This window comes from Pongo abelii, chromosome 7 (assembly GCF_028885655.2).
Source record: "Pongo abelii isolate AG06213 chromosome 7, NHGRI_mPonAbe1-v2.0_pri, whole genome shotgun sequence".
In the NCBI taxonomy this organism is placed as follows: domain Eukaryota; kingdom Metazoa; phylum Chordata; class Mammalia; order Primates; family Hominidae; genus Pongo; species Pongo abelii.
The window spans coordinates 134,493,802-135,070,517 of NC_071992.2; the positions used below are offsets into that span (position 1 = coordinate 134,493,802).

At 39.0% G+C, this 576,716-nt stretch overlaps 2 protein-coding genes and 2 long non-coding RNA genes across 4 annotated transcripts; 2 read left to right on the top strand and 2 right to left on the bottom strand.

The window, feature by feature from the left end:
- Positions 1-114,631: 114,631 nt before the first annotated feature.
- SAMD12 (sterile alpha motif domain containing 12) lies at positions 114,632-373,597 on the bottom strand (the record flags this gene model as incomplete). Its single annotated transcript, NM_001133757.1, is given in 4 exon segments — positions 114,632-115,663; positions 187,818-187,947; positions 332,304-332,482; positions 373,450-373,597. Coding segments are annotated over 4 exon segments (606 nt in total). The 3' UTR covers positions 114,632-115,379.
- On the top strand, positions 372,627-475,051 carry LOC103891380 (uncharacterized). The gene is made up of 5 exons (XR_008509254.1): positions 372,627-372,857; positions 373,180-373,301; positions 423,157-423,242; positions 473,502-473,611; positions 474,920-475,051. It is a non-coding gene; the product is annotated as an uncharacterized LOC103891380 (long non-coding RNA).
- A 35,542-nt stretch (positions 475,052-510,593) lies between these two features.
- Positions 510,594-511,011, bottom strand: LOC100433033 (small ribosomal subunit protein eS26-like). The gene has a single exon (XM_009244053.4). The coding sequence runs from the start codon at positions 511,009-511,011 to the stop codon at positions 510,664-510,666; it is 348 nt and encodes a 115-aa protein (XP_009242328.1). The 3' UTR covers positions 510,594-510,663.
- A 1,283-nt stretch (positions 511,012-512,294) lies between these two features.
- On the top strand, positions 512,295-531,895 carry LOC129047518 (uncharacterized). Its single transcript, XR_008509255.2, has 4 exons — positions 512,295-512,453; positions 513,154-513,267; positions 529,879-529,927; positions 531,333-531,895. It is a non-coding gene; the product is annotated as an uncharacterized LOC129047518 (long non-coding RNA).
- Positions 531,896-576,716: the final 44,821 nt, after the last annotated feature.

Below are 576,716 nucleotides of genomic sequence, written 5' to 3' on the forward strand. Positions count from 1 at the left end.
TCTCAAACTTTCCAATAATCTTTATTTTAGCTCAGATATCATTATCTTGCTAATGTACTAACCATGGATCTATTTCCTTCCGGCTCTCCAAATTTTTGCACTGTCCTCTTTCCTATTATTTTCCATGTCCTGGTGAATTTATGCCTTTCACATTTTTCTTTGCTTTTGTTCTCTCTCTCTCTCTCTCTCTCTCTCTGTGTGTGTGTGTGTGTGTGTGTGTGTGTGTTTAAGCAAGAAACAAATGTCGAAGTGTGCATTCGACCTGCTTTCGCTGTTTTTGAGAATGTTTTAGAAATCAATATCATAGAAACCTAGGCAAATACTTTAAGCAGGCATTTTATCAACAGCTATTTATAAGACAATAACCAACATGTTTATTTGTAACTTATATGTGAAGAAAATGAGGCCCATTCTGCTTCAAGTGAGTCATCTGCCAGATTGATGTAGATATTGAACACCTTATGCCCAGGCCCCCTTTTCACTTAACCTTTCTAATTTTAGGCTTCCATAGAGCATTGCCTTCTTGATAGCTATGGCTGCTTTAAGGTTCCAAATACCTGAGACTTGCCTCAGTCAATCAATACCTTCTGTCATGCTCTATTACAGCTGATCAATATGGACAAGGATGCAATGAGGTGGAAGCAAGATGTTTTATTCAATCAGGTTTTTGGTCTCTTTTATTGACCCCAATACTCTGGTAGTGTTTACAAAACTTCTACATTCTTCTCATCTAATTTGTTTTATTCCAGTTAGTAAGAATTGTTTTCATAAAACACCTGCACACCCCTTCCTTCCTAGTTGCAGATGGAATCCATCTTTGTGTACAGATCTGGATCCAAGACTCATCTCCACCCAATGTGTGCAACCCTGGCTAGGTAAATCATCACTACTATAGTCATATCTCATCTGTGCAGTGGGAGTTGTTAGGCTTGCAAACTGGGGTCAGCAGACATATTTAGTGTCTGCCACAATAAATTTTATTTTTTGAATGTGATTGCTTTTAATGGTGATGGAAGAGGAGAAAATAAGTTAGAGTTTTCTGCAGTAATTGTTACTTCCTATTATAGAACCATGGCCGAGCTGCTTCACAATTCCTATGAACTGTCTGCTCCCTAAATGTATTTGAGGTTTCTTGCACAATAACTGGAGGTTCTTTCATATCCCTGTTAATACTAACTTCTTCTGAGTTTATGGACATTGCAAATAACATTAGCCAAAATACCCCAGAATCTTGGGGGTGGAAGAGTAGACTAGCTATATAATCACCTAGAATCAGAAGGAAAATGTTATAAAATAAAACGACCTTTTTTTCCTTCTATATGTTTGTGTATTTTTCTTTGATCAATGCCCAAGAAGTAGCCGACTCCTCTTCCTATATATTTCCATTTCCCGAATAGACATTAGTACCAGCAATATCATAACCATTCCGTTTCTTTTCTCCTATCTCACTCTATATGTTTGTTATATTTAGATTGTAAATTCCCCACAGGGTATGATGGTCTTGAGTTCTCAGCCTTCTCTTCTAAATGTTTATTTGGATTTTACTTTTGCTGTACACATAGCACATTGAAAGAAAACATTCCTCATTTTTATTTAGGCTTTTTAGGGGGAGTTGGGGAGTCACAGAACATAATGTGTGCTGACTTTTAGTACTTTTCAGTGCTTGGATATTACAGGGGAAATTAATGACACAGTCATAAGACAATCTTCCCTAGTGATCTCATCTGCACATCTATGACCATATTCTAGAACATGCATTTGATCTTATAATCCAAAAGACAACAACACATATATCCGATATCACAGTGAGAAAGAATGCATAGCAAATGAACAAATAACAAGCATAAAGAAGAGATAAGATAAAATATTTATAACATGAGAAGTCCAAGGGGTTACTGCATCACTTGAATATAATTATTGGGTAAGTGAGGGTCACAGGAGCTCCAAGTTTAAACCAAATGGAGCATGGGGAAGTTATTACATCTCTTCTTACAGAATTCATTGTTGGAATTCTGCAAACTGCTTGAATGCATAGAAAGAATGTGAGGCTAAGAGGGAGTGTATTAGTCCATTCTCATGCTGCTAATTGACACTGGGTAATTTATAAAGGAAAGAGGTTTAACTGACTTGAAAGTTCAGCATGGCTGAGAGGCCTCAGGAAACTTATAATCATGGTGGAAAGGGAAGCAAACATGTCCTTCTTCACATGGTAGCAGGAGAGAGAAGTGCTGAACAAAAGCCCCTTATAAAACCATCAGCTCTCAAGATAACTCACTCACTATCATGAGGACAGCATAAGGGTAACTGTCCCCATGATTAAATTACCTCCCACAAGTTCCCTCCCATGACATGCAGGGATTATGGGAACTACAATTCAAGATGAGATTTGGATGGAGACACACCCAAACCATATCATTCCACCCTTGGCCCCTCCCAAATCTCATGTCCTCACATTTGAAAATACAAACATATCCTTTCAACAGTCCCCCAAAGTCTTAACTCATTTCAGCATTAACTAAAAAGTCCAAGTCCAAAATCTCATCTGAGACAAGGCAAGTCCCTTCCACCTATGAGCCTGTAAACTCAAAAGCAAGTTACTTACTTCTAGATACAATGGGGGTAAAGGCATTGAGTAAATACAACCTCCAAATGAGAGAAATTGGCCAAAACAAAGGGGCTACATGCCTCATGCAAGTCTGAAATCCAACAGGGCAGTCATTAAACCTTAAAGTTCCAAAGTGATCTCCTTTGACTCCTTGTCTCATATACAGCTCCCACTCATGCAAGACACTGATGCTCCCACAGCCTTGGGCAGCTCTGCCCCTGTGGCTTTGTAGAGTACAGCCCCCCACTTCCTGGCTGCTTTCATGGGCTGGCATTGAGTGCCTGTGGCTTTTCCAGACTCACAGTACTAGCTGTCAGTGGATCTACAATTCTGAGGTCTGTAGGACAGTGCCCCTCTATTCATAGCACCACTAAGCAGTGCCCCAGTGGGGACTCTGTGTGGGGGCTCCGATCCCATATTTCCCTTCCACACTGCCCTAGCAGAGATTCTGTATGAGGTCTCTGCCCCTGGAGCAAACTTCTGCCAGGACATCCAGGCATTTCCATACATCCTCTGAAATCTAGGCAGAGGTTCCAAAACCTCAATTCTTGATCTCTGTGTACCCACAGGCTCAACACCGCATAGAAGCTGCCAAGACTTGGGGCTTACACCCTCTGAAGCAACAGCCTGAGCTGTACCTTGACCCCTTTTAGCCATAGCTGGAGTAGCTGGAAAACAAGGTATCAAGTCTTGAGACAGCACACAGCAGTGGGGGCCTTGAGCCTAGCCTACCAAATCATGTGTCCCTCCTATGTCTCTGGGCCTGGGGCCTGTGATAGGAGGGGCTGGCTGCAGTGAAGGTCTCTGACTTACCCTGGAGACATATTACCCATTGTCTGGGTGATTAACATTTGGTGCCTTGTTACTTATGCAAATTTCTGCAGCTGGCTTGAATTTATCCCCAGAAAATGGGGTTTTCTTTTCTGTTGCATCATCGTGCTGCAAAATTTCCACACTTTTATGCTCTGCTTCCTCTTGAATGCTTTGTTGCTTAGAAATTTCTTCTGCCAGATACCCTAAATCATCTCTCTCAAGTTCAAAGTTCCACAGATCTCTAGGCCAGATGTAAAATGCTGCTAGTCCCTTTACATAGCAAGAGTCACCTTTACTCCTGTTCCCAACAAGTTCCTCATCTCCATCTGAGACCATCTCAGCCTGGAATTCATTGTCCATATCACTATTAGCATTTTGGTTAAAGCCATTCATCAAGTCTCTAGGAAGTTCCAAACTTTCCCACATCTGCCTGTCTCCTGAGCTCTCCAAGTGTCTAGGAAGTTCCAAATGTTCGCACATTTTCCTGTCTTCTTCTGAGTCCTTCAAAGTGATCCAACCTCTGCCTGTTACCCAGTTCCAATGTCACTTCCACATTTTCAAGTATCCTTATAGCGGCACCCCCTCTACCATACTAATTTACTGTATTAGTCTGTTCTCATGCTGCTAATAAAGACATACCTGAGACTGGGTAATTTATAAAGAAAAGAGGTGTAATTGACCCACAGTTCAGCATGCTGGGGAGACCTCAGGAAACTTACAATCATAGAAGAATGGGAAGCAAACATGTCCTTCTTCACATGGTGGTAGCAAGAAGTGCTGCACAGTCCCTTATAAAACCATCAACTCTTGTGAGAACTCAGTCACTATTACGAGAACAGCATGAGGGTAACCACGCCCATGATTAAATTACCTCCCACCACATCCTTTCTATGGCACTTGGAGATTATGGGAGCAAAAATTCAAGATGAGATTTGGATGGGGACACAGCCAAACCGTATCAGGGAGTGAAACAAAAATAATTTTTGAAGATCTCTCATATGTCACTTGTGTAATAGCAGCTTTTATATAAGTTTCCCCACTTTATTTAAGAGAAAGATCCACAATAACAGACTGGACAAAGTAGCTGGTTAAACAGCTTAAGAGATGGGGGAGGGTACAGCTCAGAGTTCGGGAGACTCTCCCAGAGTGGCCGCATGATGAACTCTGAGACATTGGATAAGGATTGTTGTGAAACAGACTGTCAATACATGGCCTTAAAGGAAGGCAGGGCGGAGGGGTTGATTCAATCCAGCGAACATTCTGAACCCCAGCAACAGTGAGCTGTATTAGTGAGTACAGGCACACAGATGGGAAACTAGAGAACCCGCCTCAAGGAATGTGTCCTGTGGAAATAGCATCATGGAAACAAGTACAGTCTTCAGGTAGGAACAGTTGTCTCCAGGAGATCAAGATAAAAGTAAAACAAGCAAGGCCTGGATCCACGACACTAAGAGTGGCTGTGATCTATCCAGTGTCTACTTTGTGCCCATCACTGTGCTGCACTCAACGTAAGGTATTGCATTTCTTAATCAATATTAGTTAACGTTTATTTGGTGCTCACTAAATTACAGGCTGATATCATTTTGTTTAATTTTTACTCCCGTAGTATGGGGCAGGTATTACATTTTCTGCTTTATAGACGAGGAAGTGGCTCAGGGAAGAAATTTGTAGATGACCAAGTTGAGCATATAGTTAAGAGTGCTGCATGACACGAACCTGTGATTCCATTATAAGTAAAAGTGTGGACACAGAAGAATGTGAAGAAAAATAAAAAGGAGAATTTGGTCAAATTCTTATTTGAACAAACAAGCACAAAAGGAAAATACTTAAGTCATTACTCTGTGAGGTTTCCTGCATATGGCTTTGGCAATTTTCAAGAAATGATGCTTTTGACAGAGAAATAGGACAACATATCAAGGAAGAATGTGTATTCCATCCACATTCATAATGATGTTTTGTTTTATACATTATGAAATGACAGACAATACAAAGAGTGTAGAATCTAGCTAAGAACAATAAATGCCTGTGTGTCTATTATTAGCTTAACATAGAGAAAACTGTATACGAGCCTTTCCCTGATTCCATCCCTCCCATGCTCTCCTCAGATGTAACCAAGATTTTGAATTTTGTGTTAATGATTTACTTTTCTTTACAATTTACATACATATATCTTTCCAAACATACATTAAAATGTTCCTATTTGTAAACTTTGTATATAAACTGCATATAAATGGAATGTTACAGCATGTGTATTCTGTGATTAGCTTTTTTGCTCCACAGTATTCATCCATGTGGACACACACATAGATATGGTCCATTTGCTTTCCTCCTGTATAGGAGGCCATTTTATAAAGACATCACAATTGATTTATCTATTCTAAGTCAAAGGATAATTGGGTAATTTTCAGTTTACAGCTATGAAAATCAAAGTTGTTATGAATATTCTTGTGCATGTCTCCTGGTGTACAAGTTATGCTCTATCCCATGTTTCTATAGGCTAGAACTTCCAAAATTACATTGATATTATGCTATGTTGTGATAGCAAGCATCCTTGTTTTGTTCATAATTTTGAAGGGGCTTTTAAAAATATTTTACCATTGAGAGTGATGTTTGCTCTATGTTTATTGTAGACATACTTTATCAGGTTAAGGAAGTTCCAATCTATTCACAGTTTTTAAAAAACTTATCATGAATGGTTGTAGAACTTTATAGAATAATTTTTTTATATTTATTGAGATTACACAGTTTTTCTCCTTTAGTAAGTTGATATGATGAACAATTTTCTAATTTTGTTTTCAGGGATAACCCCAAATTTAGCTCTGTCATTTAAAAAACCAATTTTTAGGATGGTTTGTTAACATTCTGTTTACTTGTTAATGTTCTAAGTATTTGAATAATATGTAATCTTATTTTCTTACACTACTTGTGTTTAGTTTTGAATTCAAGGTTAATACTGCCCTTGTAAGATAAGTTTGGGGAACTTCTCTCTTTTTCTATTATCTAAAATAATTTACGTGCTTTGGAATGGAATACTTGATAAAACTCACTCACATGCAAAAATCTGCTTTTTAAAAAAAGTAATTACAACTTTTATTTTAGATTCAGGAGGCACATGTGCAGGTTTGTTACATAGGTGTATTATGTGATACTGAGGTTTGAGATACAAATGATCTCATTACCCAGATAGTGAGCACAGCATCCAACAGTTAATTTTTCAGTCTTTGACCCCATCCCTTTCTCTCCTCTTTAGTAATCCCCAATGTCCATTGTAGCCATTTCTATGTTCATGAGTACCCAGCGTTTAGCTCCCACTTGGAAGTGAGAGCATGTGATATTTGGTTCTGTTCCTGCAATAATTTGCTTAGGATAATGACCTCTAGCTACATCCATGTTGCTGCAAAGGACATGATTTCATTCTTTTTAATGGATGCATAGTATTCCATGGTATATATGTAACACATTTTCTTTATCCAATCCACCGTTGATGGGCACCTAGGTTAATGCCATGTCTTCACTATTGTAAATAGTGCTGTGATAAACATGTGAGTGCATGTGTATACAAAATAGATTCTTCAACATTTCTTGAAACCTTCTTTATGCTCCAGAACATGATTAATTGTTATAAAGTTTCTACGTCCCCCTCAGAGAAATAACTACACTCCAGTTGTTGGAATAGTGTTCCATATAAGGCCAACCTTCTTCATTGCATTGTTCTGGATTTCTATATGCTACTAAAAACAAAAATTTCCTACTATATTTTAGAGTTGTGCATTTCTGTATATGTTGTAATTTAGTTAATTTGTCTTAAATATTTGGAGCTATGTGATTCAGTACACATAAATTCAACATTATAGTTTCCTGAAGAATGTTAACTTTGAAGAAAACACAGTACACTTCTTTTTCTCTAGTATACTACTTGTTGCCTTTAATTCTGTCTTTTGATATTATTATATTAAGGAAGGTTCTTCATTTTCTGGAATACAAAATTTCTACCCTTTACTTTTAACCATTTTGTGTGTCCCATAAACAACATTTGGCCGGATTTTGTCTGATTGTGCATATGTGGGTTAATCTGGTTTGACAACTTTTGTCTTTTAATGGGAGAGGATAATAACAGTTGGATTGATTTTATTGACTGAAATATCTGGATTTGTTTTTACAACTTTTTTGTTTTGTAGTATTTGTTTCATTTTTCTATATTTCTTCTTGACTTCTTTTGAGACAGAGTCTCGCTTTGTCAACCATGCTGGAGTGCAGTGGTGTGATCTTGGCTCACTGTATGTAACCTCTGCCTCCCAGGTTCAAGTGAGTTTCCTGCCTCAACTTCCCAATTAACTGGGATTACAGGTATGTGACAGCATGCCTGGCTAAGTTTTGTATTTTTAGTAGAGACAGGGTTTCACCATGTTGACCAGGCTGGTCTCGAACTCCTGACCTCAGGTGATCCACCCACCTCGGCCTCCCAAAGTGCTGAGATTATAGGTGTGTGCTACTCACACCCGGTTTCTTTCATGACTTTTTGAGCATTGTTTTTGAAGTCTCTCTTTCTCCAGTTTTTTTCCCACAAGCTTAGGAGTTAGACTACACGTACCCTCCACACCTGGAATCATGACAAACAAGCATTTTGTGTTTTGTTTTGTTTCCCTAATTCACCTATTATATGTCACCCTTTGGACTCCTAGCTTTCTGGCTTTTTGTGAAGGACAGCTGATTCAATCTGCTATTCCACTCACCACCCAGGCCTTACTTAACTCTGGTCCATCTCTCTCCCACATGGTGCATAGTTCGAGTTCAAAAATCTTGGTCAAAAAATGCTAGTTCCAGTGTTTGTCATCTCTGTGAAGTAAAGATTTATGGATGCTTCTTGATTTGACTGTTCTATCTTTCTATCTATCTATCATCTATCTCTTATCATCATAGTCATCTTATCTATGGTCTAGCATATTTAAGTGCATACTGGAAGGGTTTTCTGTAAACGTCTTGTTATTCATCTTGCCAGAAACAGAAGACTATACTTTGGTTTTGATGCAATCATTTCCTTATGTAGTTTTAACAGGTTTATGCAGCCCTGGGACAAAGAGGAAAAAGTAATATATTTGATTTGTATGTCTCCTGAGAAAAAAAAAAAAGCAGAATTCTACCTCAAATGATATTATTTAGGAATCAGGGAAACAAAAGGAATTAATCCTAAAAAATGATTTCTGTCCATTATGTATATAATTTTCATATACTGACTTTATTTAATCCTTATAATAACTCCATGAAATAGTTATTACTACTACCATTTAATGGATGAGGTACCTGAGACTACATGTTGAGGTTATTACGTTGCCCATCTAATTCCATAGTCCCTGCCCTCTCTCCTAAATCAGGCTATCTTTCACCAGATAGAGAGCTCTGAGTAATTCTTCTCAGAGCTGGGAAAAACAATCCTGGTTACTCTTTCATGGTAATTTCCACAGCAAACAATGTAGTTATTTACCCAGCACTGGTTAGAATTCTGCTAATTGGTAGCACACATTCTGTTAGCAAACATGGTATTTATTGACTCCAGAAAGGGTCCAGATTGTGGGAAAACATAAACAGTGATAACACAAATGCTTTCAAAGCAAGCCTTTGTTTGGGTTCTAGTGGCAAGCAATTTTCATTAATTGTCATTTTTACTTTTGACCAACTATCTCAGATTTAACACTCTTTAAACCTGTGAGAGTAATTAAGTCTTCATAAAAAACTCCTGATGTTGGTTCACATAGTAAATCTCATGAAGTTTGCCTATTTATTCAAGAGCCCATGTAGCCCTGCAGGCTAAGCCTAAACTGTTATTGAAGGCGACTACCTTGCCAGTTCTCATGAACAACCCAAGAGTGCCATGGATAAGCTAACCTTATTTTATCACGGTGCTTTATCACTGACAAAGGGTTAAGAAAAAGACTCTCTTTTCTTCTCTTTCCACGCGTCCTCCTTTCTCTAGCTGAATGTGAATGTTTGAAGTGGATTCAAGAAAGCTTCAGCATCTGGGAAGCCTAGAGAACAAACCATAACCATGGACACGGGCCAGTTTTCATTGGTCATTGACTATCTGCTGCTTTTAAGTGCACATTGGTCAGTTTCACTGGTCACTGACTATTTGCTGCTGTTAAGTGCTCACCAGTGGAAGATAACCATTTCTGCTCAAAACCAGGTTGGAGCAACATACCTAGAGCCAGCCCACTCTCAAGCCGTATGAGAAGGGGTTAGAGTTTGCATGACTAAAATTAAAGGGTCAGTGAACAAACATGCAAAACTAAGTTGGGCAAGTTTTCTATTTTGAGGCATCATACATGATCAAAGAGATGAATATGGCAGTACCAAGCGAAAGAAAGTAAAGGTGCATTGTTTCCATTATATGTAGCCATGTGTATTTGCAAAGTGGCTCATATAAGATGTCATACTTGAGGTTATAAAAGGCTCTAAATCCTTCTTTGTGTACGGTTTGCCCCAAAATACAATTTAGAGAAAAAAGTATTAACATGCTCTCCCAATGGGCTTCCCTAGCTCTGCTATTAAAAATGAAATGGGTGTGTTTACATAATCTGGGCATTCAGGAAAAAATTACACAACTCAGTGTAATTTCCCCAAAGGAGTTGAAATTGAACAGAAACCAACTGCACATCTGGGTCTGGGGCTGCTTCAGCCTCCGATGCAAAAATGAAGATGAATTCCAAGTGGTCAAAAAGCTCAATTGCTCACCCCTGACAATTTTTCCCTTTGCTAGAATAGAAAGCATAACGATTATTTTTCTGAAATATAAATTACAATCAGCTGGTGTTTAGTTCTGCTACTTTAAAAACTTTCTACTGGTCAGGAAAATAGTCTTATATTATTAATTGAATACACATGAAAAAAAAATACCCTAACACCTTCCCATGCTTTTTACTGGAATGGAAATCTAGATCAAACTTGGGTGTGCCTGGGTGTCTTTTAATATGAGGTAACGATCAGATATCACCATCTTCTCATTAATGTTTGTGATTAACATTAAGAAGACATGGTTACGTGAGAAGTGATGCAAATGCTGTATCTTTTAAAACTTTATTTGAACCACTCATTTCTGGCCCACATTTGAATTATGCTTTGAACTGTAGCCAGGAATACAGCTGTCACATACAGAACTGAAATCGTGAATATGCCCACCACTTCCTTGTTTTGACATTGTGGTGTGCATTGTCAGTGCTTTATATGCATAAGAGGAAATGAGTGAGAAGTCTATTTTCATGTTATAATCTGGACATACATATTTGATGCATTATTGCTGATTTCTATGCAGCACAATCTTGTTTCCCATGCATCTGAGATTTCAATGTTTCTTTTCAGGGAAAATTATGGGAGATGAACAGCCTGGCCCTGTGGGATTCACTTTACTGAAGAGGTAGTTGGTGAAGTAGGTTACTTGAGTTCAGACAACACACAAAAACACAAGGACGCACATGCCCTATGTTGGCAAGTTTCTTGGTCTGCAAATGATTCCCTTCTAAAGAACACTACTGAGATTCAGAGTTGACTATTGCATGTTCTGTCCACTTACAAATGGGACCGGCAGTTGTGCCCTTTTGGTGGTGGTGATGCATAGGGAATTGGGAGACAGTGTCCAATAAATGCTTTTAAGCTTTGTTCTACTGCAATTGCTCAGATCAAAGAACACCAGTAGCCATAACACTTTCTTCAGCTGAACAAGGAATTCCAAAAGCAAACCCCTGTGTAAATGATAGCATAATGTCCTTGTTCTTAGTCAAAATATTCTTTTTAGTCCAGTTGCTATTGTGTCACAGTAAATACAAAATATTCCCTTAGTGCCATTTTGTTGCCAAGCAATTTGGAGAGGAGCACAGTCACTCAAAGTGCACTGAACTTATCTGCAATCAGCTGCCTTGACCACTCTGTGCTACATGGGCAGGGATAAGCTTGAGTGTGAGATAGAATCAAGGACAAAGTTATCATCACTGATGCCTCCAGGGAGACTCTGTATTAACAGAAATATGGCGAAGGTGGCCTGAATGTTGCTGATAGTATTTAGTGAGCCATTCAATACTATCATACATGATACATGATAGTCCAGAGCCATGACTCTGGACTATCAAACTTAGGAGAAATAAAACAATGGTACATTACCTTCCAAAAGCAAGCTCCAAGCAGCAGCAAAAGGGAAGGAGAAAAGCATTCTTCAGAAGTGAGAAACTGGTTTGAGCCTGGCTTCCAGGGAACACACAGAGATGGTAATGATTTTCTCATTAGGCAACTGAGACTTTTCTCCACTGTATTACTATATATACACTGGGCCTCCAGCACTTTGGTGGGGGAGGTTCTCTAGAAGTAAGAGTTCTTAATATTTGCAGGCTGTGTCAGCCACCTACATGGCGGCAGGTATCTCCACGCTTTCAGTTTAAGTGGCCAGAGTGTATTCTGCATCCTCAAGCAGAAATGGCAAGGCTGCCCTTTTTTGTCCCATATTAATGATGACATCCTAATCATAGTCTTCATAGAATCTTAAGTTTACATGGACTCTTTATATTGTTAAAACTCATTCATATATTATCTGAATTCAATTTCAGAAACAGCTAGTTGTACTAGCAAGGAAAATATCATCATTTCTCTTTTAGAAATATGGAAACCGAGACACATTTTCCCAAAGTCAAAAAATTGTGTTATTCTGGAATTGAAAGTATCCTTAGATAACTCATTTTGGCCTTTAATTTCACAGATTAAGAAATAGAAAATGAGAACAATCACATGATGAGTAGTAAGAAGGAAAGAACTGAGATGCCATGAAGTCTAGAACCCAGCGCTCTTTGAAATTGTAGCAGTGCATGTGTCTAGCGGGGAGGAGATCCCTTTACTTCGATGGCTTTTCCGTGTGCAGTGGCTCTGAGGGCCTGGAATGCAGATGCTGTGAGACAGTGACTGTTTCCTTCTGGCTCACTCCTGACTTGTCATCTAACACAGTACTGACTCCAGAACAGGTACACAATCAATATTTGCTGAATGAATGGATGACTTTTAATAGATATAGACATTTTTAGGAATAGGTCTGCTGACATTTGTCATAAAGTGACAATCCCTAGACCAGAAAGGAGTGAGAATGTGTCATCTATATGCCAGTCTTCCCTTTAAATTGCTTGATAAATCCAGAAGTTGCTCAAAACCTGCTTTGGTATGGGTGTGGGGAATAGTTCTAAATCAGGCTCTGAGACAAGCTGGTAGAGTGCTGAGTAGCCTCAGTCATGGTCAAGTTAAATGCAGGTCCTCTACCAAGTATGATTCCAGGAATGGTTAAAAGCTTTCTCCAATTTCTAAACTAACATGTCCTTTACCCTCTCCAAAATTTGCTCATTTATTTTCTTTATATTAAGATCTCTGTTTCTTACCAGTGGGTCATTTCAAACTCTATCTCTGCTTCCCCCAGCTAGGGATAGAAAGCCACTATTACAGACAGGGGACGCATCCTTCAGGTGCTTTCTGCTGAAATGAGCTCAAAAACCACTGAAGACAGACGTTAATGATGTCTGTTTTAAGGCAAATTATTTGGAGACGAGGGTAAGCAAGTGGAGCTGAATGACACTGGATGGTAATAACTTAATTTGCCTCAGTGACAGTTCATCAGGTCCTTTCACTTCCATTTTCTCATCTGACCATCGTGACCTCATGGTGTAAGTAAAAATGATTATTTCCCTTTTTTCTTTTCTTCAGAGGGGAAATCTGGGTTTGGAGCAGCTATATCATATACCTAAGGTCAAACATCTAAGAAGAACTTTGAACTTGGGTCATCTAAGTGCAAGTCCCTTGTTTTTGCCATTTTGCCAAGGACATGGGGCTCAAGGTAGGTAAAGGCTTTCTCCTTCTCAAAGCTCTTGTATAGGCTGGTGTTGGTTGAAAGCTAAGCTCCAGCACCTGCGTATTCCTTCTGCAGTCCAAAGGAAGGGTAACTTCTGTGTAAACCCTACCTTCTGGTCTCCTGTAATTTATTTCTCTTGCTTTTCAAACACACAATATCTTGCTTTAAGCTTCAAGAAATTGTTGAAGTTGAAATTGCAATTAACCTCCGCAGTGAGTGCTGTAACTATAGGGGGGCTGGGGTGGTGGTGGTGGTTATTCTTTATGAAATGAGAATGAACCTCAAATGTGATTGGAATTTGCTAAAACTGGACAGGGATCAGGATACAGATGCTTAAGTTGATACCATCCAGTTGTTCAGACTGGAAATACAGGGAAGACGTATAGGTTTTAAAGCAATTATGACATTTTATCACAAAGACAGTTTTTATTAGCTGTGGTTCCCTGCAATCTTTTCATTTTAATTTTATATCAGCCATAATATTTATATATATATGTATATATATGTGTGTGTGTGTGTAGCTGTATGTATACATATGTATTTATTTGTATTTTATTTTATTCCTTTAAATATATCATTTAAACCCAAATTAGACATTGGTGGAATGAACTTTACAATTGCTTTCATGGATTAAATACAGAAATAAGAAAAATTCCAATGGGCCTAGACATATCACAAATAAAATCTAGTTCTAAGTATAGTGGCGTGTGGAATTTCACATGATCTCAATATCTGACCAGGACTCACCGGGGAAAATACATAGTACTTCTCTGGTACTTTACTTTTTTTTTTTTTTTTTAAATTATACTTTAAGTTTTAGGGTACATGTGTACAACGTGCAGGTTTGTTACATACGTATACAAGGAAATATTGTTTCTTGACAAAACCAAAATACTGCTTTCCAGACTCATTTAGATCTTATTCCTCTTGTATTAATGGCACCTTTTGGTCATATTCATCAATTAATGAATATGATCTGAACCTCTCCTATGAGGTCAGAACAATTAGGCATGCATGAGATATAAAACCCAAGGCAAGAGATTCTTATTTTCTAGGCACTTCTGAGCTAGTTTTAGAAGGGAGTACGTAGCCTTAATATTCCATTCCTTGCTGCCATGCCCAAGAGAGACACGACTAATCCATCACAGCATTCTTCCCACAAACTCTGTAAGTGGCCTTGTAATCCTCCTCTAATTGGCCATTCCCAATCTGAATTGGCACATAAGATGAAGCCATACCTGAACTAATTTGCAAGATAAAGCTAAACACAAGAGTGAGAACAAGCAAGTGCTGAACTCCAGGGAAGGGAGATCCATCCTGGGATCTGGTGATGAGCCTTCTGTAAAGAGGAAGGGCTTCTACTGTGTCTTGTACCATGGCTAGAACTTAGGCAGATGGAGGGAAACAGAATGAGTAAAGACTTTAAAGAGCAAATGTATGCATAGAGGAGATTGAGCAGATGAATACGGGATTAAACAGGGGAACTTGGGCTTGAAGAGTAAGGTTCTATTCTCATTACTTAGGAGTTTCATTCAGAAACTTCACCTATTACAGCATGTTCCCATTCAAAAATACTAAGCATGGAGAAATAATGGTTTCTGGCTTATAGAAGTCCTCTGGCACCCTAGAGTAAACTGTATCACATTCTAGAAGGTGTGTGGACTCATTTTCAAAGAACAAAGATGACTCTGTCATAGCTTTCACGTCAATAAAATGGGTAAAATAAAGGTAACTTCCAAAGACTGCCAAATCTTCCTTCCGCCAAGCTCATTAAATAATGCCCTTCCATGAATATTCTTTTGGATTCATTATGATAACCCTGATGGCCACTTTTTGCCCCCCTTAATGATAAAATGAAGAAAGCTCCAGGTTTCTTGCATTTTTTAAAGGCAGATGAAACAATCAGCCAATCCCTTTGTCTTTTACAGTTTGGGTGTGCACCTGGCTTGCAGCAGAACTGGCTGGGATGGCTTCATAACTTCCCTTCCAACAATATAACAATATGCTTCTGTAAATTTTCACACTGAATTGGACAAGAATCAGAATATCCTGTTTTGAACATCTGCACAGATTGACAAGTGAGTGATTCTGCCTGCCTGATATATCCCTGTCCCCTTTAATCTTCATACACAAAGAATCTGATATAGTCCCTCTTACTCTTTCCATCTAGACAAAAATGGAACATCAAGACTGACTGGAAATGGTGGTGTGAAATTCATTAAATGCTCTTGCAATTGCCAGAGGTGACATATATACATACAGCATCATTGTTTTCTGGAAAATGGGCTACAGGAGAATCTTAAAGAAGCAGTGAATTGGCCAGGCACGGTGGCTCACGCCTGTAATCCCAGCACTTTGAGAGGCCAAGGCGGGCGGATCACGAGGTCAGGAAATCGAGACCATCCTGGCTAACACGGTGAAACCCCGTCTCTACTAAAAATACAAAAAATTAGCCGGGCGTGGTGGCGGGACCCTGCAGTCCCAGCTACTCGGGAGGCTGAGGCAGGAGAATGGCGTGAACCCAGGAGGCGGAGCTTGCAGTGAGCGGACATGGCGCCACTGCACTCCAGCCTGGGTGACAGAGTGAGACTTTGTCTCAAAAAAAAAAAAGAAGCAGTGAATCAAAATCCATCTGTTGTTGGAAACTATATGGTCCCAGGGAGACAAATGACCCGGCCAAAGTTCCCTCTCATTTTTATACTCTGTTATATCCAGGCAGGCTCCTCCTGAGTCCCCATTCAACTTTTTTTTCTTTTTTTCTGCTCTTGGCCACATTTTCTTTCTTCTTTCTTTCTTTTTAATAGCCAGAAGAAAAAGCCTAGGTTATGCCTTACATGGGTGGAATTCTGGGTTGGATTTCCTAACTCTGAATGGTTTGCAAATCCATTTTATTACCCACACTGCACAATGGGTACCCATGAGTCTGAAATCAACTTTCCGTGACAGATCCAATAGTCCCTATGTTATAGTGATCATATAAACTTTGGAGACTATATAGAGATTTTTAAAATAAGAAATAGGTAAACAGAAAAAGCTAAATAATGCACATAGCAGCTTAAAGCTTTGTTATATTTAATAAAATATGAATGTTGTCATTAAAAAATAAGGAACTGATGCCATTTTCTCAGGTCACTGTGGCATCAACAGTCTTCCCTAAAATGACCTCTTTCCCGCCCCACTGCCATCCCTTCAATGAAGGCCCACTATTGTGCAACAGCATGCTTGAAAAACTGTCTTGCTTCAGATAATGTGGCATAGCAGAAATGGACATGGGCTTTGGAAATAACAGGGCTCAGTTTCGATACCAGATCTGTCCTTTTCTAACTGTGTGACTTGGTTTTCTTTTCTGTAAGTTGGGGATAATAATTCAGCAATCTCATGGAGCTACTGAACAGACTGAATAGGATACTATATGTCCTGGACTTAGTCCAGTATCTGGTGCATGATGGGTGTACAGTAATTAGTAGCTATTAGTATTATAAAAGTCTGACCCTGTGAGAACCTTTGATACTTAGAGAGAGACCAAAGAGTTTGGTGGCTATCTAAGTGACTTGCTGAGCCTGGTCAGGGAGAAGGGGTGAACATATATTTAAGAAAATGTGGCACATATACACCATGGAATACTATGCAGCCATAAAAAATGATGAGTTCATGTCCTTTGTAGGGACATGGATGAAGCTGGAAACCATCATTCTTAGCAAACTATTGCAAGGACAAAAAACCAAACACCTCATGTTCTCACTCATAGGTGGGAATTGAACAATGAGAACACTTGGACACAGGAAGGGGGACATCACACACCGGGGCCTGTTGTGGGGTGAGGGGAGGGGGGAGGGATAGCGTTAGGAGATATACCTAACATAAATGATGAGTTAATGTGTGCAGCACACCAACATGGCATATGTATACATATGTAACAAACCTGCACGTTGTACACATGTACCCTAGAACTTAAAGTATAATAAAAAAAAAAAAAAAAAAGAAAGCTGTGTTGGGCCCTTCTCTCTGAGATGCAGTTAGGGATGGCAATGCTTGTTTCTTTGTTGGGTCTTGTTCATCTCTGAGCGTGGTTTGTTTCCTGTTTCTCAGCAATCTCTCTTCCTTCTTTCTTCTGAAACCCTTCCAACCTCTTTTTCTTTCCAGCATCTTAATAAAGCTAATAAAGGCTAACACTACCACTCCCTTAGTCGATTGAGATGAGAACATTTTCTTCCGTTACCCCTGTGGCGATGTGTCATAAACTGCAGGGTTCTCCATGCTCCCTTTAGCTGGGAAGCCAGTGTGGTAGGACCATGAAGCTTTGAATAGGAAGGAGATTGATCAGGGGAGGAAGAAAACAAGCATGAGAGGTAGCTGGATTTGTGTCTCTTGATCAACACCTATGTGCTAGTAGGACAAGGTAGATTCCATTGAGAATGGTAAAAGAGGTTTGGAGAAGTCAGGTTAAGGAAACACAGTTTAAATGCCCACCACAGCATCTACATTTAGAATCAAAATTTGGTTTCTGTAATGGGAATTTCATCTGAAATCACAAATCTGTACCCATCATGTTGACTACATCTAGGAAAGTAGCCTGCTCTCATGTGCCTGAAGGTGCACTGAAGCACCTCACTCATTCCTGCCTTGTTCTAAGCCCGTACTATTCCTATGACCCTACACATTTTTTCTCAGCTGTAAAATTAAGTTGTTTTAAGATAATATATATATTTTGTGCCTAGAATGTAAGAAACAACAAACTTAGTACCTAGGACCAAGACACTGAGTAAGGAAGAATATTCTTTCTTTTTTTTTTTTGAGATGGAGTCTTGCTCTTTTGCCCAGGCCGGACTGCAGTGGCGCTATCTCGGCTCACTGTAAGCTTCGCCCCCCGGGTTCACGCCATTCTCCTGCCTCAGCCTCCCGAGTAGCTGGGACTACAGGCACCTGCCACCGCGCCCGGCTAATTTTTTGTATTTTTAGTAGAGACGGGGTTTCACCGTGTTAGCCAGGATGGTCTCAATCTCCTGACCACGTGATCCGCCCGCCTCGGCCTCCCAAACTGCTGGGATTACAGGCGTGAGCCACCGCGCCCGGCCAGGAAGAATATTCTTTAAACTGACAGCAAAATGAAAAATAAGAAGTCCGAGCAAAGAGCTAGAGCGAGTAAAGGAAAATCTTTTATTGATAAAAATAGTTGGGATAGTGCTGGGACTTAGAGAGAAATTCTGAACATGGTATTCATCATCTCTGCCTCCTGACAGAAGCACGTGGTGCCCAGTTTTTACTCACCTGTATAACTCATGATATCAATTTGTAATAAAGAGGAAAGAAAGAAAGGACTAGGGGGAAAGGGACATTTAGGAGGCTCATCTCGAGGGTTTTCCTTGTTATTTCATGGTTTGGTTTTCTGTGATTGTTGTTTACCTCATTTGTTTTCCTTGTTGCCCCAGGGAGATATTGGCAAAGTGTGGACCATCATGAATTTATGAGTGCATAGGCTCTTGAGAGCTTGCTGGTTCATGGAAAAGCCCCTAATAAATATGTGGCCTAAACAGTCATACTTTCTACCCATGCTTAACCTGATGGCTGCCCCTAAGGATAGGAAAATGACATGGAAAGCTTCTGCTTTTCTGGATTGTTTAATTTAAATCCCGTGTTCTGATACAAACTTGCCATTGGAAAAAAGAACCTTGGTACGAGGTGTCATGGACTGACTGTCCTGAAGACCAAGCGTGGGCCTATGAGCAGTAAATTTTTATATCATAAAAATTACAATGGTGGTGAAAAGAAGTGACGATAATACTAGCTATTAACTATGATGATGGACTCCATGCTAAAGATTTTGTACATATTATCTTTACTTCTCAAAACAATACTGCAATATACTTATTTATTATCCCCATTTTACAGGTGTCAAGACTGAGGATCAGAGAAATTAAATAACATGCCAAAGGTCACAGTGTCTAGTGGAGCTGGGGTCAAATTCAGGTTCACATGGCAATAAAGCTTTCTTTATGCCATCACCCTGCATAGCTGTCTGTTATGATCTTTGAAAAGTCAGATTTTCTCAAAATCACAAAAATTCTAATTTTGATTGCCTTACACACTCTTCCTCATCATTGTATTTTTCTATTGGAATTAAAGTTTGCAACCTTTGGAGACTAGAAATCTAAGGCAGTAATTTCAGATGTTTTGAAGACCCTCATAAACTACAACTAGTCCACAATAACTAGCAGAAACAAACACTTCTAAAAAAAGCATCTAGTCATTTAAAATGATTTTTAATTTCATGACTAGTATATAATTATACAAGAACAGAGCTATTTAGTTAGAAAAAATAACTTTGAAGATGAGAGTCCATTTAGTATTTATTTGCTCCGAGGTTCTAATTACTTCAAAAACTACTGAAACTTCATATATGATTACTAACAGCATTCAATAGCAGCTTTGATGGAAGTTGAACCAATCTTTTAAAAATTTTTTAGCCTCATTAACATGAGAGAAATAAAAAATAATAAATACCAGGGGCACATATATATGATGTCATTATTACTTTCCTACTTTGTTGCCAGTTCAGGTCTCCCATGCTAGAAAAATGAAAAATAAAACCCAATATGTCTTCCTGGTCATTTTTGAATTGAGGCCAACAAAATAAGACCAGTGAAGAACAATAAACACAGTATTGTTTTTCTGTAATATATTAGCAAATCCTGGTAGCTTCAATTTAGTTTCATTACATTTCCAATATATGCATGCTTCAATTCATCTTCTTTTCTTCCCATAGTTAAGATTTATGCACTTTATTAATCACCTCAAGACTGTCATCTCAGCAGTTTCATTGTTTCATTTAGTGGAGTAAACCAGTCAAACCCCATCAGACTTCTGGGGATGTCACACAGCAAACTTTGGATTCCTGGCAACTTGAATCACCCTGGCCAATATGAGATTTTTCAGAGCAATCCATCTTACGGCCAACTAATATATCACATCTGCCTCTGCTCTTTTCCTAATTAATAGGTTCAAAGAGAGACACTTGCTAGATCATACAAATGTCCCCCTGAAGCAGCCTCAGCATATAGGTTCCTTGGCAGCAGCAGATCAAAATGACAGGCAGTTAAGTGTTCTATTTTCCAAATGCAATTTGAATGATATCAAGGGTCTAGGTGGCATTCAGCAAACCCACATTCTCCAAAGGGCTTTTAAAAACAAAGGTAACACATTCTTCACATTCACTGCATACTCAGGTGGTTTAAAAATATAATGTTGCCATGTGTGATGGACCAATCATTCGTGCTGGCTTCTAGCTTACAGCAGTGCTAACCAGAATCAGGGCTGCTGACACTCTACTTAAGTTGTTGTCACCTGTTCTAATTCTTGGTATTTTTTGTTATCACTTTTTTGATGCCAACTGCATTCTCCCTAAAGTTCTGAAAGGACATAGTTCTAAAGTTAGTGCGCTCTTAATTAATTTAAAAATATGCTTTATTAAGTCCCCAACTGTGCATTTGAGTTACCTGCCAGCTTCTTTTGAGATACAGAGAGTAAAGACTTGGGTTCCAAATGTAACTAGATCAGAAAGATCTAACTACATTTCCAAATCAGAAAGAAGCAAATTTACAAAATTATTCATTCAAGAGAGATATCTTCTGAGCCTTTTTAGGTCTTGTCTGTTTCTATGATCAAACAGAAGGGTTTGGGTGTGCACTTTTCACACTAAAAGACTCAAATAAGGAAGATTCAATGACTTGTAAGCTTGCAAAGGATCAGCTAAGTAAAAATTATAACCCTTATATAACAGCACTGCACATAAGACCAAAAATAAAAAATTCCCAGTTTGATATTAAGAAAATGTAATGAAAAATCCAGAGAGGAAAATGGGTTACCACAGTGCTATTTCTATGGTCTTTCAAATGCAGTCACATTTCCAAAATCTTGGAATTAATGGCATTAAAAACTCCCCAGCCTCACAAGTTTATTAAGTAGCAGTGTAGTTAAACAAAAAGGGTGCTAGACTAGACAACGAGAGATCTATACTCTAGCCTTGACTGTGTCCTAAACTGTAGTGTGTTAGTCTTCAACCATGGAACCCACCATACAGTAAGTGGGCTGGAATAAACAATGGCTACCCACTGCTTGCCCTCAAAGGTAGCAGTGGGTCTCCTCACACTATTTTTGCTTCTTAGAAAAAGCCAAGAAATCATATTAACCCATAATATGATTCACAAATTAGTCAAAACATCACATTTATTTGCCTTTTGCTTAAATTACATTAACTGAAAGAGTTAACACTAGTTATTTCATGCTAATCCATTGCTCCCATTCGGGGATCATTTTTCTACTTAGTGATAAATCAAGTTAATTACTACTTAAGTTCAAATTGTAAAGAGAATTTTTCAAAAAGTGAAACTCATAGGGAAACTAAGTTCTGAGTGGGAACTTGGAGGTGACCAGTTAGGAAAGGGTTTTACAAAAATCCCTTCCAGTTTAGGATTTCTATGACTGCAAATATATAAATATGAAAAATAATTAGTCTTTTTCTAGTGTCTTTTGAATTTCAGTGTAGAACTGTTTTATTTACTAAACCTACGCCTTTACAACTCTTACAGAGAGAACATATACTTGCAGAGAGAGCATTCTAACCAAACTCACCATTTCCTTGGCTGGCTTGCTCCTCACTTCACTGGCCTAATTATTTTCATAAGGAGCTTAACTGAAATGTTGGCTTACAAATTTATATTTCAATGTAATTGTGCATAGTTCTTAGTACAATGAAAACGTTAAAAGTCTTTTCCTATTTTGACAGTGTTTCACTGTGTTTACTTTTAGGGACACTAACAAATAAACTTCATGTTATCTTTATACATATAACTTTTCTTTTTTCTTTAGATTAACAAAACACATGAAAAACCCTCAACTTCTTTCATTTGGCTGTTGAGATAAAGGGAAAGAGAGAGTCCCCGTCCAGGCCTGCAGGAGAGGGAGAGCTGGTGGATGTAAATGAAAAAGCAGAGGCATTCCTCAGGTCAGTCCTATGGCCCAGGCTGCCTGGGTGCTCTCATTCTATTCTTTCCCATCATTTAGTAAACAATGTTCTCAAAGGGGGAAAAAACAGGAAGTGGAAAAAAGAATGACATGGAAAGTCAGTAATCATTGTCCTTGGGGAATGGAACACAGAATTCCCCTTATGGTCTAATTATTCTTTCGTATCTTTACTGAGCCCAAATCAGGCGAGTTTCCAGGGTCTGGCTGATGTTTCAAGGGCCTAGTTTCTGCCTGTCCTCAGCTCTGAAGGGAAATATTTACTAACTTCCTGAAGGTTCCCTATTATCATCTATTATTATTTAGTTCGCAGAAAAATCTCTGTCATTTTTCTAACACAGAAGAAAAAAGCTAGAGGAACATGAAAGACCCGTGGAAACTGTCATGTGTTTTCTCGGTTGAAACCACAAGCTGCTTCCTGTTGCCCTAATATCTCCTCCCAAAGTTACTTCCATAGAGTGACTTTGGAAGGAGGTATCAGGGCAACAAGAAGAAACTGACTCATTGCTGACACCCTGTTAGACACTCAGCTATGGATCCTAAGCATGCTCCTGTTTCACCTGGTGAAAGCAAATAGTATGTTTCTTTTCTTATCTGTGCTTCTGCTTGTGAGTATATAAAAGAGGAAAAGTGCTATAAGGTGATGCCTTAGAAACTGAATTCTATTGCCCATTATAAATGGCTGCATACTAGAATCAGGGGATCTTGGTAAGCCTACTAAAATGCATTCTGTGATACAGTGGACTTTGGGAACTTGCGGGAAAGGGCAGGAGGGGGTAGGGGGCGAGGGATAAAAGACTGCAAATACGGTGCTGTGTAAACTGCTTGGGTGATGGGTGCACCAAAATCTCACAAATCACCACTAAAGAACTTACTCATATAACCAAACACCACCTGTACCCCAAGAACCTATGAAAAAATAAACAATATAATAATAATAATAAAGTAATGTCCAAAACTGCAAACACACACACACACACACACACACACACACACACATTCCAGAGACCTTGGATCAAAGGCAGTGTTCACAGATTCATAGAAAAAACAACAATATAATAATAGCTATCTCTATTTAGTACTACTTCTTGGCTAGTCTAGACTTTATTTAGTCTTTGTTCCATTAAAAAAAATCATCAATAACAAACCTTGCAAATTGGGCATTTTTTTTTCTTATGCTGTGTTTGAAGCTCAGAAACATTAAGCAACATCTCTAAGACTACATAAGTGCTAATGGCAGAAACCAGCTGAATGTTTTCCAGATACATTAAAGATTACCCAGACCTATTCCCCTAATTTTATACAAGAGATGCTGAAATTTAGAGCAGGGAGATTTAGACAAGATAAAATAGTGAGTGTAAAGTGTTAAGTTGTGGATTTTTAATACAACCAACTCTGATGATTCATGACGACTGAAGGGAAAGTTACTTTGATGGTTACCTTCTTGAAGGCCAGAAAAATGTCTTTTTTTGCTCACATTAGTGGTGACACAGGCTAGGCATTTAACCAATATTTGCGAATGAAAAGACAATATATAACATTGAAAACAGAAAAATACAGAAGTCAATTTATATTTGGTTTAAAAGTACATGGTTTTCCTCAGCAATTTATGTTCTTAGGAAATTATATCTTCTTTAGGATTACCACAGCCAGTTTGCCTTTATTTATTTATTTTTAAAAAATTTTAACACTATGGTGAAAATTGGAGCCAGATGTATGTTGCTAGAAGCCAGCTGAAGATGCAAAATGCCTATACCCCCAATGTACAGGCAGGTCATAGTTCTCAAAGTGATATCCCCTACTCTTGGGGCTTGAAGCTCACTTCTTCAAGGAATCCCAACTCCTTTCATAACCAGTCTGTTGGCAAAACCTGATTCCCATTGATGGATAAGATGTGGCAGGAAAAGACGAAGGGGTTGGAATGCCAGTGGGAAAAATGTGGTACCCCTTACCAGTCATCAGACAGAAGCCAGCTCTAGTGAACCATTCTCACACTGGATCTCTAAGGCACTCAAGGCATATCTCAAAGCTAACAATACACTGAAATTGAAGTAACGTTTAGCAAAACTGACTTAGCTTAGCAGAACTGGCCCCAAGTTTGGGGTATCCTTGCTCCCCAGTGTGACGGCAGCCTGCTTTCATGTCAGACACATCTACCTGTCAGGTTAGGTGGGGAAAACACTTACTTAGCAATGAGGCATGAACTGACATTTAGGGACAAGAGCAGAGAGTCTGCCATGCAGCACTGGAGAGAAAAGCCCTTCCTTCCACACTGACAGCCAGGAATGCCATTTTCTTGCTCGATGAGTGCAAATCTTTTCACTTCTACCCAAAAGCACTGGAGCCTGACTGTACATCCTGACTTTCCTCTGAGCTGAGCAGGCTGAAAAGGCTGGCATGGGTTTAACAAACATGATCAATTTAAGCATGCGGCATCATCAGCAAATGGAACATAAAGTTAATTGTTTCACCAGAGGAAGAAGAGCTTCAGCAGCTTTCTTCACCAGTCGGGTTGGGCGTGCTTCGTGTGCCCTGAAGCTCCTCAATCACCAATAGTTATATGTCAGGGGGTCCATTTCGAAAAGGTATTTTTCAGTGTGACATTAATAATTTAAGAATAGGCCAGCACACAAAACTGTATTTGTAAGAGGGACTGAGTGGTGAGATAAACAGGAACTTAACTTCTTAGTAAAAGCGGCAGGATGAAAACATAAAAAGTAAAATATTTTTAAAAATTCTTGTAATATGCAGAATATAAATATTATCTCACATCTATTGTCAATAATCAGAAAATAAAAAAGAATCATGTAGGGTTATGCAACGAAAAGTGATAATTTGTATATCCTTTCTCCTGTTATGTGCTCTCTGAGCGTCTGCTTGGATCTGGGTACATTAATCTGATTAACGGGAATTTTTACAAGTGATTAGGCTCATCTAGTTACGGAAGACTGGGATGTATTTTACTCTGTTGTGTGTACTGTCAACAGAATTGTCAATAAAGTTTAGAAAGCAGGAACTGTATTATATAATTATATGAGAAGGAAATGGGGAAGATCCCGCTTTAGTTTACAGTGCTGGCAGTTAGAAGAAAACAAACTTCTTTTTTTTTTACGTGAAAATTGGGAAAACAGGACATACAAGTCATCTAGATACAAAGGGAATGGAACTCATCAATTTTTGGCATACAATTCACTTAGAATTCTCCAACACAACATGAACTAAAAAGAACTGATTTCTTCTAATCAGCTGAATTACAAGGTCAGAACTCTAAATTATTGCTTTGTTGTTTGAGCTGCAAATTATTAGTGAAAGGCTATTTTTATGCATTTATTTAATCTCTGTATATACTTTTCTCATTGCTATCAAAAAATGCTGTGATGCAACTATTTATTGCAATCCAATATGTATAGATTACATTTTTTATCATTCTAAAGCTTAGAGATGCTTTGAACCTCTGAACTAACCAATATTCAGCCAATATGAAGATAAAATCATGTCCAAACTGCACATTCAAATCTGAAACATCAGTGGATAATAACGATGTGTAATTCTACATATGAAAGTATCAGATGCTGGAAACTCAATTTAGTTTTGTAAATCCACAGCAATTTTTATTAAATAAAAGCCTGGGTGAGAAAAATAAGTTATATCCTAGCACACAGAACACTGCTTAATAAGTGCAATGATAACACCAGCTGTCACTGATTGAGGTTTTTTTTTTTTTTTTTTTTTTTGGACAGGGTCTTGCTCTGTCACCCAGCCTGGAGTGCAGTGGTGCAATCATGGCTTACTGCAGTCTCAACCTCCTGGGCTCAAGCAATCCTCCCACCTCAGCCTTCCCAGTAGCTGGGACTACAGGTGTATTACCAAATCATGTTAATTTTTTCTTTTGCAGAGATGAAGTTTCACAATATAGACCAGGCTGATTTTGAACTCCTGGCCTCAAGTGTGCATCTCATCTTGGCCTCCCAAAGCGCTGGGATTACAGGCATGACCCACCGCGTCTGGTCGATTGAGCATTTTCTAAGCAGTTCACACTGGGATGGGAAGTAAGGCAATTCATTAAAATATAGGACCCAGATCTTGCTTTTATGAAGTCAAAATATAGGTAATAGAAAAAACAGTAAAATGACCGTAACCGAGCATTTCCTGTGGGTATGCATTTAGCAAGGAACTACACAGGTAGGTTTGACATTCACAATAAACCCACCAAAAAAGCGTAACCATGCCCACATCACTGGTAAGAAGACTGAAGGCCAGTGGGACCATCACAAAACAAAAAGCTATCTCTCCAGCTATCTCATTGCTCTCCAAATCCTCTCTGTGATGCCCTACACTTGTTTGTTCTTGATTTCTTCAATGCACAATGCTTTCGGTTTTTGCTTGAACTTGTGTTTAAAATGTTCCCTCTGCCTCTAGATGCAGCTCAAATATCCCCTCCTCAGAAAAGGAAGCCTTTCTTGATCATTCATGCCAGGTTGGCCTCTTCTCTTATATGCTTAGCACTTAACAAAATCTGTAATTCCCTATTTATTTCCAGGAATATTTGATTAATGTCTTTTTCTCCCACTAGATTGTAAATTCCCAGAAGGCACAGCCTGCATGTGTTACACTCTTCATGTATCTCCAGCACTTGGTGAAGTGCAAGGCACATAGTAGGTACCCAGTCAACATTGGTGGAAAGAATGACATAGCAGCTATTTGCTGACACAGCCGAGATTGGAATAGAAACATGCCTTTCTACCATGCCAATTTATCTTTATTGTGTATTCATCACCTATTATCAAAATGCATTTGCCATCTTGTGTTATCCTACAAAATAAGGCAAACTAAGCTCTAGTCTTGATGCCTAATTATTAAATGTTGGTTCATTCACTCACTCATTCATTCATTTGTTCATCATGTATTCAACAAACATCTGTTGACCACCTACTCTGTGCTAGGCACTGTTCTAAGTGCCTGGGATACAACAGTGTACAAAACAGATACAAGTCCTTAGAATGAATGACATTCTGGTCTAAAACATGCTAGTTGACAATCTTGATCCGATTTCTAAGTATCTGATGTATATGGCTGCATATTTAAGGTTGCATGGCATATTGATGTGCAGACTGATAGACCACTATTAATTAATATAGATATATTAAATATGAGGCCTGTCTATGAAATGATGAGGTGAGTGTAGAGATAAGCCCTCCATGATGGATGTATTCAAATGCCTGGTGCTTTTCAGGAGTCAGGCATTTATTTCATTCATGTTCACCACGGCTCACCACGTAACTAGAACACCTTTTTGACAGTTGATTTCATGACTGGTTTATGTGCCACAGAAGAAAACTGAGGTTATCACTATGCAGTTGCTCTGCATTTTTGTCCCCAACTTGATGATATAACTGATCCTAAGACTATCCAAAAGAAAGTCACTAAAGCCCTGATGGTCACTCAAAAAGAAGAGTTACCCAAATGTTTAAGGGAAGGTCACGTCACTAGAATAGAGACACCACCTTCCAAAGGGACTAATTTCACAGGAGCAGCATACATTGGATAAACATACTTTGGTATGTTCATTTAATTGTATTCTCAATTAGAAAAGATTAAAAAAATTTTTTTTGTAGAGGCTGTCACAGGAACAGCAGTGTTACACACTCCTGAGGGAAGAGATTTGTAAATTATTATAAATTTTCAGAAGGGCAGTTTGTTCACATTGGTATAGAATATGGATTCTCTAAAATGTTCATATACTTTTTTTTTACATGTGTAATTGTGCCTTGGGAAAACAATCTCATAATTTTGACAAATAATTTTTGAAAAAAAATAATTTTTTAAATAATGTTTATTTTTATAATACAGAAACAGAACAAGTCAAATGCAGTGCTAATAATAGAAAACAGCATTATTTATTGTAGAAGCAGAAAAAATGAATGTGGGAAAGCCCAAATGCAGTGGAAAGCAGTGAGATGAAGCTGGAGAGAAGGTTCTTTCAGCTCCCTGCTTTGCGATGCTCCCATTGGCCCTCAGCCTTCTTACCCGACAGGTGGGGTGTGGTCACACCTACCTGGTAGGTTTATTGTGAATGTCAAACATACATGTGTAGTTCCTTGCTGAATGCATGGCTCATAGGAAATGGGCAAATCGTTCATTTGTTATTAGACATCTTTAAACCTTTTAACCTTTAAGAAATACAAGTACTCGAATTAATTTTTGTATAAGGTGTAAGGAAGGGATCCAGTTTCAGCTTTCTACATATGGCTAGCCAGTTTTCCCAGCACCATTTATTAAATAGGGAATCCTTTCCCCATTGCTTGTTTTTCTCAGGTTTGTCAAAGATCAGATAGTTGTAGATATGCGGCGTTATTTCTGAGGGCTCTGTTCTGTTCCATTGATCTATATCTCTGTTTTGGTACCAGTACCATGCTGTTTTGGTGACTGTAGCCTTGTAGTATAGTTTGAAGTCAGGAAGCGTGATGCCTCCAGCTTTGTTCTTTTGGCTTAGGATTGACTTGGCAATGCGGGCTCTTTTTTGGTTCCATAGGAACTTTAAAGTAGTTTTTTCAGGTTCTGTGAAGAAAGTCATTGGTAGCTTGATGGGGATGGCATTGAATCTATAGATTACCTTGGGCAGTATGGCCATTTTCATGATATTGATTATTCCTACCCATGAGCATGGAATGTTCTTCCATTTCTTTGTATCCTCTTTTATTTCATCGAGCAGTGGTTTGTAGTTCTCCTTGAAGAGGTCTTTCACATCCCTTGTAAGTTGGATTTCTAGGTATTTTATTCTCTTTGAAGCAATTGTGAATGGGAGTTCACTCATGATTTGGCTCTCTGTTTGTCTGTTATTGGTGTATAAGAATGCTTGTGATTTTTGTACATTGATTTTGTATCCTGAGACTTTGCTGAAGTTGCTTATCAGCTTAAGGAGATTTTGGGCTGAGACAATGGGGTTTTCTAGATATATAATCATGTCATCTGCAAACAGGGACAATTTGACTTCCTCTTTTCCTAATTGAATACCCTTTATTTCCTTCTCCTGCCTAATTGCCCTGGCCAGAACTTCCAACACTATGTTGAATAGGAGTGGAGAGAGAGGGCATCCCTGTCTTGTGCCAGTTTTCAAAGGGAATGATTCCAGTTTTTGCCCATTCAGTATGATATTGGCTGTGGGTTTGTCATAGATAGCTCTTATTATTTTGAGATATGTCCCATCAATACCTAATTTATTGAGAGTTTTTAGCATGAAGGGTTGTTGAATTTTGTCAAAGGCCTTTTCTGCATCTATTGAGATAATCATGTGGTTTTTGTCTTTGGTTCTGTTTATATGCTGGATTACATTTATTGATTTGTGTATATTGAACCAGCCTTGCATCCCAGGGATGAAGCCCACTTGATCATGGTGGATAAGCTTTTAAATGTGCTGCTGGATTCAGTTTGCCAGTATTTTATTGAGGATTTTTGCATCAATATTCATCAAGGATATTGGTCTAAAATTCTCTTTTTTGGTTGTGTCTCTGCCTGGCTTTGGTATCAGGATGATGCTGGCCTCATAAAATGAGTTAGGGAGGATTCCCTCTTTTTCTATTGATTGGAATAGTTTCAGAAGGAATGGTACCAGTTCCTCCTTGTACCTGTAGAATTCGGCTGTAAATCCATCTGGTCCTGGACTCTTTTTGGTTGGTAAGCTATTGATTATTGCCACAATTTCAGAGCCTGTTATTGGTCTATTCAGAGATTCAACTTCTTCCTGGTTTAGTCTTGGGAGAGTGTATGTGTCGAGGAATTTATCCATTTCTTCTAGATTTTCTAGTGTATTTGCGTAGAGGTTTTTGTAGTATTCTCTGATGGTAGTTTGTATTTCTGTGGGATCGGTGGTTATATCCCCTTCATCATTTTTTATTGCGTCTATTTGATTCTTCTCTTTTTTTCTTTATTAGTCTTGCTAGCGGTCTATCAATTTTGTTGATCCTTTCAAAAAACCAGCTCCTGGATTTATTAAGTTTTTGAAGGGTTTTTTGTGTCTCTATTTCCTTCAGTTCTGCTCTGATTTTAGTTATTTCTTGCCTTCTGCTAGCTTTTGAAGGTGTTTGCTCTTACTTTTCTAGTTCTTTTAATTGTGATGTTAGGGTGTCAATTTTGGATCTTTCCTGCTTTCTCTTGTGGGCATTCAGTGCTATAAATTTCCCTCTACACACTGCTTTGAATGCGTCCCAGAGATTCTGGTATGTTGTATCTTTGTTCTCGTTGGTTTCAAAGAACATCTTTATTTCTGCCTTCATTTCGTTATGTACCCAGTAGTCATTCAGGAGCAGGTTGTTCAGTTTCCATGTAGTTGAGCGGTTTTGAGTGAGTTTCTTAATCCTGAGTTCTAGTTTGATTGCACTGTGGTCTGAGAGACAGTTTGTTATAATTTCTGTTCTTTTACATTTGCTGAGGAGAGCTTTACTTCCAAGTATGTGGTCAATTTTGGAATAGGTGTGGTGTGGTGCTGAAAAAAATGTATATTCTGTTGATTTGGGGTGGAGAGTTCTGTAGATGTCTGTTAGGTCTGCTTGCTGCAGAGCTGAGTTCAATTCCTGGGTATCCTTGTTGACTTTCTGTCTCGTTGATCTGTCTAATGTTGACAGTGGGGTGTTAAAGTCTCCCATTATTATTGTGTGGGAGTCTAAGACTTAAACGTTAGACCTAAAACCCTAAAAACCCTAGAAGAAAACCTAGGCATTACCATTCAGGACATAGGCATGGGCAAGGACTTCATGTCTAAAACACCAAAAGCAATGGCAACAAAAGCCAAAATTGACAAATGGGATCTAATTAAACTCAAGAGCTTCTGCACAGCAAAAGAAACTACCATCAGAGTGAACAGGCAACCTACAAAATGGGAGAAAATTTTTCCAACCTACTAATCTGACAAAGGGCTAATATCCAGAATCTACAATGAACTCAAACAAATTTACAAGAAAAAAACAAACAACCCCATCAAAAAGTGGGCAAAGGATATGAACAGACACTTCTCAAAAGAAGACATTTATGCAGCCAAAAGACACATGAAAAAATGCTCATCACCACTGGCCATCAGAGAAATGCAAATCAAAACTACGATGAGATACCATCTCACACCAGTTAGAATGGCGATCATTAAAAAGTCAGGAAACAACAGGTGCTGGAGAGGATGTGGAGAAATAGGAACACTTTTACACTGTTGGTGGGACTGTAAACTAGTTCAACCATTGTGGAAGTCAGTGTGGCGATTCCTCAGAGATCTAGAACTAGAAATACCATTTGACCCAGCCATCCCATTACTGGGTATATACCCAAAGGACTATAAATCATGCTGCTATAAAGACACATGCACACGTATGTTTATTGTGGCACTATTCACAATAGCAAAGACTTGGAACTAACGCAAATGTCCAACAATGATAGACTGGATTAAGAAAATGTGGCACATATACACCATGGAATACTATGCAGCCATAAAAAATGATGAGTTCATGTCCTTTGTAGGGACATGGATGAAATTGGAAATCATCATTCTCAGTAAACTACTGCAAGGACAAAAAAACAAACACCGCATGTTCTCACTCATAGATGGGAATTGAACAATGAGAACACATGGACACAGGAAGGGGAACATCACACTCTGGGGACTGTTGTGGGGTGGCGGGAGGGGGGAGGGATAGCATTAGGAGATATAAGTAATGCTAAATGACGAGTTAATGGGTGCAGCACACCAGCATGGCACATGTATACATATGTAACTAACCTGCACATTGTGCACATGTACCCGAAAACTTAAAGTATAATAATAATAATAAAAAAAAGAAATACAAGTACATAAAATTGATTCCATAAATGAATGCTCAAAAATGCACTTCTTATAAACAACTTTATGCATTGTGTTTATTTCAAAATAGGTAAGATGTGTTTACCTTTGCAGATTATATAAATTGTAGGTTGAATTTCCAGTAGAATAAGTGCATACATGCTCAGAGGCATATACAATGTTATGAACATGCACTACCTATCAGTAATCTGTAATATTTAAGAATTTTTTTAAAAAAGATCTGAAAGAGACTGGCTAGATAATCCCAGTTGATTCTGATCCCCGATTTCTGCCTATCTTAGTGAACTGCTACCCAGACATAACCATTTCTAATTATTTTAGCTACTTCTTGCAGCATTTACACTATTTTAATACACTTTGTTGTTTATACAATTTTGAATTGTTTACACACTTTTACCAAGGGATTCACCTGCTAAGAATCTACCTAAAAATATGAGGTATGTGCACAAAGATTTAGGCATAGAGATGTTCATCCCATTATTTATAGTAACAAAAATTGCAAGCAACACTTGCTTGAATTGTTTCAATAAATGAAGCATAAATGTACAATAGAGTAAGCAGGTAAATATTAATATATTTAAAAGACATAGCAATAAATAACTATAAATTGATATGTAATAGAATATTGAGATGATATTTGAACAGTAGTTGGTATTTTGAAGCATTTTGTTGGTGTATTCTTTTTAACATTGAAATTATCTTTTACATGTTTGCTTATAAACAGAATAATAAGCACTGTTTTGTCTATTTTTATATAATCTTTGGGCTTTGGTTTCATATAAGGTAGTGTGGAGCAGTAAAGGGGTTAAAGGAGGTCTATGTTCTTATATTTGGGAAAAATCATTGCCTTTTGTCCACTTGTGTGTGGGGGAGACATCAAAAGGGGTGATGATAATGCATTTGCATAACAGAAGGAAGTTTGACTAGCGACTCCTTTAATCATAGGATACGATACATGGGAAAGTCTAGAGGGAACTGATAAATAAATAAGGTACCAGAGCCTGGGAGCTCAGAGTCCCCAGGTAGGTTAGTGGTCAGATTTAGCGAGGTTGGTGGAGGCAGGGAAGACGAGCATGCACATTTAGGCAGGGTTCAGAGAAAGCAGGCAGGTAAGAGATTCAGCAAAAGTAGTACTCGCTATAGGGTTAAGGAACAGGGATTATCTGGCAGGCTGTCTGCTCTCAACAATATATGACTGTGATGAAAGATGTGGGTCTCTACACGTCTAATGGCTTTACTTTGAAGATGCCTAAGGGAGAATTCTGTCCCAATCAAGATAGGGTCAGAAATTCTGGGATGATCTTATCGGCAGAACAAGGTAAGCGGGGAATAGAAGGAAGCAAGGCAGAGCTGTCCAGTAATGAATGGGTTTTGAATGAGAGGAAAAGTGCCTTGGTCTTATCCAACATGGAGCAAAGATGTGAGTAGAACCAGTTTGAGAAAATAATATAGGAATCTAAGGAGTAGGCAGTTGGAAAAGTTCAGATAAAAGATGACCCAAAAATATACTAAGATGGATTTAGAAGATCTTAGCAAGAATTGGCAAAAACCTCTTCAAGGCCTACAGACATAGGGCTGTAGGCTGAGTCTACCTAAACCAACTTAGTTTTTTTGTCGTTGTTGTTGTAGGGTAGTGAATGGTAGATTGATTCATTCTCGTCTCAAATTTACATCATAAAAGTTTCCTCAAAGCTGGGCATGGTTCATCTCATGACGACATGAAAATCATGTGTATTGGGATAAGTCTGTCAATGCTGCCCCTAAACCTCAGTTCCTTGTTATACAAAGGCTTATTCCTTTTTTTCTTCTTTACTTTTTTTTAATTGACATATAATAACTGTACATATTTATGGGGTACACAGTGATGATGCAATACATATAATATATAGTGATCAGATTTGGGTAATTAGCATATCCATCATCTCAATCATTCATAATTTGTTTGTGTTTGGAACATTCAATATCCTTCTTGTAGCTATTTGAAACTAAATATTATTGTTAACTACAGTCATCCCACAGTGCTACAGAACACTAGAACTTATTCATCCTACTAGCCGTAATTTTGTATCCTTTGACAAATCTCTCCCTATTCCTCCCTTCTTCTACCATTCCTAGCTTCTCCTATTCTCTGTTCTACTTTTTGTTTCTGTGAAATCCACTTAAGACATCTTTAGACACCTTCCATCTTGACAAGTTGCCATCTTCAATACATGGCCTTCAGAGGTGCCCAGGAAAGGGGCAATAGAGAGTGAAGGACCATGTAGGGAATTTTATGGTCAGGTTGAGAAGTGGTGAAGGTTGGGAAATGCAGTCTTTCTGAGTGCTCAAAATGAGAAATAGGATGGCAGTAGTTTTCAGTGTGTCGTCCCACATCAATAGCATTGGAATCTACTGGATCTTGTTAGAAATAAAATTCATAGGCTCCAATGAAGACCTACCAGATCAGTGGCTCAGCAATCAGTGTTCCAACAAGCCTTCAGGCGATTCCAATGTACATTAGAGTTAGAGAACTACCAGCATAAGTGATTATCTAGCCAGTCTCTTTCACATCTTTTTTGTTAATTCTTAAATGTTACAGATTACTGATAGGTAGTGCATGTTCATAAAATTGTATATTCTTGAGTATGTATGCATTTAGTTTACTGGGAATTAAACCTTCAATTTCTACAATGTGCAAATGTAAACACATCTTACCTATTTTAACATGATGTATAAAGATGGTTATAAAAAGTGCATGCATTTTTGAGCATTCATTTATGGAGTCAAATAATTTTATGCACCTGTAAGCATTTCTTAAAGGTTAAAAGGTTTAAAGATGACTGGTAATAGCTGAACCATTTGCAGAAACTCAAAACAAGCCAAAGTAGAAATGCTGATGACAAATTAGAAGCAGGATTATACAGACTAAGATGGGAATAAAACCCTGGGACAAAAACTACATAAAAACCTTAAGGAGAAAGAAAAACTTTTTGAAAATGCAAAGAGCAAAAGGTGGTGGGGTTACTAGATGTGAATAATTAGCAAGCTGTAGTCAACATGGGGACCTATAACATGCAACATGTGTTATTATACAACCGTGAACACCATTTAGAATAAAAATGTGTAGGAAAAATACAAAAAGCTGTCATGATGGAAATGGTTCTCTTGACCCACTGACTGAAACAGTTTCTTCCTTATTAAAATGCTCACTGAGGGTGGGTCGTTCAAAGCCAAAAGGTACAGATACAAAAGCAGCTCAGCTATCATAAGCCCATAAATGGATGCCAGGATGAATCACTAACCAGTACTTAATCGTGGACACCCAAAAGTTGCTTTGAAAGCTGGAGGACTAGATTCATTAAACGTTGTCTCTTAAAACAATCAAGTTGTACTTCTGTTTATGGTAAACCTATGCATAGGCAAACTGCCTTAATAGTTCATGAATTATTCTTCAGACCTGCTAAAATGACATCTGTCGTGATGGCTATATTTTATTTTTTATTAGTTTTAAATTATGAAAGTCTTACAGGCTCCTGAACAAAAGTGATCCATATGGATGAATACAGAATAAAAGTAAACATTCTCTTCTTCTGCATTTCTACACTTCTCAGATGGAATCATTGCTACTAATTCTTTATGTTATTCTTACAGAAATTCCTTACAGGTAGAGTCCATGACCAGTATTTTAGAAACATCTCATTTCAAACAGGTATCTTAATAGGCTGTCACAAAGAAGGCAAAGATAATACACTGAGAAGATGACAGTGAAAACTGAGAAAATTTAAAAAGCTCAGGCTAGGGCCAATAATAAGACCAGTATATAAATACACAGATACTAGATTCAGGTAAAACTCTTCACAACAATTTCTAGCACCAGATCTTTGAGAGTTTTTTTGCTGGAGCAGATTAAAAGAGCAGAGGACCAAAGAGAGAAAAATTAAACCTCCATCTTATTCATGGGAGCTTCAGGAGAATTTGGATGCCTTTCAGGGAACAACAGGGAAACCCCCTCACCTTCAGTTGTTCACTTTTCTTGAATTTTTAAGGTCACATCTTGTATTGTGAACAGTAGCATCTCGAATCTGCAGCCACACTCATTTAGTTCTTTGCTCATAAATTCATTTACAATGTGTTTATTGAGTATGTACTGTGTGACATTAGCTCTGATTTCAAAGAGTTTACAACAGAGCTAGAGAAAACAAGACCAGCATATTTAGAACATTTGGAGAATAACAAGAGATGATATATAATAAAGGGCTAAACTGAATATAATTAAATGTCAGGCTGCATGGTGCAATGAGCAACACTTAATTAAATCCAGGCCATAATCCACGTCCTGGTTCTAAGAAAAGGGTCTCCTACAATCTCTTACTTTCCACTGTAACTAATACCTGGAGTTCAGTCCAGTAACGTAATTTAGCAATGGCTATATTTCCATGCTCAAAAGGGAACTCTGTTGATCTTGAAATGTGTATGTGTGTTTTAAAATGTCTATTTAATTTTGGGGGGAGGAAAGGTAGCTTTGATTGCACTTGGTGATTGAGTCTTCAAACTTAATGCTTCTGGGAAAAAGATAGCATAGACTCATAAAATCCAGAGAGAAGTCCAAGAAATCAGTAAGACCAATCCTTTACCTCCAGGTGGGATAGAACCTCTGACCTATTATCTAGGCAAAAAATTATAGTGAAATTCTCATATATCTTTTCTCCCAGCATACATTAAATCAAAGTGCAACTAGGCATCTGTTATTGGAGCATTATAAAGCCATATGTGATATTCACTAATACAAAATGCCTGGAAGGAAACCCAGTTAATACATATGGCTTTAAATTTACAAGTGAAGACTCATCCATCATCAAATACCCAGAATGCTCACTGCTGTCACATTAAAAATAACTTACAAAAGATATGTTTTCATTTGTGTATCATCCCCTTCAACACAGGAAAGCAAGAGAAGGATATGTGTGCATTTCCTGGACTTGATCTGGAGCATGCAACACATTCTACAAAGGGATTAAAGGGCCTGAGGTCTCTTAGACACGTTGTGCCAATTTCATGTCAGAGACAACTTAAGTTGTGGAGTCTTCAAATGAATGGTACTTATGCATCCTGCCAAAGTCATAAGCATTACTGGAGGTTCTTGTAAACAAGAACAACAACTGTACATTAGGGACAAATAGAAGACAGTTCTGGAATGGAATCCTGTGGTGATATCCCAAATACTGTATGGTTTCATTTACCGGAAGAAAGAACATGCAGCCCATATTCTACTTCACGTATCTGATTAGAGAAGGCATTACCAAGAGCATTTGTTTTAGAATTCTATGATTGACAAAAGAGAAAAAGGAAACAAAATCCTCCTCTGTCTTCATTGTTGGCAGGGCCTTCTTAGGATCTCAAAAACAAAATTTCTTTCTCTTCTAATTTTGACCTTTTCTGTTTGGCAGACGTTGACTTTTTTTTTTCCTGACTGTGTTTCTAATGGAGCCTGAAATTAACATGGCGTTTTGTTTACCTCCTAATTTGTGTGCTGCCATCATCAATGTTGTCAGCATAGTTCTGGGAATAGGGCTTGTTTACTGCTTCTCTTGAGCCAGCAAAGGAAGAAATGCAGAAAAGACTGCTCTACTCATCCCATTCCAGTTTAAAATCCTCTTCTTTTCACAGAAATGGCCTTAGCCAAGCAGGCAATGACCTTCTGCATTGTTGGCTATAAAAGCCCAACAACCATCTTCGAGTGCTTATCCTCGATTACATTTATGGGCTGCTTTTGACACAGCTGAGTATTCCCTGACTCCCCTCTATTCTCTGTTCACATGGTACCCAGAAATCGAGCCTTCCTAGTTGTCTCCATCCTTCAAAGGACGCCTTGTGGGCCCGGGTTCTCTGCTCTTCTCCTATTCTTTGGTGAAGCTACCTATTCCAAGTCTTCAGGTGCTCCCTATAAAGAGAGGACACTCGATTCTTCCTGAGTTTTTTATTTTGCCTTTGGTTTTTCACACTAAGTTATGCTTATGCTTCATGGTCATATCAAGCTCAATTTGGGAGAGGGGGAGATAATATTTCTTCTGTGAGAAAGTGTTTTGAAACGTCACAACAATTTTTAGAAACAGAGATGGGTTTTGCTTTGGTCTTTAAGTCTTCTTAGTCTTTTGATCCCACTGTTTTGTCCATTAGTCAGCTTCTATTATTTCATTACCAATATTCATCTTCTCCAGAAGCGTTTTTCAATCAGTAAATACATTTGAAAAGCATAAGAACCTCTTTTTAAAAATGACTTAGCTGGTGGCTCACGCCTGTAATCCCAGCACTTTGGAGGCTGAGCTGGGTGGATCATGAGGTCAGGAGATCGAGACCATCCTGGTTAACAGGGTGAAACCCTGTCTCTACTAAAAATACAAAAAAATTAGTCGAGCGTGGCGGTGTGCGCCTGTAGTCCCAGACGCTCGAGAGGCTGAGGCAGGAGAATGGCATGAACCCGGGAGGGGCAGGTTGCAGTGAGCTGAGATTGCACCACTGCACTCCATCCTGGGCAACAGAATGAGACTCCGCCTCAAAAAAAAAAATACATACATAATACATACATACATACATACATAAATATAAAATACATCTTTTAAAACTTAAAAAGTACTATCCTAATCTTTTAAAAATGTACAGCTCAGGCCAGGTGCAGTGGCTCACACCTGTAATCCCAGCACTTTGGGAGGCTGAGGCGGGTGCATCACTTGAAATCAGGAGTTCGAGACTAGCCTGGCCAACATTGTAAAACCCTGTCTCTATTAAAAATACAAAAATTAGACAGGTGTGGTGGCGGGCGCCCATAATCCCTGCTGCTCGGGAGGCTGAGGCACAAAAATTGCTTGAACCCGGGAGGTGGAGGTTGCAGTGAGCCAAGATCGCACCACTGTACTACAGCCTGGGCAAAAGTGACTCCTTGTCAAAAAAAAAAAAAAAAGTACAGCTCAGTGGCATTAAGTACGTTCACAGTGTTGTGCAACCATCATTGCTATCCGTTTTCAGGACTTTTTCACCCCAAGTAGAAACTCTGAACCTGTTAAATAATTATTCTCCATTCCTCCCTACCCTCCAGCCCCAGAGAAGCTCTATTCTACCTTCTATTTCCATCAATTTGCCTAACCTAGGTACCTCATATAAGTGGAATCATATTTGTCCTTTTGTGTCTGGCTTATTTCACATAGCATGTTTTCAAGATTTATCTCTGTTATAGCATGAATCAGACTTCTATTTCTTTTTATGGCTGAATAATATTTCATTGTATGTATATACCACATATTGTTTACCCGTTTGTCTGTTGATGGACATTTGGGCTGTTTCCACCTTTTGTCTATTGTGAATAATGCTGCTGTGAACATTGGTGTACAAGTATCTGTTTGAGTCCCTGCTTTCCACAGAAGGACCCTCTTTTGCTTTACAAATGTATGAACTTCATCCAGAAATAATGTCTAGAAAGGTCCCAGTGATTACTAATCTATCCAGGTCCACAACTTGGGTTTGGGTGTTGCTCCAGTCACTCACCTGTTTGCTTTTAGATCCCTGCTTTTTCCTTCTTTGCCTTCTCTGTTTGCATGGGACGACATTGCCTAGACTTCCTTGCGCTACACCTTCCAGGTAGTTTTAGCCAATGTGAAGCATTGGAAGGAGGCTGAGGGGCAGAAGAGGGAATATCCCTCTCTATATATCACTTTGCTTCTGGTGGCGTCTTTGGCAGTGGCTGCATCTCCTCCTGGTTCCAGCTCCTACTACAACAGTCTGCTGGGTTCCATGTTCTGCCAGGCAGCCTGTTACTTCGAGGTTCTGCCTTGTCCTTTGTCCTTCCAGCTTCAGGGAAGGTAGAAACTTCCTACTGTTGCTAATTTCTGGGCTGCCTCATTTTTGAAGTTTCAATATTCAGCTCTTTTATCATTTGTGCTGTCAATTCCCTGCATTATGTTCCTTCTTTTAAAAACACTGGAGTGGCATCTGTGTTCCTGACTAGAACCTCACTGATGAATCTTCTACTGGAGAAAGAAGGTTCAAAGTTTCTTAGGCCATAGAACCTGTGGTATTGACTCCTGGTTGTCCTCAATATATAATCCATCTAATAAGAATATTTAGTTGTGATTCTGCCTCTCAGCCTCTTTTGTAGTTTAGCATGGCCATGTGAACAAGTTCTGGCAAAAGGGATGGAATCAGATGTGCTGGATGGATGACTCTAAACCTTCTTTAAAAGTCAGCTGTTCCATACCCTCTGTACCTTCTTCCCCTCTTCTTCCTGTGGCTTGGAGCATAAATGTGACCACTGGAGTTCCATCCTGGAACATGAGAACAAGGACTTCATTCTAGGGAGGGCAGGACCAAAAGCTAGAAGGAACCTGAGTCCTTGAGAACTCTGTGGAGTAAAGCCACCACCCCAGCCCTGCTCTTCCTACCTCTGCAATTTTACATGAGCAGCAAATAAAATTCTCTGTTGTCTAAGCTGCTGCTATTGTGAGTCTGTGCTTATTGCAGCTGAATCCTAACCAATTCAGGATTCAAATCACGAGCTCTGTGTCTGTCCTAGACTGCTGATGAACTTTCTTGTACCTTTCCTTACTTCATTAAAGCAAGGTCCTTGATCTTCCGATCTTATCCTAAGTTTTTGCCTTCTCCCGTTTATACTTGGAATTGATGTATGCTCATCTGTGAAGCTTTCAAAAAGCTTTATTCCTTTTAACAGCTTCTGCTTTGCCTACTAACTTTTCTCTGAAAGCAGGGTAAGATCTGGCCACTGACCAAGCTGATATCCAACCTAGAAAATGATTAAAGCCTGAATGTTAGGGAATTTTTAATTAAAAGGCTGGGAACATTGTTCCTTGGGTATTAATAAAGTCAGTAAAATGGAGAACCAACATGACCTAACATCACAAGAAAGGCCATTAGTGTCCTAGTCTGCTAGCCCCTCTTCGTGGAGCTGATGGGCTGTAACTGCACCTAATGACTGCCAAGCATACATAAATCTCACCTATACTTTACTCAAGTGGGTGTCAATTAGAAATGTGGACTTCTGGAATGGTGGCTCCCAAATGTTATTGTGTGTGAAAATCATTTGGGGAAATTTGTCTGAAATGAAGATTCATATCCTTCCACTCATGATTTAGTTGGATGGGGTGGGGACCATAAGCTGTCTGTTCAAAAGGACCCCAGGTGCTTCTAAAGCACATGGTCTATGGACCACATGATGAGAAACATTGCTTCTGGGGAGCTCATAAAGGCTGTAAAGCAGCCACAAGTGAAGAGAGCTGTCATCAGCTGGGGGTGGGATTAGAGAACATTAATTGATGTCTACCACACACCTGGGGCTCTGGTAGGCATAATTCAGACATCAACTTAGTTTATGCTTACAATAAACCTGCATAATTATTATTGTTACCCTTGTTTTACAGTGAGCAACCTGAGGCTCAGAGAAATTAAGCAATTTGCCTAAAGTTACAATGCAGCTTCAAAACTGGGGGTGTGTGTGCTAAATACATTGTTTATTCCTCAGTACAGTTTGGCTCTATACACTTGTTCATCATGCTTTGCGCTCCTAGATGCTGACCCGTACAGAATGCCTCACGGGATGCTCTGCCTCTGGCTTTTGTTTGAGTTGGGTTCTGCCAATGTGAAGTGCTGGGAGAAGACTGGAAAGAAGGAGAAAGGCGAGGTCAGGGTATTTCTTCCCCCGGCCTCCTTCACTGCAGGTGGCCACGGCTGCTACCCTTGACCAAAGGTCACAGCCCTTATGACAGCCCACTTTCCACATGACTGTCTTCTTCCAAGTTCCTGTAACTGTTCCCCTTCTGCTAGAGAGAACATCAGGTCTCATGCTGATAACTGGTAATTCCTGTTTTCCTCTCTAGCTAGGATGAGGTAGTATGCTAACCTTTTGTTTCTCTACAGCTTGTCCTTAATTTTGTAAACACAGTCATTTCTTCATTAAATTCTCCAAATCACTCACTCATTTGAGCGTTGCATTTGTTTCTTGCCGGGAACCTGATACAGGCTGTTTGGCTCTGAAGTCTTCCTCTTTCCACTCTTGTACACCCCCTCATTTCACATTCCTCACATAATAATTGTGATGATGGTGATGATGACCATGGCAATGATACCAAGACACTTACTGTATGAGCACTTATTATATGCAAGGTGTTGTGCTGAGAACTTTACATAAATAATCTTATTTAATTTCCACAACTACCCTATGTATTGGCACTGCTTCACTCCCATTTTGCAGAGGAGGAAAATGAATTTCAGAAATTAAGTAATTGACCCCAGCAGAATCAGTAAATGTTGGTGCTGAGATATGAGCAATACTCACTCCTTCTACCAGGCATCAGGGCCATCATCACACAATATTTTCCCAGCTAAATGTGTGAGTAAAATTCTTGAAAATAAAGATGTCGAAAAGTCGATATTACTTATTTTTCAGGCTTGAATCAGAAAAAAATGCCTTCCATTTCAAAAAGGAATATGTTGTACACATGATTTTTTTTTTTACTTTCTCCATCACAACTCAATTCAGACCCCTCTACTGCACAGATGGCAAGTTCTAACAGCTGCTTAACACGCCTCCAGCCTCTCCCCATTTTATTCTGCACCCTGCTTGTCACACCATCCTATAAATGTTCTTAAAATTTATTTTGATTATGGTCATGCTTCTGGAAATAATCAATATAATTCAAATGATTACTTCTAGGAAAAGCCCAAATTTTAGGTAATACAAAGACTTCAAGGATAAGATCTTTCTTGATTCCTAAATCTTTTATTATTATTATTTCAATAGGTTTTTGGGGAACAGGTGGTGTTTGTTTACATGAATAAGTTCTTTAGTGGAAATTTCTGAGATTTTGTTGCACCCATCACCTGAGCAGTGTACACTGCACCCAAAGTGTAGTCTTGTATCCCTCACCCTCTTCCCACCCTTTCTCCTGAGTCCCCAAAGTCCATTGTATTATTCTTCTGCCTTTGTATCCTCATAACTTAACTCCCACTTATGAGTGAGAACATACAATGTTTGGTTTTCCATTCCTGAGTTACTTCACTTAGAATAATGGTCTCTAATTCCATCCAGGTTGCTGCAAATGCCATTATTTCATTCTTTCTTATGGCTGAGTAGTATTCAATGGTGTATATATATATGTGATATATATATATGTGTGTGTGTGTGTGTGTGTGTATTATCACATTTTATTTATCCACTTGTTGATTGATGAGCATTTGGGCCAGTTCCATATTTTTGCAATTGTGAATTGTGCTCTTACAAACATGCATGTGCAAGTATCTTTTTCATATGACTTCTTTTCCTCTGGGTAGATACCCAGTAGTGGGATTGCTGAATCAAATGGTAGATCTGCTTTCAGTACTTAAAGGATTATTCCTAAGTTCTTTTTTCAGACTTGAATATGACTACTCCCTTATATATTCAGAAGCCTAAAAAATCCAACCTATAGGCCTTTGCTTACAGAGTTCTCTTTGCTTAGAATTCTACTCCTTCTCTTAAAAATTCCATGAAGGCACCTCCCTTACCATCTTCACTTAGCTCCTGGGTCTCTGATGACATTAGTCTCATATTTTCTGTCTTGTGTTACCACAATTTATGCTCATGCTTAAGGACATTAATTCCTCTCTCCCTACTGTGCTCCTCTCAGCATATTCCTGCATCCATGACACAAAACAGACCTGCATTCTTTAAACATACTCTCTGGTTGCACAGACCATTGAAGGTACTTAATAATTATTAAAGGAAAGAAAGCTTTACAGCTTCCCCTACTTTCCTTATGGAACAGGAAATTTACACCCAAGATGTTTGTTGTCACTTTCAAGAATGAGGACAGGAAGAGGCACTAACTCTTTTGCTGATGCTGTTTTTCCTGCTCAGAATGTTTTTCTTCTATGTGCCTCTTTAGACTCTATTCATCCTTCAACCCCAGATATTGCCTCTCTAATCACAAAAATAATCACTCCTTCCTTTGTGCTGTTTCCTTTGTTTGGTCTCCTTTTTTTTCCACTCATGCCTCAGACCTAATATTGTTGGTTTATCTGCTTGCTTTTCTACCTTCATGAGTATATGGTGTTCAGTATCTATTCCAGTCTGTCTCTAGTGTGCCTTATTGTACTGAAGAGGCTGTAAAGCCAAAAACTAAATTTGCAAGACTCCTTTGCAGCTAGATTGTAGGTTCAGCAAATTAGATTGTCTTTTTTGAGATTGGATAGAGAAAGTGAGGTGGAGGCTGCACATCCTCAGCTGTGAAGACACTGAGTTTTCTGTGGCAGAGCTCTGAGGAACAGCCAGGACTACATGGGTATCCAGAGGCAGTTGCAATGCTGGTGGTTTTCTGATCCCTGGATCACTGCTAAGGTGGGTATGCTCTTGACTTCAATGATTTCCCTAGGATTCTCCTGAATGCCTACCTTCTCTTGTTGAGGCAGAGAGAGAGTTGCTGTCCTCACAATGTCAGATGGGTGGTCTTGTTCAGAAGTCATTTCTAAAATGCCAGAAAAGAACTTGGACTTCCTCTAGCCCTTCCAACAATTTTGTAAGCATCTAATTCCCTATATTAACTACTTTCTGCTGAAAATAACTCACATGGTTTCTATTTCCTTTACCTGAGCCCTAACTAATATTCCTACCAGATAGATAGTTTGTTGAGGGCAGGATCTGTATCTTTTTATCTTTGTATCCTCTGTATCTTGAATGGCACCTATGACATAGTAGAAAGATTTTAATGCATGTTTATAGGAATAAGCATTTGGCTAGTCTCCACAATGCACTAAATGTTCTCTGTTACCTCATTAATTCTCACAACAGCTCTATGAAGTCAGGATAATTAGTCTCATTTTACAAGTACAAAGGTGAGGCTCAGAAAGATTTAGCAAACTGCTCAAAGCATCTGATACAGAACCTAGTAGCTGTTATCAGATTGCAGGGAAAATCTGCAGCCTTCGAAATCCTTGCTCTTTTTATTACAGCATTGTTTCCTTATATGACAAAAGGATTTCAGAAAAAAAAATGAAAACTTAGGTTAGGGTCATATACATTTGAGAGCAAGGGCTAGCAAACTATGGCCTGTGGCCAAATCTAGCCCACTACCTTTTTTATGAATAAAGTTTTATTAGAACACAACCAAACACATATTCATTTACATATGTCTATGGTTGCTTTTGTGCTACCACAGCAGAGTTGAGTCGTGGCAACAGAAACTCTCTGGCCCACAAAGCACGAAACACTTACTATCTAGCCCTTTATAGAAAGTTTGCTGATCCCTGTTTAGAGCATCTCTGTAACATATAGTTATGGTAGGCTTATCCAAAGTTTCAGATTAATTTTGAAGCAGGTCTAGGTGATTGAAAACAAGACATAAATTCTGAGGCTCATGTGCACTTGGAGTCTATATAGTGGCCTTGGCCTTATTATTATTATTTTTTTAATTTTATTTTAATTTTTATTTTTTTATTATTTTTATTATTATTATTATTATACTTTAGGTTTTATGGTACATGTGCCTTGGCCTTATTAAGTCTCTCAGAAAAGAATATTCTTTTTGGTTTTCTTAGTTGGCTCATTTTTCTTCTTCCATCTCTGCAGCATACCCATCCTTCTCAGAAACTCTGTTTTCCTCAGCTCTTTATTTTCTCTCCCTGGAAAAGCTACTCTTTCACTTGATTTCAATAATCACCATCCTTTTTTGACCACGAAGGCTTTTTTTTCTAATTAATTCCCTTAAACACCTACAATCATATCTCCAACAGTGTCAATTATTGCTGGTTTTATATTTTACTATGACCTCACACTCAATAGGTCCAAAAGGCAGTTAATTATGTATCTTCTCTTCAGTGTTCCGTCTTTACTACCATCCCATGATTCTTCTCATATTTGGGCTTGACATCAGTTGGCCTCCTCAATCTTATTTTGCCTTAGAAATGTGCCCGCATCTTGCTATTTCCTCTTCATTCCTGGGATCACTACACCTTTACACATTTTCACCATCTCATATCTGGATTATTTTAATCACCATGTAGAGGTCTCTCCCTTTCCCCACACACCCTGCAGTGCTCTCTTAATCTTTAGCAATTGCTACTTTTATCATGTTATATAGCTTTGCAGAGCTTTTGGCTGTTTATCTGTTCTTGCATCAAATATAAACACCCTCTGACTGCTGCTCTACACTATGCCTGTCTCTGAATGCTTCAGAAGTTCATAGACAAAATCTGTCAGCTCCAGCCTCTGTTGCCGATTTTTACTTGAAAGGCCATCCTCATCCCCTCCGTGCCTCTGATCTTCACATCCTTCCAGGACCAGATCACGTCCCATCTCATGAGTATTTACAGGGCCACTTCCTCTTCTCTTTTGTTCTGTTGTCTAAACTCTTATAGCCTTTACAACATTTATTTATATATTGTCTTAGAATATCATTCGACATGGGGTAGTCTTTTCTCCTCCTCGTTTAAATATGCTTCTACCATCCCCACCGTGGCCATCTCCAACTACAGCTTTTATTAAACCACTTGTAGAGTGAATATTCATGCAGGACAGGCTCTGTGTATTTTTAATGTGTTATATCTAATACAACAACCTTTTTGATAATGATTTTATCTAAAGTGTGCAATTGAGGAAATTGAGGTTTAGAAAGGTTAATAGTGAGTTCAAGTAAGAATCATCTAGTAAGAATCAGAGCTGGGTTCAAAGGGCTAACTTTAAAATCCCTGATCTTTCTAGACTAAACTCATGGATGACACAGAGACTGAGCAAGGGAAACTTAGTTACCTTGACTTGGTATTGAATGAAATAACTGTATTCCCATAGTTACTACTAAGGAATCTTGTCCTTTCTTAAGATGACTAAACCACATTGGTAGGGAGACAACCAGAGAAAAACTGAGAATCTGCACCCACAAAGAGGAGATTATATTACATAGGTCTCAAAATTGGAGTTTTCCCTCCATCAAGAGCCACTGGTACAAAACCATTAATGGAAGTATTTAAGAGATGCCCTCTCTGTCACATATCTGCTGTGGGATTTAAGGAAGGAATTTTCTCTTCTAAACATTCACACATCCAAACTAGAAATCCATGTGGAATATAAGCCACTTTATGCCCCTATATTGACATATTAGTTCAAAACTCTGATGGCATGCAGTTGTGAGAGCAGCAGGGAGGAAAATTAGATAATTTGATGGCAACTTGCTAATTTATAATTTGAGATAAGTTATTCTGGATTTTCTTCACTTGTATTTCTCCACTTGGCCACGTACAAAGCAACAGCTGCAGTGGTCGTTTTGGAGTTCCTCCAGGATGTGAATGTGAGACCTGCCAATCTTCCCTCCTCCTTTCCTGCAGGTACCTACCTGCAGTGACTCTATTGGCAACCCCAAAGTGCTAAAGTTTATCAAGAAGTATGTGGAAATTAACAAAGAATTCTCTCTGTCTATAGAAAGCATGCTATATTGGGACCTTTGGTATAGCAGACAGAATGTGTAACAAGAGACTAAAAAAAGCAATATGGTTCCTCCAAGCAGATAGTGGTGGCTGGGGGTAGAAGTGAACCAGAGACAGTTAGTTTATACACCTCTGAAGAGAACATCTCCTGTGATCCCATTATTGCATTTTTTCCTAAGTCTGAAATATTTACCCTGGTTTCTATGATTTAATGGAAAGAACAAATGCTGAAATGTATAAAGGTTTTCATTTCTGATAGAAATTTGGTGATTATCTAGTATTGAAATTTGGCTATTTTTTGACGTGTGTGTGTGTGTGTGTAGAGGGAGACAGGAGATGGGGGGGCATCTCATGCTGATGAATAATTCTGAATTTTTACTTGAAAGATTTTTAAAGTAAGGGTTCTTGAGGAGGTGATTTGTGTCTTTAATCTTACTCAAATGTAAAATAAAGTGTAATTCTAAACATCTTTAAATGTTCCTAATTCCAGATTTCACTATCCTCATTAACTTAAAATCAAGGAACAAATATAGGCTTGGCATTTTCTATATATTTTTTCTGTATCTGCTAAACTATTTTAATTCATAAATTCTATAGCATAAAATAAAATGGAAATACCATTTGTTAAGCAGGGTAATGTGACTCAGTGGTTGCCAGTGGAAACCTGAAGATATAAAATATACCAGCTTTCTTCTTTTTTTAACTTTTTATTTTGAAATAATTATAGATTCACAGGAAGTTGCAGATAAGTGTACAGGGAGGTCCTGTGTGTATCAAAATGAAGAAACTCACATTTGCATAATCAATCAATTTTACAAGCACTTGTGTGTGTGTTTGTGTGTATGTGTGTGTGTATTTCTATGAAATTTTATCACATATGTGGCTTTGTGTAACCAAGATACAGAGCTGTTCCATTACCTACAGGATTTCCTTGTGCTATACTTTCATAGCCACATCCATCACACACTCACCATGCCTGACCCCTGGCAACCAATAATTTTTTTTGCCATCTCTATAATTTTGTTATTTCAAGAATGTTATGTACATAGAATCATAGAGTATATAACCTTTTGAAATTGGCTTTTTCTCCACTCAGCATAATTCCCTTGAGATTTTTCCAGTTTGTTGCCATATTTCAGTAGTTTGTTCCTTTCTGCTGCAAAATGATATGCCATGGTATGGATGTACCACTGTTTATTTAACCTCATATGCACTGAAGGATACTGGATTGTTTCCAGTCTTTGGCTGTTACAAATAAAGCAGCTATGAACATTATTATACAGGTTTTTGTATGAACATAGGTTTTTATTTTTCTGGGACAAATGTCCAACAGTGTTCTTTTTAAAGAAAAGAAGCTTCTTAAAAACTTTTTATTTCTGCCTTATGCAGCAAGTAGAATAATAAAACTAATTTCATGTACATATTTACCTAGTGTCTTCCTACCCATACTTAGTTGATAACTATGTTATCTCGCCTCTTGGAAAGATTCTTTTCCTCTGTTTTCTGACCAAAAGCTTTAGAGGACTGGCTTGGTGTTTCATTCTTATGGAGACATACTCACATGGAACCACTGCCATTTGCTTTTGGTGAATGCTGTTAATTTCTCAACTGCTTTTTGTAGCTCATCTGAAATAACAATAACAAAATTCCCAAAAAGTGCAAAGTCTTATTCCTGTGTTCGTTTTAAAACTCTGAAACCTAAAGATAACCACATATCAAAATATCAGGTCAATATAGATATTCACCTTGAAATTATAGGTGATTACCCTAATTTGCATGAATAGCTTCCCCCAGATCTCCTAAATTCATGAGTTTAGATTTTCCCAGGAGAGAGTGAGAGCTCCATCACCTTATCCTTTGTAAGGCATCTGTGGGGTGAAGAAGTTTCTCTGAGCCAAGAGAGAGCCATGGATTCTGTTATGAATTAGGCACTGGGAATGGGATCATGGGAAGTGAGAGTGATGAAACACAGACTTGTTACTCATATGTGGTTCCTTGAGGGCTCGGGATAAGGGTCTTAAAATAGTTATTTTGGAATAAACCTCACAGCATTTTAGACGCCATCAGGTTAGGAAAAAAACCTTCCAGAAGCCTCCCATTAGGGACAGTGCAGGGAACCCAAAGCTGAACTACCCACCTAGGAAGGGGCTGAGGAAGGAAAAACTGCTGCAGGCTGAAGAAGCGTCCACCACTATGGGACTGTTAGAAATTTCTAGGGGGTGCTGGTTGGTGGGGGCAGCATCTGTTGAATGGAGTTATTACCAGGTTTCCCCCTGAGAGCTGCAGTCCCAACATCAGAATGAAGAGATCTAACTGCTTAGAGATTTCTGTTACCATCTTCTTTTTGATGTGAATTACTCTTGAAATGCTGGAGAAGGGACAAATTTCAAAAATAAAATGAATGATACAAACATTGTCAGCTTATTTTTCTGTCTAATGGCATAAAAAACAAGCAAAAATTCTAGAACTATCTTACATGCTGTTCGAAGGAAAGTTTCCCTGAGACTTGAAGGCAACAGATGCTACGTACTGAAAGGAGGTAGACGACTACCAGACAAAGTTTGCAAGGGAGGTGTGAAAAGCAGTTCCATTATCTTGACCCTCAGCCATATCAAGAACATATAAAAGTTGGGAGCTTGGCCGGGTGCAGTGGCTCATGCTTGTAATCTCAGCACTTTGGGAGGCCGAGGCAGGCAGATCACAAGGTCAAGAGATCAAGACCATCCTGGCCAACATGGCGAAAGCCCGTCTCTATGAAAATATATTAAAAAAAAATTAGCTAGGCGTGGTGGCGCACGCTTGTAGTCCCAGCTACTTGGGAGGCTGAGGCAGGGGTATTGCTTGAATCCAGGAGGCAGAGGTTGCAGTGAGCTGAGATCATGCCACTGCACTCCAGCCTGGCGACAGAGCAAGACTCTGTCTCAAAAAAAAAAAAAAAAAAAAATTTGGAGCTTATGTTTAAGGAAGATTTATTTAAAACACACAAACTATCAAGTATTTGGGGAGGATGTGGAACAATTAGAACTCCCTTTGACTCCTGGGAGGAGTATTAATTGGTACAACCACTTGGAGGCACTGGAAGAATCTACTAAAGCTGAACATATGTGTTATGGAATGAATTGTGTCCACTCCCCACAAAATTCTTATGTTGAAATCCTAACCCCCACAGGGTCTCACTCTGTCCACCATGCCTGGCTAATTAAAAATTTTTTTTTTTTTTTTGTAAAGACGGAGTCTCACTCTGTTGCCCAGGCTGGTTTTCAACTCCTGGCCTCAAGTGATCCTCCTGCCTTGGCCTCCCAAAGCGCTGGGATTACAGTGTTAGCCACCATGCCTGGCAGAGATACGAACTTTAAAGAGGTAATTAAATTAAAATGAGGTGATTAGGATAGGCACTAATCTAATATGACTGATGTTCTTATAAGAAGAGGAAATTTGGACACAGACATGCACAGAGGGAAGACCGTATGAAGACACAGGGAGAAGACGGCCATCTACCAGCAAAGGAGAGAGGCCTAAGGAGAGACCACCTCTACAGACACCTAGATCTCAGATTTCCAATCCCCAGAATTGTAAGAAAATCAATGTCTGTTGTTATCCAGTCTAGGGTACTCTGTTGTGGTAGCCCAAGCAAATTAGTATTAATACAATCTACCTGTCCTGTGGCCCAGCAAACCCATCCTGAGTATGTGTCACCAGAGACGCATAAATATGTTCACCCAAAGACATGTCCAGTAATAGAGTAGTCCCAAACTGGAAACTACTTAAATACGAGAATTATGGAATGCACAAATAAATTGTGAGATGCTCACGTGTTGAGCAATTTTGAGTAACAAATAAATGATCGAGAACTGCAGACAACATAAATGAATCTCATGATGAAAATGTTGAAGAAGGTAGATACAAAGAGTATATAATGTACAATTTGGTTTATATAAAGTATAAAAACAGTTGAAGCTACTCTTTACTATTAGAATTTGGCATTTACCTTTGGGGGATAGTAGCCGGAAGGGTGCAACAAGAAAGGCTTCTCGGGTGCTAGTAATGTTCTCTTTCTTGATCTGGGTGCTTGTTGCATAGGTATTCAAATTGTAAAAGTTTGGTGAACTGTACAAGTAATATAGGTGTACTTTTCTGTGTTATACTTCAATGAAGAAGTTTTAGTGGGAGATTTTTGATAAAGAAAAGTGGGCAAGAATCCTTCATCTCTTAAGTTGCTTGCATTAAATCAGTAAGAAGAAAACAAATAATCTCACCAAAAAGTAGGCAAATGACATGAACAGATGCTTCTCAAAAGAAGATGTACCAATGGCCAACAAATGTTTAAAAAAAGTTCGACATCACTAAACATCAGGAAAATGCAAATTAAAATTACAATGAGATACTACCTTGCTCCTATAAGAGTGGTCATTATTAAAAAGTCAAAAAACAATAGATGGTGGTGTGGTTGTGGTGAGAGGGGAATACTTATACACTGCTGGTGGGAATGTAATTTACTACAACCTCTCTGGAAAACAGTATGAAGATACCTTAAAGAACTAAAAGTGGATATACCATTTGATCCCGCAATCCCACTAGTGGGTATCTACCCAAAGGAAGTTATTATATGAAAAAGACACACGCACATATATGTTTATTGCAGCCCAATTCACAATTGCCAATGAGTAGATTAAAAAAAATGGGATATATATATATATATATATATATATATATATATATACACACACACACACACACACACGCATACATACATACCATGGAACACTACTTGGCCATAGAAAAGGAATGAAATAATGTCTTTTGTAGCAACTTGGATGGAGCTGGAGGCCATGATTCTAAGTGAAGTAACTCAGGAATGGAAAACCAAATAACCATATGTTCTCACTTGTAAGTGGGAGCTAAGCTATGAATACACAGAGGCATACAGAATGATATAAAGAACTTTGGAGACTCAGGATAGTGGGAGGTGGGTGAAGGATATAAAACTACATATTGGATACAGTGTAGTCTACTTGGGTGATGGGTGCATTAAAATCTCAGAATTCACCTTTATATAAGTCATCCATGTAACCAAAAACCACTTGTATTCCCAAAGCTATTGAAATAAAAAAAGATATTAAATTGCTTGTATTTGCTTGAGGGAGAGAAGAGGGCACTCCTTTCTGACCCCAACCCTGGGGAGGGGGCTTCAAGGGACCCTCAAACAAGGTGACATATGTCTTTAGGAACTTGAGGGACAAAGTGAGAAATCTAAAGAGCCTGAAGCTGTGGCTAGCCAACTGCTCTGGCAGCAGACTAAATGAGAGATTTTGATGCTGGGGACAGTTTGCCCCCAAGTTTGTCAGGGCAAGGGCTGCAGCAGTATTTCTTGTGGGTAAGAGCTAGACCATCTTGCATGAGAAAGTTAGTATGGAGAAATGAAGGGCTATCCAGGGAGGCTCCTTAAAAGTAAAAACACACCTCAGCCATAAAGCTGGAGCATTGCTGGAATACTATGAGTATAAACCATAAAGTATAGTTCATAAATATCTACCATGAGTATTCCAGAAACATAAACTTGTACAAAGGCACAGATGCATTTGCCATAGGTGAGTCACCTCCAGTAATGGGGGTGGTGGGATGGTGGCAGTGTCTAAAGAAACCATCAAAGAGCAAACAGTTGCCAGCCCTCAAGAGCAAGGGTCAGCTTATGACAGTATTCATCAAGTAAGAACTTTCCTGACCCACTTCCCTCCCTGCACCCTGTTCCAATCATGAAAAGGTCAGAAACTCCTAGTCAGCAAGGGAAGGAGTTCTGTGTGACACTGGCAGAAGAAGGTGACTTGTTTTTCAACGTGCTCCACTCTGAGAAGGAGAGGAAACCACTAACATTTGAATTTTCATTCATAACTGAGCTATCAAATTCCTAGCAGAAGTTGTGCCCCAGAAATTAAAACTACAGAGCAAATTGAAGGGGTTATAAATTGATATTGTGCTCCAACCCTTATACTTAGAATACCTGCTTCTCTCCCAGGGCTACACATCATTCTCAGGCCAGATCAGACTCCCTTCCTCCATGATGCAGACCAATAAGAGCTATGTGTTCAGCAGAAGTAGGAGTGAGAAAAAGGGAGCAACTGAGGGTAATCCTGAGTGATCAGGAAGAGGCTGATGGCAATAATCAAAAGATAGATGCAGGAGAAAAGAGCATGTTTGGTGGTTGAAATAATATATAAGATCAACTTTGGTGTCTGAGTTTGAGATGCCTCTGGGATAGAAAGGTGAAAATCTTCATTGGACAGCTTGGCATTCAGGAAGGAAGCTTAGAACTTGCTAGAGTTAGAATCATCAGCATATTGGTGCACTTGATGTCTTAGGAGTAGGTGTGGCTTACCAAGGAGAACACTGGATAATTACTTTTAAAAGACAGATTAGTGGAGAAGCCTGTAAAGAAACTGCAGAGTAGGTAAGGAAAAGAAAAGAGTGAATTTCCTGAAGCTGAAGCAAGAGATCCCCTTGAAGAAATAAAGCAATCAACTGTGGCAAAATTCTACAGATGTCATGGAAAGGAAATACTCAACAGTACTGATTTAACTTCAGAGGACTACAGTGGTATTAGAATGGCTATCTTGTGAAAAGAAGTTGGGAGTGAAAGTCCAGAAACAGCAGACTATGGAACAAGTGGGACATGACAGAGTACAGGCAATTCACATGGACGACTCTAGAAATCTAGCTTTGTGAGAAAGGAGGGCAAAAGCTTAAATATAGAAAGGGTTAAGGGAAGGGATCCTAATGTTTTCTTGTGCCATGAACTCCAGTGGCAGTCTGTGGAACCCTCTGGGTCTCTTTTCAAGAATGTTTTTATTTTCTTTTTTTGTTTGTTTCTTTCAAGAATGTTTTTAAATGCAAAAAGGAAAATAGAAAATTACAAAAATCAACTCGTTATATTGAAAAAATCATTGACCAAAATAGTTTTTAAAAAAAACCAACTTGGTTCCATTCTCCCCGTCACTTTCAGGTACACCAATCAGCTGTAGATTTGGTCTTTTCACATAGTTCCATATTTCCTGGAGGCTTTGTTCGTTTCTTTTTATTCTTTTTTCTCTAAACTTCTCTTCTTGCTTCATTTCATTCATTTCGTCTTCCATTGCTGATACCCTTTCTTCCAGTTGATCGCATCAGCTACTGAGGCTTCTGCATTCGTCACATAGCTCTCGTGCCTTGGTTTTCAGCTCCATCAGGTCCTTTAAGGACTTCTCTGCATTGGTTATTCTAGTTATCCATTCGTCTAATTTTTTTTCAAAGCTTTTAACTTCTTTGCCATTGGTTTGAATTTCCTCCTGTAGCTTGGAGTTGTTTGATCATTTGAAGCCTTCTTCTCTTAACTCGTCAAAGTCATTCTCTGTCCAGCTTTGTTCCATTGCTGGTGAGGAGCTGCGTTCCATCATTCTCAGCAAACTATCGCAAGGACAAAAAACCAAACACCGCATGTTCTCACTCATAGATGGGAATTGAACAATGAGAACACATGGACACAGGAAGGAGAACATCACACACCCGGGACTGTTGTGGGGTGGGGGGCGGGGGGAGGGATAGCATTAGGAGATATACCTAATGCTAAATGACGAGTTAATGGGTGCAGCACACCAACATGGCACATGTATACGTATGTAACAAACCTGCACGTTGTGCACATGTACCCTAAAACTTAAAGTACAATAATAATAATAACATTAAAAAAAAAAAAACAAACCAAACACCGCATGTTCTCACTCAGAGGTGAGAATTCAACAACGAGAACACTTGGACACAGGAAGGGGAACATCACATACCAGGGCCTGTTGTGGGGTGGGGGGAGTGGGGAGGGATAGCATTAGGAGATATACCTAATGTAAATGACTAGTTAATGGATGCAGCACACCAGCATGGTATATGTACACATATGTAACAAACCTGCACATTGCGCACATGTACCCTAGAACTTAAAGTATAATAAAAAAATATAAATCTATAACAGAACAATGCATGTGTGTCTTTGGCAATGCGTTAATTATTGGCAGAGATAATACCATATTTGGAAGTAGTGATGAGTGCAAACAAATGATATTTCTAGATATCTTCAGCAACCTTTATGTGATAAAAAAATCACCTGTGACCTGGTGACAAAGTCACATGTATTGCTAAGAATATTGAGTTTTGTACCCTACATTTATAATAAAAAGTTGAATTTCAGCAAGAAGTTGATGAATACATATATAATAATATATATAATGTATATGATATATATAACATATATATCATAGATAAGAAATACATATATATTCTTCATCAGCCCTCCTGAATTCTTTCCATGGTTCCTTGAGAAAGGAATGGATCCAAGGATCTCAGGTTAAGAATCCCTTGCTAAGGGAAAAGAGGTGTTTTTCTGAGAGAAAAGTAGGCCTGGCACAGTAGCTCACGCCTGTAATCTCAGCACTTTGGGAAGCTGAGGTGGGCGGATCACTTGAGGTCAGGAGTTCAAGACCAGTCTGGCCAATATGGTGAAACCCCGTCTCTACTAAAAATACAAAAATTAGCGGGACGTGGTGGCACATGCCTGTAATCCCAGCCACTTGGGAGGCTGAGGCAGGAGAATTGCTTGAACCTGGGACATGGAAGTTGCATTGAGTCGAGATCACACCACTGCACTCTAACATGGGCAACAGAGTGTGACTCTGCCTCAAAAGAAAAAATGAAAAGAGAACAGTTGTTCGTGGATAGTGGAAGGTTTTGAGTCTTCCTACGGCAGCATGACAGTATAATGCAGTGTGTAGGGGTAAACTTTGGAGCTACACTCCTTGGGTTTAAATCCTGGCCTTCCTATTTATGAGCTATGTGACATTAGGCAAGCTATTTAACCATTTAATTTCCTTATGCCTCAATTTCCTTCTCTGTAAAATGAGGATGATAATAATAAGCCTTCTCATAGGTGATTGTGAGGTTTAAATATAAATACTTTAGTTATTATCATCTTGAACACTTTCTACTCACTCAATACCCTTGGCCACACAGAATGCCTTCAGTTCCTCAATGTGCCACATTCTTATTCCCCCAGAGCTGCCATTCAAATTGTCTTTCAATCTGGAAAATTCTCCCTCCTGTTCACCTGACTGACTCCTCCACCCTTTGGGACTCAGCTTAAAAACCCCCTCAAATGCCTTCTCAGAGGTGTCTCTGAAATAGGCCTCCCACAATTACTCTCTCTCTCAGCATTCTTTGTCACAATTTGTCATCATTTTATTAGTTCTTCTGTCTGTACTGGGCTTCATAGTGATGGGGGCTGTGTCTGTCTGGGTCCCCTCTGTTGCTGCGTGCCCACCACATAATAAGCTCTTCATAAATATTCATTAAATGAACCATTGAATAGGGAGCAACTGAAGTTATAAGGGAGATCCCCGGCTACATGCCTGTGGGCAGTGTATCAGCTTTTGACGTGGGTATGGGTTTCATTAGTCTGTTCTCAGTCATGTTCTGGAGCTGGTGGAAAGCCAAACACATTGCTTACATTAAAATGTTTACAAGATGGCATTTAGCTTTTCTTCACGTACTAAAAAGACCCTTCTCTCTGTCCTAGGCTGAACCAAGTAAAGCTAGACCTGAATATAAAATCCTGGGCTGTGGTATAATAGTTCACATTCACGTAGGCAGTACACATGGTATCCATGGGTAAAGTTTCCACCAAGCCAGTATTTTACTATCCAAGTGATAGAAGAGACATTGATCTAGCATTCAGGAGCCACACTTCCAGTTCTTGTTTAACTGTCTACATTTAGCTGGGTGATTTTATGCAAGTCAACCTCTCTGAGTCTTAGGTTTTTCATCTTACATCTTCATCATTTTTTAAATTTAAAAAAAATTTAAAAATATTTTTTGTGGCAGAGACTGCTAGCTATTCACCAAAATCCGTTCTTTCCCTCATAAGACAAGACCATAATTTGAAACTTCCCTTGAGGCAGGTGGGATTCAGGTCTTGCCAACAGAATGTAAACACAAGTGATGTTTGTAACCTGTGTTTACTTGTTCAAGGCCCTTTAGTCAGGCTGGAATGGCAAGGACTGGAGCAATCTCAAAAATGGCACATTAGAGATGGTACAGCTGCTGTCAGACTGGAGTCCTAAATGTGGAACAGAGTCACCCACTGACCTGCAGCCTTTGATTAGGACTGTTACGTGAGAAAGAACTAAGCCATTAACTTTTTGGAATATATTTGTTACAGCAGCTAGTGTTTGTTTAACAAATACATATGCCCTATTTATATTATAAATTGCGAGAGATAGATCTAATGTATGGGAATGAACAGCTTTGGGAGGTGACAAGTGCTGCATGCATTTGTCATCCTATTATTAATACAGAGAAAACAAGTGTCTAGTAGAATGTCTGACATAGGGTGTTTAATATCTGTTGAATGAATGCATGGATATCTTGCTGAAAAAAGTCCTGAGATTAAAAAAAATCTGCACTGAACATGGTGGCTGATTCCTGTAATCCCAGCACTTTGGGAGGCCGAGTTGGGTGGATTGCTTGATGCCAGGAGTTTGAAATGAGCCTGGGCAACATAGTAAAACTCCACCTCTACCAAAAAAAAATTATAAAAATTAGCTGGGTGTGGTGGCTCACACCTGTAATCTCAGCTAATCAAGAGCCTGAGGTGGGAGGATCACTTGAACCTAGGAGGCAGAGGTTGCAGTGAGCTGAGATCACGCCACTCTACTCCAGCCTGGGCGACAGAGTGAGACCCTGTCTTCTTTATGCCTCACTTTCCTTCCCTGTAAAATGAGGACAATAGTAGCGAGATCCTGTCTCAAAAAAAAAAATCTGTACAACACAACATCACTGGCAATATTTGTTTGCACAGGGGAAACCTTTAATTCACTTGGACTCATATGAGTAAAATAAAAACCTCCTATACATACAGGTTTCTTTCAAAAAGATTATTGTTTTCTTTTTAATACTTTTTCCTTAAAAATTACAAAATACTAAAGGACATTTTGACAAAAGGAAAATGTACCCTTAATCCCACTACCCAAAGAAATCTCATTCATTTTTGCCCATTCCTTCTAACTTTTATCTATGTGCATGTCTATTTTTAATAGTTATAAGTCTGTTTCTTCTTCTCCTTATTTTAAAATAAATTTTAATCTGTATTCGGTAAGGAAGGCACAGGCTTAATAATTCTCCAGAAGAGATTTCAACAAAGAACCACCTAATATTTCTAACAGTTCCAATTTAATTTTGCCAAGGGGTTCCATTCTTATTAAAAAGCATACCAGGGAGGGAAGGTGATTTTCATAAGAAAGTACATGGAGTTGTTAATTCTGACTACAATTAAGGTGATCAAGATTATAAATATCACAATTTTTCTGCTTTCTATTTAAGAGCTATCTTGTGGGTCTTACAAGGATTACCTGGAGGGCAAACGAGTGCATGTGGACTGTATTCAAGGATATAAATGAATTTAATAATTAATTCAACAAATATTTATTGAGTACCCACGACATCTCAAACAGAAGGTGAACTATAATGAATAAGACACCATGCCTACCCTTGAAAAGGTTATAGTAGGGATGAAAAACAAGAAGATATTGCTGTGAACTTAAAGTAGGGGTGAGCCCAGGGAAGGCATGTGGAGGAAGTGAGACCTGACATTTGAATTGAAGTTAGACAGAAAAACGGGTAGAAGGGAGGTTGCCCAGTCACATGGGCCAAAGTAAACAGAAGCAGGAAAGAGCGTGGTGTTCATGGGACCGCAAGTGATTCTATATGCCTGATGTTAACAGAGTCCACTGGAGGAGAAGATGAGAATGGTGCAGTAAGCGGAGGTCGTGTCATAGACAGTGATAAGCTTCATCAGAGTAGTGATCATGTATGTTCAGTGCTGCCTAGAACAGTACCTGGCACATGGCTATTCAATATGTATTTGTGGAATGAATTAACCTACACCATGCTATGCAGTTGACTCACAACTGGTCATAGGGATTTGCCTCTTGTTGCAAAGGAAGAGCAAACATGACTGGGAAGGGATGGCTACTCTTCTCTCTCCAGAGCCTGCATCTATGCTGGTGCTTATTGGTATGCTGGGTATGTATGTGACCACTGCCTGCTTTTCAACACAGGGATACTGCTTTAGTCTCGTGAGCCCAAACTATTTGCTGCTAAACAGCAGGGTTGTGGCAACGGAACCCTAATTTGAGAATTGCCTCTTTACCCTAATTTCATTTTTTAAATAGCATCAGGAATGCCACAAATGTAGCTTCTTGGGACATGCTTGCAAAGGAAAAGTATTAATGCCATTTCTAACTCCTAATCCTAGAAGCAGAGTTGGGGTGAAAGGAGAACTAAGGAAGAAACGAGGGGAGAGAGTGAGAGGGAAGCTGTGAAGACTTCTCCTAATTATTTCTTTGCTCCCCCGGGTTTATTGAGGTATAATTGACAAGTAGAAATGAAATATATTTAAGGTATAAAATGTGATATTTTGACATATGTGTACCTTGTAAAATGCTTACCACAATCAAATTAACTAGCATATCTATCAACTCACACAGTTATCTTTTTTTGTGTGTGGTAAGAACACTTAAGATCTCTCAGCAAATTTCAAGTACGCCATGAAGTATTATTAACTATAGTTATGATGCTGTGCATTTGGTCTCCAGATCTTATCATGACTGAAAGCATGTGCCCTTTGACCAACGTCTCCTCATTGCTCCCAACCCCAGGCCCCTGGCAACCTAATTGTTTCTTTATCCTTGATTGTAGTCTTCTCTATTTTTGAAAGTATTTTTAGCTGAAATTGAACATCAATGATGTAAAAGTACCAGAAGTCTTACTCTCTAGGGAGATGAATGGATTAATAAACCAGGCCTAGCAATACTGAATAATTTGGAAGCAAAAACCAGATTTGACTCACAACAGCCCAGCAGGGTGGCTTACTTTGGAAACATTTTGCCAGCGCTCTGCTGAGCATACTAAAAATGCATGGTGCTGGCTGACTTCACGCCGGGAGCCCATGGATTCAGCTGCTGAAGAATGATGTGAAATTAAAGAGAGAATGAAATGTGTGATCTTACTTAATCACACCTGGTGCTTCAATTTCTTAATAATAGCGCCCTGCTCCACTGTTGAATTGGATGCATATATGTATATATTTATGAATTATCGCTAGAGGATGGATTAACTCTGTAATGCCTGCCAATCCATTGCAGGGATCTAAAATGCAAATGACAACTAAGTTTTCTCATAAGGAACTCAGGAGCAACGGTTCCAGGACCAGGATTGACATAAAATTACCATGACTTAGGGGAAAATAGTGAAATGTCACCTCCTAAAAGAAGCCAAAAACTGAGGGTCCCAAGTTAGGGGAAGGCTTGGGGAAGATTATCTATTTTTACACCCAAAGTATATCCCGGGTTATACTATATGTCTGCTCTGATGACTGAGTGACTTACATTGCTTTAGATTTCCAGGAGGACGACAAGTACCAAGAACAGGGAAAGAGAGCCATTTCAGCTTATTTAGGAATGTGTATCTGTGAGGAATTTAAAAGTTTACCAATCTGTATAAGAATTGATGCTTAGTAGAGATCACCATCCTCCCTCTAGCCCCCCAACTGAGGAGTTGTTACTTTAAGGTATCTGGGGCTTTATCCTGAGTATCAAACACAATTTAATCCTGTAGGACCCACATATGTTTTCCTGGTTAGTCAGACACTTTATGGCAATGGGGTGCAAAACTGGCCTAATAAATCATTCTCCATAAAAGGCAGCAAGGTGCTTCATCTAATTAAAAAATGCTTATTATGGTTACATGTTCCATTCTTTCGGGGCAGGGGGATGCCTTCTACATGACTCCATTTAGCAGCAGAATATAAATGCTTACATATAATTAGCTTAACATAGCCAGCTTTATATTCCATTTACAGTGAAGCAAGTCAACGATGAAAGCAACTAGAAAATAGCTATTTTGGTCCCTTCTGTAAAATAACCATGCAGTGGCCTGCTGACATGCACATGAGTGATCCCCCATAGAAGCACTACTACTTCAGAGATTTATTCAAAAAGATGGACTCAGTGAGGGAATTACATAGGGAATACAAGAATGGACTGCCCAGAATTCTAATGTGATTGATTTTTCAGGAGCGTGGGCTTGCAGCTTTTTGTTTGTGTGTGTGTGTGTTTTTTAAATGACCTCCTGAAAAAATAATTCCTACTGACAGAGATCCAAATAATTGAAAGTGCTCCTGGCTTCTTTCTTGCTTCTGAAAATCCAGAATGTGTTCTCCATCTCTGTAGCCCTTCATCACAGTGTTTTGGGATGCTCTAATCTCCTCTTCCAAGGCTTGAAGTCTCTTGAAAGCAGAAAATCTGACTCATCTGTCTTTGTCATTCACATCCAAAGCATAAGACATAGTATCCCCATGCTATAGATACCCTATAAACAGGTGTCAATTAAACCATTAGTTACTCCACATGGGATTGTTCTGGAGAATAATCAGCAGTCTCCCAGTACATGGAAGAACAATGGATAAATGTCAAGGAAGAGGGGAAAGATGACGAGAAATCAAGTGAAGTTTCATTGAAATTAATTCTCTGATACTTAAAAATAACTTCTAAATGGGTCCTTTCAAAATCATGGAATAAGGCCCTATAATAATAAAATGTTGATTTAAAATAAAGACCCATTTATTTTGCCATATGGTACATATCTGTGGCCCTTTGAAGATCTTAAGTAGTATTCAGGGTTGAAGGCCTCAACCTTTTATTGGCAGGAGGGCGGGCAAGTCTGACTGGCAAAGATGGCCTGATTGATGGGGCTTGCACCAAGGTCCTGATATCTCCCATTCAGAAGAGAAATCTTGAGCTTGAAAAGTTGTGAATGCCAGGGATTGCTTTTAAGGTTTGCCAGATCTGTTTTCGATCTTCAAAATGCAGACCGTGGGTGACATATTTTCACCCTTTTAAAGAGTCTTATTATAGATACTATATATTTATAAGCAAATATATAATAATGTAACAAACAATTCATATATTTCAGTAATTCCTGATTATATCTTGGCTCAGGAATAACATGGTCTGCTCTCTTCACCTCTTTCAGTAGACAACCAATAGACATGACCGTGCCTCCTCCCTTTAAACCCCACAGAAACTTGCCCTTACTTTTAGGCTGTAGCCAAAATCCTGATTGTAGCTTTATGAGATGTTACAAATTTTATTGCTTCCCATCTTAGGCCTTCCTTACTATGTGCTTCTGCTAATTTCTTCATACCAACTTATTTCTAGTCTCTGGGCTCTTCCTACAGGCTGTGCCCTCTATTACATTGCTATTCTCCCTGCTTCTCTGCTTTCCTGGTTTTTAAATTATGTTTCAGATTATTGGCAACTTCATTAATAAATCCTTTCCATAACCCGGTAATCTAGGTTCACCCCTTATGTACAATTATAAAGCAATTTATTCACAACTGTTATTTAATGATTATTTGTGCAATTCTTTCTTTATTGCCCATGTTCTATTCTATATTTTAAGTGTGACGATATCCTGGCCCAGCACATAGGAGGTACTCAACAAATACATGCTGAATGACTGAAAGTGTCTTCAACCTCAGTTGACCACAGACTTACAGTATAAGGCAGCGTGATGTAGTGCATAGCAGGTGGATCTCGGGCTGTGTTTGAATTTAGCTTTTGCCCTTGACATCAAGAGTGAGAAGTCATGGAACTCACTGAGCCTCACTGTTCTCACCTGTAGGTATCATGGTATGCACACAGTGCTGCTTGAAATGATGCTCTTCCTTGTTCATAGTCATATCACTGGTCATTTTGTCCCATGTGTAACACTAGCCATCTTTTTTGTTTCTAAGGGAAGGTCTCACATGAAAGCAAGCATCCCATCTTCCTCCCTTCAGTAATCCAAAGAGGAGGAGGAATAAGAAAAAGCTTCTCCTCAGTGCTAAAGTAGGTTGCTCAACAAAGGCATTTTATTTTATTTTTTTTTCTTTTATTATTATTATTATTATTATACTTTAGGTTTTATGGTACATGTGCGCAATGTGCAGGTAAGTTACATATGTATACATGTGCCATGCTGGTGCGCTGCACCCACCAACTCGTCATCTAGCATTAGGTATATCTCCCAATGCTATCCCTCCCCACTCCCCCCACCCCACAACAGTCCCCAGAGTGTGATGTTCCCCTTCCTGTGTCCATGTGTTCTCATTGTTCAATTCCCACCTATGAGTGAGAATATGCGGTGTTTGGTTTTTTGTTCTTGCGATAGTTTACTGAGAATGATGATTTCCAATTTCATCCATGTCCCTACAAAGGACGTGAACTCATCATTTTTTATGGCTGCATAGTATTCCATGGTGTATATGTGCCACATTTTCTTAATCCAGTCTATCATTGTTGGACATTTGGGTTGGTTCCAAGTCTTTGCTATTGTGAATAATGCCGCAATAAACATACGTGTGCATGTGTCTTTATAGCAGCATGATTTATACTCCTTTGGGTATATACCCAGTAATGGGATGGCTGGGTCGAATGGAATTTCTAGTTCTAGATCCCTGAGGAATCGCCACACTGACTTCCACAAGGGTTGAACTAGTTTACAGTCCCACCAACAGTGTAAAAGTGTTCCTATTTCTCCACATCCTCTCCAGCACCTGTTGTTTCCTGACTTTTTAATGATTGCCATTCTAACTGGTGTGAGATGGTATCTCATTGTGGTTTTGATTTGCATTTCTCTGATGGCCAGTGATGGTGAGCATTTTTTCATGTGTTTTTTGGCTGCATAAATGTCTTCTTTTGAGAAGTGTCTGTTCATATCCTTTGCCCACTTTTTGATGGGGTTGTTTGTTTTTTTCTTGTAAATTTGTTGGAGTTCATTGTAGATTCTGGATATTAGCCCTTTGTCAGATGAGTAGGTTGCGAAAATTTTCTCCCATTTTGTAGGTTGCCTGTTCACTCTGATGGTAGTTTCTTTTGCTGTGCAGAAGCTCTTGAGTTTAATTAGATCCCATTTGTCAATTTTGGCTTTTGTTGCCATTGCTTTTGGTGTTTTAGACATGAAGTCCTTGCCCATGCCTATGTCCTGAATGGTAATGCCTAGGTTTTCTTCTAGGGTTTTTATGGTTTTAGGTCTAACATTTAAGTCTTTAATCCATCTTGAATTGATTTTTGTATAAGGTGTAAGGAAGGGATCCAGTTTCAGCTTTCTACATATGGCTAGCCAGTTTTCCCAGCACCATTTATTAAATAGGGAATCCTTTCCCCATTTCTTGTTTAACAAAGGCATTTTATAAGCATCTAGAAACCTGCATCAGATGCCAGGTAAACAGCCTCGAATTGAGGAAAGACATGTACGTCACCTCCTAAGAGTGCAGCACTGTTGTTTGCTAAAGATTAAGTGGAAGAAATTTTGGAAAAGTAAACAAAAAAAATCACTAAATTAGGAAGTTGGGCAACATAGATGGGTGGAAGGAACATGGTACTCTGCAGAAACCCCTTCCCTATCTTGGACATAAGGTCATCTAAGGCCACAGTGGAGTGGCCTACAGAAGGAACAGTGAGTGGCCAGCCTTGGCAAATTTTTCTCTTACATGCTTTATTTTTCCTTTTAGGTTTTTTGTATTATAAATGATCATATATATGAAAGAGTTATTAAAATTATTGTGATTAAAATTATTATAAATGAAGTTATATCAAAACTTAAAAATTATTTTAAAAATTAGTATTATTATGAAAATTTGCAAGAAAACAAACACCTGTGCATTAGCTCCTGACCTTCAGAAGTAGAACATCAGTAGCATCTTCAAAGGTCTGGAATGCATCTCTCTGATCCCCGCCCTTCACTCTCCACCTGTGATAATCACTATGCTGTACTTGTGTTCATTATCCACTTGAAAAACAAAAAACACTTCTACCACCTATGTATATATCTCTAGTGTAAACAATGTACTGCATAGCTTTGCCTGTTTGTGAAATTCATCTGAATAGGTCATTGCTGCATGTTTTCCATTATTTGACTCTTTTGCTCAACTTTCTTTTTCACATTTATCCATATTGATTCATGTGGCTAATTAGGGTTTATATTCTATTGCACAGATATAGCACAATTTATGTCATCAAAATTGCAGATGAATGATGGGTTTATGTATAATTTTGGCTATTACTTGACTTTTTTTTGTGAACTTCCTCCAACATCTATCGGAGAGGTTCATATTAAGAACTTCTCCCATATTAAGAATATTAATGAGGGCTGAGATGGAGGAGTAAGGGCAGTTTGTAGGAGGAAGAAGAACTCACTTGTATGGAACAACATGGAACGTGTAGTGTAGGGAAGAAAATACACATGGCTCAACCACACAATTTTTCTCTAACCCAATTGTCACCAATGTAGCCATTCCGAAAGGAACAGAACAACCATTCTGGAACTAGACAGCATATCATCCCAACTCATGCAAGTTCTAGCTAATTTGCATGGGTAGACATTTCGTGTAAGACACAAGACGTACCTACGTTGGATTAAGTATACAGTAGATATGGAGACACAGGCCCTGATGCAAGAGTTCCTGGATATGTAGAAAAATGTGAAGGCAAAGTTCTATTGCTGGGGTTGCTCACAAACTTGGCTCTTCTCCATGTTCCTTGGGCGGCTGACTGACAAAACTTATTATGTGAATAATATCATGCAGATCACAGCTTAAGAGTACCTGGGAATGCAGAGAAGTCACCTAAGATACCACTGAAGAGTGAGTTATAAAGTAGGTCCCAACATGGAATGAAGACAGTTCCTCAACACAAGAGGAAATAAACATAACATACAAAAGATTAAAGAATCATATACTTTGGAAGAGATTGATCACAAGAGAAATACAAAAGTTTAATGTATCCTCAAAGTAATTATTCAAACCACAAACTTGCTGAAAGACAGGTAATGAGGCAACAGATTGAGATAAAAAGGTATCTTATAAAAGGAATATAAGTAAGCAAATAATTCCATTGCAGAATTTAAAACTGAATGAAAAGCAGTAAAGAGGAGAATCATCCCTTAATGAAACAGATTAAACTAGAAAAGTGGGACGGACAGTGGTTCCCAAGCGACATGATCATGAGAAATATGAAGGGGAGGGTTGAAAAATTACCTATTGGGTACAGTGTTCACTATTTGGGGGACAAGTATACTAAAAGCCCTGACTCCACCACTACACAACACATGTGTGTAAGAAATCTGCACGTGTACCTGCCAACTCTATAAAAATAGAAAAAAAAAAGAAATATGAAGGTAGGGAAAGATGCATAAAATATACATTCCTAGGGTCAAATGTAGGAAATTTTGATTCAGTGGGTCTTGGGTCAGGCTAAGAAATCTATATTTGCAAAAATATCCTCAGGTGATGCTGAAAATCAATCTGGTTTAGTAGCTCAAAGGGTCAGCACAAACTTGAGACAGTCACCAGAGTTCAGAGGGAGGAAAAAGGCAAGTGAAAGCGATTAGAGGAAAAAAGATGGACTAAGAACATGGACTTAGTATACACAGCAGATGCATAAGGGGAAGCAGATAAGGAAGCAATTAGAACCCAGGCAACAGAAACCATTTCAAAAATTTATACGGAAGAAAATTTCCCTTAAATGAAAAAATATCTCCAGTTTAAAAGGCTTTTACTATGGACTTACTGAAAATAGAAAAACACTTGGATCTACTGAATATTAACTCTAAGAAAAAGACACTTCTCAAAATCTTGGACAAAGAAATAGAGCCCTTGGAAAACAAGATACCAATGACATTTGTCTATGTGGTTTTCGGGGAGAATGGTGATTTTATGATTCCTAAATTCTTTTATCAGCCCAAGCTGTCCATAGTAAGTGAAGGCAGCAAGAAGATATTTTCAGCCAGGAAAGGGCTCTAGAGTGCTGATATCCTCCATGATAACTGAGATTAACCAAGAGTGTGGAAATGGAGGCACATGAACATTTTAAAATAACAATTTCTAAGAAGAATGTAAATATTAATCTTGAAACAAGAGGTCCATACATGTGAGAATCAATAATTCAATTAGTCTAGACTGGGACAACAATCTTAAATTAGAATAACAAAAACTGGGAGGTTGCGGTGGTATGTGTGGGAAGCTGGAGGAAGAAAGTATGGTAATCTCTTATTTGTACACATGGGTGAGTCAATGGATTGTTTGTCCTCACTATTCATAATTGGGGAAACCTGAGGTTTAGAACATAGATTTTAAACATGCATTAATATTACTTAAACATCTAATAGTAACTATCAGAGGAACTTAAGACAGGTACCACACCTTCCAAATCCCCTAGGTGGGGTGGGGGAAAGGAATCAATGAAAAACTCAGGCCATATAGCAAAACTAGCTCCCCCTTCAAAAAAAAGGGGGACAAAGGGAAAAAACTTAAAAAGTCAAATGTAAACTAAGAGAAGAAACATAGCTTTTGTAAATAATAGCTTTTGTAAATATATTTTACTCCTGAAAGGCCGAAAGTATATAACACCAAAATATTAATGGTCATTTCTACGTTTAGAGTAACTTTAGGTTTTTTATTTTTGCAAAACTATTTAATTCCCTGACAATGATGACATATTACATGTGTGACTGAAAATAAAACATAAACCTAAAATTCTCCTTCATTCCTATGAATGAACACTGATCACAAAGCCACTCATTAAAACTAGAAATGACCAGAGTCGCTGCAGTGGCTGAGATTGGCATTGGCAGTGATTATTCAACTTGTTTCACTAATTTGACTCATTTCCCAAAACAGGATGTGCAGGTGTCGTTTGTTTATTTAGTCACAACACTGATTACTCTTTACAATTGTGCTCATCCCTGCTTTTTTCAGCATAAGCATTGCAGTGATAGGAAGGAGCCCTGGGATGATGGCCTGCGTGTGCATGCAGAGGGCATGGGACCTTGGCTCACAGCTGCATGACACTAGGTGCTCTGCCACAGCGTCATCCCTTGCAGGGCTGTGAGGGTTTACTGTTGACATTCCAATACCGGAGTAACATACGCTTTTCTGCTTTTCTCTCTACTTCGGTCTTAGCCCTCATACTTGCCCCATCACAAACCACAGACTCCAGCCATACCAAACAAGTCCATTTCTTGAATCTCACCACCATCTCTGGAATGCTTTCCCTTGTTAAGTCTCAGTTCTGGAGTCCCCTGCTTCTTGACCTCCGAACCTCTCCCTTTTGAGGGAAGTTAGGGGCCCTTCTAGTGACCTCATATTTATCTCATGCTTAGTAATTTGTCTCCCCGAGGAAATGTCTGTCTCATGAGGAAAACATGGGACTCTTGCGGGCAGGGAATGTGTGGTATTTGCCTTCCAGCATTAGCACGGTGCCTGAAAACTAGAAGGTACTCACACACAGTTATCACAAGGAAGGCTTTTCTGAGTTGATTTACTCCAGCTCCCAGCCTCTCCTTCTCTCATTCACATCTTTTCCTGGTGGGAGAGACCCTAAGCTCTAAAAGCCAGTGCTTGCCAGAAGCTTGTTCCTTGAACTTCTAATTTCCAACAGTCACCTCCTCTCTGTGCACAGCTGAGATTTTTATGCAACAAAATAAGCTGACAGGGGCTCAGTGACAAGTTTGCTGTGTTATGGTGCTCCAACCTCATCTACCCTTGAAAAACCCTTCTCATCTACCTCCTACACCAAGTTCCACCACTCTCCGGGTAGAAGCCAATGCCCAGGCTTGCTCAGCTTTCTGTATCATGATCCCAAGTGCATCACTTCTGAAAAAGAAGGGATGTTCATGAATAGCTGATGTTGATGTTAAAATATTCCCTAGTTGGAAGAATTTCCTCACCCACACCTATCTTTTAGAATAAGTTATGATTCTTTTGTTTTTTTAAATTTACAAGTTAGGGCCAAGAAGGAGTGTCCCATTTTCAGGACAGATCAAGGGAGTATTCAATACAGAAGGATTTGACTTATAGTAAAGTGTCAGTCACTAGGAGCTCAAGAGATACTTTAAAGGACCAGGATTTATGTACTCCATTCTCCTCTAACCTCCTCTTTGATCACTGACCCTCTCAACCTTTATGGTATAACCTGTAATCCAACCACACTGTACTCAGTGACCAAATAGCCCAGGCACCATGCCTCTGGTGTGTGTGTGTGCGCGTTGGCGGGGGTGGGGGGTATGTCTATGTCTGTGTCTGTGTGCGTTGGCAGGGGGTATGTCTGTGTGTGTGTGTGCATGCACGTGTTGGCAGGGGCGTATGTCTGTGTCTGTGTGTGCATTGGCGGGGGGCGGGGGTATGTCTGTGTGTGTGTGTGTGTGTGCACGCGTTGGCAGGGGGTATGTCTCTGTGTGTGTGTGTGTGCACACTGGCAGGGGTATGTCTGTGTCTGTGTGTGTGTGTGGGGGGGGGGTGTCCCACCCCTTCAGTGCCCATCCTGCAAACCAATAATCTTCTTTCAAGACGCAGCCCAAACAGCACATCTTCTGCAAAGTACTCCCACGTTAGAAATATAAACAAAGTACTATGGAAGAAGCTATTAATACTTATGTCATTGTATTCTAATTTATCTGTTTACACATCTCTATTTACATATTTATTCAACAACCAGTTATTGAGCATCAGGCACCAATTGGTGAGCTCTTTGAGTACCTGACCTGTGTCTGTCATTCCTATCATTCTAGACCTCAACACCATACCTGGCATAAGCTATGTACACAATATCTCTTTGGTGCATGAAACAATGATGGAAAGATAAAACTCAGCTCTTTGATATTCAGGAATGACTATGCTCATTTTATAGTAAAGAGATGCCTGCCTTTGTATCTAAGATATGTAGGAAATTTATCACAATTTCTTCTTCCCCTTCCCCTTCCCGTTCCTTCCCCCTCTCCTCCCTTACCCTCCTCTTTATTTTTAATACATAACTCTTATTGTCAGGAAGTTCTTCTCAAATCAAATTGGAATCACATCTCCCATAATTTGAGCATCATTTCGAATCTGTCTTTCTATTTTGTTTTTGAGACAGGGTCTCATTCTGTTACCCAGGCTGGAGTGCAGTGGAGCGATCATGGCTCACTGAAGCCTCAACCTCCCAGGCTCAAGCAATCCTCCCACCTCAGCCTCCAGAATAGCTGGGGCTACTGTCATGCACCACTATACCCGGCTAATTTTTGTATTTTTTGGCAGAGATTGGGATTCACCATGTTGCCTAAGTTGGTCTCGAACTGGTCTCAAGCCATCTTCCTGCCTCTGCCTCTCAAAGTGCTAGATTACGGGCATGAGCCACCATGCCCGGCTCTCCCTTTCTTTGAAGTTGCAATCATTGCTCTTTGTAACTCTTCATATATTTGAAAATTATTCTAACATTTTCTCAGCTGCTCCCACTTCCCAAAAACGAGGTGTGAGTTCCAGTTAACTCTACTGTGCTCATGGAGACCAGTTTTCAAGTCTAGATCTCTTTTTAAAATATGTTCTCCTGTGTCATGTTGAAGGTCTTTGCATCACACTGCAGTTGTGGGTCCAGAAACGTCCTAGCCCCAGGGAAGGCACAGCCACTACTAAAGGAGGAACTTCCTGCATCTGTTAGGAGTACATATGCAAGACCTCAAACGTCCTCTACCTACTGTGCAATGCTCCCAATGTGGCTCATCCAGGACTGCTATCGTTGTCTCATCCAACAAATCCAGATTTTCCCTCCTCTTCCATTTGTGATGTAACTCACAGCTTTTCACCAGGATCATGTTTCCCACCCTCTCACCCAATACTGCAAAGTAGTTGAGGTTGGTTTTCCACGAAATTGTCTTCCCTCACTATTTAGGGGACTTGACATAAAGCTACTTTGTCCGAGGTCCCAAGTACAATGTCAAATCGTACCTAGCAAAGAATTTTCAGGAACTACTGATTCTCCCACAACCTGGTGTGACACACTAAATGCTTTCCCCTTTTATCTTGCTATTCTGAGGGTGGCAAGCCAGTTTATCATTAAAGTGTGTGCCGAATCTTTCAATTGTGCCATGCTATCTACCACCCTAGGGAATGGTTAGCCATTGAACATTCTTCCTCTGGCACTAGGAATGCAATACGAGATGTCAGGTTACGTAAAATAGGAACAAGGAAGTAACATGCACTGAGGGCCTTTTCTATGGCAGGTATTGCACTTGTATTTTGTTTTGGGACAGGGTCACCCAGGCTAGAGTGCAGTGGCATGATCGTGGCTCACCGCGGCCTCGACCTGCTTGGCTCAAGCAATCACCTCAGCCTCCCTAGTAGCTGGGACAACAGGTGCACACCACCAGCCCAGCTAACTTTTGTACTTTTTGTAAAGAGGGTTGCCCAGGCTGGTCTCTAACTCCTGGGCTCAAGCAATGCATTGCTTCTGCCTCTGAAAGTGCTGGCATTACAGGCATAAGGCATAACACCCAGCCCACGTTTTTCTTTACTCCTTAAAACCACCTCATGATGTAAGGAGATGTTACTTCCATGCTGCAAATTAGTTCATTAAGATTTGGCAAGATTTGGCATCAGTAATCTGATGATAGTCACATGATCAGAGAGTGACGGCACAGACATTTGAACCCAGCTCTGACTAACTCTAAAACAATATCAGGATTTTCCTTCTAGAAAAGGTAATTAAACATCAGGATACGTTGTCAGAGAGGGCGAAATATGATCATTTTCTCGAAAGCTTAGAAACAAGCATAATTGCTCTCTTCTACGGATAGGTCATACATGGTTTTACCTAAAATCAGGAGCACGGACAATACAACCTTTCAAAGCTTCTTTTGAGTCTATGATTTTTATCATGATAGAATTATCTTAACGAATTGAGGAAGAAAGGGCCTTATGCTTCAGGAATTCTACCCATACTGTCTCCATTTGACATTTTCAGTGCATGTGTCTTTATAGCAGCATGATTTATAATCCTTTGGGTAGACACCCAGTAATGGGATGGCTGGTTCAAATGGTATTTCTAGTTCTGCACCCTTGAGGAATCGCCACACTGTCGTCCACAGTGGTTGAACTAGTTTACAGTCCCACCAACAGTGTTCCTGTTTCTCCACATCCTCTCCAGCACCTGTTGTTTCCTGACTTTTTAATGATCGCCATTCTAATTACTGCGGCACTATTCACATTAGCAAAGACTTGGAAACAACTCAAATGTCCATCAATGATAGACTGGATTAGAAAATGTGGCACATACACACCATGGAATACTATGCAGCCATAAAAAAGGATGAGTTCATGTCCTTTGTAGGGACATGGATGAAGCTGGAAACCATCATTCTGAGCAAACTATCGCAAGGACAGAAAACCAAACACTGCATGTTCTCATTCATAGGTGGGAATTGAACAATGAGAACACTTGGCCACAGGGTGGGGAACATCACACACTGGGGCCTGTAGTGGAATGGGAGAAGGGGGGAGGGATAGCATTAGGAGATATACCTAATGTAAATGATGAGTTAATGGGTACAGTACACCACCATGGCACATGCATACATATGTAACAAACCTGCATGTTGTGCACATGTACCCTAGAACTTAAAGTGTAATTTAAAAAAGAAAAAAAAAGAAAGAGAGAAATAAAAAAAAAAGAAAGAAATTTTCAGTGCTCTATATTAAGGGACAAGATTATGCAAACCAAGCAGGTCCTAATAATTGCTGGCTTGGAACCAGTAATCCATGTCGCATGCCAGCTCTGCTTTTGCACATCACTGTCCCTGTATATGCCCTGGGTTTTAAGGTATTGATTGACTCAGACCCCTCCAAAGCAGGGAGACTTAGCATGCTGTCTTGTCATGCTTTCTTTATTTCATCTTCTAGTCATGTCCTTCAGGGTGGGCAATACAGTAGTGCTCCCTTATCCACATTTTCACTTTCTGCCATTTTAGTTACCTAGGGTCAACCTCAGCCTAAGAATATCACATGAAAAATTCCAAAAATAAACGATTCATTAGTTTTAAGTTACATACCATTCTAAAGGACATGATAAAATCTCATGCCCTCCCACACGCTGTCCCAAAGACGGACATAAACTCAGCATGTATCTACACTGCAGACACCCCCTCCTTAGTCGCCGTCTTGCTTCCCAGATGGACTGTCCTGATATTGCAGTGTTTCTATTAAAGTAACTCTTATTTTACTTAGTAATTGATCCAAAGCTCAAGAGTAGTGATGCTAGCAATCAGGATATGCCAAAGAGAAGCCGTAAATTGATTCCTTTAAGTGAAATAGTGAAAGTTCTCAACTTAATAAGAAAACAACAACAAAAATGTATGCTGAGGTTGCTAAGATCTATAATAAGAACGAGTCTTCTAACCATTAAGTTGTGAAGAAACAAAAAGAAATTCATGCATACTATACATAGGATGCCAGTTTAAGGCTTCCACCAGGGGTCTTGGAAGGTATCCCCTACAGATAATGGGAGACTACTGCACAGCTTTTACTCACTTAACAATGTAGCACCTATCTAAAGACAGAAGTCTTGGGCCATGAGATTCTAGATTTAAATGTACTGAAATCATCAGGATAGCAGATCACACAGACAACACTCAACAGCTAAGCGTAATGTATAACTACTCTACGTAGATACAAGAAAGGTTGTGAAACTTAAAAGGACAGAAACAAAGATTAGCAAGTAAGTTATGTTTTCCCAAAGATGTAAATTCTTCCCTTTTGAAAGTGGATCTCTTCAGCTAGAATTGGATGAAGCATGCAGTCAGTACATAAGATGTGCAAGTTAATAACCACTTGTTATTAATAGTTTCTGCAGCTGCTATTTAATTTTAATAATATTTGATATCAATTCTTATTCTTTTGCCTAATTACCAAGACAGTGAGTTTATGTTTACTTTTTGAATTCCAGTGTGGAAACAGACTAAAAAACAATGTATTAAAGAATAAAATGAACCCTGATAAAGATAATGTTTTCTCCTCAAAATGTTAAGATGCTGATACACTTTTAGACTATGAGGAAGACAGGAGTTTGGTTGCCATTGCAGTTGTTTTTACCTTTTCTTTTGGGATTTCTACTTGAAGGCATTCAGAATCTATTGAGCAAAGGCAGCAAATTAACTACTGGTTAAGTATTTCACCAAGTTCTGTTTTGCACACTGAAAGTCATTTCTAACTATAGCTCAGCCTCCCTGGGCTAGAACACAGCCCTGTTGCTTGGAAATTGACAGGATAGCAAAGGTATCCCTCCCTAACAATTTCCTGACAACCTCATGTTTTTGTTATTTAACATAAACAAATAGAAATTTTCCAAAACCCAAATGAATGTTAATCAACACTCTGTAAAATGTTGATCACATCAATATATTGACATTGATACTCTAGCTCACTGGGAGAATCAAGAATGAGCCGCCACTTATCTCTAAGATTAAACAAAGATCTTTGCTTCTCCTCTGTCCTATTTCACTAACAACCTCATAAAGAAAGAAAGGGGGCCAGGCACAGTGGCTCACACCTGTAGTCCCAGCATTTTGGGTGGCTGAGGTGTGAGGATTCTTTGAGCCCAGCCAGGAGTTTGAGACCAGCCTGGGAAACATAGGGAGACCCTGTCTCTACAGAAAATAAAAAATTAGCCAGGCTTGGTAGTGCATGCCTGTAGTCCCAGCTACCTGGAAGTCTGAGGCAGTAGGATCACTTGAGGCTGGGGAGGTGAGGGCTGTAGTGAGCTCTGATTGCGCCACTGCACTCCAGCCTGAGCCACAGAGTGAGACCCTGTCTTAAAAAATAAAGAGAAAAGAAAGAAAAAGAAAGAGAGAGAGAAAGAAAAATGCACAAGCTGACACTTTGCTAAACCTGCTAGAGAAGGAAAAAAGACAATTCCTCGAAATGCATGGGAAGGGTAGGTGGAAGGGGAGCAGGCTGATTACAATCAGGGCCTTCCTCACATCTCTGTTAAAAAATCAAGCAAAACTCTGGTGTCTGTCCTAAATCTTTTGGCTGCAGCCGCAGCTTTGAGGAGTGGTGCTGCTCACGTGGCCTCGCTGCGTTTCTGCGGTCTGTGCAAGCACAGCCTGATGGAATGATGTGGCAGTGATTTTGTTCTTGCTTTTCTGATGGGTCCCTGAGGGTGATTCTGAGTAATTGTGTCTCTGTTCCTGCAGCTGCGATGGGTCGGTCCTCTCTTTCTCCTCCCCATGCACTCACTTCAACACTGAGAGGCTGTCTCTTCAGAGCAGGTGGTTTGCAGCCCCTTGCCCCAGTCAGGGCTCCTCCAGGGCACATTTTCACACATTTTGTAGTTTCATCTGGGTATGGGTGTGAACAGAGGCCAAGCACAGATGAAATGGTGTTTCTGAATAAAAGAATGTGCTACGCAAGAGGCATGACCGGCATTTAATTTGCCGCCTGTGTTCAATAGACTGTGAGCTCCTCAAGGGCAGGGATCGTGTCTCATTTGTCTTTGTACCCTCGGTGACTAACACACATTCATTTGTTCATTCATTTATTCAACAAACATTTACTGAGAGCTGGAGGAACAAGATGAATAAGGCACAGGCTTCAACAAAGAAGTAGACATTTCATTTGCCCCACAGGCTGTATTGCCATGGAATAAATTTCTAGAACATTACAAGATACACAAATATACACCCAAAAGAAAAAACACAAAAGCTGAGCTGTCTTATTCATAGACTCATCCATGTCAAAGATGAATGGGAGCCGCCTTTATATAGATAAGAAAACCAATTGCCAGGGATGACAAATCCTTGACCTTATGCTCTCTTTACATTGAGCAAGGGGGCACATGGAGGTAAAGTATTTCAAGTAGACATTTTATTTGCTCTCTGTATCATTCTTGCCCTTACAACTTAATTTTGTCATGTATATACTCATACATATATGTGTATATGTATATTATTATTTTTAATATTTTAATTTCCTGCCGGGCGCAGTGGCTCATGCCTATAATCCCAGCACTCTGGGAGGCCAAGGTGGGTGGATCACTTGAGGCCAGGAGCTGGAAACCATCCTGGCCAACATGGCAAAACCCTGTCTTCACTAAAAATACAAAAATTAGCTGGGTGTAGTGGTGCATGCCTATAGTCCCAGCTGCTTGGGAGGCTGAGGCAGGAGAATCACTTGAACCCGGGAGGTGGAGGTTGCAGTGAGCCAAGATTGTGTCACTGCACTACAGCCTGGGCGACACAGTGAGACTCTGTCTCAAAAAAATTTTAATTTCCAAAAATTTACATAATTCAAGGCTCTCCAGACTGAAATTTAAATAAAGATTATGACCCAAATTCCTATAGGAGCCAGGATGTAAAACAATTGAAGTAAAGCCAGAGGAAGGAACGGAGGTCAGAACACAGCGCACTAGAAAGGCATTCTCTTGTTTCAGTTATCTATTCTAAATTTGTGGCTTAAAACAATCATTTTACTTTGTTCACACTTTTGTGGGTGAGGCATTCCTGAAGGGCTCAGCTGGGTGGCTTATTTCTGATCCTTATGACATCACCTCATGGGGATGAAAAACGAATGGCTTCTTCATTTGTGTATCTGGCACCTTAGCGCTCCTTGACCTTTCTGTCTTTCTCCACATGGTGTTTCTTCCTCTAGGGCCTCTTCATGTGGCTTGGTCTTCTCACAGCATGGTGGTCTCAGGGTAGCTGACATGGTGCCTCACTGCCCTGAACACGTGTCCCAACAGATAAAAAATGAGCCAGTGTATGCCTAGCTTAGCCTCGCCTCTCGTATTTCACTGATAAGAGCAGTCACTAAGCCTTCCCAGATCCAAGAGGAGCATACCTAGACCCCACCTCTCAACTAAAGAAATGTTAAATAATTTACAAACATCTTTAATATGCCATAGTCTAAGAGAGCACCTCTATGCACCAGATTATTGCATTGTGTGGCTGTGGCCCAGTCTGAATCTGTTCAGGCTGCACCATAGACAGACTGGGTGGTTTATAAACCACAGAAATTTATCTCTCATGGTTCTAGAGGCTGAATGTCTGGGATCAGGATGCCAGCGTGGTCAGTTTCTGGTGCCGGCTGCAGATGCCAACCTCTCCTTGTGTCTTTGCATGGTGGAAAGCAAGTGAGAGAGCTCTCTGGGACCCCTTTTAGAAGGGCACTGATCCAATCACCTCCCAAAAGCCACACCTCCAAATGCCATCACCCTGGGATTCCTGTTTCGACGTATCAATTTCGGGAGGGCACAAACAGGCAGTATATGACAGGCCCAGTGTCAAAATAGTTTAAACTTTTAAAATAGAAGATAAACGTTTATATTTTAAATTGTTGAAATCTGGTTTTAAATATTGGCAACTAATTCAAATTTTCTGAAACCCTCTGTGTGGCAGACATGCATATCCACAGAAATGGCCCATGCCCACCATTGTGTGCCCTCTGCTTAAAGCACTAAACCAAATTCTTATGAAAAAGTTTTAAGAGGCCTGGCATGGTGGCTCATGCCTGTAATCCCAGCACTTTGGGAGGCCGAGGTGGGCGGATCACCTAAGGTCAGGAGTTCGAGACCAGCCCGGCCAACATGGCAAAACCCCGTCTCTACTAAAAAAACAAAAAAATTTAGCCAGGCTTTGTGGCAGGCATCTGTAATCCCAGCTACTCAGGAGGCTGAGGCATGAGAGTCATTTGAACCCAGGAGGTGGAGGTTGCAGGTGAGTCGAGATCATGCCACTGCACTCCAGCCTGGGTGACAGAGCAAGATTCTACCTCAAAAAAAAAAAAAAAAAAAAAAAAAAAAAAAAAAAAAAAAAGTTTTAAGAGACTACTGACATATGTTTGGAAATATTTTGCCTACAACTTAAAATAACAATCTTAAAAGTGTTTCACTGTCTTTGATAAGAGGCTTGAAACCCACCAATCGTAGATAAGGGATCTTTCTACATAACTTTATCATGCCCACAAGAGAAAATCGAATATCTCCTACTTTGAAATTTCCCTTTTCCCATTTCTATCTTGGCCAAATTACAGTCCGATGAAGAATATAGTGAGTTTCATTTCTTGTTGAATTTGATTGAGAACTAGAAATATAAGATGATGATGGAAGTACTGACTTAATGCCCCAAAGGAAAGGAAAAAAGAATCCCACAAATTGAATAAGAAGTCACTGGTATAAATAGTCCCAAATCCAGATTAGTAGTTCTCAAACGCTAGTGATAGACTTCTGACTCAGAAGAACTAGGAGACGTCCCAAGAATCTTCATTTTCAGTTAATTACTCTAGAGGATTCTGATGCAGGTGGGTCATGTACTGCATTGCTGGTATTCAATTACATAAACAGGCTTTTGACAGAGAGAAAAATGGGCACAGCTACAGTCAGGATGGTGCCCCCTTTGAAGAGTTGGTGGTGGAGGTGGTAGCAATGCAGTCAAGATAAGAATGTATATGGTGGACCCCATTTCCCTGACTCAGTGTGGAAAAAGTGCTAGGAGTAGGAAATAGGGTTCTAGCTCTAATTTAGTATTGGCCAACTAAGTGGGCTCACAGAAGTCATTTCCCCTCTCAACACCTCAATTTCCTCATCTGTAAGATGAGGAGGGTTGGCCTGGGCTCCAACAATGGCAAGTGCAATTCCCCACATCCCATGCAGGAGGCAGGTCCTGCTAACCCTGTGCACCAATCTTTCCCCAATTCTCCTTTACTCAGACACTTCCAACAGAGTGGAGTTAGCAAATTGGTTAAAACCAATTTTCTAGCCTTGGTGGAGGATCTCAGTGATCTCTTTCTCTTCCTGCTTGTGTGGCTACATGGTAGTTTTGGAGAGAAAATCTGGTGGAAAAAATAATAAAAGGTAGTTTTGGAGGGGGGAAAATCGTTTTGGGGACAGACGCTAACCAGAAATGGCAACATGCAAAAATTGACAGGGGAGTAGTATCAAACAGCCTGCAAGCCAGTCCCAGCCCTATTTTGGTTAACGTGGTGATGAAGATCTTTGTGGTTTCCTCTAGAGCATCCCAGCAGCCACATCCCAAGACAATCAACAGGAGGGGCTGGGTTGGGATTAGGGTGAGCAAATTTGTGGTCTTGTACATACATGAACTTGAGAGTAAGTGCCTCTTTACGTTTTGTGCCAAGCACTTTGCTTTCCTTACCTCATCCTGGCCCTGAAGAGGTGTGTTAGAACAATAGAGTTGCAAGCTTACTGAAGTTTCCATCTCTATCATAGACCCCTTGGGCCAAGGAGTGTATTGTGTAGAAGGGGAAATGCAAACAGATCAGGCTGGACTAGGTCAGGACTTCCATGGATTTGATTTACTGAGGGGCACTCAATATCATGGACACAAGCTTAGGATCTGCATTGGGTTAGCTGTGCAACTTCGGTTAAGTTACTTAACCTCTAAGTCTCAGCTTTCTGATTTGTAAAGTGGGAATAAGAATATCTTCTTGGCAGGGATGTTGTAAAGATTGAGAATGTGCATATATATACGGCACATAGTACGTGGTAATTACACAGAAATTCCTTCCTGACTTCCAGCTTCCATTCTGCCTCTAGTGACTGCCAGGAAATGAAGCAAGCTAGGGACAGCAAACTTCAAGCCAAACATGGATGTGGAAATCCATGTCCTTGTGCAGAGGAAGCCCTGTAGGTCTTTGCATTCATTGTTGACTTTCTGACTCACTGTTGCATTCTGTTTTAACTCCCCCTATCCTGCTCAGGTTGAACTAATGTGGGAAGGTTGACAGTAAAATGCCGGGACCTTGTCCACTAGGAAACATCTCCCAGGGCTGCTCTGAGGTCAGAGTTCCAGGGAAAAATACCACCAAGGCTTGTGTCATAGGCCAACTTTGTAAGAATTATAGCTACCTTTTCCTTATGTGATTAGTATATGCTTGGCCGGGTGCTGAGCACTTTATAAACTTTATCAAAGTCAGCCCTTGCAACATTGTAAGAGGTAGATATAACTATTCCCAGTTTAAAGATGAGGAAATAGAGGCTAACATGGCTAGTAAACTGCAGAAGTGGGATATGAACTGGGTTTGTTCCTGAGCTCTTAACCATTGTTTCCTATTGATCATTCATCACTCTGGAAATGAAAACAACAGAAGAAGAGTTCCCAGCTCTCATGTAGAATAGCACTAGCATGTGATAAAAAACAGGGTAACACACCATGTCATAGCTCGACTACACGGTAAACTCCTTGAGGGCAGGGACTTGTTTTATTCTCTTTGGTATCTCCATTTTTTAGTGTAATGAAAGGCTCTCAGCAGGAGCTCAATCACTGGGTCTTGGATGTACCGTCACATGCCACATAATGACATTTTAGTAAAAAATTAATTGATATACAATGGTGGTCCCATAAGATTATGATGGAGCTGAAATATTCCTATCACCTAGTAACATCATAACCATTGTAACATTACAGTACAATTATCATATTTTTATAAATTTAGTGTAGTCTAAGTGTGCAGTGTTTATAAAGTCTACAGTAGTGTTCAATAATGTCTTAGGTCTTCACATTCACTCACCACTCACTCACTGACTCGCTGACTCACCCAGAGCAACCTCCAGTCTTGCAGGTTTCATTCACGGTAAATGCCCTATACGAGGCTACCATTTTTTACTTTTTATCCTGCATTTATACTCTATCTTTTCTAGGTTTAAACATGTTTTGATATACAAATACTAACCATTGTGTTAAAATTACCTACAGTATTCAGTACAGTGACATGCTGTACAGGTTTGTAGCCTACAGCAATAGATTATACCACATATCCTAGGGTTGTAATAGGCTATACCATCTAGGTTTCTGTAAGCACACACTGCGATGCTCACGCAATGAAATTATCTAATGATGCATATCCCAGAACATATTCCTGTCACTAAGCGATGCATGACTGTATAAGCAAATAAAGTGATACGCGCTAAGGTGTATGGTAGAGACAGAGATACTGATGAGAATGCACAGGTCTGGAAAGGTTAGTAGTGGTACAATGAGGAGGGCCAACTTCTCAGAGGACAGAGTGGAACTTGAGCTGAGATTTGGAGAGATCAAAAAGGACAAAGATGTAGAAGAAAGACATAAATGAAGGCATAATGCAGCATAAGAGTGGGGTGTAGACAGTGAGGAAGACAAACTGCTTAGAGAATTATCTGTCCAACTAGCCAATGGGGCAAGGAGCCAGTTAAACCAACTAGTCCCTGGTGGCTTGTTAGAGTAAGATTGTATTAACTGGAAACAGGTCAAGAGCAGTGAAAACAAGGTCAAAGGACAGGGTAGGTTGGTTTAGTCATACAAAGTAGGGGAGTAAAGTGGAGTCGGCTGGACTGCAGGAGACACAGTTCCCCACCCATGGTAGAGGATATGCAAATATAACTTTTGGCATCTGGAAAACACATAAGAGGAAGACAAGTCAGCCATGAAGAATGTGGAGGAGGAGGAGGAGTACCAGGAAAGGTGCTGAGAGAACGGATGCTGGGGCTAACCACTGTCTCCATTTGGCTTGTCCTGCACCGCAGCGGCCTACTTGCTCTCTGGAGACCCTTGGTGCATCTGTTTATTCTGTAAAATGAACTCAGGGAAATCATAATTATCGAGGGATGTCACAGGCTCCAGCATGAGGCCCCAAAAGCCATATAATCCCTTTAGTAGGGTTTTCTGATTAGATGTAGTAAACAAACTTTATAAAACCATATAAATATATATATGTAATTTTATTATAGTTTCATATACATGCTAATATAGATTTATACAAATAATTTTAATACGGGCTAAAGAGCTAAATCTAAAAATGGAAGAACATAAAGGATGGTTATGTCTTGAGGCTACTGTTTCCATGCTTATCCTTCCCAACTGAATATTCCAGAAAGATGGTAGAAATGTACTAGTCAGTTTTGCTCTCTCAATATATATTCAATCTATGTGTCCCAGGCAGGAAGAAAGTGTTACTCCACATGAGCCTTCAGAACCCTAACATTTTTCACCAAAAGCCCAGAATAATTATGTGGGCTAATCTCTGCCTCTAACTTGTGGGACCGAACAGCTCCTCAGGGCTGCATGCTGTAGAACCAATGACCCATGAGATGTTAAAAGGCATTGAGAGGGAAATAATTTTCTGGATGTGACAGGGGGTCTCTAAGAGCAGCCCCAGTTTCTGTGATTCACTAGGAGAACTCACAGGACTCAGCATATAGTTGTATTCATGGCTAAGATTTACTATAGCAAAAGGATACAAAGCAAAATCAACAAAGGGAAAAGGCACCTGGGAAAGAGTCCAGAGAAAACCAGGCATGAGCCAACAAGAGTCCATCCTTTAGTAGAGTCATACAGGATGTGTTGAATTCCTCCAACAAGGAGTTGTGACAACACATGTGAAATGTCTGCGAGACAAGCTCATCAGAGACTCACTGGCCAAGGTGGCTGTTGTTGTCAAAGACAGGGTCTTGCTCTGCTGCTCAGGCTGGAGTATGGTGGTGCAGTTACAGCTCACTGCAGCCCCGAATTCCCGGGCTCATGGGATTCCTCCTGCCTTAGTACCCCTTTACCCCCATGGCCCATCTTGAATAGCTGGGACTACAGGCACACGCCACCATGCCTGGTTAATTTTCTAAAACTACTTTTTAGAGACAGGGTCTCACTGAGTAGCTCAGGCTGGTCTTGAACTCCTGGGCTCAAGTGATCTTCCTGCCTTGGCCTACCAAAGTGCTGGAATTACAGGCATGAGCCACTGGGCCCAGTCTCAGTGTCCAAGGTTTTTACTGGGGGATCCTTCCTAGCATGTGCCAAAATTCTAGGCTCCCAGAAGGAAAGCAGGTGTTCAGCATAAATGACACTGTTTATTCAAACAGTTCAGGCACAGTGAACCATTCTGGTCAGGGAGTGTGGGAACCCTCCCAAAACCCAAGTTTTCTAGACACCAGCAGGGGCCAACCTTGCAATCAGAACCTTCTAAGGAAAACAATGTAAGTCCTGCTATGTTAACTGCTTTCTCCACAATGGTCTCAAATATGTGTAAAATGTGGGGAAAGGTGGGAAAAGTCTGGATACTACAGCTTTTTGAAGATAAATAATGCATATTAGCATATTAAAGGGTTTGAGAATTACTACACTATAAAAGACTGTTTTTTAAACGTATATTTTCCAAACCTATTTGACTATAATATTTTTTAAAAAGAACACTTATAACATCCTGTTGATACAAATGTTTTACAGAATACAATTTGTGAAATCCTGGACTAAATGGATAAGCTTCCGTCACTTGTCTGGCTTCAGTTTTCACCATCATCAAACACACTAGTAATAATAACTAGCTCTTACATAGCTCTTGCTGTGTGTTAACAGCTTTTTTATAGAATAACTCATCTAATAAGAGGTTGAACTAGGCTACCTCTAAGCATGGCAAAGTGGCACAGTCAGGGGTTAACAGTGCACGCACTGAATCTGACTGCTGGGGCTAGTTTCCCAGCTGTGCCAGTGATCAGCTGTATAGCAAGCTGCTTAACCTTAGTGTGTCTCAGTTTCCTTACCTGTAAAATAAAAACAGTGCTTAGTACACACTAACTGCTACAAATGTGTTTATTACTCATTTTTATTTTTTATATTTTTTGAGACAAGGTCTCGATCGGTTGCCTAGGCTGGAGTGCAACGGTGCCATCTCGGCTCACTGCAGCCCCTGCCTCCCAATCTCAAGCGATCCTCCCACCTCAGCCTCCTGAGTAGCTGGCACTACAGGCACGTGCTACCATGCCCAGCTAAATTTTTGTACAGACAGGGTTTTCCCATGTTGCCCGGGCTGGTCTCAAACTCCTGGCCTCAAGTGATCCACCTGCCTCGGCCTCCCAAAGTGCTGGGGTTACAGGCATGAGCCACTGCTTCTGACCGCTTATTACTTTTTTTTTTGAGACAGAGTCTCACTCTGTCACCCAGGCTGGAGTGCAGTGGTGCAATGTCCGCTCACTGCAAGCTCTGCCCCCCGGGGTTCATGCCATTCTCCTGCCTCAGCCTCCCGAGTAGCTGGAACTACAGGTGCCCGCCACCACGCCCGGCTAATTTTTTTGTATTTTTAGTAGAGATGGGTTTTCACCGTGTTCGCCAGGATGGTCTCGATCTCCTGACATCGTGATCTGCCCACCTCGGCCTCCCAAAGTGCTGGGATTACAGGCATGAGCCACCGCACCCGGCCCACTTATTACTTTTTTAAAAAAGTAAATGAAGTTATTTCCAGCTCAAGCTGTTTTGATCCTTTGCTCCGTGCTATGAATCACAGGAAGGCACAGACAACAATCTTGTGGCTTCAGAGACTATAGGATGCGCTGGTCAGACAAGGGTAGCCTGAGGGAACCAGAACAGTCCCAGGTGGAGTTGGCCCACCTGAGCCAAGGAAGCCCTGACACTCAAGGCCAATCAAAGCCAGAAGCCAATTCCAGGAAGTAAACACAGACTGTCACAGGCCAAGAGGCACCATTAATTTCCTGGGAGTCTAGGATCGAGGCCAAGAACAGAAGTGATCTGCTTTTGACTGTAAATAGAGCAAGACTCTAAACAGCCTTCAATTAAACCTGGCAATTTTATCCATATGCTTGGAGAAAGGTACCTCACAAGAAAATCCCCTCTGAATCAAGAGTCATACAGATCTTCATGGTAGAGAAAAGAACAGGGAAAGATGCCAAATTGAAAAATGACAAACTGCCACTAGAATAAGCCAATTTTTAATATGCCTTAACACTTTTTTTTTTACCCCTTCTCAAGCTATCTCCAGTTGAAGAATGTTCTGTATAACTGAATAATCCTTCATCGAGATATATGAAGTCAGCTGTGTCATCCTGGAAAATGAAGGACAGTGATTTATTTTGTAGTGTGTAGACACAGGTGGATGTAAAAAGTATGGAGGGGGAACCCCTCAGTGCACAAGGTGTGATAAAACTGTTGCTGAATACAGAACTTTGAAAGGGCTTGGTGAGGAAATTGGTTTGCTGTCTCCTTGAGACAATCTTAGGTTTGTCATGTCCATAACTGTTCTCACAGATATTTCCTGGTGGCAACTTTTCTCAGGTTCTTCTATTGTTTAAAGTCAGGCTCTAGAACATTCTACAGGCTTCCATGGTGCTGTGCTTATCTATCCCTAACTAACACACTGAGCTCAGTGCTTGGCACATAGTATATGCTCAATAAATGTGCATTGAATAAATGAAGAGCCTTTGTTTATAGATCCTTCTACAATGAATGTCCAACCTTTGTCTCTTTACCTAGCAACATCAGATGCATCAAAGCGTGTTTCCTCCCTGAGTCCTCAGAGACTCAGGCAGTACTTGTTTTCACAGTACAGAGCACTTTGTGGATAATAACAAAAGCCACCTGCTGGGCACTGTGCCTCACACCTGTAATCCCAGTACCTTGGGAAGCTAAGCTGGGAGGATTGCTTGAGTCTAGGAGTTTGAGGCCAGCTTGGGCAACATAGTGAGAGCTCATCTCTACAAAAAATTGAAAAACTAGCCAGCCGTGGTGGTGCATGCCTGTAGTCCAGCTTCTCAAGGGGCTGGGGTAGGAGGATTGCTTGAGCGCAGGAGGTCAAGGCTGCAAGTGAGCTGTTACTCAGCCTGAGCAACAGAGTGAGACTCTGGCTCAAAAATGAAAGCTACCATTGTGAGAGCCCTTCACCTATTACCAGCTCTCTTACTCCACACAATCACCTGTAAGATCAGTCCTTTACTTGTTTTAGTTTATAGGTCAGTGAGGCTAAGAAAAGAAAGGAACTTGACCAAGGTCCCATAGTAGGGAGTGGCAGAACTTCCTCTTCTAGCTGCTTCAATCACAGCATTTACCTCATCATGCTGTGGTTTGTCATGGTTTAACCATTCACTAGTGTATGTCAATCCTAACTTGATAGCAATGTTAACTAAATCAATACAACCAAGGGTTTTATAGTCAGGTAGACCTGAGGTCAAGCTCCAGCCCTCATCATTCTTGTGTTTTGGTGCCTTGTTTCTTCTCTATAAAATGGAAATTACAGAAGAACCTACTTCCTGGTGTGTATTTTGAGAATAATGAGTTAAAAGAATGTGAAGTGCTGACCTAAGTGCCTGCCACAGAGCTTAATTAATACTAATACTCATTTAAAGATCTGTTTGATAACCACAGTGCCTAGGATTTGCCTGAGGCTTAGCAGTGTTGGACAAATGTCTATTAAGTGAATGACTACCTATATATCTTTATTTGGGGGATATAATGCAATAAGGCCCAAACAGAAAGGCTAACCGTATTTTGGTTGCTTCAAAACAGATATTCTCATGTCCAGGATTCAAGCTTCATAAAATATGTGTGCTTTGGTGTACAGACCATAGCATAGTAGATTCTTAATAAATGTGGTACCCAAACAGCCATATTCATAATGGGAAACCTGCCTGCCTCTTATAAACTAATCCTTTTCTATTTTACTTTTCTCAGTGTCATTCCTAGCTCTGATATTTTACTTCAGTTCTTTTGATCACATCCCATCATCTCTCTGAAATATCTCTATGACAATCTCTTAAGTGAAGAATGCAAAATCTACTCTTTCTCACCATGTGGGACATGAGTCTCCAAAATCTACTTCTTCCCTGGCTACATCCTTATGAGCTATATCGTTCTTCTTCTTCTAAATATTAATGCAAAAAGATGCTTACTTTGGCAAATTTCTATCTCTGTAATTTATTAAGTACAATGAAGGCATCAACTACACATTAATTATGATTGACACCTTGTAAAATGGTCTGATCCTCTCAAAATGATCACAGGGGACACGGGATGTCTGCAGGCAGTGAGGGACATACCGCTCAACTCTGCCTACAGTTGTTGCTGATTAGATCAAAGCTGGGTCAATTAGAGTTCATGTCCAGGGAATTTGGAATTGGGATGGGAAGCAGCAGAACATACTCCTTTTATTTTACTGGAAAGTGAGGCTAGGAAAAGAAAGGAACTTGCCCAAGGTCCTGTAGTAGGGAGTGGCAGAACTTCCTCTCTAGCTGCCTCAATCATAGCATTTACCTCATTGTGCTGTGGTCTGTCATGGTTTAACCATTCACTAGTGTATGTCAACCCTAACCTGATAGCAAGGCTATCAGGTTATGTATGTGTATGTAGGATTGACATACACTAGTGAGACTAAGAAAAGAAAGGAACTTGCCCAAGTTCCTTTCTGGGAGCAGAAAGTTGAGAAATTGAGAGAGAACTTGAGAGAGTTCTGAGGGCTCTGGGCATAGCCAGTCAACTTGAAAAGAGTAGGAAGTCATCTTCTGCCATTTTGTGAATCATCCTGCAGAGTGTGTCTAAAAAATGAAGAGGCAGACTGAGAGAAAAGCAGAAACAAGAGAAAATGAGAGCAGATTGTCTGAATTCTTGTTGGTTTTCTAGTTCACAGTTCTCATTCTTCTGAAATCCTTGCTGGCTCTTTGTCTTGAAGCCCTGGTGAAGACTCCTTCTGTATGTGTATTAGGATTATCCAAGCAATGTATTCGGCCCATTGTTTTGCTGAAGCCACCTTGAGTTGATTTCTGTTCCTCGCAACCACAAGAATCCTAACTTACGAGTAGCAAAACTATGATTAGAGTTATCAACATTCCTTATATGTGTTTAACACTGTGCACATTTACAAACTGCTTAGTATTATTAATATCTGCTACAAGCAAGCACTACAGTAATGCTGTTGAAGCAGTCATCCAAGAACTAATAATTGGGTAGCAGCTGGAGGTTAAAAAGCAAGCCAGGAAGAGGAAGTGGATTTACTGAAATGAAAAGTAATATGAGAAGTCATCAAATCACTTCAGATAATTCCATTTACAAGAGTCCATCATGGTCAAATGGTTGTAGATCAGTAAGAGAGTAAGGGGAAATTCTTTCTATTAGGAAAGAAGAAAACCATGAAACAGATGGATTGCTGTTTTAAAGATTAAAATTACAAGAGTACACACAACCGGCTATGCTTAGGTGGTTCAGAAAAAAAAAAAAAAAAGCCTATCATCTCCATAGTTCCTAAGAAATATGTACCATTCTTACAGATGCCAATAAAGCATTATGCAACTGTCAATTTAGTAATGGAAGTGTCACCAAAGATTCATATTTAACAGAGACCAAGTGTAATAGACAATGGGGAAAAGTGGTTGGTGGGGATCTGAATTAACTAACTGTGTTTGAGAAAATAATTGAGGCAATAAAACGATCAATAGGAAATCAGGCCACTCTCCAGTACCTCAGGGTTTCTCAAAGGAATATTTTTAAAGAAGAGCATTTTATTGACTTGTCTCATTTTTAATGCACTAAGAAATGCAGCTAAGGTGCCTGGTCACTGTAGAAACAGGTACATGCAAAGACCTATGCTAACCGTAGAGCCAGCAAATGACTGATAAAAAGGAACTTGGCCATATACCTCTCTCTACTCAATATAGCCCTGCAGGTATATCAAAAAACAACAGAAACATTGTTCCAGATCATAAAAATAATTATGTTGCTTTAGAAAATTTGGAAAACCTGACAGAATACAAGGAAAATAAAAATCACGTTAAACCACCATCCAGATACACCACTGTTAAAATATTGCTGTATCTTTTCAGTTTTTTTGTGTGAAAATAATAAACATTTATATTTTATTGTATATACACTACTAAATACAATATTTTGATCTTTTTGTATGTGATGTTTTCATATTTTCACTTAATATCTAGTGAGCATGTTCTCTTGTTATTACATGTAATTTCAATGCTGCATCTCATACCATTATATGGTTTTCTCATAATTTAACCAACATACTAGATATTAAACTGGTTTTCCTTTTAGTATTTGCTATGAACTTAATGTTTGTGCCCCACCAAAAGAAAAATTTATATGTTGAAGCCTTAATTCCCAAAGTGATGGTATTTGGAAACAGGGCTTTAGGGAGGTAATAAGGTCACAAGGGTGGAGCCTTTAGAATGAGATTAGCACCCTTGTAAGAAGAGACAAGAGAGAAATTCCTTTCCTGCTCTCCTCCGTGTTAGGTAACTGTCTACAAATGAGGAAGAAGGGCCTCACCAAGCACCAGATCTGCAGGCAACTTGATCTTGGAATTTCCAGCCTCTGGAACCATCAGAAATAGATTTCTGTGCTTTAAGTTACCCAGAAAATGGCAGATTTGTTATAGTAGCTGAAACTAAGACATTATTATTTTTTTAAACATTAAGGGGGGAAAATAACAGTGCTGTTTATTTCCATTTCCTTTCCCCACCCCTCCCTCGCTGTCCATTCTTGTCTCTTCAGTCCAGCTCTGTGCCAATGAAGTGCTGGGCTCTGTGGACTATGCAGCCTGCCATCCCTTGCCCTCTAGCTTCTGGATGCATTTAGCCAGTGAGTGGTATCAGTGGGAGGCAGGAGGTGAGAGGTGAGGCTATCCTTTCCTCTCCCCACCCCGCTTGCCCCTGACAGTTTTGGCATTGGCTGCCCTGCTCTGAAATGTTTCCTCCCTCCCTGCAGGCATCTGACCCCTCCTCCAAGGCTTCAGCTTTTCTCAGAGCTCTTTAACACACTCCCACACTTTTGCCATGTAGGCTTCTGCCTTGCTTGTTCCTGGGTGACTTAACAACCCTTTTGAGTTCCTTTAACCTCTACTAAGTAATGGCTTCTTTGAATTCTCTTTAGATTCCCATCTGACTGATATTAAAAATTTCACCAAACAACTTGTACACTGCAAATGATGACTCTGTGGAAAACAATTATTTATAAAAGGCATAAAAAAGTTAAACACTGTGCAACCACTATTCCAAATAATGAGAGGTTTGGTGCTAGTAAAATAGAACAAACATGTAAAGTAGAGGAATGGTCTAGATTCTAGAACCTTCTTCCTATTTTCAGAAAGCCTCTCTCATCTTGTTTCCCTCAATTCCCTTTCCTCCATAATTTTCATAAACCATATACCTTTTCCTTCCTCCCAGCCTTTGCTCATGCTACTACTCTAAACAGAGTTTTCTTCCAGTTTCCTCCTTATTTCTAAGCTCAGGTTTCTTCCTTCCTGAATTCTTGGAGTCCATACCATCCCTCCTCAGAATTACTGATGCTATGCTGTTCAGTATGGCAGCTGGAAGCCATCTGTGATTATTCAAATTAAAATAAAGTATAAAGTCAGTTCCTAGTCACACTGACCACAACTCAAGTGCTCAATAGCCACATGTCATTAGTAGCTGCTGTGCTGAGCAGTGCAGAACTAGAACCTTTCCATCATTTCAGAAGTTCTACTGGTCAGAGGTATTCCAGAGCACTTAATTATATATGGCTCAAATGAGAATTAAATCACAGATATCCTTGTATTGTTCTCCAGTTAAATCACATTTGCAGAGTCCAGAAATAACAGGAGTCTGCTTTGCTTTGTTCATTTGAGTCCAGAGAGTGCTTGGCACACAACAGGTACTTAGTAAAAATACTGACTTGGACAATAACCATAAATATTTCTCAGTAGAACATTTAAAAATACCACGATGGAAAACAGTGTGGAGATTCCTTGAAGAACTAAAAGTAGATCTACCATTTGATCCAGCAATCCCACTACTGAGTATCTACCCAGAGGAAAAGAAGTCATTATATGAAAAAGACACTTGCACATGCATGGTTAGAGCAGTGTAATTTGCAATTGCAAAAATATGGAACCAGCCCAAATCCCCATCAATCAACAAGGGGATAAAGAAACTGTGGTGTATACACATATGATGGAATACTATTCAGCCATAAAAAGGAATGAATTAATGTCATTCGCAGCAAGATGGAACTGGAGACTATTATTCTAAGTGAAGTAACTCAGGAATGGAAAACCAAACATTGTATGTTCTCACTCATAAGTGGGAGCTAAGCTATGAGGATGCAAATGGGTAAGAATGACACAATAGACTTTGGGGACTTGGGAGGAAGGGTAGGAGATAAAAGACTGGGTTCAGTGTACACTACTCGGGTGATGGGTGGACTAAAATCTCACAATTAACTACTAAAAAACTTACTCATGTAACCAAATACCAGCTGTTCTCCAAAAGCTTATGGAAATAAAAATTATTAAAAAATAAGGAACTATTAATAATTAACGCAAAGGTATAGAGCAAGGGATAGACTAGACAGTTTGGAGGTAGTAGTGGTGAGGATTCTTCCATTCCCAGAAAAAACTAAAAATCCTCTCTATCCTATAAAACATCCTCTTTATGTACGCAGAAAGAAATTTTCTAAAACATTAGAAATGATTCTCCAATCAGCTATTCAGTCTGATCAAAGGAAAGTATTAAAAAGATCCAAATGCATATCTCTATATAGAAGCTTATATATACCACCCACTAAACTTGTTCACAAAAGCTGAAAACTGTCTTTAGATATTGGTACACCTTTGACTGTGATTCTGATTGACAAAAAATCTAGCCTGTGTCTGAAGCAATTTAATGGAAGTGATAAAGCTATATACCCTAAACAATCCCCCCTCTTATCTTGCTGGCTTGAGAATTTTCACAAAATTTCAGGTTTGATTTATTAGAATAGACTTATAAAATACATTCTTCATCCTTACATTAATCTCCGCCAAGAACGTGTTCTTAGAAGTAGAACCATTTACTATATACGATTTATTGAGATCTGTGCTAATAATTACTTTGCAAAAATATCCCTTTGAATCCTGATAGCAACTCTCTGAGCTAGGTATATGTACTCTCATTTTACTTAAAAGAAAACTTACTTTCAGAGAGATCTGTCATTTGCCTAAGGTTATACAGGGAGTGAGGGACAGAGCTGGGAGGTCAACTTAGATTCTTTGACTCCCAAGACCATGGTGAGCCACTCTGTGATAGTTTATTCCACTGTTGACAAAAGTAATGCTGGAAATGGGAGCCGGTGTAGGGCACCACCTGGCCCTGCAATGCTATTTCGTAGTCTTTCTCAGCACAGCTTCTTGTCCCTGTCAAGCCCTTTTCTGATATTCATGCAAACAAACCTTCATGAGAAGAGACCCGTGATATACATAAATGCCCACCTGCAGCTCAGGGAGGGAAGCATCCACAGGACACTTTGAGCCTGCACCTTCAGCTCTCTTACTTGATGATAAACAAAACCTAATGTGAGTGAAGGGCAGAAATGTCTAGTGATCAAGTGACTGCACCACTCTGATGGCATACTTGACACAGATATTCTAATGATTCCTCGGTTTCTATTTTCATACAGGTCCCTCACTGGAGCACCATACTCAGACATCTAACTGCTTTATTGGGTGTTTCAAACCGACCTCTCTCATTTCCAGGACAACTCTCTGCTTCATGCTTCTTCTTCCTCAGCAGAGGTGACTCCACATTTGTGGCCGCTCAGGCCAACCACCTGCACTCACTCTTAAAGCCCCCTTTCTCCTCCCAAATCTAGTCCAGTACCAAGTTCTATTGATCCTATCTGCAAACAGATCCACCCCCATTCGCTCTGGCTATGACCTCAGTTTTAACTGTTGCCTGTTCTCTTCTGCATTTCTGCAAAATTGGACTATCTGACCTCCTTGGTTTCATTTCTGCTCTCATCCAATCCATCTCCATACAGCTGTCAGCACAATCTTTTGAAAATGTAAATGGGATCTCATCACTCGTTTAAATTGGAAGGGAGAAATAATCAAAGGGTTCCCACTAAGCAGAAGGAATAAATTGTTGTGATCTATTGTACAGCACGGTGACTATAGTTAATAATGATGTATATTTCAAATTGCTAAAAGTGTAGATTTTATTTATATTTTTTCAGACAGGGTCTTGCTCTGTTGTCCAGGCTGGAGTGCAGTGGCACAGTCAAGGCTCACTGCAACCTCTGCCTCTTGGGCTCAAGCGATTCTTGTGCCTCAGCCTCCCAAGTAGTTGGGATTACAGGTATGCACCACCACATCCAGCTAATTTCTGTATTTTTAGTACAGACAACGTTTACCAAATTACTTTAGGTGAACTCCTGACCTCAAGTGATTCTCCTGTCTTGCCCTCCCAAAGTGCTGGGATTATAGGTGTGAGCCACTGCACCCAGCCTAAAAGTGTAGATTTTAAATGTTCTTATCACAAATAAACCATTAGTATGTGAGATGATGGATATGTTAATTAGCCTAATTAATCATTCTACAATCTATACATGGATATCACATTGTACTCCAAAAAGAAATATTATTGTCAAAAATAATGAAACTGAAAAAAATTCTTTAATGGCTTCTCATTGCACTTCTTGGATCCTATTCTAAATCCTTAATGTAGCTTTGAGGCTCCACAGGACCTGGCCTTTGCCTGTGTCCCAGCCACATCACTCTCTCTTGGGCTCTGTGATTCAACTTGTGGCCTTCATTCAGTTCCTAGGAAATGCTAAACTCAGGCCAGGCACAGTGGCCCACACCTGTAATCCCTGCACTTTGGGAGACCAAGGTGGGAGGATCCCTTAAGCCCGTGTTTGAGACCAGTGTGGGCAATGTAGTGAGACACCATCTCTACAAAAAATAAAAAAAAATTAGCCAGGTGTGGTGGTGCACACCTCTAGTCCCAGCTACTCAGGGGGCTAAGGTGGGAGGATTGCTTGAGCCCAGGAGGTCACGGCTGCAGTGAGCTGTGACTGCATTATTGCACTCCAGCCTGGGCAGTGGAGCGAGGCCCTGTCTTCTGAAAACAAAACAAAACAAAACAAAACAAAACAAAACAAAACAAAACAAAATAAAACAAAACAGAACAAAACAAAACAAACTCTCCTGCCTCAGAGCTTAGCATGTATTTTTCCAACTAGGTGCTTGCTCTTCTCCTATACTTCATCTGGCCAGACCACATTTCTCCTTCTTACTACCACTTAAAGGCAACTATTACTCCCCATTCTAACTTAGAGCTGCTCTTTGCATTTTATACTTTTCCTTTATTGACCTTAATACAACTTAGCAGTATATAAGTTGTATTAACACAGCTTGGCTCTGGACAATGGTAACCACTCTTCCAAATCCCATTAAGTCTCACACCCCTGTCACCATAGGTTTTTTCCAACCACCAGTGGCCAATTTCAGATGGCAGTGATACTCATGTTGCCTTTCATGAAGTCCAGATCATTCCTAATTTCCTACTTATCATTATCTTCTGCTTCTTTAGCCATTACCTTAAAAGCAAATTTGAGTCTCTATAAGCCTTAAATTTTAACATCCCATAATTATACACATTTTTTGGTTTCTCTACTGTAGTTTTAGCACTATCCCCTGCACACCTTTTCTGACATTATGTGTCAAAATCAATCACCAGATGACAAAATAAATGACAGGAACAGAGGCCAAAGCAGAATAAATATAACCTAGGAGCACGCTGAACTTAGAATATTAAGAAAGACTGCTAATTGGCTGAGCATGTTCAGAGTAGTACATGGATACTCCAGGGATGAAAGTATATCCAATTCATTGGATGAGAGAGAATGGTAGTATTCAGAGAATGAAAATATGTTAACACATCCCATGTTAGACCATTATAGATGTAAAACAAGTCTTTAAAGAAAACACTTAAGAAAGAAGTAGTTATAATGGATCATTGATAAAGGGTATGGCATTAAACTGTGTGTGTGTGTGTGTGTGTGTGTGTATTCTCCTTCTTTAACAACTATCTGTGTTATAGGCTGAATTATTCCCTGCCCCCCAATTAATATGTTAAAGTATTAATCCCTAGTATCTTAAAATATAACATATTTGGAGACAGGGTCTTTAAAGAGGGAATTAAATTAAAATGAGGTCATTAGGATAAGTTCTAATCCAATATGACTTGGGTCTAACACAGAGAGTGACAACCATGTGAAGACACAGGGATAAGTTGGACACAGACAAGCCAAGGAGTGAGGTCTCAGAAGAAACCAACTCTGCCAACACCGTGACCTTGGACTTCTAGCCTCCAGGACAGCAAGCAAATCAGTTCCTGTTGTTTAAGCCACCCAGTCTGCGGTAGTTTGTTATGGCAGCCCCAGCCGCCTAATATAATCTCCCACCAGGTTCCAAACCCAGTTAGGACAGGGACCATTTATATTGTGTTCCCAGTTGTAACTCTAGCACCTGGCACAAAGCAATGATGAGATATTATATTCCCAATGTATGCAGTTATAGCAACAAACGTAGCATGGTATCTAAGAGCATCGCGCTCCTGGAGAGAGCTTGTGTTTAAATCCTTGCTTCATCACTTCTTATACTGTGTGACTTGGTTCAAATAAATTAACTTCTCTGTGCCTCAGCTGCTTGATCTGCAGAAAAAAAGGGATAATAACAGCTCCCATATCATAGAGTTGTAAGGATAAAATGACAGTGCTAAAAAAGTGCTTAGAACAGTGCTAACACATAATAAGCATATAATAAATGATAGTGATTATCACTGACGTTGATATTTGCCCTGGCCTCATGTGTGGCTAAGTATCCTGGGGTGTGGACCAATTCTGATAAAAACTGGATAAGTCAAAGCTCTAAGGTTTTGCAATACTTACTGGGCTGAAGGGTCCTATATATAGCATATAATAAGTGTTCAGCAAACATTTATTCAACTGAATACTCTACAAGCTGACCTTACATGGTCTGCGATGGAGCTCTGGATCAAAGCCATTCTCCTACCCTGCTCAGGAGATTACTTTTTGGTCCACCTGGGCAGTGGTCATCTTTATCAATACACAAAGAAGTCCACTGATAAAGAGGGACTTCTTCAACTCTTTCTCAACCTTTTCCTTCTAAGACCAAGGCTTGAATAGGATGGGCTCCCTGGAGTCTAAGTAATAAGTATGTCAAATATCTTTACTGTAACAAATCTTAGTATCTACCAGAAGCTATTCTGAGGATGAGGAAACAAAAGTACTGGCAATTCCTGACCCGAATGCCAGGTTAACCCAAGGGACCAATCGACTCCCAGTACAATAGAAACTGCAAACGCATAATTTTAACTCTTATTATGATACAGAAAGGAAAACAAAATAATGGTTTATTTAAAGATTAAAACTGCCTATTTTATGAAGTCACTGTTTACATTGTTGGTAACTCAATTTTGCAGTCCTTTAAAACAAGTTTTGTCTCCAGACCACTTGAGGTAAAAGAAAAAAAAATACGAAACAAACAAAACAAAACACAAAACAAAAAGGTAGAGTTGAAAGTATGCTTTTTAGAGGAAGGAAAAAGGTAATGTGTATACAAGAGACCTCGAAGATGCCGTGGGTACCCACGGGGATTTTGCCACAAAGGGTGGATGATTAAGGAGTTCACATTTATGGTTGTGAGATGGCCAGAAAGTCTAGAGCAAACTCTACCTGTGCTAGGGAAGCAACAGTGCCAGTTTCTACCGTTCCAGTAAGAATTTCTTTAATTGCATTTGTTTTTTTCTTGAAGAATTCAAGGTAATATTACCCCTTTCAGTATGTGTTCTGGAGAAACAGAGCAGAAAGCTTAAAAGAACTAGTGTGCTGGCCTTCTGGAATGGTTTAATCTCAAAATGAAACCTGATCATGTCACATCTCTGCTTAAAGCTCTTCCATGAGTGTCTAAAATTCTTAGGGTTAAGGCCCACATGTTTAATATGACCTAAATGTTCTGGTGGTCTAGCTTTGGCATAATTCTCCAGTGTCACCTCACAACTACCCCCTGCTCTAGCAAAATATCTTAACATCATTGTTCCCTCTTTGTAAATACTCTCCCTGATTCCAATCCCTGCCTTTGTTAGTCCCCACTATACAATCTCAAGTCTGTACATTCTCCTTTGAGGACTTAATGCAATTAATAACTTAATAATTATCAGTCTGCTGTCTCTTTCTCTTACAAAATTAATTAATTCACTTATTTGCTCATTCAGTTTGCCAAGTGCCTACTATGAGCTAGATGCTGTAAGCTCCATAAAAGCATGGATTCAGGATGTACTGTTCATCACTGATTCCCACTACCTCATCAGACGCATAGTAGGTAACTCAAAAAAAGCTGTTCAATAAGTGAATGAATATGTTTATTCCATTTTAATTTTTTTAAGTACCTATTACAATGTTAGATACAAAGACCATACTCACTAAGTAATCCTTTAATATTTTTGGAGGGAAAGACTGGGTAGCACTTAAACTTTGCATCATCAATTAGCATTTTGAAAAGGCAAATAAAAACACACAGGTGGCTAAAATGTTACCTTTAACACTTTATTAAAGTACTAAGGGATGGCAGTAATGGATATTCATCACTTTCCTGCCCTAACACACACAGACGCACGTGTGTGCAACATAACCAAATATGTATATTTATATGCACCTAGATAGCATCTACACAAGAAAATCATTCACACATTTGTTAATCACAGCTTTGTTTATATAGTACTTTTACAGGGTGGAGCAATAATTTGTGAGTCTTTTAAACTGATGTAAGAGACATTTTTCAGTTTATGCTGTGAGCAAATGTGATGAGCCCAAGTCCCTACTAAGAAATTCAAGCCTGGAGAACTGGATTAATAAATATAAATGAATTCATTTGACAGAGTGACATTTTCATTTAATTAAGGCAGAAAATCAGCTCTAAAACAAATGATTGTCCCTGACAAAGAAGCAGAAATTGGTTCTTAACAAATTTCTAATAGCTCTTCCATGGGCTGTGGAAGGTCTTCAGTGATAGAGCACTTTGGTGGGGGTGGGGAGTGGGATGAAGGGAGGGACAGTGAAGAGAAGTTGAAAAGAAAAGGAGAAGAAAAGGAACAGGGAAGCACAAAAGGTAATGCATATTTAAAATTTTAAAAATAGCAAGAAAATTAGAGATCATTCATTTATGCTTTGATACATGTCAAATCCTGATAGACCAAAATTATTATAGTAAAACTCTTTCCGTAACAAAACAAATATCCAAGTGTTAGGAGAGAATTAATTTAAAAAATATATAAAACCCACAAAGGTCAATAAAATTTGCTCTATTATTTCATCTCTTCCTTGTTTCTGTGGTGTTGTCTGAATTTTAGGGACACAAATGACAAAAGAAAAATCAAATTTTCTGATACATAGACATAAGGATAAATGCACACATATGTAGTTTACAGTAACTGAATTATAACAACCAACCACATGATAGAAATGGGATAAACTGAAATGAATACCCAAATACTCATGTTTTCAGAATCTCCATACGCTGCCTTCACCAATGTTTAATAGTTTTTAGCACTAAACATTAGGTTTGTTTCTCTAACAGAACTTGGAAAGAGGGAGTCTTTAGATGTATAAATCAAAGTCACATCACTTCTTACATAGCAGATACTTAAAACCCTCATGATCACTGTTAATAAATTTCTGTCCACTCATTTATGCCAAATCAATTTCAATTAAATCAATTAAAATGACAACTAGCAAAATTTCACATTATTGATCTAACAAGATTAAGATTACTCAAGATATTGGCAGCACTAAGAAATGCTATCCTGACATCTCTGCTTCATGATGATGCCAAGTTGAAAAACAAACATTTGATTTCTTAGGGACCCAATAGCTCAGGTATGCAGGAAGCATCTCAGCAAAACCACACACCACGTGTTCCTAGCAGCCCAAAAAATGCAAAATGGAAGATGGAGGGTGATAACTATGTTTTGATAAGCAAGCTATTAAATCTTTTATTTGAATAATCTCAAGTGTTAATTTTTTTAAGTGCATCTTGAGTTTCTTGCAAAAGAAAAAATGTATTTTTGAAATAAGAAATACTTCACAGCAGGCAGATAGGGGAGTGGAAAGAGCATGGGCTTTGGAGGCAATTAGTCATCTTACCCACTGCAATGGTTAATTTTGTGTGTCAGCTTGACTGGGACATAGGGTGCCCAGATATTTGGTCAAACATTTTTCTGGGTGTATCTGTGAGGGCGTTTATGGATGAGATTAACATTAGAATTGGTAAATAGAGTTAGGCAGATTTCCCTCCCCATGTGGATGGTCTTAATCCAATCAGTTAAAGGCCTGAATAAAACAAAAAGGCTGGCCTTCCCAGGAGTTAAAGTAAGAGGGAACTCCTTTTGCCTGACTGCCCTGAGCTGAGACACTGGGTTTTTTTTCCTGTCTTTAGACCTGAACTTAAACGTTAGCTAGTCTTGAGTTTTGAGCATGCCAGCTTTTGGAATGAAACTCACACCATCTGCTCTCCTGGTCCTCAGGCCTTTACATTTGAACTGGAACTACACCATTAGCTTTCGTTGGTCTCCAGCTTGCCAACTGCAGATCTTGGGACTTCTCAGCCTCCACAATAACATCAGCAGATTCTTTATAATAAATCTCCTTCTCTCTCTATACATACATCTTATTGGCTCTCCAGGAATTCAGACTAATAGAAACATTTTTTTTAGCTGTGTGGCCTTGGGCAGGCATTGTGGCTCTTTGGGCCTCCTTTTCTTTATTTGTAGAATGGGGTCCATGACACCTACTTTGCAAAATTACTGCGTGAACTAAATGCAGAATTTATTAATAAAATGTGAAGTGTGTACACAGGTACACAATCAGTATTGGCTCCAGACTTCCACTGGTGATAAAGTGAAGATTTGGGAAACTTTATATAGAAATAAAAACTAGTATCTAATGCTAATGTTAGATATTAATAATTTAGAAAACTGCTACCTAACTTTGAGACTTTAATAGTTTCCAATATGAATCCCTGAACTGACCTTTCAGAGCTGAAGCAACTGTCTTTCTTTCTCTTCTTCCTCTCTTCTTTATTCACAGGAGGTGGTACCATGATAACTTTGCCCTTATACCTGCCAAGCACAGGAAATTGTAGAGTCTCTGTGTAAAGTAACTTGTTCATTATCGTTTGGGGGCTGCCTAAGAAAACTTACTTCATATTTCTGGGGAAATAGGAGGTGGAATTTCAGCAGTGCTGTCTCCTGAGAACTATGGAGGGTGGGCTACTTTTTTAGGTCTTGAAGACATAACCTGCAAGGTTAGGTGATAGTGTTAGATGGGCTCCATCATAGTTTGGGTTTTAAGATAGGATACCCTTAGGTACCCTAAGAGCTGAAAACTCCTTCTGAATTCACCTGGTTATGACAAGCGAACTCCTTAAGGCCAAAGGGAGTTTGACTCAGATACTATTAAAGAGCTGCATGCATGTCTGGAGTGCTGTGTGCTCTGAATCTGCATAGAGCTGGACAGCAGACCCTCACACTTTCACATGCACAGAAGTCAACTGCGGTGAAGCTGTGAAAAATACCAATGCCTGGGCCTGAGGGTCTAATTTGTCAGGTTCAAGATAAGTCTGGGAATCTCCGTTTGGAAGAAGTAGAACAAAACAATTCTGCTGCAAGAAGGTCATGAATTTGGGGGAGGAGAATGTGGTGAAGAAGAGTGAAGGACGAATCTTTACAACCCTCTCCTTTACCATTTTTCAATCTATTACCACGGGTTGTCTAGTCTCCTCTTCTCTTGGGGATGAGGATGACTTCCTCATCCTCATTTGCCACCACCCTCATCCAGGTTGTTATCATATCCTGCATAGATTACCACAACAGCCTCCTAACTAGATGTCTTGCCTCCTGTCTGCTTTTCCAGTGCATCCTCTCATCTTTTGTTATAGAAATCTGATTAGGACAGTCTCTGATTCACAACCCTTCTGTAGTTGCCACTGTCTTCAGGATAAATTCTAGATTCCTTGAGAAAAGCAAACATATAAGGCATTCACTTCACATTCCAGTCCTTTCCTTACTTTTCCAATCTCACTTCCTGCCATCTTCCCTCCCTTTGGACCAATTCCTAACCCTCTAACTATATTAGGCTTCTTCATGCTCCTGGAACACACCAAACTTCTTCAACCTTCGCCTCTGTGAGAGTTAACTTTATGTGTCAACTTGACTGAGATAAGGGATGCCCAGATAGTTGGTAGAACATTATTTCTAGGTGTACCTGCGAGGGTATTTCCAGAAGAGATTAGCATTTAAATCAGCATACTAAGTAAAGAAGAGCTGCCCTCACCCACGTAGGTGGAATTGTCCTGTCTGTTGAGAACATGAACAGAACAAAAAAGTGGAGAAGGACAACTTGTTTTTTTCTCTCCTTGAGCTGGGGCATCCATCTCCTTTTGCCCTTGACACTGTAGCTACTGGTTCTTGGGCCTACAGACTCTGGGACTTACACTGGCAGCTCCCTCTATTCCCAGGCCTTCAGAATTGACTAAATTATACCACCAGCTTTCCCAGTTCTTCCGCTTGTAGATGGCAGATCGTGGGACTTCTCAGCCTCCAAAATCATGCGAGCCAATTCCCATAATAAATCTCCTCTTATATGTCTATATATACCCTATTGGTTGTTTCTCTCTGAAGAACCCTAATACAGCCTCGGAACAGTCTGTTCCTTGCAACTGGGACATTTTCTTTCTATAGTCGCCAAGCACCACCTAATCTGGCTAACTCTTCTTCCTCTTTTAGATCTTAGCTTCCTGAAGGAGATTTTCCTGATCCCTTATAGCCAGAGAAGTCCCTCTGCTTACTTGCTCCCCAAAGCATAATTAATGACCCCATTCATATCACCCACCATGTTACTACGATTCCTTGTGGATGAGTGTCTTCTCCACTAAAATGTAATATCCATGTATATAAGAACCATATCTATCTTGCTTATTATATTTTGCCAAAAGTTAGTAAAGGCCTGACACAAAGCAGGCACTCAGTAAATACACGGTTTTATAGTAAATATACTATCACAACATGCTGTACCTCTCTAGAGCTCTTAACACTTTGGCAATTTTATATATGTTTGATGACTAAAGAGGAAATAAACACGTCTTGCTAACTGTAATAGCTGGCAAAGTTCAGAGGTCACTTTTCCTTGTAACCTTTTCTGACACATTTCTTCTAGATTGGATACCCTTCCTATATGACACTGCAAACATCCACCCTTCTGTCACACCTCAGACATTTCCGTGCTATGATATTTTACATATAGGTCTCCTTCACATGACTTCAAAGGCAAGAATTTAATATTCATCCCTGTATCCCTAACATATACCATATAAATAGTGGTTGACACTTAGTAGGTTCTCAATGTTTTTTGAATTACTAAACAAATGATTGTATAATTGCTACTGTAAAAAGATAAACAAAATGAGGGCTGGGCACGGTGGCTCATGCCTGTAATCCCAGCATTTTGGGAGGCCAAGGTGGGTGGATCACCTGAGGTCAGGAGTTCAAGACCAGCCTGACCAACATGGTGAAACCCCGTCTCTACTAAAAATACAAAATTAGCCAGGTGTGGTGGCACATGCCTGTAATCCCAGCTACTCGGGAGGCTGAGGCAGGAAAATTGCTTGAAACTGGGAGGCGAAGGTTGCAGTGAACCAAGATTGCGCCATTGCACTCCAGCCTGGGCAACAAGAGTGAAACTCTGTCTCAAAAATAAAATAAAAGAATAAAAAATGAACAAAATGAAAAGGGGGATACTAAGAACGGAAGTATTATTTCAGAGAAGGATAAGGGTAGAAGGCTTTATTCTTGTCTGGGGCTCAAGACTGGACCAATGGCTGCACAACTTTAGAGTCCATTCACAGTGTAGTCTATGCACATGGTACCTTCTAGAATTGCCATGTAGAAATTCTGAAGCAATGGGAGGCTTGAACATCTACACTGTACAGGGGTTTATGCCAGACACCGAGAATTGGTGGTCCCCCCAAAAAAGGCCACAGAGAAATTAGTTAATATGCAATATTAGGGACAGAAGTCCTAAAGCACACAGATGGCATATTTTTCTGTTTCTTCTTAGAAAAGCCAGAATATCTCAGTACATCTCTGAAAGTGGCTTTGATTTCCTCTTATCCAGTCCACATGTCAATGTTCTAAATCAACTGACTCTCTAAAAACCCCATAGGACATTTGAACAGCACACATATTAGATTGTAGGGTCTAGACTTATCCTCAAGAATAAAACCAATATCAATTGTTGAAAACCTGTAACTCATCTTTCTTCAATGTAACATTAGTAATTTAAGATCCTTCAAATCCACAGTCAAGCCACAAGGTCAAGGTGACATAACAATGCAACCTTATGACCATCTTAAATTGTCCAAACAAGAGATATCACATATATTGTTTCACCTAGTACATTTAAATGCAAAGTGGTCAACGCATTTGAGGTTGGTGAGTTCTGCAGGGGCAGACATGAAGCATTTTTGAAGTCTCTGAAGTTCCCTAAAATTACTCATCAGTATGCAAAGAATGACTTAAAACATTGAGCTGTGAAGCAGCAATGACAAGGATCATTCCTGATAGAAAAAGTCCAAATTAGACAAATAATGTGTAGACATGTCTCTCATATGCTGGCTAGAGGAACCATTAGGGGCGCCACAAAAGGCAGATATTTTTCTACCATGAACAGTGTAACAGACAAGAATCATGTGTCCACGTCAAGCCTTAAACAAAACTCCTTCTTGGATTAAATGATCTAATGGATTCCCAGAATAAAAATGAAACAGGAATAGATGCTAATCAGGATATACATCTCATAATTCTAACCGCTACTGATAAACTGACATATGATTTTAATCATTCCCTCAAAAAACATGTCTTTCAGCCTTTAAATATAAAGCTCATTCCAAGGAGAATTTCTCTGATGGCTTAAAGACTTGATAAAATTAGAAATATTCCTGGCCACAACATTTCTGCAAGAGTGCAAAGATTTTGAAATGTGTCAGGGGAAATCTTAAGGAGGTAGCAGTTTGAGAAAATGTGGACTTGGAGGAAATTGAGAAGGGACACGTGGTTGGCAGATCCTAATCAAATAAGGTTGAATGAAGAAGTAGTAATAAAAGACCCTAGTTACAGAAGAATGATCTGTTCAGATTCCTATTAGGTTACTCATCCAAAATCCTTATCTACCATTAGCTGCTGAGCTCATGGTCATAGGAGAAGGTTCACTTAACAATGACTTGAGAGTGTCACTCAGGAGAACATTTAAGGACTGAAAATATTAGATGAAACAACTCAAAGCAGGTGAGTGGCTTATGTTTAAGAGCCCTTGCCATTGTCTTTACTTGATGGGTCAATAGAAAAAGATCACAAGGGAATAAAGAGATTCTTAAAAAAGGAGATCCTAGGTAATGTTGCTCATGGTGAAAGATGATTCAAAATGGCTTTGTAGCTACGTTTATTTTCTTATGAATCCATGAAAATTGATATTGAATTCACTGCTTTGAGAAGATTTAGTGTAAAATGAAATAGAGGAAGAAAATGAGAGAAAAGGGCAACAATTAAATTTATATTAGCAAAAACATACAGAGGATCCACCTTCCGCTAGCACTATGCAAAGCAAAATTAGAACACAACTGAAGTTTGCTCATAGTCTACAAGGAAGACAAAGCACTACCATGCTTTTATACAGGCTTCCCTTTCTGCCAGCCTTTGTGCACCTGTTAACATTTTTATCCCTTAAAAACTAGCTCATCTGTTGTAGCACTGGCAAGTCTTCCTTATCCCACCTATTCCCAAGTGGGGCTGAGTTCCAGCTCTGTGCCATCATTATACTATCATGTGTCTCTATAATGGCATACATCACTCTATCCTTATTGCTAGAATGGGCACTCCCTTTTTATCTCTAGTACCTCACACAAAGCGTGGAGCACACTGCATGGAAGAACAATGGATACTATGTGATGAATACAGTATTATTAGTCTGAACAAAGTGCTAAGAAATGCAGAAGGGCCAAAAACAGACACATAGACCAATGGAACAGAATAGAGAACTCAGAAATAAGAGTGCACACCTACAACAATCTGATCTTTGACAAACCTGACAAAAACAAGCAATGGGGAAAGGATTCCCTATTTAATAAATGGTGCTGGGAAACCTGGCTAGCCATATGCAGAAAACTGAAACTGGACCTCTTCCTTACACTTTACACAAAAATTAACTCAGGATGGATTAAAAACTTGAACGTAGGCCAGGCACAGTGGCTTACTCCTGTAATCCCAGAACTTTGGGAAGCTGAGGCTGGTGGATTGCCTGAGGTCAGGAGTTCGAGACCAGCCTGACCAACATGGTGAAACCCCATCTCTACTAAAAACTCAAAAATTAGCTGGACATGGTGGTGGGCACCTGTAATCCAGCTACTTGGGAGGTTGAAGCAGGAGAATCGCTTGAACCCAGGAGGCGGAGGTTGCAGTGAGCCGAGATCACGCCATTATACTCCCGCCTGGGCAACAAGAGTAAAACTCTGTCTCAAAAAAAAATAAAATATAAAAACCCCACAAAAACAAAAACAAAAACAAAAACAAAACAAAACAACAACAAAAAACTTAAATGTAAAATCCCAAACTACAAAAACCGTAGAAGAAAATCTAGGCAATACCATTGAGGACATAGGCATGGGCAAAGATTTCATGACAAAAATGTCAAAAGCAGTTGCGGCAAAAGTAAAAACTGACAAATGGGATCTAATTAAAGAGCTTCTGTACAGCAAAATAAACTATCATCAGAGTGAACAGAAAATCTACAGAATGGGAGAAATTTTTTCCAACATATCCATCTGACCAAGGTCTAATATCCAGAGTCTACAAGGAACTTAAACAAATTTACAAGAAGAAAGCAAACAACCCCATTAAAAAGTGGGCAAAGAATATGAGCAGAAACTTCTCAAAAGAAGACATTTATGTGGCCAAAAAAACATGAAAACAAAGCTCAACATCACTGATCATTAGAGAAATGCAAATAAAAACCACAGTGAGATACCATCTCACGCCAGTCATAACAGGATTACAAAGTCAAGAAACAACAGATGTTGGTGAGGATGTGGAGAGATAGGAATGCTTTTACACTGTTGGTGGGAATGCAAATTAGTTGAACCATTGTAGAAGACAATGTGGTGATTCCTCAAAGACCTAGAACAGAAATATCCTTTGACCCAGCAATCCCATTACTGGGTATATACCTAAAGGAATATATATCATTCTGCTTTAAAGACACATGCGTGCATATAATCACTGCAGCACTACTCACAACAGCAAAGAGATGGAGTCAACCCAAACGTCAATCGATGATAGACTTCATAAAGAAAATGTGGTACACATACACCATGGAATACTATGTAGACATAAAAAGGAATGAGATAATGTCCTTTGCAGGCACATGGATGGAGCTGGAAGCCATTATCCTCAGCAAACTAATGCAGGAACAGAAAACCCAACACTTCATGTTCTAATTCATAAGTGGGAGCTGAACAATGAGAACACATGGACACAGGGAGGGGAACAACACACACTGGGGCCTGTCGGGGTGGAGGGTTGGGGGAGGGAGAGCATCAGGAAAAATAGCTAATGCATGCTGGGCTTAATACCTAAGTGATGGGTTGATAGGTGCAGCAAATCACCATGGCACACGTTTACCTATGTAACAAACCTGCACATCCTGCACATGTACTCTGGAACTTAAACAAAATTTTTTTTAAAAAAAAGAAATGCAGATGGATAGGAGAATGATTGGTTCTGCCTGAAAGATGAGGTAAGTCTTCTCAGAAGAGTTAATATCTCATCAAGGCTATGTCTTTTCATGAGTTTTATTATGCAATATTCATAACAATCCTGTGAAATAGATCTTATTCCCATTTTTATAATGAAGATATCTCAATTTCTGACAAGCAACTGCCCAAAGTTAATACATCCATGAGATGCGTAGAATGGCTATGCGATGCTAAAGAGTTTGACTTTTCTTCTGTAGGTAATTGGGAACCATTAAATGTTTTAAGGATGGAAATAATGTTGTCAGAAATATATTTAACTCTGGCAATAGAAGTGGGAAGTTAATTGAAGTAGAATTGAGGGAGCAGGACAGAGACTTCAGATCAAATGATAACTAGAAGGTTATTCAAATGGCCTGGGAAAGAGCTGAAGAGGAATGAATTAACACAGTGGTTAGGGTAGAGATAAGGCTGGGAAAGATGGGAAACTCACTTCACAAGCAGAACTCTGAGGATTTGGTCGTGGACTCCATGTGAGTGATGAGGAAAATGGAGTAATCACAGGTGACTGAGCCTTCTATGACAGGTGACAGTGTGAGTCATGGAGGTATTAACCTTGAGAACCAACACAGGAGGAAGAACAGACTGGGGAGATGGTAGAAAAGATAATGGGTTAGATTCAGATATTTTAAATTTGAGATGTCAGAGGAATATTCAGGAGCACACATCTTTTAGAGAGAGAAAAATAAGAATCTGTAGTTTCAGAGAGGTCTAAAACGTAAATCTGAGAGTCACTATGAAGTAGGGGATGGTTAAGCGGTAGAGGGTGAGATTGTCCAGGCAGCATGCAAAATGCCAACAACTAAGAGGACCTACCCCCAGGAGGAATCAACATTTGGGAAGTGTTAGAAGAGGGCAGTTTGCCAACAGCCTGAGAGAGGCCATTAGAAAGAGAACCGAGAGAGTCAATATCATGTACATGGAACATGTGAGCACCAAGGCAAGGAAAAGCTCATGCTATCCAATGATAAAGCAGAAGAACTGTGTTGAAGAGAACTGGCATGTAAACATCAGATTTGTAACACCAAAGCCTCAACTAAATAAAAGGCATGAAAGAGCCTGGAAATTCAAATAGCATAATTTGAGACATACTAGACAATTAGAACATCAGACATTCTTCACATATGCATAAAAAGGAATCTGACTGGCTCATGTTTTCTTTCTCAGGAGCAAGATTCTCTTCCTCAGAAGAGAGATAAAAGGAAGCATTTCTCAATGTCACTTGTAGAAAGACATATCCTATCGCCTGGTCAATAGATACTGAGAAAATTTGTTTTGAATAAATGAGTTAACGGTAAACATGTTTGACCTGAGACTCTCAGGAAATTGGGGCCCCTAATGATACTGGTGGCTCCAGGAAGCACTAGGTGGAACTTCTACAAAGATGCAGTATTTTTGTTTTGTTTTGTTTTTTGTTTTTTGTTTTCAGAAAATCTCCCATTGTTTTTATATGTATTAAAGCCAGTCTCTAATTCTGTTTTTCTTCTTCTTCCACCATCTTAAGAATATTGCTCTGGCAGTTTCTTATGAGGTCAAACATACATTTAAGATACCAATCAGCAATTCCACTTCTAGATATTTACTTTTTTAGTGAAATAAAAATCAGTGTTTATAATAAAAACCTATGTGTGAGTGCTTATGGCAGCTTTATTTGTGTCAAACAAAACTGCAAACAACTCAAATATCCCACAGCTGGGGAATGGATACACAAACTGTGATTATATTAGGTTGGTGCAAAAGTAATTGCAGTTTTTAACCATTAAAAATAATGGCAAAAAACTGCAATTACTTTTGCACCAATGTAATACATTTAGTGGAATACTCAGCAATGAAAGTGAATGGGATGATGACACATCACAGCTTTGATAAGTCTAAATCCATCTCCACAAGTCAAAGAAGTCAGACACTATGACTCCATTTATATAGCATTCTGGAGAAGGCAAAACTGGAGGGATGGAAAACATCATAGGTTGCCAGGGGCTGGTAGTAATAAAAGGAGCTGACAACCAAGGAGCACTGGGAGAGTATTTTCTGGAGTAATAGAAATTTTCTATCTTGATTGTTGTGGTAGTTACTCAACTGTGTGCATTTGCCAATACTTGCATAACTGTGCACTAAAAATGGTGAATTTTACTGTATGCAATACAGAATATACCTTAACAAAAACAATGAGATAAAAAGAGTACTGGCATGGGAATGAAGAGAACCGCAATCTAGTTTCAGTTATGCCGCTAACTAGCTGTGTAACTAGGAACAAACCTCTAATCCTCTTTGGGTCTTGGTGCCCAAATCTGCAAAATGAGACTGGACAACTTCTCAACAAGTCTATTGCTCCATTCTACAAAGACTTCCTTCTTTAAGCAAGATGGTGGACCAGATGGCCTACTTCAGTTCAGATGGCCTACTTGAGTTGCTGAAGTATCATTGCGGAGGTGACTGGACTAAAATAGCTAGTCCGTACATATAGTTCTAAAAAGTCTTCTTGGATTAGAAAGTAGTGTTTCTAATTTTTGTTGTTCCAAAAGACAGAGCTTTGGGAAAGTCCATCTGGTTATGCAATTCCTGAGTAAAATTTGACACATATATTTGGACAATGTGAAAAAAGTTCTTCAGGAAACACTAATGTTTAATGAGCTATAATTGGCCCTGGTAAACAAACATACTATTCTTTTTTCATCTTATAGGGAGTAATTATAAAGGCATATGAGGATGGTAGCATCTACTACTCACATCTGCCTTACTCGCCAGTTGAGACACTGTTTTCTATTGCCTGAATTTACCCAACCCTCATAGTTGCTGATATATTTTTACACTTTCTACATATTTGCAGCCAAGAAAGTCACTAAAAGGGACACCCCAAAAATAGCTCCACACTACAGCATGAGAAAATAAAACAATAAAAATAATAATCTTAATGATGATTTCAAAAGCTTGCATTTTTGTACTTCGTAAAGCAGGGGTCCACAAACAATGGGCTAGCAATTTTTTTTTTTTTTTTTTTTTTTTTACTGTGGTAAAAACCACATAGTATTAAATTTACTATCTTAACCATTTTTAAGTATACAGTTCAGTCCTATTAAGTATATCTAAGTTGTTGTGCAACAGATCTCTATGAGGTTTCATCTTGCAAAACTGAAACTTGTACATGAAACACAAATTCCTCCTCCCCCAAGCCCTTGTAGCCACTTTTCTACTTCGTTTCTATGATTTTGACTATTTTAGATACTCCATATGAGTAGAATCATGCATTATTTTTCCTTTTGTGACTCGCTTATTTTGTTTAGCACGATGTCTTTGAGGTTTATCATGCAGCATGTGGTAGGATTTCCTTCTTTTTAAAGGCTGAATAATATTGCATTTTGTATATATACCATGTTTTCTTTATACATTCTTCTGTTGATAGACATCTGGGTCACTTCTATCTCTTGCCTATTGTGAATAATGCTGCACTGAACATGGGTGTACAATTATTTCAAGATCCTGCTTTGAATTCTTTTGGATATGTACCCAGAAGTGAGATGGCTGTATCATACAGTAACTCTATTTTTAGTTTTTTGAGGAACCTCAATACTGTTTTCTATAATGGCTATACAATTTTATATTCCCACTAACAGTATACAAGGGATCCAATTTCTCTACATTCTTGCCAACACTAGTTATTTTCTGTTCTTCTGGTAGTGGCCATTCTAATGGGTGTGAGATGATGTGTGGTTTTGATTTGCATTTCTCTAATGATTAGTGATGTTGAGCATCATTTCATATACCTATTGGCCATTTGTATACCTTTTTTGGAGAACTGTCTATTTGACTCCTTTGCTTATTTTATTATTTGGCTTGTTTTTTTTCCTTGTGTTGAGTTATAGACGTTTCTTATATATTCTGGATATTAACCCCTTTTCAGATATGTGATTTATATATATGTTTTATTCTGTGTTGTCTTTTCACTCTGTTGTTTCCTTTGATGTGTATCAATAATTCTTTTTGTAAATAAAATTATATTGGAACACTGCTATGCCTAATTCATTTAAGTATTGTCTATGGTTGGGTTTTGCCTCAATTCATTTAAGTATTGTCTATGGTTGGGGGTAGTTGCAACAGATACTATATGGCTGGCAAAGACTAAAATACTTACTAACTGGTCCTTTACAGAAAAGGTTTGCCAACCTCTGTCATAGAATATGCAATGAACTCTATTATATGGTTTGTACATAAAATCTCATTTAACAACCACCTGGAGATGGAAATTATTAGCCCATTTGACATAATAAAGGCAATAAAGCGTAACGGGTAAAAGTTTGCTGTGGAGACAGACAGACCTGTGCTATGCTTTTTACTAGTTGTCTGACTATGAGTATATTACTTAACCTCTTCATCCTCTCTTATACGCATATGTAAATTATTGTGATGGTTGCACCACTCTCTTTACACACTAAACATCACTGAATTTTAAGACTTAAGTGGGTAAGTTGTATGTTATGTGAATTATATCTCTATAAAGATGTTATAAAAATAAGCATTATTATAAATGTATGAGGTTGATTAAATTGCGTGGCTTCTACTACTGATAGCCAACAATATTCTGCATTTACTATCATACTGTACCGAGTGATTTACATATCTTAGCTCCCTTAATTCTTACAACATCCCTATTTGGATGTGTTAGGTACAAGATTTAAAATTTGGGCCTGTCTGATGCCAAAATTCACCCTTTTTCCTTCTTGTTTCTTTTTAAAAATGTTATTCCTTTAAATAGTTAATATACTCATACATTTCATAAACGAAGTGACATAAAAGGCACACACCCTCTCTCCATCCACCATCTTTCCTGTCCCACAGGTGCAGCTTGTATTAGCTTCTTGTACATCATTCAGCATTTCCTTAAAACAAAGCACATATGGATATACATTTTTATTTCCCCCTCTTTGGCAAATGTAGCATACTATACGCATTGTTCAAATATAGTATACATTGTTCTGCACCTTGCTTTTTTCTCATCTCATAGCATCCCAGAGATCCTACCATATTAGTATTCTTCATTCTCGTATTTATAGCTAAGAGTACACCAACGCCTGGGTGTACCATAATTTAATTCGCTATTCCCCTCAAGATGGACAGTTGAGTTGTTTCCAAGAAACTATATTTTGAAATTGCCTCCAAAGGCAATAAGAAAACTCCTAAGAAATGCAATCATTTTTAAAATAAATTCCTTTCCTCAAAAATGGACTTATTTGAAAGTGATAACTCTTCTTAAAATGTGTTGGTTAGTAAATATTTGTTAAATATCAACGCAATGGTCTAAATGTTATGTCTCCTCAAAATTTATGTATTGAAATCTTAACCCCCAAGGTGATGGTATTGGATGGTAGGGCCCTTGCTTGGTGATCAGGTCATGGGGGTACAGCCCTCATGTATGGGATTGGTGCTCTTGTAAAAGCAACCCCACAGAGATCCCACCCCACGTGACGTTACAATGATTAGAAGGCCATCTGTGAGGAAGTGGGCCCTCATCAGACACTGAATCTGCTGGCGCCCTGATCTTGGACTTCTCAGCCTCCAGAATTGTGAGAGAGAAATTTTTGTTGTTTATAAGCTACCTAGATTATGGCATTTTGTTACCGCAGCCTGAACATGTTAGATAATCATCAACAACAAAAAATTAAATGCATTACACCAGAGTGACAGCCCCACGTGAGCCATGGAAGGATACTCCATCTCTATGGATAAGAACTGTGATCCACCCTCTTTAAGAGGGAAGCCCAAGCATTTCCAAAAACATTCCAAAGTCTTTGTTTGTACTTATTCAGCATATTGTTTCTGCTGAGTAATATTTACAGAGATGAAGAATCAAATATTCATTACTGAAACATCTACTACCCTTATGGTGAATTTCTATATGACATATATTTTAAACTAATCAGTTCACCTGAGTGGAATGAAATTCTAATATTTTTATTATAGCAAACCTAGACCCAAAATATTTTAACGCTAATCTGACTGTCTTTAGAACTTCTATTATTAGTCATAAAACATAAAAACAACTTATCAATTTTGTTTCCTTTTTTTTTTTTAAAAAAAGAAACTATTACTTCAATAAGACTATGTATTTTCTGAAGGATGCCTGACATAACATGAGTTTGAGCACTAACATGTGAAGAACCAGCTCACACCTGTAATCCCAGCACTTTGGGAGGCCGAGGCGGGCGGATCACTTGAGTCCAGGAGTTTGAGACCAACCCGGCCAACATGGCAAAACCTCATCTCTACTAAAAATACAAAAAATTAGCCTGGTGTGGTGGTGCATGCCTGTAATCCCAGCTACTTGGGAGGCTGAGACATGAGAATCACTTCAATCTCGGAGGTGGAGGTTGCAGTGAGCCAAGATTGCACCACTGCACTCCAGCCTGGGCAACAGAGTGAGACTCTGTCTTGAAAAAACCAAAACCAAAACCAAGAACCCATGTGAAGAACAAGCAATAAAAAAGGTAATATCAGCACAGACAAAATACCCAAGAGCTAGAGAACAATGTGGTCTTCCAAAGGGAACCGAAAGAAAGAATTTAGCCTTTCAAAGCTAAAGAAAGTGACAACAACAACTGAAGTGAAAGGGCTGAACTGGGCATTATCTTCCCAGAACACATATGTATATTTAGCTTAATAGACCTGAGTACTATCTTAGGAAAAATTTTATATATTATGCATCTAGGGCAATGAGAGCTGTAGAAAATGATTCTCCAAAGCAAAAACACTGCAGGCTGACACTAGCAGAGAAAAAGAGTCAAAGGCACACACAATGCGTCACACGTGAGTTTAGGTCTCATTCTATAGATCATCACCAGAGGGAACAAAAATGAGCTGCGAAAACCATAGACACTAAACAGAAGCTGGGCAGCTATGCTTGTGGTTGAAGCTTAAAAAAATGCATATTTGTATTTTCTGATTATAATTGTAATATGAATTTACAGAAGATTTGGAAAATATAGAAAAAATAAGAATTTAAATCACCCACTTATCCCACAATCCAGAGAGATCCTTTATTAAAATGGTTGGCATATTTACTTCAGTCCTTTTTTTCTGTACATATAAGAATATATGGTTTTTATAAAATTGGGCTTATATTATGTATACAATTTTACACATGACTTTTCCTCCCACCTTGTATGACTGAAGTAATTTCCCACGTTGTCATGTATTCTTTAAAGACGTAATTTTAATAACTGGGCATTATACTGAATCTTATGAATTTAAGCAGAATTACTTGATTCTTTTCACATTGCTGGACCTCTAGGTTGTTTGTAAATTTTCCGTTTTCCAAATAGCACTGTGACAGACTTTCTTATCATAATCTTCGTATTTCTATCTACTTCTTAAAAGAAGCTTAAAAGCATATCGGTATTTCACATTCAAATTTAAATCACTTAGTATACCAGTAAATTCACCATTGGAAGTCTCTGAGGACAAAATGCAAATAATGCATATGAGACAAACAATACTATTTTATGATCACTTGAAATCTATATTTATCCTTCTAGAATAGTCATCTTTCAGAAAGCACATTATTTCCTCTAGGCAAATGGACTATTACTAGGTTAATCTAAAGGCAATAACATGAAACTTGGCTGACCCAGATTTCTCCAATATCAGTATGCATGCAATTACAATATTCTGCAGAATGACAAATACTCAAGGCTCTCAAAAACACACTTTATCATCCTTTCATTTAAAATGATGTACAATGGACACTAAAGTAAAACAAATAAAGTTTATAGCCAATGAAAGTTGACAGCATCCAAATCTTATGTAGACATATAAGTTACATATAGTGTAACTTAAGGCTTTCTTCGAATTCTAGCTTTATTTTGCCACTTCCACAGTTATTGAGATCTTAAGTGCTCTCATCATATTGAAGTTATTTATAATTCCTGTTAAGAATTATATACTCTTAACAGTCTAGTTTTAGATTCACTACAGTCTATTTTAAAAATTATTCCACTTTCAAGAAGCTAAATGGGGTTCTTACAATCTCTAAAGTGTGTGTGTATAATACATTCATGTATAGTTATACATATCTAAAATGTTTTTCTCCCACTAACCGGTGAAAAGCAAAATAAAAATACAACAAAAACTCCACTTATATCACTGGTCATCGTAACTATAGAATCACTCAAATTCTAAAGCGCCCTCACAATTGGCGCAGGTGAAGATAGCTAGAGCTGGATTGTAGAGTTGTGCAGGCTGCACACTATACAACTCTAGTGAGTGCAGTCGTACCCTGATTGATGTGACTGGTATTCTCTGGGGTTGTGCAGTATACAATCCATACAGCTGTATGTGACAACCTTGAAGTTAGCTCAGGTAATTCTGTTTGCTCATCCATTACTTATTTGTGCATCCTTCTCTCTAGTGAGCTATAAAAAAAGTTTTCAAAGGGAAGTAATCTTTAAATCTGTATACTATTTTCTATGAAGGAAATTCTGCGAAGAAACAATAACAAATTCTCCCTGACTCCCGTCTGTCCTAATAGTAAGGTGCTCTTTCTTCTCATCTCCCCTTCCATCCACCCATCAGGAAGCAACAGGGTACCTTGTGTGAGTAACTGTAGATTTCTGACTTCTTCTCGCACCTTCAGCTGGAGCACCTGTTGTAAGATGTGCTGCCGGAGGTTCTCCTGGGCAATCCCCATTCGCTCGAGCTTTTTGTCAGTAAGTCTCAGCAGGGCTCGCCCTGCAGGGTTTTAAGAAATAAAAGGAAAAGCAAATGAACTACTTGCTGAAGAAAGATGTCCATATTGGTCTTGACTAACCCTGCCATCACAGAAGTTTCTACCTAAACACAGACATTTTAGAATAAAGGTCCTCCATTATTATTGCTGACACAAATGGATTATCTGGGTGAAAAAAATATACATATTTAAAAGAGAAGCCTAACTTTTAATTGAACATTGGGAAACCCCACTGACTCACACATTCAGTTAGAATGTGTGACTCATACATTCAGTTAGATAAAATAGGAAAACCTTAACCTGGATATTTGGGTCACAAATTGCAGGTTGCCATAGAAACCATGCTCTTCATTGGGGGCTGGATTCTCAGGCTGGCCCACAGGAGCCCAAGTCACTGACAACTCACTTACAACTCAGCTGAAGCACTGGATGCTCTAACAGTGGTATATACAGAAACTCTAGCAATGCATAACACAGGATATAATAACATTTCTGTGAAATATGCATTTAAAGTCCAGTTTTAATCTGCAGGCAATTGACACTCCTGCTGTACCCCTGGCATTGGGCTGGAGGTTCCATCTCTAGCTGGTGGGAGCTATGCCTTAATCCCAATTACTGGCCTAATGCAAGGGTTTTAGCAGGGCTGAGAGGGAGAAGAGTAGGGTAAAAGGGCATCAAAAGAGTTCAAAAACAAGGCACCTCGAGGTGTGAGTGCCTGCAGTGTGCAGACACCCTGGGCTATGGTCAGCTGGCATGGCCTCTCTTCAACCTTTCTTTCCCTGTATACTTCTCTTCCTACTGTGATTTCCATCAAATTCTCCTCCACTCTGTGCTTGCCCTAAAATAAGCATATTTCCATTTTGAGGGTTTACTGCAAAAAATAAAAAGAGTGATCATTGCTAAATGCCCATAGCACCACCCCCTACTCTTCTCCGAGTTTCCTACTCATCACATCTGCAGTCTTTTCTCATTTCCACAGATGAAGAAGAGACAGAGGCAATTACATGTGACGAATGATGTCTTTAGGTATATTATCATATACATTTCACAAGGAGAAAGGTGAATGGAGAAAACCAGTTAGCAGCAGCTTGTGTTGTTTATGCTTCTAGTTTCCTTCCTTTTAACCTTTGCTAAGTGCATCAGTCAGGATAAGTTAGTTTATATGCTGTTGTAAAAAACAATTCCAACATATTAGTGGCTACAACAAACTTTACTTCCAGTTTATTCTGCATGTCAACTGCAAATCTACCCATCTTGAATGCTGCTGATCAATGTAACAAGAGGGAGAAGAGAAGGTGCTAGAAGATCTTCATGCCATCAATGAAATGCTCAGCTTAGAGTCATTTATAAATCATTGGCCAGAATTAGTTGCATGAACATTTCCACTGACAAAAGGGCCACCAATTGTACTCCCAACATGTGCCCAGAAGTGAGATGTTTAATAAGCAACACTAGTGAGAATTATACTAATATAGATGTGGCCCTGGGCCAATGCCTGGAGAGGAAGTGAGTTCTTGGATGTGCACATGTTTGCAGTGGTTGGGGGTGGAGGTCTGAAGCTTCAGTGGAGCCTGCATTTGTAAGGGGAATCCTACATAACTACAGCTCAGGCTTGGAAACACCAGGCAGATTGTGGTGGTCATGAGAAAAGGAAGGAAAGGACAAAATCGGACTCGAGTAATTTCCACTGTTTTCTATGGTTGGTGGACTAATGGGCCCCTAAAGATGTCCATGTTCTCATCTCTGGAACCTGTTAATTTCTTACCTTACATGACAAAAGGGACTTTGCAAATGTGATTAAGGTAAGGAGGATCTTGAGATGGGAGAGTACTTTTCATTATCCAGGTGAGTCCAATCTAATCACAAGGGTCCTTAGAAGTGAAAGAGGGAGATGGGAGAGCCAGAGAGAGATGTGACAATGGATGCAGAGGTCAAAGTGAAGTGGCCAAGAGCCAAGGAATTCAGGCAGCCTCTAAAAACTGGAAAAGGCAAGGAAATGAATTATCTCCCACACCCTCTAGAAAGCAGCTCCACTAACATGCTGAATTTAGCCCTATAAGACCCATTTTTGGACTTCTGACCCCCATAAGTGTAAGACAATAAATTTGTGTTGTTTAAAGCCATGGAGGTTTGTGATAATCTGTTACAGCAGCAGTTGGCCTTGTGACTGGAATTTACATGTTTTTAAGAAGCCAAACAGATGGCTTTAGATTTCCTTTCCTTTCCCTATTTCTGGCTGCTGGCACACACAAAGGTAAAAAGCAGAGGAATGCTAAGGAGAGGTGAGCCTGCGTGCCTGGCTTCCAGGACAGCCCTGCAGTCCAATGCTCTGCTCACTGTCAGACCTTAGTCTGGAAGTTTCACTCAGAAAACAAAGAATAGGGCTTAAATATCATTTATATGGATAATTGGCCTCCAAATAACAGATATCTACATCTTTATACATGTCATAAACTTACAAATACTGCATAAAACACTCCCTGAAGCTCCGATGATCTTAATCCCTCCCAACATAAAAATGTAGATCACCCTCCCTCCTTTCTGTTCCCAATTATTTGGGCTGTGGTTTCACAAGCTGTGGCATTTCCTAGCAAGAGCTGCCGAGGCATTGATAAGACACACGGCTGCTTTTGTGTTAAGTTGGCTGGGCCATCGTTAGAACACAGTGTTAAGGCATCAGAGTGAGGGTTTTGTTCCAGTGCACACAGCTCAACTTTCCTGTTTGATGCCTTCCTGTAAACCTGTAGCCCCAGCCTTTCCATAAATGCATCTGATTGGTCAAAGTATGGATACATAGCCCTACTAGAATGTTATTTCTACTTTGGTGGGTTAATAGCATTGGGTTTAAATATATGAGTCAGAAAATTCTGTCAGTTATAAAAGTCTGTTCATTTTCTGACTCTGTGATACAAACAATCATGCTTATGAACAGTTCACATATTAAATTTCCAACTGTTCAAATTATTTAATCCAAATTATGAGAATATAATTATTTCTACTCTGTCGGAAGAGAAATTGAGAAGTTAAAGAATATTTAAAACATGAGAGCTCGTCGTAATTTTTCCCACTCTATATTCAGTTGTGCTTTATCTTCCTTGGTAGGAAAATAAAAAGGTTAGTTTTCAAGAAAGATTAAGGATAAAATTTATTTTAAAATTTCCTGATAAAATCACTTCTAGAAAAGATCATGATCTGTATACCAAAAATCTTATTAACAAAATCCGATTCACGGTCTTCTTTGGATGGTTTCTACAGACGGATGGTTCTGGAAAATTTTTGTAATAATTAAATTATTTCTAGGAGTAAATGTTCCATCCATCTCCTATTCTCCCACCTCCTGAATACAAAATAAACAAATGTCCAAATAAGTGTGGTACTGTTTTGATGAGGTATCAAGGAAGTGATAAGCAATCATCAAATTATTTTACAATTTATGTTAATTTTTGTCGTTTATCATAAAATTCAATTGTTAGTTCAACAAACAATTATTGAGCACTCACTAGGCCTCTGTTACTTTGACACTCCCCCTGGGTACAGTGATGAACACAGCAGACAGGGTCACTTCTGAAGTCTTCAGGCTGACAAGGAAGGTAGCTCATGGCAAATGTCTACGAGTATGTGATGAATGCTAAGAAAGGCAAATACAGAGCGCATATTCTCACTCATAGGTGGGAATTGAACAGTGAGAACACATGGACACAGGAAGGAGAACATCACACTCTGGGGACTTTTGTGGGGTGGGGGGAGGGGGGAGGGATAGCACTGGGAGATCTACCTAATGCTAGATGACGAGTTAGTGGGTGCAGCGCACCAGCATGGCACATGTATACATATGTAACTAACCTGCACATTGTGCACATGTACCCTAAAACTTAAAGTATAATAATAAAAAAAAAAGAAAGGCAAATACAGGTCAGAACAGAGTGATCTAACCTAGTCTGGGCACCAGGAAGCTGTTAATGAGTAATGAACATGTAACCTAGGACTTAAGGAGGAAGCAAGAGTTAGACAAAACCTACTGACAGAGTAAATATTTTTTTAAAGTTGCCACATGAATGAAGAGGGGGGCTGCCATCGTAGACAGACAACACAGGAGCACCGTCCCAGTGTGAACATTCCCTGCCTCTGCTCACAGGAATCTCTTGGCCACCTTGCTCTGCGGTCCTCTGTCAATACAGAGAAGGACCAAGGAGTGAAAAATCAACTCAATCTCAAACAAGAAGCACCAACTGAATTGTCTGATACCATCAAAGTTGTTATAACAGTAATTAGGTGACCTGGGCTGCTGGGCCCTTCACCAACTCACAGACTCTTGGGGTTAGAAGAAGCTTAAAGTTTTTCACATTGCTCTTACTCCCTGCCTTTTACTCTTTTCCATTATTAATTATTTATTGATCACCATTATGTGCCTGCCACTATTTGGGGTGCTGTGATATGGAGATGAGTAGTGTCTTCTGCCTGCACGGAGCTCACCATTTAGTGTGGGAGGATGGTGACATACAAGTAAACCGACAACTAGATCTAGAGACAGACGTATGATCCCAGATAGTCATAAGTGCTCTGAAGAAAAAGCAGAATGAAGGGGCAGACAGGGATGCCTATTAAAAAGATGGGGGCTATTGTAGTTGGGGTGGTTAGGATAGGAAAGGCCTCTCTGAAGGGGTGAGGCTGGAACCAGAAAGGAGAATGAAGGAATAGAAGTGTCAATGCAATTAGAGGAATGGCAGGGAGACTAGTGTCACTAGGCACAGCCGGTGAGATAAGAGAATGGTCGGAAATGAGGTCTCAGAGAAGACAGGGTCAGATCCCACAGGGCCTTGGAAGCCCTAGAGAGGACTTTGGATTTTACTCTTCCAAATATGGAAAGTTTTGAGCAAGGATAACTTGGGCATGATATCAGGTATTAAAAGAATCCCTCTGGTCACTATGTGGAGAATGGATTCGAGGCAGAGGTATATGTAGGAGCAAGGAGGAACCCGTGGACTATCACAGTCATCTAAACAGGAGGTAACGGTGTCTTTGTACTGGGGTGGCGGAGAAGAAGTAATAAGAAATAGTAAAACTCTGAATGTATTTTTAATAACTTTACAATGCCCAGAAATGGGGTCTGAGGGAAAGACAGACATCAGAGATGACTCACATTTTCAACCTGAGCCACCAATGGCTGGGGGCACCATTTCCGAGCAAGAAATTGAGTCACTGCTCAAGAGAGGATGCATTGGAAGGAGGAAATCCTGGTAGTATTACTGCTATTTTTTCTTTAGAGAGCACTTGGGATATGGAGAAGAATAAACACGACAGAATTAAACAAAGAAAAAACAATTAAAATATTCTTCTTTTCTTGAATGCTCTTATTCCTCCAAAACTCTCCTCGAACCCCAAAGCTCTGAGTTGTTTGGGGGTAAGGTAAGCATAGGCATATCCTGGCAGAACTTAGAGAAATCAGAGGGACCTCTTACAACCCAGCTCTGTATTGTTTAGCCTTATGAGGTGCCCTCAGAGCTAAAAACATTCCCCAGAACTCCTTGTAGAGGCTCGGGCCAGGAAATATTCAGTGAGGATGTTCCCGCAGCAGGAACATGGTACTCTGCTAGCAGTCTTGGAAAATTTGAATTTTGCTGCAATCTGAAGCTTGAGCACACATAGAAAAAGCATGACTGTGTGTGCTCCACTAGAATGCCAGTAACACAAGAGAAAATGTGATGGTTACTTTTATATGCCAGCTTGACTTGGTTATGAGGTGCCCAGGTACTTAGTCAAACATTATTCTGGGTGTTTGGGGATGGGATTAACATTTAAATTGGTGACGTGGATAACGCAGACTGCCTTCCATAATGTGGGTGGGCCTCATCTAAGCAGCTGAAGGCCTGAGTAGAACAAAATGCTGATCCTTTCTAGACTAAGAGAGAATTCTCCTGCCTGATGGCCTTTGCACTGGGACATTGGTTCTTAATTTTACAGCAGCCTGCCAGCCTTTGGACTCAAACTAGGATGTTAGCTCTTCCTAGTTCTACAGCAGCTTCTAGCCTTTCAACTCCAACTGGGACACTAGTTCTGCAGATTCTGGATTTGCCAGCCTCCATAATTACATACGCCAATTTTTTATAATAAATCTCTCTCTGTATGTACATGTATATGTATATGTATGTATACATATGCTCATACTGTGTATATACCCTCTTGGTTTTGTTTCTCTGGAGAACCCTAATATGCTGGGGTGGTCTCTCCTGTCAGGTGCCCTGTTACCCCCAGGATTCCCTGGTGCTGCCTGTGTGCTGGCACACAGTAGTGCTCATAAGTATTTATTGAGCACATATCCTTAGTGCCACTAAATTAACATAAAAGTAATCTTCTTTACAACAAATTGATGCTCTCAAGACTACTAAATTACTTATATCAGAAAAAGATGTAAAAGACTTGATTGGAAGCTGTTGGGTAAAACAACAAGAAGAAACTGAACATATAGAGGGAAGAGGTTCCATTTCATTGTGGTGACCGCAGAAACACATGCCAATCGAAAGCAATAGAGAACATGAGACTAAATGAGGCTTAAAGAAAGATGAGTGCCTTTTTCTATTTTTGAACACACACCAACTGAGACTAGAAACCCTGCTGAGCAGATGAGCAGCAAGAAAAGGTGAGGGATAACGGAGTCACAGAGCAGTTTATTCATTTCCTATGGTTGCCATAACAAACTATCACAAACACAGGGGCTTCAAACAATAGAAATTTACTCCTCAGAGTTCTGGAAGTCAGCAGTTCAGCATCTGTTCCATTGGGCTAACATCAACGTGTCAGAAGGGCCACACTCCTTCTGGAAGCTGTAGGACATGATACATTCTCTGACACGCCTGTTTCTGCCAGCTGCCAGTACCCCCTTGCACGTGGCCACAAATCTCTGCCTCCATTCTCCTGTCACCTTCTCTTGCGCGTGTATAATCTCACTCTGCCTTTGTCTTACAAGGGCACCTGGGATTGGATTTGTGGCCCATCTGAACAACCTGAGATAATCTTCCCTTGTGAAGATCCTCAACTTAATACATCTGCAAATACCCTTTGTCCTTGTAACATTTTCAGGTTTCAGGGATTAGGACCTGATGCTGTTGGGTGGATATTATTCAGCCTATCACAGCTGAAAGGAACATCTGAGTTTCTGACTGGCACAGGATTCATTGTGCTCCACATGGAGAAGTGAGGCACAGAGAAAGTGTCCTGCCTAAAACAGCACAGAAGATGAGGTAGAGACTTAGGTCTAGACCATGTCTCCGACTTTCAAGCCCAGCCTGGTCTCTGGTCTCTATTCCAGGTGCCTTTCATCTTTTGCTCAGAGAATTGCAACAGACAGCCTGGCACAACTTTTCAAGATAAACGATTGCATGTCATAAGGCATGACTGGAAATGACAGGGAAAGCTGGAGGTGAGCCAAAAGTGGCCTCAGACCCTGTCCTATCGGGAAATCTCAGTGCCACTGCATGTGGTTGGGGGTGCCACTTTTCCCAGAATAGGATGAATTACAGGGCCTCTTTTCTGCCAGAAATAGATCATTGGACAGTTCCCCAAATAAATGGCCCTTTGTGCACTGGGTTAGCTCCAAAACTGCTCTCAGGTAAAGGCCTGGGTCATGCACCAAGGAAATGCCTGTAGATCCACCCCAGTCTGGCTGGTCCAGAGCAACAGGCACGGGGCATACAACCAATGTCCCATAGCCCAAACTTATGTTTCTCCAATCGTGCCATTACTCCAAAATTGGAATTTTGGGAACAAAGAAACAGAGAGGCAAAATCACAAAAGCATGGGATCACAGCTAACAGGTGTAGATAAATGCCTAGGAAAGCACAATCTGAGTCTTAATTTACTTATCTCTACAATGGGGATGAAAACTACACTATCTCATAGAATGACCATGAGAGTCAAATGAAATAATACATACATAGGACTTTTGCAACTTGGAACCACAATAACACAATTTGGATACTACTGTTCCTTGATTGGCCACCACTTCTTTTTACTCTTCCTCCTGCTCCTCCTCCCCTCCTCCTCCTCATAATTGTAATAATAATACCAAATGCCTATGGTGCAGTTACTCTGTTAAACACTATCCTAGTAGCTTTACATAGATTATCTCATTGTCAACAGTTTTCTGAAGGTACTATTATTATCTATTATTAAGAGCTATAAAACAGCTGAAGGCCTTATACCTAATAACCTGCAGTTCTGGGATACAAATATAGGCAGAAGCCATGCTCTGAACCACCTCCCTAAACTGCCACCCAGAGATTCTTTACACAAACCTATGTACTCCTCAAGGCCACTTCTTGCATAGGGAACAGAACTCATGAGCAAATGAGAGGCTGAGGGTCAGGAAAACGTCTTCATCTCTGAGGGCTTAAATGCAAGCAGTGGGAACATTGTCATAGCATCACTATGCACAAGGGCGTAATGGTTCACTTGGTGGAGAATGACAAATGATGGGTCTCTGAAAGCAGCCATCAAACAGATTCATAGACTGTTTGTATGTGTACCATGGACTGAACCAGCTATACTACTGGAAACTAGTAGACAATGATAAATAAGATAGTTTCCCTGCCAGGCGGACAATCATAGGTTCTTTGCAAGACCATAATAGGGGCATTTAACCCATCTGGCAACCATGAACAAAAACAAAAAAATCAAGATGGTTAGTAGGAAGAGCATTTAAGGCACAGGGAACAGCATAGGCAAAGACGGAGACCGAAGAACCAGAAGCTCTATATGACTGTGGTGTGAAACCTGCAGCAAGGAGTTACCGCTGGGCTATACTCGCCATTTCATGCTTGGTGTTAGTCTCTTTCTTTATTTTTACCTTCCACCACAAAGCAGCAGAGGTGAGACACAAGTGATGATATTCCGAATAGTAAAACCCTCCATTTGTAGAACTAATATTATAAACACTTCATTTTTGCCTACACTACATCTCTGCTTATTTCTGATAAAAGCAGCTCTTTTTTGTCTTTTGAGAGTGCTTTTTCTCACCTGGTGGGGTTTTTAACAGTTAAAAGCAATTTCCCTGTACAACTTTTTACTTCTAAAGTACTGTATAAGTTTCTTGCTTATTAGGTTTATCTTTGGATTCACTCCCACCCCTTCCCATAATGTAATTAAGCTCCATAAAAGCAGGGATTCCTTGAGGTTCTCAAGCACCTCACTAGAGCCTTACTCAACATAGGCACTAAAAAGATACTTGTTAAATTAATCCTAGGTATGTGACCCAGACCAGAATATCTACATTTCTTTGCTGGGATCGTTATGGCCGCTAAGAAGAGAGTTCTCTTTCTTTCTTCAACTATGTCCCAAGGGACAATATAATGCTAGACTTGCTGTTAGTGGCTGTCTTTACCACCTTATGGAGGGAATTTCCTAGAGAATTTAGCCAACAGAGAGACCAGAGCTGGGAAAGAGTAAAGTGGGGTGAGAGGAGAAAGTCAGAGAAAAAAAGAGAGAGAAAGAACATTATTTGGTTTCTCAAATACGGCCTGGCATCAAGTCAGATACCCCCGCACTCTTTGTTATGTGAGTCAACATGTGGCAGCGGACGGGGATAAGCTAGTTGAGCTCATTTGTACCACTTGCACCAAGAGAATCTTGACTTAAACATCCTAGTTTATGAGGGATTCTCAGTTAAGTCACAGTACTGCCATCCCTCTCCGCATTTCACAAAAGCCTATCATGGTGTAAGTGGGTAAGAATTATATGAACCTATAGTAATTGGTTCTCAAAAAGTTAATCATCGGTAAATGTATTTTAGTTAGAATTTCTTACAAATTATTTGAAGTACACCTTAATCTGACTGCATATTTATGTACGCTTGATGCATCAGGGAAACCTCCTTATAAAATTATACCAGAGGTCATAAACTCAGATGCTCTTGTCAGGATAACATAATTGGGTGAAGAGAACTGCCCTAAGGGATGACTAAGAAAAGGTAGACTGAAGCTGGGTGCGGTGGCCTATGCCTGTAATCCCAGCATTCTGGGAGCCTACGCAGCCCAGCATTTTGGGAGCAGGCAGATCACTTGAGGTCAGGAGTTCAAGGCCAGCCTGGCCAACATGGTGAAACCCTGTCTCTACTAAAAATTCAAAAAAAGAAAAAAAAAATTAGCCAGGCATGGTGGTATGCAACTGTAGTTCCAGCTACTGGGGAGGCTGAGGCAGGAGAATCACTTGAACCTGGGAGGAGGAGGTTATAGTGAGCTGAGATCATGCCACTGCACTCCAGCCTGGGTGACAGAGCAAGACTCCATTTCAAAAAAGAAAAAAAAAATAGAAAAGATAGACGGTAGTGGACTGGACAATTTTTTTTCCCTAAAATGGGCAATTCCAATCCATTCTTGCTATGATAGAATACAAGCTAAGTATTGCTACTTCTTTTATTTTTAAGTTAGATACAAGTGAAAATCCAGAAGTTCTATGAAATCTCCCAATTTAAAATTGGCTAATTTTTTCCATCCTATGAGAGCCAAACAAATTATGTATATATGGGTCATAGTTGGTTTACAAGTTGCTACTTTCAAATTTAACTTTTTTTTTTGAGACGGAGTCTTGCTCTGTCGCCCAGGCTAGAGTGCAGCGGCACGATCTTGGCTCACTGCAAGCTCTGCCTTCTGGGTTCACGCCATTCTCCTGCCTCAGCCTCCTGAGTAGCTGGGAAAATAGGCGCCTGCCACCATGCCCGGATAATGTTTTTGTATTTTTTAGTAGAGACGGGGTTTCACCATGTTAGCCAGGATGGTCTCGATCTCCTGACGTCGTGAGCCGCCTGCCTCAGCCTCCCAAAGTGCTAGGATTACAGGTGTGAGCCACCGTGCCCGGCCCAAATTTAACTTTTAACCTTCCTTCTTCCATGTCCCTCCAACTTTCAGTGCAAAGGAATTCAGGCAGCCTTGTTTGCAGGGTTTCGGCTGACTTTAGGAATGGACTCCAAGTTCTGTGATTCCATTCTGTGTAGCCTATTCTAAATCAATAGCCAACCAAGACCAAGTCTGAGCTAGCCCTTCATTTTTCATAACCTAGAGATGCATTGCAAATCCAGCTTCTTAAGTAACCCCCAGCCCAACGTCTGATTTCCTGAAGGTGACTACGAATAACCCAATACCAGAGCTAGCAAGGACTCAAAGGTCAGCCAACCCATTGCCTCATTTCCTGGCAAGAATACACACAAAACCTTCCAAGACCAATAAGTCTCCTCTCACTTCTACCTGAGAGCGCAGCCCACTGTCAAGCCCGGTCACTCACTTGGTTACATTTAGATGATTAGCAGTTAATTGAAGGCCCCTTCTCTGGGCCAAGGAAGAGAAGGGTTAATGGAAATTTGCACTGCAGTTACTGTAATTTACCATACTGATGGAAACTGTATATTGATTTTTTTTTTACCTGTCTTGGGTAAAAATACTATTTTAGACAATCCATTATTTTGGCTGAATGTATTCAGGTTAATAGGAGAAAAGTGGAATAACATTAATTCCCACCTGAAATATGAATTCAGAAAGAAATATATTACAGTGCTTTTCAAACAGAAAATGTGACCCTGAATTGTTTTTAGCTCTTCAAGAAGGAATACACAGCTCACACACAGTAAGTTAAAGGTTAAATATTCTAGTGTTTGTTAGTACATATAATTACCAAATCCCATCCAAAAAATTAATTTTTAAAAACCCTAAAAGATTTTGTTTGGGAATTTTGTCTTAGTCCCTGGGAAGACTCAGTAATTACTTGCCTTGTACCTCAGAGCAGATTTTTCAAGCAAAGAAGTCTAGTACCAACATAACGGAGACTATAATGGAAGATTTATGAGAAAATAAACAACCTTCAAGGTCTTTTCTGTTTTTGATAGGTAGACCAAACCTCTTGGTACTTTTATTTGTCAGCATTTGTATGCACTGGTTTGGGATTCTCTGTTTATTAAGTGTCACTAGGTGGTGAGAAACCCACTGGGCATTAGACCTCTTTTTAAATTAATTGCCAAGAAGCATGTAAGTGTCTATTAACAAGCATCTTCTTGCCCCTCAATATTCTACTTTGTGGTCATAACAACTAAACACGTAAGCACAGTGTTCACATGCCAAAGAGAACAGGCACTGGGCATGCTGGTTTCTACATGTGAATCAATTTGAGCCAGTACCTATAGCCAAAGCACTGTTCAAAAAAGTTTTAAGTCTACTTTGACATTCTTTCTCTAATACTGAGGGATTTGTATTTCCTTAAACTTTTAAATGATAAATGTTATCAGTATCAGGGATTTCTTAGGTAGCAAAATTAACAAGTATTGTCACAGCTTCAGATATATTCAATAGAAGAGACAGTAACAGTACTTTTGCCTTCATGGAGCTTAAAAATTACCTGGAAATGTAAGACCAGCAGGTATTAAATAGCTACAAAAACAATAATGTGATAAAACTCTGTAGCCATGACCATGAAGACCATGAGATACACTAGGAAAGTTCTGGTTAAAAAAAAAAAAAAGAGGTCTTGGATTTGGAGTTGAAAACCCAGGGCTGGATTAGCCAGTCATTAGCTACATGGTCATTGTTGTGATAATTTACCTGTCTAGGATTGCATTTCTTCGCTGGCAAAATGGGAATAATATGACACCCTCTCTCCCCATGTTGTGCTGAGTAACTACTCACAGCGGTAAGCACAATAAAAAGTACTGTTGGCTGGGCGCAGTGGCTCACGCCTATAATCCCAGGACTTTGGGAGGCTGAGGCAGGCAGATCATGAGGTCAGGAGATCGAGACCATCCTGGCCCACGTGGTGAAGCCTGTCTCTACTAAAATACACACAAAAAAATTAGCCGGGCCTGGTGGTGTGTGCCTGTAGTCCCAGCTACTCGGGAGGCTGAGGCAGGAGAATCACTTGAACTCGGGAGGCAGAGGTTGCAGTGCGCAGTGATCACGCCACTGCACTCCAGCCTGGCGACAGAGTGAGACTCCGTCTCAAAACAAACAAACAAAAACAAAAAACAAAAACCTGTCACTGTCTTCAGGAAGCAGACCTAAAGAAAGGTAAGAGGTCACCCAAGACCCTATGGGGAGCTGTGTAGCTCACTCCAAAACTATGATGGGAGCACCCGAAAGGATGGGATCCTGATGGTGACCCTGGGAAATCTTTCTAATGATAGAGGGGTGAAAAGAAAATGGCAACTCTATTTATTACATGTCAAATTTCAGAAGTCATCAACATGATATGCAAATAGACAAACTTTTCTGCTTCACTTTATCTAGAACAGGGGATTACTGACATTTGGGGCTAGGTGATTCTTTGTGATAGCAGCTACCTTATGCACTGCAGGATGCTGTGTGGCATCCTTGGCCTCTACCTACTAGATGACAATAATACTCCCCACCCCTACTTGCGTTAATCAAAAATGTCTCAGATTTTTGGCAAAGGTTTGCTGGAGGGCGAAACTACCCCTGGCTGAGAACCATTGGTTTAGGAGTTTGCTTTCAACCAAGTGATTCACCAAATGTTAACTCAAGGGCCAGAATAATCCTCAGTATTGGGGGTTTATAGGACTCAGGTTGCTGAGGAGGCAAAACAACAAAAAACTTACTTTTGGGAAAAATCACCTACTATATGTCAGGCTCTTTTCTACCCACTGTCCCAATTTAATCCACAGCAACACCCTGGGATGTATTCTTACATCCATGCCAAAGATGAGGAAATAGAAGTTCTTGGAGACAAACTAAAAACACACACAAGTAGCAGAACAAGGATTTCTTTTTTCTTTACTTTTTGAGAGAAGGTCTTGCTCTGTCATGTGGGCTGGTGTACAGTGGTGTGATCATGGCTCACCGCGGCAATATTCCTACCTCAGCCTTCAGAGTATCTGGAACTACAGGTGCACACCACCATGGCCGGCTAGGTGTTTGTTTTATATGTATGTGTGTATATACATATATATATTTTTTTATTTTTTATTTTTTCGTAGAGATAGGGTCTCCTTATGCTTCCCGGACTGATCTCAATCTCCTGAGCTCAATCTTCTGGCCCATCCTCTGGCCTTGGCCTCCCAAAGTGCTGGGATTACAGGTGTGAGCCACCATGCCCAGCTCAGAATAGGGATTTTGACTCAGTTCTACGAGCAAAAATACCCATGCATTTTTTTTCTTTTTGAGACAGAGTTTTGCTCTTGTTGCCCAGGCTGGAGTGCAGTGGTGCAATCTCAGCTTACTGCAACCTCCGCCTCCTGGGTTCAAGCGATTCTCCTGCCTCAGCCTCCCAAGTAGTTGAGATTACAAGCACCCATTACCACGCCCAGCTAATTTTTTTGTATTTTTAGTAGAGACGGGGTTTCACCATGTTGGCCAGGCTGTTCTCGAACTCCTCACCTCAGGTGATCCACCTGTCTTGGCTTCCCAAAGTTCTGGGATTACAGGCATGAGCCACCACGCCTGGCCCCATGCATTTGATCTTAAAGGGTCACAAAGCCCATAACTGTAGCACTTCAAGTGAAGTTTAAATTCAGGGGCTTCATCAATAAAAGATAATAAAAGTTGGCTAAATTTCCCCTATTTGATAAGTGACAAAAATTTGAGGAAACCAAGGCCATAAACATGGATTGACACTGGCATTGCTTCAGTGCTGAAGAGACAATACAAACACACATCTACATCATGTTCCCTTTGTTCCTTAAAGAAAGTAACATTATGCTCATCAAGCTTGAAGTTCAAAATTTGATGTCAGCAGGTTACATACTAAAAGTTATGTTGGAATGAGATAAGGAACATGAACAGATTTCCATTATCCACATCTCCACACATGCTCAGCCTTCAAATATCTTTCCTCCCTTCTTGTCTGATTAGCTTCAAGGGTTGGTTCAGGTCTTAGATGCTCAGCAAGTTCTTCGTCACTCACCTTGGAACCTACAGGTAAAATACAATGTGGCAAGTGCTACAGTAAAGATGTTTATTTCCCTCCTCAAATTATAAGCTCTTGAAAGTAAGGATGTATCTTTTCATTTATATATTGCCAAAATCCTGGACATTGCTTAATAAACTAGTGAAATAATATTTGGGCAGTGTCAAAATAAATGTTGTTGAGAGAAAACCAAGTTAGAGAATATGGCAGAGCTTAAGAGTGACAGTCCCATATTGCATTTTCATGTATATTTGAATTGAGTGGGTTTACCACGTCTGTAGTGCCAATATCCTGACTTTGCCAAAAGACTTATAGGCCTGCAACAGTCACCTAGTAGACCCAGGCTAGTGATGGTGCGAATGACTGTGGAACTTGAGACATAGTTGGATGATGGCTTTATCCTCTCAGCTCTTTTATTCCAGAGATTATAGTGCTGGAGTTGGAAGAAGATGAGAGAAACATATGAGGAGAGAAGGAAGGGAGCTCATACCACGATGAAGAAGATAACTCCTGAAGATTGGGAAGGGCACTGGCTGGCTCTCGAAGATGGACAAATGGCTTTATGATGCTTAAGGGGATGCTCTGTGGAGTCAGATGCTTGGGTGCAAATCACCACCATGACACACTACCCAGTAAGCTGCTTACTCTGCTTTAAGTCTCCATTTTCCCATCTCATCAGTGGGTATGTTAACAGTATAGGAATATTTATGAAGATTAAATTAATTAATACAGAGGAAGGCACTTGGCACAGTTCCTGGCACATAATATAATATAAATTAGCAATGGATGATAATGGGTTCAAAAGCTGAGGGCTAGCTACAGGTGAGTCAGCAATGTGACCCTTTATACCCTCAGGTGAAATGTATGGTACATCCATGCCAATTTATATTTACAAACACTCACATGAACGCCAAAGCCTACGTACCACACTCCCTCATTCACTACTCACTCACGACTTATGCTTGAAGGCCCAGGCCACTTAGATGTCCTTCTTTCCCTTTTCATAATTCTAATATTACAGAACGTGTATCTCAGATACGTAGAGTAATTCTCAAATTGAGCTGTCTCTTAAGACTCCAAGATGCCACTAAAAATTTCATGAATTACTTAGAAAGAAAGTAAAAGCAATTGTCACTTGGGTTTTCTTTAGCAAACACCCTGAGGCCAGTGTTCAGGGACCAAAATGTCATGTACAAGGTTCTCCAACCTCAAAGAGTTCAAGCCATTGTTTTAAGTAACACTTTGTTCACTGTGGGTCCCAATAAGTACACACTATAATCAATAAGACTCTTTCTATAATTGATCAGAATCATAAAAATAGACCCAGAAAAAGTCAGAAAAAAAGAGAAAGTTGAAGAAAAAAGTGAGTTTTTTTGTATAATTTTCTCTTCTGATTTAGATTTGGTTATAAAATGCTTCAGTTCAGTGTCCATTCATTCTTCTTCCAGCAATAATGTGTTCAATAACTTATATTTTAATCATGTATTGTTTTGTGTGAATAAACAGACCTGAACTTGGAGTAAAAAGCCTGGGTTTGCAGGTTGGTGTCTCCACATGCAAGCTCTGTGAGCTTGAGTAACTTATTTAACGCCACTGAGTCAGTGTCCTCATCTGTAAAATGATAATTATCATTTTAATCACTCCGAGTTTTCTATGTGAAAGTTAAATTAGGCAGTAAATTAGAAAGTGTCTGGTATAGTACCTGACTCAATGCCTTCATTTCAAATTAAACATTACATAAAGGTGTACCTTGTGTAGGCTTCTATTGTTACACCTACTCGATTATAATATAATCATGAATATGTTCACATGCCTGTTTTTCCTTCTAAACTCTGGGCTCTCTATGAAGAAAGCATGGGTTGTATTTATCTCAGTAACTGCAGCACTCGGCAGTTGGTAGATATTAATTAAAGTTTTCCTGAGTGAATAAATGGCTCTGTGAGAAAGGGAGAATAGTATCATCCTCATTTTAAAGTTAAGAAATGGGCCCAGAAAAGTGAAGAGATTTGTCCAAAGTCATAAGACTAGTAATTGTCAGAGCAAAGACAAGAACCATGCTACTTCTACTTAGGAAGGCTGCGCCTGTTTAGTTCAGCATTCATTTAATAAACCATTAATGACTTACCATGTGCCAGTTGATAATCCAGGTGATTTTCAAAGTAGAGAAACCAGTTAGGAACCTAGAGCTTCTGTTGAGCCCATAGTTTACGGTGGTTTCTACTAGAGAGGTGGTAACAGGAAGATGCTCAGAGAGGGGAAATTTTGCATGCAGAATCTAAAGGATTTGATGAGAAATGAGGTATCTGAAGCAAGACAGAAGTTGCCAAGGGTGAGCCACATGTTTCTGGCTTGGGCAATAAAAGAAAGTGCAACTGCTAACATGGGGAAGACTGAGTGAGCAAGGATGAGGAAAAAGAACAATACTTGCGGTTTGGACATATAATAAATCCAAACTGCCCACATCTATGAGATATTCAATAGAAATGCAAAGTGGGCATGTTGCCGTACAGGCTGGAGCTCCAAGAAGTCTGGTGTGGGGTTTTAGCTTGGGAGCCACCATCATTAGATCTGACATACAAACCCATAGGCAAGAAGAAAGCAAGTGTGATCACAGGTCTTAGGACTGACATCCCTTGAGGAACTGAGGTCCTGAGTGGGTAGATCAGTGAGATGAACCAACAAGGACACTCCCAAGGGGCGACAGGAGACATGGAAAAAAATCTGGGAGAATGAGATCCCAGAGAAATATGGTTCAGGAAAAAGCAACTTGTTGTCTGTTGAGTGCTGATAAATCTGGCAAGGTGGAGTCACTAGAACACACCTTGCAATATAAGGTCCTTGAAGCACAGAAACCCCAAGTCTACAGATTGTGGAACAGTGAAGAGTCTAGCATGTCTAGGTCACTCGATAACTGAGTTTTTCTCCTAGGTTAGATATCTTTTGTTTGACCCCACATAGGTAAAGAAATTACATTGAAATTGAACCATAAACCTTTCACATCATCAGTATTATAATAAAAACATCATCCATGAACAATTCATTCTAATTATGCCGGGCTGGGTATAACTGTGAACAAGTTCTCATTCCTTAATCTTTGTGACAACCCTCTGGGTAGGTTCAACTATTATCCCCATTTTAAAAATGAGGAAAATGGGACTTGCAAATTTAATTAATTAATTAATTAATGAGACTGGGTCTCGCTCTGTCACCCAGGTTGGAGTGCAGTGGTGCAATCACAGCTCACTTCATCTTCGACTTCCTGGGCTCAAGTGATCCTCCCACCTCAGCCCCGCAGTAGCTGGGACCATCGGCACATATCACCATGCCTGGATAATTTTTGTTTTAGTAGAGACAGGGTTTCACCATGTTGCCCAGGCTAATCTCAAACTCGTGGGCTCAGGTGATCCACCTGCCTCGGGCTCCCAAAGCGCTGGAATTACAGGTGTGAGCCACCATGCCAAGCCAGGGCTTGAGAATTTAAATAATATGACTATTGCCCAGGTGTGGTGGCTCATGCCTACAATACCAGCACTTTGGGAGGCTGGGCAGATCATTTGAGGTCAGCCTTTCAAGACCACCTTAGCCAACATAGTGAAATCCCATCTCTACTAAAAATACAAAAATATTAGCCGGGCATGGTGGCATATGCCTGTAATCCCAGCTACTAGGAAGGCTGAGGCAGGAGAATCACTTGAACCCGGCCGATGCAGGTTGCAGTGAGCTGAGATCATGCCACTGCACTCCACCCTGGGCAACAGAATGAGAATCTGTCTCAAAAATAAAAAAAATATAAAAATAAATAAATAAATAAAATGGCTATGATCACATAGATAGCAAAGGACAGAAGAATTCTGGATTACTGTTTTTCCAAATCCAAAGCTTATCTTCTCCACCCCCTCTGCTGCCTGGTCTTTCTCTGCTTATATGAAGAGAACTTTTGGAAAGAAAGAGAATCTTTCCTTATCTTCTTATTTTGAGGCCTCATTAAAGTACCATCACTTCCACTTATATACAGTTCTAGAAAAACCAAACTTAACTGCTTGACAAAGTAGATCAGTGGAACTGAGGGAGAAAGGTTGTGAAGAGAGAGCTGGATTAAAAATAAAATGAGGGAACTTTGGGAAGTGATAGTCATGTTCATTACCTTGATTGTAGTAATGGTTTCACAGGTATATTCATAGGTCAAAACTCACCATACACTTTAAATATGTGCAATTTATTGTGTATCAGTTATACTTCCATAAAGCAGTTTTTTTGTGTGTGTGTTTGTTTTTGTTTTGAGACAAGGTCTAACTCTGTCATTCAGGCTGGAGTACAGTGGCACAATCACAGGTCACTGCAGACTTGACCTCCTGGTCTCAAGTGATTCTCCCACCTCAGCCTCCCAAGTAGCTGAGAATACAGGCAAAGGCCACCATACCTGCTAATTTTTAAAGTTTTTAGTAGAGATGAGGTCTCACTATGTTGTCCAGGCTGGTCTCAAACTCCTGGCCTTAAGCAATCCTCCTGCTTCCACCTCCCAAAGTGTTGGGATTACAGGTGTGAGCCATCACACCAGGCCCAAAAAATTTTTTTTCTTTTTTTTTTTTTTTTTTTAAATAAATGGCTGTGGAAGGGTGGAAAAGAATGCAAAAGTGTGAAAGACCAGACAAAAGTAGAGTTCAGATAACTTAGACTGAATCAAACCACAATTCCCAACAATAATTAGTTCTAATGATTGGTATGGACTTCATGCTGTGCCACTTAGATCCTCCTTAAGGACTAAAGAACTCCCCAGCTGCTTGCTGCTGACAGCTGACAGTCCTTCTGGGAATTTCCTGGATCTAAGAAGAGCCACCTTGCTTAAGGTCATGCCTCTCTTTCTGCGAGTAGCCCGCATCCAACGACTGGTAGATGAGGAAGGCAGGAGGTATGAAGGTACCTGCCCCAGGTACCCTAGTTCCAACTCAAGATAACTTTGAAGGGCAATCCTAGCTTCAGAGCTCCCTGTGGGGTTGGCAGAGGTCTCATGGCTGAATCACAGCCCAACTTCTTCTGCCCAATCCTGCTTCTTTCATTTCCCTCACAAGTATTGAACATGAGGACACCACCCAATAAACTTCTGAAGGGTAGATTTCCTTCTCTGAGCCTGCTTCATGGGGAACCAAAGCACTGGCAGGGTTTCACTGGGTCAAGGTGTACCCAATCGTCTGACACAAACATTCCACATTGCCTGTGACGGTTTTAAAACAGCCCAGGTGGCTTCACTGTACCCTTTAGCAGGCTTCTAGGTTACCTATCTCTATAGTTAATAGATGTGTGTGTGAGAGGAATGAAACACTTTGAATAGTGGCCTCTGCAATACATAATTAGTAAGATAAATCTGCTGTTAAAAATTCTGTGTGTATCATCTATTGATTTTATGTGTGCTTCATTTTCCATAAAACACTATGAGCACTATATAATCACAGTGCACGATGTACTTGAGCACCATGTAAATCATAAATACCTATGTATGCATACGCATGCATATATTTTCACACACACAAACATTTATGTGCAATCTGTTTTACAGAGGGCTTGTTCTATGCCAGGCACTGTGATAAGTGCTCGACACGAATTATCCCATCAGATTCTCATAGGTAGGCACAATTACTTTCTTCTCACTTTTCAGATGAGCAAACAAAAGCACAGACTACTTAAGGATCCTGACAAAGACTTCCCAGCCAGAAGACGCGATGCCTTGGGACAAATCTAGGACCACCAGATTTCAAACCTTATACTTCTGATCACTATATGACACTGAACATGATTTTAAGAAAGTTTCTTACAAAAATGTATGAATTGGACAAGAGAGTAACAAAAACAGAGTAATTCACTGATCTCTCATTTTGTAGATGTAAGTTTTGTATAATGAGTTTCCGTAAATCAGGAGACACTTGGAAACATAAATAAGTCAAAGTTACAGGCAATAAAGTCACAGAGAATTGTATTATTGTCCTCTGACCCTTGCAGAAGCTACATTTTCTCAACAACTGAAGTGAGCTTGCTTTTTACAATTGAAATGTTTTCCTTTGCATGCAGAGTAATGGAGCATAGCAGGATACATGCCTTCAGCTACAACAATCTGTAAATCAACACACACTCCACCATGTTGTGACTGTGAGAACACATACCCTCACACACCAGGAGACAGCCTTTGTCAAAAGAAAGGCCGATTCCAATGAATACTGATCAGCCACTAAAAACAGAACTGAGATTGGAAAAAAAAAATCTTATAACTGATAAATGTATTGCTATCATAACATCAACAGCTTGAATTCAATGAAAACTATATTGGTTAAATTAAGTCTTCCACATAAAGATGTCAAATGTTACAACTTCACTATTACAGTGAAGAATAGCTTCAAAATGTGCCTAAACTGAACAATTAGATGGCACCATCCTTAAAATGATGCTATAGAATTGTTAGGTTTAAAACCACAAATTTCTAATTGAATATCAAATTTTGTTTGGTTTGGGGTGTATTTTCCAGTGCCAAATCATCCCAATACACAGCATCCAGATCATTTCTGTATCTTGCTTCTAATGAAAAGAAAATGTGTTTGCAGAAAATATTCCTAGAGTTCTCCCTTATTCATAGAGTACTTTGAAAACTGAACATGGCTGAAAGTGTGAATTTATAACATTTCAGATTTTCTTTGATAGTAAAGCAATAGCCTTACTGGTTCCTTTTTGCCTCAGGTCCTACATATTTCTGCATTGGATTATGACAGATCTGGGCTTTATTTATTTTAGAGACAGGGTTTGGCTCTGTCACTCAGACTGGAGTGCAATCATAGCTCACTGTAGCCTTGAACTCCTACGCTCAAGTGATCCTCCTGCCTGTGCCTCTTAAGTAACTGGAAATACAGGTGTGTGCCACAAACTCCCTTCTTTTTTTTTTTTTTTTTTTTTTTTATGTATAAACAGGGTCTCACTATGTTTCCCTGGCTGGTCTCGAACTTTGACCTCAAGCAATCCTCTCACCTCTGCCTCCCAAAATGCTGGGATTACAGGTATGAACTACTGTGTCCAGCCAAGGGCTTCATGTAAAAGATTAAAACATTAAAAACTCATGAGGAGTTTTTAGATCTGTGAGAACTCACTTTTGAAATGAGTTAAGTCATAGGATGCATTGCTGCGATTGAACACAAACACACACACAACCTTTGAAGATACTGGAGATTGCTCAAATATCTACTAAATGTGCTTCCATATTTAACCTTGAGATTTTATTTTCAGAATGTCTTCTCATCACTTACAAATGTATCCACACGATTTTCAATCTAATTTTTAAGATGAAAGTGAGCCTTACTTGAGGGTGATTTACATTTCCTTTATTTCTTCCTTATAAATTATATGTTAAACTTAATATTCTGATTTACAGAGCTCAATTTCCTTGTCTTTCCATAAGAAAAAGGCATGTTTCCAAGGTTTTATTCTAAACAATCCACTGCATTTAATTATGAAAACCTATTGAACTTAGGGAAGTTAGAGGAGAAGAAAAAAATCACACACCACAAAAGGAAATAATTTGGTATTACAAAATCATTGAAATTAGAGATAGAAAAGGCTTATTAGGTCATATATCAAAGAAAGTGCATGCATTTGACACTCAGATTTAATATGCCAGAGATGTTGGGTCACCGGAGGTACTTCTGAGCTTTTGATAAAGTACAGAAACTAAAAAAGAACACTTAAGGAGCAGAACCCTTAATAAAAGGCAAGATCGAAGTATGAGAAAGAAATACGTAAGATGCAAAGAAAAGGCAGATAGAGAAGTAACACTGAAACATCATGGAGAAAACACTTTTTCCGAGTTTTCTGCATAGAAATGTAAACAGTGACAAAATGTCCAAGGACTGAGGCTTATAAGGGAATTGCTCCTGCTAGAAAAGCACCTTATAGGGTCAAAGGCTGAAGGCTGTTATTGTGTGGGTAACACCCCAACCTTTTATCTATGGAATGTCGTTTAACCCTTAGAGATTCCTGGCCTTGTTTTCCTGCTAGTTAAGAGCAATGAGCAGCCATAAATATTCTCCTGTGTGTGTTGGGAGAAAGCAAGGGAGGAGATATGGCAGAAGGAGCCCCGTCTGATAATGTAAAAGCATGAAAGAACAGATGCTGGCATTCACTAAGATAATCAGAGCAGAATTACCCCAAAATATTAAGCATCTTCAGATTCTACCATATGACCGCTGATAACACAAATCCTTGGTAAGCCATCATCTTATTGATCTTTTATTGGTTTTCTTCACCACACACAAAAAATCTGATGCTAAAAACTAGTTGCTACATGTTGCCCAAAATAGAGAAGCCAGCCAGAATACATAGTGAAGTTGGGTAAAAACTTGCTGACAAGCAATATCTAAAACTTACCCAAATCCCTGTCAAGAGTCTACCCACACAGCCTGCACTGTGAATTGGGTACTAAGCTTCTCTCGTGATTTATCACATATCTTCACACAAACAAGGCATCACAAATATCTGTCTGTGAAGGGAATGCTGCATCTTCATGACAGCCTTCCAGTTCAGTTTCTTCAAATTCAAGAGTATTTCCTAATTTCAACCAGGTCACTGTTGCAACTGGGCTAATGAAAACAAAGAGAAAGGAATAAAAATATGTTCTAACTTGCACAAATTGGGCTAATTCTCAGTGAAAAGGGGGAATAAAGTCTGATATACTTGTATAAATATTATGTATAGTCTGTGTGTGTGTGGTGTATTTTTTTTTAATAAGAGGCAGTATGGCAGAGTGGGTAAGAGTAGGATTAGGGAATAAGAATCCCTGGATTTAAATTCTAGCTGTTTCACTTATTAGCTTGGTAAATTGGAACATTATATTAAGCTCCTTTATCCTTAGTTTCTAAAATAAAAAAAAATTATAGTAGTATTTCTTTAACGAGGTAGTCATGAAAATGAGGATTAAATTCTATGATTCATATACACTTAGTACTTGCCACACAGGAAGGCCCTAGTAAGAGCTGCATTAAACTAAAAACAAAAACAAAACAAAACCCCAGTTTCTTAAAATAGATTATGAATATCTGGAGAACATGACCTTACAGGGTCAACTTTAAAGAATGGGATTTGTCAGGTCTATCACGATATAATACAATGAAGTGCACCAGAGAAATAAATCAGAGGGAGAGGAAGCTCTGGAGAGGTAGAGAAACAACATTGTCATCCTTGTACAAAGAAGAGCGATTAACTTGAATCTAGATGGCCATAGCATTCTTGATGACAAAGATATTTCCATATCTTTGGAATAGAGACAATATATTGCCTTTGGTTTCCAGCAATATAAGTCTCAGTGTCATGTGTTTTGCTTGATAGATTTTTGGTACCTTTATTTTTTCTTGGGACAGGGTTTCGCTTTGTCCCCAGGCTGAAGTGCAGTGGTACGATTGATTCTGGCTCACTGCAGCCTCGACCTGCAGGGCACAAGCAGTCCTTCCATTTCAACCTCCTGAGTAGCTGGGACTAGGGGCATGTGCCACAATGCCCAGCTAAGTTTTAAAACTTTTTGTAGAGATGCAGTCTCACTACATTGCCTAAGCTGGTCTAGAACTCCTGCGCTCAAATGATTATCTCACCTTAGCCTCCCAAAGTGTTAGGATTACATGCATGAGCCACCATGCCTAGCTGATTTTTGTTATTTATCTTGCTTGGTATTCTCTGAGTTTCTTGGATTTGTGCTTTGATATCTGCAATAATTTTGCAAAATTCTTGGCCTCCTGAAGAAAGTTCAAATACTTTTTTGGTCTCATTCTTTCTTTTTTCCATGTGGAATTCCAATTACTCATATGCTAGACCATTTGATGTGATAGGTGGTTGAAATGGTCTGAGACAGTCCTGATTTCAAAGCACCTCGATTGTTTGCCTGAAAATACAGTCATCATAGGTTGAACCCACTTTTTCTTAACTTCCGTTTGGAGTTTGTGTTATTAAAAAGTTTAAGTAGTGGAATACAAACATTAATGCCATAAGAGTTACCAAAGGAGTGGTATATATGCAGATTTCATGGGCCAGAATTCTGACTAAGTGACTCTAGTGTGAGGCCTGGGAAAATGTATCTTTAACAAGCACCATAAATGAGGCTGAGAAAGGGTCATCTGGGGATTTTACTTAGAGAAATATCAGCTCTACAAATCCATTACACTTTTTTTTCTACTTGTAATAACCTTTTTATGTTTTTATTATTTTTAAGAGACAGGGTCTTGCTATGTGAGGCCAGGCCTGGTCTTGAACTCCTGGGCTCAAGTAATTCTCCCACCATAACCTCCCAAAGTGTTGGGGCTACAGGCATGAGCCACCATGCCCAGCCTACTAATGGTACCCTTATAAGCTCTTCCTGAATCTGTACTTTCTTTCATTCATCTTAAAACTGTCTTATTTAATTCATGAATGGATTATTCTTACAACTGCACCAGAATGGCTAAAAGTAAAAACACTGACAATCCCAAGTGTTGGCAAAGATGTGAAGAAACTGGAACTACCCTACAATACTGGTCAAAGTATAAACTGAAATAATCTCTTTTGAAAACTTTGGAGTATCTATTAAGCTAAATATACACAAGACCCAACAATTCCATTTTGAAAATGAGTGTTCATTTTCACCAGAAGTCATGTACAAGAAAGTTCATGACAGCTTTACTGGAAATAATCCAATGTCCCTCAGCAATAGAACGGAGAAATTAAAATATAATTACACAATGGAATATGTTTCAACAATGAACAACAAAAACTACAGCCATACTCAACACCGATAAATCTGACAGATGAAATGTTAAGTGGAAAAAAACCAGGTACAAAAAAAGTTAATAAAAAAGCAAAAGTCATCTACAGTGGCAGAGGTTAGAATAGTGGTTACCTTGGAAGACGTCAACTGGAAGGATGCACATGGGAGCCGCTGGGGTTCTAGAAATAGTCTTATGTCTATATCTGAGTAAGGTTTACATAAGTGTATGCACATCTGTAAAAATTTATTGAGCTGTACCTAAGATTTGTATACTTTACTATTTATAAGTTATACCAGAAAACAAAGAAAGAAAAGGAAGGGAGGGAGAGAGAAAGGAGGGGAAAAAATGGAAAGGAAAGATAAACCATTTTGTCCTAGAATTTGAAAGTATGAATAAGTTTAAAACCCCTTTGGGTCCTTGCCACTAATGGTGTCACAGACTTTATGATGTCCCTTCTCAGCTATCATATTTCCAGGCTATAAAGAAAGCCTAGGTGGAGATAATACTTTCTGTAAATAAATGTTAACGGTAGATGGAAATCATATGTGCAAACAGATAACAAGAAAAATATTGTTTACTTTTTTTTGGTTTTCCCTCTATGGCCAGTCATAAAAAATATTTTCCACAGAAGAATACAACAAGGTTCAATGACAACAGGAGGCTGAGGAATGTTGGTTTAACCAGGTTATATAAGCTGGATTGAACCAAATCTAAGTATTTTCCTCCTACTACAAAAGAGAAGAGTCTTAAACAGGATAAATACATAGGACCTTCCCTGACATGCCTGTCTGTAATATTTCTTATCAGGAAATTAGATTCAAACAAACACTATGGATTCTGTTTTTAAAAAAATATGGTAAAATATATAACATAATTTACCATATTAACTATTTTATTTTTATTTTTTAAAATTTATTTTTGAGATGCAGTCTTGCTCTGTCACCCAGGCTGGAGTGCAGCGGCGCGATCTCAGCTCACTGCAACTTCCGCCTCCTGAGTTCAAGCGATTCTCCTGTCTCAGCCTCCTGAGTAGCTGGGATTACAGGTGCCCACCACCACACCTGGCTAATTTTTGTATTTTTAGTAGAGACGGGGTTTTGCCATGTTGGCCAGGCTGGTCTCAAACACCTCACCTCAGGTGATCCACCTGCCTCGGCCTCCCAAAGCGCTAGGATTACAGGCATGAGGTACTGTGCCCAACCTCTTAACCATTTTAAAGTGGACAACTCAGTAGTGTTAACTATATTCACATTATTGTACAACAAATATCCAAAATTTTTTCACGTTGCAAAGCTGAAACTCTATGCCCATTGGATAATAACTCCCTAGGCCCTGGCAACTACCATTGTACTTTGTTTCTTTAGGTTGGATTACACTAGGTACCTCATATAAGTGAAATCACGCAGTATGTGTCTTTTTGTGACTGGCTCATTTGACTTAGCATAATGTCCTCAAGGTTCATCCATATTGCAGCATGTAACAGAATTTCCTTCATTTAAAAGCTTAACAATATTCCATTTTGTGTGTGTGTGTGTGTGTGTGTGTCCACATTTTTTTTATTTAGTCATCTGTTGATGGACATTTGGGTTACTTTTACATCTTGGCTATTGTGAATAATGCTGCAATAAACATGGCAAAATCTCAGAAATTACCACTAAAGAACTTATCCAAGTAATAAAAAACCACGTGTTCCCTCAAAACTATTGAAATAAAAAAAAAAACGATTAAGTAACAACAACAACAACAACAACAAAACCATGGGTGTACAAATATTTCTTCAAGGTTCTGGTTTCAATTCTTTTAAATATGTATTCAAGAATGGGACTGATGGATCATATGGTAATTCTATTTTTAATTTTTTTTTTTTTTCTTTTATTATTATTATTATTATTATTATTATACTTTAGGTTTTATGGTACATGTGCGCAATGTGCAGGTAAGTTACATATGTATACATGTGCCATGCTGGTGCGCTGCACCCACCAACTCGTCATCTAGCATTAGGTATATCTCCCAATGCTATCCCTCCCCCCTCCCCCCACCCCACAACAGTCCCCAGAGTGTGATGTTCCCCTTCCTGTGTCCATGTGTTCTCATTGTTCAATTCCCACCTATGAGTGAGAATATGCGGTGTTTGGTTTTTTGTTCTTGCGATAGTTTACTGAGAATGATGATTTCCAATTTCATCCATGTCCCTACAAAGGACGTGAACTCATCATTTTTTATGGCTGCATAGTATTCCATGGTGTATATGTGCCACATTTTCTTAATCCAGTCTATCATTGTAGGACATTTGGGTTGGTTCCAAGTCTTTGCTATTGTGAATAATGCCGCAATAAACATACGTGTGCATGTGTCTTTATAGCAGCATGATTTATAGTCCTTTGGGTATATACCCAGTAATGGGATGGCTGGGTCGAATGGAATTTCTAGTTCTAGATCCCTGAGGAATCGCCACACTGACTTCCACAAGGGTTGAACTAGTTTACAGTCCCACCAACAGTGTAAAAGTGTTCCTATTTCTCCACATCCTCTCCAGCACCTGTTGTTTCCTGACTTTTTAATGATTGCCATTCTAACTGGTGTGAGATGGTATCTCATTGTGGTTTTGATTTGCATTTCTCTGATGGCCAGTGATGGTGAGCATTTTTTCATGTGTTTTTTGGCTGCATAAATGTCTTCTTTTGAGAAGTGTCTGTTCATGTCCTTCGCCCACTTTTTGATGGGGTTGTTTGTTTTTTTCTTGTAAATTTGTTGGAGTTCATTGTAGATTCTGGATATTAGCCCTTTGTCAGATGAGTAGGTTGCGAAAATTTTCTCCCATTTTGTAGGTTGCCTGTTCACTCTGATGGTGGTTTCTTTTGCTGTGCAGAAGCTCTTGAGTTTAATTAGATCCCATTTGTCAATTTTGGCTTTTGTTGCCATTGCTTTTGGTGTTTTAGACATGAAGTCCTTGCCCATGCCTATGTCCTGAATGGTATTGCCTAGGTTTTCTTCTAGGGTTTTTATGGTTTTAGGTCTAACATTTAAGTCTTTAATCCATCTTGAATTGATTTTTGTATAAGGTGTAAGGAAGGGATCCAGTTTCAGCTTTCTACATATGGCTAGCCAGTTTTCCCAGCACCATTTATTAAATAGGGAATCCTTTCCCCATTTCTTGTTTTTGTCAGGTTTGTCAAAGATCAGATACTTGTAGATATGTGGCATTATTTCTGACGGCTCTGTTCTGTTCCATTGATCTATATCTCTGTTTTGGTACCAGTACCATGCTGTTTTGGTTACTGTAGCCTTGTAGTATAGTTTGAAGTCAGGTAGTGTGATGCCTCCAGCTTTGTTCTTTTGGCTTAGGATTGACTTGGCGATGCGGGCTCTTTTTTGGTTCCATATGAACTTTAAAGTAGTTTTTTCCAATTCTGAGAAGAAAGTCATTGGTAGCTTGATGGGGATGGCATTGAATCTGTAAATTACCTTGGGAAGGATGGCCATTTTCATGATATTGATTCTTCCTACCCATGAGCATGGAATGTTCTTCCATTTGTTTGTATCCTCTTTTATTTCCTTGAGCAGTGGTTTGTAGTTCTCCTTGAAGAGGTCTTTCACATCCCTTGTAAGTTGGATTCCTAGGTATTTTATTCTCTTTGAAGCAATTGTGAATGGGAGTTCACTCATGATTTGGCTCTCTGTTTGTCTGTTATTGATGTATAAGAATGCTTGTGATTTTTGCACATTGATTTTGTATCCTGAGACTTTGCTGAAGTTGCTTATCAGCTTAAGGAGATTTTGGGCTGAGACAATGGGGTTTTCTAGATATACTATCATGTCATCTGCAAACAGGGACAATTTGATTTCCTCTTTTCCTAATTGAATACCCTTGATTTCCTTCTCCTGCCTAATTGCCCTGGCCAGAACTTCCAACACTATGTTGAATAGAAGTGGTGAGAGAGGGCATCCCTGTCTTGTGCCAGTTTTCAAAGGGAATGCTTCCAGTTTTTGCCCATTCAGTATGATATTGGCTGTGGGTTTGTCATAAATAGCTCTTATTATTTTGAGATACGTCCCATCAATTCCTAATTTATTGAGAGTTTTTAGCATGAAGGGTTGTTGAATTTTGTCAAAGGCCTTTTCTGCATCTATTGAGATAATCATGTGGTTTTTGTCTTTGGTTCTGTTTATATGCTGGATTACATTTATTGATTTGCGTATATTGAACCAGCCTTGCATCCCAGGGATGAAGCCCACTTGATCATGGTGGATAAGCTTTTTGATGTGCTGCTGGATTCTGTTTGCCAGTATTTTATTGAGGATTTTTGCATCAATGTTCATCAAGGATATTGGTCTAAAATTCTCTTTTTTTGTTGTGTCTCTGCCAGGCTTTGGTATCAGGATGATGCTGGCCTCATAAAATGAGTTAGGGAGGATTCCCTCTTTTTCTATTGATTGGAATAGTTTCAGAAGGAATGGTACCAGCTCCTCCTTGTACCTCTGGTAGAATTCGGCTGTGAATCCATCTGGACCTGGACTTTTTTTGGTTGGTAAGCTATTGATTATTGCCAGAATTTCAGCTCCTGTTATTGGTCTATTCAGAGATTCAACTTCTTCCTGGTTTAGTCTTGGGAGGGTGTATGTGTCGAGGAATTTATCCATTTCTTCTAGATTTTCTAGTTTATTTGCATAGAGGTGTTTGTAATATTCTCTGATGGTAGTTTGTATTTCTGTGGGATCGGTGGTGATATCCCCTTTATCATTTTTTATTGCATCTATTTGATTCTTCTCTCTTTTTTTCTTTATTAATCTTGCTAGCGGTCTATCAATTTTGTTGATCCTTTCAAAAAACCAGCTCCTGGATTCATTTATTTTTTGAAGGGTTTTTTGTGTCTCTATTTCCTTCAGTTCTGCTCTGATTTTAGTTATTTCTTGCCTTCTGCTAGCTTTTGAATGTGTTTGCTCTTGCTTTTCTAGTTGTTTTAATTGTGATGTTAGGGTGTCAATTTTGGATCTTTCCTGCTTTCTCTTGTGGGCATTTAGTGCTATAAATTTCCCTCTACACACTGCTTTGAATGCATCCCAGAGATTCTGGTATGTTGTGTCTTGGTTCTCGTTGGTTTCAAAGAACATCTTTATTTCTGCCTTCATTTCGTTATGTACCCAGTAGTCATTCAGGAGCAGGTTGTTCAGTTTCCACGTAGTTGAGCGGTTTTGAGTGAGATTCTTAATCCTGAGTTCTAGCTTGATTGCACTGTGATCTGAGAGACAGTTTGTTACAATTTCTGTTCTTTTACATTTATTGAGGAGAGCTTTACTTCCAAGTATATGGTCAATTTTGGAATAGGTGTGGTGTGGTGCTGAAAAAAATGTATAGTCTGTTGATTTGGGGTGGAGAGTTCTGTAGATGTCTATTAGGTCCGCTTGGTGCAGAGCTGAGTTCAATTCCTGGGTATCCTTGTTGACTTTCTGTCTCGTTGATCTGTCTAATGTTGATAGTGGGGTGTTAAAGTCTCCCATTATTAATGTGTGGGAGTCTAAGTCTCTTTGTAGGTCACTCAGGACTTGCTTTATGAATCTGGGTGCTCCTGTATTGGGTGCATATATATTTAGGATAGTTAGCTCTTCTTGTTGAATTAATCCCTTTACCATTATGTAATGGCCTTCTTTGTCTCTTTTGATCTTTGTTGGTTTAAAGTCTGTTTTATCAGAGACTAGGATTGCAACCCCTGCCTTTTTTTGTTTTCCATTTGCTTGGTAGATCTTCCTCCATCCTTTTATTTTGAGCCTATGTGTGTCTCTGCACGTGAGATGGGTTTCCTGAATACAGCACACTGATGGGTCTTGAGTCTTTATCCAGTTTGCCAGTCTGTGTCTTTTAATTGGAGCATTTAGTCCATTTACATTTAAAGTTAATATTGTTATGTGTGAATTTGATCCTGTCATTATGATGTTAGGTGGATATTTTGCTCGTTAGTTGATGCAGTCTCTTCCTAGTCTCGATGTTCTTTACATTTCGGTATGATTTTGCAGTGGCTGGTACCGGTTGTGCCTTTCCATGTTTAGCGCTTCCTTCAGGAGCTCTTTTAGGGCAGGCCTGGTGGTGACAAAATCTCTCAGCATTTGCTTGTCTGTAAAGTATTTTATTTCTCCTTCACTTATGAAGCTTAGTTTGGCAGGATATGAAATTCTGGGTTGAAAATTCTTTTCTTTAAGAATGTTGAATATTGGCCCCCACTCTCTTCTGGCTTGTAGGGTTGCTGCCGAGAGATCCGCTGTTAGTCTGATGGGCTTCCCTTTGATGGTAACCCGACCTTTCTCTCTGGCTGCCCTTAACATTTTTTCCTTCATTTCAACTTTGGTGAATCTGACAATTATGTGTCTTGGAGTTGCTCTTCTCGAGGAGTATCTTTGTGGCGTTCTCTGTATTTCCTGAATCTGAATGTTGGCCTGCCTTGCTAGATTGGGGAAGTTCTCCTGGATAATATCCTGCAGAGTGTTTTCCAACTTGTTTCCATTCTCCCCGTCACTTTCAGGTACACCAATCAGACGTAGATTTGGTCTTTTCACATAGTCCCACATTTCTTGGAGGCTTTGCTCGTTTCTTTTTATTCTTTTTTCTCTAAACTTCCCTTCTCGCTTCATTTCATTCATTTCATCTTCCAGGGCTGATACCCTTTCTTCCATTTGATCGCATCGGCTCCTGAGGCTTCTGCATTCTTCACGTAGTTCTCGAGCCTTGGTTTTCAGCTCCATCAGCTCCTTTAAGCACTTCTCTGTATTGGTTATTCTAGTTATACATTCTTCTAAATGTTTTTCAAAGTTTTCAACTTCTTTGCCTTTGGTTTGAATATCCTCCCGTAGCTCGGAGTAATTTGATCGTCTGAAGCCTTCTTCTCTCAGCTCGTCAAAGTCATTCTCTGTCCAGCTTTGTTCCGTTGCTGGTGAGGAACTGCGTTCCTTTGGAGGAGGAGAGGTACTCTGGTTTTTAGAGTTTCCAGTTTTTCTGCTCTGTTTTTTCCCCATCTTTGTGGTTTTATCTACTTTTGGTCTTTGATGATGGTGATGTACAGATGGGTTTTTGGTGTGGATGTCCTTTCTGTTAGTTTTCCTTCTAACAGACAGAACCCTCAGCTGCAGGTCTGTTGGAGTACCTGGCCGGCCGTGTGAGGTGTCAGTCTGCCCCTGCTGGGGGGTGCCTCCCAGTTAGGCTGCTCGGGGGTCAGGGGTCAGGGACCCACTTGAGGAGGCAGTCAGCCCGTTCTCAGATCTCCAGCTGCGTGCTGGGAGAACCACTGCTCTCCTCACAGCTGTCAGACAGGGACATTTAAGTCTGCAGAGGTTACTGCTGTCTTTTTGTTTGTCTGTGTCCTGCCCCCAGAGGTGGAGCCTACAGAGGCAGGCAGGCCTCCTTGAGCTGTGGTGGGCTCCACCCAGTTCAAGCTTCCAGGCTGCTTTGTTTACCTAAGCGAGCCCGGGCAATGGCGGGCGCCCCTCCCCCCGCCTCGCTGCCGACTTGCTGTTTGATCTCAGACTGCTGTGCTAGCAATCAGCGAGACTCCGTGGGCGTAGGACCCTCTGAGCCAGGTGCGGGCTATACTCTCCTGGGGCACCGTTTCCTAAGCCCGTCGGAAAAGCACAGTATTCGGGTGGGAGTGGCCCGATTTTCCAGGTGCCGTCTGTCACCCCTGGAAGGGGAACTCCCTGACCCCTTGCGCTTCCCGAGTGAGGCAATGCCTCGCCCCTGCTTCGGCTGGCGCACGGTGCGCTCACCCACTGACCTGCGCCCACTGTCTGGCACTCCCTAGTGAGATGAACACGGTACCTCAGATGGAAATGCAGAAATCACCCGTCTTCTGCGTCGCTCGCGCTGGGAGCTGTAGACCGGAGCTGTTCCTATTCGGCCATCTTGGCTCCTCCCCCTTTAATTTTTTGAGGAATCGCCTGTTGATTTCCATAGCAGCTGCACTATTTTACATTCTCAACAGTAGACAAAGTTTCCAATTTCTCCACATCCTTGTTGACATTTGTAATTTTCTGTTTTTCTACAGTGGCCATCCTAATGGCTATGAAGTGATATATCATCAAGGTTTTGATTATTATTTCTCTAATGATTAGTGATATATATTGAGTATCTTTTCATATGCAGGTAACACTATGCATTCTTAAGGAAAATAAATCACACAATGATCAAGTAAACCCAGAGGGGAAAATTTTGGTAGAAGAAGGAGGTTAGCCCTATTTTTGCATTCATTAAGGTAGGAAGAACTATGTATGGACAAATGCCTCAGCCTTTATTTATTTATTTTTAAACTAACCAACTAGGAATCTCCTCCTCTTTGACAAATGTCATTTGGAAGGACAGTCGGTGAGGTGGGTCCTGGGTAATTTTTGGTGACAGTTTACCATTGCTGCTTCCAGATTATTATCACCCCATTATCATAAAAGACATCCTTTCCCTTTGGTGTTATGCCTTCCTCCAATTGCACCTTTGCCCCTTTTTTCATTTGACAGCTTTTCAGTTAGTCACTCACATTCCCTGAGGAACATGGATCACAGACTCATTTTAATCTCAAATCCTACTCTCTATCATACAAATGAATCTACTATCTTACTATTACCCCTCTTCAATCACCCACCTCCATAGCCATCCTCTGGACTTTGTTCTCACTGTGAATGATTCGAGCTCTTAAAGTTGAAACTTTATCATAACTTCCTATGTGCCCAGCTGTTCTCTCTCCAGCTAATCTTGTCCTTTGACTGTATATACACTCAAGTTCCCTGTACCTCCTCTTTACCCAAGTGTATACACTTCCTCCCGAGTTCATTTTTTCACTCCAGTCCTACACTTAACTCCATACCAGACTCCCTTGATAAGTATTCTCAAATTCAGTGCCCCTTGTATACATGCTACAAAAGACCAGATAAATGTCAAAGATTACCATCTGCTTTCTCAATCTACACACCACTGGAGAGAAATTTCACTAGTGTGCAGACTATTGCCAGTACAAGTTAAATCATGGTCTCTATCCTCACCTAGACGTCAAACCCTCTCAGCAGTTCTTTGTGAGTGTCTTCCCAACTCTGCAACGTTATTCTAAATTCTACAGGATCATCAGCCTCCATATCTAACCACTACCTGCCATCGCTTTCAGAGAGCAGTGTTCTGCTTCGGGACAGAGGTAGACAGAACAGTCAAGTTTTCACCTTCTTAGTAAGGATTCTGGAAGAAGCAAGGTAGTCTGCTCTCGGTTCTTCCAACTTAACAAGCTGTTTTGTTTTAGCAACTCTATTCCATAAAACACCATTCTTATTAAATACTAACTGCTTTTAGTTTTAAAAGCTCCATTATTTGCTGATTTAAAAAACAATCCACTCAGTTAAGAAGAATTATTTTACTTCAAACAAAGATCAAAAGGCCATAGTGGCTCAAAGGAACATAGGAAAAGACTGCATCGGAATTTTTAAATTTAATCCCAGCGTAGTTATGTCTTCTTTACGTGGCCTTTAGCTCACTTTGCCTTAGCTCTCCCACTAAAAAGAGCAAAGAAGATATTAATCCTGCTAACTCAACTTAGCTAATTATTGAAAAAATTATTATTATTTTTATTTTTTGAGACAGAGTCCCGCTCTGTCACCCAGGCTGGAGTGCAGTGGCGCGATCTTGGCTCACTCCAACCTCCACCTCCCGGGTTCAAGCAATTCTCCAGTCTCAGCCTCCCAAGTTGCTGAGACTACAGGTGCATGCCACCAAGCCCGGCTAAGAAAAAATTAAATTATTTATGGGGCTGTTATGAAATGTAATACCCAAGAAATCAAGATGAAGTTACAAATGGGAAGGGTGTGGAGGGGAGGAAAAACTGTTAATCTTCACGGATACAGAAAGTTAATTTTTCAAATCAGCCTCCAGTGGGAATGCAATTTACAGGAAAATAAGACCTAATCTTCCACAATGTTTTGACTAGATCATTGATGAGATGAGTTGTTGAGAACAACTGTTTCTACAATTTTCTTTTTGCTACAGATGGAGCGATTTCATTGTTCATTCAGCAAATACTGAGTACCTACTGGTGTCATTCTGGTTTTTAAAGATTTATTAGCCCAATATATGTTTATTGAATGTCCCCTATGTCAACTGCTTCACTGCTTTCATTATGGTGTATATTTGTACCCTGGAGTTGGGGGTTGGGGGTGGGAGTGCCAGATGATTCATTAAGATATGACAAGGTAATAGACTATATATTAAAATTTATTTACTTTTTATCTAAAGAAATAAGATTAGTTGGAAGGTCAGGATGTATTTAAAGCATTCCCAAGAGAGGTGATAAATCCACAAGGTTGAGGTGAAGGCAGTGTTGGCCACACTCACTGGCTCCTGATCGGTACTGGGATATACTACTTACATGTACCTGGCTAAATGGCTTATAATATCTAGTTTTGACTAAATTGGCTCACATAAAGTAGACTCAAAGTTAAAATAGTTCTTGAAAACCAGTAAGATAATGAAGCTGGCACATTTCACTCCAAAGTAAAACATTTAATTAGCTGCACTAATCATGTAAAAGCAACAATAATGTTCTACTCTTTAAGAAGATGGCCTCTGCATTCAAAATTATCAAGAAAGACTAATTTATATGTTTATTTTATCCACCATTGTTAACTATGAATGTCATCTTAAAGTACACGTATATCTTTTTTGGCTTAAAATGTCAGCTAGTAATAATATGAAGCCATCACAATTTGCAAGATATTTAAGAATATTTTGTCTTTCAAGATCCATTTATTTATTTTTCTATTTAGAAATGTTTTTCCATGAACATAATAATGAGGTTATTTATTGATAAAGAGTATATCTAAGGCTATTTACACATATTAAGGGTACATGTTCAAAACTGTTTACACACTGGGATGTGTGATAAATGAAAATGCATGAAAGAGATTGTAGAAAATGAAGGTTGAAAGGGAGAGAGTTGTCATCCTATTTCTCACTGACTGCAAAGGAGTAGGGCCAGTCTAAGCTCAAGTCCAGATATTTTTCCAAGGCTATGAAAAATTTCTCATATGAAATATTACCTGCATTAATGGTCCATACAGTGGTTTTAAAACACAGACCTGAATACTTTGACATTTCTCTCATCAAGAGTTAGGGACGACATCTCCTGCTTCTTGGATCTGAGTGGGTTTATGTTTTGACTATTAGACTTTGCTGTCCACAAAAGCCAATCACCATCTTCCTGGTACTTGTGGGTGTTTGCTATGTTAGGAGGAAGATACCCACTATGGAAGAAGCTCAATTATCCTGAGACAGTCATGTGTGAGAGGCCATGTGCAGGTAGATGTTTCTGGCTAAGTCAAATCTTCTGAGCCATATAGCTAAGTGAGGCTTTAGTCTGTCAGCCAGGTGAATACCCGAGAATGGCTTCAGTTAACATTACAAGGTTCAGAAGAATCACTCAGAAGAGCCTATCTGAAGTTCCTTACTGATAAAAATCTCTGCAATATGAAAATATGGCTCTTTTTCAAGGCTACAACATTTTGGGGTTCTTTGTTATATAGCAATAAATAACTTTGACAGAATTTGTTATCAGAAGTGATGTGTTAATAAACTAAAACCTAAACAGGTGGCATTAACTTCGACACAAGGCAGTGGGTAAAAGATGAGAAAAACTTGAGGAATCTTTCAGTGAGAAAAGTGAGGAAAATGTCATTAGTAAGTAAGAAAAGTATTATTGGAGGCTAGAGGAAAGAAGACTCATATTATAAATGGTAGACATTTTAGAAACACTGTTGAGTATAGTATTGTAGAAAACATAAAATGTGCTAATGATTTGAAGAATCTAAGTACATTTCCAGAAGAATATCAAAAGTTTCTTTGAACTGTGTTTTGTACGTTACAGGAATAGATAGATGAGTTAAAAAAGGAAATTTGCGATTTTCAAGCACAATTTAGAGAAAGAAATAAAGGAGCCATTTACTCCTTGCTTAGTTCAAAAATAAAACTATTTCTTAACTCCACTGCTTCCCAGCAAACATTATCAAAGTAAGAAAGTGTTTAATTAAGGGCAAGAAGATCAAGTCCAGGATGCTGTGAGAATGATGTAGGGTCACAGTGAGTGTGGACTCAGGGTATGACTATGAAACTACTTTTGAACATGTCAGAAGATTTAAGGCAGTATGTCATTGATCATTCTAGTAAAAATAAAAGCATCACAGGGATTTAAAAGAGTGTGACTTATAAATTATGTTTTAAAAGTAGGGCTTTGAAAAATCTTAAGGGCATTGTCCCAAAGCAGTCTCACAGGGGACCCACAATGGTTCCAGGAATACATATTTTGAAGATTTTTATGCATGTTTCTTTGTCTAACAGAGTGAATTCCAATAAGATTCCTGGAAAATCCACTAAGTTTTAAAGGGAACTGTATTGAAAGAGTATACTGACAGCTTGGACTAAAAGGGTTAGATACAGTATAAAAGAGGGCTTTGAACTCCTGAAATTCTATGGGGAGGGCTAAAAACACTGTGCAACAGTTACTCAGCTATAAACATAGGCTATTTATTGTGAAAAAGGAAAAATGACTCAAATGGTAGAACAACAAGTCTACAACAAGAGTTGGTCAACTACAGCCTATGGGCCAAATTTGGGCAGTGTCCTGGTTGTACATGTCCAGTGATCTAAGGATTTTATATATTTTTAAAGGATTGTTTTAAAAAGAATAAATTTCAACAAAGACCGTATGTAGCAAACAAAGCCTAAATATTTACTATCTAGCACTTCATAGAAAAAATTTACTAGCCCTCACCTAGAGGGTAAAGCCAAGAAACATAGAGAATCATTCCCAGGAAGCAGTAATGGGCCCTGATCATAGCTGGTAGCCTAGGCCTGGCGAGATTTCAGAATTAACACAGACCTGTGTCTTTTGTGGTTAACCTACGCCTATTCCTTCATTTTATGTTGGAGGACAGATAGTTCACTGATATTCAGATCGAGAGGAACTATACCTAAGGAATGACATCTTATTGGAAATTTCATCTCAACCAGTACCTGATTTAGATAACAAGCCTGGACCTTGTGTCTGAGCTTGATACAGTAATGAGATGGGTCTTTGGGTGGGGGGGTCTTCCAAGGAGTTGAGAATAATTTATACATAAAATAGAAACAGTTTGTTGCTTGAGCAATGATTTGAAAATGTCTGAAAATTCTTTTATATTCTTTCTATAGAAAAGTGGTGTCTGTGTCCCTTCTCCTGGAAATCAGGAGGATGGAGGATTTGTGTCTGCTCTAACATATGGAATATAGCAAAGGTTACTGCATACATTCCCAGACTAGGTCAGAAAAGGCCATGCAGTTCCTGTCTAATTTTACTCTGGATGCTGTCTTGGACCTTCCAGGGCAGTCCATCTACCAGCTGAGGTACCACTGATATCATTAGGATGAGTAAATTCCTCAGCCAAATCCTTCCTGAAACCTTAACTCACAGAATGTAGGAAATATAATAAAATGGTTGTCATTTTAAGCTACTAAGTTTTGGAGCATTTTGTTTTGCAGCAATAGGTAGCTCAAACAGTTCACTATGGATGTACAGAATATGCTTGGCAGTGGGGTGGTACTGGGGCCCTAGCTATGTGACATGCTTTGGCCAATAGAATGCTAGCAAATGTGACACAAGTAGAGGCTTGAAAAGGACATGCAAGATTGGGGTTCTCTTCTCTGGCACCTCCAACCATTGCTATGAGAAGGTATACCTGGGCCAGCCTGCTGGAGGGCAAGAAGCAAAGCAGAGGACCCCAGCTGTTCCCAACATACTGGTAGAGTCTGTTGTACATAAATCAACAGCCAGCTGCCTCACAGACAAGCGACGGAGCCCAGCCAAGACCAGAAGGTCCACTCAGCAAATGTAGCCTAAATCACCAGGAGACAAACTTGTGAGCTAATTAATTATTTATTGTTTTAAGCCACTCATTTTGGAGGGTGTGTATGTGTTATGTACCATTTCAGTAGCAACAGACAGTACGATAAAGATTTTTATTGCAAGGTGCTTTCCTCATAAAAACACCGTGTTTCTAATCATAGAATTTCGTGGACTGTCTCTAATACACTTGGCATATTTAATCTGCTATTTTATCTTAGGATGCCTTTTCCTTCCAGAATGTCCTTTATCTTCTTTATGCCTTTCCTAATCCTACATAGCCTTAATGGCCTAGCTTAAATTCTGCAACCTTAGAATCAGCCTAGAGCACTCCATCCACAATGGTCTTTATCTCTGGATTCTTGTAGAATTCATTTTATCTATAATTCTCTTGACAATTAACTGTAGATTTCTTTGAGATCTATTTAACTTACTTTTGGGTTTCATTTCTCCCTACCTATATTTTGAGATCCCTGAAGACAAGTGTCTTGTGTCATACTACTTCTCACCCTTCATCCCAGGCTCTATGGCATGTAGCCCAGTTTAAAGCACGTAATAGGTGTTCAGTAAATATAGAAAGAAGGCAAAGAAGAAGCTATAGCTTTTGAAAGGATCTTAGACGGGGGAGTCAACAAAATACACATTTTATAAGATTGCTTATAGTCATTTTCTATTACTTCCAATTTGAAAGATAATAGAACCCGTTATGAAAGATAATTGAGCAATTTGCTGCCGGGTCAGGGGGTGGGAGGAAAATCTGCTGAAATCTCGAATATTTTCAGTGAATCACAGTGTTTATGGGTAAAAAAGTATTAAACAATTGCTGTCAGGCTTGACTATCTGCCAAATGACTGATCATAATGGCATAGCTGTATTTCCCAACTTGGAGATTTTGCAAGTTATTAATAAACTGTGCAATATTTACCAGGTGTTTGGTTAACGCATGCTTATATAAAGAATTAGCAAATATTTATATTCCACAGAAATCCTCCCACTGTATTTAGACATTTGAAAAAGAAGAATCATTTTCCTTTAAATAATTGTATTTCTCACGAAAGGGCATTGTATTTCCAAGAATCATAAGAAGTGTTACTCTGCATCTTTTTGTCTCATCTTTCTTTCCATGGAAATTACCTCCCAGGATAATGGGGAAGCTGAATTAGAGCAGTCACCTGCCAAAAATCACATTTTAGTGACAATGTACCACATCTAATTTTTTTAAAAAAGGAGAAATAGGAAATAATCTTTCAGCATCTGTTGAGAAAAAAGAGAGTTTTCTTTATATCCAATCTACTTTAATTTTACTTTCAAGGAAAGGTAAGCATATGTATTAATTTATCTTTCCTCTTCATTTTGAGTAGCATTTAGCCAGTCCTTATATCCAGAAATTTAAAATGAGGCTAAATATGTATTCCATCATTGTAAGACTTGTGATGAAGGAGAAGAGTTTGGTGGTGGGGTAGGGATTATCTTCTGAAGCCTAGTAAAGGATGGCAGTAATCCCTTTCATATTAGTCATTAAAAAAATTGGCATTGCTTGTATGGCAGTATGAGATAGGTTTGAATAACCCTATCCGCAAAGAATTTTCTAATTAAAAGTACAAGTCTAAAGCCCAGCTTCTGGTGTTCTCCTGACCTAGTGGTGACACTAACCAGAAGGACCCCTCCCTTTGCACAGAGTGGGACACTTAATACTGAAGCTGATTAATTTACATTCCTTTGCACAGAGTGGGACACTTAATACTGAAGCTGATTAATTTACATTCACATACAAACTGATATAATTTTTCAAAAGATTGTGATTAGTCATCTGTCACCTCCTCCTCGTGACAATTAAAATAGTAAAGCTTGCCTATCAAAAGGAGAATTATCCCAGGGATAACTGGGTAGATAAGGGATACCCACTGAAATCCCAAGTCATGCCTCCAGGGTGAATACCCTACATTTAGCCTGTGTGAAAGCTCCCCCTAGAGGAGCTCAAAACAACTGCACAACACAACTGAAAGGTTCCATCACCAGCTCCTGTCCTTCAGAAGAAAAGGCAAAGGGAACAAAGTTTTCATAAACATTTCTGCCAAAAATTACTTTATAAAAGTATTTTTTGCTTCCACCCAAGATCTTTTCTTATTCAACTGGCACCTCTAATATGAAATAAGACACAAATAATGAACCACACCACCGTGCGAGCCCTGTTGTGGTTAGGACTTACCTCCTTCAACCAACTGGAGGAAATGTCAGTGTAAAAAAAGTAAATAACCTTGTCCTAAGGGGTGTGTGTGTGTGTGTGTGTGTGTGTGTGTGTGTGTGTAGACCACTGCCATAATTAGTTGCTTTATATTCTAAAAATGACATGAATGGAAAAAGATACTTCTTGACAAAAGCATGTAATTAATTGAAAAAGATTTATTTGACTGCATGAGAATCTGGAGATTCTACTGTTTATTCAAGATGAGCATACCATGCAGCTGACTCTTACTGAGGTTTTGAAAGAATTAGGAGATTTCCTTGTAGTCTATGGTCTTAAGTAACCATTCTCCTCTAGGATAAACAGGCTTCTTTTCCAAGTATGTTTTAAGAATGAGCTATCTAATCTGCCCACATAAGTCAAATAAGCAAACCTCCGGGGCACATTCCACACGCAGAAGTGGCAGCTCACAGGTTGGGATCTGCCTGTTATGTGCTAAACTGAAGAGAGGGTTTCAACAGACTAATAGAGCCTGAGGCCTCAGATGATGACTCATATGGATCTTCCATTAAAATTGTCTGAACTAAACTGTTTTGATGTTCTCATTTATCTAGCGTGGCTTTCCCCCTTTTTATTTCTTTAAAGTGTTTGGAGACATTTCTCACAGCACAGTGAAGAACAGACATCAGTGCTCAGTGTTATAAAAGGAGAATAGGGTTTTCTATCAGATTAGGGAAGCTGGGTTCCAATAATAGTTTAATAGTTCCTACTGAAGTAGAATCAAGGAGGCATCTTGCAGTATATACCACCCATCTAAATCACAGCATAACATTAAATGCTGGATGTAGAGGAAACAGAGAAAATGTTATATGAAGTGATGAGCTTCATAATTACATTATCCTTAACCATATTAACTATTGTTATTATTGTTAACTATTACTACAATAAGTTAATTGGACCTGGGAAAGAATTTAGGCTAACAGGCATCAACTCTTTTTTTCAGGGCATATTACCCAAATTCTGGCAAAGGATAATCCGTAACAGTACACTTTTACTTAGTATATCTCTAACATGCCCTAGAGAGTCAGGTGGAATCAAGAAAATCTTTCAACTTGAGCAGAATCAAATAACAAAGACTAGTTTCATCTGAAATGACACTTTGCTAGTTGAAATAAATATTGCAGCTGTCAAAATTCCAGATTGAAGGAATTGTCCTACGTGAACATCAAACCATCCTGTGGTATACAATTTCATTCATTTGGGCTTGATTAGCCTGAGCAGTATTACTCATGATAACCAGCACAATGGAACCCAAGTATAATCCCTGAACCCCATTTAACCTTATTCAGTGCATCCAAGCTTGTTTTCCTCCAGTGTTTTCATCCAACTCTCTTATTCCACCCCTTCAATCCTTAGCATCTCTATGTATTTGAAGAGTAATTTGCCATATGTTATTTGTGATTTTACAATAATCTGATTTTGATGATTCAGTTAACTTTTTGCATTTTCATTTCTCAAAGTGTTTCCAGATATTCCAGAGGGTTTTTTTTTTCATGTGACCAAACTTGGGGAAAAAATGCAGCAGATAAAAATTTCCGAACATCACCCCCTTTTTAAATTTTTATAAAAGGAGCTAAGTGAAACTAGGTTAATGAAGAAATGTAATGAACATATGTGTTTGTGCTAAAGAATACTGTTTCCAGAATAGTTTTGTTTTTTGTTTTTTTTTGAGACAGGCTCTCTATTGCTGGAGTGCAGTGGTACAATCATAGCTCACTGTAACCTCAAATTCCTAAGCTCAAGTGATCCTTCCACCTCAGCCTCCGGAGTAGCTAGGACTACAGGTGTGCACCCCTAAGCCAAGTTAATTTTTTAAAAATTATTTTGTAGAGACAGGGTCTCATTATGTTGCTCAGGGAGGTCTTGAACTCCCAGTCTCAGGTGATCCTCCCACCTTGGCCTCCCAAAGTGCTAGGATTACAGTTGTGAGCCACTGTGCCCAGAAAGAGTTGCTTTTTGAAAGAAGGAGCCCAAATTCCTTCTTAGGCTTCTTTGTGTTTCCATTCTAGTGGATAGAGCTGGCCATCTAGTAATAGCTCAGCAAATGTTTATTGAGTAAATTAATGAACACTAATCTAAAGATAATTGAACAATTAGTAGGTAATGAATGATCTGTAAATTAGCAACTTATAATAAATTACAAATTATTTAGCTAATCAGTAAATAATTAAACTTCAATAGAGATGATAAAATATTCATAAGTAAACACATGGCCAGAATAAAAAAAGAAAATCCCCTAAAAATTAAAGATCCAAACCACAGAACACTTGCAATGGAAAGAAATGTTATTATTTTCAAACACTGTAAGATATAAATGGGTACCGAAACAAAATTAGATAAATTATTGAGCAGGGCAATTCACCATGCCATCTTGTATAATAATCTATTATTAACAACAATTTCTTTAATATTCAATTCCTAAATGCCTAATTTAGAATCTTAGCGTTAAAACATACTTGAGAGGTTGGTTTTCTATTAAAACTCCATTGTTTTGGACATAAGGTCTTAGAGCCCCATTTCAGATGCATGACCAGATCGAATATTCTTGGCTGGTGCACAGCTGACTTCCAGTTGGCTCATTCTTTCTTTTCTTATATTCTTTCTGCCCATCATCAACTTCATCCCTATTCCTTCGTGCCTACCCTCTGTGTGGTTTACTGTGGAATAGGACAATTTTTGTAAAATTGACGCAGTGCGTCCAAATAAACGAATGCATACTTGTAACATTTATCTTTTTAAACTATGAAGTTTCAAAGTATTATACTATCGATTACCTTCCGAGCCTGGCCTGGTTTCACCCTTAGTGGTTTATGCAGCAGTCTTTTCTACTGATGCCTCTTACAAGAAACAGAGTAGACCTGTTTGTAGATTCAATTTATTCCCTAGCCTTTCTTTTTAAATGTACTAAAAACATCCAACTCAAACGTGTGCAGCCAGAGGTAATAAAGAAGAAGGGATATAGACTGCAAAAGCTCCCTAAAAGAAAAGCCAGGCCGGGCGCCGTGGCTCACGCCTGTAATGCCAGCACTTTGGGAGGCCGAGGCGGGTGGATCACAAGGTCAGGAGATCGAGACCATCCTAGTCTAACTTGGTGAAACCCCGTCCCTACTAAAAATACAAAAAATTAGCCGGGCGTGGTGGCGGGCGCCTGTGGTCCTAGCTACTCAGGAGGCTGAGGCAGGAGACTGGTGTGAACCCAGGGGGCGGAGCTTGCAGTGAGCCAAGATCGCGCCACTGCACTCCAGCCTGGGCGACAGAGCGAGACTCCGTCTCAAAAAAAAAAAAAAAGAAAAAAGAGAAGCCAGCCAGTTTCTTAAATAAAAAGCAGAAGAAAGGACAAGGATAATTTTTCCAACCAGGAAATGCTTTTACCACTATAGCATCCAATACATGATCAAAGAGAAACATCAGTAAAACATATGTTTTTCCATTGTTTCTAGCCCATCTGTCCCTGACATTTTGCTAATTATCTCAAAAAAGGATTACTGTACAATTTTCCTTTCCCTTCTAATTATAGGTAACAATTTCTCTTGGTGATTAATATCTTCCACATTAATAAGGAATGACTATGCCTGAGATAATTTACATCATTCTAGATTCCTGGTTCTCCTAGGACAATCTCCTTCTTGGTGTCAAAAGTCTTCCCCTCTAGTTTGCATGTTAACAGCATAGAAGGCTCTATTCTAGTCAAATGTGAATGTGCTGAGTATTTAATTGACAAGGCAAAAATGATGGAAGTAAGGAATTTTCCTTGAACTGGAGGCGGAAAAAAAAAAAAAAGCCTTAGGTGTCAGAGGAGCTGAGTACTGCCATCTGCTGGCTATGGGGTCTGGGTCAATTTTTTTTTTGTCATTTTTTAATATCTCTGAGCTTCTAGATTCCTCATTTGAGAAGAGTTTCACACTAATATTCTATCAACAGGGGTCTGAGGTTTGAAGATGTGTGTGAAATATCACTTTATAAATTTAAAGTGTGATACAAATATCAGTGGGAAATTTCTTGTGGATAACAAAACCTGTAAGATTCTGGGGACTTCCTCAGAATGGTTAATTGAGTATGTTCAGGAAATTGTTTAGAGACACTAAGTGGCTTCCCTTTTATATTCTACAGTGGTACCACTTTTCAGCCCCAGCCATCACTTCATCCTTTGCTCTGTAGCTTTCTTTATTTGTTGGGAGAGAGGCTATTCTTTTACTTGAACTTAGTGGGAGCTCATTTTGCAAAGGTAAGTATATCTTGTCCCCATTTTTCTATGTGCTGAACTGATCATCACTGTGAATGTATTACTAAGTGGAAGTTTTAAGGTTAAGATCCTTATGGAATAACTACAGCAGTCCTATCTTCCTCCACTAGATACATGCTTCACCATCCCCTGAAAGATTTATATAGAAGGACACTGTGGCAACATGTGACCTTTCGAAACTGCTCCCTTGGAAGGAATTCTAATGTCCTCCTGTCTATGTTACCTGCTGCGTACCTACCACTGGGGAAAGATGCTGAAAATTTAATGAATTGAAGAAAAGCTGTGCAAGCTTCTCTTTTGGAAGAACCTTGGAGAAGAGAGAGGCAGACAGAAAGAAAACTTTCAAAGAAATTACACTGCCCTCAAGGGTGGCATCTACAGAGGACAGTGACAGGGCCTTGGAGACGTATGATTTCTTCTGCTGCTCATTTACCTAGGTCTGTTTTCACTCTGGTGACTGGCCACAATCATTGGAAAAGTGAAGAAATCTGATAGCTATCAAGGTACAAATTGCTAGAGAAAGAAAACTGGGACTCTTACAACTAAGGGCTAATTGATGTGGAGATGGAAGGTTTGTGGTGCTATGTTTTGCATGTGCCTCTGTGTGTGTTTGTGTGTATATATGTAGGAGGGTAGGAGGTAGAATTCACAATACAGAATTAGAATTAGATGGGAATTTTATATTTTTTATTTTTTGTGTATGTACAGTTTCTAATTTTCCTACATTTAGTATGTAAAAAGGAAAAAAAAGCACATTTTTAGAAAAGAATTCTAAATTTCTTTTATAAATATCACTAAGGAAACAGATTTCATTTGGGCAAAGGGAAGAAGAGGTTAGAATAGGGGTTGGCAAACTACAACCCTCTGAGTTAAATCTGGCCTGCCACCTGTTTTTGTAAATAAAGTATTTTTATTGGAACACAACCACTTCTTTCATTTACATACTACAAACATGGTGTTTAGCAGTTGTGACAAAGACCCTATGACCTACAAAGCCAAATGGCTCTCCTATCTTGTCCTTTACAAAAAAATGTTTGCCAAAACCCAGTTTAGAAGAATCCTCCTAATATGGTCTTACCTATTTTACCTTACTAGTGGTGTGAGCTTAGGGAAGTCATAACTTTCCCACCTCAGGTTCCTCGTGTGTAATGAGATGGATAACACATCTGAGACATTTTATGAAAATTAAATGATTTAATACATAAAAGGTGCTAAACATTGTGTTTGGCATATAGTAGATGCTCAATAAATATTATGCTCCTACTTATTTTCTACTTCCTTTAAATAAAATGCATTATTCTGCTATCATGGAAAATCTAGTGAAACTGCTTAAAAATAGCAGTTTTATTAGTCAAATTAGTGTAATAGTTTTATTAGTCAAAATTGTTCAATATTGGCAATTTTATATGGCTCAATGTAATCATACTTTTGCCATTTACTATTCTCATTGCTCTTGTTTAAGTTGTAATTGCTGAGCTTGTATCTATCAATGTCACCAAGGTAGTTTTAGGGTGAGCTAAATTGCCACAAAGGGCTGGAAACCAACATCTATTAATAGCATTGTTCTATCCAAATGTGGACACTTTGGGTGTCTGAAACAAAACACTGTATTTGTATTTCACTTTGTTACTTGTGTAACACAGGGAAATTTGCATTCAATGCACCTATGGTGTGACAGATTAGGGCCTCTTTCCTGCTGCCCTAAATAGAAGCTTTTTAGATAAAGGATATTTGCTTCCACCCTACAAAACAGCACCTGACTTAAATTTCAGCAGACTCAGTGAGCTTTCACAGCATTGCTACAATCACTCTTGGCACTGAGCAAACTTCTGACACGGTCTACCACAACATCCTGGGAAGAACTGCCGAAGGGAACGTGGGGCTCAGGATGCTACAAAATTTGGAGAGTGTCATTCAACCGCACTTGAAGGTGATATTCTGGGGCTTAGTACAGATCCAAAATAGGAGTTCTTTAAAAAAGTGAAATGGGGCTTCTCCAAGAACAAGACAGGAAGATGGACTGGAACATCAATGGAATGTAAGTGTAAGAAGTTGCAGATAGGGAAGTATAGGATGAGCTTCATGAAAAGGAGGCAAAATCAGGAAACTGAAAGACTAATCAAAGTATTCTTATCAACAGAAATGAAGAAAGGCTTTAAGTTCAGTGCTAAGACTATCAAAGGAAGAACAAACCCAATTTAATCCAATCAACACTTATTAAATGCCTACTTTATGCCAGGCACTGGGTTAACACAGCTAGAGATTGTAAGATAAATCAGACACAATTTCTACCTTAGAGAAGTTTCTGGGCTGGTGGGAGGGAGATGAACATGGAACCAAATAACTTTAATATAATAAAAAAGGGATGATGAGTAGGGAGCGTTCTAGATGGTTTCATAATGTTCTCACATAGAAACCAGAGCCCCTGTTGAGGTGACTTCCCAAAGACTTCTAGAGCCCAAGGGCTTTTGTTTATCTGGTCTTTGGTTGGTTAACAGAACAAGCGACCTAGTTACTACCCCGAACTTTATATTTTAAGCAGGCCAGGCACCACGGCTCCTGCCTGAAATCCCGAGGCTCAGGCAGAAGAATTGCTTGAGCCCAGGAGTTCAAGGCCAGCCTGGACAACACAGCTAGATCTGGTCTCTAAAAAAAAATTAAAAAAATTAGCCAGCTGTGGTGGTGCACACCTGTAGTCCCAGCTACTCAGGAGGCTGAGGTGGGAGGATCAGCTGAGCCCTAGAGTGCGAGGCTGCAGTGAGCCAGGATCGCACCACTGCACTCTAGCCTGGGTGACAGAGCAGGCCCTGTCTGAAGAAAAATAAATAAAAATTTTAAAAAAGTTTTACTGTAATTGTAACATTTCTTTATTATTATTTACTAACAATAATAGCTGTCATTTATTAATTGTGTAAAATGTAAAGCAAACACAGAAGGGAAAAAATAGTTTTGCTTGGAGAGGTCCAGAGAGGGTAGGGAGGAGGGGAGTAATTACAGTCAGCACCTGAAAATGACCAAAAGTTCATGAAGCAAATACTGAGGCAAGAATGAGAGTGAAGTGCGTGGTTTCAGGACAGGATGGATTGGTGTAATGGTTAAAATGAAGCTGACGAGAAACCTCATAAGCCAAACTTAGGAATTGTGACGTTATTCAATAGGCATTAATTCTCAATAAGCAGGAAGCAGTTTGGTTCAGTCCGGTTTTAAAAAAGACCAGAGAATACTTTCCTAGGGAGCCATGAGGCAGGATCATAGGAAGAAGAGAGACTAAATGGTTCTGTCTGTGAAAATTTAGACCAGAAAAGTGGCAGTAAGAAGAGAAAAGAGGAGATGGATACAGGATGCAGCATGTCTTCAAACTGAAATGCAAAAGTGGAGGGAGACATTCTGAAGACCCAGAAGAGAAACAGATGAAAACAATTCTGGTGCGGGAGGAGCAAGGGACGGTAGGCAAGAAGACCACAGTTAGGTCACTGGCCTTGGGAAAGGGAACATCCTTTTTTCCTCGACCAGCCTGGGCAACGTGGTGAAAACCTGTTTCTACAAAAAAAATTGGCCAAGTGTGGTGGTGTGCGCCTGTAGTCTCAGCTACTTGGGAGGCTGTGTGTGGAGGCTCTGGGGCTTGTGCCCAGGGTATTGAGGCTGCAGTGAGCCGTGATGTTACATGTCACGTCATTAAAGGGTATTGAATGATACCCAAGAAAGGAAAAATCTGATTTCCCTAGCCTGGCCCTCAAAGCATTCTGTAATGTAGCTTACAACCTATTCTTCTGATCCATTTTCACCTCCTTTATTCTTCCCTCCTGAGGGTATAGAAACCCAAATGTCTTCGGGACTCAGGTGGGTAACACACAAGGGGGTGAAGTGGCAGGGTCTGAGGCCCTGAAGTGGTGAGTCCATGGCTCACAGGACATTATATTTTCTTTTTAAATTCACTAAGAGGCAAACAACATATATACACACAGATTTTAGAAGTTTAACATTTATCTTGAGAGGCTTTACCTTCTAAAATTTTACACAGCATCAATCCAGCCTTCTCTAAGCAGACTTCCCAGTCAACCAGGCTTATAGACAAGAGTTCCTTCTCATGTCTTATTAGGGTTACAAGCATGTCCACCCCCATGCTTATTTTCTATATCACTTACCTGCACATATAAGATGCTATCTCTCAAGAGTGTACAGTCAAACATGAGCTTTGGATTCAGACAGCCCTGGGTTAAAATACTGGTTTTGCCACCTCTGGGCTTGTATGACATGTGAAAAGCTATCTAAGGTCTTGGAACCTCACTTTCCTCATTTGTCAAATGATAATAATGTTAATAATAATACCGACCTTAAAGGGTTATTGTGAAGATAAAATTAAACAATATATGAAAAGTACTTCCTGGATTGCCTGGCATATAAACCCTCAATAAATATTTTTAAAGATATATGGTTTTCCCCAACATGATGATAATTTAAGGAAGGGCAAGAACCACATCTTCTGAATTCTTTATACCTTGAGTTACTAGAGAAATATCTTGGGAGTATTCGATGCTAAGTATATGTTTAGGAAACGGGTTGATATTTACAATAATTATTATTACTAAAAAACACACTGGGCAAGGCAAAATTTTCATGGGCTGGAGAAATTATCACTAATTGCTAGGTTTTAGGGCCTTAACTAGATTAGTGAGATGCTTCTAAACAATAAAAAACAAAAATTACACACATAAGTATATGTGTATATATATGCATTTATATAATTCTTTACATACAAATGTATATCTGTAACACATATATGTTTATAATTCTTTACCACTTGCAAAGTGCTTTCTCACAAACTTTGATGTGGAGTTCCTGCAACTACGGATCAATAATAATAGCCAATACCAACTTTATAAGATACCTATTATCATAATTTTATTTTGGGGAAAGGGAAACTGAGGCTCAGTGAGGTTAAACATACTTGGCCAAGGTCACACACCGTGAATAATGAATGGAATGTACTCTATTGCAGGTCACCAAAGTCCAGGCTTTCTCTAATCTTTCATAGGTATCAAAGACATGAAGCTTGCCAAGAGTATTCTAAACATTTAAGAGTAACATTACCCTACAGTTAATATGGGAATTGAAAAATATCTCTAATAAGAATTTCAACAGGGTATATGGGGGATCAAACACAGTGTCCTAAAAGGATGCTGGCCAAGATCTCTTGAAGATAGTTGTGTTTTATTGAAACAGTGCCACAGGATTGTAAATATCATCAATCCTACACGTGTTGGTTTCAGTTTCCTCCATCAATAACACATGACATCAGGCTCCTCACCATAAATGACGCCATCTAAAGGAAAAGAGTCATTGGTCTACTTAGCTGATTGCCTCTAACAAGTCTAATTTTTGATCTCCCAAAACATGCAGGCTCTGTAAGGATGAGAACTCTGACTTGACAGGAAGAGAACATGTGGTATATTAATTTTTTTTTTTTTTGAGACGGAGTCTTGCTCTGTCGCCTAGGCTGGAGGGCAGTGGCGGGATCTCGGCTCATTGCAAGCTCTGCCCGCTGGGTTCATGCTATTCTCCTGCCTCAGCCTCCTGAGTAGCTGGGACTACAGGCGCCTGCCACCATGCCCAGCTAATTTTTTGTATGTTTAGTAGAGACAGGGTTTCACTGTGTTAGCCAGGATGGTCTCAATTTCCTGACCTTGTGATCTGACCGCCTTGGCCTCCTAAAGTGCTGGGATTACAGGCGTGAGTCACCACGCCCAACTGTGGTATATTAATTTTTAAACAGAAAATGAGAGCAAAACCAAGGGGAGAGGGCATCTCCAATTTTGCAGTCTGACTCCAGTGCTTTCCAAAAACATGCAAAACCAAAAATTAAACTGACAGAGTAATTAACAAGTCATCAATAAAAAAGAAATCTGAGTTGGGCATGATGGTGCACACCTATATCCCTGGCTACTCAGGAGGCTGAGGCAGGAGGACTGCTTGAGCCTATGAGTTCAATACCAGCATGGGCAGCATAGCAGCACAGTGAGACCCCTACCCTGTCTAAGAAAGAAAGAAATCAAATGGAAACAGGAGTTTTTTAAAACAGGGACAACAGAATGGTTCATGCTTAATTGACTTAGTTTCTCTGATAGGGTACAAAGCTCAGCATTCACAATGTAAGCAGATGTAGATGTTTGATCATATTTGATTTAGTATCATGTGTCATTATCATTGGAGACTAGAGAGTAGAATAAAGACAGGAGAAAAAAAAACTGGATCTGGTCAAAGGTGAGGCAGTAGGAGATCAAGTCCCTTGCTATAAAGTCTTCATTCTGCCCCCTGAATTTGGTTGGAAAAACACACTCATGAAAACAGTGTCTTGTCCATTTCAGAATCCCACTCTGGTTATTTCTAAATGAGATAACCTAATGGACTTTTCATAATAATGGGTCTCCTGTTCTCCCACAGCCATGTCACTGAGCTTTGAACATTTTCTGGTGCCCCTGTACAAATCAGTTTAGTCTCTGGGTTTCTGTTTATTCATGTGAAAAGGAGACAGAAGGAGGTCCCTTGCAGTCTGACATCACGATGCCATGCTTTTCTATAAAATATTTCACAGCAATGGGATACAGTCTATCTCTCTTAGCACAGTGTTTGGCTCATAGTGGTGTCATTAAATGATTATCAATTCACTAGTTATTGACTAGTAATGACAATAGGTAATATTTCTTGATGTCCTTTGATGTGCTAGGCACTGTTCTAAATATTGTCCAGGTTTTAACTCCTTAATCCTCCCAACAAGCCTGTGTGGTGGGTCCTGTTGACGGTAAGTACTCAGCTCTTCTAATTACCTTGAGTCACCCATTGAACTCTGAGCCTCACTTCTTCACCTGTAACAGCTTGCAAGATTGTTGAAAGCCACTAACTCTTTAATACTGAGGAGTTCTAGGCACAGTTCTAGGTACTGGACAGGCATCACATGTACTGGACAGAACTACAGTCCATGTGGTTCTCAGCAGAGCATCCTGCACATAGAAAGCCTCCAAGAAACGATGGGCATTATTAAGGATGTCAGGGATTTTCTAAAGCAAGGCTGCTCCCATAGTAAGAATATTCCTTCTAGTTCTGATTTATGAAACAAATAGTTCATCTGGTGACAATTTCCACTCTTTTCCTGTCAAATACTATCACTAGATAAATTTTGAATTTAGAGTACCGATAAATGTGTCCTTGGAGCAGTAGTTTCCTTACACTAGTCTACCAATTGGTGCTGTTCTGTGATGAAAATGGGAGAAATAAAAATAACGTATGTTTTTCTTCAAGCAAAAATCTATTTTGAAATCATGAGTATTTTCTGTTAAAATTCCTTTGGTTTATAAAACGGTGGTGAGAGTACTTTTTAATTAAAAAATATTAATGAGCAAAATACAAAAGGTTGCAACTGTATGTCATTTGCAAAAATGCTTTCTGCAATTTAACTTGTCTATGAAATCCAAAAGTCTTGGATGCACTGATGAAGACTCAGATGAGCAGAATCTCAAGGAGAAGAGAAGAGAGTATTGTCCCTTTGTCAGCAGTCATCTCCTAACAACACGCAACACTGTGCCTTTCTTTATAAGAATATTTTGGTATCTTCAGATTATTCTTTCAGTGAAAAAAATGCAGATACGGATTTTCAAACTCAATTTCTTTCTCTATAATTATCTATATCATGGATAAATATAAAACCATATCCATCCATCCATCCATCCATCCATCCATCCATCTTTAATCTAAATGATCCTATGGCCAGAATGGAAAAAATGCAGGATAACACATTCATCTTTTCATTTTAAGAATGGTATGTAGTTTAAAAAATGGAAAAGTACACAAGTTTTTATAAACAAACTTTACTGAGACATAACTTACATACAATAAATCCCACATATTTGAAATATCAAGTAGATGATGTTTGACAAAGATACAAAACATTTTCACCTCCTTCACTCCCCTTTACAGTCAATTTCCCTTTTACCCCCTACTCCAGGGAACCACTGATTTGACTGCTATCCCTACAGGTTAATCTTGCAAGTTCTAGAATTTCATATGATTGGAATCACATAATATGTGCCCTTTTGTGTTTAATGTGTTTCACCGAGCACAATGTGAGATTCACTCACATTGTGTGCATCAGTAGTAGGTTCTTTTTTATAGTTGAGTAGAGGTTTTGGTGTGAACGTACAATTTATTCTCCTCTTGATTGATATAAGGGTTGTTTAGAATTTTTGGTTATTCTAATCTCTTTTGAAATTATTGGACTAGAATATTTAAGAACATACGTTTCCATTTCTCCTGGGTAGATACCTCGGAGTGGAACTGCAGAATCATCTCATAAGTTTGTGATTAACTTCATAAGAAACTTGACATTTTCAAATCAGGTGACTCCATATTATACTCACATACAACATACATACAAGAGATTTATGTGTGCCACGTCTGCAGCAACACTGGGTATGGCTTGGAATGGGATTTTAAGCCATTCTACTGGGTGTAAAGTATTATTTCATTGTGGTCTTTATTTGAATTTTCTTGATGACTTAATATTTCTGAGCATACTCTCATGTGCCTTTTGGCCATTCTTATATTTTCTTTGTGATGTATCATTTCAAATATTTTGCCCATATTATTGGGTTGTCTTCTTGAGTTTTAAATGTTCTTTATTTTGTATACAAGTTCTTTTTTACATATACAATAAAAGTACTTTCTTTTTGTCTCTGGCTTGGCTTTTTCATTCCCTTGATGGATTCTTAGAAAAGCAGAAGACTTTTAATTTTGATAAAGACCAATTTAGAAGCCAAGTGTGACTGTGTGCATCTGTAATCCCAGCTACACGTGAGGCTGGGGCCATGGGATCTTTTGTGCCAAGAGCTTAAGTCCAGCATGGGCAACAGAGCAAGATGCTGTCTCAAAAACAATAACAAAGAAAGAAAAGAAAAGAAATAAAAAGACCAATTTATCAATTTTTTTTTCTTTTAAACTAAGGTGCTTCCGGGGACATGTATAATAATTCCTTGCATATTCTCAAGGTTGTGAAATTTTCTCTTATGCTTCCTTCCAGAAATTGTATAGAATTAGGTTTTATTTTATTTTATTTATTTTTTATTTTTTTTATTCATTATTATTATTATACTTTAGGTTTTATGGTACATGTGCACAATGTGCAGGTTAGTTACATATGTATACATGTGCCATGCTGGTGCGCTGCACCCACTAACTCCTCATCTAGCATTAGGTATATCTCCCAATGCCATCCCTCCCCCCTCCCCCCACCCCACAACAGTCCCCAAAGTGTGATGTTCCCCTTCCTGTGTCCATGTGTTCTCATTGTTCAATTCCCACCTATGAGTGAGAATATGTGGTGTTTGGTTTTTTGTTCTTGCGATAGTTTACTGAGAATGATGATTTCCAATTTCATCCATGTCCCTACAAAGGACATGAACTCATCATTTTTTATGGCTGCATAGTATTCCATGGTGTATATGTGCCACATTTTCTTAACCCAGTCTATCATTGTTGGACATTTGGGTTGGTTCCAAGTCTTTGCTATTGTGAATAATGCCACAATAAACATACGTGTGCATGTGTCTTTATAGCAGCATGATTTATATTCCTTTGGGTATATACCCAGTAATGGGAAGGCTGGGTCAAATGGAATTTCTAGTTCTAGATCCCTGAGGAATCGCCACACTGACTTCCACAAGGGTTGAACTAGTTTACAGTCCCACCAACAATGTAAAAGTGTTCCTATTTCTCCACATCCTCTCCAGCACCTGCTGTTTCCTGACTTTTTAATGATTGCCATTCTAACTGGTGTGAGATGGTATCTCATTGTGGTTTTGATTTGCATTTCTCTGATGGCCAGTGATGGTGAGCATTTTTTCATGTTTTTTGGCTGCATAAATGTCTTCTTTTGAGAAGTGTCTGTTCATGTCCTTCGCCCACTTTTTGATGGGGTTGTTTTTTTCTTGTAAATTTGTTTGAGTTCATTGTAGATTCTGGATATTAGCCCTTTGTCAGATGAGTAGGTTGTGAAAATTTTCTCCCATTTTGTAGGTTGCCTGTTCACTCTGCTGGTAGTTTCTTTTGCTGTGCAGAAGCTCTTTAGTTTAATTAGATCCCATTTGTCAATTTTGGCTTTTGTTGCCATTGCTTTTGGTGTTTCAGACATGAAGTCCTTGCCCATGCCTATGTCCTGAATGGTAATGCCTAGGTTTTCTTCTAGGGTTTTTATGGTTTTAGGTCTAACGTTTAAGTCTTTAATCCATCTTGAATTGATTTTTGTATAAGGTGTAAGGAAGGGATCCAGTTTCAGCTTTCTACATATGGCTAGCCAGTTTTCCCGGCACCATTTATTAAATAGGGAATCCTTTCCCCATTTCTTGTTTTTCTCAGGTTTGTCAAAGATCAGATAGTTGTAGATATGTGGCGTTATTTCTGAGGGCTCTGTTCTGTTCCATTGATCTATATCTCGGTTTTGGTACCAGTACCATGCTGTTTTGGTTACTGTAGCCTTGTAGTATAGTTTGAAGTCAGGTAGTGTGATGCCTCCAGCTTTGTTCTTTTGGCTTAGGATTTGACTTGGCAATGCAGGCTTTTTTTTGGTTCCATATGAACTTTAAAGTAGTTTTTTCCAATTCTGTGAAGAAAGTCATTGGTAGCTTGATGGGGATGGCATTGAATCCGTAAATTACCTTGGGCAGTATGGCCATTTTCACGATACTGATTCTTCCTACCCATGAGCATGGAATGTTCTTCCATTTGTTTGTATCCTCTTTTATTTCCTTGAGCAGTGGTTTGTAGTTCTCCTTGAAGAGGTCCTTCACTCCCTTGTAAGTTGGATTCCTAGGTATTTTATTCTCTTTGAAGCAATAGTGAATGGGAGTTCACTCATGATTTGGCTCTCTGTTTGTCTGTTATTGGTGTATAAGAATGCTTGTGATTTTTGTACATTGATTTTGTATCCTGAGACTTTGCTGAAGTTGCTTATCAGCTTAAGGAGATTTTGGGCTGAGACAATGGGGTTTTCTAGATATACAAAATCATGTCATCTGCAAACAGGGACAATTTGACTTCCTCTTTTCCTAATTGAATACCCCTTATTTCCTTCTCCTGCCTAATTGCCCTGGCCAGAACTTCCAACACTATGTTGAATAGAAGTGGTGAGAGAGGGCATCCCTGTCTTGTGCCAGTTTTCAAAGGGAATGCTTCCAGTTTTTGCCCATTCAGTATGATATTGGCTGTGGGTTTGTCATAGATAGCTCTTATTATTTTGAGATATGTCCCATCAATACCTAATTTATTGAGAGTTTTTAGCATGAAGGGTTGTTGAATTTTGTCAAAGGCCTTTTCTGCATCTATTGAGATAATCATGTGGTTTTTGTCTTTGGTTCTGTTTATATGCTGGATTACATTTATTGATTTGTATATATTGAACCAGCCTTGCATCCCAGGGATGAAGCTCACTTGATCATGGTGGATAAGCTTTTTGATGTGCTGCTGGATTCGGTTTGCCAGTATTTTATTGAGGATTTTTGCATCAATGTTCATCAAGGATATTGGTCTAAAATTCTCTTTTTTGGTTGTGTCTCTGCCAGGCTTTGGTATCAGGATGATGCTGGCCTCATAAAATGAGTTAGGGAGGATTCCCTCTTTTTCTATTGATTGGAATAGTTTCGGAAGGAATGGTACCAGTTCCTCCTTGTACCTCTGGTAGAATTCGGCTGTGAACCCATCTGGTCCTGGACTCTTTTTGGTTGGTAAGCTATTGATTATTGCCAGAATTTCAGCTCCTGTTATTGGTCTATTCAGAGATTCAATTTCTTCCTGGTTTAGTCTTGGGAGGGTGTATGTGTTGAGGAATTTATCCATTTCTTCTAGATTTTCTAGTTTATTTGCAGAGAGGTGTTTGTAGTATTCTCTGATGGTAGTTTGTATTTGTGTGGGATCAGTGGTGATATCCCCTTTATCATTTTTTATTGCATCTATTTGATTCTTCTTTCTTTCTTTATTAATCTTGCTACCGGTCTATCAATTTTGTTGATCCTTTCAAAAAATGAGCTCCTGGATTCATTAATTTTTTGAAGGGTTTTTTTGTCTCTATTTCCTTCAGTTCTGCTCTGATTTTAGTTATTTCTTGCCTTCTGCTAGCTTTTGAATGTGTTTGCTCTTGCTTTTCTAGTTGTTTTAATTGTGATGTTAGGGTGTCAATTTTGGATCTTTCCTGCTTTCTCTTGTGGGCATTTAGTGCTATAAATTTCCCTCTACACACTGCTTTGAATGCATCCCAGAGATTCTGGTATGTTGTGTCTTTGTTCTCGTTGGTTTCAAAGAACATCTTTATTTCTGCCTTCATTTCATTAATGTACCCAGTAGTCATTCAGGAGCAGGTTGTTCAGTTTCCATGTAGTTGAGCGGTTTTGAGTGAGATTCTTAATCCTGAGTTCTAGCTGGATTGCACTGTGATCTGAGAGATAGTTTGTTATAATTTCTGTTCTTTTACATTTATTGAGGAGAGCTTTACTTCCAAGTATGTGGTCAATTTTGGAATAGGTGTGGTGTGGTGCTGAAAAAAATGTATATTCTGTTGATTTGGGGTGGAGAGTTCTGTAGATGTCTATTAGGTCTGCTTGGTGCAGAGCTGAGTTCAATTCCTGGGTATCCTTGTTGACTTTCTGTCTCATTGATCTGTCTAATGTTGACAGTGGGGTGTTAAAGTCTCCCATTATTTATGTGTGGGAGTCTAAGTCTCTTTGTAGGTCACTCAGGACTTGCTTTATGAATCTGGGTGCTCCTGTATTGGGTGCATATATATTTAGGATAGTTAGCTCTTCTTGTTGAATTAATCCCTTTACCATTATGTAATGGCCTTCTTTGTCTCTTTTGATCTTTGTTGGTTTAAAGTCTGTTTTATCAGAGACTAGGATTGCAACCCCTGCCTTTTTTTGTTTTCCATTTGCTTGGTAGATCTTCCTCCATCCTTTTATTTTGAGCCTATGTGTGTCTCTGCACATGAGATGGGTTTCCTGAATACAGCACACTGATGGGTCTTGAGTCTTTATCGAATTTGCCAGTTTGTGTCTTTTCATTGGAGCATTTAGTCCATTTACATTTAAAGTTAATATTGTTATGTGTGAATTTGATCCTGTCATTATGATGTTAGCTGGTTATTTTGTTCGTTAGTTGATGCAGTCTCTTCCTAGTCTTGATGGTCTTTACATTTTGGCATGATTTTGCAGTGGCTGGTACCAGTTGTGCCTTTCCATGTTTAGCGCTTCCTTCAGGAGCTCTTTTAGGGCAGCCCTGGTGGTGACAAAATCTCTCAGCATTTGCTTGTGTGTAAAATATTTTATTTCTCCTTCACTTATGAAGCTTAGTTTGGCTGGATATGAAATTCTGGGTTGAAAATTCTTTTCTTTAAGAATGTTGAATATTGGCCCCCACTCTCTTCTGGCTTGTAGGGTTTCTGCCAAGAGATCCGCTGTTAGTCTGATGGGCTTCCCTGTGAGGGTAACCCGACCTTTCTCTCTGGCTACCTTTAACATTTTTTCCTTCATTTCAACTTTGGTGAATCTGACAATTATGTGTCTTGGAGTTGCTCTTCTCGAAGAGTATCTTTGTGGCGTTCTCTGTATTTCCTGAATCTGAATGTTGGCCTGCCTTGCTAGATTGGGGAAGTTCTCCTGGATAATATCCTGCAGAGTGTTTTCCAACTTGGTTCCATTCTCCCCGTCACTTTCAGGTACACCAATCAGACGTAGATTTGGTCTTTTCACATAGTCCCACATTTCTTGGAGGCTTTGCTCATTTCTTTTTAGTCTTTTTTCTCTAAACTTCCCTTCTCGCTTCATTTCATTCATTTCATCTTCCAGGGCTGATACCCTTTCTTCCATTTGATCGCATCGGCTCCTGAGGCTTCTGCATTCTTCACGTAGTTCTCGAGCCTTGGTTTTCAGCTCCATCAGCTCCTTTAAGCACTTCTCTGTATTGGTTATTCTAGTTATACATTCTTCTAAATTTTTTTCAAAGTTTTCAACTTCTTTGCCTTTGGTTTGAATATCCTCCCATAGCTCGGAGTAATTTGTTCGTCTGAAGCCTTCTTCTCTCAGCTCGTCAAAGTCATTCTCCATCCAGCTTTGTTCCATTGCTGGTGAGGAACTGCGCTCCTTTGGAGGAGGAGAGGTACTCTGCTTTTTAGAGTTTCCAGTTTTTCTGCTCTGTTTTTTCCCCATCTTTGTGGTTTTATCTACTTTTGGTCTTTGATGATGGTGATGTACAGATGGGTTTTTGGTGTGGAGGTCCTTTCTGTTAGTTTTCCTTCTAACAGACAGGACCCTCAGCTGCAGGTCTGTTGGAGTACCCGGCCGGCCGTGTGAGGTGTCGGTCTGCCCCTGCTGGGGGGTGCCTCCCAGTTAGGCTGCTCGGGGGTCAGGGGTCAGGGACCCACTTGAGGAGGCAGTCAGCCCGTTCTCAGATCTCCAGCTGCGTGCTGGGAGAACCACTGCTCTCCTCAAAGCTGTCAGACAGGGACATTTAAGTCTGCAGAGGTTGCTGCTGTCTTTTTGTTTGTCTGTGCCCTGCCCTCAGAGGTGGAGCCTACAGAGGCAGGCAGGCCTCCTTGAGCTGTGGTGGGCTCCACCCAGTTCAAGCTTCCTGGCTGCTCTGTTTACCTAAGCGAGCCTGGGCAATGGCGGGTGCCCCTCCCCCAGCCTCGCTGCCGCCTTGCTGTTTGATCTCAGACTGCTGTGCTAGCAATCAGCGAGACTCCGTGGGCATAGGACCCTCTGAGCCAGGTGCGGGCTATAATCTCCTGGTGCACCGTTTCCTAAGCCCATCGGAAAAGCACAGTATTCGGGTGGGAGTGGCCCGATTTTCCAGGTGCTGTCTGTCGCCCCTGGAAAGGGAACTCCCTGGCCCCTTGCGCTTCCCGAGTGAGGCAGTGCCTCGCCCCCGCTTCGGCTGGCGCACGGTGCACTCACCCACTGACCTGCGCCCACTGTCTGGCACTCCCTAATGAGATGAACACGGTACCTCAGATGGAAATGCAGAAATCACCCGTCTTCTGCGTTGCTCACGCTGGGAGCTGTAGACCAGAGCTGTTCCTATTCCAGAATTAGGTTTTAAATTTAGGTCCATTATTTATTTCAAATTAAATGTGTATAGTGTGATGCAGGAGTTGAAGTTCATTTATCTTACTAAATGAAGTTCATTTAGTTATTCTAATACCCTGTAGTGAAGAGACCACCCTTTCTCTCGTTGAATTGCTTTAGTACGATTTTTGAAAAACATTTGGCCATATATGTGTGAGTATATTTATGGAATTTCTATTTTGTTCTACTATTATAATCTACAAGTTAGTCTTTATTCCAGTACCATATTACCTTAGTTATTGTAATTTTATAGTAAGTCTTAAAATTAGGTGGGCAAGTCCTCAAAAGTTTGTTCTTTTCCTATGAGTTTCACTACTCTAATGTCTTTGCACTTCCATACAAATTTCAAAATCAATGTGTTCATTTTATTTTAAAAAACCTGCTGTTATATTGATTGTGATTGCAATCAATATTGATTGTGAATCTATAGATCATTAGAATAATGGACATAATTTTAACATTGAGCCTTCTAATCCACAAGTGTGGGATATCTCACCATTTATTTAGATATTTAATTTCTCTTAGCAATGTTTTACAGTTTTCTGTGTAGTCTTAGATATATTTTGTTTAGCTATCACATAGTAATCTTGTATTTTGTGCACTAAGTTATATTACTAGTTCTTGTAGGATTTTTTCTTCATACAGGTTAAGCATCCCTAATCTGAAAATCCAAGATCTGAAATGCTCCAAAATCCAAAACTTTTTGAACACCAGCATGAAGGTCAAAGGAAATGCCCACTGCAGTACTTCAGATTTTAAATGTTTGGATTTGAGAAGCTCAACTGGTATGTATTCTGCAAATATTCCAAAATCCAAAAAAATACAAAACTGAAAACACTTTTGGTTCCATGTATTTTAGACAACACTCAAACTCTAGATCTCATAGTTGTTTATATAAACCATTTGATCTATACATAAAAATAATTTCACTTCTTCCTTTCTAATCTTTTCGTCTTTAGTTCTTTTTCTTGCTTTATTTCACTGGCCAGGGTCTTCAGAACAATATTTAATAAAAGGTACGTAGCCGAGCGTGGTGGCTCATGCCTGTAATCCCAGCACTTTGGGAGGCTGAAGTGGGTGGATCACTTGAGGTCAGGAGTTAGAGACCAGCCTGGCCAACATTGTGAAATCCTGTCTCTACTAAAAATACAAAAATTAACTGGGCATGGTGGCAGATGCCTATAATCCCAGCTACTCGGGAGGCTGAGGAAGGAGAATCACTTGAACCTGGGAGGCAGAGGTTGCAGTGAGCCAAGATCGTGTCACTGCACACCAGCCTGGCTGACAGAGTGAGACTGTCACACACACACAAAAATAAAAAAAAAAAAAATAAGGTAAGAAAGCGAATGATCTTGTCTTATTCTGTAGAGAAAATTTTTTTTTTAACCATTTAGAATGATGTTACCATAAAAATGTAAGTTCACCATAAAAATGCTGTTTATCAAGATTTCTGTTATTTCTACTTTTCTGGTAAGTTTTTAAAAAATTGTGGATCAACACTGAATTTTGTCAAATGCTTTCTCTGCATCTATTGAGAAGAATGTATATTGGACATACATTCTCTAAAGTGTTCTATAGATGTTAGTTAGGTCACGTTGATTGGCAATGCTGTTCAGATCATCAAAGAGTGATATTGAAGTTTACAACTGTAATGGTAAATTTATCAATTTCTACCTGAATATTATCAGTGTTCACCTTATGTATTTTGATGCTCTGTGTTAAGAGTGCAAATGTTTAGAATTGTTATGTCTTCTTGGAGAATGTAACCCTGTATCATTCTGTAATTGCCCCTTTTTTTTTTTTGACGGGATCTCGCTCTGTTGCCAGGCTGGAGGGCAGTGGCATGATCTCGACTCACTGCAACCTCCGCCTCCCAGGTTCAAGCCATTCTCCTGCCTCAGCCTCCTGAGTAGCTGGGACTACAGGTGCATGCCATCATGCCCAGCTAAGTTTTGCATTTTTAGTAGAGATGGGTTTCACCATATTGGCCAGGAGGGTCTCAATCTCTTGACCTTGTGATCCACCCGCCTTGATCTCCTAAAGTGTTGGGATTACAGGCATGAACCACCACGCTCGCCCTAATTGCCCTCTTTATTCTTTTCACTCTTGTTCTGAAGTCTGCATTGTCTCAACTCAATATAACTACTATAAGTGTCTTGACTGTGTTAGTGTAATACATCTTTCTTCAATACTGTACTTTTAACCTGAGTACTTAAAGTGTGTTTCTTCTAGAGAGCATATAGTTAGGGTTTTTTGTCCCTAATCTGACAATCTCTGTCTTTTAACTAGTGTGTTAAGACTATTCACATTTAAGGTAATTATTGATAGACTTAAACTTTACCATCTTTATACTTTTCTATTCATTGCTCTTGTTTCTCTCTTTTTTCTTTGACCTTTTCTGATTTTAACTGAGTATTTGATGCCATTTCACTTTATCTTCTCAACACACCATTTATCTTTCCTTTATAAAAAAATTTTTAGTTTTTGCCTTACAGTTAACAATATACGTTTTTAAGTAATCTAAATCCACTTTCAAATAACACTAGTCTTCACATGTATTGCAGGTACCTTATAACAAAGCATTCTCTATTCCTCCCTTACATCCCTTGTGACATTGCTGTTATTCATTTTACTTATCTATATGGTATAAAACCTAATGTATTATTGTTATTATTGCTTTAACCAGTTAGCTTTTAGATCAATTAATAAGAAAAAAAGGAATTTATTTTGCCTTCATTTATTCCTTTTCTGACATTCTTCCTTTCTTTCTGTTGATTCAAGTTTCTGATCTATATCATTTTTCTTCTGCCTGAAGAACTTTTATCATTTCTTGCAGGGCAGTTTGCTGACACTGAATTGCTTCAGTTTTTGTTTGTTTGGGCAAGTCTTTCCTTACTTTTCTTTTATGTTTGAAGAATAATTTTACTGGATATAGAATTGGCCATTTTTTTTGTTTCAACCCTTTAAAGTTTTCACTCATTTTCTTCTTGCTTAAGAGGTTCTCATTAGAAGTGTCCTGGAATTCATTTTCTTCTTGCTTAAGAGGTTCTCATTAGAAGTGTCCTGGAATTCTTATGTTTTCTCTGGAACTAAGGTATGTGATGTTTGTTTGTTTTTAAACTCTGACTCCTTTCAAAATTTTACCTTTGTCGTGTGTGTGTGTGTGTGTGTGTGTGTGTGTGTGTGTGTGTGTGTGCATGTTTGAGAAAAGCAGTTCAAATATTTATCCTGTTTGGTGTTATCTGAACTTCTTGGATATGTGGTTTGATGTTTGTGATTAGTTTTGGAAATCTGTTGTCATTACTATTTGAACTATTCTTCTGTCATTCTAGTAATGCATATGTTACATCTTTTAATATAGTCCCACAATTCTTGGATGTTCTGCTCTGTTGTTTTCATTCATTTTACTCTTTGCATTTTGGTTTTGGTGGTTTCTATTGATTTACCTCCAAGTTCACTGATTGTTTCCATGGCTGTGTTAAGTCTACTGATGATCCCATTGAAGGCACTCTTACTCGCTATCACAATGTTTTTTATTTCTAGTATTTTCTTTTGATTGTTTATTAGTTCCACTTCTCTGTTACATTAGTCATCTGTTCTGGCATATAGTTTACATTTTGCATTAGTGCCTTTAACATATTGATCATACTTATTTTAAATTTCCTGTTTGATAAACCTAACATCTGTGTCATATCTGAATCTGGTTCTGATGATTACTTTGTCTCTTCAGTTTGTTATTTTCTTAGCTCTTGCATGCTTTGTAATTTTTTCTGTGTGTCTGAAACCTGGACATGTTGTATTCGGTAATAGGAACTTGGGAGGAGGCATTTGGGGATATCCAATAAATAGTCCACTAGAACAAAGGAAGGGACTGGAAGATAGCATTATGCTTCATTGATGCCAGGAAGCAAGAATCTAATGGGGGCAGTCATCAAGAGCTTTCTTCAGCAAGAGTTTCTAACCTGGGAACCTAAAAAGGACCGAGGGGTGTGTTTCAGTCAAACTTCAACATAAACTTTCTTATTATACTTTTCAACTACCAATTTACTGTGATAAGTCTTACCATAGAGCCTTATCGTTGGAACTAGAGATGAGATACCTAATCCAGATGAAGAGAACTAAGGAGGGCTTTCTATAGGAGGTGGTATCTAAAACTCAAGCCAGAAGGAAAACTGGAATTATTCAGGTGAATGGGTGGGTGTCAGGAAGGTAGAGAGTATGACATTTGAGAACCCTTCAAAGTAGTTCAGTGGGCCTTCAGCTTAGAGGAGGAGGGAGTATAGGCAAAACCAAACACCATCACCATCACCCCTAGCACCACCACCACCGACAACAACCACCACTACCACCACTGCCACTGCCACCATCACCACCACAATAATCCAACATCTTGAACAGAAAAATAGACTGCTTTTTAAAACTATAAAATGCTCATCCCTGGAGGTGTTGAAGCAAAGGCTGTCCAACCACACAGTAGGGATATTAGAAAGGGTACACAGAGGGACATGTACCTATATTGTAAGGGGGACACTCAGCCTCCGTTCTTCCTATTCCCTTGTGGAGGGACTTCCCTGACTAATGCTCTTGGCCTCTCTCCTGCCCTCCATTTGCTACTCATTCAGCCCAGTCCCATGTTCTGTCCTCACTTGAGACCTGTGTCCTGACATAGTCTGCTTTCTGCCAAGCCTTAAAAGAGGCAGTGCTCGGTTGTGCCAGTGACTGGGATGATCCATTTAGAGAGGAAACATTCTTAGTAAATAAATTTGTCTACACATATGAATTACATTCTCCAAAGACTTTTATCAGGAATGGAGCTGGTATTTTTTGGTCCATTGACCTACCACTTGTGTTTATTTCTCATTGAAAGGGTCTTTTTTTTTTTTTTCCTTAAATTGACCCCATAAATCCTTGGAAGACATCTAAAGTCCTTTCCAACACTCAGAATTCTTTTCCCCTGAATCATCAAGAAAACAAAGTTCAGTACCCTTGTTTTAAGAACACTGAGAAATAAATCATGTATATTAAAGTTAGTAAGTTTATCATTTAGAAAGCTAGTAAGTGTTCCATTAAAAGGGGTTAAAATGAAAAATCAATGGCTCTATTGGAAAATTAGGAGAAACAACTTATGTTCTAATCATATCAGAAACTTTACTATGTAAATATAAAATTATGCTCAAGTTTCAATAAAAGTATAGAGCAGTTCGCACAAAAAAGAAATGTGAAAAAACAAATACAAAGATATAGGAAAGTAGACCACAATATCCAGAGGGGAAGTGATAAGGATGAGAAAATGTGTAGATGACACACTGGATAGTTAAATACGTCTACATTTTGTTTGGTTATACTGCTAAGTAGTATTCTCGTAAATACATCACATAAAGTAATTATTCTACTCCTTTTGACACTTGTTAACTACAGACTCCATTGGTCTCTACAGGGAACTCTAACCATAATAAAAGACTTGGAAGAAAATCACAGAAGGATAAAGGAGTAGAACAGCTCAGAAAAATCAGCACTGAAGAGAACAATGTTAGCAAATGCATGAAGCCACATTCCAAAGGTCCTAAAAAGATAGTGATTTTCCCTTTACTCAACAGCATATGCAGAACTGCCCAATTTCAAGGTGCTACATCTCAGCAGAATATTTTTAAAAAGGAAAAGAAGTACAAGTGGGTGATAGTTGCAGCATAAAAAAACAGACAACAGGCATACATCTATTTTGTAGGTGATCATTTAGAAATATGATAAATCAATAGGAATCATTTCTAAGCGATACTTATATGACAACTATTTGTTCTTGTAGACATCTAAAGGATACCCATGGTTCATCCATGAAGTAAACCAAGGAAACCCTTTATACATTCAAGGCAGCTTTTAAAAAATATTTTATATTCTGGGGAGCTCTAAGTGCTTCACCTCTGAAAACAAGTCTTTAAAGTTGGCAGGGGAAGGAACCCTTCACAGATAGAGGATTTGAAGTCAAACGAGGTGAGGTGATGTTAGCAACCACCACAGGAAGAAACTTCAAACCTGAAGAGATACTTGACTGTGCATAAAAGAATCTGAAAGTTGCCTGTGAGCTTACACCTGGCCCCAGAAGAGCCTCCTCATCAGCATTCCAAGCCAGACCTCAGAAAACTAGGGACAGAATCTTGCAAGCACAGAAACATACACAAATTTCTTTCCTTTAAACCTAATCTCATGACTTCAGTCTATATATCCTAATGCCTCTCCAGTGTTCTAACCATCTTATTCTTTTTAAAGTGTGCTTCTGCAGGGAGTTAATGCTACTAGTACAGCAGCACCCCCCTTAGCTAAGGTTTCGCTTGGTGCAGTTTCAGTTATCTGTGGTCAACTGTGGTCTGAAATATAGATGAGTACAGTACAATAAATTTCAAGAGACAGAGAGAGATATTTACCTAATTATTATTATGGTATATTATTATTAATCGTTCTATTTTATCACTAGTTCTTGTTCATCTCTTACTGAACCTAATTAAAAAAATTAAACTTTATCATAGGTATGTATGTATACAGTATATAAATAGTGTTTGGTAATATCTATGGTTTCAGGCATCCACTGGGGGTCCTGCTACATTTCCCTTGCAGATGAGGGGGGATTACTGCAGCTTCTCTTCTGATTAAACACATCTGCCACCAAAGAGCAGGAATCTTCTGGGCACAATAAAATTATCAAAAATTTTGATATTGCAAAAGATTTTGAACACTGATAGGTTAAAACATGTCTAAAGTTTTCTTAGACTTTGAAGCACCTAAGGGAAAATTTTGTTTAGAATTTAAGGTTCTTCAAATAAACACAGAAACAAATGTTAAAATAGCAGAACTCTTTGTTAAAACAAATACAGACAATTTAAACACTACTGAGGTTAAAGCGTAATTTTCAGAAAAGGTTAAAATCATGACTGTCATACAAATACGGAAGTGAACACATCTTTAAGATTTTAATTTAACTTATTAATGAGGAAACTGGCCAGATGTTTCAACCAGCTCAAGGGAGAATCCGAACAGCAGACACAATTATAGATCAGGAAGACTGAAATCAATGTGTAAATGGGAGGTAAAACTCACCTTTTCCACAGTGGCCAGGCAAGTCAACTGAACTTCTATGGAACAGAATTTACATGTCAATGGAGAAAAATTATATTGTACTATTCTCTGTTATCTACAACTCACAGAGTTATAAAATTGCTCCCTAGAATCAAAGAATTAGACAACCCAAAATGTGCTATAGATGACCATGCATAGTTTTCCATGGAAGCACAATTTTTTTCCTACATGGACCACTGACTATCTTATTTACCACTGTATTCTGAAAACCTGGCACATGGTAGATGGTCCGTAAATACTTGCTAAATGGATGAATGAATGTCCACTATATGTCAGCCATTAAGCTAGGCCCTTCACATTCATCATCCCATTTAATCTTCCCCCAAATTCTTTAAGATAAATATTATTTTACTGACAGGAAACTAACGAGTGGCATTATGCTTTTATTACATGTCAAAGGTTGGTGTAGAGGGTAGCAGGGAGGATTTGACTCAGACCTATGATCAGAAAACCTATCTCTGTTTTCTTCTTTTCTCTCCATTCAATATATGTCTTTTTTATTTACTGTCACTGGACCATGTGCCTCTAAATCAAGGGATGTTTGTGTATAACATTGATATAACATGCTTCCGCAATGAGCATGATATAGGAGATCCTTGCTTTAAGAAAAATAAAATAACAGCACTCAGGAGAATCTAAGCATAAATAAGAGATACATGAACAATCTTTTCTGCAGCCTTAAAGATTAGCACAGGATATTTACCAGCCCAGAATGTTTTGTTTCCCTTAGATGCTCCTTTCCCTCCTTTCCCAGGATAATAAAGCTGGATGAATTCAACATGATGTGTATTGTTTTGCTATCATAGATACCATCAGGGCAACACTTGCAAAAGAGCAGCAGCTCACATGCGTTGTATGCTCACTGTGACTATGTACCACTTTCATAGCAACACTATGAGGTAGATACTATTAGCATCTCCTTTTCTGCAGGTGACAAGCTGCCATGCACCCAGCAACCTTTACAAAATCACAAGGTTGTGATGCAGCTCTGGGCTGTGACCTGGTACTTGTAACCACTCCCCTGTCCTCTCTTAAGTCATTCTACTGTCTGCACAGCCTGATGAGGTTTGCTCTGTCATCACATCTTCAGTTTTACAAACCTCTTTGCCCTGTTCATCACAACCTCCAAGAGTATTGGGATTCCCACAGCTTCTAGCATCATAGGGCTGGTAAATGCACACTGGCTGAAGTCCTGAAAGCTATTTTCTGGCCACTTGGCACTTGTGATCATTTGGGTATTTTGCATTCACTGTTAGAGAGGCAAGGGCCAGAGAACAGGAGAAGAGAGTGGTCTTCTGAGGCTTCATATAGGTGAATGTCAAAAAAGATGTAGACCAAAAGTTAACCTGAAATCATTCTCTCTGTTCCCTAAGTCCCCAAGTAATTCCCTGCTTTCTTCTTCTTGCCGGAAAATAGGCTGCCCTTAAAAGGAAATAACAGCATGTTTTTTGACACTTCCAGGTGAGTCCTGACATGAATAATAGCACAATGCTGACATGTAAAAGGAGTCAAGAAACGGTTAGCTTAGTGGTTTACCTATATTATTTCATTAATTTTCATGACATCTCTCTGAGCCAGGTACTATTATCTTTATTTTGGAGATGAGGTAGTGAGGTTAAGTAACTTGCCCAGGTTAAGCAGCTTGCCCAAGATCCCAAGAAAGTAGTGATTTCCCAATATCTGGTATGTTTCATGAAGACCAAGTCTGCCACCAAAAGCATACGACAACTGTTTGAAATACATAGCTCATTCCCACACTCCTGTCCTCGTGTCACTTAGCAGAAAACCTTGGGAAGTGGGACCATTTATTCCATAAGCATTGATGCATGAATCTTTATTTCTGAGGACTGTAAGGCTCATCCTCTTCAAACCATTATAAATGCTTATCCTTCCCTCAAGGGGACCTCATAATTCTCACCCCTAATAAAAGATAACACTGCTTTCAAATAAGATCATGAAAAAGGCTTTGCCATTACTATCGCACAGGCATTAAAAAACATTAAGCAGCCATTATCTGATGAAGGCTACCATAATCAGGCAAATGGTTACTAACTGATTGATTACGGTTAGGAGAAGAATAACTGACCTTAGATGGGCTTTTCTTAAACTCTTAAGGGAGGAACTAAGAAAATGAATGTAGACACTTGGAATCAAAGCTAAGTACCCACACTGCCTTCCGAATTTCTGAGATTTCATCCAAAGGGGCCATTGACTCTAGTTGGGAGTGACAGAGAGGAAATGCATAAAGGACCATTTTTATATTTAAGATAGAAGGATTTTACTCTCTTGTTTGTTAACTCAACTTGAGCTACAATTGGGTGTTTTCCCTATATATTTAGACCTATCAATGTGGTCAGCAGGAATCTAGGATCATCTAGCTCAGCATTTTTTTTAAACATTTAGTGCTTAAATGTTTAAAAAATTTTTTTTTAAATCAATCAAGTTTTCAAAATCAATCAAGTTTTCTGTACGGTTCAAATATACACAACAGACATGAAGGGAGTAGTTTTGGTTCAGGCACCCGCCTCTACCCAAAGCACACCCACATCCCTTTGGCAGTCAAGGGCTCCATGAAACACACATAGAAAACCATCCACTGAGACCTATTCTAAGAAGGTGAACTGACCTGCCCCAGATCTCACAGCTACAGCCTAAGAGCTGAACTGCAAAAAGAAATACTTTCTGCTTAACAAGTCCCTTTTCAAAGTAATAGGAGTGAACAGAGGAGAGAGATTAGGATTTGTCATGACAGAAAGTGTGGGTTTGGAAAGAGGTTTGTCGTCGAGAGTGCTGAGCTATTTCATGACAAGTCACTTTACCACCAGACTGAAAGCATTTTCTCAGAAAAAAAAGATCTGGACTAGAAATGACTTCTTAACACTGTTTCCCCCTTGAAGCCACACAGTTTTGGTTTACAGAGTGTATCCTCAGTCCTATCTTTCACTGCACTGTTTGTGAAGGGAAAAGAGAAGTGTTGCCCACATACAAGCAGGATCTTAGGGTGAAAGGGCAGGCAAGGTCTGGAAAAGCCCCCTTACTCTGATGGGCTACCACGGTGGACATATTTGCTCCATCTTGCCCACTCCATCCCCCAGTTGAGAGACTTGATCTGAAGGCCCTTTATGGTTCACTATCCTGGCCTATTTTCTGCTTTCAAGTACTTACTGACCTCCACGTATAATATTTGAATACCCTTGATCTAAATGGAATCATTATCTGTGCCTTGAAAGTATTCATCCCAAGGGCAGAGAGTTAGTATTATTATATTCCATTTCAGAAACTTGGAACATTGCTAGGTGCAGATACAAGAAGGTGGTCAACAGGGAAATGGATGGCCAGAGGACAGGAGTGTCAGGAAAACCGACTTTCCACCATGGACTCTTTCACATGATCGGATACATGTGTATAGCTCACCCAAAGAAGTCAATATACTTTATCTTAGACATTTTTTAAGAAGCATTTTCCTACTTAGAAACCTTTTCTACTTGGAAGATCTACATAGTGATCCTGTAGCCAAGTTCATGTGAAAGACTTCCTTCTTTCCTTTCTCTATGATTGGTATGCTCTTATTTTCTCTAGGATCCCCCAACCCTGCACCCTGATTCCCATATACTTTTACAACGGATGCTCAAAATCCACAGTTTTCTATAATAACCATGTATATTTGTTAAATAGCGTGGCTCACATGGATCTGGAATTTATCACCCCTTTGAAAGTAAACCCATGCCAGAAAATTTCAGCAGGAAGATGTTGTTTCATGGTAAGGGTATGGGAAAGGCCATGGTGACTGGGAGAAAGAAAACGAATGAAATATCTGGGATACTGCATACTTTACCAGTTATGTCATGCTGTTTGAATGACTCACTGTAGATCTGATACTGATTCGGACAATGTTTCTTCAACCACTTGCAGACATCCTGCTGGGTCCATAGAGCCACCGGTTTAGACAGCTTCACTGTAGCTGACTATAAATAAAGAAGGAAAGGAAGATCTGTCAATGCCGGCCCCATGCCTATGAAGACACTATAGTTAAAAGTCTTAGAGTGTGTTAAAGGCTACAGACTGGATTCCCTGAAGATAAATATCTAGTTCTTGTCTTCCTCCTAACCTCTGTAGACCTTGTCAATACTGCTGAAAAGCACAAAGAAAAGGTCCAGATGGAGAAGCCGTAAAAATGATCTAACCATTTCTGCTGAGAAAAAATCCCAAGGAATCCCTAGGAAGTAGTGTTTTTTAATGAATACTTTAGCAAAAAACAATGGGGTTGCTAAGCAATTAATTACATTAAAGGGGAGAAATAGCTGGCCCCAAGTGCCTTTCTTTGTATTCCAAGAAGGTATTTATCTCTTGCTGTCCCTGACATTTCTAGAGCCTAGTACAACACTGGCTCCAGGAAGTGCTAATAATATTTTTAGGAATGAATGTTACTGGATTTGGATAACTGTATACTAAGATCTGCAAGTCTGCCTGGGGGCTCTGGACTTAGGGTGGCCCTGAAATGTCCAGGAGCATTAGTTATACCAAAGTGGGGAAGCAAAAAGTCAATTCCACCAGGATGTGGAGAATGGTAATAAGATAATGGAGGCAGTTAGGCTTTATACAGAAGCCAACTAGTCAAGGTCTTTTTTTTTGTTCACTGGATCTTTCAGGGAAGTATTTATGAGGAAAACACACACACACACACACACACACACACACACATATAAAAACGCACACACACACACACATATATATAAAAACACAGGGAGTGAGAAAAGCTTAGCCATTGACAAATGATGGATTACAAATACATTTATTAGTGAATAAGCATCAATTTCATGCCCATGGGATGACCATGCTCTGATGGTCTCCCTCAGAGATCTCAGGAATTTGGTTTTGGACAGATTAATGCTTCACTATTTAGAATTTTTATCATGTTGGATCAGTGTTTGCCAAAAAAGTAAGGCTATCATATTGGCAGCTGTTTGAAGGCTCCTGGGTGGTACAAGGATGTGGCCATTATTATCCCTGCTCTTCTCCATACGCATAATTTCCTTCCACTTCTCTATCAAATCTTTCAGATTAAGCCAAAGGGAGAGCCTTCATTTGGTAGGAGTGTGATTGTAACACCTGCTGACATGTGTGTTGTTGTTGTTGTTGTTCCTTGACTAAGAAAGGGCTTGCTTCAGACTCAGAATCTTAAAAAAAGGTAGTATATCTAGCATCTAAGAACTTTTTAAAACTTTTTAGTATATTTAAAGTTACCCTTTATTTTATGGCAAATAATTATGGCAAAATAAATTTTATTTTCTGTAGCAATATCTTCTTTGCTTTTTAAACAAATTTGAGTTTAAAGACACAACTATCCCTTGGGCCAATTTTTAATAAAAAAATAAAGAAACAATGGTGCAGATGGTGAGAGAGTCATAGTGAAAACAGTGGAAGTAATATGGAAGCAATTCAAGGTTGGAAAGCACAATGCTCAGGTGTTTTTTTTTATTCGTATACTTCCAGTCATATGAGTCCTTGGGCCATTGCTTTCAAAATAATCACAATGCTGATCACTTTTTATTTTGTACTGTGATATTTTTCTTTTATTAATTGTGGTAGATGGTGTTTTCCAAAGATGACTTTATATATGTCCATATATTCATATATGTATGTTTTCATATAGACATATATACATACGTATGTATCTGCTTTTCATTCAATGGGACTGACATTTCTTCCACTAATATGTGGGGTTGATGCTCCCTCCTACTCCATTTTAGCAGGGTATGTGACCTTCCTGACCAATGTAGTACAGTGGAATTAATGCTATGTGACTTCTGAGGCTAGGTCATAAAAAAGAAACAGCTTCTGCCTGATTTGCTCTCTGGCACTGACCTTTGGAAACAACCATCATGCTATGAAGAAGCCCAGGCCACATGGAGAGACCATGTGTAGGAGTTTTGGCCAATTTGCCAGCTAGGGTCTCAGTTGTCAGTTATCACCAACCACCAGACAAATGAATGAACAAGCCTCAGATGATTCCAGCCACCAGCCTTCAAATCTTCCAGCTGAGGCCCCCAGATATCACAATAGAGAGTCAAGCCATCTTTGCAGTGCCCTGAGTGAATCCCTGACCCACCTAATCCATGAGCATCATAAACAGTTGTCTAATGCCGCTAAGTTTTGGGGTAAATTGTTTTGCAGTCCTAGTAAGTGGAATACGTGGTGATGATGGGAGGGTGAGATCTGTTATAATTTTGTGTTCCCCAGAGTGTCTTGTTTTCAGTAGATCCCATGTACATCCACAAAGATTAAGTGAATGAATTAATGAAATGAAACAGCATTCACAGACATAGCTTGCTATTTAATCAGCAGTGACTTTCACGTTCAGCCCTTGCTTCTCTACCCTGCTGTGTGTTGTGCCTACATGGCTCCTAATCAAACATGCCTGCAACCCTTCATACTGGGGTAATGGGCTGCAGCCATTTTCCCTCTAACCTCTGTGGGAACCCATATTGACTTTGCCTAATTTTGATGAGAGAGGAAGACCTTGGGCATGGAGGGTATAAATGAATAAATGTTTTTATTGTTGATGATGTTTAGGTTTTTTTCTCTTTGCTCATCATCATGTCCTTTGCTTTGCACAACTAGGAAGCTAGAACTTTAGATCTTTTAGCTAGAAATCACTTACCACCATGTTTCACAAGTCAGCACCTCTGAATCTAGTTCTCTCCTGCTCTACAAATGTTCCTTCAGATTAGCTGAATGAGTTTATAGCTGACACATCATTACCTTGAAACTCTTGCAAGTAGAGCTAATCACATCTTTTGAAAACTCCTGTAAACCAGTCACAGAAGGCTGTAAATTAGGAAGGGAAAGGCAGAAGGCTAAAGTTGCTTACACATCAATATACTAAACTTTTTCCTTCTTGGAAGGTCATTCTTTAACTTGCTCATTTCCTGGGAAAGGAAGGACACTCAGCCTCAACTGGGCTTCACGTGGAGATTTACCCAAACACACTAAACTGACTCAGAATGCATCCTCACCAGCCCACCATGTATGCTTTTGTTCTAAGTTTTCCTTTTATCATGAATTCAGAGATTCTGAGGCTAACAGGCAAGGAGCTGCTTTGCTTTATTCTTCAGCATACACTCTTACTAGGCATATATTAGTAAGAGCATATATTCAAAACTTTAGGCATAGATTTTTAAGACTGTATGAGGCTGGGCACAGAGGTTCATGCCTGTAATCTCAGCACTTTGGGAGGCGGAGGCGGGCAGATCACCTGAGGTCAGGAGTTCAAGACCAGCCTGGCCAACATGGTGAAACCCCATCTCTACTAAAAATACAAAAATTAGCTGGGCACGGTGGCATGCACCTGTAATCCCAGCTACTCAGGAGGCAGAGCATCGCTTGAACCTGGGAAGTGGAGATTGCCTTGAGCAGAGATCACGCCATTGTACACCAGCCTGGGTGACAGAGCGACACTGTCTCAAAAAATAAAAAACACTGTCTCAAAAAAAAAATTAAGATGGTATGAGCCTACAAAAATGCCTCCAAGTAAACAGACATAATAAGTAAAATGAGGGGAATAAAGATTCCTACAGTTTGTCTCTTCTTAATCAGATGGTAATAAAAGTATTGATACCATTTATCAGGTGATTCTTAGCCTTGGCATTTCAATGAAATTACTATTAGTTTGCCACACTTTAAGAGCTGTAATGACTCAAGTTACCCCAGTCTGCTGCTTCTTTTGGGATTCTCAGAGCTGACTTTGATTTGTTCTGCCTGAACTTCTCTTCTTGTAGCACCCAGGGTCAACCTCAGTTACTCCCACTTCCATCAACATTTCCTCCATCCCTAACAGCTACCAAATGTTGGCAGTGAATGCCATAACATGATTCCTTTAAAGAGCTTACACTTCACTTCCACGTGCAATTAGAACAACAAGAAGTACATGTTAAACCTTATCACTTGAATTCAACATATTGTCCCACTGAAGGTAGGAAAAGAGAGGCAGAGCCGTCATTGCCTTCGACCGCCTCTCCTCCTTTCCTCAACATCCAACACCTACACTCTCTTCACAGCCATCCCTAGACGATGACTTTCTCTGACATGCTGCTGGGTTTTTTTTTTCCCGCAGTAGGGGCCTAAGCCTAAATAATAATAGACCATAAAGCAAAGAAATAAAGCATTTCACCTTTACTAGAAACAGTAAACTCATAAGAAAAAAACATCCTGCCCAACAGCAAACATTAAAAAAAATTTGCCCCAGTTCTCTTTCTCAATGTTCATGTCTACCACATCATTCTCTGAATTTACAACCCTGGAGACAATTTTGGTTTATTTTGCTGCCCTGAAAGAGGCCCGAGGCAGTTTGTTATCTTAACCCCTATGCATAGTGACACCAAGCAGAATTCCAGACATTTCCTTTCTGAATTGGTCCTGGCCTTGCTACAGACAAACTGAAAGTGAATTTGAGATGCTTTTCCTTTCTGATGCCTTTCCGTTTTACAGGAAGAACTCACTTTATGCAAAATACACATTCCTGAGAGAATGGTTGTTTGCAAATTATTATTTTTTTTTTTGGTAAATGATTTCTATTTTAATTTACTCATATAATAAATTCAGCTATGTTTTACAGTAATTCTGATTTGTATTTAACTGGAAAGAACTCTGAAGCATTAAGTTTTAAGTTCTCCAAGGTAAACTTGAAGCTTTTCTGCTAAGTAACAGAATAATTAAATGCTTTAAAGAAGGTTGAAATTGAAAGAACATATTGCAAAATGCCTTTAAAGTTAAATTTTTATTTTGTGATTCAATTATCCCTTAGCTTATCTGTTTTACAATATAAATTCTCTTTTAATTTACTGGGCTTTGATTTATAAGAGAACACTGCAATTGTAAGATCCCAATGGTTGTACAAACTCTTAACTAGGTGAGCCCAGTTGGTTGATTATCAAAAAATAGAGAATGCTTAGACTGTTTACATTCATTGGCAGGACAAAGTGAGCTTTATGGCCAAATTTCAGAAAGCGGTTTAGTATATCATTATAAGCGAGTGTTTGCAAGCTCTAAGAATTGCCTATTTCTTTCCTTACTATCTTGCAATGTGCTTTCTTTAGTCCCCAGTCCTCTCTTTTATTAACTTCTATTGTGTCATTTTACTCAAGATTACAGAGTGAGAAAGAAGGAAAAGGAGGAAACACACACATACACAACAAACCATTAATGTCTACTTTAGCAGTTTTTAATGCTCATTCACCCAAAAAAGGTCACTAAATATCAGGAAAAATGGTTAGCTCATAGAATACTTGATATTTGAATTAATTAATTTTAAAGTACTAATAATGTCTTCTTCTGTCATCTTAATCTTTTCATGGAAAGAGGTGGTTAGAAAATTTTAAAAACCTATCTTGTCTATTGCATGCTGTTTCCCGAATGGTCTATAAAATCTACATATTAGGGATTATTCATGGGTTTGGACCTAAATATTTTATGACAGAGAAAACTCTTAAACTTCATGCCTCCTAAGGGGAAGACATCTCATTGCCAGAAAGTTTACAGGTAAAAGAAGAATGCATTTCCCCTTAGGTGAAAGAAAGATAAATATACATAGTGCATTTGTGTTTAACTGAAAAGAACTCTTAAACATTAAGTTTTAAGTTCTCCAAAATAAACTTGAACCTTTTCTGCTAAGCAGTAGAATAATTAAATGCATATAGTGTTATTTCACATTCTTCCATCTTTAACCACTGCTTTAATATCACCTGGATTATTTCTTACTTTTCAAATTTTGATGATAATTTCTTCTGATAGTATTAGAGCCCCTAAAGACCAGTAATGTGTAAGCAACTTAGATAACTTTTCTGAACATATAGTGAGGCATTATTAGTTTTTTCGTCTGTTCTGCACAGGGGATCTATTTTAGACCCTTCATTTCCTAGTCTTCTTTACTGGGAATTGTAGCTTATTCATATTTCCTTCAAAAGGCAGTGTCCTCAATGTGTTGACAACGAAAATGGAATGGATTATCGAAGCCTAAATTTTTATGATTAACAAGTAACAGGTGTCAATTCATCATTTGAAATCCTTATTAACCAATGTATTCGTTATTCTCCCATATTTGCATAATTTACATAAACAAAAGCTCTTTGAGATTCTTAAAAACTTTTAAGAGTGCGACAAAGTCCTGGGACCATAAATTTGAGAACCACTGTTTAAAGACATCACTGTTGTAGTGTCTTTTTTTTTTTTTAAAGGAGACAAGACTATAGGATTTTTTTCTCTTAATTTGCCCATATTGAATATTATTAATGGACTTTAAAATTTCTAAATGCTGTGACCACAGACTCAAAAAGTTGTCAAGGACTCTCAGTAGTTAGTGGGTTCAAGTTTAAACCTAATGCAAGAGTCCAATCCACTTTAAGACATCCAAGATGGGGGTTAGTAAACCTAAATTATGATGAATATAGCAAGGCTTGTGTGTGTAAACAACTTTACTTGGATAAAGACAAAATGTCAATCTCCTAATTTAAAATGATTATTTTTTCTTTTCTTCTCTTTTTTTGAGCTACACAAAATTTGGAAAAACACTGATCTAGATTCAGCACTTTCCCTGAAAATCCACAGCATCCGAAAACGTATCCTATGAAATAGGCCACACCATTGTTAATAAACATTAATGTTTTAAAACGTACTTTCATATGGAAGTCAAAGTCAGATCTTCATCATCTTTTTACTGATTCTTGAGTTTTGTCTTTGGATAAATGCAAGACAAATCTCACTGCCCACTGTACTAATCTCCTTTTCACATGTCATATCAGGGCTCTCCACTGAGTCTCACGGCTTGTTTTTTGGTTTCCTTTTACCATGATGTAGGCTGAGGAATCCAAAACTCTATCTCCAGCTCAGTTTTCTTCCTGAACTACAGAATCATATATACATATGCAACTGATGACTTCAGTTTCATTTTTACATATAATAAATATATCAAACTCAGCATGTCCAAAATTGAGCTCCTGTTCTTCCCCCTAAAAACGCCTCATTTGTAGCCTATATTTCATATCATAGAAACTCTATACTTCCCACTGTGGAGGCCCTGCATCCTGGATTTTTCATAGACTTTCCTCTTTCTCTTGTACTCTACATGTAATCTATTAGGGAAACCTGATAATTCTACCCTCAAATGTATCCAGATGTCAATCTCTTCATTACCAACATTGTTATAATCCTGATTGGAAACACTGTCATGCCACACCTAGATTCCTGCATCTATGTACTAATACAACAAACAGGTCATCCTGTTCTTTCCTTCCTTCCTCCCCCCAATTGAAATCTTTTTTTTTTCTTTTTTGAGACTGAGTCTCACTCTGTCACCCAGGCTGGAGTGCAATGGTGCGATTTCAGCTCACTGCAACCTCTGCCTCCTGGGTTCAAGCTATTCTCCTGCCTCAGCCTCCTGAGTAGCTGGGATTACAGGCACCTGCCACTATGCTCAGCTAACTTTTTTGCATTATTAGTAGAGACGGGGGTTTCACCATGTTGGCCAGGTTGGTCTCGAACTCCTGACCTTGTGATTTGCCTGCCTCGGCCTCCCAAAGTGCTGGGATTACAGGCGTGAGCCACCGTGTTCAGCCTTCAATTGAAATCTTTAAAATGACTTACAAAGGCTCACATGATCTGGCTACCCAGCTCTTTGATGTCATCTTTCATTTTATTTTTTTAAATAAAAATATTTTATTTTTTATTTATTTTTAATATTTATATATATATATATATATATATATTTTTTTTTTTGAGATGGAGTCTCACTATGTTGCCCAAGCTGGAGTGCAGTGGCATGATCTCGGCTCACTGCAAGCTCCGCCTCCCGGGTTCACACCATTCTCCTGCCTAAGCCTCCCGAGTAGCTGGGACTACAGGAGCCCACCACCATGCCCGGCTAATTTTTTTTTGTATTTTTAGTAGAGACGGGGTTTCACTGTGTTAGCCAAGATGGTCTTGATCTCCTGACCTCGTGATCTGCCTGCCTCAGCCTCCCAAAGTGCTGGGATTACAGACGTGAGCCACCGCGCCCAGCCTCTTTGATGTCATCTTTATTACTCTTCCCCTAATACATTCTGTTCCCACTACACCAGTCTTCTTCCTATTGCTCAAAAACGCCAACTATGCCTGTGTTTTACTTTGCTGGAATACCCTTCTCCCAGATACCTACATGGCTAATTCCCTCACTTCTTTCAAAGCCTTTGAGAATTGTCCAAATGCTCCATTTTCAAAAAGTCCTATCCCGATCTCCCTGTTTAAAAATGCAAGACTGCCTTCTGGAGCTTCCTATACTCATTACTGTGCTCCACTATTTATCTCTCCTTCATAAGTATCATCTAACACACTATACAATTCAATTATTTTTTCTACTGTTTATTATATGTCTCTTCCCACTGGCTTGCAACCTGCACGACAAGGGTCTTTCTTAATTTGCAAAGAATCTCAAAATTTAGAACAGTACCTGGCACAAAGCAGGAACTCAATAATTATCTGTTGAACAAATGAAAGAACTGTCTGTCCCACCATCATATATCACAGATCCTACATCCTTTGAGTGTCAGAAAACTGGTTCAGGTCCCAGCTGCGCTCTTGACATTCCCAGGTTGGGACTAAAACAGCCTTTCCTCCGATTAGATTTCTCTTATATTGAGCCAAAAATGCAGAGCCAGTCTAGCACTATAATTCTTAGCAAGACAGCTCACATCTCTGATCCTCAGTTTTTTTCTTTTTCAACTGACACAGAGAGTGATGTGATGAAACAAACTTGGCATTTGGAATCATGCAGACCTGGGTTGAAGGCTCTGGCATTCACTAGCACTGTGGGCCTTGGGCTGGTCACTGAACTTTTCTAAATGTATTTCTAAATTCACTGCAAATAATACCTATCTTATAGTTTGTGGAAGGATTAGAAATGGTTTAACTAAAGTACTTTAAATAGTGCCTCCCACATATTATGTTTCCCAAAAGTGTATCTTAATATCTCCTGAATAGCACTGGCATCCTCTTCTGCTGGATTCTCAAGTCTGGCTTGGGGAAGCAGTGGGGCAGCAGCATGGACACAGGCAGTCTTTTTTTTTTTTTTTTTTTGAGATGGAGTCTTGCCCTGTCATCCATGCTGGAGTGCAATGGTGTGATCTCGGCTCACTGCAACCACTGCCTCCTGTGTTCAAACGATTCTCCTGCCTCAGCCTCCCGAGTAGCTGGGATTACAGGTGCCAACCACCATGCCCAGTTATTTTATGTATTTTTAGTAGAGATGGGGTTTCTCCATGTTGGCTAGGCTGGTCTCGAACTCCCGACCTCGTGATCCACCCGCCTTGGCCTCCCAAAGTGCTGGGATTACAGGTGTGAGCCACCATGCCAGCCTACAGAGGCAGAGTCTTTGGAGTCCAGCCGACTTGAGCTGTAGGCATTGTGAGATGGTGTTAGGTATAGTCAGCTAAGATTGAAAGAAAAACAGTTGTTAAGAAAGGAAGAGGACTAAAAGGTACCAGTGAAAAACACAGGCATAGGAAGAGGACAAAAGTGAGAAAATAGGCTGGGCGTGGTGGCTCACACCTGTAATCCCAGCACTTTGGGAGGCCGAGGCAGGTGGATCACGAGTTCAGGAGATTGAGACCACAGTGAAACCTCGTCTCTACTAAAAATACAAAAAATTAGCTGGGCACAGTGGCAGGCACCTGTAGTCCCAGCTACTTGGGAGGCTGAGGCAGGAGAATGGCGTAAACCCAGGAGGCGGAGCTTGCAGTGAGCAGAGATGGCGCCACCGCACTCCAGCCTGGGCATCAGAGCGAGACTGTCTCAAAAAAAAAAAAAAAAAAAAAAAAAAAGTGAGAAAATATAGAAAAAGGGGGAAAATGGAAAAATAAAGATACCAAATTAAGAGGGGCAAAGGTATGTTTATCTTTATTCAGGCCTGGGTTTGCTGCAATGACACGGTATCACCTCATGTCTTCCAGTGATAAGTCCTGTCATTTATTTCTCTCTGAAACTCCGAATCAGCAGTCCTCTATTTCCAGGGACAGTCATGCACAAAGTGTCCCAACTCCATGCCAAAGATACAGCCCAGCTTCCCCAGGCACCTCATGGAGCTATTTATAAAAGCACACTATCCAAATGTGTAAACGCCACTGCTCACAAGCTCTGAAGCGGATGCTTGTATGCAACGCTGGTGAGATCTGCTGGCCCCCAAACACATGCTGCTGGGCATCAGGGTGTCTACAATAAAAACTCATAGAGGGAATAAGCAGATGTGCTCAGGCACTCAACAGGAAACAAGATGTCCTGGCAGCCTGGATGGCTCTGGTTATCAAGGCCTGTTCTTCCTATCAGCCCAGAATGCACAGCCTGTCAAGAGAAATATGGAGGGAGAGGATCACACTGTACTTTGCGTCTGCTCTGTCTTAGTACAGCAGGAAAACCTATCACTCATCCACATAGATGAGCACACTCTATGGGAGGTGCTGTGACACAAAGGCATATGTATGCCCTGAGCACGTACCTAGGGGCAAATCCCTCTGTGAATGTTCGATGAATGAAAGCATGACAAAAGCAAAAATGAAAACAAAAATGAACCATAAAAATTGTTATTGATCATCATCATCATCATGTCATTTCTACAACAATTACTTTGGAATAACAATGTGGTAGATTGATGACAAAAATGTCCTCAGTGCAAAAATGCCCCTGTGTAATATGACTAAAGGTCCTCTGCCATGAGATGGCACCTATTTTTCCACCTCTTGAGTCTGGGGGGTAGAAGGGAGCCATGTGGCTTGCTTAGACTAAAAGAATGTGGCAGAGGTGGTGATGGGCCAGGTTTCTGAGGTATGTTTCCAAGAGGCTTGGCACGCATTTGCACTCTTCTTTTGCTTTTCTGAAACCCTTCTGAGAACGTGTGTGATCAAGCCTGACCAAATTAGCTTCAGGGATGTGGCTTAAAAGTATACTGATGCCATTCCAGACATCATGTTCGATATCATTCTAATGATATTCTTCCCACAAAACATGGGAAGAGTTGTCTTAAGAACTTTACATAAATCATCTTGAATTTTCCTGACAACCTGCGAAGTAGGTATTACTGCTAGTAGAGAAACATGCTTAGAAAGGTAAAGTAACTCATCCAAGGTCACACCGCTAGTGAATTTCAGAAATGCATTCAGTCCAGGTCTGCAGTAATTTCAAACTTCATGCTTCATGATATCACTCTAATTTGATAGAAACAGGAGAGAACAATGAGGATTAGAGATGTGAGCTATCTTACTGAGGTTTCCAGTGCTAGTTTGCTTCCTTAATGAATTAAGATAAACCTGATCAAAGATGACTCTGACTTTGTCCTAATCTGGGTATGCCAAAGGCAGAGCTGGGTTCAGGACCAGCCACATGACTCCTACTCAAGGGCTTTTTCTACTCACCTTGTCGTGGAAGGAGGTGCATTTTCTATACTATACAATAGGGCAATGCTAATCTCTCTGTCTCTCAATTATATCACTAGTAAAGTGAGAACATACCTACTCTGCCCATTTTACAAAGTTGTTGTGAAGATCAAATCAAATAATCAGAAGTCTAAGTGTTTTATTTGGATCATTTTATAGAGAAGAGAGGGCTGATGGGCCCAAGGGATGTTACGGTCACCGTGCTGTTGGCACTGTGTTAAAAACAGAAGCTCTACAAAATATTGCTGCAATTGTATTTAGTAGGGCAGAGTAGGGATTTGGGGGCTTAGAGAGGCTATGAACTCTGGAATCCATTATGGTAGGGGGTGGTCTATACAAAGTTTCCAATACTAGCATTCTTGGGCTTTAAAAGTTAGCCACCCCCAACCCCAGGTCCATGATTTCTTGGTGTTAAAACAATTTATCTATCTGTTAATTCAGCCAAATGATGAATAAATTGATGGGGCTAGTATGGACTGAGTATCTGTGTCTCCCCAAAATTCATATGTTGAAGCCCTAAGTCCCAACTTGTATTCCAAGACAGGGCCTTTAGGGAAGTAATTAAGGTTAAATGAATTCATAAAGGGTAGTTCCCTGATACATAGGATTAGTGTTCTCATAAGAAGAGACCTCAGAGAGCTCGCTCTCTCTCCACCACACAGAGGGAGGGTGGCCCCTGTGCAAAAGAGGACATGATGAGACCCTCACCAAAATTGAACCACATTGGCACCATGATCTCAGACTGCCAGACATTTGAACTGGGAGAAAATACATTTTGTTGTTTAAGGCACCCAGTATGTGGTACTTCATTATGGCAGCCAGAGCTGATTAACACAGGAGCAAACTCCAGTTCAGATGGACTGTTCAATTCAAACAAAACAGTCTGGCAACCTAAGATTGACAGAGCTTTGAAAGTCTCACTACCAACATAGTGGGAAGGGAATAAGCTAGAGGTAAATGAATTACAATAGATTTTTTACTTTATACATATTCTTATACATTTGCATTTACTCTTCAAATACTAGGTTTTATACAATTAGAAAAAATTTTTGCTGAGAATTTGCCTCATTAACATAATTACTTTTATTTATATAAACTTTTTCCAGAATCCACGTCCATGCATGTATCTTTACAACCACATTCCCAATAAATAATAATGGGCCCTCATTTGATTAATTATTTAAGTAATTTTTACACCTTTATACTCATTCTATTATTCATTTTTTATCCTGTTTATTTCTAACCCTTTTGTTGCTATAAAAGAAAGTATGCACATGGTTTTAAAAAATAAGTTATCCCAAAATGCTCAGAGTAAAAAACATGAACTTCTTGTCCCATCTCTTCTGACTGGAAACTATCTTGTTTTCAAAATATAACCCTAACATGGTCCTAACTCAAACATCTCCCTTCTCCAACTTCAGGTGCAATTTCCAGGGGTAACCTCTTAGTGGTTTATCTTATTAGTCTCTAATTTATCAGACTCAAAGGATTATCCATTGATACCACAATAAGAATGATCAGGAATTAGCAGACACGTGCTGACTTCCTCCTCTTGTCTCTTCTTCTGAATGTCTGTGACAGTATTACTAATTTTAGTTCATCTATTATTTTTTAACCTTAAATGATGTATTTAAATCTATATGATTTTCCAAATAAGGTTTTAAAATTTTTTTCCTATAATTGTCTCTTGCCTTCAAAGTCTGACCTTCTGTCATCTACAATATTACTTTTATTATATATTGTCAAGGTTAACAGCAATATTTTCTATTCTAAGACCTCTATTTGGTCTGCTATGCTAAGTATGATTGTAAATTGAGTCACAGGTAAAAAAATCAATAAGCAGCATTTAGCTTATGATTACATATACTATTCCAATGCTGGGCTAATTAGTCTGGTTTGGATGATTATTTCTTCTATCACATTCTCAGTGGTCCAGTGTCATATCCACTAACAATCACAAATAAGTTTCCCAGCATTAAAAGTAAATAGACTTTGTTTTCTCATTTGCCAGCAGTTGCTTAAATTCATGCCACAGTTTAGTTTAATTCATATTTGGAACAAATATTCTTATGCAATGTTAGAGTCTTTGGGGGTATTTATTTATTTATCTTTGAGACAGGGTCTTGCTCTGTCACTCAGGCTGGAGTGCAGTGGTGTGATCCTGGCTCTCTGCAGCCTTAACTTCTCAGATTCAAATGGTCCTCCTATCTCAGCCCCACAAGCAACTGGGACTACAGGTGCATGCCCCCATGCAGCTAATGTTTTTATTTTTTTGTAGGGATGAGGGTCTCACTATGTTGTCCAGGCTGGTCTCAAACTCCTGGGCTCAAACCATTCTCCTGCCTTGGCCTCCCAAAGTGCTGGGAGGCATGAGCCACCATGTCTGGCCACTTTGGAGTATTTAATTTCATTTCTTTTTCTCTTGTTTTGTTGGTATCAATTTTTTCAAAGATTTTAATCATATTATCTATTTACCAAATTCCCTGTTTTTCCCAAAGATCTACCTCATAGAGTTCTCCTTACCCCAGATTACACTGGCTGCTCCCCAGACCTGCTACAAAGGGGCCATTTCATATTTTCCTCCAGTACTGCCCTGGATAGATGGATGGATGGATAAACTGTTCCCTAGATCCCAATCTTCCTTTTTCTTAGTTTACATCTTCTCTTTGCTGGAACATATTCATAAGCAACTTCCTAAGAAACGGCTTTGGGGGTAAACATTCTCAGTCCCTGCATGTCAGAAAAAGTCTTTATTCTACCTTCACATTTGATTGATAAAATGGCTAGATCTAGAGTTCTAAGCTGAAAAACAATCCCTCACAATTTTGAAGGCATTGCTCCATAGTTTTCTTCCTTCAAATGTTGCTGTGAGAAATCTAAAGTAGCTTGATTTTCATTCCTTTTTTGATATCTTATATTTTTCCCCTAGAAGGCTTTAAGGACCTTTTTATTCTTGATATTCTGAAATTTCATGAGAATGTGCTTAGATATGGGTCTTCTTTCACTCTTTCTGAGAGGTAGTCAGTAGTCCCTTTCAATTTAAAGATCAAGCCTTGGTGAATCATGCATTATTAGTTTTTAAAGTATATTCCCTACTCTGTTTACTCTGCTCACTTTTCTAGAATGTCTATTACTAAATATTGGATCTTTCAAATTGAGTATCTACATTTAAAAAGTTTTTATTTTTAGTTCGGTAAAATACACATAACACAAAATTTACCATCTTCATAATTTTTAATTGTACAGTTCAGTAGTGTTAAGTACACACTGTTGTATAACCATCACCACCGTTGATCTCCAGGACTCTTTCCATTCTGCAAAACTGAGACTCTGCACCCATTAAACAATAACTCCCTATCCCCTTGTCTCCCCATTCCCTCTGGCAATTACCATTCTACTTTCTGCTTCTGTGAGTTTGCCTACTCTATCCTCATATAAGTGGATTCATGCCATTCTGTCTTTTTGTGACTGGCTCATTTCACTTAGCCTATTGTCCTAGAGGTTTACTTATGTTGTCAAAAGTGTCACCATTTCCCTCCTTTTTGAGAATGAATAACATTGTCTGGTTTCTCCACAGGAAAGCATCTTGGAAGAGTTGTATGAGCTAACTGAATCTGTTTCAGTACCTCACGCTCTCTCCCCACACTCTAGCTGGCTTCCTTCCTCATCCTCCCACTGGACAGGCTCTTGCCATGGCCACTGAGACACGCAGGTTGCTAATTCCAGTGTTACTTCTTCTAAGACCACAACTTCCTTCCTGTGGCCTCCTAGTAGCCTCTGACAAAATGGAACACACTTTCTTCTTGAGATACTTTCTTCTCCTGGCTTTCACACCTCTCTCTGTCTCTACTGTTTACTCTGTTCTCCTTTCTAGAATGCCTATTTCTAAACATCGGACCTTCCAGATTGAATACCTACATTTAAAAAAGCTTTTATTTTTAGTTTGGTAAAATACACACAACATAAAATGGTTTTCTCTCTACCGCACTAGTTAGTCCTTCTTTCTTTGTCCCACCTTCCTCTTTGACCTAAATGGTGTGCTTTGGGCTTTGGTTTGGGAATCCCTTTTACTTCCTATCTGTACTCTCTCCTGGGGTAGTTTCAAGTCCCACTGGCTTTAAATATTGTCAATAAATCAAATGACTCTCAAGTTTATTATTCTTTCTCAATATCTCTCTTTAATTCCCTCTCCATCTTTACCAGCTGCCTACTCGATATCCCACTTGGCTATCCAACAAACACAACTTTCAAACTTAACACACTCAAAACAAAATTCATGACTTCCCTCAAATCTGCTCTCCCACCAGTTTCTACATCCTGGTAGATCCTGACCAAAATCCCAGTAATCATCCTCATACATACATACATCATACATATATACATACATACATACATACATACATATATACATACATACATGTACATACAAGACTGTGGGGTATACCCAGAAAATATCTTTAGGATGCATAGATTCACTTCTACCTTTATTCCTTCCACCTCATTCAAAGGCAACTATTTCTCACCTAGACTCTGGCAATAACCGCCTATTTTCCAAATTCCACACTTTCCACCTACAGTCTATTGTTCACAGCATGATCAGAGTAAACTTATACATATGTAAAGTTGATTGGGTCCTTCAGTGGCTTTCCCTTGCACTTACAATAAAATCCAAACTCCAAGCCTGCAAGGCCCTCTCTACTAATGCATCTTCTACTCTTCTTTGTCATGGTCTTGATGTTCCAAGAATAAGAGAGTCCTGTTCTTTCTGTTCCTGCAACATATACAGCCTACCCTTACTTTAGGGTGAGTAATGAAAGCGAGCTCTTCTCTCAGATGTTCTCGTGGCTAGCTTCAGCTCATCATTCAGATCTCAACTTAAACATCATTTCTGCATGGTCGTCTTCCTTGATCATGTAATCTTAAGTAATCCCCAAGACGTTCTTAATACATCCCATCTTCACTATATCCCTTATGGTGATCTGATATTTTCCTAAACCTATTTACTACAACATTCTCTGCACTTAGAACCTAGGCACTTAATGAATATTCTTTAGATGAATGAATTATACAGTAAGTATGGAGCTCTCTCCATTGTCCATAATGTTTCCTAATGATACATACATTCTATAAGTGAGAGTACAGAATAAAACCTTTTCTCCATGTATCTGTTCCTGTTCCAATTTGATAGTAGAGCAGGGTTTTCATGTCAAGACAAAGATGAGCAACTTGAAAAGCCCAGGAGTGGCCTTGTAGATCTGTATTAAAATATAGGAATGTGTCTGCTCTGTCTCCATTCATTCATTCATTCAAATATATTTACTGGACACTTGTTCAAAGCCCAGCATTGTATTAGGTATGGAGTTTTTTGTGAATAACACAAAAGAAGCCTTTCTGTCACTGTACACTTTTTATTCACAAGTGTGAGCTAAACAGACAAATAAATCTAATAAGGAAGGTTGTACTCAGCACTCAGGCTGACTCTGCTCAAATGGCATTCCATGGGTCTAGGTTTGCGGCTTGTTTTTTCCACTCACTAGCTGTGTTACTCACAAGCAGGTAGCTTAATTTCTCTAAGCCTCTGCTTCACCATCAAGATAAAGGGGATAAATACATTTATCTCACATGTTTGCTATGAGAATTCAATTAGAAAATAAATGTAAAACATGCTGTTCAGTCCCTGATACTACTGACAATTAATGATAATTAATAAATAGTATTCTTTGCCATTACTATTCTATTATTAGTCTTCCTTCTGGTACAGCTGCCACTTCCACTACTGCTACTAACTCTCTCTCTCTTTTTTTTTGTTTGTTTTTTAGAGACAAGGCTTACTCTCTTGCCCATGCTGGAGTGCGGTGGCATGATCATAGCTCACTGCAGCCTCAAACTCCTGGGCTCAGGGAATCGTCCCACCTTAGCCTCCTGAATAGCTAGGGCTATGGATTCATACCACAACACCCAGTTTTTTTTTTTTTTTTTAAATAGAGACAGGGTCTCACTACGTTGCCCAGGCTAGTCTTCAACTCCTGGTCTGAAGCAATCATCCCTGCTACTAACATTCTTTTATTGAAGACATATGGGGCAGGTGGAAATCAGAATTAAAATGTGTTTTTAGAAATATTATGTCGGCAGCTACTTAACAAGCCAGACTGGTTATTTCCCTGGGGCGTAATTCACTCAGACCCACAGGAAAGCAAAACTGTGTAGGATTCGATGGTTCCCATTTGATAGCTCCTTTCCAGAAAACAGTATGAAAAGATAAGAAACACTGTACAATATCCTGGTCATTTCTTTGACCTGGGCATGAAGCTGGCTCTTATTATTAGAAAGAGAAATGTCAGCATCCATGCTGATGGGGCACAAATATCCAATTAAACATGAATCCCAGCTCCCAATCAGCACACACATGCCTTGGCCAAGTAGAAGCACTTTCATTTGCTCAGCCTTTTCTTCCAATATGACTTGTCCTTTGGGTCTTTGAGGGTGACCGGCCTCCTCTAGGGAGGATCATTCAGGACCATAAATAGAAATCTGGAATCTCACAGAGCAATACTCACTTGGCTCTTGAATTCTATTTGTGGAAATGAAATCTTGAATCCCATGGAAGTGCTTAACAAACCCAGTAGCAGAAAAACTCTCCCTCTTGACAAACATCACCCATAGTGCATGTGAATGAACAATGACACTAAAAGACACACCACAAATGCAGTTTTCCTACTTAACTAAATCACATTTCTCCACAAAACACCATCTAAAATCCTCTTTCACATTTTCATCCTTTCTAGCTCCCATTTTTTCTTTTTAATAAGCTTCCCTTTTCATTTTTAAATTCCATTTCCATTTTCCCCTTCAATGTAGCCAGGTAGTTAAATTAAAAACCCTCATCTTCTGTCTTTGCATGTACATTATTTTCCATTTCTATTCTGGGGCCTAATTTTGATCCTTTAGCCATTTGACATTCTGAACAGGTGCAAAAGAAGGTTGCAGGTTCAAAGGTGTATCTTCTGCACTTCTTGACCCCTTTGATTTGAAACCACATTACCTTAATAATAAAAATATCTAGGTTTCACATTTGACATACAGACCAGAGAGAATCAAGTGCAGGACATTTTTCTGATGCTTTAAAGAAATGCTCAGAAAAAGATTCCAAACTCATTTTCCACTGATTCTCTGTTCCTCCATTACATTATTTTTCTGTACCTTTTACTCATCAGCGAAGTCATTTGGGATTTCAGAGTCATTTGGGATTATTGATTATGAAGCAGCAAAAATCTTTCACACTGCAAGCAAGGTGATGCCAACCTCTATTTCAGCTAGCTTTTCAATCATATTATTTCTACTTATCAAATGTATTTTAGGCCATAATTTGTTTTAGAGTCAAACTAGTTTTCAAGTTACTGTTATTCGTTCAAAAGTGACCATATAAAAAGTTGAAAATCTGTAGATTTAATGTGCCTGACACTTAATTTCATGCTCTGTTTGCCCCATTGTTCAAAGCAAATAGTAAAGTCTTCAGCTATATACGCGTGTGTGTGTGTGTGTGTGTGTGCGTGTGTTTATTCAGTTCATGACTTCAGTTTTTACAACATTAATATATTGCTTTTTTAAAAACAAAATCTGCTACACAGGAAAGGTGTCAAACAATTGTTTTTTTTTGGAGACCAAGTCTCACTCTGTTGCCCAGGCTGGAATGCAGTGGCATGATCTTGGCTCACTACAACCTCCGCCTCCCCGGTTCAAGTGATTCTCCTGCCTCAGCCTCCTGAGTAGCGGGGATTACAGGTGCCTGCTACCACACTTGGCTACTTCTTGTATTTTTAGTGGAAATGGGGTTTCACCACATTGGCACGGCTGGTCTCAAATTCCTGACCTCAAATGATCTGCCTGCCTCAGCCTCCCAAAGTGTTGGGATTACAGACGTGAGCCACCACACCTGGCCTTAAAGAATAATTTCTAATCTATCACATTAACTTTGCAGTTCCTATTTGCAATGCATTCTGATTTATAGGGTTAACATATTCAGTGGCACTTCTACAGTTTCTTCATGTTCTACTTTAAAAAACTACTTCCAAGTGAAGGAATGGACAGAAGGGTAGCATTAAAAGCAGGTAGTATGCCGCTGCATATTATAATTCAAATGATTTCAAAGCCACTTAAAACAAGCAAACAATTACTAATAACTATGGATGACTATTTGGGGTCAGGTACATGCAAAGACTTTTGAATTTGTTTAATAAGTGGCCCCTACTAACTCCTAAGAAATTTAAAAGAAGAAAGCTTAAAAATGATGGCATTTTATTATCAGGAAGAAGACAAATGGTTAGGTAGGTTTCTCTATAGAATAACTAGAAGATTCATTCACTTATGTAATATTTAATCAAGTCTCCACTACATGCAAGCACTTTGGGATACACTGGTGAGAAACACGGACAAGACACTTGCTCACACATGACTTATATTCTAACACAAGAGCAGACACTAAGGAGCCAACAACCCAGTGGTGACAAGTGAGTGCCATGGAAGGCAATAAAACTGGGTGATGAGAAATCCCAGGACCAATGGGAGAGGCACTGTGAGGGGCTGTCTATTTTAAAATGAGGCGGTTAGGGTCACTTCCTATCACAACTACACATTTCTATTGAAAAGCTTCTACTTCCAATGATAATATGGCCTCTGATCTGTTCTGAATTCTAATACAGTATTGTCCCTCACAAATGATCCATTCCCTCTCCTACTATTCTTTTTCTTCTATGAATTACTATAATTCACATGGTCCTATAACCACATAATTGTCATGTCCTATAATCACATATGGCATTGTACTGTTTGATGGGTAAAGTATAAAAACCCACCATTAAATGGAAGGAAGGTTCATTTATTCAATTTAATTCATTTATTTAACATTTATGAAGCACTTACTGTTTGCCATGAACCATGCAGTTCGCTGGGACACAAAGATGAAAAATCAAGGCTTGGGGCTTAGAGTCTCAGAGAGACAGGAGGAGAGAGAAACATAATTAGGTAAGAGTAGTGAGTATACAGTAGAATTGCAAGGATAGAGAAAAGTATCAGATGATTTGGGCACTGAACCTGCTGTCTGCACAAGTGAATGTGAAATGCAGACATGGAATCAGGGAGGAGATAGACAAACAGGGTATCTTTAGGACAGAGGTGCATGAGAATCTCAATGCAATAAAAACAAGAAACCACAAAATTGAGAGAGTTGGAAGATGGTGAGAAGGGAACATTACTGGAGGGAGAAGTGCAGAGGAGGAGGGGGAAAAAAGCTGGAGTAAAGCAGAGATGATGAGACCATGATTAGTGAGACAGTTTGGCTCACATATAACAAGGCTGCCCACATGCGCACACACAGGCATTCTCTCAAACTGTGCTTGGCTGGGTACTGGTGATGCAAGGATGAAACGGATCCATTTCTATGGTCCCATCTGGCAAAACTGACATGACGGCACCAACTTACCTTCTCAGCTACATCACTCATCACTTTCCCAGAACCATTTCTCTAGCCACAAAAATGCCTGCCCCTTTTCTGCCTTTGCACATAATGGTTTACCTGGCTAGGATGTCACTTTCACTTTCTTTACCTGGAGAATTCCTGCACACTTTTCAAGTCTCAAATTAAATATAACCTCTATTAGATGATTTCCCCAACTCCCTCTGCCTTGTTCTCACAGTTCTTGGTAACATTCTCCAATTAGAGTGCCTTTCCCAGTTAGGCTTAATTATCTGTATAACTATCTGCTCCAACACAGAACCCTGAGCATTTTGTGGGTACAGACAGTTCTATCCATCATTTCTACACTTCACATGGTCTGCCACATAGCAGTTGCTGATTATATAAATGTTTGCTTTATACAACCGGCTATTCTAGCAGTCCTTTAACAAAGGTTCAGATAGCCAAGACAGAAAACATTATACTATGGATGTTTCAATTAATATTTAAAAAATTATATATGGTAATTCTTTTTTTTAAATTTTATTAATTTTTATTTCTTCTTTATTTAATTATTTATTTTTTCTTTTTTACAAACCCTTGTGTCGAGGGCTGACTTTCAATAGATCGCAGCGAGGGAGCTGCTCTGCTACATACGAAACCCCGACCCAGAAGCAGGTTGTCTACGAATATATATGGTAATTCTTGAATGTATTCTCATTGTAACAATTTAAACAACAAAGATGTACAAAGAACCTTAACACTCTTTTCATACTATACTCCCTATTCCATTCTTCTCAGCAGAGGTAGCAACTATCATGACTTTGAGGTAGACATTTATGCACATTTTCTTTCCTTTGTATTTTACATATGTACATATGTAAAATAGCAATGTATAGTTTTCTATGAGTCCAGGCCATCTATAAATATGGGACAGTACTTTTCAACTTGTTTTTACTTAATAAGTTTCAGCTATATTTTATATCTTGGAACATATAGATTCACCTCCTTATTTTCAATCGATGCATAATGTTCACTAGTAAACAGAAACATGCAAAGAAAAACAATCATTGAGTTTTCACCTAAGAAATATGTGAGCACTGACAAGACTGAGAATACCCAGCGGAGAAACATGCTCTCTGGTAGGCTAGTTTTGCTTTATTGAAGGGCAAATTAGTGTTTATAAAAGTTTATAATGTGCAATTCTACTTCAAGGCCTCTATACTGTAGAAACACAGGCACATATGTTTAAAAGGCCACTATAGGCATGCATTGCTATGGTATTTTCAATAGGGAAAATTTGGAAACATCCTAAACGTCCGTAAGGACTTACTAAATGGTGGAATATCTGCATTTGATTTTATCAGTTTTGGGTACATGGTATGAAATGATTGTAATTTTACTATAGTCCCATGTCTGTTCCTTCCTAATCCTTCTTTATTTCAAATCTCTCTCATTTCTAGTATTTTCAAATACTACAATTCAGTATTATATGCACATCTGATAATATGATTCCTTTAAAGATGTTACTTATTTCCAGAGATTTTTAATAGCCTTGTCTTGCTTCTCTTCCTGCACAAAGTAAAGGATATGGTTATTCTGTTAAGCTTGTACACATCTCTCCTTCATTTTGACACCAAACTTGAATTCGACAAGACAACAGTAGTTTTTCCTTTATTATTAATAATAGGCATGTGCTGAATGTCAATTATATTTAAGGGATTGTGCAGGGGATAGTGGTAACATACACAGATACACCATTCAGTTTCACACAAGTCGGATACTCTGATTCTGGCAACCATGGATCATTAAAAAGGAAATAAGCAGAATGTTTGTGTGTTTGTTTACCTGTCTGTTCATATATCCATCCATCTGCTGGCTAGATCAATGCAGTGAAAGACGGATCAAATAGAATCCTCTACAAAATCCACAAAATCAAACTAGGAAAAAAAGCAAGGAAGCAAGCAAGCGAACCTGACACCACAGCTGAAAGTAGGAATGAGAAATGAGGACCATTCTCAAAATCCAAAGCACAGAGGCCAAGGACCACATGGGAAGACATAAAGGCAATTTTTGGTTATCCCCGTGTGCTAGGATAAAAAGGTTAAGTTCTATAAGAAATAGATAAAAAGTGAAGGAAAGTGCTGAACCCAAATAGAATCCTCAACTGGTGTGGGGAATGGACAGCTTCTTTCCAGACCAAGAAACTAGAACTTCTCGGGTGGTGGGGCTAGAACCTTGAACTCCTTGGGGTGGGGCTGACCCAGCAGTAGGGAATGGGGAGAAGTCCAGGCAGGCAGGTGCAGCATAGGTGCTAGGCGCATGGTAAGACACCATGGCTCAGGCAGGTGTTAGGAGATCAGGAGTCTAGGATCAAGACAAGGATTCATCCAGGAATCACTGAGAGCACAGCAGTGGCACATGTGACATTCAGCATCGTGTGGGAAGTTGAGCAGGTGGCAAGTGGGCAGGAGAAAACCGGGCTCCCACTGCTTGGCACAGGTTTGGGGAAAGGACCTGGACTCTGGGAAGGTGGGACAGGCACCAAGGCAGGGCTCTCCCAGCCTTGCAGGAACTGGAAGACGAATGGGAGAATCCTGATGAAGGGGAACAGAAATTACAAGTACCACGTTACAAAATGGGGCTGGGCTGCTCCAACAAAGGCTAAGCCTGAAGAAACCCAGGTGGCAAAATCTGACTCCTGATGAGGGTCCCTTAAGTTCTCTCTGATTAACGACCAACATCCCACACGCTTGGCCTGGGTGGAACCTTTAAATGTGGTCAAATGGCTTCAGCTGGGGGGGATCAGAGGCCCTTCAGCACAAAGGGGCAGGCAGGTCATCATACTCAATTGCTGGGTTTGGCAGGAGGAGGAGGGAAAAGTATGGTTTTGGCAACACTGCTGGAATTATAAGGCCTTAATTAGATTACCGGATCAACCTCTGACTCGCAATGAATGTCCTTAGGGAGGTCATTTAATCTCTCTGTGAGACTATGTCTGAGTTTCCACAACTAAAAAATGAAAATAATATTTTAGAAGCAGCTTACAGGAGAAGCTCATAAGAGCAACAGTGTTGCTAAAAGGATTAGGATTTCAGCTGATCCTTCAATTATATACTGTCCTTTACCTTCTGGCCTTGCAAAAAATAAATAAATAAATAAATAAAGGCTGGGAGAAGTCCCCTCGTATAACCATTGTAAAGAAATGCACTTGCTGTATATTTATATAGGTGATGGGGCTAACTTTGCTAAACCTAAACTGGTTGTGTTGCAAAACAGTGTAACATGACTGAGTCATTCACTTTCAAGAATCTTGTAAATGAGAAATGGCAGGGGCAGAGTGACTCTATTTCCACTCGCCCACGACAGTTGGACCAGAACCACCACAGAGAACACTTCAGAGAAAAGATGGGTCCAGGAAAAGCGTATTATAGGTTGACTGTAGTCAGAAACTTATTTCTCATAGTCAGGGAAATAATTAGGTTAACTAAACAGAGCTATTTACACTTGGGAAAATGGTACTAATTTAAACCTAACCAGTGGAATGCTGACTATTTCACTAAGGACAATATGCTTCTTCCAAAAGTCAAGAAGGTAAAGAGAAAGCCTTTTGAAAGTAGCATAAACGATACACAGAAAAAACTCTATTTGTTATTATTTGGTTTACTTTGAGCAAACATAGTTCCTGTTAAAGGCTCCTAGTGGGCCGAGCCCTTTAAAATTCAACTCTTTTTTTTTTTTAGAGAGACTAAAATATTTGGGCAAGATTTGCCAACGAAATTATCTAAAATTGGGGCTAATAATCAATTATAAATGGAGGATATTAGCCACTCAAAGATTTATCCCACCGTAAGAAATTGTTTGGAACTCCTCCCAAGTCCTATTGAAATGGTCTGGGTTATCCTCATGAGATTGCAAACATAAATTAATAGATGCTATACTCTGCTGTGTTGTCTTCACTAAATGGGTTGGTCTTTGTGGAGTTGAAGCAGAGGCAACGTGCATGGTTTTCAGTGCCTGGTCCAGAGGAGGTTCTCCATGCCTGCAGGGTGAGTGATCCCTACGGCCTTAGTTGCAACCCTGGCTGAAAATTAGGATGATCTGAAGGGTTTCTTAAAAGGAGCAAATATACCCCAATCTTAAAATATACCCCAGCCAAATTAAATCAGAATCTCTGGGTAGGGTGGGGGAAGAGGGAAGGGAGGAGCTGACGCAGGAGCAATGATTATACTTCACAGCCAAGGGTGAGAACCACTGAACTGGGAAGTACCTTCAGATGGATGAGTGGAACTCATAAAACTTGATGTCTTCCTAATACGATTACTCAACTCTTTTTTTGTTCTGGTACCATGATGAACAAGCAACATTTATTTTATTTTCTAGGTTGACATTTTTTATAGGGGCTAAAAGAAGATGATCAGCTAACCCAAGGCATCTGTCTGCTTGCCAGTTATGGTTCTCATTTTAAATCAATAAAAGGGACTTCACATTTGTCAGTTGTCTTCTTGTTATTCTCAAACAGTCCTGCAGAGTCTCTAGATCTGTTTAATTATACATGACTTCGGACATGCACACAGCAAAGGGTAAGACATAGATTTCTCATGACCCTGTCAAGGGCTGCCCTTAGGAGAAGCTATGTGACAGCTTTATCTCTTTTATCAAACTTTAAAGGCAGTTATTGTATGTTAAATGGAATAGTTTCTTTTTTTTTTTCATTATGGCAAACAATTACATACAAACAAGATGTGAGGGGCAAATACTTGACTGCCTTAGTATTCCGTGCATATGATAACCATCCATCCTGGCTTGCACAGGACCAAGGACATTCTTGGAATCTAGGACTTCCAGTTTTAAAAGTGAGACAGTCCTGGGGATACCTTACGGAGCTTCTGGGACTCAAAACTTTCAATGCAAAATCCATCTGGGATTAGTTGGTCATCCTAGGTACAGCCCTAGTTTCTAAGATGGATCTTTTTTTTTTTTTTTTTTTAAGAGAGGCTTCATTGATCATTTAGTGGTAACTTAAAGGAAACAAGCATATTAGATGAGGAATTGAAGATATTCTCCATCTCACATCTCCATCTCACACCTCATCTCAAACAAATACTCTATTACACTCATAACTAACACGTAGCATAGTGTTATCACAGATGAAATCTCAGTATAGGATTGAAAACAGTCACAGTTCAGGCATGGGCAATGTAAAAGAAAAAGGAAGTCTCCAGGCAGGTCCGAGAGCCTATAGAACAAGGAGAGGCCTTGAACCAGGCCAGTCAGCTGGATCCAGTGTATGGGATCAGGAGCCAAGACAAACTTGAAGCCATGTGGCCACAGCTAACATTTGTTGAGTACTTAGCACATGCACTAGACTAAGACACTTACAAAGACTATACGATTTAACCAGAACTCTATGAAATAAATACAATTACTATATTCATTTTATTATACTACATAATTATATGTAGATAGTATATTCATTTTACATACGGGAAAACTCAAAGCTGTTTAGGGCTTTTATTCACCCTTATTCACTTCCTCCATGTCTGGCCTATAGTAGGCATACCATAAATAACACAAGAGTATTAACTACAAAAAACACCCAAGTGGGGTAAGTATAAATACCTTAAAAGACAATTTAATTAAAATCTTTTGCTTTTTCAAGTATTCTACAAAATGGCTGACATCTATTTAAGCAGGTCTGTAACTGACCATCGTTTACAAATTACTTAAAATAAAGATAAGACGAGAGAAGGATTCATATTAATATTATTAGCCTAACACTAAAGTAAAGTGAAACTACAAATGATGTGTTCTGGCTAGCAGTAATAGGGAGAGAGAGAAAAAAAATACGTTGTGTGTTAAGAAGGAAAATTAAACTGAAAATTAGATTCCCTGCCCACAAATTTTGACAAATCTTAAAGGAAATTAATCAACCACTTTTCACTTGCTTTGCTGATCACAGAAAGCCTCTGACTCCACTTGACATAAGCAAATAAAGATGGTAACACTTGACATGTAATTCTTGGCTCACTTAATTGGATTGCTTCACAAACCATTTTCGGTAATCAATGATTACTAGTAGTAGTCACAAAAGAGGATACCAGGCAGTTGGGAACAGAAAATGACAAGACTGCATTTTCTTGAGTATCTATTCAGAGGCAGTGGTCCAACCATGAAATGATTCTGCCTCCTGCCTGAACTTCTTGTTTATACAACTACTTCTGGACCCCCTTGGACCCTCACGACCAATTATAGCTTGGGGATGCTAAAGTCAAACTGCCTGGGCTCAAATCCCAGCTTGACACCTATATAACTCAGAACAAATCTTCTTTGTGCTACCTCATAGGATTGTTGAAGAACTAAGTGATATAATCCACGTACAGTGCTTGGATTGATGCCTACCACATAGAAAATTTTACATGAATGTTTATTTTTATTATTGCTTTTGTTTTATATTTCAAAAGCTGTGCTACCTCTACTTTAAAGTTAAGCCCTCTGATCCAGGTTCTGTTAGAAAAGTCATCTTTTGTGCTCCCCTGCAGAACATGTGGCCATGATCTTTGCCATAACGGAAACTCAGCATAAAATACACAATAGCAAGATGTCTGGACAGCAGTCATTTACTTTACAAGCTTGTTAGATATCCACTCTAGGAAAGCCTTGGGCTTGGCACCTCCTAATCAATTTGGAGACTGGCACAGGTCAAACGTGCTAGTTAGTAAGGATCTGTTTGAATCCTGCTCTGTCAATTATGGTCTAAGACAAAAATGCGGAGTAGATGGTTCCCAATATGTTGATGATAGGGCCAATCAATAGGGTGGCTCTTTAGATTACACATTGAAATCGCCAAGACACTGTGTCAATTCAAGAGCCTAAAAGGCTTTGACAAGATCAAAAGACTCATGGCATTACGGACCACGAGTGCATAAAGATGGGGACAATGTGGCACCATGCCACACATCATTTTATCCATCCAATGGGAGATTGAGATCTGCTACAAGACACCACCTCTTTTTCCTTCAGTAATCTCATTCTTGCAAACCACAAATCTTACTTTGTAGCACGTAACAAGATAGTCTGTCAACAGTTCAAATGTGGAAATCAGTGAACTGTAACACACAGCAGAGTACCCTAGCACAAGAAGTACATATGCAGATACACATCCCAGGCCCACTCCTAACAATATGAACAACATGAATGGTGGAAAAACAGCTGCGGCAAGCTGGCCAAAAAGTGTATCATCATAATCTTTGGCAGATTCATCAGGCGGTAACACGAACTAGCAAGGAGAGATGGGTTTTTTGCCAACTGCCTCTGTAAACCAACCAGTCTTCTTACGTTCACAAAAAACCCACTCCTCTTGGCAGCAGCATCCTCTCTAAAAAACGCCAGTGTCTTTCAACTACCCTGCTATTATTGCCATTGGTTCAGAAATGCCTCTAGTAAATAACCCAATGCAAAGAGAGAGCCAGTGAGGCACATGGTTCTTCATAGAACTCTGTTGATATGAAGCAATGTTCTATTTTCAATATGAAAGTTTTCAGTGAGCTGGGAGTTGATCTTATAACCTGATTGTCCCTTTCACTCTTTTCTCTCCTTGACTCAAGCACCTGGCAGAAATGCTGGGCACATAGCTGTTCGAATGAGTTCAACTGAAATGTGGCTTCCTTGTGGCAACGTACTAGATTTTTCACCTCTGTTACATTATCACTGACCTTTTTATGAACACTACGCCCTGCTAGAGGAATATGCACAACTTTTGGTAGTTTATCCATGGGTGTATTAATTCTTGTCACTGTGCAGAGAAGGGAGGTACAAAAAGCAATTGCCAAGCTGAGGAGATATGGCACAGTAGCTTATTTTGCTGATGACTAATTAGATGCAAAGGCAAAGTTTTAATCCAAAAGTATTAAGTTGCAGTGAGAGGCTACTGCTTCATCATGTCATATAGGATTCTGCTGGATTTTACTCCTTTCCCAACACATTCATCTCCTTTCTCTGCCTTGGTCCGCGCTATTCTTTCTGTCTGGAAGGCAGCCCAGCACATTTCTGCCTGTCCACTAGCAGGTCAAGGTTCAGTCTTCCGCCCTTCCTCCACACAGCAGCCAGAAGTCCTCTTGTCATCTCTGACCTTTCAAAACTACCCATGCCATTCAGATGCCCCTTAGCCTTTACTGCCTTGTTGTGTACTTTTTTTGTGGACCTATCTTATCCATGGAAGAGGACGAAATGCTGCAGAGTGGCTACCATAGCTCTACGCTGCAGGATTTTCAGCAGAACTGTGAGGTAAGTGTTATTTCATCCATTTTATAAATGGAGTTCTTGGAGAGTCTATTTGCCTAGCCTGTCACATGATTGGTTCAGTTTCCTTTGCAGAGTTAGGCAAAAACAATGAAAATTTAAGCACACTTATCTTTAACCTTCCTATCTAGGGATCTAGCGCACAAGTATGCACATTTACACAGATGAGCATGTAACATATATATATATTTTGAGGCGGAGTCTCACTCTGTCACCCAGGCTAGAGTGCAGTGGCATGATCTCAGCTCACTACGATCTCTGCCTCCCGAGTTCAAGTGATTCTCCTGTCTCAGCCTCCTGAGTAGCTGGGACTACAGGAGCGTGCCACCACGCCTGGCTAATTTTTGTATTTTTAGTAGAGACAGGATTTCACCACGTTGGCCAGACTGGTCTCAATCTCCTGACCTCAGGTGATCCACCTGCCTCAGCCTCCCGAAGTGCTGGGACTACAGGCGTGAGCCACCACGCCTGGCCTGTACTATAATTTTTATGTAGTTATTTCATCATTAATTGTAATGAAATTACATTCAAAAGAAGCCACATGTCCAGTGACACAAAAGTGTCTTAATAAATTATGATATGGATACCATCATTTTATATACACACACGCATATATATATATATATATATATATATGTATATAATGGAATACTCATCTTTTAGAGTGGGACAGAAAGAGAAAACTACACATGAATATTTCTCAGTGCTGAGAAGAGTAAATACTTGTTGAATGAATGAACAGATCACTTGTTGAATGAATGAACTTGTTGAATGAACAGAATACTTGTTGAATGAATGAACAGATATAGTGTGAGAAAAGCAAATCTCTAAACACTATTATATGACTCCACTTATGCTATAAAGCTATTTATACACACATAGTGTGTTGTCACTCAATATGTTATCTTTTTCTTTAAAAAAATAGGAGGTTTATGTTCACGTATTACTTATGTAATAAAAAAATCACATGGAAAGTGATAGATAACCTGGTGTGGGTGGCTTAGGTATTAGCTTGTGAAGTAGAAGGCAGACTAAACTTAGCTGTTTTGGAAGCCCCTTATTTTTCACTTGTACTTTCATCTGTTTTTATAGTGGAAAGAGCAGACCTGCAGTTGGAAGACTCTTGCTCTGGCTCTGTCAACACTGACCCGAATGACTTTAGCTGAGTCACCCAACCTGCAGAACGGTTGTCACTTATTCTTTAGCCAGAGAATAGAAATAATGTCTATCTTCCAAGGTAAACTCTGAGAACAAGTAAGATGATGCATGTAATAGCTCCTGATCAACTATAAAGCACTATCCAAATGCAGTAGGGGATATTATTTATCATTGTGATTATTACTCCCATAAAATGCTAACACAGTGTCTCACATAGATAAGGCACATAATATAAATTAGGGAAATGAATGACCATATTAGAATTAGAATTCACATATTCTATTCACATATTCACTCTTCCGTATTCATTCAGCATTAGCTCTCTCTAAAGAGTTCTTGTAGTCTTTTAGGGGTATCTTCTTGGGAAAAATTAAAAAGAGATCTGAATCCTCTATTTCATCTGACATAAGATAGCAATGATTTTAAGACTTGGATTAATTTTATGTACAACTAAGACAGAAAAAGAATGATGCTAAATAAACTATGTCACACAATGATGCCCGATTTTGAAAATGTAAAGAATATGTGCATTTAAAAGTCTGTGAAATACAGTATTTAAATGAAAGGCTTCAGGCAAATTAGCTGATCAATTATACATTATGTCTCTCAAATGAAATTACTAATTTAATAATAAAGCATGATTTTCTCATACCAATGGTGTTTTACAGTGCCTTTTCCCCTTTGGATGTGCTGGTCACAGCATTTTTTTTCATGTTTTAAAAATTATAGAGAATAGATAATTACTAGTGAATGCTGACCTTTTCCTTATTACAAGTAATTATGCTATTAAAAGCATCATTTGGACCTTAATTTGATATACAAATTATTCAATTACCTAGTCTGCAGTTGTAAGGACTTTTAGCAGTCACCATTATTTGGTGAGGGGGAAGGATATCATGAAGCAATTTCATCATGTACTCTATTGCAAAAATTTTAGTTGTACCAAAACAGTATTAGAGCAGTGGGTAAGCCAATAACGCCATCGAAATGTTTGTTGGCACCAAATTATAACCAATGTCACCACTGAAAACATTAGCAGGAGAATAGGCCAAAGAAATTTGATAAAAATCCCTTTGCAAAGCCAAAATTAAAGCATGTTGTTAAAAAATAAAACTACAGTTAAGCAAAAATAACTCATCTTTAGGATGTTTGGGTGTAGTGTCCATGAAACTTGCTCTTGGTCTTAGGTATTTATTTACTGTTTTTGTTTTGGTGGTGGTGATGGCAATAGTAATGGCAGTAGTGGTGGTGACCGTGGTGGTGATGGTGATGACAATGGAGATCCAGGTACCCGATACAGTCCACAAAGTGGGGCGGTAGATCTACCTAAAGAAAATCTACTGCCTAAAGGCAGTGGGTTATAGAAAAAAAAACAAAAACTGAGTTTGAATCTCAGTTTCATTACTTACTAGCTGCAGTGTCATTGGAAAATTACTCCTTCAATTTCTTCATCTGTAAAAAGTACACAATAGGCCGGGTGCGGTGGCTCACGCCTGTAATCCCAGCACTTTGGGAGGCCGAGGCGGGTGGATCACGAGGTCAGGAGATCGAGACCATCCTGGCTAACACGGTGAAACCCCGTCTACACTAAAAATTCAAAAAACTAGCCGGGCGTGGTGGTGGGTACCTGTAGTCCCAGCTACTCGGGAGGCTGAGGCAGGAGAATGGTGTGAACCCGGGAGGCAGAGGTTGCAGTGAGCCGAGATCGTGCCACTGCACTCCAGCCTGGGTGACAGAGCGAGACTCCGTCTAAAAAAAAAAAAAAAAAAAAAAAAGTACACAATAATACCAAGCACCTTTCAGATTGTTGTCAGGTGTGGTAATGGGTCTCAAAAGCCTGTCACACAGCTGAGCTTCAGTAAGTATAAAAAGGCTTGGTGCAGTGGCTCATGCCTCTAAACCCTTGGCTTTGGGAGGCTGAGGCAGGAGGACTGCTTGAGTCCAAAACAAGCCTGGGCAACACAGCAAGATCTCATCTCTAAAAAGAAAAAAATTGCCTGGCATGGCAGCCTGCACCTGTATTCCCAGCTACTTGGGAGACTGAGGTGGGAGGATCCCTTTACCCCAGGAGTTTGAGGATACAGTGAGTGATGATCGCACCACTGCACTCCAGCCTGGGCAACAGAATGAGGCCCTTTCTATAATAAATGTTAAAAAAAAATTAAAAAGGAAGCAGAGCAGGAGAGATTCTATTTATTCAGCAGTTTTCCACTGGAATATCCTAATAGAAGAAAGTGGCTGGTTACAGTAAAAAAGCCTGGTATATGTTGCTGACTCAGAATAGAAGGTAATTTGAAAAATTCCACAAATGCCAATCTTACCCATAGCTATTGCCTTGCTGTAGATTTTGACAGGAAAAAAAAAAGGCTTAAAATTGTCTCAAAATGGTCTGTCCTAGGAGGAGTGCTAGGTATTTCCCAGTATTTCCCATTTGCTCACCTGATATATTTTTAGTCCCTCTCTGAGTCCCAGGAGGCTGACCTCTACACATTGCTCTCCTGCTTCCAATTGGTCAACAAATTGGAAGCACTGGCAGGAGGTGAGACAGTGGCGAGAAGGGAGAGGCCAAGGTATGTCGTTCCCTGTCTGCTTCAAAGCAGTTCTGGCAGTGGCTCCTCCCTCCAGCTTCTGTCCTCTATTAGGCGGCACCTCCTTCTGGCATCAGCTCTGAGCCAGGCTCTGTCACACTGTTCCCTCCTCTACAGCTACCTCCTGGGTCCCGCTCTGTGCCCTGGTGGTTTTCTAAACCTTCCCTATACCTCTAAGTAGTCCTTTTCTTAACATTTATTTTCAAAAATCCTAGTGAGTATGCCATTTGTTTCCCGCCTTAGTAATAGAGAATCTAAAGAAAATGTTCTGCGCACTCCTTCTGGACTTAAAAGCACGGCACAGTCCCTGATCCTGTAGTCCCACAACCACATCTTTATAGAGAAAATCCAAGTGCTTTAAGAATCACTGGTGTTTTCACCAATCTTCATTTTTTGGATTTGCTGCCACCCTGACTCTGTTATTCCCATGCTTTGGGCTTTCCAGACAAAATCCAAACTGCCCACCAAGGCATATGAGACCTTTTGTGCTCCTTTTCCTCCAGCCTAATCCCTCACCCTCCTCACTTGCACTCCACATGCTTGCTAACTGTGACTCTCTGACTCATCATGCACCTTCATGCACAGGTCTCCATACATACTGTTTCCTTGGCCTGGGAGGCATTGCTCTCACTGCTTTCTCTAGATAACCTGCTTATTCCATGAGATGCAGCTGGCATGGCACACTCTCTAGAATTCTTCCCATCATCCCACACCAAGTCTCCTACATCCTCTTACAGTACTGCACAGGTCCATCCAAATGACAAATCTGGGATGAAACCTTCACTGACTTGGTTATATCCCCACCCAGTATTACTAGCCACTTGACAGTAGAGCGATATTTTTTGTTGTTTGTTTTTTGAGATCCAGTCTCATTCTATAGCCCAGGCTGGAATTCAGTGGTGTGATCCTGGGTCACTGCAACCTCTGCCTCCTGGGTTCAAGTGATTCTCCTCTCAGTCTCCTGAATAGCTGGGATTATAGGCACGCACCACCATGCTCGGCTAATTTTTGTATTTTTAGTAGAGACAAGGTTTCTCCATGTTGGCCAGGCTGGTGTCGAACTCCTGACCTCAAGTGATCCTCCCACCTCAGCCTCCCAAAGTGCTGGGATTATAGGCATGGGCCACCGTACCTGGTCTAGAGCTATTTTTATTCAAAGCCCAACATAATTATCATTATCATCAATATTGTTGTAAGCATAATCATCCTCATCATCTAATGAACACCTAAACCAGTGCTTATTATGTGCCAAACAATAAAACAATCTTTTTTGTTTGTTTTGAGACAGTTTTGCTCTTGTTGCCTAGGCTGGAGTGCAATGGTGCGATCTCAGCTCACTGTAACCTCCACCTCCTGGGTTCAAACGATTCTCCTACCTCAGCCTCCCGAGCAGCTGGGATTACAGGCACCTGCCACCACACCCAGCTTTTTTTTTTTTTTTTTGTATTTTTAGTAGAAAGGGGGTTTCACCATGTTGGTCAGGCTGGTCTTGGACTCCTGACCTCAGCTGATCCACTTGCCTTGGTCTCCCAAAGTGCTGAGATTACAGGTGTGAACCACCACGCCCAGCTGTCAAACAATGTTTTAAGTGTTTTTCCATGTATTAATTCATTTACTATTCCCATCAACCCAATAAGACAGATAAATTGCTGTAGTTTGGATATTTAGCCCTCTAAACCTCTTGCTAAAATTTGATCCCCAGTGTTCTAGGTAGAGACTAGTGGGAGGTATTTAGGTCATGGGTGGATTCCTCATGAATGGGTTGATGCTGTCTTTGCAGTAATGAGTGAGTTCTCGCTTTATTAGTTCCTGCAAGAGCTAATTGTTGAAAAGAACCTGCTGGCTGGGCATGGTGGCTCACACCTGTAATCCCAGCAATTTGGGAGGCTGAGGTAGGCGGATCACTTGAGGTCAGGAGTTTGAGACCAGCCTGGCCAACATGGTGAAACTCCATTCTACCAAAAATACAAAAAATTAGCCGGGCATGGTGATGCATGCCTGTAGTCCCAGCTACTCAGGAGGCTGAGGCAGGAGAATCACTTGACCCTGGGAGGTGGAGGTTGCAGTGAGCTGAGATGACGCCCCTGCACTCCAGCCTGGGTGACAGAGTGAGACTCCATCTTTAAAAAGTACAAAATAAAAATAAAAAGAACCTGGTACCTCCCTCCCCTCTCTCTGCTGTCTCTCTCACGATGTGATCTCTGCACACGCTGCCTCCCCTTCACCATTCTCCATGAGTGGAAGCAGCTTGTGGCCCCTCACTAGATGCAGATGCCAGGGCCATCCTTCTTGTGCAGCCTGCAGAACTGTGAGCCAAATAAACCTCTTCCTTTACAAATTACCCAGCCTCAGGTATTCATTTATAGCAATGCAAACAGACTAAGACACTAATATCACCCCCATTTTACAGATGTTGACACTGAGGCATAGTATGCTTAAGAAGATTGACTGGATCATAAGGCTAATAAATTGCAGAGCCAGGATTGAAATCCAAGCAGTCTAGCTCCAGAGTCTGTATTCCGTGGTCTACTGCCTCAAAGGGACTTAAATAACATTTGTTGGATTATTTAATAAATGTTAGTGAGGCTTACTACACACAAAATTGGAATCAAAAAATAGGAAAGTATGGCTAGATTTGGTTATAGAAGCCGTTTGGGAAAATCCTCTTTTGGGCTTAAGATCCATTAGCGTCACCATGTAATTTTTTCCTTCTTTGCAGGAGAAGCAGATGGGATCAACAGATTAACAAATTATTCTCTGTTCCCAAGCAAGGCACTGCTAGGATCTCAATGTCCCTTCCCAGAAGACTAACTGTATCTGCAACAAGATAGGTAGAGGCAATGTCAGGTTTGTAAATTGCCTGTGAAAATCCTTCTCTTTCATAGGAATCATTTCTTTAAGTAATAGTACAAAACATCTGCTACTTGGTATCCTAAATACCATGTGTTTGCAAAGGATGTGCTTGGGTGTCATTATTAAACCTGTTCCCCAAACATCAAGAGAATTGTGACTTGTCACCAGAGTCCACACTTCCTGACCTGAATGAAAAGAGGAGTCAAAACAAGTCCCCAGACTTGATTGACCACCTACTAGGAAAGACACAATCTTAGCTGCACGTTGCAGGTGTGTCCTCTGCCATCCCCCTCAAAGTCTGGGTAAACTGAGCCAGTTCTCACATCCTGGACCATGCAAATAAGAGTCTCATCTTTAGACAGAGGACAGGAGTAATGTGGGCAGCGTCTGGGTTTTGCTAGGCACTCTCCATTTTTTCAGGGAAGGAGGGATAATACATTTACTTTGGATGCTCCTGTCCTTTGGTGCCTGAAATTTTTCTTTTACAGAGATAAATAAAGAATCCAAGTAGAGTCTAGTCCAGAAAGATGAGACATCTTTAATTCTGCCAAAGCCCCCAACAGTTCCAAAGCTCCCAGATACCAGTTTCAAAATATCGCATGGCTGACATCATCACAAGAATACAAGAGAAATGACAGAAATCACATGGAGGGGCTTACAGTGATAGAGGAGACTAAAGGTGGCTGTATTGCTACCATCTCAATTCAACAAATTTGAACAGGCGGCTCTAGGAACATGACAATAGTAGGCATGTTCTTAAAGTTACTAAAAATACATACTAAAATTATTTCATGCCCTCATTTGCATTCTGGCAGCCTGAATATCAAAGATTTCTGCCAAGTAACCTTAATGCTCAGAAAATGGCATTTGTTTCTTTAGCTCGAGTAGTTCTCTGCCAGCTCTTGAGCAATGCCCACTGTCTCTTCCCAACTGTCAGCAATGGTATAAACGCAGTCCTCTAGAGAGCCGATCATGAACTGTTTCCAATCCAGACACATCACTTCCTGTACCTGCGTACTTCAGCAGGCCTCTCTATTCACCGGGGTGAATTATAGCACCGAGATGGACCACTGGCTGATTCTGAGGCTTTCTTTTTTTTTTTTTTCAGTTGGAGTCTTGCTCTGTTGCTCAGGCTGGAGTGCAGTGGTGTGATCTCGGCTCACTGCAACCTCCACCTCCTGAGTTCAAGCAATTCTCATGCCTCAGCCTCCTGAGTAGCTGGGATTACAGGCACCCACCACCATGCATGACTAATTTTTATATTTTTAGTAGAGACAGGGTTTTGCCATGTTGGCCAGGCTGGTCTCGAACTCCTGACCTCAAGTGATCTGCCCACCTCACCCTCCCAAAGTGCTGGGATTACAGGCAAGAGCCATTGCGCTCGACCTCTGCGGCCGGTTTGATGTTCAATTCAGAATGGCTGTTTCACAAGTCCTCTAACAGCAACTCCTGCTTGTTCCCTGAGACAGCTAAACATAAGTAGCTGAAGATAAAAGATTCTTTGTTTTAACACAACCCAGATATATTTGGCTCAAATTATTTACTTTTTCCATTTTCCTATTTTGAGCTGGTGGCTCTCCCGTTTTTCTAATCATTTGAATTTATATGTATGGCTCAAATGATACCTTGGTTTGAATACCAGTTGAACGTTTGTAAGTCTCAATGGACATTGAGAACAGGATATGCACACGTAGGTTCTACAATATTGGCTGTGGGGACCGAAAATTCTGACAGGGAAGTGGCCGGGCGCGGTGGCTCACGCCTGTAATCCCAGCACTTTGGGAGCTGAGGTGGGCGGATCATGAGGTCAGGAGATCGAGACGATCCTGGCTAACACGGTGAAACCCCGTCTCTACTAAAAATACAAAAAAAAATTAGTCAGGCGTGGCAGCGGGTGCCTGTAGTCCCAGCTACTCGGAGACTGAGGCAGGAGAATGGTGTGAACCCAGGAGGTGGGGCTTGTTGCAGTGAGCCGAGATATCGCCACTGCACTCCAGCCTGGGTGACAGAGCGAGATCCCATCTCAAAAAAAAAAAAACCAAAAAAATTAATATATGTTCAATAATATTGCCTGCCTAACTCTGCACCTCCAGTTCTCAATATGCCTTCATTTATATTCTAATCACCATCCAATTACCTAAATATAAATCCTTTTATATCAAATTAATTTAATAAACCATTTATAAAAAGGCAGTGAGCTCAACAACTACCAGAAATTTAATTCCTTTGAGCCTTAGATAATTAGCAAGATGGCTTGGCCAAAATATTTTCTTCCATCAGGGTGTTCCCATTAAGGGAAGGCTGCTGTTCACTTTTCAATCAGGACTACAGGAGAGACCTGAATTATCAGGCTTAACTGCAGAGCCCCTGACCACCCAAAGACAAAGAGGAAAATATCAGGAACCAGGGAAGAGCCAACAGGGCTGTGTGGAGAGCCATCTCATTTTCTTAAGCCACAAAGTAATGAACCTGCTGCATAAACCCAAGGAAAGGGAGGGAGTGTATGTAGATTTTATTTAAAACATTTCTAAAGCACATTAGATATAGTAACTAGTTATCATGACAACTCATAATTGTTCCCCTTTTAGGGTTGTGGCAAGCGAGGCACAAATAAGTTAACTTACCAAACATTATACAGCTTGCAAATGGCAGAACTGACCAGGCAGTCTGGCCCAAGACTCTCTGCTATTAACCACCACTCTGGGCTGCCTCTCTATGTCAGTTATGGTTGAGTCTCTTCCTAATGACTAGGTGCTTGGGGCAGTTTCTGTCATCACAGTCTCCACTGCATTGATCTGCTTTTCATGATCTGCACTGTTTCTCCCCAGCAGTGAGTGGGAGCTCCAGGAACTCATTAGAGAAGAGCTGACACTCCATTATTTGACATTAAGCTACTCAAGCAATGAAAATATGTCATAGTTACTCAAGGCCAGTGTCAGAAAATTTCTATTCCATACCTGGGACACCATTTTCAAGACAAATGGATTTGGTAGGTTGTTTTCCCTCTGTCATTTGATGCACAGTTAGCAGTCAATACATTTGTAATTCTTTTGCACAAAACTCGGCATTGGCTCCCCATTTCTCTCAGAGTAAAAGTCAAGTCCTTACAGCAAACTACAATGTCTTTCCCAATCTGTGTCTCAGTTACTGTCTCTCTGATCACATCTTCTACCACTGTACCTTAGTTCACTACCCTGTAACTACACTGGCCTCTCTGCCCTTTCTGTGACTTGCCAGGCACACTGTGCCTCAGGACCTCTGCACTGGCTGTTCCCCTCACCTGGATCACTGTTATTAGTCCATTTTCACACTGCTGATAAAAGACATATCTGAGACTCAGAAGAAAAATAGGTTTGATGGACTCACAGTTCCACATGTCTGGGGAGGCCTCACAATCATGGCGGAAGGTGAAAGGCACCTCTTACATGGCAGCGGCAAGAGAGAATGAGAAGTGAAAGCAGAAACCCCTTATAAAGCTATCAGGTCTTGTGAGATTTATTCACTACCACGAGAACAGTATGGGGGAAACCACCCCCATGATTCAATTATCTCCCACCAGGTCCCTCCCACAACACTTGGGAATTATGGGAGTACAATTCAAGATGAGATTTGGGTGGGGACACAGAGCTAAACCACATCAATCACTTTCCTTCAAAATTCTCATAGCTAATTCTTTTTCAAGTATTTACTAAAATGTCAGCTATTCAGCAAAGCCTTCTCTGACCCATTACTGCATCCATGAGCACCAGCAATCCTTCCCTTATTCTTTCCCTGCCATGATACTCTCTCTCTCTTTTTTTTTTTTTTAATATAATTGCTTCTAGAAAGTAAATTCTGCAAAAGTGGGTATGTTTGTCATTTGTGATCACTGCTACATCCCTGGACACTATCACAGGCCCTCTTGGTTCACAGTTGTACATATTATCTCTTGAAAACAAGGTAAGAGGGAAGGAGGGCAGAGGGAGAAAACTATAAACAGAATACCAGAATCATATTTAGATTCAATAGGCAAGGTCTTTGCAGAATCTAAATAACACCAAAAGCCAAGCATATAAAACAAAGAAAAAATTAGGCATGCACTTTTGGAAAACTTCAGCATTAGGTAATTTAATGATTTTCTAGGCAAGGAGAAGCAAATCATTTTCTCTTTCATTCCAGCTTCAGTAGCAGGGACGTTGTACTTGATTACTGATGCCTGTGGAGAGCGGCAGCATCATGCCACGTGTCCTAAGTGAAAGATAGCAGTAGGTGACCACAGTATGGTGAGCAAATTAGGTTACAGGAAGAGAAGCAATCCTCCTGAATTGCACAAGGGGCAGCATGCATCTCCCCAACACTCCTTAGCACTCCTTGCTACTCCTTAGTATCCTGTACTACCATATCTCACACAACATGTATTAAAAATTACAGATTTATCATCAAATATTGTGGTGTAAGTTGATTATGCAATTTCTGAATTTTAGTGCAAAGTTATAAAACTCTTAACTGAAATGCAGTTGCAAATGTCAGGCACTATGTTTGGACCCAGTAATGCAAACAACAGGGTCAAGTAAATTAATCATTAAGTAATTCAACGTGTTTAATACGATGACAGAGGTATAAACTGTTGCAATAGTCTCCTAACTGGTCCCCCTTCATTGACTTGGGCCCCCTCAAAAGCACTCTCCTGGAAACAACCAGAATGATTTTAAAAATGCACATCAGACACTGCAGCCCTTCAGCTGTCTCCCTGGTTTCCCATCATGCTTTAGATCCTGCCCCTTAACGAGGCCTGCAAGGCTGCATGTGATGACCCTCACCTCTGGACTTGGCTCCAGCGGCACTGGCGTCTCCAGTTCCCTGAAGGCCCCTTCATGCCACCCCCTCCATACAATTCCCTCTATCTGCCCAGGTCTTTCTCAACCTCTTCTCCATTGATCTCGGCAAAATAATTTTTTCTCATCTTTCAAGTCTCAGTTTATTTTACTTTATCTTATTTTGAAATAGAGTTTCACTCTGTTGCCCAGGCTGGAGTGCAGTGGCACAATCTTGGCTCACTGCATCCTCTGCCTCCGGGGTTCAAGCGATTCTCCTGCCTCAGCCTCCTGAGTAGCTGGGATTACAGGTGTGTGCCACCAAGCCTGGCTAATTTTTTTGTTTGTTTTTTTTTTTGTATTTTTAGTAGAGAGATGGAGTCTCACCATGTTGGCCAGCCTGGTCTCAAATGCCTGACATCAAGTGATCTGCCTGCCTTAGCCTCCAGTGAGCCACTGCGCCCAGCCATTCTACAGCAATTTCTAATTTAGTACTAAACTATTTGTTTACAGCATATAAGATACATGAAAACACAGGCCATCTCTATTTAGGTCACCATTTGAATACTTAACACCTAGCAGTGTTCTTAGCACATAGTAGGAGCTAAAACAATATTTGCTGAATAGCAGGTTAGGTGGTTGGCTGGTAAACTGGTAGGAAGAAGGAAGAGAAGGAGGAAGGAAAGGAGAAAGGGAGGGAGGAGTTCAGGGGACAAAGGAAGACTAAGAAAGAACCAGTTAATTTTCTACAACGAATAAGAAAGTAAGATCCTAACAGGCTTTGCAGAGGAGGGCCATTTTGATCTATTTTTACCAATGATTTGAAGTCAAAGACTTAACCAGCCGTGTGCTAGATGGTCTGGAGGCACAGGAGGGATTTAAAAATGGTTGATCATAATCCCATCCTTCAATGATCTTATAAATGTGTGGGCACAACTGACTTACCTAAATGAAAAAAAAAATAGCAGAGGCACAAAAAAGAGTTCCATTCCAAAATACAGGGCTTGGACAATAAATCACTTAAGAGAGAGACAGGAAGCTTCCATAGAGGAAGTGAGACCTGCAGTTCGCCTTGGAAAACACTCACAGAAGCACTTACTCTGAGTCTGGCAAGGTTCCAAGACCTCTACCTATATTAACTCGTTTAATTTCCCCAACAGCCCCATGAGGTAGATTACAACAATTATTTCCATTTTACAAATTAGGCAAGATTACACAGCTAATTAATGGAAGAGCAGGGATTCACATCCAGGCAGTATTACTCCTCAAAGTATGATGCCCAATGACATCTGTTAAATGACCATCCATTATTCTTATTCCCAAAGTAAAGGCCATGAGCATCTTTTTAATTCAAAAGGTGCCGAATCTTATAATTTTAAATAGATGAAATGAGCACTTAATGCAGCAGGTCAGACCCTTCATATAAGATGACACTTACCTTCCCCAAACAGGCATTATCAGTCATTTCAATCTTTTCCCTAGAGTCACAGAGACTTTTTGAAGGGAAAATCATTTTAACTTGTCCCAACTCACTTCACTTCATACACTCCAACTTTTACTGAATGGTTGCCAAATGGAAAGGAAGGAAAATGGGTACAGTTGACCCTGCATATCAGTGGGTTCTACACCTGTGGGTTCAACCAACCTTGGATGGGAAATATTTTCTTCTTAAATTGTGTCGTACTAAGTATGTACAGACTTTTTCCGCCTTATCATTATTCCCTAAACAATGCAGTATAGCAACTATTTATATATCACTTACACTACAGTAATTATTGTAAGTAATCTAGAGATTAAAGTATACAGGAGATGTGCATAGGTTATATGAAAATACTATGCAATTTTATATGAGGAACTTGGGTATCCACAGATTTTGATATCTGTGGGAGGTCCTAGAATCAATCCCTCACAGGTATGGAAGGATGACTGTACGTATTTTATTGCTTGCTTTAAAGCTGTCCATGGATCAGTAATTCAGGGAACCCGAAGAGGTCGCCTCACTCTATAATGAGAACATTCGGATGCTTTTGCAATAAAATTCCTGGAGAAAAGGCCCAAAAAGGACCCACCTGGAAGCCTCCTCTGTACTGAAGTGTTTTCATTGGCTTTTTGAGTATTATTCCCAGGGAAGCCACAAGGAAGAGAAAGTAAATACATTTTATATTCAGTAAAATTGGCAATTAGAGGGCAGTGCTGCAAAGTATTTTTAAAGTATCTGATCTTTGCCATCCATCTCAATCTAAAAAAATTTCAGGTGCAAATATAATCATGCTAGCTTTATGCAGAATATGATGAGCCTCACGAATAAATTATTAGAGAGACATGGAAGAGGTATAAGGGCATTAAACAAAATTATTTAATAAAGTAATAATCATGTCAGAAAGCATATCTGCCATTTGTAACAATCAAGACAATAACTGGGAGTGTTCGAGGTTAAAACACAAACCATCAGCAGCATCCTAGTAATTCACTGCACTTGACATTTTAAGGAGACCCTATTTTGCATTAACATGTACTTTTTATGGAGAAACATACCACTTAGATTTGTACACCAAAAAAGACTGACATTATAAGAACCTTGTCTTAAATCACTTTCTACATTTATTGCCCTGCTTGTGTCATCTAATGTGGTCATTTACAATTTGCCTTAACAAATAAGAACTTCTGTCAATCATTCAACTCTTGCCGTACTGAGACCAAGGTTGCCATCTAGTGAATTTCATTATGACATTTTATTTAGTAGTCAGTAGCCAACTTTGATTTTGTCAATAAGATGAACTTTAAGTATTACAATGCATATAGAGATCACTACTATTAACAAATTTCCTAAATGCCTACTAATACTTTTATATAATCGAAAAATTCTTACATGCATGAAGAAAGTACACAATTATAATAGACAATAGTACAGAAATTCATGTTTGAGGATGTACTCAGGGTCAGATGCTCTGCCAGGATCTTTGGCATACTATTTGTGCTTTAATTTTTAGAATAACCATATTATCATTCTTATCCCCATTTCGTTGACAAGAAAACCAAGGTTCAGAGAGATTAACCTGCAGAAGATCACCCAGATAGATTCAAAGCCAGATTTATTCAATCAGCAAATATATACCAAGTACCAACTCTATGTTAAGCAATGTTCTCAGTACTAGGCGCACAACAAGAAACTAAACTGAGAGAATGTCTAGCTGTATGAAGGTCATTCTAGTGGAGATAGACAATTAAAAATCATCCTGTGATAGTTATACAGTGACACATGCTATGAGGACAACAGAGTAGGGTAAGGGGAAAGGGTGGGAGACCTTATTTGATAAGGGAACATGGGAGCAGAGACACCAATGAAGTCAATTATGTGGATGAGGTGGTCATGTGCATATCTGAAGAATGAGCTTAGGTGTGCTAGCCAGGTGGAATTCGTAACCGATCTATGATATTCTATTACAAGTAAATTACAAATGTATTATTGACACAGCTTTGTAGTTCAAAATATCACTGTCCCCATGGTTTCAGTTATGTAGGATGAGTAAGTCTTAGAGACCTACTGTACAGCACAGTGCCTAGTTAATAATACTGCACTGTATACTTAAAAATTTGTTAAGAGGGCATATTTTATGTTAAATATTCTTATCACAAAATAATAAAAATTGGAGAGGTCTGAAGGAAACTGGGAGGTATATTTATGGCACAGATTGTGGTGATGGTTTCATAGGTATATTCTGTATATTCTTATCTCCAAACTCATCAAGTTGTACACATTAAACATGTACAGCTTTTTGTATGTCAATAATAGCTCAAAAAAGTGATTAAAAAATACCACTGTCCTCTTTTCAAGTAGAACACCAAATCAGTTGAGATTCCCTCACAAAACCAACAGCTATGATTTCCTAAGGAGCCTTACCTTTCTCTCTGTTGCCAGCCCATTTCTGTCAACTCTAGGGTGCTTTGCTCTCACAGAAGCAGAAGATGGCCAGAAAAAAACAGTCTGCCTTTGTCTCTAGAAGGGTGGTTACAAATTCTAAAATGTCACACTCTTCTTTCTCTTTCTTTGATTTATTCATTTAACAAATATTTATGAAATATTTGCTCTGGGCATTGAGAATATGGAGGTCAAGGAACCCAATGATCCTTGATCATATGCAGCTTTCATGGTAATGGATCTACCCAATGATGCTTGTGGGTGGTCCTGACCACCCAGCTGGAAATCTGTTCCTGTTTGTCTACAATTGCACCATCATGATCTGCAGTCCCAAGCCCTGGCTTTTCACTTGAACTGTTCCTCTTCTATGTGCTTTTTCATAGCATAAATTTTATTATACATTGGTTATCCTATGACACAGGATCAACAATAGGGAGATCCATGACTCCCTTTCTGATAGGACTGAAAATGCCTGGGCCAAAGATATTCACTAATATTCTGTAAGTAAACCAGACAGCCTGGTTTGCAAAGACCCCCACCTTCACACTCCACACCCAGGCCTTACTACTTTTTTCTTTCACCAAGTCAGTACTCCTGGGAGAGGTAACATATTAAAACAATTCACACAAAAGCTGCAATGACACATTAAATACACTTTTCTCCTGCAAATGACAGAGGTAGAAGAGACGGGGGAAGGAGGAAGAAAGACTAAGTAGGCTGATTGGATGGTGAGAGAAGGCATAGAGGATAAAGAAACAAGAACACAATTTTACCCACCTTATTCCATAGCTTTCCTAAATTGAAAGTTCTTGATAGATATTTTCTCCTTCCTCTTAATCCTTTTTCTTTCTATAAACTTCATTCTGGACTATGACGTTTGTGCTATAGAAGTCGATTGGCAAAATGCATATATATGCATATTGTAAATTAAATAATTTTGCCTTGAGCTAGCAACATTTAAAGAATGTTATGGGCAGTTCTAGCAGCTGAAATCCATAAATAATTTTGAATTTTCTGATTTCAATAATATGGATTTCAAAGAAGAATAGGGAACTAAAAGTAGTGTTTGAGGATAAAAGGGAATAAAAAAAAACTAACCAAATCATTACAATTACTCAACATTGGTATGGCAAATCCAAACACAGCTGACTGGTTTTTATCCTCAATTTCCTCATGTGTGAAACAACACATATCACAGAGTCACTATGGGATGGAATTGAACAATGTTGTATCAATCAGGGTCCTGGCAGGAAGCAGATGGCACAATGAGGTACACGAGAATTTCATGAAGGTAGTTAACAGAATGGCCCCCAAAAATGTTCATATCCTTAACCTTCTAACCTGGGAATGTTACTTTGCATGGGAAAAGGAACTTTGCTGGCATGATTAAGATTAAGGACCTCAAGATGAAGAAATTCTCTTGTTATTGGGGAGGCCCAAACTTAAAAGAAGAGAGTAGGCCGGGGGTGGTGGCTCACGCCTGTAATCCCAGCACTTTGGGAGGCCAAGGTGGGCGGATCACAAGGTCAGGAGATAGAGACCATCCTGGCTAACACGGTGAAACTCCGTCTCTACTAAAAAATACAAAAAAATTAGCAGGGTGTAGTGGTGGGCGCCTGTAGTCCCAGCTACTCGAGAGGCTGAGGCAGGAGAATGGCGTGAACCTGGGAGGTAGAGCTTGCAGTGAGCCAAGATTGCGCCACTGCACTCCAGCCTGGGTGACAGAGCGAGAATCCATCTAAAAAAAAAAAAGAGAGAGAGAGAGTAGCAAAAGATGGGGTTAGAGAGCTGTGACATGAAGGCTTAACCTGCTATTGCTGGCTTTGAAGATAGAAGGAGGTGCCAGGAGCCAAAGAATGCAGGCATTCTCTAGAAACTAGAGAAGGCAAGAAAACAGATTCCTTCCAGAGCCTCCAGAAAGGAAAGTGGCCCTGCTGATACCTTGATTTTAGCCCAAGGAGACCCACATTGGACTTATGCACACAGAACTATAATATAACAAATCAGTGTTGGTTTAAGCAACAGAATTTGTGGTAATTTGCTATAACAACATAAAAAAATAATACAGTAGGCAGTATTGACTAAGGTACAGGAAGATTTAAGGAAAGCAACAAGGGGAGGTGAAGCACCTCTGTGCTAGCAATGGTGGGAGGCAGACAGCCCATCTAGGCCCGAAGAGCAAGGCTCTGAGAGAGGCATGGCTGGAGCAGAGGTGCCCTCCAACAGGACCCATGGCCTCAGGTAGCAGAATGCAGCCACTGTCAAACCCCAGCCCAATAGAGGTGGAGTAAGGGGAATAAATATTCCAACTTCTTTCTCCTCCTGCCCATGCTGGTGTTTTCCAGTTGGAAGTCAGAGGGCAGGGGAGTGTGGGTGACATGGTCTTACCAGGGTCCAAGTAGGTCAAAGACGGGTGCAGAGTGGCTCTAGGTGGGGCAAACAGAATCCCCAGTGCAAGTGTTTGTAAAGGACCTAGGGTGGGGCTAGGACATGGTCAGCTTTCCCTCCAAGGCAGCCCATTCCACCACCTTAGGGTGTCAGTGGCTATAGGTTTTTGTTGTTGTTTTCCAGCAATTTTATACAATTGTGTTATATGTGGCACATAATATAAGACTTGAGCACTAAGCTCCTCTGGGAAATGACTATAAGCTTTGAAAGGAGTTCCGGGGAAGGCACACTAAAGTTTAATGAATAAGCAAAGACCAGGACCAGGAGGGGCTGGAAGACAAGCCAGGCCACACTGAATGTACATCAGATACCTTCATTATTTCAGAGTTCCCCTAGTCATATAAGGTTTAAAGGAGGCCAGGCTTCTGCTACTTAGGCGAGAGTGTCCAATAACACAGTGGTTTAGCAAAAAGAAGAAATCCACATCTGGATGCCTCATGTTGCTTCTGAAAGGACTGAAAGGAAGGACTGCAGTTTTATTGAGCCTTTAACCTAATAAGTATTATGCTTTGTGCTAAGCGCTTTCACAAATATTCTTTTGTTCCAGTTTCCCAAATGACCTCTGGAGTTAGGGATTATTGGTCCCTTCTTAGAGAAAAGGAAAATGGAACTCAGGGATGAAAAGTAACTTGCTCAGAGATAATGCACAACAGAACTGGGATTTGACCTCAATCCTTTCTATTCTAGGTCTACTTTTCTCTCAATCACAATATGGTCCAGCATGGCTGGACAAATCATGGCTTCATAACTTGAAAGACAGACTGACAAAATTCACTATGATTTTCAATTCCTGCAATCTGATTAATTTCACCAGTGATATATAATTAATATAATCCATTGTTACCCCACAACAGCAACATATTCACTGTGCAGTACGACATACAGCTAGTGAATCTAAATGGAAGTATGCTTACTTCCATAAGTATGTGAAAGCAGGTCTCTGGATTCACAGACACCCAGTTAGTACAGGAGTTAAAAAAAAAATAAGACTATCAAATGTGGGTTTATAACCATTATCAATAATGATGAGCCTTACCCCAAACACATTTTGTTCTTTGGGACACAGTTAATGAGACATGTATTGTGTATACCCCACCCATTCATTAATTTTACTATTTTTTTCAAATGACAAGTTGCATCATCTGAAGGGCTCAAAGAAAAATGTTTTACAGAGTATGTCTAATGGAAATACTGGACAACACTCCAAAGAGACTCAGAACCACCATATACAATTTATTTTATTATTGCTTTTACTTTTTTGAGGTATGAAAACTGGAAGGTGCACTAATCTTTAAAGGTACAGTGCAATAATATTTTGCATATGTATACACCATGCAATCACAACCTCCATCAAGACCTTGGGAAATTCCATCATCCCAGAAGGTTTCCCCTCATGTTTCTTGGCACCCAATCCCCTCCCACCAACCCCCATTTCCAGGGTAACTGCTATTCTGGTACCTCTCTTAGTTTTTGCCTTCTGTTGAATCTTACAAAAATGGGATGATACAGCATATAGTCTTCTGTGTCTGGCTCCTTTTGTTCTGCACAACATCCATATTGTTACATGCACGGGTAATTCATTCTTACTGTGCAGAGACTACACCAAAGTTGGTTTTAGTTTTTTCCTCCCTTCTCCTAAAGGTGGACACCTGGGTTGTTTCTAGTTTGTAGGTATTTTGAGTAAAGCTGCTGTGACATTCTTGTACAAGTCTTTGTTTGGATACATTTTCATTTCTCTTCGGTAAATACCCAGGAGCAGAATGCTTAGTCATAAGTTAAGTGTTTAACTGTATAAAAACAAAACCAAAAATCTTGTCAAACAGTTTTCTGAAGAGGTTGCACCAGTTTACACTTTAGCAAAAATGTGTGAAAGTTCCAGTTGGTTCTGGTCAAACCCTGGTATTGGCATTTGTTTCCATATAGACATTCTGGGGAGGAGGTTGTGGTATCTCTTTCTGTTTTTAATTTGCTTTTCTGTGATAAGTAATTATGTGTTTACTGGCCATTTCAATACCCCCCTTTTGTGAAGTGCCTGTTCAAATCTTTTGACCATTCTTAATTGGGGGATTTGTCTTTTTTCTCACTGATTTATAGAACTTCTTTATATACTCTGGATATAAGTCTTTGCTGGATTTATGTATTGCAAATATCTTCAGCTAGCCTGTGGCTTGCCTTTTTATTCTGCCATGTCTTCTGATGATCAGAAGCTTTTAATTTTAATACATCTACTTTATCATTTTTTCTTGTGGTTAGTCATTTTTGTGCTTTGTTTCAGGAATTTTTGCCTAATCTGAGGTCATGAAGTTATTCCCTTTGTAAGCAACTTTAAAAATATTCTAGTAGAAGGAATCTTCAAATGCCAAGAATTTCAGCCTCTAGCCTCCTCTTAAGTTTCCTCTAAACAAACTAAAATAGATAAGCTTCTTCCCCTTTTAAAGATCTCTAGAGAAACCACCTTGATAAATTTCTTTCAGTAGCCCATTCCAGTGCTTTAAAATCCTTCCTATCAGGATGTTTTTATGTTGACTGGAAATTACAATACTGTTCATGTGATGGATTTATAATGCCTCCAATTTTCACATTAAAAACTAATTTAAAACATTTTTAGCTCGTAATGTCCTTCTGTTCTAAGCCCAGTTGTTATAATGGCTTCTGTTTTATTGTGTTTCTTATGTTGGCTTTTCCTTTTGTTTAATACACTGAAAGGAAGTAGCATAATTTAATTGTTCAAAACAACTACACAAATTATTCATTATTACTAGGATATTGAGATCCTGGTGAACTCTGGGGTGTGGGGGTGGTATAAAAAAACGAAAGGAAGCAACTCTGCTCTCCTGAAACATCCTGGAAAATTCAGATTAATATGAGGGAGGAATGTTCCTCTTTACATACCACTTCTCTGCACAGCCCCTGTCTATAGAAAAAGGCAGATAGGAAAGGTCTTTACTGAGTAAAATTTGTTAAGTTCTTACTATCACAGCATTCAAAAAAATAAGAAGTCTGCTATTGTTGATGTAGCAAATCATTATCATATGTTAACATTTTTCAGCTGTTTAGATATGAGAGTCACATAACTTTCCTATTTAAGATGCTAATCAATTTTTCTCAATACAAGTTAAAAGGGAGGGAACCTATTTATTGAGATGTGGTTCCCATATTGTTGGCAATTAGTTTATAATAGTGGGTCATGTCTATCATTTTCCTATACTTCAAACCAGCCACTAGTAGGAATTGGAAGTGAAAACTACCAAGTGTTATTCGTGTTGATGAAGGATTGCTTCATTTTTATCATCTTCATCCCTAAGGACAAAGAAAAGAGAAAGCAAAATATCATGGAAATGTGAATAAAGTTTCTGTGTTCAGGGATAATAACAAAGCCAGGATAGTCATTTAAAAATGCAAATCTGACCATATTAGTTAGGATTAGGTTCAGCTAAGAGTAACAGCAACAACAACAACAAATCCAAAGGTAATTTTCTCTTCTCTTCTCTTTCTCCCTCTCACATCTCAGGAATACCACGTCAATTCCTTTCCATGAAGTCCAAAGGATCTGACCTCAGGTGTGACCAGCATCTTCAAGGCCCAAGGCCACATCTAAGTTTCTGGAAGCAGGAAGAAGCAGGAAATAAAGAAGAAAATGGGCATACACCAGTTTTCTCCTAGAGAAGGCCTCCAGAAATTGCCAAATAACACTTTCATCTGCATCCTCTTGGCCAGAGTTTATCTGCATGGTTACACAGAACTGCAAGTTAGGCTGGGAAATGAAGCCTTTTCTTTGGGTTGCTATGTCCAGCTAAAAATTTTATTACAATTAAAGAAGGGGGAAAAAAAAAAAAGAACCCTGATGGAATGCTGGCAAGCAACTCTGCTACACCAGTTATATAATTCTACAAAGTAAAACCAGGCACTGTCTTCCCATTGGCCCAGAGAAAAATATAAAGCCCTTAATGGAATGAACATGACTATTCCCAGACTGGCGCCTGTCCACCTGTCCAATGCATCATCTCTGTCATTCTTCCCAGCCTTCTCTGTGCTCCAGTTATACTGGACTTCTTCAGCTCCTTGAAGAAAGTGAGTTCTTTCTTACTTTCCAAATCCTTGGAAACTTTTTCCCTCTTTGCTCTTTCATCTAAGTCATTCTCCCTCATCTTGAAAGAATCTGCTTAAATGCCACCTCTCTCAGGAGGTCTAACATCCTTTAGGTGTTTCCCCTCGCTTTATGCATCTGTGGCATCATAAGACTCATGCCACAAGTGATTTCTTATTTAATGACTTTCTTACCAATTCAACTAAAGAATTCATGGAGACAGGCACTTCATCTATTTTATTCATCATTGCATTCTTGGTTATCTAACATAGTATTTTTATTTTTAGGTAAAATTTACCTAGAGTAAAATGTGTAGATCCTAAGTGTTTTCTCCTATGTAACCAATACCCTAATCAAATATAAAACATCTCCATCCCCCTGAGGAGTTGCCTTATTTCTTCTAATCAATCCCTACCCCTCAGAGTAACTTCATTTTCTATCATTATAGAGTGGCTTTGCTTGTTTTTGTACATCATATAAATGGAATCATGCAGTAAATATGTGCATGTGTCTGGCTTCCTTCACTCAACACAATGTGTATGAGAATCAATCATGTTGTTGTATATATAACTAATCTTTTCTCTTTTAAGCTGTAGAGAAGCCCATTGTATAAATGCACCACAATTTGTTGATCTATTCTCTTATCGATAGATATGAATTGTTTACATTTTGGGAGCATTATGAAGAAAGCAGCTGTGAATATTTACGTACAAGTCTTTGTGTGGATGTTTTTATTTCTCTTGGAAGTACTTAGCGGTAGAATCGCTGAGTCACTTGGCAAGTATCTATAAAGTTCGATTTACTGTGTGTTTAAGCTTGAGGAATTGCCAAGTTTTCCAAAGTAGTCATATCACTCGCAATGTATGAAGTTCTGGTTGCTCCACATCACTGATACTGGTGTTGCCTTTTTTTTTTTTTTTTTTTTTAAGTTTTAAGTCATACTAGTGTGTATCAAGTAGTATTTCATTGTGACTCTGATTTGCATTTTCCTGGGGACTAATGATGTTGAGCACATTTTCATACGCCTATTGGCCATTTCAATACCTTCTTTTTAGAAGTGTCCGTTCGAATCTTTGCCAATTAAAAAAAATTGGGTTGTTTCTACTTTTAAAAAATTGATTTGTATGACTTCTTTATATATGCTGAATACAAGTTATTTGACAGATACATGCATTGCACATATTCTTCTTAGGCTGTACCAATAAAGTGTTTAACATAAGAACTTAATAAATATTTAAATTAAGTTAGAAGGGATAAAAGTTACTTGATATGGTAGTGATGGGGGGATTCATTCATTTGAAGAAGCCATTTCTTGGCTCATGCTATCTCCATTTGCTGCCATGCTCTCTCTGCTGTTTCACATCTATTCATAGATGACTAATACTTTTTGTATATCTCTTCAGCAATGTCACTTGTATTATTACAGTGGGCCCAGTATATCCCCCAGTTATTTAAGAAGAGAAACATATTTCTTTCTTACCTAACAGAAGTATGTAAAATGATACTGGACATAAAGAGGGAACTTGAAAAATATTCTGAATTAACCGATTCTGGCGAGCTCTTCAGAGCCTAGTATGTTCAAATTACGATATATAAACCATATATGAAAGCTAATATTCTACTGTTGTTTTAAGTACTTATAAAAATTACTTCCCTTAGTGTATTAAGAGCCAGAAAAAGTGATGTGTGTCAAGCATTATCATACCTTAAAATCTCCCATCAAAGATACTACACTAAAATGCAATTTACTGGAGAAGGTATCTCTGTCTGCTACATACCCAGTATATCAAATAATAGCCTACAACAGAGAAAAGAAAAATATGAAACAGAGGACATGAATAACCAGCTGGATGGCCTAAAACCAGTGATTTGTTAGAAGTCAATACAATTAATGTTATACTTACATGAATATTTATGCTGACACCAAAACAGTTCAGAAAACATTATTTTAAGCCAAAAATTAAGAACACTTTCTTCCCTGCTGACCATATGAAAAACTTCAGGGTCACCCTTGAATTCTCCCTCTTCTTCATCCACTTATCCAGTTAATTGCCAAGTGCCATACGTGCTAAATTTCTCCCAAGTCTATTACTCCTACTGCATACTGCCTTATTCAGACCTCATCAGCTCTCACCAGCACAAAACTCTAAACATTCTTTCCTTTTACTGGCCTGCTTTTGCTTCTGCTCATTTCTCATGATTGTTAAATAAAGCCCAGGTCCTCATAAATTAAAGGAAGCTCATCGTCTGCCTCTACCTCTCTTTATAGCTGTGATAGGCAGAATAACAGTCTCTCAAAAATATCCATGTTCTATCCCTTAAAATCTATGAATGTGTTGCCTTCCAGAGCAATAAGGACTTTGCAAACATGATCAAGGTGGAGGGGTGATTATCCTAGATTATCTGTGCATGTCCAATGTGATTGTAGCTGCACCAGATCATTTTGGTTCATCTCTTACATAACAAAATTGTGAATTGCTTTCAGTTGCCACAAACCCACAAGTTGAAGGTCACATAACCTAAACATGCCCAGATGAACCAGGTGTGCAACCTTGGGTGGAACACTCAGACCAAGGAGGAAGGACTGAAACAGGAGATGGACACCACGTGGCAGGATCCAGGATCTAATCAGATTGAACCCTGGCTTAACCCATGGCAGGAACTAGTCAGATCATGCCTCACTATCCTATGCCTATAATAAAACCAACCCTACCCTTCAGCTCAAGGAGACAGATTTGAGTATTTTCTCCTGTCTCCTTGCCAACTACTCACAATAAAGCTTTTCTCTTCTCAAAAGCTGGTGCCATGGTATTGCACTGGCCTCTATGTGTGTTGGGCAGTGAGCTCACTTATTGCTTGGTAACATGAACACAAGGGTCCTTATAAGAAGGAGACAGGAATATCAGAGCAGGAGAGATCTGAAGATGCCATGTTGCTGGCTTTGAAGATGTAGAAGGGGCCACAAGCCAAATAATAGAAGTGTCCTTCAGCAGCTGGAAGAGACAAAGCAGTCAATTTTTCTCCAGAGCCTCTAGAAGGAATGCAGCCTTCTCAACCCCTTGATTTTAGTCTATAAGACCATTTTGGACTCTGATGTCTATAACTACAGGATATAAATTTGTGTTGTTTTTATCCACTATGTGTATGGCAATTTGTTATAGCAGCAACAGGAAAATATATACAACGGCTTCACCTGTCTTCACTTTACAAACACCAGCAGTAGTTATGTGCTAAATGTGTCATGCATTTCATGAAATTACACTACATGCTGTTATATGTTTGGAATATAGAGTCCATAAGGGCATTCCCTACTGTCTTCACTGAAATATGTACTAAAAAATGTTTGCTGAATTAATCAATGAAGGACATCGTGCCTCTGTACAGAGCGCTCCCTCAGTCCCAAACACCTTTCTCTTATTCACCTGGTTAATTACTACTTATTACAGATTAATCATTAAATGTCTTGATTCTTCCTAGTTTCTCAAGGAGTTAGGCAGTCCTTCTGTTGTGCTTCCCCAACACCCTTCATCTCCTTATCTTTTAATTCTTTGTGTACATGTCTATCTATTCTACACATTTGTGAGGACAAAAACCATTTTCTTCCTCTGAGTGCTCAGCATAGTGTCCCACACAAAGCATAGTATAATTAAAATCTGATGAATGAATGTCTTCCATCTACCCCAAGTAATGTGTGGTGAAAACAGGGGTTACCCAGTTCTGCATCTGTCACCTGTGTCATCATAAGCAAGTTTCATAAACTTCCCTAAGCTCAGCTTCCCTATCTATAGGCTGGGGATACGACAGTCTGTATATTATGGAGTACTTACAAGAATCACATGAAAAAGTGCCCATAAAGTGAATGACACAAGTGTGCGACATACAGTAAGTTTTCAGGAAAGGTTAGTTGCCATCACTATTTTCACTAGTGAAAGGTGTTAAAGAATGTAGGGTGAGCTTAGGCAGTAATGTATGAAACTGGAAGAGAAGCAATTGTGTCAACTGAAGTCATCAGATTGTCATGGGACATATGCCCCTGTCAAAATAGGACTGACTTGAATCTTGGACATTAAGCAAGCCACAGCACATGAGTCTCAGAAGCCCAAATTCCAAAGCTTTGGGGAAGTATGACATCCTGGCATTCACTTTCTCTGCCAGTCTAAAAACGAGTTCCAAATATATTGACCCTGTCAAACATCTCTTTCCTTCCAAGTTTAGCTGGGTGTGATTTTTACATAATCACTTCAGCTAATAAATAAATATGATAGACCGCTAGCAAGACTAATAAAGAAGAAAAGAGAGAAGAATCAAATAGACGCAATAAAAAATGATAAAGGGGATATCACCACCGATCTCACACAAATACAAACTACCATCAGAGAATACTACAAACACCTCTACGCAAACAAACTAGAAAATCTAGAAGAAATGGATAAATTCCTGGACACATACACCCTCCCAAGACTAAACCAGGAAGAAGTTGAATCTCTGAATAGACCAATAACAGGAGCTGAAATTGTGGCAATAATCAATAGCTTACCAACCAAAAAGAGTCCAGGACCAGATGGATTCACAGCCGAATTCTACCAGAGGTACAAGGAGGAACTGGTACCATTCCTTCTGAAACTATTCCAATCAATAGAAAAAGAGGGAATCCTCTCTAACTCATTTTATGAGGCCAGCATCATCCTGATACCAAAGCCTGGCAGAGACACAACCAAAAAAGAGAATTTTAGACCAATATCCTTGATGAACATTGATGCAAATATCCTCAATAAAATACTGGCAAACCAAATCCAGCAGCACATCAAAAAGCTTATCCACCATGATCAAGTGGGCTGCATCCCTGGGATGCAAGGCTGGTTCAATATATGCAAATCAATAAATGTAATCCAGCATATAAACAGAACCAAAGACAAAAACCACATGATTATCTCAATAGATGCAGAAAAGGCCTTTGACAAAATTCAACAACCCTTCATGCTAAAAACTCTCAATAAATTAGGTATTGATGGGATGTATCTCAAAATAATAAGAGCTATCTATGACAAACCCACAGCCAATATCATACTGAATGGGCAAAAACTGGAAGCATTCCCTTTGAAAACCGGCACAAGACAGGGATGCCCTCTCTCACCACTCCTATTCAACATAGTGTTGGAAGTTCTGGCCAGGGCAATTAGGCAGGAGAAGGAAATAAAGGGTATTCAATTAGGAAAAGAGGAAGTCAAATTGTTCCTGTTTGCAGATGACATGATTGCATATCTAGAAAACCCCATTGTCTCAGCCCAAAATCTCCTTAAGCTGATAAGCAACTTCAGCAAAGTCTCAGGATACAAAATCAATGTACGAAAATCACAAGCATTCTTATACACCAATAACAGACAAACAGAGAGCCAAATCATGAGTGAACTCCCATTCACAATTGCTTCAAAGAGAATAAAATACCTAGGAATCCAACTTACAAGGGACATGAAGGACCTCTTCGAGGAGAACTACAAACCACTGCTCAATGAAATAACAGAGGATACAAACAAATGGAAGAACATTCCATGCTCATGGATAGGAAGAATCAATATCATGAAAATGGCCATACTGCCCAAGGTAATTTATAGATTCAGTGCCATCCCCATCAAGCTACCAATGACTTTCTTCACAGAATTGGAAAAAACTAGTTTAAAGTTCATATGGAACCAAAAAAGAGCCCACATCACCAAGTCAATCCTAAGCCAAAAGAACAAAGCTGGAGGCATCACGCTACCTGACTTCAAACTATACTACAAGGCTACAGTAACCAAAACAGCATGGTACTGGTACCAAAACCAAGATATAGATCAATGGAACAGAACAGAGCCCTCAGAAATAACGCCCCATATCTACAACTATCTGATGTTTGACAAACCTGAGAAAAACAAGAAATGGGGAAAGGATTCCCTATTTAATAAATGGTGCTGGGAAAACTGGCTAGCCATATGTAGAAAGCTGAAACTGGATCCCTTCCTTACACCTTATACAAAAATTAATTCAAGATGAATTAAAGACTTACATGTTAGACCTAAAACCATAAAAACACAAGAAGAAAACCTAGGCATTACCATTCAGGACATAGGCATGGGCAAGGACTTCATGTCTAAAACACCAAAAGCAATGGCAACAAAAGCCAAAATTGACAAATGGGATCTAATTAAACTAAAGAGCTTCTGCACAGCAAAAGAAACTACTATCAGAGTGAACAGGCAACCTACAAAATGGGAGAAAATTTTCGCAACCTACTCATCTGACAAAGGGCTAATATCCAGAATCTACAATGAACTCCAACAAATTTACAAGAAAAAAACAAACAACCCCATCAAAAAGTGGGCGAAGGACATGAACAGACACTTCTCAAAAGAAGACATTTATGCAGCCAAAAAACACATGAGAAAATGCTCACCATCACTGGCCATCAGAGAAATGCAAATCAAAACCACAATGAGATACCATCTCACACCACTTAGAATGGCAATCATTAAAAAGTCAGGAAACAACAGGTGCTGGAGAGGTTGTGGAGAAATAGGAACACTTTTACACTGTTGGTGGGACTGTAAACTAGTTCAACCATTGTGGAAGTCAGTGTGGCGATTCCTCAGAGATCTAGAACTAGAAATACCATTTGACCCAGCCATCCCATTACTGGGTATATACCCAAAGGAATATAAATCATGCTGCTATAAAGACACATGCACACGTATGTTTATTGTGGCATTATTCACAATAGCAAAGACTTGGAACCAACCCAAATGTCCAACAATGATAGACTGGATTAAGAAAATGTGGCACGTATACACCATGGAATACTATGCAGCCATAAAAAATGATGAGTTCATGTCCTTTGTAGGGACATGGATGAAATTGGAAATCATCATTCTCAGTAAACTATCGCAAGAACAAAAAACCAAACGCCGCATATTCCCACTCATAGGTGGGAATTGAACAATGAGAACACATGGACACAGGAAGGGGAACATCACACTCTGGGGACTGTTGTGGGGTGGGGGGAGGTGGGAGGGATAGCTTTAGGAGATTTACCTAATGCCAAATGACAAGTTAATGGGTGCAGCACACCAGCATGGCACATGTATACATATGTAACTAACCTGCACATTGTGCACATGTACCCTAAAACTTAAAGTATAATAATAATAAAATAAAAATAAATAAATAAATATGTATGTGATGACTAGTTGAAAACTGGCTAACTAATGCATTTTGATACTACAGGAAGATAATTAATCTTCACCTAATTCATGTAGGTTTTTTTTTTTTTTTTTTTTTTTTTTACCTTATCTCTTTAATTTGTCTAATTTTTGGTTAAGAGAATGGGGACCTTGATCTCGCTGCCTGGATGAACTCCATGGTTACTGACTGATACTTCCCTATGTCACAGTTTCCTCAACTGTAAAATGGGGATAATAATAGTACTTACCTCTTTGGGTTTTAGTAAGGATTAAATGAGATAATATATAGAGAGAATTTAGGAAAGTGCCTGACACATTTAGGTGCTCATTAAATGTTGGCTAATGTGTTACTAATTTAATCACTTTGAAATTATGTTTTGAAATAATACAATTTATAATATCAAGGCAATCTACTTGGGGTTTAAGAGTACAGAATTCTGTTTATAAGAATCAGAAGTATTTAAGACCCAAATCAAGAACGCAATCCCATTCACAACAGTCATTACAACAATAAAATACCTGGGAATATAGCTAACCAGGAAAGTCAAAGATCTCTATAATAAGAATGACAAAACACTGCTGAAAGAAATCAGAGATGACACAAACAAATAGAAAAATATTCCATGCTCATAGATTGGAATAATCTATATATTAAAATGGCCGTACTGCCCAAGGCAATTTACGGATTCAATGATATTCCTATCAAACCTACCAATGTCATTTTTCACAGAATTAGAAAAAATATTCTAAAATTCATATGGAACAAAATAATAACCTATAATGGCCTAAGTAGCTGAAGCAATCCTAAGCAAAAAGAACAAAGCTGAAGGCATCACACTACCTGACTTCAAACTATACTACAAGCCTACAGAAACCAAAATAGCATGGTACTGGCATAAAAACAGACACAGAGACCAATGGAACATGTTAGCGAACCCAGAAATAAAGCTGCATACTGCCAACCATCTAATCTTCGACAAAGTCAACAATAACAAGCAATGGAGAAAGGACTCCCTATTCAATAAATGGTGCTGGGGTAAATGGATAGCCATATACCAAAGATTGAAACTGGAACCCTTTCGTTCATCACATACAAAAATCAACTCAAGATAGATTAAAGGCATAAATATAAAACCTAAAACTATAAAAAACCTAGAAGAAAACCTAGAAAACACCATTCTGGACATAGGCCTTGGCAAAGATTTCATGACAAAGTCTCCAAAAGCAGTTGCAACAAAAACAAAAACAGACAAGTGGGACCTAATTAAAGATCTTCTGCACAGCAAAAGAAACAATCAACAGAGCAAAGAGAAAACCTACAGAATGGGAGAAAATACTGCAAACTATGCATCTGACAGAAGTGTAATGTCCAGAGTTTATAAGGAACTTAAACAAATTTACAAGCCAAAAAAACAAATGACCCCATTAAAAAAAATGGGCAGAGGACATGAACACACACTTCTCAAAAGAAGATATACATAGCCAACAAGCATATGAAAAAATGTTGAACACCACTAATCATTAGAGAAATGTAAATCAAAACAATGAGATGCCATCTCACACTAGTCAGAATGGCTATTACTAAAAGTCAAAAAATAACAGATGTTGTTGACATTGCAGAGAAAAGGGAACACTTACACACTGCTGGTGGGAATGTAAATTAGTTCGGCCACTGTAGAAAGCAATCTGGAGATTTCTGAAAGAACTTATAAACAGAACTACCATTGGACCCAGCAATCCCATTGTTGGGTGTGTACCCAAAAGAATATAAATCATTCTACCAAAAATACACATGCACCTATATGTGCATCACAGCACTATTCACAACAGCAAAGACAAGGAATCAACCTAGATTAGATGCCCATCAGTGGTGGACTGGATAAAGAAAATGTGGTACATACACACCGTAGAATACTATACAGCCATAAAAAATGAAATAATGTTCTTTGCAGTAACATGAATGCAGCTTCAGGTCATTATCCTAAGTGAATTAATGCAGGAATAGAAAACCAAATGCCTCATGTTCTCACTTACAAGTGGGAGCTAATCGTTGAGTACACATGGATACAAAGATTGGAATAACAGACACCAGGGCCGACTTGATAGGGGAGTGTGGGAGGAGGGGGAGGTTACCTGTAGGGTACTATGCTCACTACCTGGGTGACAAAGTCATTTGTACACCAAACCCCAGTGACACACAATTTACCAATGTAACATACCTGCACATGTACCCCTGGAATCTAAAATAACTTAAGTTGCAGGGGGGTAAAATTACAAAAAAAAAGAACACCAGCATTTGAGAACATTTACTTTTTTAAAAAAAGATGCCATTTTGAGGACGAATACACTTAATCAGGGATTTAGAAGTTTTCAGACATGTAAAATGGCTAAACTGAATGTAACAAATCTGGTAAGAAATGCTAATGAAATCTGAAATGTCAGAGGAGACATCAATTAAACTTAAAAACCAAAATGAAATTTTCAAAGGCAGAAACAGATGGAGAATATGAAAGAAAGGAAGAAAGTCAGGAAGTGGAAAGAATGAAACAACACAGGACTAATTAAACAGAAGAACAGGAAGCAGATAATTAACGAACTGAAACAAGGCAAGGCATGTGTTGTATCAGGATATGCTATGTAGACATAGACACCATTCTTAGGCCCAGTTGGCTTCTGATTCCAGCTGAGACAAATTTACCTTCACTTTTAAAGACGGTGTTTTGCAACCCATCTAATCTTTTCAATGACCGCCGAGTCACAGAAACAGTCTCTGTTTAAGGGTCCTGTTTACACAATGAGATGCTGTTCCCTTGAAGACAGGTCCATTATTACGGTATAAAAAATATAGAGAAGAATGAGATTGTGTTTGCAATGAAATATAAAATAAAAAACTTAATATACATGAATATATTTTATTTAAGATCTGCTTGTTGGCATGTTATGCCTGTAGCATTTACTACCTCGCAACACTGCTAGAAGTATGTGGATAGCTCCAGGCATATCACCAAATCAGAATGGGAAATCACTGCTCTGAATTTCTAATAATGTCACGACTGCACCCGTTTCTTCTTCCTCTAAAATCTATGATGCTAGCTGTTTAATAATAATGCAGATATACTTTACCCAAACTAAATTCCTGGAAAAGGTCAGGGTTCATGCCTAGAATTTTCATGGCTTATGGTGTCTAGCACAGAAAATATGAAAATTAATAGAAATGATTAGGAAAAATGATATTGCCAAGATATATCTTGATGGAAAGAACATACAGAGTTCACATTAAAATAAAAGTATATGTTTATTCATTCACCCAACAAATACTGACATGGCACCTATTAGGTGTGACATATATCATAGAAATGGTAGATAGACGTAGAGGACAGTCAAAACACAGAATCTTTCCTCAGACAGTATAGTGTCTTATGCTATGAAGTATTTTCCATATATGCTTTATCTCCCCACCAAGTTCACTTTACACCCCCTGCAGTCTCCAGTGAATACATGCTGGCTTATCTAGCTAGAAATTTGATAGAGGCTATTATCTGTCAGAATAGGCTAGGTTCTGCTGCAGTAATGAACAACCCCCACATCTGTATGACTTAACACAAATTTACTTCCTGCTGACACTACATGTCCAGTATAGAGGCTCAATTTATCATAGTCACTTGAGGACTTAGACTGCCAGAGGCTCGTCCTAACATGGGCTTCCATAATGAACACAAATAGAGAAAGTGGGTACTTGGTCTCAAACTGGTAATTGACTGCTCCAGCCTGAGTGTGACACACATCATATCTCATTTACCAGAACCACCCAACCAGACTGAACAGAAAGTTCAGTCTTCTACAGGCCCAGAGGGAGAGAAGGAGCAAATATTGTTACCTAGAGCTAATGATTACAACAGTGACTTACTGTAAAGAATAAGAGGAAGTGAAAAAATTGTGGCAAGGACAATTAACCTGACCTATTTCCAGCTCCAAGACTTATTAGCCACATGTCCACAACGTCATGTAACCTCCTCAAGCCAAAGTTACATGGTAATAATACCTCTCCTGCCTATCTCAGAGAGTGGATCTGCAGCTTCAGTGAAGCAGATATTGTTTAATACTGTTTTACATTTCTAGAACATATGTAGGCTTTCAGAATAGTTTCATATTTCTATGTGTTCCAGGAGAACACAGTCAGCCAGGGCTAGAGAAAAAATGTGGAAAACTGGAGGATGCTAAAAATAAAAAGTCAGGGTGGATAAAGCACAAATAATTTATAAATCTTGGCCATAGACTCCAAGATTACCAAGTTGAAGGCCAAGAGCTTCAAGGATCTCTTTCCTTGAGTAATGAAAAAAATTAAACATGCTCACTTACCCAACTTCTTAGTCCTCAAGAGAATCAACAGAGTTGTCAGGGGTAGCCAACATCTACAGAAGTCTGTCCTTAATATGGCTTCATGGTCCTCTATGCCGGGACAACAAAGTGCCCTTTTATGCCATCTTTAACCACATGCCTCTTCTCTTCCCACATCAGAGTAGACATTGATCTATACGGTCCCCCCATGCAAGAAGATGTTGATCTGTTCCCCAGGATACACGCCTCTGAGTTTTGCACTTGTTTTTTTTGTTGTTTTTTTTTGTTTTTTTTTTTTTTTTTTGAGACAGCAGAGTTTCACTCTTGTTGCCCAGGCTGGAGTGCAATGGCGCGATCTTGGCTCACTGCAACCTCTGCCTCCCGGGTTCAAGCAATTCTCCTGCCTCAGCCTCCCGAGTAGCTGGGATTACAGGCATGCGCCACTACGCCCAGCTCATTTTGTATTTTTAGTAGAGATGGGGTTTCTCCATGTTGGTCAGGCTTGTCTCAAACTCCTGACCTAAGGTAATCCACCCGCCTTGGCCTCCCAAAGTGCTGGGATTATAGGCATGAGCCACTGCGCCCGGCCTGCACTTGTTCTTGGATCTCCTCTTCCATCTTTTCTTTCCACATCAGTTGTTCTCAAATGTGATGAGAACCATGCCTAGGACAAAGAGACATGGGTTCATTTCTGTGAAGCCATTCTTGATTCTTTTAATCAAAATCAATTTTTCCTGCCAGGCGCAGTGGCTCATGCCTGTAATCCCAGCACTTTGGGAGGCTGAGGCAGGCAGATTTATCTGAGGTCAGGAGTTCAAGGACAGCCCGGTTACCATATCGAAACCCCGTCTCTACTAAAAATACAAAAATTAGCTGGGTGTGGTGGCAGGTGCCTGTAGTCCCAGCTTCTCAGGAAGCTGAGGTAGAAGAATCGCTTGAACCCAGGAGGCGGAGATTGCAGTGAGCTGAGATTGCACCACTGCACTCCAGCCTGGGCGACAGAGGGAAACTCTGTCTCAAATAAATAAATAATCAATTGTTCCTTCATCTGTGATCAGAATACAATTCTTTTACCTTATATTCATATGTATTTAGTTCTTGCTTGGATTAGAGTTGTTGACATTCTGGTCTCCTTTAGTACATTACAGAGTGTAAGAGGACAGAAGATCTGGGTACTTACCTCATTGTCCAGCAATGCCTGGCATGGTGGTCTGTGTGGAAGAGCCACCCAGTAGATGTGGAATGGAGGGAATGCCTCTCTAGTCACTTTTTTCTGTCATTTCCATTTTCTCTTGTCTTCATATGGCCCCTGACTAGGACTGGGTATTTGCAAGCCAATCTTGCAAAAAATGAGCTGTTTTATTCAGTGTGAACCTTCCCTTTACCTATTCTCTCTTCACCCAAACTTTAGAAACTGTCAGTTTTATATCCCAATGTCTTGTTTTATTCTCTCAATGTCTTGCTTTCCACAAAACTAGATGTTCATAACAATTGCCTGGGAAGTCTTCTAAAATATATACAAACTCGGATAGATTTCATTTGTTCTCACCACAGGAAATAAGTCTGTGATGTAATACATATGTTAATTACCTTGATTTAGCCATTCCACAATGTGTATATATATTTCAAAACATCATACTGTATACCATAAATATATACAAATTTTGTCAACTAAAAAATAAATTAATTAGAAATTTTAAAAAAATGTCTCATCTTCAAGAGACCTATTACATCATTATTTTGTGGATGTGGCCTGGGAATCTCTCCAGCTTGGACATCAGCCCTCTGAGTGGCATTTGGAAAGCACCTTCACCATATGTGACCACATATGATGATGGGTTAGCCCCGTAGACTACAAGTATATTAGCAGAGACTTCTATTGTTTACTGCAGAGCAGTGCTTCTCAAATTTTAATATGCACACAGATTACCTGAGATCCTGTTAAAATGCAGATTCTGGGCCGGGCGCGGTGGCTCACGCCTGTAATCCCAGCACTTTGGGAGGCCGAGGCGGGCGGATCATGAGGTCAGGAGATCAAGACCATTCTGGCTAACATGGTGAAACCCTGTCTTTTCTAAAAATACAAAAAAATTAGCTGGGCAGGGTGGCGGGCACCTGCAGTCCCAGCTACTCGGGAGGCTGAGGCAGGAGAATGGCATGAACCCGCGGGGGCGGAGCTTGCAGTGAGTGGAGATCACGCCACCACACTCCAGCCTGGGCAACAGAGTGAGACTCTGTCACCAAAAAAAAAAAAAAAAAAAAGATGCTGATTCTGATTCAGTAGGGCTAGGGTGGGGGCCAAGCTTGCATATTTCTAACAAGCTTCCAAGCTGCTGGTGTACGGACCTCACTTTCTGTAGTAAGATTACATTTTTAACTGTTTGTTAGTGCATTTATTAGGAGGCTATTTTAAAAGTATATCTTCCAGGGACTCTATTATAACAGAGAGAAGCAATCTTTTAGGTTCAATATATAAATAAAGATTTGAACTTGTAACATCTTTTTATTATTAAAACCAATCAATTCATAAGAACAGTGAGACTGTTTTGATGAATACGAAATTTGAAATCATGGGTTATGTTAGACAAATGCATATTATTAGCATTACTAGTTTATTTCTGCATGTTGTTTCCCTGATGAATGTCCTAATTCACAGAGACAAAAAAAAAAAAAATCATTTACAACTATTTGCCAGCCTGTCTTACAATCTTAGGTTAGGTGTTAATGAAATAGAAATGACAGGAAAATCTTTTTTCTAATAACTGTGTAAAAGTCAGGGCAAGTTAAAGCATTAATAGTCTCCAGTGGATTCAAACCTGGACTATATTGAAAAGCACATTTTCATTACATTTTTCAATGAATAAAAATGTAAAATTAAATTCAAAGCAAACATCTGTTGAACTCCTCAGCCACCACTATAATTTTGAAGAAAACATCTTAAAACCACACCTTGATCCTAATAAGTAGATTTTGCAGGCTTTTGCAGCACTGAATTATGGCCTATGCAGAGAATGATTTTGAAAATGGGAGGAATGGCTAAGTGTAGCAAGGTTCTCTCAAATGATAAAATGAGAATAGTACCTTTGCCCAATTCTCTACGGCAAGCCAAGTACCTAGCTAGGCTTGGCTTCCAGGAAATTTCAGGATAAGGATTTCTCCCCGCTTATGGAAGTTCATGCCAAAACAATACATTTGCCAGAAAAAGCCACTAATGTGACAAGCACTATAAATAACCATGCAGAGCAAAGAATGTCTGTGTGTGTGAGGCAGAGATATTAAAAACATCAAGGTAACCATTTTTTATGTTCGGTGGTTGATTCTGCCTCAATATTAAAGAGCTTGGTGGCTTTTAATGATGAAAAAATTATGCAAACATTAAAAAACAATTTTATATAATTATTTGGAGTTTACAAACAGCAATTTAAAATAAATCCATTAATGCCGTCTGTAGGGATTTCTTGCAAGTGAAAGGAAATGTATCATGCACTGCAGTTTGGTTTAATACTAGAAAATGAGCTCTCCTACCAGCAGTGCATTATGAAGAGAAATTAAGAAACTTAAGCGATTATTTCTGGGGCCAGGAATTGGTCTTTAATGGGGCAGGTTCTTTAATGGAAAGGCATTAGGGTCATCCATTCACTTAACAAACATTCACGAAGAGTTGAACAGTGCTCAGGGATCCCTTTTCACGGGTAAGAGCACTTCTAGGGTTCATCCCGCCAAGCCCTTCTGACCCTCTAGAAAACTTCAAATGAGGCTGAAATGCATCCTGAAAGCATAAAGAATCCACAGATAGGTGGCCACTTGCCACAGGATTACGTTGCCTTTCATCCTTTCTTTTTTTTTTTCTTTCTTTCTTTATTATTATTATACTTTAGGTTTTAGGGTACATGTGCGCAATGTGCAGGTTAGTTACATATGTATACATGTGCCATGCTGGTGCACTGCACCCACTAACTCATCATCTAGCATTAGGTATATCTCCCAATGCTATCCCTCCCCCCTCCCCCCACCCCACAACAGTCCCCAGAGTGTGATGTTCCCCTTCCTGTGTCCATGTGTTCTCATTGTTCAATTCCCACCTATGAGTGAGAATATGCAGTGTTTGGTTTTTTGTTCTTGCGATAGTTTACTGAGAATGATGATTTCCAATTTCATCCATTCTAAGGAAATTGAGAAAGTGTTTTGAGGCTAAACCTTGGTGAGAACCCAAGCATCACCTGGAGTCAGGAGAAGGAATTACAACTCTGCCGCCATCTCCCTCCTTGGGCTCTTCCTCTATCTCGCATTCTCTCTGTCAATCCTCTGTTAGAACCACCACCTCTTTCTCTGCCCAGGCGAAATCCAGTTAAAATAAACACTCAAAGCAGAACTAAAAGAAAAATTAATCCCACCACAAAACGGTTGCCAGAGGTGATTTTGTAGAGTCTGAGGGGCACAAGAACACTCATTTTACAAATCAGTCATATTGAGTAGGGGTCATACCTCAAACCTGCTTATTTAACCTCTTTTTGAGGTATCTCAAAGGCTAAATTTTGTAACAGTTTTGTAGATTAACCGCCCCCTAGTAATAGCCTGTGTCACATGACTTCCTTGCCCTATTCCTATTTCCTGCTTCGTTTAAATCGGGCATCCCCTATTCCCTTACTCTTCCCTCTTTTCCTGTCAGCATATTATGAAATTCATATTCACTATCACCTATATACTGAAACCACAGTTCAGTGGGAAGAAAAGGCCAACACCTAAAAACCACTTTTGCACTACTTTCTTCAGCCCACAGCAACACATCCAACTCCTCTCTGTGACTTCCTGTCCTAGACCAGGCATCATAAAGAAGCCCAGAGAAAACCAACACAGTAATAATGGATAGATTCTCTTTAATAAATACATAAAGTGCAAGGTCCATCTAATCCTCAAAACAAGCCAATAAGGTCCTGCCACAAGCCAAGGGGACCCAGCTGTCAATCATTCTCTCACAGATGGTGAGACAGTCTGGGGTATGTGTCTTTGACTTGCTATTTCTAAAAGGTTTGGGGTGACCTGGCAAAACTCAATGCTTAGCAGAGGATGTAGTGGGTTGAGTAGTGGCCCCCAAAAGCTATGCCCATGTCTTAATCCCTGTAGCCTGCAAGTGCGCCTTTACTTAGAAAAAGTGTCTTTGCTGATACAATGAAGTCAAAGACCTTCAGATGATGAGACCATCCTGGATTGTCCTGGTGGGCCCGAAATCCAATGACAAGTGTCTCTATGGGAGAAAGACATAGAGAGGTTTGAGACAGACTAAGGAAGAGAAAACACAAACATATAGAAGACAAAGTGAAGACAGAGCAGAGACACATGGCCACAAGCCAAGGAAGGCCAACAGTTGCTGGAACTAGAAGAGACAAGGGACAGATTCTCCCCTAGAGCCTCCAGAGTCAGTGTAGCCCTAGAAGGTCCAGCTATAAGCACAGTGGGCCTGGCTGTTAATCATTCTCTTACAGCTGGTGTGACTGTCTGGGGGATGTGGCTTTGACTTACTATTTCTAAAAGTTTTAGGATGATCTGGCCAGACATTGACTTTGGACTTCTGGCCTCCAGAACTGTGAGGTAATACATTTCTGTTGCTTTAAGCTACCCAATTTGTGATAACTTGATAAGGTAGGCACAGAAAACTTATACAAAGGCATACATGCGCTTCCTCTTTCTGTTTCTGGTTCTAACTTCTTCTGTATCTGGCACTAGTTGGAATAAGACGGCATCATGATGGAATCTCATATTGGGTTTTGGTAAGCAAGAGCCCAGGCTTAGTAAGTCTCAGGGCTGCCTTTGTTCTTCTGTTATTCAGACTTAACTCACATTGGCAATTGGTGCTGCTGGCTTCTATTCTCTCCTTTCTTATGGGCAGAGCTCTTTTTTTTTTTTTTTTCAGGGCAGTATCATGGAAACTACACATCCCACGCTCCTTTGCAACTAGTCATATGATTGAGTTCTGGTCTGAGAGACTGAAGTGAAGTTGTTAGGTTGGCTTCCATGAAAACCGTTTGGAAAGCAGGCAGATTCTTCTGAAACTCACCTTTGGCTCTTGGGTCTCACCCCTCTCTTCTGACTTGACATGCAAATATGATGAGTCGAACTGAAACCATGGGAATGTAAAAGCCACATGCTAAGGAAGGCAGAGGAGAAAGACAGAAGGAGCCTGTAACACTGAAGATACTGTACATTTGTGAGTCAGTCATGCACTCCATACTCTGGGCTTCACATCCCGTGAGACGTTTAAGCCACTGTTTAATTGGGTTTTCTGTAACTATACCCGATGTAATTATAATACGTCCACCAGCTTAGAAAAGCAGAATGCTTTTTGTGAATTCACTTAATTACTAGAACTCTCCACATCAGGATTTGTGGGGAAGCCACAACCAAAAGTGATGCATTACTATGCCTCCCATTTTCTACTTGCTAAAATATCTTCCTCAGGCCCCAGAACAGAATTTGGGTATTCCTTGGTGCCCTGGGCATAATATCATCCATTATCATCCCAATGTGATTATCATCCCTAAAATGAACCTTTTAGTAAAAGTTAGCTCTCTTGCTTATTGCTCTAGTCTCTAACAGAGCTTAGTACCCATACCTGCAGTCACACTCATTGTCTCGGTTAATTGCTAACAGAACACTGGTCCCTATACACTAGCAGTATGGATCAGGAGGCACTGACATGAAAGAGACCAGGCTCCAGCTTTGAAGGTCAGCAGCCTGTTTTTCCTAAACTCTTAACTCCTTATCTACTTTTGGTTATATCTACCTGCTAACCAATGGTTTTGCATTGTTATCTTTAGTTTTTGATATCTTATTTATGAAACCTAATAACTTAATCATTTTCCTATGCTTGAGTACTTAAGAGCTTAGAACTACTTGGCTCTGGTCCCCAGTGAGCAAAACATCTCATGAATTCTAATTTGGGTAAAACTATGAGCCATTTTGAAGGAGCCCATTCCCTTCTGACAGTCTCTGTCCTGCAAGTATTGGTGCTAATTCCCAGTTTTCCATGGGGAAAAGGGAAACTGGGATAGATTGATCTTCCTACTATGTCAACAGTGTTTATGAGAACTAGAAAAAGTTACACAACCTTTTAGTCTGAGTTTATCAAACCATAAATGGATAAAAAAAGTACCTGGTAAATGACTTGAGGCATGAAGAATCATGTGTATTTGATACCATCACCAGCGTTGGCTGACAGGCACTAGAGTCACATTCCACTGTTAGTTTTCTAGGCTGACACTATTTACAAAATAATCAGCCACAGCCAATTTAAAACATGTTAGCTTTTAACTTAGCCTCAAACATAATGGCTTCTCGTACTAGATGACTACATTGGTGTGGTGGAAACTGTGACTGGCTAGGTGATGAAGAAGTACACAGCTGATCAGGAGCCTTCAACCACTGGATCACTGGCACATACTGTCTGCCATCATGAAGCTGTCTGGCAGTAGTACTGTCACTCATGAGAGGGTATGGTGGTCATAAATAAACAGGTTATGCACCCCTCCAAATTATTAGAGTGAAAATCTATTTTCCATGGCTTATAGACCAAACTTTGGAACATAAGACATTCTGTGTCTTACATAATCAGTCTAGCTACAACCAACTTCATTTTTCCCGGTCTTGGCTTATGTCACTGCATTTCATGAATTCTACAACGCAGTCACACTGAGCACCTCATTGATACCTTGTGCCTTCCCACATTTGCAGCTCTGCTTGTACAATTTCCTCCACCTAGAAAGTCTCCCCAACTTGTTTAAATATTACTCATTTTATTCAAAGCTCACGTGAAATGACACATCCTCCTCTAAGTATTTTGGGTTAGAGTGATCTCTCCCTCCTCTGAACTTTACCATGTATTAAATTATAACCACCTGAATACACGTCCCATATTAATTACTAGATTAGAAACTCCTTGTAAGTTTAACATGACAATATCTACCACAAAGCCCATATTGAGGGTTTATTATGTACCAAGCCTGATACCATGCATGGTATGACCTCATCTCACTCCCTGTAATTCCTGTTTTGTACATGGAAAAAACCCCTGAGGCTCAGAAAGGCTAGGCAATTTGTCCAAGATCTCAGACTTAATTGGGATTCGAATTCTGAACTACAATATCAATAATAATTAAAGTTAATTGTACATTAGTTGTATAGAGACCTAGACCCCAAAACAAGTGAAAAACAACCTAAACTTATGAGAGTAGTACAACTGATCCCTGAGACAAACTGCTCCATTTATATGCAGATTTGTTTTCAACCCAACGCAGGTGAAAAACACAGTATTTGAAGGATGTGAAACCTGTGGCTAAGAAGAGCTGATGCTGACTTTTTCTATACATGGGTTCTACACAGATGACTGCAAGGCTTGAGTATGTGTGGGTTTTAGTACACACGGGGCTCCTGGAACCAATCCCTAGTACACTGAGGGAGGACAGTAGTCTTTAAGGCCAGATATTATTTGTTTCAAAGGGAAGGTGATGACTGTTTGGTTGAACAAACCCCTAGATAGTACAATCTCCTTTTTTTTTTTTTTTTTTTTTTTTTGAGACAGGGTCTCGCTCTGTCAACCATGCTGGGGTGCAGTGGTGCAATCATAGCTCACTGCAGCCTTGAACTTCTGGGCTCAAGGGATCTTCCTGCCTCAGCCTCATGAGTAGCTGGGACTACAGGTGTGAGCCACTGTGCCTGGCTCCCTTTTCTTAAAGGTGGGAATTGAACAATGAGAACACTTGGACACAGGGTGGGGAACATCATACACCAGAGCCTGTCATGGGGTGGGGGGTGGGGGGAGGGATAGCATTAGGAGATATACCTAATGTAAATGACGAGTTAATGGGTGCAGTACATCAACATGGCACATGTATACATATGTAACAAACCTGCACGTTGTGCACATGTACCCTAGAGCTTAAAGTAGAATAAAAAAAATAGAGAAAAAAAATTAATGAGTCAAAAGACTAAAGCACCCTTTTCTCACAAGTTTCTTTTTTGTTTTGTTTCCTTTTTGATCATCTAGGAAGTGACCATTTTCACAACTAATAATAAGCCTTAACTTGTTAATGTCATTTCAAATTACCCATGATTTCTCCATGTCTGAGAAGATAAAGACAGCTTCGTGTCATTTTACAGTCTCACCTCCATATCACTTGCATAATTGCTGCTTATTCGTCTTAATTTTTCTTAGTTTGAGCAGCAGAGGGGGTGCTTATTTCCATTAACATCAAATATGGGGCAGTTCTGGGCACACAGCAAGAGCTGAATCAACATGCACTGTCTTTTATTTTCAACCAAATTCCCATGAGCAGTCAAAAAGGTAGGCGGAGCATGACAGAGGTGGAGATATGAAAAGGATGAATGCGTTTTCTCAAAACTCATTTTATCCTTTAACTTTGAACATAATTCCAGGCCTAGGCAACATTAAAAATGGAACTTTAATGTTACAACATGATTGAGAGTCTGGTATCATACCGAAGTGATGGGTCAAATTTCTCACAAAATCTGCTCTATAGTAACATTTCATATTCTTAATAACACTGTAGTCTAAATATTGACAGTCAGTTGCCACTTGGGAGGCAAGAGGATGATAAAAAAATATACCAAGAATATTAGCCTTCTTCCCTTAAGGTTCAATAATTGCCTGGTAAAAGAAATGTATCACTTTCTTGGGTGATCCTGAGTTGATCATTCTGAAGAGGCAAAAAGATCACGTGTCTAGTCAAATGTGTGTCTGTGTGTGTGTTTATATCCCATTAGTGCCAAATAATTACATTAAAGCCTTAAAAGTACTTATGTGAATGGATGTGGCCAACTCTCCAAAATTTAATATTATTTAACTTTCAAGGTCTGACTCACAGCCAAAAGAGTTGCCGCATCTAAGTTGATTAAACTCACAGGCCAGACCAGGTACAGGTGGGCCAGGAAATTGGGGCGGGCTTGACTGGCTGGCAGCAGAAATGCAGCCAAATAGCTTGAGGGTTTCATAAACCACTTCCCCGAGAAACAGAAATTATATGTGTCTTCATGAAACAGGCTTTGACTGTGTGGGCAGGAATGAACACATCCACACATGTTCTGTTTCTGAAATGGTTCTACTTCTGAAGTGTACATGTATATGATTTGCTAAAATCTTGGACACTACTTCCCTAAAACTCAAAATGGAGCATCACACACATAATATCCCTTGCTTCATTCCTTTTGTATGGTGGAGTCTAGATTATGATTAGTTTATTATTTTTCAATGAAAATTTTACATCATTAAGAGCTTTAAGTTGTCTCAACATTTACACATAATTTAAGTGTTTATTTGATTTTTGTCCTTCACATGTGTCCTAAATATCCAACAATGACTATTGTCTTAGATTATAAATGCTGATGGAAGGGTGATGTCTGTGTAATAAAGCATGATTGTACTCTAAAGCATAACATTGTAATAGTTAATGTACAACAGATTTTAATAATAGTAAAGAATATTGCTATTGCTATTTAAATATTGAGGGTGAGAGTTATCTGTGCACACTTTTGATATTTAAAGATGATAATATTGAGGGTGAGAGTTATCTGTGCACACTAGAGTAGTTCACACTCACATACACACTCTTTCCTTTTTGCACCCCCCTCATTTTAACGGAAAAGCCACTTTTCCAAATGTGTGCTGGGCTAATACTTTAGAATCATCAGTAATCTTTTAAAACAGTTGTTCTCAAATTTTACTTTACAAAAAAATCTCTGAGAAGCTTGGTGATCAACCCCCCCACCACACACACACACACATACACACAAACATGCACACATGCACACACACATACACACACACACACAAACACACATACAATCTGCCTAAGTAGGCTCAGCGTAGGGTCCAGGAACCTTCACTGACAAGCATCTCAACTGATTCTGATACAGATCACACTCTGAGAAACAAGGAGGTATTTCATTTAATTGTTCGGGACCACAATAATTTTTAAAAACAGAAAGGGAACTACACATGTTTTATAGAGGTTTATTTTGTAATGTCCCATTACTGTCCATGAAGTAAATTTATAATTTCATTTACATAACTCAATCTTGAACTTTGAGAAAAGGGTTTGGCAACACAATTCCAGGAGGAGCCACTCATATCATCAATCAAGTGAAGGCAACACCCTCCCCTAGGGTTATGCAGTGTAAAGTTGGCATGGTCACAGTCAGTGAGCAAAGGGGGCATCATCTGTTGGAGAGTGGCACCTATTGGTCAGGTTTAGGTATTACAGCCTGGCTCTACTAGGAACCCAATGCCCAGTACCTCTCTACCCCACCAAAATGCTGGGGCAAAAGAGTACTATTTATTAGTTAAACAATTATTCACAAAGTCCCTATCAAGAGCTTGGCTCAACAGTTAAAAGTGCTAATGACTCACAATATTAAGTAGTGAGAATGCATTTCCTCCAAGCAAAGAAATTGTGAATGTGGTTACTTTACTACTAAGTTTAATGCTATTACAGCTTGAAGTTTATCAGGAAATTCAAGTTAAAAGGTATAACAACACTGTTGTCATTTAAAAAGTAAACTGACTGTGACAGTCTGGGATATTATATTTTTCTTCACAAAGAACCTCCTGGAATTCAAATATTACTTTGCTTATCATTGACAACTCATCTAGAATGGTAGAAGAAAATTGAACTGTTTAAAAAAGGGATGTCAGTGCAATATATTCACCAAATTAGAAAAGAATAAATAAATAAATACAACCTTAAAGCTGCAGAGATTAATTTAATTTGGTTACTTCCCTGGAAAGCACTCAGAATGATGGGAATGGGAAGGGGAAGAAAGATTGATTCTTATTTAGAGGAACTGACAGCAATTGAAATTGAAATGTTCATATGAAGGAGAAAACCATTAAAAACTGTAGGTGATTTGACAATTCCACTTTTTTCACGGTTTATGGTATTATTTTAGGCAACATATTATGCCGTGTCTAGCAGGTCAATTGACACATTTGGAATCCTCTTGTTTTTGTTTTTGGTTTTTTTTTTAAACGTACGTGAATAGATGTTTTGTGGATTGGAAAATCTGGGTAGATTTGATAATGCAAACCTCAGAACCAACTTTGCTGAACCTCTGCTGTCAATTATAATGGTGGGGCCCTAGCAACTCTACAGTTCTGGTTGAACAGGAATTTTCTTACATTCAAGCTTCTATAGCAAGCTTTAAAGTAAAGGGGGTAAAAGACCATTTAAAATATTTCTCAACACTATGCAACACAAAATCCACAGTGGAATAAAGGTTTGCATGGGGCTTCACAATGGCATATAGATCATTTAGTGGAAAATTCAACAGACACAATGTGATTGTAGTTAAATAATTTCCCATTGTGATGACATTACAGGTGCCCATTTATTTTGTAAAAGCACACAAGAGAGACATATATAAATCTGCACTGAACAAAGAGCCAGCCTTTTACAAACACTTGTTGCTACTTTCAGGATGGACAGACAAATCAAACTTGCCCTTTCCGATTGTCAATGAAATCTGCACCTCCAACCCTAAATAAGTAAATCAATCAATCAATCAGTAGTTAGACTTTTCTAAGAAAGGAAACTGGAGCACTATAAAGGACTTTTTTTTTTTTCACCTTTCAACTCTGCATCCACTCCTCCTCATTTGGAAATAGGATCTATATTGTTTTTGGAGCACCTATCTAATACTCCCAGGCATGAATATTAATTGGGCCAGTGAATACAATCAGAATGTTTCCTTAACTTTGAAGACTTTGGCGGAACTTCCAGGAAAGAGACATTTTTCTATTGAATTTGTGGCTGGGGACTGCCATATGCAGAGATTGCACCAGAAAGTAAAGCAAAGAAAGACAAAACAGACCTAGGAGATGGGATTCATGACATGGAGTGAGTCCTGAATTCAGCCATGCCTGCACTCTGTTGGCTTTTTCAGTTTTGTGAGCCAATAAATATCTATCTATTTTATGATTGCATAAAATAGACTGAGTTACTTTTATGATACTTACAGTTGAACAAATTCTGGATAATTTGAACATATATCAGCTTGCATTAAAATAAGGTCATGCCAGATACTCAATAAATGATATTTTTATGAAACCACAACAAAGAAAAATAAAATCAGACTGTTGTTAGAAATACTAAGTTTTCCATTTTAGTCCTTAAATCCTTAGCATGGCATTCCGAGTTGTCCATTACTTAGTCCCACTCATTTTTGCAATAATATTACTAAAACACTGTCCCCTTATTTCTAAGATCAATTCATACTAATCTACTAGCCACACTCAAACATACCTTGCCCTTTTGTGCCTCTTTGATATCGCTCATGTCATTCTTCTGGCTTGAAATGTGACCTCTAACCCTTTTCTCCGTTGTTCAGGCTATAGACTATCCTTCAAAGCCAAGTTTAAGTATCATTTTCTCTGTGAAGCTTTTCCCAATCTTCCAGTCAGTTTTAATGATTCCTCATCTGCAAAGCTCTTGCTTATATCAAGTAACGCAGGTGAAAGATGTTGTGTGCACTATTGAGAGCCATACAAAGGTCAGTTACTTTTAGTATTACTGAATACTTATATTGGTTTTTTTTCTTACAGTTATGTCATATATGTATCTTTTTCACTAAACTGGAAACATTTTGAGGGCAGGGATCATCTTTATTTTTCTCACAGCCAAGTAAATTGTCTTGGCAAAATAAATACTAAATAGTTGATGCATTTCAGACATGTGCTAGTCATTTGATTTTTCTCTTGCAAAACCAGAACCCATACAAATTAATTCACCAGCCCATCCCAAATGCAACTAGCCTAAGAAGAGAGATTTGAGAAATTTTAGAAATAAAATATTTTAAAAACCCAATAAAGATGAATACAGTTGAAAACATTTTAAAGGAAATGGTGTTTGAATACATTGATCAAGACATATTAAAAGTTAGAGGATGCAGGAAAAGCTGTGGGGATTGCAAAGGCCAACAGAGTACATCTTAAGCTGTAAACTTATAACTACCCTGTTAAAGAGGATGCTTCTCAAAACAGCCACCTACCCTCCCAAAGAAAAACCAACAACCAACAAACCATAAAATATATACATCTTCCTATACACATGTTAAAGACCAAATCAAACACAGAGCAGTCTTTAAAGCTGACTCTTTCTGCTTTAAAAACGAAATAATTTGGTTGTTCCAGAGAGAAAATAAGAAAATGCCCCTAAGGTAAGTATTTCAATCAAGTAGACAGTTGGGGTTGGGAGAATGTGGGGAGGGGTGGATGTAGTGGTGACAGAGCCCCTTGGCAGAGGTCACAAACTCTATTGTCTACTGGGGACTAGACAGGTAATGCAAATGAGCAGAGAGGCCAAAAGGAGGGAAAACAAAGCTCCACTATCAACAGTAAATGACACTTGCCCTCAGTTTTGGGGGAAAATGGGCAGTAGTGGGAATCACTGCTAACCAAAAAGGAATAGTGTTCTACAGGGAGCCATCACTATTCCATCCCAGCCTATTATTTCTTTGTGGGAATTCAGGTCAAAAGTTTCCAGAAAACCTGATTTTCTAACAAACAGCTAAAATGCATATTTTAAGCGAAATTTTTATTATTAAATACTGGTATATAATTTGCATAAAACTTTTGAAGCATTGGGGAGGTCAGGCAAACACACCTATTGCCAAACTTCAAATTTGTAGCCTCTGCTGTATGAAGTACATGAGATCAGCAACCCTCCCCATCACATGGCATTTAAAATGATTTTTTAAGTTTCCATACAACTCTCTAATGGGTTAACCATGAAGTTCCCTAAGATGGGCTGAGAGACCACAACAGAAATGTTAAACATTTATATAGTGCCATATGTTTACAAAATGCTTCCTCTCAATTCCTTCTTAAAGCAGTTTTGGAAGAAAGCTATTATTATTCCCATTTTCAGATCAGCTTTACATTAGGCTCTGGAGAAGGCAAAAAGGGGTCCCACAGGCCTTTCATATTCCCATTTCCATTCATTCACAGCAAATATTTATCGAGCACTATCTATAAGTCAGACATTCTCATTCCATTACTCTCTTCACTGCTACAGGATGAGGAAGGCTAACAAATTCTCAAAGATTATTCACTCTCTTTTTATCTATAAGGTATTTAAAGTGGTTCACCAATTATTTAGGTTGTATACCATCTGTGAATCATTATGCTCTTCGCACATGAAATGCTAATTTAGTCAACATAAAATAATAAAATAGAGACAATTATAGGTAATATTAGATGCCTACCTTGAACTAAATTGTAGCATGGACAAGTCGTGGTTAATAACAAAGATTAAGACCAGCTTGTGAGAGAAAAACCTTAACATTGGGAAAACAGCATTAGTAAATTAGTCTTTTTGTGCACTGAGGAAAGGACATCTGTACTTTGGGTTAATTGCTGACATGCTTTGGATTTGTGTCCCTGCCCAAATCCCATGTCAAATTGTAATTCCCAATGTTGAAGGAAGGTCCTGGTGGGAGGTGATTGGATCATGCGAACGAACTTCCCCTTTGCTATTCTCCTGATAGTGAATTCTCATGATCTGGCTGTTTAAAAGTTTTTTTTTTTTTTTTTTTTTTGAGACAGAGTCTCACTCTGTCGCCCAGACTGGAGTGCAGTGGCACGATCTCGGCTCACTGCAAGCTCCACCTCCTGGGTTCACGCCATTCTCCTGCCTCAGCCTCCTGAGTAGCTGGGACTACAGGCACCCGCCACCACGCCCAGCTAATTTTTTTTTTTTTTTGTATTTTCAGTAGAGATGGGGTTTCACTGTGTTAGCCAGGATGGTCTTGATCTCCTGACCTCGTGATCTGCCCGCCTCAGCCTCCCAATGTTTAAAAGTTTTTAGCACCTCCCCCTTCTCTTTCTTCCTCCTGGCTCCAGCCACGTAAGATGCGTCTGCTTCCACTTCATCTTCTGCCACGATTGAAGGTTTCCTGAGGCTTCCTCAGCCATGCTTCCCATACAGCCTGTGGAACTATGAGCCAATTAAACCTCTTTTCTTATAAATTACCCAGTTTCAGGTATTTATTTATAGCAATGCGAGAATGGACTAATACAGTTGCTTACATCAGATCAGAGTAGCAAGATAGTACAGGGACAACTCATAAGCCCCAGAGCCTGACATACTCAAGCTGTCCTCACTAAAGGTGACTGGAGAGGTCTGTTGAGGGACCACTGTTTATCTTAGGTCACCCCTACCCCAGACACCTTCCTCACTGACAAATTCCTTTTTCAATCCCAACCTTTCCCATCCTTCATATTCTGGTATATGAAACCTCCATCCCTTTTTACTCACTCTTGTGTGGCATCACCAACTGGCAAATCCCAAATCCTGCCCACAGGAGGTTGTGCTTAACTGGCATGGTACTTTGAATGCCTTTACTCAAGACTTGGACTCTGGTAGACTCCAGTCCCCAGCCCTCTCTGCAGCCTTCAATTCCATGATCTGCTGACCACTGAAGCTATTTAAATGAGGAATCCTTCTCTGGGCACTCTCCTAAGAAAGGACTAGCAGTTCCAAATTCCTGCTCTCCTAAAGGGTAAGCCATGGAGATACATGTGAGAACTGTGATTTCCAGTGGCCTTCCCAAATTCCCCATTCTCACTGGGGCCTGTGAATTTGCTGAGAGAGCTCTCTAGGGAGCCCTGCAGAAAAGCTCAAATTTATAGCAACTCACATCTCCAGAGCCACCTCCTGTTGGATCTTTTATTTTGCCACTGACTTCTTCAACCTTTCCTTACCTGTATCACACACTTATTAGTTATTGCCCTCTGCTTTGCGAGTATTACTTATACAGTTTATATCCTAGTATTATGTACTATCTAAAAACTGCTTTACAATAGTTGGCTAGTTGTTTCATTTGTGCTGGCGTTGGCTATTGTGATGATATCTCAATTTTGTATAACTTTTTTGGACAGAAGTTGTATAATGTTTACAATGCATTGTTTATATGAAATGGATATAGCTGCTCAATGCAGGGAAACCTAGGAGCTCTGGGAACATAGATTGCTATCCTGGGTACAGCAGGGCAGACTAGTCCTTAAAAGGGCCCAGAAGTTTCTATTTCTCCTTTCTTAGACTGCAAATGTTCTGTTGCCAATAATCTTTTCCTGTTGACTCCACTTTTCCTTAAACCTAACTTGTGACTCTTTGCTATTGTTGATATTTTTCTTTTTTCTTTTTTTTTTTTTGGAGATGGAGTCTCACTCTGTCACCCAGGCTGGATGGAGTGCAGTGGTGCGATCTCAGCTCACTGCAACTCCGCCTCCTGGGTTTAAGCAATTCTCCTGCCTCGGCCTCCCAAGTACCTGGGACTACAGGCCCACGCCACTATACCTGACTAATCTTCTGTATTTTAGTAGAGATGGGGTTTCACCGTGTTGCCCAGGCTGGTCTCGAACTCCTGAGCTTAGGCAATCCACCCGCCTCGGCCTCCCAAAGTGCTGAGATTACAGGCGTGAGCCACTGCGACCAGCTGATATTTTTCTGTTTCAGACAAATCTATTGATTTTCTAACAGGATTTGTGCAGAGGTGCTATTTCTACAAGTTCCATATTCCAAAACAGTTCTAAGAAAATGGAGAATCTTCCTTTTTTGGCTGACTCTTATTCTCCTTCTAGGGGTAAATAGCCCTCCCTACAAATAATCAGTGGGGAAGAAATCATTTTCATTTCCGAGTTCCTAGCTCAAAGGCGGTATAAGATATCCTAGTCACCAGGGAGAATAAAGTAGTTAAAAAGCAAAGGGTAAGATTCTTTGAACTGCGTCTGAATAAAGATAAACTGAAACCATTTTGGGTACAGACAGATTACATCAGTGCTCTGGGGTCAGGTTCAAAGGTCAATCACAGTTGTAGCACTTACCTGCTTAACCAGGAAAATTATTTTACTGCTCTATACCTCAATTTCCTCATTTATAAAATGGGGATAGCAAAAGTACCATCGCCCATAGGGCTGGAGACTGGTTTAAAGGTTACGATACCAATGTCTAACAATAGTTCTTGGTACGTAAGTGACTGAGAAATGTTTAAAACAACAATGGAAGGGAATTATATCACATTCATAAGGGCAACCTGTCGCAATCCAAGATAATGTATCATCCAAGTGCTGACAGAACATGGGATTATTAGAAAAACCACAACGGCCCATGCAGTCTGCTGGTGCTGCCCATCAGGAGGATGTGAACTGTCATATAAAAGATCAGAAGCAATCGCACACACATTAGGTGGCTTCCAAAGGCAATATGACCTGGGGAGGTGGAGATTATTACAAGATCGACCAGCATTTTTTGGTAATGTCTTAGCTTTTGAATGGGTGAGTTTGTAAGAGATATTTTGGTTGCAACTCAGCCACCTCTAAATCAACTCATACCTACTACTTCCAGAATGGGCTGGGGGAGGAGGGTATTGACTCACACATGTAACTGGAAATGTTGTCTTCATTCACGATTGAATCTGGGACCTTGAACAATGTCATTCAGGTTCTATTTCTCTCTTTCTCTCCAACAGGCAAATAAGACGTCCAACAGCAGGCTCAGATTCACTCTTTACTGACTTAGAAACCCCAGGAAAAAGGGGTAATTATCTTTCAATAGTTTTGACAAAAAGTCCTATAAAGATGTCTAATTTGCCCAGCTTGTGTCTTGTGTCTACCTCAAAAGTAATCACTGTGGCCAAAGGGATAGCATTCTTTGAAAAACCAGGCATAAGTCATATGCCTACCACTGTAGGTGGGGGGCACTTGACTGCAACAAAATACACAGAATGGGTTTCCTATATGTTTGAGGTCCCATGTTAGTTACTTAACAAGCGGGACGATGACAAACAGATAAGCCAAGAGAGGGCTCTTTTGATAGGTAAGACAGAAGAAGCATTATCTGCAAAGCAAGAACCTGTGATAGGAAGTAACAAAGGCGATATCCCTTCACATTAAATCTACATCCTGTTAGTTATGGGGCCAATATTTGTATTTTGATAAATTGGATAATAACCTCTTTTATCTCATCTCTTCTTCCAATATTTCGCTATACCCCAATGCCAAAAAGGTTATAAAATTACAGAGATTGTTATTCAGCTCTGTGTTTCAAGAATTTAGCACAGTGCCTGCTTAATACTTTCTATGTTATCAACAAATGTTTATTGTGTTAAACTGGGAGTAAATGGGAATTACCTAGCAACATACGAGCCCCAGTCACCCTTCTCAGCCCTGACTACATAATACACACCTCGGAATAAGCTTTTCACACCCTACCGCACCACCATCATGCTGAGCACCTCTGACCTCCTGAAGAAAGCATAGGAAGTTTGTTTCAAGCATGATTAAGTACCACCAGGTCTTTCTGAGATATCCAAACTGAGATGCATATTCCTGGAATGCACAGCTCTGTCTTCTTTATCTCAATTTCCCCAGTGTCAGGCACCAGGGAAGAGTACACAGCATGCATTCAATAAATACTTGTGAAAAGAAGATAAGTATGAGCTCTTAAAAGAGAATGTGGAAACCAAGGGCTTAAGATGGTAGCTTTGCATGATAGGGCTAGATTTAAGAGGCAGGAGTCGTGGAAATGCACTTAAGTATCAGCAGCAGGAGGGAAAAAATGTCAACAGTTATTGAGGACTGAGGAGCAGCCTGATTTATACTGACAAGCAAGCCTTGTGGGAATCAGAGAAACTCAACTGAGGGATAGAACTGGCCTGCTTTCTCCTCAATTGCACCCTCAGTGTTCAACACCCTTCTGGAGCTTTGGGAGGTCTGTGGTTCTCTACAAATGCCTAAGTTAAATTTCTGCCCTCCCACCTAGTGGGATCTCTTCCAGCTACACTCAACACACAAGGTGAGCTACCATTTACTGAGCACCTTCTATATTCCAGGCATTTTGTCAGGCACTGGACATCTTAAATTATATTGATTGTTAACAAGGAAGACCCTAAATGGTAAAAGCTTAAGAGTGAGCCTAAGTTATACCAGAATTTCAATGCAGGTCTGGCTGACATTCTTATATTTTTTCTCTCTAATAGAAAATTAAAGTCTTCTGGGGCTATTTTTCTAATGAATGTAGTACATCTATGTCCATTCTAAAGTACATAGAGCATAATGTTGCTCTTTTTGATGACTTATCGAGGTTAAATGGCTGTACCTTTGCTTGCAAGTAACATACAATATTGGATGATTGTATCTTTGAGTTGGGGGATGCTGATGCATGACTATGTGTACAGCCCTCACAATAACACAGATCTGCCTAAAGATGATCTGCTTTGTGGTATGGCCTTCAAGAACATGCTGCCATTTTTTTAAAAAGGAGAACCACAAATTGCCTAAAGCAGTATACTTTTAAAATTAGAACTTGCTTTTACTGGTCACAACTAAATAAAATGACTTAACATATAGTCTGTGTATTCTAGATAATTTGACTAATAAAGCCACAGCAACATTATGATCAAGCTATAAGAGTACCTTTAAGCTCAGAGCATTGAAAAAAAAATGTAATAATTACGTTGGTGCTTCCATAAGTTATAATTGCCTCTTCTGTGATTACTGATAATTGCAGATAATTGTCAGCAACATGAAAGAGCTTTCTGTGGTCCCACACTAGACAATGCTACAGGGAAGGCATCACAGATCTGAGAGGGGAACTGAGGAAGGGGAGGGTGAGTTCATTCCCACTATAACTTGCTTGGTTTATTCTCTAAAATACAGTACTAGAATATAATGATTTAATTATCTCATAAAACCGTACTCTGAAGTACAGTACCTCCTTCTAGTAAAGAAGAAAAAAACACACATAAAAATATCTTTCCATCTTCAAATTCCTGACTTTTCAGAAAATACAGTCAATTTAAATCATTTAGAAGCCTACCTGAACATTCTAACACTGGGAAGGTCTGAACTGGCAGGCATGGTAAGAGATCGTACTGCATGGGTGTGAGATACTTGAAAACATAGCCATTATTTCTGTCAGGGGAAAAATCACCCTCTCAGAAGTCTATTTTTCTCCGCATTATTAGGATGAGGATAAAGCGGGTAAAAAAGATAATTTTACAATATAAATGCTCAGTGGAATCTAGATGCTGATACATTTCACCCAAGGAATATACATGAATTAACTGTTTCTGAAAACATAACACAACTGAGAAGATACAGGCTCTCAATGGCAGAATATTAAGAGATAAAGGACTGGATGCCCAGGAAAAGTAATCAGAAAATCAGGTGGCTTATGTTTCTCTTCTGGGAGACTCATCAATAAGATGTCTACAGACAATCACTTACATTTTTGCTTTATCCAAATATCAAAGGTCAGAGTGGCTCAATTTACTGTTTCCTATACAAACTTTTTTTCATTGATTTAGAAAGGAGAAGAGTAAAAAGATAGATAGTAAAACTCCAGTCAGCCTAAGAGAAAGGTTAAAGCCATTCTTTTTTATATGTATTCTGGGTGGTGATCCATAAAAAATAATTAGGACAAGGGTAAACCTACTATGTAGCACAGATTTGCCATCAGTCTTGTCAATCTTATTTGCTCAAGCACTAAAGATTTGTTGGACTCTGTGTCAATTTATAATTAAAATGTATATTAATGCTTACGTATACATTTCTCTTCCTTCATGCCATCCAGTCCATGTCAGTGAGAATGCTCGTCTGTTTCTTCTTTAGTCTAAACTAGCATCCCTGTGCATGTGGATCTAAAAATTGTAGTGTTTTTCCCTCTCTCTATTCTATTTGTTGCATTGACCAATTCTTCACACATTTCTAAACATCCATCATCCAGCTGTTATCTCTACCCAGCACTCACTGTCTGTCACATTTCCCTTGATCCTCCCTTTAAGCTAAGCTCCTTTAACACCGGCTGCCATGTCTATTTCCTTCATCCCTTTGCTAGCAGAGGAGGCTGAGCACAGGGGCTCTCATTCTCAGATGCTGGCTGTGTTATACGTAGGATTTTGTATTAGAGACCTGTCAGAGCTGGCCTGAAGGAGGGTACATTTGAAATCATTTCTCTTATTGAGAGATAAGTGCTCACTGTCATTTATTCTTCCATTCTGGCTTTTACCTTTCACACTACTTCCATATTTATCCTCCAGCTGCCTGCATATTTGACAATGCCATTGCTGATAGTGTTATACTAGCAGATATGCACATGTATGGCTGAAGTGACTGATGCGTGACCTTCAGCACTTTCTATGCTTAATACACACATTCGGGCTTCTTCCAAGACTGTTTGGGCTGTGCTGACGATCTCTATCCAGGTCCTTATTTTCCTTAATGGTAATAATAATGCTAAGTGATAAAGCCAATAATTTATTAAGCTTCTTTCTTCCCAGGTAATTAAATGTCATATTCCTGCAGCCACCTCACTTTGTTGGCATTCAACCAGACTCAGAAGCTATAGAGCAAATGCAAAAGAGAAGCTTTCCACCTTCATTGTGTAGGGCGATATTTTTGCTTAGTTTTTCAAACCCATATTGGATTACTCAACAAGGAATCTTACAGTCAGTAAGTATATATATTTGTCAACAGAAAATACAGTGTGCCAAGGAAGTACTGGTTAACTAACAAGGTCTCTATCCTATATGGTAATACAACATAACACAATTTGTCCAACATAACAAAATTGTGAGCTCTTGGGGGTGAGAACTGTTATCTTCCCACAACTTTGCATCACGTATAGTGTCCAGCACAGTGGTGGCTGTTTAGTAAACAACTACTGATTCAGTGAAACATACACACACACACACACACACCCCCACACGGTAAAAAGAGAGAAATCAAATGAGAGCAAGAGATAGGATGAGCTAGAAGGATCCAAGAGCATCATCCAACTTGATTTTAGTTCAAGTTGTAGAGGCCACTCTGAATGGCTTTGTGGGCTGAGGAAAAAGGTGTTTTTGGCAGTATTTTGGGAGACCTAAGCATACTGATGCTAGGTTTACAGCCACAGAAACTCATGTATCAAACTGAATTAAGAACTGAGTGCCCACACAGAAAGACCGATGCAATGTTCAGTACTAAATAATCATACTCGGTCAGCAAACATGAGCTTTAATGGAGTTTTCAAAGAAAAACAGAAAACAATAATTTCACAAGGAAAGAGACACTGTTTCCACAAAGTTACTATGAAGTTTTAATCTATTTAGGACAATTGCAGATTAAAGAAGTTAATATCCAGTTTAATTGTAAACCTTGTCAGCATGTCTTTCCAGATTTGTTACACTGAGAAACAAATGTATCAAGTATGAAATGCATCTGAACAAACCCAACATGGCTTAATGGAACATGCAGTTTTTAATTTCTTTTTTCTTATTTACACAAATTATGAAAACAAAAAAAAAACCAAGACATCTTGTTGCTCCTTGGGGCATAAACAAATAGCCATAAGAAGGTTATTCCAAAAAGAAACTGCAAGATAGATTATTTTGGTGTAAAGACATTTATACGTATCCACACAATGAATTTTATTTAGATCTCTCTACTTAATAAAATACACAATGTTCCAGGCTGTTTTGGTCCTTGGAGGTCATTCTGATATTTGACATTTCTCTAGCTGAAAATGCAATTTTATTGGGCTTTACAAAATGTACTTTTCAGATATCTAACTCATAAAATATATTTCATATCTGAAAATAGTTGGCCCAGTTGAACCAAAGGCGTGGCACAATATGCGTGCACTGTGATGCACAAAAGTTTGAAAATTAGCTCTGGGAGTCACAAACCTTTCAGAGACTGCTGACATGGTTTATTGAAGACTGTGGGGAGGAGGGAGGTGGGGGGCACTCCCTCAACCTCCTGCAGAAATGAAAGTTGTTCTTTGCTTGTGGACAAAAGGGTACAAAGTCTACTGATAGGTCCAGACTTAAAATAGCCCATGAAATTGAAAGTAAGCACCAATGTCAGAGTGACTGAAATGGAAGCAATCATGAATCAGCTCTCATAATCTATCATAACGGTGTGTAGTGCTCCCCCTTTTCACTGCTATCATGCCTATCTCTGTAAATCACATATACAATCAGAGGTGACTCCCAGGGCTTCGGGAATAAAGCTAAACTTCTTACATGGAATACTTTCCTCTCTCACACATACCTTTTTCATTTTGTAGACATCTACACCTGACAAAACCCCAATCTTCCATAAACTGAGCTCTCTCTACTCAAAACCTACAGCTACTTAACTGAAAAAGGTCACAGAATAATCCACAACCCTGTCAACCGGTCTCCCTTGAAATTCAGAGCCAGTAAGTCAAGGGGACCTTAGTATTCCAGGCGTCTCCAATACCTGCCCCTACTCCAATCACTCAAGCTCTCTTCTGTAGCATCTACTCTCCATTCTCACTGCTGAATGGAAACTCATTATGTCTGAAAACAGAGAAGCCATCTGAAAAAGCTTCCTAACCTCCCAACATCATCTCTACCACTCACCTGTCTTGTCCCTGAACCCACTTATTCTGCCTTTTCTTTTGTCACTGTGGATGCTCCTTTAAGTCAAACTGTCCAGCAACATGTTCACTCTTTCCCCGTGTCCTCAATTTCTCCCTCTTGATGAGATCATTCCATCAGCATATAAACATCTTTTTATATCTCCCATGTTAAAAAATATACCCTTCACCCCAAATACCCCTCCAGCTCCTACCCAATTTTTCTACCCCAACCCCATTTAGAGTAAAAAACTTGGAAAGTGTTGTTCTTGCTCTTGTTCTCCAAATCCACCAGACCCACTCTCTTCTGAACCACTCCTAACAGGCTTTATCCCCTTGACCACTCCACTGAGAGAGCTCTTCATGGTCACCAATGACTCCACATTGCTGAATCCTATGGGCAATTCTCAGGTGCCGTAATTAACAAAGCAAGAGCATTTGATTCCACCATCCCTCCTTCTAAAAACACTTTCTTGTTTTAGCATCTAGGACATGACTCACCTCCCTTCCCTCCTACCACACTGGTTGCTCCTTCTCTGACTCCTTACTGTTTCTTTCTCACCTCCCTGATTTCTAAATATTGGATGCTGCAGTATTCAGTCCCTGCAGCTCTGCTCTTCCATCCCCCTAGGAGAACTCTCCCAGTTTCCAGGCTTTAAATACCATTCATATGCCAATGCCAATGCCAATGCCTGCCAAATACATACCTGCGGCCTGGACTTCTCCCTTGAACTTCAGACTTATCCACTCAGCCACTGGCTCAACACCTCCAACTAAGAATGTCTTAAAGAGAGTTCCTGATATCCATTATCACACAACAACCCTATTCCTCCTGCAGTTCTTTGACAGTTAATAACTGACCTTCCAATTGCTCAGGCCAAAACCTTGAGTCAATTGATTCTTTTGAAAAATGCTACTGTATCTTCAAAACATATCAAGTATCTGACCACCTCCTACACTGCCATACTGGGCCACCACTCTCCTGTGGATAATTCCAACAGCTTCCTAAGTGGGATCCCTGCTTCCTGCTTTTCCCCCAACAGTCTGTTCTCAACAGAGCAGCCAGAGTGATCTTTTGTAAATGTTAAATCAAATCATATCAAAACCCAAAGGTGCCTTACTCCCTCACAAGTAAAAGCAAAACTGCTCACAATAGTCTCCCTGGCTTTTGCATAAGCTACAGCCCCACCCAGTTCTCCAATCTTGTCTCCTATGCCACTCTTCTCATTTTCTTTCTGCTGAAGCCACACAGGCTCCTCACTGTTTCTACAGCACATCAAGCATGCTCTGCCTCAAGGTCTTTGGGTTTCCTCTGTTGTGATGATTTCTCTCCGGATAGCACCTTGGCTACCTCCTGTATTTCCTTCAGGTCTCTGATTAAATGTTAGTTTGTTAACCAGGCCTTCCCTGGGGACTCTATATCATTCCCCCATACCCCACCCCTTACACCTTTTTCCTCTTACCTTGCTTTATAAGACTTTTCAACGGCAATTATCACCATTTCACATTAGACATTTACATCTTTATTCATTGACTCAAACCCCTATAGAATGCAAGTGTCAACAGAGCAGACACTATTTTGCACTTGGCCATGTCCCCAGCACCCTGAGCAGTGTCTGGCCCATCATAGAAGCTCAACAAATATTAGTTGAAGGAAAGAATGGCCCAAAAGTGCATCAGGTGCTTCTAAAATTGTGTTCTCCTCATACCAAACTGGCCATTCTCAGTCACTGCATGTTTTCACGATACAGGGAACCCCATATGCTATTCCCTGGGATTGAAACACTTCCACTGTCTCCTTGTCCAATGGACAGACAAGCTTGAAATGTCTTTGACATTTCACAAATGACTCTGTAACCTGCCCTGCTCCTCCCAACCTCTTCTGTACTCCTAAAGCAGCTCATAAGAAAACATATGTCTCTATGAAGTTAGGTTCAGAAATCCATCTGCTTCTATGTTCAAAGCAACACTGTACATGCATCTGCTAACCATACCCCATAGATGGAGGACAGAGCTCGTGCACATCTGTTATGTTACCCAGCTTTGTTGACATCAGTGAAAGTTCATAAATTAGAAGTTTATAAATACCAAAGAATCTAATTGTATTTTATTGTAATTGTTTTACTTCTCTGTGTCCTTCACAAGACTGATTATAGACTCCAAGTCTTATTTGTCCTAAAGCTGGCAAAATTTGAGTGTGTGAGGATTAAATGAATTCTACCCATAGATAATAAATAACATTTACTGGAAGCTTATTAGCATCCTGCTGTTCTACATGGATTACATCATTTAAGCTGCTGAACAACAACATGAGATAGAGACTATTAACTCCCTTTACATTTATGGAACTCAAGGTTTGTACAGGTAAATAATTATGCCAGAGGTCACATAATGACAAATGGCAGAGCTCCTTAACCTCAACCATCTGGCTCATGATATTAAGAGGTCTCTAAAGAGTCACCAGGAAAACCAGGAATAGCCCTCCAACCTTGCTACAGATCAGAATCACCTGAGCTATTGTACAATCGCAGAGTCTTTGGTTTCACCTCTATAAATTCTGCTTTGGTAGCTCTGGGATGAAGCCCAGAGACCTGTATTTTTAATAGGCACCCAGGTGATTCTGATGCAGTCAATTCACTGACCAAGTTTAGCAAGCAGGAAACAGCGTATCAAATGGAGTGATTAGGAGGAATTTAATGAAAAGACTATTTAGAAAGGTGCTGGCAGGGATAAGGTGAAGTGGAACACCAGAAGAGAGCTGTTCATACCCCTAGGCTGAAAGGGACAAGGTGAGGGAGCAGTTATCAGAAAGTGCAGAGTACCTATGGCTTCGAGAATAGACAGGCTGGCAGGGGCTTAAATGTTCACTCAAGGTCAAAGGCAATCAGAAGCCAGAGGGGAAAAGAGCCTCCATACAGTCCATAGACACAGACTTCTGAGACATGGAACAGAAAAAGGAAGAGGTATGCTGATCTGCAGGGCGAAAAGGAAAACATTCCACACATCAGGCATTTGAGAGTCAGTTTCCTATGGAAATAAACACTGGTCCAGCAACTGCATTAGGCATATCAAACAAACTCACTGAAGACATCCAAATGTCTTTCAGAATGCATCCTTCACTCTCAGCTCCAAACCATATAATCACCTGCCAGCTGAATACTCATATATTCCCTCCTTTCCAATCAGTTAATCACGAATCCTCTATTTTCTCTATTTGATATTTCTGATCTTTCCCTTCTCTTCATTCTCCCTGTCACTGGCTTGAGGCCACATCGTCTCTGTCTGGATCATTGCAGGAGCCTCATAATTGGCCTCTGTGCTTCCAGTATCAACCCTCCAAACTACTCTCCTCAGAGCTGCCAAAGCTTTCTTTCAAAATGCAACCTTCATCATATTTCTCTCAGGCTTAGTACCCCACAGGAGCTCCCCACAGCATACAGGTAAAGTGTAGACACAAACTGTGAATGCAATGTGTTTCCTTATTTCCATCTCTATATCATTTCATTAATAGAGAAGAAAAACTACTGATTTTTGTATATTTACCATGGATCAAGCCTTTGTTAATTCTAGTACTTTGTTTCATCAGCCTGTCTCAGGTCTTCTAGGCATACAATTTTATCATCAGCAGTGATGATAAAATTGTATTTTTTCCTACTATTTAAACAAACTATACTTTCTTTCTTTACTACATTACAATCTCCAAAATAATGCTGAATAATAATAGTGATAGTAGCTATCTTTGCCTACTTCTTGATTTTAACTGAAATGATTTGAGTGTTTTGCCACTTAAGACAATATTAGTTTCTGGGTTTGTTTTTTGTTTTTGATAAGCAGCCTTTATTATATTTTTTAAATCCCCACTTATTCCTACTTAATCTTGAGTTAATTTGTTTAATTAGGGATATCTGCTGAAGCTTAGAAAGTGGATTTTGAGCACGATAATTTGACATTATTTGACATTATTCTTTAAGTAGTTAGAAAAATGAATTATATTGATAATTTTCCTGACACTGACTGGTATATCTTTCCATTCCTGGAATAAAGCCTACTTAGTCATTGCATCTTATTCACTGACACAATGCTAGATTAGCTGATATTTTTAATCACGTGATATTGGCCTACAGTTTTTGTTCTTTATAATCCTTTTTTTTTGTTCTTTTTTTTCCTGAGACGGAGTCTCACTCTGTCGCCCAGGCTGGAATGCAGTGGCGTGATCTCGGCTCACTGCAACCTCTGCCTCCCAGGTTCAAGTGATTCTCCTGCCTCAGCCTCCCAGGTAGCTGGGATTACAGGCACCCGCCACCATAATCAGCTAATTTTTTATTTTTATTTTTAGTACAGATGGGGTTTAACCATGTTGGCCAGGCTGGTCTCTAACTCCTGACCTCAGGTGATCTGCCTGCCTTGGCCTCCCAAAGTGCTGGGATTACAGGCGTGAGCCACCATGCCTGGCCTTTATAATACTTTTATCGTGTTTTGTGATTAACATTAGGCTGTCTTCGTTTATAGTCTGAAATAGTAACATGAGGATTAATTTCTTCCTGATATGTAGACAACTTATTGTATAACAATCTGGTCCACGTGTTTTTTAAATGGTAAACCTTTAATCATGTTCTAATATCTTCAGTGATAATTAGGTTATGCAAACTTTCTTCTTCCTGAATGAATTTTCTTGATACATGTATATTTTTTCTGGTTACTCAATTTTGAATTCATATAGAGCAGATTTCATTCTTTTTGGTGTAGGCATCTATGAGATTTGGCCAATGCCCAGAACCATGTAGCTATCAGGACAGGAGTCTGTCTTCTCATTTCCTCTGCCCAGAAAGGTGAGTCTCTCTCAGACTTTGACATTCTGCTATCTGCACTTCTGTGCAACAGGAGCAGGAAGACCAGAAGAAAGAAATAATGGAGATTACCACCCTCCACTGGCCCCAGTCACTCTGCAGACCATGGGGTCTCCTTTTCCTAATTTTCTGTTCAGAGACAATTTTCTTTCAAAGTTTTAGCTGCTTGCACTGCCTCTGTGACCTCAATACAGTGTCATGCAGGGCCACCGCCGCCGTGAGGCAGAAAGAGAAAAAAGACAAGAAGAAAAACAGACAGATTCCACCCCCTACACTTTCCAGCTTGCAAACATACCCCTTCCTGGTCCTCTGTCAAGAAACTGGGGGTTTCTCCATGAAGTTGTGGCCACAGACAACCACTGCACAGTTCAGCAACTAGGGCTGCCCATATGTCACAGCCAAGGTTGAAAGAAGAGAAAACCAGGAACTTACACTACACCAGTATTTCAAGTTTTTGCTTCCCTCTCAATCTGTTTCATTTACTTTTCAGAGGCCTCAGCTGCTTTTCAAAATTTTCTCCAAAACTTTTAGTCACAATCAGCGGAGAAATCCGCTTGGTGGACTTTTTATCCTGGTCAGTACCAGAAATGACTTATAATTTGCACCCTAAACATTTCCTTTGGGCTTTCATTGTCACAAGGTTTGAGACTGCATTCTCTGACATTTATTTCCTATTTTTAGAGACTTAGGGGATACAAGTTCAGTTTTGTTACATGGATATATTGCATAGTGGTGAAGTCTGGGCTTTTGGTATAGCCATCACCCAAATAGTGCACATTGTACTCAATGGGTAATTTCTCATCCCTCATCCCCCTTCTACCCTACTGCCCCTTGGAGTCACCAGTGTCTATTATTCCACTGTCTATGTCAATGCACACACATTATTTAGCTCCCATTTATAAGAGAGAACGTGGTATTTTGACTTTGTTTCTGAGTTATGTCACTTAGACTATGGCTTCCAGTTCCATTCATCTTGCTGCAAAAGGCATAATTTTATTCTTTTTTATGGCTGAGTAGTGTTCCATGATATGTACGTATGTATGTATGTGTGCATGTGTGTGTGTGTGTGTGTGTACAGGGTCTCACTGTGTTGTTCAGTCTGAATAGTGCTGCAATAAACATAAGGGTGCAGGTATCTTTTTGATATAACAATCTCTTTTCCTTCGGGTAGGTACCTAGCAGTAGGATTGCTGGATCAAATGATAGTTCTATTTTTAGTTCTTTGAGAAATCTCCATACTGTTTTCCATTAGAGATTGTACTAATTTACATTCCCACCAACAGCATATAAGTGTTCCCTTTTCTCTGCATCCTCACCAACATCTGTTGTTGACTTTTGAGTAACAGCCACTCTGATGGGTATAAGATGGTAACTAACTGTGGTTTTAATTTGCATTTCTCCGATGATCAGTGGTGATGAGCATTTTTTCATGTTTGTTGGCTGTTTGTCTTCTTTTGAGAAGTGTCTGTTCATGTCCTTTGCCTACTTTATTTTTTTCCTTTCCAACTTCTATGTTAGGTTCCAGAGGTATATGTACAGGTTTGTTCCATGAGTAGATTTTGTGTCACAGGGGTTTGGTGTACAGATAATTTTGTCACTGATGTAATCAGCATAATATCTGATAGGTAGTTTTTAAATCCTCGCACTCCTCCCACCTTCCACCCTCAAGTAGGCCCCAGTGTCTATTGTTTCCTTCTTTGTGTCCATGTGTACTCAATATCTAGCTCCCACTGATAAGTGAGAACATGGTATTTGGTTTTCTGTTCCTGTATTAGTTCACTTAGGATAATGCTTTGCCCACTTTTTAATAGGGTTATTCGGTTTTTTTTTTGTTTTGTTTTTTCTTGTTGAGTTGTTTGAGTTCCCTATAAGCTCTGTATATTAGTCCTTTGTCATATGCATACTTTGCAAGTATTTTCTCCCATTCTGTAGGTTGTCTCTTCACTCTGTTGATTATTTCTTTTGCTGTGCAGAAGCTTTTTCACTTAATTAAGTCCCATATGTCTACTTTTGTATTTGTTGCATTTGTTTTTGGGGTCTTAGCAACAAATTATTTTCCCAGGCCAATATCTAGATGAACTTTTGCTAGGTTTTCTTGTAGAATTTTTTATAGTTTCAGGTCTTACAGGTAAGTCATTTTCCCTAGAGACGGGGACTTACTCTGTAGCCCAGGCTGGAGTGCAGTGGTGCAATCATAGTGTACGGCATCCTTGAACTCCTGGGCTCAAGTGATCTTCTGCCTCAGGTTCCCAAGTAGCTAGGACTACAGGCACATGCCACTACACTGGCTAAGTTTTTTTTTTCTTTTTTTTGAGGCAGAGTCTCACTCTGTCACCCAGGCTGGAGTGCAGTGGCGCAATCTCGACTCACTGCAAGCTCTGCCTCCCAGGTTCATGCCATTCTCCTGCCTCAGCCTCCCGGGTAGCTGGGACTACGGGCACCTGCCACCATGCCTGGCTAATTTTTTGTATTTTTAGTAGAGATGGGGTTTCACCATGTTAGGCAGGATTTTTTTTTTTTTTTTTTTTTTTTTTTTTTTGAGACAGTCTCACTATGTTGCCTAAGCTGGTCTTAAACTCCTGGGCTCAAATGATCCTCCTACCTAATCCTCCCAAAGCACTAGGATTACGGGTGTGAACCATGCTCAACCTTCAGTTAAGCCTTGAATCCATCTACTTTTTGTATATGGTGAAAGACAGGGGTCCAATTTCATTCTTTTGCATGTGGCTATCCAATTTTTCCAGCATCATTTATTGAATAGGATGTCCTTTCCCCAGTGTATGTTTTTGTCAACTTTGTTGAAGATCATCTGGTTGTAGGTATGTGGCTTGGGCTCTGTTCCTTTTACTTAGGATTATCTTAGTTATTCGAGCTTTTTTTGGCTCCTTATGAATACTAGGATTGTTTTTTCTATTTCTGTGAAAAACGACATTGGTAATTTAATAGAGATTGCATTGAATTTGTAGATTGCTTTCAGGAGTATGGTCAGTTTAACAATATTGACTCTTCCAATCCATGAGCATGGGATATTTGTCCATTTGTTTGTATCATTTATAATTTCTTTCATCAGTGTTTTTCAGTTCTTGTAAAGACTGTTCACCTCCCTCATTAAATGTATTCATAGATATTTTATTGTATTTGTAGCTAAGAACCAGAACAAAACAAAGATGCCCACTTTCACCATTCCTATTCAACATAGTAATGGAAGTTCTAGCAAGAGCAATCAGGCAAGAGAAAAAAATAAATGGCATCCAAATTGGAAAAGAGGAAGTCAAATAATCTCTGCTTGCTAATATGACCTTATACCTAAAAAACCCTAAAGACTCCACCAAAAGACTCTTCATAGAAACCAAAGTGAAATATATTCATTTTTGTATATTATAGCACATATTTTGCCTGTATCTGTGAGATATTTACAAATATATATATATATATATATATATATATATATATGGAGATCCCACAGTTAAATTTTAATATCAATTTCCCTTTGAATTTTAATAGGTTTTGCTTTACATTTTTCACTCATTTGATATGTTTATGCTTATGACTAGTATATCTTCTTTTATAGGATGCCTATTATAATCAAGTAATGTCCCAATCTATCCTGTTCAGTGCTTTTAACCTTAAATTACCCTAAGTTTGATCTTTGCATATTCCTGTAACTTAAACCATTTTTCATCTCTTTGATTGGAAAGTGCTTCATGGTGTTGGGCTTTGTTAACCGAATTTGTATAAGATAATAAGGAAATGGCATACTCATAATAATGAAGCAACTAATGTCCTTAATTATATTCTTTGTATCATCTATTGCTTTCTGCTTACTTTACTTCATTGTTTCCTTTATTCCTTGTTGTTTCTGGCTTGATCAAGTTACGGTTCACTGCCTCCCTTATCGTACCCGAGTTAATTTCTTTTATTTTTTTTATTATTATACTTTAAGTTCTAGGGTACATGTGCACAATGTGCAGGTTTGTTACATATGTATACATGTGCCATGTTGGTGTGCTGTACCCATTAACTCGTCATTTACATTAGGTATATCTCCTAATGCTATCCCTCCCCCCTCCCCCCACCCCACAACAGGCCCCGGTGTGTGGTGTTCCCCACCCTGTGTCCAAGTGTTCGCATTGTTCAATTCCCACTTATGAGTGAGAACATGCGGTATTTGGTTCTCTGTCCTTGTGATAGTTTGCTCAGAATGATGGTTTCCAGCTTCATCCATGTCCCTACAAAGGACATGAACTCATCATTTTTTATGGCTGCATAGTATTCCATGGTGTATATGTGCCACATTTTCTTAATCCAGTCTATCATTGATGGATATTTGGGTTGGTTCCAAGTCTTTGCTATTGTGAATAGTGCCGCAATAAACATACGTGTGCATGTGTCTTTATAGCAGCATGATTTATAATCCTTTGGGTATATACCCAGGAATGGGATGGCTGGGTCAAATGGTATTTCTAGTTCTAGATCCTTGAGGAATCGCCACACTGTCTTCCACAGTGGTTGAACTAGTTTACAGTCCCACCAACAGTGTAAAAGTGTTCCTATTTCTCCACATCCTCTCCAGCACCTGTTGTTTCCTGACTTTTTAATGATTGCCATTCTAACTGGTGTGAGATGGTATCTCATTGTGGTTTTGATTTGCACTTCTCTGATGGCCAGTGATGATGAGCATTTTCTCATGTGTCTGTTGGCTTCATAAATGTCTTCTTTTGAGAAGTGTCTGTTCACATCCTTTGCCCACTTTTTGATGGGGTTGATTTTTTCTTGTAAATTTCTTTAAATTCTTTGTAGATTCTAGATATTAGCCCTTTGTCAGATGGGTAGATTGCAAAAATTTTCTCCCATTCTGTAGGTTGCCTGTTCACTCTGATGGTAGTTTCTTTTGCTGTGCAGAAGCTCTTTAGTTTAATTAGATCCCATTTGTCAATTTTGGCTTTTGTTGCCATTGCTTTTGGTGTTTTAGACATGGAGTCCTTGTCCATGCCTATGTCCTGAAGGGTATTGCCTAGGGTTTTCTTCTAGGGTCTTTATGGTTTTAGGTCTGACATTTAAGTTAAACCATCTTGAATTAATTTTTGCATAAGGTGTAAGGAAGGGATCCATTTTCAGCTTTCTACATATGGCTAGCCAGTTTTCCCAGCACCATTTATTAAATAGGGAATCCTTTCCCCATTGCTTGTTTTTGTCAGGTTTGTCAAAGATCAGATGGTTGTAGGTGTGTGGTATTATTTCTGAGGGCTCTGTTCTGTTCCATTGGTCTATATCTCTGTTTTGGTACCAGTACCATGCTGTTTTGGTTACTGCAGCCTTGTAGTATAGTTTGAAGTCAGGTAGCATGATGCCTCCAGCTTTGTTCTTTTTGCTTAGGATTGTCTTGGCAGTGTGGGCTCTATTTTGGTTCCATATGAACTTTAAAGTAGTTTTTTCCAATTCTGTGAAGAAAGTCATTGATAGCTTGATGGGGATGGCACTGAATCTGTAAATTACCTTGGGCAGTATGGCCATTTTCACGATATTGTTTCTTCCTATCCATAAGCATGGAATGTTCTTCCATTTGTTTGTGTCCTCTTTTATTTTGTTGAGCAGTGGTTTGTAATTCTCCTTGAAGGAGTCCTTCACATCCCTTGTAAGTTGGATTCTTAGGTATTTTATTCTCTTTGAAGCAATTGTGAATGGGATTTCACTCATGATTTGGCGATCTGTTTGTCTGTTATTGGTGTATAAGAATGCTTGTGATTTCTGCACATTGATTTTGTATCCTGAGACTTTGCTGAAGTTGCTTGTCAGCTTAAGGAGGTTTGGGGCTGAGACGATAGGGTTTTCTAAATATATAATCATGTCAACTGCAAACAGGGACAATTCAACTTCCTCTTTTCCTAATTGAATACCCCTTATTTCTTTCTCCTGCCTGATTGCCCTGGCCAGAACTTCCAACACTATGTTGGATAGGAATGGTGAGAGAGGGCATCCCTGTCTTGTGCCAGTTTTCAAAGGGAATGCTTCCAGTTTTTGTCCATTCAGTATGATGTTGGCTGCGGGTTTGCATAAATAGCTCTTATTATTTTGAGATACATCCCAACAATACCTAATTTATTGAGAGTTTTTAGCATGAAGGGTTGTTGAATTTTGTCAAAGGCCTTTTCTGCATCTATTGAGATAATCATGTGGTTTTTGCCTTTGGTTCTGTTTATATGATAGATTATGTTTATTGATTTGTGTATGTTGAATCAGCCTTGCATCCCAGGGATGAAGACCACTTGATCATGGTGGATAAGCTTTTTGATATGCTGCTGGATTCTGTTTGACAGTATTTTATTGAGGATTTTTGTATCAATGTTCATCAGGGATATTGGTCTAAAATTCTCTTTTTTTGTTGTGTCTCTGCCAGGCTTTGATATCAGGATGATGCTGGCCTCATAAAATGAGTTAGAGAGGATTCCCTCTTTTTCTATTGATTGGAATAGTTTCAGAAGGTATGGTACCAGCTCCTCTTTGTACCTCTGGTAGAATTCGGCTGTGAATCCATCTGGTCCTGGACTCTTTTTGGTTGGTAGGCTCTTAATTATTGCCTCAATTTCAGAGCCTGTTATTGGTCTATTCAGTGATTCAACTTCTTCCTGGTTTAGTCTTGGGAGGGTGTATTTGTCCAGGAATTTATCAGTTTCCTCTAGATTTTCTAGTTCATTTGCATAGAGGTGTTTATAGTATTCTCTGATGGCAGTTTGTATTTCTGTGGGATCGGTGGTGATACCCCCTTTATCATTTTTTATTGTGTCTATTTGATTCTTCTCTCTTTTCTTCTTTATTAGTCTTGCTAGCAGTCTATCAATTTTGTTGGTCATTTCAAAAACCAGCTACTGGATTCACTGATTTTTTGAAGGGTTTTTTGTGTCTCTATCTCCTTCAGTTCTGCTCTGATCTTAGTTATTTCTTGCCTTCTGCTAGCTTTTGAATGTGTTTGCTCTTGTTTCTCTAGTTCTTTTAATTGTGATGTTAGGGTGTCAATTTTAGATCTTTCCTGCTTTCTTCTGCAGGCATTTAGTGCTATAAATTTCCCTCTACACACTGCTTTAAATGTGTCCCAGAGATTCTGGTATGTTGTGTCTTTGTTCTCATTGGTTTCAAATAACATCTTTATTTCTGCCTTCATTTCATTAATGTACCCAGTAGTCATTCAGGAGCAGGTTGTTCAGTTTCCATGTAGTAGAGTGGTTTTGAGTGAGTTTCTTAATCCTGAGTTCTAGTTTGATTGCACTATGGTCTGAGAGATGGTTTGTTATAATTTCTGTTCTTTTACATTTGCTGAGGAGTGCTTTACTTCAACTATGTGGTCAATTTTGGAATAAGTGCAATGTGGTGCTGAGAATGTATATTCTGTTGATTTGGGGTGGAGAGTTCTGTAGGTGTCTATTAGGTCTGCTTGGTGCAGAGCTGAGTTCAGTTCCTGGATAACCTTGTTAACTTTCTGTCTCGTTGATCTGTCTAATGTTGACAGTGGCGTGTTAAAGTCTCCTATTATTATTGTGTGGGAGTCTAAGTCTCTTTGTAGGTCTCTAAGAACTTGCTTTATGAATCTGGGTGCTCCTGTATTGGGTGCATATATATTTAGGATAGTTAGCTCTTCTTGTTGAACTGATCCCTTTACCATTATGTAATGGCCTTCTTTGTCTCTTTTGATCTTTGTTGGTTTAAAGTCTGTTTTATCAGAGACTAGAATTGCAACCCCTGTTTTTTTTGTTTGTTTGTTTTCCATTTGCTTGGAGATCTTCCTCCATCCCTTTATTTTGAGCCTACGCATGTCTCTGCATGTGAGATGGGTCTCCTGAATACAGCACACTGATGGGTCTTGACTCTTTATCCAATTTGCCAGTCTGTGTCTTTTAATTGGAGCATTTAACCCATTTACATTTAAGGTTAACATTTTTATGTGTGAATTTGATCCTGTCATTATGATGTTAGCTTGTTATTTTGCTTGTTAGTTGATTCAGTTTCTTCCTAGCATCGACGGTCTTTACAATTTGGCATGTTTTTGCAGTGGCTGGTACTGGTTTTTCCTTTCCATGTTTAGTGCTTCCTTCAGGAGCTCTTGTAGGGCAGGCCTGGTGGTGACAAAATCTCTCAGCATTTGATGTCTGTAAAGGATTTTATTTCTCCTTCACTTATGAAGCTTAGTTTGGCTGGATATAAAATTCTGGGTTGTAAATTCTTTTAAGAATGTTGAATATTGGCCCCTCACTCTCTTCTGGCTGGTAGGATTTCTGCCAAGAGATCCGATGTTAGTTGGATGGGCTTCCCTTTGTGGGTATCCCGACCTTTCTCTCTGGCTGTCCTTAACATTTTTTCCTTCATTTCAACTTTGGTGAACCTGTCAATTATGTGTCTTGGAGTTGCTCTTCTCGAGGAGTATCTTTGCAGCATTCTCTGTATTTCCTGAATTTGAATGTTGGCCTGCCTTGCTGGGTTGGGAAGTTCTCCTGGATTATATCCTAAAGAGTGTTTTCCAACTTGGTTCCATTCTCCCCGTCACTTTCAGGTACACCAATCAGACGTAGATTTGGTCTTTTCACATAGTCCCATATTTCTTGGAGGCTTTGTTCATTTCTTTTTACTCTTTTTTCTCTAAATTTCTCTTCTTGCTTCATTTCATCCATTTGATCTTCAATCACTGACACCCTTTCTTCCAGTTGATCGAATCGACTATTGAAGCTTGTGTGTGCACCACGTAGTTCTCGTGCCATGGTTTTCAGTTCCATCAGGTCATTTAAGGTCTTCTCTATGCTGTTTATTCTAGTTAGCAATTCATCCAATGTTTTTTTCAAGGCTTTTAGCTTCTTTGCAATGGGTTTGAACATCCTCCTTTAGCTTGGAGAAGTTTGTTGTTACCGATCTTCTGAAGCCTTCTTCTCACAACTCGTCAAAGTCATTCTCCATCCATCTTTGTTCCATTGCTGGCGAGGAGCTGCATTCCTTTGGAGGAGAAGAGATGCTCTGATTTTTAGAATTTTCAGCTTTTTGCTCTGGTTTCTCCCCATCTTTGTGGTTTTATCTATCTTTGGTCTTTGATGATAGTGACGTACAGATGGAGTTTTGGTGTGGATGTCCTTTCTGTTTGATAGTTTTCCTTCTAACAGTCAGGACCCTCAGCTGCAGGTCTGTTGGAGTTTGCTGGAGGTCCACTCCAGACCCTGTTTGCCTGGGTATCACCAGTGGAGGCTGCAGAACCACAAATATTGCAGAACGGCAAATGTTGCTGTCTGATCATTCCTCTGGAAGCTTCGTCTCAAAGGGGCACCTGGCTGTATGAGGTGTCAGTCTGCCCCTACTGACAGGTGCCTCCCATTAGGCTACTCGGGGGTCAGGGACCCACTTGAGGAGGCAGTCTGTCCGTTCTCAGATCTCAAACTCCATGCTGGGAGAACCACTACTCTCTTCAAAGCTGTCAGACAGGGACGTTTAAGTCTGCAGAAGTTTCTGCTGCCTTTTGTTCAGCTATGCCCTGCCCCCAGAGGTGGAGTCTACAGAGGCAGGCAGACTTCCTTGAGCTGTGGTGGGCTCCACCCAGTTTGAGCTTCCCAGCTGCTTTATTTACCTACTCAAGCCTCAGCAATGGCGGGCGCCCCTCCCCCAGCCACGCTGCAGCCTTGCAGTTCCATCTCAGACTGCTGTGCTAGCAGTGAGCAAGGCTCCGTGAGCATGGGACCCTCTGAGCCAGGCGCAGGATATAATCTCCTGGTGTGCTGTTTGCTAAGACCGTTGGAAAAGTGCAGTATTAGGGTGGGAGTGACCCGATTTTCCAGGTGCCTTCTGTCACGGCTCCCCTTGGCTAGGAAAGGGAATTCCCTGACTCCTTGCGCTTCCCGGGTGAGGCAATTCCTCGCCCTGCTTCAGCTCACGGTCCATGGGCTGCACCCACTGTCCTGTACCCACTGTCCAACAAACCCCAGTGAGATGAACCCAGTACCTCAATTAGAAATGCAGAAATCACCCGTCTTCTGCGTCACTCACGCTGGGAGCTGTAGGCTGGAGCTGCTCCTATTCAGCCATCTTGGAACTTCCCCTGTACCCAAGATAATTTCTAAGTTCTACTTTTCTGTTTCCATTCCACTAGTGATTATCCTGGTAACCATGCTAATTTTCTATTAGGATATAGGATACCAAATATGTCCTCATTCCCTGCCCACAACCCCTCTATCTGTTTTCTTTTCCCTTACAGCTTTCCTCCGCTCCCGATATAAGATAAAATCTTTAAAATGCTTTCCTTGCCTTTCTCCCTACCTGTAGATTTTACAGATACAATTTACTATTTAGTTACCTCTGTAATGTATTTAAAAATACCTGGCATTATATTACAATGTTCCTTTCACTTTATTATCAATTTAGATTGAGCTATGTAGACTGATACACACACACACACACACACACACACACACACACACATAAATGGATACGGAGGCCCAGACTTATGTACCTTCTGATGCGTGTTGTATGTTTCTCAACTTGAGGTTATCATGAGGCTTGCATACGACATTACCCATTATTTTAAACTGATGACAACTTAACACTCATTGCATAAACAAACAAGCAAAGAGAAAACTAATAAAAACTATACTTCAACTTTGTTATTCCCCACCCCACTTCCATTTTTAACTTTTTGTTATTTCTACTTATATCGTATTGTACTATGCATTGAAAAGTTGTTGTAGTTATTTTTGATTGATTCATCTTTCAGTCTTTCTACTCAAGACACGAGCTTACACACCACAATTACAGTGTTATAATATTCTGTGTTTTTCTGTGTACTTACAATTAACAGTGAGTTTTGTATCCTCAGATGATTTCTTATTGCTCACTAATGTCCTTTTCTTTCAGATTAAAGATTCAAGAGCTTCCCTTAGTATTTCTTGTAGGACAGGTCTGGTGTTGATGAAATCCCTCAGCTATTGTTCGTCTGGGAAAGTCTTTATTTTGCCTTCATGTTGGAAGGATATTTTTGCTGGATATACTATTCTAGGATACAAGTTTTTCCTCCTTCAGCACTTTAAATAGGTCATGCCACTCTTTCCTGGCCTGTAAGCTTTCCACTGAAAAGTCTGCTTCCAGATACGTTGAAGCTCCTTTTTATATTATTTGTTTCTTTTCTCTTGGTGTTTTTTAGGATCCTTTCTTTATCCTTGACCTTTGAGAGTCTGATTATTAAGTCTTGAGGTAGTCTTTGGGTTAAATCTGTTTGGTGTTCTAGAACCTTCTTGTACTTGAATATTGATATCTTTCTCTAGGTTTGGGAAGTTCTCTGTTATTACCCCTTTGAATAATATTTCTATCCCCCTCTCTCTCTACCTTCTCTTTAGGGCAATAACTCTTAGATTTGCCCCTTTGAGGCATTTTCTAGATCTTGTAGATATATTTCATCCTTTTTTATTATTTTTCTTTTGTATCCTCTGACTGTGTATTTTCAAATAGTCTGTTTGCAGGCCCACGAATTTTTTCTTCTGCTCAATCAATTCTGCTGTTAAGGGACACTGATGCATTCTTCAGTAGGTCAATTGCATTTTTCAGCTCCAAAATTTCTGCTTGATTTTTTAAAAATTATTTCAATCTCTTTATTAAATTTATCTGATAGAATTCTGAATTCCTTCTCTTTGTTATCCTGTATACTGTTGAGTTTCCTCAACACAGCGATTTTGAATTCTCTGTCTGAAAGGTCACATACCTGTTTTTAGTTACCTGGAATCTCTGTTTCTCCAGGATTGGTCCCTGGTTCCTTACTTAGTTCTTTTGTTGAGGTAATGTTTTCCTGGATTACATTGATGCTTGTCAGTGTCTGGGCATTGAAGAATTAGGTCTTTATTGTAGTCTTCACAGTCTGGGCTTGTTTGTACTCATCTTTCTTGGGAAGGCTTTCCAGGTATTGGAGGGGACTTAGGTGTTGTGATCTAAGTTTTGGATCATTGCAGCCACATCTGCACTAGGGAGCACCCCAAACCAGTAATGCTGTGTTTGTTGTAGAGGTGCCACCTTGGTGGTCTTGAGTAAAATCCAGAAGAATTCCCTGGATTACCAGGAAAGACTCTTATTCTCTTCCCTTACTTTCTCCCAAACAAATGGAGTCAGTCTCTATCTGTCTGTCTGTCTGTCTCTCTTTCTCTCTCTCCCTCTCTCTGGGATTGGGGAGGGGTGGTGCAAGCACTCCCTTGGCTGCCTCAGCTGTTGTCTCCCTAGGTCACATGCCCCTCAAGTCCACTGGCTACAAGCCAAGCACAGCCCTAGGACTTGCCCAAGAACTGTAGTCCTTGTAGCTTAGGCAGCCTTTCAAGTTTATTTGGGACCCCAGAGCCCTTTAGCTTACAGTGGCAGGGCTGGCCAGAACTCAGGCTCTGACAGTTGGGATGGGCAATTCCCCTCAATTAGGGCTGGTTTAAATTCTCCCCTGGGGACACTGGTTGAGTTCTGCCTAGTATTGCTTTCCACTGTGACAGGGCAGCACTGAGTTCCAATGCAAAGTCCCACAATCACTGTGCTCTCCCTCTCCAAAGGGCACAGATTCTCTCTCCCCACCACATGGGCACCTCAGGGGAATGAGAGAGAAGTGGTGTAGGCAATTCAAGACTGTCTTTCCTGCCCTCTTCAGTGCCTGTTTCAGTCATCAACTCACTTTACTTTTGGTTCCTATGAAGGTGCTTTTTGTGTGGACAGTTGTTCAATTAGGTGTTCCTGCAGGAAGGATAATTGGTGGAAGTCTCTACTCAGCCATCCTGCTCTGCCTCCCCTGGAATTTATTTTTGTGTATAGTGTATAAGGCGTCTATTTGTATGTTCTTTTTTCCTCCCAAAATATCATTATCTCCATGTTGCAAATAACAAAACCAAAACTCAGAAAGGTAGGAAATTTGCCTGATATTTCAGAGGTAGCAAATTACCTAACTAGGATATAAACCTATTGACCCTTTCTAGCAATTCAAGCCATCTCCCAAGAGTAATGTGTGATACATTCCACATTAAAACATTATTACATTCAGCACAAACGGCCTAAAAATGTCACTCACATCTGCTGCATTGCTTTAGCAGCAAGAAGTGCCTTGGCATTGCTGATCATATATAGATATACCTGCCAAGATCTGCTTTGCATTTGCTCAGAGATGGAATCACGAAGTCCAGGAATAGAATTCCATTATTATTCAGTACCAAGTAGCTGCTATCATGAAAATTAGGAAGCCTCAAATTGACACTTTCTCTAAAGACAATTCTGTGTTCTCTTGGCTGGCATAGAACATGAGTGATAATTACCCTAGGAGAAGAGTATGGCTGACTTCTACCCAGGATCAGGAGGCTGAACTATTCTGACTCCAGCTTCAACCACCAATCCCCAGAAAATCCTGTCTTGGTGCATGGAGAGTTGGCTTTAGTATTTTTTACGACATCTATCTGATTGGGCTCACAGTGGACACTCTTGGGAGTTTCTTCCTAGTCTGAAATTAATTTCTTCGCATTTGAGAATGCTGCCCATACCCCCACCCCAGAGCCACAGGGTCCTGGGGAAGAACTGCTGGTTACCATGTTTGTGTCACAGGTGATTTTCCAAAGATGGGCCACTAGCTCTCATCAGGCAATCACATTCTCTCTTTTTCAGAATTTAGAGTTGGGCATGAGGAAGTCAAGTCAGTCTCATTATACAACTAAAACTCAATAGTATAAACTCAAGTGCCATCCATGGGTGGCCATGTGCTGCCATGTGGACTGGGAAACAGAGAAACCAGTAGCAGGGATGAAAAGGAAAAAAAGATATATGCACATAGAAGCAGAGGAAAAACCTAGAGACAGAATACTTTCTGGGTTTCTAATGACTTTCTGGTTGAGATGATGCATTTATTCAACAAATATTTACTACACACTTAATATGTGAAAGATGTTGTTTCAGATGATGAAGTACTATAGGATACCACCCCATCCTTAAAATAAGTTGTCCTTCTTTGCTTATGTTAACTGGCAGGAGTCTCTACTTCTTATAACAAGAGACCCATAACTAACATAGGCCCAGAAACACATTAATCCTCTATCTATGAGAATCTCACACTTTCGGCTGTTCCAGATGCCAGTTCTATTTCATAGGCACTCAACCTTGTATTGTCACTCATTTTAAAAGTCTCTCTCATCATCCTAAGGTGACTCCAAATTCTTCCAGGGCAGTGGTTCTCAAGTGCCATGACACAGGTCCCCAGAGTATTATGATCAGTGATGAGGTATGTCATCAGTAATTTTTTAATTATAATAAAGTGCTAAAGTTGCCTAGCACTTTATGATTGCTTTTTCCTGAGAAGATTCAAGGTCATCTGTAATATTGTCAGTCTCCCTTGCACTCCCATATGCTTTCTTAGTGGAAGAGAAATCTAATATACTAGCATGCAGTGAATTGTGCATAACCCTGGGTGTATATATATATATACAGGGGCGTGTTAGCTATGTGAAAATCACCCCTACTGTTTGTCAAGGTTGATGGAAAGTTAAGAATCTCACAGGCTGTGTCTTTTACAGAATTCTAAACATATCACAGGAATTAAATAAACTGCTGCTGTTGCCACTATTGATGTTACATAAAGGGGCCTTTCTGCTCCTTAAGCCTGCACCATTGCAATTGGCCATATAAAAAATGCCACATATGTTCTAGGCCTTAGCCCTGGAAAATTTTTATCTCAAGCTGGAATATATGCAAAGATTGGGTAGGAGCCAAATGATAAGATCAAACAAATGTAAGTACACTGCTGTGAAATGTCATTTTTTTGTCTTCATTCCTTTCTGATGGGACACACCCTTCCATCAGGCTATAGGATCCTGGTGGGGCAGTGACTGACCCAGAGGTGGACATGTGACCTGAGCAGGGTAAATCAGGATCCTTTTTCAGAAGCTGAAATGATGCTGGGAGAGAGAACAAGAGTTTCTTAAATCTCAACTGGCAGAATTGCGTAAACCTAGAGCTATAAGGACCTGTCTTTCCCAGAGGATGAAGCCAACCAAGAAAAAGTACCACATAGTGGTATGTTTCGGTACTATATTGTACCTATATTGTATACTATATTGTGTGTTATTTCATCAAATATTTATGACCCAGGAAGTAGACAGCTAGTGAGCCCACTTTTCTGATGAGGCAACTGGGGCTCTGAGTTTAAGCCACTGTCCAAAATCATACAAGAATGAAAGAGAAGAGCAGAGATTTCAATCCATGCCTTTCTGGCTCTAAGTCTTACCCTTCCTCAAGTAAGCATAAAATCTTTATATATATTTATAGCTAATCTGAAACTGCCTATCCACATACCTTGGGCAAGTCATTGGGCATCAGTTGACTTACACATCAGTGTTTTTAAGCTAAGAGTCAAGGAAACTCTTGTCTATAAAGGACCCAACAGTAAACATTTTAGACTTTGTGGGATATAAAATCTCTGCCAAAATTACTTAAATGTGCCACTGTAGCATGAAAATAATTATAGACAGTAGGTAAGTGACTGTGTGTGGCTGTATTCCAATAACACTTTATTTATAAAATAGATAGCGGGAAGAGGCAGAATTTGGCCTTTCAGGAACAGTTTGCTGTTCCAAGTTATTACCATGTAATTAGATTGTAAATTCCTCATAGACAAATTTCAAATGCTAAAAAATTTTACGTTATTTTATAATTTACCCATGACCAAGTACATATACATACTTATTTCAGTAACTGACAAACAAAATACACAAAGGTACGAATTGATCAAGGCAAGAAATGTGTTAACTCATGTTGACTTTGAGTATTTTCATCCTTTCTTTTTAAAATTTTTTGAGATGGAGTCTCGCTATGCTACCCAGGCTGGTCTTGAAATTCTGGCCTTAAGTGATTCTCCTGTAACAGTCTCCTGAGTAGCTGGGATTACGGTGCAAGCTATGGTGCCCAGCAATATTTTGATTCTTGAAAAGGACCGTGACAAACATCTTAGTAGGGATAAACCAAAGAAAGGTGAGATGAGCAGGCAATCCTAGAGGGTAGGCATATGTCCTTTGAAAAGGGCAGTCTAGTTTACTCCATGCAAGAATGAAAAAACTATTAAGCCAGTGAGAAATAGGCCACCCTGGCTGCACAGGCAATAAGTAAGTGTCAGGGACTTCCAGATAATAGCAGGATAAGAAAACCAAATAGCAAGATAAGAATACCAAAAAGATAGTCTTTCTTTGAGATCTGTGAAGATAACTAGATCCTCTTATTCTCAGTGAAAAAATAGATACATCTATTTCCATTAATTTTCCAAATAGTATTTGGTTTTGAAAATAAAATAACTATGATGAAATGTCTTAGATATAATTTAAAATATTCACAAGATCACAATATTTGCAACAAATGTGAATATTTAAAATATTGTACTAAAAATGGTATAATCTTAAATATACCTTTTAAATTCCAGTTTCTAAAGGAATGTGGTTCTAAGGGCATTTGGAGATGGGGAGAGCACTCTGATTTCAATTCCCAACATCACTGTATAGGAATGTGAGAAGTTTTCCCAGGTCTTCCAGAACTAAGAAACTAGAGAACAAGGAAAGGTAATTTTATGACAATCACTTTTATGAGATTATATATAACTAGATCCAAGTGAAAGTTAATTTCCAAACATGTGGACATTCAGGTGATAAGCTGTCTGTAAATACCATTTAACAAAATGCATTTTATTTCTATTTTGAGGAATGATTCGCCCTTGAGGGACAAAAGAGTCTTGTGCATGTAATATAAAGAACAGAACCATGGACTTCCCAAGGTTGTCTATATTTTCCTTTCTATCTGCACTACCATCTTACATGCAAGGTTGTCCCTAGCCTACAGCTAAATTCCCAAGCATCTTTGCACTACAGTAGTACAAAGAAAGCCAACATAGACATAAAACAGGGAATGGAAGAAGTGAAGGAAAGAGGGAGGCGAGAAAATAAGGAAGAAAAAAGGATGGAAGGATGAAAAAAAGGAAAAAGATGAGAAAAAATAAGAATTAAACACCCTAAAAATGAAGGAAAAGGGGGTTATCTTTGAAAGCCTAGTTCCCTCTCCAAAGAAAATTCTAAGAGGATGGGAGGAAATCAAACCTTGAAAGGTCTGTTCCATGCCCAGGGTCCTGCAGACTTGCTGACTCCCCCCTCCCGCCTCACTTTGGACATTCCCCAGAGTATGTGCACTTAGTCCTAAACCCACTTCCCACACTCACGATGCCAATTAAACCTCTTTGTGTACAACTTCCAAATCTCTTATCTCAATTACTGATCTATCTACTGGTCACTCATTCTGAGTCTCTAATTGTTGCCTAGTATCTCTCTGTAGAAGAGCTCCCTTCATCTCAAAGCCTAATGTGATCAAACAAAAATGCACCTTTTAAAGCCAGCTTTTCTTTCCCTACTTCAGTTCACAGTGGAAACCTTAGGAATCTTGACTCCACATCCTATGGCAAGCTTGTCCAATCCGCGGCCCGCATGTGGCCGAGGACAGCTTTGAATGTGGCCTAACACAAATTCATAAACTTTCTTAAAACATTATGAGATTTTTTTTCTTTTTTCTTTTTTCTTTTGAGCTCACCAGCTATCGTTAGCATTAGTGTATTTATGTGTGGCCCAAGACAACTCTTCTTCTTCCAATGCGACCCAGGGAAGCCAAAAGTTTAGATACCCCTGTCCTTCACCAATAAAGTCTTCCTTCAGAACATATATTTGCATTAATTCCTCACTCCCCATTCCTTCTGACACCATTTAAAATCTTAGGCAAGCATACATTTCTAGAATAGTCTTTATATTCATCTTTCATTCCTTTATCTCCAGGGTCTCTCCATGCCAAATAACCAGGGCTAAATGAATCTTACCCAATTATCCTTTTCACCCCACCATTCTCCTGCTAAAAAAATCTTTTGGCTCTCTCTGCATATAGAACAAAGTATAAGCTCTTGGGTCTGGTGTCCTGTCTTTCACCATCTGTTCCCAATCCACCCTACCCATCCCACCCAAAATTGAAACTCTCCATGGTTTAGGCGAGTCCATCGGCTCTTCTCCAAATGGCAATACTCATTTCAACCTTTTCCTGGTCACATATTCAACTAAATATCATCATTTATGTTCTAGGTATGTGGTGGCACAAAAATGAGTCATATTTCACTTTCACAATATTTTGGAATGGTTTAAGTGCAAAATAATAGCTATACAAAGTTCTAAGGGCTTGGTAAAGTGAAGTAGTCTTCCACAAAAACCTTCTGAAAAGGGTGTTGAAGGATTGAAGGATGCACAATAGGGCCAAATGGAAGCAGTAGCTTGGGAAGTAGGGTAAGCACATGAGAGGTGTCTCTAGGGTTTCAGAGGTAAGAGTCACACTTACCTATAATCAGAAACAGGCCAATCAAAAGGCCTTCTTATAGTCTGGGTTTTCCAAGCACAAGATGTTTAGATTTGTGAGGGCTGAAAGTCAGTCAAAGAGGGTACACAGTTGCTCCAGGGATTTCACTCCAGGTCACATTCCTTGAAAATCACACCGAAACTAAAGTATTTGATAGACATTATAGAGACCCAAGGGAAAAACAGCCAAGATTCAGAGACAGCCAAAAACCATGCAAGCAGAGGTGTCTGGCTTCCTGCCGCCTTCTCAACCTTCATTCCCTGCTAACAACTTGGAGAAAGTTCAGTCAGTAGCTCTCATCTCACCACACCAGTATTTCTTCAGCACATCCTCCAACTCTGCCTCTGTACAATTTCAGAAACATTAGGGCGAAAGGATGAGGAAACATGTTAGTTTTCTTGAGAACATTCTATGTGCCAGGCATTGTGCTAGGTGCTTCGACATAAAAAGAAGAGAAGAAGAAACTAAATAGAAAAAGGCAAAGTAGTGACTGGAAGTTAAAGCCAACAGCAGACGAATGAGAGCACTGGTTTTCAAATTATTTCATGTTATCTGCAACAGAACCCTCTAGGGCAACTGATAAAATGCCAGTGCCCAGGCCTCAGTCAAATAACTATAAGTCAGTAGACCTTAGATGAGGTCCAAAACTATATAAATGTGTGTGTGTGTGTGCATGTATACACATGCATGTACATATACACATATATTTTAAAACAAGAACCCCAGGCCAGGCACAATGGCTCACACCTGTAATCCCAACACTCTGGGAAGCCGAAGCAGGTGGATTACCTGAGGTCAGGAAGTCGAGACCAGCCTGGCTAACATGGTGAAATCTCATCTCTACTAAAAATACAAAAATTAGCCAGGCATAGTGGCAGGCACCTGTAATCCCAGCTACTTGGGAAGCTGAGGTGGGAGAATCGCTTGAGCCTGGGAGGCAGAGGTTGCAGTGAGCCGAGATCGCGCCATTACACTCCAGCCTGGGTGACAAGAGTAAGACTCCATCTCAAAAACAAAACAAAACAAAACAAAATGAAAAACAAGAATCCCAGGCAATTCTAAACACCACACAGGTATTTATGCATAGGTCATCATTAGGACTCCTGAATTAGGGTATCTACTTCTTCTTCTAAACATCATAGTCTTTGTCCAAAGTGGAGGAAAGAGAAAGAGATACCATACTTCAATGAATCTTGATGAACCCAAGACATCATTATTTTACACTTTCCTTAGGAATAGAAAAGAAAAAACACAGTGACAATGAAATCATAATATGCAAGCAACCGTAAGATGCCTCCCAATTTCGGAAATGTTAAAAGGTTATGCGTCTCTGAACAGATGAAATATAGTTAACATGTGTCAAGGTTCCACTAGAGTCTTGGTTAATCTGTGGTTACATGCCTGGCAGATGGGATGAAATTCCCTGAGTTACATAGCTAGTGAGAGACCGAGCTGATTGTTCCCAACTGCAAAGCCAGAGCCCAGGTACTGCCTTCAGTTACTCCACAGAGCTTATGTGAATGGTCGAGTTCCGAAACCGGGACCCTTAACCTCTGTCACCTACCTCTCTATGGAGTACACGTAAAACATTTAGAATAGTTCTTGGCACAAAGCAAGCTCCAAACAAATGCCATCATTCCTGTCTTTACACAGCTTGCAGTGCAGTGAGAAACCCAGGTGTGATGAGAAGAAAAGCACAGGGTACTATCAGAGAATAGAATAAGGGGAATAAACCAAGCCTTAGGTGGTCAAGTAAGGCTCCTGGACCGATTAACATTTAAGCCAAGACCTGGACAATGTTGAGTAGCACTTAGCATCAAATGAAGAGGTGGAATTGGGAGGGGTTTCTGTAAATCCCAGCCCTGATGTAAAAAGAAGAGCATTATTCTGCTCTCAACCAGAGATAACACTGAATCCAACATTTTTTTCTGGCAGCCCATCCGAGCTTTGTCCATAGGATTCTTAACAGCTTCCAAGGTTGAGAAAGGGCCCACTGGGAGGGGAGGCAAACTTGAATCTCACTGGCTGTCAGGGGAACAGATGAACAGATCTGCTTTCAGGGCAGATGGCAATGGAGCAATAAATTAGCCCTATAAAATACTTTAAACTTAAATGTTTAATCTCTGTTAATTACAATGAGACATTTCTAGAAGATTTTTTTAATAGCAGGCAAACCACAATTACAATGTTGAACTCATTGGAAAGCCCCGCTGCACCTCCCTAACCCCCCATTCCTCCATTTAGGGACTTCAACTTGTTACATTTGGGAATAGCTTTATTATTCAAGGTGATGATGTCAGCCTCCACAGATCTGCAATATGGGGTGGGACAGAAGGAATGCATTACACAGACTCATTGGGAACTGAGCCCAGCAAACACTTGGTGCCTGGAAGAGAACAGAAGGCCACATCAGTTTGCTTTACAGTAGGCTCCTAGCAAACACAAAACCAAATTCAGGCATTTAATTAAGGATACAAAGATTTCCCTCATCCAAGATCACTGAAAACCATTTTTCTTTTCTTTCTTAAAAAAGGACAAAAGCCATACGGAAAAAGAATGTTTACAGAATATTCAGACTTTTGCTTGAGACTCATTCAGGAGTAAAGAAATAGAAACTCCAAGTTAGGTGACAGATAAACGCAGAGATGGCAAATATTCCAGAACCAAACCTGTGAATACTGAAAGATTAGTGTGAGCTTGCCACTCGTGACCAGGGAAAAGGTTTTACAACAGCATGTTCCACAGGTACTTCCTTTTTTAAAAAAATGTAGCAGCGAACACCTACGAGTCTGCTGAAATTCTCTGGACATCCTCTTCCCTGTTCCCTGCACCTGAATGTCCATCACCAATTTGTTGGCCAGATCAAGAATGACTTCAGTGAGGCTTTTTTTGGTGTCCCTTCAGTAAAGCTAGTTTCTCCCCTTTGTTATCCCCAGCCTGGTCCCTAGAACATACTTCTCTTACTGTAGATAAAGTACTGGGTTGTAATTAATCATTTACACTTCCCTTGCCCCACTAGCCTAAGTGACCAAGGGCCAAATCCACATCTCATTTACCCAAAGACTCTTGCACCTTGCACAGTACTTAGCACAAGGAAGTGCTCAATACAGGTTGCGCAAAGTATTAACTGAGCAATGATCTGTCTACACTGCTGTCTGCTAAGAGAACTCCAGTCTTTATGGGTTTCTTGAAAGGTAGGGTGAGAGCATACTGAATCAGATTCACAGATTATTATAGTGTACATCCCAAACTTTGGTCATTTCTAAGTTTTTCTATACAATATAAAATATGTATTTTCCTAGTATTTTTCTTTAAAGTAATTCCCTTTGTTAGTTTTCACCTTGTCCTAAGAAATAACCAGAGAAAACCAGATTTAGTGTGTTAATTCTATTTTTTTCAAATATACAAAATGTTAAATTACTAAATCAAACATTGTTCATCCTCACACGACCTCCTACCTTCTGGCATATAGTGATAGAAGGGTACATGTAACACACTTGAGGACATCCTGGATTAATAAAATATTCCAGCTGAAAAGGTCACTTGCGATTACCAAACCCAGCTCTTCATAAACAGAGAAGGAAACCACAGCCCAGGAAGACCTTATTTCTATCTCAACTCATGAAGAAATTAGTGAGAGAATGGACAAAGAATGAAATTACACAGAGAATGGACAAGCATCCAGGACCTCAAGTTCCCATGTTAGTGCTTTTGCTCTGACAACTGAGACAAATATGAGCAAGAGACAAAAGCTGTAACACATAGCAAATATGTTCACGATATTTTAAAAGATACCCTTTTATAAAAACACTGGAAGAAAATAAAACAGGCTCCGGTGGGGTAATAGATATATGATTCCTTCTCTTTCCAAGTTTCCTAATAACTTACAATATGTTCATAATACCCTTTACACTAAAAAGAAAAACACACATACACACACACCCCCCCCCCCCCTCATGTGATGGGTAACTTAATGTGTTAACTTGGTTAACTTATGGTGTCTAGTTGTTTGGTCAAATGTGTCTAGATGTTACTCTTAAGATATTTGTTAACATCTACAACCAATTGACTTTAAAGCAGATTACCCTTTATGATATGGGTGGGCCTCGCCCAATCAGTTGAAGGCTCAAAAGCAAAGACAAGTTTCCCAAAGAAGGAATTCCGCCTTAAGACTGCAACATAGAAATCCTGCCTGAGTTTCCAGACAGCACGCCTGTCGTATGAATTTCAGACACGTCAGCCACATGAGCCAATTTTTTAAATTAGTCTTTCAATAGAAAGATTTAGATTTGGATCTCTAACTGTTCTGTTTCTCTGGAGAACCCTGAGTAATATGCCATATTTTTCCATGTTTGTGCATTTGGGAGAAAGGCATTTACACCTAAAGATGACCAGTTAGGGGTTTGGAAAGAAAATAAAGGAAAATAATAATTCAACAACCACAAAAGGGCTAATATCTATCTGTTATTGGTTAGCAGAGCAAATGTGAGAATAAAACAAAGTAAGCCACACACAGAGCACCTCCTCAAATCCATTAATTATAAATTAGTTTTTACAAAAACCTTTTCAGGGAACATACTGAAGAATTCCTTTCCTGATGTTGTTTATCTTTACACTTGATTACCGTTCTTTGTTTTCTTTAAATCGCTAATAGAACAACGAAAACACTCCTACCCAAGTTTCACAGTTTTCTTATGGTATTTTTCTCTTTTTTTGAGTGGGTGCCAGAAAAAAAGATACTGAATTCATTTCCCTAAAACAACAGTACTCCTCCTCTTCATTTCCCCTACAAATGAAGCCAGCAGGATTTCTCCTAGTGCATCACTTTGTGTTATTGATATGCAACAACAGGCTTATCTTCCTCCACACTATCCCAGGGACACTACATACAAAGCCTTTTGTTAATGAATCAAAGAAGCCAATGAATTCTATAGCCCATAGTGACAACCAAATCAATATTTAAAAAATATTCATATCATAAAATTTAAATAAGAGGTCTCTTCCACTCTGCCAATCAGCACATTATAAATCTCCATGTTTCTATTAAATAATCTGTAGTGCCAATGAATTGCAGACCAGCTCCTGGCTCTGTTGTATGTTTATCATTATACTTTCCGAATAGAGAAACAAACCATCAGAAAGTATTTATTATACTGTAGACAACTCAACCACAACCAATGAAGACCCTTTCCAATTGCAGTGTAAAATTGGGTAATGGTTACAACTGGATCCTTGAGGGGTGTGTCAATTTGCACTTAGTAAAGTGAATTTTAAGGCACAATTACCAGTCCTTGGTATTTGGTGCTTTCCAGTGACTATCCTAGTCGTTAGTGATGTTCTATTAAACTGGCTTACAAAAAAGAAGAAGAAGTCACATCCTGAGAATGGTGAACTGGAGAATGCCAGGGCAAAATACTTATGGACAGAGCACTGAACGAAAGGTCTGGAATTTATATTTGGAGTCCTCACTCTTATGCCTCACCTGTATTCTCATCTTTAAAATGTAAGGAACAGAAATCTATCAACCAGTGACCTTAATAAACAAGTGTCAAAGATTTAAATGGAAAACAGTCCCACTTAGAGTATGATTCTTTTGTATTCTCAATAATCCAATGTTCATCCTTTTAAATTCTAGAACTGAAAATGCCACCCCTATAGTCTCAGCATGGTCTTCTAGAATTGCTAATATGGCCATGATGTATTGAACAAAGGGTGGCATTCTTCATGACTCGTGACAGAACTGGTCAGGACCCTCTTGTATATATCACTTATGAATCACAATATTTTAGACATTTTGACCTACCTTTTCCAACTGGCAAATGACGTGTTATATAAGTCCTTTTGGCTATCACCAATGAGTAATTTTGGGGCTCCAAGATTCTTTGAATTGCAATTGTCAATATAATTTATATGTTATTTTCAGAATCTAATAAGTGTGATGGTGCTGATAGCCAGAGATGACAAAGCCACACAGAGTTTATCCTCAAGAAACTCACAATCTGGTGATAGAAATAGACATGGGGGCCGGGTGCGGTGGCTCATGCATGTAATCCCAGCACTTTGGGAGGCCGAGGCAGGTGAATCATGAATTCAGGAGTTCGAGACCGGCCTGGCCAGCATGGTGAAACCCCGTCTCTACTAAAGATACAAAAAATTAGCTGGGTGTGGTGGCAGCTGCCTGTAGTCCCAGCTACTTGGGAGGCTGAGGCAGGAGAATCACTTGAGCCCGGGATGCAGAGGTTGCAGTGAGCAGAGATCATGCCACCACACTCCAGCCCAGGCGACAGTGCGAGACTCCATCTCAAAAAAAAAAAAAAAAAGAAAGAAAAAAAGAAAGAGAGAGACATGGGTCCAGCTACTCATGACATAAGGGCCATAACAGAGGAACAAGCAAAGAGTGAGGGAATGATATGGCTTGGCTCTACATCCCCACCCAAATCTCATCTCAAATTGTAATCCCGGTAATCCCTACATGTCAAGGGAAGGACCGGGTGGTAGGTGATTGGATCATTGGGGGCGTTTTCCCCCATGCTGTTCTAGGGATAGTGAGTTCTCAAGAGACCTGAGGGTTTATAAGGCAGTTTTCCCTGCTCTTGCTTGCTCTCTCTCTCCTGCTGCCATGTAAGACATGCCTCTTCCCCGCCTACCATGATTGTAAGTTTCCTGAGGCCTTCACAGCCATGCAGAACTGTGAATTAATTAAACTTCTTTTCTTTATAAATTACTCAGTCTTGGGTAGTATCTTTATAGCTGTGTGAGAACAAACTAATACAGGGGACATTTAGGAAAGTTCATTTTGATTGAAGTTGGGGTAGATCAGAGAAGCTTTTATAAAGAAAAAGAGCATCTGAAATGAGTCTTTAAAGATGATCTCAACTACAGTAGGTAGGAAAGGGCAGAAGGTATATCTGAGTCCAAAGACATATTGTGACCTGAGTTCTAGTGGTACACGGACTTCTTCATGTAGCTAATATGTATATTTGCATCTTTATGGTTTCATTCAAATTCGTCAAATTTTGAGATTATACCTAATGAAATTCAAGATCTTTTAAAAACAGAAATAAAACATTTCAAACACAAGGACCCTTGTAAAGCCTGTGCTCTCCATATTACCCTGCCTCTAGAAATAAAATCCTAACATTGTTGTTTACAAATTCTACCATGTTCCTGTAACTTCTATTCATATACACTCATATTTTCTACCTTTTTAAGCTTAGTGTAAATATCATGTTTCATATATTATTCTACAACTGTCAAAATAGGTTGAGACCAACCTATTTTGAGTCAGATAACTCTAGTTCAATAATTTTAACTAATATTTAGTATTCTTGCATGAATAAAACAATTCACTTATCTGGTCTTCTACTCATGAAAATTTCATTTATTCTTTACTTTTTTTGCCATTACAAATAATTCTACAATTAACATCTCTGTAAATATCTTCTTTCCCATATAAAAAGTATCTCTATGCAAGTGGAATCTCTAGGTTATAGCATATTTATCTTTAGTTTTGTCACCTGAAACTTATTGCCTCGTATGCACAAGAAGAATGCATATTTTTTAGTTGTTAGTTCAGTGTTCTAACTTTGCCCAATAAATCAAGATTCTTTATTTTGTTATTCATATTTTCTTTACGTGGTCCACCTAGGTCTCAAATACTAAGGATGTTAAAACTTTCTTCTATGATTGTAAATTTGTCAATTTTTCCATTCAATTTATTTATACATTTTGAGGCTATTTTATTAGGTGCATGGAACTTTAGAATTGTTACATCTTACCAGTAAGATATAACATCTTGATAACATCTATTCTTATATATTGGCAAGGATGCACTGCCAGACCACATACAATCCATGGGGTCTGAGACAGTGACACTGAGCTAAGACTTTTGTTTTTCTTTTTTTGTTTGTTTGTTTTTGAGACGGAGTCTCACTCTGTCTCCCAGGCTGGAGTGCAGTGGCGCGATCCCGGCTCACGGCAAGCTCCACTTCCCAGGTTCACGCCATTCTCCTACCTCAGCCTCCCGAGTAGCTGGGACTACAGGCGCGTGCCACCACGCCCGGCTAATTTTTTGTATTTTTAGTAGAGACGGGTTTCACTGTGTTAGCCAGGATGATCTCGATCTCCTGACCTCACGATCCACCCGCCTCAGCCTCCGAAAGTGCTGGGATTACAGGCGTGAGCCACTGCGCCCGGCCGACACTGAGCTAAGACTTAATGAAGAAGTGGATCAGGCTTGAGGCTCAAGTGCTAGCAAACTCATGCTGTTCATTGTTCAACCAGACTTGTCAGGAATAGAAATTCTGACTCATAGCTGCCTGACTCAATACTTTAAATTTTAGTTGGGTCCCAACTCAGGGGGAGAAAAAATGAGAGATATTTAATGATTCTCTAATATCTCAAAAGGATTCCCTCCAGAGTGGATTTTGATTCTGATCTGTCCCAAGGCTATCACTAGCACAACACAAATTTAGGAATTTTTCAGCTTATAGATCCTGGAGTACATAGGAATACAGGTACATGAACTCAAGTTTTTCCAAGAAGACCCTTTATTTCCCCCCACCTAGAACCCAGATTAAGACAGATAAATTTCCTTTCGCTTTCCTGTACTCAAGGGCAGACTCTTTAGACCATTCTTTCCCATAGAATACAGTCCTCTGAGAGTTCCTATTTTATGCAGGGATGGCAGTTCCAACTGTCCCACCTCCAGCCACAAATGAGTATTAACACCTAATATCAGCCCTCTAGCAAGGGCTCCACAGGGCAGTCCCACATATTTACCTCTCTGATTTGCAGTTTCCTTTTTGTTTTGAGCATCTGTTGACTTTGCTTTACTTCCCTACAAGACTCATCATACACTTATTAGGATTTTTATTTTATCTAGCATTTCTTGAGCTTGTAGTGGGAGGGCTTTTAGCTTATCTCTTGTGCAATTCTGCCAGAACTAGAGGTGGAGACACATGTGACATGCACTTGGAACAGCACCTGGTCTCTGATAACTGCTACAAGTGTTTGCTGTAATTAAAAACATTCTCTCCTCTTCTCTTCTTTGTGTAGAAGTTAGGTGACATGCATAGAAAGTCTAGTGTGTTACACTTACTGAATGGTTATACAAAACTATGCATTTTAAAATTAAAGTATATTCCTGTATAGAAATCTAGTGGGGTGTTGTAAAAATTCAATTTGAAATTGATTATGTGCTCTTTGTTGAGATGGGTGATGCCAATAAACAAAACATTTTTATTTAAAAATACACATTTAAAAATAAAGTTTCAAAAGTAATGTAAAACTAAAACTATATCAGAAACAGTTAAAGAAGATTCAGAAATCTAATGCTTTTTGGGAGTCATTATGTATATTTATGATAAAAGGAGCAAATATATTGTGAGGCTCAGGGAACTTAAGCTTTAAGACTCCTCATTTGCTCAGGGCCGAGAACGGGCCTTGCCAATGGAGTCACATGATATTTCGGCAAAATTTCCAAAAATTTCAAAAGTGAGATATTTCATCCATAGTCAATTAAGATAATTGTTTCTTTAAATTCCTACTTTCCTCAGTCATGCCTTCCTATTGTCAGGCAATGTTAGAGAATCCACAGACATTTCGGGGACCCAGGTAAGGAGAAGTTGAGGTGGAATCACATTTAGTTTGAGTTAAGTGAGATGTATTTATATAGTCTTTATGGTATGATATAGTTCACTGACAGCCATGTAGAGTTATTACTAGCTGTCTGAGAGTACGAATGACTTCCAAGAATACTTCTATACTACCCTTCCACCCATTTGGATTTATTAAGAGTCAGGAGACAGTGGATGGAAATGTGTGTAGTGGAGGAAAAAAGCTCTGAAATGTAATGAAGCAGGAGCTAGGCTTTGAGAGATCCTTCTCATCTTTAGACATGAAAAACTGAAAGCTAAAAACCTAGTTCTCAGAGATAACAAAACAAAAGAGAAATGTGGAACATATTTGAAAAGAGAGCATGTACAATTATAAACATACCTTATTTTTTCTCTTTTATACTGAATAGTAAGAGGTAGAATGCATAATAATTCCTGTTTTAGGGCTCAAACCTACATCATTATTATAACCAGTGAATATGTGCATGTGAGAGGTCACATGATGTAAATCCAAATATCAATAATACCAAGAAATTTTAGTCAAACACAATAGAGGAAAGATTGCATTATCTGTTCTTAATATAGAAAAATAATACAAACATTGTTTTAGAAAGAGACAGTTAATGAGCAAACAGTCGAAATATGAAGGCCAAAAAGTTTTACAGGGTTATGTCAGTCAGATAATAAAAACTTATTTTTCGGTGTTTTGTGATGTTTGTGGTATTTGTCAGCTCTTTTAAATTTGTATTTTTGTTATTATTCTAAAATAATACTTATACTATACTAATTTTAATGTTTCAAATTTTGTAGGAAAATTTCCCAAACCATGTAAGCTTTAAACGCCACAAAACCCTCTCCCCAGGGTGCAAAACAAAAACAGAAGGAAACAGACTAAAAATGAACACATTTAATGATTTAATAATGCTATTTTGACCACAATATTACAAAAATTTAAACTTTTGATAATGTATAGCAGATAAATCTATTTGGTGAAAACAAATTTTTAAGAAAATCACATCTCTATATTTTAAATTTTATCTGCACTGATCTTCTGTACAGTTAATTTAAAATAGAAATTAAAAGCATTTATAAATATACAAAACTTTAACCTTTATCATTTTCTGTATATTTGTCCATTCTCATATTCTCATGCAATAATAAAGACATACCTGAGACTGAGTAATTTAAAAAGGAAAGAGGTTTAATTGACTCAGAATTCAGCATGGCTGAGGAGGCCTCAGGAAACTTACAATCATGGTGGAAGGGTAAGCAAACATGTCCTTCTTCACATGGCAGCCCCAAGGAAAAGTACAGGGTGAAAATGGGGGAAAGTTCCTTATAAAACCATCAGATCTTGTGAGAAATCATTCCCTATCACAAGAACAGCATGGAGATAACCATCCCCATGATTCAATTACCTCCCACCAGGTCCCTCCTATGACACATGGGAATTATAGGAACTACAATTCGAGATGAGATTTGGGTGCAGACACTGCCAAACCATATCAGTCTTAACTGCTGTCGTCAATAAAAAAGAAGCCAAATGTTAAATTACAACTCTCAACCTGACTAGAGGTAAAAGTAATTAGTGTGTTAAAGTTTATGGTTCATGGAATTATGTGATTAATAAATGTTGTTCAGAAAGCTATAAAATATAATCAATCTCTATTCAGTCCACAAATATAGAAACCAATATCCAGTAATTGAGTATAAAAGAAAAAACTTAGAAAAATAATGTTAATCAAATAATTTAGATGTACAGCATTTTTAAAAAGGACCTTCCCTGAGAATGACAAGATGGATGAGAAATGTGCTTGACTGCCGTCTAATACCATACACACTGGATTTTCCTCCTTGATTTTTGTGTCAAACGCTGATGAGTTCCTGAAGAAGAGATATAACCTTTCCTCTGTTGTGTTCCTTTTATTTTGCCCGTTAACATAATTGTAGCACATCCAAGTGGAAATGTCCACCAGGCAGCTGAAAGTGAAGGAGGAGGACTCAGGAGAGAAGTTGGGCCTGAAGATAAGGATCGGCTGTCACCCGCATCAAGACTGCCAGGGAGGGGAATAGTAAGAAACACCAGAAGAGGGCTGCTGGAAGGCTCAGAAGTCACTCTGTTTGAGAAATAAAGAAAAGCAAAAGAGGTTATTAAAAAAACAAAAAGAGGGAAAAGTCAGAGAGATAGGCAGGAAACCAGGTTACAGCAGCATCTCATAGACGAAGGAAGGGAGTGCACTTCCAAAAACAAACACACAAAACAGGAACTGATCCACAATGTAAAATTCTGCAGAAAAGTGACAAAGAACTAGCACAAAAAGGGGAATGATGGTGAAAAAACATAACTTACTGTTGACTTTACAGACTACAGTTCCAGCAGTGTAGCCACAGATCAAATCACAAGCGTGCACGATGCAGTAAATACTGGAAGTATATACAAATTATTCCCTGAAGATATTTACTTAGGATTAAAAGGAAGGATGCTTTTAAAATTAGGATGGTGGCCAAAGGAGAAAGCAAATTTCTTTTGCTCCTTTTGACGTTGCCCTTTGATGTAACTGGAGTACATTCAAGTAGACGTGGCCACTGGGAGGACCCAGGAGAGAAGTCAGTCCTGGAGAGAAGGAGCTTGCTGTCATCTTCATGGAGATTGCCAAGGAGGGGAATGATAGAAACATAAGAAAAAGGCTGCTGACAGTCTTATAAATCGCTATATTTGAGGAGTGAAGTGAAAAACAGAAACAAAAGGTTGCTTTTAACTGTGGCTATTTTAAAGATAGAGGACATTGTACATATGTTTAGGCAACAACATTTTATAGAAAGACAAAATGCAAACCAAGAAAAGAAAAGGATATAACTGAGAGAGTCAATCACATCCAGTGAACACACGAGATGATGAATTTAAGAGCAAGCAGCCTATTTCATAAATTTGGTGATGGGTTCACCAGTGTTAACTTTACTATCGGTCACACAAACATATGTTACATTGCTGTTATATATAGATCAAATATCACATATACATTTTAAAAGAGTGAGTAGAAAAATATGAATGACCCTGGGAATCACTTTGACAGCAGTCAGAGATGCCAGTCCCCTTCTCATTCCATTGTCAGCAGGAGCCATCCATACCCAGAATATAAAGTTAAAGGCCTGTTCTGCCCTAACCTTGTGATAGCTCTAAAGAGGACTCCAGGAGGAAGGTTGGGAAACTCTCAGAACACTGAAAATAACTTACCAGACACAACTTGAGATTTCTCATATTTTTCTTCCCTGAGTGAAAAAAATACTTAAGAAATAATCTACAAACAAAGCATTTCCCTCATAAATATCCTGCTTAAAGTACTGAATAAAATCCCAAGAAACAAAAGCCATAGTGGACTGAGAAGGAAAAATTCTAATTTCTACTTGCATCTCTATAATAATTCACTTCTTGCAGGCTACTGCAAGTCAACTCATTTCTTTGCTTGTCAATATTCTCAGAAGTAAAATGAGCAGGTTGGATTAGATGATTTCTAATGTCCATTTCAACTGTAACCATTCCTTTTCCCTCTATTATCTGTGTTTTGATCAATGCATACAAGCCTCTGCTTCCTGATAAATGGCTGCAAATCTTGGGGTTCTACTGGGTGCCATCCTCAACAAAATGGCAGAGTTGGCTAGAAACACCCGTGACTCACAGAAGTGCACTAATAAGCACGGCTGTAAATAACTTTATTGTGCTAAACCCCAGATGTTGCTGATAAATATTAGCCAAGTAAGCTCGAGAGGAGAAGGGGTCATTCAAGGAGAAGCACTTGTGTCTCAGCAAGTTGATGTGTAAATGGTAAGCCACATATACCAGATTTGCATAGAGGAGGTAAAAATAGGTCAGCTTCTTCAAAACAAAATAATTGCTTAAGCAGATTAATCATCCCCTCCACCCGCCCGCCACCCGCCCGCCAACTCCTCAACACACACACATACACTAATGGCGCTGGTAAAACAATATTTACCTCTAAGTCTCAAGCCCAGCAACTGAGACCAGGTACAGCTGCTGAGTACCCAGTAATACATGGTAGACGAAAGCATGAACCACATGAAACTAAATGGAAGCAGTGGCTAATTGCTGTCACTTACATACAATACAAAATGGGGTACTAGAGAAATGCATGCCCTAGAATGTCCTGACATGAGAAACAATTGCTGGGACCCAGGAGAAAAGTTCTAAAATCTTCAAATGGCAATTTAATTTTAGTTCAGTAGTTCAGACTGAAAAGAGCACTGAAAGTCTCTCTGTCTGGTAAAAAGAAAGTCATGATCAATACTGACTGGAGAGTAACAGTTAAGCATACTCATCTTTGTTGGGGTTTGCACTTGATCAGTGGTTCAGCAAGATTCCTGCCTATGAAGAGCATACAGCCTAAAAGCATGCAGCATTGCAGTGTTTCCAGATGCCACTTGGATTAATCTAGTTAGGCTACACTTACGGGGCAGTAACACACATCCCTTGAAATCTAGGGACACTATGAAAGTTTATTTCTTGCTTAAACAAAGGTTGCTATAAGTCAGCTTCTGAACAGCTATCCTCCATGCAGTGACTTGGTGATTGAAGCTCTTTTGACTTTGGGCTCTGCCATCTTAACATGTGGCCACCATACTCGCAAAAGAGAAAAAGGAAGTTGGAAATTGCACTGGGGTTTTTGCTGCCCCAGCCTGTAAATGCAGCATGCCACTTTCTCTCACAGGCCACTATCTAGAACTAGTCGTTCGGGGAGATTGAGAAGTACAGTCTCCCAAGAACCCAGGAGGGGAGGAGAAGTGGATGTTGGTGAACTCCAGTAATAGTTATCATGACAGCACTGGTGAAAAGCAAATATACCCTCATATTCCTACAGGAAATTAATAAGCCTTAAAGCCAAGACTGCACCAGCTCATCCTGGTGGCCCTATTCCTCCTCTTTTCCAACTGCCTACAAAATGCATTGGACTCCTTTTACTAGATGTATAAAACAGCCATAGGTAAACATGGCTGGGGAGCAGGATAAAAAATTAGACTGAAAGAGAAAGGCCAGATGAGCTATTTCTAGCCAAGTCCTTTCATGTTATGCCATTACCCTTCAAACTGAACAGCTAAGCCCTCAGGCCACTCACAGTCCAATGATGACAGAGCAAAGATAATAATCATCAAAGAAGTAGCACCAGCAGGGGCAGGGAAACTGAAGGGATACCGCCACCTCCTAGAGACAAGGACCAGCAGAAAACCCCTTGGTTTCTACATTCTTTATCACAGGCACACACGCATACACCTCGTGTGACAAGTGTGACCTCTAATCTGTACATCTTTAGTTGAGATCTCTTTGGAAACCTAGATTTACAAGTCACAGCCTACTTGACATCTCTTGGCTATAACTAAGAAATTACACAATTAACACGGCCAAAATGAAACTTGTGATTCCCCGCCACCACACTGAGGCATCCCTTATTCTCCCTCTCTCTCTCACCAGTTTTCCCTATTTCACTAAATAATACCAACATCTAGTTAGCTGCTCAAACCAGAAACTTCTGAGTGATCTTTCATTCCTCTCTTTGCCTCCATAGGTTACACCTAATCATGTCTTATTAACTCTATCTTGAAAATAGATGTCAAATTTGTCCACTTCTCTCCATTTTGACTGACACCATCCTGGCTCAAGACACCATCATTTCTCAACTGTGTAAGCTACAAAAAATCCCTTCCTCATCTCCCTGTTTCTGTGCTTGCTAGCTCTTAATCAGCTCTCTAAGGAGCAGCTAGAGTCTTCTCTTTATAAGTCCCTCCTCTGTGTAAAACCTTTCATTGATCTTCCATTGCACTAGGTATAAAATTCACATGAAACTACATGATCTCCCCAATATCATTCTGAGCCATCTGGAAACCTGCCACAATGATCTTCTTTCTTTTCTAAGTAGGCTATATCCTTTCCTACTTCAGGGTTATTTATAAAGGCAGATCCTGCGCCCATCTTCCCGCACAGCTGCTTTTTAACATTTCGGTTTCATCTCAGAAAACACCCTTCCTCTTTCATTCCCCTGTCCTCTACTCCATCTTTATTTTCGATCTCAGTTTCTCAAACCTCAGTTGGTTTCCTTCCAAATATATATTAGAATTTGCATTATAGTACTTGTTTGAGATACGGTTACCCAAATAGAACAGAAACCCCATGAAGGTAGAACTCACTTCTGTCTTGCTCAACATAGTTTTTACCAGAGAAGGGGCCTAATATACACTTTTGAATCTAGAACAGTTTGTGTATTTTTAAGGATATAAAAGCCACTCTCACTAAATAGAAGGGGTTGAATGATATCTTTTATACCACGTCAGGATCCTACATAACACAGGTCATAAACTAAACTGCCCATAGAAGCTTAGAAACATGAGTGAAGAGCACTAGACATAGGCAGATCCAAACCAGAGAGACTGTTCATCCAAGAGGGGCAGCTTCTTGACAACTCCAAATTTAGGCTATCATTTAGGTATATATTTAGGCTTATCATGTCCAGATCTTTTAATTTTTCAAGAGAAGTGAGAAATCTGGAGCTTTTATTTTTTATTTATATATTTTTTATTTTATTTTTTATTATTATTATACTTTAAGTTTTAGGGTACATGTGCACAATGTGCAGATTAGTTACATATGTATACACATGCCATGCTGGTGTGCTGCACCCATTAACTCGTTATTTAGCATTAGGTATATCTCCTAATGCTATCCCTCCCCCCTCCCCCCACCCCACAACAGTCCCCAGAGTGTGATGTTCCCCTTCCTGTGTCCATGTGTTCTCATTGAACAATTCCCACCTATCAGTGAGAATATGCGGTGTTTGGTTTTTTGTTCTTGTGACAGTTTACTGAGAATGATATTTCCAATTTCATCCATGTCCCTACAAAGGACATGAACCCATCCTTTTTAATGGCTGCATAGTATTCCATGGTGTATATGTGCCACATTTTCTTAATCCAGTCTATCATTGTTGGACATTTGGGTTGGTTCCAAGTCTTTGCTATTGTGAATAGTGCCACAATAAACCTACGTGTGCATGTGTCTTTATAGCAGCATGATTTATAGTCCTTTGGGTATATACCCAGGAATGGGATGGCTGGGTCAAATGGTATTTCTAGTTCTAGATCTCTGAGGAATCGCCACACTGACTTCCACAATGGTTGAACTAGTTTACAGTCCCACCAACAGTGTAAAAGTGTTCCTATTTCTCCACATCCTCTCCAGCACCTGTTGTTTCCTGACTTTTTAATGATTGCCATTCTAACTGGTGTGAGATGGTATCTCATTGTGGTTTTGATTTGCATTTCTCTGATGGCCGGTGATGGTGAGCATTTTTTCATGTGTTTTTTGGCTGCATAAATGTCTTCTTTTGAGAAGTGTCTGTTCATATCCTTTGCCCACTTTTTGATGGGGTTGTTTGTTTTTTTCTTGTAAATTTGTTTGAGTTCATTGTAGATTCTGGATATTAGCCCTTTGTCAGATGAGTAGGTTGTGAAAATTTTCTCCCATTTTGTAGGTTGCCTGTTCACTCTGATGGCAGTTTCTTTTGCTATGCAGAAGCTCTTTAGTTTAATTGTTGCCATTGCTTTTGGTGTTTTAGACATGAAGTCCTTGCCCACGCCTATGTCCTGAATGATAATGCCTAGGTTTTCTTCTAGGGTTTTTATGGTTTTAGGTCTAACATGTAAGTCTTTAATTCATCTTGAATTAATTTTTGTATAAGGTGTAAGGAAGGGATCCAGTTTCAGCTTTCTACATATGGCTAGCCAGTTTTCCCAGCACCATTTATTAAATAGGGAATCCTTTCCCCATTGCTTGTTTTTCTCAGGTTTGTCAAAGATCAGATAGTTGTAGATATGCAGCGTTATTTCTGAGGGCTCTGTTCTGTTCCATTGATCTATATCTGTTTTGGTACCAGTACCATGCTGTTTTGGTTACTGTAGCCTTGTAGTATAGTTTGAAGTCAGGTAGTGTGATGCCTCCAGTTTTGTTCTTTTGGCTTAGGATTGACTTGGTGATGCGGGCTCTTTTTTGGTTCCATATGAACTTTAAAGTAGTTTTTTCCAATTCTGTGAAGAAAGTCATTTGTAGCTTGATGGGGATGGCATAGAATCTATAAATTACCTTAGGCAGTATGGCCATTTTCATGATATTGATTCTTCCTACCCATGAGCATGGAATGTTCTTCCATTTGTTTGTATCCTCTTTTATTTCATTGAGCAGTGGTTTGTAGTTCTCCTTGAAGAGGTCCTTCATGTCCCTTGTAAGTTGGATTCCTAGGTATTTTATTCTCTTTGAAGCAATTGTGAATGGGAGTTCACTCATGATTTGGCTCTGTTTGTCTGTTATTGGTGTATAAGAATGCTTGTGATTTTTGTACACTGATTTTGTATCCTCAGACTTTGCTGAAGTTGCTTATCAGCTTAAGGAGATTTTGGGCTGAGACAATGGGGTTTTCTAGATATACAATCATGTCATCTGCAAACAGGGAGACACAGACTGGCAAACTGGATAAAGATTCAAGACCCATCAGTGTGCTGTATTCAGGAAACCCATCTCACATGCAGAGACACACATAGGCTCAAAATAAAAGGATGGAGGAAGATCTACCAAGCAAATGGAAAACAAAAAAAGGCAGGGGTTGCAATCCTAGTCTCTGATAAAACAGGCTTTAAACCAACAAAGATCAAAAGAGACAAAGAAGGCCATTACATAATGGTAAAGGGATCAATTCAACAAGAAGAGCTAACTATCCTAAATATATATGCACCCAATACAGGAGCACCCAGATTCATAAAACAAGTCCTGAGTGACCTACAAAGAGACTTAGACTCCCACACAATAATAATGGGAGACTTTAACACCCCACTGTCAACGTTAGACAGATCAACGAGACAGAAAGTTAACAAGGACACCCAGGAATTGAACTCAGCTCTGCACCAAGCGGACCTAATAGACATCTACAGAACTCTTTACCCCAAATCAACAGAATATACATTTTTTTCAGCACCACACCACACCTATTCCAAAATTGACCACATAGTTGGAAGTAAAGCTCTTCTCAGCAAATGTAAAAGAACAGAAATTATAACAAACTGTCTCTCAGACCACAGTGCAATCAAACTAGAACTCAGGATTAAGAAACTCACTCATAACCACTCAACTACATGGAAACTGAACAACCTGCTCCTGAATGACTACTGGGTACATTAATGAAATGAAGGCAGAAATAAAGATGTTCTTTGAAACCAAGGAGAACAAAGACACAACATACTAGAATTGCTGGGACACATTCAAAGCAGTGTGTAGAGGGAAATTTATAGCACCAAATGCCCACAAGAGAAAGCAGAAAAGATCCAAACTTGACACCCTAACTTCACAATTAAAACAACTAGAAAAGCAAGAGCAAACACATTCAAAAGCTAGCAGAAGGCAAGAAATAACTAAAATCAGAGCAGAACTGAAGGAAATAGAGACAAAAAAACCCTTCAAAAAATTAATGAATCTAGGAGCTGGCTTTTTGAAAGGATCAACAAAATTGATAGACCGCTAGCAAGACTAATAAAGAAAAAAAGAGAGAAGAATCAAATAGACACAATAAAAAATGATAAAGGGGATATCACCACCGATCCCACACAAATACAAACTACCATCAGAGAATACTACAAACACCTCTACGCAAATAAACTAGAAAATCTAGAAGAAATGGATAAATTCCTCGACACATACACCCTCCCAAGACTAAACCAGGAAGAAGTTGAATCTCTGAATAGACCAGTAACAGGATCTGAAATTGTGGCAATAATCAATAGCTACCAACGAAAAAGAGTCCAGGACCAGATGGATTCACAGCCGAATTCTACCAGAGGTACAAGGAGGAACTGGTACCATTCCTTCTGAAACTATTCCAATCAATAGGAAAAGAGAGAATCCTCCCTAACTCATTTTATGAGGCCAGCATCATCCTGATACCAAAGCCTGGCAGAGACACAACCAAAAAAGAGAATTTTAGACCAATATCCCTGATGAACATTGATGCAAAAATCCTCAATAAAATACTGGCAAACCGAATCCAGGAGCACATCAAAAGCTTATGCACCATGATCAAGTGGGCTGCATCCCTGGGATGCAAGGCTGGTTTAATATATGCAAATCAATAAACGTAATTCCGCATATAAACAGAACCAAACACAAAAACCACATGATTATCTCAAGAGATGCAGAAAAGGCCTTTGACAAAATTCAACAACCCTTCATGCTAAAAACTCTCAATAAATTAGGTATTGATGGGACGTATCTCAAAATAATAAGAGCTATCTATGACAAACCCACAGCCAATATCATACTGAATGGGCAAAAACTGGAAGCATTCCCTTTGAAAACTGGCACAAGACAGGGATGCCCTCTCTCACCACTCCTATTCAACATAGTGTTGGAAGTTCTGGCCAGGGCAACTAGGCAGGAGAAGGAAATAAAGGTATTCAATTAGGAAAAGAGGAAGTCAAATCTGGAACTTTTAAAAGAAAAATGTCTGGGTTTCTCCACTGTTAAAAAATAAAACTTTCAGTTTGGATGAACAAACAAAACTTGGTGGTGGATTCAATATGATTACAGGCAGCCAATTTGAACCCTGTGCTAAAAATATATACATGTTTTTTCCAAACCACCTTGCCAAAACATTTCCTGAGAATAAAGATGATAGCAAAAATAACAATAGTAAAAATCTTACATAGTGCTTACTGTATGTCAAATGCTATCCTAAGCACTTCGCTTATAAACTCCAATGATCCTAATGACATCTCTCTCATGAGGTAGATATTATTATTATTCCTACTGGACAGATGAAGACACTCACCAAAGCAGAGAGAGTAAGAAATTGGTCCTGGGTAAGTGGCAGAGCAGATATCAGACCCCAGAGCCTGTGTTCTTTTACTATGGTATTTGAAGATAAGTCAAAAATAGTGAAATCACATTTCCTCTATAAACACCTTCTGCTTGATAAAAAAAACGAAAGCTTTGATGTTTTCCTGTCATCCATGTGTTCTAGTTCTGGCCTGTTAACTAACAACCTCTAAGATGTTACTGTCACCCAGGCATGTGTAGGGTTAATCCTTCCTCATCTATTCAGTACAACATGAGAAAAGGCTGCTATCTGATTTTTCCCATCTCCCAAAATAGATAAGCTACACAATACACAAGTTAGACATGTGAATATTTACTACCTAAACTGAGGAATTTCTAAGGGACAAAGAGGTACTGAAGTTCAGCTTTAGTTGTGGTATTTGGCCAAAAATCTGCTATTAGGATTTGGCTTCAGCCTTGGTTTTTGGCAGGCCAAGTAGCCAGATGTCATTTCAACTATATTTGTGGCAACCCTGAACTTATGTGGAATTAATTATCATTTGATCATATCTAACTATTGTAACATTATCAATAACAAATAGCAGTGTCCTTTGGTTTTACTGTTGCTTTATGAAAATTCCCTTTCTAATAAATGTAGATATTGTAGGTGTGATTTAAACAGCAAAATCCTTCCAGTTTGTTTTATATCTTAATAGCCTACCAGCCAGTTGAAGACTAAATGTATCCTAATTATTATAAGAATTCATTCAAACAAATAGTTGAGTCCTTCCATGTATTAGATGTGGCTGTTAGTGTCAAAGACATGTCGCTAAACATGGGGTCCTGCTTCACAGAGTTCATACTCTAGTGGATAATGACCTAAAATAATAATAAATATAAATTATATATGGTTTTAGAAAGTGGTGAGTGTGTTAGTGGGGTAAAGAAATTACAAGACAGAGTCAGGGATCAGGGGCCTTGGAAGAGAGGACACTATTTTAATAGAACTGACCATTTCAGCCTCACTGGGGAGGTGATACTAGAGCAAAGATTTGAAGGAAATGAAGGGGTGCACCTTGTGCATCCCAAGGAAAGAAGATTCAAGGCAGAGGTAACAGCCAGTATAAAGGCTTGGAGGTGGGAAGGTACCTGGTTTGAACTAGGAGCAGCATGAGCATAGAAGAGCCTAGTAGCAGATGACAGGAGGGACTTGCCAAGGCACAGATCATGCAGGACCTGGTAGGGCACTAAGGACTTTGGCTTTAATTTGAGGAAAACAGGATGTGATTAGCGGATTTTGAGCAGAAGAGGGACATGATCTGACTCACACATTAACAAGATCATTCTGGTTGCTGAATTGAGGGTCATGTTTTATAACGAATATTGTGAAAACATTGCTTAAGAAGAAAACCCTCAAGTAAGAAAAACAAAATTAAGCCTGATTTTGAGAATTAAAATAAATCATCTTGTACAATCCAAAGCTTTAATTTATGGGACTGTTTCAATGAAACTGCATCATGACCATCAGCAAGATGGCAAGTCCAGGAGTTATTGACTTTAGTCAGTTATTATTGGAGAGGAGGAAAGCTTATTGACTTGGGGGGAATATCACCATTAACACTACTACGGTAATGGCAGAGCTTGATAAAAGCGTATTTTGCTCCTTCACTGACCTCAGTTGAAAAAGAGCATATTTTCAGTATCATAAATATGCAATAGAACAACCACAGGAGCTGACAGCTGAGAAATTATTACCACTGCTCTATGATGCCAATTTTAAAAAATTCTGCTTGGTATAATTTTAATTAAGTTGTAGTAAATAGGTATTCTTATTAATATTTCAGATTTATTCTTGTATACTAAGACATTCGTTTTAAGATGGTGATATTCAACTTCAGCCAATAGTGATTTAACACTCAGCCATTTGGCATTTGGCCAAAATGCAAATTTGGTGCAGGTTGAGCAACCTTAATCTAAAAATCCAAAATCGAAATGCTCCAAAACCCAAAACTTTGAGCAACGACATCATGTCGTAAGTAGAAAATTCCACTCTTGACCTCATATTATAGGTCAGTCAAAACACAGTCAAAAATTTGTTTCATGCACAAAATTATTTAAAATATTGTGTAAAATTGTCTTCAGGCTATATATATAGGATGTATATGAAACATAAATCAATTTCATGCTTAGACTTGGATCCCATCTCCAAGATATCTCATTTGGATGAGATATTGAACTTGGAATATGCAAATATTCCAAAATCTAAAAAAAAAATTCAAAATCCAAAACATGTCTGGTCCCAAGCATTTCGGATACAGGATACTTAATCTGTATACGTCAGACAAAATGTGTGTGCCTCCTAAAATTGATAGGTTGAAGCCCTAACCCCCAATAAGGTGTTGTTTGAAAGTAGGGCCTTTCAGAGGTAATTAGGGGTTTAGATGATGTCATTGAAGGTGGGGGGCCCCATGATGAGAATGGCATCCATACAGAGGAGAAAGAGACACCTGAGCTCACTCTCTCTGCCATATGAGAACACAGTGAAAAAGTGGTCTCTGCAAGACAGAAAGAGCATCCTCATTGGAACTGACTCAGCTGGCACCTTGATCTTGGATTTCCCAGCCTTCGAAACTGTGAGAAATAAATGTCTGTTGTTTAAGCTACCAAGTCTCCAGTAATTTGTTATAGCAGCTGAGGCTGACTAATACAGCATATATCTAAGGGTATGTGTGAAATCAACATTTGAAAACGATTTCTAATCCATACAGCCTTGGAAATAATATTTCAGGTTTTACTTGGCACCTGGTGATCCAATTTTTCAGTTTAAGTCAGGAGTTCCTAATCACTTAAAGAGAAAGAGAAGAAGCTGTTTTCCATTTCCTTCAAGTTTGGGCCAGATCAGGGAGATGGGGTAGAAATCACGGGAGCCAGCTGATGCTTACACCAGGGACCCTGAATAGAGCTGCAGAGGAGGGTGAAAGAGCCACACCATCTGAAATCTTGGCCAACGCTAGAGGGTAGCAGAAGTCATAGGGCCTTATTCAGGCAATCAGAGACTTTAACTTTTAAGTTCAGGGGTACATGTACAGGTTTGTTATATAAGTAAACTTGTGTCAGGGGGCTTATTGTGCAGATTATTTTATCACCCAGGTATTAAGCCTAGTACCCATTAGTTATCTTTCCCAATCCTCTACCCCCTCCCACCCTCCATACTCTCACAGCGTCCCGTATGTGTTGTTCCTTTCTATGTGTCCATGTGTTCTCATGATTTAGCTCCCACTTATAAGTGAGAACATGCTGTATTTGGTTTTCTGTTCCTGTGTTAATTTGCTAAGGATATTGGCCTCCAGCTCCATCCTGGTCCCTGCAAATGACATGATCTCATTCTTTGATATGGCCGCATAGTATTCCATGGGGATATATACCACATTTTCTTTATCCAGTCTACCATTGATGGGAATTTAGTTTAATTCCATATCCTTGTTATCGTGAATAGTGCTGCAATGAACATATGTGTATCTTTATAATAGAATGATTTATATTCCTCTGGGTATATTATACCCAGTTATGAGATTCCTGGGTCATATGGTTTGGCTGTGTCCCCACCCAAATCTCATCCTGAATTTCCACATGTTGTGGGAGGGACCCAGTGGGAGGTAATTGAATCATGCAGGCAAGTCTTTCCCATGCTGTTCTTGTGACAGTGAATAAGTCTCACGAGATCTGTTGGTTTCAAAAAGAGGAGTTCCCCTGCGCAAGCTCTTTGCTGCTGCCATTCATGTAAGACATGACTTGTTCCTCCTTGCCTTCCGCCATTATTGTGAGGCTTCCACTTCCAGCCACGTGGAAGTGTTAGTCCCATTAAGCCTCTTTATTTTATAAATTGCACAGTCTCGGGTATGTCTTAATCAGCAGTATACAATAACACAATAAATTGTATTGTATAAATACAATAAATTGGTACTAGGAGTGGACTAATACAATAAACTGGTACTAGGAGTGGGGCGCTACTGAAAAGATACCGAGAAATGTAGAAATGGCTTTAGAACGGGGTAACAGGCAGAGGCTGGAACAGGTTGGAGGGCTCAGAAGAAGGCAGGAAAATGTGGGCAAGTTTGGAACTCCCTAGAGACTTGTTGAACGGCTTTGACAAAAATGCTGATAGTGATCAATAAGGCCATCAAAAAATTTGCAGCTTGACAATGTGATAGAAATGAAAATCCCATTTTCCGGGAAGAAATTCAAGCTGGCTGCAGAAATTTGCATAAATAATGAGGAAGGAAATTTTAATCCCCAAGGAAAATGTCTCCAGGGCATGTCAGAGAGCTTCACAGCGGCCCCTCCCATCACAGGCCTGGAGTAGGCTGTATAAAAAGTGGTTTTGTGGGCCGGGCCCAGGGTCCCCATGCTGTGTGCAGCTTAGGGACTTGGTGCCCAGCTGCTCTAGCCATAGTTGAAAGGAGCCAACACAGAACTTGGGCCATCGCTTCAGAGGGTGAAAGCCTCAAGCCTTGGCAGCTTCCATTTGGTTTTGAGCCTGCCAGTACACAGGAGTCAAGAATTGGGGTCTGAGAACCTAGATTCCAGAAGATGTATGGAAATGCCTGGATGTTCAGGCAGAAGTTTGCTGTAGGGGCAGGGTCCTCATGGAGAACCTCTGCTAAGACAGTGAGGAAGGGAAATGTGGGGTCAGAGCCCCAGCAGAGAGTCCCTACTGGAGTACTGCCTAGCAGAACTGTGAGAAGAGGGCCACCATCCTCAAGACCCCAGAATGGTAGATCCACTGATAGTTTGCACCATGGGCCTGGAAAAGCTGCAGGCACTCAATGCCAGTCCACCAAAGCAGCCGGGAGGGAGGCTGTACGTGCAAACCCACAGGGGTGGAGCTGCCCAAGACCATGGGAACCCACCTCTTGCATCAGCGTGACCTGGATGTGAGACATGGAGTCAAAGGAGATCATTTGGAACTTTAAGATTTGACTGCCCTGCTGGATTTCAGATTTGCTTGGGGCCTGTAGCTTCTTTGTTTTGGCCAATTTCTCCCATTTGGAATGGCTATATTTACCCAATGCCTGTCCCCCTGTAGGAAGTAACTAACCTGCTTTTGATTTTACAGACTCCATAGGTGGAAGAGACTTGCCTTGTCTCTAATGAGACTTCGGACTGTGGACTTTTGAGTTAATGCTAGAATGAGTTAAGACTTTGTGGAACTGTTGGGAAGGCATGGTTGGTTTCGAAATGTGAGGACATGAGATTTGGGAGGGGCCAGGGGCAGGATGATACAGTCTGGCTGTGTCCTCACCCAAATCTCATCTTGAATTCCCATGTGTTGCAGGAGGGACACAGTGGGAGGTAACTGAATCATGGGGGCAAATCTTTCCCATGCTGTTCTCATGACAGAGAATAAGTCTCACGAGACCTGATGGTATTTAAAAAAAGGAGTTCCCCTGTACAAGCTCTCTCTTTGCCTGCTGCCAAACATGTAAGACATGCCTTGCTCCTCTTTGCCTTCCACCATGATTGGACCTACACTTCCACGTGGCTAGGGAAGTCTCACAATTAAACATCTTTCTTTTGTAAATTGTGCAGTCTCAGGTATGTCTTTATCAACAGCATGAAAAGGGACTAATACACCAGGTGATATGGTTTGGCTGTTTCCCCACCCAAAGTCTCATCTTGAATGGTAATCCCCATAATCCCCATGTGTTGTGGGAGGAACCTGGTGGGAGGTAATTGAATCATGGGGGCTGTTTCCCCCATGCTCTTCTCATGATAGTGAGTCAGTTCTCACAGGATCTGATGGTTTTATAAGCAGCTGGCATTTCCCCTTCTGGCATTCATTCTCTCTCCTGCTGCCCTGTGAAGAGGTACCTTCGCCATGATTGCAGCCAAGCAGAACTGTCAATTAAACCTCTTTTCTTTTTTTTTTTTTTTTTTTTTTTTTTGAGATGGAGTTTCACTATTGTTGCCCAGTCTGGAGTGCAATGGTGTGTTCCTGGCTCACTGCAACCTCCGCCTCCTGGGTTCAAGCGATTCTCCTGCCTCAGCTTCCTGAGTAGCTGGGACTACAGGCACCTGCCACCACGCCAGGCTAATTTTTTGTATTTTTAGTAGAGACGGGGTTTCACCATGTTGGCCATGCTGGTCTCGAACTCCTCACCTCAAGTGATCTACCCATCTCAGCCTCCCAAAGTGCTGGGATTACAGGCGTAAGCCACTGCACCCAGCCTAAACCTCTTTTCTTTATCAACTACCCAGTCTTGGGTATTTTCTTATAGCAATGTGAGAACAGACTAACACAGTGGGTCAAATGGTATTTGTTTTTTAGTCTTTGAGGAATCACCATACTGTCTTTCACAATGAATCTAAGTGAAGTTTAGAATGACTGCCACAGGCTGTAATCAGGAATTTTCTTGGTCTCAGTGACAACCTAGAGTGAACTTTTGAAGGGTGAAGGGTAATGGAATGGCTTTGGAAGTATCCCTTGTCCATTGTGTGGATAATATGCCACTTGTACCAATCCAGAAAAGCATTCCCTTGATATCATCAACCATTCAACCATTATAGAACTCAGTAAGACATCCTCTGCTCACTTGTGGAGGAGCTAAAGATAACGAAATAACTATGAGGCAAGAGACGCAAACCCAGAGGCAAGGGACTTCTGTATTATATGAACTGACTTATTCATTCATCAAAAATTTAATCTTTTTATAATGTGCTGGACACAGTAGCAGGCATTGATATTGCAGCAGTGAACAAGACAGACTAGATCATTGCTCTCAAATGGTTTAAATTCTGTGGAGAGACAGAAAACAAACAAGATGATTTCAGACCAGAAAAAGTTATATGCAGAACATCAAACCAAGTGATGTCAGAGAATGTGACTAGGGATTCATTTAGTTAGGGTGGTCAGAAAAGACCTCTTGGAGAAGCACATTTGAGCTAGGACCTAAATGACAAGGAACTAGCTGAACAATGATCAAGGGGAGAACATTATAGGCAGAAGGGATGGCAAGTACCAATCATCTCCAAAGAGAATCACTTTAGTAATTTAGTAGTTTCGGTGGATAAACTCAAATGAATTTGGTGGGCTCTGATACACTCGCCTGAACACCGCCCTCCTTTTACATTGTCAAATGGCATATCCTGTACTCTTCGTCCACTAGACAAATACTATTAACTAAGTGGCTCCAAGTACTTGTTATTTCCTATAGATCTGTCAGCACAAAAGAGTGAAAAGCACTGTTCATGTGTTAGACGAACTGTGTTTTAGGTAGACTGTGTCACTGCTAGCCTCAAGATCTTTGTGAAGTCATTCAGTCTCATCTGAGTCTCATCTCCCTAACCTGTAAAATAAATTAGATGGTCAAATGCTCTCTAGGTTTTCTTCTTTGTTGATTATACAATGAACCTATGGCTTAAATATATCATATTAATTGTCATACTTTTCAGAGCTTAACATGTTAGTAATAAAAGCTTACCTCTTCGGATATAAGTTTACTGTAGTTTCGTTTGAGCCCTGTCCAAGAACTCAATATACACGTACTGGGGTCCTGGAACTCACATAGCATGAAGTCATATTTGCTTGTCTCTTGTTCTGACCCTTATGAGAATTCTTAAGAAGTACATCCTCATTATGTTTCACATGCATTGTGTCCTTTCCTATCATGGGTGACATTATATTGGGTTGGCAGCTTCGTTTGGAGACATTTTTGTTCCTTGAGCCAACAAATACAGATAGCCAAGAATTAGATCATTCTATCCCTAAATTGCAACAGACCTTCTCAAAGGCAGCTAAGCAATGTAATTTGATCAAGGTTAAGTACAGTCAACCCTTCATCTTTTAACCTAAGTCTAAGTTCTTTTTGCTCTGTTTTAATCCCAGATTAATGGTTCCTGCTTACTGTTACAAATGTCCACAAGTTGCCCTGAAGTCAACTCTCATTTATCTGCCTGTGGCTTATCCAAAGCACCCAGCTTTCTCCTCCTCCTGCCTCTAGCACCAAGTTCCAGGCCAGCTCCTTTAACTCTGCGCCAAAGAAATACAAACTAAATCTAATATTAGCCTAATGAGAAAAGGCTATCTGCTGCCAAAGATTCACATAATGCATCCCAAAGCCAACTGCAAGCAATTATTCACTGTTTTAGACGTTGGCATTGCTTCTCCCTTATATAATACAGCAATCAAGATTTGCTGTTTTCTCCCTGAGGAGTAATGAATACATGCAGCATTTTAACCTCTTCTTTTGCCTAGTTGGCCAGATTCTCAGTGTAACAGACTATATTTTCTTTTCAAATAAATAGGTCATTTGCATATTTCATGTTAGGAGCATAAAAAACCTTGAATTTAGAGCCACTAGACATAGAGAGTTACATCTTCCTCCAGATTATTAGCCAGAAACTAAGTTTTAGTGAGTCATTTTACATCCTTGGGTTTCTCAGCTGTAAAATGGGGATACATTTTTATAAAGGAAAGGTACAGGGGAGGCATGCAAATATAAGGAACACTCAAAGCTCTGACTCCAGGAACTAGCATTGTGGCAGGAAAAAAAAAAAAGGATTATCAACCTTATGAAACCCTTATTTGACAGGCATAAAAACACAGCAAGGTGAAGTTTCCTCATAAACACCTAGAAAATCAAGTCTAGAAGTCAAGAATTCCCAATGTCATGTTTAGGCCACTTGTAAGGACACATTCTAGAATTCCAAGATAGGAAACAGATAGGATACTGATGGGCTGATCTTATTCCACAGCCAGAATTGCCATAGAAACTCAAATTCCAACCATCAGAGCATTTGGGAACATCAATTTCAAAAGAAACTCCTGAGTATTTTGACATTTTTTTTAAATGACTGAAGCCCTTGTCCACTCAAGTCCAAGGATGAGGATCAGACAGAATATCAACACAATTCCATTTTTCATCTTATTCCTATACCCAGAGAACTTCAGTGGCTTCCCACAGATTAGAGCAGCACTGTCTAACAGGACTTTCTGCCATAATGATCATGTTCTATGTCCACACTGTCCAAAACAGCAGCTCCTGGAAACATGGGATAATGAACACTTGAAATGTGGCTGGCATGACCAAAGAAATACATTTTTTTCATTTTATTCAATTTAAATAAATCTGAATATCCACATGTGCTGGTGGCTATTGTATTGAACAACGGAGGTGGAAAGTAAATCCATGCTACTCACTCCAGCATTCAAATTCCATCACACAGTTTGGCCCCAGCCTATTGTTCCAGACTCGATTTCTGCCACACAAACTCTTACTTGAAGAGACTGATGTTGAACACACCTGGGCATTTCTGCTGCCATACCTTGGCTCAAAGTGCTTAGACTTCATGGCTAAAGGCACCCTCCATTCTTAGGGCTACATATTGGAATTTATCCATACTTCGCAGCACAGGTCAAGTTCTTCCTGTGCTAGAGTACCCTCCCCCTCACAGTCTTGTTCTGACTGCTCTGTGAATAAAGGGTTAAGGAATCTCAGGGCTAGCCTGTCTGAGAAGGACTTCGATCTCCCATAGGGCTGGTTTTTTGGAAACTGCTATGTGGAACCACTCCTGGTCTTTAGGATTTGTGGCTTCATCTTGAGTCTACATGACTAGAAGGGTATAAATGAATGGTGAAAAAAAGAGGCTGTGCCTTCTCTGTATCAAAAAGACTCATCCTCACCTGGACTCTCAACTGTGGCAGCTGCATGGGTGATGGGTCAAGAGAAGCTGTGTACTTGGACAACTTCTGGACCTCCCAATGCAATGAAAATGCTTTGCCAACTGTATTTCTTGCTTGTACCCTCCTATAAAGCTATGTAAACATAGTTTTTTACTCTTCAACTGGTAACTATAGCTGTGGCGTGGCATGGCATGCATATTCTCTCTGAGTTTCCAAGTACTCACAAGAATTTAGGACTTATGTTGGTAAGTATTTTTTGTGGATCCACATTTCAATTGGATTCATTTTTTATTTCCATCTAGACTGTATGCTTCCCAATAAGACTTACAGGTGATCTGGGTACTCTACTGGTTTCTCTTTGGTCTGTAAGAGCTGGAGGCAACTTGTGGTCAGACAACCTTTTTCTTCTGGAATAAGGGTTCTGAGTCTTTTGAGGAATTGGGGCTAAGGGTCCCAAAATGTCACTTTCTAAGATACAGTATTATTCTGCCCAAAATGAATACAGATACATACACACATTTTAAAATTATGAAAGCAATAGAAATTTCAGTGTCAACAGGGTAGATTAAGCACATGCTACAATCCTCCCCGAATCTACATATACACAAAGACTCTAGCATTGCCTGTTAAAGATAAGCTCACTAAGCTCCTCTGGAACAGGTGGTGTGCTGAGGGACTGGTTTGAAAGACCAACATGGCAGGACTCAAAGTGGCAGGGCCCAAAGGCACACTAAGGAGCTGGAACCAGATTCCCAGTGAGAAGTCTGCATATGGAGGAACTTGATTTGCATAATCAGTCAGAAGCAAACAGAGAGAATGTCAAATCGAAACATTAGTGTAATACCTGGTCAGAGCTCTCACACCCCAGAGTTCACGTGAAGGCAGATACAAAAGCACCTTACCAGAAGGCTCTACAATTCAAGGCACACATGGCCAAAAAGACCCCACAATAACTCACTTCTCTGGCAAATAAACCACCAGCAAGAATTAGAAGCCATGTGAGGAAATTCAGCACCCTAAAAGCATAATACTAACCCAACAAACAGAAAAAGTCATGGTTGAGCTACTAAAGTTAATGGGACAATCTGAAAAGGCCTTTAAAATAAATACACTTAAAAGAATACATATCTTATTTAAAATTCAAGCAAAGCAGTACAGAAAGTAAAAGTTTTCTCCCTAATTTTAACTTCAGATAGAATCTGCTGCTCAAATTATGGAAAACCCTCCCAGACTCAGTGATGCCTTTATACAGAGACAGACATTTTTACATAAATGGAAACATACTGTATCTACTATGTCATAACCTGCCCTTCTCATTCCCTTTCTACTTTAAAATATTATCACATACATTTTCCCACATAAATACATACAGGTCTTCTGCATCCTCACAAAGGAAAAATTATATCCCATTGCATTAATACACAGTTTCTTTAGCCAGTTTCCTGTGAATTAACATTTGGGCTATTTTCAATGTGTTCTCCTGTAGCCATCTTTGCACATATGGATGATTATTTCCTTAGGTAACTTCCTACAGAGGGAATTATTGGCCCCCTGATTGCACACATTTAAAATTTTGATAACTATTATCAAGCTTGTCATCCAGAAAAGCTGTACCAATTCACATTACTGAATGGCTTTAGAGGTATGCATTTCTAGCCACAGGTTTTTTAAGGTAGGTTTAAAGTAGGCCAATTTACCAGAGATTCAATTATACACCCAAGAAAAGAGAAGACAGCTCACAATTCTACTAGCTCTCTAAATGCAATGGAAGGGAAAATGTAAATGTGTTTGTACCTGCACAAAACAAGTTCATGTTGTCTAAGGTACAAAAGCTTCAGGGTCAGTCATGCTGCTGGCATCCACAGTAATCACACTGTAGTAATTTTAACTCTGTTCCCCCAGCAGCCACTGTTGTTCCCTCGTCCTCCATTTAAACAACTGGACAAATTCTTTGTCTAAGCTTATTAAAGCCTCTAGTCTGTTCACCCCTAAATATGATGGCAGTGTGAAAAACCCAGAATCTCCTTTCAACCTCATTTGTTGGGGATGGGTGTTCATTGTAGATGATTTTCATAAACTCAAATGAATCTGGTTTCCAATATTAGTTTGTTCTAGAAGAAAGGCACATTATACACATCCACACTCTCATTGAAGTATGTTTTCAGCAAAGGAACTATAAAATGCTTCAGAGGCAAAGACACAAAATTTCAGGATTCACAATTCACGTATTCAAGATAATCAGAAATAAAATCATATCGGATTTGAATCAAATTTTGTATATTACCAATCTCTTTACAAATATAAAAGATACACACTAGAAATGTTTAAAGTTGAATTTAAATCAGACAAATATCAATAGTTAACTTTTCTTTTCTCTCTACTCTAATTTTTAATATTTTAGGCATCCTTTAGAAAATATCTCACTCATAGAAAGTCTGTTTATCTTCCTAAAGAGGACCCTTAAGGCGTTTTTTCCTGGCTCTTTCAAGATGCCCATGTAGCAACATGGATTGATCAGGTTTAGCTTTCTTAACAGGGTTCACTCATTTCCAATGCTGCTCACAAACCAAACTTCATTGATCATCAGCCAATAGAGATCCTATGAGTTGCCATTTCTCTTAGCTAAAATGTCTAGTGTAAAATGCCTGCAATATATTTCTTGGTAATCATTCCCCAATTCCCTACCACACACACATACTAAATGTCAACAATTTTTAATTATCCACACTAAAGAAGAGAAGCAATAACAGTAATTATTCCAAACTGTACATAAAGCAAAAAATTCACATCTGATTTTGGAAGACATTATTTGGAGGAGAAGAGAGGTGGTTATTGCACAACAGTAAGGTGACCTTTTTCCTTAAGATTTTTCTTGGGTGCTTACAACATTTGCTTTCCAAGGCATGCATACATTCATTTGCTCAACCAACATTTGAAAGGAAATTGTCTTGCAGGGAATACACAAAGAGAGAAACAAAACTATATGAAGATTAATTTCCTCAGTGTCCAAGAGGAAAACTAATATGAGTATCTTCAACAATACTGTGCCCCCAACTGAACATCTGCACTGATTTCAGACAAATACCCAGATAGTGCCAGTTCCATTGTAGGGAGCCTTTAGAAGAGGCTGTCCTTACTAAAAAATTACCTACCCCACAGAATCCAAGTTTCCGTACTTCTTCACCAATGCCTATTTTGTCAGTTCTCTGGTACCTATGTTTAGGTTAAAGACTGAAAAGAACTAAGCATCCTACAGCAAAATAAAATAATTTTCTCTTTCATTACTTAGGGTTCTATTTACTATTGTCTACCTCACAAGATTGTTACAGGGACACAATAAGTCAATAGATCAAGAGTCCTTCAAACAGTACCTGGGATATACATGCATATTTAATAAAATATCAGCTATTACTAATTAACAATACCTGTAAGCACAAGCCTCTCATACTCATGCAGTACTGGGGCTTTTATAAAATGCTTCCACAAGCATACAATCGTTTGATCTGCTCAACCTGATGAGAGAAGTCATTTTATGACTCCCTTGTGTAGATGAAGAATCTGAAACTCAGAAAGTCACATGACTTGCCCAACACCATAGAGTGGTAAGTCTGAGCCTGGCAGGTGAATCTTTTAGCTTTAAGTCCAGGGCATTCTTCTCTATAACCTCAGAGCCTCATGCTATGAGACTGGCCACAAATGTGTTTCAATTTCATTCCAAAGGGAATCCAGTTAATATTTTCATTTATAATTATTTATCAGCAAGATACAGTGTTCATTTGACCACAGATACAATGGTAATTAGTGAAAGCACTATCAGCTCTTCTCTGTGGCCGGACTACAACACATAAAGGCTGCAACTTTCAAATCTCTGTAATTAACTGGAATATTACGTACCTTAGCCGTCTCAGCTTCTGCCTGCAGTCGCTTGGGGGTTCCTTTCTGGTCAGGCACCTTCTGGAAATTTTTGTTTTTAATGGATTGAGATTCCACACCTTCACCTTCAATTTGCAGTTTAATACCCTCAGCATGGGCAGGGTGATCAATACCCCGTGGATTCAAACCACAGTGGAGAGCTAGGAAAAAGCAACAAATAGAACTCAGAAAACAAACCACACAAAGAAGGTGTCCATGACAGAAAATATTTCATCAAGCCTAAGTAGGAAAAAACGAGGCATCTGTGAGTCGAGAGGTGATGTGATTACTACGATAAATAATATGGTGAGGAGGGAGCATGGTATAGTGGGAAATCAGCAAGATTTAGGTACAAATCCAGAAGCCCTCAATTCCAAGTTGTTTGACTTTCAGCAAGTTACGAATCCCCATGTTACAGATGAGAATACCAAATTGGGCAACGTTGTTACTGCTTCCCACACATGCAATCATGCCATTATTTCAACCCTGCAGTTTAGTTTATGTCTCTGCCTCCATCTGAAAAGTGCTCACCCTCTCTTCTTCTGGACCTTCTTTCTTATTTAGGCATCCACTCAAGTCCACTCTCTTGCATTCATTCAAGCAATATTTCTTAAGCACTTACTATGTGCCATCCCTGGGTTAGATCCTGGAAACATGGATTTACATATGACAGATGTTAGCTTCAAAGAACTCACAATGTAATAAAGGAGGCAAACAAAAGGACTGGTGATTTTCAAACAGAACTCTCACTTCTACATGGCAAAGAAAAAAAAGCCAGAGTGGAGGGCTCAACGGCATCAAGCCCAGTGGCTTCCAGTTTTTCGCATCTTACTCTCTCCATGCCCTGTAACATAGATATTCCACAAATAAAACCTAAAGCTGATTTTCTGGGAATATTTATTCATCTAACAAATGCTTACTGAGCCCATGTACCCTGTATTATCAAATAAATAGCAATGAATGTTGTAAGATCCATGCATTCCACCACATGAACCACCATGTATGTCTGTGTGCAGATGGCAGGTATGTGTGTTTTGACTTCTCTGGTAGTAAATTATTTCATTTCCCTGTTACTCCAACTCTTCAAATTCAGGTAAACTCCTATCCTCATCCCCTTTCCTTTATTCACAGAGAAGTTAAGGCCAGATACTTAATACCCCCATCTTCCCCAGGTCTCCACTTCATCAATAATCTTTTACCTAACATCTTTAGGCTTTCCCCTTTCGCAGCATTCTCCCCCTCCAGCAAGCTTCTGTGACTCAAAAAGTCCAACCCTCTATTCGGCACTCCATTTAGGCCACAGTTTCCTCTTTGCCTCATCTTTGCCAGGATTCTGATGAGTACTTTAGACCTGCGGGATGAGGCAGGCTTCCCAAAAGAAGTGAGGTGTTTTCCTCCCACTATCCACTCCCTCCTTAATAGATATCATCTATTCCTATGTTCCCAATCAACATTCTGGTGACTCCCAAATATTAACTGCAGCCTAGACAGACCTTTCTTATGAATGTCAGACAAGTAAAACTGCAGCAGAAACAATTTGCCTGTTCCAGTCTTCGCAAGTTACACAGAAACTGATGAGACATCCTTAACATCACTCTATATGATTCATCACTTTCATCTATCAGCAAGTCCAATAGCTCTATACCTAACATACTGCTCAAATATTGAATGATATTTCTTTAAAAAAACAAACTGATTGCACAAAGGTCCAAATGCACGTGATCTTATTTCTACCACTTTATGTGGACATTATTTATGAATTTCTCTTCTCCTAGTCTCTAAGCTTCCTATTTAGTGGTATACTCTGGGCACTTAACATGTATAGTTCATATCTCCCTTTTGGGCCTTGTTCTGAATCTCAAATGATCTTCATGAAAAACTCTGAGACATAACTATGTTCATTTCACAGATAAGGAAAATGAGGCTCAAAGGCGTTAGGTTCACAAAAGGGCATACTATACTGGTGTGTACAGAAAAGTCACAAAAATTATGGCCCATTTAGTATACATGATTTCATATTACACATGGAAAAATCCAAACTGGATTAAATGGTACGGAAAATTATTAGCTGTCAGAACAAGAAGTCCAGTGATGGCACAAGTTCAGAATTAGCTGATTTGCATCTCGGTAGTTTCATCAAGCACTGTGATTTTTGTTTTCTCTCTCCATTCTATTATCCATAGCACCGACTTTATCCTGAACCTGGGTCCCTTTGTGGCATCTAGACTACAAGCTTTAGTTTTCATCTTGAAGCAGAAATGGCTTGGTTGACTATGGCTTTTTCTCCCAAACCTCCTTCAAATTTTATTCTCTTTTCTCATTGGCCAGGAGTGAATTACATGCCTATTACTGAACTAACATGCTGGCAGTGGAAATAGGATTACCCTTAAACCAACTGACCAGCTCAGGTCAATTCCCCAAACCACATGGCTGCTACTCAACGGGGCTGTAGCAGAATGGATGCTGGGGAACCAACCACAATGCCCACTTCAGGCAGTGCTGGAAAGAGAACTCAGTAGCCAAAGCCTCTGAGAGCTTGAAGCTAATTACTGTTAATATCAATCAGCTTCTCCATCTCCAAAGACTAGCCTACTTACAATGAATATTCAATTAAATACACCAAAGTTGTGATTATTTTTAAAAGGTGTGCTTTTGTAGGGAGATGGGGGACTGGCATGGGATGGATACAGACATTAATGAAGAAAAGAAAAACGCGTAGCTTTGATCTTTCTGTCTAGCTTTATTCTCTGCTGCTTCCTACCTTGAAATGCATGACCTAGGAATACCACTGAACTGCTGGTAGACCTCCTATTCTCTTCCCCTATCACCTCTCCACCAAATTTGACTCTTATACTTCCTTCCCCTCTGATCATGGTGGTCCCACCACCTAGAAATGCTGGTCCTACTCCAACCTAATCCTGTCTCCTGCTCTTTGGGAGGCTAACTCCTATTCTCCTCATGTCAGCTCAGACCTCTTCTTCAGAAAGTCTTTTAGGAGTCTCTGGCTACCAGAGCAAGAAACTATTCCCTATGCTCCCTCATGCACATAGTCCCCCTGGTGCTTCATTTTCCTCACAGTACTGAGAATGTCCATGTAATTGATCTGTCTGCCTTGCCCAGCACAACTGTAAGTTCCTGGAGGGCAAGTACCATCTGTTTTTCATCTCCATGACTTCCATTCCTGACTCCAGGACCTGGCACATAAGAGACATTAAGGAAACACTTGTTCAGCTGCAGAATGAACCAGCAATTCCCTTCCTTTACACAATCATGCCTTAAATCAGAAGGAAGCCTTTCTCTGCTAGTAAATACTTGGCATTCACAATGTAAGGTATCTATAAACAGGAGGCAGAATACAGTTTTTCGACTTTCCACACACGTAGCCTTATTCTTCACACAAATATTTTAATCCTCCATAGCTGTTCCTTCCTCCACTGCAAACTCCCCAGTAGTTGATTTAGGTTTTTGTACTTAGAATTATTTATTTAAAACCATTTTTGACGGACTTTGCTTTGTTTTCCCTGAAATTTCATGTCCCTAATATTTACAAATCAAACAACTCTCCAAAGGCCTCTTACAAGGCATGACCTTCATCTCTTTGCTTGTGTCAAAGGTGTCCCCATTTGATTTCTCTTTTCTGTGCTCATCACTGCCCTTTCTTGTTTTCACTAAAGTTATGTACTTAATTTAATGGGCTTGGCAGCTCACTGGTCAGCTTCGAGACTCTCTTCTCGTTTCCCTAATCTTCACCACCACTCCTGTACCTGACAGATTCCTAGTTATTGAATTGACACTGCAGGCAGCTTGTGGTCTTTATGGGAAGTGCTGCTGCTGTCACTTTTACTTAATTTGAATGTCACTAATATTGAATTCTTCAAAATGAAGAGTAAAAAACCAAAATGAATTTCACAAACATTGCTCTTTAAAAAATTTAAGAGAGAAATGTTTCACTGCAAATGCACATATTTTAGCATTGTTTGGAAATGCCCTTTTGAAGGCACTATCTTTTTTTTCATGTGTAAAAACCTACTTCCCCGGAAAATTGAAAACCAGGTGCTTTGCTGGTGGAAATGTCAAGTGATACACGCCCTGTGAAAAACTATACGGTGGTTTCTCAAAAAATTAAACACAGAATTGTCATTTGATCCAACAATTCAACTTCTAGGTACACACACACACACACACACACACACACACACACACACACACACTGAAAGCAGGAACTCAGATATTTGTATGCTCATGTACATAGCAGCATTATTCATAACAGTCCAACAGGCATAAACCAAATGCCTGTGGATGCATGAATGGATAAACACAATGTGATACATATAATGAAATATTTTGCAGCCTATAAAAGGAATGGCATTCTTATCCATGCTACAACATGCACGAACCTTGAAGACATCATGCTAAGTGAAACATGCCAGACAAAAACAACTATTGGACGATTCACTTACATGAGTAAGTCAAATCTATAGAGAAAGAAAATAGAACAATGGCTACACAGGGGCTGTAGGAGAGAAAATGGGAAGTTATTGGTGAGTTATGGGTATAGTGTTTCACTTTGGGATGATGAAAACTCTCTGGAGATGGATGGTGATGATGGTTATACAATAATGTGAATGTGCCTAATGCCACTGAACCATATAATTAAAGATTATTAAAATGATGAATTTAATGTATATTTTGTCACAACAAAAAAATAAAAACTTAAAAACCCCACTCCCTCTCATTTCAACTCCCCTAATACCTCCATAAATGGAAAGAGAGGTTCCAAAGATATTTTTATTCAAAGGTTTGAGAGTTTATTTATGAATAATATCATCGTGATTTTCAGCTAGAATGTTATTATATTTTTTAATAAAATGGTAAAAATTATAGCTCAAAAGTATGAGGTTACTTCAGAATTTTCCTGGAAAGGAAATGTTCTCCAAAACAGGTCTTGTCCTAATCAGCAGAAGAAGGGCTTGGATTGCTGATTGCTGGAAATGAGCCTGGGCTCTCCAAGGCTTAGCGGCTGAGGGATGCCATTGTCATGTGATTTAGGTGACAGTATAATAGGCTATCTGGAATGAAGTGCCAGGCCTTGTTTTCTCTCCCCACAGTGATGCTAGAAGAGTTGAGGGGTGCATTGGCATCTGCTGTCATTCCCAAGAACAAGTGCATTTTACTCTCCAGGAAGCCACCCAACTTCCAGTTCTTCCAATCTCCACCCACGCCAGACACTCTCTGTCATGAAACAAGGGATGGAGACTTATTAAATTTTAATGTTCCTCTATTCTGAGTTTTGCCTTGAATAGAGACACTGTGAAAACACTCACAGTTGCCCCTCAGAATGAGCTGGCTCCCCAACCAAGGAACCCCCACGTAGAAACTGCTAGCAGTGCCCTGAAATGTGTTGTGCTTCTCTACCTTGACAGAACTGACCTTTTACATCATATGCTCTTCCTTTCCCTTATTTGCATAGATAACTGCTTCAGGAAATATTAATTTTCTCTTTTTTCTACTGTAAAGCTTTAACTAGTCTTGCACCCAGTATATCCTCTTAAGCAATAAAGACACTTCCCCTCTTTTTCTTTTCTTTTTTTTTTTTTTTTGAGACAGTGTTTTGCTCTGTTGCCCAGGCTGGAGTGCAGTGGTGTGATCATGGCTCACTGCAGTCTCAACCTTGCAGGCTCAAGTGTTCCTTCCACCTCAGCCACCCAAGTAGCTGGGACTACAGGTGTACATCACCACACCCAGCTAATTTTTGTATTATTTGTAGAGGCAGTGTTCTGCCATGTTGCCCAGGCTGGTCTTGGACTCCTGGGGTCAAGCGACCTGCCCACCTCAACCTCCCAAATTCCTGGGAACACAAGCGTCGGCTACAATGCCCAGCCCACCTCTTTTTCTTATATGATCTGTATGTGTGTGTATGTACCATGCGTTGCAAATATTTATTGACAGGTCTGCTAAGTCTATGACTAGGAGCCCCCAGAAGAAGTGACTACTTCTTTTTGAGCTTTACAAATGTAGTGTGTAGCCACATAACTACCTTACAGTAGGTGCTCAATCATTGTTTATAGACTGAGCACAGATATGATGGAAAGATACTGATTGAATCCTACTCACTGCCATTCGGTACTGATGCGTAACATATATTTTTCAAAAAAGCAAATAATAGTTGCTTCCAATCTAATTGTGTAATTCACCAAAAATGTTAAATCACAAAACCATAAAGCTATCCTGAAACTACTGATTTATTTGACTGCCATCTGCAAAGCAGAGACTATCTTATTCATCTTTGCACTTGCAAAGCCTAAACAGTTGTACATACTCAACCCTCAATAAATGTTGCTAAATGAATCAGTGACCTTAAAAACAAATATACTCCAATCCCCACCATTAGTTATTAGAATTGAGATAGGTTATTTCAAATTTCATGTTTATGTCTTGTGTCTAGCTAAAGTTCCTGAAGGATATGGTCCTTCTTTAACACTTCCCTCATATAATATACACATAACACTCTCCAATATGTTTAATTCATCATATTAATTATTATAGGTGCTTCATTTATTGTATTCTGGATTCGAATTCAGCAGAGACTACCCTCCAGAAGTAATGTGAACATCACAAAAAGTTTGTAACTCTTTGTAGCAGACACTTCTGATGGGCTACACATTCTCAACACTCTCATTTTTGCCACCTACTGAAGTATGGCTACAAAGCCAAATAGCAAATTTCACAGCTTCCCTTGCAGCTACAAGTGAGGTTGATGACAGATTCCTCCCTAGGGCACATAAGCAGAAGTTTGATGGGAAACAAACAGTTCTGGAACTGACAAAAGAGGAAAGATCTTAACACCACTCTTCCTCTTTCTCTCTGCCTTAAATGCATATGTGATATCTAGAACTGCCACAGAACATGGTGTGACCACAGGGCTACCAACATGAAAAAAATTCAAGAGAATAATAGTCGCATTGGCTCTGACATCACTGGGCTACTCGAACTTTGTTCTTCATTGTTCCCGTCTGGACTTGACAGTCTGTGAGAAAAGTAATTCCCTGCTTATTGAGCCATGGTTAGTCACGTCTTCTACCACTTTCAGATGAACCCCTGCAAAATGACATGTTTCCATTTTAACCAATAACATAGGATTGTTTAGCTCTTCTTTTTAAAAGAGAAAACAGAAATCCTAGCAAAATGTTCTGGTCTGGGTTTCACAGCTCCTATTATGACTTAGAAAGCTGAATAAGTATAGTATGAATAATAGCTTAGCAAGGAAGACATACATTAGGAATACATGTTGTTATCAGTAAACACTGACATCAGAGGTAATCAATCCAGATGACACTGTGAAGACCTAAGAATGAAACTTTCTTGCTTAGCTGGGGTCCTAAGGTACCCAGAAAAGTGCCCAGATCATTCATGAAAACTTTTGCATCAATGAATGGGGATGGGAATGTGTTCCTGTGTATCTGGTCATTAATGTGTCGGCATAAAAATACAACAACTGTACCAGAAAGTATGTCTCAGGAACACAGGCTTGGTTTAACTAATAGAAAGAGAGCACAATATCTCCTTGGGCAAAGGAATCTGCCCAGCAGATATCTTCTAGGACAGGGGTAACAAACTATGGCCCATTGACCAAATCCATCCTGCTGCTTGTTTTCATGTGGTTTGTGACCCCAAAATAGTTTTTACATTTTAAAGTGACTGGAAAAAACATTTTATGACACACAGGAATTATATGAAATTCAAAGTTCAATGTCCATAAAGTTTTACTGGAAAATAATAAATGAGGCATGCTCATTTATCTATATAGTGTTCATGTCTGCTTTTGTGCTACAATGGCAGCAGTGAGTAACTGTGACACAGACCACGTGGCCTGCAAAGACTGAAATATTTACTGGCTGGCTCTTTGCAGAAAAAGTTTGCTGGCCCTTGTTCTAGGGTAGAGTATAACCATAACCTGAAGCGCACTGGGACCTGATAACCCCAGCCTCCTTTACTCTAGCAACATCAAGGAAGAACTTACGGGTCATTGCAGGACTAGCCTCTGACTTATTCTGTACTTCCCCACTCCCAGGTAATTTAAATGAGCTAAATTATGCTGAATTTTATCGCTTGGGTCAGGCAACAAGGAGACAGAATATGATTTCCAAATTTCTCCTTGGTCAGCTAAATGTGATATTACATATACTTGCTGAAGCTTAAAATTTCTATAGAGGTCCTTTTCCCACTATCAAAAACAGGCATAAAATATAAATGTCCAGAAGGGTAATTCAGCAGCATTAAAAGCTGAGCATGTCCACCCCCAGCAAGTCTAAATGGCCAATAATAGATGGCTCCCCTATTCCATGCAAGAAGAGACTGGAAAGAAGGAAGTTATTACATCAATGAGAAAGACAGGGGAAGAAACTAAATGGAAACTGAAAGACTGAACCCACAAAACTCATGCTATTGTCCTCACAAGTCTGCCCACAGTAGCCTGATAATGATGATGTGGCTGCCCAAGCTGGACCTACATGACTGTTCAGCAAGCCAGACGTTCAAACCACATGCAGCAGTGTAAGGACATGGTCTTCTCTGGGCCCCACGATGCTCACTCACTCTGGTTTACTTGTCTACAGAAACAATTTCATCTTTGTAAAAACAGTTCGCTATAATGGAATCTAGTTTTCCAAAGACTACTTAAGTTTAATCACCACATCAAATATTCACTTGTCCTACACTTGATATCTAGACAACCTAAAACAATGGAAATTAAAATAATGCTTAACTTAGGTATTGCAGAATCAGTAAAGTGGGGACAGACTTTAGAAGATGTCCAAGGCATATTAACTCTTCCCATTCACGAGGAGAATACAAGGGCAGACACATGCAGAGGTTCTATGATGCCTTAGACAAGGGATTCAGGTATCACTTTGAGAGACTGATAAGTGGTCTACACTGGTGACTTTAAAAATATTTTTAACTATGATACTACAGAAAGAGACTTCACATTGTGAATCCATGACCAATCATCTTTATGTGTATGAATTGAACCATGTCTTTATGAAACATTACTTTCCTGTACTACATATCATCTACTCTTTATTTTTTTAAATAAAGTAGTTCCTCTTGCATCCTTCAGGGAAGAAGAAATAGACATACTTTTCTCAATTCATCCCACTTAGTAAAGTTAAAAATGATGGACATTATATATGAGATAAACATAAGACAACTGAATGGTAAAGAGAAGGCAGACCATCTAAAGACCTTGAAGGACCTTGAATAACCTGGTGGTGAGTTCTTTCAGCTTCCTTTTGCCTCGTATATCCCAGACTTAGAATTGAAGAAGCCTGCAACTTGGGAACACCTATGGGCACAGACAATAAATAATATACAAAAAGAGCTCGCTCTCTTTAGCCAAAGGACCAGGAAAGAGACAGCCTAGCAAGGTACGAAACACGTAGACAATAACTGCTTTACTCAAACATTACAGAAAAGAAATGTGACCCAACCACCACATCAGTAAAGGCTGATTGTAAAGCCTAGACTCACACCCTCACCAGGCTGCACTTACATATCCCAATACTCCCAGGAGAATGCCATAGAAGGCCAAGTAGGGAGTCCAGGTTTTCATCTCTGTCAACTGGCAAAGAGGGTACCTCCTCATCTCCAAAATGTCGGCTGAGATGATATGGCAAGGCTGGACTTTCACCTCTACCAGTTTATAAGAGGTGAGCCTTCCTTCCTGGGATTGTGTCAGAGGAAGTCTGGTAGACAGGACTTTCACTATTACCCAGCCATAAGGAAGAAGTCCTATCTTTCAGGTATCAACTGAGACTGAGCGGGGAACCTGGATTTATAACTTTACCTGGCAGTAAGTAAGTGGTATCTCCTCTTTTCCCCGGCCAGACTCGCATTTTAAAAAGCTAGCTAAAACAAAAGGTGTAAATAAAATCTAGAGTCTCATAACACATGTAAATATCCAGGTTTCAATAGAAAATCACTCATAACCAGGAAGATACCAAACTGAAAGACAAAAGACAATCCATAGACACCAACATCCAGATGACAGAGACATCAGAACTATCTGAGAAAAATTTTAAAGCAGCTATACTAAAAATGCTTCACTAAGCAATTACACTTGACACAAATGGAAAAAAATAAGCTTTTCCAAGAACTAAAGTCTCTGCAAAGAAATAGAAGACATGAAGAATAACCAAATGGAAATGTTAGAACTGAAATATATAATAAACAAAATAAAAAGCTCAGGTGGATAGGCCCAAGAGCAGAATGGAGGAAACAAACGATAATTGGAAAGGGTAGAGGGCACTCAGAGAACAGAAATGTCCTCCACCTTGCTTTTGGTTACATGATATAAGTATCAAAACTCATCGAACTTAACACTTAAAATATGTACTTTTATTGTATATAATCTCAAAAATATAACAAAACAATTAAATACAAGCACTAGATATATTTTATTTTTCAAAAGAGTTTATAAATGACTTTTGACTTACATGTTTTCATTCCTAACTCTATCCTCGGCCAACACACATTAATTGAAATCCAAGCTCTACCATTTTCTTACAATATATTTTCAAGCATGGGCAAGTTATCTCATCTCTTTTCTGTAAAACGGCAATACTAATATTACCTGTTTTATACACTCACATTATTATTGTGTTGATAAAGAGAAATAACACATATAAAATTCTTGACACCTACCATGTGTTCAATGAACATAAATCCTCCACTTTTAGCCATTGCCCTCCTCCATCACAGTAGACAAATATTACGTGGTAACAATTTTAATAACAGTTAAATAAACAAAATAGTACCATGCACTTTTAAAGGAAAAATACAGTATAGACACAAAAAGTGCAACCTACCTGGAAAAGACAAACTAAAGTATAATTCAGTAGGAAGACAAGAAGGAAAAAAGAACAGCTTTTCAAATACACACAAAAAAAACCTGGGAGCAAATTGGGAAATGAGGTTAAAAATAAGAAATAAAAGCAAATATCTCCACCTTATAACACAGTTTCCACTGACAAGCTGACTGCATTCTCTGTGAAACCAAGCTAATGAAGAAAAAGGTGACCCTAATCATTTAGGAAGTCTTTACATATGACAATTGGGTATTTTGGGAGGGAAGAAGGAAAAAGTACAGAATTAACATATTCAAAGGACTTTTCATCCTCTAACATGAAGGTAGTGATACCTATTAAAAAAAAAAGGGGAAGACTAAGAGATGCTAAGCAACATGTTTAAGGCCACCATAAAAATGGTGAATAGAAGGCTGGGTGCAGTGGCTCATGCCTATAATCACAGCACTTTGGGAGGCCAAGGTGGGTGGATCACCTGAGGTCGGGAGTTCAAGACCAGCCTGACCAACATGGAGAAACCCCGTCTCTACTAAAAATACAAAATTAGCCAGGCGTGGTGGTGCATGCCTGTAATCCCAGCTACTTGGGAGGCTGAGGCAGGAGAATCACTTGAACCTGGGAGGCAGAGGTTGTGGTGAACTGAGATGGCAAAAAAAAAAAAAAAAAAAAAAGAAAGGCAAATAGAGAAAAAAAATGGCAAAGGGGAAATGAAATGAAATTCAGACTGCTTGATATCACATAGTTCCCATGTTACTCTGGGGAATAAGATTTTTTTTTCCTCTGCATTTTAATTATTGTTTAGTAGGTAAATCATGGGCTTTGGAGTCAAATCTGGCTGTCCCCACTGACTAGCTGTATGGCCTTGGTCAAGTTACTTCCCTTTAGGTTAGTGTTGTTTTACCTATAAAATTAGAATAATCAAAACTTCTTTATAAGATTTTAGAATAATTAAAACATATTTAAAGTGTTTAGTCAATACTTGGTACATAGAAAGTGCTCAGCAAATGGTAACCACCACTGTAATTATTACTTCCTTTACTGTTATTATTATTTTAATGATACTGATTTCTTCAAAAGTCAAATATCTAGATCATTTGTACATACATCTGCATATACCTGTACACACAGCTCCACTAACAGAAACAGGTGATTAGTATTGTTAGGGAAGGTAGAAGGTTACAAAGGTCAGACACAGGCTTCAGGGAAGAAAAAGATAAAATTCTTTTGAAGGTTCTGTTCTGGAAATTAAAAAAAAAAAAAGAATATTCCAGGCAGAAACAGAAGTATCTATCAAACCACAGAAATATGTAAAAGCCATGAGAGGTTCTGGTTTGACTTAATGAACATGAGCATTTCTCTTCTCAGGGAGGGTGGGGAAGATAATACCAGCAAGCAATTTTGTTTGCTTACTCTGCCTATTCACAGTAACATTCAGACTAAAGGAACATTCAAGTTTAACAAACTCCATCCCTTATTGCACTTGATCTTCACAAATGTCTATATATGCGTATGTATATGTGCATATAACATATATATATATTTTTTGTAATCAAAAATCACATTCTCTAAAACGAGAGATATAATGATGAAGAAAATGGACAGAGCTTAATTCATGAATTGTGAATTAACACTTTAAAAACTTGTGGTGGTCCAAAGGCTAAAAGTAGTTCAAAGTTCAATGGAGCCATTGATAAGTATACAAGTTGCTAAAGACTCCCTAAAAAAAAAAGTTCCTTTTCAAATATCTCAAATTTACCAAGGAAACTGACAAGATGCCATCAAAGGTGGTATTACTAATAACAGCTCAATACTTCTGAATGTACCTTGGTCCATCCTTTGAAATTACATTGTCCGATATAGGAGCCAGTGGTCACTATTTTAAATTCATTATGTTTTTTAATTTAAAATTTAGTTCCTCAGTTGCACTAGCCACATTTCTGTAGCCACATGTGGCTGTGTACAGCATAATGGACAGTGCAGATTGTTAAATATTTCGATTATCACATAAAGTCCTATTGAAAAGTGTAAGTTTGAAAAATTATTAGTGTCCTTTAACATTGGGAGAACCCAATGTTAAAGTCAATTTGTTTTTTTCTGTAAATGTTAGTTTTAAAAAGAACAGAGAAAAGTAGAATTTGAGGTCAGAAATTACTTCGGGAAATTATTTTTCTATAGTTGTGTAATTGTTTGTAATGATCTAAGTAACCACATCTACACTTCCAGAATTACAAAAAAATAAACATAATGCCATTATTCTAAAAATGTAGTTCTTTAATAAACAGCCTTTGTAACCTGTCTACTGTTCTGACTTTCATACACATTCTAGACAGTTGTATAAAAGCGACTTCCTATTTAGTTATTTTAGACAATTGTCAGATCTTTGAATAATCTGTCCCCCAAACTGATTGATTCTATGTCACAAATCACAGTTATTTTCTTGTTATAAGCTTTTAGAGACCCCAGATTATCTCTGAGGGAGAAAGAGATAAATAGGGATTCAGAGATAAATCAGCTCTGGTAAAGCTCACAGTTTACTAAAATAGTGGCTCCCAAATGTTTTCCTAAAGAGGAGATAAATATGTGAGGAAGCTCTCGGTGGTCCTCAGCAAAATGAAGAAAAAAAAACAGCTCTGTAAGCTTTCCATTGACCAAATGTTTTCAGTGTGAAGGTCTGTTCTTTATTCTTCTACTGTCTTGTCTGCATTTTTTGGTGTTAACCACATTTTATGAAATTAGACAAGATACATTAACTGAGTATGTATCTGTGCACATGAGTTTTAATGTTAGCAAAAGAAAAAAAAAATCTATAGAAACTCTGTGTCCTCTATTTTGAAAACTACAAAAGCTAAAGGTTTGAGTACTTCTATGCAACAGACCAAAAAATAGGCTAGCCAATAGTCACGTTGTAGATGATATGGTGGTAAGGGAAGGTGGAAATAAAAGCTGCAGAGAAAGTAATAATAAGAGGCTGCAAAATTGAAAAAGGAAACGTTTACCTCCAAGCCAAGAAAATCAGGAAAGACTACGAGAAAAAAATGATACAGGACCCATTACAATGAGTGCATGGAGCCTTGGGTATTAGAATAAGAAATCTGAAATTTTTTTCACTAAGCAGGTGGAAAGTCAATAAATGTTTAAAGCAGGGAGAAACAGCCCATGTGGTTTCAGTAATACAAATGAATAAACACAGGCTGTCAATATTCCTGTGTTGATATACAAGCATCCTTCGCGATGCAATTTGTCTCATTAAAACCTTCTCTCCTATTCCAACATATACCTGTATTTCTTAATCTCCTAAAGTATTTATCTGCACTACCCAGGGCAGTGCATTTCCACTTTTTCAAGTCACTACCATAAAGTTAGACATTCCCTAAATAATGTCATTGTTCATCAACACCATTACCTACATCCCTTTAGATACCGGGGCCATCAGAGAAGATACATAATGACTGCTGGTTCAAATCAACACACATCCTATATCCCTCATGTTCCCACCCATGCATCCTACAGCCCAGCACTGGTGGATGTGCATCCTATGGACCTCTTAATCACATACATGCACATTGCTCTAAGAAACAAGTGAAGAAACAAAACATCAAGCAAATGGCAGACAGTGTGACTGCATATTTAGGGAAGGATTTATATTCCTACTTAGCTTTTCAAATCAGACAATGCTTCTAAAATATTTTACCAGTATTCTCATTGGTCTAGATCTCATTGGCTGGTATATTAAAAAACAAACAAAAAAGGCTAAAGAATCCACTTGGAAAGATTAGCAATTCATTTTATGGCGGTGTAAATTATTTCTAAAGATGCTTCCAGTCAGTTCTCAATATGACAGCCATTAAAACATTGTAAACACCAACTGTTACAGTCTAAGTCTCTCCTTAAGATTAGGGAGAAGGGAAAAAAAATCAAGTACACAAAGCTCAGATTAGAGAAAGTCTATCAATCCAAGCATTTGCCTCCTTGGCTACTGTTGATAGCAAAAGCCATAAGGAAGACAGCAGCACTCTAAGTTCATGTTTCCAAACCTCAGCTGAGTTCTTCTGCTTTGCTCTTTTATCTTCACCCAGCCCACTGGCTCTTTCCCATGAGTCAATTAACATGCTCGACTCTTGCCCTATATAATAATCTCTCCACTTGACTATTAACTATTTTAAAACTCCTCCCTCTTTTCCTCCTTCCCCACAGTAAGATTGTCAGAAGTACATTATTTTTTTACAGTACAGACAGACTTCTATGGGCACGATTTTAAGCATTTTACATTAGTGTTTGATAAACATTCACTCCCCTCCCCTTATGGCAGAGTGTCTGTCCCTATACAATGACTTTGGCCTTGGCCATGTGAATTTGGTCAACGGATACAAGTGGACAAGATGTGAGCAGGGGAATTAAACATGCTTAAGTGGTTTGATTCAGCCCCTTATGTACTTGTGATAACCAGAGGAAGAGCATACCCAGGATTGTTGTTGAACAACCGCTCTGTAAACCTGGATCCCAGAATAACACACACACTTTGTTTATACAGCAGACCCCAGCCAGAAGCCTGGAGTCAAGCTGTGCCCACCTGAAGACTACGAATGAGAAAATACATGTGTCCTTGTTAGCTGCTCAGATTCCACACAACAGCCAATACACCCGCCAGGAATATTTAAATTCTAGGAACTAGATGCATTAGGTTCCCATTTTATAGATGAAAAGACTGAGACGAGGAGGTTGAAGTAATTTGTCAACTCACATGCTGCAAGTAGCAGAGGCAGGATCTGAAACATCTGAAACAAGCAGTCCAACCACATGTGTACCGGTAAGCACTCCATCTTTCCATTCTCAAGAACTCTATCCACCTGTCATATCTAATGCCCACCTCCCACCCAGGTCTCAATCCATTATAATCTGGCTCTTCCACCTGCTGCTGATTCTACCAATGACCCCTTAATACTAACTTTGGAGGAAGCATCAGCCTTTGGCCTGGCAACTCAACTACTTTAGGCATTGTTGATCACTGGCAAACTCCATGCTCTCCCTCCCTTGGCATCTGGCACTTAACCTTTCTTGGTTGTCTTCTTCCTGCTCCATCTATTACCTCCCAGATCTCTTTTTCCCTCCTGAATATGCACCTTCGGTTTGCCAGGAACTTTGCCGGACACTGAAGAGCAATTAGTGAGTAAATCAGATGTGGTCCATGCCTACGAAAACTAAGAAACTAGCAGAGAAGACAGATATCACACAAATAGAAGGGTTTCAGGTACTCTAAATTGTAAAACTGCACACAGAGCATTGACAGGCTTGTGTGTGGCGAGAAGAGTGTTTGGGAGACAGGAAACCCCCACCTAGTATAGGGGTCTAGAAAAGCTTTACTGAGAGTGTGCAGGAATCCACGGGGCAAAGAGGCAGCTAGGTGGATGGAATCACATGTGCAAAGCTGGAGGGACAGTGATACACTGAAGCCCTCAGCATGCATGGGGCACAGAGGGTGTGGGAAGGTAGTACTAGGCAAGGCTGGAGAGGGTGGCAGGCTCCAGATCTGTAGGAGCCTACAGGCCACAAAAGGATTTTACTCTTTATCCTAAGGCCAATGGGGGCTCCTTAGGGCTCAGCTTCTAGAAGTCTTCCTGTCCTATCAGCTGCTGTTTGGGGTCCCGTTGGATTCTTCAGGGCCCCATCAGACCATTGTAGAAGGATGTACTGCAGTGCAAAATATTCCTTGTGCATTTGCCACACCACCAGTGCTGACTCCCTCTCACCCCCATGGTTGCTTTAATTCAGGCTAAAGACAATAGTGATGAAACTCTGGTAATGTCAGTGAGGATTTAGAGAAACAGATGTTTGAATTGATGAGTCTTGCCCCTTCAAACACATGACCTAGACATTTCAGAGACAGGATGAGAGAAAAGCATCCCAAGCTAGGGATGCAATCCACAATAGCCATGCCTATCAGAGCAAATCCTGAAGTCTCACCCTGCAGGCAGCAGAACGGAATCTGGGAAGCAGCTGGTGCGAGAGGAGTTGGCTCTGCCAACTGATACTAAAATAAACCAGAGAGTACCAGGCATTTCACCAGTCATAAACCCTATGCCCTCATTTGCATGGCTGACTCCTTGTCACTCAAGCCTCCACCTAACCATCATCATCTCAGTGAGGATATTTAAGTTGCTTCCCGGGCAAAGAGCACTACATCTTTCTGTTTTGATTCTCTACATGGCAGTTGGTACTCTGTTATTTAATGGCATATGTGTTTGTTTCCTGTCTATCTCCCCCAACAAAAATGGTAAGTCTTAAGAGCAGGGACCTTGCCAGTTTCATAATCCTCACACAATGGCTGGCACGTGGGCAGCATGCTGTACATAATTGTTGAATGAAGGAATAAATGAGAATAGGATGCCTCTTCTGTGTTATATATATTCTTCCATCCCTCTGTCTCTCATATTTGTTTCCTTCTGTAAGGCTGCTTTAGCTATTGCTAAAAGGTTCTTTATTTAAGGTCTGATAAATGTATGCAAGGTCTGATATGCATGTGTATCTCTGCATTCTTCTGGTCAAAGGAAACCTAGTTTCATCTGAGAATCAAAGAAGCCACATTTGTTATGAACAGAATTGTGTTTCTCCCCACCCCTAAAAATTCATATGTTGAAGGCTTAACCCCTAATGTCACCATATTTGGAGATAGGGCCTTTAAAGGGCTATTTAAAGTTAATAAAGCTGTAAGGGTGGGGTCTTAATCCAATATGACTGATGTCCTTACAAGAAGGGGAAGAGATACCAGAGTGTGCAGGCACAGAACAAAGGCCATCTCCAAGCCAAGTAGAAAGGTTTCAGAGAAACCAAACCTGCTGACACCTTGATCTTGGACTTCCAGCCTCCAGAACTGTGAGAAATTCAGTTTCTGTTGTTTAAGCCACCCAGTCTGTGATATTTTGTTATGGCAGCTCTAGCAGACTAACACAATATCCCTGTAAAGTTAAGAACCACTGAAAAGAAACTACTTATTTATTTGAGCACCTAGGTTGGCTGTATACCTTATATAAATCACTTCATTTATTCCTCTCAACAATCCTTGGGATTGTTCCCATTTCACAGATGAAGAAATTGAAGCTCAAAGAGATTAAGTTATTTATCCAAAGTCACTGAACCAGTCAATGAAGTCAGGACCTAAATCCAGTCAATAGTTAGTCTTGGGCGCACACTAGAATCATCTGAAGAACGTATGCAATCACTCTTACCTGGCCAACCATGAGCAATCCTGAGTCAATTGATCCTCATAGAGCATCAGGTGATTATAATACGCAGGCAGAATTAAGAACCACTGAGTGAGGCACTCACAATCCCCAAACCGTGCGATCTCTGTCTGAAACTGCCATCCATTCTTTACTAAGTCTGATTTCCTTGGACTAAAGGGTTAGCAAAGAAAAGGAGAAAGTACTTGGCGATTTTGCTTTACTTTTAATTATCCCAGGCAAGGCCCTATTGAGCACCCAGGAGGAATGAGGTATACACAGAGCTTCAACCACCTGGCCAACAGAAGCACCCACCTAATTCTATTTTGAACTCAAAATGGATGGCATGTACTTTGGAGTCTGGCATGGTGTGCACATCTTGCAGCAGAGATGCAACGTGTCCAGGTTTCCACTGCCAGAATACAGATACCTACAGTTAGGTCCCCTCCTCCTCTCTGCACCACATGTTGCTCTTTTGTAAAATAAGGGAGACAAACTTAATGTGTGAAATTCCTTTTAGTTCTACCATTCCGAGTTTAACATTCTCTCACGTGCTCAGAGAACCAAGTGACAACCATGTGCACATGAGAACGCAGTGAACAAGACCATGGCATGCAGCCCCAAATACTCACTGCTGGCCTGCCCAGGTGCAGAGCGCTGCTGGTACCGCTTCTGTCAAAAGACTCCCGCTCGTGCGGTGCTCAGTGAATACTGGTAGTTTTGTCCCATTTCACCTCCAATCACCCCACTTTCACAACAATTCAATGTTCTCTTGGGGATAAAGTCTTTATGGTTCAGGTGGGATCTCCCCTCTAACTCTAGGGCTACAGTGTGGGAACTGGCCCTAAGCCGATCAGCACATGCTATTATCCCTGATCACATGACCTGGGCAGTCCAATCAGAGAGACCTTACTACTTGCATAGGAATTAGTGGGAAATAATTGTTCTCTCTCCCACCATATGTAAACCTGGAAAAACCTGAGGCAGGAACTGCTACAGCAATCTAGACCTCTCAAGATGAAAGTCTCCATGTGAGCAAAAGGGGAGCCAACAGAAGAAAAGAGAGCCCAGGCGATTCAATTAGAAACCCAGATCAAGACTTTCCTAAAGCTAGATCTACTCGTAGATCTCTCAGGTATGGGAGGCAACAGATCACCTCTTTTTACTTAGGCCTGGTAGAGCTGGATTGGGTTTTCAGAGACTTGCAATTCATATAGCAAATGTCATGTGAAAGAAAATCTAGTCTCTCATAATTGTAAGAGTCTTTAGATGTCAGTGAAGTGTGCTGGTTTTCTAACCTTGTGTGTTAGGTAAGAAACTTAGACTTTATCCTGAGTGTAGCAGGGTGCCCCAAATAATTGAAGCAAGCAAAAATGTTGTTTCCAAATTTTTAAAAATGATACTGCCTCCATAACACAATACATTTGAGAGGTTCAAAACTAGAGTTAAAAAAAAAAAACTACATTTATTTTAGAGTCTCTTGGGTTTTCCAAGTGAGAAAAAATGAAGGCCTAAATTAGGATAAAGGTAATGAGGATGAAAGAAGATAGGTTTTGGGATCACGTAGATCAGGGGTTGGCACACATTTTCTATAAAGGATTAGATGGTAAATATTTCAGGCTTTGCAGACCATTTTATTGGTGATGATATTGAGTAAAGGTGTCTTTGAGGTGGCAACTATTAATAGTCAGCAGTGCAGACAAGATCATAATTTATAATTCTGGCATCACTAGTGCCTCTATTGTACTATATTCCCCTCTTCCATGCTTCTAGATGAAAAGATATTTCTCTCTTAGCCTTGAGACCACCATGTTACATGTAATAATAATTATACATGTAATAAATATTACTAGACATCAATAATGTGTCCTAGCACTTCTGAAGGACTATTTCCCGTCTCAAGAGCCTTAAAATCTTATCTTTGTTATGCACATTTCTCCCAAGCCATTTGTGCTTTTTTTTTTTGATCTGATTTTTTTTTAAGTGGTTGTGAAACATACATCACACTCCTTTGCTCTAAGGATTATTCACTTTTCTAATCTGAACAATGTGTTATGTTAAAAGAGGATAGAGAATTTATTCAAGCCAAGAACTAACGCACTCCTTATTCAGACTCATGACAAGAATAAATCACAGACATGCATTATCAGAACATAACCACAGTCAACTCCAATTGAAGACCAAAAAATCCCACTAAAAGGCAAGCAAAATGCCTTATGACTGCTATGCAAAACCAAAAATCATACAAAAAGAAAAAGGCTAGAAGAAAATATGCCAAATACTAACAGTGGCTGTCTTTTGAAGGTGAATTCATGGAGATTTTTTTTCTATTTTCCAACAGGTATATATAATAAGCATGTAATTATAATTATCTTAAAAGGTTAATTTAAAATGTAGGGAAATGTTAACTATATTGCATTTTAAAAAAATTCTTAAATTTCTGATTGTATCTTACTCTAGGATATTACCAGAATATATTAAATTAGGTTAAAATTACTTTAGGTTTACAAACAAACTATGCTTTTAGGTCTAAATATATGATATAGCTTAAAACAATATTTTTCTCTCCATGCCTAGACAGTGACTCTTCTTTGTTTAAATATTTCCAGACACGATACCCTCCTCATTATTAATCTATTTTCTAGTACAACTCCCTTTTATCCCACTCACTGACAAAAACTTAACATGGCTGGCAGACTGAGTATCATAAGTTCAAACATCATTACTCTTTATCATCAGAAGAGAAATCGTAGAAATACTGTGGTCTTGCCCTCTTCCTGCTTCTTTTGGGGAAGTCTTACTCCACTGATCCCTCCCTAAGAATGGGGACCCAGATGTCAAAAGCAACATCACAGAGCAAATGGCCATGCCAATAGCTGAGCCAGTTTAGTTTGGCAGTTGGCTCCTCTAAAAACCAGGTCAACATGAACAATCTCTTACCCCTATCCCTACTCCAAAGATGAAGAACTGATGGGTAGAAGCAGAGAGAAAGAGAGGAAAGAAAGCTAATAGGGAAGGAAAGAGATAGCTCTGGAGAGGCCCTTAGGGACGTCTCTCCATTCTAAGTTTAAAAAGACCCATTCAGCAGAAAGGAACAGATGGGAAGGTCTCTGGGAAGCAGTCAGCAGACTGTATGCTTAAATCAAGATCCAGAAGGCTGCAGTCTTCACGCACAAGTACCCCCAGAGTTCTTAAGCAGAATAGTTCTGTACCCCACAAAGTCTTTTTTCCACTTGCTCCTATCAGGCCCACTTATGGTTGGTACCACTTCAATAATACCTCCTAATTGCCAAATAGAAAAAAAAAATATGCTTGCCCCAAGAAGTTCCATACACAGGAAACCTCTCTTTCAGGGCTGAAAGTATTTTGGTTTGCACAACTGCCTTTGCCAAATCTGAGTGTGTACACATGCACTACAGCACTAGAATGAGATTTAGGACACTTGGGCTTTCTTCCACTTCCTATCATATATGATTCAGAAAGCCCAATGCTGTGTGCAAGATCTGAATTCATTTAACAGTTATTTTCTGAGTGCCTACTGTGCACCAGACATTCTTCCAGGTGCTCAAACACAATTTTAAAAAAATTACAATTATAGAAGGGAATCCCTGATTAAAGGAATCATCTTCAGAAATGAGAATGCCTAATCTACATTTCAATTGCTAACTTTCTTAGAGACAACACAATAAAATGTACATAGACATTGAAACATATCTGAAAATTAATAAAATGGGTGGACAGAAGTACAAACTCTGGAATCAGAAATTAAGATTTCAAATATTGGCTTTTATCTGGGTAATTAACCAGCCTATTAAAAAAGACCTAAACAGTCTGATGTAAGAAAACCCTCTCTCTGCCCCTAAATATAATCAGCGAACTCATCTTACAACGAAGACCATGATCATTCATACCTAGAGAGCTTTCGATGTTTTTTCAAAGTGGGCCACAAAAAATATGAGCAAAGTCTCTAATATTGTCAAATATTTGAAGAAAACATTTAACATAAAAGGAAATCAGAATGAACAAACAAAAACAAATAAACAAGTAGGAAGAAAGAACTTTATGAAGAGAGGAGTACATTAAGAAAATAAAAATATCATTAAGAAATGATAATCAATAAAACATAGAAACACTATATCCACAAAATAGGATGCTGAATTTTTTTCCAAAAACCAAGGTCTTAGAAATTAAAAATTACATAGAAATTGTAAATGCCAGAGGAACATGAAAATAAAATATATCCGCAAATAAAAAATAACAGATGAAAAATAGCAAACATACACTTTAAAAAATAAGAACTAACCCAGCCAATTTATCATCTCAAAAATAAAAGCTGGAGAAAGAAAGAAGAAAATACATAAAAGAAAATCAAATAAATAATTCAAAAAACAATCCCAGAAATGAACAACATGCATTTCCATTCAGTAACAACACAAAATACACAACACACTGGACAAAATAGACTCAAACCTAGGCATATTCTCATGGAATTTCTGAACACTCAGACTGGAGAAAAGATTCAATAATTTCAAGAAGAACTAAGTATGTTTTATACAAAGGAGTAAATATCAGAATGGCTTCAGATTTCCCAAAAACATGACTGGAAACTAGAATATATTAGGCACTTCAAAATTGTGGGGAAAGATACTTTCCAACTTTCAAAAAAAAGTTTAAAGCCAGTCAACTTATAAATTAAGTACAAGGGTAGAATAAAGTCTTTTTCAGATATGCAAGTTCTCAAAACTATGCTTCCCAGGTAGCTTTTCTCAGGAGATGTACTCCATCAAAACCAAGGTGAAAACAAAGAACACTCAGGATCCTAGAGTGAAACTAACACAAAAGCAAGAAAGGCATCCCACAGACGATGGTGAAAGCAAATCCAAAGGCAACAGCTATGGAGCAAGTCAAGAGAACAGAACAACCTATTTGGAACAAATTTCAGCATTCTTTGGGGGGAATTTCTTCAATGAGAATAAACTGATAGGATTCCTAATATATGAATATATTGGAAGGAAATTTAACAAACAAGGGAACTTTTTATTTAAATTAGTGATAAGTTTATAGAACACTTAGCATATAACAAAAAATTACTAAGCATATTTTTAAGACAATGACTAATTTTTAAAATTATGTTCACATATAACTTTCATAAAAATAAAATCTAAATTTTACCTATATAAAGTGCTTATTATACTTCCTGGCATATAGTACTTGATACATTTAGCCACTATTCTAACCATGATTTCAACTATACATACATACCAGGCTTCACTTCCAACTGTTTCTTCCACTAAATGGCAAGTTATCTACCTGGAGCCTGTTTCCTTATATACAAAATGGGAATAACTACAATGTTGTCAGCATCAGAGAGAATGTTTATAAGCTACGATACTTGGTATACAAGTAAGCATAAATTTAATAAATGGTAGAGAATGTTTATCTATATTTGTATAAGAAATTTATATATAATGTTTGTATATAAAGCATTTGCATATAAGATGTTTTATTGCCTAAAATCAGAATCCTAATTTAGAAATAATGACACTAAGAGGTCACAGAAATATAGTGGTTGAATGTAAGAGCTGCAGTGTTTCTGAATGTTTAATCAAGGATTTTAAAATTTTAAGATAAAAATAGCTGAACAGCCTCCACAGTATACCCAGAAAAAGAAAAGACCAATGAAACATTAGAGGGATGACTATAAACAGACCAGCCCAACGTGAAGCCCCAAAAGAAAACGATGGGTGGAAAACCTTGTTAAAAGAATATGTTGATGATTACAGGAATAAAATGTCTGCTGGGTGTGGTGGTTCATGCCTGTAATCCCAGCACTTTGGGAGGCCGAGGCGGGGGCGGATCACGAGGTCAGGAGATCGAGACCATCCTGGCTAACACAATGAAACCCTGTCTCTACTAAAAATACAAAAAAGTTAGGGGGGCGTGGTGGCAGGCGCCTGTAGTCCCAGCTACTCGGGAGGCTGAGGCAGGAGAAGGGCGTGAACCCGGGCAGCGGAGCTTAGAGTGAGCAGAGATCGCGCCACTGCACTCTAGCCTGGGCGACACAGCGAGACTCCGTCTCAAAAAAATAAAAAAAATAAAAATAAATAAATAAAGTGTCATGAAAATAATCAAGTAAAAGTAATGCAGGGGGATAATCAGTAAGCTGTGATAAAGATAGACGAGCATAGGTTAAGAAATATAACAATGAGTTTACAAGTAACTTAGATACTGTCTTTATATTGCAAAGGCCCCTCATTTGGTCCAACACAGATACGCCTTTCACTAGAAAAGCTAAGTGTTTTCTAAGTCTCTAGCCTCGACAACGACCATCAAAAAGTCCCAGGGACAGAACAGAAAGGGATGATACCTTTTCAAACTTGGACAGTAATTTGTTACTTTCTCAAGTTCCCATCACTGGCCTCATTAAGGGCTGTATCTAAGGAAAACGAGATTATTTACTGTGCTTACACACATTTACCACAAGAAAGTGAAAAAATACATTATTTTAAAAAATATTTTATCAACAACTATTAAGATTTGCTAGAATAGCTTATGTTACTTCAGGTACAGCTAGTCATTTATAGAAAGCCTAGAAGGAAATGTTAATAATCCTTGGGGTAACTATGGGGTATGTCAGAGTAGCAGGTTTGTTTAGTGGCAAGAGATCAAACACTGAAGTCATCTGAACTCGGGTTTGAATTCTTACTCTCTCATTTACCAGCTACTGGCCTTACAAAAATTATTTAATCTTCTAGGCCTCAATTTTTTCATCTAGGAGACAGAGATTTTTCTAAGATGTCGCTATGAAATTTTTTTAAAGAAAGGAAATTGAGATAATAATCATCTCATAGGATTATTGTGAGCAAGTAGGATATTCAAAATACACAACAAACAGTATGGCTGAAAACAAACCCATCAGAATATATATATATATATATATACACACACACACATATATATATATATACACACACATATATATATATACACACACATATATATATACACACACACACATATATATATATATATATATACACACACATATATATATATACACTGACCATCAGCAACCAGTATAGCTGTATGTACCAGGGTTTACTGGCTGAAGAGCAATTCTGGCTGCTAATATTAGTGAGTGCCTAATAAATGATAACAACTGGTACTGTTAGTTTCTTATTTGTGTTTTTATGATTTCTTTCTTGCTCTGGTGAATACAAAGGATTTTCATGCCCAGATAATAATGTTTTAAAATATTAGCTTAATAGGGAAATTTAAAAGATCTGGTACTGGAGAGTCAATTAACAAAATACTAGGAAAAAAACAAAAGGAACTTAAAACTCTCATTACTTGAGTCATGCATTAGGCACCTTGGAGAGCCCCAAGATCTTGGCCCTAGTCTGGCTGCCTTCATCCATAATTTAAGAAAGATTCTTGATCCCTTTTAATATCCCATTTGCAAACCCCTTTAAAGTGGGCCCTGTGCCATCCCTTCCAGTCATGGCAGCAATGATGGAAGCCTCAAGAAAAAGACTCAAGATACCAAATTCTAAATCCAGGCTTTGCAACTAATGAATTATGTGACCTTGGGTAAGGGAGTCTTCACATCCTTGTTTGTGAAAGGGGAAGAAGGGCACCTGTTCCAGCTGCCAGTCCATCAATGGTGGCTCAGATGAGAAACTGTATTTTGGAAAGCACAGAGTGTATGTAAAGCCAGGGTGGCATGATTTCAGTGATGATGGCCCTGGGGTGAACCCCAGAAAACATGCAGGTGCCACAGCTATCAGCTACTGAGTTTCAATTAAAAAAAAAAAAAAGTCCTGGCCAGGCAAAGCAGCCAGAGGAGGGAGGATTCATAAGGCAGCATAGTGGTACTTAGCAAGCAATAGACTGAGCATCAGATCAGCCAAGGAGAATCACTCTCCCTTACCATTAAAATCAGGGACAAAAACCTCAACACCCTAGAAACCTAAATCTTAAAGCCTCTGAGAGCAGGACGGAGGCAGGAGATAGGAGAAGGAAATGGAGATCATGTGCCTGTCTTGGCAAAATTGTGAAGTTGACCAAGTTTATTTTCAGCATCTTTTCTACTTTCCTTTCTGACACTCCTCCTACTTTCTGTTGTTTCACTTAAATCCCAACCCCAGGCTGTAGGGTCAGAGTACCCTCATGGTACCACCTGGCTGGCTGGTGCACCCAACCCCTACTCCATAGGCAAGCACCTACCAAGGCCTAACCTCTCCAGAATATGACTCATGTTCTGAAAATTATATCCTCTGCTGACATTTGAGAATTAGAAGTCCTCCTATTCCATTCCTACCCTACCTGGAGTTAGTTATTGCAAAATAAATGAATTCACAAGAAATAATAAGTCATTCTTTAATAGTCACATTTTTACAGAAAATTCTGAAGATGATAAAGTCCTGATCCAGTATTCCCCAAATTCCCCAAATGCCCTTTTTTTTTTTTTTTTTTTTTTTTCTCTTGAGACGGAATTTCACTCTTATTGCCCAGGCTGGAGTACAATGGCACAATCTCGGCTCACCACAACCTCCGCCTCCCGGGTTTAAGTGATTCTCCTGCCCCAGCCTCCCGAGTAGCTGGGACTACAGGCATGCGCCACTACGCCCAGCCAATTTTTGTATTTTTAGTAGAGACGGGGTTTCTCCATGTTGGTCAGGCTGGTCTCGAACTCCTGACCTCAGGTAATCTGTCCACCCCAGCCTCCCAACGTGCTGGGATTACAGGCATGAGCCACGGCGCCCCGCCAAATGTCCTAATTAGGAAATTGGAAGAACATCTTTTTAGGCATCATCTTTATCAAATTTCAACTCTACTGCTTACTAGCTGTGTGACCATGAGCAAGTTAAGCTTTCTGAGTCCCTTTTTTTATTTGTAGATAGGGATGATAATGATACCTACCTGAAAGGGTTGATGTGAAGATTAACGAGTTAATATAACAAGCATCTAGAACAGTGCCTATCATGTAGTACAGGAATATTTTTCATATTTTGTAGTTATAACATTCCTTATCTATCCCACCCAGCACCTATATCTTCCAGCAGGAACAGTACCTTCTCTAAGTGCTACTACATCTAAATTCCTGGTGGCCCTTGATCTATCAGTCACCTCTTTTATCCTTTTATCTTCAAAATCTTCCTCTCCACTAAGTCAATGTACATAGTCTATAAACACTCTCAAATATTTTCTACCTTTTATAAAAGCTTCAGTTAACATGTTTCTAGCCTAGGTATAACCCTTTATCTTCCTTCTTTCAGCATCTTGCCATATTTACAACCCCTTTGACCTTGATCTCTCTCTTGCTATAACTATTTATCCCTTCTTTCCACCTCAGTACATTTTCCTCTTTTCATTTCCATAAGTTTGCATCAAGAGTAGCCTTCTCATCACTCATTTAAGCCTTAAAACATTATTATATGGATTTGCCTCCCCATTTCATCAGAATGCCTTTTACTGCTTGCCAAGCCCAGTGGGTATTTCCCAGCACACACCTTGCTGGCTGGCTGTGCATCTCGCCACACTGACACATCCCACTCAGAAATGGGATGTCTACCACCACTGGTTGTCTCTGCTTGTCTCCCTCAGTTTCCTAGTTTCCTCTTCCTGTCCCATTTCTTAAGCACTGCATTGCCTAGCAGTCATGCTTTTCTTACACGAGGGAATCTCCTGCTCTTGCTCACCTTTCTTCTTGCCTTAGACGTGTACGTGGAAGGATAGAAGGATCTGTGTTTTTTTTGTTTTTGTTTTTGTGATGGAGTCTCACTCTGTAGCCCAGGCCAGAGTGCAGTGGCATGATCTTGGCTCACTGCAACCTCCACCTCTCTGGTTCAAGCAATTCTTCTGCCTCAGCCTCCCGAGTAGCTGGGACTACAGGTGTGCACCACCACACCTGGCTAATTTTTGTATTTTTAGTAGAGACAGGGTTTCGCTATGTTGGCCAGGCTGTTCTCAAATTCCTGACCTCAGGTAATCTGCCCACCTTGGCTTCCCAAAGTGCTGAAAGGATTTGAAAGGTACCATGTGTGAGCATGTGGGAGGAAGGCACGAGAGATGGGAAGAATAGCCTAAACAAAGACAGGAGGGGTCCAAGGTACGGGAAGTCTCATTTAATGCTCGATAGGTTCTTGGAAATGACAACTTTAAGTGACACGACATATTATGAACCCAATTTTACCATAAGTTAACTGATATAAACAGGAGTTATATTCCCACGGCATATTTCTGGTCCTAAAAACCTAAACTTCTAAATAAAGATCCCAAACATTTCTAATATAAAACATTGAAATCAATGCGAGCTATACATACATTTTTCAAAGTATGTATACGTGCATTTTTAAAAGATAGAATAAAAAACAAGTAAGATAATGACTCACCGAAATTTTTAGTGAATCCATGAGTGAGAGTGTTCACAGTGTGGTGGGCTACATCAAGGAACAAAAGTTTGCAAAGAGAAAATTGTCAGAAGCACCTCCGGCCACCATGCAGTTCAAACACAAAGGAGAACAAATGAAGTGGGTTCGCTGAGCACTTCTGTATCACACTGTTTACTGTTACACATCTGTTTCATTACGGTCTACTTTATGAATTTTTATTTTACTATCATCTGTAGTCAAATGTACACTGAGAGCCCAGGAAACAGTAGCCGGGCTTGACTGAAGATTAGGAAGATTCCTAAGGGGAAGGAGTGGGACATCAGCCTGGAGCAGGAAATCCTGGCAATCTGGGAGGGACCCTGAATGCTAAGAGGTTTGGACTTTATTTTATTGGCAGTGGAGAGTCCTGAAGAGTTGGAAACGATTATGTATCTACCACTCCCTAGAACTAAACAATCCCAAATCGTATCTTCTTTTTCACCTAAGAAACATTTCTAACATCTGCCCACCCTGTTCATTTATTTTCCCTTATCACCCTATTATTATATTACTTCAGCTTCCCCCTTGCTTTTTCAATCTCTCCAGACTGTGAGCAAACTTTCCATTTCAGTTAGTTCATTCTATTTAAAAAACAAAACAAATCCATATAGTAACCTCTCCAGGGGAGTCCAGGGCAGTGGGAGGACCATGGCTGTGTGTATGGCAGCTCCCCTCTGATAGACAGAGCAGAGCCCCTAGACAGCCTTCCTGCCCACATGCCCTGCCCATGTCCCACCCTGTTTTGCCATGACACATATATGACAGGAAACTTGAAGCTCTGGCTGGACTGTAAGTTCCAAGAGCAGTAAGTTCAATATCCATAGATTCTTTTGTATTTCCCAGTGTCATTCACTGTGTTGAGCTTATAGCAAGTGCACAGTGAATACTTACTGTTCAAATAAAATAGTTTACACTAATTGTGTGCTGGGGTATGAGTGAATTTGGAAGGCAGCATGAGAAAACAACAAAAACCCAAAGACCTAGGGCTCCATAAAAAGACAGAATGCAAAAGTACAGAAAGCTAATACCAAGATATATACTTTACTGAAAATTTGATCCAAAAACCCCAAAGAATTTTCCCCATTGCAGAGCCCAATTAAGCAATTTTTTGTTTTATTATAATGCTGTTTTTCTTAAGAAACCAAGGTTTCCAAAAGACAACAAGCAAATCAGAACCAAATTAGTGAACTTTGACAGACCGGAAAGCAACACAGTACAGTGAAAAAGCAAGGACTCTGGCATACGGCAGACATAGCTACAAAGCCAAGTTCTACCACAAATTAGCAGTGTGGCCTCAGGAAAATTACTTATCTTCTCTGGACCTAAATTCTCTCGATGATTAGCTAGGAGAAAAAAACCTCATAGAGCTCACTGCATTATGAAATCTAAGTTTTAGAGAGTGGGCATAAAGATCCTGGCTCAGAGGAATCACAAAATAACGTTAGTTCTTGTGTTTACTCAACAAATAGTCGAGTGCCTTCTGTGAGCCAGATATGGTTGTAGGCACTGCTGATAGATTAGAGAATAAAAAAGGCAAATACATGTGCTCATGGACCAGAGATTACTATCTTTAGCCCTTGTGATAATAGGATAAAAGCTTCAGTCTCTCTCCCCATGAAAATACACATAATTTCCATATACAAATTATGCCTGCAGTTGCAAGGGAGTCAAGGATCTCATGAAATCCTGCAGTTCCTTCTTGTGATCTTACTCTATCCCTAGATCAGTCAGGGTCTCCTAAATAAGTTTAGTAAGAATGAATCAGGTGCATATTAGATTCAGGACCCCATTTCTGATTTACCTGAAAAGATTACCCTAGGGTGGGAAGTAGGAATATGGATGTTATCAAGTGCCCCAGGAGAATTTTATCATCTAAGGAAACACTGCCTAAGATCTCAGACTCTGGCACACTTGGTTTTCCTAAGCTTACCCACCCTATTATCTAATTATAAATCAAATTTCTTGGTTTTCCTAAGCTTACCCACCCTATTATCTATTTATAAATCAAATTTCTTCTACCTGGCATACAGTAGGTACTCAGTGTACTTCTAATTGATGGGAAGTGAATGCTATACCCACATATACTTCCCTAGATGACTAACATAAAATATCAGTCCCATAGTTTATCCAGGCAGAATTATCTACTAAACGACCACAATGTAAAAAGGCTTAGAAAGCAGAAAAAAAATGCTCAGTAAAAAGCTTAGAAAGCAGAAAAAAATGAAAGGCAAGAGCTAAGGCATCACAAAGCACTGATACATACCCAGTGCTACTCTCAGAGATGGAAAGAGAACAAAAGGGTAATGACTCGACTGAGGCAAGGATTTGGATGCCCCATCTCCAACTCCATCCATCCCTGTCCCTGTCCCCATTTATTGGTTACTAGTTTCACCTTCTCTTCCACCAAAAATATCACTGGTCATCAAGCAGGAAATACACACAAACTTCCAACAAAATCAAGTACAAATTACACCTATGGGAGCCTTGTTAATAATCATGTTTTTCCTCCATGTACTGCACAGGCATATTCTCCAAAAACAAAAACAAAACCCTCAACTGAAATGTTCACATTTGCAACCTCAGACAACAAGTATTAGGGCAACCATTTGTCTGGGAGCTCTGTAGTAATCCTAAATTCAAATATTCCATTCTATGGTCCCAGAGACCAGTGGTAAGCCCTGGAAAATCCCAATATGTCAGCATCCAAATCACATAGTCTTTTGCACTTGGAAGCAATCCCACTATCAGGCCCCAAACCCAACATGTGGCTGAGTAAAATGTGGCCTTTGCAAGTGAACCAAGCACTACCCCCATTGTATAAATGGACATCCAACGCAAGACTCAGGTCTAAATCAGAATCATACAGCACAGCAAAATATAAGCCTCACCCCTGCCATCCCCAAAACTCAACCATACAAGAAACGGTCAACTAACCTTTTCTCAGGCTTCACGAGATGGAGTCCATAACCAACCTTGGCAGGCAAGACCAATTCCTTTCAGGGACAGATAAGTTTTTCCCTTTCTAGCTAAATTCATCTTGTGTGATCTCTTATACTTAAGTCTTCCCTTTCCTGTCTTGCCTAATTTTCCCCCAAAATAAGCTCTCCCTGGCCTGTCTTCCTTATCTGATTGTTTTTCTACAACAGCAAAATCACAAAACAGAACTTGATGACAAATTCTTATTACAAGATAAAATTTAGAAGCTTTCTTTTGTATGCCAAAACAAGTGGCATTTCTGGGCTATATGCATGCTTGATGTCTGTACTGAACTGGTAATCAAGGGGAATATCTGCCATAGTAATACTGCCCAATCTTGTAGCTGCGTAGCTCAAGAAACTCACCTCTGGACAACTGTGTCCTTCTAATCCCTTCCAACTACCTGCACAGCCCCATTAATCTAACTGTCTTGTCCTTGTGAGGTTGTCATTATCAGAAGATAAGCACGGGGAAAAAATCCAAATAAAAGAACACATGTGAGACACCATCAATCTGGAAAACTGTTCAGCAGTTTCTAATACAGGTAAAACATACTCACTATATGACTTGAAAATCCCACTCCTAGCTATTTACACAAGAGAAATAAATTTAGGTTCACACAACCTGTAAGCAACTGCTTTTAGTGGTTTACTCATGATTACCAATTACTGGAAACAACCTAAATGTACTTCAACTGGTGAATAAACTGCTGTATAGATATTCCATGGAATATCAGTGAGCGATGAAAAGAGCTGAACTATTCAATCAGGAAACAACATGGAAGAATTTCAATGCATTACACTCAGTGAAAGAAACAGGACTCAAATGGCAACACAGTGTATGATACCATTTATATGAAATCTAGAAAACGCAAAAGTCTAGGGACAGACTTCAGAGCAGTAGTTGTCAGGGGCTGTGGGTAGAGGGAAGGACCGACCACAAAGGGGCACAAGGAAACTTTACAAGGTGTTCAGATTGCTCTGTATCTTGATTGTGGTAGTGGTTACAAGACTATACATTTACTAAAACTTAAAGAACTACAGTAGCTGATTTTATTGTATGTAAATTATATCTAAACAACCTAATGTTTAAAACCAATTTAAATACCAATAAAAAATCATGAAAGAGTGAGAAAGGAAGAAAAAGAATACACTTGAAATGGGGGCTAGAGTTTCAAAATTAACAGTGAGTTTCAATGCTACTTTATCTTGAAAAGAGAAAGGGAGAAGTTTATCTGATATTTAACCAAATTTAGGTTATAATTGAAAATATGTGCTAATTCTTAGAACAAAAAAAATCCATTTTTTGTTATATAACTTCAGCAACAGGACTTATGTCAGCAAGACAAAATATCTTTCATATCATACTTGACTTTTCATAGCATGATTATAAAGGAGATCATTTTTCCCCAAAATATTTAGAGCATCTCTTTTCACTAAAGACTTCTTTTAATTCCTAAAAGGTCCTAATATTTCTCTTTAATGCCTATCAAGTCAATATATTAGTCAATTTTCTCTTCTTTAGTGGTTATTTGGCTTAACTCAGTCAGATCTTAATTGAGCCATGGCATATGATTCCAGCAGTTTCCCAGTGTCACTTTCATGGAGTCCATGAAATACTTTCTCTTTTGCAAGATCTGAAATTTCTCTTTGTAATCAACTTACTTTGCATACGTATTGTATGGATGGGTGATGATAAGACAATCAGAGAGAGGCCAGCCTACAAAATTGCTGGTGTTAAGTGGCAAGCAAATTTGTGGTAGAGAAAAATTATGTAAGTGATGAGTCTTTAGTGAATATAATCATAACATTTACTTCCTTCTATTGCCTCATGACTGCACAGAGTCAGATAATGAATACATCAAATAATACATTTTAAGCTGAGGATGCCTTGTATTTTATCAATTACACTTTGTTGGTGTTCTTCCAACTCTGATAACCTACATTCTCTCATTGAGCACACACTATTATGCCAGACTGTAATATCACGGGGCTATAAAAATGCTATAAAAATGGCTTAGATGCTTTCATAAGTATGGCAGGAAGACAAGGTGAAACAGACAGCATCATCACTATCATCTTGTCTAACATCTTACTCAGTGTTTACTGCGCACGTACCACAAACCAGGTCTTAAGAGCTTCCCTTATACTAATTTAACCTTCTCAACATGGCTATGAGGTCATTACCATTAATATTCTCATTTGATAGACAGGCAAAGGAGTCTCAGAGCTGTTGAGTGAATTACCCAGGCACTCAGCAGGTCCTGTGCAGAGCTGGGGTTCACTTCTAGCCTGGTTGCAGATCTTGCACATTTAAAAACACTGTGACTCCTATGATCCCCTAGGAGAGAGTCGTGCACTGTGGAGGCAGTGACAAACCATGAGCAGGCCTGAGCCCATTCTGTACCCCAGGTCTCAAGGGCAGCTGTAGCTCTGAGAGCCACACTCCATAGCCAATCCACAAACATCTGTCAAATCACTTGAGAGTCAGGATTTGCCGAATAGAACACAAACACCTTCTGCAGCAGCAAGGGAGGGTAGCAGGGAGGAGCAAAGGAACAAAACTTGCCAACAGCCCCAGCACTCTGGGAAGGAGGCTGCTGAAGGCAGTGAGGTGGGCCACCGCTGTCACCCGACAGCTGCTGTCCTGTCCTGCTCTTCACACGGGAGGCAAGCTGTACAAGCAGATTCTTGCACCCACACTTTAGAAAAATCAGACTAAATATAGCCAAGTTTGCTCTCATGAGCCAGCTTAGAGCGGGTGGTGCTGCTACATTCCACTTCAGAAAACTGGGGAGGAATCAACTTGATTTACAAGAGAGCAGCTTTCCACGCTTGCTCTTGTGGTTTCAAAAGGACCATATGCAAGATCCAACTGGACTGTGGGGAATGCTGCAGGTTTGGCCAGGCAGATAATAGAGCCCTTAGGAAAAGGATTTTACCAGACATGAGTTAGGAGGCTCCCCATTTGCTTTCCTTCCTATAAAGGGCTAAACTACCACATCCCTGGGACATGGGGGAAATCCATTAGGAAGCACGCATTATACATACACTACTCAGTTTCGTGCCCTTTCCCCGATTCCCACTCATCAAAATCCTACTCAAAAGCTCACCCAATGCTACCCCTTTCGTTTGGCTATCTCCATCCAGCTCAGAACTAAATGCTCCATTTGTTCTCAGACCTCCCACGTCATGGTGCTTGTACTTTTATTTAGCACTTATTCAGTCTAATCTGCTTCTCTGTCTCCTTCCCCCAGTGGAGGCTGCAAGGGAGGGTCGGGGCTGGCAGCGGGCAGAGTGGGCTAAGCTCCCTTCCTTATTACACTCCCCACCACATCTCGTAGAGTTCCTTGTACATGGGTGCTACTCTACTGCTTATCAACAGAAATGCACAATCTGCTTGAATGCCTGTGAATGAGCATTTGCAATATCCCCTCTTTCTCATAATTAAATGCACAACAGCTGACACTCACTCGCCAGAGTTCAAGCATGGGCTTCAGATCCCCAGCTCCCCCTACCCTTGTAACATGTCACCACATCATCCACTGTGACTCAGCATTACAGAACACAGCTACACCAGCAAAGGTTTCCCAGTTTCTGCTTCTCAGCACCAGCGCTTGTTTCTTCAGGCATGAGAAAACAGCAAGGCAGATGAGAAAGAAAAGGTGGGATAAAAGGAATTAGGAAGGGCTGTGCTAGGAAATACAACAGTACAATTACACTGAAACCCTGTCTGAACTAGCTAAGAGGGCTACAAAAGAGATGGGGGTGGCAGGAACCGCTGCCACAGCAAGTTTCAAACTAGACTGGAGGCCCCATTCTTGTTCACGCAGTCACTGGACAGGAATTTTCAATGACGAACTTCTAGCCGTCATTCTCCTTCCTAAAACAAAGTGATCAACAGAAATTGCTGGTGCAGGAAAGTCAGATCTGGTGGTATAGAGAACATAATAAAAATAAGAAAAAAAGATCCTCAGGAATAAGTGAATGGGAGAGAATCAGGGAGTAATTAGTTTAACAATCACACCATGAAGCTGCTGCAGGGATAAGTACCTATGAGGGAAACTTGTCTGTCGTCTCACTGCTTTCACGACACCTGCTCTGTAGAGGAACACAGTTGGAAGTTCTCATTAAATGTGTATGGGAGTTACTGTGGGAATCAAAGGCAGTCATAAACCCACCCATTCCTTCATTTGTCTCCATTCATTCATTCAAGCTTCATGGATGAGACATGAGACATAGTCCTTGCCCTTAGAAAGTGCCACCAGTAGAAGAGGTACATTCAAATGATGTTCCCAACAAGAAAAGGTAGTTAGGAAAGCATAGGTGAGCTAGCACCAAGAGAATCACATAGAGGCAGGACGCAGCTTCTTGTGTTCTATAAAGGGAAATCCATCAGAATTACACTTCTGGTCTCCCTCTTTACCCTCTGGGTCCTCCTCAGGAGAGGAGAAATCAACTCTCTGATGAGCAAGTCTGTGAAAAGGCACAAAGCATACGTTCCCCACCTCTTCCTTTGGGTCCCACCTGCCTGCCGCAGGAGCCCATGTTCTCTCTGATTTCCAGCTGCCAGTGGTATAGAGCAGGGGTCCCCAACCGCTGGGTTGTGAACTGGTATCGGTCCGTGGCCTATTAGGAACCACGCCGCACAGGAGGATGTGAGCAGTGAGCAAGCAAGCATTACCGCCCAAGCTCTACCTCCTGTCAGATCAATGGAGGCATTAGATTCTCAGAGGAGAGCAAACCCTACTGTGAACTGCGCATGCGAGAGATCTAGGTTGCACACATCTTATGAGAATCTAATGCCTGATGATCTGAGGCAGAACAGTTTCATCCCAAAACCATCCCCCATGGAAAAACTGTCTTCCATGAATCTGTTCCCTGGTCCCAAAAAGGTTAAGGACCACTAGTATAGAGGGAGGCATCCCTATGACTGGTAAGTTCACTGCTGCATACAATATTAGCAAGCCCACCTACCCTCCAACCCAAAGTCAGAAAAAAATAACCCACTATACGCTTGTGATAAAAATGATGTTTTTATCTCCCATATGACTCCTTTTACTCTCTGTGATGCAGTTCTGAATTCAAATTGGGTACAAAGTCATCATTTATGGGGCTGCAAAGCCCAGTGTTTACCGTGACTGCTTCTATTTGTCACAAACGTTTGACGCTATCTCATTTCCCATTTTCCCAGTCACTGTTATTATTACTTAGCCTTACAATATTTTGGTGATGCGTAGTTTCTTCACTCTCCTACAGGAGAAAAAACATAGAACCTGAGCACTGAATGACTTATCAGAAGAGATTTGGCAGGCTAACATGTTCATTTATGATGGAAAATTCAGATCCCTTAATATAGATGTCATTAAGAGCACATAGTCTTGCATTTGACATGTTTTTCTTGGGGAGAGAGGTGAGTGCTGAATATTGGAAATCATTTTTCTGCCACGTGAGATGTGCTATTCTGTTAGACCTGGAATAGAAATTACCATGTACAATGTCCATCCTCCCTACTTTTTTCATAAATATCTAAGGACAAAGCAAGAAAAGGAATTGGGGATGAGGGGTAAAAAACCCTTCTCTAGCTCTGGGGACTTGTGCATTTATATGTCATTCATGAAACAATGACTGTGGGCCTCCTAAGTGCCAGGCACCATCCCTGGAATACAGAGATGAATACAAAGATGAATACAACACTGTCCCCAGTGAATCCACATTTTTCTTCTCCCTGAATAATATTGCAACCCATTTCTGTTAGAAAACATCAATAAGTGCAACCATCTATACACAGTCTGTCCATAGAGAATGGATTAGTTTGGGGTCCCTGCTACCTCCTTCCAAGAGATCCTAGTTCCTAGTGCTGATAATTTGTTTCACAAGACATTGTTTTTTTAAAAAAGGCAATGGATGCCAGTACAATCCTAATCCAAATGCAGACCATAAGGTCGTACCCTGTTCTGTGCCTGGAAAGCATACCTGTAAGCTGCCCATAAATGCAAAGCGTAGGTCACAAGCAGACTAGGAGACATAAACAGGATGTTGTAAATAAACTAAGAAGAAAACATAACCCAGGGTAGTTACAAAACAATAAACAAAGGGCACCTCTTTTTCATCTTAAACACACAGCTGCAGATTCAGCAAAGTGAATGAGTGAACTACTTGCTATTAACACTTTTACAAATTCAAGTTCAAGTTTACTTCAGAAAAATGTTACACATAGTAAAAAACCTTCTAATTTGTTACTAATTAGAAAAACTGGCTGGCATGAATAAGTGAAAATTCAGGATATAAAAACACATGCCAAATAGTATAGCTTTTCTTAAGAGAAGGGATGAGAGTACAAGTGATATTTACTTAGGATGCAGGTTCCAGACACCCTTCTAGAAGCCCTCTCCTTTATTTAATCCTCACAATGGGCAGGGCGTGGTGGCTCACGCCTGTAATCCCAGCACTTTGGGAGGCCGAGGCGGGCGGATCACGAGGTCAGGAGATGGAGACCATCCTGGCTAACATGGTGAAACCCCGTCTCTACTAAAAGTACAAAAAAATCAGCCGGGCGTGGTAGCAAACACCTGTAGTCCCAGCTACTTGGGAGGCTGAGGCAGGAAAATGGCGTGAACCCGGGAGGCGGAGCTTGCAGTGAGCAGAGATCGCGCCACTGCATTCCAGCCTGGGCGACAGAGCAAGACTCTGTCTCAAAAAAAAAAAAAAAAAAAAAAAAAAAATCCTCACAATGTTCCCAGGAGGTAACCAGTAGTGAGCCCATTTTTTCCAGATGTGGAGACTAAAGCTTAGATGTTAAGCAATTCGAACTGTATTTTCTATTCCAGTTCCTCTGGCAAAACTCCTTATTCTCTGAAGCAGCATTTCTCAATAAGTTGGGTAAACTGGTCATTACTTGGCCATGGCTTGGCCTCTTGATACGGGATGGCCATGCACTGCAGGACATTTATTATCTCTGGCCATGGGCACAAAATACCAATAGCATCCCCCAGCAGCAGTTCCTACATATCCCAAATGTGTCCAGGGACAATGTCACCCAGCAGTAGAGGTAAACTGTTCTATAAGATTTTGCAGCAAAAGACTGAAGAGAAGGGCACTTCGAGGTGGGCAGATCACGAAGTCAGGAGATCGAGACCATCCTGGCTAACACGGTGAAACTCCGTCTCTACTAAAAATACAAAAAAAATTAGCCAGGCGTGGTGGCGGGCGCCTATAGTCCCAGCTACTTGGGAGGCTGAGGCAGGAGAATGACGTGAACCTGGGAGGCGGAGCTTGCAGTGAGCTGAGATCGCGCCACTGCACTCTAGCCTGAGCGACAGAGCAAGACTCTGTCCAAAAAAAAAAAAAAAAAAGTCTCCCATCCTCAAATCTGTCAGAAGTCCCTTATTGTATGACATTTAGGCTTCCAAGAAAGCCCCATGTACCCTTATGGAACCAGTTACAAAACCTCCATGAATATATTTGCTATGCAATTCATGAGCATTGAGTACCTATTATGGGCAAAGTACTGTGCTGTGAGCTAGGAATGTAAAGTCCAAGTCTAACCCCCAAGGGGGTTAGAGTCTAGTAAGAGGCAGATTAAGTATGATAAGTATTAAGACAAACGTGAGCAGGAGGCACTTCCCATAGACTGGAAAGAGTGCTGAGAAGGCAGAAGAAAAAGGAGGGCTGGGACAGTTTCCCAGAGGAAGTGACATTTTCCCTAAGGCTTGAAAGACCAAGTAGGACTAACCAGGAAGGGACTGGTCCAGGCTGATATCTTTGCAAAGACCAAAGATAGGAATCATATTTGAAGTTAAAGTTTAAAATACTTTCTTCATTCTTTGAGACCTCATTGTGATTCAAACTCAGGATCTCCTGTTTACTAGACAGGAACTTTAACCAAGTAAGTCACTAGAAAATAAACTCTCCATAGTCCACATGTACTTCCTTCCTAAGTTCTTGTTTTTGTAAAGTCTGGCTTCACTGGTATAATCACCCATCATGCAAGAAATAAGACAAACTTACACTTCTCACAGGGAACAAGAAATTGTTTTCGAGAACAGTGTGGACTAGCAACAAGGAGGAGTGTCCCTGTCTTGGGGACACAGGAGTGGTGAAGAGGAGAGATCGTAATCAGTGTCATCTGATGGGTGACGTAGAACCGATACTTAAGGAGTAGGTCAACATATCCTTGGTCTCAAGCTCAAGATGAACTTTATCTCGGCTTTTGTTTTGTTCTTTGGCATCTTAAGTCTTGACTATCAATCATAACGGTGCAAAAAAAAAAAAAAAAAAAAAAAAAAAGATTCGCACCCTACTGGTACATTTGCACAGAAAAGAAAACCTAGAAAAATCTTGATTGTAAGAGAGAGGATTTCATTTTTGTTAATAAAGTTAGGAAACCTGGAAGTGGCTGGCTGTGGATCTCTGAACCTGAGATAGCTCAAAGGCAAGAGTTTCCCTAGTTTAGGGGTGCCGAGTGTAGGAGCTGGGTTGTTGCTACTTAAGGTTGTTAAGACAGTCGTTATAAGGGGAGCAAGAGTCAGATTAGTTCAATTTCTTTCTCCTGGGGCAGGGATGAGAGGGAGGAGCAAGCCAGCCCTTGTGGTTCCTTCTCGTCTCTAGCCTACAAGGAATAGGCTCGTTTCCGCTTGGCAAGGCGCCTGAAGCAGCTGGCAAGCATGCCCTCCTCTTCCTACCTCAGTACCCACTCTGACCTGACTGCACTCAGAAACCAAAATGCTGTAGGTGAATGTAGGCTCCCATTTCGTCCCACAATCATTTCATCATTCAGGCACAGCTTGACCTCTAATGTGACATCACAAACGCTTCTGGTCCACAGTTATTTTTCTTCTTCAGAAACTACCCTAACCAAGGAAGTTTGTGTTCCAAGGTAAGAGAACCTGAAATGAAAAACTCAGGATCCCTCACGAACAGCCTGACCCTGCTTTCAACCAGGAAGTTCAAGGGAGGCAGGACTGTACGGTCAAAACTGCAAAGCGGAAGCTCAAGACTGTAAGAAGAAAGTGGTCTTCAAAGAAAAGGATTCACCCAAAACGAAGAGGTTGTTGCACTTCTTTTCCCTAGCTGATTACATTTCATGTCTGTAAACTTTGCTAAGCCCGGGGCGCTGGCTGTATAAGCAGAGACAGGTGTAGGGACACCTCTACCCTCTGGGTACATCTGCGGCCGCCGCTGCTGGGTGCATAGGACGAAGGGCCCTCGACCCAATCCCAGTCCAAGCTTCCGGATGACGCACCTGGGCCGGGGACCTCTCCCACGTGAGGGGGGCCACCCAGCCTGCTCCGGAGGGAGGGGGCAGGGAAAAAGGGCATCTCGGGGCCAAAACCTCATGCCGGATCCTCCGGCTTTCCCCCCATTTCCAGGATATCGTTTCGCATTCAGGAACACTCGTCTCCACACCTCCTACCTCAAAGTCCTGCGCACCTACCCTTCACATCTCTCCAAAGCAACTGAATTAAAGCGCCTACCGGCCTTGGCGGCGCAGGTGAGTGCCAAGAGGTAGAGGCGGAAGGGGCCCGCTCTCCGCCACCCCCTTTCCTCGCCTCCCCACGATCGCCAAGCTTTATCGGGGATGTGTGGCTTGGGGTGCGCGGGTTAAGAGGGAGCTTAAAAATGCCCCAAGCGTCCCTTACCTTCCACAGCCATTCTCTCAGAGCTTCCCTAACGCATGCATAATTTTCTTGGCCGAGGTACTCTTTCTGCCCCGTGCTCCCCCCCTCCTCTCGCTTTCGCCTAAATATTCTGCGCTCATCTGCTCCAGGACCAACCTGCCGCGGTCACGCAAAGCGAGGCAGCCGGCTCCCGGCTCGGCGCGCGCAGGGCGTCCTGGGAAGCGTAGTTCCCTCCCTTCGCTCGGACTCGGGAGAGCACCCCGACTCCTCCGCGGAGCGCCATCTGGCCCCCACACTCGGAGAGCAACTCCAGCTTCAGCTGGCCAGGCCGAGAAATCTCTCCTGGGGAAGTTGTGAGGGGACCAGGGATGCCTGCGGGTGGGGAGTTGGGGAAGGTGGAGGTTGTGGGGTGGGGGTGGGGGGGTGGGTTCCCGGGAAGCGGTCTGGACTACATCTCCCAGGAGGCCGTGCGCTGAGATAGGTTCGCTGCTAAGAGTAGGGACCCGTGATTGAGCCCTTCCCTGTCCTTTACAAGGGGTTTGGCACCTAGCAGGTGTGGTGAGGTGGGCAGGTGACGGTCAGCTGTGTGATGAGCTCCTGCGAGCTAGTCCGTGGGCCTCTGCCGCCGGTACCGCCCCCTGGCCTCCTGAACCACCATTTAGTAGGGAGAGCAGGACCACTGTCCGCCTGTGGTTCTTCACCTGGGCCAGAGAGCGCTGCCCAGAGTGAGGTTGAAACTTGTTCCTTCGCACCCTGAGATGTATGGGTTTTGTGGGGGAATTCCGCCGATTGATACAGCTGTCTTATCCTACAGGGTGGTTCAGGTGGCTAACTACTTGGCATGGGGGTGTAGGGGAGGAGGAGTGGCTTAAACCCCAATAGGCAACGTCCCCAGGGGGTTGTTAGGAACAAAGTCTGGGAACGAGGATTGCACCGGAGGAGGTCAGATGAAAGCCTGTCTGGCTTCCAGGATAGGAGACTTTCAATTTGCCTAGCCTTGGAGCCTGTTGACAGCCTGTGATAGGGCCTAGTAATTAACAGTGCCTGAGAATCAGGTTCCTTCAACTTCTGAACCTATGTCCTAGCTGTAGGTGCTGGGGATGCTATAAGCAGACATGATAATGGGAATCACGTGGATAGCAATACAATTCGACAGCTCGTAAAAATTAAGTTTCTAAACATTTTTTCCTGCTTGTGAAAATACGGATACAGTTGTGGCTGGAAGGAGTAAGGGAATAGCCCCGGGAATAAATTTGGCTCAAGACTGGATTGACTTTTAAAGGCCTTCAGTTTAGAAATGTATTTGGTACCACATCCACCCAGTCACCCATATATAATGTTAATCTCTGTAAAATGAGGAAGTACAAAAATCGGATTCTTCCCATGATGACTACTTAGACATTTTTGTGTGTCTTGGTCATCAGCAAAAAAAAAAAAAAAATTTTCAAAACAATTTTGTTTCTGAGTGTATACATGCACACCTGTTGTTCTGGTCACTAATTGCATGCTTAGTCCCCCACTGGGTAATATATAATAATAATATGTGTATAAGTACTTTAAAAAATACCTGTGTGTAACCATTAAATGCTCTTGTTGATACTTTAATTCTGAGTCCATGGAGCTGTGTACAAGTCAAACCTAAGCCTCTCTTTTAGGTGCAGTACAGAGAGACCCATTCAATGAGACATAATTTCCATGGGAAAAAGAATTTTCCGACCTAATACACAGCCAAGCATTCTAAACTCTGGAAAGAACTGAAATCCAGGTGCTTCACTACTTTATGTATATAAAATCACCAAAGCGTTAAGTATTTTCTTAGATTGAATGAATGTGAAAGAAAGCCATAGGACAGGTAGTATCAGTGGTTCTCAACCTTGGCTGTGCATCAGCCTTTTACAAATATATATTCCTAAGCTTTATCTTAGTCTCACAGGATCAGAGCTTATGGGGGTTTGGGTAGAGCCACTCAGGTTTTAAAAACCCACAGGTGATTCCAGTCTTCATTGAGGGTGAAAACCATTGGTCTGTTTCCAAGCTTTTAAATATCTGGGTGATATTAAAATATAAAAGTCATTGAAATCTGTGGTTAATTTTAAAACTTCATCTTAGCTCATCTTTAATATTTTTCCCAGTGATGTGCATTCTAGACGAGTTTTATTTTTAGTATAAATAAAATGTGAAGGAGATGTTAGTTTCTACCATATGAAATAGCCAATGTTTGACCATTTTTAAAACCTACAAATAGAGCAATTTCATGTGGTTCTGCCTAATAAGGGATAAACAATTGTTGTGCAGAGGTTTTCAATTCTGGCTGAATATTAGAATCACCTGGGAAGTACTAAAGAAAAAAATTACATTTATCTCTAGAATGTTTGAAAGATAAAGACACAAAATACCAACTGTTGGCAAGATTGTGAAGCAGTAAAGATTTATATATTGCTGATGGTGTGCAAATTCACAAAACCGCTTTGGAAAACCATCTGAAATATTGAGCTGAATATATTCTTAGGAGTAGAAGTTCTACTCCTAGGTTTACACCAAACAAATATGCATATGCATGTTCTCCAAAAGACATGTGCAAGAATGTTTGTGGCTGCATTATTTTAATGTTTCCCAAACGGAAAACAACTCAAATATTTATCAACAACAGATTGGAGAGATGAACTGTGGTATAACCAAATAATTTCATATAGCAGGGGTCAACAAACTAAGACCAATGAGCCAAATATGGCTCACCATTTATTTTTTATGGCTCACCAGCTAGGTATGATTTTTACATTTTTAAATGGTTGGAAAAAAGCAAAAAAGTATAATTTGCAAAGCCTGGAAATTATATAGACATACTTACATAATATCCTCAATTTTGCCTCTTGTCCTACAAAGCCTCAAATATTTCCTACCTGATCCTTTGCAGAAAAAAGCTTTCCAAACCCTCCTATAAAATAATACAAATGAAGGAATTACAATTGTATACAACAACATGATGAGCCACATGTATTAATCGATTGCTGTTAACAAATTATCCCAATATTTAGTGGGTTACAACAATACCCAAGTATTACTTCAGTTTCTGTGGGTTAGTAATTTGGGCACAGCTTAGCTTCTGCTTTAGTATTTTTCACAGACTGCAATCATGACTTATTTTTGGTCTTTTTTATCAGCAGCCAAGTACAGTTCCTAACAGATACACCCAATTTTAGCAAGGGGCAAAGTCCAGACCTCATCCCATACTTCTCATAAGCCAAAGCCAAATTCTGTGTTCATTATGATGCTGTTGTTTGTTCCTTTTAGTATATAAGCACTTCGAGTGCTGGAACTGAGTCTTATGCTTCATATCTTCCAGATTCTTGGTCATAATTGTGGTTACATAGTAAGTACTCAATAGATAATTTATTATTACTATTATTATTTTTTATCATTGTTATAAGTAGCATTTGTTGGGAAATTACAAGTGCCAAGCTCTGTCTAAGCACCTTGACATACATAATCTCCTTTAATCAGTACAATATTGTCAGATATCCCTATCTTCCAGATGAGGAAATTGAAGCTCAGTGAATTTAAGTAATTTGCCGCATGTCTCCAAAACATGAATTGTAGCAAGGGGATTGAGGTCTACCTAAGTGTAGAACTTTGTGATGTTACTCCATCTAGATTTCAATACTGATTACATGATCACAAATCTGAATTCATAAGCACTTGGCCAAACAGGAATTGTCATTACTAATAAAATGAAGGGTTTAAAATATTTTAATATCAGAAATTGTGATATTTAGAATGATTCAAAAATTTCTGAATATATCAGAGAGCACAGAAAGGGAGGGAAAAGCCCATTACCTTATAGTGAATTAAATAAAAAAAGAAATATTGAGATGAGGCTACATATTTCACTGGATTCTAAGATTTAAAATAGTACATATAAATACTTTACTGTATTTATTGTTCTAACTAGGTTGCTATATTCACAAGCCTCTACAGAAAACATTCATAAATCTCAAAAAGTAAATAGATTATGTTTCTGTTCTGTTCAGGGAGATCTTCTAAACCTAACCAAAAGGATTCAAACCCTAAAGACTAAAATTTTTGACAGGAAGGAACTGAGAGGAAAAAAATAATTTTTTTTGTAATTAAGATAAAAAACAATAACTCTAATCCTTGAGTCATGAGTAAAGTGCCAACCATTCAAGTTATATCAGGCTTCCGTTGAAGGAAGTAAGCATATTTCAGGGAACATGATTTAAGCAAAAGCCTCGTTGTTTTTGCTTAAATCACATTGTGTACAATTAAATCACATTGTGTGTTATCTGTATGTTGATAAGTTGGTGATATTCTATACCATCGTTCTTCTAAACTATACTTTCAAAATCAGACTTAAATTATGTGTCCAAAATTTAAGCAGAATCTATCTACCTTTATATTAACTGGTTATCTGAATATTTGGCTTCAGTACTCAAGTTTCATAGACATACAGAACTAGATTGTAATCCTGACTCTCATTTACTCGATGTTGGTTATTAGCAAAGTTCTTTGACATTTCTGTGCCTTGGTTTTATATGTAATGTATACATTACCTAGCTCACAGTTTGGGGCTCAGCAGTGACTGAGAGAGTATATATAGTGTTGTGCACTGTCCTGGCACATAATGGACACCCAATAAGTGTTTGCTCTTTTGATCATCCATGCAAGCCTGAGAGGCCATTCCCAAAGAACATGGATATAATTCAGTTAAGCAGTAACAAGGGCCTCAGGATACTTGCCAGGTGTGGAGTAAGTCTGCCCAGTCCGACTTGTAGTTAAGTCACAGAATGAACTTAACTTGATCAATGCAGAGCCCCCTCTGACAGGCAGGAAAACATGGCTGTGCCATGGAAGAGCAGTGTCCTGGACACTTGTCCCTTTTTGGATAGGTTTTGTTGATAGAAAAGAGTGTGGGATTATTGTAGGCTGTAGTGGCTGACTGCATACAAACTTACTGTGTTCTAGATTTCCAACCCTGAAGTATTAGGTTGGTGCAAAAATAATTGCAGTTTTTGCCATTTTTTTTTTTTAATGGTAAAAACCACCATTACTTTTGCACCAACCTAATAAATTTGCAGCACCTCTTCTGAGCAGAGTTGCCCCTAGTTCCCCAACCAGGGGACATTGTAAACTGTGTATAAAAGCATAGGAATGGTCATCTGGAATTACTTGTTATTGGTGCACATCAGCACAAGAGAACACTAGAAGAGATGCAACTTATTTTCTCAACTGAACTATTCTATGCCAGATGGTTAAAAACTTAAGGTGTGATGGGCTCCCTTTTACTACTACTTCCAAAATGACTAGAAGTCTTTACTAGGCAGAGATGCTAAAGCTGACTGCTTACTGTAGTTATTTGACCAGTCCTTTCCCTTCCCTTCTGTTCCTCTGTTAATAATTACCTAATAACTTTCTATTTTTAATCATTATATAGGGTACAATGAGCCTTCACATACATTATTGCATTTTATCTTTACAATGGCTGTCAGTGGATAGTATTTACTTCATTTTATAGGCATGAAACAGAGGCCGGACAAGGATAGATGATTAGTCCAAATTTATACACCCAGACAGAGCCTGAATTCAACACTTGAGACTTGATGGCACTTTCTCATCAGGTGTAAAAGCGCCACTTACTCTATTGGCTTCCAAAAATATATTGAAATGCACTCTGACATGAAGAATCTCATTTGATATCAGGCATTTCAACAAAATCCCACCTGAATTGTGCAAAAGAACTCTCTAAGAGTGAAACTTTTCTTGAATGAGCTTAAAGTACAGTGATCTTAATGGAAGATTTTAGCTGGAAGATATTCATCTTCAGTACTCTTCAAGTCTAAGCTATGGTTTTCTCTCACTAAGACCATTTCAGTAGTTTACTAATTAGTCTATCTGCCATACAATTCTTCCCCAGTGCAGCTTCTCTCCACCAGCAAACAGAATGGTGTGACCCAAATCTAATCATCTCCCTCCAATTTGAAGACATTTGATTGCATCCCTTTGCTGTTTGGTTAAAGTACAGTGATCTTAATGGAAGATTTTAGCTGGAAGATATTCATCTTCAGTACTCTTCAAGTCTAAGCTATGGTTTTCTCTCACTAAGACCATTTCAGTAGTTTACTAATTAGTCTATCTGCCATACAATTCTTCCCCAGTGCAGCTTCTCTCCACCAGCAAACAGAATGATATGACCCAAATCTAATCATCTCACTCCAATTTGAAGTCATTTGATTGCATCCCTTTGCTGTTTGGTTAAAGCCTACAAGCCCTAGCAAAGTTTTTCTTAGGCTCCCATTCTGGATTAGTTTTCTCCACAACACTCATATCAGTTTGTAGGAATATATTTATTATTTTCATTTAAATAGTGTCAGTACCCCCACTGATTCCATGGGATTAAGGATGGACTCTGATTTTGCTCCCCTTTGATCTTCCAACCACTAGCACTGTATCTGGCCCACAATACATACTTAATACATGTATTATGTGTCTTTAAGTACCGTCTGACTGAAGGAGCAAATGAGTAAACTACCTAATCATAAATGTGTTTATTTTTCCCAATTAAACTGCAGGCTAGTATTTTGTTTTTGTTTGTGTTAATGTTTTATACTCTTAGAAGTAGACTTTTTTTTTTCTAACCTAGAATCTGTTCAGAAAGGACTTAGAGGCAAGTTACTCTAAGTCCTATCATTTCACGGTTGAGGCAGAAAACCAAAAAAGTTTGCCAGGATCACATCATAGCAGAACAATGTCTAGAACTCAGGTTCAGGCCAAGGCTCTTCGTTGGTGGTTTGATTTTTGTTTTTGTTTTTGGAGGATGTGGTGGGGAGAGATTTCTCTTCCTCTGGGCTCAATTTGGCTTGGTGGCTGAGCTTTCAGTCAAGGAGGCTGCGGCAGCTCTGCTCCTCACTGCAGATTTTTGAGTAAGCTGGGGAACTCTGTCTCAGGCTAAAGGGGCAGCAGCTAATGGCAGAGGAGCAAGAGAGAAAAAGGAAATATGCAAGGCTTTTAAGGCCTGTCTCAGAACTGCAGCACTTTCACTTCTTCTCTTACATCATGTGTTGAATCAAGTCACAGGGCCAATCCAAAAGTCAAGGTGTATTAGTTCGTTCTCATGCTGCTAATAAAGACGTACCTGAGACTGGGAAATTTATAAAGGAAAGAGGCTGGACCAAAAACATAAAGAACCTTTTCTTTTTAGGAGGCCATATGCTTTCTTGTTCTCCCTATGGGAGAATAAAAAACCCACATGTTGTGGTGTTGCACAAGGAAAGAATGGAGTTGGGCTTTTGTGGTTAGAGATGAGAAAAGTCCATCAGTTGTCAGAAAGTAAGAGTCTGAGGAATTCATGCAGAGCAAGACGAAAGGCTCTGCAGGTGCTGATGACAGATGACTGTCCTCATAAACTTGAAGGCATGATCTAGGGCTCAATCCTAATGTCTGAAAACTCAAAGAAGTAGAAGAAAAATGGGACCTAGGAGATGATTTAGATCGCAGCTGGGAGAGAAAGGACACAGCACACCCAAGATGTGCCTTGTGAGATAAGGCAAGCATTAGCATGGTGCAGCCCTGTTTGACCTTTGACGGGCCTTTTCTAGCCTGTGATAACTTTTAGTGAAAAATGTGGCATTCGAAAGGTATTTCTGCAACGTCTAATTTTATTCAGGGATCCTCAAAGCTGGAAATGTGAACCTTGTGGGGCTGGGGAAAATTATTGGCTAATTTTTGCCCCACAGTTTTCAATGCTAATGGAGTAGTATCTGTTAGGTGTCTTAGGTGATGTGGTGGTATATTTGTTAAGGTCATCTCTGCCTTCCTTGGAGAACTCTTCTATGGATGCTTAGAGGTTCCTTATTCTGTTCCTCTGGGCTTGTCTCAAAAAAAACAACAATAGGCTGGGCATGGTAGCTCACGCCTGTAATCCCAGAACTTTGGGAGGCTGAGGTGGGCGGATCACAAGGTCAGGAGATCGAGACCATCTTGACCAACATGGTGAAACCCCGTCTCTACTAAAATACAAAAAATTAGCTGGGCATGGTGGCACGTACCTGTAGTCCCAGCTACTTGGGAGGCTGAGGCAGGGGAATCGCTTGAACCAGGAGGCAGAAGTTGCAGTGAGCCGAGATTGCACCACTCCCCTCCAGCCTGGGTGACAGAGAAAGACTCTGTCTCAAAAAATAATAAATAAATAAAATAAAATAAAAAACAATAACAAACACGCAAAAAGCCTCCCCAAAGCTGTGGTTTCTTATGGATGCTGCCTTACCTGTGCTGGATATATTAATTGATTCCACACAATGACAGAGTAGAAATACCCTGGACCCTGGAAACATAGATCAGAGTTCAAAATCTGCCTCTTCACAAACCAGCTGGGTGAACTAAAGCAAAAGGATTAACATCTCTGGCCTTGGTTTTCTCATCTATAAAATGGACAATATCCCTCACCAGGTCTTTTTGAGGACAAGTTATCTATCTATCCAACAAATTATCCCCAAACTTAGTGGCTGTGATAGTTCATTTGTAATGTCAACTTGACTAGATTAAGAGATACACAGATAGCTACTAAAGCATTATTTATTATCAGGGCTTCAGTAGGCACTGAGCCTGTCCATCATCTGCTGAAAGGGAAACCCAGGTGGTTTGGGATTTGATTCGAATGATTGGGTTGCCCCAGGTGTGTCTGTGAGGGTGTTTCCAGAAGGGATTGGCATGTGAGCCTGTGGGCTGAGTGGGAAAGATCTGTGGGTGGGCACTAATCAATCAGTGGGGTGTCTGGATAGAACAAAAACGTATAGGAAGGGCTAATTCACTCTCTTCTAGAGCTGCCCTTAGAGCTTCCCTCTCTTCTCCTCCTGCCCTTGAACATTCGAACTCCATGTTCTCTAGCTGTTGGACTCCAGGACTTATACCAGTGGACCCAAGGGCTCTCAAGCCTTTGGCTTTGGACTGAGAATTACACCATCGGCTTCCCTGGCTCTGAGGCCTTCAGACTGGGACTAAGCCGCACTACCAGCTTTCCTGGTTCTTTGGCTCACAGATGGCCTATCGTGACTTCTCAGCCTCCATAATCTAGTAAACCAATTCTTCTAATAAATTTCTTTTCCTCTCTCTCTGCATATATACACACACGTATGTATATCTTTTAGTTATTTTAAAACATACAATAAATTATTTTTGACTGTAGTCACCTCTGTGTGTGTGACACATACACATACAGAGAGAGCTGAAAAGAAATATGTATATATATATCCTATCACTTCTGTCTCTCTGGAGAACTCTGACTGAAACAGTGGCTTAAAATAAACATTTATCATCTCACACAGTTTCTATGGCTCAACGGATCTGAGAGCAGCTTAGCTGGGTGGTTCTAGCTCAGTGTCTTTTGTAAGGTCACAGTCAAGATGTCACCCAGGGCTGCATTCATCTGAAGGCTTGACTGGGGCTGGAGGATCTGCTCCAAGGGTGGCTCTCTCACACACTTGGAAAGTTAGTGCTGGTTGTTGGCAGGAGGGCTCAGTGCCCCCACAACATGGACCTCTTCATGGAATGGCTGAATTGTCCTCATAGAGGGACAGTTGGCTTTCCCCAGAGAGGGTGACCCAAAGTGGGCAAGAAGGAAGCCACAGTACCTTTTATGACCTGTTCTTGGAAATCATGCATTGTCACCTCTAGCTATTCTACTTGCTACAAGAAAGCCACCAAGTCTAGCCCTCAAGGGAATGGGAATTAAGTTCCACTTTTTAAAAGAAAATTTTTGTGGGTACGTAATAGGTGTTTATGTTCATGGAATACATATGATATTTTGGTACAGACATACAATGCATAATAATCATAGGAAGATAACTGGGGTATCCGTCACCTCAAGCATTAATCATTTCTTTGTGTTACAAACATTCTAATAATACTCTTTTAGTTATTTTAAAATGTATAATATTATTGTTGACTGTAGTTACCCTGTTGTGCTATCAAATCGTAGATCTTATTCATTCTATCTAACCATATTTTTGTACCCATTAACCATCCACACTTTCCCCTGCTCTGGTACCCTTCCCATGCTCTGGTAACCATCATTCTACTCTCTATTTCCATGAGTTCAATTGTTTTAATATTTAGTTCCCACAAATATGTAAGAACACAAGATGTTTGTCTTTCTGTGCTTGGTTTATTTCATGTAATATAATATTCTCCATTTCCATCCATGTTGTTGCAAATGAAATAACTCGTTCTTTTTTAAGGCTGAAGAGTACTCCATTGTATGTATGTACCACATATTCTTTATCCATTCATCTGTTGCTGGACAGACACTTCTAAATCTTGGCTATTGCTAATAGTGCTGGAGTAAACATGAGAGTGCAGATATCTATTCGATATATTGGTTTCCTTTCATTTGGATATACACCTAGCAATGAGATTGCTCATTTATATGGTAGTTCTATTTTTAGTTTTTTTTTAGGAACCACCATACTGTTCTTCATAGTGGCTGATTTACATCCCCATCAACAGTGTAGAGGGTTCCCCTTTCTCTACATCCTCGTCAGCATTTATTATTCCTTGTATTTAGGGTAAAAGCCATTTTGACTGGGGTGAGATGATATCTCATTGTAGTTTTGATTTGCATTTCTGTGATGATCAATGACGTTGAGCACCTTTTCATAAACTTATTTGCCATTTGCTTGTCTGCTTTTGAGAAATGTCTATTCAGATCTTTTGCCTGTGTTTTAATTGAACTATAAGATTTTTTTCCTAAAAATTTGTTTGAGCTCTTTATATATTCCGGCTATCAATCTCTTGTCATATGGATAGTATGCAAATATTTCCTCCCATTCTGTGGGTTGTCTCTTCGCTTTCTTGATTCTTTCCTTTGCTGTGTAGAAGCTTTTTAACTTGATGTGATGTCATTTGTCCATTTTGTTTTGGTTGCTGAGGCTTCACTTTTTGAAGAGGGTGTATAAGAATTTGTGGACATATTTTGAATCAGCACAAGAGGCCACATATGTAAAATTATTGTAATAAGTGTGGAGTAAATGAAATTGATTATTATTTGGAAGCTTAAATTGTATCCTGTTCTACTGTACCTCTCTAGTACTAGCAGTGCTTGGTATATAACAGACCTTCTTGCTCTTGTCCCCCAGGCTGGAGTGCAATGGCGCAATCTTGGCTCACTGCAACCTCTGCCTCTCAGGTTCAAGTGATTCTTCTGCCTCAGCCTCCCGAGTAGCTGGGATTACAGGCGCCTGCCACCATGCCCAGATAATTTTTGTACTTTTAGTAGAGACGGGGTTTTACCATGTTGGCCAGGCTGGTCTGGAACTCCTGACCTCAGGTGATCCACCCACCTCGGCCTCCCAAAGTGCTGGAATTACATGCACAAGCCACTGTGCCTGGCCAACAGCCCTTCTTAAATAATGAGCTAAATGTATTGCTTGTTCTTGTGTTAGGCATTGGACTAAGCATGTTAAATGAAATAGTTCATTTCACCTTCACAATAGCCCTGGGAAATGGGTCCCAATCAATTGGTATCCCAATTTTACAGAGGAGGAAACTGAAATATGCACACATAAGTTAAATAATTTTTTAGATATTAACATGGAGGGCTTGATGGAGCCAGGCATTGCTCTCAAGCAATCAACCCTAGGATGCAGCTTTTAACCACCTTACTCTGGGTGTTTACACCAATCAAGGCCTCCAAAATTATTCATCTGAAATACTCCTGCCTCTGAAACTTACTTGTCCAGGAATACTTTGGGGGTGGGAGAAATAATGCCTGAATGGTTAAGCCTATATCTTGAAGCGCTTCTTTCAGATTTAGACTGCCTTAATCATTCCCAGCCAAAATTTTACAATGTGAAGGACAGGAATTTCTCCTTCATTCTTTCTTTTTTCCATCTTTTGATAAAACACACCCACAACCCTTCTCCTTTCTTCTGTTCTATGCTTTAGGCGTCTCCTTGAAACTTTGTTATTTTTCCTGTGGCTACATAAAAGTTTGAAAACTGCCAAATTAGATCATCTCTAGAAGTCATTTCCTGCTTTACCGTCTTATGAGCACATGAGTCCTCCCTGTTCCCCATCAGTACAGAAGTTAGTGACCAAATCCGGTCAATTCTTTCCTCAACAATTACCCTCTTGGGTCTCCCTTTCTTGTCTCTTAGCCACTGTCCTCATTCTACATCTGATAAGAACCGAAATCGACACATTGTAGCATTCCCTTAACCGGGCCAGTACTCTCACTTCCAAATTATCTTGTGTCCAGTGGCCACATAAATCCTCAAGAATGTCCTCTTTTGTTTTGCCGCTCCATTGTTCAAACAAAACCCTTCAATTGTCTGTTTCGCATTTCTCATATGGGGGTCCCACAGATATGAGTACATACCAATAGACAGGTTTTGGAGAATACAGTCTAAAAAAACTTAAGTTTTTTCCTTTACTAATAGAATTTCATGGTGACTTTGATATGCTAATGTGCAATGTGAGTCTTCCTGAAGGAGAGATAATATAACCAAGAGGTTTTTCTCTCTTGGGCTTGTTGTGGGCAAGCACAGGTTTCAGGTCATAAAATTCCCTTGGGTTGTCATTTTAGAAGCTGTTTCTTATCACTAATGTCTCTTCTCTGGCACTTCTCACTTGGTGATGAGGCTCCTTATCACTGTATTGTACCTTAACCTGTGAAAGTCCAGAAAGTCATTGCTCAATAGGCTGTTGCTCTCTCTCTCTCTTTGACTGTCTAACCCTCAGCCTCCCAGAACCACCACTTCAGAAAATCAACGTATGTTTGTGCGTGTATACATATACGTGGCTTACTTTACTGAAGGACTGGGTGATTTTATTTATTCATGTTTTCTTCTTATTTATTTGTTGTTATTTGTATATAATCATAGGATAAAAGTACAATTTTGCTACACTGATATATTGCATTGTGGTGAACTCAGGGCCCTCAGTGCACCCATCACTGGAGCCATGCACATTGCAACCACCAAGCAACCTCCAATCATCTACCCCCATCCCATCCCCTACCCTTCCAAGTCCCCATTGTCCATCATTCTACACTCTGCTTCTGTGTGTACATATTATTTAGCTCCCACTTAAGAGTGAGAACATGCAGTATTTGTCTTTCTGTGTCTGAGTTGTTTCACTTAAGATAATGGCTTCCAGTTGCTTCTATGTTGCTGTAAACCTGAAGGACTGGTTAATTTTAAAAGGGCATTGCTTCACAGGTTAAAAAATGTTAAAAACCATGTACTAGAAATATAACTTCCCCAGTTCCAAAAATGTGTTTGCCTGTGTGTATGTGCATTGACTGAGAAGTCAACCCTTCACTACATGGGTCCTCTCTGAACACATCCACAGTTTTGGACCTGATTGCACTGCCATTTACTGGTTTTGCCCCTGTATCCCAGAGACCCTTATTTTCTAGACATTCCCGGTAAAACTCTGTTCATATCCTGGAAAACCCCAGCACCTACCCACTGAGTTATTCCGGGGCCCATTGTGATTTCCCACATTAAGACAGTTTCCTAAATTCAGATCATTGAGTTTAGAGTAGCATCCTGTGGTTTTAAATAATCCGTGATTTCTTTTGATAACCCAAGAGCTGCAGAATGGTACAGGATGGGGGTTCTTGGTGCTGCGGGTTCTGCAGCAGCATCCAAGTATGCATGTATCACCCAAGGTAGATTTCTTTCTTTCTTTCTTTCTTTCTTTCTTTCTTTCTTTCTTTCTTTCCTCTTTTCTTTCTTTCTTTCTTTCTTTCTTTCTTTCTTTCTTTCTTTCTTTCTTTCTTTTCTTTTCTTTTCTTTTCTTTTCTTTCTTGACAGAGTCTCATTCTGTCACCCAGGCTGGTGTGCAGTGGCACGATTATGGCTCACTTCAACCTCTGCCTCCTAGGCTCGAGTGATTCTCATGCCTCAGCCTCCCAAGTAGTCGGGATTACAGGCATGCGCTTCAGCACCCAGCTGATTTTTTGTATTTTTAGTAGAGACAGGGTTTCACCATGTTGGCCAGGCTGGTCAAAACCCCAAGGTAGATTTCTTTGGAGATTTTCTTGAAGATATACCCCCCACCAAAAAACAAAAATCCCAACCCCAACTATTAGATTGGTTAGAACAGCACATGACTTGTTCTAAAATTATTTTAATCCTCAGGGAGAGCACAGTCTCTCTAAACCCTAATGAAAAGCAAAGTATTTTCTAACTACTTGGTAATTTACAACATAACTTTTTCTTCCTTTGAAGGCAGTAGATTTCATTATCATGCAGAGTACTATTACATTCGTTCAATGCTTTTGGCATGTATCACTTTGGGCCTGATGGTAAAAGAGTCATATACCTCATAAAGATTGCTTCCTTAGTCATGTAAACAACATTTGAAGGACTATTCAGACAAGTAAGCAGTAGGCACTATGCTGGGCATTAGAAATGAAAACATGAATGCTACAAATTTCCCTTGCTGAGAGCTGAGCTTAAAAGGCATTTATCCGCTCATTTATTCTATGTCACATATATTCTGAGCACCTACTATATGCCAAAGACTATATTGAGCAGTGGGGAACGCCTTAGACTGGGTTCCCTGACATTCGACTCTGAGACTGAGAATAGTAAATTGTATATGGAAGGTTTATTAGGGAATATTCTTCAGCGGTACACCCGAAAGAAAGTGAGGATGACAGAATTGGACAGGGAGAGAACTGATGATTAATGCAGTTACAACTGAGACATTGTCCAGTCCTAATAGGAGATCTAGAGCTGAAATAACTCTTTAGAGTTGTCCCAAAGAGGGAAGCATGCCAGGCCTTTGTATGCCCATGCCATCCAGTCATTGGTGGCACATCCTCCTTGAGAAGGACTGTAGTCCTGGACAAGGCAGATTTTTGAAGCCCAGGCAATTCTGAGTGAGGGATATGGTTTGAACCATCAGCAATTGATATTCCTAGTAGCTGGGAGATTAGGAGAAATCTATGTGAGAACACAACATCCACTGTTGGGCTATAATAGGGCAAGGATCCATGCATGCCTCAGGAAGCTGAGAGCCCAGCTGAGGAGCCACAGCAACAAATGGGCAAAAGCAAGTGCAGATAGGTAAGTGCAAGAGTGTGGGAAGTGCTGTGAAGACACACAGCAAAGGCATCTAGCCCAGTCTTAGGGGTCCTGAGAAGGATTCCCAGAGGAGGCAATGGCAATAATGAGACTGCAAAGGGGAAGTGGGCATGTGAAAGGAGTGGTTGTGCAAAATGCTAAAGGGAAAGAGTCTTCCTGGTAAAGGGAACAGCATGTGCAACAGGGCAAGCAATGTGAGAACATGGCGTCGGAGCTTCTTACAGAGTGAGGAATGGCTGGAGTGGAAAGTGCAATAGAGGAAGTGGTGCAAGGGGAGGCAAGGGAGCTGAGCCAGACCCCGAACCTGAAGGATGGACATGAAGAAGCAGGCATGACAATGGGGGATTTTATCTGGATTGTCCTGACAGTCATGGTTTCCAGCTGAAAGTTATATGATAAATTCTGAACTTTGGGAAGATCCTTTTTTGCTGCAGTGTGGAGAAACGATTGGAAGTAAAAGAGTAACACAGGGGGACTCCTAGGAGTGACCGTGTCGGTGGCTGGTTCATTAGTTTCTGGTGAGAAATGATAGTGATTAAAATGAAGGCATGTCAGGTGGTATAGAGCTATGGATGGATTTGAGAGATATTAAGTAGGCAGAATCCATAAGACTTGAGTGATTGGGTATGGGTCGTTACGGAAAAAGAGGAGTCAACCTCAGATTTGTCTTTGAGCCAGAGCAGGCTGGCAGTAGTGTGAAGCACAGAGCTCAGAGTGTCAGACTGAAACCAGGGAACCAATTAGAGCTGTGATTAAAAAAAAAACAAAAACAAAAAACAAACATCTTTTTATACAGGGACCCATTCAGGAAAAAAGAGAAAGGTTTATGAACCATACTCTTCATACAAATAATAAAACATAAAATTCTAAGAAAATAAAATATGCATTCTTACAGCTTAAATTACCTTTTAAAGAAAAATGTCAGTGAGAAAATTGGCCCTGCTTTTGGCCACTAAAATATTATTATGGGCTAGGTGTGGTGGCTCAAGCCTATAATCCCAGCATTTTGGAAGGCCGAGGAGGGTGGATCACCTGAGGTCAGGAGTTCGAGACCAGCCTGACCAATATGGTGAAACCCCATGTCTACTAAAAATCCAAAAATTAGCTGGGCTTGGTGGCGGGCACCTGTAGTCCCGGCTACTTGGGAGGCTGAGACAGGAGAATAGCTTGACTGCAGGAGGCAGAGATTGCAGTGAGCTGAGATTGTACCACTGCACTCCAGTCTGGGCAACAGAGTGAGACTCCATTTCAAAAAATAAAAAATAAAAAAATAATCTGGGTCATGTTTAAATACAGCAACTTTGAGGCAGCTTGTCTATGATTTTGGTCCCTCTTCGTATAGTGCTTAGATCTCATAAAGACCACTCTAGGCCAGGCGTGGTGACTCACTCCTGTAATCCTAGCACTTTGGGAGGCCGAGGTGGGCGGATCATGAGGTCAGGAGATTGACACCATCCTGGCCAACATGGTGAAAACCCGTCTCTACTAAAAATACAAAAATTAGCTGGGCGTGGTGGTGCGTGCCTGTAATCCCAGCTACTTAGAACACTGAGGCAGGAGAATTGCTTGAATCTGGGAGGTGGAGGTTGCAGTGAGCTGAGATCGCGCCACTGCACTCCAGCCTGGTGACAAACCTAGACTCTGTCTCAGAAAACAAAACAAAACAAAAAAAATTCTAGAGCATGTTCTTTTTATCCTGGATACAACCCTGCAGGTAGGAATTATTCTATTCCCAACTTATGAAGCAGAAACAGAGGCTCACAGAAGTGAAATAACTTCACTTCCCTAGTGGCAAAGTTGATTCCAGACTGTTCATTCCTGCCAGGCATGGTGGCTCATGCCTGTAATCCCAGCACTTTGGGAGGCTGAGGTGGGCTGATCACCTGAGGTTGGGAGTTCGAGACCAGCCTGGCCAACATGGCAAAACCTCACCTCTAATAAAAATACAAAAATTCGCCAGGCATGGTGGCAGGAGCCTGTAATCCCAGCTACTTGGGAGGCTGAGGGAGGAGAATCGGTTGAACTCAGGAGACAAAGGTTGCAGTGAGCCAAGATCGTGCCATTGCACTATAGCCTGGGCGACAGAGCCAGACTCTGTCTCAAAACAAACAAAAAAAAAGATTGTTCATCCCATTCACTGCTCACTGCTTCCTGCATCAACCTAGGGTTCTCTCTATCTTCTGGGTCTGGGTTTGTCTATCTGCTTTGGAGCAGAAAACTGAGAGGTCAGATGTTGCCTTGCTAGCCTCAGCTACCTGTCACAGGCCATTTACCCTGGAGGTACTGGCCACCTGAGCATTTGTGTGTGTGTGTGTGTGTGTCATGGTCTTGCTCTGTCACCCAGGCTGGAGTACAATGGTATGATCATGGCTCACTGCAGCCTCAAATTCCTGGGCTCAAGCAATCCTCTCACTTCAACCTCCTAAGTAGCTGGGACTACAGGTGTGACCAATTTTTAAAAATTGTTTGTAGAGACAGGGCCTCACTATGTTGGCCACACTGGTCTCAAACTCCTGGGCTCCGATCCACCTGCCTTGGCCTCCCAAAGTGATGAGATTACAGGTTTGAGCCACTGTGCCTGGTCACACCTGAGGATTCTTGCTTCCTGACTGCATCTAGGCTGCTGCTGGGGTCCCTTCCCTGGAATATCCTACTGGCCAGGCTTTGTCTTTGGGTTACTTGGAGCACAGAAGCAGAGTAGGACAGACAGAAGTGGTTTCTCCAGATACAGATTCCTATGCTTTGTAGGGTCTGAAAAGCTTCAGTTTTACTCAGGTCCTGAGTTATATGTTGTAGCCACGTAAACTAAATGACTCCCTAAGCCAGCCATGTTGTCACCATGCAGGATCAGATGACTCCACCGTTAACTAACCCAGGGGAGGGGAGTAGAGGGGAGAGGCTCATTTTGAAGCTGCCTCTGTTGGGGCCCTTTAGGCTGCAGTCCCTGGCCACACAATGGTCTGCCTTTTGGCAGGCACATCCAGTGTTAGGTTTTGAGATACAATGAGAAGGGAGTTTATATTTTCATCTGATAATTATAAGTAAAAGATGCAATTAAATATGATTGTGATTAGCTTGAAATAGGTTTTCTGACTCTAAACACACACATACAAATGTATGCATTTCAGATATATCCATTAATATTTCCACAAGCACTTCATAGTCTTGATTGCTATGGGTGGTTAATACAAAGTTTTGTTTCTTTTGTCTTCTTTCTTATCACGTTCTCCTCTGAAATTTGCCTCTATCCTGGGCCACCTTATCTACTTCCTGAGTCCCATGATATTTTCTCTGAAATGACCATAAAAATTGAGCAAGAAACTGCCTGTGGCATTATAAATACTGACTGTAAGAAATCACAGAATGCCTCTAATTTTAGCTGAAAATGTAATAATAATGATATAAACAGCTACCATTTATCAAATACTTGTTATTAACCAAACCCTGTGCTAAATGCTTTACACACACTAACTCAATGTACTGAGATTAAATTATATTACAACACAAGGATTTTGCCACTTTTGTAGCAGCAATTATCCATTGCCGTGCCTTCTCCGTTTTCATTGCCTTTATCTGATCTCTGAATTGGACACTCTCTGCAGGACTCAAAATGCTGATTTTGCAACATCTCCTACGCCCTCTGTGAAATGGAGAAGACGCCTCTTCTTACACTTTGAAGCATTGCCTTCAGGTCTATGTCTCTTTTGTTTCTTTCCCATGCTGCTTGTGTTCTTGGAGATCTCTTCTGTCTTCCTAGAATCTTCCCCAAGGTCATTTTTCAGGCCAAGCAATCTTCCGAAGGCACCAATTCTGAGTGATTTCCCCCTTCTGACACATTCCTATAGGAGTAGGCACATTTTGACAAAAGCCTCAACTGCAAAGCTGTCTTGTATGGCTCTAGAAGAGATAGGACAGGTGGCAGATGATGCCCAATTCCCAGCACAGCCCTGATGACATCTCTCCTACCCTGCTCCTTAGGCACAGGCACCACTGTAATAGGAATAATCTTGAGTACATTCTTATTTTGTTAAGTTAAAATTAGGTTGCCATGAATCTTATTCCACAAACACATGAGTACAAAATAATCATAGTTGTATGTAGAAAATCCTAAGGAATATACATTTTAAAAATTGCTGGAAATAATCCATTAGTTCACAAGATCACAGGATACAAGATCAGTGTACAAACATCAATTGTAATTAAATACTAACAATGAGCAATCTGAAAATGAAATTTAGAAAACAATTTCATTCATAATAGCACCAAAAAGAATAAAATACATAGGGATAAATTTAACCAAAGAAGCATAAGACTTCTATGGTGAAAATTATAAAACATTGGTGATAGAAATAAAAGGTGATCTCAATAAGTGGAGAGAAATTCCATATTCATGAATTGGAATATGTTAATTCTCTCTAAATTGATCTACAGATTCAACTCAATTGCTCTCAAAATCCCAGCAGGCGTCCCTCTGGGATTACTTTTCTGCCCTCATGAGAAGTCCTATAATCCACTGTCTGGGTTATCCTGTTAGCCAGAGCCAGAGTTGGTTTCCTCAGATGTATATCTTTGTGCTAAGTAAAGGTTGAAAAGTTTTCTTTGAAATTGGTTTTCTAGTCATTTATTGTAGCCAAATAAACTAAATGTAGCTAAATGAGACCCCTGCACCTACTGAGTAAGCAGAAATTGTAACCACCCATGGTCAGACGGGCTCAAAACACACCATTAAGAAAATGAAAAGACAAGCCACAGATTGCTTTGAGAAAACTTGAAAATTTTTATCTGATAAAAGACTTCCAGAATATATCACAAAAAACTCTTGCACCTCAATAATATGAAGACAAACAACCCAGTTAACAAATGAGGCCAATACTTAAATAGACATTTCACCAGATAAGACATATGAAGGGCCAATAAACACAAGAAAAGATGCTCAACATCATTAGTCACTTGGGATTTACAAATTAAAACCACACTGAGATGCTACTTTATATGCACTAGAATGGCTGTAATAAAAAAGAGACAGAAGCAAGTATTGGGGAGGATGTGGAAAAACTAGAACTCTTACGCTGCTGGTGGAAATGTAAAATGGTGCAACCACTTTGGAAAACAGGTTTTAGTTTAAAAATGTTACCATATGACCCAACAATTCCATGCCTAGTTATCTACCCAAGAAAAAATGAAAATATGTACCAAAAAATCTCATTAATGAATGTTCATAGCATTATTATAATGTAAAAGTTCCAAAGTGGAAACAATCCAATTGTCCATTAGCTGGAGAATGCATAAACAAATGTGGTATATCCATAATAATTGAATAATATTCAGAAGTAAAAAGGATTGAACTACTTACATATGCTACAACATGGATGAACCTCAATAATATTATGCTAACTGATGGAATCCAGAAAGAAAAGACTGCATAATATATAATTCTCTCTATATAAAATATCCAGAAGAGGGAAATTTATGGACATAAAGCAAATCAGTGATTGTCTAGGGTTGGGGATGGAAGCAGGGATTGACTGCAAAAAGACACAAGGGGACTTGGGGGAGATGAGTATGTTTTACAATTGGATTGTGATGATATCTGCACATCCGTAAACATTCACTGAAAATCATTAACTTGTATTCTTACAATGGATGAATTTGATATATTTCATGCCTCAATAAAGCTGCTAAAAATTAGCATATAATGAGAGTGAGAAGTGTAAGTGGAACAAATTTGGTAATACGTTGGTAATTCTTGAAAATGGATGATAGATAATGAGGGTTCATTGTAATTTTTCCTTTTCACCCTTTGTGGATATTTGAAATGTTGATAATAAAAAATTTAAAAGTAATTTTAAAAGAGGAAATATCATAGTACTTTATTTTCCTTACATGAAATTAAACCTGGTTCACATATTATGAGGCTGGAGGAAGATTTAATCTCAGTCATTATAGTGGTCTCCTTGCTTGGATAACTCAACAATATTGGAGGCTTCTGTGGCACCCTCAAAATCTTCAGGCTATTAGGTCATTATTTGGTATGAATGAGCCTTAGGAAAAAGTAAGTAATTTATGCCAAAGCTGGACCCAGGAATCTTTTCAGAGGTCTGTGGTACACATGGTAAAGGCAACCCTCCCTAGGTCCCCACTGGGTTCCTGCATGGTCATTCCTCTCTGAATCTTGGTCCTTTTGTTCCCAAGAAGAGGTGTGACTTCTGACACTAGTTACTGGGTGTAACTTCTCCCATCTCATTCCAGTTTTTTTTCATTTTAACCTCTTCCCTGGATGTATCATTTCACAGTGGCCAGGAAAATAGTTCAAATTGCAGCCAGTTTTTCAGGTTGTGCTAATGAGGTATGGATACAAAAAACATTCTCTAATTTAAAATATGTGTGTGTGTGTGTGTGTGTGTGTGTGTATAAAGTACAGAGAATAATCCACAGGTAACTCCCATCTTCAAATTCATCTTTAACATGCAAGCCTTAGTTCATTTTCTTATTTAATCATTCATTAAACAAATATTTATTGAGCCCCTCCAAGTAATGCCAGGCACTGTTTGAGGCACTGTAAGCACATCACTAAACAAAACCAACAAAGGCTTTGCTTTTATGCAACTTAGGCTGTAGGGCTTATGTTTTCAAACTTTAGTGTGCATAAGAATCATCTGGATATATTGTTAAAATGCAGATTCTAATTTCATGAAGTGTTGAGATTCTGCATCTCTTTCCTTCTTTCCTTCTTTCTTTCTTTCTTGCTTGCTTGCTTCCTTGCTTGAGTCTCACTCTTGTGGCCCAGGCTGGAGTTCAGTGTTGCGATCTCGGCTCACTGCAACCTCCACCTCCCAGCTTCAAGCGATTCTCCTGCCTCAGCCTCCTAAGTAGCTGGGATTACAGGCACCCGCCACCATGCCTGGCTAATTTTTGTATTTTTAGTAGAGACGGGGTTTTACCACATTGTCCAGGCTGGTCTTGAACTCCTGACCTCAGGTGATCTGCCCACCTCGGCCTCCCAGAGTGCTGGGATTTCTAAGAAGCTCGCATGTGGTGGCCATGCTGCTAGTACACAAAACACACTTTAAGTTGCAAGGCTCTAGAGGGTAAAAGGGGAAAAACATGGAAAACACAAAAGTTAACCATTCACAATTTTCTGTACTAAATTATTACTAAACTCAGTTGGATGTGGTGGCTCATGCCTGTAATGCCAGCACTTTGGGAGCCCAAGACAGGAGAATTGCTTGAGCCCAGGAGTTCAAGACCACCTTGGGCAACATTGCAAAACTCCATCTCTACAAAAAATACAAAAATTAGCTGGTGTGATGCACACGCCTGCAGTCCCAGCTATTTGGACCCAGGAGGTTGAGGTTGCAGTGATCCATGATTGGGCTACTGCACTCCAGCCTGGGCAACACAGCAAGACCCTATTTCAAGCAAAACAAAACAAAACAAAACAACAAAACACCCCCCCAAAATATCATACTCTTCTAAACAGCCAAGTTGCTCAGCACTTTCCCAGCCACGCCTAGGTGCGTTTTAAGAAGATACAAGGTTACAGGAATTCTGCTTCTAGGAATCCGTTTTAATGAACTCATTGGAAAGGCAGACAAAAGTATCTATAGAAGGAATTTCATCACAGCATCATTATAACAACAAACAATTAGAGAAAGAAAAACCCTAAATATCTGTATGAGTTTCCTGTTGCTGCTGTAACAAATTACTTTAAAACTCATGGCTTTAAATGACACAAATTTATTCTCCTACCACGCTGGAGGTTAGAAGGCTAAAATCAGGTTTTCACTGGGCTAAAGTCAAAGTGTCAGGGCTGGGTCCTTCCAAGGGATCTGAGGGAGTAGGCTTTTTTCTTTCCATTTTTTAGCTCTATTGACTGCCCACATTCCTTGGCTTGTGACCCCTTCCATCTTCAAGTACATCACTTCAGTCTCTTCTGTCATCACATTGCCTTCTCTTCTCACTCCGACTCCTCCTGCATCCCTTTCGTAAGGACTGCTATGATTTCATGGAGCCCTTGTGGACAGTTCAGGGTAATATCCTCATCTTCTAGCCTTAATCTTTTAGGCTTAAGATCCTTATCTTAATCAGATATGCAAAGTTCCTTTTGTCATATAAGGTAACATTCACAGGTTCTGGAATGTGGCACCTGTGATTAGGATGTGGACATATCTGGAGACCAATATTCAGTGATATGATTGGATGTTTTGTTCCCTTCAAATCTCATATTGAAATGTGACCTCCAATGTTTGAGGTGGGCCTAGTGGGAGGTGTTGTGTCATGGGGGCAGATTCCTCATAAATGACTTGGTGATCTCCCTGTGGTAATGAGTAGTAATGAGCTTCTGTGTGATCTGGTTGTTTAAAAAATTTTGGGACCTCCCCACAACTTGCTCCCTTCTCTCTTGTTACCTTCTCACTATGTGACATGCTTGATTCCCTTCACTTTCCACCATGATTGTAAGCCTCCTGCAGCCTCTCCAGAAGCAGATGTGAGCTCTATGCTTCTTGTAAAGTCTACAGAATCACGAGCCAAAATAAACCTCTTTTCTTTATAAATTACTCAGCCTTAGGTATTCCTTTATAGCAACACAAATTGGACTAGCATGAGCAGTAGACTTAATGTCATCTCAGCAGTCTTTTAGTAACAAGAGAAAGGGTCATAGTGTAGGTCTCATAGTCAAGACAGAATCATACCAAGCTAAGCTGTGCAGATTATGCAATGGAGCAGGCTAAGTTCCTAGACCTCTATGGCATAATTATGGCTTTCTCATGCTAGTCCAGTCATCACTAATGTCTTCCAGGAATATTCCTATTCAAGTAACCAAACTGTTTAGCTTTTCCAATTCTGCCATTGTAGAGAAACAGTTTTTCAGACACACAGTCTATTTGTTCAAATGTGCTTCCCTACGTCTGGATTCTGTATGCCAAGTTGGCTTTCTTTGAAGAATACCCCTTGTCTGGCTTGACATCATTTAGTTTATTTATGTGGAGAACTCTTGGGGAAATACTATACCTATGTTATATGTGTGTGTGGATATAAAATGCAGAACAACAAATCATTAGAAGGTGTATTCACTCATCAAATTCTGAGTCCTTGGAGCTGTTCTAACATAACCACATAAACTATTCCTATGTATACTTTGCTAGAGTCAGCAAACGAGGAGCAAGCAGGCAAAATCTAATCGGAGGGGTAGGGGACCCTAAACGACATTGCAGACTCCAGACCTGAAAGTTTGAGGAACTCTTTTAAAAAAAACCTAGATTCTAACCTCCCTGAAGGTAGTGAACATGTATCTATGTATGTATTTCTTAGAATAGTACAGTCTCTCCTACAATTTCTTCATATGTCTATCATTTGCTCAGTTCTTAGCACTAAACCTTGTACATCTATACCATGACTATATTCAAAGAAAAGAATGTAACCCTTAATAAATAAAAAATAGAAAACACGAGGTGATCAAGTAATGGATTAAAACTCAGAGAGTGAACAAAATGCTAATAATGTCCATTGATATACACATATCTTTTTCTTAAAGGTTTGAGAAAATTAGATTATGTATTCCCTGTTTTTATAAATAAAATTTTAAAAATATGAAATTCATGATACATTAAAAAGCTTATATTAAAAACTAAGGACTAAAGACTAGATAAACCATACTTTATGTATCAAAAATAGCTCTCCCTTCCATTATATATATTTTGCCATCTCTAAGATATGGCCAATCAGATTATCTTGTCAAATTAGATGGAATGTCCATGGGGAAGATAAAATGATGATAAAGAATGATTTTCATTAACAATCATAAAGCACAAAAATGATTTGAACAGAGAGGCTTTAGGGTAAGAATTGACCAAGGATCAAAGAGTTGTTGTTGTTTTACTTTAAAATAGACATGAGAGCTTAGTTTAAGCTTCATGACAATACTAGGGTTTGGGTAAAAACAAAGAGAACAGATTTCAGTTGAGCAAGGCATTACTTCCTAAATGGACTAATTCTGATAAATCACCAAGACATGTGGCTGCTAGATTCCAGACAATGAATTTATACAAAAGGAAACAAAGCCCCACAGACATTTTTATTGTGGATGTTCTCACTATGTCAGTACCAAGCTATACAACAAGGAAAGAAGTGAGTATAATTACAGCCTCTCTCAACAGAGCGAGGAGAATTGGTTTGAGAAAAGCCCATTGTAACTCATTGCACTGGGGTGTTCTCTCAGCAGGACCATAAATCAGGTTCCAGCACGGGAACCACATCTATGCTATGCAAAGCTTTGGATCTGACTCACAGATGTTAAGTTGGCTTATCCCATGGACAGGCAATAGAAGAATAGTTGTAAGTTCTGAGACTAGTGTTTTGGGAATTTGTCTTAGCTCTCTACATAATGCTGGATTGCTTTGGGAAACTTAATTGGCTTCTCTGAGCTGGGTTTCTCGTTCATAAAATATGGTGTTGTGACTACATGAACTGTAAGGACTTTCTAACTTGAGCATTCTTTATTTCTGTTTCCTCTAAAATGCTAACTTGTATGACTTTCTTCAACTTCAGGGAAGTATTATAAAATTTAATTTGTTTTCTTTTTTTTTTTTTTTTTTTTTGAGACCGAGTCTCACTCTGTCACCCAGGCTGGAGTGCAGTAGCACAATCTCAGCTCACTGCAACCTGTGCCTCCTGGGTTCAAGCGATTCTCCTGCCTCAGCCTCCCAAGTAGCTGGGACTACAGGCACATGCCACCACGCCTGGCTAATTTTTTGTATTTTTTAGTAGAGACGGGGTTTCACCGTGTTAGCCAGGATGGTCTTGATCTCCTGACTTCATGATCCACCTGCCTCAGCCCCCAAAGTGCTGGGAATACAGGCGTGAGCCACCGCGCCCGGCCATAAAATTTAATTTCTAACAAATGCAAAGGGAAACCCCAAATGTGCAGAACAGAAGTTTGCAGCCTGTTGATTTCTGATGTGATGGATCATATTACTGTTCCTCAAAAATTCACTTTCCTTCCTTGAAGAACCTCTTCTTATGTGGGAATTATATGTCTTTGCCCTGTTGTACTCAGGAGTGAACTTGCTCATATGAACCTACTTTATTCAATGGAATGCAGATGGAAATGATGTTACTTCAAAGATGAACAAATATTTAGATTTGTCGTGTCTCCTGTTTGTTTTGATGGCCATAGATGATATCTGAGTTAGAAGATATTCCATTAGCCTGAGTCCTGGAATGACAAATATTTGGAACAGTTAATGGTCATGTATTATGGGCAAGAAATACACTTTTGCTTTAAGCCTCTGCAATTTTGGGAATCATTTGTTTCTGCAGCAAAACCTAACCTCTCCTGACTGATATACCTGCATTCTAGAAATGGCCAACTATGGAAAGCGGTTCTGATTTCTGGAGTGTGATTCCAACCAAAAAAATCAGAATTACAAGCTAATTTTAAGAAGGGTCTCTCTTTTTATTCTCATCTTCATTTAAGTAGTGCCACATCCATATATTTAAAAATTCTCTGCTAATGCTTTTTTTTTTTGTATTTTCATTGACATGTAATAATTATACATATGGGATACAGAGTGATGTTTTGATACATGCAAACAATGTATAGTTATGAAATCAGGGTAATTAGCATATCCAAAATCTCAAACATTTGCCATTTCTTGGTGTTGGGAACATTTGAAATCCTCTCTTCTAGCTTTTTTGAAAATATACAATAAACTATTGTTAACTATATTCACCCTGTAGAGCTACAAATTTCTAGAACTTATTCTTCCTGTCTAGCTGTAATTTTATATTCATTAACCAACTTCTCTCTATCCATCTCTCCCCACTACCTTTCCCATTCTCTAATAACCACAATTCTACTCTCTAATTGTATGAGCTCAACTTTTTCTTTTAGCTCCCACATGTGAGAGAGAATGCTTCTATCAGTTGCCCCAGTGAAGGCACTAGGCTCTGGAACACATGGGCAATTTAGTTTCTATTGAGCCTATGATGCCTTTAATTTTCTTCTAGTGTTCATACACAAAAGATTGCTTCTGTGTCTTTCACCTATTGGTTCAACTAATATTTTTTGGGTACATACTAACTATCTGGAAAGCACTGGAGATGAAAGAGTGAAAAGATAACCTGGTCCCTTAACTGGCTATATTGTATCTTCCAGTAGCTTAAAAAAAAAAAAAGGAAAAACAGGTGCAAGAGGGTGTGATAAATGCTGTGCTAGGAAATGCATAGAATGTTATGGGAACATCTAGGATGAACATTTTAAATCAAAGCTTTGACACTGAGGAAGGCTTTCTAGAGGAAGCGATGCCTAATGTAGGAACTGAAGAATAAATAGTCATTACACAGAAGAATTATGAATGCATATGTGTGTGGGAGTGTAGGGGCTATGGAAAGATGGGTTGGGTAATTATGTGTGGGAGGTTGACTTTAAGTTAACCAAAGGGCAGTGATATGGTTTGGCTGTGTCTCCACCGAAACCTCATCTTGAATTGTAGCTCCCATAATTCCCATGTGTTATGGGAGGGACCTGGTGGGAGGTAATCGAATCATGGGGGCAGATCTTTCCCATGCTATTCTCATGATAGTGAATAAGCCTCTTGAGATCTGATGGTTTTATAAAGGGGAGTTCCCCTGCACACGCTCTCTTGCCTGCTGCCATGTAAGATGTGACTTTGCTCCTCCTTGCCTTCTGCCATGATTGTGAGGCCTTCCCAGCCATGTGGAACTGTGATTCAATTAAACCTCTTTCCTTTATAAATTATACAGTCTTCGGTATGTCTTTTTTAGCAGCATGAGAACAGACTAACACAGGGAGATTATCCTGGGTGTGTGATATGGTTGACTGTGTCTCCACCCAAATCTCAACTTGAATTGTAATAATCCCCATGTGTCAAGGGTGGGGCCAGGTGGAGATAATTGAATCATGGAGGCAGTTTCCCCCATACTATTCTCATGGTGGTGAACAAGTCTCATGAGATCTGATGCTTTTATAGGTGTTCCCCTACACAAGCCTTCTTGCCTGCCACCATGTAAAATGTGACTTTGCTTCTCCTTTACCTTCTACCGTGTTTGTGAGTCCTCCCCAGCTACATGGAACTGTGAGTCAACTAAACCTCTTACCTTTATAAATTATCCATCTCAGCTATGTCTTTATTAGCAGTGTGAGAACAGACTAATCAGAGGAGCCTTTAAAGTGAGTGACACATTGGAGAGATATGATCCTGCTAGCCTGGGGGTAAATAGCCACGCTGTGAACTGTGCGTGGGAGTCACCTGACAAGGACCACTTGTGACTTGTACTAGCTGAGAAGGGTCCCAGGCTGATTGCTGGCAAGAAACTTCAGTAATACAAGTGCAAGGAAATCAGTTCTACCAATAACCAATGAGCTTGAAAGAGAACATCAAACTCAGGTTAGAATTACGGCTCTGGCTAATATCTCAATTTCAGCCCAATGAGACCCTGAGCAGAAGACCCAGAAAACTTGTACCTGGATTCCTGACCCACAGAAACTGTGAGATAATAAATTTGTGTGGCCTTCAACTGCTGAGATTATGCTAATGTGTTATGCAGCAAGAACACAGCAATAAAGAATACACTGTGTGGTTGTGTGACTTCAGGGAAGTTACCTACCTTCTTTGTACCTCATTTTTCTTGTCTATAAAACAAACATGATAATAAGATTCCCTCATCAGCAACTGAAATATGTGATAATATAAGCAAGCTACCTAGTCAACATGGTTTAAGTACTGCTTCTCATTCCCCAGCCCACCAGCACCATCTTAAGCAATGGCTCTTCTGATACATTCTGCCCTGGTTGTTCCTTCAAGAGCTGGCACAGGGATAAAGGCTGCCTTAGGTGCCATTTGCCCAGCAGCCAGTCCTAGGGTCAGTGTTCTGATGAAAATTCCTATTGTAATGCATAACCACGAGGAGTCCAGAGTGAAATTGCTTTGGGAGCTTTTGTGTGATTAACATTTCAGCTGTTTATGGAGTCTTTGCCCTATTATTTCCTGTTTTAAAAATTAATGTGCTGGTTTCTTTATTATTAAAAACCAAGAAAGGGAAGTTCAGCTGGAGCACAGGAAATAGTTCTATGTGATCCAAATACAAGTTTCTGAGTGGGAGGATATTTGGAGGACTCCTGTTTTACTTAGATATTCTTTGAGTTCCCACAACTTTTTATTTTGAAGCAATTGCTCCCCAACTTCACCCCAAGCTCTCTGCCCCTCTGTCCTTCCTATCCCTAGATCTGAATGGGTGGAAAGACATTTGAATCAAAGGCATTATGACTTGTAAACAATGCCAATGGCAGTTTACATGACAGAATCATAAAAACCCATTGACTCAGAGAGTTTTTCAGTCAGAAGAAATCTTGGAGGGCACGTAGTTTGATCCTCTCATTTTACAGATAAGAAAACTGAGGCTAGGAGATTTTTTTTTTTTTTTTTTGAGATGGAGTCTCGCTCTGTCACCCAGGCTGGAGTGCAGTGGCGTGATCTTGGCTCACTGCAACCTCTGCCTCCCGGGTTCAAACAATTCTCCTGTCTCAGCCTCCTGAGTAGCTGGGACTACAAGCATGTACCACCATGCCAGGCTAATTTTTTTGTATTTGTTTTAGTAGAGATGAGGTTTCACTATGTTGGCCAGAATGGCTTGAAGGTTTAATTGCTCAAGGAGACACAGCTAATCGGTGCCTAACTTTTCTCTGAAAGAAACTGGATTTTGGCACACTTTCCTCAAGTATTCTGAATCTATTATGTTTATTTTCTATGTGTAGAAGTTTAAAAACTCTTGAAATGTAAGGATCAAATGTTCTCTTCTTAGGGATACACCCCAGTATAGATGTCATCATAGATCCTGATGATCTGTAATGCTGTCACCAATTGAACTTCCACAGGGAATGGAAAGACCTAGTTCAATAAGAAGGAAAGATTTAGGTTAGATTTAAGGGGCAGAAATATCTCAGTTGCAAGCACTAGCTGTTATGTGGGATTGGGAAATAACATTCTTTAAGGATCATTGAGGAAACTATAGATTTGTGAATCCATCACATGGGTTTACTCATTATTTACTTAGTATCACTCATTTTCCTCTATCTACTATCCCAGTATATTTCTGATGACTTGTATTTCTATATTAGGACAGTCTGGACTCCCTTCTCCCAAGAGAAAAAAATAAATTCTTTGTAATCAACTTGAGAGTATAGTGAAGCTTTTGGGTTGATGGAGCATTTACTGTGTGTGCAGAAAAGTTAATAAAGCAGGCCTGAGACTGCTGTCCTTAGATTGGCCCTTGACTCGCATCTGGAAACTTGAGTAAACAGTTTCCTGCACTGATATCAATGGCCCCTCACTGACAAAAATGGCTCGGTGTGCCTGAACTGTTTGTACAGTTTCATTCATGCTGAACACCTGCTTTCCTTCTGGGATTCTGCATTGGGTACATGCTAGGCAATGAATTCTTAAGTGACCCATCTCCCAATAAAAACCTTGGGCATGAGTCTCTGGCGAGCTTCCTGGTAGACAGTTCAGGCATGTTGTAACAATCGTTGCTGGAGGAATTAAGCACGTCCTGTGTGACTCCACCAGGATAGGCTCCTTCAAAGCTGGCATCTGGTTTCCTTCAGACTTTGTAGGACACACTTTTGCCTTTTGTTGATTTTGCTTTATATCCTTTCACTGTAACAGCTCTTAGCTATGGGTACAACTATATGCTGAGTCATGTAAATCCTTCTAGCAAATGATCAAACCTGAGGCTGGTCCTTCTGGGGAAAATATGCATTTTCCGAGAGGCTTCCCTAGTACCACGAAAGCAGCAGGCCCTTGCTTTAGGGAAATCAAGTTCAACAGCCAATATGAAGAAAGACAATCCATTATAAAATACTCAAATAAAATGTTATTTCTCTTTTATACCCATTTCCCTCTGCTTTGCCTACCAGCCCACTCAATATGCCTTATATATTCTCTTCTAATTTTCACTTTACTTCTTTTCTTCTTCTTCTCCATTATCTTAGGATCTATCTGCCCTATCTTATATTTTGTACTGTGAATTTTATGACAGCAGAGACTATATAAATAGATTAGCAGGAAAAAAAAGCAACAGATGTGTGTGGAGACTCTGTCTTATGCTCAAGAATGTTGTCTTCTAATTAAAGTAAAATCACTAATATTTTAATCCCTCAGTTTTCTGGTCTAATAAATAGGGCTAACATCACCTGCCCATCTTTCATCTGTAACTCGAGAGGATCAAATGAAATAATTTTTATGCAAGAATTTTAAATACTTCAGTAATGTTAAACGCTGAGACTCATTAGTCTCTTGGGGTTCTACACAAGTGGGTTGCACGAGAAATCTTTGATCTTGACATTTGGGCATCCTCTCTCTTTATTCAGAAAATGACAGACAAGAGAAAAGATTCTCAATGAGGAAGGGCCACAGGATAGTTAGACCTGAGAAAAAGAGGGTTTGAAGAAGGCTGTGATTGTCTTCAAATATAGGAAGGACAGATATGAAGCAGGAGCAACAGAGTAATTCTATGTGACGCCACAGGATTTAGTCAGGACTAGTGGGAAAAAGCAAGGAGGAAGAAGAGGAAAGACCCGGCTGAGGCACAAGGAGAAGGGACGCACAAGAACCTAGTCATTGGAGCTGTTCGAGGCCAGGCTGAACCACTGCCCATGGCCAGTCTCCCACGTTGCTTGCAGATTTATGAATGAACTTTTTTGAACCACCCCCACAATGTTTGCAGCAGTGCTCTCTGTACTATTATTTACTGAATCTCTTTCTTTAAATAATTCATTTATTTCTTATTAGATACATTTATTTTGCATATGTAATGCTATTTTTTGTAATACACATTAAAATAAAAGCATAACTATAAAACTTACATTTGTCGGTAAACCCCAAACTAGATGCCTTTGAAACCTAGCATTACATAGAAATTCTTAAGCCAAATGAAAGACAAAAACAAAAACAAAACTATGTATGTGGGACCCTGAGCCCTAGTCCTGTGGACCCCTGGGTCACTTGACATCGCATAGTCTTTCTTGAAGGAAAGGATGTTGCCCCATTTGTGGAGTATCACCCTGTGTCTCCTCATGGGAGATCATAAGGCCTTCCTCTTCCATGGATGAATTTGCTCATCACCTCGCAGCAACCCACCAGGACAACCAGCTGTAAACCAGGACTAAAGCAAATGGGGATGTATGGTAGCCCTACGTTGTCCTCACCCTCGCTGCCGTGGTTTTATACTTCGGAAATAAAGCATCAGCTCTTAGTTATTTCCTCTGGCTCAATTTTCTAGGGATCAAGGAAAGACATCCCTTTCTCTCATATATACACTTGGTCTGCAGAAGTTATAATTTTGCCCGTGTGATCACGGTTGATTAAAGGCATCTGAATCAGGATAGATCCGTTTCCTTCTTGCTGGAATTTGGAATTTCAACCTAGAGAAAAATGTATAAGTTTGATAGGACTGCCATAACAAAGTTCCACAAGCTGGATGGCTACTGGAGAGGAGCAGTGATTAGTTTCTTTCGGGGTCTGAGCAAAAACCAGATTGCAACTGTATACTCAATGAAAAATAAGCAGTGGCTAAAATAGAGGAAACCATAAAGCAAACATCTTAAGTAGAAGCAAATACCTGAAGCAACGGACCTTTATTAATCAAGGCTGTAGACAGATGTAGGAATTTGATAATACCTGTTGATACTGTAAGTGTACCTTAGTATGTTACTTAATGGAGAAATGAAAACCATGTTTAATAAAGCAGTGTTTGAAAACAACTTCATCAGACAGATTTACCTCCTTAAACTCCAGGCCATTTTAAGATCTTTGCAAGCCTTAGGCTCTCATACTTCTGGAGGCCCGCATCATATCAAATACATTTTCATAAGGGAAATGAAACATTTTAATTTATATATAACTGTCTTAAGATTTGTCTTTGAATACTTAAAAATGATACCTTCTGTAGATTTAATAGTAGCATTTACTAATTCCTATTTTGCAATTTTCTTTTCCAATTTTAAAGCAGATACTTTTTTTGTTGCTTTGTGTGCATGTGTGTTTTGAAAATTTTATAGGCCCTAGGCATTGTGCTTTTGGTGTCTAGTGGAAGAAATGGATTTGTTTGTATCTTAATACTTAAAAATTTTTTACTGATTCTATAATTATGTTTCTCTTAGCAACTACAAAACATAATTAAGAAGTAGTATAGTATTTAAAAGGCTGCAATATTTGCACTCAAGAAAAGTGTCTAAAAGTAATCTCACGTTCCCACAAACATAAGAAGTAGTTCTGTATAAAGCTACTGTTAATAGCCTGTGCAATGAAAAATAATCTCTAATTTAAAGAATACTTCATTACAAAGGGCAACTAGAAAAGCGACCTTTCATGATTAGCTGATGCACATGGCATCAATCTATCTATTCTGACTCAAAATATGTTCAAAAGCACAGCATATAATCATACTATAGTTCAGGCTACTTATGTAGTTTCTACATTACTGACATAAAATAAAATTATGATAGTGGAAAAGAAAATGACTAGGTACAGTTGTAGATATGGTATTTCTTGCTTAAAAATAAAAGGCGGTTAACAATGTTGCCATTTGAATATATCTCTATTTTCCCATATTAGGATTTCATCCAAAAGAGTGGGCTCACCATTGCTCAGATGGAGTGCTCAACTAATTTAATACAGTTATACAAGGCTAGTCTCACAGTATTTGTTGGGGTTCAGCTCAGGTTACTTTTGGGAGCTTTTTCTCCTCTCAGATCTACTATAACATTTGTGTTTCATTTAGCTCATGACTGAATACAATTTTGCATTATTTGTTAATTGCTTTCTGTCTGACCCTTCAGGAGCCGTAAGTATCTTGAGGGAGCATCTGTCAGCTTGTATCTAAGTTAGAAAAGGAACTCCACTGAACACAAGCATGGCTGCTTGAGTTTTCCTGAATATACAGATATTTGCCTTGCTTGTAATAGCTCAGGTAGCCACCTGGCTCTCAGGCCTGCTAGTCTATATTCAAATAGACGGAATCAATATTTATTGATCTGACTCAAATTAACTCTTCCCTTTTCTCAATCTTTCAATTAATCAACCAACCAACAAATACTGGTTGAACTCCAACTGTGTTCATAGTACTATTTTCCCAAAGAGCATATTTTAGAATAAAATGGCTGAATTGAATAAACACCAATTTAAGATCTACAAATTGGGGACAGATATGAAACACAATAATATTCTTTGTTGGCAAACGAAAAGTGATGTTAGGTGAAATAAGTCCTCTCCCATGTGTGTTGTATGATCTTTATAAAATTTGACAATATTTATCAAAAGCCCAGCAACTTTTCTCAAGAGACAGCTTGGAATACTAGTTAGGAGCATGTACTTGAATTCAAATCTCAATTCCATCACATACTCATGTGTGATTTTAGGATGTTACTTAATCTCACTGCCCCAACTTTCTCATCTGTAAAATAATTTACAATAACCTATAATAGTACTGATCTCTTATAAGGATAAAATAAACCAATATTATTAAAGTTAACAGTATCTGCCACATAATATGAATTATATAGGCTTCTAAAATATCTTTTGACACAGTATTTGGGCTTATAGAAACTTTGAGTAAATAACCAGAGGTGGAAAAAGGATTTAGGCATAAGAAGGAAAAATTAAATACATCTTAAAGTAAAACAAGATAGAAATGGTTAAATTCATTAGAGTATATTCATATTAGACTGTATTATACAGCCATGAAAAATTAGATTTTCAAAGAACATGGTAATGGAGAAATTCTTAGATACAATATTATGTTTTAACAAGAGTATCCAAAGTTGCCTATAGGCATTATAATCCTAATGCTCTTAGAAGGCACATAGAAAAGTGCTAAAAGAAAATATCAAAATATTAATGGTGATCATCTCAGGGTACTAATTTAGGAATAATTTTATATTTTATTTTTTATCTGTTCTATAGTTTCAAACTTTGCCACAAACATGTACATTATTCTTACATTTAGATAAAGGAAGGAAAAATCTATATTAAAGAAGTAAACAGAGAAAAGTGGTGATCAATGAATTTTATTTCCTTTAATAAATTTTAATTTTTTTCTGAGTTTCTGAGTAAACAGAATGGGAATCTCAAATAAATCCAAAGAGTAACAACTTTTAAATAAAAAAAAATTTTAAAGTCTAATTATTAGAGAGTATCCTTTAATAAACAGCATGAAGTACATGTGTATACGTGTGTATATGTAGATACATACACACAGAGGGGTATATATTTTTAAGGGGGTAATTAAGAAGCTTTAATGAATCATGCTGTGGCCAGGGGGTGATGAAGCAAAAGCTGATGAGTTTTGGATAAATTCAGTAATAAGTCAGTAGACTGGTAGGACTCAAAGCCAAGTTTCAGGGAAGAAAAAACCAAAAACTAGAGACATGATCTTGGGAGCTGGTAATTTACAAAGGCTAAATATTATTGTAAATCTGACAAATGGCCAAACTGAAACTCACTCCATCATCTGCCAGCTAAGTGACAGAATCCCATGCAGGCCTAGGGGGTTGCTTATTCCACCCAACAGCCTCCCTTTCCTGGAGATGTGAGTTATGAGCTCAAATCCCCAAGTTTCCTAATGAAAATTGTACCTTCAAATGCTTTCAAATTTTTTCTTCTTTCATTTCCTAGCTTGGAGGAAAATAAAGTATGTCTTCATACTTTACCCAAATATTCCTTGGGTGTCCAAGGAATATTTACGGCCTAGGCAATTGCTACCTGGATTTTCTTAAAATAATATGACAGGAAAATAAAAGATGCTCTGAACACTTGTAAACCTGCCCACTGAATCAAAGAATACCTAGAAGCACTTGGTGGCTAACATAATAATTACCAGTTGTAATGGCTGAGATATATTTCTCATTTTTATAGAAGCTGTGTGCCTGTAGTCCAAGAACTAGAGAACATTACCTAGGAAAATGTTAAGGTTAAAGACATATCCTTTTTATAGGAAATAGTCATGAGATAAATGCTCACCCACTTTAAAAAAGAAATCGATAATTGTAATTCACTTGAAAGAAAGCAGTCTTAATTTATAAGCTTTAAAAGAAACTGTCTTTACTATACTGCAGAGTATTCGAAGTGTGTATCATAGCTAATATTTTATGCATACATTTTTTCAGTTGAAGGCATTTGCCATAACTCAGCTTTAACAAACTCTGTTCTCAGCTGTATCTCAGAGCATGACATATATCCATTGTCCAGCTATAAATCTGTAGTTGTTATTATACTTTTATGAATCTGATTCATGCAGGAAGCATTATCCCTGCAACTTTAATTAAGGAGTCAGGAATTTTCCCGTTTGAATTCCTGGCATTCTGCACACTTTATTGCATCTTCCCTCATGAGCCTCAAATGAGATATTTGGATTACAGATCCTTAGAAGAATAAAATCCATAAGCTCTAAATCAGGGATGGGTAAGTGGATTTGATCCAGCTTTAGAACTGACTTTGATGGTTCAAATTGCATTGAGTCTGTTAGGATTGGGTCAATCATTAATATCTAAATTTTTAAAGCCATAATTATAGGCATTTATTGGTATCAGGGTATTAAAATGCAGACTTTTGTTGTTTGGCTTCTTATTTCTGGAAAGCACGCCAGTGTCTTACTTGGGCTCGACTAAAGCCAAGATTCTGTTGGACTCAAGATCAATATGACAAAAATCAGATACAGGGCAGAGGGAATGGCCTGTTACATTAGACACTGTTACTTTTAATATAATGAGCTTGGAATATATCTTTGTGCGTATGTGCAGGTGATTTTACATAATTACACGTTTCTATACCATTATAGCTCTAGGTTGGCTACCTCATTAGACATCTTGCATTACCATCTCCATTCCTGATTTCCTGTTCTAATGCTACAAATACAAACAATGTAATAATAATACCAGCTCTTAAATACCAGCCCTGGTCTAAGAGTTTTATATGTTAACCTGTTGAATGCTTCTAACAAACCAATGAGGTCATTACTATGATTATCCCCATTTTATAAATAAGAAAACTGGGAAAATGAGAGGTTAAGTAACTTTCCCAAGACCACAGAAGCAGAAGATGGCAGAACTACAAATCTATGCTCAGGCAGATCTGGCTCCAGTTTTCACACTCTTAAGCACAATGCTACACTGCCTGTACTAATAGAACTGGCAGTACATATTTATTGAGCATCTTTGAACAGCACTTCCCTGTTCTATCAGGAACATGTTTGAGACTGTGATGTTGACCCTAAGGAGCTTGCAGTCTGGTCATGAGACAAGAAGTGCACAGAGGAAAAACCTACGAATAAATACATGTCGTGTTATTAACATTTATTGAATAATTGGTGTGTTCCTTCTACCATACTATTAACTAAATCCATGTAACCATCTGTAAAGAGTCAACTGTTTTTCTCTGTGTTTCACAAGAGAAGAAGCTAGAGATAAGTAACTCAAGTCCCACAGCTAGTAAGTAGCAGAGATGAGGTTGGACCTAGGCAGCTTGAATCCAGAGCCCTTGTTCTTAATCACTCTATTATCCTGGATGTGAACAAGTCTTCAAATGCATGTGGCAAGTAGCTGAAAAGCACTGTAAGAGCTTCGCAAGAGTAGGAAGGGTGAAGAATCCAGTTAATCAATTACTTAGCTAATTAATTAATTCAATATTTATTGGTTATCTTCATTGTCTCTAGCTGAAACAGAGTTGGCTCTGAAATGTTGTTGGCTCTTTAAACTTAAGTATGGTCTATTTTGTTTCCATAGCCCTGCACATTGCCTGCCAAGAATGTCCCCCGTGCTCTGCCTTCCCTGGCACCATCCCACTCACTAACTTTACCACCTCTATTAGCAACATTGTATGGCTAATTCCCATTCACCTTTCTGGTCTCAGCTTGGATTCTAAAGCCTCTGTAAAGACTTTTTGCCCCTCCAAGAGGTGAATGGGTGCACTCACATGTAATCCCACTCCATCGTACCACCTACTACACTGTGTCATGATTGCAGGTTTCCTTTTCCATCCACCTACTTCATGCTCTGCTCTGCCATATCTATCCCTGAACCAACACTCCCTAACCCACCCCAACAAGTCTCTGAGCTTGAGTGTTGGAACTGGGTCTTACTTCTCCTGTTGAATTGCAAGCTTCTAACACAAAGCCCAACATATAACAACTGTTGTACAGATATATTTTGGTTGAATGACTTAGTTCTATGTGCCAGGCACTGTGCATTAAAACACTTAGTATGTGGCAAGCATTGGCAACACATTAATTTCCAAAATCTCATTGAACTCTGATAATAATCCTCTGAGGTATATTATTATTTCTATTTTACAGGCAAGAAAATTGAGAATTAAGGGCATTAAATAACATCCTCAAGGTCATATAGTAAGTGAGGAGTTGAAATTAGAAATTATGTCTGTCTGACCCTAATCCTCTGCTCCATATGAATCAATCATTGCAATATAGTTTCTTAAAGTCATAATGAAGTTATAATAAGGCATACAGATGATGTAAAGGAATCAGAAATTATCTTCTTATGGTTTGTGGGGGTGGACAGCAGGATCTTTGCAGGGAGGTGATCCTGAAGAATAGATCTGATACACAGAGAGGGATCAGCACATTCAAGTGTCATGAGCTGTAAAATGTCCTGGCCTCTTTCTTCAGGGAGTGGTGCGGGTTCTTCTGTAACTGGAACACAGAGTGCAGGGGAGAAGCAGCTGACGTGCTTGGAATGGAGTATCAAGGGTACAAGAGCCAATCTAATGCAAGGGGGGGATCTGGCAGGAGTAGAGGAACGACCAAGGGATGTATCCACCTTAATTCTAAGAAGGTGAGTGTGTGCTCCCAGGGGAAGAGTGGCATTATCAAACTCTGGAAGGGATGCTAAGTTCAGAGTGAAGTCAGATGGTGAATCAGTTGACAAATAGAGGAAAATAATTTTCCCTCCATATTGCATAAGAAACAAGAGTCCAAAGCCTTTCACTTTGTCAGCAACTCTTCAAATCACATACCATAGACAGTTGAGTGGAGACTGGAAGGAATGGAAGAGTAATTACTGAACACATCGGACATCCCCTCTATTCCTTCTCATTCTCCTCCTGTAACACATGCTACTTTATCTACTGTTAGTATTATGTATGTGCTAGACACCACACTACACACATACTTTTGTTTATTTTCCTTAATCCTTCCATTGTGGAGAGTATTATTACCCCTACTTTCTGGATAGGAGAATGACAGATCAAAGAGGCTAAGCAGCTGGTCAAGTCTCACAACTAATTACTAACAGCCCAGATTAACCCCATGTGTATGTGACATCAAAGTCTATCATCTTAACTGATTTTATGGAGATTAAAGAATACCAAATATTCAGTGCCTCCTCAGAGTCAAACACTTTATCTACCCGACACATAACAAATACGATAAGATATTTGCTCTGTCCCTAATCTTTTAGTTCATTAATTCTTAAAAAGTAAAGATTTGTCTAAAATTCACGTGCTATTTTCTCTGGAGCAATTTCTTCCCTGTTTTCCTCTACCTCATTTTCTAATTCCACATTTAGAAAGCATGGGATATTTTGATTATTTGCTGAGATATTAGAAATTCTCTTTTAGAATCTTGTATTTGCTTTTGAAGTCCACAGTTGGAGCCTAAGAGAACAACTTCATGAAAGAGCTTTAAAAATTAATATGTGGTGTCAGTTGCACTCTCGATCCCCTTTTAATGAGAAAGGGACAGGTTATTGTGCTATTACATAGTACAGCCTATTCCTGGAAGCCATCTTAAGCTGTTCAGGATAATGTATCTCTACACTGCATCAGTCTTTGTTCCATAGATGCTGTTTTTTAAAGAATTTAATGAACAGCAAATGGCTCCTTAGGAGAACATTGTAATCACTCAATCTGGATTTTCCAGCATTCTTGGTGTAAGGAATGATAAAATGCCCATGAGGCAGTGCCAATATTTAAAGGATGATTAACTCCATATTTCACACTCTTGGGGCATTGTGAATGCCTGGATCAAGGTCTGATATGTTCCAGCTGATGTGCTAGAATAAATAAATACTTAGAGTTCCATTAGGAGGAAGACTGGGAACAAAAGAGCACATCATTCATTCATTTAGTCAATCAACAAATATATAAGGAGTGCCTGTTCTATATCAGGCACTGTTGAAGGTGCTGAGGATACAAAATTGTTACCCTCAAGGTGCTTACATTCTCTGAGAGAAGACAGATAATAAACCAAAAATATATTAGATTATATCAGAAAAAATAAAGCAAGATAAGGAGTGATATGCGTGAGACACTATTTTATAGAATGAGCAGGAAAAGGCCTCTCTAAGTTACATCTCAGCTGAGATCTTAAGGAAATGATTGACCAAGACAGGCAGATGTCAGGGGAAGAGTGTTTCCAGCAATCATTGCGAAGTTCCTGAAGTAGGAGTGCTTTTAAGGAATAGCATGGATGACCCTGTGGCTGGAAGAGATCAAGTCTCATATAAGCCCTTGGTAAAGAATTTAAATATTATACTGTGTGAATTGGAAAACCACTACAGAGGGTTGAGCGGAGGAGTGACATGATCTGACTCACCTTCTTCAAACATCTATCTGCTCTGCATAGAATCAATGTAGGGGCAGATGTGAAAGCAGGGCAGCCATAGGTCGAAGACTGTGTTCATCTGGGCAAGACATGCTGCTGCTTGGACCAGGGTTGTAGGGGTAGAGATGGCCAGTGGTGGTTTCATTTTAGATATTTAGAAAGGAGAGCTGTTAGAATGTGCTAAGAGGTTGGATGTGAAAGAGAGTAATCCAGATTTCTTTTACCTGTATACCTGGAAGAATGGAAGTGTTATTTAGTGAGGCAGGAAAGATTTCGGGAGAAACAGATGGAGGGTAGGGGAGCATTATCTCAGGTTTGGATATCAGTGTGAGATATGTGGTGGACGTCTGCGTGGAGTTGCAGAGGAGGCACTTCGGTAGTGAGTCTTGAGGTCAGCAAGAGGTCTGCGCTGAAGATTTGAATTTGGGATTCATGAGCCTGTAGTTAATCCACGAGACTAGATAAAACCATCCAGGTCAGTGTTGGTAGAAAACAAGTTCTTGATCCGTCTCTTCAAGGGGTTCAGTTATATTATCAACTTGGTATAAAACCCCCAACATGTTTTGCTTTCATTCCATCCCTTCCGAGGGTGCAAAGTTTCTATGCTTTTCCTAAAACAATTTAAAGTTAAGTGCCACTCAAGCTAACTACAAATCTTTTTTTCTGAAATTCTAAGAGCTTTAATAGAGAACAGCAAAGCAGATGGTAGACTCTGTGCAGAAACAAAACAATTCTGAGTAGCTTTCTTGCTTCACCTGTTATAAAATGAATCAGTATGGCCCAACCACATGGTGGTGCATTCAGAATGCCCATTTCTCCTAAATATCTACCAGCATCACAAGTGTGTTCCTGGATTCTTATCAGTCGTAACGGTAGCTACTGATCAAGGCCCCAGAGCCATATTGACTTTTGTATAGGACTTTATACTGAATGTTTATTTAGTAAAGTAGAGGCTTGAAAGGAGAGCTATGGATACCCCATAATAGGGGAGGCAAGTAAGAGAATGCATAGTGAACCACATGTCTGAAAGTGAATGGTGAACACATGCATATTCCACTGTAACTTTTATGCATGAAGAAAAGATGTCATAGTAATTGTGAAAGGGAACAAATGAACTGTTTCTACACCAAGTCTCTAAAATAGAATCTATGGAGATGTGGATGAGACTCGCAGTATTTGATTCAATAGGATGGAAAGACAAAGCAGAGATATATTCTACTAGGCTGCAGCAGGTCCATGCAGAGCAAAGTGCTTCCAGAGGTGGGAGAAGGTCTAGCCAGGCAGGTATATTAAGGGCATGTGGACAAATAATGGTAGATGGTCATGCAGTTGAAGGATGACATATGTTACAGTGGTGCACTGACTGCAGCAAAGCCTGGTAAAGGAGGCACCAGAAGCACAAAACTCGCTGAAGTTGAAACTGGGAGTTCTAGCTTGGAAGTAATTAGCCACAAGCCTAGGTCAGAGCCGGCACTCCAGTTTTAGGACATGAGGAATGGAAACCCAGGGCTATGGGAACAAAGCCAGGAAGGTAATTTGATCTTACATTTATGTAGACTCTTAAGTTTAGAATTTTTGCTTTATCTCTTGTATCAGTCAGAGTTGTATCAGGAGATAAACGGCATTGTCAAATTGAGTAATTTTTGGAGAGCCTAAGGAAGGGACTATTATTAAGGTGTTGACCACATATAGAGATACTGCAAGGGATAGTGCATTTCCCTGGAGGTAGAACAGTGGCAGAGCTGTTACCATCCACAGATCTGAAGAGTTGCAGGGGAGAGCTATAAGCAAAACTTGGAGACAGAGGCTGTGTGGAGAAGAAACCCTGTATGAGCTCTGAGTGTAGGTTGAGAGAGGCAGACAGTCCATGGTGACCTAGCTAGGTTAGAGCTAGGGGCATATATTTCTGACCCAGTCTCACTAGCCCCCAACCTCCTGCTACTGTTCTGCACTGGCAAACTCAACAGGAAGCCATGGGCAAGGGAGCATGGTGAGCTGTTTCTACAAGTCAGCCTCAGCACGGAGCAGGGTAGAGGGGTGATGAGTGGATTTGCAGGGACTAAGGAACATCATCCAGTACATCTCCCAATGAGAATACATGCATAGAAAATACATGAGCAGATGAAAAAAATTTAAAGAGAGAACACACACAAGCATAGGTGATCAGAGTGTAGAGTTACTGGTTGTATCATTTTATATCAGAGTCCCATTCCTGCTGTCCCATTCCTGCTACATTTCTTGTAATGCATTTTGAATTTATTTTAGAAACTAATTCTAAATTTTCTTGTGACTAACACACATTGTGTTGAACTTTTTGCATGTAAAAGCATCAGTTTATTCAAAGTAAACATTTAAAGAATATCACAATTTAAAAACTCCTTTGGAATTGCGTGTGTGCACCATTTTTTAAACATCTGAGAGACTTCACTTCTACCAAGCACAAGGACAAAGTTGTGTTCCACCTTCAGAGAGACTGGCTTCCCAGTCATGCATCCAAGCAGACAATCAGGTGCAGAAGAACGAGACAGGAATCATTTGTCAGGACAGAGATGAAAGATGGGCGTCTTGATTGAAAGACTGAACGTCAAAACTAGGGCAAAAGACCAAACACAGGCCAGAGTTGAGCAGACTCCCTAGTTGTTATTGAGTTCTAAATTGAGATTCTTTCAGTGTTCTCTGATGAAGGATCAATTAGTCATATAACCTAGAGAATAGAGCTGAGTTTCGATGAGGGGACCAGGCAGCCCCAGGTACTGATGAGAGACAGAATATGAATGCAGGGAACCAAGCAAGTGGTGGCAAAAGCATTTGACAATCACAACCATTTTTCCAAAACTAGCTGCTTCTTGTTGTTTGCCCACCTGGGTATATGATGCTAACCTGGGGAGGAGAATCAGACTTTTCTTAATGGCATGCTAATTTATTTGGCCTGACACCAAAATTGTACCTTCTAGAACAATTAATTAAGTCACACATTGGGTGTGGCTGATACAAACTAGAAATTTTATTTCAAAGCTGAGTTATCTCTATAGTGGTTTCTAGAAGTTTCAAATAATCTTGAACATGTGAAGTCTGAATCCTAATGCCATCTGTGATATTTTCAACTTTTAGGCATAGCATTTAAATGAAAGTAACTGTGATTTTAAAATAGTGTTCATAGATGGTAGGTATACAGCAGATATTGTGAATTTTTTCATAGGTATTATTGCATGATACTAGCAGGCAGTAGCAAAATAAATTATCTTTTTTTTTCCTGTATTTGTACCATGTGGTTATTATCTTGATTTTGAATAGTTTGAAAAATGATTAATTTTGCCAGAATTAATTTGGAGGCTTTTCTATACCAATAATTAATATAGCTATTGAGATTATAACACTAAATAATTATCAATAATAATTTAATTTTATACTAAAATACTATAAAATTTAAAATATTCCTCAGAACACATTTATATAATGAGAAATGTAATGCTCTCAGTTTAAGTAAAATTTGTTCAGAATGCTGTATTTCATTATTTTGTATGAACTTTTAGATGATGAAATGCATAGGCTGTTTCTGCCCTGAGAAATGAAAGGACAAATTTAGAGAATTATAATTTAGGAATGTATTTTTTTTTTTTTTTTTTTTTTTTTACAGTAGCCAGATAATTGAGGTCAAAGGAAAGTTCTGTTTTTTTTTTTTTTTTTTTTTGAGATAGAGCCTCACTCTGTCACCCAGGCTGGAGTGCAGTGGTGCTATCTCAGCCTCCTGGGTTCGAAGGATTCTTCTGCCTCAGCCTCCTGAGTAACTGAGTCTACAGGCGCACACTACCGCGCTCAGCTAGTTTTTGTATTTATTTACTTATTTATTGTTTTTAGTAGAGACAGGGTTTTACCATGTTGGCCAGGCGGGTCTCGGACTCCTGGCCTCAAGTGATCCACCTACCTCAGCCTCCCACGGTGTTGGGATTACAGGCGTGAGCCATAGTGCTTGACTCAAAGAGAGGTTTGATGGAGAATTATTTGTCTCAGTTTTTAACTGTATTTTATGAATGTACATATATGTCAAAACATACTTCTAATAGTTTACTAAAACTTGTTATTTCTCAACTAACTGTGCCCTTTATTTAGAAAACAAATATATTAACATAAGCAAAAAATAAAAATTATAACGACACAATCTAGAGAAAACAAGCATGTAACTATATTGTACTCTATTTTTTAATGTGAATTATCAAAAAGTGACCATATTTGTACAGATTTTCAAAAGTCATGACTATATATAGAAAAATATGACCATATTTGTACATATTTAATTAATTTTTTTTTTTTTAGAGATAGGGCCTTGTTTTGTCACCCAGGCTGGAGTGCAATGAGAACAGGGCTCACTGCAGCCTTCACCCCCTGAGCTCAAGTGACCCTCCCATCTTAGCTTCCTTAGTAGCTGGGACTACAGGCACATGCCACCATGCCTGGCTAATTTTTTATTTTTTGTAGAGACAGAGTCTCACTATATTGCCCAGGCTGATTGTGCTCTCCTGGGCTTAAGTGATCCTCCTACCTCAGCCTCTCAAATTGCTGGGATTATAGGCATGAGCCACCATGCCTGACCTAGGTACATATTTTTAATAAAAAATATTTTTACAGGCTGGGTGTGGTGGCTTACGCCTGTAATCCCAGCACTTTGGGAGGCCGAGGTAGGCAGATCATGAGGTCAGGAGATCAAGACCATCCTGGCTAACATGGTGACACCCTGTCTCTACTAAAAATACAAAAAATTAGCCGGGCATGGTGGCACGCACCTGTAGTTCCAGCTACTCAGGAGTCTGAGGCAGGAGAATTGCTTGCACCCAGGAGGTGGAGGTTGCAATGAGCCGAGATTACGCCACTGCACTCCAGCCTGGGCAACAGAGCGAGACTCTGTCTCAAAAAAAAAAAAAAGAAAGAAATATTTTTTACAACATTTTTCATTTTTTTTGTGTCTCTTAGTGGCTGCTCCTTGGGTTAAAAGTTTTTATTTTAGATTGATTCTGAGTTCTGATATTTCAAATGATTTATTTAAACTAAATACCTTGTTTTTCAATAAGCCCCAATTAACAGTAGTTAATCACATAAAATTGTAGGATCTCAGGGTAGAAAAAACTTGAAAAGAAGTAAGCCAATTGAGCTCTAGTTCTGATGCCAGATGTCTTCTTCAATATTCTTGCTGTGGTTATGAAGCCTGGGGTTGATTGTCTTAATGAGAGGCTAACTTCCTTTTGGAGGTTGTCCATCTTGAAATAATTTTTCTACTAAAAAATATTTCCTTATGTTGTTCTACAATTTATCTTTATACAGTCTCTAACATTCAGAAACATCAGAGAAGGTCTAGTCTCTCTTCTGCAAGGACAGCAGCCCAACCACCAGAGTAAACACAGCAGCAGATTTCTCCTATCCTCTCAGCTTCTTTCTCTGTGTTTCCTCTTCTTTAGCATAATGCAAAACATTCCCTAAGGCCATCTTTGTTTCAAAGTTTCAAAATATCTGATCAACTGTGTTAGAAACAACAGACCAAGTTATTATTCCATTCTTATAGAAACTATCAGTTTTGTGTAGGAGTATCATTTAAATTAGATTCAAATTTGTCATGATAAATAATTGCAATATTTATTTTTTCTAGAGAGACAAAATTCAATGAATTGCTGTATTGAAATCGGGCAATGTACTTTGCAATATTTTTCTTTCAATGATGTTTTATGGGGCTATTAAACCTAATACTTAATTCAATAAGTTTTATTTTAAGATCTTAGATTCATTTTCTATATTTATGTATCACCAACCGTTGGACAGGGGATAATCCTAAAATTCTTAGCTCCTCTACTATCCTAATATGTTGATAATATAATACATAATTTGACAAATTACCTGGTACCAAGATCTGGCTCTTTGAATACACTGCATTTAAAGGCAAAAAGCTCCAAATCTGCACACTTAATTATACAGCATTATCATTTCTATCCCTAATTCCTTAATCAAAACCATCATTAGCCATGCAAATAATAAAGGAAATTGGATTACAAAGGAAGTAAAGATTAGTGACTCTAAGATCAGATAGCTGATTTTAGAGTCAGGTTGAAATTGGGCTCAGTTTTATAATTCAGAGAAACAATGCAACTACCTTGTCATAAGCCTTTTCAATTTTAAAGATAAAGCACTGTGTATTTTTGTTTGTTTGACGAGAATTTTACATGAAATCCATGAGTAGCAACAGACTAAATTATTATGCATTTTAACAAGATGACCTATAACATATCAAATCACCTCAAATCATGAACACTGCTTTTTTTTTTTTTTTTTGAGACAGTGACTCACTCTCTTGCCCAGGCTGGAGTGCAATGGTGCAATCTTGGCTCACTGCAACCTCTGCCTCTGATTCTTCTGCCTCAACCTCCCGAGTAGATGGGGTTACAGGCATGTACCACCACACCCGCCTAATTTTTGTATTTTTAGTAGAGATGGGGTTTTGCCATGTTGGCCAGGCTGGTCTTGAATTCCTGATCTCAAGTGACTGCCTGCCTCGGCCTCCCAAAGTGCTGGGATTACAGGCGTGAGCCACCATGCCCAGCCGAGCACTGCTTTTTGAGGTGTCACTTGAGAAATTGGTTTTTGGTGGATTCAGTCAGTGCTTTGTCTTTTCTAGGTCCCAGGATTTTGACTGGTTGGTTGTACGACTAGAGTTGCTGGAGTTCAAGTATTTTCATTTTAACTATTCAACTGAAAGCAGTGCGTTAACAGAACATGGGTTCCAAAGAATTTACTGAGAAGAAGCAAAGTAATACTTGGGAGAACTGTAAGTAAAGTTAATTAAAGCTCCTACCAATGCGGATTGGCAAAATCTTTGGTGTCAGTGTCTACCTTTAAGATAGTCTTCCTTTGTACCCACGAGGCTGGTTAGATTTACTGGGCCTATGTCTGCATAATGCAAAAAGCATCTCTGCTATTTAGATTTCTAGATTGTACATATTAGGTATATAAATATTAATAAAAATTTTCTGCCCTTAAATATTACATGTCACAGTTAATATTCTGCATTCTCTGTCTAGATATCTACTTTTCAATATTTGCTGCTAGAACCTTATTAATACATTTGAAGCTTGTTTTTTTCTCTGTGTGTGAATTTTATTGGGAACACTATGTTCAAACAACTAAGGAAAAAATATTGGCCATTTATTTTTTGATGGAAGATAGGAATGTAGCATGTGCTCTACAGTTTTAGCAATATCAGATATTATTGAGATAAATGCAATCTTAGACACAAAGTGCTTCATTTTGTGTTAAACATAGCAGAGGAATGTTTTACTATCTCATGGGAGCATCAAGTTTCCCCATAATTGAAGAGCTAACACAAGATATCAAGGATCCTGAAAAAGAGCTTCCTGCCTTGGTGGGAGACTCGATGGCACTGGCTTGCAATTATACTGCCCATTGGAACCCCCTTGGGAGCTTAAAAATACTGAGGTTTGTGTCCTAGCCTGAGGCATTCGATTTAATTGGTCTGAGGTATGGTTTGGGATTGGGATTTTAAAGTTTTGTAGGTAATTCTAATATGCAGCCACAGTTGAAGACAGCTGTTCTAAAATCTCATCTAAACCAAAATTAGCAATTTCTTCTAATATGCTTTGATGATTTTTAAGGCTATGTTCTCTAAAGAAACCCCTAGACCTGAAAATTACTCTATGCAAAGAGATTCTGTGGTCCAATAAACTTGAAAAGTGTGACATATCTTATCATCCTTTTGGAGAAATCTAATTCTCCTGGACACATTAAAGATAACGGTAGGCCCAGTATGGGATCTCACACCTGTAATTCCAGCATTTTGGGAAGGCTGAAGCAGGAGGGTTGCTTGATCTCTGTGTTTTAAGAATAAAATTCTGGCTGGGCACAGTGGCTCGCGCCTGTAATCCCAACACTTTGGGAGGCCGAAGTGGGTGGATCACCTGAGGCCAGGGGTTCGAGACCAGTCTGGCCAACATGGTGAAAACAACATCTCTACTAAAAACACAAAAATTAGCTGGGCATGGTGGCGGTTGCCTGTAATCCCAGCTACTTGGGAGGCTGAGGCAGGAGAATCTATTGAATCCGGGAGGCGGAGGTTGCAGTGAGCTGAGATTGCACCCCTGCACTCCAGCCTGGGCAACAGAGCAAGGCTCTGTCTCTAAATAAACAAACAAACAAATGAACAAACAAATAAATAAAATTCCCACTTGCATTGCTTATCTATGACATTATACCACAAACATGGACTAAGCGGTTCTTGATCATATGGTCTTACATTGATAATATTTATATCTGTGTAGCTGTTAAGTAAAGCGTATGTTGACATGAACCCCACTGGAAATGAGGTTCTGCTCTGGGCTGCTCCCTTTGGACCCAGTATTTTTTAATGCAAAGGACTTGGCAGTAAGAACATCCATCTTTAGTGCCCAAATTGATAAAAAGCAGGGAAGGACTACCAACTTGCTCAAAAGTTACCATTTACGTTACTTAAATCCCCTTTGAATTGACCCTCTTCTGCGGCTTAAATTATAAGCTCCCTGTCTTCAAATGTCTTAAAATCTCTAAAGCATCATGGGATGTGTTTCTTTGGGAAGAAAGCTGGAAGTTATGAGATGTGGAAAGAGTGTAGAATGGAGTGATTGAGGTTGTGAAGGTATAACCAAGAGAAAGGAGGTTCACTCACAAGTGAGAGTTAGATTGAGCGATGGTAAATTAACCTTGAGGCTGGAGGAGGCAGTAGACATGCCATTTATCATTTCTCCTTGGGTAGAGATGAAGATGTGACAAGAATACACACCCAAAAGCAAAGTGACCCATGCTGTCTGTTGACTTCACGTCTCAGGTGTTGTCTTACTCAATTTTTTGGCAGCATGACAACTTGGCCTCCTCCTCTCAGTTTCTTCCCTTGGCTTCTGGAATCCTGGGCACGCCTTGTTTTCCCCTCACGGCTTTAACTGCTCCTTCTGATCTCTCCCAGGTTGGGGAAGGCACTCCTATCTTCGCTCCCATGATGACCTACGTCCACTTACTTCCTTTATGGCACTGGCTCCAACTACTCAAAAGGTTTCTTTAGTTGTATCTTCACTGTATTATTTTTATATTAAATATATAACATGATATTTTAATAGTAAGAGGTATACTATTCATTTATGTCTCCCCAAATTAGGCAGAGCCTGGCAATTGCATAAAATTTAAAGCTTTACAGAGGTTCAACTCCTCTTCTTAACAAAATGCCCATAATCAACCTCCTACTCCTTATCATATCTATCTTAATCGCCATAGCATTTCTAATGCTAACCGAACGAAAAATCCAGGGCTACACACAACTACGCAAAGGACCCAACATTGTAGGCCCCTACGGACTACTACAACCCTTTGCCGACGCCCTAAAACTATTCACCAAAGAGCCCCTAAAACCTTCCACATCAACCATCACCCTTTATATCATCGCCCTCACCATCGTCCTCCTATTATGAGCCCCCCTCCCCATACATCAACAAGTGTTTATTCTTTTATTATTTTTATTACTTTAATTTTTTTTTAGATATGGTCTCACTCTGTCACACAGGCTGGAGTGCAGTGGGGTGATCAGGGCTCGTTTCAGCCTCAACCTCCTGGGCTCCAGTGATCTTCCCACCTTAACCTCCCGAGTAGCTGGGACTACAGGTGTGTGCCACCACATCTGGCTAATTTTTGTATTTTGGGTAGAGATGGGGTTTCACTAGGTTGCCCAGGCTGGTCTCAAACCCCTGAGCTCAAGTGATCCTCCTGCCTTGGCCTCCCAAAGTGTTGGGATTACAGGTATGAGCCACCATGTCCAGCCAACAAATGTTTGTTAAACTAAATTAATTGATTGATCCCATACACACTCAAGAGATCCAATAGAGAAATGAAGTGGGAAATGTCACCAAAAAGAATAGTGACTTACCTTTCTAATGTATGCAGTTGTCTTGCCACTTAAAAATATAGCTCTTTTTGATTACAGCACTGATAAATATTTATTGTATTTAAGTAACTGGTATTGTAGAAGATCTGAAAAATAAAGAAACAAGGACACAAAAACAATGCACAAATCTACCACCCAAAGATCAGCATTGTAAATAATTGTGTGTATTTTCCTCCAGGCCTTTTTCTAGGCCTAAGTCGGGGTATATATATATGTAGGTATGCATGTGTGTGTGTGTGTGTGTCTGTTGTGCGTGTGTGTGTACTTTTTTCAAGAGAATTTGGATCATAATGAAACAAACGATTTTGTACTCTTTTTGATTCAATATATTCTTATATTCTTTTACTTCGCAAATATTTGTTGAGGGCTTAACATAATGTACTAGGTACTATTTTAGGCTCCGGGAGTGCACCAGTGAACAGTATTTTGAATGTTTTTCTGAAAAACTTGATTTTAAATGACCTACTAATGTTTTACATTTTAGGTCAACTAAATTGCTTAATTTAACCAATTCCTGACTGTTGTTACCATTTCACACCACGATTAGTAATCTTACAACAAGTAGCTTTATTCATAAATCTTTGTGTTTTTCTTTGATCATTCACTAGGTTAGAATGGAAGTAAGTTCAAAGACTAGTTAACAAACTATAAAACACGAACTTTTAAAAAAGTGTCCAGGGATACTTCAGTAAAAGGTTTTGGTAATTTATAAACCCCAATTTCCATCAGTGTATGAAGGAACCCATCTTACAACTCTCCAAGGAATATATTTATCTGCCTATATATTGTCTCACGTTAGAATTATTTTATTCTAGTATGTGTAACTTTCATTTTCTTATATAAATATGTAATCTTGTTTTTCCATTAATTTTTTTTTATTGATTCTTATGGAATGTGGCTATTTAGGAAATATAAACTTAAACTTCCCTTTAATAGGAAACCCCTAAAATCCTATAGTAAGACTTTTTTTTTTTGGATCCATGTTGTATTTTAGCTTACCAGCAGAGATCCTGGGGTTTTCAAAATGGTTTCTTACTCATTTTTTTCCTCGGTTAACATTCAGTTCAGGTGCGCATGTTTAGTAGGGTACATACATTAAGCAAGGCAGATGTTCAGTGAAAGTCAAGTGTCCTTCAAAGAGTAATAGCAGCATCCCAGGGGTTCCCTTTGAGTGTGAAACCTTCTCTAAGACTAGCATAATCACCTGCTGGGGGAATCCTGGTGCATCAGTCTCTTCATGAGCATACCCTAGATCAAGCTCTCTGACTGTGGTGTCCATTGTGGGTTACTGTCTCTGTTTCTAGACATATTGATAGACAAGTTCCAGATGTCACAACCAAGAATATTTTCTATGTCAATCACTAATTAATAAAAGATTCACATGTCTGAAAGCAGATTATTAACTTATTGAAAGGAAGACACTTATAAGGCTTAGTTGTGCTATTTGTGAAATACTTCTAAGTGTTACTACAAAGTAATCTAAATCAAGTGCTATTTAATTTAACAAGAGGAAAATAAAAAATAATTCCCTATTCTTCATCTATGGGGGTCACAATGCTGAGGATGCAATAAAAAATTAAACGGAGTTTAGCTAGTCTCTAGAGCAAGGCCTCTTTGCTTTTGATACAACAGGTGACACTAGTAGATGACTCCTTGTTTGGGGTGACTGTAAGTCTAGCTTTACAGCTTCCTCTGTGCTCTTTGTTTTTCTCTAGTTTGCTGCTTTATGTCGTATGAACACACAACCCTTAGAATTTATTTAACTTTTTTTTTCTGTTGCTCCTACCATGCTTCCCAGAAGCCAAAGAGCAAATATGTGTAGAGGAAATCAAGGTTTCTCAATTGTGGCATCACTGAATGAATGTGCATTGAAGGACGTTTGGCAGCATCTATGGGGTGTGCCCACTAGATGCCAGTAGCACCTCTCTTCCCTAGTTGGGACAACCAAAAATTGTCCTAGTAATTGTCGGATGTCCTTTGGGAGGCAAAATCGCCCCTAATTGAGAACTCCTGGAGTAAACGTGGCTCAGTCTTCCTGTAGGATCCCCCACTTGACCTGTGGCAGGCCACATTCCATTGTCTACCCAATAGCCAGAGTAGTGTTTCCTAAGAATAAGGTCTTGCCACTTCCCTGCTTATAATAGTCCAACGTCTTCTTGTGGCCCTGGAGTAAAATCTGAACTCCTGTGGCAACCTATATAGCCCTCCATGATCTTACCCTAACCCACTCTGTCTCATTGGCTACCCCCTTCTCTCCTTCACTCTTCTAAATTTGCTGTGATCAAAGCCACCCCTCAAAGAGGCCTTTCTTGCACTTATTAACACAGCCTCTCCCTTCTTCTAGTCACTTTATTATATCATATAGTTTGCTTTGTTTATTTGCATGTTTTACAACCTGAGATTACCTGGTACCTTTATTTGTCTACTGGTTTATTGTCTTTTCTCAAGCACAGCAGAATGTAAGCTTCTTGAGTGAAAAGGGCATTTCTACTTTGTTCACTACTCCTTGCTCAATGTCTAAGATAAAGCCTAACACTTCATAGATGTTAAAAAAATACAATGAATAAATAAATAAATGGGTAAAATTAGGCAGAGGCAGTGACTCAGTATATATATACACAGTGTATATATATGTATACACACACAGTATATATATATATATACACACACACAGTATATATATATATATATATATATACACACACAGTATATATATATATACACACACAGTATATATATATATACACACACACACATACATATACACACACACATATACACTATATATATATATTCTCTTTTTCTGTATTCACACTTTAACAATTCAGTAATATTTTAGATAGTCAAAAAAGGGCAGAAAACAAAGAAATACAACCTTATTTGTCTACTATCCAGATAATGTGATCTTGAGTTGCAAAGGATGAAGGGTGCCGTTATGTATTTGACAAAATCAGTATTCATATGTATATAGTAGTTTACAAATAGATCAAGACTTTTTCCATCCACATAAATCAACATTTCTGTGTTAAGCAGTCACTAAGGGTGAAATGCTGAAAATAGCAAGATTCATTTCCTTCCATCAAGGGGCTCACAGTCCGATGGGCAGGCCAGTGGCATGGAAGAGCAGATCATTAGAGATAGTCTGATGAGTGCTTCAATGTGAAATGAAGGATCAGGAGCTAGCAGTGTACCTGAGAAACCCTGGGATGGACAGATGCTGGAGTGTAAGTGTTAAGAATCAAGGAACCCTGACTAGAGTGCTAACTCTTAAAGAGTCCTCTTATGTATTTTAGTACAGAAACACTCCACTTGGGTAAAAGGAGTGTGCTTAAAAATCCCCACCTCACCAAATGAGAAGGAGCTGCTGGCAAGGAGCTGCTGGCAAGATCTGAGCTCAACACCCCAGGAACCTCCAGATTTGGAAGGCTTTTGGTTTCTTCACTTCTTTTGCTTTCTATTTTTGCCTCAAAATATGTGCACTCCTAGAGTTCCCTATTTTCAAAAAGCCTTCTGAGCCAGTAAGGAAGAAAAGTTTTCTTTGGGGAACTTCCAAATATTTGTGAATTGCCATTGCTTACTTTTTCACTGCAACAGCAAGGCAAATCTGTACCATTAAGTAGTAATATAATGTTGATATTCTGCCCTGAATGATGGGTCCATTATAAATACCATGCTCAAGCATATCTTTTCATTTTTGAGCATGGCACTATGTCAGTGGGAGCAGTGATTTTCAGATATTTTCCATATTCCAAAATTGTGATCAGGATCTTGAGGTATGGTTAAGTAATAGGAATACTGTAAGAGTATTAAAAAAATATCTTTGGGAGGGCTTATAATCCTGTAAGTTTAGCACTTTGTTCTTCAGTTGCGTAGTAGCTCAATGTAGTTTAATTGGTCAGGTTCTTCATGGAACAACAAACAGGACAGTGAAGACTCTTATAGTTATTGCTTTGCAGTATGGCACAATCATTCAAAAGATAAATATCTCTCAGATTAACTTAATATATGAGAGGAAATTCATGCTCATCTTGATTTTTGGAGTGGGTAAGAAACTATGCATTCTCTCTCCAGTGACATTTTTCGTGTGATTTCAAATATATCAAACTCATTCAGATATTCTTAACTTGGGAGGACAGGCACAGAGAATATATTTGAATATACTTGAGAATTTTCTGTTCCTCATTTGAAGATAACTAGGTAACCATTCTGAAAATAAGATGCTCTCCTCTCCTCTTATTCTGCTTAGAATTTTAACCATTCAAAGTGGAATGTGAGAGTGATGTAGCTCATTACTCCTTGGTTTTCTCTCCATCCCTCACTTTTTTCATTTTTTGCAACTGATGTGTTTCCAACGATGTACTCAGCTGGTTTTTGCTTTTGTTGATAGCTGAGCTTATATGAGATTTTCTTAAACTGCTTTTATGATACTATGCCTTCCCAACAGGCAAAATAGTCTCACATTCTCAGCAGGGCTGGGGTAGGGAATCACCAGTAAGGAACTTCTCTTCTTCCACAAGAATTGAAGACATCTAATTTCTCATCTGTTCCTGTCCCTGTGGACACAAATGCCAAAATCGGTCTTGCTGGTGGCATTTGAAATGGCATATGCACAGTTCAGGAAGCGTTACTGTTTACCCATTAATCACTCTGGGCCACCAGTCAAAATATTTTCTGTGCAAAAATGCCTTTCCTATTTTGTACCAATTAATATTGGATGGAACTCAAGAGTCACAGTTAATCTGTGGCAAAGCTTTTATTTGCTGTCAGGCATTCAGACATGAAAAATGCTCAATGTAATATTTTAATTAATAAAAATATGCTGAGAAGTGTATTTTTCTGAAGTAGATTTTTATTACGCTTCATTACATTTACAAATTTAATGGACACATATATTATGTCCTGTCACCATGGGAACCACATCAAGACAGGCTTTTTATAGGCTGTGGATGTGGTTATAAAACTCTCACAAAGACAAAATTGTTTCTTATAAGTTTAAAAGAAGCTGTGCTCATTTACAGTATGTATAATTTAGTGCAGAGCTTGAGGCAATAGAGAGGATCTTTATTTGATTTAGAGACTAACACTTCTTTTTATGAAGCTTTTAAGTGTTTATTATTTTAGGTCTGTGTTCATGAAGTTGTAACTTGGCTTATTGTGAAAGAAAATTTAAAAAATTAAAACTTTGTATAATAGATGAAACAGATGAAATTCTTTTTTGTAACTGTTTAAAAAGCAAAGCACTTTTAAAAACAAATTTTTCCAAGCATACATAAACGAAGGGCCTACAATGAACCCCAATTCCCATCTTGAATAACCACCAATATTTTACTGTATTTATTTTATGTGTCACCCTGCAAACACCACTTTTTATGGCTGAAGTATTTTAAAGTAAATTATAGTAAAATGGTAAAATATCATTTTACTATCAAATACTTTAGTATGCATCTTAAAAAAGGAGGAGGCAAGAACAAGGGCCACATAGTGAACAACTTTCTATATTCAATAAAAAATATCATAAAACATTATGACAGAACAGGGACCAAACACATAGATCATATCAGCAAATGCAAATAGGCTCACCTTACTTACTACAAAGAAAAAAGAAAAGATTTTCAGAGTGCCCAAAGAAGAAAATCCTTGCTCTATAATATTTAAAAGGGACATACCTAAAATTAAGTGATTTTGAAGGTTAAAAATAAAAGAATAGGCAATTGCAAATTTTGAAAAAATCAGAGGTCTTCTTATAGGGGAGTATAAATTAAGGCCAAAAATATTAAAATAGATAAAGAAGGATATTTTATAATACTACAGGCAGAAATTCACAAAGATGATTCAAAACTTATCTTTTCTTCCAGTAACACAGAAATGACTTTCAAAAAGCAGAAACTGCTAGGGATGACAAGTAGAGACACACTAATAGTAGGAGATTTTAACACACTTCTCTCAGTTATAGGAAAGCCAAAGGATAAAACACTACTAAGGATGGAGAAGACTCAACATAATCAATAAGTTAAAGCTAATATCTATAAAACTGGAACACTAGTAATAGAGACTGTGCCTTCCTTTTATGTAAGAGTCTTTGAAACTGAAATTAGTGAAAGCTGATGGAGGGGAAAAAAATCACAGAGTTTGAACCCTGGTTTAACATTTCATAGCACTTTCAAAGTTATAAGATGTATTCACATTTTCAATTCAAAGTTATTAATGTATTTTCCACATTCCATTCACGTGGCCTGCTCCATCCTGAACAGGGATCTATTCTGGCTATTTATGATTTTCCACATTAAAGGTAAAGCATTGGTGCTGATTTTTAGATCAGATGGAGCTTGGAACATTTTTCCTCAAAGTTTTCCAACTTTAATTTCCAAGGAACTATCCAGTTTAGCCTCATATGAGCTTTCTACCTCTTTTAAATTCCAGGAGAGAAATGTGAGATTTCACAAACAGAGAGATTGCTTTTCCATCAGTCACAGCCCATGCCTGACATGTGCAAGGGGCTTTGTAAACAGAAGGGTAACATGCAGGTCTTTTTATTTATTTTATTTTAACAAAATGCAAGATTAACCTGTTTCTTAGCAACATTACTTCCCTTCTTTATTCAAAGATTCTTCCTCCCTCTAAAAGAATTGACATTTATGATGGAGTTTTGGAGTTTAATTTTCCTACAAATGCAACTTTTGTCGAAATGTGCAACCCTTAGTTTTTGGGTCTGTAAGGTATGGCATATTTTTTCCTCCCAGTTTTCATAAATGAATATTAGTGAGTGATAGGGAGCATAGATTACATCACAACAGCCACTATTGATGGTAATGGGATTCCAATTGGAGACTAGCCATCAATGGTACAAAGCTGCTATGGGAAATGCATAGAAACGGAAAGCCACTTTACTTAAGTGACTGGCTGCTCTGCTAGCTGAGCATTTATTTATTTGTTCGCCCTTGTGTTTTTTTAAATGTATTTGTTGTTGGATTTTTTTTTGTCTTAATACCTTGGGGTTCTGATACCTTCCTGCTGCAAGGGAAATTTGCTAATATAACAAAGTAGTTGTGAATATGGAGTGTTGGAGGCAGATTGCTCTGGGAATTAAAAGCACTTACTAGCAATGTGACCACAGCAATTGACTTCAATTCTTTGAGCTTCATAGTTACCTCTTGTAACATGGGAAACATAATAATAGTACTCACCTAATGGAGTTGTTGTAAAGATTCCATCAAGTTTTTGTGAAACACTTAGCACAGTGCCTACATACATAAAGCATTTTATTCATGCCATAAGGTATACTAATAATTAGTATGTTATAATAATAATTAGTATTTAATGTTAATTGAAGAGGCTGAGAAACTCACGTTGCTAAAAGTAAAAATGAGACTTAAAAATATTTTATTTTTAATTGTGGAGGAAAACAACAGAAAATTTACCATCTCAACTATTTTTCAGTGTGTAAATCAGTAACCATATCCACATTGTTGTAAAACAGGATTCTAGAACTCTTCATCTTACAAAACAAAAACTCCATATCCATTCAACAAGCCTTTGAGAAAAACTTTTTAAAGAACAGTTTTAAATTTACAGGAAAATTGCGAAGAAGGTACAGAGAATTCCCATGTATCCCACACCCCGTTCCTCTATTATTAGCGTCTAACATTTGTATGGTACATTTGCTGCAATTAATAATATCAACATATTATTGTTTACTGAAGTCCATACTTTATTTAGATTTCCTTAGCTTTTACTGAATGTTCTTTTTTCTATTCCAAGATCTGTTCAGGGTTCAGCACTACATTTAGTTGACATGACTCTTCAGGTTCCTCTTGGCTGACAAATTTTTCGACTCCTTGATTTTGATGGCCTTGACAGTTTTGAGAAGTACTGGTCAGGTATTTGGTAGAATGTCTTCATTTGGGATTTATCTGATGTTTTCTCATGATTGGACTTGGGTTAGTGTACATGCTATCAGTCTGACATTGTTATTGATGTTGACCTTGATTATGTGGCTGAGGTAGTGTTTGTCAGTTTTCTCCATTATAAAGTTACAAATATTTTAATTTGAAATTCCCTAACAAAATGATGTTGAGCACCTTTTCATAGGGTTACCTGTCTTCTGTATATCTTCATTGGTGAGATATCTGCTCTTGCCCAGTTTGAAAAATTGAGTTGTTCCCTTATTGTTGAATTTTAAGATTTCTTTGTATATTTTGGATATAAGTTCCTTGTCAGATATGTATTTTACAAATATTTCCTTCTGGTCTGCAGCTTGCCTATTCATTCTCTTAACTGTGTCTTCGAGAGCACATGCTTTTATTTTTAATAAAGTATAACTTATCAATTTTTTAATGGATTATGCTTTTGGTATTGCATCTAAAAACTCACCACCAAACACAAGTTCATATAGATTTTCTGCTTTGCTCTTTTCTAGGAGTTTTATGGTTTTGCATTTTACATGTAACATGTAAATCCATTTTGAATTGGTGTCTAGGTGTTTTCTTTTATGTTTCTCTCTCTTTTTTTTTTGGCCTATGGACATCCAATTTCTTATTTTTTTTTATCTTATATACTTTATTTATTATTATACTTTCAGTTCTAGGGTACATGTGCACAACGTGCAGGTTTGTTACATATGTATACATTCGCCATGTTGGTGTGCTGCACCCATTAACTTGTCATTTACATTAGGTATATCTTCTAATGCTATCCCTCCCCCCTCCCCCCACCACACAACAGGCCCCGGTGTGTGATGTCCCCCTTCCTGTGTCCAAATGTTTTCATTGTTCAATTCCCACCTATAAGTGAGAACATGCGATGTTTGGTTTTTTGTCCTTGCGATAGTTTGCTCAGAATGATGGTTTCCAGCTTCATCCATGTCCCTACAAAGGACATGAACTCATCATTTTTTATGGCTGCATAGTATTCCATGGTGTATATGTGCCACATTTTCTTAATCCAGTCTATCATTGTTGGACTTTTGGATTAGTTTCAGGTCTTTGCTATTGTGAATAGTGCCGCAATAAACATACGTGTGCGTGTGTCTTTATAGCAGCATGATTTATAATCCTTTGGGTATATACCCAGTAATGGGATGGCTGGGTCAAATGGTATTTCTAGTTCTAGATCCCTGAGGAATCCCCACACTGACTTCCACAATGGTTGAACCAGTTTACAGTCCCACCAACAGTGTAAAAGTGTTCCTATTTCTCCACATCCTCTCCAGCACCTGTTGTTTCCTGACTTTTTAATGATCGCCATTCTAACTGGTGTGAGATGGTATCTCACTGTGGTTTTGATTTGCATTTCTCTGATGGCCAGTGATGATGAGCATTTTTTTCATGTGTCTTTTGGCTTCATGAACGTCTTCTTTTGAGAAGTGTCTGTTCATATCCTTTGCCCACTTGTTGATGGGGTTTTTTGTTTTTTTCTTGTAAATTTGTTGGAGTTTTTTGTAGATTCTGGATATTAGCCCTTTGTCAGATGAGTAGATTGCAAAAATTTTCTCCCATTCTGTGGGTTGCCTGTTCACTCTGATGGTAGTTTCTTTTGCTGTGTGGAAGCTCTTTAGTTTAATTAGATCCCATTTATCAATTTTGGCTTTTGTTGCCATTGCTTTTAGTGTTTTAGACATGAAGTCCTTCCCCATGCCTATGTCCTGAATGGTATTGCCTAGGTTTTCTTCTAGGGTTTTTAAGGTTTTAGGTCTAACATGTAAGTCTTCAATCCATCTTGAATTAATTTTTGTATAAGGTGTAAGGAAGGGATCCCATTTCAGCTTTCTACATATGGCTAGCCAGTTTTCCCAGCACCATTTGTTAAATAGGGAATCCTTTCCTCATTTCTTGTTTTTGTCAGGTTTGTCAAAAAGCTTATCCACCATGATCAAGTGGGCTTCATCCCTGGGATGCAAGGCTGGTTCAACATACGCAAATCAATAAATGTAATCCAGCATATAAACAGAACCAACAACAGAAACCACATGATTATCTCCATAGATGCAGAAAAGGCCTTTGATAAAATTCAACAGCCCTTCATGCTAAAAACTCTCAATAAATCGATGGGACATATCTCAAAATAATAAGAGCTATTTATGACAAACCCACAGCCAATATCATACTGAATGGGCAAAAACAGGAAGCATTCCCTTTGAAAACTGGCACAAGACAGGGATGCCCTTTCTCACCACTCCTATTCAACATAGTGTTGGAAGTTCTGGCCAGGGCAATCAGGCAGGAGAAAGAAATAAAGGATATTCAATTAGGAAAAGAGGAAGTCAAATTGTCCCTGTTTGCAGATGACATGATTGTATATCTAGAAAACCCCATCATCTCAGCCCAAAATCTCCTTAAGCTGATAAGTGACTTCAGCAACGTCTCAGGATACAAAATCGATGTGCAAAAATCACAAGCATTCTTATACACCAATAACAGACAAACAGAGAGCCAAATCATGAGTGAACTCCCATTCACAATTGCTTTAAAGAGAATAAAATACCTAGGAATCCAACTTATGAGGGATGTGAAGGACCTCTTCGAGGAGAACTACAAACCACTGCTCTACAAAACAAAAGAGGACACAAACAAATGGAAGAACATTCCATGCTCATGGATAGGAAGAATCAATATCGTGAAAATGGCCATACTGCCCAATGTAATTTATACATTCAATGCCATCCCCATCAAGCTACAAATGACTTTCTTCACAGAATTGGAAAAAACTACTTTAAAGTTCATATGGAACCAAAAAAGAGCCTGCATCGCCAAGTCAATCCTAAGCCAAAAGAACAAAGCTGGAGGCATCACACTACCTGACTTCAAACTATACTACAAGGCTACAGTAACCAAAACAGCATGGTACTGGTACCAAAACAGAGATATAGACCGATGGAACAGAACAGAGCCCTCAGAAATAATACCACACATCTACAACTCTCTGATCTTGGACATCCAGTTTCTCCAGCACCATTTGTTGAACAGATGATCCTTTTCTCCACTGTATTGCCTTTGCTCCTTTTACAAATAGCAGTTGACTATATTTGTGTGAGTCTCTTTCTGAGCTGTTTTGTTCCAGTAACTTATGTCTATTGTTTAGTCAATACCTCATTGTCTTGATTACTGAAGTTTTATGGTAAGACTTGAAATCAGCAAGGATGCGTCCTTCACTGTTGTTCTTCAATATTGTGTTGGCTATTCTAGGTCTTTCACATTTCCATATAAACTTTAAATCATTTTGTTAACACCTATAAAATAAGTTGCTTGGATTTTAATAGGATTTTCATGAAATCTATAGATTGATTTATGAGGTATTATCATCTAAACAATATTAAGTTTTCCACTTTATGAACATGGAAAATATTTATTTAGATTTTCTTTCATCAGAATTTAAAAATTCTGTATAATTCTGTTTACAAGTAAAATTATAACAGTTGTGGAGAAAAGAGAGGATGTGTGGAAAAGAGAGCTCTTCTGCACTGTTAGTGAAAATGAAAATGTAAATTAGTATAACCATTATGGGAAATAGTATGGAATTTTCTCAAAAGTTAAAAATAGTGCTACTACATGATCCATCAATTTCACTAATGAGTATATACAGCCAAAGGAAATGAAATCAGTGTATCAAAGAGATGTCTTCACTCCTGTATTAATTGCAGCACTATTTCTAGTAGCAGAGATATGGAATCAACTTAGGTGTTCATCAACAAAGGATACGTAAAGAAAATGTGGCATATATCCACTATGGAATACTATTCAACCTTAAAAGAGAATAAAATCCTGTCATTTGTGACAACGTGGGTTCGCCTAGAGAACATTACATTAAGTGAAATGAACCAGGCACAGAAAGACAAATACTGCATGATCTCACTTATATGTAGAATCCCAAAAGTCAAATTAATGGAAGCATACAGTAGAATGGTGGTTATCTGGGGCTGGTGTGGGGAACCAGCAGAGTTGCAAAGATGTTGGTCAAGGAGTACAATATGTCAGTTAGACAGGAGGAATAATTTCAAGAGATCTATAGCACAACATGGTGACTATGGTTAACAATGTATTATATGCTTGAAAATTGCAAAGAGAGTAGATTTTAAGTGTTCTCACCACAAAAATGATAAATATGTGAGGTAATATGTTAATTAGCTTGATTTAGGCATTTCACAATATATACATATTTCAAAACATTATGTTGTACACCAAAATATACATAATTTTTATTTGTCAATTTAAAAATAAAAAGAAAATGATCTATCTTAAGATAAAAAATACATTTTTAAAAATAATTTATTGACTAGTAAAATGATAAATATATTTAAACAACTAAATGCATTCAATGATTTATATGCCATGATAGAAACATACACTGGGTTCAATGGAGCACAAAAGCAGGAGTGGTCAATTCTACAGAATGGCCTGAAATTTCATGAAGTGTTTCATAGAGGGGATGACTCTATGAAACTTTGAAAACTATGAAACTTGAAAGTGTGAACAAAGAGAAAGGAAGCAGAGAAACTAAATTGGTGAGTACAGAAGAGTGAAACAGTATAGCAGATTTATATTCTTTCAAAAAACAAAAAAAAAATTATAATTTTCCACATATATACCCTGTTAATGTGTTAAATTTAAACCTACGTACAGTTAACTCTTGAATAACATGAGTTTGAACTGCACAGGTCCACTTATATTCATTTTTCGCAACCAGATGCAGATCAGTATTCATGAGGAATGAAACCTGCATATGTAAAGGGCTGAATTTTTGCATTACCAGGTTTCACAGGGAAAATGGCAAGACTTGAGTATGCATGGATTTTGGTATCCATGGTGATCCTGGAACCAATCCCTCTGATACACCAATGGACACAGCTGTATTTCATTTTTTTGGTGCATTGTAAATAATGTGTATTTTTGAAAAGTTCCAATTCCAATTGGTCACTGCTGATACACAGGGAAGCAATTAGCTTTTGTGTATTAATCCTGTTTCTTGTGACCTTGCTAAACTTGCTTGTTAGTCTGAGGAGTCCTTTTGTGTATTCTTCGGGTTTCTCTACATAGACAATCATGTCATCTGAGAATAAGGGCAGGTTTATTTCCTCCTTTAAAATCTGTATACTATTTGTCTTCTTTTCTTGTCTTATTGCACTAGCTAGGACTTCCAGTGTTACGTATAGTAGGATACGGAAGAGAGGATATCATTGCTTTGTTCCCCTTCTTAGGGGGAAAATACTCACCATTACGTATGATATTAGCTATAGGTTTTTAATAAATTTTTTTTATCAAGATAAGAAAGTTTCTCTTATTCTTAGCTTGCTGAGGGATGTTATCATGAATGGGTGTTGGGTTTCACCAAATTCTTTGTCTCGTATATTGATATATCATATTATTTTTCTATTTTTGTCCATTGTGGCAGATTACATCAATTGATTTTTGAATGTTGAACCAGCCTTGCATATTTACACTTGGTTGTGGTGTACTTCTTTTTGTATATCATTAGATTTTCTTTGCTAATATTCTGTTGAGGATTTTTGTATCTATTCATGAGAGATATTGGTTTTTAGGTTTCCTTTCTTGTAATGCTTTTAGCTGGTTCTGTATTGCAGTAGTGCTAGCCTCATAGAATAAGTTGGGAAGTGTTCTATCCACGTCGATGTTCTGAAAGATATTGTGGAGAACTGGTATCATATATTGATTAAATGTTTGATAGCATTCACAAGCGAAACCATCTGGGCTTGGTGTTTTCCTTTTTTTTTTTTTTTGGAAGGTTATTGATTATTGATTCAATTTATTTAATAGATAGAGGCCTATTCAGATTGTCTGTTTAATCTGTGTGAGTTTTAATAGTTTGTATTTTTCAAGGAATAGTTACATTTAATCTAAGTTATCAAATTTGTGAACATAAAGTTGATCATTGTATTTCTTTATTTTCCTTTTAATATCCATGGTATCAGTAGTGATGTCTTTCTTTCATCTCTGATACTGATAAATTTGTATCTTTCCTCCTTTTTCCTGATTAAGGCTAGAAGCTTATTCATTATATTGATCTCACAGAACTACCTTTAGGTTTTATTGATGTTCTCTACTGTTTTCCTGTTTTCAATTTCATTGATCCTACTTTTTATTATTTCTTTCTTGTTTGCTTTGGGCTTACATTCTTCCTTCTCTAGTTTTCTAGGGTGCAAGCTTAGATTTAATTTTAGATCTTTCTTTCATTCTAATATATGCATTGGATGTTATAAATTTCCCTTTAGGCTCTGCTTTCACTGAATCCCAGTTTTTGGTGAGTTGTGTTTTCATTTTCTTTTAGTTCCAAATATTTTTATATTTCTCTTTTTACTTATTCTTTAGCCTATGGGTCATTTGGAATTGTGTTGTTTAACACCCAGATATTTGGGTGATTTTTCAGCTTTGTATTATTGATTTCTAGTTTAATTCTATTGGGGGATGTTCTTACATATCTTGTGTAATTTTTATTTTTTAAAAATTTGTTAAGGCATATTTTATGCCCTAGAATGTAGTATATCTTGTAAATATGAGATGTTTAAAGTGATTTTATTAATTTTTATTAATTTTATCTCTCTTTAGAAAAATGCACTTATAGAACACTATTACTATTGAAAAACATGTAAAAAGTTTCTTTCATTATTTTCTTTATTTGGCCCTCTGGCCAGTGTCTTTTTGTAACAATTGTTGTTCCTCAATTGGCGCAATTGGTTTTGTGACATGAGTTTTGGCAGTGGTAACAATAATTTTAGTAGAGGAAACAGCATTTATTGAGCAACTGCTATGTTCCAACTATTTTGCTTTACCTATAAAATTTCAGTTCTCATAGCAACCCTGTAGGATGGATGCTATTAACACCTTCATATTGCAGTTGAGGAATTTGAAGCATAGAAAATCACATAACTTTCCTGTTCACCTTTGAGACATGTGCCAGAGGAAGAACATGAACCTTCACCAGCCTGACACCTGGAAGCACTTACTTCACTGTTGTCCTGGCACTTTTTTTTTTGGCATTATTGCTGCTTAATATATTGTATTAATGATTGTTAAGTTCTGTTTCTTTAACATTATTTTTTAAAACTTCCTTTGTTAATTTATTGAATACTATTTGATTACTTAATAACTGTCAGGATCTAGAGCTAAAATAATGAGCAATCAAGATATGATCCAGCTATGAAGAGGCTTACAGTACAATAAGGCAACAAATATCCACCAAAACACATAAAACTAAGTGTGAAATGATGTAGTATTGTAAGAGTGTATGCTACTGGTTAAACTTGAGGTGGTATAAACTGGAAGTGATCAATCTTTTTCATTTTTGCCTTTACACCCACTTTGGTAAATTGCCTTTCTTACCCAAATATGGAATCTTTGGCATGTCCCATGTGTCTTTAATTGAAATTTTTATTGAGATAATGTTAGAATTATGTATAGTTTAAAGAAAAAATACAGAGAGAGCCCATGTACTCCTTACCCATTTTACCCCATGGGAACATTTGACAAAACTACAAAACATGATCACAACCAGGATATTGACATTGATAAAATCCACTAATTCTATTCATATTTCTCCAGTTTTACTTACGTTCATTTGTATGTCCATGTGTGCATATTCGTGTATTTAGTTCCACGTAATTTTGTCATATGTATAGGTTCATGTATATACCACCATAGTCAAGATACTGAACAGTTTAATCATCACAAGGATATTTTTTGTGTCACTCATTGATAACAACATATACCTCCCTCCCTGTTTCTCACCTCCATCCCTAACTCCTTGAAACCACTAACCTGTTCTTCATTTCTAGAAATTTTGTCATTTTGAAAATATTATATAAATGGAATAATACAATGTGTAATCTTTTGGGATTGGCTTTTTTTACTCAGCATAATTCTATGGAAATTTATCCAAGTTGATTCTTTTCAATAGTTTGTTCCTTTTTATTGCTGAGTAGTGTTCATGCTACCTCTAAACTCGGTAGCCCAGAAGATGGGCTCTTTCCCGTTCAGCGTCCCAGAGCCAATACGTGAAACTGAAAGTGAGGATCACGTAGAGAGCAAGCTTTATTCCATGGCCAAGGAAGTGGAGAAACAGGAGTGTGGCTCACAAATCAACTTCTGGACTAGCGAGGGGAGACAGGGCTAAAATACAGGATTTCTCTAATGAAGGGATTGGACATCAAAAGTCAGGTAGGAATATTCATGTATTTTCTGAAAATGAGCAGTGAACTTCTCTGGAACCAGAGTGTCACCTTCCTTTTTACCTTTTTATCGCTTCTTTTAGGATTGTTGTCATGACAGTTATCAACTGTTATGGCATTGCTGGAGTGTCATTTAGAATGGAAATGAGATAATAATGAAGCCTAGAGTCTTTTTGAAGTTGTTGGTCAGCTATCTGGGTATCTTGATTTTAACCAGTCTTAGCTGGTCTGGTTACAAATGGAACATTTTTCCAATTTTTCTTAAAGATAAGCAGAGTTAGCGCAGGGTGGAAATTCAGTGATGTTATGTAGGCATTACACTGAGTAACATTCACAGTTCAGATATACCACAGATTGCTTTGCCATTCACCTATGGAAGACATCAAGACCATTTCTAGTTTTTTTTCTCATTACAAATTAAAGTGTAATAAACATTTGTGTACTAGTTTTATGTGAACACAATTTTTATTTATCTGGGATAAATATCTAAGAGTGCAGTTGCTGAGTGGTATGGTAAATGCATATTTAGTTTTTTAAGAAACTGCAAAAGTATCTAGAGTAGCTGTACCATTTTACATTCTTACCAGCAAAGGATAAGTAATTTTGTTTCTTCTCATTCTTGTTAGCAAGTAGTGCTGTCACTATTTTTAATTTTAGCTAACAGATAAGTATACAGTGATATCTCATTGTGGTATTGATTTGCATTTTTTCTGGTGTCTAATAATGTTGAATGTCTTTCATATGCTTATTTTCCATCTATATCTTCTTCCTTGATATATGTATTTAGGTATTTTGCTGATTTTCTAATTAGATAGTTTGGTTTGTAACCGTTAAGTTTTGAGAGTTAGTATGTTCTAGATACTAGTCCTTTGTTGAATATGTGGTTTGCAAACAGTTTCTCCTAGTCTGTAGCTTTTCTTTTCAGTCTCTTCATGTGGGCTTTCTCAGAGGAAAACTTTTTCAATTTTGGTGGGTTCTAATATTTTTAGATTTTGATGAGATTCAATTCATAAATAATTATTATTCTCCTCCTCCTTCATCATCATCCTCATCATCATCATCATCATTAGAGATAGAATATCACTCTGTTGCTCACACTGTAGTGTAGTGGCATGATCATAGCTCACTGCAGCCTCAAACTCCTGGTCTCACATGATCCTTCCACCTCAGCCTCCCGAGGCGCATGGATTACAGGTGCATTCCACCAGCTAATATTTTTTGTTTTTAAAATTTTTTGTAGAGACAGAGTCTCACTGTTTCTCAGGCTGTTCTCGAACTCCTGGCCTCAAGCAATTCTCCTGCCTCTACCTCTCAAAGTGCTGGGATTATGGGTGTGAGCCAGTGAGCCACTGTACCCAGCTGCTTTTGTGTGTGTGTATGTGTGCTTTTATTGTCCAATCTAAGAATTCTTTCCTAGCCCTAGAAGGTTTTGTATCCCCAATGTCCCCCTAAAAAGTTTTTAAGTCAATGATCCATTTTGAGCTTATTTTTGTATAAGATGTAAGGGTTAGGTTGAAGTCTGTTTTTATGAACGTCCAATTACTCCAACACCATTTATTGAGAAAGGATTATCTTTCCTCTATTGTATTTCTTTTGCGTCTTTGTCTAAAATCAGCTAAGCATATTTGTGTAGTCTATTTCTGAAATCCCTGTTCTATTTCATTGATCAATGAGTCTTTCTGTCTGCTGATGCCACACTGTCTGGATTACTGTAGCTTATAATAAGTCTTATCAGGTAGAGCAATTCCTCCAACTTTATTCTTCTTGTCAAGATTGTTTTAGCTGTTCGATGACATGTGCCTTGCCATGTAAAGTTTAGAATAAAATTGTATATGTCTACGTAGATATAGATATATGTCTACATAGATTTTGTCTAAAAAACCTGCTGAGATTTTGATAGGAATTATACTAAACTTATAGATCAATATGGGGAGAAATGATATCTTTACCATGTTGAGTCTTCCAATCCATAAACACAGTATGTCTCCTCATTTATTTAGATTATTGATTTATTTAATCAGAGTTTTGTATTAAATACATTTTAGCTTTCAGATTCTGCACATCATTTGTTAAGTATATACCTAAGAATTTAATTTTCATTAGAGCATTTGTAAATCTTATTGTTTTTAAGTTTTTCCACATTTTCATTGTTACTATATTGAAATACAAATGATTTCTGTATAATCTTGTCTCTTGCAACTTTGCTAAACTCACCTAGTTCTAAGAGATTTTTTGTAGATTTCTCAAAATTTTCTGCGCAGACAATCATGTCATATGCAAATAGGGATGCTTTATTTCTTCCTTTCTTATCTATTTGATCTTGCCTTATATTTTTTTTCCTTATTGCTCAAAACTTTTTGTATAACATCTAGGCATTTTTAAAAGTCTGTTTTCAGGTATTAAGAAGTCTATACTAATCTCAATAAAAACTTTACCCTCTTCAGTTAAAAGTTTTTTTTCTCTTTATCCAGCTTGGACCAGACCTGTGACTCCCCAGACCAGCAGTGGGGAAGGGATGTGCTCTTTCATTCTCCTTGCTCCCCTCTCTCCTCTCCTCTATCTTGTCCTTGGCAGCATGCTTCTTTTAATTCCTTCCCTCTCTGTAGACTGCTCTATAACATCTTCTTCCTAGTAGACTTCCTCTTGTATCCCCATGGTTCAGTAGGTAGCCCTGTGGAACAAGTTATTTTAATAACATTCTTGCCTGCCTAACTTCAACCACATCCGCTTGACCCTTGGAACGATATTACGCATACTTGTCCTTCCAAATATTAGGCATTCAAGCCTCTTCTGTTGCTATCTTCCTTTATCATTTTGTTCCAGGGAAAGCTTCAGCTAACTTCTCATTCAGGCTTCTCCAGAAGAATCAGGCTCAGATCTTTGACTTTCTTTCTTTGACTTCAGAAAACACATGTAAGGCTTATGCAAGAACACACGGGCTCCATTAAGCAGCAGCATGAGACGAGTTCTACTTTCTACTGCCAAGTAAGCAACTAACGAGGGAGCTGGCTGGTGATTTCCTCTATTTAAACAATCCCAATTTCTGTGAAAGTTTCTCTTGGGGACCTTTCACCTGGCCAGAGACAGAGAGCAAAGAAAAGGACAGAACAGGGAAAACATCCCACATTCTCTACAGCTCATCTGCAAATTCCTGTCAAATAAATATTTGTCTTCTTTTAGATGAAGACCATGGCTTTATTTATATAGGCAGGAGTTGGATGAGCCAATTTTGATTATTCTAAGCAAGTCCTTAGGTTACATGCCTAGCACTTCGCTTTACAATATATAGGACATTCATCATCTATTGTGTTAAACTTCAGGGCCTCATTTGAAAACTGAAAACGTGAGGAAATTTCTATTTATCATCCTATTGCACTGTGATTGATGTTATAAGCTAAAGGTACACTGTGAGGGGTGGGTGGGTGCCTTATGCTTATGGGGAAAAGGCTCTGGAAGGCTTTCTAAGGAAGTGATACTTGAGATCTTCAGGATGAATAAGTACTAACTTGACAAGGAGGGCAAAGGAACACTCTATAAAGAAGGGATGTGTGGCCAGGAACATGACACTTTCCAAAAATGGAAACAAAGCCAGAGTAACCAGAATTCGGAAAGTGGCCAAGGCAGGAGGATCACAAGGTCAGGAGATTGAGACCAACATGGCTAACATGGTGAAATCCCATCTCTACTAAAAACACAAAAAATTAGCCAGGCATGGTGGCAGGCACCAGTAGTCCCAGCTACTCGAGAGGCTGAGGCAGAATGGCGTGAACCCGGAGGGCGGAGATTGCAGTGAGCCGAGATCGCGCCACTGCACTCCAGCCTGGGCGACAGAGAGAGACTCTGTCTCAAAAAAAAAAAAATTGTGAAGGATGTGAGATTTTATCCTATTTTCACACAAACATGCTAGCCTGTTACCATTTTATAGTGGCTGGCAGACAACATGAGACTCCAGGGTCAGAGAAAAAGACTCTATTACTCATGGCACAGCAAGTAGCAGAAGCTGCATGTTTGCAGCAACCACCCCTCCACTCCCACCCAAAGTCCCACAGAGGTAACATGAAGGGGTGCCAGTGGAGCTACACATGCAGTGAGTTTGTGTCACCATTAAGGAGTCCTGAGCTTTCTGAACTTCAATCTTTTAAAATGGGTAGTAAGCCTTCCTGACTTACTGGAGGGAAATACCGTCTTTATTACACTGGACCGTAATCAAACCTGCCTTCTGTTCCAGAGGCAAACACTGTCTCTAACTTCCAGGAAAACTCCCTGTACTCTTGAAAAGATAATCTGGAACAAAATGGCAGTTATTGCATCTTTTTCTAAGAAGTGCGGCAATGTGAGATATACACGGGTAATTGTCTCCCAACAGCATGCAGCAAGATGAAACTGGAGAGTTAAGATGTGGGCAAGACCGCCAGGCAGGTCTTGTAGGCTACAATAGGAATTTCCCCCTTTTGTCCTATGCACAACAGAGCACTGATAAAGCTTTAAGCTGTGGTTGCATAGCAAGCATTGGGTGTATGGTCAATCTAACACTAAGATAAGACACACTCAGCTGCTCTGAATCTTGGTGTGCACTCTGCTTCTGTGTCTTTGCATGTGAGGTTCCCTTTGCCTAAGACTTCCTTTCCCCTGCTTGTCTCTCCTAAATCCCAGATGGTCTCCTGGTTTTCTTGACACAGTTCAAGCCTCCCTCTCGGCTACTTTGCTTATGCAAGTCCCTGGTCTCTCCCACCCTCTGTGTCAGATTCAGTGACCTAGTTTTTAGCCATCTTATCAAATCCTGCTGTTTGCTCGTTGCTTTTATGTGGCTCTGTGAACAAAAGTTCCCCCCAGTTCAGACCCTGGGATATTGCCAGATAAAGTGTGTTCCTCACCTGGTAGGTGAGAGAGGATCAATAACCTCTAGGCTCATTTTCATTTGATTTGTGTGAGCAGAGTGCTTACCTTAATTGTGACACAAAGTATCTTTTTCGAAGCTTTCTGATAACTTTTTCCACGGAAAATGATAATTTTTACGTGGGAGGGAGGGAAGGGTATAGAATAAAAGAGGGGATAATTCAAGGGTTAAATTCTTAGACTCCAGCTTTTAATTTTATTTGTATTTTAATATATTTAGGAGTACAAGTGGTTTTTGGTTACATGAATGAATTGCATAGTGGTAAAGTCTGAGCTTTTAGTGTACCCATCACTCAAATAGTATACATTGTACCCAACAGGTAATTTTTTATCCCTCACCCTTTTTCCACCCTCCCCACTTCTGAGACTCCAATATCCATTATACCGCTCTGTATGCTTCTGTGTACCCACAGCTTAGCTCCCGCTTGTAAGTGAGAACATATAGTATTTGGTTTTCCATTCCTGAGTAACTTCACTTAAGATAATGGCTTCCAGTTTCATCCAAGTGGCTGCAAAAGACATTATTTTTCTTTTTTATGGTTGAGCAATATTTCATGGTATGTTTATATCACATTTTCTTTATCCTGTCATTGGTTGATGTGCACTTAGGCTGATCCTATATCTCTGCAGTTGTGAATTGTGCTGAAATAAACACACAAGTGCAGGTATCTTTATACAATGACTTCTTTTCTGTTGGGTGGATGTTCAGTAGCAGGATTGCTGGACTGAATGGTAGGTTTACTTTTAGTTCTTTGAGGAATCTCCATACTGTTTTCCAGAGAGGTTGTATAGATTTACATTCCCACCAACAGTGTATAAGCATTCCATTTCCACTGCATTCATGCAAGTATCTATTGTTTTTTGACTTTTTAATGATGGCCATTCTGTCTGGGGTAAGATGTCATCTCATTGTGGTTTTAATTTGCGTTTCCTTGGTGATTAGTTATATTGACCATTTTTTTATATGTTTGCTGGCCATTTATATATTTACTTTTAAAAATGTTGATGGTATTTGTCCCTTGTTTATAGGATTATTTGTTCTTTCTTGATGATTTGTTTGAGTTCCTTGTAGATTTGAGATATTAGTCTTCTGTCAGATGTATAGTTTGTTAATATATTCTCAAATTCTGTAGGTAGTCTATTTACTGTTGATTATTTCTTTTGTTGTGCACAAGCTTTTCAGTTTAATTCAGTCCCTTTTATTTACTTATTTATTTATTTATTTTTTGCATTTGCTTTTGGGGTCTTAGTCATAAAATCTTTGGTTAGACCAGTATTTAGAAGAGTTTTTTCTAGGTTTTCTCCTAACATTTTTATGGTTTTAGGTCTAATGTTTTTAATCCATCTTAAGTTAATTTTTGTATAGGGTGAGAGATAAGGGTCTAGTTTCATTCTTCTGCATATGACTATCCAATTGTCTCAGCACCATTTATTGAGTAGGGCGTCCTTTTCCCATGTATGTTTATGTCTGCTTTGTTGACGATCACCTGGTCATAGATAGGTAGTTTTATTTCTGGGTTCTCTATTCTGTTCCATTGTCTTATGTGTCTACTTTTATACCAGTACCATGCTGTTTTGGATACTATAGCCTTGTGCTATAATTTGAAATCTGGTAATGTGATGCCTCCAGATTTATTCTTTTTGCTTAGGATTGCTTTGGTTATTTGGGCTCTTTTCTGGTTCCATATTAAGTTTTGGATTGGTTTTTGTTCTAATTCTGTGAAAAATGACATTGGTATTTTTATAAGAATTGCATTGAATCTGTAGATTGCTTTGGGCAGTATGATCACTTTCATAATATTGATTCTTGTAATCTATGAGAATGGAATGTTTTTCCATTTGATTATGTTATCTATAATTTCTTTCATCAGAGTTTTGTAGTTCTCCTTGTAGAGATCTTTCACCTCCTTGGTTAAATATATTCCAATTTTATTTTATTTTTACAGCTATAGTACATGAGATACAGTTCTTGATTTGATTCTCAACTTGGATGTTATTGATATGTAATAGCGCCCCTAATTTGTGTACGTTGATTTTGCTACCTGAGACTTTACTGATTTTATTTATCAAATCTAGGTGTCTTCTGGAGGAGACTTTAGGGTTTTCTAGGTAGAAGATCATATTATCAGCAGCGATAGCTTGGCTTCCTCTTTTCTGATTTGGATGTCTTTAATTTCTTTCTCTTGCCTGATTGCTCTGGCTAGGAATTTCTGTACTATGTTGAATAGAAGTGGTGAAAATAGGCAACCTTGTCTTGTTCTGGTTCTGAGAGGAAATGCTTTCAACTTTTCCACAATCAGTATGATGTTGACAGTGGGTTTACATTCAAAGTTAGTAATGATATGTGTGATACTGTTCCAGTCACCAAGTTGATTGTTACTTGGTTGCTTTGTATTCTCCATTGTATTGTTTTGTAAGCCCTGGGAGTTTTCCACTTTTGGGTGTTTTTATACTGGTGCATATTGACCTTACATTTTAATGTTTAGAACTCCTTTGAGCATTTCTTGTAGGATCATTCGGTCTAGTGGTGACAAATACCCTCAGTTTTTGCTTGTCTTAGAAAAACATTATTTCTCCTTCATTTATGAAACTTAGTTTTTGGAATACAAAATTCTTGGCTGACAGTTATTCCATTTAAGGAAACTAAAGATAGGACCCCAATTCCTTCTGGTTTATAAGGTTTCTGCTGAGAAATATGCTCTTAGTCTGATAGGTTCTGCTTTGTAAGTTATTTTATGTTTTTGTCTCTCTGCTCTTAGAATTCTTTCCTTCACATTGACTGTATAGCCTAATTACTATATGCCTTGGTAATATTATTTTTGCAATGAATCTTCCAGTAGTTCTTTGAACTTCTTGTATCTGGATGTCTAAATCTCTAGCAAGACCTCAATCATTCCCTCAAATATGTTTTCCAATTTTTTTGCTTTTTCTTTTTCTCCCTCAGGAATGCCTATGATTAAATTATTAGGTTTGATTATGTTGCATAAGCTTATATTTCTTGGATACTTTTTTCATTTCTTTTAATTCTTTTTTCTTTATTTTTGTCTGATTGGTTATTTTGAAACCTTTGTCTTCAGGCTCTTAAATATTTTAATTTCCAGAAGTTTTGTTTTTCTTTTTCTTACTATCTCTAGAAATTTTTTCATTCATATTCTGATTTTTTAAATTTATTTTTGTTGGTTTTCAATTTTCTCTTGGATCTCATTGAGCAACTTTGTAATCAATATTTTGATTTCTTTACTTGTTATTTTAAGAATTTCATTTTGGTTTAGATCCATTGCTGGAGAGTTAGTATGATCCACTAGGAGTGTTTTAAAACTCTATTTTTTCATATTGCCAGAATTATTTTTCTGGTTCCTTCTCATCCCGATAGACTATTTCTTAATATTTTTGAATTTTTTTTGATTGGAGTGGGTTTTTCCCTGCTTTGAAGATGTGATTGCTTAACTTCGGCCCTGGATGTTTGCACAAATTCAAACCATATCATTTGCCACTGCTGCCTCCCAAATCTCATATTCTTCTCACATTGCAAAATACTATCATCCCTTCTCAACCGTCCCCCAAGTCTTAACTCATTTCAGCATTAACTCAAAAGTCTTCAGTTCAAAGTCTCATGTGAGACAAGGCAAGTCCCTTCCACCTTTGAGCCTATAAAATAAAAAATAAAATAAAATAAAATAAAATAAAATAAAAACAAGGTAGTTACTTCCAAGATACAACTGGGGTACAGGCATTGGGTAAATACTCCCATTCCAAAAGGGAGAAATTTGCTAAAATAAAGAGACTACAGGCCCTGTGCAAGTCCAAAATGCAGCAGGGCAGTTACTAAATTTTAAAGCTCCAGAATAATCTCATTTGACTCCATGTCTCACATCCAGGTCACACTGATGCAAGGGATGGGCTCCCAAGGCTTTAGGCAGCTCTGCTCCTGTGGCCTTGCAGAACTCAGCCCCCATGGCTGTTCCCAAGGACTGGTGTTGAGTGCCTGCAGCTTTTCCAGGTGCACAATGCAAGCTGTCAGTGTACCTACAATTCTGAGGTCAGGAGGATGGTGGCCCTCTTCTCACAGCTCCACTAGGCAGTGCCCCAGTGGGGACTCTACGTGGCAGCTTCAACCCCTCATTTCCCCTCTGTACTGCCCTAGTAGAGGTTCTCCATGAGAACTCTACCCCTGTAGCAGACTTCTGCCTGGACATCCAGGCTTTTCCATATAACTTTAAAATCTAGGTGGAGGCTTCCAAGCCTCAACTCTTGCACTGTGCACACCCACAGGCTTAACACTATGTGGAAGCCACCAAGGCTTGAGACTTGCACCCTCTGAAGCAGCAGCTTGAGGACCTGAGCCCCTTTGAGCCATGGATGGAACTGGAGCACCTGGGATACAGAGAGCAGTGTCCCGAGGCTGCACAGGATAGCAGGACCCTGGGCCTGGCCCAGAAAACTATTCTTCCCTCCTTAGGCCTCTGGACTTTTGATGGGAGGGTCTGCCACAAAGGTCTCTGAAATGCCTTGAGGATCTTTATCCAATTGTCTTGGCTATTCGTACTTCTCTTCCTTTAGGTAAGCACATTTCTGCAGCCTGAAAATGAATTTTTCTTTTCTACCATATGGCCAGGCTGCAACTTTCCAAACTTTTATGCTCTGCTTCCCTTTTAAATTTAGGTTCCAGGTTCAGGTCATTTCTTTGTTCACGCATATGAGCATAGGATTTTAAATGCAACCAGACTATATCTTGAACACTTTACTGCTTAGAAATTTCTCCTACCAGATACCCTACATCATCTTTCTCAAGTTCAAAGTTTCACAGATCCCTAGAGTAGGGGCACAATACCACCAGGTTCTTTGTGAATACATAACAAAAGTGACCTTTCCTTCAGTTCCCAGCAAGTTTCTTATCTCCATCTGAGACCTCATCAGCTTGGTCTTCTCTGTCCGTATCACTATTAGCATTTTGGTCAAAACTAGTCAACAAGTCTCTGGGAAGTTCCAAACTTTCCCTCATCTTCTTATCTTCTTCTGAGCCCTCCAAACTGTTTCAACCACCGCCTCTTACCCAGTTCCAAATCTGCTTTCACATTTTTGGTTATCTTTATAGCAATGCCCCACTGCGAGGTATCAATTTTCTATATTAGCCCATACTTGCACTGCTATAAAGAAATACCTAAGACTGGGTAATTTATATTAAAAAAAAGAGTTTTAATTGGCTCACAGTTCCACAGCCTGTACAGGAAGCATTGCTGGGGAAGCCTCAGGAAACTTACAATCATGGTGGAAGGCAGAGGGGAAGCAGGTACATTTTTCATGGCTGGATCAAGAGGAAGAGAAAGAAAAGGGAGGTGCTATACACTTTTAAACAAGATCTGATGAAAACTCACAAGAACAGCAAGGGGGAAATCCACCCCCATGGTCCAGTTGCCTACCCCAGGCTACTCCTCCAACATTGGAGAGTACAGTGTGACATGAGATTTGGGTGAGAGCACAAATCCAAACCATATCAGGCTAGGATGGCAGAGATCTCATGAAGCTTTCCTTGTTCCCCAGTGGTTTCCACTTTTTTTTCCTCAGGTGTTTTTTCTCTACTAGGTTGAACAGTTCAGCTTTCATGCTAGTAGGAGGTGCCCATGGGTAAGAACTGGCTACAGCTACAGCAGGTGGGTATATGCAATATTCCAATGGTGGGAAAATGTCATAGCCCTGATGGAACTGGCTGAAGGAGCTCCTGGTGAAATGTACTGAGGTCTTTACAGGGGGAAGGGAGGGAGTTGCCTCAGCTTTACTACCAGGTTGGCAGGAAAGTGATTCAGTGATTCAACTCCTCATCATACCCTTGTTCCAGTGTTCTGGGTATTCAGATTAGACAGCTATTTTTTTTTTTTTTTTTTTTTTTTTTTTTTTTTGAGACAGAGTCTCATTCTGTTGCCCAGGCTGGAGTAGTACAGTGGCCTGATCTCGGCTCACTGCAACCTCCGCCTCCCAGGTTCAAGCGATTCTCCTGCCTCAGCCTCCCAAGTAGTTGGAATTACAGGCATGTGCCACCACACTCAGCAGACAGCCATTTCTGTTCATGTGTAGGATGCTGTCATTCCATCTAGAGAAGGAACAGGCTGTAACTTTCATGCAAGCCTGAGCCTACAGGGCATACCTCCCATGGAGATGCAGTCACCCCAAAATTTGTACAGATGATAACTCAACCAAAGTTAAACAAAACCCCAAACAACCATACTTCCATTTCTTTACATAGATATTATCAGAAATAACCAATATTTTGTACTATATGCCTATATTAGATATATTTCATTTTACCTTATTCCTTCATTTTCTTCTACATTTTTTTTCTTTAAATGGATGCTGTATCACTTAGTTGGCTAAAAATAAATATAGAATTTACTATTTGCATATGGGTAGTACCTGTATTTGTAAGTCTATCCTCATTTGCATCAAGACCTTGAAAAGAAGAAGGAAAATTTGGGTGCATTGGAATAAATAAATACTCATCCTTGTCAATATCTTCTAGGCATATTTCTTCAATAGGGCAAACAATTTTCCATTCAAGTGACTATATTCATCTTTAAGCCAATTCAAACCAATTTAAGCAATAACATTTTATGTGATTTTTGTTACAAGCCTCACCAAAGGCATTGCAATTATGAAACATCTACTTCATTTCCTTCAGCCATTGATTTTCTAATTTGTTGGCAAAAATCTATGACTTCAGTCTAAAGTGATATTTTCTTTATAAGGCCATCTTATCTTTTGCTTACGATCCCATTGTCTTCTAACTGTTTAAAGATTTTTCATCTTATTATATTTGTTTCATTATATTGCTAAGGTACAATTTCTGAATTATAATAGCTGGCTCAGCCATTCCTACCTGCTCTGTGGAATGATACCACATCTGTTTTCCTCTAATCATATGGCGTGTCTTGAGTGCTTTGTTTAAAGACAATTATAAGCAATTCAATAGATGTTTGCTAATTTTCTTATTATGTCACAATGCACATCATTCAGACCAAATGTTTATGTTCACACTGACTTGAAGCACTCCCCACCTGCACTTTGCCAATACTTATTTTGAATTGTCTCCATTATTCTTATTGTGCAAGTTTATTTTTCTAATTTGACTTGGTAAACAGGAGTTGAAAAATGACTACAATCATTTAGTTAAGTTTAGAGTCATAATAATTTAGTACTCTGTCTTTTTATTAGCAGACTTGTCTTCTGTAGTGTTTATATTTCTCTTGGTATATTTGTTTAATCCTTTTTTTCTTTCCACTTCCTTTTCTTTGCATAAGAGTAGCAATAATTTTATAATTCTGGATTTTTACTCACATGATCAATTCTGGTTACACTCTCTAATAGAGCAGGTATTTTTCTCCTTTCCTTCACTGTCCCTCTCTGTGGAACTATAAAGCAAATTATAGACATTAATTTTTATGACTTAGAGACCAAAGTTAAAGAAAACTCTCAACAAGATTTACACAAATGACTACCATTTTTTGCCTTGATAAGAACTTAAGCTTTAAAATGCTGGCACTTTTAAATCCTATCTGCAGGTATGAAAAATCTGCACTTTGGCATAAATTGGACATGGTAGAAAATTGTGATGACATTTAATATATTAAGTAAGGGAAGTGAGCGAGAGTGAAAGGAAGGAAATTAATGCATGTGTAGCTATCATGACTGACACAGTTAGACTCTGTGATCTAAAATTTAGAAAGTACACTATATGATGAGGGCCTTGAGAACTTGTTTATAACAAAAATAGTAATTAAGACAGTCTCAGTGTATAGATTCTTTCTTTGAAAAAAGAAAAACCTCAACATTTGCACATGTGATCTCTTGCTTTTCAAAATGAAATTGATGAAGATGGTTAATTATCCAAGATGACCACACATACCACTGTACATATAAGGAAATCAAGGCTACCAGGGTAAGATTGGCCAAGGTCTTTCATCTAGGTGGAGGCAAAACTGAGACTGTGACCTGGGCCTTCTTCCCACACTATTGCATTTTGTGTATGTGAATATGGCTGTCTAGTTAGAGAGCTTCCGGCAGTTCAGTTTGGCTGCAGTTCAGGATACAGATGTAGGCTCAAGGACCTTAAACACCTGGATGAATTAAATATTTAATTGGGGGTCCAATGGGAACCATTCAACCTATTGAATGGGAATATCATCTGGTCTGAGATGGGTTTCCAAACCTTTCTTAATCCATATTCCCATCTTCCAAACAAGTAGGGTTTGGGGTTCCTGTATCAGAGTTTAATCTGAAAAGCCACTAGTATGTGTACCCACACATACACACATGGAGACCCACAGACACACACACATATGTACTTGTGGCAGGGAGTTGGCTCTATGGGATGGGAGCTGGTTAAGTAGTTACTGTGAAGTTGCTGTCTTTGTATCTGTTATTGAAGCTTAAAATGCACAGCACAGGCAATCCTGAAGAAAATATGTAAGTAAAGCAGGGGAGAGCAAGATCAAGCTATAACCCACAAGTGTGAGCTGGAGCCAATGAGGATAAACTGAAACCCGTGTGTGCTTTTATTGCTTCTGATCTGGATGGTGGAGGTACGCTTCAGAAGCCAAGGCCCTTCATCTTGAAGTTAAACCCAGACAAAATTATTTTGGTGCATGAATCAAAAAAGCTTGTATTAAACATTGAATCCATTTTTGTTGTTTCATTGCTGAATCCAATTTCATGTTGTTTCATTGCTAAAAGCATTCAAGTCCCACCACTCCTCCTTCCTCTTCTGCTCCGCATATGGGCAGGCTGATAAGAAAGCCTGAATGTTCCCTCCTCTGGCACTGGCAGGAAGTCCAAGCTACATCAGCCCTAGCCTTATCCTCTAACCACCTAAGCCAGTCTCTTTTTCTTTCTTTCTTTCTTTCATTTTTATTATACTTTAAGTTTTAGGGTACATGTGCACCACGTGCAGGTTAGTTACATATGTATACATGTGCCATGTTTGTGTGCTGCACCCATTAACTTGTCATTTAACATTAGGTATATCTCCTAATGCTATCCCTCCCCCCTCCCCCCACCACACAACAGGCCCCGGTGTGTGATATTCCCCTTCCTGTGTCCATGTGTTCTCATTGTTCAATTCCCACCTATGAGTGAGAACATATGGTGTTTGGTTTTTTGTCCTTGTGATAGTTTGCTAAGAATGATGGTTTCCAGCTTCATCCATATCCCTACAAAGGACACAAACTCATCATTTTTTATGGCTGCATAGTATTCCATGGTGTATATGTGCCACATTTTCTTAATCCTGTCTATCATTGTTGGACATTTGGGTTGGTTCCAAGTCTTTGCTATTGTGAATAGTGCCACAGCATGCGTGTGCATGCGTCTTTATAGCAGCATGATTTATAATCCTTTGGGTATATACCCAGGAATGGGATTGCTGAGTCAAATGGTATTTCTAGTTCTAGATCCCTGAGGAATCACCACACTGACTTCCACAATGTTTGAACTAGTTTACAGTCCCACCAACAGTGTAAAAGTGTTCCTATTTCTCCACATCCTCTCCAGCACCTGTTGATTCCTGACTTTTTAATGATTGCCGTTCTAACTGGTGTGAGGTGGTATCTCATTGTGGTTTTGATTTGCATTTCTCTGATGGCCAGTGATGATGAGCATTTTTTCATGTGTCTGTTGGCTGCAAAAATGTCTTCTTTTGAGAAGTGTCTGTTCATATCCTTCGCCCACTTTTTGATGGGGTTGTTTGTTTTTTTCTTGTAAATTTGTTTGAGTTCATTGTAGATTCTGGATATTAGCCCTTTGTCAGACAAGTAGATTGCAAAAATTTTCTCCCATTCTGTAGGTTGCCTATTCACTCTGATGGTGTTTATTTTGCCATCCCCATCAAGCTACCAATGACTTTCTTCACAGAATTGGAAAAAACTACTTTAAAGTTCATATGGAACCAAAAAAGAGCCTGCATTGCCAAGTCAATCCTAAGCCAAAAGAACAAAGCTGGAGGCATCACGCTACCTGACTTCAAACTATACTACAAGGCTACAGTAACCAAAACAGCATGGTACTGGTACCAAAACAGAGATATAGATCAATGGAACAGAACAGAGCCCTCAGAAATAATGCCGCATATCTACAACCATCTGATCTTTGTCAAACCTGACAAAAACAAGCAATGGGGAAAGGATTCCCTATTTAATAAATGGTGCTGGGAAAACTGGCTAGCCATATGTAGAAAGCTGAAACTGGATCCCTTCCTTACACCTTATACAAAAATTAATTCGAGATGGATTAAAGACTTAAATGTTAGACCTAAAACCATAAAAAACCTAGAAGAACACATAGGCAATACCATTCAGGACATAGACATGGGCAAGGACTTCATGTCTAAAACACCAAAAGCAATGGCAACAAAAGCCAAAATTGACAAATGGGATGTAATTAAACTAAAGAGCTTCTGCACAGCCAGTCTCTTTTTCTTGCTTTCTCTCATGTCATTTTTACAAGTTCTGCTTGAGAACCTCTCTTGCTCTCCCCAGAAAACCTCATTATGTGGGTAAGACTTTTTCATAACCTCTTGATGCATGTGTAGTGTCATCGGTCTCAACATTTTAACCAAATTTTGGGTTCATGTGGGCCCATCCTACCTCTGTGTGTGACCACTATAGAGTTGGTAGACCCAAAGAAAGTGGAGCAGTTGTCACCCCAGTCATGCCAACATGCCAACAAGATGAGTCACAGATCGGCAACAACATATGTGAGCTACGGAAGGACTGATGCGCCACTGCTGCCCTCCAAGTCTCTCCTAAGAATCTCCCTTGCAGCCTACTCTAACAATAAACATACAAGAAAGGAATTTTGAGAAATGTAGATCAGCCAGGACAAGTTAACACATTACAAAGCCACTATAGTTCATTTTTTATTTCATCATTTTTCTTGACATATATAATCATTTAATAACTGTCATAACGCAACACATAATTTATAGTCATCAGCATCTCCTCTTTTTCCATTAAATAAGATACTATTAAAGCACTTAGTAGATTTCCATTGCAAACGTCCATGAGACCAGGGATCTGCCTTCCATTTTCAAAGCATTTTTTTCATTGGATGTATAAATACATTTCTTATATTCTCATTCATCACCTTTTTTTGTTTTTTTTGAGATGGAGTCTCACTCTGTCACCCCAGCTGGAGTGCAGTGGCACAATCTCAGCTCACTGCAGCCCTCTCCTTCAGGGTTCAAGCTCTTCGCCTGCCTCAGCCTCCCAAGTAGCCGGGATTACAAGCATGCACCATTATGCCCAGCTAATTTTTGTACTTTTAGTAGAGACGGGTTTTGTCATGTTGACCAGGCTGGTCTCGAACTTCTGACCTCAAGTGGTCTGCCTCCCTGGGCCTCCCAAAGTGCTGGATTACAGGCATGAGCCACCACACCCGGCCCATCCCTTTTTAACTTGGCCTTTGGTTCTCCTTTTGCCTTCTTCTCTGGTTTTCTGGTATAAGACTTGGTGTATTTGGGGTTTTATTTTAAATAATCCAGGTCTATTCATTTTCTCCAAGTACATTTCAAGAGCAAAACTAAAATCTTAGAAAAGGGAAACTAATGGCTGGGTACGGTGGCTCACACCTGTAATCCCAGCACTTTGGGAGGTCGAGATGGACAGATCATGAGGTCAGGAGTTCAAGACCAGCCTGGCCAACACAGTGAAACCCAGTGTCTACTAATGATACAAAACATTAGCCAGGCATGGTGGCATGCACCTGTAATCCCAGCTACTCAGGAGGCTGAGGCAAGAGAATCACTTGAACCCCATAGGTAGAGGTTGCAGTGAACCAAGATCGCACCATTGCAATCCAGCATGGATGACAGAGTGAGACTCCATCTCAAAAAAAAGGAAAAGGGAAACTAATGTGTAGAGGGTTTAATGAAATATTGGCAGGAAAATAATCTCTTTGTTTTGCTGTTTTAAACAGGAGGCATGTTGAACAATATAGGGAAATACAAATGTTTATTTGTTAGGATCTCTCTATGATGCCAGCTGAGTCCCAGGAAAACACACTTGGAGATCGACATGGAGGGCTTTTGTTAGGGAGTGCTCTTGGGATCAACCTGTGAAAGGGAGGAAAAGAAGTAGGATTGTGCAGAGAAAGAAGCTGGGCTGAGATGCAGTCCAGTGGAAATCTCAGTCATTCCTATGGGGAGTTCTGAAGATGGCATGACCCTTGGGTCCCTAGTTGGAATGAAGGGCTGGTCCTTTACAGGCCTGTGTTAATCAGTCATTGGATGTGGGCTGTTCTGGGACTGGGACAAGGTGTGTGACCTTGGATGAGTGGCTCCCTTCAAGATAAGATAATCTCTGGATGGTGCTGATAGCTGAGAACTAATAACTTCATTTTGATGAGAAATCTTGATGGCGTGTCACTGTGCCCCACATATTCTGAAAAAAGGTGCTTATAGAAAGGTAATTTTCTAGGAATGCTGTTTTGCTATCCTATTATGGAATATTCTCTATTAACTCAGTATTCAATACCTATACTATTAGTGGTTAAGGGGATAAAATCATAATAAAATGTGTCCTTAATACTTTTTTTATGACTCTCACAGTCAATTACACACTTCCTATGTCTTTATATCAGAGTCTTACAGCCATGTCAGTATGTTACCTCAAAAATGTTGAAAAAAACGATGACTTTTGTAGAGTTTGCTCAGGGGGAATGACCATTGTCTGCCCTCTCCTAGCCCTCCTTCTGATCCTGTCAGGTTCACATGAGCTAAGTGGATCTCCAGAGTCAAAAATGGAGAAGATAAAAATAACTGAAATCATCTTCTCTCTGCCCGTCCACCTTGAACCTGGTCTCTTCTCTGCTCTGTGCCCTGCAAAGCTGATCCTTGAGGTCGACATTTTTCACCTCCCTTTCTGGCTGGCTTCTCATTGGGTTAAACTGATGGGAGGCAAGAAGAAAGAAATTGGCTTGTTGAAGGAGAAAAGGTTGGAGAATTTCTTCCCTGCTGTCTCCATGTGTCAGCGATACTTCTTCAGCAGTAGCAGTGTCCTGTGGTAACAACCCCAGCCAGGTAGTCCCTCTTCCAGGTTCCCAGCTCTCACTGGGTTCCAGTTACACTAGTTCAACTCTTTCAGTGCTGACCTAAGGTGGGAAGCATTAGCACATGGGCCATTACAGGGCATGCCCAGATGGGCAATTTTATTCTTCCATTAAAAAAAATGATCAATAGTTTTGTTACTATACGTAGTTTCCAGGAGATCTGCCCCTAGAAATTCCATTAGATTTGGATGTCACGCAGGATCAAAGCAACACCTGCAAGTTTTTATGTTATACCACACACTCATCTTCCCTTAATTGCTATCTACCGTTTAAGGCTGATAGCAATAAATCCATATGCAGTGTAAAAGGGTGGCTGTGAATCCTGAGGCAACAGTTTATCATCATTAGCAGAGGTGATAAGGCAGGTACCTAGAAAACTTGGAAGGTCTCCTGCAAAATTAACAAGAACGCCTGCCAAGCTCAGGCACTCTGACTTCTGCACACCTTTCTCTAGGCTGCCTGTGGCCAATTCTCTCCAAGTTTATGCAGGTCATATCCTCCTTCCCTGCAGGCAGTTTTCTTTACCACTGTTCGTTTCATCGTAACAGCTGTTATTATTTAGTGACAGTGTGAATTATTTGGAAGAACATATTTTATAAGTGATGTGATTCCCTTCTCTCTTTCCATAACAGAGAAGCCAGTACTATGTTTCTAAATTTCTGAGTACTCTTGAACTAGTAGAGACAGATCTTAAGGGTTGGGTCCATCCAGGAGGATTAATTGTGGATTCCTCAGTGGAGAAGGGAAAGGATGGGCAGAGTGCTTGGATGGGCAGAGTTAGAGGCAGTGTCAGAGTGACTGCTGAGACTGAGAATAAGGTCAAGGTGGCAGAGACCAGGCCCTGCTCTGCACCAGTGGGGAGAAGGAAGCTGTAAAACTGGTGTCTGGAAATAACTCCTATGAGATGCATCCCTGGGCTTGTCCAGGGCAGCTGTGGTTGGGAGGATGGACTTTAATATTGAGCAAGCCAAAAATATTCAAACAAGGGTCACAATGTGGACTAATATTTTAAATATTCTTTTATAATTTATTTTATTTCAATAGTTTTGGGGGAACAGGTGGTTTTGGGCTACATGGATAAGTTCTTTAGTGGTGATATCTGAGATTTTGGTGTACACTGTACCCAATGTGTAATCTTTTATCCCTCATTCCCCTCACCCCTCTCCCACCTTCCCCTTGAGTCCTCAAATTCCTTTATGTCATTCTTATGCCTCTGCATCTTCACAGCTTAGCTCCCACTTATAAGTGACAACATATGATATTTGGTTTTCCATTCCTGAGTTATTTCAGTTAGAATAATGGTCTCCAACTCCATCCAGGTTTCTGTGAATGACATTTTGTTCCTTTTTAAGGCTGAGTGGTATTTTCTTTATCCACTCGTTAGTTGATGGGCATTTAGGCTGATTCCATATTTTTGAAATTGTGAATTGTGCTGCTATAAGCATGTGTGTGCAAATGTCTTTTGATTATAATGACTTCTTTTCCTCTGGGTAGATACCCAGTAGTGTAATTGCTGGATTGAATCATAGTTCTACTTTCAGTATTTTTAAGGCATCTCCACACTATTTTCCATAGTAGTTATACTAGTTTACATTCCCATCAGCAGTGTAGAAGTGTTCCCTTTTCTTCACATCCACTTCAACATCAAGTATTTTTGTTCTTTTAATTATGTCCATTCTTGCAGGAATAAGGTGTTATTTTTAAATTTGCATTTGCCTGATAGTGATGAGCATTTTTTCATATGTTTTTTGGCCATTTGTATATCTTCTTTTGATAATTTTCTGTTCATTTTCTTTCCCCACTTTTAAATGGGATTATTTGTGGGTTTTTTTGTTTGTTTGCTTGTTTGTTTTTTGTTTTTCGCTGATTTGTTTGAGTTCCTTGTAGATTCTGGATATTAGTCCTTTGTGGGATGCACAGTTTGTGAAGATTTCTTCCCACTCTGTGGGTTATCTGTTTACTCAGCTGATTATTTCTTTTGCTGTGCAGAGCTTTTTAATTTAATCAGGTCCCATCTATTTATTTTTGTTTTTGTTGCATTTACTTTTGGGTTTTTGGTCCTGAACTCTCTGCCTAAGCCAATGTCTAGAAGAGTTTTTCTGATGTTATCTTCTAGAGTTTCTATGGTTTCAGGTCTTAGATTTAAGTCTTTGATCCATCTTGAGTTGATTTTTGTGTAAGATGAGAGATGCGGATCTAGTTTCATTCTCCTACATGTGGCTAGCCAATTATCCCAGCACGATTTGTTGAATAGGGTGTCCTTTTCCTGCTTTATGTTTTTGTTTTGTTGAAGATCAGTTGGCTGTAAGCATTTGGCTTTATCTCTGGGTTATCTATTCTGTTCCATTGGTCTACGTGCCTATTTTTATACCAGTACCATGCTGTTTTGGTAACTTTAGCTCATGGATGGGTAGAATCAATATTGTGAAAATGACCATACTGCCAAAAGAAATCTACAGATTCAATGCAATTTCCATCAAAATACCATCATCATTCTTCACAGAACTAGAAAAAATAATCTTAAAACTTATATGTAACCAAAAAAGAGCCCACATAGCCAAAGCAAGACTAAGCAAAAAGAATATATCTGGGGCATCATATTGCCTAACTTCAAACAATGTGGACTAATTTTAAGCAGCCATTTTTTACTTATTTTAATGTGCATACGGAATATATATACTCTTTACATGTTAAAACTGGTTGAATGGCTATTCCTTTTTTTCTACTAATTAAATGAATTTGAAGAACATGTCAAGAAAATAATAATATTGTATAGATAGTACCTAGATGCGTACATTCCTAAAGTAGAGGAATATCAAGTATTGTAATGGAAAAAGTTAGGAGGCCACAACCATCAAGACCTGGCCCCTCTTCCAGTATTTCTGCCACAAATTTTCAGGATGTTTGTATTAATATAATCCCATGAAGGAAGTGAATGGAGCCAGACATTTACTGAAACTGGATTTCTCTGCAACCAGAAGAATGGAGACTTAGACTAGGTATAATTTGATTTAGAAAAATAAAGGGAGGTGTGCTAAGAGTTCTACTTATTCTCCTATCAATTTGCTCTCTACTCTCTCAGACTTTCTCTGTGCCTTGCAAAATTTCAACAGGCTGCTTTGCCCTCCAGCTTTAATTGGGTTTGCTCAGGGCTGGGATTAGGTTAAAAGGAATGAGGACCCCAGGGTACTGTGAGGGCCTCTTTAAATTGTATGCCTAGTTCTGGTCCTTTATTCACCAATAGGAGACAGGATAGCAGAGAATGATGTTGGGGTATTAATTCCCCAGCTTCCTCTCTGCTGGATTGCTGAGGGTTTGTTGCTTTCTTCCACTGAGGCAATGGTTTCTATCAGCACATTTCTCCATACAGTTCTTCTTCCAGGTCCCCCAACCTTGTCCTTATTATTTCTCTCAGTGTGTGGTGGGGGGAAAGGGATGGCCAGTGAAGGCAGGGGAGGAACCTGGTTGTTACAGCTGGCTCCCTGCTGTTACTAGACCTAGGGTACCATACCATTCCTTGTTATTGCCCTGGGGGACTCCACCGTTCCTTGTTACCATGCTGGAGTACACCACTATTTGTTTTAAGAGACTAAATCCTGCCCACAACTCTACAAATGTTCCCTTTATTAAAATCTCTCATTTACTTTCTTGACTTTACCATCTGTTTCTTGCTGGAACCAAAAGGGACACAGCACATAACATGTCTTGATCCCTGGAGCTATGATCTAAAATTCAACTCTTTTACATTTAAGAAATGAAGTAATTTTCTTATTGCCTGTTTTCCTATGAGTTTGCTGGTTGTAGAGTGGAGAGGGCCATTATCTGTTGTCACCAGTTTGTCTGTACGGCCTAAAAGCTTAGTATATGCTTGTTGACTAATTTACTATTGACAAAATCTATGTCACAATTTCCCTATATAAGAACAAAGAACAAGGAATATTGTCTACTTGTCTGTTAGAATAAAATCTTGCAACAGAGAAATAGGCTGAGAAAAGAGTGGCAAATTTATTCTCTGTCTCTGCCTCTATAATATATCATCAATTTCCTTAAATTCTTTAATGTTTTCTTAGTAATTTTTGGCTCCAAAATCCCTATTTGGTGGATAAGGTAAAACAAATTTCAGTAAGCAAACTTCACGGGGGGGGTGGAAGAGGCATCATAAGTATACCACATGCTCATTCTTCTTAATTGCCCGATCTTCCATCTGTTGGTCTGAGATAATATTGATAAAGGAATTAAAGATGCCACACCATCTCCTGAATCAAATGAGAACAGTAGTTCTTAAGTTACAGAATATGACATTTTAATGTTTTGCAACATGAAGAGGAAAGAGCATTTAGTTTATTTTAATGTGGTTAATTTGAAGCTAGATTAGATCATCTAGTTAACTCATAGGTTCTTAACTTTTAAGGCCAAATATTGTGTAGCATCTCATTTTCACAGTGGCAGTTGCTGCTGTTAATAATTGAATCAACTAGGAAGTTAACCTTAAATACCAAACACAAAATCCCTAAACTAAAAGCTAGAAGTAACACAGTTTGGGGAATAGAGCCATGCTTAATTAAGAGGCAGCATTGTGTTGCCTCAAAATAGGCATAGCTTTGATGCTTGAATATTTTAATATATTTTTCTATATGGATAATCTTGTTCTCTTAAAATCTTGTTGCTTTCTCAATTATGGAGCAGAAAGAATGGTGGAAAATCTCAAAAACAAATAAAGCAACGCTCGTAGTCAGTACTTGAATACTGACTCAAGTACTCTGAATCTCAAGACAGGACCCAGTGACATTTTGGAGTTGAATGGATCTAGCTTGTCTAGACCAAGTGGTGGGTCTAGCTTGTCTCTGGTGGTTCCAGCTTGTCTAAGAAGGGAATTCTTTGAACCACTCAATCAGATTTAGAGTTGGTATTAAGCAATAATAAGCTACTGTAGTTTGCCATTATGATTCAGACTATATGACCAGAAATGAAATGGGGCAAATAAATTACGTCAGTGGCTTACAATTTTAAGACTTCTGAAGATTTTGGTATTAAAAGCCTAGGGTAGTAAGATGTGAATTACAATTTTCTTTTTATGTAACCATGGAAACACCTGAAAAACACACAGCCTCTGAATGGACATTTGATTTGAAATTTATACAAAACCACAATTCTGTTTACCAAACTCAAGTTTCAGTTCAAGCTCAGATATTGGCAGATAGCCTTCAGAAGGTCACCAGGCCACTCAGAAGTCTGAGGGTTACATACTTTGGTTAATTTTCACCCCCTCCATCCCTTGCCCGTCAGCACCCTTAATCTTACTTTAGCATTATCTGTTTTTCTTTGACTAAAATTGTAAAGAGTATCATTTAACTGAGTTCAGACTAATTGTGCAATGAATATGCAACACATTTTAGTCCAACTTGATTATCCCGTAGGTATCCTAGGAAGATTGTTCTTGAATGTGTGTGTTTCCTGCATGCTAGTTCATGTATCTTTTAATGACATCTTGATTATTGCCTTATTATTTTATGTTTATAAAATGCCCTGAAATATGTCTTTAGCTCATCTCCAGTTCTTTATAGTTTAAAAAGCCCGACTATCTTCTTTAACATCCTCTTCAGTTTCAAGCCCAATCATTTGAAGAGATCTACCTTTCACAGATTGGAAAAATAAGATTTTGAAGTGGTGTTTACAGCCCATGTAGACTAGGACAAGAATACTTAAAAAGGTAAGCGTGAGAGGCCTTTTGAGCTGAGTAGCACCAGTCTGAAAGTTAACATCAGTATTTCTACTTTAAGTATGTTAGGTTGTGTTGGTTATATGGCTTTGGGAACAGGGGAAAGGTTTTGAAAAGATAAATCAGAGGAGATCATACAGGAATACTTTTATTCTGCAGAAAAAAAAGTATCTGTGTATTATATTTTTTTTTCCCCAGAAACTTCTTTCTTGCTAAAGACTATGGAATCAAAATCCACAGCAACTCCCAGCATGTTAAGAGAAGAGACCAGAATTTCAGTGACATTTTAGGATTAGGAGAGATTAATGTCATCTCTGTGTCCCAAGAGTCACAACACATTGATAAAATGGTGATCAGGATGCCGTTATAAAATGACATCCTGTGTAAGTCAGTGTGGCTGCTCACAGAAGATCCCCAACATGGATTGGTGAGTCCACTGGAAAAAGGAAAGCAGTGTACTTCATGGCTGGTGGTTCTGTAGTCAAAGGCCTAGTTTCCCGGATAAACATGAAGCCTAAACTATATTCACAAGGAAAAATGGCAAAAGAGAAAGCCTAGATTTAAAAGGTAGAAGGGAATCGATTGACACAAGAGAAGGATATTCAAGTGCAAGTAGAATGAAAGAAACTTCACTGAGTTGAGATCAATGAATTTCAAAGAAGGTTAGATGAAAAAGTGTGCAGTGGTTTGGATTACAAAGAGAAAAAATGGCCTTCACTTGGCAAAAACACAAGAAAGACAGTAGAAAGGGCCAGGTTTGGGGAGGAAAATTGTGTTTGTCCTAACAAGAGTGAACAAAACCAGGGGAAGACGGACAAACAGCAATAAACCCGGTCTTAGAGAAAATCCTCCTAGTAAGATCACAAGAACAGTGAAGACCAGGGTAGAGGTTTACAGACTGAAGGGAAATACTTATGTCTGGCAGGGAGACATTAAACAAGAACATATCCCAAGGGAAGGGCATGGTGCAATGAATCTGTAAAATACCTGACTTACAAGTATAAGCCTCTGTCCTGTGTCTGGCCCACAGGTAGCTTCTGTTTGTTCTGCTCTGTATTTAAAAATGTATTAATTAGGTGATGAGATTTTAAAACCAAAAATATTTCACATAGGTCAAGATTTCTGGCACCTGAAAAAGAAGGATTTGGGAAATCCATTGCGAATTTCTACATAGCAACAAGTACATGGAACTGAGTGGCAGCTGCTGTCTTTAGATAGAACACACCCTTCACCAATTCACCAAATAAATGCCCCGTCTCAGGCCTGCTTCACTCCCTTACCTTAGCCACTTGGCTTCTTAGCCATTTGAGTTGGTGAAGGACACTCTGACTTGAGGTGACTGTAACAAAGTTTGTATATCATTTGTCTAGAATAATTTGTGTGTGTATGTGTGCGCATTCATTCTTTGATCATTTCACAAACATTTACCAAGCACCTACTATGTACTGAGCTGAATTCATTGGGAAAGCTAAAGACAGCAGTCCTAGACTTTGCTCTCAAAGAGCATAGCCTCTGGAGGAACTATGCCACATGCACACACATCACTTAGGTACAAGGTGTAACGTGATGTAAATGCAGACCTATGGGAATTCGGGGCAGGGCGACATCACTTTAATCTGAGGGAACTTCAAAGAAGCCTTTACTAAACAGGACACCTTTGTTTTTTAATTAGTGGGTTTATTTTTAAATGCCGTAGAGATTTCAGATCTTCATACAGGTAGGGGTTAATGCAGAAACATCTGATCCTGGGTCAACCCCATTGATATAATTATGATACCTAGGCAAGACAATTCTTGATTGAATTGGTCAGAACTCTAGTTGCAGAGTGGTTCAGTTTACCTTGACTTCAGCAAACATATCTTTACACAGAAAGTAAATGTATCCAGGGTTGCTGAATGTCCTTTTATTTATTTATTTTTTTGAGATGGAGTCTCACTCTGTTGCCCAGGCTGGAGTGCAGTGGCATGATCTCGGCTCACTGCAACTCCGCCTCCTGGGTTCAAGTGATTCTCCTGCCTCAGCCTCCCAAGTAGCTGGGAATACAGGCGTGCACATCACACCCGGCTATTTTTTGTATTTTTGGTAGAGATGGGGGGAGTTTCACCATGTTGGCCAGGCTGGTCTCGAACTCCTAACCTCAAGTGATGATTGCATCCTTTTAATATGCTGCTTTTAAAAATCTTGTTTAGGGTTCATTTACAACCTAGTGAGACAATATCACTTTGAGTGTGGAAACGTGCTTCTTTCCTGTTTAGATCGCATTCTTTAACAAGGATGACAGTTGCTCATAAAATGCTCAACTGTTTTGCTTTGTTAATGGCAGCTAGGAAAGAAACCACAGGACCCACAGTAGGTTTATTTCAAAGCTACACCAAGACCACTTTCTCTAGTCTTACTTAGGCTCATCTCTAACTCAATATTTTTTTTTGCTCTTCTCTTTTTTTGCACAATCAGGCATGGGTTTGCGAAACATGCTTTCCAGGGTAGGAGAGGTGATGTCTAGAATGCGAAATCCCAGGTAATCCCATATCCTGTCACTATATTTTAAAATTATTTAGTAGTAACAGAACTGTTTTCCTGCTTTTATTTGACTTGGGCCCATTTAAAAATGATCATGCACTCTGAAAATACCTGGGTTTAGGGAGCACAAGCAACAGCTCCACCCTCTTCCCCCATGCCTGTGGCAGAGTTTAGGTACTGAACCTAGACACAGTGTCAGACCCTTGAGAACATGGCACTTTAGCAACCATCAGAGTGGCTACTTGAGGCTAGATAAAGATGCTGATCTTCCCTGCCCAGGCAATGCAGGAGAAAGGCAGCCAGAGAATGGATGGTTCCTCTGAGTAGGTTCATTTATTAAATCTACCATGTGCTGTGTGTTGGCCAGGCATTTCCCCCAAGTTCTCCCTTAATTCCTATCCATCTCTATGAAACAGTCTTATCATTCTCATTTTAAAGCTCGTGAACTATCTGGATTCAAATCTAAGTCTGTCTGCCTCCAGGGTTGAGGACATTTTATTTTGTAAGGCAGAATCATCCACGTACAAGGCTGTCCCCCCACCAGATTATGAACAGCTATGGGGCACAGAAAAGCATTTATTCCATTCCTAGTAGGCATTAACAGAAAATCATGAATTGAAGGAACCCCCAAGTCACTTCTCCCCCTTTAATGTTCTTATTTCTGGTGGGGAGCTCCCTGCTCCGTTTCAGCAGCAGGAGCACATTTCAGTTTTGTCATTTATGGAGAGCTGACTCCGAGGCAGGTGCTTAGATCTTGGCAACAAGATGAGACACGGGGCAGGAGGGCAGTGAGCTCTGTCTCCCCAGCGCCTCGCGCAGGGCTGACACACAGCAGGTCCTCAGTGCTTGTCTGTTACAAGGCTGAACAAAGGAATGCTTCTCTGGTAGATGGCTCTCCCCTTCCCATAGTGAGGGGATATTTGCAAGGAATTGCCCCTCTCCCTGTCTTCACTGCAGAAGACAGTCCTCCTTCTCTTTAAAAATGTGTACTTTTATTTTTCTGATCCTAGAAGTAATATATGCTTATTATAGAATTATTGAACATTTTGGAGAAATTTGAATTATGAAAAATTAAAGAAATAAAAAATAGTCATACATTTAGTTTGCTGCTAAAAAATAACAAAGAATATCTGTCTAAATGCGAGTACACGGAAGACATTCATGATATCCTTTTGAATGATGAAAATAAAGTTTTAGTACACTAAATGTGTTCTAAATATGATTCAATTTTCCTAAAATAAATAAATGTAAATCCTCCTGGGAAAACATCAAAAAGAGCGTATACCGATTCAATCTTGTGTTAAGTAAGTCAGTGATGAAGAGTGAAACATGTGAGGGGCTTTATTTTTGTTTTACATGTTCATAGATTGTTTTAATTTTAATTATTATGTTCTACTTTTTAGTTACAAAATATTTTTTAAATTATAAATTTATAATTAAACAGAACAATAACCAGTGTGAATATTTTGTTATCTTCTGGCATTTCTTTTTAAAACATCTGTATCAAACCATAGGAAGCATTTGATTTTCATTTGTTTTGTTTTGTTTTTGAGACAGGGTTTTACTCTGACATCATGGCTAGAAGGCAGTGGCACTGAGTTTTGTTTCAATTTTTTTTCACTTAATATATCTTGAGAACTTTCACAAGTCATTAGAAGTTTATTAGAAATATTACTTCTAATTGCTTGGTGTTTCATCATTTGAGGATTCCATAATTTAGCTATCCCTCAGGTACAGAACATTTAAACTATTTCCATGTTTTCTCAATAATAAAAAATGCTTCCACAAATAGCCTTGGACAGAATTTGTATGCATCTCTATTTTTCTACATCATATTTCCACAAGCAGAATGGTTGAGTCAAAGAATATGAAGATGTGTGATATGCTCTGCTGTGGACCTTCATGGCTGGGCCTACCAAGCTTAGTGACCCCAGATTTGGTGTCACAGCAGACACACGGGTTGAAGTACCTACAGATTGTTCATTGTGATAAAATTCCCATAGCACTGGGTGTGTGTGAGTTCCATCCCTTACTTCGTGATCTGGCCTTAGGCAGCCATGCTATCCTGGGGGAGAGGAAAAAGTTGCATCAAAAACCTAGAAATATGTCCTTCCTAGTAGTGTGGTAGTGATGCTGGAGTTTCTGACTAGCTTGGTTGAGTGTACACAGAGAAAGTCTCTTTGGCTCCTGCTCTCCATGATCTAGCAGGACATATTTTTGCCAATCTCATCATAATTAGGCTTCTGTTAGACTATACATTGTCCAATTTATTTGAGAAAGATTCGAAGTTTTATCAACATGGGTTTGTCATGAAAAAACAACTTTGCAGCTGGGCGCAGTGGCTCATGCCTGTAATCCCAGCACTTTGGGAAGCCGAGGGAAGTGGATCGCTTGAGGTCAGGAGCTTGAGACCATCCTGGCCAACATGGCGAAACTCCATCTCTACTAAAAATACAAAAAAAATTAGCCAGGCGTGGTGGTGCGTGCCTATAATCCCAGCTACTCGGGAGGCTGAGGCAGCAGAATCGCTTGAACCCAGGAGATGGAGATTGCAGTGAGCCCAGATTGCAACACTACACTCCAGCCTTGGTGACAGAGTGAGTGAGACTACATCTCAAAAAAAAAAAAAAAAAAAAAAAGAAAGAAAAGAAAGGAAAAAAAAGCAACTTTGCCATTTGATGAGAGTATTATTTATTATTTCCACATTTGGGTTCTTTATGAGGTAAAGTTTTGTTCATATGCTTATTGATAATTTGTATTTTTGAGAGTAGAGTATGTTGTCTATTTTTTCACTGGAGGTTTTTCTTATTGCTTTACAAGAACTAATTGCCCAGGCGCGGTGGCTCATGCCTGTAATCCCAGCACTTTGGGAGACCGAGGCGGGCGGATCACGAGGTCAGGAGATCCAGACCATCCTGGCTAACACGGTGAAACCCCGTCTCTACTAAAAATACAAAAAATTAGCTGGGCATGGTGGCGGGTGCCTGTAGTCCCAGCTACTTGGGAGGCTGAGGCAGGAGAATGGCATGAACCTGGGAGACAGAGCTTGCAATGAGCCGAGATCATGCCACTGCACTCCAGCCTGGGCGACAGTGCCAGACTCAGTCTTTTTTTTTTTTTTTTTTTTTGTTTTTTATTTTTTATTTTTTTTATTTTTTTTTTTTTCTTTTATTATTATTATTATTATACTTTAGGTTTTATGGTACATGTGCGCAATGTGCAGGTAAGTTACATATGTATACATGTGCCATGCTGGTGCGCTGCACCCACCAACCTGTCATCTAGCATTAGGTATATCTCCCAATGCTATCCCTCCCCCCTCCCCCCACCCCACAACAGTCCCCAGAGTGTGATGTTCCCCTTCCTGTGTCCATGTGTTCTCATTGTTCAATTCCCACCTATGAGTGAGAATATGCGGTGTTTGGTTTTTTGTTCTTGTGATAGTTTACTGAGAATGATGATTTCCAATTTCATCCATAAAAACAAAAAACAAAAAACAAAAAACACTAAGTATACAGATGCTTATCTTTTGTCTGTCTTAAATATTGCAAATATTTGCTCTGTTGTTTATTTGCCTATTCATTTTATTTATAATGTTTCATGGTATATAAAAATTTAAATTTCATGTAACAAATTCTGTTAACATTTTCCTTTGCACTTTCTGCTTTTATTCTTATAAAGGCTTTTTCTAATGATATCCACTAAATAATCAATTATCTCTGGGTCTTATTTATTTTTTACATTTTACACTTTAATCCATTTGGATTTCATTCTGATGTATGTGTGACGCATGAATCTGACTTGATATATTTTTCCCAAAATAATTCAGCTTCTCACTTCCAGCCCCCTACTCTCCATTGCCCTTAGAGTTGCATCAAAAATGGAGATAATTCATTAAAAACGAAAAAGTAATCAAGGAAGACCACCTCTCCTAGGGCTCACCATGCTGGAGAAGGGGTGTCCACCTTGCTTTTGTCATTCAGAGAGGCACTGAAAACACACCATTGAGTTTTCTGAAAGAAAAGCTTGTCGGGCTGCCCGGAGTCCTCATTAATTCTAGACCGTAATAGTCGTACTTATCTCCTTTATGCTGCTGACTATTATTTTTCCTGGTATAGGATGTGATTTTTTTTTCTTTTGTTTTAATTCCCATGTCACCCATGATACTCTTCAAAAGAGGTGGATGAAATTGACTTCCAGCTTTCCCTATGCCCTGGAATAGAAGCAATGCTTTCATGATAAATTGCACAGAAAAAAAAAAGGCAGCTGGAGTTCCTTGTACCAAAATGAGAGTGGCTTTTGGCTCTGCTTCAGTGACTTTATTTCACATTTCTTTCTGAACTCTCAGAGAAAAGTGATAATGAGAGTTTAATCTCTAGACTTGTGCCATCAGCTTTTTATTTTCCTTGGAATGTTTTAAATCCTACAGGGCCTCAATTTCAGCCACTAGACACAGCACTTTCATGGTAGCTCTTCCCTGGGGTGGAAATAATCAGAGGGTAAAAATCCTAGGTTTGCCATATTTTTCAGCTGCAATCTGGTATATTTTTATTATTTTGAAAAGACTAGGGGCACACACACAAAAAAGCTTAGTGGGGAGTGAGATGAAGGATGGAAAGCAGCTATTCTACAATTTACTGGAACTCAGCTACCCTTATGAGCTAATATTCAACACCCTTATGGATGCTGATACTCTGATTTTTCCACTTTTCTGAATTTTCCTCTCTTCTTTGCTGTGTTGGCTTGGGATGTACATCATGGAGTATGTCATTAGACTTTATCCAAGTTGTTTGTGTGGTGATGTTGAACCCATGAGAACTAAGAATTCCTTCATTGGAATCCTTCCTGGGGTAGGTAAAGCATAGTGTGGCTAGAGGGAGTGGTGGGTCCCAATAATAGTGCTTTTCTAACATTTTTTAAAGCAGGAAAATTATTTTTTTGAAAGTCTTATGAAAATAACACTTTAATTTACTACATGACACTTGGGATACAGATGATATCATACTTATATATTTGTTTAAACAAATCAAATCTGGCTCCAGGCCTCTCCCTGACAATATTAAAAAGATCCTCTGGGTCTTTTATGTCTGGCAAGGCATGGGTCATTAGTGCACAGTAGTTCCTGTAGCCCTGGCTCCCTACCATGTTTTCGTGATCCATCAAGAGAAGATGGCTCCACTTTTCCATCTCTGCCACGAAGTGTCTTTGCTGAGGTTACCGAGGCTCTGTGCTTAACACCAAGTCCTTATAAGTGCCCATGTTGCCAGACTTTTTGAGGATCAGCTTGCGTCAGAGTGATTCCATTTTGTTTAGGGCATTTAGCATCATTATTTTATTTAAGTTCAGGAAATTCACTCTTTCAGAAGCCTTGGAGCTTCCCTTCCTAATAGTCAGGGTGCACCATCTCCATGTTTCTCCTCTTTAGGTCATTCAACTTAGTTTCATCATGTGCTAGAGCTTTGAACTTTAAGTGTCTCTTTAGGAGTTATCATTAGGGAATTCTCCTGCTCCTGGCTGTTGAAGAGGTGGATGGAGGAAGCAATAGTGCAAGCTCTTTTGACTCTGCAACCTGGAATGTAGACCTAAGGATTAGGGCCCATCACTCTTTTGAGCTGTGGGGGTGATACATTTTTTGTTCTTTCGTAGGAGATTATCTAAGAGAAAAGAAAGTACCATTCTTTAATATTTTAATAAGCAGTCTTATTACATTAAATTTTCAGCAAATCACCATGATATATGTGGCCTATTGATATGCAAAATAGACAGAATTGGAGATGCTGTGATGGGTGTGGATGGTGGCAAGAGCCCTCCTCAAACCCAGCATCCCCCTAACGTTCGATGGCTCCTCAACTACCTTGAGGAGTCCTGGTGGGTAGGAGGCAGTTGTGGTATCTATAGATCTCCATCTAGAAACCATTTAAAATTGGTATTTCTGATAACATCTCTTCATATCCATGCACATTTATTATGACATTTTGACCTAAGAATGTAAACATGGCTAAAGAGGAAAAGCTCCAATACCAAGCTGGCCAACTTTGGTGCCCTCTGTAACAGAACTGTGGAATATTTGAGAGAAGATTCCTATGAGGCATCCACTTTCTAAATAACATTCTCAAAGAATAAGGAAGTCCTCTTATGCATTTTAGTTTTTCTTAACAGAAACACATCATTTCTATGATGTTCTTACTTTCCATCAGGCTGAGTTTATGTAAAATAACTGAAATTGAAAGAGAACATGCTTACTATATGCCAGGCACTTTTTCAAACACATCACATATGGTATTTATTTATTTTTAGTCACAGATACTTAAAAGTACCAGAAATTTTTCTAAGAATTCAATGAATATTAACTCATGCACTCTTGCAAAAAACCTTCACATAGGTACTCTTTTTTATCACCTCCATTTTCCAGGTGAGAAAATTAAGGCACAAAAAGTTAAAGAGAATTGTCCAGAGTCACATAGCTAACCAGTGGCAGGCTTCAGGTTTGCACAGTGATAGTCTGGTCCCTAAGGTTCTTTACTTCTACATCTGTTACCCATGAAAAATGCAGCTCATTTAATCATCCCTAGGAGGAAAGTAATATATCTCCATTTCACAGATGATGACACTGAGGTCCAATGCATTTAAGTATTTGCTTGAAATCATACCAGTGCTAAAAGGAAGAATATGAACTCACATTCAGTTATTCAGGGTCAAAAGCCTGTCTTAATAGCAGCGATTGAATCTTTAAGGGATACATTTGCCAATGTCACACTGCTGCTAAAGGCAGAGCCTAAAAGCACGCTTGGATCTGTCACCCAAATCAGTGTGTTTATACTTCAATGAATAGACAATAAATTATGAGTTTAGATGTTTTGGGAAACTGCTTAAAATATTTCTCATTTATATGTAATAAAATAATACTAACGAAAGCTAGAATTTACTATGTTCTATTATTGCTATTAATGTATGTGTACTTTCTAATTTATTAAGATAATACACAGGCATCTCATGAAAATCAACCAACATATAGAAGAATATATAGAATAAAGCAAAAATCATCAGAAACTCCACGGTCTTGGATGACCATAGTTGATATTCTGGTGAGTATTTTTACATTTACTTTCTCTACACATTTAATGCATGTACCATCTGTGCAATCATACAATTTTAGGAAAATGGAATCTTACTATAGATATTATCTGTAACTTGCTTTTATCCATTCATTCCTTCATTCAAAATACTTATTCAGAGCTTAACATTTATCAAATGATATGCTTGAAACAATATGTTGTGTTTACTTTTTTTATTTCAATGAACAGAAATATCAATCTTTCCATGGATAATAAGCTGCAGTAGTCAGGATAGCCAAGGTTATTCTGTAGTAACAAATTAACTCTTTCAACTCAGTGGCTTAATGAAAAAAGAATTACTTCTTGCTTACACAGTTGGCTGTGGGTCCAGTGTTCCGAAATGGTGACTCTCAGATCCATACCTCTTCCATCTTATGGTTCTCATCTCGGTGAGGGACTTCTGGTCACTGCAGCAGGGGAAAAGTGCTGGAACATTACACAAAGGCGTTCCACGGCCTTGGTCTAAAAGTAAACCCGAAACGCTTTGTTCCTGGTCCTCTGACCAGAAGTAGTCACATGGTGCCACCTACCTTCAGGAAGCCTGGGATATATAATCTTCTGTGTGCCTCAGGGAAGGTGAAGAGAACCAGAAATTGGTAACGTCTCCCACCTGAGAATTCTTCTGTGGAATGTATCATTTGTTTAGCTAATTTTCTCTGGATTCATAGTTGCTATTGTTCCTGTTTTATGAACAACATTGTGACGAACATCCTTCCACATGTATTACATACTCTCATCCATTAATTCCTCAGTTTAAATTCCTGGAGAAGAAATCAATAAGTCAAAAGTATATTTAAAATATTAATATAGGTTCTGGACCTAGACTGCTCATCCCTGCTCTTCTCCCATGTAACATAGGGGCTTAAAGCCCAGAAAGTATGTTTCCCAGACTCCTTTGGGTTAAAGTTCAGTTTAGAATCTGCTAATGAGAGGCGCTCCTGTGAGATGGAGAAGGAAAAGCTATTATTCTCTGGCAACAGCTTAGGGCTGACACATGGGGCAACTCAAACATGAAGTTTTCCAATCGCTTCTGGGCATCCTCATGAGAACTATACACATCAGCACTACCATCAGTGAGGTCATCTGTGTCTCCAGGTGCTCTCTGGAGAATCACCTATTTCAGTGTTGCAGGGAGCTGAGATATAACTGGTGACCACCTTGTAATCTTGCACTGCTGGATTTCTTGAAAGGAGCCTTCCCAATCTACATTCCTCCAGACTCCCAGCTGTTGTGTAAACCTCAGTGTAAATACTCCATATCATTCCTCTTCTTTCCTAGAATGGCTTCTGTTCTGATTGAGCTTTGACTGATGTAGCACCTATAGCCAAATTGCTATTCAGGAAATATGTCCTAAAGAAACTCCCAACAACAGCAATACATCAGAGTGGCACCTCTTTACACTGGTGCTTGGTAGGTACTGTCAATATTTTTCAACTTTGGCAAAGTAGTACTCAAAACAAAAAAAATTAATAGTGGTTTATATTTGCATTTCTTGAGTTCAAAATATTTATTATATTTTACTGGTTGTTTTTTCTTCTTTTGTAAATTGTATATTGATGTCTTTGATTATCACGCCTCCTCTTTTGACTAACAAACTTTCCTAAATACTCTCCTCTTTGGTACTACTTTTATTTGGCACTACTTTGCCCCTCTTATATTCCAAGGGTAATCATTTGTTTCAGTATATTAGGTGTGGGGAAGAAAGATCATATGCATGTGAACAAATGACTAAGTCACCAACTGGGAGACTGCAGCCTGTTAGGGTAATTCCTTCTCTCTGCACCAAAGAGGACAAACACTTTTAAGTATGAAGAGCATGTTAAGGCAGATTATTTTGAATAAAAATAACTTGTAAGGCTTTCTTAATGGTATTTGGTTCTCATTTTCCCCTTTGGTTTCCCCTTTCACTAATGATCCTCTTTTGGTGTGAGTCTGTGACATATCACATCCTTTAAAGAAGAAAAGAAAATTTCTACAGATGAAAGTGTTTGCAGGGAGTGGGTTTATGCTATACTGCTTCTGAGACTCTGAAAGAGAGACTACCATCAGAAAGAGTTGTATTTTCCTTTTGAACCTGAGAGATGAAAAAACAGCAGCAAAAGTAAACTTTAAGCAAAAGAATTGAGGGAAAAATGCCAGATAGCTATGGTCAAATTGTCATAATTTGCCAAGAATTAAAACTGGAAGAGAAGATTAACACTTTGAGGGTGGTTTACACCCAGGAATGGAAATGAAGACTTACAAATCTAATTGATTGGTGATGGCCCTGAAGAGTTGGGCTGAGATAGATTCTGAGACAAAGTCCACGTTTAATTAGAAAGTGTCCTGTGGTCACTTAATGATGGCTGCCACAGTTTGGGAAGGTGAGGGAAAAAAACAGATGCCACAAATTTATCATTCTCTGGTTTAGGATGTGGGTCTCAATTGGAGCTAAGAAATTATATTTTCTAAGAAATTATATTTCTAAGATTGCATAAAGGTGAACATTCCCTAATGTCCTAGAAAAAAGGAGGACTTTCTAATGCAGCCTGTCTCCATCCCAAATTCCTCGTATCTGTTTAGTTGATGAACACTGGTTGAAGCTGGATACAAAATTGTTTTAATATACCCGACACAGGAAATTATTAGCCTATTTTTTCAATTCTACATAGACCATAGCCAATATCTTATAAGCTCATACCCACAAGATCATAAACATAAACTCTCCTTTGAGGAGACTTACTTATTGCTGAAAGACATTGGTGAGTACTGGATGTAGGTTTCATGGTGGATACATTATGCCCTAATCACAAACTATTCCTTGGAGAGTTTCATTAATTCTTTTATGTCAGTTCTGTACTGTTTAATGTTTCTAGACATTTTAATAAATAACAGACTAGTATATTAATTCTTTTATTCATTTCACACAGATTTTTTGTCCTTACTATGTACAAAACACTGTTAATTGGGATGGCCATAGAGATATAAGACATGGTTTACCATATATGAGAAGCTTGCACTCATTGGGGGAACAAGGGTGACACAGATGAAAATCTAAACAATATAAGCAGGAAATATTAGAAATGTAGAAAATTTGCCATTTGAGTGACAGCGACAATAAAACCTAGAGAAGTCTAGTAAAGGCTGTGTGCCCGGGAAATTCTTCACAATAGAAATACAAATGAAGGCCAGGCATAGTGGCTGATGCCTGTATTCCTAGTACTTAGGGAGGCTGAGGTGGCTGGATTGCTTGAGCTCGGGAGTTCAAGACCAGCTTGGGCAACAGAGTGAAACCCTGTCTCTATCAAGAAATATAAAAATTAGCGGAGTGTGGTGGTGCCCACCTTGTAGGTCCCGCCTCTCAGAGATGGGATCATCTCTTGAGCCCAGGGAGGCAGCCTGGGCAACAGAGTGAGACCCTGAGAAAAAAAAAAAGAGAGAGAGAAAGAAAGAAAACATGGATAAAACCAGACAGAATAGAGAGAAATAAGAGACAGTAAGTACATTTCTATTTGGATTGGTTTGGAAATAGTGTGGCAATATGAAAATGAGCATGTTCGTATCTGCCCTGCCGGAGAGAAAGGTTTCTTGTTGAGAAAATAGTGGAAGAGTTGGAAATGCTCATTCGATGCCTTTGGCTATTTTTGGATGTATCCATGGGTACATTAAGTCCATAGCCCTGTGGAATTTCCAAAGTCTTTGGTGCCCTAGGGCTAACTCTGGAGATCTTGTTCCATTTGAAGCACATCCCTGAAGTTTGTCCAAATGGCAGTTCATGCTCCAGAATTTTTCCAGATCAACATTTTTTAAACCATTCTAAAGTATGTTATTAGATATTCTCTTTTAAGAAATCAATGCTAGCCATATTTTTCTTTTAAACATTCATTATAAATATGTCTGAAAGAAATATTAAATAACTTACACAGGTAACCAAACACCATCTGTTCCCCAATAACCTATGGACATAAAGAATTTTTTAAAAAAGAAATATTAAACTGTACTATTAATACTAAACTATATTATAATGTTAAACTATGTGTATACATGTAGTTTTTATTTTAGTATATCAGTACGTATTCCACATAGAAAATGTCAAGAAGTTGCAGAAGAGACCATGTAATGCATGAAAGCATTATGTTTAATTTTGTGTATGGGCCGCATCTACCAACCTGAGAATCATATTGATGTATGTTGCCTATCAAGTGGTTGTTGGACTGTTATATATCTTGTTTTAGAATGTAAATATGTATTTGTGTTAGTTAATGTTTATTGACTATTAAATATTTATACTATGCAAACTTGTTCCCATGCATCTGTGACTAATAGGTCTTTTAACATAACAGTCGGAATATAATCATTCTCGAACTGTTTTAAATTGGACCAGACAAAAGGTAGAATACTTCAGAGTAGGGATAGTAATCAATGTCTTCAATTTCTTTTAAAACTAGGAACTGAACCTTTAGAATCTAATTAATCATTTTTGGTGCAATCTTATTCAAGAATACCAAAATATTTTAGAACATATTATTCTTCCTTTGAAAATATACTTGTATAGAACAAAATTTTTATACTATATATCAATTAGCAAAAATTATAGGAATAAACTTGGTGCTACTCCTGATATAAAAATCTAACCTATCAGTAGTTTTCCTCATATGAAAAATATACACCATCTATAGTGGGTTGAATGGTGCCCCCTCAGGAGACATGTACACCTGAAACTTGTTGAGTAGGAACATACTTTGTAAAAGAGCATCTACAGATATAATTAAGTTAAGAATCTTCAGATATGACCATTAGGTGAATCCTAAATCCAATGACACATGTCCTTATAAGAAGGGGAGACACAGACACAGAGAGAAGCCCATATGAAGACAGAGGCAGATATTGAAGTTACATAGCCCCAAACCAAGACTATCAAGGGTTTCCAGCAGCTACCAGAAGCTAGGAGAGGCGTGGAATATATTCTAAGAGCCTCTAGAGGGAAACAATTCTACTAACATCTTGATTTTGGACTTCTTAGCTTCTGTAACTGTTGTTTAAAGCTACCAAGTTTTTGGTAATTTGTTACAGCAGATCTAGGAAACTAATATATTACCCATTTCTTTCTTCCTATCTCTCTTTCTCCCCTTCTTTCTTCCCTTTTTCCTTCCTTCCTTCCTTATCTCATGCACTCAACAAACCTTTCAGTGCCTACTATGTGATAGGCAGTGGGCAAGTGGGATTAGAAATGTAGCAATAATAATAAAACACCATCTCAGACACATTGTGTTTTATTACACCTTTTGGGAGATATACAATGTCTTTCTTAATTTTTCTTTATTGTGAATGCTTGTGGCCTCTTCTTCATTCACATCAGTATCTGAACATGTTCCTGCCAAACGCACTTTAAATGTGAACGCTAACTTATTTGACTATACTTGTGTCAAATGTTGTGCTGCAAAAGTTGTACTGGATCTCAGTACTGATCATGCTCCCTGCCGAAGGCATTGGCCAGCTTGGGGAAGGACTGCCTTTGTCTGCACCTACCTTATCACTCCCCAAGCTCTGAGGGATTTGGGAGTCCAGGACTGGCCGCTGTGGCTCCTTATTCGATTTACTCTCCTCCACTGTGCCCCATGTTGTATTTCCTTCCATCTCCCTTCCCCACCCTCACCCTCATTTCTCCTCTTCTAGCCCTCAGCTCTCATGCTTTTTTTGATCTTTTGACATAGCCAAATAAAATCCTAACTTTTTACCATGATTTACAAGTACAAAATGCTCTGGGCTCCCTCTCCTGCCATTCCTCTCTGGGCTCACTAGGCATCAAATGTCCTGTTTTCCTTGATGTTCCTCCAAGATTCCAAGTATGCTCCTCCCTCAATGTCTTTATACCGGTGTCTTCTCTGCCAGGAAGTTTCTTCCTGAGACAGTCATGTGGCCCATTCTCTCACTTCATATAAGTCTCTGCTTAAATGTCACCTCTTCAGAGAAGACTATGCCCAAACTATTCCTAAGGCTGCTAACATAATTTGGATATTTGTCCCTCTGAATCTCATGTTGAAATGTGATCCCCAGGGTTGAAGGTGGGGCCTAGTGGGAGCTGTCTGGGTCATGGGGCAGATACCTCATGAATGGCTTGGCGCCATCCCCGTGGTAATGAGTGAGTTCTCTTTCTGAGTTTATGCGAGATCTGGTTGTTTAAAAAGAGCCTGGCACCTCTGCTTCTCTCTCTTGCTCCCTATCTTTTGTTTCGTCTCTCACCATGTGACATGCTGGCTTCCCCTTCACCTTGCACCATGATTGGGAGCTTCTTGGGACCTTCACCAGAAGCAGATGCTGGCACCATACTTCCTGTACAGCCTGCAGAACCATGAACCCAATAAGCCTCTTTTAAAAATAAATTACCCAGCCTCAGGTATTTCTTTATAGCAATGCAAAAACAAACTAATACGCTAATTTAGCTGCTTCACTTGTTCTCATTGCATTTACCACTGCCTGGGATTAGAGCATGTATTTGTTGACCTGGTAGTTGTCTCCTCACCCAGTGTGTGTGTTTCAGGAAGAGAAGGACTTCATCTGCTTTCTTCACCACTGCGTTTCCAGATTCCGCAGCTGCATCTGGCACATAGTAGGCATTCAATAAATATTTATGAGTGAGTGAGTGAATAAGTAAATAAATAAAGTCAGAGCAGACAAAAGTGCCCCAGGGCACTTGTGCCCTTCCTTGGTAACACAGTTGTATTGTAGTAACATCTTTCTGTTGGCTTTTTCTTAATCCACATCATAACTAGCATAATAGTTTGTGAAGCACTTTCAAAAGTTCAAGTTCCATAATGTTCAAAATGGCCCCCAATTTTACAGATGAGGAAATCGAGATCCAGCAAGGCAAGAGATTTAGCAGCTAAGGTCACACAACTCGTTAATGACAGAGCTAGAATTCAAACCTAGGTTTCTAGACTTCAAATCCAGGGCATTAAAAAAGACAAAGAATGAAAACCAAAACCAACACAACTATGAACAACAAAAAAACAAGAAACTTCCACCACAACAGCCTCTCTCTCAAAGGGAAAGCAGTCCCTATGTGGCCCAGATGAGGGTTAGGGGTAGTATTTCACGTGATTGTAGTCTGCACTAAATTCATCATACAAGGAGGCATTTATTACTTTAATGCTTAAAATACATGCCTAATGATTACACAGAAGTGCTTTGGCTTTCCAAGGCTGATGATGTCGTGTCTTCTATGGGCATATTTATATCATTTTGGCACCATTTTTTTAAAGATATAGGGTTGTTTTTTTTTTCTTGTAAATTTGTTTCAGTTCCTTGTAGATTCTGGATATTAGACCTTTGTCAGATGGATAGATTGCAAAAGTTTTCTCCCATTGTGTAGCTTGTCTGTTTGCTCTGATGACAGTTTTGTTTGCTGTGAAGGAGCTCTTTAGCTTAATTAGACCCCATTTGTCAATTTTTACTTTTGTTGCAATTGCTTTTGGCAATTTCATTGTAAAGTCTTTGCCCATGCCTATATCCTGAATGGTATTGCCTAGATGGGCAAAGGATATGAACAGACACATCTCAGAAAAAGACATACATGCAACCAACAAACATATGAAAAGTAGCTCAACATCACTGATCATTAGAGAAATGCAAATCAAAATCACAATGAGATACCATGTCATGGCAGTCAGAATGGCAATTTTTAAAAAGTTAAGAAACAACAGATGCTAGTGAGGTTGCAGAGAAATAAGAATGCTTTTACACTGTTGGTGGGAGTGTAAATTAGTTCAACCATTGTGGAAGACAGTGTAGTGATTCTGCAAAGATTTAGAACCAGAAAATCCATTTGACCCAGCAATCTTATTACTAGGTATATACCCAAAGGAATATGAATCATTCTATGATAAAGATACATCCATGCATATGTTCATTGCAGCACTATTCACAATAGCAAAGGCACAGAATCAACCTAAATTCCCATCAATGATAGAATGGATGAAGAAAATGTGGTACATATACACCAAGCAATACTATGCAGACATAAAAAGGAATGATATCATGTCCTTTGCAGGGACATGGATGAAGCTGGAAGCCATCATCCTCAGCAAACTAATGCAGGAACGGAAACCAAATACCACATGTTCTCACTTATAAGTGGGAGCTGAACAATGAGAGCACATGGACACAGGGAGGGGAACATCACTTACTGGGGCCTGTCTGGGAAGCGTGGTCAGGGGAGATCATTGAGAAAAAGAGCTGCTGCATTGCTGGGTTTAATACCTCAGTGATGGCTTGATAGGTGCAGAAAACCACCATGGCACACGTTTACCTAGGTAACAAACCTGCACATCCTGCACATGTAGTCCAAAACTTAAAAAAGATACAGGGTCACATGTGCAGGTTTTTTACATGGTTATATTGTGTAATGCTGGGATTCGGACTTCTATTAAACTCATCACCCAAATAGTGAAACTAGCACCCAATAGGTAATTTTTCAACCCTTTCCTCTCCATCCCTCCCTGCCTTTTGATGTCCCCAGTGTCTAATGTTTCCATCTCTATGTGCATGAGTACCCATTGTTTAACTTCCTCTTATATGTGAGAACATGGAGTTTTTGGTTTTCTGTTCCTGCATTAATTCACTTAGGATCATGGCCTCCATGTTGCTGTAAAAGACATGATTTAGTTCCTTTCTATGGCCGAATAGTATTCCATGGTTTATATACTATGATTCTTTATCCAATTCACTTGTTACCACAAATGTTGATGGACACTTAGACTGATTCCACGATTGCTATTGTGAATAGCATTGTAGTGCTGTCTTGCTCATGGACAAGGGTGACAGCAACATGAGTGACAGCAGCAGCTAATATCCATTGGCTCCATGCCATATGCCAGATGTTTTGAATTCATTACTACTAATCCTTACAACCAGTCTGAGATATCACTTTCTGCATTTACAAGTGACAAAACAGACCTGGAGAGAGAAAATAACTCTTCCAAAGTGAGAGAAAGTAGCATTGCTGATATTGTAATCCTAGTCTGACTCTAAGGCTGAATTTCTAACCATCATGTTAGTTTCTATCCTGTAGAAATAGACTCAATCCTGGTCACTGTAGATGCTGGCACAATGCAAAGGTTTATACCATTAATCCCTGACAACTACAAGTTTATATTCAATGGAAAATTTTTCACAATACATACTCATACATACATATTTCATGCTATATAACTATTTCTTAAAGTTCTTCTTAAAGTTATAATTTGAGGAATTGGGCTAAAAAATGTAAAGTATATATCAGTTTGTAGATTACAATTCTCCTATTTCTTTCTCCCAGTTGCAAATAAGTAAGAGAAGTCTTTTGAGTATATGTGTAGGTTTCAGAGAATGAATATATTTTAACCTAAAATATACCACAGTTTAATAAGACTTGCCCGGAAAAACATTTTGATTTTTACTGTTGCTGAGGCTCTGTCTGTTCAAATCAGATAAAAGACTTAAGCCATTTATAATTAGATCCCCAGTCCTCTTACTGAAACTTTGCAAATTTAGGTGAGGTGGTGAAAAATAATCTTTCACTTCTGATGTGACAGCCTTTGCAGAAATGGGAAGAATAATATGACTAAACAGAAGCTGAGACATTATAAAGGGGCTCACCAGTGAGGAGCTGGGCTGCAGTAATATACATCTTTTTAAAAAAAATTTGGCAATATATATGTATTCCATTCCAGAAACAAAGCAATAGACACTGAATTTTGATCTGCTGCCCAAGTCATGTTTTCAGAGACCTTGACCATTACTTTGGTCACCAGTCATATCCATCCTGAGAATCGATGCACAGGTTATACGAATATCACACTTGAGAAAGACCAGAATGGGTTCTTCTTCCATTATTTCTTCTTTGTCTTCACAACTTAGTTCATCCACTTCTTTCTTTATTTTCATTGACTGGCATAAAATGTTCTTAATTTCATGGAAACATTTGAATGAGTTACAACAAATCCAAACAAGTTATTATATATCAATTATGACTATTGACCTAGACTTTCTGTAATAGTTTTCCATAAAAATATAAACTTACACCAAAATTTTAGCCTGGATCTATGAAATAGAGGAGTAGTAGAAATGAGATTAAGTTCTATCTGATTTCTGATGTCTTGCTTTCCTTTTCTAGCTTGGATGGCTTTGAACTGGAATCACTACTGTAGGTACCTCCTGCAACTAAGATACAAGGCATAACAAACCAATGAGACCAAAACCAGCCAAGCTATTTGTGTTCTAAGCCTAGGTTATTGTAGATATGACTTCCTATTTAGTTCTTTGAGATGTTAGAAATCAGCTTAGTTCTTCTGAAAGTATGGCTTTAGGAAACGGAGGACATTAAACTACTTCTACAGGCAAAGGTGAAACACTTAGACCAGAGCTGTCCAATACAAATTTCTGCCTGGATGGGAATGTTTGCTACCTGTGCTGTTCCAATACAGTAGCCACTAACTCCATGTGCCTATTGGGCACTCACAATGTAGCTAGTGTGATTAAAGAACACTAATTTAATTTTATATTTAAGTTAAAATAGCCACATGTACGGCTAGTAGATACTGTTAGTACAGACTTAACCTGTTATCATTCACATAACATGTATGTCCCAAGACCAATAATTAGAATTCTTATATCTAAATTAAGTGAATTGGTCAAATTTCTTTTGCAAATTAAGAAGCATCATCACAGAGGCAGTTTGTTGACAACGGAAGGTCTTGCTCTTTGAAGAACTCTTGGATAGACTTGTTCCTCCAGGTTGTCTTTACTTTGTTCTTGTTTGGGGTGCGGGATGGGGAATATGTAACTCTCCATGTGAGTGTGATTTCTAGGGTGCTGTGGTGATTTTCTATCAGAGAACCTCCTAGACTGAAATTTGCTTGCATCTGAGGTTTATAATCAATATGCTACACACTTACCTGATTTTTGAATCCTTTCATAGAATGATTATATCCTGTGACTTACCACTGAATGTTTTTTGCAGAAAATAAGTAAATAACCTTCTCAAGGTTACAAGTTTTCAAAAAAAAAATTGCTGTTTCAAATCTTAGAAATTCTATGTGTTAGTCATTAGGTCACTTCCTCAGGTATTTCTGGTTTATTCCCTTCTGGTTAAAGTTGTACTTTCAAACCCTATCCTGGTTGGATGGGGCCATGTGACCATTCTGGCCGATGACTTCTTAGAAGCTACTTCAGCTATTTCATGCCACTTTCAAGCCAAGCATTTAATTGCTGGTGCAGGACTCTAGAGCTCTCTTTTTCCTGGCACAGCAACTGGCAATGTTTAAGACGGTGCCCATTTCATCAACCTGGGACCCTGGGTGACTAAAATGAGCTTGAGTTGAAACCTCTGTCACTTGTAATGGACATATAGCACAGAAGATAAATAAGTCTTTGATATTTCAAGCCAGTAGGCTGATACACATTGAAGTGAGAGCTAGAGTAAGTATTGTGAATAGAAAATAGGAAAAATTGGTCAAAATAGCCGTGGAACTCTGGAAGGGATAAATTATCTGAAGTTGAATTCAACTGATCTCATGTTTGTCAACAACCTGCATGGCACTAGATGAGGACGTCAAATAAGCTTGGAAACCTTTGAGAAACAGCCAATTTGTAGAGCCCTGGATGAAATGTTTTCTAAATAAACATCAGTGCATTTTTGTTTGCATAGTGACAAAGGTGCTGACTGTCAATGATGGGGCCCAACAACTTCAGAATAAATTATTCCCGTGTTAAAAGGCTATGCAGACAGCACCTTGATCTGTGGCCAAGATCAGTTGAAGAGAGTCTACTGGATCAGCAGAGTTATGTTTTGATGAGCATTTCTTAATTTCAAGGAGGAATCTAAACAATGGAAAGAAGATAAATAGCTAGAGGTAGGATGTTGGCAAAGATATACATGTAATTTCACACAATTCCTATTTCTCATCCTAAAGCCTAGGCTTGACATTTGCCTAACACTTCTCATACTGAGAGATTTAATAGACTCCAAGGCATATGGTGATAAAATCAGGTTATTTTTATATTAAACCCTAGTTTCATTAATATGACCTATTGAAGGAATCACATAAATTATTCTTTCAGGAAGAAATGTAAAAATTATTTTACATTGCATTCAGTGCTTTAGGTCTAAAATACTCTTAGTGATTAATTACTATCAATAATACTAATCAATAGTAATTAATTATAGATATGATTTACTGTAACACCCTTACTAATGGTGTCATTTATAACAACAATAATAATGATAATAATTAATAGCTCCTATATTGATGCCTTTTCTATTCCTGTGTCACTGTAGTAAATGTTATATATGAATTATCTCATTTAGTCCTAAAACACTTTAATTTCTACTTAAAAAAAAAAGAAATAATTTCTGAAAGTTTAGGGAACCTGCTGCCAGCCCAATTGCTCACAAGTGGTTGAGCTCATATTTGAAGTTTGGGCTATAAGAATCTAAGAACTATGTTCCTAATGTTATGTAAAATACCTCTTTTTTATGGCTAAGATTTAGAATATGAAATTTAATTTAACCTAAACCTTAACTGTATTTAGGCTACCTTTTTACATAAGGGCACCATAATTAAAATAATTGAGAAAAATTTAAAAAACAATTTTAATTTCTGTACTGAGAATATTATTACTGAGAATTTTTTTTAAATGAGACTATTGAGGCCACACATTTATTACATATTCACATGTTCCTAAATGCAGCTTCAAGGACCCTGAGTGTGTCTGACCAGGGGTAGGCTTATCTGGGAATTTCTGCTTCTTCATGTATCTCTCTGGATTTACAGATAATGATTTAGCAGGCAGGCAAACGGCTTTCTTGTACTACCTCTGGGCAATTATGAGACCTGAGACAAGTTTCCACACCTTCCTGGATTTCATTTTCACTCATTTGTAAAATTCAGGATGGGCTGACTCTGAGGTCATTCCAGTGTTAATATTCTCTTGTGTCTCTCTTACATCCTGATGTCGCAAAACTTCTTTTTAACTGATAGCTGAATTTGTAGATGGGCCAGCCAAAAATTTTCCTGGGGTACCAATTTATAGGGGTATGTGGTGGATTCATAGTATATCAGTTTTGCTAACCTGGAACTGATGGTCCCAGAATTCCCTTCCATATATAGCGCCAGGATGGGTTAACCACAAAAGATGCTCTGAACAAGAGTGAAAAGGTGGAAGTGAAACAGCAGTGACATTCCTTTTATTTTATGTCCAAGAGGTCAGTGCCAGCCAGGCCATGAAATGCTGTTGTCTCTAATGCATGTTGTCTTTTCTTTGCTGGCTTACCTGTGGGCATGTAGAACTCCAGCCCTCTTAGTTTTTCTGACTCATGGGTCAGGTGTAGGTTTAGCTCTGTGACAAAGGGGGCCACTCCTCTTTCATTTCACTCCTATCATCCAAGTGAAAGGCTCCAAGGCAGTGAGAGTCCCATGCAGATTCTCATCCATTCTCATAGGTTCCAGCCCAGCCCTGCAGGGTTCCTTTTGAGCTTGCTTCTTCCATTTCACGTGCTTCCATGCCCAACTGCCAGCCCCAGCTGACTTTCCCAGCTGCAGAAGCCATAGCTCAATGGATTCTTTAGCCCACAATCATCTAAGACCAAATACCTATAATAAATCTCTTATTATATAAATCTCCTAGTAGTTCTGCTTCTCTGATCAAACCCTGACTAATATACGTTGCTAAAACAGCTTTGGGGAGAGAATTAGATGGAGAAAATAGCATCTAGCTGAACTCTTGCCAGGAAAATAATGTGTGTGATTGAATAGGATTTTTGTTAAGCTATTTTGGGGGACTGTTTAAATAAGAAAACTGGGATAACAATTTGTGTTTAACTAAGCTGCCTTTTAAGAAAGGGAGTCTAGTTCAGATTAGGGCTTCTGTTTTTCATCTGAATGAGGATGCAAGTTAGAGGGTCAGAATTAAATTGGCCAGGGCACTCCAATGACCTCCTTTCTTTAGGCAGAGCTCCGAATCTTCTCCAAACACATAGTTAAACCTATTTTAGGACTAGTGGCTTAAAGGGCTTTCAAATTATTAGGCTGCTGGAGGCAACTTCATGTCCTGTATCTCTGAAAGCCAGTTGCTATTTCTACTTCACCAATGCCCTAAGCTCTGTGATAATTTTTTTTTTTAAATGGCACCTTTTGCAACAATTAACAAAGCAAAATTTCCTCTGCTTCTGGGGTATTAGGATGAGCAGTTTAGCTCTACTCTGCAGTAAACCACTCTCAAACACCTTCTATTATTTCAGACAGATAATATGAGTTTCTTTGTCAGCTCATTAAGGTGTATTTGGGACTTCCTGTACAATCAATATTTTGTTTCTTGGTTTGAGTAAACCTTCAAAAGTTTCAAATTCCAGGAAAATAATATAGGAATTGTGAGGCTTAGGCATCCCTAATTGCATGGTGCTGTCTAATTCAATTAGTTATTTTGTCCTGTCACCAACAGAAGTTTTGAAAGATTTGGAGGAGGAAAATTCACAAATTTAACTTTAATAGCATATGTTAAAATAAACATAATAATGGAGAATCGTGATAGAAATTTGGACACTCATTTTTTTGTGTGATTTAAGGAGCTGTTCACCCTCAGGGGTGAATGGCAATTAAAGACATGTAGAGTAATCTTCCATCACTTTACAAACATTTATGCACTGGCAGAAATTGTGTTTTTTCTGTAAAAATTTCAGTGACCTGTTTATTTTCTTTCTCAGGTTTTCTAGAGTCCGTATTTATAATAGACCAACCAGCTCCCTCAGCCTTTCCATCCAATGTGAACAAAAACATAAAAGGAATTGAAAAGCAAGGCAAAGGATGCTGGTAGTAGTAGGCCTATCGTTTAGTAATAATAACATGTTTTCTTTTTTTCTAGCACTTAGTGCTTTGTGCACATCACTTTTGCATCTGTTGTCTCATGTGACAGTTAATTTTTATGTGTTGACATGACTAGGCTATGGTGCCCAGTTGTTGGGTCAAATAGCAATCTAGATGTTTCTGTGAAGGTATTTTTAGATGTCAGTAGACTCTGAGTAAAGCAGATTACCCTTATAATGTGAGTGGCCCTCAGCCAGTCAGTTAAAGGTCTTGAGATCAAAGACAGAGGTCCCTCGAAGAGAAAAGAATTCTGCCTCCAGACTGTCTTCAGCCTTAAGGCTGCACCATCAACTTTTACTGGAATTTCTGGGATGCCATCCTGCTCTACAGATTTTGGACTTGCCACCCCCCACAATTTGTGAGCCTATCCCTTAAAATAAATCTATCTACAGCTATGCCTTTCATACCTATACCCCTATCTCTATCTTCATCTCTCTCTCTCTAAGATTTATCTCCTAGTGGTTCTGTTTCTCTGGAGAAACCTGACTTATACAGGTCACTTAAAAACCACTTCCTCAGAAAGATGGGTAAGAGCATGACCTTTTGAGTCAAAAAGTTCTAGGGGTTAAATTCTGGCTTTGCAACTTATCAACTTTCTGATCTGTGAGAATTAAAAAACACTTTTATAATCCTCACTCTTCAACAGCTGTAAAATAGGAATGATAAAAATAACAACATTCGTTAGACTTTTACTATACGCCAAACAGTGTATTAAATGCCTCACAGGCATTATTTCACATTAACAACAACCCTACTAAGCAGTGAGTGTGGCTGGCCACATTGGCATCTTAGGCAGTCACCATTTGCATCTTAGGCAGTCACTCATCTTCTGTAAAGAACTGATCTCTCTCCCACCGACCCCACTTGTGTGCATGCTCTCGTGTGAAGAGCTGGTGTCAAGGCATCAGCTCTGCTCTCCCATGAGTGACTCAGACCCCTGCCTTTCAGTGTGCTCGTCTCTCTAGCAGTCGTGGGGGTTGGTGGTTTTGCCTGATTTATCCCAGATCCAAATTCTACCATTTACTTGAACATTTCCCCAAGCTTATTAAATAGATCTCACCATCATCGAAGAAAAAATGGCAAATAGATCTCACTCACTTTTCTCTGAAGCTGGTTCAGACTGCAGAACTCTCTTAAATTATCCAGTAGACGGGCTCTGATCACATCTGGGATTGAAGATGCTCCAGCTGCTTTTCTCTCTAAGATCAAAGTTATTTTTTGACAACACATGCTGACGAATCCAAACTGATGCCAATAACTGTTTATAGTTTCTCTGGGTGCAAACATAAATATTTTAGATGACTGCATCCATTTCTTATCACTGTGGCAGAACCCACTTCTCTTATTCTAAAGGAACTGAAAATTGTTGGACCTCTCACCTCCTGTGTGTTCAGAAAGCCAAACTTCTTTCTTTTCTGCCAATATTCCAAGACCCTAAGAGGTCTCCATAGAAAACTTACAAGTATATTCACAAGAGTGAGCATTGTATTGATGCTATGTTGCTTTTTTTATTTTCCTAAGTCTACTATGCAGTGTTTCTCCCTACATTCCCCACTTCTATTTTCAATTTTGTATATATAGGACTGGACAATATACCAGAGTTTCTATTCCTAAGTAAGAACCTAACTTCCTAGATGTTCTTTCTAACCCTCAAATTGCTTTTAAAAACCAGATCATAGATAATAGCTATTTTCAAAGTTCTCTTAAATGCATTATCTCATTTAATGCACAAAATTTTCCAAGAGAAAATTACTCATAAATTCATTCTTAGAAATGTTATTCCACATACCCCAAGTCAGAGTGCCGAAGAGTGGTGGGGCTGGGTATAATAGAGTTGCATTGCCCACAAGCAGGGCCTGGGAGCGTGTACCCACCCCGATGGCTCTTAGCCAATGCCTGCCTGGGCTGGATTATGAAACTCCAGCATGCTTGATTCAGATTGAGATGATTTTGAGGGGTAACTTCCACTCCAGCATGCCCCATTGGGATTGGACTGTATTTTTCCTTGTCAAACCTTTTGCTTGAGATGATGCCCTTCCTTGTCTTCTTCCCTACTTTATTTTCCTTCTTTTGGTCCCTTATAAGTTTCCTGGAGATCCCATTCTTAATGAACAACTTGCACACAAATTCTTTCTCAGGATCTGATACTGGGTATCCTCACCTAAGACACCAACCAATAGTGCTTGATATCAGAGCTCAAGCTCTTACACATGATCCAATTTGAGATTCATCCTAAAAAGGTACCAATTATTCTTCCTTATAAGAGAAAACCTTAATTATAGGCAAATGTAATTAGATGGATAATGTGCACACACATTCCTTCCTTTACCGTGTATTTATTAAGTACTTAATATGTGCCAGATTTAATCTAAGTACTGGTGATACAATGTTAAATGAGATAGCAAAGTCTCTATTCTCATGGCTTTACATTCCAATACTAGAATATAAGTAAAAAAGTAAAAAAAAAGGAACAAGATAATTGCTGATAGGATCAATGATATGAAGCAAGTAAAATGGAGTTATGAAGTCCAGAAGGGAAAGGGCTGATTTTCACAGGGTGCTCAGGAAGGTGTACTGGCATCAGGCAGTGATATTCTCTGCGACACTGAAATGAAAAGAAGGAGCTGGACGTGCAAGAATATGGTGCCATACAGAGAAATAAGCAAATCTGAACTCCTAAGTGGGAGCAGCCTGGGAGAGTTGGAAGAACAGAGAGAAGGCCAGAGTGCCTGTAGTATATTGAGTGGTGGGAAGGGAGGAAGCTGAGAGAGTGAAGAATAAGTAGAGGCAAGATTATGGAAGGGCTTTGTAAACCATGCTATGGGGTTCAGGTTTTATTCTCTGGGTCATCCCTGGAGGTTTATAGTTTAGAAAGATCATTCCAACTGTGCTGCTGAGAATTGAAGATGAAGAGGCAAAAGTGGATGCAGGGACCATTAAACAGGCTATGGTTGTACTTGATAAAGAAAAATGAAAGTGGACTGGACTCTTGGACTCTGCTGGCCCCTGTAGATAAAGAGAGATGGAGATAGTTTTGGATTTTGAGGTAGGGCTGCCAAGACATGGAGACGGATTGGGTTTGGTGAGTGAGAGCGTAGAGCTTGCGAGGATGATTTTGTACAATTGGGTTTCAAGCAACTGTGCAGATGTGTGGCCATTTATAAGATGGGGAAGCTTGGGGGAGAAACAGGATTTGGGGATAAGAAAAATTACATTTGTGTACGTGCAGAAATATAATAGCTATTATATACCCTTGGTTTTATAAAATTTGAAATTTCATTCAGTTCCCATAGCCTTTAATGAAGGAATTTGTGTTGATTAACAGCAGACAGTGCCTTCAGTGTTGACTTTATTGTTTCTACAATGAATAAAGGCCTTTCAAGAAGTTTAGTTTTATTCTGCTATCAGGGTGTTCTCTATGGGAAATTCTTCCTTGTTGTCTATTCACAATTATACAAGGTCCCATTCTTTGACATGGAAATAAGCAGCAACGCCCACTGAAGTCAGCAATAGAAACTTGGCTTCCATTGCCATGAATTGTGCAGTTCCACACATCCTGAAGATATGACTTGGAAAGAAAGTCAGGACTGAGCAAAAGTGCCTGGCTCTGATTTTAAAGGCGAGCTCATATAAACATCTCTTACGCATGATTCTGATCCTTAAACATTGAGGCATGGCTTTTATAATGAAAAAAAAAAGTCTCTCATCCCCTAAATGTCAGTGCTTGTGTTTTGGTCACTTGGGTTCTGAAAAAACACAATCTTTTAAAGAGAAAAATGTTACAGACATTGTCAGTATCTTAAGGAAGATCCCTCAACCTGTCATTGGTGTTAGTGTCCACACACAAGTGGCTTCACAAGGTAGGAACCTGTTGCCGGAGTCAGTGAGGTTTGGTTTCTCAGTTCATGATACTGGGTTCTGCTGTAGTCATAAGGGTAGTAGCTGATAATCCCATTTCCTCACTGTGTTGAACACTTGGAAGTCTGCCATAAACCAATTTTCTATTTTTATTTAGCTTTTCCAGAGTAAAATATATATATATATATATTTGGTGTTGAAGATGGACAAGGTTTATAACAAAACTTTTTCTTCATTTCTCCAGAGAAAGCTTTTGTTTTCCAAACAAGTACTTCTTGATTATTTTATCAGGGAGTGCATGGTGACCATCCTGTAATGTCAGCCCCACGCCAGCAGATGGCAGTCACACCACACCATGCTGTGGCAGTCAGCTAAGCTTGAGAACACCAGGAATCTGTCCTTTTCACAGAGGAAGGGTCTGATGTGCTCTGTGCCATGGCAGGAGGGGTCACTAGCACGGAGATGAATTCCAGAGAACTCACTACATAAGTCTATAAATTTGTCCCTAAACTTGAAGATATTCTTAGTTGAAAAAGGAAACAAAACTGAGGGAAAAACAAACAAACAAACAAAAAAACCCAAACCTTTAGCTAAGTCTGTCAAAATGAGCTATGAGGTGGACAACCCAAGGTCTTGAGCTTATGCTTGGCTTTGTTTCACTGATACATGGATCAATATAATCATAGTCAGGGAGCTGGCATGAAAACAGAATGGCTGAGAAAATAAGACTGGAAACGACTAACTGCAAAAGTATTTTATTTTCAGGAGGATTAACTGAGTCTGGGGTGGCTGAGTGTGGTAGAGGAAAAACAGAAGAAACTCCAAGGTGAAATTAGAAATCTTAGAAGAGCTCTTCTTTCTCCCATAGAGGTAACACAGTATTTCCAAGAAATTCTTGATAGTAGGAATAAGGATTTCCCCCAGATGGAAAGGAGACATTGATGTACTGTGGTCATCCCAGCTTCTACCTCATCATGCATTTATGAGTTTCTTCCACCATGATCCTGATGGTTTTGGTTACTCTCTCCTTCCCACTAGTTACGTGGTTGCTCTGCTTTTAGTTGAAGATGTGCTGACTTTGGGATAGGTGTAGGGTTAAATGGTTATCAAGAGGACATTCCTATTTGTTGACCTACAATGTGGTTTCTGTACCTGAGCAAAAGACATATTTTTTCTCTATATTTGAGTTGGTCTTTTGAGACCGGCAAAGCTGTGGAAACAAAGCTTTGCTTAAGGAAAATGGCCACAATCTATTGTTAGAAAGAAGCCTTAAGTACCATGAAAATGGACCACACAGGTCAGGGATTTCTCAAAATGTTTCTTTTCCCAGGAAAATATTGAAACTAGGACTATTGTGGAATTACACAGTTTATGATTGCCACTTATGAACTACACCGGAATCAAGCTTGAAGGATTCTGAACCATAAGAAACTTCCTCTGGAAATGAATGTGGTAGCTGAGTCCACATGTGTGGGAGGCCAACTGCATAGCTGGGAGTTGTCACAATTAACTTCCACAGAGAACTCCGTGTTTATTAAATAAGTGATTTAAGTGTGACACTACTGTATGTGCAATGTCTCTTTTCTATCTGGTAGAAATTCTTATTCTTACTATATAGAATTCGTTTGGAAATACTGTGTCATTACACAGTTTATGACCAATGGGTTATCACAAACTATAACTATCTGCAGCTATTTACAGATAGTTGCTATCTGCAGAGATATCTGTAAAACTGTGATGAAAAACCATAAAGGCATTCGCAGCTTCTTGTTCCTATTGCCCTTTCTATGTTTGTTGAAGGTTGAGGGTTTGCTTATTTTCCATCCTAGTAATTGGATAGTTATATGATCATCCATCCATATTTGAGTAGAGGTTGGATACATATGTCCTCAGTGTTCCAGCCAAGGTCTGGACAGTGGAAACAGTCCATTTGGGGTGCAGACAATGAGGGGGTACATTACCCATACATAACTTAAATACACAATAAAATTGACTAAAATTTAATCTGCTTTTAAATCTTCACCATGCTCAGAAATTCTTAAATACCATTAATGAAAAGATCTTTTTCTGGTCTAATTTGCAAACATTTACTGTGATTGCAGCTGTGTTTCAATAATATATATGCATGCTTCAAATTAGCACATTTAAATCACTTATTTAATAAACATGGAGTTCTCTGTGGAAGTTGATTGTGACAACTCCCAGCTATGCAGTTGGCCTCCCACACATGTGGACTCAGCTACCACATTCATTTCCAGAGGAAGTTTCTTATGGTTCAGAATCCTTCAAGCTTAATTCTGGTACAGTTCATATTTTCAGCCCCCATGGTACTGTATATTCCTGTATTTAGACAATGCACTGGAGATAAACAAAGATAGCTGTAGTAATTTTTCTTTTCTGAATTATATTTTGTTTCTGGTTTGAAGTTGTGGGCAAAGTTAACCAGACACAAAAATGTTTGCAAACAGCCAGAAATGGTTTAATGATGTACCAGAAACAAGCTTCAAGCTTGTTGCTTGAAGACGGGTGCATAGAAATAGTGGAAAAGGCTATCAACTACGAAAAATGTAAGGAATTGGACATTACATGGGAAAAAAATCAGATCAGAAAAAACTGCCCATAGAAATAACAAAGATACCACTTTCACATTGTCAGAAGAAATCAGAAGTCAATGTCTGAATGTCCTGATCATTTTCACCAAGATCGGGACATTAGTTCTAAAGCAGAAGAAAAACTTAGAGAAGTTTTTACTAGATGTAATAGAAGTTTATGATGAATTTCTGTTGAAAGTATTTTAGGGGAATTTTTTTGACTGTCCAAATATTTGAAAGGGTCTAGAATGATACCAAAAAAACAGAGATATGGGAAGTATGTGATTTCTGGAATTTATTATGAGATGGAATTTTTATGAAACTTTGCCAGGATTAGACTTAGGTTAAGAATTTTCTTAGCTGTTTGTATCTCTGCTGTTTCATGTGTAAGAAATTTCATGAGATTAAAATTAATAAAACATGTTCTTTCATCAACTACCAGGGAATAGATGGACAAAAAAGCATTTATTGTCCATTGAACATGAATATGTGAAGAAAATTGATTTTGACAAAATTTCTGAAAGATGTGTATATAGTTAAGGCTGGAAAACAGAAACTAGACTAACACAGTGGCTTGCGCCTGTAATCTCAGCACTTTGGGAGGCCGAGGTGGGAGGATTGCTTGAGGCCAGTACTTTGAAACCAGCCTGGGCAACAAAGTGAGACCCTATCACCACAAAACATTTAAAACATTACTCAGACATGGTGGCACCAGACTGTAGTCCTAGCTCCTTGGGAGGTGAGGCAGAATTGCTTGAGCCCAGGGTTTTGAGGCTGCAGCAGTGAGCAAGCATTGTACCACTGTACTCTGTACTCCAGCCTGGATGATAGAGTAATACTCTCCCTCTCTCTCTCAAAAAAAAAAAAAAAAAAGAAAGAAGGAGAAAATAATAGAAACTGCAATTTTATTGTTTACTATTATAATGGACCAATATTTAGGTATATTTTCCCCTTTAAAAAACACAGCATTGCAATTAACACAATTAATTTATTACTTTTTTATATTCTTATTTTATTTTTATTTAAAAGTACATTCAGGCATTATATTTTTATTTAAAAATAAATTAAGTTGTATAAAAGAAAAAAACTACCCTGCTTCTATTATATGACCAGGTTTTCTTGTGATATGTGTTACATGAAATACTCTTTTCCTATCAAAAAAGGGGATATTAAAATGATTCTCCAGATGCCAGTTATGCTAGGTAAAGTATTCCAGTTTTTCACCATATTGATTGATCATACTGAGCTAGGCTATTCTATAGTAACAATTAAACTCTGACATCTCAGTGGTTTAACCCAATTAAAATTTGTAGCTTCCCAGCACAGTCAAATATGGAAGCTCCTGATTGGATGTCAATCCTGGGTGGTGGTCTGCAAGTAGAAAGCTCAAGGGCTCACCATCTTGAGCCTCTGCCATGTTGTCACTTCAAAGTGACAACTAACGCATACAGAAGGGAAAATGAGAGACGAGAAAATGTTGAAGATCAGACAAAATATTTTATGGACTGGCCTGAAAATAGCATGCATCACTCTTGTTTACATTCAGTTGGTCAGATCCAGCCATATGGTACTAGCTGAACTGCAAAGAAGGCTGGAAAATCTATTCTTCCTGAGTGTGGAGGAGGAGGAAACAGGATTAGGCAGCATCTAGCCAGTTCTGTCACTCCATCTGTGTTCAACCTACTGTCTTTGCATTTGTCTGCCATTGCCATAGCTCGTTAAATGGTGTCTGCAGTTTCCTTGTTACCAACTGTGTAATGGAGTACTACTAAACAGTCAGTGGTTTTCATATCAAGCAAGCGAACTCCTTTTTCTTCCAAATAAAATATTCTCTGTAAACTAATGCAATAAAAATTGATAAATACTTTGCTGTTCTGGTTGGAGGAGGAATGAATATTCAGAAACATTTCATTGATCTTTTCATTAACTCACACACACTTCCCCCCTCCCTTCCCATCCCAGCCATTCCTGGAATCCTCAGTTACTTTTCTGTAATTCCTGGGTTCTGATGAACAGAAGTTGAAAACCATTGCAATGGGCAGAGTTGGGCCATGGAAGCTTTTTGAACAGGGAATGTTGTTTAGAAAGATCCAAGTTTAAGCTGCCTCCCCCTGCCCAATACTCTTCAACTTCATACTATTCAGCTCTACTCAATGCTCCTTGAAAGACTCCTACCCATTTAAACCTTTATATTCATAAAATACAGGCTTTTAATATTGTTCTTAATGTTGAACTTGTTTTTATTCACTCAACACTGAGTGCCAGGCATCGGGAAAACTATGATAGGAACTCTAGCCTCAAAGGACATAATTTTCATAATACAAAATTAAATTAAAATATTTAAATATAAAGTTGAGTATACAATGTGATCTTTATAATGTAGAAAGAACCACTTTCTCTAAATCTAAATGTATATGTTGAGTCTTCTGTTTATTCATCCTAACCCATTAGGTGGGCTCAAGTCCCACCAAAAGTAATGAAGCCAAAAGGCTGCCTCAATTGCCAGGAGCCCAAGCCAATCTGCAAAAACCACCATACCAGGGGACAGAGCTTCCTACCAGTTTTGAGGTTTCCTTCCATGCAACAGAGGCCACTTGGAACAGCACGCATGCCAACAAGAGTGTTAGCATGTTTAGTTTATCTGTGCAGGCAGGTTTCTACAATGAGCATGCAGGCTTGAATTCTCTTTTGTATAACCCAAGACTAAAGTCCTGTGTGCTTACACTTGTGAATTCTCCATTACCTCTCTCAAACCTCTCCACTAGGCAGAGAGTACAGTCTATTCCACCCAATTTACTGCTCACTTCATTGGCTTGGGGCTTTTTCCTTATAATATTATTGACATGAGGCAGAGATTTATAATCATGGTGCTAGTTTCGTACAGCAAACATATGATCACCCTTTTAGAGACCCTTGCCCTGTTTGACTCTGACCAAACCCTTCTTATTTTAACATATTTTTGTGATTCTAGGAATGTAAATATAGTTCTCCAAATAATTTAGGCACATCACAGCTAAACTATTTCTAACTTGGCACTTTTATCAACTTGAAATTATTTTCAACTGCAACAAGTCTGAAATTGCTAATTCAATCAACATACATACTTGCAACAACTTAACACACACAGTATACCAACTGTCTTCACTGTTGTCAGAACAAAGTATAGGCAGAACATCCTTGTGTCAACATGAATTTTACCACACGCTTTTTTTCTATGTAAGATTAAATAATATTTTTTCTTTATTTTGTTAATGTGGTGAATAACATTGACTGATTCCAAAATATTAACCTTTCATTCCTAGAATAAATCCAACTTTGTTGAGCTGTTTAATCTTTATAGATCATATGTCTTTTGTACTACTTCAAAAGAGAAATTGGCCAGAATTTTTTTTCTTATAATGTTCTGTCTGGCCAATTATAAAGTTTATGCTGGTTGCATAAAATGAATTGGAAATAATTTGCTTTCTTTTAAAATGGTTGATATAGTTCTTAGTGATTCCCTCTAGACCTGGAATATTTTTAGTTTGGTTTGAAAAGAGTTTTAATTATGGTTTCAATATCTTTAACAATATAAAATTATTCTGATCTATATCAGATAAACAATATTTGTGACTAAAATTATTTATTGTTTATCTGAAATTCAAATTTAACTGCATTTCCTATATTTAACTGGCAGCTGCATAATGTCATCATTATATTTCATATGTCTGAAAGAGTAATGGTTGTCCCCTTTTCTCCCTATTGTAGTTATTTGTGCCATTTCTCTCTTTTTTCTTGATTAGTCTCACTAGAGGCTCATCAGTTTAATTAGTCTTTACAAAGAACTAACTTTTGGTGTGTCCATTGTCTTCACTGTATGTTTTCCCATTAATTTCTATCTCATTTTTTTCCCTTTTTTCATGTGTAGCATTTAGTTTGCACATCTAACTTCTTCAATGGATAATATGATCTTTGATTCTCGCATTTTTTTCTTTTTAAATGTATGAATATAAATTTCTCTTTAAGCACGGAGATATGGTTTCACTGTGTCCCCACCCAAATCTCATCTTGCATTGTAGTTCCCATAATCCCCACATGCCATGGGAGGGACCAATGGAGATACTGAATCATGGGGGTGGTTTCTCCCTTCCTGTTCTCATGATAGTGAGTGAGTTCTCATGAGATCTGATGGTTTTATATGGGGCTTTTCCCTTCACTTTGCTCTCATTCTCTCTCCTGTCACCCTGTGAAGAGCTGCCTTCCACCCTGATTGTAAGTGTCCTGAGGCCTCCCTAGCCATGCAGAAATGTGAGTCAATTAAACCTCTTTTCTTTAAAAATTACCCAGTCCTGGGCAGTTCTTTATAGCAGCATGAGAACAGACTAATACAGTAAGTTGGTACTGCAGAGAGTGGGGTCCTGCTATAAAGATCCCCAAAAATGTGGAAGTAACTTTGGAACTGGATGACACGCAGAGGTTGGAACATTTTGGAGGGCTCAGAAGAACACAGGAAAATGTGGGAAAGTATGGAGCTTCCTAGACACTTGGAGGGCTCAGAAGACAGGAAGATGTGGGAAAGTTTCGAACTTCCGAGAGACTTGTTGAATGGCTTTGACCAAAATGCTGATACTGATATGGATAATGAAGTCCAGGCTGAGGTGGTCTCAGATGGAGATGAGGAACTTGTTAGGTACTGGAGTAAAGGTGACTCTTGCTGTGCTTTAGCAAAGAGACTGGTAGCTTTTTGCCTCTGCCATAGAGATCTGTGGAACTTTGAACTTGGGAGAGATGATGTGGGGTATCTGGCCAAAGAAATACTGAAGCGCCAAAGTGTTCAAGAAGAAGCAGAGCATGAAAGTTTGGAAAATTTGCAACCTGGAGATGCAATAGAAAAGAAAAACCCATTTTTCTGGGAAGAAATTCAAGCAGGCTGCAGAAATTTGCATAAGTAATGAGGACCTGAATGTTAATCAGCAAGACAATAGAGAAAACGCCTCCAGGCCATGTCAGAGACCTTCAAGGCAGTTCCTCCCACCACAGGCTTGGAGGCCTAGGAGGGAAATTAGTTTCTGGGGCCAGGTCCAGGGCCCTTTGCTGTGTGCAGCCATGGGACTGCATCCCAGCTGCTCTAGCTATGGCTAAAAGGGACCGAGGTATAGCTTAAGACATTGTTTCAGAGGGTGCAAGCCCCAAGCTTTGGCAGCTTCCATGTGGTATTGGGCCTGCAGGTACGCAGAAGATAAGAATTGAGGTTTGACAACTTCTGCCTAGATTTCAGAGAATGTAAGGACATGCTGAATGTCTAGGCAGAGGTGTGCTGCAGAGGTGGAGCCCTTATGGGGAACCTCTGCTAGGGCAATGCAGAAGGGAAATGTGGGGTTGGAGCCCACACACAGAGTCCCCACTGGGCACGGCCTAGTAGAGCTGGGAGAAAAAGGCCAGCATCCTTCAGACCTCAGAATGGTAGATACGCTGATGGCTTGCATGACATGCCTGGAAAAGCTGCAGACACTCAATGCCAGCTTGTAAAAGCAGCCAGGAGTGTGGCTGTACTCTGCAAAGTCACAGGGATGGAGCTGCCCAAGGCTGTGAGAACCCACCTCTTGCATCAGTGTGACCTAGGTGTGAGACATGGGGTCAAAGGAATTCATTCTGGAACCTTAATGTTTAATGGCTGCCCTATTGGATTTCAGACTTGCATGGGGCATGTAGCCCCTTTATTTTGGCCAATTTCTTCCGTTTGGAATGGATGTATTTGCCCAATGCCTGTACCTCTACTTTATCTGGGAAGTAATTAACTGGCTTTTGATTTTACAGGCTCATAGGCAAAGGATCTTGCCTTGTCTCAGATGAGACTTTGGACTTGGACTTTTGGTTTAATGCTGGAATGAGCTAAGACTTTGAGAGACTATTGGAAAGGCATGATTGTGTTTTGAAATGTAAGGACATGAGATTCTGGAGGGGCCAGTGGCAGAATTATATGGTTTGGCTGTGTCCTCACCCAGATATTATCTTGAATTGTAGTTCCTATAATCCTCACATGTTGTGGGAGGGGCCAGGTGAAGATAATTGAATCATGGGGGCAGCTTTCCCCATACTGTTCTTGTGATAGTGAGTTAGTTCTCCTGAGATATTATGGTTTTATAAAGGGCTTCCCCCTTTGCTCGGATATCAGCTCTCTCCTGCCGCCCTGTGAAGAGGTGCCTTCTGCCATCATTGTAAATTTCCTGAGGCTTCCTCAGCCATGTGGAACTGTGAGTCAATTAAAATTCTTTCCTTTATAAATTATCCAGTTTCTGGTATGTCTTTATTAGCAGCATGAGAACAGACTAATACATACGGTTTTGACTTGTTCATGGAGAGTCATGCTCATGGACTTGGATTTTATTTTGTAGGTGATAAGGAGCCATTAATTGTATTGTGAGGAATGATATATTTCTTTATATTCGCTTTTTTGTGAAACATGCAATTTGCTGTGTTATGAAAACAGTAATTTGGGGAGTGCTATGATCTGAATGTTTGTGTCCCCTGAAAATTCATATATTGAAATCCTAACTCCCAAGATGATGGTAGTAGGAAATGAGACTTTTGGGAGGTAGGTAGGTAATGAGGATGGAGCCCTCATTAATAGGATCAGTGCCCTTATAAAAAGAGGCCTCAGAGAACTGCCTCACCATTTTCACCATACCAAGGCATAGTAAGAAGGCAGCATCTATGACCCAGACACTGAATCTGCTGGTGCCTTGATCTTGGACTTCTCAGGCTCCAGAGTCATGTGAAATAAATTTCTGTTGTTTAAGCCACTCAGTTTATGATATTTTTGTAATAGCAGCCTGAATTGAGTAAGACAGGGAGGCAGGAAGACTAGAAGTAGAAGAGCTCTTGGTTGATGACAGAATATTGGGGAGCAGACTTTAGGCAATGGGCAGTCAAAGGACACAGTCATTATTGTTAGAGAAAGGGATAGAGAAGAAGAGACCTCTGGTTCATAGAGTTGAGGCATCAGAGGCTGGGTGAACAAAGCTTTTTCAAGTTCCACATTTATAGCTGTGTTTCTATTTAAGGTATTTCACGAGGTTTTTTAATGTCAGAATTAATAGCAAACCTCTAAAACAAAGAATACTTTTAAAAACTATTTTATACATGGCTACACAGCATGCCAATCCTTCGGCTTCCAAGGCATAGCTAAGCTCCACCAGTGACCCTTAGGCCAAAGATTTCATTGACACAGATCCTCATGGATAGGGCTCAACCCTCAAACACTGGCCATTCTGAATTTTCCTGGATTGACACATCAGTATAAGCCATGGATTTGAAACCACTTCAATCCCAGGTCTATCCCTTTGTCTTTTAAAAGTTCTGACATAGTGAAGTAGATGCTATCTAAAAGGTTTTCAGCAACTTGGAGAAAGATAGCTTAAAAGTAAAAGTCAGTTTTCATTTCAGATATAGATAATGAGGATCAAAATGCCTTACCTATTTTAAGAGAGAACAGTTGGATTTAACTTTTCTGTATTCTTTTCTGTATTCTTTTTTCACTGAAAGAAAAAAAATTGGCCAGGAATAAAACTTTAGTGGTTTGTTCATAGATAAGGTGCTCCATCTTTATCTGAAGTAGAGTAAAAAATGTTTTTCCACACAAAGCGAATGACTAGACGTGCTCTTTTTGAATGGCCATCTTTAGAAGTTAGCAAAGTTTGAGATATCAAGAGGAATAGAATCAAGTGTTTCTTTAAGAATAAATTGAGTTTTATAAACAGGTCATTGTCCTACCAATTTCCAGTGTTCTTAAAGTCCTGCTGCTGTTTCTTTCCTGGCATATTGAGAAGAAGCCCAGGGCTTGCTTCCTTTTACTCTTTGGATCTCTAGACTCACCATGTCCAGGGTTGTTCAGTGATATATCTGTGGGAAGGGAAAAATGTCTTCTTCAAAGGAGTCAATTATTTTGTGGCTATAAATTTGGGTGTTTGGGTAGATATTAGCCGATTTCTTATAAAATTTGAAAACTTATTTGAAATTCCCACCAGTATGCTAATTTACAGGAAGTTGACATCTCTGGAAATCTGTGCCCTGCTCCCCCCAAAAAAAAACCACGCTATTACAACCATATAACATGATCCTATCCACACTATGTGATATTTTATGGTTCAAGTTTTAAAGATGGGGATAATTTCATTAGACTTAGTGCTAAGATGTCAATTTAGGTATGATCATAAAGTAAAGAAATATATACTTTCCATGTTCTTATTCACTTGGAAATCCTTATTTTTTTTAAATCAACAGAAACAAATAAAAAATAAGCCTGAATTCCATTTGACTTGGCTGGGTGCAGTGCTTACACCTGTAATCCCAAAGCTTTGGGAAGCCATTGCGGGAGGATTGCTTGAGGCCAGGATTTCAAGACCAACCTGGGCAACAAAGTGAGACCCAACTTTAGAAAGAAAAATAATTTAAAAATTGGACTTACTATCTTTGTTTTCCTTGTAAATTGTCTTGCTAATGACCTAGTAGAGAAAGTCAAGTGAGGAATACAATTACTAACCTGTCTGTGGTAGTGTCAATGTACTGATTTACTTTTCCTTTTTTTCAATCTGTTTATCTCTCTGCGCATGGTGGCTGGGGATGAAACCTTAGAGATTTGTTCACAAATAAGCCACCCTGATGGTTGGGGAGGATACACACCTGTCTGTCCATTTATCTAAAATGTATCAATGTTTGGATGGAAACAGAGATGAATAAGATGAAATACCTAACCTCATGAAGTCCCTGAGAAGTTAAGAGTTAGGAAATCATGTCTTATGTGCTAATGATGCAGCTGTGTATGAAATGCAGTAGGTTCAATGGGAATAGAGTAGGAGACAAAAGGCAGAGGGAAATGATGAGAGTTTGAACCAGGGTACTAGCAGTGGTGCTGAAGACAGAGAGGCAGATTAAAGTGCTTTTTGGAGAGGAAGGTCCCAGAAGCTTAGAGAGTTTGATTTTGAGTCCTGGAACTACAACTTTATAGCTTACTAGTTGGGTTATTCATAAAAGGCAAGTTTTAAATTCTCTGAATCTCAGTTTTCTCATTTGTAAACTGGGATTGTAGTACCTAAATCATAGAGCTTCTGTGTGCATTAAACGAGTTAATTTGTGAAAATTTCTCAGTATCTGGTGTTTCAAACATAGTCATTCAATCCAGTTATTATTGGTTATTATATTTACTATTGGTTATTATAATTACTATCAGTACTGGGTGAGCAGTCACACAGTGTAGTTGAAAATACAAGGAGTTTTAGGTCAGATCGAATTTCATTTCAATCCCATACCGCCTTGTACCATCTGTCTGACTTGGGTCAAGTTATTGAGTATCTCTGAGACTCAGCTTTATCCCCTGTGAAGTGGGAATTATAGCCACTAATTTGTGGGACACTTTTTAATGAAATGAATCAAAGTATAAAAATAATATGGCCCCACATCAAAATCCAATAAATAACTGCTATTATTGGGAGTTGAGAGAGAAGGAGATATTTAGGATGATGTTTTTAGATTTGTAAGATGAGTAGTAGCTGGATAGTCATGATACACAGAGTATGAAGGAAAAATAGGCTTGTTTAAAGGAAAAAAGTAAATTTTATTTTAATCATAGATAGCTATATCTGGTCCTTCTGCTAGGTAGTTGGAGATAAAGATATGGTTATCAGAAAGGATTCAGGCCTGGAGTTTTAGCTTTGTGTATTGGCAGCCTATATGTTGTATTTGATTTCATGGATATGGACTGGGTTTTCCATAGACGGGTAAAGGATTCAAATTTCGTATCCTGGAGAAGACCAGCCTTTAAGGGGATAATAGAGAAGAAGAAAGGAGGAATGAAGGAAAGCCGGGCAAGAGGGTTAATATGCATGATGAAACACGTGAGAGTTGCATTCATGAAGACTTACAGTGGCCAAATGTCAAAGGAGAGAAAACTGAAGACAGTGTTCATTAGATTTGGCCATATAGAGGTCACCTGGTGACTTTCACCTTAACAGTTTCTATGGAGCACTGTGGGTGAGAAGCCGGGGAATGAGAAGAGAAAGGGAGCAGAAAGATGAGGATGTGGGCAGTAGGGGCCAAATTCAAATATAATTCCTAACAGGGCATCCCATCAATGCATGTATGTGGCTAGGACCGACTGGACATTCTAGGAATATAAGAAGTTTGTGCATGTTGGTGGTGCAGTGCATGGCGATATCAAGGGAATTGGACTTAGCACGTGGAAGAACATGTGGTTCATTGCAAGCACTCAATCAATATTAACTCCTGTTACTACTTCCATCATTGTTATTAACTATACACTCTACTGCCTCTCATGTGTACTCTGAGCTACTCCAGGGAACAAGTGGCTATACAGATTGACAATGGGTAGGAAAAATAAAGAAACTGGCCAAATTATCCATATACAGACATTAAATTAGAGCAATTTGCTTGTTTTGCAATTTGCTACTAATAACAACATTCTCCCTCTTTCCATACCCATTCTAAAGGCTGCATTCATGTTTCCTAAAATGTCTACCTCTATCTTTATGCTCCCAGAAGGGTCGTTGTCAGTGTTTTCAACCAGGTTTAACACATACAAAAATCTTAGTATACATCTTTAAAGGTGGCCCTCAAGTAACTGTTTTCATTCCTTCCACCTCAGGCCCCTAGTTTTAAGGGTCTCTCTGTAGTAGACATAAGCCCCCATACACACAAACATACCCCATTTGTATGCTTATAACAAATAATATGTTTGCAGTTTTAAAAATCATATTATAAATATGCTAAGGATATGGACACTTTGAGATGTTGTTAATGAGAGAGGGAATTACTCTAACCAAACTTCTTTAGGAAATGTACATTTTCTTTGGCCTGGGCAATCCCAATTTTGGAAATACATCCTACAGTTTGGAAAGCCGTTAAATGCAAAGCTATACTCAGTGATATTTCCTGTATTGTTATTTATAGTGGCACTAGAAACAGCCTGAATATCTCTTATTAGAGAGAAGCTTGATGTAACTATAGAACTCTATAATATAGAATATAATGATCAGAGAGATATCCATGATATGTTATTAAGAACAAATCAAGCAAAAGATTCATAGGTATAAAATGATCCCATGTTTGAAGTACAATAATATACTTTATTTACACATGTGTATATCTTTGTGTGAGCATATGTACTTATTTTGGGTATAATTTTTTGGATCATAGAGAACGAGGTAGAAGAATACATACCAAATTGTTAACATTGGTTAATCAGAGTTGATGGAGTAGAACTGGGGTAGAGTGAGATTGTTAACCTTTTCTTCAGTATTCTTATACTTAATTATTAAAACAAGCTTGCATTTCTTTTTAAATTAAAAATAAACCCTATAAGTAATAGGAAATATAGAGCTTTTACTACCATCTAATGAAATTATAAACCATCTATTTGAAACAAGTAATTTAAGGGACACAATGAGAAATGAAATGCTAATTATCTAGAGTTGGAGGAATAAACTTAACTTTGGAGGTCAAGGAAGCCAGCAGTAATTGGTTTCTATTAGGAGATTTGAGGAACCTACTTGCTGTCTTTAAATGCAGCCACTCCTAGAGAGGCTCTTCTATACACAAGGGCTTTTGAATTTGATTACTATGAGGTGAAGTATTAGGAAGCTCACATTTGCAGGGATTAGTTTAGTAATTTTAGTGCTCATTAACCACCCAAAAGCACAAGACTTGAAGGAAGAGTATTCAGATAGTTTAAATGTTGATAGGGCAGTAGTAATGGAAAAGGGGCATTGGAAAGGTTCCCAGTTTACAGCAAGGCTCTGTTCTGGTGGAATTCTTCTTTAGGGGGTGGACTGAAGAAGGTATTGGAAGGTCATGGCAGCTCTCAGCAAAGGACAGGGGAAAGAATGGAAAAGAATAATAGAGATCTCAAAACCTCAAAAGCTTAAGTGAGATCATCCAGCTTAGGGAATGAGAATTCATGGAAAGGAAGAAGAGAGAGGATAACAGGGGTAGAGGAAAGGGAAGTTGGTACTGTTTGTGCTCGGGCAGCCAAATCAGTGAGAAACTATAGACAGGTGATAGATGAGTCGGGAAGAAGATGAATTCCAGGAGACAGGAGAAAGATAAAGGGGCGTGGGAGGCCATCCAAAACAAAGAGGCCCAATTTGAAGTTTGCCTGGCATTGGCTTGCTTGTATTTAGTCTCATCCACCAACCAAGTGAATTCCTATGGGCAACTTATAAAGTGAGAAAGTATAAATTCACATCTTGCATTTACATAATCATCCTTCATAACCAAGATGTCTTAAGAATCAAAAAGTTTTATTTATCTGGTGTGTGCATTATGGCTTCGAATGATACAGAGTATATAATACATATAACATAGAATATGTGTTAATCAAACTGTTTATGTTATCAGTAAGGCTACCAGTCAACACTAGGCTATTATTAGTTAAGTTTTTGGGGAGTCAAAAGTTATATATGGATTTTCAACTGCTCAAGGGGTTGACATCCCTAACCTGCTGCATTGTTCAAAGGTCAAGTGTATTTGGATCTCTGCCTCTGAGATGTTTCATTCTTCTTTGCCAGAATAGGGCTGCTTCTGTGAAGGAAAAGAAATACTGCTCACCAAAAATTCATAGAAAAAATAAGGCTGGGTACAGTGGCTCTCGCCTGTAATTCCAGCACTTCAGGAGGCTGAGGCGGGTGGATTGCATGAGACCAAGAGGCTAGGATGGGCAACATAGTAAGACCCCATCTCTAAAAAAAAAAATTAAATTAAATTAAAAAAATAGCCAGATGTGGTGGTGCTTGCCTATAGTCCCAGTTACTCAGGAGACTGAGGCAAGAGCATTGCTTGAGCTTTGCAGTTTGAGGCTGCAGTGAGCTATGACTGCACTACTACACTCTAGCCTGGGCAACAGAGGAAGACTCTGTTTCTTAAAAAAATAGGAAACATAAGGGTCACAGTGTGGTAAGAAGGATAAAAGAACAACAGAAGGACAGGAAAAACTTAGTTTTGATTTAAGATGGCACAAAATAGCTTTAACATCTTACATTAAGTCATTTAAATTCTTTCAGTCTTAGTTATATTATGATTTGTGTGCTCTTATGTGACACACAATTTCATTAGACAAGAATTCTTTTGAAATTGATGAACATGGCCAGAATTGGAGGGAGCAATGGGAAATGAAGATCCAGACTTCAAAGTCACAGAAGATTAGTAGCAACGAGTTAAAAGTTTGAACTGACCTAGGCTCAAATTCTGGCTTTACAATATACTAGCAAGTGACATTGGTAAAGTTTCTCTGCGCCCATTTCCTCATAAATTAAACTGAAGGTAGTAACAGGTACCTAAACTGCGAATGTGGTGAATGTTAAATGTGATAATATGTGTTAATTGCTTAATGATGCCTGGTAACCAGGAAGGGCTCAAAATGAGGTAGAAAATACAGTGGAATATATCTATTCATATAAGAGACACAATTTTCTTTTTGCTTTTTTCAAGTTATATTTTTCCCCCAAATGGGGACAAAACAGGTTTTGAGCATATTGGCAGAAAAAACACAAGTAAATATGGTAGCGATTTAGCAAGACACAGTAGACACAGCATTTCACAGCAGGAAGGAAAGAAGACACAAGAATTGAGCAAGCAAAAGAGGAATATTATTCAGACATGGAACTTGTCAGTGCAATGGCTAAAAATACTGTGGGTTAGTCAAAGAAATCGAGTTGTTCTGTGGGCTAGAAACCCTGTGATTTATAAAACACAGTACATCATCTGTCAATAGCTGTTCTGTATATAACCTATGGTCTCTCTATTTCCAGAATTACCCTGATTTTCTTGCCTCATTGGGCTACTGATTGAGCTTTGTGAATATTTTTCTGTGAGCATCTTGAGTGAAGAATCACTTAGACCACATTGTCACTGCTTCCCCAAACTCAAAATTATGTTCAGGGTTTACAACATCTGTACTTTCGTAGCCCTCTCATGGGTTGACATTTTATCAAACTCTCACGGGTAGACAAAATCCCCCATCTGCAAGAGAAAATGAAGGTTTCAGAAAGGAGCAACCGTGTACCTGAAGACAAAACTTTGGACATGTTTCATATTCATTCAGGGCCATCATGTTTTCTTAGGACTGTCAGGGATAGCTTCACAGTCATGACTGTAATCTTTGTAGCTAGCCCACAAACACTCCATTCTTTTAAAATGGTCAATTTGCTTTAAAAGTTACTAGTCTTTTGCCTCCTTCTACTGTGTGCCAAACACTATGTCAGGTGCCATGGCTACAGCAATAAATAAGACATGGTCTTTACACTTATGGAGCACACAGTTTCAACACATAACATATTGCCATGTCCCAAGTTTTGTATTCAAGTACATGAAATCAGCCAAATTAGATAATCAACCAATACTTATGAATTGCTTTTTATGTGCTGAATTAGACCATGATCCCTGGCCATGGTGGCAGTCCAGAAGTGAGGCACAGGAAGTGGTGTTTAGAAGGAAAGAATGACCTAATGATGACAAGTTGAGATGATGGAGACAAATCCCTACCTTCCAGAAGGAAGGTAGATGATGGGGGAGAAAGAAGTGGAAGAGGAATGATTCTATGCTGTAATGGTTATAAGCACTGGTACAACTGGGCAGAATGGAGGAGGCAGGCATGTAGAAGAAACCCACTGGAAAGATACACATTGTGTCCATGGGAAGCGGGTGGAGAATGTCTGGATAAATTTGGAAACTTTATTGGAATATTGGAAGAAGAGATTGGGTACCAAAGTGGAGTCAGATCTCTTTCTCCCATTTCAATGACTATTTTTTAATTTGCAATTAATTGGGAAGGCCATTTTTTTTTTTTTTTCCTGATTTTGCCTTATTCTCCTGGTAAAGTTTTGGTTAAAGTTAGTTGTTAGCATGAGTAACATCATGAAGAAGTGGCACAAAAGCATGCAAAACTTGTCTGGGCTCCAAATATATCACAGACAAATTCTATTCAAAGTGGTGGTTTTCATGGTCACATTATTCTATAATCATTTACTGTCTTAGACTAGTGGGTCTGGTCTTCCACCTTGACTTCGTGTACTCTCATTCCACACAAACACTCATAGGCATAGAGTGGAGGTGGCTCGATGTCAGGTCCTAGGAGTGTCCCTGAATGAGCCATCCCATGTGGATACACACAAAGGAGTTGGGAGGAGATGAAAGTCCTGCCTTTTTGGTAAAAGGCACATTTGATCTTTCACAACTACCACAGAGGACAAGGCAGGTTTCCTGGAAGAAACACATGGGAGGGAAAAGGAAAATTAGAAGGCTTCATCTGAGAAGTTGAGGCTAAGCTTGAATTCCTAATTGCCAGAGGTCGTTTCCAAGAAGGATGTCTGTCTGTGGTGTACCAGCTTTCAGCTGGGTGGCTCCTAGATCATGTCTCTTTCGTCAACCAGGCTGATGGCACTAGCACCAGTAGCTTCCTTCCAGGAATGCATTGCCCATCCTCTCTGGTTTTCTGTTGAGTTGGCCTGGCCCTGCTTAAGAGAAAAATAATTGGTATTCTTTCCTCCTGTGTCGGGCAGTAATTTCCTTTTGAGCCATCCCTTACAACAGGGCCAGCCCTCTGCAAAATTATGCAGTAGACAGTTTGCTTTTTTTTTTAAGTACAATTTCCATTTTATTTTTCTCCAGAGAATAGTCTGTCTCCAGTCTTTAAGAACTCAGCTCCTTACATGGGCTTTGGTGGGGGACGTGGGGCAGCACCCGCAGGTCTAAATTGAGGTGGGGGTGTTCGGTCCTTGCGGGCTTCATGAGATCGATTCCTGGCTACTTTGCTGTGAATTGCACAACTCACACAATAATGTAGCTTCACATACAGCTTGGGAAGCACATAGGCATCGAAGACGCTCGCTTCAGAAATGTCTCTGACTGCTGCGGCCTCCACTATGTTTCGAATGACGAATTTCTTAATGGCCTTGTCCTTGGGCATGCATTGGGCACAGTTAGTGCAGCGAATAGGCTGCACGTGGCCACGGCCCTTTTTGACATGACTGTTGTTCCTTCTTTTCTTTGTCATCTTGGAGATACGGACCGGAGAGAGGAGTGACAGTTTGCTTTTAAGCGTTTATTTTTTTTCTTTTTTCTGGTGACCATCAGCCACATTAGCCTTCTCCCATTGGCCCAAACTTTCAGGACCGTTGTGTTTTCTTAGGACAGTCAGGGATAGCTTCACAGCCATGACTGTGTTACCTGTATCCAGCTCACAAACACTCCTTCCTTTTAAAATTGTCAATTTGTTTTAAAAGTTACCAGTTTTTTGCCTCATTCTACCATGTGCCAAACACTATGCCAGGTGCCATGGCTACAACAACAAATAAGACATGGTCTCTACACTTATGGAACACACAGTTTCATGAGACAAATAGGCAAGAATATCCAGTATCACAACAAAGCTCCAACGGCATGAGACAGCATAAAACGTTGGAAGAAATGTCACTATGGCATAGCATGGATAGCCCCTAAAGACAGAGGATTGTTCTGGAAAGGCCATTAAGGAAGCATCCTGTAAGGATAGGGATATGTGTAAGCCTTGTTCCGAGGGCTGTGGGAGACCCCAAAGAAAGATATTCAAGAAGATGATGAGAACAGATTTGCAGGTTAGCAAATTGTCTCTTTAAAGCATAGTCAGGAGACAAGACCACTTAGTTCATATCAGAAATCCAGATAAGGAATTGGATGGCCTAGGGTGAAGTAGTGGTAGTGTGGATAGAGAGGAGAGGACAGATTTGAGAGATATTTAGGAAACAGACATTGCCTGTATTGGTAATTTCTTATGCCAAAGCTTGGGGAGATGGTGAAAGAGATAGAGGAGTCTTGAATTGCTCTAAGGATTATGTCGAAGGTGAGGGCATGGTGATGTCTTCCCAGAAACATGGAATGCACTAAATGGAATTGATTGAAGCCTGTTATTTTGATGGTAGTGGGTATAGATAGGGCTTAACTCAAACTCCCAAATTTATTAATCACTTCATATATTACTTTCTTATCAAAATGGCATCAAATTTATTTCATTAAGTTAAAATGTCTCTTTTTTATACCATTAAAGAATTTAGATAATGCTGGCAGTTTTAGAGACCATGAAAAATCAATTGAAGAAATGTGTTTTCATTGGCTGGGTGCTTGGGTGGAGCAGAGTGTGGAGCTGCCTGGAAGAATTTGCATAGTCTGGTCTCTGGCCATTAGGTTTAGATGTGACCCTCACCCTCCCTGCACACTTAATTTTTCTCTCACTTTTTTTCTCCAATTTCTTTCCCCTTCAGCCTTAATTTTGTTATTTTATTCCTTCCTATTCCAGCATTGCCAAACTCTCCTCTTTGTACAATGTGCTCTGGCTACAGCACAACCTCCCAGCTTTGTGTATTTGTAAAATAAAAGGAAAAGAATGGGCACTTCTTTTTCATGGATGCAGGATTCAGAGAGAATCAACATTGCTACCACAGAAGACATTTGGGGTAACAGGTGACTGCTGAACCAAATAAGAATTCCCATAGCCCTGCTATTTCCCGGGCAGATAAGTTCAATAGTGTTTGACAGAGCTAGGGAAACAGGACACTTGGGAAATAAAAAAGCTTTTTATATGTTAAAAATCTTTGTGTCCCTTGGTTCTTTTATTTCTGTCAAAGCAACCCTTAAATACTCATTTTTCTTTCTCTCCTATTTCTTGATCTGTGGGTAGTAGGTAAAAGCCTGAATTCCCAAATATCCTATACCTACAAAAGTTATATATATTTTATATATATATAAAAATATAATAATATAATATATTATATTATATTATATATTATATATTATATATATAAATATATATATATATATATTTCCCTCAGGGGGTCTTTTGAAATGCCTAAAATAATTTATTTGCTTATACAATTGGAAAAAGCTGGTTTTAGAACCAGGCAAATTGAGTAGGAGACTTACTTCTAATGGCACTAAAACCTTCTAAAATAAATTCTTAGAAAATTGCCTTCATTTGGGAGGTAAACTAAAAGACATCTATCACCACCACCTAAGGAAATTTCCCAGGCCCTTGACCTTCCCTGAAATTCCTATTGTGGCAGCTCCTGCATCTCTGATTCTGGCAGCTGCCTGATTCTTGAATTGTTCTTTTCTCAATTAAACTCTGTTAACGTTAATTTGTCTAATGTTTTCCTTCTTGCAGAAGATGTCAGAGTGGGATTTGCAGTAGACTCCCAGCAGCCCCCAGGAGCACCAAGTGAGATGCCTGCCAGGCCCACTGTGTCCACTGCTCTCTGGTAGCACCTGAGAATCATGGGTAAGTTCTCTGATTCCAAAGCTGCATGGATTTGTATTTTGAGCTTTCCAAGTTTGAGGAAATTTTGGATCTAAACTGGGTTCAGCAGTCATGACAGAAATTGGACTGGGTCCATGATTGTGCTGGATCTGATCATTAACTAGATTGGATCCATTTAGAGGCCTCAGGTGCCTGACTGTATCAAACAGAAACTGGAAGTAAATGGCAATACTGCAAGGGCTGGGAACTCTGGCTTTAGGAAATTCACGGGATTTTTGTGTTCTATCCTCTTTCTATCTTTTTTTCTAATGTGCTTAGGTAGGGAAAATCATTGGTTAAGTTGATCAAGGGTATCTGAGGGTCAAAGTCCAGATTCAACATAAAAATGAGACCCCTTAATTTCTGAAGAACTGAATACTCCACCTTCTGGCTATGCCTGCATTTACATGTATAAGTATTAGGCCCTGGAAGCAGCAAACACTTAGAAAAATGGCAAAATCTTACTAACGCTAACTTTAAACTATGATAGAACAGTCCCAGTGAATAACACTGTACTTTAAGCAGTGGATTTAAAAGTGAGGGCTAATGAATTAGACTCACTCTAGGATGTGAGGGAAAAGAGATAGCAATAGACTCTTCTGAGGCATTAAAGAAGAAATAGCCATGAATGTGAATAGAAAAATGTTCAATAAACAATGTGGAACCAGAAATCTTGCAAGTTTTGTAGCTTAAATTTAACAGCGAGACAAATACATTCACCATTCGTATGATCAGATATCTAGCTGCCTAGTGCCCTTCATCATGTGGTGGGAAGAGCATATCCACTTGTTATGCAATGGACCTAGGAAGTGGTTTCAGATTGGTTTTGGCATCTTTGAGACGGTTTTGGATAAGATTCTGTTATGAAAGCTAAACACAAGTTATGATTGCATGCTATAAGAACAGCCTGAATTCATTGGCTGTTCAATCCCCTAAACCCACACTGAAATCCTGCAGGGCAATTGATGTCAGAGACAATTTAGAAAGCAAAAGATAAGAGTTAGCTACTGAAAACTATGGAAATGGCTTTGGGTCTCAATTCTGCTGATGAGCAACACAATTGCTATGATAACTGACAATGCTCAGTTCAGCTTGGCGGAGACACAGACCTTGGATGACTTTATCCAAGTAACATGCCAGGAACCCCCCCCACCAAAAAAAATCAAATGACATAATAGGGGGTAAGCATAGGAGAGAGAGGTCACAAGAACCTTACTCCAATGGAGTTAAAAGTCGGGAGAGATGTCCTGTTTGCCCACTTCAATTTTCTAGCTGAGACTGAAAACCAGTGAATTCATCAAATGTTTTATAAAATAATAAAATTCAGTAACCAATAATAGCTGGCAATTGAGTTGGAGAAAGAAGAGAGCATATTCATTTAAAAGAAAATTTTGTAGAAATTCTTTGTTCTTCTTAAATTTTATCAAAATTACCACCACAATAAAATAATAAGACTGGTTTTCTTAAAAGCAATGACTACCTATTTTCAACTTTGTATTCTCAGCATCCAGGACAGTTTCTGGCATAGAATAGGTGCTCAATAAATGTCTGTGAGTGGAATGATATGTGATCAAATGGCTACATTTATACACAGACACCCACGTATCACATTCACAATATTCACATGATAATACCTACACTAATACAAACTTTGTCTACTCATTATTTATGACCAAAAATCAGCAAAATTTTTCTGTAAGAGTCCAGATATCAAATATCTTAAGCACCTCAGGATAAAAGACAAAATCGAGAATATTATGTAGGTGATTATGTAGCAAATATATAGCAAAAAACGATTTTTATTGATGGAATTTTCAAAATATAATAATAATCACATACACATTTCTGTAACAGGAAGATAAGAATGGAACTCTTTGGGAGGAAAACATTTTATTTAATCTGGGTTTAAACTGATCAAAAATGTTTTTGCAAATGTTATCTGTTAATGCTGATTTGTAATGAGATTTTAGTTATTTCATTTGGAATTTAAATTTTATATAAGTTTTGCATGTCATGCAATACTATTAGTCATTTAACTTTTCTCCCATTTATAGCTGTAAAAGTAACTCTTAGCTCTCAGGCCATGTAAATATAGGTGACAGAGTGAATTTAGTTCATTGGCTGCATTTTGCGAATCCCTCATCTATAACTACTTGGTTATGAAAAGCATTTGATTGGTTTATTGATTGATTGATTTTTGAACCTGTCATGTAAGTAAATGGAATTAGGAACATTGTATATAATTACACTATTTGCAATATCTCACGTACCAGAAAAGTCCCCACATTTGAGAATTTGCTTTGTTTTTAAAACAATGCTTTCATGTGGGAACTGGTCTGAGAGCCACTAAAAAAAAAATCATCTTGGTTACTGATTGATTAACCTTATAGCTTTGACCCTAAACTGAGTATGATTCTTAGCAAGATTGGGTAGAGGACAAGAATTTCACAAGAACTTTCTCTCCCTGGGATAAAAATACAATGACAAGGACAGAATCCTAAGGAACTGCCAAGTTCACTAGATGACCAAATTTGAAGCTATTTTTTCACATTGTCCTTTGGTCGGAAATACTTGCAATGCTTCTGTGTGTTGTAAGCCTTGTTCCCCACTGTCACTTTCAGGCTGTCTCTTTTCCTTCCTCCCTCAAAACCCCAGATTCTTTGATGTGCATGTCATAGACTTCATTATCCATTACCCTTCCTTGTTGTTTTCATATCTCCCCCTCCAAATGTCTTCTCCTCATTCATTGTGTTCTCATCACCTGGATTCACCTATGCCACTGTCAATCATTGCATAGGATGGTGCTTCAGGACAGAGAATCTGGAAGCAGACTGATTTGATTAAAAGCATGTCTGTGTCACTTACTAGCTATGCTCTGTCGCTTAAATTACGAAATGGGTATAACAATATTACCTACCTGTAAGGACACTGTGATAATTAAATGAGATTTTAAAAAAAGATAAGTGCTTAGAACAGTTCCTGTTATAGAGTGAATACTTAACATATTCAGTAACTTCACCATTTAAAATAAAGTAATAAATACATGATATAAATGCAAATAGTACTAACTGGGAACACTTACTGAATGCTTACGATATGCTAGGCACTGTCGAAATCATTTTACATAATGAACATTTTTAGATTTCACAACAACCCTATGAATTGGTTTATATTATTATCCTCCTTTTTAAGATGAAGAAACCAAGAACTATAGATGTGAACTACTTTATCCAAGGTTAACAGCAAATAAGTGATGAATCCAAGAAGTGAATAGTCCATCCCACTTCCTGGTGTCCCAACTATTTTTAGCTTCAACTATCTTTTTCTGCATTCTAGTTCAGCCATTTTGTCATCATCAATAGTTATAGCACCTTCAACATTTTAATTCCAACCCTCTTCTCTGACCATCTTCTGCACCCCTTCAATTTTTTAGTGACTTCCTTTTATATTCCCCAAACAAACATTCTTTGACCTCATTCAAACTTTAAACCCATTGACCTGACTCCTTTTCACCATCTGTCACCTCTGTTCAGTTCTTACATCTCTTTCTCCTATGCAGCCTAAAATTTTCATGGGCTAGTACTGTAACACTCTTTTAAAAGCACCCTTAACTCCTTTTCTTCATCTTCCCTCCATTATACTATTTATCTGGCAAAACCCGAAACTCACCCAACCAAATTATCCACTTCTTCTGTGCCAATGCTACAATGGTAAAAATATTGCTAAAAATCTCAATGATACTAGGCTTCCTCATAATATTTCTCAAGAAAATGCACTTCCATTCTCTCTGAGATTCTCACACATTCTCCTGTCTCCCCAAATTTCAAACATCTCTATCTGCCTACTCTCTTTTCATAACACTGAAGCTCACTTTAGAAAGAAAAGAAATATAATTGCATAAGAACTATCATTTTTTCCTGCTAACAATTCATTCAATCTTTCAGCATTTGTATTCAGCTACTGACTTACCCCTTCTATTAAAAGGTTGTAGATACTTCTGTTGCAAAGAGAAAACTCTTTATCAGTAACTTACATCCTTTCTATCTCATTTTCACTAGGAGTTGGATCCTGTAATATTCACATTTCCTACATCATTTTCTTTCCCTTTTCAGGATTATTCATATTGGCCCAGAAATATGCCACAATATCACCTATCTTAAAAATAAAATTAAAACTAACTCAAACTCCTTTGACCCTATATTCTTCTCTGGAAACTATGGGATATATCTTTTTTCCATTTACATCAATATCCCTTAAAATATAGTTTGTGTGTACTGTCTTTATTTCCTCATCTAATTTCTCTCCATGTTTGCTTTAATAGAATTTTAAATCTTACACTCTACTGAAATTGTCTTTATAAAACTGTAGATAGATGCTGTTGGTTATTTATCCCAAAGATATTTTCACTCCCTTTTTTTTATTCTTCCTTCTCCTCTTTCTCTCCTCCTCCCTCTTCTTTTTCATTTTTGTTTTCTTCTACCCCTTCTTTTAGGTGAGACTTTATAATACTTGGACTTTTCTTCCATGTAATAAGTAAACATAACCAACCCCCTTCTCAGTCCTGGGGTGTAAATTGTAATTGATCATAGCCAAACGGTAATTTTTCTTGCCAATCACTTGCCAACTTCAGTTGAAGAATAATCTAGGCCAGTGAGTATTGAGTGCAAGTCTGCTGGGGCACTTCTGGGTACTGTCTAATAAAGAGACAAGGATGGAAGAAAACGTCCTTTGTGGGGGATGTGATCATGCCTCCTGAACAATCCTGAGGGAAAGTGACTGTGACAGGTGTGCAAGAAGTACCATGAAGAAGAACGTGTTTCTGACAGATCATTCTGGAAAACTCTTATGTTAGTCAGGCTAGGAGATTAATGGAATTTGGAATTGATGAGTAATAAGAAAAGAGATTTGCAAGGCTGAGGCAGTCACGGTTTCTTAAAGAGTTTCAACTAGTTGGTCTCCAGGGTGCTTATTTAAATAATCTTGGTCACTTTTCAAACAATGCTTTCGATTGCTACTCTCAAAGCAGCATTCTTTTTTTTTTTTTTTTTTTTGTTATTTGACATGTGCCATTAACAGAGATGGTAGGACACAGAAAATGAAGAAAATAAAAATTAGGAGTCAGCTGTTCTAGAAGTGAGGAATATAAACATATAACCACTCTTTCTATCCCTGTAAGAGGAGAAAAAAGCAAGTTATGATGTTAGTTTCAATGCAATATAGGAAATCATCATGTTTTTTGTTTATTAGTAAACTTTTTTAGAGCTGTTGTAGTTCACAGCAAAATTAAGCAGAAAGTACAGAGAGTTCCTATATTCCTCCTTTCTCCCACACGTACACAACCATTTCTATTATCAACATTCTACACTAGAGTGGTGCATTTGTTAAAATCTTTCTTCACTTAGTAATATGCGTTTAAGTCTCCTGCATGTTTTTCATGGTTTGATAACTCGTTTCTTTTTAGTGCTGAATAATATTCTATTGTCTGGATGTACCACAGTATCCACTCACCTACTGAAGGAAATTTTCGTTGCTTCCAAATTTTGTCAATTATGAGAAAAAGTGTTATAAACATCTATGTGCGGGTTTTTCTGTAGATACATATTTTAAAATTCATTTGAGTAAGTGCCAAGGCGTGTGATTGCTGGATTGTATGGTAAGAGTATGTTTAGTTTTGTAAGAACCTGACAAACTTTCCTCCAAGATGGCTGTGCCATTTTGCATTCCAACCAATAACTAATGAGAGTTCCTCTTGTTCCATATCCTTGCCAGCATTTGGTATGGTAAGTGTTTTGGATTTTGGCAACTATAAGAGGTGTGTAGTGGTATATTGTTGTTATTCAAATTTTCAATTCCCTAATGACATATGATATTGAACATCTTTTCCTATGTTTACTTGCCATCTGTACATATCCCTTAGTGAGGTGGCTCTTTAGGGCTTTTGCTAATTTTTAAATTGGGTTCATTTTCTTATTGTGGAGTTTTAAGAGTTATTTGTGTGTTTGGACAGAGGTCCTTTATTAGACGTTGTCTTTTGCAATATTTTCTCTTGGTCTGTGGCTTGTCTTCCCATTCTCTTGACATTGTCTTTCCAATTCCTATATTTTAAATTGAAAATGTAACAATTTATTTTTATGCACTTGCATTGATATACCTCAGGTTTAAGGGCATCTCAAAGCCATTTGTAAACTTCATCATTGCTCCATCATTTGACTCTGATTCTCTGGATAATAAGTGTCTTTGGGCCAACCAATCCAGACAGTCAATCCAGATGGTCCCTCAGGTATTACAATGTCTTTCATTCAATGTATTTGCCAAAATTAGAGCAAGTAAAAATATGCTCGTGTTGAAGGAAATCTAGCCCTAAATGAGGTAAAAAAAAGACAAAGTTCTAACACCTGTATTTTTAATCTATATTAACATGATACAAGTATGAAATGAATCAACTTTATCTCCTCCTGCCGCAACAATGAGAAATACAAGTGCCTTTCTTTATACTGATAACCTTGTCATATTGTCTAAGCATAAACTTAGGAAGCAGTATAGGTCTTTTGGCATATTACGTCCATAAAGAACAACTCAGCATAAAATTCTGCAAAACAAAAAATCATTGTATTTGGTAGACATTCAGTCTTAAATATCCTCAGGCAACAAGTCAATTTATTATGTCTTTTGTAGGGATTCAGTCACTTTCAGCACACAGTGGATTTATTCAGGGATGCATTTTACTCTTAATTCATTTTGATGGCTTCTTGGGATCTAGTTTTTAAAATGAGATGTTTGCTAGTTTTATGTTTTATATATTGATGTTCTTTTATAGATGAGACAGACAACTGGCCACACACACATGCACCTGCGTACATACACATGCACGTGCACACACATGCAGCTATAAGATAAAACTTAAACAAGACTAAATCTTTGTGTTTTGTGTTGTGTGGTGCTGAATGTGGGGTTTCAGATAAGTGCACATGAAAAGATCAAAGCTCTGTTCTGAGAAACAAAGTGCTAACTTTACCTTTAGGCCTCCCTGCTGCTCTACCTGTACTAACTATTGTAATTAATTTGTAATGCGTGGCATCTTTCCATTTTTGCCTCAGCTGCCAGGAAACCAAATACCACTCACTACCTGGAATAGGAATTGATTATTTTACTTTACCCTAGCCTCACTTGCCTTTGGGCCTATTGAATAATTTTGTCTCATATATTCATGTGTTTGAATGCATTTTTGCTTCGTTGTAAACATAAAATAGCTTTTAATCAGTAGCTCAAGGTGCCTCATAGAAAGAACCATTGCTTCATTTGTTAAAACAACACGTAAAAAAAATCACATGTTCATTTCCCGAAATATGGAGTGAATTTCTTCAAGCCTTGGAAGAAATTTACATTTACATGTAATAAAGCTCCTCAGACTGGTAAATTCCCTGAGATTATCATAACAGACCTGTTAAGTCGAACTCAAAGAGGTTTCTATTTTGAGAGAATACTGCTTTTGGCTGCCAGGAGAGCCTTCTGTAGACATCTTTTTGAAAATGGGGTAACTCATATGAATTCATCATGGCCAGAAGAAATAAAGATTCTTAGTGTGTGATGTAGGTGCTTTACTGGAAGGATGGTAAGTCTGGCTTAATATTGCTTGCAAAAATTATTTATGGTTGGCACTCTTAATGTGTTTAAAAAGTCTCTTTTCACATTTGGTTAAAAGTTTCTATCTTGCTTTTTATAATTTATTTGAAATCTACCTTTGTAATCCTCAAAATAAAGTTGTTGTTGGACAGTCCTCTATCTGAAGTCCAGGAACTATTTCTCATTTTGGCCGTAGTTAGAACCCACATCATGTATATTAATACAGTATTCTTGTTCTAAAGTATGTTTTGTTTCTCAGTTGTGGCTGGGGCTTTTATTAACATTCTTAAAGCAATAAATCATCCTTTTTGTGGGAGTGAGTTAATTGTGTCTTATAATGAAGAGCTCTAAACTTAATTTGTCAAATTTATGTTTGTACACAGGCCACCCCACTGAAAGGAGATCAGCTTAAGGAGGAATATCTTTTCAAAGAACTACGTTGAATGAGCTCTTTAAAAATCTTTCCTCACTAATTGCATTTTAAACAACTTAATTTTGTAAATGTTATTTTTGCTGGAGGTATGCAAAATCTTTCTACTAATATTCACACATCTACTTCATCATATGCCATTTTCTATTGGTTAGAATGCCCATCTTACTGACATCACTCTTTCTTAGATAAAAAAATACATAGTCATCAGCTCGTTTTATTACTTCCCATTAGAATGACCTCTCTGTGCCTCTTAGCCTGGATAAATCTTCTGCTCCCTTTCAATCCAGCTAAAATCTCACCATCTTGCAGCTTTACCTAATTACCCCTTATCATTTTGGCAGAACATTATGTACATCATGGAGGTTCCATTAGGGCATGTAATGTGTGCCTTAATGGGGGTCAAATACAGGGAAATATTTCCTGGATGTCAAAATTTTGTCCAGCAATAAGAATTACTTAATTTATTATTTGTCTTAGTCAAAATTACAGGCACTGGGATGAGTTTTCTTTGTTTCTTTTTGCAACAACCCCAGTGTGTTATTGCAGGGGATGTTGGTTTCTTTTGCCTTTCCTGAAGCCATTTACCCTTATTCATGTAATGGCATGTAATTCCTTCTAGTCCTGCCTCTAGGTGTGGATATATAACTGCCCAGAGTAAATGAGATTCATTTCCCAAGTAGAATTTTTGGTAAGGAGAAGTCTTTCTTCCACTGAACTTGGGGCTGTGAGTATTTTATCCTTTAGTTCTGGAAGCCATCATGATGGGAAAACATGCTTGAAAATTAAGCCATTTTAGAAAATAACAGATTTATGGAACATATCACTTCCTGACGACATTGCGTCCCTGAATCCAGTTGTGCCAAAAGCTAGAGGCTCCTAGGTTTTTCAGGTACTTAACTCAATATATTTCTTTTCTTTTTTTAACTTGCTTGTTTTGCTTAAGCAAGTTTGGGTTAATTTTTTCATATTTGTAATTGAAAGAGCTCGGAATATATATAATTATGGATACAATTATATCCATAATTATTAGTCCTAATTCTATAGGTGGGGAAATAAAACTGAGAGGTTTAGAAAACTGCAATGTTAATAACAAATGAAACTAGAATCAGACATATCTACTTATAGGGTCCATTTTCTCTCTGCTCTGTCATACTGCATTACAAGTTTTTGGTGTGTTTTGGCTTCTGTGCTGATGCTTTGGCTTCTCCAAAAATTTTTATTTATTCATTTTTTGGTAGATAAAGTCTATGACTTGTAGTTTTATCATTTTCTGCTAGTATTTTGGAGGAAGAGAATGTGAGGGACACAGAAACATTTGTATTCTGATTTCTTATAATAGAAGCTCCATTAATTCTTCTTGAGTTTTCCAGTGATTAACATTCATCTTCTGTGGTCTTTCTCAAGGCTTACAGAACCTTAGTGGACGTCAAAGTCATTCTTGTTCACGGAGAGACCTTGTTAGGCTTCGAGTCTGTGCTACTTCAGTGTCCTGTATTTGCAATGCTTATCTCCATCAATTTGGGTTGTTTTCAGAAACACAAACAAGGGTTGAGTTAGACTGTCATGAGGACAACTATAATGGGAATATTGGAAAAATTATGATTACTCTTAGGCTGGGTAAGAGACAAGGTTGCACGGAACATCTGAATTTTGTCCCTGGAATTGTCATTGCATTTCTAGGTGGCCTTGGACAAAATTATTTTTTGAAGTTTTGCCAAAAGGAAGGTAATAGGGGTAGGAGAGGAATGAGTGAACAGCTCCAAGTGAATACATTCATTCTTTACAATGTTAAGGCTCTGTATTCCCATTTTCCTGAAATCACTGTGGTCTCACAAGTCAGATCTCAGAGAAAGCCTTTTGAAATTTCAAAAATAGACTTTTTAACTTATAGCTAGAAGAATAAAAGCAAAGATAAAAACCAAGCTAGCAGAAAATTGTCTGGTATACACATAAAGGCAGGTGGGCCATTCTGGTCAGTCTGTCATTTACTGAGACCTAATTAGCTAGGCTGTCTTGGTGGCATTTTCAGAAAGGAAACCGGAATCCTTTGCCTGTAAATGTCTCCATTAGCTCAGTGTGTGTTTTCGTTGGCCTTTAGAAAACGCTCTAGGTCTATTATGGTTTTGTTGATGGCTAACAGTGTTCTTGGCGCTGAGTGCGATATAGAAGAAGGCACAGGATCCGCCCAAGGCACTTGCAACCTAAGTTAGTAAAACAAATAACTCGCTATTATTCCTGACCTTGCGGGAAATTGAGTTTAAATATCAGTGGCGCTAGATTCCAGAATATTTCTATTTGTGTTCCTTTGGGATGGGCCAGAAAGACATTGGCGGAGCGACTGCATTGCTTGGTATGCTTCCTTTCTTCCATTTTTAGCGTGTTAGACTTTCTTCCATTTCCAGGGCTTTTTCCATGGCTAAGTTAACCACAGATGTTGTCTCTCAGCATCCCTTGTTTTGTTGTAATATTTGCCCTCAATTTAGCTCACTAGAGTCTAATTTCACCTATCTCTACCTACTTAAGGTGAAGATAGAAAAAAAATTCACCCAGATAAACCCTAAATATTTTTTGAAACGTGGGGACAAATGTTTGTTCTTATATATAATTGTATGAATATCCATGGTATTTTAAATAAAATAATGTATCTTCAATGTGAAGACCAACATAGGCAGGGATTGAAAAATTGTGCAATATTCTCTGCACATGTAGTTTGTTTTTTTCTATGTTGGCAGAAAAGGAAAAATATTACACCTCAACCTCTCTGATCATACTTTTGGGAAGGGTGAGTAAAGTTGAGAAGGTGGTCGGGGAGATGCCAGATGACCAGTGTGTTAGGCTGTTTTGGCGTTGCTATAAAGAAATTCCTGGGGCTGGGTAATTTGTAAAGAAAAGAGGTTTAATTGGCTCGTGGGCTCATGGTTCTGCAGGCTGTACAGTGAGTGTGGTGCCAGCATCTGCTTCTGGTGAGGGTCTCAGGAAGCTTCCAATCATGGCGGAAGGCAAAGGGGAAGCAGACACGTCACATGGCAAGAGGGAGCAAGAGAGCAAGGGCAGGGAGGTCTCAGACTTTTAAACAATCAATCTCACATGAACTGAGCGAGAATTCACTTAACACTAAGGGGATGGTGCTAAACCATTCATAAGGGATCCACCACATGATCCAACATCTCCCACCAGGCCCCACCGCTGGCATTGGGAATCGCATTTCAACATGAGATTTGGAAACGACGAACAATCAAACCGCATCAATTGGTGAGACAGAACCTAGAAAAGGGAGGCAAGAAATACACAGTTTGAAAGCCCATTTTCGTGGTTGGGTCTGGGCTATTGCCAGTGGAAGCCTGTAGGAGAAAGAATAGAGCCATGTAAAAATTCAGCAAATTGTTGATCTTGCCTCCAGTCAATACACAGCTCCTGCTTTTATAAGCACTTAGAACTATGCAAGGTTTGATATATAAAGCTAATTGAAATTGGCTGATAAAGAGTAATCTACATCAATGAAAATAAATGAACATTTACTGCATGTGGCAGCGTGGATGAATCTTAAAATCATATATTGAGTAAAGAATGTCAGATTACAAGAGATTAGAGACTGATTAATTCCATTTAAATAAAGTTCAAAAACAGTCTAACTAGCTTGTGGTGTTAGAACTCCGATAATGTTACCCTGGGAGGGCTTGCGACTGGAAGAGAGGGTGATGGGGGTGATGGAGGCTTTAGATGTTTAGAATATTCTATTTCTTGGTCAGGGTGAAAGTTATATGGGTGTGCTCCCTTTGTGAAAATTCATCAAGCTGTATGCTTGTCATTTGTGTATTCGTCTGCATACCTTTTATATTCATTTAAAAATATTATTTAAAAATTGCTAATGTTTACTTAAGAGATGTTTGCACGTACATGTGTTGTTATGGAGTCATTGAATACTTCTGCAAAATAACTTAATTTTTTTCAAATTAGTAACTGAATCATATTTGATTTCTGGGAATTATTTGTTAAGTAAATGATTTCCAGTTACAAAAAAAAGAAGCTTGCATGTCTTGGCCAGCAGCCCAATGGACACCTTAGTATTATGGGTTGGTGTTACCCTCATCATAATCAAAGGCAGTTAAGCTGAGCACTCTTAGTGGAACTGCATATGAGTTCAAGAGGACAGCAGTGGGGCTAGATCCTGGCAATTTCATGGTGAATTAAGAGATTAAAAAAAAGAGATATTTACTCTATTGTTCCTCAGTTCTTGAAATGTGTGTAAGCTACTGTCACCAAAGCTTGTCACCCTCCTTCACTCCAGTAGACCACTTCTAACCAGCGTATCTGTGGGGAGAACCTGTCTCCCAACCCCTTCCCTAGCTGGGACATTGTTCTGTCTCTCTCTCTCCAGCTCTATCTATAAGAAAGGAGTAAGCGTCTGAAAGGTCATGGTTGACCTGGTGTATCAGAGGAGATAGCAGAGAAGAAATAGAGGAGAGGATTGAGAAGGGAGAGGAGGAGGAAAGAAAATGGAAGAATGGAATAAGGCAAGAGAGACATTGAGGTAGTCTGGAGGTCAACTTCAAAGAGATCCCAACTAGCAATGACAAAATGATGAGGCTGTCACACTGTCCCATTAAAAAAAATGTTTAATGTATGCTTATTCTGTGCTAGGAACTGCCTACTTTGCCATATCCCCTATATGATTCTATTACATTTTCATTTTATGGATAATAAAATTGAGGGATCAGGGAGATTTTCAGCACAATACTCCAGGCTGCAGTTTAAACCTTCTTAGTCAGAGCCCATGATTAAGAATAATAATGCAATGTGTTGAGTCCCTACAACATCTCAAGTAGATTTATTTTTGCCTCAAAAAATTGTTTTTGTTCCTTCTGATCAATAAATGCATATGGCTGAGTCTTGTTATCTGTTCCCATGTGTATCTGCTACTTCTTATTGTCTATGACGTTGTCATTTGGGGTTACATCCAAGGGACGGCCTACAGCTGGGCTGGACTTCATGGAGCAACTATATGTCATGTGGACCCTCTGGCCACTTTGGTCTGGACTCATTCCTCCCAACCAGAGCTTATCTGGAACTGAACCAGCCCCCAAGGGTAAAGACAGGTCACTGAGCAGATGACCATGGCCTTCAACTGCTGACCTTGATTTGCGTGTACTGGCTTTGAGGGAGGATGCTTGTGGCTTCCTTTTCCCTGGACTTACACTTAAAGGAGGCTTAGATTGGCTGCACTCCTCTCACTAATGCATGAGAGGTTGGGCGTGCATCATTGGATAGTATGCCACAAACCAATGTGATAGAAATCAATGGTGCCCATATATAAGTGACCAGCTTGGTCATTCACTTCATGCTTTTGTCCCCACAGAAAAATGACAGAAAAGCTTTATATAAACAAGTTACAGAACAATGACAAATATTTCTGTATCAATGGTATGCAAGAATTATGCTAGTAATTTTGGGGATACAGAGGTGTCATGTTAATAGCTGGAATAAAGAAATTGCTGAGATCAGGCTGTGAATCCTATACTAAAAGTCAATTCTGTGCCAAATGAAGGTAATTAGGAAAAAGGAGATACAAATAGGCACATGCTAAAGACCTGAGTAAGATGGTTACTTCACAGTGCAGATAAAATGATCTTTCCATAGGTCTATAGGAGTGGTCATATCTACATATTTCAAACCAAATACAATGAAAATTGGTGGTTTTTGTGAACTGTGTATTCATTTGTCAAATAAGTTAGAAAATGCCAATTTAAGACAAGGTATATAGGTATCTTTACGGTAGGATCCTCTAACCATTTTAATGCTAATTTTGAAGTTCTAAGACAGACGTTAATTTTCTAAGTTCTTACACTTTTTGCATGTTGAAAGCATTTTTATGTGTAACATCTTCTAGAATAGTCTTTAGGCTGGGAATAATCATTTAATATTTTCAAGTCATCTGCCTTTTATTTTATGTTCTCCTTCCTTTAGGTCTTAAGGAGAAAATCTAGGTGGTATGATGTAGTGAAAAAGTGACCAGAGAGTGGTCCAAGACCTGGACTCATCAGTCAAGGCCGTTTTGGTTTCACTTTTTACAAAAATAAGTTGCCCCTATGTCCTCAACAAAGTGAGTTAACTTGAGACTCATTAACCCAAAGACAAAATTGGCCAAAAGATTTCAGGTCTTCCAAAAGCCTGAGAACAAATCCAGCCATAAACCCTTTAAATGAACCCCCAATATCCATTTCCCTTTTATTTCCTCAGGATGATCAGCCCTGACCCCTTATCTTGTGGTTCATTTCATGTTTGTTTAGGGCAGGGATGTCCAATCTTTTGGCTTCCCTGGGCCACATTGGAAGAACTGTCTTGGGCCATAAGTAAAATACACTAACACTAACAATAGCTGATGACCAAAAAAAAAAAAAAAATTGCAGAAAAACCCCTCAATTTTTAAGAAAGTTTACAAATTTGTCTTGGGCCACATTCAAAGCTATCCTGGACCACATGTGGCCTGTGGGCCAAGGGTTGGACAAGTTTGGTCTAGGGCAACCCAAAGAAATTGTAATAGACTAGCACTAGGGGGATCCTAAGGGAAAATGCCAGTTAAACTCTCCTACTGTATAGACAAAAAATCCTTCTTTGGAGTTCAACTTTCCCTTGGGTTAAAGTGCTAGTTAGTGTGAGAAACGACAAGGGAATTAAGGACACCTAATTCAGAGTCTATGCCACTTATGGCAGCATATGGAGACTCTAGGAGCATTCTGACATTTGAGTTCCTTGACACCAGTCTAACCAATGGGAGATGCCCAGGGGAAATCCTCCAGTTTCTCCAAGATCCTCTTATGTTCTCAAACATAGTAATACTTAACTTAACTATAGCTTCTATTATCTCTTGTGGAGAAATATTCAACAAAAGCAATTAAGGTGTAAAAACTCCATTGGTCTGTTAGGAATTTACCTCAGTCTCAGAACTAAAAAAAAGCAAAAAACAAAAAAAGAAACCCTATTAACAGATCCTAGGTGCTATTATATCAAGGGTCTCAGGAAATGATTGGCTTGAACACTTGAGGGTTCCAGAATAAAACCTAGGGAAAATGCATGGTGTCTCTAAACCTCAGGCAATTTGCTGTGGCTGCCAAGGCCTCCACAGAAAGCATTTTTCAATTGGTATATTTATACTTTCTTTACTTAGTATTGATTCTAAATAAGGATAAAACCCATCCTTGATGGGAAGCCTATGAGTAAGAACAGATGAATTAAAGTTTGTTTTATCTTCCCACTTTCCTTTTGCTGTAGCCAAAAAAAGCCTTCTCTTCAGAGGCAAATGGGATGTATTCTAGAGGCAGCAGTCACTGCTTTCACAACAACTAAATGATAAAATGGTTAGAGAGAGTCTAGGGCAACAGGAGCATTGGGTTTGGGTGCAGGTTCAAGGCTTCCTAAATATTTCATCTATAAAACTGGGTAAAATAGGCCACCTTGAAAGTCTGCAGATCTCTGAACATCACCGCCCCAAGCTCTATATTGATGCCTAGGCTTGCTATTTTTTAAACTCTATATTCCTCTTAAGACACCTGCTTTTGAGCCACTAATAAAGTGCTCTAGCACTCTCCTCTCTCTCTCTCTGTCTCTCCTTCCCTCCCTCCTTTTCTCTGTATCTCTCCATTTCTCTCTCCCTCTCCATCTCCCTCTTTTTCTCTTTTTCCCTCTCCCTCTCTCTTTTGGATCTTGCAACAGACTGACTTTACCGTAAATATTTGCTGATTGGCTATTCGTGGAACTAATAATGAACTCTGGGCAATTTGCCATATGGGAGAAATTGGGTGGAGAGAATGAATGGCCAAGATATGATTGTTCAGACATCAGCTGCTCACGGTTGTGTGTGCGTCTATGTGCTATAGACAAATATCATTAAGTCAGACCTGCTCAAACAGGAAGTGTGATAGTTTTTCAAAATTATGATAGAGCTCAAATTGATCTTTGCTTCAGTTGTGCAACCAGGTTTGTAAAGATACTGGGAAATTTTGTCCATGCTTTAAAAGATGTAACCATCTTTTCTAACACTGGAGATTGACTTCCACCTGAACATAATTTGCCCCTATTTGCAGCCTATTCTCTATGTCTCACAACACAGCTACTCTCCCCTGCAAGTTGACGTTGCTGAATCTTTGCTGATATGGTTTCCATTCCTGATGCCATTTTTTTCTACTCCTCCCTTCCCTCTATAATTCCATGTATTGTATATGGTTCATTTTAAATGCCCTGAAGAAAACCTTCCCAAATCCTCTACCATTCAAATCCACCATTTTCCCTCCCTGAGTTCCATAATAATTTACTTGTACATCTAATAGAGTGCTTATTCCATTCTACCTGACATTATGGTGAGATGTTGAAAGAGGAATAGTAAGAGAATAGAAAGAAAACAGGCTTTGGAATTGCAGAGTGGGGTTTGGCTCTTGAAAATTCTAGCTGAAAAATGTTGGGCAAGTCATTGAATATTTTTGAGTCTCAGTTTTCTTCTCTCTAAAATGGGCATACTAATCACTTTGCTGGTTTTTGTCAAGGTAAAAGAGATAACGTATGTGAAGAGTCTAACAAAATGCCTATTCTGTGGTGAGTAATAAATATAAGCTACTATCAATAAGAATTATATATGAATTTTATCCTTTTGTAACTTTCTTAGTGATTTGAATTGCCTAGAAAACTGTATCTGCTTGAAAATTGTTTGTTGAATAAAGAAACAACTCTCTTGACCTAGTTTAAATTCCTATTATCTATATACAGCTGCCTCAAATATTTCATATCATGGTACTAAATGATAAAAACAGAAGTTTTTGATAAGTTAACCAGAGGTGTGATGATATGATGATACAATTGTTCTAGGCCATGTAATTTATACATCAATGTAGCAGCTCTATAGGACAATACTTGAGATTTATCTATTAAATTGTATCTGTCTTGAGAGTATTCTGTTCAGTGGGCACTGTACTTGGAAGGCAGCAATGATCAGTAGTAGCAGTTGATACTGATAATTATTGAGTGCTAATACATGCCCAGCCCTGTGCATGGGGTTTTAGATGGATGATTTAATTCAAGCAAAACTGATAATAAACTTATAGGATAGATAGTATGATCATCTTCATTTTTCAAAAATAAAAATGAAGACCAGAGAGATGGGATAACTAGTTCAAGGTTATAGATGTATAAGTAACAGATGCTGTGATCAAACCCCTGCAGTCTGACTCACCAAATCTACTGTTGCTACTATGCCAGGTGAGATTTTGTCCTTAGGGAGTTTACACTCTAATTTAATAAAGCCAATCAAGGTAGTGCAATACATGTTCTATTTCAGAGAACTCTTAGGCAATTCAGGGTTCATAGGAGGTGCCATCTGAAAAGCAGCTGATTTGGTAGGCTTTCTTTTCTTTTCTTCCAATGACTTCCTCAGTTATACTTGAAAGTTTCTTGGCTAGTCATTGGTGGGTTTTCCCCTCACTTTCTCATAGAGCTGCTATGATTCATTTAGCAGAAGCTTCAACTGAGAGGGAAAGTAGCAGCTTCTGGTCACGTTTACTCATGTGGCCATCCAAAGAAATCAAACATTTTATTGTATTTGGAACAGTGCTGCTGCTGGCCTCTGATGAGGAACTAGATAACCCTTCTGCCATCTCTAATTGCTTGCAAACAGAGCAGCAGCTATTCTTATGATGCCTTCTGCATAAACTTTCTTTCAAGAGCGGTTCTGGAGGACCCAAAGAAAAAAGATAGAATTAGTAAAGCAGTAGCCGCTGGCCAGACTTATTCAGATCCTACATGTACAACAGCATTTCTCTAAAGTCACTTAAAGAGGTCGTTAGGATCCCCAAAAGAAGTAACAATAAAATAGTGGTCTTTCACCTGCCTGATATAGATCTTGACATTGCCTCACTATGGTGACCCATATTAGATTCTTAGCAGATAAAAGTTTTCCCTGAATTAAGGATTTCTGTTACATTGATGTATTAATACCTTGTCTTAGGGGCTGCTTCCCTGATTAACGAATACATTCACTCCTGATTGATACTTGGGAGAAAGCGAGTGGAGGATTCTGATACAGAGGTTTGAAGGAAGGGGTCCGAAGCAGGGGATGGAGAGAAACTAAGGCATGCTAGAGGGCACTGGTAACCAAGGGGAAGAGCATCCTTTACAGGTGGAACAAAGGATCCCACAATGAGTTGGGAAATAACATGACCATTTCTCTTTTACTTTAGGCTGGTTCAATTGACTTGCTTATGAATATTACTACCATTCATTCTTTCATCCTTTATTAAGCATTCTTTTCCAGACATAGTACGAGGCAAATAACCAAATGAAAACAAAAAGAAAGGAAACTTGGTCCCTCCTTTAAGTTCACAATCTAGCAACTGAGATATGTGTACACAATTAACTACAGAGGGCCTGGTTTTAGAAGGGCAGTGTCTATACAGTGGCATGAGCCATGGAACTTGTGTCCTTTTTATCTGGGTCCTGAGAAAGTGAGATGGAAGATGGCAGTGAAGGAATAGCTGGGACTCAGGGCGGAACTTCCCCAGTTCACCCCCTTGCTGCTAGAGTTGCCTTCCATGTGGCTTACTTACCCAGAGACTGGGGAAACCTGCAAGTGATACACTGGCCTTGTGGGAATTGGTGTAACCTGTTTTGCTGAATAAGTCTGGCCAACACGGGTGTGCAGATATATAGTCAGAATGCTAGCAATTAGAGCTAACTTATTTTTTGCCCTTTCTATGTGCCAGACACCATATGATCCCAATTAACGATCATGGAAACCCTGTAGTAAGTACTTCTATTATTCCAGTTTCACAGATGAGAAAACTGATGCTGAGGGAAGTCAAGTAATATGTGGAAGGTCACACCAATGGCAGAGCTGGAATTTCCTTCATACTGATTAAGGCTTAGGATGTTAAACTAAGTAATCCAACCTCCTTAGCATCCTAACCCTTAATCATTATGCTCCTGGGTACCCAGTACCACAAGTAAGTGGAGCCCCTTTTTGCAAGTAGTTCTGAGAGACTCATACAGAAGGGTCTGCAGGAATGCTAACTGCAGAAAAGAAAGTGGAAGTACGTATTATCTGGGGTTACATATGGTTCTCTGGTTTTGGGGGAGGGGAGAAGAATTCAAGCAAAAGAGACCTCAGTGACATTAAGTAATGGTTGGGAGCAGGTGTGTGATTAGAAAGACTGGGGATGGTGTCCTTCTCAGTGATTCAAGAAACTGAGTTTCATATCCTACTGATAATCTCATTTTGAAGAAGGGAAAGAGTGATATACTCTAAGATTCTTTTACTCTCTGTTCAGCTGCAAAGGCATCATTCTCATTATTTTAATGTTCCAACATAGTATTAATTTAATAAGAAATGAATAGTCTTTTATTTCAATGGATAAGTTAAAACAAATATTTTTGTTTTGTCTCTGAGAAACTATAATGAAATAAAACTAGCCTTCCAAATGCAGATTGCACTGTATAAGTAGGTGGATAAACATGGCTATAGAAATTAGAACTTCACAAACCTTTAACAAACAGTAGCGAAAAGGACATTCTAGTCATTTATTGGTAAGAATATAATTCTGACCATGGCCCAAAGAGCAATGTTTCCTTGATGATAGCTTTACTCTCATGTTTTAGTAAATAAGTGACTGGATATACTACTCTGTAAGAGTGAGTTTTCAGTTGAAGATCATATTTATTTTGTTTCTTAACATCAATACTAAAAGGCACTGATGTAAAACCTCTATTTTAAGTTTTCTAAAGTATTGCCTTGATTTTAGATTTTAAAAAAGGAAGACAAATTAGGGCACAAAACAGATGACTGACTCTGTTCTGTGCAAAAGGTTTGGGTGTTTCTTCAAAATGAGGGAGTGTCTGAAAAAATATGGTCCTTTTCAATGCTGTGTCTCCTCCAGCATGTTTAGTGAATTGAGTTGAAGAGAATCCACTCAAGCCAGGTTTCTCCAGGATATTTTTTTTGCCCTCTTTAAAACCTTCTATTTATCCTGTCAATCATTTTATACATTTGAGGTAGTTGGCATATGTTACACAAGTAACTACATTATATAGGGAGGAAGAGTTATATGTATGCAGAAACCAATCTGGGAAGTTATAAAGATTAGCAATGCATTTCCTGGATATAAGATTAATATAAAATATCAGATTATAGAAGATACACAGCCATAAATATTATGTTTAAGCACTTGGTAGATAGTATTCTACCAAGTAGAGATCCAATGTACTTTACTTTTAAAAACATTTTATTATAAAATTAATACACCCAGGTATGGTAGCTTATGTCTGCAATCTCAGCACTATGGGAGGCTGAGGCAGGCGGATCACTTGAAGCCAGAAGTTTAAGACCAGCCTGGCCAACATGGCAAAACCCTGTCTCTACTAAAATACAAAAATTAGTTGGGCGTGGTGGCACATGCCTGTAATCACAGCTACTCAGGAGGCTGAGGCACAAGAATTGGTCGCTTGAACTGTGGAGGTGGAGATTGCAGTGAGCCAAATATCATGCCACTGCACTCCCGCCTGGGTGACAGAGCAAGACTCTGTCTCAAAAATAACTAAATAAATAATAAAAATAAAAAAATTAATACCTGCTGATTACAATAAATGAACAGTGCAGAACTATGTTTACATATTATATAAAATTAAAAAATGAAAGCTCTCCTTCTCATCCATCAACCCCTGATCCCACTCCTTTTCCAAGAGTGTGATGTGTGTCATTTTATGCTTTCTTTCTGTGCATTAACACATACCTAGATTATTTTTAAAGTAAAATGTAATAATACTACATGTGCTGTTTTGTTATTTAGCTAATATTTTTGAGACCCACCTTTTTTTTTTGAAAAAAAAATCAGCTGCGTGGTATTTATATGTGTTAATTATCACAGACTTAGCAGCTGAAGTCACCACACATTTATTATCTCACGGTTGTGGGTTAGAAGTCTGAGAAGCTTGGATTTATTCTTTGCTTAGCATCTTACAAGGCCAAAGTCAAGGTGTCCAGCACACTGGGCTCTTATTTGGAGGGCCTGGGGAAGAACCTGCTTCTATTCAGGCTGTCGGTAGAGTCTAGTTCCCTTTGGTTGTAGGAGTGAGGTCCTTATTTCTTAGCTGACTTTCAGCCAGGAGCTGTTGTCAGCTTCAAGAAGCCACTTGTACTTCTGTCATGTGTGTGGCCTTCTTCGTATTACATCTGTTATATACATATCCTGTGGTTTCTACTAGTGCATTATGTTCACATTTCAAGTCATAATTTATTAATCTTATTAGCATTTTGTTTCTTCTGTTAATTTTTAAATCTTTTTAATATATTCAGTCCTTTCATTTATGTTTAGAACAAAATACATAGCTTATTTTTTCCAAATAGATGTCTACTTTTTCTAATTACATTTTGAAAGTCCCTTATTTTCCCTCCAAATTACGGTGTCACTTTTATAACTGTAACTTTATATTTTGATTTGCTACATTATTATTTTCATGCAGTATTTCTTGGCTATTTTGGGGCAGGTGCTGTTTTGGTTAACTTAAAGATCAGGAAATAAACGTCTATTTGAAATATCTAATTGAAGTTTTGATTGAAACCACATAGTATATGTAGATCCACTAGAGTAGAGAGAATCATCTTTACAACCAAGGATGTTTGCTCAAACAAATCTCCCAGTATATAATGTTATCAAGAACTGGTACCTTTAAAATGTCTGGTTGCTCAACACGTTCCCAAAGTTAACACTGAAGAAAAATACTCCTCTTCCCTATCTTAATGAAAGTCAAGTCCAAAGCCTGCCCCATTTCATCCCCAAAATGAACCTATGATACCAAGATGTCTTGCTGGTTAAATTCTGGGCCTAGCATTAAGGAAGCCTTGCTGTCTGGCTCTAGATTTCGCGGAAGTGGCCTGGAGAGGTGATTCACAATGGGATACCTGCACAAGGTGAGAGTATTAGAAACATTCTGGAAACCTAGAATTAGATTCATTAGATGAGATTTATCACATTTTCATTGAAGACCAATTATGTTGAACTGTGTAGTTTTTCTCTGAGGCTATGCAAGCACAACACCAAGGGTGCTACCCAATTCAGTTAATTCCCATTCAGGAAAATTATCAGCAAAATTCAGAAAAAAAAGAAACTTACAAATATGCTGTTTGGCATTATATATACCAAATTACTAGGTAAATTAATCAACCTTTCCTTCCTTTCTTTCATTTATTTCCTTTCTTTTAGCAATGCCTTAATTTATTTTCAAAAGACTGGAGAAATGCTCTGTATCATTGTCCAAAGTGTCGTTTTTAATTATTGTAACATTGTATTTCTTACAAATTTTAAGCAATTTCTATTTCTTTCTTTTTTTTTTTTTTTTTTTTTGAGACGGAGTCTCACTCTGTCACGCAGGCTGGAGTGCAGTGGTGCAATCTTGGCTCACTGCAAACTCCACCTCCCGGGTTCAAGCAATTCTCCTGTCTCAGCCTCCTGAATAGCTGGGAATAGAGGTGCCCGCCACCACGCCCAGCTGATTTTCATATTTTTAGTAGATACAAGGTTTCACTATGTTGGTCAGGCTGGTCTCGAACCCCTGACCTTGTGATCCACCCACCTCGGCCTCCCAAAGTGCTGGGATTACAGGTGTGAGCCACAGCACCCGGCCAGCAATTTATATTTCAAACAGCTTTGTGTAAATACATTTTTGTGTATCTATATAGTGTTGCATTACATAGCATTTTAAATCAAGGAGAGATTTTAGATATAATGACATGAAAGTTTCAAAATATATTATTGAACAGAACTGAATCAATCTGTAGGATAGCATATATAATATGATTCACTTTTGTTTAAATAATTTGTTTATTATATATACACATACATATAGACATATCTAAAGAAATATGAAAAAAAATCACTGAATCTTAAAGTTGGGAAGTGTAAAATTTGACTTCTACCTTACACATATTTATATCATTTCAAAATTTTACAATAAGCATATGTAAGTTGCATAATGAAAAACAATAAAGATTTAATTTGGGAAATACATTTTTAGATTATTTATTAATCTTACTTTCTATGATAAGTAATCTTTTCTGATTATCATAGATAATTGAGAGTTGACTAGCCTCAAAATTCTTTTCTTCCATTAGAACACTATCTATAGATACAACTCAGAAGAATCATCATCATCATCACTGAAATTTCCTGAACTAAGTGCCAGCAACAGAACTATTATATATGAATTGCCTCATTTAATCTTCAGAATATTCCTTTGGGCTACATATTATTCCCATTTTACAGATAAGGAAAAGTAAGTTCTAGAGAGATTAAGTGATTTGCTAAAGTCCCTCAGCCAATTAGCATAGTAGGAAATCAAACTTTAGTTTCTGACTCCAACCCTGGCCTCCCTCAATACCCTACAGAACAATATCTATATTTAAATTAATAAACACAACCTAGAGTGACTTCAGAATTCAAGGCCACAACTTTCTCATTTTTTTTTGGTAGATTAATTTACTAGGTATGAAAGGAAATTAAATCTTGGAACCCCAAACTCATTAAGCCCAATGGAACAGTCAAGCTGGGAACTGTGTCATTGCAAACCTGCCACCCCCTTTTGTTTCCTAAATCAGATGGTTTACAAGACGAAAAGCTAAACGGCTCCCCCATATTTTGCCCACAAGGAAATCCCTAGTGAGCTGCAAGATCTTTAAGGTGTTTCTGTTAAAAATTTCACCATGGCAATGTAAATTGATAGCTTATTTTTACAGGAGCAGTCACCCCCCTGCCCACCAGACACAAATGCATATCTGTTCGTCACCCTGCCGCACTTTGTCTATGTTATCTTGTGTAAAGTGCAGAGTCCTTGCATTCTTCCACTACCGCATTTGTCTATGTCATCTTCTGTAAAAAATGCAGATTCACTGAGCCAGACAAAGGCATGAATGGCTATTTTTCCCTACCCACTTTTTACATGAAAATTGTGTATTTCTCAATATCCTGCTCTTTCCCCTTTAAATTTGGAGCCCTCAAAATCATCTTTGGAGAAAGGCATAGACCTGTCTCCCTGATGTGCATCCTTAACTTTGGCAAACAAACCCTATAAAATGATTGAGACCTGTCTCCTCGTTTTTCTCGATTGACATTAGGCTGCCAAACCAAATTATGGGGACTCAGGGAGAGAACCATTCACTTCAGCCAGGAAAAAGGGTATCCCATAAATGTGGTCTCAATCTAATACACACTATCTATTTACAAAATGAATAAGTAATAGTAAGAAATGTTACTCCAGGATTAGATTTTTTACATGCTGAAAGAACTAGCTTTATAATTCATTTCTTAAGATATGCTGAGTCCATGGCCAAATAGCAAAAACAACCTATTTTGCAAAGTAAATATTTTGGCAGAAGGACATTGTGTTTCATGTTTTGGAACTGAGTTGATTGACTACCTCAAAAGGTCTAGAATATGGACTGAAGCTGGACTTCAGCTGGCATGCATCAATTGTTACACTTCCTCTGAAATGCAAGTACAGAGGGAAACAAACATGAGTGGCCTCAAAGAATAAAGAGATTCTCAGCTTTGTTTTCTTCAGCTGGACTCTGTGTCCTTCTCAATTGACTGATTGATAATGTGTGTGTGTGTGTGTGTGTGTTTAATTCTGTGCCATTCATTACTGATGTTCTTCTTAGGGAATTTCCTTGTTTTCAAAGAGCCTTGGAGATATTCTCTAATTTAGTTTAAAAAATAAGACAAAACCGGCCGGGCGCGGTGGCTCATGCCTGTAATCCCAGCACTTTGGGAGGCCGAGGAGGGTGGATCACGAGGTCAGGAAATCAAGACCATCCTGGCTAACACGGTGAAACCCCGTCTCTACTAAAAATACAAAAAAATTAGCCGGGCGTGGTGGCGGGCGCCTGTAGTCCCAGCTACTCGGGAAGCTGAGGCGGGACAACGGCGTGAACCCGGGAGGTGGAACTTGCAGTAAGCCAAGATTGCGCCACTGCAGTCCAGCCTGGGCGACAGAGCAAGACTCCATCTCAAATAAATAAATAAATAAATAAATAAATAGAAAAAACCAATTAATACTGAATAAAACTCAAGTGTGACCCAAGGAAAAGAGAAGTAGGATGAAGGTGACTTTGAGCTCTCACTTTCTCCTTTCTTCCTCCCTTTGAGCTTTACTTCCTCTATCCACAGTGCTTTTTCAGGTACCAGCTGGAGCAAGAAACCTAAGATAAAATCTCTGGACAATAAAGAGAAGGTTTGCCAGAATTCGTTTCATCACTTTTTTTTTATATTAACACATGCCACTTATTTACATTTAATTGGAAATCAACTGCACTAGAGGACACATGGCCAAGGTATGTGAATCTCCTTCAGAAGGAAGAGTTTTGAAATGTAAAGAAAACTAGATAATGGTCCTCAATTGGTTACCAAGAAATTCAGCAGGCTAATCTCCTAGTTCCTGTACTTTGGAAAAACGGCTTATAGTGTTAAATATTTGCATAACATAGGCCTGATTTGGGGCATCAATATCTTTGTAAAACTTCATGAAATTTCATCTATTTTCACAGAAACTGCAAATTTAAGTCAACTTCCAGTGGGATTTGATAACTTAAAGACTGAGAATATCTTCTGGGTTTTGATCTGGATGTGTGGCTCTCTAAGGCCCACCTCCCAGAATGCTGCTTGAAGGCTCTCTATTCAGGTTGAAGCTATTTATCACTTGACCAAAGTGGAGTTCTTTCCCACGGATATTCATGATGGTAGGAAGAACCCAGGCCAACTGCAGCAAGCAGGCTAAGCAAAACTAAAGCTTGGCTAACTTCAGAAATATTTTAAATGAAAAAAGGAGTTAGCTGTCCAGCTATTGCTTCTTGATTCAGAGATGGGGACTCTCTTCACCTTACCCAAATACTGACGTATCAAAGAACTGGATGGATTAATTTCAAAATGCAAAGGGCCCTTACAAAAGGATGTGAGGATGGACTGAGGGATCTGAAGGACACTGTCTCTTCTGTTCTCTTTGTGTTCACACTGAAGCTCTTGAGCCCCATGAAGTCTCCCCCAAAATAGGAGAAATCGTTAATTAAAATGTTTAATGAGGAGAAAAAGAACGTAGAGAGAAAAAGGAATGAACTCTCTGATTGAGGGTGTATGTGAGGTTGCCTATTAACTCTAAGATAGTTTGGGTTCATGAAAGCTAGAGATGTGTATGGGATATTTCATTAGCAGTGCCATTGGCTTTAACCTGAAGATTTAGAAAATAATATGTATTGATTGAAAGAAGCTAGCTCTTTGAATTTATACTATTTGTTCATTAAAAGAACACTCAGGAATTCACTGCACCCAACTATGTGAACAAGTTTGGCTTTGATATCATAAATTAAAAGTATAAATACCTGTCCAGGTAGCTTTATAACAAGATAATTGACAAAATTATGTTGGCTTTATTATTATGCCAGGGTAGTCTTTGTCTCTAACCCACCTGTTACCTGCAGAATTGTATCCATTAGAAAGATAGGTTTGACCAAGAGGAGCTAGCTTAGAAGGTCTAAATTCTAATCTTGACTCTGTTATTAACTTGTTAAGTAATCTTAGGAAAATCATTTAAATTTGGGTTTCTTTAATTCTTCGCTGGTAAAATGGAGTAATACTACTCAACCTACCAATCTCATAGAATTCCCTTCTAAATAAAATGTGAAAATAGTATTCTTTAAATCCTTCCAAATATTTTTAAAAACCTACCTATAGATTCAAGGAGTATTACCTCAGTGGGGTTTTCTGGATTTGCTTTTCAGTATGCCAATATGTCAGAGGGTTGCTCAGTTCAACTAATATTAATCCATCTTTTATGAAGTCTAGGTCACTGGGTCAGATTCTAGGCTAGTATAAAGGCTTAAAAAGAAGATTATTCTGTCTTTTACAGAGTCAGTTGGCTTGTTGTCATTGAAATGCCTTACACTGAAATGCAGAAGAGGTATCTCCATTTACTAATAAGTCTCAGGTTTCAATGTATTCCAACCCCATGGCTGAAGAAACCCCATGACATTCATTGCTTCGCTTATTTTGCAAAATATGTATCATCAGTTATGTGCCAGTTATCATGCTAGGCACTGGAGACATGAATATGGATTTATCCAACAATGGATCAGAAGAGGACTTAATAAAATAATTCAATCCAATACAAACAGGTATTTTTAAAAACATCTTATTTTCCAATTCTGCCTTTGGCCCCACGTACCAAAAATGTCTTGGCCTTTCCAAAGTCACCAAAGCCTTCTGCTATTCCTTCCATTCTACTTAATGAGTTCTAGATATCTAGGCAGGGCAGTGTCCATCCAAAAACAATAATAGGAAAAGTCATTCTATTTAGATATTTGATTTACACACACCCAGCATCACTTAGAATAACTGAAGTAGGTTTGGACTGTGTATAGATAGAATCATATGTGACTTTTAATTCTTCCACTTATTCAGGGTCAAAGAAAATCAGGCATTATAATAAGATTGGGGGAAGGAGATTATTTTCATTCCCTATGTCAAAACATGTATTTATTTTAGATTTGCTGCCTCATTTCCTTTTGAAAAAACAAAGTAATATTAGTATTTATTTCTTGAAGACCCTAAACTCATTGGCCATAATTTTCCATAGTTATTGACTTAGACATCTGCATTTCCAAAAAAAAAAATAGTCTAAATGGGGACAAACTCTATTAAATAATGCCTTAAAGTCTACTCTTCCCTTCATAGTTTGACGAAGCACACTGTGTTAGACACATTTCTTCTGTTGCAATTTCAGTCCCTCTGCATACCCATTAATATGCTAAAAGCTTGGTTTTTGAAATTTGGTAAGTGTCCTAATCTTAGCACTTGTCAGTGCTAGCTGATAACTCTGACTTTTGACTGGTAGCTCTTGGAGCCTTGGCATCATCTCCAGTTTACAAAGGAATAACCCATCAACCTCAAAGAGTTGGTGTAGCATTATGTGTTACTATACATAAAATACCTGATCCTAATTTATTGTAGATACCTACTCAGTATAATTTAAAAAATATTTTAAATACTATTGAATATTTGTTCTGAGTTCGTCTATTATAACTACTACCTTCTTAGTCCACTCATCATGAGTAGTTACTTCCCTTGATCAGAGTTCGAGCTGAAATTTTAAAAAAATAAAATATCAAAAGAGTAAAGTTTCTATTATCATCATGACCTTTCTAAATTAGGGAACATTTAGAGAAAGTGTAACAACCTTGTGAAATTGCCTATTATACTATGTTTTATTCATTTTTGAATTCCAAATACTTGCCTGCCATGAACTTGAGGACCAATAATTTTTTTGAAAGGGACTATTTCTATTTGTCCTGGGAAGAAATTCACATATTCTCTCAACTCACTTCCTCCTAAACTCCCCCGCTTATATTAAGTGGCATACACAAGGTCCACTGCGTTTAGCTGTAGAGCTGAAGCTAGAACAAGGTCCTGTGTGTCCTGAACTAGTACCATCCTTTCAGCATCATTCAAACAATCATAACATAGCATTGTTGAAACAAAATTTTACTTCATGCCAAAAAGTGCTTCAGGATCATGAGTATCCCTGATGACAACACAGATCTTCAGTTTGGAAGTCCATGAGAATAAAACTTCAAGAATGGAACTATATTTTAGTAGCTTGGGGCTTAGAATTTAGTATTTTTATGTTGATGTCCTTATATTAACTGGATTTCCATGACTCTGTTCCCTTGAATTGCAGTTGTAATTATGGAGCAGTTAACATCTTCTCTGGGCCCAGCACATCCCATAATTAGCTGTGTTCTCTCCACAGCATATGACTCAACCCATGTGGTTCTTTTATATCAAAGGCAGGGTGGCCAGATTTTTTTAACCACAATACTTGAGCATGTAGTGGCAGATGGCTCTGCAACCCAAGTGCAGTGGATTCTTTTGAAGAGCAACCTCACCAAAAACAAGCAAACAAACAAATAAAACCAGGCACTGAGGTTTATTTTTGAAAAAAAGGGAAGAATCTTCTTGGGGATGTTTCCAAACACTGCATCATTTAAAAAGAAAAGCATGTCCTTTTTGTTTTGAGGAACTAAAATAGAATTAAATGAGTTAGGACTTTGAGGTCAACCTTGATCAGGAAAGAGGATGCTTCTTGGTCTCTAATCAGAGGTCTTCAGAGGTTTATTTGGTTGAGCTAGGACATTGGTTATAATGTAATGTGTGGTGGAAAGAACATATAGAACTAAGGCTCAGGAGACCAAATTTGTCATATTTTCTCTGCTGCTACTGAGGTATCTGTAGTTTTCTGAGCTTTGCTGAATCCAGCTCCATCTATCTGAGGTCATTTATGCAAAATCTCTTTTATAAATATAAAAACTCATTAGACCAGCTGAAAAGTACAGAATTTCGAGCTCCCTTTTGCACATACACATTAATCAACATCTACTTTTGAAGAACCCTAGAGAAGGAAAAGACTCGGTAGCTGCCTTGGTTAACTTATTATAGGCTTAGTGAAACTCACCATTAGGGAGTTCCTCATTGTATGAGTAATAACATATCAGACTAGAGAACATTTTATTCACCAGAATTCCATAGAGGAAAACAACTATATTTGTTGGGGAAACCACTTAATGGGAGGCTGGACCCAATGGGCATAAATATGAGCTTTACTGCTCATGCTTAGTAAAGGAAGAGATTTTCTCGCTACTCATCAGAGGCGGGTAAAGGGAAAAGCAATGTAGCCACTGTGATGGTGAGTTGCTATAGGATATTTGAGATGATCCTGCCCCATAAACTTCAAAACTGAATTGTCCCTAAAATGCATGAATGTGGTATGCATACATGAGAAGTTGTAGTTAGAGAGGGAAGTGGTGAAGGAACCCTGCTTCACACTCGCATTAATCCCAAATGGTAGCAAGCTTGATACAGAAATGAAGAGTTAGAAAGAGACAAGAGAAAACCAGTCTTGGGAACTAGCAGGAATATTAGGAGAGCTCTGGATTCTCAGTCTATGGAATTGGATTTCAGATCAAAGTCAACAGATATGAAAAATACGTTTATAACTTAAGCATACTGCTTACACTTATTATTTGTGAACGTTCCATATTCCAGGTACTGTGACACATGCCTGACACGTATTTCACAAATATACATACATATATGCAGCAAAGATGATTCTTTTTCTTCTTTACCCTAGTTCTGTAAAGTGGTTATTATTATTTTAACTTTGCCATGGATAAAATAAGACTCAGAGAGGTTGCATAAATTGTCCAAGACACACAGCTGTAAAGTGCAATCTACATTCCAAACATTCCCTAACATTATATTATTATTCATTAATATACAAATGTATTCAGCACTTTATCTACTAGATATCACAGAGTGTACAAAGATGATTCTCAAGAAAATGTTGCCACAGGGCACTTATTCTCTCATCCCTCAGGAGCCATAGGATGAGGATAGAGCCGTGTTATCAAGACAGGATAAGGCATGAACCATGCAAGAGGTTTAAGTGCTGGCAGTTTCAGAGATCTAATGCAACTCCCTCAACCCCAGGTGTAGTCTGGGTCCTTTTCTCTTGTGATACTGGGGAATAGCTAATTTATATTCTGAATATGACCCAAAGTCAGATGTACTTTGCCCAGTGGCATCAACCATGACAAGGATTCCAGACTTCTTTGTGATCTCTGCTTATAGGGTCTGGCTGTGTCTCTACCCAAATCTCATCTTGAGCTGTACTTCCCACAAACCCCACATGTCCTGGGAGGGATCTGGTGGGAGGTAATTTTATCATGAGGGCAGTTACTCTCATGATGGTCTCATGATAGTGAATGAGTTCTCATAAGATCTGATGGTTTTAAAAGGGGCTTTTCCTCCTTTTCTTTGGCACTTCTCTCTCCTGCTGCTTTGTGAATAAGGATGTGTTTGCTTCCTCTTCTGCCATGATTGTAAATTTCCTGAGGTCTCCCTAGCCATGCTGAACTGTGAGTCAATTAAACCTCTTTCCTTTATAAATTACCCAGTCTTGGGCATATCTTTATTAGCATCATGAGAATGGACTAATACATCTGCTATCCAATACTCGTTTTTTAAATCTCAACTTTCATTTGTGTCAATACTTTTGATAGTCTCTATTGAAACTCCTTGAGGTGATGAGCAGTGGTTATCTTAGAAAGCCCACTGCATTTCACCTTGTCCATTCTCCATTTTTCCTCTCCTAGATCTCCTTCTCTATTTTTTTTTCAGTATTTACTACATTTTTCCTCCTTATTGGCTACCACTTCTAGACTTTCCTTTCCCAATTCTACCCTAGAGAGAACTTAAGGAAATATTCTCCCATAAAGCCCATCTCTTTTAAGGGGGGGATTTCTGGTTTTGTTGCTAAGAAACAAATTTTTCTTCATGAAGAAATCTCTTTCATGAATTTGTAAACCTTACTGAGTTTTCCATTCCTCAATAGTACCCTATTTTCTAAGACATCTTCAAGATTTCAACTATCCAAGCCCTCTTTTTAAAATCTCTACCATCTTGATATTCCACTGTTGAGCAGCTCAGCATTTCCCCTAGATATTATATAGGAGTATGTAAATAGTATAGGAAATTCAAATCAGTTAAATTTTTCATGTGCAACTTTCATAAAAAATTTGGAGGAAGAAGCTTCAAAGGCAATTTTTAGAGGCACCATGAAATTGGTCATTTATTTAATTTTCCCTGTTTTATAAATTCTAAAGTGAAGTTCCCTTTCCAAAGCGAAAGAGAGCCCTTTCTTAATACATTGGCATGATATTACAAAAACAATTTTGCATTTTGGAGCTAGTGCTGGACCTGAAGTTAGTTCTGTCATTTCACAGTTCTCTCACTTGAGCAAGATTTTATTTAACCAGGCTAGGTCTCTGTTTCCTTATCTGTTAATTGAGAGGATAACACTGTATCTACTTGATAAAGTTGTTGTAAGGGTCAAGTAAGACAAATATGTATCTAGAATACAATAGGTGCTCAATAAGCAGAGGCAGGTGATTGCACTGGCAATCTAAATCATGTCCTTCAAGGAAAGTAACTCTTGCAATAGCATAAACGTTTGCAAATATCCACATTCTCTTTGACATCTTCACACAAATATAGAAGTTATGCATGGGTTTGCTAACTTTTGTGTATCCTGTTGCAATTCTGTGGTTATGTGATAAGAATGTTTATAATTGAATCACAAACTCTGCCAACTTAGAGAAGCCTAGGGTTGGCATTTCTGGATGGAAAAAAAGAATCCCACCCCAGAGTCTGAATTGAATGTCTGGAATTCATTTCCTGAGAAGCCTTCCAACTCTGTGATTTTCCATAGCTTCGGCCTTTGTTAGCAGTTAAAGACTCCACCAGACTTATCATCAGTTCTGGCTGCTGCTGGCACAGGTGACTGTACACAGTTGGGAATGAGGACAGAATATTGGTGAACTCTTTCCAATACCATGAGAGAAGATTCTTTGTAGCACCAAGGTGGCTGTGTAGCTTATCTGAGATGTAAGATCTCTGTGAGGAAGTGAGTAGGAGTCCACAAATGGAGGGTGCTGAAAAACTAAAGAACAATAATTGAACATAACAAGGCTGCAATGTACAGTAAATATGCACATTCATCCTTGTGTATTATATGGGAAATTGCAAGGTAAAACCCTCTAAACCATTTTTTCTAACTTTTCGTGGCTTTACACACTCGGTATGTTACCTGAGAAGGGGAAGGAAAAAAGGTTAATGAATAACAAGTAACTGCCGTCATATATTAATAAATTATTATGTTTTTTCAAAATTACATAAATTATATATTTTTATTTTACAAACGAGGAGTTTGAGATTCAAGAATTAAGAAGTTACTTCTAGGCTGGGTGCGGTGGCTATTAAGAATTTACTTCCAGGCCAGGCGCAGTGGCTCACGCCTGCAATCCCAGCACTTTGGGAGGCCGAGGCGGGCTGATCACGAGGTCAGGAGATCGAGACCATCCTGGCTAACATGGTGAAACCCCGTCTCTACTAAAAATACAAAAAATTACCCAGGCGTGGTGGTGGGTGCCTGCAGTCCCAGCTACTTGGGAGGCTGAGGCAGGAGAATGGCGTGACCCCGGGAGGCGGAGCTTGCAGTGAGCCGAGATTATGCCACTGCACTCCAGCCTGGGCGACAGAGAGAGACTCCGTCTCAAAAAAAAACAGAAGTTACTTCCAAGAATCCGTTAATTCAATAATTTCCTTCCATCCAACAATCAAACAATATACACTATGAATTGCTTAGTAATATCATTTGCCTTTATTTTTTCCTATTAGTTTCAAAAGCCATTTACCAGTGACTTATATTTAAGACTGCTTAAATATGGAAGAATCCAGTTTGGAAGGCATGAAGATCAGTTAACCTCTTACAAATGATTAGCTGCTCAAAACAGCTTCTAAAATTCTTATCTATGGGAAAAAATTCTTTGATTCTACAAAACCCAATGACTCTTAAAAGCACAAGTGCAATACTAATGAAATATATTCAGTTGCAGAATTCTAGGAGGTCTAATTAAACAGGTTCAGGAAGAAGATAGTGACATCCAAATGAACTGAGATCTGATCCTTTCTAGAATTTAGCTTCCTTCAGGCTGTGAAAATTTGTCTTTGAATACTTCAAAGCACCCATCACAGTTTAGCAAAGAATGTGCCTTAAATCAAATTTTATTGAATGAATAACATATATACATCTCAGACATCTCAGAAAATCTTGTCTCCATGTCTCTTTATGATCATGTCACAAAATAAACAAACAAACAAAAAAACAGAACCAGGATAAATTCCCCTCTTAAAGCATAAAATAGTCCAGTAAATTAGAGAAAGTAAGATTATGGTTAACTGAAATTCTATTGTATTAAAAAAGAGAACTCACTTTATTGTCTGGTTACCATGTAGCAAGATTTTCTATAGATTAATTGCTTTTTCATGATGGTTATTTCCATGTTATTGCCAAAGGCATGGAGGCTAAGCAATATGTAACAGATTGGCCAAGAATATATATCAAGTTGAATGAATGGGTAATCTACTTGCCCAACTATATTGAAATTCTATTCACTTCCCTACATTTTACTCTTTATTAATACTAAAAATCAGTCCTGAAGTTCAGGATAACTTCACCCTAACAGAGATATTTCATAGATAAAAATTGTCCCCATAGAGGTCTCTGGACTAGCAGCATCTGCTACAAACAGAATATAATTAAAAATTCAGACTTTCAGACCTCATCCCTTCCTAACTGCACAGACTCTAGTTTTTACGTTATCTGCTGATTTTTACTTATTTCACTGTTTTAGAAGCACTACCCTAGGTGTTATGCCTCCATAACACCATACAAGGTTTGCTTCAGTGGATAAAATAGGATTGTGCTGTGCCATTTCAAATAGGCCTCTTTACATTCTTGTTAGTGAAAAATATTTGACTGTTATGATTTATGTCAGAAGTATGGCAGATGATCAAAAATTTGTGCTTTGGAATCATACACTAATTTACTCTGCCAGATCGCTTTTACATTATCAGTACTGAGGAAATTAAGTCTCGATAGGACAGTTTCTCACTGGAGGCAGTGACATTCACAATCTTTCCTGTAGGAGGGGAAGCAGATGGGCCCAGACATAGATATTATGCATTCAGATAGCAAAGCAGCAATCTTTCATGAGCTGCCCTGGAGCAAAGTGGGAAGAGTTCTGTGTTAATTTTTTAATGTCTTTTTTAATTAAAAGTGTCAAGCCATAGTCCCTGAGTTTCACTGAGAGGACTGAATTCTGTGTTATCATATTTGAAATGAAAGCCAATTCAAGGAACCATTTATTTTTCTTAGTCTTTGTTTCTGGTTTCATTGTTTCTAGTTTTCCTATTTTGGGTACATTTCAAGGTGAAACTCAGTTATTATTATTGGTTAACTGTCAAGTTTGCATTTAAAGACATCTCAGGACAAAGAATGGATCCCCATCTGTATCAGTCAACCATGGCCACAGTAATGCTACATAATAGCTTAAAACATTCATGGCATTCAACGATAAGCATTATTTTTCACACCACATCTGTAAATTGGGGGGGGCTTGGCTCACCTAGCAGGAGGGAGGTAGAGCATCACCCTGCTGTGACTCTGATCCATGGAGCTCTCATCTTTGTCCTGGTACCTGCAGGCTGGGCATGCTCTTCTCATTGAGATGGTGGAGGTAAAGAAAACAAGTAGCACCATGCAAAGCCTCTTATTGCCTAGGCTCAGAGATGACACACTGTCACTACTGCTTCATTCGATTGACTAGGATTTTAATACTATGAATCCAAAGAAGTGTTTCTTGGATTCCCTACTCCGAACTTTCCTCTCAATGGATTCAAGACTGCTGTTTGAATTATTCACCACTCTTTGTATTCAGCAATATTCCCCAACATGACCTGACCTCCTCTGAAAGTCTCTATTATCAGGAAAGGGAAAAATCCATAATATTGGTCAACCTAAATGATTTTGTAATTAGCATGACATGCTTTTCTATAATACAACATTAACTATGAGCATGAAGAAAGATTGGGAATAAATCTGAGCTCAGAGTATTAAGTGGATCTCTTTCCAGCATACGTGAAACAAACCATGCAATATTCTTCATGCTATTTACATCAGAGTGTCTGTTGTTATCAGGAAATAAGAAGCTAGAAGTCTTTGAGTCACAGAACCTCCAAGATAACAAACAGGTACTGAGGTAGATTGTATAGATTGTGTTAATGGGCCCAGTTTTTCATCTCTCTCTCCATCTACCTTTTTCTATGTGGCTTTGTAGTTCCTCCCATAAAAAAAAAAAAAAAAAGGTAGGCTCAATTTTCTTGCCCTCTGACTTTGCGTTTGGCCAAGTGGCCTGCTTTTCCACACCTCTTTCAGGTTAGAAAACAACCTTCTTTAATTTTCTGCTTGAAGTAACATTGAAGAAAATATTTCCTAGAGTTTTGGGAAATGACAGAAAGATTTTATTTTAAAGATAAAGTTGAATGGTTTTCTTAGGCACTGTACTTTGAAGGTCCCTTACTCCAGTATCTCCCTCCCTGCTCCTAGTGACTAAATTTTTACTTTAGAGAGTCGTTCTTATGGCTAAAGTTTTATGGATTTATTTTTTCAAGACAGGGTCTCACTGTGGAATGCAGTGGCTCTATCATAGCTTCAGGGCACAAGAAATCCCCCTGCTTCAGCCTCCCAAGTAGCTAGCATTACAAGTGTGTGCCACCTCACCTAGCTAATTTTAAAAAAAATTGTAGAGACAGGATCTCACTATGTTGCCCAGGCTGGTCTTGAGCTCTTGGCCTCAAGCAATCCTTCCACCGTGGCCTCCCGTAGCTAGAATTATAGCTATGACCCACCATACCAAGTCTAAAGTTTTATTGATTTTTTAAAGACATTTTCCATTTATTAGTTTATTCTTCCCCAAACCCCCACCTAGCCCACCCAGTTCTCTTATAGGAGATGAAAAATCAATTATCAAAACATAAATGCTAATCTCTAAAGAGGCCAAATGTTTACATCATTTTTCACTTTAACTACTTTGTTTTATTTCCCTCCTCCCAGAATGAGCTATTGTCTTGCCCTTTATTAGCAAAAGTCTTATGAATAATTATGGCCAAACAAAAGAGCATTTTTTCTCTCAGAATGAATTATGTTCCTTACTATAATAGTGCCTCATGGGATTACCATGAAAGTTAAATGAATTAACACATGCAAACCACTCAGAAGAGTACCAGACACACAGTATATCCTTTACACATATTATTTTGCCCATAGCTTCTGGATCACTTTATTACATTGATTTTTGAGGTTGTCTGTCTTTTCTTGTACGTGGGAGCTTTCTGAGGTACCTAGAAAATTCCATGACAGATTATGTTTTAAATAAATATTTATCAGTATAATGAAGTTGTTAAGTACTCCTGATGTGCTCAAACCAATGCAAGACATGAGGTATGCAAAAATAATGATTATCTAATATCTGCCCTGGGGGAAGGCATCATCTATGAGAAAAGACATACTTCTATACAAATAATATAATGTGCAATGGGTAAAATAGAGGAATATAAAGTGTAGTATAGGGACCTAGGCTCAAAAAAGGCACACTGATCCCATAGCTTGGGCTGGGTATCAGGAGTGTTGTCTGGGGAAAATAAGAAAATGACTTAGAGTAGTAGTTTCCCGAATTAGCATGAATCAGAATTACTTGGAAGGACTGATAAAACAGATTGCTGAGCCCATGCCCACAGTTTCTACTTCAATTGATCTGAGATGGGCCTGATAATTTGCGTTCTGACAAATATCCAGATGCTGCTGCTAGTGGTGGTCTAGGAACACACTTTGAAAAATACAAAGGAATTGGGGTCGGGGGAGTAACACTATAAACAGAGACAGTTCACTAATGTCCGTCGCCCTGCAGGGAATAGAGAAGTGCAAACACTGAAAAAGGTGGAAAAGGCCCTGATTATGTAAGGTGATTCCCACTTATTCTCATGTATTTCTCCAACAATGTTATGAAGTAGGTTTATTAGGCAGGGTAGTCTAGGATACAAATTAACCGTGCTATCCCAGGGCTTAGTGCACACACAGTTTATTTTCACTTATGCACATTCCGAAGCAGGGAGGCAGAGGCTCTGTTCCACATGGTCACTTGGGAACTGCAGTGGATGCTGTAGTACATTACTTACAAGGCTGAGGCACTCAATCCCCTTAGCTGCTGAAGTCTGTTCCCAGCTACGGACAGCAACCATGCCCAAGGATGCATTTACTCCCTAGGGCCAGCCCACATCCAATGACTGGACAATGTGGAGGATAAATGACTAGCCCATTTACTGGAGGATGGGAAAAACTTGAAAAGCCATTTCAGCTGTAGAACTTGATTGGCTTGAGCTTATTTCTATCTGGATCCCTGTGGGTCCCTGTCTTAGATCAGGTTCTCTCAGGAACCAGACTTTGATATTTTTTGTTCAGGAAGTTTATTGGAAAATGCTCTCAGTATCGATATCTGGGGAGAGTGAGGAAAATAGGACTAAGGAGAGCGTGTGATTGATTTTAGAGTCCAGAGCTGAGATGAGACTTAGCAGAGCTGCTTAGCTCAGAAGCACGGCATGGTCCCAGCAGTGTGGACTCATCACCATCATTCAAGGATTGCAGCCTTGTGGATGAGAATGATGGGCTCTGCTTTCATTGGCTGAATTTTTGGAGAGCAACATTAGCATTCTCCATGGATTCTCACTGTCCTCTTCACTGTCTGGATACTTTGTAGGGATTTTCACATTAATCAGAACATCAGTACCATCTGGAAGAAGGTTTATAAAGTGCATAATCCAGTCTCTGCTCAAGGAATTAATCTCTCTGCCTCAGCATCAGTAGACTTCAATATTGTGTTTCATTCTAGGGAACACCCTACTCAGATGACCACTGAGAAACAGAACCCCACATAGAAGAGGCTGACTGGTATGGTGAAGGGGTCTGTAAAACACTTCAGATAGAGGCATCCAAGATAGAGCCAAGAAAGGAAACAGAGCTTTAGGGAACCTGGTCATCACTTCAAATGCTGAGTCTGTCCTGTGAAAAATGTTATCAGCTCACTCTGGCTCACTTAAAGAATAATCCTAAACTAGATGTATAGTCTAGTCTCTAAGAGGTTAGGAATACTGTCTGTTAACAATTGTCTCTGTACCCTAGGACCGAGCATAATACCTGCCACAAAATAGTTGCTCAGAAAACGTTTGATGAAATAAAATAAATGAGTAAATGCTACAAGGTTCATATTTTTAACTCAGTGGACTTTAAGTCTGCGCACTTGAGATTCTCTAACAAACGCAACCGGCTGCTTTATAAGCTATGTTAAGACCTCACCACTGGGAGGGACCATACAGAGAAGGGATGACTTTCTCTGAACAAGGGATATTACAAGGTCAAATTTTTGCTCTGGATAGAAAGCTCAATTTCTTATGCTTCTTTCAACTTTAAGATTATTTTAAAAGATAGAAAGTGACTATTCCTTGTGAAGAGAACTGCCTGAGGGCATGATGGCTACTATACACAGAAAGTTTTGAATTTTCTAGTTGTACTAAATTCCCACAGAGATTCCAGAAACACCTTGAAGGAAGAAACATTTACTCTGTGTCATTCAACTGAAAACATCAATTATTAATATTTCAATCATGTTCTTCACTTAGAGATGGTTCCTGATGGAAACCATGGGATTTCAGACTCTCTGCACATGGTAGTGATAGATGGTTGTAGATCCAAGCTTGCCTTCTATCCTGATGCACCCAGTACTCCAGGCTAGTATTAAGGAGTTAAATCCTTTATACTGTAATCTAGGATAATGGGATAGGAGCAGAAATCATGGTGCAAGGTCTGTAGGGTAGGAGAGTTTGACTATTAAATTCAGCAATCACAGTTACCTTGAAGGATTTAAAGAGAGCTTGCATTAAGCATATAAAAAAATGCACATGTATATGACATTTTGCAAACATAGATCTCTTAAAATCCATTCATGAATTAACAGTTCATGGGATAAAGATTGAGATTTTTAGAGGCCCCTATGCCTTCTGGGTATTTTCCCTTGACCATAGAAAGCTACTCTTATCCCTGATGCCCTATAAAAATAATTTTTAAAGATATGACTCATTGCACTTATGAAGTCCAAAGAGATATGAATGACCTGACTCAGGGTCAAAGTAGATGGGTAGAAAACTGATGTCTCATTTATACTGCTAGATATATTTAAGTAATCCAGCCTTCATATGGTGATTACAATACTTCACCATAAATGGTGTTGATTGACACTTGGTTTAAAAAATATTTTTCTCCTTGAATTATATTTCAAACTCCTCCCAGGTGTGACACTCCACGTAGATGGACTAAACGTTATGCCTACTTGATGTGATTAATGAGCAATGATGAACATGTCCATTGGAAGATGTGTCAAACCAAAATGGATTTATGTCTGAAATTACTACTGATATTGGGAACCCTGAAGGAATTTCTGGATGTATGCACCATTTTGTAAGAAGAAGGCAAAACGAGACACAGGAAGCTATGTGGTAAAATGGAAAGGACGTGGCTTTGGGGATAGAAAGATCTGCTTTGATTTCAGCTTCACTTCTTGTTCACTATATGATAGTTAGCCAGTTACTTAGTCATACTGAGCCTCAGATATTTCATATGCAGAATGGTGCTGAGGAGTACTTGTCTCATAGTTTTGTTGTGATAGTACTTATAAAACACTTAGCTTAAGGTTTGCTATGAAAAATATGCTTCCTCTTAGTTTACTCTCTCTTTTCACATAGGACACATTCTAGACAACTATTATCCAGTAATAGACTAATTTCTTTGATTGCAAGAGTATCACAGAGATATATGTTAGCCAGGTTCTATAAAAAAGGAGGTCTGCAGGGAGTACTGAGAATGTGAGATGCCAGGAAAAGAAAGTAGCGAAACTGAAAGAACTTAGGGGCAGTGAGAGGGAACAGGGAGACAAAGTTTGCCTTCCTAATTATTTATTTTTCTAGAGCCAGTCCTGAGTTCTCCCTATATCTTTTCAACGTCTACCTATTTCCAACCCTTAACTTTCCTATCAGGAATCTCCACATTAGCCCAGAAAGAATGTAGTCAAAACACAATTGTTTTCCCCATCCCCCACATTTTCCGCCTTATCTGCTGGGATCCCTGCCATGACTTGGAAAAAAAGAAGCTGGAGGTGGAGAGTGAGAAGATAGAGTTGGTCACACTCAGAGGAGAGGTATGTGACCCTCTCTTCAGATGAGTTTTAGAGAATTGGGAATATGATGGTAAAAAGGAATTTTACGTTTCTAGGCTGGATTTCTCAACCTCAGTAGTACTGAAAATTTGAGAGGGTAATTCTTTGAGGCTGATCTGTGCTTTCTATGGGAAGATATTCAGCCACTTCTCTGTCCATACCCACTGCTCTGAACCACTTCTCTCTACTGTGTCTTAAGATGCAGAGCATCGTTGAAGGCAATGTGGAGTCAGGATGGGAGTCAAAGGCCTCAGACCGCTAGGATCGATACTGACAAACAAGTGTCATGTAAATACTCACTGAAGGGTGGTTAGAAAGTACTTTCTGAGGAAACCAGAGGCAACTGGGGTTTTTGTGTTGCTCTGTGAACCAACGTGGGAACTCTGTATTTCTCAAGAGTGGTGAAATGGGCAAAGGCATCCCCTGTTTTTCATAGAAACGTGTCTAGTGGCCTGCCATTATAAAATTTAGCCAATCGTGTTTGTATGAAGTAATAGTTATTACCAGGTTCAAACCCACCCCTCACAGAAATGCTTGGTGACTCCGTTTCCTCCATGCCCGAATATCTCCATTTTCTCTCACATCTTATATCTGGAGCTGTGAGAATTGTTAGTAGGATCCTTTTTGTGAGAAATTCTTTGATTTGCTTTGGGAAAATTATGCAAATGTATAATGTAATAATCTGATTTATATTACCTACAGAAAGTTAACTGAAGAGGAAAATTAAGTGATTATAAGCCTAAGTGGATGATTTATGAGTAAGTGCTACAAAAAGGGAAAGTCCTAGCAGCAACAACAAAATCCCTATAAAGGTTGGGATGGAAGAAAAATTATGTGGGTTGGCAAAAAGACTTCTAGGTAGGATTAACAGGCTGAACTTGAAAAAAATATGTAGTCTTTTATGACAAGTATCAAGACATTCGGATTAATGATATACTGAGTACTTTTATAGAGAATCTCGTACTTTCCAATCCTAGAGGATCTGAAAACAAAACATGGCAATATACAACATATTTGGAGGTAAGGAGGCTGGGGTGGTAGTGGAATACAATGATTAATGCTTCGGGGACTTTCAGTGATGAGGTAATTGACTGCTAAGGTTAATGGCAAATGCGGTTTCTGAGATTCTACTGCTGAGGCTTAGAATACACTAAACTATATATAAAAGTTTATAATGGCTCTGTCAGACCATCTACAATTTATAGATTCACATTTTAATATATAATCTTAGACAAATGAGATAAAATATTTCCATAATACAAACTGTACTGAGTGTTGCACAATTGCAATTCCGCACCACTGTTCAGAAAAGGTACAAACTGTAACTCTTCAGAGAAACAGACAGAAACTTTTGGGCAGGGTCCTGTTCTACCAAGTAGTGCAAAGTAGAACCACAGTGCTTAATGTAGTATTTCTTCTCTATTTGTGATTTGATAGAAAACTTGGAGGGAATTATGACTTTGAAAAAAAGTGAGTGTTGAATATAGAAGCAGTAGGTTATCATTGTGGCAAGGTGAAATGGATGGTCATAAAAGAAATAAAATCTAGTCTTTGCTCTTTTTGGTTAAGGGATGGTTAATTTCAGTGCGGCAAGTATCTACCTGGAAGCACCTCTATGCAGAGCACTATTCTAGGAACTGTGAAGCAAGCAAGATGTATCTCACTGGATGCTCACAGTCTAGTGAAAAAGGTTCAAATTGACATTAAAAATGACCCCTGAGCCAGGTGCAGTGGCTCACGCCTGTAATCCCAGCACTTTGGGAGGCCGAGACGAGCAGATCACAAGGTCAGGAGATCGAAATCATACTGGCTAACACAGTGAAACCCCGTCTCTACTAAAAATACAAAAAATTAGCCGGGCGTGGTGGCGGGCGCCTGTAGTCCCAGCTACTCCGGAGGCTGAGGCAGGAGAATGGTGTGAACCTGGGAGGTGGAGCTTGCAGTGAGCCGAGATCACGCCACTGCACTCCAACCTGGGTGACAGAACGAGACTCTGTCTCAAAAAAAAATAAAGATCCCCTGAATAAAACGCAGACTAAAACAGTGCTATAAAAGGGGAGATATAAATAGGAGAAGGGGATGAGAAGAAATTAATATGAAATGAGATAATTTAGGATTCATTTTAAAATCCCTCAGGTTGTGAGAGAGAGCAAGCAAAGAAGGGATTTACAATGAAAAAAATTTCCCAAATTATTTTGCAAGATAAGTAGAGCTGCCTTGAGTTAAGCAATTATCATGAGAGAAATGCTCTTTTTATAACTTGTTTTTTATTGTGTTTCAGCACAGGTGTAAGACACAAAGGCACAAGTTTATATAGATATACACAATATTTTTCATACTAGAATAGTGGACGGTTTTAAGACTTGTATAAATTATACACACATATATTTTGGAGTACCTTGTGAGGTTAGTAAGATCTGTTTGTGAGCTCCAAATCTGCTGCTTTCTAGCTATGTAACTTTGAGCATTTAATGTCTCTATATCGCATGTTTCTTATCTGTGAAATGGATGCATTCATGAATATATGAAATACTTGGGCACAATGCTAAATAAAGCATTGTGTAAACAGAATAAATGGGTAAGATTTGGTGTGATGAAATCAGGACTGGAGTATCAACAGTGATATTCTGGTAAAGGTTGATTAGCTTTTTGGGGGAGAAAAGCCTTAATATGTAACGTTTGCCAATTTCTGAATTGTAAGTACCTACCGTCATTCATTTCAGATTAACAACATGATGTCACTGAATGTGGAGTTGAAAACTGATGTGTATAACTGGCTTTCATTCAGTGGTGCACACAAGGTTCAGCAAACCACTGGGTGTCAGTATTCTAATGTAATGGCTTTCGGGATTAAATAAGTAAGATGGGAAATAGACTGTTGATAATTGAGATTGTCTAGTCTACACCATTGTGCCAGAATACACCCAGAAGGGACTGTCAACTTTCCTGGGAAGAAGTTAATCTAGTTATAGGAGATAGGTTAGGCCAGGTACCAGAGGAAAGAAGAACTTCCTCTCCGGGGATTGTGAACAGGCAGACTCAGTCACTATGCTGGGAAGTTGCATGGAGCATTCCAGATGGTACGGATATGCTGGTCCTTGCAATATGTAGGCAGGCTGGAACTAGGCAAGAGTTATGCCAATTCATCTTAGGTCTCTGAGACCGGCTTGTACCCATGGGCTTTTAAAAGGAGAGATTTCCCATAATCAGTTTTAGGTTATTCTGTTACGTTTATGTTTTTTTCTCTAGTAAATTATAGTGTAATATTATAATTGGGTGACAGTTGTGAAATGAGGAGTTAGGGAGATTGGGGTTTCCTTTCTAAAGCCTAAGTAGCTCCGGCTGCTGGACACATGCAAACCAAATGTACCACTTGATTAATGAATCCATCTTATCCCATGTTCAAGATGCAAGAGTCTCCTCTCCCCTTAATATCAGATTATCTGAACATTCTCTATGGCTTCCATTTGCTTCTCAAAGGGATGATTTGCCCCCAAAGATTAAGAATTACTTATGTGTATACTACATCTCTGTGCTTATTTTTACTTTATTAATTTTTAAAGATTATTTTATTATACTTATTTTTACTATGAACCACCTCAAGTTCTCTTTGGCAAGAGAGTTATAAATGATGCATAAAAGACAAATAGAGTTGATAATGATTACTTAATTGACTTAAAATTACATGCTAGTTCCTCAAAAGTTAAATATAGAATTACTAGATGACCCAGAAATTCCACTTTTAGGTATGTACTCAAAGGAATTGAAAACATGTTCAAACAAAATTCTCCATACAAATGTTCACAGCTGCATTATTCATTTTAACCTAAAAGTAGAAACAACTTTATGTCCATTGGTGACTGAGTTGATAAACAAAATGTATTATATACATGCAGTGGAATATTATTCAGCCATATGAAATTGAAGTACTAAAACACAATACCAACACAGCTGAAGCTAGAAAACATTATGCTCCATGAAAGCAGCCTCACGCAAAAGGCTTCCATTTATATTAAATGTCCAGAATAGGCAAATTAATAAACAGAAAGTAGATTAATGGTTACCAGGGGCTGGAGAAAGGGGAGAATTGGCCTAATTATCTTTATAGGTATGAGATTTCTTTTTGGAGTAGTAGAAATGTTCTGGAATTAGAGGGATGTGATGGTTGCACAATATAGTAAATATATTAAGATCCAGTGAAGTGTACATTTTAAAATTGTAATTTTTTGTTATGCTCGTTGCATCGTAATAAAAAATTGCATGCGAACTTAAAAACAAAAACAAAACCCCCACATATATGGGGGCATGCCAAAGAAGCCCAGGAACCAACTAAAAGAGCTTTCTTTTTTTTTTTTCAAGACAGAATTTTGCTCTTGATACCCAGGCTGGAGCACAATGGCATGATCTCAGCTCACCGCAACTTCCGCCTCCCAGGTTCAAGCAATCCTTCTCCCTCAGCCTCGTGAGTAGCTGGCATTACAGGTGTGCATCACCATGCCCAGCTAATTTTGTATTTTTAGTAGAGACAGGGTTTCTCCATGTTGATCAGGCTGGTCTTGAACTCCTGACCTCCGGTGATCCGCCCACCTCGGCCTCCCAAAGTGCTGGGATTACAGGCGTGAGCCACTACGCCTGGCCCTAAAAGAGGTTTCAATGGCCAAAGCTGAAACATTTCAAGGCGAAAAATAATTTATTTGGATTATGTTAGATTGTATATTGGTTTATAACCCAAAGTAGAAAATAAAAATCCATAAGTCCATAATGATATAAATACATAAATGGAAAGAATAAACAAATCTATAGTATGAAACAACTCCAAATAATGTATATAAATACTCCTTCCTCAAGGATGGGAGAATAACTCTAGACTCAGATCTGGGCTGTGCATAATGATTTCCTTCCAAAGAGTAAGCACAGGCTGGTGCAGTGGCTCACACTTGTAATTCCCAGCACTTTGGGAAGCCAATGTAGGAGGATCGCTTGAGCCCGGGAGTTTGAGACCAGTCTGGAAACACTGCAAGACCTTGTCTCTTCTAAAAATAGTGATAATAAACAACATTATGCAGACATGGTGGTGCATGCCTGTTGTCCCAGCTAGCTGGGAAGCTGAGGTGGGAGAATTACTTTAGCCTGTGATGTTGAGGCTGCAGTGAGCCATGATCGTGCCACTGCATTCCAGCCTAGGTGACAGAGGGAAACCGTGTCTCAAAAAAAAAGAGTAAGTATGGTAAGTATGCAAAAGGGTGGGAAAAAGAGAAACTTTTCTGTGTATAAATATTACAAGCACTGCCTCAGCTAAGTGGTCCAGGTCAGCATCAGCAGTGAGGCCATGTTGATAGGACGTATCCTTAATATGGTGTGATGAAAATGGCATTTTACCCCTGATCTTCCTCCCCAAACTCCACAATCCCAGTCTACTCATGAGAAAAACATCAAACTAATTCCCATAGAGGGACATCAACCAAAGGACCTGACCAGTACTCCTTAGAGCTGTCAAGGTCATCAAAAACAAAGAAAGTCTTGAGAAACTGTCATAACCAAGAGTAAATGTAATGTGGTTTTCTGGATGAGATGCTGGAACATAAAAAGGTAAAAAATAAACTAAAGTGGTAATGCTAAATAAATATGAACAAACTACAGACTTCAGTCAATAATAATATATCAGTATTGGTTCATAAACTGTAACAAATATATCATACTAATAATGTAAGATGTTAATATTAGGAAACTGCATGCACAGTATATGAGAACTGTCTATACTATCTTCTTAATTTTTCTATAAATCTAAAACTGTTCTAAAAAATGAAGTCTATTTTTTAAAAAATGCATGTTAACATTTAGAAAGCTAATTCGTTATGTTTAAGTATGTGAATGCATAATTATATAAAAAATCAATATAATATTATATGGACTGAGCTCTAAACCATGATTTACTCTAGTGGTGTGTTTTTGATATGTAAAAAAATTCATTCAGTTCCGTGTTTTCTTCAGCTTAAATTCCCCAGGAATTTAACCAGCCTATTGAGACCATAAGATTTGGACACACAAATCTTCTCGTGCTATCAAAATCATTTGGAGATGAATCCTCAGTATTGATCCATGCAGACCCAACCAGTGGACACACATAAATTAAAAATATTTCAACATGTTTGTATTGAGATGCAGCCAGTATGAACCTGGACAAGATTTTTTAGCTCTAGTGTCTGTTTTGTTCAGTGATGTGGCTCTACCATGCATTTCAGTGCTGGCCACACAAGATTCTCAATAATATCACTCAAATGAATGCATTAATCTGATAAAGGAGAAGAAGGGGGCTTTATAATTCCTGATTTGTTGCAGCTTTTGCCAGCTACAAAGCCAGCTTAATTGTCACATTGGTCTCTATCAAGGGAAAATAAGAAAAAAAAAACAAAGTAGGACTGAAGGAAATAAATATGGATTTATCTTGCTTCTAACCCTGAATAATATTCTTCTGGTATTCCTAATAGACTAAAAGTCTTCTTTGAGGAAGGCCAAGTTAATTTAACTTTAATTTGGTCATTGAGGACCTTGCCAGATGAAGACTTAGACATTTCGTTCCTTAGCCAACTGTTAAGCATCTGGTGAGAAACTTATTGATTCATTCTTACTTCAAACAGGTATTTAATATTTTTTAGAGGAACTCTCAGAGATGCAGATAAGATTTTAAAAACCAATAAAATATTTATCTTGCTCACTGAAGTATGATCTTTAAACACTGAAACTGAAGATTTTCTCTCTATTTCTAGAATGTTCTTCCTGAAAGCTGTATTTTTGTTGAACTCCCATTTAGTTTGATATTTCCAAGGAAAATTGTTTATTGCCCATTTTCAGCATGTATATTTTCTTAATTAATTTAACAGTATGAAATTTGTATTTTCCACTCATAATCTGAGTGTTTAAGGTCTAATTTAAATTTCCTTAATAATATGCTTATAATTCTAATTCTTGACATCAGCTTTAGACACATCTATTAATTCTCTAGTGTGAAAGATAAGGATGTAATTTTTTCTAATATTCGGTTTTAAATTACAGATAAGTACAACATTTTAAAAATATAGCTGAATATAAAATATTTTTATAGCTTATTGCCATTTTTTTGGCCATAGAAGCCATATGCACTCTAGTAAACATTCTTGGCTTCCACTTAGATTCCTTTTATTGAGTAGTTGAATCAATTCTCCAGCTTCTGTGAGTGCTGGTTGCTAACAACTCATTCCCTGTTGAGGAGGTTATCTCCACCCCCGCACTCTGAGTGCCTTCCATACAATCACTGACATTGCCTCAGACCAAGGGACCAACTATGTGGGAAAGTAGGTGTGGCTGTGGACACATAATCATGAGATCATTGGTTCTACCACATTAACACACGATCCAGGATCCAATTGCTGCTGGCCTGATAGAGTGGTGGAATAGACACTTGAAGTTTAGGGATAACACCATCATTCTGATATATTTCTTAAAACAATGGCTGTGAAATCAGTTTAATAGGTAGTAAACATGGGAGAAGAACTAAGAGATGGAATAGGAGTGAGGTCACTGACTATCATTCTCAATGCCCACTAAGTCTTCGGTCCCAGCAACTTTAAGCTCTATGGGTCTTAGAGGGATGACGCTTCTGCCAGGGGCACAGCAAAGAGTCCCACTAAACTTAAAGCAATTACTGCTGCCATTGCTTGCCTTGGGATATATATGCCAGCAGGCCAATAGTCAAAGAAAAAAGTCACATAAAGGCCAGGCTATTGACCCTAATCATTTTGGGGAAATAGGGTTGCTGCTACATAATGAGGGACAGGACAAGAATATGTTTGACAGTCAGGTGAACCACTCGGGCATCAACAGGTACTCTCCTAGTTTTAACTATGAGGGAAGGAAATAACTTTGGGATGTATAAACTAGGGTGTCAGACTCCTTAGGAATAGGTGAGACAACCAGGCAAGACACCTGCACCATCAGATGTACTGTCAGAGGAAGTGGCAAATCTAATGTGGATGAGAGATGAGGGAGATGATGAGTATCAGTCATGGACTTGAAGTCAACTGTGGAAGTGGGGCATGTAGTTTCAACTAACGTGTCTTGTGACTAATCAGAATTCCAGAGGAGCTATGCTGAATAGATTGAATTTAATGTGAGGAGCAAGTGGTTCTGAGTAGTGCAAAGTATAGACTATAGAAAATATTGTTGATGTCTAACTCAGATCTCCTTTTCAGGCTGAAACACTTATCCCCCAGCTCTCATGAGTGTTGGGTCCTAAAAGCTTACAGATACTCTCTTCTCCAGAGAAATGCCCTCAGAATATGGGAACCATCTTGCCTTGGAATACGCAGTATTGATAGTGGCTTACAGCCAAGGACTGACTCTCTGGGTGTGAAAAGGTTGTCCTCTTACATCAAGGTAGGTCTTATTCTGTGTTGCTGTTCATGCTGTAAAGCTCCCCATGGAATGAAGTTGAAAGCTAGACATTCTTGCTTGGCTTCTTCCTCTTTCTTATATGGTTCTCTCTTTTTTTCCAAGTTCTTTATAAGAGAGAATTTGGAAAAAGTATTTGCAAAAGAGTCCCTGTGTTAGACTCTGCTTCTAGGAAATTGAAAACAAGACGCATACTCACTGCAGGTGGCAGGCGCCTATAGTCCCAGCTACTTGGGAGGCTGAAGCAGGAGAATGGCTGAACCCGGGAAGTGGAGCTTGCAGTGAGCCCAGATCGCGCCACTGCACTCCAGCCTGGGCAAAGAGTGAGACTCTGTCTCAAATAAATAAATAAATAAATAATAATGCATACAAATAGTTTTAAGTCATCCATAGTCCCACCTTATAATGTTTACCATTGTTAGTAGTATATGGGTTTCCAGCTGCTTCTGTATTTATTGAAACATTTATATAAAATGGAATTATATATGTGGTATGTGTTTGTATGCGTGTGTACACATATGTATGTAGTGTGTGTTTGTGTGTGCATATATAGACACAGAGAATGTGGTGGTTATCTTTTTAAATTGATAAAATAATAATTTGTAGTTTTATACATATCCTCTGTATAAATCTACAATTAGTTAAACAATTCTCTATGAGTTCTAATAGTTAACTGTACAAGTGCTGTGATAAACGTATCTATACATTTGGCCCTCCATATCCATGGATTCTGTACCCAAGAATTCAACAAACCATGGATCAAAAATATTTTTAAAAAAGTAACAAAAATATAACAATAAAAATACAAATTTTAAAATACAGTAGAACTATTTCCATATCAGTTACATCACAGTAGGCATGAGCAATCTAGAGATGATTTAAAGTATGTGGGATTATGTGTGTAGGCTATAGGCAAATACTATGCTATTTTAAACAAGGGATTTGAGCATTTGCCGATTTTGGTATCTATAGGAGTTCTGGAACCAATGCCCCTTTGAGACCAAGGGATGACTATACATACTTCTTTGCTCATTTATCCAACTGTTTTCCTGAGATGAATTTTAAGAAGTGTAACTATGAGGTTAAGTGCACATAATCTAAATATTTTATTTTTTTCTGGCAAATTGGCTTTAAATGAGATATGTATGAGACTTCCAGTTTCCCTACATCTTTGCCAACACCTGGTTTAGTGTTCAATTAACCTAAATACTAGAACTGACAATTTAAAGCAGAAGTTTTAGAATGGCCAATCGAATTGAATGTTAAGATTATTGACTAGTTTGATATTTTGAATTGAATGAATGCTTAAAATATAAGAAAAAAGCAACCAGACTCTTAAGTGCCTATGTGCTCAGTGCTCAAGATAACATCAATGAAAGTTATAATTTTAGGAGATAAGTTTTGTTATTATCCATTGCAAAAATGAACAAACTATCAGTGAGACAGACTAATGGCTTATGTTTATACAGCTGGTTTGATATTGTATACAATTTGATTTCTCTGACGGTCAAGCCCTGGCTTTTCTTTATGCCCCTCTGTCTTCCACTGGTTGCAGTGCCAATCAATAACTCCCTTTACTGCCCACAGCTATAGGGTCATAGCCAAACCAGATAGATCATACCTCTGGATTTGAAAAAGGAACAAGAAAATATATAAAAGTTCTCAGAACAATAAAATGAAAGTTCACTTTAAGTGGTGCCTCTGGGGATTATTCATAAAAAGACCTCAGAAAACCAGAGAATTTTAGACACAAATGGAGATTTAGAGGGCATCTGGCGGTCCTCTTTCCATTTTCTTCAGCTGCTGCCTCCATTTATAAATGGCAAATTGTAAAGAGGCAGATGTCAGTGAGATTGTCAGGCAATAACTAGTTTATTCATGATTTTAAGGCTCCAAAGAGAATTGCTAAAGCTTAAGCCATCCTTTCTTTCAGGTAGAAAATTTTCAGAATAAAATGGAAAATAAAATCTCTATTTGAAGAAATTAGCTTTGAGGATTGAAAGTAATAGTAGACTAGCTATTTCTTGGGGCTGAAAGAATGGCTTATGGTTAGTAAGCTGTGACTGTGACGAGGGCACCAGGGAGAACTTGATCCGATGTCCACAGCTCCAAGGGCAGGAACAGCCAGACCCCCAACTTCTACTTTTACACGTACTAACTTCAATGGGCTCTAAACTGAGAGAAAACCCCTGGCAGAATGAAGCAAGAAAGTGAACACAGACTTTTAACTGTGTCTAATCTCCCCTGCTTTGGTTGAACATGGCTCCAACTCTTTGGTCCTAAATCTTGACACATTTAGAATAGCCTGAATGCCTTTGTAAAATTCCTAATGCTGCACTCCAGACTTATTAATCTCTGGCTTTGGGAACCAGGCATCAGGCTAGTTGACTCCAGTGTGACACCACAATTGCGACCATAGGCTAACTCACCTCTTCTTTTTCCAATGTCATCATCTGACATCCCAGCTGAAAATTACTACTAATTTTAGAAATAAAATTTTTGGCAGGTATCAGTATTGTGGGGGTTTTTTTTTTAATAATAAGGGAAAAAAAGCCAGGTAAACTAAATCATTGAGAGAGAGTATATGAGAACTCTCTACTTTCTGATCAGTTTTACTGTGAAAATATAACAGGTTTTTTTTTAAAGTCTACTAAATACAATTTTTAAATATTAAAAACCCAAAAAAAAAAAGAAGAAAGAAAAAATAGAAACAGATGGGTTTACTGATAACTAGTTTTTTCCAGAGAGTGTGTTGGGTGTGCAGCTGAAGGAAAAGCAGGCACGTTTCTGACAACATAGCTCGGTGGCAACTCTCTGTCCTATCACTTAACCTTTAGTTTATTTACCAGCCAGCTCAGATTAGTTCTACCTACTGATGAAACTCAGCTCCCCTAGAACCCAACTGATATTGTTAGAGGAAACAGATCCCGATTCAGACCCCAAGAGAGAGTTCTTGGACCTTGTGCAAGAAAGAATTCAGGGCAAGTCTGTACAGTAAGTGAAAACAAGTTTATTAGGAAAGTGAAGGAATAAAATAATGGTTACTCCATAGACAGAGCAGCCCCAGGGCTGCTGGTTGCCCATTTTTATGGTTATTTCTTGATGATATGCTAAACAAGGGGTGGATGATTCATGACTCTGCTTTTTAGACCATATAGGGTAACTTCCTGACATTGTCATGGCATTTGTAAACTGTCATGGCGCTGGTGGGAGTGTAGCAGTGAGGACCAGAGGTCCCTCTCGTGGCCATCTTGGTTTTGGTGGGTTTTAGCCGACTTCTTTACTGCAAGCTGTTTTATCAGCAAGGTCTTTATGACCTGTACCTTGTGCTGACCTCCTGTCTCATCCTGTGACTTAGAATGCCTTAACTGTCTGGGAATGCAGCCCAGCACATCTCAGCCTCATTTTACCCAACTTCTATTCAAGATGGAGTTGCTCTGTTTCAAATGCCTCTGACAATATGGCCTGTATATACCTCTTAACACCTAGAAACAAGGCTCTTCTTTTTACAGCGTCTGAAACCCTGTCATGTGCCACCAGTTAAGCCCCTCTTTCTTGTCTGAATCAGCTCCCAGGCCATCAGCTCTTCTGCTGAGCCTGATGACTAACTTACTCTCAGGCCGCTCACCTGGACCAGGTTAATAGCTCTACCCACTGCCAGGTACTTAGATGCTCCAAAAGAGTTTATTTCTGTCACCAACAATAAGCATGAGATGGGACAACTCTAATGGCCAGTAGGATAAGAAATTCTGCCCATGTTTGGAAATCACTGGTAGCTGTTTATGGTACCTATTTCGCATATTCAACTCTGTGGCTGCACCTGGACGTTAGCATATTTCACTATTTGACTTGAATTTAGTTTTTTCTTTTTTTGATTTTTGTTTTTTTCTTTTGCTACATTAGAAGGATGGAAAAAATATTTCTCTTCACCTTCCAAAAAGTTTAAACTTTAAGCTTTTCCTAGCCTCAAGGAAAAAAGGAACCCAGAGAGTTGAGTTGCTAATAATTCTGGCTTCAGGCTTAATGGGCCATAAAGGTTTAATGTGGAAACCAATAACGACAACAAGCAGAGGAGAATGCATGGGGCAAGAAGAGTGGAGAGAAAGTGGTGCCTGAGAAACTTGAAAAGAGAAAGGACTTTTTTCCAGATTGAAACAGGTCAGGGGACTAGGGGAAAGTAGATAAGGAAATGGAATCAGGCTATCTGTGGGGCCTTGTTCTGAAGCTTCATGACACCCAAGAGGCCCCTAAAATGAAGAAGTCTCTGTACACTGGGTGGGCGTGATGGTGTTGATGAATACAGTTGTCTCTTGGTATCTGCAAGAAATTGGCTCCAGGACCCCTGCACGTACTAAAATCCAAGGATGCTCAAGTCCCTAATACAAAATGGCATAGTATTTGCACATAACCTGCACATATCCTCCTGTATACTTTAAATCATCTGTTATAATACCTAATGCAATGTACATTTGACCCTTGAACAATGAGGGTGTTAAGGGTACCAACCCTCCCTACCCCAGTTGAAAATTCACATGAAGCTTTTGACTGCCCCAAAATGTAACTACTAATAGCCTACTGTTGACCAGGAGACTTACTTATAACATAAAGTCAATTAACATACATTTTGTGTGTTATATTTATAATATACTGTCTTCTTACAGTAAGGTAAGCTAGATAAAAGAAAATGTTATTTTAAAAAATCATGAGGAAGAGAAAATATATTTACTATTTGTTAAGTGGAAGTGAATCATTATAAAGGTCTTCATCTTTGTCATGGTCATGTTGAGTAGGCTGAAGGGGAGGGGAAGGCAGGGTTGGTTTTGCTATCTTTGGGGTGGCAGAGGTGGAAGAAAATCCACATGTAAGTGGACTCCTGCAGTTTAAACCTATGTTGTCCAAGTGCCAACTGCAAATGCTATGTAAATAGTTGCTATGCTGTATTTTTAAATTTTGTATTATCTTTTATTGCTTTAAAAAAATATTTGCAATCTGTGATTGGCTGATTCCATGGATGTGGAAGCTGCAGATACTGAGGGCTGACTGTAAATCCCTGCATCTATACTTCGTCGCGTGGCTACTGAGCTGAACTCACCCCTGAGCTGCACTAGTGATTTATGACACACAATTTAGCAGTTCACATTTGTCAGGCCTTTTGGTACACAGTAGCCTTTGGTGACTGGAAGTAGATGGAGGCCCAAATCTTCTCTCCATTTCTTTGGCACTAAGTGCTATGTTACAATGAAAACAAGACCTAGGAACAAGGCACACAAATGATCACCTTGCTTGAGAGACTTAATCCAAGATGGACACACACGATCCTGGTGGCCCACCTTCCTGTCAGTTCTGGTGACAGAGTCCTTTGTGAAGTGGAAGGGCAAAGCACCAAATGGAGCCCCATGTCTTATTTATTACGGGAAGAAGGATTCCCTATGGGTAACTTAATAGTGTTTTAAAATTGTTATACATACACAGAAGATACTTATAAGCAGGTACATCACTTTTTATAATGCAGTGTTTGTAAGTAACTTCTTAGACAACATAATATCATGTGCTGTTAATTCTCATGTAATCCCATTGTGTCACACTAACAATCCTGGTAATAGGGTCACATCAATGCTAACACAAGAATGCAAATAACTCCAAACCACTACCCCCTAAATAAAGACATATGCCATCATCAATTGGCATCTCACCATCTCCCCTTCTGCATGACTAGCCTGTTCTAGCATCATCTCTTCCCTGGGCCACTGCAAGTCTCCTCAACTGAATTTATTTATTTATTTTTGTTGTTTGTAGCCACATTGAGATGTTAATAAATCTGATCATCTCATTTCCATTTTTGAAAACCTCTAATGGCTTCTAATATTTATTGAAACAAGATAAAATCTCATAATTGAGATTGAGTCATTTTCATGAAGACAATAGCAAAAGTATCCTTCATCCTATGCCTGTTTCTCTGTTATTTTCTTTGTAGTACACAGCTCTGAAATTATTTTTTCAGCATATCTGATTTTCTTTCTTCCTCAAATAGAATGTCAACTTCTCAATTCATTCACTCTTAGGTCCCCAGTACCTACAACAGTGCTTGGCACACAGTAAATGTTCAGTTAACATCCATGGAATTTCACAAATGAAAGATGTGCATTGGTACTAAGGCCTGTGTTTTCTTCTCAGCCAATTATATTCTTGCAAAGTAAGAAGGACAATTATTTTTCTCCCTTTGTGACGGACTCAACTGTTGGAGGGATCTCAGCAGCATATTTGCTTGGACCCCAGACTGATCATTCAGTATAATCATTACTTTGCTTTCCTTTGAGCTGCTACGATCCTGTCGCAGCATTCTCTGTTGGTTGCCAAATTACCTAAAATAGTTCAATGCCTGCAGGAGATCTGTTCCATATTGTACTAATTGTCATCCACAGAATACTTTGAAAGCATGATTGTCTTACTAGAATAAAAAGGAAGACCTTTATTTGTCTTAAACTCACTTGGAACAGATCTCACATGACTAAACTGTTTAAGTTATTGTTATGGGTTGAATTGTGTACCCCTGAAATTCACATATTAAAGAAAACACCCTAGTATTTCAGAATGTTATTGTTTTTGGAAGAGATGATCTTTAAACAGATAATTAAGGTTAGATGAGGTTGCTGGGGTCAGGTCTTAATTGAATATGACTGGTATCCTTATAAGAAGAGACTAGGACACACACACACACACACACACACACACACACACACACACACACACACACACATACAGTGGAAAAACCATGTGAATACACAGAGAAAAGATGGCTCTTAGAGATTGAACTGTGCTTTCCCAAAATTCATAATGTTGAAGTCCTGCACCCAGCACTCATAAAGTGACTGTATCAGGGTGGCCCTAATCCAATCTGGCTGGTATCCTTGTAAGAAGAAGAGATAAGGACATATAGAAAAACGCCAGGGCCATGCACACACAGGGAAAGACCATGTGAGGACACAACAAGAAGGCTGCCATGGGCAAGCTGAAAAGAGAGGCTGGAAGAGAAACCAAACCTGCCTTGATCTTGGGCTTACAGTCTCCAGCACTGTGAGAAAATACATCCCTGTTATTTAAGCCTGTGTTATTTTGTAATGGCAGCCCTTACAAAGTAAATCAATTATGAAATTCTACAGGCAGCTTTTTCAACTTACATGAAGCTCCTTTTCTTAAAATACATGCATACAAGAATAGGTCTTATGGCAAATACAGTGTTACTTAGAATTACCACTCCTCCTAAAATTTGCTAGGTACAGCTATCTGGGCCAGAATCATTTCCCTTTTTGCAATCAGGAATCCTTGAAGTGGGGGATATTTCTTCTCTACCCATTCCTTTCCATGTAAAAACATATTCCCCTAAAAATTCCTGGCTTCTTTAAGGTCCCTACCTCCTTTGTTTCTGACCAAGAACTAGAGTGAGTTATCTGGTCGCTGAGTTTGGGAGGGGAACTGAGTATCAGTATCTCAGCTCCTTCCTTTCCTCATTCTCACGAATAGTAGTCTGCCTTCAGAAAGCATTTGCTCTGGTGTCCACCTTTGTGGCTTTCATTGTATTTGCGTACCCCTAGTTAGACAGGTTGAGATTACTCTGTGCTGTCTGTGGCAGTGGGTAACAGGAAACCCATTGTTACTGCACATCTTTCCTGGTTACCTCTTGCTGTGTGACAAACAATTACAAAATTTACTGGTGTAAAACAATCATTTTATTAATTTCAAAATTTTGTAGGGCAGAAATTTTGGCAGAGCACAGCAAAGATTGCCTATATCTGCTCGATGATTACTAAGACCTTTAATTAGATTGGCTCAAACAGCTGGATTTAGCTGGGCTGACTTGGTGAGAGCTACATGTCTTGGGCCTTGATTCTGGCTGTCAGCTGGTTTCCTCAGTGATATGGTTTGGCTATGCCCCCACCCAAAATCTCATCTCGAATTGTAATCTGAATTATAATCCCCAGGTGTTATGGGAGGGACTCGTGGGAGGTGACTGAATCATGGGGGCAGTTCCCCCATGCTGTTCTCATGATAGTGAGTGAGTTCTCATGAGATCTGATGAGAATAAACATTGAATATAAGGGGCTCTTCACCCCTTCACTCTGCACTTCTCTCTCCTGCCACCATGTGAAGAAGGGAGTGTTTGCTTCCCCTTCCACCATAATTGTAAGTTTCCTGAGGGTTCCCTAGCCACACAGAGCTGTGAGTCCATTCAACCTCTGTTTGTTATAAATTGCCCAGCCTCAGGTATTTCTTCATAGCAGTGTCAGAATGGACTAATACACTCAGTTTTTCTCCACATCACATCTACCAGTGCCAGAATGTCTAAGATGCTTTTTCACTGGCATATCTTTCCTGTGCTGGGAGAGCTGAAACAACTAGGGCTGCCTGGACATCACTACTTTTTCATAAGCTTATCTTGGGCTTCCTCACATTATGGTAGTATCAGAGTAGTTGGACTTCTTACATGGTGGCTAGTTCCCCCCAGAATGAGCATTGTAAGACACCAAGAAGAAAACTGCAATGTTTATTCTGAACTAATCTTGAAAGGGAAACAGTGTCATTTCTGATGTATTCTGCAGGTTATAAGTGAGTAACAGGGCCAGCCAAGATTCAGTAGGTGAGGGCTGGCTACACAAAGATGTTAACACATGAGGTGGTTAAAAGAGGGGTCTTTTTAAGAGACTATCACAACATTTAAGCCATGTTCTTAAATAGATAATAAAGGTGCTATTGTCATCTCATCTACTTTTTCTTCTGTGGTACTTTCCAGTTAATTCAAACCTGAGGCCAGAAAAAGTAAAATTTTTAAATTTGATATTCCCATACATCAGCAACAGCTATTATTTCTTCTTGATATATGGCTTGTATCAGAAATATCTTAGTTATAGGCAACATCTTAACATGCCCTGCTTGCATGCAAATAAGAGGATGTAAATGGATGATTGAGGGTTGGGATGTTGCTTAACATCATGTGCCAGACATGAATAAGCATCACACCTTAGTTAAGAAATAAATTCTAAACACAGAAAGGAATTCTGAAAATATGGTAGCTAAAACATCCTGTGCCTTGTCATTCCCAAACTCAACTTTAATCCTTCCTCCACATGAGCCAAATGGATGATGGGACTGGAAGACAGCCATAGCCTGGAGGATGGAAGTGATTGGGCTCTTGCAAATAAATTGAAAGAGAAGATGGTCCTTACTGGCATTCAAATTAGAGGCCAGGAAGATCAAGTGAAGGAAATTTTCAGAGACTACCTAGTCAAACTGCAAAGCGATAGAAATCAAGAGGGAAAGATGAGGCTTACAGCCGCAGGAGACTTAACACACAAATAATGAGAAGGGAAGACAAGAAGATCTCATGGAAATGCAATTGTTAAGCAAATGATAGCAGAAAAATTTCCTAACCTGAAGGAAGACCTAAGTAGGTAGAGGTACATTAAGGCAAGTCTTAATAGGATTTCTAAACTCCAAGAATAAAGAAAACATGTTATAGGTTTCAAAGTAGAAAAGACAAGTTATTTCAAAGGTTAATTCACAGATGCAGGTTGGCATTGGACATCTCGTCTGCAGAAAGAGGAGCTAGCCAATCACAGGATGACATCTATAGACAACTTAGAGAGAAGAAATACAACCATGGATCCTGACAGCAGCCCAAATGCCATTCCAGTAGCACGAATGAAAGAAAAATACTGTAGATGTACAAGAATTGAAAGTACACATCACTCAAACACTCTACAGCAGGAAAATTCTGGAGAATGAACTACAACTAGCAAACAAGCCAGAACAGAGATGAGAATTGGGTGTTTGAGAGGTGGCTGGGAAGAGGTTAATTCTGTGAGTGAGGATAGGAAAAATAGAAAATGCAAGCAAACTAAAAATCTCATCCTAAGAAGTACATGAGATATAGAGAAAAGTAATAGGGGAATAAAGCCCTTAGTAAGAATTTTTAAAGTAAAATTAATATTAATAAACAATAGGCTTTATTATAATTGCCAGGAATGGGAAGGGAACCCAAAGTACACTACCAACATACAGTAAGAACCCAAATTAATAAGCACTTCTACTTGTAAATTAGCTGCAAATATACAAAGGAGGGAAAGAAAAATATCAAATGGAAATACTAAACATAGAGTAAGATGGAATAAATGAAAATAAGTATATCATCACATATATTGTGTTAATTATCTATAGCTGCATAACAAATCAAATTAAAAATGGATTTGACTGAATGATTACTTGATCTTACCATTAGAATATTTATTTTATTTGTGCAAGAGTGAGCCTTTCAGGCAAGGTATTCCCTGGACTTCTTAAAAGTTTTCATCCCTGGGATGCAAGGCTGGTTCAACATACACAAATCAATACATGTAATCCATCACATAAACAAAACCAATGACAAAACCACACGATTATCTCAATAGATGCAGAAAAGGCCTTCAATAAAATTCAACACCCCTTCATGCTAAAAACTCTCAATAAATTAGGTATTGATAGAATGTATCTCAAAATAATAAGAGCTATTTATGACAAACCCACAGCCAATATCATACTGAATGGGCAAAAGCTGGAAGCATTTCCTTTGAAAACTGGCACAAGACAAGGATGCCCTCTCTCACCCCTCCTGTTCAACATAGTATTGGAAGTTCTGGCCAGAGCAATTAGGCAAGAGAAAGAAATAAAGGGTATTCAAATGGGAAGAGAGGAAGTCAAATTGTCTCTGTTTGCAGATGACATGATTGTATATTTAGAAAACCTCATGGTCTCAGCCCACAATCTCCTTAAGCTGATAAGCAACTTCAGCAAAGTCTCAGGATACAAAATCAATGTGCAAAATTCACAAGCATTCCTATACACCAATAACAGAGAAACAGCCAAATCATAAGTGAACTCCCATTCACAATTGCTACAAAGACAATAAAATACCTAGGAATACAACTTACAAGGGATGTGAAGGACCTCTTCAAGGAGAACTACAAACCACTGCTCAAGGAAATAAAAGAGGACATAAACAAATGGAAAAACATTCCATGCTCATGGATACGAAGACTCAATATCATGAAAATGGCTGTACTGTGCAAAGAAATTTTTAGATTCAATGCTATCCCCGTGAAGCTACCATTGACTTTCTTCACAGAATTACAAAACAGTACATTAAATTTCATATGGAACCAAAAAAGGGCCCACATAACCAAGACAATCCTAAGCAAAAAGAACAAAGCTGAAGGCATCACACTACCTGACTTCAAACTATACTACAAGGTTATAGTAACCAAAACAGCATGGTACTGGTACCAAAACAGATATATAGACCAATGGAATAGAACAGAGTCCTCAGAAGTAATGCCACACATCTACAACCATCTGGTCTTTAACAAACCTGACAAAAACAAGCAATGGGGAAAGGATTCCCTATTTAATAAATGGTATTGGGAAAACTGGCTAGCCATATGCAGAAAACTGAAACTGGATCCCTTCCTTATAGCTTATACAAAAATTAACTCAAGATGGATTAAAGACTTAAACCTGGAACCTAACACCATAAAAATCCTAGAAGAAAACTGAGGCAATACCATTTAGGCATGGGCAAAGACTTCATGACTGAAACACCAAAGGCAATGGCAACAAAAGCCAGAATTGACAAATGAGATCTAACTAAACTAAAGAGCTTCTGCACAGCAAAAGAAACTATCATCAGAGTGAACAGGCAACCTACAGAATGGGAGAAAATTTTTGCAATCTATCCATCTGACAAAGGGCTAATATCCAGAATCTACAAAGAACTTACACAAATTTACAAGAAAAAAAAAAACACAACTCCATCAAAAAGTGGATGAAGGATATGAACAGACACTTCTCAAAAGAAGACATTTATGGGGCCAATAAACATATGAAAAAAAGCTCATCATCACTGGTCATTAGAGAAATGCAAATCAAAACCACAATGAGATACCATCTCATGCCAGTTAGAATGGCAATCATTAAAAAGTCAGGAAACAACAGATGCTGGGGAGATTTTGGAGAAATAGAAATGCTTTTACACTGTTGGTGGGAGTGTAAATTAGTTCAACCATTGTGGAAAACAGTGTGGAATTTCCTCAAGGATCTAGAACCAAAAATACCATTTGACCCAGCAATCCCATTACTGGGTATATACCCAAAGGATTATAAATCATTCTACTATAAAGACAAATGCACACGTATGTTTATTGCAGCACTGTTCACAATAGCAAAGACTTGGAACCAACCCAAATGCCCATCAATGATAGACTGGATAAAGAAAATGTGGCACATATATACCGTGAAAATACTATACAGCCATAAAAAGGATGAGTTCATGTCCTTTGCAGGGACATGGATGAAACTGAAAACCATCATTGCTAGCAAACTAATACCGCACGGAACAGAAAACCAAACACCGCATGTTTTCACTCATAAGTGGGAGTTGAACAAGGAGAACACATGGACACAGGGAGTGAAACATCATCCACCGGGGCCTGTTGGAGGTTGGAGGGCTAGGAGAGGGATAGCATGAAGAGAAATACCTAATGTAGACGACGAGTTGATGGGTTCAGCAAACCACCATGGCACGTGTATACCTATGAAACAAACCTGCACATCCTGCACATGTATCCCAGAACTTAAAGTATAATATAAAAAAAAAAGAAAAGAAAAAAAGAGAAAGTTTTAGAGGAACTTTAGCCAAGATGGCTGAATAGACACAGACAGAAAAAACCTCTCCCACTGAGAGACCAGACCATCAAGAAGACTGGCACACTCTGAATTGATCTTCAGAAAGAAGACATTGAGAGTCAACAGAGGGAGGACACAGACCCTAGGCTGAATGGGGAGGAAGCTAAGAACACTGCCTGGGGTTGCCATGCACCAGGACTCGTCTCTGACCCTGAGTGGCTCCTGGGGAAATGGTGAGTTAAACAGGCATGGAGTGGCTCTTAAGGACCTCTTGTAAGGTGGGTCTGGTGGTAGCAAATTTACTTAGCTTTTGCTTGTTTGAAAAGGATTACATTTCTCCTTTTCCCAGGCTGTTCTCAAACTCCTGAGCTCAAGTGATCTGCCCACCTCAGCCTTCTAAAGTGTTGGGACTGCCGGCATGAGCCACTGTGCCTGGCCAAAAATCAATAGCATTTCCATACACCAACAACGTCTAAGCTGAATGCAATCCTATTCACAATAGCCACAAAAAGAATAAAATACCTAGGAATACAGCCTACCAGGGAGGTGAAAAATCTCTACAACCAAAATGACAAAACACTGCTCAAAGAAATCAGATGACACAAACAATTGGAAATACATTTCATATTCATGGATAGGAAGAATCAATATTGTTAAAATGACCATACTGCCCAACGCAATTTATAGATTCAGTGGTATTCCTGTCAAACAACCAATATCATTTTTCACAGAATTAGAAAAGCTATTTTAAAATCCACATGGATCTAATAAAGAGTGTGAATAGCCAAAGCAATCCTAAGCAGAAAGAACGAAGCTGGAGGCATGACACTACCCAACGTCAAACTATACTACAAGGCTACAGTAAATAAAACAGCATGATACTGGCATTAAAAAAGACCATAGGCCAGTGAAATGAGTTAGAGAACCCAGAAATAAAGTGGCACACCTACAACCATCAGTTCTTTGACAAAGTCAACAATAACACGCAATGGAGAAAGGACCTCCTATTCAATAAATGGCTGTGGGATAACTGGCTAGCTATATGCAGAACATTGAAAAGGGACTTCTACATTTCACCATATAAAAATTAATGTCAGGATAGATTAAAGACTTAAATGTAAAACCTAAAACTACAAAAACTCTAGAAGAAAATCTAGGAAATACCTTTCTGGACATAGGCCTTGGCAAAGATTTCAAAATGTGGACTCCAAAAGCAATTGCAACAAAACCAAAAATTGACAAGTAGGACTTAATTAAACTAAAAAGCTTCTACACAGCAAAAGAAACTGTCAACAGGATAAATCCACAACTTATAGAATGGGAGAAAATAATTGCAAACTATGCATCCAACAAAGATCTAATATTCAGAATCTATTAGAAACTGAAACAATTGAACAAGCAGAAAACAACCTGATTGAAAAATGGGCAAAATACATGAACAGA

Bases quoted from the DNA above. Each gene is read 5' to 3' on its own strand.
- LOC100433033 (XM_009244053.4), bottom strand. From the start codon at position 511,011: ATGACAAAGAAAAGAAGGAACAACAGTCATGTCAAAAAGGGCCGTGGC.